Source organism: Mesocricetus auratus, unplaced genomic scaffold (genome assembly GCF_017639785.1).
Source record: "Mesocricetus auratus isolate SY011 unplaced genomic scaffold, BCM_Maur_2.0 Super-Scaffold_100676, whole genome shotgun sequence".
NCBI lineage: Eukaryota > Metazoa > Chordata > Mammalia > Rodentia > Cricetidae > Mesocricetus > Mesocricetus auratus.
This window is the reverse complement of record NW_024429266.1, coordinates 30,236,146-30,682,938: the sequence shown is the minus strand read 5'-3', so window position 1 is coordinate 30,682,938 and position 446,793 is coordinate 30,236,146. Positions and strand designations below refer to the sequence as shown.

At 40.8% G+C, this 446,793-nt stretch overlaps 9 protein-coding genes, 2 long non-coding RNA genes, 9 other non-coding genes and 2 pseudogenes across 25 annotated transcripts; 15 read left to right on the top strand and 7 right to left on the bottom strand.

Annotated features, from left to right (window-relative positions):
* Window positions 1–298: 298 nt before the first annotated feature.
* Window positions 299–20,334, bottom strand: Zbtb37 (zinc finger and BTB domain containing 37). 2 transcript variants are annotated; one of them, XM_040737973.1, is made up of 5 exons: window positions 20,230–20,334; window positions 19,559–19,740; window positions 17,285–18,241; window positions 14,997–15,096; window positions 299–4,662 (listed from the first exon to the last, which is right to left on the bottom strand). In XM_040737973.1, exons 3-5 carry the CDS (start codon window positions 18,211–18,213, stop codon window positions 4,174–4,176), a joined length of 1,518 nt encoding a protein of 505 aa, XP_040593907.1. In that variant the 5' UTR covers window positions 18,214–18,241; window positions 19,559–19,740; window positions 20,230–20,334; the 3' UTR covers window positions 299–4,173. The 2 variants fall into 2 exon arrangements, with proteins under 2 accessions (XP_040593907.1, XP_040593908.1); XM_040737974.1 differs by lacking the exon at window positions 20,230–20,334 and having other exon boundaries at window positions 17,285–18,244; window positions 19,559–20,012.
* Window positions 20,335–20,846: 512 nt separating this feature from the next.
* LOC121137343 lies at window positions 20,847–20,926 on the top strand. Its single transcript, XR_005874597.1, has one exon. It is a non-coding gene; the product is annotated as a small nucleolar RNA SNORD74 (small nucleolar RNA).
* Window positions 20,927–21,306: 380 nt separating this feature from the next.
* LOC121137364 lies at window positions 21,307–21,368 on the top strand. The gene has a single exon (XR_005874618.1). It is a non-coding gene; the product is annotated as a small nucleolar RNA SNORD75 (small nucleolar RNA).
* A 148-nt stretch (window positions 21,369–21,516) lies between these two features.
* On the top strand, window positions 21,517–21,598 carry LOC121137333. The gene has a single exon (XR_005874587.1). It is a non-coding gene; the product is annotated as a small nucleolar RNA SNORD24 (small nucleolar RNA).
* A 725-nt stretch (window positions 21,599–22,323) lies between these two features.
* On the top strand, window positions 22,324–22,384 carry LOC121137344. Its single transcript, XR_005874598.1, has one exon. It is a non-coding gene; the product is annotated as a small nucleolar RNA SNORD44 (small nucleolar RNA).
* A 212-nt stretch (window positions 22,385–22,596) lies between these two features.
* On the top strand, window positions 22,597–22,665 carry LOC121137360. The gene has a single exon (XR_005874613.1). It is a non-coding gene; the product is annotated as a small nucleolar RNA SNORD78 (small nucleolar RNA).
* A 394-nt stretch (window positions 22,666–23,059) lies between these two features.
* On the top strand, window positions 23,060–23,143 carry LOC121137335. Its single transcript, XR_005874589.1, has one exon. It is a non-coding gene; the product is annotated as a small nucleolar RNA SNORD79 (small nucleolar RNA).
* Window positions 23,144–23,314: 171 nt separating this feature from the next.
* On the top strand, window positions 23,315–23,397 carry LOC121137345. Its single transcript, XR_005874599.1, has one exon. It is a non-coding gene; the product is annotated as a small nucleolar RNA snR60/Z15/Z230/Z193/J17 (small nucleolar RNA).
* A 362-nt stretch (window positions 23,398–23,759) lies between these two features.
* Window positions 23,760–23,837, top strand: LOC121137342. The gene has a single exon (XR_005874596.1). It is a non-coding gene; the product is annotated as a small nucleolar RNA SNORD47 (small nucleolar RNA).
* A 190-nt stretch (window positions 23,838–24,027) lies between these two features.
* On the top strand, window positions 24,028–24,104 carry LOC121137334. The gene has a single exon (XR_005874588.1). It is a non-coding gene; the product is annotated as a small nucleolar RNA SNORD81 (small nucleolar RNA).
* Window positions 24,105–28,571: 4,467 nt separating this feature from the next.
* Dars2 (aspartyl-tRNA synthetase 2, mitochondrial) lies at window positions 28,572–54,499 on the bottom strand. The gene is made up of 17 exons (XM_040738244.1): window positions 53,830–54,499; window positions 52,927–53,026; window positions 51,535–51,601; window positions 50,165–50,266; window positions 49,683–49,778; window positions 49,256–49,379; window positions 47,903–47,949; window positions 45,204–45,310; window positions 43,365–43,434; window positions 41,805–41,984; window positions 38,651–38,758; window positions 36,861–36,923; window positions 35,978–36,130; window positions 33,850–34,068; window positions 33,542–33,652; window positions 32,064–32,139; window positions 28,572–29,001 (listed from the first exon to the last, which is right to left on the bottom strand). The coding sequence occupies exons 1-17, from the start codon at window positions 53,945–53,947 to the stop codon at window positions 28,787–28,789; spliced, it is 1,956 nt and encodes a 651-aa protein (XP_040594178.1). The 5' UTR covers window positions 53,948–54,499; the 3' UTR covers window positions 28,572–28,786.
* Window positions 54,500–54,617: 118 nt separating this feature from the next.
* On the top strand, window positions 54,618–67,913 carry Cenpl (centromere protein L). The gene is made up of 5 exons (XM_040738245.1): window positions 54,618–55,155; window positions 57,197–57,370; window positions 58,861–59,112; window positions 64,833–65,375; window positions 67,562–67,913. The coding sequence occupies exons 2-5, from the start codon at window positions 57,200–57,202 to the stop codon at window positions 67,631–67,633; spliced, it is 1,038 nt and encodes a 345-aa protein (XP_040594179.1). The 5' UTR covers window positions 54,618–55,155; window positions 57,197–57,199; the 3' UTR covers window positions 67,634–67,913.
* Window positions 58,024–58,391, bottom strand: LOC106021229 (annotated as a pseudogene).
* Window positions 67,914–75,404: 7,491 nt separating the features above from the next.
* Window positions 75,405–121,119, bottom strand: Klhl20 (kelch like family member 20). The gene is made up of 12 exons (XM_005071335.4): window positions 120,994–121,119; window positions 120,027–120,090; window positions 96,998–97,571; window positions 92,913–93,071; window positions 91,654–91,748; window positions 88,854–88,969; window positions 85,775–85,958; window positions 83,989–84,132; window positions 83,047–83,180; window positions 80,837–81,045; window positions 79,171–79,277; window positions 75,405–76,183 (listed from the first exon to the last, which is right to left on the bottom strand). The coding sequence occupies exons 2-12, from the start codon at window positions 120,047–120,049 to the stop codon at window positions 76,099–76,101; spliced, it is 1,830 nt and encodes a 609-aa protein (XP_005071392.1). The 5' UTR covers window positions 120,050–120,090; window positions 120,994–121,119; the 3' UTR covers window positions 75,405–76,098.
* Window positions 121,120–134,652: 13,533 nt separating this feature from the next.
* On the bottom strand, window positions 134,653–135,164 carry LOC101831931 (annotated as a pseudogene).
* Window positions 135,165–136,360: 1,196 nt separating this feature from the next.
* Window positions 136,361–166,496, top strand: Ankrd45 (ankyrin repeat domain 45). 4 transcript variants are annotated; one of them, XR_005874073.1, is made up of 7 exons: window positions 136,361–136,508; window positions 141,692–142,031; window positions 147,782–147,949; window positions 156,066–156,160; window positions 158,553–158,691; window positions 162,838–163,045; window positions 166,206–166,496. XR_005874073.1 is itself a non-coding variant. In XM_005071336.4 (6 exons), exons 2-6 carry the CDS (start codon window positions 141,707–141,709, stop codon window positions 162,867–162,869), a joined length of 759 nt encoding a protein of 252 aa, XP_005071393.1. In that variant the 5' UTR covers window positions 136,361–136,508; window positions 141,692–141,706; the 3' UTR covers window positions 162,870–166,496. The 4 variants fall into 4 exon arrangements, 3 of the variants coding, with proteins under 3 accessions (XP_005071393.1, XP_012969845.1, XP_040594334.1); XM_005071336.4 differs by having other exon boundaries at window positions 162,838–166,496; XM_013114391.3 differs by lacking the exon at window positions 162,838–163,045 and having other exon boundaries at window positions 136,362–136,508.
* Tex50 (testis expressed 50) lies at window positions 147,003–152,464 on the bottom strand. Its single transcript, XM_013114269.2, has 3 exons — window positions 152,009–152,464; window positions 149,763–149,888; window positions 147,003–147,281 (listed from the first exon to the last, which is right to left on the bottom strand). The coding sequence occupies exons 1-3, from the start codon at window positions 152,330–152,332 to the stop codon at window positions 147,180–147,182; spliced, it is 552 nt and encodes a 183-aa protein (XP_012969723.2). The 5' UTR covers window positions 152,333–152,464; the 3' UTR covers window positions 147,003–147,179.
* Window positions 166,497–169,593: 3,097 nt separating the features above from the next.
* On the top strand, window positions 169,594–235,580 carry Slc9c2 (solute carrier family 9 member C2 (putative)). Its single transcript, XM_040739383.1, has 27 exons — window positions 169,594–169,757; window positions 171,956–172,056; window positions 174,993–175,121; window positions 176,337–176,502; window positions 180,056–180,172; window positions 181,349–181,510; window positions 183,169–183,268; window positions 185,717–185,860; window positions 189,856–190,024; window positions 192,344–192,425; window positions 193,316–193,479; window positions 194,729–194,848; window positions 196,459–196,556; window positions 197,609–197,728; window positions 199,947–200,145; window positions 201,208–201,396; window positions 204,668–204,817; window positions 214,411–214,462; window positions 216,669–216,817; window positions 217,732–217,857; window positions 221,634–221,732; window positions 224,253–224,420; window positions 225,634–225,765; window positions 228,388–228,573; window positions 229,358–229,442; window positions 230,658–230,713; window positions 235,344–235,580. Exons 1-27 carry the CDS (start codon window positions 169,601–169,603, stop codon window positions 235,377–235,379), a joined length of 3,456 nt encoding a protein of 1,151 aa, XP_040595317.1. The 5' UTR covers window positions 169,594–169,600; the 3' UTR covers window positions 235,380–235,580.
* Window positions 235,581–237,957: 2,377 nt separating this feature from the next.
* On the bottom strand, window positions 237,958–249,278 carry Prdx6 (peroxiredoxin 6). The gene is made up of 5 exons (XM_005071337.4): window positions 249,079–249,278; window positions 245,146–245,302; window positions 242,303–242,449; window positions 240,495–240,641; window positions 237,958–238,840 (listed from the first exon to the last, which is right to left on the bottom strand). Exons 1-5 carry the CDS (start codon window positions 249,171–249,173, stop codon window positions 238,712–238,714), a joined length of 675 nt encoding a protein of 224 aa, XP_005071394.1. The 5' UTR covers window positions 249,174–249,278; the 3' UTR covers window positions 237,958–238,711.
* Window positions 246,274–260,049, top strand: LOC106021219. Of its 2 annotated transcripts, none has more exons than XR_002382999.2 (3): window positions 246,274–246,450; window positions 255,989–256,074; window positions 257,454–260,049. It is a non-coding gene; the product is annotated as an uncharacterized LOC106021219 (long non-coding RNA). The 2 variants fall into 2 exon arrangements; XR_001196550.3 differs by lacking the exon at window positions 246,274–246,450 and adding an exon at window positions 249,309–250,147 and having other exon boundaries at window positions 257,454–258,214.
* An 88,797-nt stretch (window positions 260,050–348,846) lies between these two features.
* LOC121137009 lies at window positions 348,847–352,927 on the top strand. Its single transcript, XR_005874223.1, has 2 exons — window positions 348,847–349,007; window positions 352,806–352,927. It is a non-coding gene; the product is annotated as an uncharacterized LOC121137009 (long non-coding RNA).
* A 22,003-nt stretch (window positions 352,928–374,930) lies between these two features.
* Tnfsf4 (TNF superfamily member 4) lies at window positions 374,931–396,666 on the top strand. Its single transcript, XM_005071338.4, is given in 4 exon segments — window positions 374,931–375,167; window positions 393,564–393,606; window positions 396,273–396,617; window positions 396,620–396,666. Coding segments are annotated over 4 exon segments (594 nt in total). The 5' UTR covers window positions 374,931–375,008.
* The last annotated feature ends 50,127 nt before the right edge of the window (window positions 396,667–446,793 follow it).

Genomic DNA, 446,793 nt, shown 5'->3' with positions numbered 1-446,793 from the left:
AAAGATTGCTCAATAAAGACTGCTCATTCAATATTGCTTGAATAAATAAGTGTGCAAATAAAAAAAAACGGCATATTTGGAAGAGAAAAACAAATTATGCCTGCTTACATATAGGAGTGCAGATCATTCTGATTAACTTTCCTTAGCCGGGCGTTGGTGGCACAAGCCTTTAATCCCAGCACTTGGGAGGCAGAAGCAGGCGGATCTCTGTGAGTTCGTGGTCAGCCTGGTCTACAAAGTGAGTTCCAGGACAGCCTCCAAAGCCACAGAGAAACCCTGTCTCGAAAAAAAAAAAAAAAAAAAAAAAAAAAAAAGAAGTCTTTCCTTGCCAGGCAGTGATCGCAAACACCTTTAGTCCCAGCAGAGGCAGGCAGATCTCTGAATTTGAGGCCAGTCTGGTTTACAGAGCCAGTTCCAAGGCAGCTAGGACTACACAGAGAAACCCTGTCTTGAAAAACCATAAAGAAAAGGAAAAGTCTTTCTTTCATTTTCCATTTTCCACTGCTTCTGTTTCTTTATATTAGACCTTCTTATCAAACAAAAAGTAATTACACCAGTTAAAAGAAAAACTAGTGTGAGCTAGTAGTGAGACTGTGTAAAAACTATTTCTTGGCAAAGGACTACTCAGCTATTAAAAATGAAGTTCCAAACATCACTCTTTCACCAGACAATTCCAAATGAAGCTGGATTTCCACAATGAAGAAGCAGGGACAATCTATGTTTACTTTCATACCATCTTTGTTTCACTGATGTCAAGGGAACTAGAAACAGAAAAATGCAAAAATACAAAAAAACTTTTAACTGCTTGCTTTCTTCTTTGTCTTTACAAACTAATTCAGTTTTATGTAGTCCAGATTAGATTTAGTTCCTTAGTAAAAAAAAGTGGAATGGGGGCCAGGTGTGGTGGTACATGCCTGTAATCTCAGTTCTTATGAGGTTGAGGCAGAAGGATTCCTATGAGTTCAAGGCCCTGCTGAGCTATATAGTGAGGACGAGGACAGCAAGGGGCTACATAGCAAAGACCTTGTCTCAAATATCAAAAACAAAACAAACCCTCTCAAACTATGGAGTTGTTTGGAATTTACATAAAATAAAACTTAGTTTAGAGGTAATTATGGTTCTGAGTAAAAAGAGAAGAATTCATTAGGAAGAGCCTTTCTGAGTAAATACAATGTTACTGCCATGTGAATGCCACAGTTTATATCAGTATCAGAATTCAGAGAGAGTAAAAAGTCTAGTTAGATTGAAAATAGATACTCATGTGGCCAACTCTCTGTTTTCAATGACAATATTGGATACTTCCTCTGCTAAGTGCCACTCAATGATAACAGTTTCTGATACTGCACTTTCATGGCATTAAGTTACCTACTGATTTAGCTCTTACTGCTAATGCAGTTCCCCTCACAAGGTGACGTGTGCAAGTAAAGATTTGGCAGTAAGTTTCAGTATCAGCTCAAGTTCATTTAGTACACTCTTAATGAGCATACTTCTTGTATACACCAATACTCATTAACATAGATAGTATACTACTAACCCTTATGACCCTACAGTGATGCTAGCAAAGAATAGGACAATGTCACAGTGAATCTGGATATGAATCCTGGATGTTTAGAATGGTATTACTTCTACTAAAACAGATGATTATCTTTGAAAACTTTAATTTGCTTCAAAGGTAGCCTGGCTAGAAGTCTCATGAATTTCATGGCTCTGGCTAGGCCAATTAGAGGAGAGACCAGCAAAGACATTGTGCTGATGTGGTCATAGGACCAGAAGCACTCTATTCACAGTATCAATTCAGTAAAAACCTGTTAGAAATGAGTGAAAACAGAAGAGAACCCGCCATGCCTATCATCTCCACATGACAACAGTCTCTACCCCATTCAAGATATTGGTGGCTGACCTTGGATGCAGTGCTGATAAGGGCTCCGAAGTTTCTCTTTACAGAAATTACTGCACTTGAACTTTATAATTTGGTAATAGTTAAAAGCTCTATTTTCTCACATTTGACCTAGAAAGCTAACAATGCAAAAAACAACTTTTCAGCATACAACTTAACTTTTCAAAAGAAGGGTAGACTTAAAATACTTTCGGTTGCATTAAAAAAAAAATCCATCTAAAGCAGCATCTTCTGTACTTGCCAGCTACCTGTCTGTTCAGTAAAGACAGAATCTGTCTACCGAAAGCCAGAATGTTTCCCAAGAATGTCACTTGTTTCTATGCCACAGAACATAGTAACCTCTACTATAGTTTTCACTCTATCATGCTGTTGCCCAACTAAGTTGCAAGAAGCCTGCCTGTGATTATCAAAGATAAGACACACTCTCCAGTGCTGCTTTTTAGGGCAGGCTCTTCCATTGGAGCACCATAAAACTCCTTTAAAAGATGAATTTCTATACTTTTTCAAAAGAGAAAAACTTTCTCTAGTGATACAATATATACAATTCTCAGATTGCTTAAAGCTACCCTTTGCATTCCAGTTTCTTATCATCAAAAGTGTATTTTTCCCCACCTTTCCATACCACAAGGTGCTCATAAGGAGCACAAACTTCACATTCTCATAAATGGCTCACTAGGGGCAGGCAGGACTAGCCCCTCTCCGAAATCTCTTAGAATCATCCACATTCCTGTACCAAAACAATTACTTAAACCATTACACATTTAAACATTCTTTAAAAAAAAATCACTCAAGAGAAGCTAGAGACATCTGTTTGCACTGTAGACTTCAGGCATCTTTTTGCCTGTATTGTTTAGCATTCCTACTCCTTTCTCTGCATGCAAGACAGGGCATGTAAAGCTCTATGTGTTTGGTAAATTCAGAGCTGGATTAACAATCTCGGAAAAACTCAAAATCACTAAAAAAGTCCCTTGAAGTTTCAAAAATCTTAGGAATGATTATATAACCATACCTGATAAAAATTGATCCCTTGATCATTTATTGCAACACGGTTGTGCAAGATAGTTTCTTGTAAGTGAAGTGCCCTGTAGTGTATTATTTAAAAAAAATTGGTTTATGAATTATATATAGATTTGAAAATCCAAGACATAGATTTAAGTGAGGTTCTTCATTGGACTGAAAATATAAAATACAAAACACGTAGAAGGAAATGAAATTGTGGTTGCAATAAGAACAACGGTGTTGAATCTTTCTTCAACTACAATATTGCAGGAAAAAAATTGTTTAAAAACTTCATATAAAAGTTATCAAATGTGGAGACTCATGGATTTAAAAATACAATCCAGGATCTTTTCACTGGAAGGTGACATTTTTGATGTACAATATTGCTGTTATATGAAACTAGGAGCTGTAAAGGATGACATTTTGGTAGTCAGCCTAACAGGATAACTCATGTAACTAGAAACATTTTTTTTAACACCCAAGAATGTACACAAGTGTTATGGTTTACAAATACCAATCAGAAGGCTGCAAAGCATAAACACTTCCTCCCCTCTTCTACCCCTTCTCAAGCTCCCACATGTAGAAGTGCTCACTGTAAATGCTCGGCTGCTCCCTTTACCTGTCTAACATGCTTCAGGTGATGCTGCTCACTAGACTACTGCTTCAAGGCAGCCAATCACATGAAACAACCAGACAAAGTAGTAGATGCCTCCCCAGGGCAATGACAGTCTAACCTTTTAGAATAGTAAGAACCACCAGTATTCATTTCTTTTTCTTAAAATATGGAAATGCATGCTCTGGCAGGGAACAGGAAGGAAAGATTCCCCTTTCTCACCATTGTGACTACATTTCCCACTTCTGATAGGCTGCTTCAGTTGGCCAAAGCTCCCGTTGCACTTTTTTTTTTAAAGATCTAGGATTTCATCCACCAAGATGATATGGACCTAAGTACAATGTTCAATCATGACTGGTAGATAAATGACCATTTACTGATCAGTTTTGTTAAAAACATTTTTTCTTATAAAGTTAACAAACCAAGGCTGTTGATCCCTGAATTAGAAGCTGATTTGCTTGATTATTTTCCAAAGTGTGAGGTGGGAAAGAGAAGAGCCTTTAGTGCTTGCTGCATGTTGACCCTCTAATTTGGCAACACCATGGGAACATCTTCTAGTTGAGTAATGTGGCATTTTGTGAATTGAAGTACCAGCCCATGGTCCTGATATGGGCTGGTTACAGCCCAAAAGGGGAAGAGGGTCTGCCCCCTCCCCCTCAATGTTTCAATCTGGCCCAGTAGTAGACACTGAGCCCTGGGCAGATTCCCCAGGAACAACTGTTTCTTCCTGCGTAGGTGACCCTTCTTCAGCTTGCCGAGATGTGACAGTTGTTTCAGGAGAAATGCTATGAGGCCCTTCTAGGGGTATAATACAGCCAGGGTGGTTTTTTCGAAAGTGCTGATTCAAGATGGCCTGGAAGGGGAAACTTTTGCCACAAACATGACAGTGAAAGGGCTTGTTGCCTGTGTGCTTGCGGATATGGTATTCCAGCTGATCTTTCCGGGTATACTTTTTCCCACACATTCGGCAGACAAATGGTGTGATTCCCATATGCAGGCGCATGTGTCGGTCCAGACTTCCTTTTTGGTTGAAAGATTTGGCACAGTAGATGCAAGTGAGACGGGGATTATACCGGAACCACCGCTCAGATACTTCTTGTTCTCGAAGATATTCCACATAGCCGCTTACTCCCATCATTGCTGACTCTTCTACCTATGTCAGAAGAAGAAAATAATGACTATTATTTAACACTAAGCATATGTGTTAAAAGCAACCCCATCTACCTACACCTGTTACTAAGATGTATATTTTTGGGTGTCTGTGTAGTGTAAGGAATAGAATGTAGGGCCTTGTGCAAGCTAGGCAAATGCTGTATCCCTTAGTTACAGTCCTACCCCAGATACACTTACTTGTAATGGAGAGCCACGAGGGAAATTCATTACTACTAAAAAGTAAATATATTAACATAATAATGTAAGAAGAATTCGGAGGTGGGTTGGAGAGATGGCTCAGTGGTTTAGAGCACTAGCTGCTCTTCCAGAGAACCTGGGTTCAATTCTCAGCACCTACATGGCAGCTAACAACTGTCTGTAACTCTAGTTCCAAGGAATATGACACCTTCATACCAATGCACATAAAATAAAATAAAAAAAAAGAAAACTTGGGCAACAAGGAACAGTTTCAAAACAGAAAGCAAAACAAAGAAATAGAATTTTGAGAGGAGGAGGAAGAAGAGAAGGAAGAGGAGGAGGAGGAGGAGGAGGAAGAAGAAGAAGAAGAAGAAGAAGAAAAATTATTATTATTATGAGATTATTTATTCCATTGCTGTAAAAAGAGCAACACAGAGCCGGGCATTGGTGGCACACGCCTTTAATCCCAGCACTCAGGAGGCAGAGGCAGTCAGGTCTCTGTGAATTTGAGACCAGCCTGGTCTACAGAGTGCATTCCAGGACAGCAGGACAGCCTCCAAAACAATACAGAGAAACCCTGTCTCAAAAAACCAAAGGGGGGAAAAAAAGAGCAACACAGAGGCTGGAGAGATGGTTCAGTGGTTGGAAGCACTGACTTTTCTTCCAAAGAACCCAGGTTCAATTCTCAGCACCCAAAAGGCAGCTAACAACTGTCTGTAACTCCAAGATCTGACACCTTCACACAAACATATATACAGGTAAAATACCAATGCAAATAAGGTGAAAATAAATTTTAAGGGAAAAAAAGAGCAACCCAAAGTTCTAATTGATGAACTAGATGCTTATTATGTCTCTGCTACACTTGAGAGGTAGAAACATCACAATTAGGAGTTTAAGATTATCACCGGGATGTTGGTAGCACACGCCTTTAATCCCAGCACTCGGGAGGCAGAGGCAGGCAGATCTCTGTGAGTTTGAGGCCAGCCTGGTCTACAGAGTTCTAGGACAGCCTCCAAAACAATACAGAGAAACCCTGTCTCGAAAAAACAAAACAAAAAAATTTCTTTTCATTTTTTATTATTTCATGTATGGGTATTTGCCTGCATGTATATCTATCTATGCATCATGTATGTCTGGTGCTCTTGGACACCAGAAGTGGGTGCCATGTCCCCTAGAACTGAAGTTAGAAACAGTTGTGAGTCCCTTGTAGATGCTAGGAATTGAACTGGGGTCCTTGGGAATAGCAGCCAATGTTCTTAACCATTGAGTTATCTCTCCAGCCCCGTAAAAATTAAAAAGCTTTAAGTGATTTCAGAGTAAATTGGCTGAAGACATGGTGGGGTTTTCCCATCTGAAAGCTGGAAGGATTCGACTATATTCTAAACGAGTAACTTACAATGTTTTAGACTGGGGTCTGGAAAAATGGCTGAGTTGTTAAGAATCATTGCTTACAATTACCTGTAGTTCCAGATCCAGGGGGATGTGATGCTTTTGGCTTCTGCAAGCATCTGCACATAGTCCCCCCCCACCACCACAGAAACACACATAATTTAAAGAAATAATAAAGCTGGACATGGTGGTGCATGTCTTTAATCCCAAAACTTGAGAGGCAGAGGCCAGTAGAGATCTTGAGTTCCAGGACAGCTTGGTCTACACAGTGAGTTTGAGGCCACCCAGGACTACACAAACTGTCTAATAAATAAAACAATAAAATAAATCTTAAAATATGTTTTAGTGTGATAAACACTTTAGCTCAAAATTCTATGTTAAATAGCACTATTCGGAAATTACTAGTTTTTCTGGGGGGAGGCTGTTAACTACAAAAGTCATTATAGTCAATTTTTTGAAAAACAAAATCATGTGGGAAATAAGTACAATTTTTAACAGAAGCCAATGTATTAATGCAAAAACTTAAATAAATATTGGATTAACTAGAAAAAGATCCACCTAAGTTAATAACTCCATATGTTTTAGTTTCTAAAAACAATCTTTTGTCTCTTTTTCACATGCTAGCCTAACAGGGCTTCTCAGCATTTCCAAAGGAGGCAGTTCCTCAGCAGATCTGGAAATCAGTATGTAAAGGGTGAAATGTATACCGAGGATTATGGGTTTTTAAAGACAGAATCTCACTATGTAGCCCAGGCTGATCATAAAACTTGGCAATCTTCCTGCCTCAACTTACCCAGCGAGGAGTACAGACTATGATTCATAGCATCTAGTTTTCCATTGTCTCACACAGAATTTTTGATCATTTCTCTAGCTAATCAAAACAGAACTCTCAGAAAGAATAAGGAAGTATCTTACTAATAAAACTTAAGTGATCAAGGACAAAACAGTAATTTCTCTGAGATTCAGTTTTTCCAGTCATAAAAAGGTCATCAACTTTGTAGGATCTCATGAGATTAAAAACTGCTAATAGTCGGGGTTGGAGAAATGGCTTAGAGGTTAAGAGCACTGGCTGCTCTTCCAGAGGTCCTGAGTTCAATTCCCAGCACCCACATGGTGGTTCACAACCATCTATAACAACATCTGCCCTCTTCTAGTGTGCAGACATACATGCAGGCTGAACACTGTATACAGGGTTTCTCTGTATTGCTTTGGAGGTTGTCCTGGAACTCACTCTGTAGACCAGGTTGGCCTCGAACTTACAGAGATTCGCCTGCCTCTGCTTCCCGAGTGCTAGAATTAAAGGCATGAGCCACCAACACCACATTTTGAGAGATATCTTAAGAATCTTAGGGCTGGAGAGATGGCTCAGAGGTTAAGAGTTCAATTCCCAGCACCTACATGGTGGCTCACAGCTCTCTATAATAGGATCTGATGCCCTCTTCTGGCATGTAGGTATACATGCAGAGCAACCACACATAAAATATAAAAAATAAAATTTAACAAACAGATATCTTCCTGCTTAGTCTCCTGTGTGGCTGGTATTATATCATCAAACTTAGGTACTTTGGAAAAATTTGAATGCATGACATCATATAACAGTTAAGAAGAGTCCTGGGTTCAAATTTGAGTTTCATTTATTTTTTTATTTTTTGGTTTTTTTTTCGAGACAGGGTTTCTCTGTGGCTTTGGAGGCTGTCCTGGAACTCCCTTGGTAGTCCAGGCTGGTCTCAAATTTACAGAGATCTGCCTGCCTCTGCCTCCCGAGTGCTGGGATTAAAGGCGTGTGCCACCAACGCCCGGCTTTGAGTTTCATTTATTATCCTTAGTTTTCTCCATCATTTCCTTCAGAGGCTGTTTGAGTACTGAATAAACTAATACACTTGAGCACTTTAGTTCAATAACTAACTGTTAGCAATAATTAAACATTACAAACTTATATATTTGGCCGGGCGTTGGTGGCGCACGCCTTTAATCCCAGCACTCGGGAGGCAGAGGCAGGCGGATCTCTGTGAGTTCGAGGCCAGCCTAGTCTACAAAGTGAGTTCCAGGACAGCCTCCAAAGCTACAGAGAAACCCTGTCTCGGAAAACCAAAACAAAAAAACAAAAAAACAAAAAAACAAAACAAACTTATATATTTGTGTGTATATATTAAGTATTATAAACTCATATGTATATACATATATTTTGTATCCAGTTCACTTCCTGTCCTCATGTGGCAAGTCAATTTCAAGTTTATTTTATTTATAATCATGAGGATATAATTTCCTAAAAAGAACTTCCTAACTCTGAGGAAAGTCATACCACACCAGTTCTGTGCACACACAGAAAATGATGTATTTTAATAGCCACTGAACTATGATTACAAAAACCATGCACTGTGACTAATCTCATTTAAAATGGTTGCAATGAAGTTGCAATTGAAGAACAACTAACAAAGGATGCACTATAACTTTGATAGTTTTTGCTTTGAACTTTGACAAAGGAGGAGGGATAGCAAGTTGGCTCAATGGTGAAAACACTTGATGAAAAGCCAGACAACGGGAGCCTTTAATCCCAGCACTCTACACAGTTGAGTTCCAGGACTGCCAGGTCTATGTATAGAGACTTTATCTCAAAACAACAGCACATCCCCCACCCCAAAGTCTGATAACCCGAGTTCAATCCTGGGGACCCACTTGGTGGATGGAGAGAGCCGATTCCTGCAAGTTATCCTCTGACCTCCAGCAGCTATGGCTGCTGCTGCTTCTGTACACACACACACACACACACACACACACACACACACACACACACACACACGTAATTGTAAAAAATAATAAAGAAATGAAGGCTATGAAAATGTGTGCCTCTCAGTCTTTTTCTGTCCCATTCAGCAATTTCCTATATATACATACAGGTATATTCTGCATTGCCAAATATCCATGAATTCAATCAGTACTTGCTTCAAAAACCCATTTTAAGAATTAATTATTCCAGCCGGGCGTTGGTGGCACACACCTTTAATCCCAGCACTCGGGAGGCAGAGGCAGGTGGATCTCTGTGAGTTCGAGACCAGCCTGGTCTACAGAGCCATTTCCAGGACAGCCTCCAAAACAATTCAGAGAAACCCTGTCTTGAAAAAACCAAAAAAATAGAACAATTGGGAGGCAGAGGCAGGTGACTCTCTTGAGTCCAAGGCCAGTCTGGTCTACAGAGTGAGTTCTGGGACAGCCAGAGCTACACAGAGAAACCCAATCTTGAAAAAACAAACAACAAATCCATATAAATGAACAATTTTTACTTTTGTCAATTTGATACATAGTATTACTCCATAGTCTAGGTTGATTTAGAACTTATATATAATCCAGACTGACTTCAAACTCAAAGTGATCCTCCTGACTCAGTTTCCCAAGTACTGGGGGGTGAACTACCATCTCTGAAAATTTCTGTATTTTTTTCAAGACAAGGTTTCTCTGCATAGACCATGCTGGCCTGGAACTCAAGAGTGTGCCACCATTGCCTAGCTAATTTCTACACTTTGTAAAACAAGTATCCCATGTACTTGACATGAACTTCAAAGTTTCCCATTTTAATCTTTAATTGCTGACAGATACTTGAAAAAACTGAAAAGGAACCAAAAATCACTAATGTTATTTAAAGCTCTTCAAAGCTAGGAGTTTTCACTTTCCCCTTTAACTGGAAATTTCACAAGCAACAAATAATCTTATTTAGTAGCTATAACTTTCATAGTTTGTGATATTTGCAATGACCATTACTACTGTTAGAAGTAAAACTGACAAGACAATGTCAAAGATATAAAGGAGACTTCAATTTGACAAGAGCCACAAAATCAAACAATCAGGAAAGGAACAATTTATATGAATTAGAGAATCAGGAAAAGGTAGGAGACTTAGCATTTTCTTCAGTGTAGAGTGCATGCCTTCCAAAAAATAAAAATAAAAAAGGAAAAATAATGTACAGTGTGTAGAATGCTATAATATAGTGATTTAAACCAATATAGTGGTTTAAGAATAAAAGGTCAAAGAACATTGGACTCATTAGGGTAAGGATAATTTGGGAAGGGGTTTTCAGTGGACTCAGACGAGGGAGGAATCTTAGGCTCAAGAGAAAGAATCTGAGGGGGTGATAGCATGCACTAAGAAGTCTACATGTCAAAACAGACAGTAAATGCTGATGAGAAGTGGGACAGCTGAGCTGGAAAGACTGTAACGGACATGAAAAATTAGGCCAAGTATTTTTAACTTTCCAGTGGTAGAAAAAAAAAAAAGAAAATTCTTTTAAGAGGTTAACTTTGGTAATCTGTCCCAGATTCACCCTTATAGAAAGAAAGTCTGGTCTATCTTTTATTGCACTGACTTATTTGTATGTCTGTTCATGAACTATGTACATAGAAGTCAGAAGACAACTTATGGGAGTCTGTTTTCTCTTTCTATCATGTGGGTGCTGAGGATAGAACTCAGGTCATCAGGATTGGCAGCAAGGGCTTGTACCAGCTAGCCCATCTTACTGGTCCCAATGTGTATGCCTGTGTGTTTTTTAAGGGTTGTGGATCAAATTCAGCAAGACTTCTGTCTTCCCTCCCTCTTTTTGAAGTACTGGGTATTGAGGCTTAAGTTTCATGTCTTCAAGGCAGGTACTCTACAGCTCCAGTATTTTTGTTTTCTTGCAACTCATTCTGTAGACCACGCTGGCCTCCAACTCACAGAGATCCACCTGCCCCTGCATACAGAGTTATGGGATCAAAGGTGTGCTACCGCTGCCTGGTTGCTCCAGCATTTTCTTGTTTTGATTAATTGATTTTGAGACAGGGTTTCTCTGTAGCTCTGTCTGCCTCTGCCTCTCAAGTGCTGAGATTAAAAGTGTGCACCACCCCTGGCCAGTTTCTCCAGGATTTTCAATGCATCAGTTTTCTTTTTGCTCATAGCAATGTAAGTTGGCCAGTGAGGTATCTCAGCAGGTAAAGGTACCTGCCTCCATGCCTGACAACCTAAGCTGATTCCCAGTGGTCCACATGATGGGAGAACCAACTCCTGCAAGTTATTACCCACATCTGCACACCCACCACACACACAAAAGCAAATACATGCATTAAAAATATAGATCTCGCCGGGCGTTGGTGGCACACGCCTTTAATCCCAGCACTCAGGAGGCAGAGGCAGGCGGATCTCTGTGAGTTCGAGGCCAGCCTGGTCTACAGAGCTAGTTCCAGGACAGCCTCCAAAGCTACACAGGGAAACCCTGTCTCGAAAAACCAAACCAAACCAAAACAAAACTGTTCTACACAGAGATGGCTTCTTGGTGGTTAACAGTATTTGCAGTTCTTTCAGGGGACCCAACCCTGATGTCAGACACACTCTCCTACCCCCATGGAAATAAAAGCTTTTTTTTTAATCTTAAAATTACATTATTTATAGTGTGTGTGTGGGGAGCGCAGAGATCAGAGGACAGCTTATAGCAATCAGTCTTGCCCTTTCACCAGGTAGTTCCAGGTTGTCAGGCTTGGTAGGTGTTCTTACCTAAGGACTGCACCAGCCTTAGATAGTATTATTTATATTTTATTTCCTTATAGATAATATCTTTTCCTTAAGCCAGATAAACTCCCTTAAATAATTCCAATATGGTATCTATCCTAATAACAATTAAAAACTACATTTAGGTCAGGTATAGTGTTGTATTACTGTAATTCCAGCATTTGGGAGGCTGAGGCAAAACAGAAAAACATTTAAATCCTGATAGAGTGGTGCATAACAGTAGCCCCAGTTTCTTGGAGAGACTAAGGGGCAGATTTTAACCCAAAGAGTTTAAGAACAGCCTGGGCAACACAGTCTTGTATTTCAAAATAGGAGAGGATGGAGTTAGAGAGCTCAGTAGTTAAATGCATTTGTTGCTCTTCTAAAGGACCTGAGTTCTGTTCCCAGCATCCACAACCTCTTGAACTCCTGGAGCTGTCTTGGGGTTACTATTGCTGTGATGAAACCCTATGGCCATGGCAATGTATACAATAAAGCATTTAATTGGAGGCTTGCTTACAATTTCGGAGGGGTAGTCAATGATCAGCATGGTTAGGATTGTAGCAGGCATGTACTGGAGTAGCAGCAGAGAGTTCACATCTGATCTAACCCCCAGGTAGGAAGCAGAGAGTCAGATGGCCTAGTGTGGGCTTTTGAAACCTCAAAGCCCACCTTCAGTAATATACCTCCTTCAACAAGGCCACGCCTCTTAATCCTTCCACAACTGGGAACCAATCATTCAATTATATGAGCCTATGGGGGCATTCCCATTCAAATCACTGCAGGCACCAAGGTCCTCTCCTGGCCTCCAAAGGCACTTGTACTCATGTATACAAAACAACGCATAGACACAGAAAATTAGAAATAATCTTTTTTTTTTTTTAAAGGAGAGGAAGAAAAGGAAAGGAAGATGGAAACTGCATTTAAATTCTGCTTAGTTACAAGAAAAAAAATCCACAGCTGAGGAAACGGCTCAGTCAGTAAAGTACTAACATGCCATGCAAACATTAGGACTGAGTTCAATCCTCAGAACCCATGTATAAAAGCTGGCTGTGACAGCACGAGTTTTTGTTTTGTTTTGTTTTGTTTTTGTTTTTACGAGACAGGGTTTCTCTATTGTTTTGGAGGCTGTCGGTCCAGACAGGTCTCGAACTCACAGAGATCTGCCTGCCTCCCGAGTGCTGGGATTAAAGGCGTGCGCCACCACTGCCTGGCGACAGCATGAGTTTTTAATTCCAGCTCTGGGAATGCAGAGACAAATAGACTGGTCGGCCAGCCTAGAAGTGCCTTTGAGTCTGAGGCCAGTTAGAGACCCTCTCTCAAGGAAAATCAGGGTAAAAGGTACAACATCTAAGGTCTACTTCTAACCTCCATGTATCTGTGTGTACCCCCTCTGCACAACAAGTACCTTCTTCACACACAGACACACAGACCTGTACTTGCGTTATGTTGACACTAAGTCTGGTAAATGCCTGCAAGCACTTGTATTTCTTTTTGTGTGTTTGTGTGGTTAGTCAAAAACCTGCTAAAATCTGCCCCAATCATTGCAGCTATTGCATTAACTAGTTACCATTATATGCTATTATACAAGATTCAAGAGAAAACACATTCTAATTACTTTTCCTCTTAGCTGTGAACATTTTCTCCACCACTCAATCAAAATTAAAAACCAGTGGGGTGTATTGGCACACATTCGTAATCACAACCCTAGTGAGGTAAAGTCAGGTGGATCATGTTTGAAGTCAGCCTGGGTTATGGAGACCTTGCCTCAAAACACCACAAAAAACAAACAAACAAAAAACCCAAAACTAAAAAATTTAGTGTGTAACAATATCTTACTGCTATTAGTATGCCAATATACACAACAAATGTCCAGTGGTTTAGATAACAAGAAATTATAATAGAGGTTAAAAAAAATGAGCTATTCAATTTTTTTTTTTTAAAGGCATGGTTTTACCGTGTAGCCAAAGCCCTGACTGGCCTACAATTTGCTTCTAAATGACAGAGATCCATTTACCTGCCTCTGCTCTACAGTGCTGTCATTAAAGTTTTGCATTACTATGCCAGGCAAGTTAGGCATTCTGAACCTACTTGCATTTCCTTTTTGCCAGCTAAAGTGTCTAATTTATTGTCTAATTTACAGTTTTGAAAATCAATTCTCAGTAATTAAGATCTGTAAAAGACAAACAAAAATGTCAACCAACCACTTCACCAGTTAAGGAGAGTTGGCAAGAATATAGAAGACATCATTTTCATGAGTCTTTGTGAGTTTTTTTTTTTCTTTTTAAGTTTCTTGACACAGGGTTTCTCTGTGTAATTTTTGTGGCTGTCCTGGAACTAGCACTGTAGAACAGGCTAGCCTCAAACTCATGGAGACCTACCTGCCTCTGCCTCCTGGGTGCTGGGATTAAAGGCGTGCACCACCAAGGCCTGGTGAGTTTTTACTCTACAGACTGGCCTGGAACTCATTAATTAGCTCAGGGTAGCCTCAAATTTGCAGCAATCCTGCCTTTATTTCCCAAGTGCTAGGATTAGAGATGTGCACCACCACATCAAGACTTTAGAATTTTGTAGTACAATGGAAAATTCAGGATGCAAATAAATACGAAGATACATTCATACAATAGAATAAATATACAGAAATGCACAAGCAATCAGCTTATATGTACATAAATATTATATAGACTAGCAACTATATACACACATATATTCTCTACCTATCTCAAATCAAATTTTTTTAATCCAAGTTCTAAATGACCCAAAAGTGTAATATTAAAGAGTTAATTTTACTCTCAGGTTTACAGGTATCTCTATAATCAGGAAAAAGTTCCACATTTAAAAAAAGAAAAGACTTTTTTTTAAATGTAGGAGTGCTTTGCCCCCCCCACACCCTGAACATGTGTATGTCTGGTGTCTGCAGTCACTGGATACTCTGGAACTGGAGTTACAGACAGTTGTGTGCTGGGAAGCAAACTAGGGTTTTCAGCAAGAACAGTAAGCACTTCTAACTGCTGAGCCATTATTCCACCTCCATAGTTATTTTTTCTTTCTACATCTCAAAATTCTAATTCTAGTATGCTCACAAGCAAGATTAAGAAAAAGAACTGATATATATCAAATCCAGTATTTAACAGGGCCACTGTTGTTTGTCCTACATCTTTCTTATTCATTATGTTCTATTTATTCAGTGACAAGTTCTTCAACCAACACAGCAACCCTAAGTCCGAAACTACATACCTGGGAGCTAAGTTGCTTAGGCTCATCCATTCTCCCAGGAGACTCACTTCTGGCTCTGTATCTTTCTGTCATGGAAACAACACTGCCGGAAGGACTAAATCTGTTGGAAAAGGAGCATAAAGGGGACTAATAGACAAGTAGTGCCAAAGAACTTGAATGCTGTTTCTCCTCTCTATCTTATAGCTCAGGAATAAGACTAAATCAAACAGAAATATTTTCAGACTGACAAAGGAAATAGACCATAAGAGAAGGTGAAGGCTACACATAAGCTTTCTACTCTACTGAAAAGGGAGTAAAAACAAACATGAAACCCAGTCTATAGTTTTGTGTTGCTTTTATGAGTTATGGTCTTGCTGTGAAGCCTTGGATGGCCTGGCACTCACTACACAGGCTAGGCTCCTTCTGGTTCAATCTCCCATGTGCTAGGATTCCAGACATGCTCCATGATGCCTGGTGATTTTGGTTCTTGTATGTTAACTATTGAGGTTTTGGCTGTTCTTTCTCTTATGGTAATCCACTCATAGTTCATATAGACTAAGGTTTTTGTTTTTTTCTCATTTAAGGAGGTACTACTTCTGATATAGTTCTAATGCAGGAGGACAACAGTTGCCAACACTGGGAATGAAAAATATATTCTGTGCTCCAGAATATTAAGACCATTAAGGTCACAAGATGGGAAATACTCAAATCAAAATGACCTATGTGGTTAAAATATCCTACTAAATGTCTACATGATCAGCTATACACAAAAGAAATGAGTTAGTTGGTTTTAATTGCTCCCAAGATCACCCAAGATCAATTTCACATTTGTTTATGAGAGGCATGTGTGTAGAGGTCAGACAACAACTTATTAGAGTCCATTCTTTCCTTCTGCCATGTGGGGCCCAGGGACTGAACTCAGATGGTCAGGCTTGGCTCTAAGTGCCTTTACCCATGTCAACCTATCTCAAGCAGGGAAAAGAACAAGCCAGCCTGTAATCTAGGGCCTGGGTGCCTATGGCAGGAAGAATGCATGAGTTTGCAGCCAACCTAGGCTATACAATAAGCCAGACTATCTTGAACTATGGGTTAAGACCCTGTCTCTAGCCATCCTTTAATCCCAGCACACGGGAGGCAGAGGCAGGCGGATCTCTGTGAGTTCCAGGCCAGCCTGGTCTACAGAGCCAGTTCCAGGACAGCCTCCAAAACAATACAGAGAAAACCCGCCCCCCCCCCCAAAAAAAGACCCTGTCTCTAAAAACAAAAAACAAAAACCAACCAAAAAATCCAAACATGATCTGGGCAGTAGTGGTATACTCCTTTAATTCCAGTATTTGGGAGGCATAGGCAGCCTGGTCTACAGGAATGAGTTCCAGGACAGCCAGAGATACATAGAAAAACCCTGTCTCAAAACCAAAACAAAAAAACAAACAACAACAATAACAAAATCCAAACATGGTGGCTCATGCTAGTAATCCCAGTACTCAGGAGGCTGAGGCAGAAGGATTGCCCTGGGTTCTAGAACAACCTTGGCTATAGAAACCTTTTCTCAATAAATAAATAGGTGAAGATAAAAATGAACATCCAATGTTACCAATCTAAACCAGTATCATTTTTCTTTGAATTGACTAAATGAAAGACATTGCTATTTCCATCAAAAGGAAATGTTCTAACAGATTTGGTATAGTAGGAAGAAAACAGTGAAGACCATAGGCCATGGCAGCACTGGTGAGGACACTCTCAGGCCTAAGGTAGTAGCAGCTTCAAGGGTATATATCATCACTAGGTGAGGGGACACTTGAAAAACATTGAAAAGGCTTTTCTCTACAATTATTGTACTATATTTACACTAATTTGAAAAAGAACAATAACTCATGGTACCAGGCTTTCTCTAACTTGGTGCTAAGGGCAAAGAGAAATAATATACAGTGCTATAAGGAAAGTAAAACTTCCCAAGTTTACCTACCTGTGTGATACTACAATTGAGAAAGGGCAATGTTACCAGACATCTTCTGACAATCAGCTCCTTGCCTAGAATCCAGAGAGAGCCCTGGCAATTACTGATTCTAGAGTGGCTGCAGATGCTACCTGATTCATAGAAAAGGCTGATTTTTACCATAGCTCTCATAACACTATGAATACTTCAGAACTTGGAGCTTCCTGTTTTGAAAAAATGCAAGTCTTTTGGCATGTTTCCAGTCTCTCAAAGTAAGTTGAATGAGAACATCAGGTAAGAAAAATGTTCTCTGTAACACAGAAGGCTCATTTAATGTTTACACAATAGGTTTAAATGGGAAAACAAAACTTACCTGTCAACTTCACTGCTGGTTGGCCGAGCTACCTTGGTGTCTAAAGACCCTAGAGTATAACTTTCCTGTCCTATAGAACCGTGGCCTGTGGTGTCAATCACCATGGCTGTGACTTCCTCTGCACTACTCCCATCTTCTCCCGAAGGCTGATTCTCTGGCCCAAGCCACTCTTCCAGGTTTTCAGTTTTGATGTGCACTGCTCCAAGGACCCTAACTTCATCTCCGCTCCGTGCCCCCTGGTCTGCTAGTCCTGTCTCCACGTACCACTGTCCTGCTCTGTTGATTCGAAGAATGGACTCCCGGCTCTCTACATCAGAACTCTGTTCAATTATCTGAGGACTGGTGGACTCCTCAGGGGGACTGAACTCTCTGATATCCAGCACAGCACTGACCTGTCCCCTCCAGTTTCCCTTTGCAGCATTATGTCGTGGGCTAAGGGAGCGGTTTAGAGTTGGTGTAACCCTGTGAGACTCTGGAGGTCTCTCTGGGTGCTTTGTCCTCGTTTGACTTAATTCTGCTTCAACTTCAGCCACATTAATTTTGAAATGAATGCCCTCTAGGATCTGTGTACATTTGTCGATAATATGCTGCATCTGCAAAAAACTAGCGGCTGTTAGATAGCTGATAATATCTGCTAGTTGCAGGCATATCCGCCCCGTGTAACAGAAAGAAAGGAGCTCTTCAAAAACAGTAGGGTTCTTGATGACAGAAATGGACACAGTACTCATTTCATTCAAGGACATGTGATCTCGGAAATAAGGAGAGCTGGCAGCCAGTACTACTTTGTGAGCCCGAAAAGCTTGTCCTTGCACATTGACCACAATATCACAGAGACGGCCTTGCATTCGTAGCTGGTTGAGGTGGCTCAGAACAGAGTTGCTGAAGTCAGGGATCTCCAATTGTATGTTCCCACTTTTCTCCATGGTCATGCCTGAAAGTACAGGCAGACATTCAACCCTGCTGAAAGAGCAAACCATATTCTTAGCACCAGTTTTACTCCTTTTGTGCTTTCTAGTTCAAACATCCCTAAAAATGTAAAATCTCATGGCCAGGAATGCCAGGCACACATAGGTAATTTTAACACGTGGTGCCAAGGCAGGAGAATCCGTCTACATAAGCGAAAATTTGTCCCAGAAAAAACTGAAATCTCTATATATGAAGAGGTACCTTCCTTATGATGCTTGGATGTAGAAATAGAATTGCCAGCAGGTATTTTGTTTTGTTAGCAACAAGGTTTCACTCTAAGGCAGCCCTCAAACTTATGGCATGCTCCTGCTCCAACCTCCCAAGTACTAGTATTAGTGTGAACAGCTAAGCCTGGCATCAGGTGTTTTAGATCTCACTGTAAAATGCAATCAAAACAACAAAAAAGTGATTGCTAGACTGCTAAAAATTCAAGCTACAATCACACTTATTAATAAGCTATATAACATCAAGATCGTTCATCAAGGAGGGGAATCGAACACAAAGATTTCAGACTGAATACAAAAATCCATCATCTTTTTCAAGAGAAAATACATTTCAGAATAAATGTAATTATACACAGCTTGATTATAATTTACATGTGGCACAGGCTGTTTATGACTATAAAGTGACATATTTCCTATGTGAATGGTCAGTATTACCACTTGTTTTCAAGACAGGGTTTCTCTGTGTAGCTAGTCCTCGCTATCCTGGAACCTGCTTTGTAGAGCAGGCTAGCCTGGAACTTAGAGATGTACTTGGGATTAAGCCACCACACCCAGCACTGTTTGTTTGAGACCTATGTAGCCCTGGCTATTCCTGGAAACTCACTATGTAGCTCAGGCTGGTCTCTAACTCAGAGATCTGACTGTCTCACCTGAGATTAAAGAATGCTGGTGTTAACAGGTGAACCATCACCACCATGCCAGGCTAGGCAAAAATTAAATCTTTCTCTACCCAACAAAACTACTAAGTAAGTCTTTCTCTACTCAAAAAACTCGAGGTTGGGAATTCCGAAGTGGCAATGATACTTTAATTCAAGGATGTTGGTTCCCACAGCTGACAAGAATAAAGCCTGAAATTTTACACTACAGTACTGCAACTGCATCAAACAGTCTCAGTTGAGAGTAGTTCGGGTGTATCACGACTGTGGCTCATTGTGCATCCAATTTGTCTCTAAATTTATGAGACTACACAACACATCAGGAAGGTCCTGACAAGCTCACATCATCACCCCGCATTTACAACACTTGTTGAGTAAATAGGGAAGTGCAAACACTGCTTTCAAGTAGCAACTTTAACCAATCTGACCTTTTTCCAAAGCGTTATTGTTTGTTTTGAAACTTTTAATCCATTAAGAGCCTCTGTCGATGCCATCACGAATTCAGATGTTTATTTTTGGAGCCTACACCAGCGCCTTTTTGTTTGCTCTTTTGAGGAGGAAGCCCCTGGAGTAAAGTCTTTCTCTAGCGTCGGCCCTGGAGGGGCGAGAGCTGTAAAAGGGAGAATCGGGAACGCTTGGGGTTGGCCAGTCAGGTACTGGAGCAGCTTCCGTGTATGTTAGGGAGCATGGGAAAAGGGGACCTGGCTAAGCGGGCAGGGAGATGGCACAGAACCCGGGAAGAAGAGAGCAGGATGCGCGGCCAAACAGGAGCAGGCGCACAGGTGAGGCGCCGGAGGGGGAAGGGGGCGGCGCCCCGGGACCCGGTGCAGGCGGCGGAGGCGGCCGCGGTGGGGGTGTGTCTGGGTGTGTCCCCGCCGCGGGGTCCTGAGGGAGGGGCTCGCAAGGGGGCGGGCCCGCAAGCTCTGCAGCCCCGAGCCAAAGAGGCGGGGAAGGTCGCCGAGTGCTTGGAGGGGAGGTGGAGCGGAGCCGCTGCACGCCCCAGGAGCTGGCTGCAGCCGAGACGCGGCCAAGGAGCGTCCGGTAGACGCTAACGGGGCGGGGGTGCGGGGCCCGAGCCCAGGCAAGGAACAGCACCTACCTCCGGGGGTGGAAATGGGCCGGAATGGGCCGGAACACCGTCCCGGAAGTGAAACCCCCCGCCCCCTCCTCCGGAACGGGCGACGTGCCGGAAGGAAATCAGTCACCCTCACACCGCCCCTCCCCCCAGCGCTTTCCTTACAGGAGCCCCCCTCCCCTCAGCTCTGTCTCCTCAGGGAGGCAGAGGCCGGGCTTGACGTGCTCGCGGCGACTCCGCCCTCCGGGCGCTGTAGGGCGGGGCCAGCGGGAGAACTTGAGGGCGGGTAAAGGGGTGGGGCTTGAGGAGGAGTCTGAGGGGACTGGGCGGGACTGGGACGCCGCGGAGGACCTTGCGTCGTGACGTCAAAGAGACCTTATATACCGGACTCACCCGCCATATCGGCCTTTCGGAGCTGCGAGACGACGCGGTGCAGGTAGGTGTCCCTTGTGTTCTGGCAGTTTTAGGCCTTGTCGGCGAGTGGTTTTCAGGCGAAGCCACGTCAAATGGCGCAGTCTCAGTTGTGAGCTTGTAAGGCCCATAGGCAGGAGATTCCGGGAGCTTGGCGCTGTGTGTGCATGCTTGACCTACGTGTTTTTTTTTTGTTAAATCGAAGAGTCTCCGTAGGAAACTCGGCACCCGTGTTCTCGCTATGATGAAGGCTATGTTGGTAGGGACAACTGACTATGTTGATGAATACCAACGGCTCTGATGGCGGAGCGTGCTGAGTCACCGCGAGAGGCCTTTTGTAGTGGTTGGCTTTTTTTTCGCGCGTGGGGATGAGGAACGCGCAGTCCTACGGGCTGATTTTTCGAGATCACGAGGTTGAAGGCGTTCGCCAACACTGCCTCAGTAGGCCTTTGAGTGTCCTCCAGCTGAGCCATGAAAAATGGCTATGGAAGGAATTTACTAAATTAATAAATTGCCTGCTTTAGTATATGGGGGCTTTTTTTGTGGGAGTAAAACTGGTAGTTGAAAGACAACTAAATTATCAAATTTCTTTTAGGCATGCTGCTGTGGACCGCTCTGGTGCTCTTGGTGGCATCCCACAGACAGGTAAGACCTGACGAGAGGCGGGAGGCTATCTTAAAACACTGCCAAAGCCCATGATGGTATGAGAGTAGTGGACAGAAGGGATTTCTGAAAAACACTGTTCTGAGGCTTTAGTTCTGGGAGACAGAAGGGAAAACCCTATGAAGAGGGGGGGTCTCATGGACATCTTTCTTTTTCTTCTAGTTGGGACACAAAGATGGATGAAGAGGGAGAGGTAAGAACAGAAATGTGCAGTGGCAGGAAAGTCCAAAAGACCAGTGCCACAATGATGACAGCTTATTTGCTACTCTTGACAGTGGGGTGACGAAAACCATAAACCACCATAATTGTAACTGAGGCATGCGGCATTGGTTAGACAGTCTCTTCTATGATAAACAGAGTTTACATTAAGCTTTTATTTTTCCAGGACCTATGGAAGAACTCGGATTAACAATGGGTAAGAAGCATTTTGGTAGTGATAACCCAAAGGAAAGGCTGGCAAATGAGCAAATTGGGGGTCCCCTGGCCAAAATGATCTAATGTAGACAGACACTTGAATGGAGCACTTTGAGAGGACAAACGGGTGGGAGGTCCAGGGCCAAGCAGGTCGTTGCTGGTCTGAAGAGGGTCTTTGCATTTGTGAGAACTAGTTATCTCCACATAGGTCTTACCCAGTGCCGTAATGGTGGGTGATGGGCCTGAGTTTTACTCTGGGCCTAGATCTGGCAAAGTGCTCAGTCAGCCCATGTAAGGTTGATAGAGGTTGTCATTAAAATAGTGCCCTTTCCTCATGTTGGCACACTAATCTTGGGAGACAGCACTACAAAGTGAGTTCCCGGATGGCCAGAGCTGTCTCTAAAAGGGTAGTAGCATGGCTAGACTTAATCATGTAGGGATTCACCATTTTGTGGCAGTTTTCTGGTGATTTAACTCCTACCTGTTTGGAATTGCAGGTGCTGTTACTGGCAACTTGAAGATACAATGTGAGTAGAGTTACAGGAATTGTAGATAGTGGGCAAACATGGCTTGGTATGGGTTTTGCGTAGTAAGAACTCTTGCTATGCTATGTGTTGTCTTTGAATTGGGCCTGCATGATGACAAGCAAATGCTGACTAACATGAAGGTCTTAATTAGCTCTATCTGATACGGGCTTGGTTAGGTTTTGGGGGGACAAAATTGTATCTTTAGACTGCTGAAATTCTGAATTTTTTTAGGTGTTCAAATTGTCTGGACAACTTGTCATTTAAGTAAGTATTGGAAACACTGGCCAATTTGTTTAAAGAGGCATGCCATGCATGTAGTTTTCATACCTGGTGTGTATTGTCTCATGTTTGCTTGGGACCATTCTAGTCAGGGTTTTTGTAATGATGCTGATCCAAATGTCTGACCTGAAAATAACTTGTAGACAGCAAATTGAACACTGAAGAACCCTGTGACAGGCAACTAAGAATAATTGAATGATGCTAGCATGTTTCTAAGAGGTGTTTTTTTTAATTCTAGTTACTGGTTGCATGTTTTCATTTGGATGGCTTGCTTTGGTAAGAAGCCAGTTACTGGGCGCTTAGTTTATGCTAATGGGTAGGGTCATTTGCAGTATTATGCAACAGCTAATTCTTAGTACAGCGTTAAATTTTAAAAAGCTACCCTTTTTTAGGTATGAATTCTGCTTCATACCAGAAGAGGGCATCAGATCCCATGATGGAGTTACCATGTGGTTACTGAGAACCCTGGACCACTGGAAGAGCAGCCAGTGCTCCAAATTGGCATTTTAAATGAAGGTAAGGAAGCACTTTTGTAGATATAACGGTTTAGGAATACATGCTACTGTTAGTGATGATGTATAAAGTTAAACAGATGGGAATCTCTCTGAATAAGATTGAAGATTAATTCTTAAGCTGAAACAGTAGTTAGCGAATTTGTATAAGTCTTTTACAAATGTCTGTGAAACTAAATAAAACTAAATTTCTGTAGGTATCAGCATGGCTCCAGTTAAATGAAGGCACATCTACCTTCCACAATGGTAAGTGTCTTGACTGCATGTATGAAAGTGTTTAATTTGACAATTCCCCAATAAATGCCGATACTGTGATGATAACATAGTTCAGCAGACTTAACCTGATGAACAATCCTAAAGTCTTTCGCTCCTATCTGATGTATCTGGCTGTAAAGATTTAAATGCTAGTTTTGCTAGTATAATGTGGAAGTTAGGTATTTGTGATTGGTAAGACAAGCACTTTTGAAGCCTTAGCTTTAGACGTGGCTTCATACTAGCTCGTTAAAGTCCTGGCTATTACTGAGTGTAGATTCCTACCTACATGGGGTTGTAACCATAAGATCTCAGGCCTCTTGGCAAAAGAATAGTTAGAAAGTTCATCTAGACTATTGTCCAAAGAATAGTGTAAAATGCACTGAGTGGTTAAGAAAATTCTGGGCTAATAATTTTTTCTTACCTTCAAACAGATCCCTCATTTTGAATCTCAAGGTAAGTTTGCTTTTTTTGTAAAAACTTAATTTTTGCCAGTAACCGGTGATGTGATGATTCTGCCAAATGATACATAGTGATATCACCTTTAAAACCGTTCCATTTTATTTCTGAGGTTACTATAGTAACATGTAACATGTAAACTACAATTTGTCTACGCAAGATAGACATTTGTTTTTTTTGTCTTTTAGAGCTCCTGTGGCAGAAATGGACAGGCAATCTACTGTCATTTTCATCTCATTGAAAAGGTGAGAATCGGAAATAGTAACCGTGAGGATAGCATGGGGACAAAGAATATATGAAACCTCCAGAATATGTGATGATCTCACCACAACTTGAACTCTCTCACTGATTACTTGATGACAGTAAAAGATCTGATATTCTGTGTAACTGGTTACAATTTACATTGGAATGTAGAAATGTGCCTAATCAGGTACCTCTGTTGCAGGTGACTGGATGGAGGCTCAGGGAGAAGATAACTTCAGGTGTAACCCCTTCATAAGAATGTTACCAAAATAAATATAATGGAATTGAATAAAGTGCATGTTGCTTTCTAATAGCAGAGGACTGAGTGTGGTATTTACAACAGACTGCTCAGGCATGGGTTTAAGTCCATAGAAGGTCATCATCCCCAGCTAGACCTTTGTAAGATGCTGTGTTCAGTCGTTGGTTAGCTCCCTAGAATTTCAAGGACATGTGTTACAGATGAACATTGGACTGGAGAATTCTCAATCTCGGGTGTTACCTTATGGTTCTCAATAGCTGTTACAGGCAATGAGAAATTGACCAGGACACAATGGCATTGTTAAGGGTTCTAAACACAAACTGGAAAACCACTGTATACAGTATCGCCACTGTCTTAGAATACATATTGAGTCACCAGGCTGCCAGAACTCTGCTTTACTCTGCCTCCTGAGTGGCAATATGCCACCATGGTACAGCTAGAAACAACTTAGTTCGTGGGGATGGTGGAAACAAATGGGTTGCTAAAGGGTCTAGTGTGCACAGGATCTACAGTGAAATGTTAACTGCAACACTTGAATGCTGGGGTGTGAGCATGAGAGCCCTTCCTGGTTTTCTTCACCACCTGGTATGGTTTCAAGCTTGTTCAGCTGAGGCTGCCTGAATACTTCATTCCTCAAATGTAAGGAGTTGGGCATGTCTGCAATCCAAACAAATTTTAGGAGGTATTCCATATATAGCAATGTCTAGTGTTTAGTCCCTGGAGCCGTTTAAAATTTGAGCATGCCAGAAGTGGAGGCAAGCAGGAGTAAGGCCAGTTGGGGTTCCTTGAGAAACCGGTAGTCTTCAGGCTGATTTTGGAGGTGAATTAAGGTCATGCTGCTTTATTAGGTGGCTGAGTGCATACCTTTAATCGCTGAGACAAGCAGGCTGCTCTACAGAGAATTCTAGAAAGCCAAAGCTACACACAGGGAAGGTCTCAAAAACCTAGGCTGGGTGGTGATGGTGCACGCCTTTAATCCCAGGACTGGGAGGCAGAGAGGCAGGAAGTAAATGGTCCACACATGTTCTGTGAGGGCTCCAAAAGTACACAGAGGAACCCTGTCTCCAAAACAAACCGAAACCAGGGTGTATATATATATATATATATATATATATATATGTAATGACTTTGGAGGATGGGGGTGGGATGGATAGGGTTATGGGACCTGGGTGCTCCACCGGGCTCTGCGTAGTCCCCTGGGAAGGGGACAGAAACTGGAGTAGGTAGTCTGACTTGGCTGGGACTGAAACTAGATTGATTTGAAGAGGTGAAGGATGCATGACGAGCATTCAAGTTCCAGCCTCAGCTCTGTCAGGGTCCAGGCTAGGGACTGGACAGGGTAGGCTTTTCTAAAGCGAGGGGGAGGGAAATAAACTGGCCCACACATGTTGCTCTCATGGCTCCAAAATGTTTTCCCTAAGTTCTCTCTCAAAAGCTCTCTAAAAATTCCTTATAAGTTCTCCTGAGGTCTCTCCTATTCCACATGGCTTCTAGTTTTTATACCCACAGGCAACATTTAAGAACACGCGGACAATAGGGCATGCATCTCTCAGCCAGGTAGGACTTGAGAAAAGCAGAAGACTCACATCTCTCCCCTGGATGTGACTAGCAACATGAAAGCTCTGTATCAGGGGCAAACTTTCCCCTGTAGTGTGAGATCCAGAGGCTGCAACTATTGATAACCCTGTGAGAAGGAATTCCTTTCTCTGGGGCCTATTTGAGAACACAAAGCACTCTATATATTTCACATACAGCCAAATTCGTAGGAACATATTCGTGAGTTGGTACCTAGAATATTAATTGCTACTAATGTAATAAGTGATAATGACTTCCAACACTTGCCCACCTGCTTCTCTGGCCTATGGGTTCTCAGTTGGAACAAAGCAATGAGTTGGCAAGTTTTGAGGGGTAAAAATCTCTGTGTGTAGGCTGCAGCAGATGGTCTGAGCTGGGGATAAGTTGGGGAATGATTTTGTTGAAGCTGAGAGATAAAGATCTACAGTTAGCTTCCCTGTCTGGAGTGGTCAGAGTTCCCACAGAGTGGGGGTGGGGGTTAGAAGGGGAAAATCTGTGTGATCCACAGGAGAGGGGGAGGGGAGGGAGAAGCTGAGCAGGAGGTCTGTTACAGAGCTAGAGGTGAGACTGGGAGGCTGGATTTGGAGGAATGGCCTGCAGGTTACCATGGAATGCCTACAGGTGTTTATTTTACTGTTTATATCAACAGAACTTGAAATCCCAGTAATCTTCAGAAGTTGTGTGTGTGTGTGTGTGTGTGTGTCACAGGTTGATTGATGTTGGGTGTGTTCCTTGATTTCTATCTTAATGATACAGGTCTAGTCACAGTGAACTAGGAACTTTTCAGTTACTCTGACTGGCTTGGAGCTTTGGGAATCTGCCTGTCTCTTCAGTGCTCGTATTGTTGATGTTTCTCATCACATCTGGGTCATGGAGATCTGAACTACATTTCCTATTCTTAAGCTCATCTTACTGATTAGCCATCTCCCCAGCCAGCCCATATTTTTAGATCCTTTTTCCATTTATTTGTGTGTTATGTATACATGTGAGTAGAGCTCAGAGAACAACTTAGAGGAGCCTGTTCTTTCACCATGTGGAGTCCACATATCAAATCCAGGTCTTCAGATCTGAAGGCAAATACCGTTACCCGGTGAGCCATCTTGCTTGCCTGTGGTCTTTTTGGAAACAGTTTCATTGTGTTGCCTTGGCTGGCTTGGGACTTACTGTGTAGACCAGGTCAGTCCCAAACTCACAGACATCTGCCTGCCTCTGCCTCCCTAGTGCTGGGATTAAAGGCATGCACCACCAACGCCCAGCTTGGCACATACTTTTTTTTTTTTCCCATTTTTTTCGAGACAAGGTTTCTCTGTGGCTTTGGAGGCTGTTCTGGAACTAGCTCTTGTAGACCAGGCTGGTCTCGAACTCACAGCGATCCGTCTGCCTCTGTCTCCCAAGTGCTGGGATTAAAGGTGTGTACCACCACTGCCCGGCAGCACAGACTTTTTTAAAAGACTTTTTTTCTGTAGTTCCTTAAATTTCTCACAGAACACAGATCTAACCTTTCTTATAGGGATGTGTTATATGCCAGTTGTTGGAGCCTATTATTTTTATAGAACCAAAAGAGATAATGGAAACTAGTTGCCAAATAGGTACTCACTTGAGCACTGCCACAGTGAGCCTTTAGTTTTGTTGTATTTGGGTGTGATGCTGGTTATTGAACTCGAGTTGTGTACATTCTATACAAGTGCTCCTACCACTCAGCGGCTATAGTTTGAATAAGAATGGCCTCATAAGCTCATATATTTGAGTGCTAAATCACCAGGGATTGGCACTTTTTGAATGGATTAGGAGGTGTGGCACTGTTGGAGGAAGTGTGTCACTGTCTTTGCGAGATCCAGTGTGTCTCTTGCTGCCTGCAGATCAAGATGTAGAACTCTTATTATGTATACAGTGATGTGTCTGAATGTATCCCTGCATGCCAAAAGAGGGCACCAGGTCTCATTACAGATGGTTGTGAGCCATCATGTGGTTGCTGGGAATTGAACTCAGGACCTTTGTTAAGTCCACCTAGTGTTCTTAGCCACTGAGCCATCTTCCAGCCCAGGTTGTAGAAGTCTTAACTACTTCTCTAGCACCATGTTTGTGGGTGTGCTTGCTCCACTGATTATGGGCTGACCTCTGTAAGAGAGCCCCAACTAAATTGTTTTTTTTTTTATAAGAGTTGCATTGGTCATGGAGTCTCCTCACTGCAATAGAACAATGACAAAGACAGCTTTGTTTCTAGCGCTGCTTTACCTCCTGATTCCGGCAACAAGGGCCCTGTAAGATAGCCAGGACAAATGTCAATCACATATAAGCAGCATGAAAGGCTAAGAAAAGCTTGTAACTTGCTGAAGGTGCAATTCTGAATAGAATTTTATGACTTTAAAAATTCTACCATGTAGCCGGGTGTTGGTGGTGCACGCCTTTAATCCCAGCACTAGGGAGGCAGAGGCAGGCGGATCTCTGTGAGTTTGAGGCCAGCCTGGTCTACAGAGTGAGTTCCAGAACAACCTCCAAAACAATACAGAGATACAGAGAAACCCTGTCTCAAAAAAATAAAAAATTCTACCATGTTAGTTCTTAGTATATTATATTGATAGCAAAAAGGTCACCATAGAGCTCAATTTATATGGTTTCCTGGTGAGACTAGATGAATTTAAACCCTCTCCCTGCATCAACTGGCTGGTCTACAGAGGCAAACATTCTCCTTTATGACTTGATATCCCCTGTCCTAAATAACCTATCTGGATTATGAAAACCGTGCTTGGAAAACACAAAGACTCTAAACGCTTCAATAAAGAGGTTTTATGTTTTGTTTTACAATGCTTCAATTAAACACTTGCACACAAGTCCCATCCACAGAAAGTCCTAGTGGTTCATGTTACCAAACCACAGTTGGGTGGCTTTTGTTTCTTAATGTGGTGATGAGTGTTTCTACATGGAGGCTTGACTCTAAAGTCTGGCAGCTCTGGATCTTAGGTTTGGCAGAGCAAAGCAGACAAAACTTAAGAGCTCAAGTTTTTGGAAGGTGTGGCTGATGCATCCTCCTCTTCAGAGTCTGTTGGCCATGAGACCTGGATGTGGTAGGGCTTCAGTTCTTCAAGAGGCACAGAATCTGGGGCATTGCTCATGAGGTCATGTCCTCGATAGGATTTAGGGAAGGCTATCACATCTCTGATGCTTGGGGCTCCAGTGATAAGACACAGCAGTCTGTCTAACCCTGTGATGTAAAATATAAAGTTAATAGATGACAAATGCATAGAACTTAACTTTGCGAATAACTTGTCCTTGTTTTTTCTACTATCTTTTGGAGATAGGGTTTTACTTTGTAGCCCTGGCTGTATTGGAACTTGAAAGAATATAAGATTTAGTGGTTATATAATTAAAACTTTTTTACTTTTCGAGACGTGGTTTCTCTGTATTGCTTTGGAGGCTGTCCTCCTGGAACTCACTCTGTAGACCAGGCTGGCGTCGAAATCACAGATATCTGCCTGCCTCTGACAACCTAGTGCTGGGATTAAAGGCTTGCGCCACCAAGGCCCAGCCTGGCGCTTTCTTTAAAAGATGTAGAGAACTTCTTTTTTTATTTTTGATCCGGGGCTTCATGCATTCTAGACAAGTATTCTACCACTGGGCTGTAGAAAACCTCAGACCTGTAGAGAACTGCATTTTTTTATTTTGTTTTTGAGACAAAATTTCATTCTTTGTTTTTGTGTCCATGGGGGAGTGAGAGACAGTTTGTCTAACTATCTTGGCTGTCCAGGAACTCACTTTATAGACTAGGCTGGCCTCAAATTCAGAGATCTGCCTGCCTCTGCTTCCTGAGTGCTGGGATTAAAGGCATGCACCACCAACACCCGGCTACATGGTAGAATTTTTAAAGTCACAAAATTCTATTCCTTGTTAGATGGGATTTCACATAATCTAGACTGGCCTAGAGCTCTCTTATTTTATTTTTATTGTGTTGTCTCTGCGCATGAATGCAGGTACCCACAGAAGCCAGAGGTGTCAGATCCCCCTGCTCCCCAGCACTGGAATTATAAGGAATTGTGAGCTGCCTGGTTGTGGCTGTTGGAATTCAAATTCAGGCCATATTTGATGCAAATAAGAAAGCAGACTGGCACACAGGCTCCCACCCTAACCAAGGGACTATTTCCAATCAACTTGCAAAGGAAAAATTACTCGTCTCCAACTGAATCCTATTTAACCACACTAGATGGCAGGCCGCATGGCCAGCAGTAGATGGCAAACTAAAGGAACCCAATGGCATTTTTGTAGACTTTTTGTCCTGTTGCTTTGTTCAGGCATTCTTTATCTTACTGGTCTTTTGTCTGTATATTATGATTTCTGACTTTATATTTTTATGTGCGCCTTTTTTTCTTTTTTTGTATATGTTTACCAATATTTCTTTTTTGTTTGCCTGCTCTTTCTAAAAAGAGAAAAAAAGGGAAGGAAGAGGCCGGGCTATGGTGGTGCAGTTGGGAGATAGAGGCAGGTGGATCTCTGAGTTCAAGGCTAGTCTGGTCTACATAGTGATTTTCAGGGCCACATAGGGAAACCATGTCTTGACAGACCAAAGTAAGAAAGAAAGGTGGGAAGGATCTTGGAGGAGTTGGGGGACAGAATGCTGTGATCAGAATATATTGTATGAATTCTTTTTCTTTTTTCAAAAAATATTTTTTTTTTTTTGGTTTTTTGAGACAGGGTTTCTCTGTATTGTTTTGGAGGCTTTCCTGGAACTCGCTCTGTAGGCCAGGCTAGCCTCAAACTCACAGAGATCCGCCTGCCTCTGTCTCCCAAGTGCTTGGATTAAAGGCATGTGCCACCAATGCACGGCTTAAAATTATTTCTTAAAAAATGATTTATTTGTATTTTATGTACATTGGTGTTTTACCTGCATGCATATCTGTGTGAGGGTATCAAATCCCCTGGAGTTGGAGTTATAGACAGTTATGAGCTGCCATGTGGGTACTGGGAATTGAACCCGGGTCATCACAGTCAAAAGAATAACACACAGTGAACAATTCTTGGGGAACCATGAAAGAGGCCTTAGGAAAAAAGGCAGAGGGCTTTTACCTTAGGTGTATTTTGTTCCTTGGATTGTCTAAGATGTGATTTTGTGCCTCCCATGACAAATATTTACATGCAATTTGTAAGACATGTCTATTGTTGTTGGATGCCAGACCATAGCTATAGAACCCAGTATGGTGGAAGGAGATGCTGAGTGCTATCCTCAGTATACCCTGAATCTGGATATGGCTTCTGCCTTGCTTTCTTGCTTTCCCAGATAAAATCTATAGCATGTGCCAGGCAATTGTGTTTAAATTGGTATGTCCTGAGAAAGTTCTGGGAAAGGGCTGCTCTGTCAATATTTAGTATGTGCTTACTGGCATCTATTTACAAGTTTTTCTGAACTCAACCTTCCTTGAATCATTGTTTTATTTGTTTCTTTCACATATAAAAGTACACTGAAACTGAAATAAAGTTGTCTACAGCATTAGACTGTTGTTTATTCTTTAAGATCCTCAAATCCCAGGTCTTACAGACAGATCTGGATGGTCAGTAAAATGCTGACATAAGCCCTAATGTTTTTTTTTTCCAACTGAAAAACAACCAAGCCGGGCATTGGTGGCGCATCCCTTTAATACCAACACTCGGCAGGCAAAGGCAGGTGTATCTCTGTGAATTCGAGGCCAGCCTGGTCTACAGAGTGAGTTCCAGGACAGCCTCCAAAACAATACAGAGAAACCCTGTCTTGAAAAACAAAAACAAAAACAAAAAAAAAAAAAAAGAAAGAAAGAAAAATAACCAAAATGAGGTCCTCTGCAAGAGTAGTAGGCACTTTTTTGTTGTAGTGTTGTTTTTAAGGGTATGTGTGTGGGTCACACTGTAGTCTTGGCTGACCTGGAACTTGCTATGTTGGCCAAGCTGACTTTGAATTCACAGAAATCTGCCTGCAAACTCTGCCTCCCAACTGTCCCAACTGTGTGCTTTTGTGAGCCTTTCCTCCCTCCCTCCCTCCCTCCCTCCCTCCCTCCCTCCCTCCCTCCCTCCCCCCCCTCGGTGTACACCACCAGACTTGACAGGAAAATAAAAATGTAGTGTGTTCATACATGCACAAGGTTCTGGACTCAATCTCACCTCTCATAAATAAATAAATAGATTTACATGGAACTCTTGGACTCAGCCACTCCCAATTCCTTCCCCTTAAACTGAGAGTCTAAGTTTGAGACAGTGCCATGGAATGGGATGGAATTTAGTGCACAAAGACAGATTATTTACCTAAGGCAATTCCTCCATGAGGCGGTGCCCCATAGTCTAAAGCCTGCAGCAGATGGGAAAGCAACTGCACATCTTCCTGAAATGCAAAACATATTTTAAATATAAACTGAACAAAAGTCTTCTGTTAGACTAAAATAAATAGTAAGGGGAATGAAATTCAGTTTAAAAATGACATGACTTAACTTGTGAGACTGCACTGGTAAAAAAATACAACAACAAAACCTTAAGAGGGTTAAAGTTCAATGGAGTGGGACAAGTCCCTCACCTGTACTCCAGCACTCTGGAGAAGGCAGGAAGATAATGAGTGCCAGCCTGGACGGAGCTGTAAGTCCTAACACAAAACACTAACACATCCACAGCAAGGCCCACCTGTCTCTCCCCCTTAATGTTGTCATTCACTGGAAATGACATTTTAGGAGCTTGGTCTCAAGAGCCACCCTTCAGTTCCTGTACTACCCAAGACAGGGTTTTAGTAGCCCAAGCCTGATTCATATTTGCAACTCTACCTCAGCCTCTTGAAAGCTGATTTCAGGCTGTGCCACCTCTGTGCTTGTGACTTGGGCTAGTACCTGCCTCAGGTTTTCATCTCTAAAATAAGCATAATGAGGATATCTGCTCACAGAAATTATTGTCACACTTAAATAATACACCAGTGTATAGTGGCACTTTTTTGTTTTTGAGTCATGGTCTATTTTTAAAGATTTATTTATTATATATACACTGTTCTGCCTGCATGCCAGAAGAGGGCGCCAGGTCTCGTTATAGATGGTTGTGAGCCATCATGTGGTTGCTGGGAATTGAACTCAGGACCCCTGGAAGAGCAGTTAGTGCTCTTAACCTCTGAGCCATCTCTCCAGCCCCTATATTTCAACCTTCTAAGGGTTGGAATTAGATGCATGAGCCACCACATTTGCCTGTATGTCTTATAGCCCCTAGAACATATTAAGTATGGTGGTTTGAACAAAAATGGCCCCATAGGCTCATAGGGACCAGCACTAATGGGAGTTGTAGACTTGTTGGAATAGGTAAGGCTTTGTGGAGGAAATGTGTCATAGGGGGTGGGCTTTGAGGTCTCAGATATTCAAGCCACACCCAGTGTGAGCAGTTTCTTCCAGCAGCCTGCTGACCCAGATGTAGAACTCTCAGCTCCTTCTCCAATACCATGTCTACCTGTACGCCATCAGGCTTCCTGCCACGATGACAATGGATTAAACCTCTGAAACTACAAGCCAGCCCTAATTAAATGTTTTCCTTTGTAAGAGTTGACATGGCTATGGTGCCTTTTTATAGCAATAGCAACCCTAACTAAAAGAGTAAGCATTAATAAGGAAAGATTATTATTTGCTCTTCCTAGTCCCTACATTAAACACAAAGGAAAGCTGACATTTTGTATCTAGTAAACTCTCCTTTTTAAACAAATGTTTCATAAAGCAAATATGTGGGCAAGAGTAAGTGAAGGTTAGAAGGCATTTTGTTACCTTTAGTAATGTTGCCAGGATGAACCTCTGTAGCTGTGCATCATGAATTCGGACAGAACCACCTCCTACCTCATTGCCATTTAAAACCAAGTCGTAGTGCTGGCCACGAACCTACAAGATTCACAGAATTTTCATGTTAGAGAAAATTCCTGGCTTTCAATTCTATAGGACTAAGACACTGTACTTAAACACAATTTATTAACGGTAGGCTCAGTCTTTTCCTTGGTTCTCCTGTGTGAATCTTGAAGTTCTTTGTTTCTATTTAGATATTTCCTTTTCATTTGGAAGAATAAAATAAAAGAGAGTACCTTTTCAGGTTCTGTATGGAGGAGGTGAATGTCACTGGGGTGAGGAGCCGTGAATGGGTGGTGGGCTGACTCCAGCTCTGTGGGACTCTCTTCCTTAGTAAGGAAGAGTGGAAAGTCCACCACCCAAAGGAAAGAGAACAGTGCTGGGTCACGGAGTACCACTCCTCTCATCTCCAAAAGGTCTGCACACTGCAATCGTAACTTTCCCAACAAAGAGCACTGTCAACAAAAGACACAACATTAAGTTAGTTAGGTTCTTGTTAGAGTGGGCATCAGATGACACAACCTCAATTTTGAAGGCCAGGTTCTGGCAAAAGACTGGCCAGTTATTACATGAGACACTCTCAGGACACAAAGATATGAGGATGATCTGAATGCCAGATAGATAAGCACACACGACTATTAGCCTGAGCCAAATGTGTGAGCATTTCACACCACAGTGACCCGGAACACATGCACCAGAGCCTCACAGACCAAGCTCTGAGTCTGTTTGTCTACTTACTAATTTCTCTACATCTCATTATAATTAAATGGGATAAAATACCCACTCCAGCACTGAAGTGATTCCATTATTTATTGAGGTGAGGTACTGCTTTGTTTCCCAGGTTGGTCCTGAACTACTGAACTCAATCCTGGTTCAACCCCCTAAGAAGCGACCACAGGTGCACAGAATAAGATTGGTAAAATTGAGTGAGACAAGATAAATAATAAGATACAGAACCCAACACAGTATGGGGACCAGTTTCATTCATTTTAAGTTTTTTGTTTTTTTGTTTTTTTCAGTTCCTGAAAGGCTATGGTAAGGATTTGATATTTGTCTGAAATGCACTTAATAGTCAGAAAATGTCGGCTATGATTAGAGGTGGCATGAGTTAGATGTTGATTTAAGACTGAATTCTGAGGGCTGGGAGGCAGCTTGGTAGAATCATAGCACCTGAGCTTGGATTCCCAGCACCCATGTAAAAGGGAACACTTGTGGGGCACAGACAAGGGGATCCGTGGAACTCACTAAGCAGCTAGTCTAGCTCTCAGAATGTAAGGTAGAGATTGAGGAAGACTACTCAATATTAACCTCTGGCCTTCACACAGATACTCACTGTGCACACACACATATAAACACATACCACACACTCATCACACACACACGAATGCGAATTTGGGAAATAGTTAATGGTTTAGATCTGATTTCTTCACTTTCTAGCTGTGTTACAATAAGAAAACTGTTAACCTCTACATGGGCTCAGATATGTGGCCTAGGTGGTTTTTCCTCCTGAATGATGGAATTACAGGTGTGAGCTAGCATGCCCACTTACATGTTTTAATATTCATGTTTCTCTTAATGTTTTGTAGATTTTACAAGGATCTTTCCAACTATACCCATTCGTCTATCGACTCCCTGACAAAAAGTGATTTGGTTAGTACATGGCTGCACTTTACCTGTGACTGGGAAACAGTCCTGCCTTGACTATAGCAGTTGAGGGGTATCAGTCCAGTAGCCCTCCCCCTCCAGTGGACTGAACTGTCCCTCCACAGTTTTAGGAATACATGTGTACAAGTTTGTAATTACTGATTTCTTTCTTTTGCAAACTTTCAAAGTATCTTTTCATAGTTGTATTTATTTCCTAATAAGACCCAGATCTGATATGTACAATGCCAATGAAGTTGATAACTAATGAAAAGACTCCAGTTTAAAATTTTTATTGTGTGTGTGTGAGACAGAATGGGAGAGTTGGGGAGAAAAATCAGAGACAGAGACAAAGACAGAGAGAGGAGATGACATTTGGAAGTGAGTTCTATCTTACCATGTGGGTTCCCAGTGACCAAACACAGGCCATTAGACTTGGCAGCAATGCCTTTTCCCATGCAACAACCTCACTGCACCAAGACTCCAGTTTTGGTTTGCTTTACTGAGACAGGGTCTCACTATGGAGTGTGTAGGCTGGTCTCAAACTTGAGGTCTGCTGCTCTCCATACCACCATGCACAGAATGGCTCTAGTTTTTATACAGTGTACTATACAGTACTAAAAGACATTTGCATATCTAGTTATGCAGAGCAGGCCTGCTTTATGAAACTAACAGTCCATTTTAAATATGTAAACAAACAAGTGCTGAGACACTTGTACTTACTGCTTTCTCATGCTCCCCAGCAGTCAGGATTACCATGTCTTCCTCTTGGATCTCCATCAACCTGGTTAATTCCAATCTTTCCTCCTCCATTATGAATTTAGCAAATGGTGAACTCCAGTTCCTCTTGGCATTCAGGAATATGGGTAGGACTTCCTTGATAAAGAAAAAGGCTTGATATTTTTTTCAAAAGTGAGATGATTTGTTTCCTCGAAGAACAGATTTTTTGTTCTAAGCAGAAGACAACCCTATTTACTTAATTTTTAAAACTGGATTAAGTACTTTTGTGTATGTTAAAAGAATATGGTTTAACTTTCAGTATGATAGTAAATTCAATTTTTGGCTAGAGAGATAGCTCAGCGGTTAAGAACACTGGCTGCTCTTCCAGAGGACCTGGGTTCAATTCCCAGCACCCATAATGGCAGTTCAGAATGGTCTGTAATTTCCATTCCTGACACCCTGACACAGACATATATGGAGGCAAAACACCAATGTACATAAAATACAAATAAAATAATTATAAAAAATTCAATTGTCTAAGTTGAAGTCTTTCAGTAAATATAGATGCACAGCAAAGATATAATCTGAAATAATGACTCTCAAACCTAAGAGTTCAGCAGTTAAGGGTAATAGCTGCTCTTGCAGAGGATCTGGGCTCAGTTCCCAGCACTCACAAAATGACTCACAATCATCTGTAACTCCAGTTCTAGAGAGTTTAGAGGCCTCTCTGGGTCCATGGGTAGCAGGCATGTACTTGGTGCACATACATACATGTAGGCAAAACACTCCCACACAATCAAAAGAAATCTAAAAAAACGAAGCCAAACCAAAACTAGAGCTCCACAGTTGTTAGTAGAAACAGATTCCCACAGACGCTGCTCCTTACCTGACTATAATGGTGAGCTGCAAACTCTCTAATGAACTCGACGTCTTGCCTTCTTAAGTACTTCTGATGAAAGAAATCAAAGTATACTCATCAACACCACACTAAGTTTTATGAACAGGTTCACAGTGTCAAATAAGATATAAACCTATTTGTGCCTTTCCATTTTATAAGAGTGGGATCTAATAAAACTCTCTTCTTAAAAATGACACAGGGTTTAAGGCTTGCTGTAAGTTTCGGAGGATCTCTGTTTTCCAATCGTACAGGTCTCACTAGAGACTGCTGTGTCTGTCACCAGTAGACTGTCATGCAATGTGTAGGTCAAGTACAAAGGTGAGTTCCACAACTTTCAAATCAAGAGGATCCAGAGTTTGATGATTTCTAGTTCCTTTAAATGTATCTATGGTAGCCTCGCATTCATAGAGAGCTGACTGCTTTTTAACTTCTGATTAAAGGCATATGCTACCATGTCCAGCAAGACTAAAAGTATTTATTTTTATGTGCATTGGTGTTTTGCCTGTGTAAGGTGTCAGGTCCCCTGGAACTGTAGTTACAGACAGTTACCCAGGTCCTCAGAAGAGCAGTCAATGTTCTTAACTGCTAAGCTATGTCTCCAGCCCCAAGATTGAGTTTTTAACTACCATTCAAATATATTCAGCTACTTATGTATCCAAATGGATATAGACCTCCTTTGCTATAATCTTTTTTTATTATAAACTTTAGGTTAACAAATATGTTTACGTAGCAAATAGATACATTTTTAGAATTATTACATAGTGGGGGGGGGAAAAGGCAAATTTCTCAGTATTTTCAAATTTGTGACATGTTGGACCTTTCCCCATATGGACTGCTGACTAGCTTGTGATTAGGAGCAAGCACATCCTGCTCCCCTCTTTCCAATTAGGCCCGTATTTAAGTTCCTGTTTTTTGCCCATCCTTATTGTCTGAATTCAAGTTCCTGTTATCTGCCCATCCCTATTGCAGGAGGGCCCTGGGAACGAGAGCTTCTGACCTTGGTAGTTTTGGACCGTGCCTGCTGACTGGTATTTATTGCTCCACTCTTGTTACAATATACTTCATTCTCCTTGCAAGAATGAGCCGCTGTCTTTTGTCTTCATTTCTGTCCTCAGGCCCTCGCCCAAATCCTTGAGAAGTATTGTAGCCCGTACCATCGCTACAGTGACATCTCTTTCAGAATAGTAATTTTAGGACTAAGTTGGTTTCACATATTTAAAATCTCAGCACTTGGGAAGTTAAGGTAGGAGGACTGTAAGATCAAGATCAGCATAGGCTACACAAGATCCTGTCTAATAAAAGTAAATATAAATAAATTAAAAACCCAAAGTATTTTATCATTATTTACATAACAATTTTAGTGACACTGATTAGACTTTCTATAAAAATATTTTTTTCTCCTTCCTTTCTTTCTTTGGTTTTTTGAGATACAGTTTCTCTACTTAGCTCTGGCTGTTCTGGAACTCATTATGTAGACCAGGCTGGCCTCAAACCTGGAGATCCACCTGCTTCTGCCTCCCAAGTGCTGGGAGTAAAGGTGTATACCACCACTTTTTCTTTTTTGAGACAAGGTCTCACTATATAGCCCAGGCTGGCCTCAAACTCACATAGATTCTCCAGCCTACAACTCCTAAGTGCTGGGAACAAAAGTGTGTACCAACATGCCTGACTGAAAACACATTGTTACATTATTCTTTCTTGAGTGTTTTTGTACCATTATTGAATATTTTCTTCCAAAATATACATTCTGAGAAAACATAGAACTGGGCTTCACTTACTGCTCCTTCGTGAACACATATAGCTTTGACAGTTCCGTGGGGCTTAGCCAGTGCATCCTGGAGAAATCTGATCTCTGTGTTTCTGAACACATCACTGATATCCACAATCTATAAAACGGATAACAAAAAGGAATGACCTCTAAAAAATATTTTACAAATAAGTTCTTTTTTGCTTTATACTTTTCTTGTGTATTTTGTGTGTGTATGTATATGTACAGTTGCATTAGTGCATATATGCGGGCAGAGGTAAGGGTGCACATGCACGTATGTGGGTATACACATGTACAGACTGGAGGAAGATGTCAAGAATCGTCCTCCATTGTTCTTCCATTGTATCTTTTGCGACAGGGTCTCTCAATCAAATCCAGAGCTCCTGATATGGCTAATCCTGCTATACTAATTGCTCTGTCTCCACTCTTAGGTGCTGGAATTACAGACAGGTCCCATGACTATCAGCATTTACATGGATTCTGTGATCCGAACTCAGGTCCTTACACATGTGTGGCAAGCACTTACCCACTAAGCCATGTCTCTATTCCACAGATAAGATTTTCATAATTTTAGCCGGGTGTTGCTGGCACACGCCTTTAATCCCAGCACTTTGGAGGCAGAGGCAGGCGGATCTCTGTGAGTTCGAGGCCATCCTGGTCTACAAAGCGAGTTCCAGGAAAGCCTCCAAAACAATACAGAGAAACCCTGTCTTGACAAAAGAAAAAAAAGATGTTTATAATTTTATAAGTTATTGCTGTGGGAGGGATCATGAAGTGTGTGTATACACATGCTGGTGAAACACTGCCTGTGTGACGGTCAAGGACAACTTTAGTTCTCTTCTTCATTTTTAGATGGGTTCCAGGGATTGAACTCAGGTCATCATAAAAGTGGCAGGGTGAGTGTGTGTGGGGAGGTGGCCAGAGGAAAACTTAAGGGAGTTAGTTTTTTCATTCTACCATGTGGAACCTTGGGATTGAAGTCAGGTCATCAGAAGGCCAGCAATCATCTTTTATCTCCTCAGCCATGTTGCCAGCCCAGAAATAGGGTTTTAAAGAAACGACTTGGGCTGGAGAGATGATTCAATGGATAAGTGCTTGTTATGTAAACATGACGACCTGAGCTCAAATCCCCAGCACCCATGTAAAAACTGGGCATGGTCATGTTGTGCTTGCAACCCAGCTTTGGGAGGCAGAGACAAAGGAATCCTGAGAACTTGATTTAATACTTGATTTAATAAGAAAAGAGAACTCCATCTTAGTAATTTAGCATTTCAAGAATGTATTCATAGAGGGTTAGTGCAGGTTTAGCATTTGCCTAAGAAGACAATACTATGTTAGATCAGATTGGCCCCAACAGTCTCAACCAGTATTCTGTATTACAGATAAACACAGAATAGTTGTATATGAGAATGTACTAGCTGGGCAGTGGTAGCACATGCCTTTAATACCAGAACTTGGGAGGCTAAGCTGGTCTACAGAGTCAGTTCCAGGACAGCCAAGGCTACATAGAGAAACCCTATCTCAAAAAAATCCAAAAAAGAATGTACTTACAATAATTATAATAATTGTGGTGCATGCATTTAATCCTAGAACTTGGGGGGCAGAGGCAGGTGGATTGCTGAGTTCAAGGCCAGCCTGGTCCACAGAGTGAGTTCCCTGACAGCCAGGGCTACCCGGAGAAACCCCATTTTGAAAACAAAAAACAAACCAAAGAATGTGCTTATGACTTTGTGTGGATATTTGTTCATTGTAGGAATTGAGTGGTGTGGTAGTTATGCCAGCATTCTCAGTACCTGGCAGGTGAACACAGGAGAATCATTGTGTGTTTGAGACCCACTTGGGCTATAGACGGGGACCCTGTTTTAAAACAAAAAACAGAGTACTGATAACTCATAGACTAGGCAGATATTTAAAACACCTACATAAACATTCCACTTTTACTGTTACAGATACTGATGATCTGAATGTATTCACATATTTAAGCTCTTTACAGACCAAGGAAAATTAGTAACTCAATTATTTCCTTTTTGAGAGCTATACTTAACATGGAAAAATTGAAAATGAAAATTATTTTTTCTTTCAAATAATTATTCATGTCTATATAATCAGTAACTGGCATGTACTGTAATAAAACTTTATAAAATAAAAACCTTGCTCTTAAAATTTTTTTTTTTGATTTTTCGAGACAGGGTTTCTCTGTGGCTTTGGAGGCTGCCCTGGAACTGGCTCTGTAGACCAGGCTGGCCTCGAACTCACAGAGATCCGCCTGCCTCTGCCTCCCGAGTGCTGGGATTAAAGGCGTGTGCCACCAACGCCCGGCGTGCTCTTAAAATTTTTTTACATTTATTTATATATGTATTTTGTGGTGTGTGTGTGTGTGTGTGTATGTGTGTGTGTGTGTGTGTTTATGGTCAGAGGGCATCTTGTGGGAATCAGTTCTTTCTCCACCATGTCAGTTTTGGGAAGCAAATTCAGGTTGTCAGGCTTGACATGAGCAAGTATTTTTTTTGGTTTTAGGAGACAGGGTTTCTTTGTGGCTTTGGAGGTTGTCCTGGAACTCGCTCTGTAGACCAGGCTGGCCTTGAACACACAGAGATCTGCCTGCCTCTGCCTCCTGAGTGCTGGGATTAAAGGTGTGTGCCACCAACACCCGGCTTATGAGCAAGTATCTTAATCTTACTCTTTTTTGTTGTTGTTTTTGGGTTTTCTTCCTTCACCCCCCTCTCCGCAACACAGGGTTTCTCTGTGTAGTCCTGGCTGTCCTGGAATTCAATCTGTGGACTAGGCTGGCCTTGAACTCAGAGATCTGCCTGTTTGTGCTGAGTGCTGGGACTAAAGGTATGTGCCACCACCACCTAATACCTTAATCTTGCTCTTACTGAGTATGATGGCACACACTTGTAACCACATCACTTGTGAGGCTGAGGTACAAGGATCTCAAGTTTGAACCTAGTGGCTTCAGCTACATAACAAGCTCAGGGACCTTATCTTAAGACAACCCTCCCACCCCCCACAGCCTTGCTTTTGGAAAGGGAACTTGAAAGAATGCTATTCTTTTTGCTGTAGTTTGGTAACAACATAAAGAAACATTAAAAATATTATCCAAAATTTCTTCAAAATGCCTGAACTACCTGGGAGTAGTCCTGGAAACATTAAGAAAGTACCTTCATTCCAAAGCGAATATCTGGCTTATCAGTTCCATAGGTGGCCAGTGCTTCAGCGAAAGTCATGGAAGGAAAAGGAATTGCCACAGGATCTTTATCATCAGGCCAGGAATACTGCAGCAAACCCTCAATTAAACGTTGTATGCCAGTCTGGTCTACAAAAGACATCTCTATGTCAATCTGAAACCAAAATAACATGGAAACTAACATGAATAGTCACAACATATATTTCTTGGTTTTAGGTTACCATATAAATAACAGCCCAGAAATAATACATGGTTAAGGGTACAAATATTATTATATATCACTTCTATGTCGATTGCCTAACATACATCAACTTGTTTACTTCCGCAGCTAGCTCATGGTTGAAGGTTCAGAGAAGCTAAGCAAATTGTTTGCATAATGTCATCAGTAAGTAGTCAGGCTACATCTGATACTGGTCATCATGATTCCAAACCTGTGATTTTTGCATTTAATTACATTAATTAATGCTATCTTAACAAAGCCAAAGGGTTTTGATAAATCTGTAGATTAGATAAATGAATATCAGCATATAAATTATCATAAATGTTAAAACACTAGGAATATATGCATGCCTTAGTTGATAACTGCACTCTTTAGGAAAAGGATGAATGGAATAGGTTAAAACTACTTTGAGATTCCATGTCTTGCCAGGCAGAATGCCAAGAAAATGAAGGGTGGTGATGGAGAGATGGTCCAGTGGTCAAGAGTACTTTCTGCTCTTGCAGAGGACTTGAGTCCAATTTGCAACTCCATGGCAAAAAGCCACCTGTAACTTGAGTTCTAGGGTTTCCCATAAGCACCAGCCATGCCATGCAGGCAAATAGTCACACAGGTAAAATGAAAACTTGCTGGGCATGGTGGGGCACCCTGTAATGTCAGTACTCAGGAGACAGAGGCAGACAGATCTCTATGAGGCCATCCTGGTCTACTCAGGGAGTTCAAGGTCAACCAAGGCTACATAGAGAGACCTAGACCTTGTCTCAACTGCCCCATGCCTGGAAAAAAAAAAGTCTTAAATCTACAAAAAAGAACACAAATGACATACACACATACTGAAATTTTATTGAGCCATAAAAAGAAGGAAAATCATGACATTTTCAGGAAAATGGAATTGGAAATTATGTTCAGTGAAGTATCCCAGGTGCAGAGACAAGTATCCCATGCTTTCTCTTATATGGTAGACTTAAATTTTTACAGTATGTGCATATATCTGTGCAGATATAGGTCATGGAACTATAAAAGGAACCATAAGAGGGGAAAGAAGAGCTCTTAAGGGAGAGGAATAAAAAGCAAGGTAGGATGCATGTATATAAACGGAGGAGGAGGACGGTGGGGAAAGCAGAGCAGTGGGAGGCAGGAGACTGGAGAGGAATCGGGGCAGAGGATCAACAAAATGAAGTGCGTATGAAAATGAAACACGAGACCCAGACCTTTTATGTTAACTTTTAAAAACTCATAAAATGACTGCCGTAGTATTGAAAATCCTTAGATGTAGCAAACATGAGTTTGTAATAGCAAGTATACATAACTGAGTACCTGAGTAAATTCCGGCTGTCTATCTGGTCTTGAACCTTCGTCTCGATAACACCGGGCAACCTGGAAATATCTGTAATTGAAAACTAGAGTTAAGGGCTGGAGAGATGGCTCAGAGGTTAAGAGCACTGGCTGCTCTTCCAGAGGTCCTGAGTTCAATTCCCAGCAACCACATGGTAGTTTACAGCCATCTATGATATTTGGCACCCTCTTCTGGTGTGCAGGCATACATGCAGGCAGAACGCTGTATACACAATAAATAAATAAATCTAAAAGAAAACTAGTCAACCTAGCCTTGATTTTTAAATGATCAAAATACTTTTTTCTAAAGTTTTGGCAGTACAGACTATGGATGAAAAGAAACTTTATTTGTGGTGCTAAAGTGCAGACTCAGGCCCTTGTGCATGCCAAGCAAGCACTCTACTATGAGGCTACATCCCGGCCTCAGAAACTTTATTATGCTCAAATCTAATTAGAGACTAGTATTTCATAGATGGATTTCAGAATATAACACCTTTGAATGCCCACATGTTAGGTATTTCATAGATGGATTTCAGAATATAACACCTTTGAATGCCCACATGTTAGGTATTTCATAGATGGATTTCAGAATATAACACCTTTGAATGCCCACATGTTAGGTGGGCATGCAAGCTGGCCCATCTTCCTTTACATATGTATCTTTACTTCCACAAGCTGAAATACTGCTTCATCAGTGTGCGGAGCCATCCTACGCCACGCCTTTCCAACTCTCCCTTCACCTTCAGAAGTGAAGCTCCCTCTGTCTCTGCAGGTCTAACATATAATGCTTCCTTCCTTTCTCTTTAGAATTAATTTTAAAAATTAAAAATTAAATGATATAAAAGTGTGCCTGTCCATGTGTGGGTAAATGCATGCCTGCAAAAGTCCACAGAGGCCATAGGTGTTGGATCACCCTGGGACTGGAGTTACAGACAGTTGTGAAGTGCCTGACCTGGGGTACTGAGAACTATACTCAAGTTCTCTGCAAGAGCAGCACATGCTCTTAAGCCCCAAGACATTTCTTCAGCCCGATTATAATGCTTATTGTATTTCCCCAAACAATAATTTCTTTCTTTTTTTTTTTTGTTTTAGTTCTGACTGTCCTGTTTCGCTCTGTAGATCAGGCTGGCCTCGAACTTACTGAGATCCACCTGCCTCTGCCACCCAAATGCTGGGATTAGAGGCGTATGCCACCCATTACTGGCCCAGCTCAGAACTTTATTTTTTATTTTTATTTTTTGGTTTTGGTTTTTCGAGACAGGGTTTCTCTGTATTGTTTTGGAGCCTGTCCTGGAACTCGCTCAGTAGACCGGGCTGGTCTCGAACTTACAGAGATTTGCCTGCCTCTGCCTCCTGAGTGCTGAAATTAAAGGCATGCGCCACCAACACCCGGCCAGAACTTTATTTTTAATCCCCTGCTAGAACTACCTAATGCCAGCTAATAAACTTTAAATAAATGGTGACTACTATACTTTTTAGGGAACAAGCAATCTCAAAATGCATATACAAATCTTAACTTCTTCAAATCAAACAACTTTAAGACTTTTGAGCTGTTACTGAGTGACGGGTGGGGTGTGCAAATGTGAGTGTACACATACATGTGTAGGTCAGAGGACAACTTCGCAGAGTTAGTTCTCTCCTTCCACTTGTGTATGGGCTCCAGGGACTGAACTCACATCACCAGCCTTATAGCAAAAGCTTTTGGCCACTGAGCCACCTCACCACTCCCAGAGTAGACAAGTTTTGTCCACCCCCGCCCTGGCCTTTCTTCCTCCCTTTTTGGATGAATAATAGCATTACCAAAAACAAAAGCCAGTTTACCTGTCTAAACCACCAACCATCAGAAGCTGCTTAAATTGCTGAGGACTTTGAGGGAGAGAATAAAACTTTCCAGGCTCCCTGGATGGCACTAAAAACTCTTTGGCACCCTTTTAAAGAGAGAGAGGTGGAAGAGGGAGAGAAGAGAGACATTACTGAAAAATACACAGACAAAACACCTAAGCCAGGTACGGCAAGTGCCTGCAATTTCAACACTCGGGAGGCTGAGGTAGAGGAATGGTAAGTTCAAGGGCACCCTGACCCACAAGAAGACTCTGTTTTCATAAAACAAAGCAAAAGAAAAACCCTGAAAAAAAGTTAAAAACAAACAAACTTAAAGTATAAGTGACTAATGCAAATAAATATTTAAACACACCAAGGAAGTTAAAGAGCAAAGTTCCCAAAGAGACGATTTCTTGTTTTGTTTTGTTTTTTTTTGTTTTGTTTTGTTTTGCTTTTTGAGACAGGGTTACTCTGTATTGTTTTGGAGGCTGTCCTGGAACTCACTCTGTAGACCAGGCTAGTCTCGAACTCATAGAGAGCTGCCTGCCTCTGCCTCCCAAATGCTGGGATTAAAGGCCTGCCCAGTAACAATAAACTTAAAAAAAAACTTTATTGTATTTTTTATATGTCTGTGTGTGTGTGTGTGTAATATGTGGTGTGTGTGTGTGTTGTGTGCAGACGTGCATGTGGGTACACACAAGCTAGAATTGGGCATCAGAACTTCTGAAGCTGGAGATACAGGCTGTTGAGAACCACTTGACTTGGGTGCTGGAAACAGAACAGGGTCCTTTGGAAGAGCATCAAGTGCTGCTGGGCCACCTCTCTAGCCCCTAAAATAAGCTTTAAATACTGCTTGCATATAGCAGTTATTAAGTATGTACGTATAAACAAATTCTCTATTTTATTATTAGCAGAACAAATTTTGTGCATCATTTCCTAAGCAAGTAGTTAATTTTTTTTTTTTTTTTTGGTTTTTACGAGACAGGGTTTCTCTGTATTGTTTTGGAGGCTGTCGGTCCAGCCCAGCCTCGAACTCACAGAGATCCTCCTGCCTCTGCCTCCCGAGTGCTGGGATTAAAGGCGTGTGCCACCACCGCCCGGCAAACTGTTTTTTTTTTTAAAGATTCATTTAGTTTATGTATTATGAGTATTCTATCTGCACGTACTCCTGCATGCCAGAGGGGGGCATCAGATCCCACTAGAGATGACTGTGAGCCACCATGTGGGTGCTGGGAATTGAACTCAGGACCTCAGGAAGAGCAGCTGGTGCTCTTAACTGCTGAGCCATATTTCCAGCCCCTAATTTTTTTTAAGTGTATAGATTGAATAAAGGGCTATTAACTATCAGTGTTTTTTTTTTTAAATCTCAGTTCTTTTTTTAACAGGATCTATATAGACATAGCTGCTAGTCTCAAGGTTGTGATCCTCCTGCCTTAGTTTCCCAAATGCTGATCTTACAGGCATGCATCACCTTGTCTGGTTGTTTTTTTTCTTATTAATATAGCATTTATTTTCCTTGCGTCAAATCCCAAGCCAGCCACTTTCTGCTCACTTCCTTAAAAAGTACAGGAAAAAGACTATATAGGGAAAGAGAGCTCCACGGGAAAGATGGAGACAGATCCTTCACTGATGGAGAGACCATCAAAACGTCCTACGGCTTCTAGGGGACCAAGCCAGACTGGCACAGCAGAAGAGTTGTTGTTCTAGAGTGGTTCCTGTCCTAAGCAGTGATGAGGCTTCCATAGTTCCAATCCCACCACCTGGGCCAGCCCCCAACCATGGCAGTCCTAGCCTCAGGGAACTTAGCGGCAGTGACAATATTCCTGGAACAAGTGCTGGCTTGAAAGCTGCGGCTAAGGACCACATCAGCTAAAGTGCTTCCTTGTCACCACTGTCCCTGGTCATTTTAGCACCTTTGCAGGCAGTGGGCAGCTGGCAGCTCAAAGATAAGGTAGAAGCAAACTTGGAGCAGGTACAGGTTTTTAGAATGGAAGGGATTATAGTGGACAGTTGCTCTTATAGACAGGGATACCTCCATCTCTTTAAATTTTTTTTAGTTGACACAGTTTTTTGTTTTTTTTTTTAAAGATTTAATTTTCAGCAGTGGTAGCCAAGCCTTTAATCCCAGTACTCAGGAGGCAGAGGCAGGTGGATCTCTGTGAGTTTGAGACCAGCCTGGGCAGCCTCCAAAGCCACAGAGAAACCCTGTCTCGAAAAACCAAAAAAAAAAAAAAAAGATTTTATTTTCGTGTTTTTTTGGGTTTTCTAGCCTTTAATGTCATCTCTTCAGCCAGGGTTTTTGTTTAATTATGTGTGTATGTGTCTGTCTGTATGTGGGCATGTGTGCAAGAATGTAGGGTTTACAAGTCAGAAAAGAGTTTCTAATCCCCTAGAGCTGGGGTTTTACTATGTTCTTTTAACCACCGAGTCATCTCTGCAGCCCAGCTCACACAGTTCTTAATCAACAAGGTTTTAATGAAACAGTCACTAATGATTTGCATCTATAAAATTCAAGGGATAGAAAACTCATACATAATAAAGGCATTCTGATCCAAAATTCTTAAAATAACCTAGTTACTGTGAAAATCCTGAGGTAACAATAAAAGTAAATAAAATAAGCCAAGTGATCATAAAAAGCAAAGCAATCATTTTTATAATGAAGAGAATATTGATAGTAAGATGTTAAGTAACAGACATACCCCTGGGGTCCTCTTAAACAATGTTGGGGTTTCTACATCCACAAACCCTAAGAACAGAGAAAAAGCAGTTAATATATAGCAATTTGCCAAGTGCAATGTCAATAGGGAAATACAAGTCAGACGCTCCCTTTAATTAGGAAGATATCTGAAGTAAGAAATACTCAGGTAAAAAAAAAAAAAAAAGAAATACTCAGGTTGGTTTCCACAAATCCAAGAAAGCTAAGACTTATAATTCTGCTCACAGAGCTGATGTTTATTATAGGGAATGATTCTAAACATCTGATGGATTTGTGTCTACCGAAATGCTCAGCTGGTACAGCAATGATAAAACAATAAAAGTACCCAGGAGTGCTCTAGTTTACTCATGGGAAACCTCAGACTTCCCAACAAATGGTGTATAAGCATGAGCATCATGGTCTACACCTGCAAACCCAGAACTCAAGAGACTGAGGTGCATGTGGGTTCATGATCAGACTGAATGAATCTCAAACAAACAAATAAATAAGCTGGGTGTGGTTGGTCATACTGTAATTCTAAAATCTGTGAGGCTGAAGTGGGCAGATTGTTTCAAGTTTTAGGCCAGCCTGGGTTACATAGTGAGGTCTTATCCTCTGGACTGCAATAGTGAGACCTTGTTTCAAACAGAAAGAAATTAGGAGAACTTAAACTGTTAGAAATAGGGGTGAAAAAAAGAAACTTGCTGGGCGGTGGTGGCGCACGCCTTTAATCCCAGCACTTGGGAGGCAGAGGCAGGTGGATCTCTGTGAGTTCGAGGCCAGGCTGGTCCAACAGCCTCCAAAGCAATACAGAGAAATCCTGTCTCATAAAACCAAAGAGTGAGAGAGAGAGAGAGAGAGAGAGAGAGAGAGAGAGAGAGAGAGAGAGAGAGAGAGAGAGAGAGAGAGAGAGAAACTTACTATGAGGAAACAACCAAAGATTGTCCTCAGTAGTGGCTGGAAATGCTAGTTACTATAATAGACATTATTACCTTTGTTTTTTGAGACAGGGTTACTCTATGTAGCTTTGAAGCCTGTCCTGGAACTCATTCTGTAGACCAGGCTGGCCTCAATTTGCCTGTCTCTGCCTCCTGAGTGCTGGGATTAAAGGCATGAGACACCACTGCCCGGCAACATTATTACCTTTAAAAGATATATTTGTGACCCAGTAAGCAACCAGTCTACACCCTGATCTAATTAGACCCAACAATGAAGAGCACAGACAATAAAACAGAACGGCCAGCCTGGACTACCAAGCGAGTTCCAGGACAACCTCCAAAGCCACAGAGAAACCCTGTCTCGAAAAACCAAAAAAAAATAAAAATAAAAAATAAAACAGAACGGACTTCAGGCTTACCGTGTAGATTACAAAGATATTCCCGCATTTTCATGACCATCTGGGACCTCAGCCGCAGGTTGTACTGCATTTGGAAGCTTCGAAGATCTAAGTACCGATACTGCAAACGAAGAGCCTCCGTTTTCTACACAAATGAAAGTTTTATTTTTTTTTACAGCTTTGTAGACTTTATTTTATATAGTGTTCTGTCTGCATATATGCCTACATGCCAGAAGAGGGCGCCAGATCTCATTACAGGTGTTTGTGAGCCACTGTGTGGTTGCTGGGAATTGAACTCAGGACCTCTGGAAGAGCAGTCAGTGTTCTTAACCTCCGAGCCACCTCTCCAGCCCAAGATACTCATCTTATAGAAGGTAAATTTCTTTAAAAATTCTGCTGCATTTGATCACTTTCTAGATACTTGATTTTGTTAATCAGAGGCCCTCACCTTCACAAAGTCTTTAATCTCAAAGGGTAGCTTCTTGCAGGCATTCAGGAGCTCAGCTGTCTTAACTTTAATTTCAATTTCACCTGTTGGCATTTTCTTAGAAAAAAAAAGATCTATTTTAGAAAATCATTTTTCAGAACATGTATGCAATATAAATTTGTAAAACACATATTTATATACATATATAAGATGTGTCAAGCTACAGTGTAGGTTACAAATAATAAACATCTATATGATTTTTATATTCTTATTTATATGTGTGGCTCCTAAGATCAGCAAATATCATTACATATTTGTCAAGGTCGACATGTCTCTTTGTGCACACTTATATGGGTGTTGACATCTGTAAGTTCACACGTGGAACATAGGAAACTTAGGAGCTTTAGTGCTAAGTGTCCACAAGGGACTCAATCTATGCTGTTAATGTATATGCAGACATTGTAAGTACACAAAGACAAACTTTCTATTTCCTAACTACTGACTGGATTCACTTGTCCTGGAGGCCGAGAGATAACCGTCCCAGATACTTTCACCACAGATTCCATGGGGGCTTCACATAATATCTTCTTCACAGATGCAGCTGACTGCAAAGTAAGGGTGAGGAGAGTCAGTTCTGAGAATAAATGAACTTCTAGAACTCTTCAGTGAGCCTACTTTAGAAAAATGATATTCACAGCTTACTTGCTGTAATATTAGAGCTGTCTCAATGTTATTACAAGGTTTCATCAATTCCATTGCCACTTTGGCTCCAATTAACACAGCCAGTAAGACCACAGAGAGCCCTCCCTCCCGCCTTTCCTTTGGCAGGGTCTCACTATATAGTCTACATTGGACTTGATTTCTTCCTGCCCAGCTTTCCAAGTGCTGAGATTGTGGGTATGCACTACCATGTCCACTGGCTACTCACTATGCAGATGAGTCAGCATGGCCTCAAACTCAGAGATTCACATGCTTCTGCCACCCAAGTCCTGGGATTAAAGGCGTGCATCACTATGCCCAGCTTGCCAGCCACCTTTTATGTTGAGACAGAGTCTAAGTTGCCCAGGCTGGCTTTATTTAGTGAGTGTGTGTTTGTATGTCTGCGTACACATGTGCCATGGCCTGTATGTATGTAGAGGTCAGAGGACAGCTTGTGGGAGTTGGTTCTCTCCTTCCACCAGGTGAGTCCCAGAGATCAACCTCAAGCTGTCAGCTGGTGGCAAGAATCTTTATCCACTGAGTCACCTCCACAGTCCTAAATCACATCTCCATCTTTGGTGTACTTTCATGTACACGTGTGTGTACACGTGTGCATACACACACACACATATCTATTTATTTATTGCAGATAGGGTCTCATGTAGACCAGGCTTGGCTGACTGCACTGCTGAAGCTGGCCTTGAATTCTTGACCTTTTACATCTGCCACCAATTATGAGATTTTAAGTGTATGCTATCATGTCTGACTTATATTTTCTTTGAAAATTATTTTTAGGTTACTTTTTTCTATAAATTTCATCTTCACATTCTGGGTCCTTTATTGATTTTTTGATAGCCAATCTATTTCTTTTTCTTTTTTTTGGTTTTACGAGACAGGGTTTCTCTGTATTGTTTTGGAGGCTGTCGGTCCAGCCCGGCCTTAAACTCACAGAGATCCGCCTGCCTCTCCCCCCCCCCCCCCCAGTGCTGGGATTAAAGGCATGCGCCACCACTGCCCGCTAATCTATTTCTTACATTTATTTTGTATGTGTGTGTATGCACAGACACTCACATGAGTATAGCATGACACTAATGGAAGTCAGAAGATAACTTGTGGGAGATGTTTTCTCCTTCTACCATGCAGGTTTAGATAACGGAAGGAAACCTTTTATTACCTCATCCTGGGGAATGATAATTTGAACAAGACCGTGGCAATCTCTTAGGACTAAGAAGGTGTTTTGCCTGAATAATGGAAAAAGAAAGAATATTTTAGGATAAAGTTTGTCAGCTCAAAATTCAAAGGTAAAAGCAGTGAAAAAGTTCCATGTAATTTCTCCATTTGTTTTTTTTTTTTTCTTTTTGGTTTTTTGAGACAGGGTTTCTCTGTGGCTATGGAGGCTGTCCTGGAACTTGCTCTGTAGACCAGGCTGGCCTCGAACTCACAGAGATCCGCCTGCCTCTGCCTCCCAAGTGCTGGGATTAAAGGCGTGTGCTACCACCACCCAGCCTATGAAAATGGAATAAATTCTAAGAGTAAGGTTTTATTATTCAAGAAAGTGAAACTTTTTATGTAGTTTACTAATAAAGAGAACTGGGCTGGAGAGATGGCACAGAGGTTAAGAGTACTTCTTGTTCTTCCAAAGGACCCAGGTTTGATTCTCAGCATCCAGATGGCAGCTCACAACTATAACTCTAGTTTCATGGAATTAAACACCCATTTCCAGCTTCTGTGGGCACCAGGCAGCACATGGTACCCAGACATATATGCATGCAAAATACCCATACACATTTTCCAGTAATTCATTAAAAAGCAAACACAGGGTAAAGAGACAGCCAATGTATGTTCTCTAGGCCTTTTGGAAAGCGCAGATGTATTCTTGTCTACATACATGTGACTCTACAAGGGTGACATTGCAGACATCCAGGGGACGAATACAGCAAAACTATAAAAGTCTGCACTGTCACTCAGCATAGTGTTGACACAGTTATAAATAAGCAAATTAAGGACAAGATTCTTGCCAAGACGATTAAAGTTTGTATTGAGCATGCCACCCACTCTAAGAGCCAGGGTAAATTTTTTTAAGTAACAAATGACTACTACATTTTGAACTTCTTCAATATGAACTAATGTGCTAATATGCGTTGGAACATAGAGATGAACACCAAAAACAGCAAATGGGTTTTGGACCTAAGGAATGTTCATGTTTTTAGGTCTTTTCTCTACTTAAAAGTTTTACTGAAGCAAGCTTTCTCCGACAACATTGCTGCTTCTCCACTGACTTACAGAATTCTAGTCCATTCCCAGTAGCTGGTTATAAGAACTTTCCAGCATTAGCTCAAGATTATTTCAGTCCACTGGTGGACCAGGTTTTGTCACTACACCCTTTAACAGATAAGAGTGACACTATTAGAATTTTCCAAATAAAACAGAATGGAAAATGTAGTGAATTCTGAGAGAACTACAAAAGTGGCAAAATATAATTCGCTGACAGGATAAGAATCAGTAAAGGTTGGAACTGCTTGGAATATAACCTTCATGTATTCCTAAGCCATTTGCCTTAGTTTACCTTCGATATTGAATCCATCCACACAGAGTGACTTCTTGGCCTAGGTGGGAAGAACGCAATTCTCCACATGTGTTGGTCCGAGCAACAAAGCTACTAAATTCTTTAAAAAAAGAAAACAAAACAAAACAAAAAAAACAATTTAAAAGGTTAACTGTAAAAATATTTGTAGTTTGTTTAAAATGTTCTCCATTCATGGTATAATAGCTGTTTCAGGTCAATGGGTGAAGTTAATAAAAATTTTAAATTACATTTGTGTGTGTGTGTGTATACCATACATGTGGGAGCCCACATGCCATGATGCACCTGTGGAGGTCAGAGGGCAAGTTGTTGGATTTTGTTCTCTTCCTTCATCCACACCATGGGTCCTGGAAACGAACTCTAGTTCCTCAGGCTTGGCAGTAACTGCCTCAACTCCCTGAACCATCTTGATAAACCAATGAGGTTTATAAATAGGCTAGATCAATTTCTCTATTTTGTTTACCTGCAAATGTGTCAAAGCCCAAATGAATTACTGCCCTTAAGTAAAATGCTGCATTCTGTTTAGAAATCTGAATTTTTACATGACCTGGCATTTTCATGTCCAATTTTAAATATTACATGTTTCTTTGCCAAGTGAAATATGACCTTAGAAATTATAAGTTTGACAGTGCAGTTACTTTTCAGCTTTAGTACAAATCTAGTGTATAACAATAATTTATTAAAAGTGTGAAAAATATTTAGTCTACTAGTAGTATCACCTAAACACAGAATGTCCTATGTGCGGTTATTATTGTTTTTTTTTTAATCAAGAAAAAAAGCCCTGACTATAAGTAGTGAAGAGAATGACCTGCTTGCTATAAAAACGCAGTTAAGACCGGGGAAACAAGCCCTCAAGAACAGCCGGAAGCCCGTCCCTGCGTTCACCTGGGATTCTCTGGGAACTCAGACTTCTGGAGAGGGAACCCCAGATTGGCTGGGTGGTCTTTCCGATGGGTCTGGATAAATCCCTGCATAGACGACTTAACCAAGAACCAAGATACATGTTGAAGCCCAGGGTCGCGAGAGACAATCACGAATCCCACGCTGCGGGTGTGGTGGTGCTCAAACTTCAGTTTCTGCAATACTAGGGAACCCTTAAAATTCTAGTTCGCACTCAAAAGCATGCAAACCCTCCTCCGCAGAACCTTCAAGTATTTACAAAGTACATTAGTCTGCAAGGTCTCTAGGGTCCCTGGGTGAGCGGACGGGGCAAAACCTTTGCTTCCTTCAGTGCATCAGTTCCCACTTATTTAAGCAAGGCTGCGGCCGGAGGACACCAAAAAGATGCCAAGCCGCAGAGCCAGCGCGACCCTAGCCCAGTCCAGACGCGGGGAGGCCGGTCATCAGGGGCGCCGAGTCCTTCCTTTATCTCCACGTTTTCCCGAAGGTGACCAGGGCATAAGCAGGTGTTTCAAATCTCCCGAACGTGGCGGCCCAGATTGAATTTTGGAAAGCAAACAGATGCAAAATGCTCGGAGGTTCGAACCCCGACACAAGACGCGTTCCGAAACCAGTCCCTCTAACGCCCTGCGAGCGCCAAACTCACGTAAGTTATTCGGCCAATCGGAGCGAGGGTGCCTCCGCCATGTTTATTGTGGGCGGAAATTTGAGAGAAAGCTTCGCACCGGTTGTAAACCGGAAGAGCCACGCGGCGCAATCGGGAATTTGACGGGACTGATTCAAGTCAGCAAGCACGGCCCTCAGTTAAAATGGCGACTTCAGTTGCTGAATTACGTGAAATCGGCGGGCCGCCGGAGAGGCTGTCTGCGTCGGCCGCAGAGCAAGTCGGGAGATGATTTTAAATAGGAGGGCGTGGAGTGCGCGGAGTTGCGCCTACGGCTAGGAGTTTCAGGTCTACTTTTGATCACCGGAGAGCTTCCGAAAGGGGGCTTTGGAGACGCCGTGTCTTTCGTGGGCAGATGCTAGCTTCCGAGGAGTGAGGGTCGCAGAGCCGGGCCACTAGGGAAGCGGAACTGTTTCTCCCAAGGTGAAGTCTCCGGTGTCGCCCGCGTTTGAGCGAGCCAAGGCTCCCTCACTGGTCTTGATGTCTCCTGAACTCACCAGGGATTGCTTCGCTTCTCTCTTAGCAGTCGTTTTGGCTGTTTTCTTATGAAAACAAAAAAATTTCCTCTGGACGTAGTCTTTGAGCCAGACTTGAAGAATGCTTCGTGAGTCCGGAATGGATGACAGCGTCATTACGACTTATTTTTGGTAAGATGTTTTGGGTGGATCCCCGACTGACTGTGTACTGCGTTGAGCTCTGTTGTGTGGCCACTGTCTTTGCGATGCTTTCGGGTGTTTCGATGGGTACACACTGGAGTTAGCGTTCAGGTGGGCGTTGGTATTGGAGCAGCCGGTTGACTGCAGCGATTAACTAGTCACAAGAGGAGTAACTGAGTTTTACTTGTGTGTTTTGAACTGAGTACAAGAGGATTTGGCGAGGGATGTGTTCTGTGGATACTAAAAAGCTGTTGAAAGGGTAAGACTTGGGAAATATTTCGGACCCTTCCAAGCTGTCAACTGGTAACATAGTAGCTTACATAATGGATCACTTGAGGAGTAAATGAAACCGTAGTACTAGATGTGTCCCAGTACAAGGGAGGATGAGGCGAGAGAATTGCTGTTGAGTTCTAGGCCAACCTGAGCTACACGGTCACTATAAGCAGAACACTTGATATTTGTTAAGCGATTGCAAACAAACTTGGAAAGTAATGAATGCTTAGCAATTATTGTACCCAATAACGTACTTCAAGGAAAAATTCTGTAATCTAAACCCACTGAAGTGCACACTGGAGGGCTCACCAGGAATGTGGTCAAGGCTCACATCATGGAAATACTTTATACCTATGGGAAAATGAAAATGCCTATCTAAATGTTGCATCTCTATCTATGGTGTTTCTTATTTTATTTTTTAAACGTAGTCCATGTGTGTCCACATGGACTATGATGTGGGTGTGGTGGTCAGAGGACAGCTTGCAGAAGTCACTTCTCTACTACTGTATGGGTTTCAGGAATTGAACTCAGACTAGCTTAGCTACAAGTCCCTTTACTTGGAGCCATCACAGCAGCCCTGGGGTTTTGAGAATCCAGATGAAGCTAAGGTGCCATGTCTGTAGGAGGAGGAATTGATGGCACAAGATTATGGTTCCCCTAATATAGACAACTGGCCTTTCCAGGTGATCTATCCTCCCTAGAGAATATTGCCACCCCCTTCCTCTGTGGTATACCACTCCTGTGGAGGAGGAAATGACCATGCCCCCTGAGGTACTGTGTGGGTCATTCTGCTTTCCAGATCATCATCGTCACGGGACATCACTCCAGTCCCTATTCGTTCATCAACAAATCCGTTGACAATTGTACTTTACTCTATGTCCTGTCTGGCTCAGTTTTGTCACTTTTCTGGCTGAAGGAGGATTGGTAGGAAAGGAAATCCCTTTCACAGGCAGGTTTGGAAGGCAACAGTTGAGGCATTTCCTCTGCAGGTCAAGTTTTGGCTACAGGGTGTTGCTGTTGTGGGTTGTGTCTGTAAAGATGTCCTCTGGTTTTCTTTTTTTTCTTTTTTCTTTTTTTTTTTTTTGTCCTCTGGTTTTCTGACTAGAAAGTTCACCTCTTCTGGCTGCTGAGGGTGATAAGTGACAAAGCCGGCAGCCTTGAACAGTGCTTCAGTTTGGGAGCACGGTTTTCACTTTCATTGGTGATCTGGGGCCGGTTTAGTGCCTGGGTATTGTGCTGATGTTGCTTTGTAGCCTCCTTCAGGAAGAGGGGGGCACACTGTGAGGTAGCTGCCTTTCTTCTTAAAAACAACCTTTGCTCCCTTGATAGAATGTTCCAGCCTCCAAGGATCCTGGAAGATAGCCATCACCCATGGTGCCCGTTGTCATAATCTGTCATTCCATGGGCTCACACAAACTCACCTCATGTCTTCCCTCACTTGGAAACTGGCAAGCCAGATTAGAGGCAGCTCTTTAGGGTCATCATGAAGCCCCCTTTGTGCCCATCATTCATGGTGGCCTTGCAGGTCTCCTTGACAACATGTGTATCACATTGTTTGACTTATTCTTGAGCTCATACTATCAAGTTCTTGTTTGGGCATTTCTCTTCACGGCAATAGAACAAGTGACCGAGACAGGAAATAGGAGGAAGCTGTGGAAAAGGTGGGAAGGAAAGAGAGTAGGAAGGAAATACTTGTAGAGCAATGTGCATGAGTTGACTTTAGTGCTTAGAATCCTAGTTACTTTTTTTCTTATTGCAGACCATGGATCCTTATGATTCACAAGTATCAACTTCTAGACGAAGGACTTCAAATCTTAAAGATTACTTCGTAGGTGCCACCCCTCTGCAGAAACGACTGGAATCCGTCAGGAGACAGAGTTCATTTTTTCCTAGTCCACCTCGAAGGAAAATTCCCCAATGTACACAGTTGCAGGTATGATTTGTTCACCTTTGGGATAGTCAGTGATTAAAAATATATGAATAAGAATACATAAATTTACATAATGATTTATAGTACTTTTAGTATCTTTTTAAAAAGATTTATTTATTATGTATACAGTGTTCTGGCATGTAGGCGCCAAATCTCATTATAGATGGTTGTGAGCCACTATGTGGTTGCTGGAAATTGAACTCAGGACCTCTGGAAGAGCAGCCAGTGTTCTTAACCTTTGAGCCATTTCTCCAGCCCTACTTTTAGTATCTTAACCTTTTAGCTAATAGGTAAATGAGGAGTAGTTAAGAAAACAATTTCAGCAGGGCCGTGGTGGCACATGCCTTCAAAATCCCAGCACTTGGGAGGCAGAGGAAGGTAGATCTCTATGAGTTCTAGGCCAGCCTGGTCTACAGAGCTAGTTCCAGGACAGCTAGGGCTATCTACACAGAGAAGCCCTGGCTCAAAACCCAAAAAAAGAAAAGAATTTCACATTTTAACCACAGTATCTTTTGTTTCTTCTGATCTCCAGTAATCCATTCATTCCTTCAGTATTTTTCTTCTGTGATGTTGGCATTTTTGAAGCATATAGACTCATACTTTCCCCTGTTTGACTGGAACATTCCTTTTTTTAATGAGCTAAACATTTTATTTATTCATTTCTTGCACTTGAAGTACTCTTTGATGACATCCTTTGCCTGAGATTCTTTGCCCTAGTCCTTAACTGCTAACTGCAGCCAACCACATTCGTGGCTTCCCCTCTTCATCAGTTTTACAGAGGCCTACCCATTCCCCTAGTTCCTTGTCCTCATCAACCTCAGTTAGCTTGATTTGGTGCTCAGTATGAAGTGCCTCAACCAGCCAGACATGCATAGGCTTCATCACAGTTGAATACAGGTGCGTAGAGGTTGGCTTGGTGCTTGTCTAAGGCTTAGGCAGCTTCGCCTGTGCCATGTGCTACCACCTCTTGAAGAGCAATGTTGACATCCATTACACGTCTAGCAGCAATGCCTTCCTTGGCCATAGCCGTGGATTACAGGTGAGGTCGAATCTTGAACACACTGAGCCTCTGCCTCTGTGCAACTTGGCGGCGGCTAGGGAAAAGCTCCTCATTTTTGAATTTGTATGTTTCCCAACTATTGAAATTAGTATTCTTGTCTAGCATTTTTCATTGGTTCTATTGTACCTTTGGTTTTTCGGTACCTTCAGTGTAGCCTTCTCTCTTGCCCACGGTGTGTATCTAGTACCTTTTGAGATAGGAGTCAAGTTTTGTTTCCTATGACGTTTCCTTTTTCTTTTCAAGACAGGGTTTCTTTGTATTGTCTTGGAGGCTGTCCTGGAACTCGCTCTGTAGATCAGGCTGGCCTCAAACTCACAGAGGTACATCTGCCTCTGCCTCTGAAGTGCTGGGATTAAAGGCGTGCGCCACCAATGCCCAGCTATGTTTTTACTTTTTAAAGTGTTTTTTTACATGATTTCCTTTTTTGTTTTAGGAAGAAATCGATCCTCGGAAGGTTGCATTTCTCCTCCACAAACAATGGACTGTATATAGTTTAACTCCCCTGTATAAATTCTCCTATTCTAATTTCAAAGAATATTCTAGACTTCTAAGTGCATTTATTGCTGCTGAAAGGCAAAAAGGACTTGCTGTGGAAGTGGGAGAAGACTTCAACATCAAAGTGATTTTCTCTACTCTAGTTGGAGTGAGAGGAACACAAAGGGACCCTGAAGCATTTCTTGTGCAGGTACAGTAGTATGTATGTAGCATTTGCTTCATAGAGGGGAAAAAATTGTGTTTTGTTGGTTTGGAATGGAAATTATAGTTTTTCTTACTGCTTGTCTGTCTTTGTTGTTGTTTTTTAACTCCTTAAGCTTGGAATTGTTATGACTAACTTAATCTGTTTCCTATATGTGTAGGTGGGTGGAATATGATGTTGATTAGAAAACATGCAGAGGTATAAAGGAAGTTTAAGAAACTTGTACTGACAAGATAGCTCAGCAAATTAAGGCTGGAGGTCAGAATTCCATACCTGGAACCACAGGTAGAAGGAGAGACTTGATCCCACAAAGGTATACTCTGACCTTTTACTCCACTCTGGCCCACTTGCCCTCGAATTATGCACTCACGTACACAGCATAATAATTTTATAAAAATCACAATTTAAAATTTTGGTATACATCTATTTATTTATCTGAATCAACATAGTCTTAAAATTGGTATCTCACTGTCCATAGTTTGTGTTTTGACTAATCAGTGTTATAGCTAATTATTCATTTTACATTTTTGTAGGTACAGATCTAGTCCCCCCCCCCCTTTTTTTCTTTTTGAGACAAGTTTCTCTGTGTAGTCCTGTCTATCCTGGAACTTTCTCTGTAGACCAGGCTGGCTTCAAATTTACAGAGATCCACCTGCCTCTGCCTCTGGAGTTCTGGGATTGAAGGCTTGCACCACCACTGCCCAGCATCTAGTTATTTTCTGCTGTGATAAAACAATGACCAAAAGCAACTTGGAGAGGAAAGAGTTTATAAATTGGCTTATACGTTCATGTCACACAGTTCATGAGGAAAGCCAAGGCAGGAACTCAAGCAGAGACCAGAAGGAGCGCTGCTTACTGGTTTTCTCTCCGTGGCCTTTTAATTTACTTTCTTATATAGTCAAGGCCCCCTGCCCAGGGTAGCACTGTCCACAGTGATCTGGGCCCTCCTATATCAATCATTAATTAAGTAAATGCCCCAGAGACTTGTCTACAAGGCCAGTCTGATGTAGAAATGTCTCAATTGATGTTCCCTCTTCCCAGATGACTATAGCTGGGTCAAGGTGACTAAAAACTAACCAGCACATTATAATTCATTGGATTTTTCTTTTTTTAGGTTTTAGCTCCTAGAAGCAAAATTTTAGTAAGTGGTATGCATTGTATCATTCCATATGGTATGTGATGCCATGTGACTCTCAGAAATGCAGTGCTTCATATCTCTGCCTGTAAGTTGTGCATAAAAGGAACAAGCCTGTCTTTCAATTAGTTAAGAGATTAGCTTTTGTTTTTTGAGGCAGGGTCTGTCTGTATAGCCCTGGATGACTGACCTGGAACTTATTATGTTGACCAGAAGGTTCTTGAACTCACAGAGATCTTCCAGCTTCTGCCTCTTGAGTTCATTCAGAATTAAGTGTCTTCCTTCCGCCCCCACCTTTTTTCCCTTCTGTTTCTTGGCACAGCGTCTTCCTGTGTAGCACTGCCTGGCCCGGAACCCACAGAGATCTGACTGCCTCTTTCTGGGATTAAAAGTCTGTGTGACTGTGCTCAGCTTTGATGAACTAATCCTAACCTTTGGAAAAGGGAATTAATTCTCAATCTGTAGAAAAAGACTAAATTCATTTGTATAAATTAGGTCAGCAAACTAATGTGTAGGCTGTTTCTCCCTCCCTCCCTCTCTCTCTCCCCCCTCTCCCCCTCTCCCCCTCTCTCTCCTTCTCCCGCCCCCCTCAAGACAGTCTTGCCTTATATCCCTGGCTGACCTGATACTCAGTCCTTCCTCAGCCTCCCAAATACTAAGATTAGAGTTGTATGCTACCATGCCCAACTTTTTTTTCTTGTTTCTGTTAGTTAATTTTTTTTCTTGGAACATAGCCCATTTCATTTGCTTCTGTATTGTCTATGGCCACCTTTGGGCTGTAACTAGAAACTTCAAGTAGTTAGCTGTGACAGAGACCATATGTCCTACAAAAGTAAAATATTTAATATCTGGCGTTCCTCACCTGTTCTTTGTTTTTTTCTTTTTCTTGAGCTAGGATCTCATGTGGCCTAGGGTGGCCATTGAACTCACAGTGGTTTTAAGTTATGCTGAGTTGGCCTTAGTCATTCTACCTTTACCTCTTAGATGCTGGGACTACAGTGTATACAATCATACCTGGTACTGTTTGGCTCTTTAAGAAAAAGTCCATTTCCTATAGGATAGGGTTGTCGAGGGATGACCAGTTTGATGGGCATGGCTGCTTTACTATTATCTCCAGTGATGGTAATGCCATATAGCACAAGGATTCTTCCAGTTATTAGGCAAATTTCAAATGATTCTGACCTCAGATACCGGAAAGACTGCCAAGAATTAAAAAAAAAAAGTGCAAGGAAGATGTTACAAACCATGCGTGATTACCCAAGGTGGTGTGCAGCTCAAGGAGTTAGAAGAAAAATGCAATTAAACACGAATTAAAAACAAAATTTTAAACATTATTCTAAGGATTTTCAAATCTCCTTTTGCTGAATTTAGCTTACAATAGGGATAGCACAAGGCCATCCTCACAAACTACCCATGAGTACATGAAAAGATCATCTTCACCATTAGTACAAACCAAAGCCTTTCATTAGTGTGGTCACTACTACAGACTGTAAATTAAAAACAAAATAATAAGTCAGGCATGGTGGCACATGCCTTTAGTCCCAGCATTTGAGAGGCAGTGACAAGCAGATAGGTCTCAGAGTATAAGGACAGCCTGGTCTACGTAGTGACTTCCTGGAGAGCCAATCCTCAAAAACAAAACAAAGCAAAACAGAGCACAATAATAATAATAAATGTGGTTGAAGGTGTGGAGAACTTGGAACCCTCATGCATTGCCAAAAAGTTTCATACCACTTTGGAAAGCAGTGGGCTTCAAAATCTCATTTCTTGATAAGCTGCCCAGATTCTTAGGTCATGAGAGTGTGATACGCATAGTCTATTTGGTCTTGGAGATGTTTAAATCCTTCATGATCTCTTGAATAAGGAGATATGATAAAAGAAACTAAAATGATCGTTTATTAAAAAATATGATGGGGTCAGGTGATGGTGGCATACGCCTTTAATCCCAGCACTCAGGAGACAGAGGCAGGCAAATCTATAAGTTTGAGGCAGCCTGGTCTACAGAGTGGGTTCCAGGACAGCCAGGGTTACATAGAGAAACTCTGTAGTAGGTTTTTTTTTGTTTTTGTTTTTGTTTTTTAATCTTGGGGGCCTGCTAAAGATTAAATAATACCCTAAATAAACACACGGAGACTTATTCTTACTTATGAATGCCTGGCCTTAGCTTGGCTTGTTCCTAGCTAGCTTTTTTTTTTTTAACTTAAATTAGCCCATCTACCTTTTGCCTGTGGGCTTTTACCTTTCCCTTTCTATATACCTCTATATATACCTGTATATACCTTTCTGTATACCTCTATATACCTCTCTATACCTTTCTATATACCTCTCTATAAACCTCTATATATACCTCTATATACCTTTCTGTATACTTCTATATATCTCTCTATACCTTTCTACATACCTCTATATACCTTTCTATATATCTCTTTCCTTCTTACTCCGTGGTTGTGGCTGGGTGCCTGGCCCCTAGCATCCTCCTCTCCTTTCCTCTCTCCTCCCTCTCCTCTTATTTATTCTTTCTGTCTGCCAGCCCTGCCTATTTCAATCTTACATAACTACTGGCTGTTCAGCTCTTTATTAGACCAATTATGTATTTTAGACAGGCAAAGTAACATAGCTTTTCAGAGTTAAACAATTGCAACATAAAAGAATGCAATATATCTTTGCATCACTAAACAAATATTCCACAACAAAACTGTCTTGAAAAACAAGAACTATGATGGGACAATGATTTAAATGTTGCCCTGGTCAGTATATTTTGAAGGTTTGTTTGCTATGTAATTCACACTGGGAAATTTGAGGGGTTAGTCATGTGAAAATAATTAAGTGGTTTTTTTTTGTTTTGTTTTGTTTTGTTTTTTTGTCTCAGACAGGATTTCTTTGTGTAACAACCCTAGCCATCCTGGAACTAGCGTTCTAAACCAGACTGGCTTCAAACTCACAGAGATCGGCCTGCCCCTGCCTCCCAAATGTTAGGATTAAATGCGGGTACCTTCACCACCTGGCAATTTTAAACTATCTTGAACAGACTGGCATAATGGATCAAATTGAAAGAACTTTAAATTTTGGGAGAAGTCATTGGCTGGAAAGAGTTGCTGTGGGAAATGTTCCTCTTCACTGGCAAAACATAAACTGCTGGACATGAAGATCTTCTGCAGTACCTTCTAAAGTTGAGATTTTCTTCCCCCCAAGATGTTGTACCTGAGTGTACCATATAAGGATTTCCTAATTTGGTTTTTGGCAAGATCTTGCCATATGCTCTATCTGTAGTATAGAAAAATATTGTCCAAAAGTCAACATTTTGATTAATGATTAGAGAAGCTCCTTTTTGTGGTTTTTTTATCAGCTATTTTTATTACTTTAATTTTATTTTTTTATGAAGCAAGGTTGGAGTTTATTAAAAATCACTTTTAATACATATTTAATTATAGATACTAGGGGAGAGACAGTATTTTCAAAAGAAGGAGCTGTATATGGTGGCTCACACATGTATCTAGCACTTTGTTTTGGGTTCTTTTTTTAAAGTGTTTTATTAGCATATGTAAATTACATATAATGATGGGTCTCACATGTATTTTGATCATTGTCCCCTGAGTTCCTCCTGCCGATCTCCCTCCTCTTCCCAACTGGTTCCCCTTCTACTTTCCTGTCTTGGTTTTTGGTGACCCAGTGGGAGTTTAATTAGGGCTGTTTCCAGGAACATGGATGAGGGGTTATTTACAGGTACATAGGCAACTTGCCAGTAGCTTTTCCACTAAAGAAAATCATTGTGGGACTTTGAGTTTCTCCCTCTTTCAAGTCAAAATGTTGATTAACCCAATCATCTGCAGGTAATCACAGCTGCTGAGAATCAAGAGAGCAATTGCCAGGTTATATTCAGAGGACAGCATTCCATGTCGCTTCCGTTCTTCCTCTGTCTCTGCTCTCCCATGCATGCTATTCCCTAAGTGTTAGGAGTGATATAGATCTGTTCAACCTCCACTTCTGTGGTTTACTGTGGCCCACAGCAAAAAGTGACTTCTGGCCAAAGATGACAGCAGTATTTATTCATCTATGATCACAACATAATTATTTTTAGAAGGCGATTTGATAGGGATTTGCCCACTAAGCAATAAAACAGCAGTACTTTGCCCACCAGATCCAATGTTTATAGTCCTAGACATGAATTCCTTCCTGTGGAACAAGCTTCAAATCTGATCAGAAAGTGGTTGGTTATTCCCACAACAGTTCTGTAACTACTGTACTGTTCTCTCTCTCTCTCTCTCTCTCTCTCTCTCTCTCTCTCTCTCTATATATATATATATATATATATATATATATATACACACACATATAAATATGTATGTATGTATGTATATTATTTGAGACAGTATTCCATAGACTAGGCTAACTTCAAACTTGTTTTATAGCCAAGGCTGGCCTTGAACTCCTTGTCTTCCTGATTCAGTCTTGAATTATGAGCATGTGCCACTATGCTTGTCCTTATTTTTAATATATTCATTAATTTTGAGAAAATAAAATTTAGGAGTAAATGGTCTTGAATTTAATGAGCTTGTTTTGGCTTTCTTTGTAGATTCTCTCAAAATCTCAGTCATCCCGTGAGCACGGAGAAGGTAGAGTGTTGTGGACTGGTTGGTTCTGCTGTGTCTTTGGAGAGAGTCTGCTGGAGACTGTTTCAGAAGATTTCACCTGTCTACCCCTATTCCTTGCAAATGGAGCAGAGTCCAATACATCTTTAATCGGAGGCTGGTTTCAGAAAACCTTTGACTGTTGCTTCAGTCCTTTAGCAATCAGTGCCTTTAATCTTTCCTGGATGGCTGCTATGTGGACTGCATGCAAAATGGACCATTACATGGCTACTACTGAATTTTTTTGGTCTGTGCCCTGCAGCCCTCAAAGCTTGGATATTTCTTATGCAATTCATCCAGAGGATGCAAAAGCTTTATGGGACAGTGTCCACAAAACACCTGGGGAGGTTACCCAGGAGGAAGTTGACTTATTTATGGACTGTCTTTATTCACATTTCCATAGGCATTTCAAAATTCACTTATCAGCCACAAGATTGGTTCGTGTCTCGACATCTGTAGCTTCAGCACATACTGATGGGAAAATAAAGGTTAGTTTGAACACAGCTAAACAAAATTCTTCTTGTCATGTTTTCCAAATATGTGGTGACTGTATTTTTACATGGAGAAACACACTTGAATGCGTAGCAGTTCAAGACAATAGAGAGATTTATTATATGCTTTGTAAATGACCCACCAATGTCTCCAGGTACCTCAAGCCAGCCTTAAAGTGGAAGGGCACTATGTATTGTGTACTGTAGAGCTGAGTAATATGAACTACCCTCAAGCAACTGAAATTGTCAAAATTGACATACTTTGAAATAATTGTTAAAATAACAGCTTTTTTTTTTTTGGTTTGGTTTGGTTTTTGGAGACAGGGTTTCTCTGTGTAGCTTTGGAGCCTGTCCTGAAACTCACTTTGTAGACCAGACTGGCCTTGAACTCACAGAGATCCGCCTGCCTCTGCCTCCCGAGTGCTGGGATTAAAGGCGTGTACCACCAACACCCGGCTAATAACAGCATTTGTATGTGTGGGATAAAATTATATCCAGTGGTAGGATGCCATCTTTGCCTTCTAGGCTTTCCTATTGCCTCCCCTCCAAAGAACTGGGATCATAGCTGTCTGTGCACCATTACTCATCAAGATCAATGTTTTTAACTTTTACTATGAATGCCATATTTGTCTTTCTGTGCCTAGTAGATATTAATTCTAATTTTTAAACAACACTGTATATTTAATCCATGTTTTATTTTAAAACAAGGAAATCAAGGCCATCATAAGTGTAGATGACACACATTCAAGGTAGACTAGGAAGAAAAGGGTGTACGGGACTGACATAGTGGGCATTGTGTGGCTAAGTGGGTAAGGGTGCTTACTGCCAAGCAGAATAATCTGAACCTGATCCCTGGATGCCACATATTGGTAGGAGAGAACTGACTTCTGAAAGCTAGCCTCTGACTTCCACACGTGCTATGGGATGCACATACATCCATATAGACACAAAAAATTTTTTTATAAAGACAAGGAAGCCTGGTGGTGGTGCCACACACCTTTAATCCCAGCACGTGGGAGGCAGAGGCAGGTGGATCTCTGTGAGTTCGAGGCCAGCTTGACCTACAGAATGAGTTCCAGGACAGATTCCAAAAGCTACATAGAGAAACCCTGTCTCAAAAAAAAACAAATAAATAAGTAAAAGAATACTAGTCACGAGCCTGGCGGTGGTGGCGCACGCCTTTAATCCCAGCACTCGGGAGGCAGAGGCAGGTGGATCTCTGTGAGTTCGAGGCCAGGCTGGACCGACAGCCTCCAAAACAATACAGAGAAACCCTGTCTCGTAAAACCAAAAAAAAAAAAAAAAAAAAAAAACAACTAGTCACTATTTGAACTAAATTTTATGTCTTATGTTCCATGAATACTATAAAACATTTTCAAACTGGAGGTCAAAATGAAATAGGCTGGAAAGTCTATTTGATGAGAAGAGCTAAGCATTAAAAAACAAAAGGAACTTAATATAGTGGCACTTGCTTCTAATTCTAGCACTTCGAAGGTAGAGGCAGGAGGATCAGTGTTTCAAGGTCATCCTTGGCAACATAGGGTTTCAAAGCCAGCTTGTGCTACTTCAGACCCTGTCTCAAAAAAGCTAAAACAAGGGCTGTAGAGATGGCTTAGTGATTAAGAGCTTGTACTGTTCTTGTAGAGGACAAGAGCCTAGTTCCTAGTGCTCATATTGGATAGGTCACAATCATCTGTGTCTTCAGTTCCAGAGACTCCAATACCTTCTTCTGGCTTTTAAATTTGGCTTTAGGGCTGGAGGGATAGCTCAGCCGTTAAAGGCTAGGCTCATAACTAAAAATATAAAATTTGGCTTTAACCAAGCTCAGCTGGTTGAGAACTGCATTGCACTTGCAGAGGATCTGAGTTGCATTCCCAGCACCAACACCAGGCAGTTCACAACTACCTGTAACCAGGTCCAAGCCTCTTCTGGCACTTGGATTCATGTGCATAAACCTACACACATAACTACATAATAAAAAATGAGGGGGGAAGGGAGGAAGGGGGAACTGTGGTTGATATGTAAAATGAATTAAAAAGTTAAATAAAAAATGAAGATAATATAAAGATAAATAAGTAGAGTCAACAAAAAACATGGCAAAACAAAAAAATCCTAGTATCAAATTGCTTTGTCATCATAATACTATCTTAATTTTAAAATCTTTTCTTCTTTTTCTTTTACAGATTCTGTGTCATAAATACCTTATTGGTGTGTTGGCATATATGACAGAACTGGCAATTTTTCAAATTGAGTGAATTCTAGTATGAACTACAAATGATGCATTATAAACCCTCTCAATTATTTCCTGAGTTGCTATTCCAAGTGGGACAGTGGAAGAAATGTAGCACCTAGTTTTTGATGGTGCCTTTGGAGTTGCCTTGGTGGATCTGGAACACAGCAGTGGTAGTGGGTGAGCCATGTTCATGTGCTTCTGTACTCATCACTGTGGGCATGTTACGTGTAATGCTATAGAAGATGCTGGGTTGCTAATATAAAAGTGCCCAACTTGATCAAATAAACATATCTAAAATCTGGTGTTTCTGTTTTAGGTCATTTATTCTCTTGGTGAGGCTTGCCTCTGAGGTTTCTGTTTCTGTTCCTCAATTTTTCATTTCCAAATTTCCTTTGGTTTTTACTATTATTATTGATTCTATTTCCACTTTTAAATCTTGAACTGTTTTTATTAATTTCTCTATATTTGTGTTTTCATAGATTTCTTTAAGGGACCTCTTTAAGGGACCTCTATCATATTTATAAAGGCTATTTTAAGATGCTTGTCTTGCAGTTCAGCTAGGTTGCAATTCTCAGGGCCTACTGTAGTAGAGTTGCTAGCTGTATTGGAGACATATTGTCCTGGCTGTTACTGATTATGTTTTTATGATGATATCTAGGCATCTGGGTTTGGGAAGATTATACTTTGAGACACTGATATCTTGTCTTGTCTTTGTTGGGTAAATATTTTCCCCTCAGTTTCTATTGCCCTCTAGTTCTTAGGAGAGAATGGTGTCTATGTATTGCATGGTAGGAAAATCTTCTGGGATTTTGATTGGTATGGTCACTGAAAGTTCCAGATAATGAATATACAACATATCTAAACTTACAGGACACAATGAAGGCGGTTTTAAGAGGTAAGTTCAAAGCACTAAGTGCCTACATAAGAAATTGGAGAGATGGTATACTAGCAACATAACAACATACCTGAAAGCTCTAGAACAAAAATAAGAAATCACACCCAAGAGTAGACAGGAAGAAGTAAACTCAGGGATAAAATCAACAAAATAATATACAGAATCAGTGAAACAAAAGAGTTGGTTCTTTGAGAAAATCAATAAGATTGGCAAACCCCTATTCAAATTAACTAAAAGGCAGAGAGAGAAAATCCAATTTAACAGTTAGAAATGAAAAGGGGGACATAGCAGCACCAAGGAAATCCAGAGTTATAAGAACATACTTTCAAAAACCTTTCCTCCACCAAATTGGAAAATCTAAAAAATAATTTTCTTGATATATATATACCACTTACCAAAGATCAGGCAAAGCAATTTAAACAGACCTATAACAATGAAATGAAAGCAGTCATTCTGGGAGGAAGGGGGGAGGTGTGGGGAGGGGACTGGGAAGAGTAGAGGGAGGGGAAGCTTCCATTGGGATGTATTGTATGAGAGGAAAAAAAAAAGTGTCCCAACCAAAAAAAGCTCAGGGCCAGATGGTTTTGGTATAGAATCCTACAGTTATTTACCCTGATACCCAAACCACATAAAGACCCAACAAAGAGAATTACACATTGTGATGCTTTGAATAGGAATGGCCACCATAGCTCATAGATTTGAACACTTGGTCACCAGGGAGTGGCACTATTAGGAGGTGTGGCCTTGTTGGAGTAGATATGGCCTTGTAGGGCTTTGAGGTTTCAGAAGCTCAAACCAGTTCCAGTGTCTCTCTTGCTATTGTCTGTGGATTTCCATGTACAACTCTTAGCTACTGCTCCAGCACTGTCTGCCTGCATGCTGCCATACTTTCTTCCATGATGATAATGAACTAAGCCTTTCAACTGTAAGTCACCCCTAATAAATGTTTTCCTTTATAAGAGGTGTCATGGTCATGATCTTTTCACAGCAATAGAACATCGACTAAGGGACCATTAAGGGATATTGAACATAAATATATAATTCTCAATAAAGTATTTGTAAAACCAAACCCAAGAACATATCAAAAAGAAAAGATCACCACCCACCATGATCAAGTAGGCTTCATCCCAGAGATGCAGGGATGGTTCAACACATGTAAATCAATAAATGTAATTCACCATATAAACAGATTGAAGACAAAACACACACACACACACATACACACACACACACACACACAATCATCTCATTAGATGCAGAAAAGGCCTTTGACAAGATCCAACACCCAACAATGATAAAAGTCCTCGAGAAGATGGGCAGTGGTGGTGTACGCCTTTAATCCCAGCACTCAGGAGACAGAGGCAGAGGCAGGCAGATGTCTGTGAGTTCCAGACCAGCCTGGTCTACACAGAGAGTTCCAGGACAGGCTCCAAAGCTATAGAGAAACCCTGTCTTGAAAAACAAAAAAAATCTTCTAAAATATAGACATATAATGGCTATCCAAATGAAATTGTGAAATAATGGGGGAGACAGATTCAATTGGCTATCCCTTGTCACCAGGTCAAGCTTCCAGTCTCAGGATTGGGTTACATCTAATTGAGTTGTTGAACAAAGGGGTCCCATGGGAATCCCCCCAAACAAATTGCCAAAATTGTAGAGTACTCTCCACAAAATGACAGCCAGGCACCATTGTTGAAGACAAAAACTATGCAATTCGTTGAACATGGGGAAATTGATCTAGTGCCTACATAGAACCTTCACCCCTACACCCTATTGTTTTTGGTTCAGGACAGTACTCTGCTGGCTTCCAAAAGAGGAACATAAACACCAACCCAGTCATAAACCCTTGGATCAACAATAGTGTCTTGCCTGCAAGATGTGCTAGTTGGATTGTGCCAGAAAGCATGTGGGTGGGTGTGACCAACAATATTTGATTTAACTTCAGGCTCCTTCTGTGGGATAGAACCCATATCCAACGCTACTTGGGTGACCAAGAACCTAAGACTAGGTAGCTCAGGTGTTGTAATTTTAAACAAGCAGCTAGAGAAAGACACCATGTAACAGAGTTCAAGCAGAGGTTTTTTTTTTTTTTTATTGAGGAAAAAGGAGGGGGGGAGATTGGCCTCTGGGGAAAGAAGAAAAGGGGGAGGAACAGACAGGGAGAGAAAGGGATGGGAAGGGGGCAGGAACCTTTTAAAAGAGAATACAGCAAATATGCACAGTTGATGCTCCTTAGTGACAGCAGCTGAGGGTGTATCCTATCAGAACTCCAAAGGCAGGACAGTACAAATCCCTAAATACTAACATCAGGAACCCAGGGTAAAACCAAATACTACTGTTCTAAAAAAAAAAAAAAAAAAAAAAGAAGGTAGCAATAAAATGACTCCTGGTGACATTCTGCTATACTCATACATCAGTGTCTAACTCAGCCATCACTAGAGAAACTTCCTCCTGCATTAAATGGGAACAAATAACAGAGAGCAGACATTACACAGAGAATGAGAGACCTTGGCACACTCAGCCCTAAACTGAATGTCTCCCTTAAGGTTCCCCCCAATCCCCATCCTTAGGGCTCAGGGAATCCCTTGGAAGAGGAGTCAGAGGGGTGGAGGACACCAAAATAAAACAAACAAAAAACCAACCCCCCAAAAAAAACCAAAAACAGGATTCTCTAAAATATATAGCCTAAATCAACATGATAAAAGTTCAGATGATCTCAAAGGGACTGCAACAGCATTCACAGGTCCTGTGTGGGTCTGCACCAGGTCCTTTGCGATTATGGCTTCTAGTTTAGTGTTTTATTTTGTTTTTGTTTTCTGAGACAGGGTTTTTCTGTAGCCCTAGGTGTCCTCGAACTCCCTCTGTAGATCAGGTTGGCCTCAAACTCAGAGATCCACCTGCCTGTGCCTCTGAAGTGCTGGGACTAAAGGATTGTGACACCACCACCCAGCCAGTTTAGTGTGTTTATGGGATTCCTGAGTATGTGAATGAGTGGTCTGTTTCTGTACCTCCTCTTGGCACTGTTCTCTCTCAGTTTGCTAGCTTTGTCCAATTCCAATGTGTTAGTTTTAGTTTTATCTTACTTTTATCCCTTAGAAACCTGTTTGCGCTCTCTCTCTCTCTCTCTCTCTCTCTCTCTCTCTCTCTCTCTCTCTCTCTCTCTCTCTGTCTCTCTGTCTCTCTGTCTCTTTCTGTCTGTCTCTGTCTCTCTGTCTCTGTCTCTGTCTCTGTCTCTCTCTGTGTGTGTGTGTGTGTTTCCCTGGAAGTGGAGTAATAGATGGTTGTGAGCCACCATGTGGTTGCTGGGAGGAACCTGGGTCTACAAAAGCCTTTAAACCACTGAGCTCTCTGGGGGCTGGAGAGATGGCTCAGAGGTTAAGAGGTCCTGAGTTCAATTCCCAGCAACCACATGCTGGCTTACAACCATCTACAATTCAATCTGGTGCCCTCTTCTGGAGTGTAGACAGAACACTGTATATGTAACAAATAAATCTTAAAAGTAAATAAATAAATAAAAAACAGAAGGGTTTTAACTTAAAAAAAAAAGAAAAAAAACCACTGAGCTCTCTCTACAGCTTCCATCTGTGTGTTTTCTAGTGAGAGAGGTAAAGAGAGTGGATTGGGATGGGTGGTGAGGTAGGGAGAAATTGGGAGTAGAGGGTGGAGAAACTGTAATCAGAATTTATTAAATGAAGGAAAAATCTTTTCTTAATAAAATATGTATACAGTATTCTGCCTGTATGTATGTATGCCTGTAAGCCAGAGGAGTAAACCAGATTTCATTATGGATGGTTGTAAGCCACCATGTGGTTGATGGGAATTGAGCTTAAGACCTTTGGAAGAGCAGCCAGTGTTCTTAACCACTGAGGTTTTAAAATTTTATCTGTCTGTCTATCTATCTATCTATCTATCTATCTATCTATCTATCTATCTATCTATCTATCTATCTATGGGGCCTCATGTGAATTTGAGATCCTGCCTTCACCTCCTAAGTGCTAGGGCTATAGGAATACATCACCCTGCCTGGTTTACGTGGTGCTGGGGCTTGAACCCAGAGTTTTGTGCATGCTGGGCAAGTACTCTACCAGCTGAGCTAATTCACAGTCCTAGAAGTAGTGTTTATTCGATATATATTTTGGGTTTTTTGAGATAAGAGCCTAACTGTAGAACCTAGGCTGGCCTTGATTGCTAGGCATTTCCTCCTGCTTCAGTCTTCTTAGTGCTGGGACTGCAGATGTATAGCTTGAGGGCCTAGGTTCAAATTTCTACTAACTTTATTCAAAGCTGAGTGTGGCCCACAAATTTTGAGCCTGGACTACGTAGCAAGACCAGTCTCAATAAATAATTACTCCCCCCCCAAACCCAAACAAACAAAACTCGTGTCTGCTGATGGTAAGGAATACTTGGTTATAGTTTGGTGCTGTCATCTTCATTAGTGCTAAGGTACCAGCAATTTTGCCTACCTTTGCGCTTTTGCATCATAGGGAAAAGCCAAAAATGTAGTCTTACTAAGAAAATTGCTTTGTCTCATGGACACTTTGAAAGAATCCTGGGGCCTGAAGCTGATACTTTGACAACCATTTACCTCGTTGCTTATTAAACTCATTTTGAAGGTGAGAGCTTTCTGAAGGTAGGGACCGTTCTTGCTTAGTGAACCCCAAACTTTCACTCATTTAAATCACTTCGGGCATGTGTCCTCTTTTCCTATGAATTCAGACTCACAGAAACATCCTTTTGTTTTAAAATTGGCTTTTGAGAGACATTTCTGATTCAGACTGTACGAGTCTTATAGTATTTATTGTAGGTTAGGTTTCAGATAACTCTAGTGGTAGTGTGGTATAAAAACAGAGGCAGGATGGGGCTTTGGGAAAATATGTAATACCAGTTCCATCATTGAATATACAGGCAGAGTTCCTTGGTATTCAGACTTAGGTGAGTGTATCAAATGGGTTTGGACTAGAGGATTAGTCCTTTCAGTCCAGAATGTATGACTCTTACACACCAGAAAATATGTTTACAGATTGGGTAATATAAAGTACATAAGGAGAAGTCTTCATTGTATCACTTTCAGGATGAAACACTTCTAACGTTATGTAAAAGTAATATAAGATACAAAAATTTAAAAATTCAAATAAACAGTAAAGTTAGGAGTAATTAGGCTTGGAGAGATGGCTCAGCAGGTGAAGACACTTGCTGCCGAGCCTGATGAGCTGAGTTTGACTCCTGGAACCCACATGAAGAAGACTGACTCCTGCAAACTGTCCTCTGGGGCTCGGGCATGCTCCACTCCACCCCTTACACACACACACACACACTCACACCCCCCCACTCACACACTCACACACACTCACACACACACACTCACACACACACACACTCACCCAACACTCACACACACACACTCACACACACACTCACACACTCACACACACACAGTCACACACACAATGTGAAAAGTTAAAAACAAAAGAAAACATTGTATGGTAAATACTACCTTTATTTTAAAAAGTTATACATGCTAGAAAAAAGCATAAATGATACATGTAAACAATTGTTTACCAAATACTTATTTTTTCCTTGAAAAAGGTGCAAATGATGTTTAAATGTAAACACAAAAACTGCCAAACATTTTGTTGTAGGGGAGAGGAAGAAGGTCAAGGTTACTCCTTTTGGTTGTGGCTAAAGTCTCATTCAAAGGTTTTTCTGCAAAATACACTGGAAGAAAAATCAGTCTATGACTATAATGGGAGGAAGACCTTAGGCACTACATTTTTTATTTATATCCTTAAAATTTTTAACCTTTCATCAGAAAGTGCAACTTTAGAGACATAGTAACAGTGGCCTTTTGGGATGAAAGCTAGTGAAATATAATTAGCATAAAGACCCAGCTCTGATTGGATGCTTTAGCTGGCTTGCCATTCCTTCACATGGACTGCTAACATGAACTGAGGACATCATTCCTTTGGAGCGTGCTACTGAAGGTCAGCTCAGATCACCAGGCTGGAACATCCAGTGTAAACTGAAAAACAGAATCCACTGCTGGAGAGAGGTCATTTCTCCTTGGTGGCCCCTGGTGGCAATGAAGGAGATAGGAAAGAAAGTTGCAAGTGGTACCATCTGTGAGCAGAAACTTACAAAGTTGTACTAGATTTTACTGGAGTTCTCAAGACAACGAATGAGACACACACTGTTTTTGTAAGAAACACTGAGCAGAGACCTAGGTACACATGGCAGAAACGCTATGAAAATATTACAGGAAAAAAAAGGGAAACAGAGCAGAAAGCACTTCAGTAGACAGATGTAAACGTCCACTGGTGAATGAAAACTGTAGCTTGTCCTGCTTTTATAGATCTAATATTCCTTCTCAATTGTCCTATTTAGTGAGATGCTTTCTTGATTTTTCTTTTACATTTGAAAGAAATTTTATTTTGAATTATTCATACTTGTGGTGTGTATGAATGCATAGGAGGGCAGGTACCCGCAGAGGCCAGAAGAGTCCTGGAGCCCTTACCTCAGAGGTTCTCAACCTATGGGTCATGACCCTGGCGGGGAGTGGGGGGGGGTGGGGCGGTAGGGGAGTGTTGAAGACCTTTTCACAGGGTTTGCATATCAGATATCCTGCATATAAGATATTTACATTATAATTCATAACAGTAGCAAAAATTAGTTATGACGTAGCAAATGAAAATAATTTTGTGGGTGTGGGGCCACCACAACATGAGGAACTGCATTAAAGGGTTGTAGTATTAGGGAGGCTGAGAACCACTGACCTAGCTGGAGTTGCACACAGTTGTAAGCTGCCAGATGTGGTGCTGGGAACTGAACTTGAGTCGTCTGCAAAAGCAGCATATGCTCTTTTTTTTTTTTTTTGTGGCTTTTCGAGACAGGGTTTGTCTGTATTGTTTTGGAGGCTGTCTTGGAACTCGCTCTGTAGACTAGGCTGGCCTCGAACTCACAGAGATCCACCTGCCTCTGCTCCCAAGTGCTGGGATTAAAAGCATGCACCACCAATGCCTGGCTGCAGCATATGCTCTTATTGGACCATTTCCTGTCCCCTTTACATTTTGAGTATTCTAATATTTAGTGCAAGAATGGTAACTAGCGAATATAGTTTGCATATCTATCATTATCACTTGCAATCTTTGTAGATGGATAGTGTCTAATAGGAGTAACAACCAGGTCATACATAGCCCTTCTGCCCTTATCAGTATTTTCAAAATCAAACCAAAACCTAGAAAGCAAAGTACATTTTGCAGCTTGGAATTTTTTTCTCCTTTTTTTTTCCAAGGTAGGATAAAAAAATAAAATAAACAAAAACCCCAAATGACCCAAGCCAACAAAACAAAAACAAGAATCGCCATCAAACTCCATGATAAATTAAAGCCAACAGTATGCACTCTTCTGCAGAGAGCGGGAAGGTACTGTGCAAAGGCGGCACCTGCAGGTGAGTTCTGTCGTTGGACTTGTAGTTCTGTAGGTTGAGGCACCGGCAAAGAATAAAATTTGTTCTAATGTTTTCTCAAGCTGTACAAAGATTCAAAGTCAAGGCTCTTCCAAATATAAAGGAGCATATGCAAGACTTTTTTCTGTGTTCACCATATATGTGATTCACAATGTGTCATTTTAATAACTCCGACACCACCTCCTAGCCGACGGTAATTCATGCCTCCATATAACCTGGGAAGATAAAAAAAAAAACATATTTCTGACTGGAAAAAGTACTGCTCACAGACTTTACTCACAACATTTGCAGCTTCATGTCAGCCTCTGAAGATTCGAAGCCGACTGAACACGGTCATTCAGGCCTTGGCCGGCGCGCTCTCCGGGGAATGCAGCTGTCTGTACCTTTTTGCACTAGAGCTCTACACACAGACTGGTTTCTCATACATACAACCTCAGGTTCTACATTTTTGTGTCTAACTTATGCCTGGCTGGTTATTTCCCCAGACACATTTTCTCTTTGCCTAAAATTTTCTCAATTATTAACTAAAGCTTTATTTTATGAGCTAGGTTCTTGCTAGGATCTTCCTAGGCCTATAGCTTTGGAGATGCTGGTAATACAGGTATGTATCACTGTGCTAGCCTCAATTATTTTAATTTTATTTTTTTAGTTTTGAGCTGTGCTTATTCTAGCCTAGTTGTTTGGAATCCATGGCAATCCTCCTGCCTCATCTTCTAAAGCATTGAGGTTATAGGTACACCAAGCCAAGCTGCTCCGTTTCTTCCTTCCCCCTCCCTTCCTCCTTGCATTTCATTTTGTATATCTGTATATACTGCATATAGGTGCACATGTGTTTGGAGACCAGAGGCCACCTTAGAAGTCATTCTTCACACATCCATCTTGCTTGTTTTTTGAGGCCGGGTCTCCTGGTGGCCTGGGATGATCAAGTAGGCTTGGCTGACTCGTCAGGGAGTCCAGGGTTCCACCTTGTCTCTGCTTCCCCAGCTCATGTGGCTTCTCATGAGGGATTGTGGTTTGATCAGGCCCTCATGCTTGCACAGGAAGCACTTCACCACTGTTCTTTCTTTCCAGGCCATCAGTTCTTTGTTTTTAATCCCTTGTCTATGTGGTATCATATCAACATTTAGTTTGTGATTTGTGAACAACATCATCTTCAAAGGTAAAGACTTTCAGGGTAAAAAGAAATAAACCTAGTTCTTCATTCAGCAATGAGATAAAATTGATTTAGGAAATGTACCAGGTATGGTAACACATACCTGTAATCACTGAACATGGAAGGATGAGGCAGGATGATTATCTGAGCTTAAGGCTAACCTTGGCCTACAAAGTTCTAGGCCAGCCTAGGCTACAGAAGGATGCTTTTTTTTAAAAAGCAAAACAACCAAGCATAATGACCCATGCCTATAATCCTTGCACTCAGGAGGCTGGGATAGGAGGATTGCTGTGAGTTCGAAGGCAGCCTGGGCTGCAGAGTAAGTTCCAGATTAGTTTGGGCTATATAGTGAAACTTTCCTTCAAAAAGTCCAAAAGAAAAACAAAATAAAAAAGTTTGGGCTGGGCATGGTAACACACACCTTTAAGCCCAGCACTCAGGAGGCAGAAGTGGGTGGATCTCTGAATTTGAGGCCAGCTTGGTCTCTATAGTAAGTTCTAGGACAGACAGGGCTATAGAGAGAGATACTGTCTCAAAAAACTAAGCAAAACAAACAATCAAAAAACCCAAACAAGCTGGGTGTTGGTGGCCCACGCCTTTAATCCCAGCACTCGGGAGGCAGAGGCAGGTGGATCTCTGTGAGTTTGAGGCCAGCCTGGTCTAAGAGCAAGTTCTAGGACAGCTTCCAAAGCTACAGAGAAACCCTGTCTCGAAAAACCTAACAAACAAAACAAAACAAAAAACCCAAACAAACAAACAAAAGTTTGAGATACTTTTTGAAACTACAGAGATTTAGGTACTGACTGCTCTGTAGATTATTTAAAAAAATTTCATGATTATTCAGCATACATTGCTAACTCTAGTGATAGTTACTGATAAAAGTCTATACATAATTTATAGCAACTATGAGACAGAAGTAAATGTAGCTATTTCTTAAATTATGCTTACTCTAAATTCCTATTTAAAAAACATTGCATAAAGAAGAAAACATTCCACAAGCGGCAGGCTTTTCTTTGTACAAACCATTTCAGTGAGGCTTCCCTGGCTGCCCTTTACAGACAGACATTCCTCCCTGTCATCTTAGTGCCCTACTTTGCTGGCTAATCATACAGCACTTCCACCTAGTATGACACTACAATGCCAGCACTGGGACTGCACGGACTCCTTCACTTTTGTTTCTTCAGGGGTCAGAATATTCAGTAAATCTAAAGAACATGGGCATGAAAAATGTAATGTTTGAGCACAAAGTCCTATTTTGTTATTAATCTGACCTTCGCATTGTGACTACTCAGCCATGGAGAATCCCAAGAAAGTTATTTCACTCTCTGTAAGAGGAACTGGAGGGAGAGCTTGCTTAGCATTCACTCTGGACTTTGAAATAGTGAGTGCTAGAGGCTGTGCCCAGACTCTCATCCAGCTAGGCATGTACTCTACCACTGCGCCCAACCCTGGCCCTGAGGATTTAGAAGAAACAAAATCTATAAAATGAAGTTTGACATAGTTAAACTCTCAGAAATAAGATGTAGTTTCCAATCTAAAAGTGGACATTAAAACAGGCTGGATTTTAAAACAGAAGACTATATCAATACACTTTTAAAAGCTAAATTTAAGGAATAGGTTTTAAAATATTTTTTGAAAGTAGCTACATTTTTATTCCCTAGAAATAAGGCTTCTAAGAACTGAAGGCCAGGCTCTGAGTCTAATAATGTCACTGGCTTATTTAAGCACACCTTTCATTTCCTTGACTCCTTTGGTTTCGACGGCAGCATGTGATGAGAATAGAAATGATATTTTTCATTGTTTTTCCCACCTCTACTTATGTAAAACAAGATGGTTATTAGAAGAATTTTGGAACTTTCTATCAGACTTTAGAGCAACATCATATCTGGGTTACCTCAGCCTCCTTCAGGAAACCACAGAAGGACCCCAATGAACTGGCTATCCCAGTTTTGGTGGGCATGATCTTTATTTTTGGGGGGGGGCATGATCTTTCTTAAGCTCATGATGTCAAGTCAGTAATGAAAAGACTTGCAACAGTCTAACGGTTACCTCCATGTATTGGCATCTGGGTCAAAAACTTCAATGGTCTTCAAGTATGTTGTGCCATCAAAGCCTCCTACTGCCATGAGTTGTCCATTGACCACCGCCAGACCAACCTATAACAAAGCACAGTGGCTGTTGAGACAACCACTGGAAATGTTAGTCTGTCTCTAGATAGACTAATACAATCTCTTACAGGTTCACTTTATAGTTTACATGAATTCAGAAAGAAAAAGTAGCAGTGATCTATGAAATTATGGGAACCATTAAATTATGGATCTAATTACTATATGTACATGAGAATCAGAACATGTATTTGTAAAATTTAGAAAACCATTCACTACATATGAACAAGAACCTTCAAACTGCTCCCACTTCTGGTTTGCTTACTCTAATCCACTTTCTAAATTACTACTAAGGTATTCTTAAAAATACAAACATGACACTTCTGTTCAGAAACTTCTTAACCTCCCTTTTGCCCAAAATGTTTAATGTCCATAATGTTACTTAGGCCTTTCAGAAATCTGTTATAGGCCACCATGTTTGGCCTCACCTCCTACATTTCCGTCTCTCCTAATGCACTCTACGCTCTAGTAATACTGGATTAAGTGTTAGTCTCTGAAAAGTATTCAGGATTTAACAACTCATGTGAAATAAGCCTAGTCTCCTGTCTCCTTCTAGCACAGACACCACTATCACAGCACATCTTTACTGTAGTTACTGTAGACATTTCAGTTTCCTTCACCAGACTGAGAGTTCCATAAGGAGAATTTTATAGACATTTCTGCCTTCTAAATGAATGAAAATACAATCAAGGTAGGGCAATGAGAGTAACAGGAACATAACTAAAAACCTATTAAGTGTCCAGTAATAAATAGCCACAGATATGTAAGTCTTTCACTTGCTGTTGCTTCTTAGCAAGGCCTCTTGACTTCTTCAAACCAGAATTTGCTCCTTTTTATCCTCAGATTATGGAGTCCTTAGGGACTATTCCCTTTCCTATTGAGTATGTGTCCTACATTGATGGACTCCTGCCATGATTAGTACTAATAGGTTAGGTTTCACTGAGACAAACATTCCCAGAAAGGATGGATTTTATGTTCCACTTTGGACATCTTTTAGAGACAGGTCACTCATTCATGATTGAAATCATGACAACACTCAGCCAGATCTGGCCTCCACTGTAGATGGGACTGACTCAAAGACATGTAGAAGGACAGAGATGTTTTACCTAAATATTTGTATTAGTATACAAAGTCTATTTGGAAAAAATAGCTAGAAATATTGCATAGGAATAGTTAGTGCTAATTAATATACAGAAGTTAAACAGGGGAGTAGATGATATAGGGAAGATACCTTCCAGAGAAGTAGCTGATAGAAGACAAATAATAAAAAACTACTACACAATTAAATATATAAATGAATAGAAGATATTTAGCTACTGGAGTTAGAAATAATCAAAAATAAATACGAGCTTTTTGATTTGTTTTTTTTTTCTTCTCTTTTTTTGTCTAAAAGCATCTTGATAGCTGAGACAATTGAAAACAAAGCACACGGAGATCAGCACTTCACCTCCTGTGTCCTAGTGTAGCTCACGGTTCAGAGCATTCCTTCTGCACACCCCCCTCCCAGTGCTTGTTTCCAAAGCTCAAAGCTCTCAGTAGCTGGCACTTACTCCACTCCTGCGGGATGTCATGGCCACCACGGGAGACCACTGGTTAGTTCTAGGGTTGTATCTCTCAGCACTGCTAAGCTCTGTGGTGTCATCTCTCCCTCCTACAGCATAGATCATGTCCTGGTACACTGCACAACCTAGGTGTTTCCTTCGGGTCCCCATAGGGGCTATGGTGTGCCATCTGTTTTCCTGAGGATTGTAGCGCTCCACTGCAGTGAACAGAAAAGACCAGTAAATGACCACTCATTCGATCTCTTCACAGCCACTAAAATTTCAATGATATTTATTTTTATTAAACAATCTGACTGGGAACCAGTTTCTTGCAATCGTCTTCTGAGGAAAGGATATGTGATGTGCTAAGTTCTAGTTTTCGCTACATAACTAATTAACATGTGATCTTTAACTTCCAGTGGGGTAGAACTAGATTATGATTTATAAGAACAGTTTAGTACTAAATTTTATTGTCATAATTGGACAGCTTCTGTACTCTTGAATTCCTTACATTATTTATTTAATTATTTATTCATGTTTTGTTTTTTGATGGGGTCTTACTCTGTGGTGCAGGCCTAGAACTCGCTGGGAGTGAAGGCATGCTCTCTCATGCTAGTTTATCTATCTATCTATCTATCTATCTATCTATCTATCTATCTATCTATCTATCTACCTACCTACCTACCTATCTATCTATCTATCTATCTATCTATCTATCTATCTATCTATCTATCTATCTATCTATCGAGCCATCTCTGCAGCTCTCATGCTTGTGTCTTTTAAGCCACTGAAGATATATAACAATGAATTTCATGGGTGTGCCATTGGCATATTCTTAGATGAAAACACTCATTATGGCTAGACAAAGAAGGCAAAGAAACTTATAGTTCTAAGGCTCTATCTATCTATCTATCTATCTATCTATCTATCTATCTATCTATTTTTTGAGATGGTCTCTTTGTATAGCTCTCGCTGTCCTGGAACTTGCTTTGCAGACCAGGCTGGCTTTGAACTCATGGAGATCTGCCTACCTCTGCCTCCTGAGTGTTGGGATTAAAGGTGTGTGCCACCACCACCCGGTGCTTTTTACTTGTTCTTATGTCAAAAGAATTATTTTTTATTGAAGGCAGGTTGTGATTATAGGAGGAAGGGAAGTCACTCTATTTAGAAAGATTTTTTTCTTTTGATTGTGTCCTACATCTTATTTATCCATTTATTTCTTTATTTAATGTGTGTTTTCCCTTCGTGTATGTAAGCATACCATGTGCCTTCCTGGTGTCCTCAATAGAACTGGTGTTACAGATGGTCGCTAAGCCACCATGTAGGTACCGGGAACTGAACCTGGGTCCACTGCAAGAGCAAGTGCTATTAACCCCTGAACTATCTCTGTAGCCCCAGACTTTTTAAAAAAAATTCATTATAAGTTTCTAGCTTATAAAGAGAAAGAAAACTTCAGGCAGCATACTAGAAGTTATGAGTTGCATTTTCCTACAGAGAAAAAGAAAATATTTTCTTAAAAAATACATAATACACTCATGAATATAACAAATTAGACTCAGTGGGTTATCAAAAAAGAAAAAGAAGATAAATGAAGTTGAGGGGGATGGGGAGGTAAGTGTGGATCTGGGAGGAGTAGGAAGTAGGAAGGTGAACATAATAAAAATATATTGCATGAAATTCTCAAAGAAATTAATAAAGATGTTATATTGAAAATTATAAAATAATCTGAGCCTTTTATATTTTGTATAGAGGGTATCTCAGTTAGGGTTTCTATCAAAGCAAAGAAACACTATGACCAAGGAACAAGTTGGGGAGGAAAGGGTTTATTTGGCTTACACTTCTAGATCATAGTTCATTATTAGAGGAAGTCAGAACAGGAACTCAAACAGGCAGGCAGGAGCTGATACAGGGGCTATGGAGAGGTACTGCTTACTGCCTTGCTTCCTCTATCTTGCTCAGCCTGCTTTCTTATAGAACCTAGGACCACAAGCTCAGAGATGGTCCTACACACAATAGGCTGTGCCCTCCCCCATTGATCACTAACTGAGAAAATGCCTTACAGCTGAATCTCATGGAAGCATTTCCTTATCTGAGGCTCCTTTCTCTCTAATGACTCTAGCTCCTGCCAAGTTGACACACAAAACCAGCCAGTATAGAGAGACTCTCCCCAGGGAAATATTCTGCTTTTGGGACTCAGACTGCCTTAGGAAGTGACTAACCTGTGTTGAGTGGAGACGTCCCATCAGAGCCACCTACAGCATACAAGAACCCTCCCAACACAGCCACAGCAACTCCTAGTCTTCTAGTGCTCATAGAAGCCACCCGAGTCCACTTGTTCTCCTTTGGATCATACCTGCAGGGAAGAAAAACATGTTCTTATTAGCCCAAGCAGTTTCCATAAGTCTGAAATCACAAGAGATATAATGGATACAGAGATTTACCATAGCTTAAAAAATCTATGTGTACTCAGGCACACACACACACACACACACACACACACACACACACACACACACACACACACACACACACACACACACACACACACCCCTCTACTATTCAGCTTTTTGAATAACCAATTTTTGTCTTTTGTGACAATGGGGGATATTTTGTTAAGTGAATAAATAAGACACATGAAGAAAAATGCAGTGTGATCCTGAAGACAGAATCTAAAAGTAGTATCTAAAAGTAGTCTAATATAGAAGTAAAGAGTAGAATGGATTACTCTCGAATTGAGGGGTAGGCAGGATCAGAGAGATGTTGGTCAAAGAATAAGTTCAAGACATCTAAAGTACAACATGATGAGTAGTTACTGTTGAAATTGCTGAGTGTAGATTTTAGCTGTTTTCACCAAAATGCCCAAAGTATGTAGGGTAATAATACAACAGTTAATTAGTTTGACTTAGCCATTCTACATAGTTTAAATATTTCATGTTTACCACAAATATATTTTTATCAATTAAAGAATACATGGTGTGTGTGTGGGGGACTATAAAATGGTAGAAGGAGAGAACTAATTCTACAAAGTCATCTTCTGATCCCCGCCCCCTCACACACGCATGCGTCCTCTCCCTCTAGGCCATTTACAGCCACATAAAAGTACAACAATAACTCTATGTCCATTAAAAAATTGAAAATTATTTTGATTAAAGATAAATCACCTCTCAACAATATTGAGGCAAGAGACACCATCCTGTCCACCCACGGCATAAAGAAAACCTCCAAGCACTGCCACACCAACGCTTGTCCTGCAGGTGCTTGTAGGGGCCACATCACTGCTCCATTGGTTAGTTTTGGGGTCATATCTGCAAGGAACACATTGAGAGTTTGTATTACATGCCAGAGCTTGGCTGTGTTTGTGGTATTTTGTTGTGAAATAATTCTTTTGTACACTGTGAAGATGTGTCTTTGCCAAAGCACCTTCTGATTGGTTTAATAAAGAGCTGCATGTCCAATAGCTGGGCAGGAAGAGGTTAGGTGTGACTTCTGGGTAGAGAGAGAAGATCATCAGAGGGCACAGAAAAGAAACAAGAGGTGCAAGATGGAAGAAAGGTAAAAAAAAAAAGCCACCAGGCAAAAAACAAATTAATAATTAATATAAATGGGTTAATTTTTTTGTTTGTTTTTTGAGACAGAATTTCTCTGTGTAGCTTTGGAGCCTATTCTAGAACTCACTCTACAGACCAGGCTGGCCTTGAACTCCAAGATCTGTCTGCCTCTGCCTCCCCAAGTACTGGGATTAAAGTTGTGTGTTATCACCCCCAGGCTTCTTTATAACTTCTTGACTTAAAAACACAATTTGCAGCCGGGCGTTGGTGGCGCAAGCCTTTAATCCCAGCACTCAGGAGGCAGAGGCCAGTTTGGTCTACAGAGTGAGTTCCAAGACAGCCTCCAAAGCAATACAGAGAAACCCTGCCTCAAAAAAACAAAAAAACAAAACAAAACAAAAAGAAAAAAAGAAAAAAAAAACAAAAAAGAGAAAAAAAGAGCACAATTTGATTTTTCTTTCTTTTTTCCCCTTTGACACAGAGTCTCACTATGTAGAGTGGCCTCAAATTTGTGATCCTCTTCTGTTTGCCTCCCAAGCGCTGGGATTACATATGCATGCCACCTGTTACTTTCACTTTTCTTACTTTCAAATGCATGTAACATATAGTTCATATGTCTGTCTCTGTTACACTTTATACATTTTACATATATTAATTGTTAATCTATACATTTTACTTTGATTTACTTAGCCCACTGATTCATGTCTAAGTGTCACTCTCCCAGTCATCTTGCCCCCACAATCTATACAGCCAACCCTTCTGTTTTTATTTGTTTTTGTTTTTTAGCTGTGCCGTATCTAGAACCAATATCCAGAACTGGATATACCAGTTTTTACAGGTATGCTATGGAACTATGACAAATCATTGTAGGTCAACACAATTTAATGAAAGAGAATGTGCGGCAATAAGAAACTTAAAGTAATATCACTCACGGTAGAGTTTCAATGTGCCAGATACCTCAACAATTGACTAGTACAATATGTATACGCATACTTAAAATACTTAAGAAAGAGCAGAGGAGTAACTCATCTGCAGTCAGAGGTTTTATGCAGGAAGTAACATTTCAAATCTTGTAAGCCTTAAAGGGTCAAAGATATTTCTGGGGAGAAGAACAGAATGCATACATGCAAGCACAGAAGACGGCAAGAAGACAGTATGTTCAAAGAGCTGTAGCAATTTGTTGTATCTGCAGTAGCATGCTTACAGAATGGTGTCCAATGGAGAAGAGACCAGAAAGATCGGTAGAGATCATAAAGGTCTTGTGTGTCTTTCTAAGGAGTCTAGACTGTTACCTGGTCTCACAGATGTAATACTAAAATAGTAAGTCACATCTGTTTCTTACTTAACATCTCAAACAAAATCATAGGCACAATAGGGACTTTTTTCAAATTAACCTTACCTTTCAACACTATTGAGATATGAGGATCCATCATGGCCACCTACTGCATATAATAGGTCATCAAGAACACTGACTCCAACTCCACATCGCCTTTTACTCATTGAAGCTACCATTCGCCACTCATTGGTCTGTGGATCATACCGTTCAACACTGGAAATGGCATCTCCACTACACCAACCACCAACTAGGAAGGGACAGAAATGGTTAAGAGAATACCTGTCCTAAGGAAGACTGCTAACCTCACTGTGACCCAATGCTCTGACTCACCAAGCACATGTAGAAGCTTGTCAAGAACAAGTATAGTCACCAAAAGTCACCAACAGTCACTGGGCTGTAACCTTGATCTTGGATTCTAGTCTCTAGAACTGTGAGACAATGCCTTTCTTTTGTCTGAACTACTGAGTCGATGATATTTTGTTATGGCATCCTGGGTAGACTAATATAGTGAGTAAGATTTGAAATAATTGCAAGCCAAGTTCCATTATCCTTTTCTAAAAGACCGTGGGGCAGGGAGGGGCTGTGGTAATGGCAGATATGCTAAGTTTGTTTTTCTTTCAAATCATCCCCATTTCAATATAATGTAAGAGTGATTTTGAAGCTTAAAATAATACCAGGTTATTTTATGCTCAAAACACTTTGAAACTACTAGTTTTTACCTGGTATCAAATAAACTTCCGAGCTACATTAAAAGCAGAATAATATTAACCACCTTCTAGATAGACCTAAAATTTCACTTTATTTCAAATGTCAATATGCTATAATTTTACTTTACTGTTGTTTCATTTAAATCAATCTAGTACTGAACCACAGCAAGTCTTGTATACAGTAATTTGCTTAAATGTGAATTGTGTAATTGGGCATAAACAAGGAATTTCACTATCAGAGAAAACATCTTAAATTCTAAAATGGCTCTAAGCTGGAAATGTGAGGGTTCATAATCTTTGAAGTCAATCAAATAGCCTAATCATTAAATTTCTGGCACAGCTACATGATGGATAGCTATTCAAACCAGCTTTATATTGGACTGTATGGCTTCACATCAAATAAATGCTACCTGATAAGTGGTATTATTTAATACCAAAAGGCCAAAAAAAAAAAAATGGACGCTTCAGGAACAAAATTTAAATTTCACCTGTTGACGTAGAGAAGTCTGAGACATAGTTTGTTAATTCCACTGGCTCATGGTGATTTTGTGCACTATGATTCCCATGTCAACCATGGATGACATAATTAGATATTAGAGACTTAACTGTGAATCCCCCAAAATCATATATTGAAGTCAAAGCCCCACTGTGACTGGAGACTGCCTTCAAGGAGGTAACTAGAGTGAAATGAAGCCATGAAAGTGAGCCATTATAGTAGGACCAATGAGAGGAAAAGACATTAGAGTTCTCTTATCTCTGCATAGAGAAAAGGCCATCTCAGGCCAAGGTCACAGAGAAAGGAACTCTGCATATGGAGGAGGAAGGTCTCAGTGGTAGCCAATGCTGCTGGCACTTTGGTTTTGGACTTCAGCCTACAGAACTATGAAAAGATAGATTGCTTTATCTTTTTCTTTTTTGTTTGTTTTTGAGACAGGGTTTCTCTATATAGCCCTGCTTGTCTTGGAACTCACTTTGTAGACCAGACTGGCCTAGAACTCACAGAGATCTACCTGCCTCTACCTCCTGAGTACTGGGATTAAGGGCATGTACCATCAAGCCCAGTTGAAAGGACAGATTTCTATTAATCCATTTGCTATGTACCAAGTTGTAATTATTAAAAAGAAATCCCAAACCTGGGAACTCTTAATTTCTATTAAATAGCATGCACCTAAAGAAATATATTCAGGGCCGGGCATTGGTGGCGCATGCCTTTAATCCCAGCACTCGGGAGGCAGAGACAGGTGGATCTCTGTGAGTTCGAGGCCAGCCTGGTCTACAGAGCTTGTTCCAGGACAATACAGAGAAACCCTGTCTCGAAAAATCAAAAAAAAAATATATATATTCAGAAAAGGGGCCATACACCTTTGTATATATCTATAGTGTCTACTTTACAACTACTTTAGATAGATTTGCCCAAAATGTATTACAATAAAGAAGCTTACACAAGCTTTGCAGGCACCATTAAACAAAATGAAAACTAAGAGTAAAATCAAGAAATGAATATAGTTTCAATGGTGGAGCAAACCTTTAATCCCAGCACCTAAGAGACTAAGGAAGGCAGATCTCTATGAGTTCAAAGCCAGCCTGGTCTACAAAGCAAGTTCCAGAACAGCCAAGGCTATTACGAAGAGAAACTCTGTCTTGAAAAAAAAAAAATCACTAAGAATAAACAGCGCTAATCTGGAAATCTGAAGTTTGAAATGTTCCAAATTGCAAAACTTTTGGAGTAGTGACATGATTTTGAAGTATTGATGACTTCAAACTTCTCAGATCAGAAACAGCCAATCACCTGGAAGACATAGGTTATACCCCTAAACTGTAAGCCCAAATCATCTTTTCTTCCCTTAAGTTTCTTCTCATCAGACACTTTGCTACAGCAACATGTACAGTGACTGGTTGCATGGATACAAAAGTGCCCTAAAAGGAAGGGTTCAAACATTTAGAGGCAACAGTAGCAGTAAAATATGTCAAATTGTCTTGAGCACAGCCAATTTCTAAGGAGTCAGTAAAGTCTTTAATGTAAAATAATGTTTTTGGAAACTACATGTAATTATGAAGTGATCTGAACTTAGATTAATGCATGTAGCAAACATACATTGTATAATACTTTTAGATGGATTTTTAAGAGTACTTGTTTGAAGACTAACACTGTTGACTTACTATGTGCATCTTATGATATCACAGCTATCTAAATGATTATTCAAACATATATGAAAATATTTGGTTTAATCATGGTATATTAAAATTTAAGTCTGTACTAGGCATGGTGGTATATAGATAGAAGCTACAATTCTAGCACTGGGAGGCTGAAGTGGGAGGACCATGGGTTTGAGGCTAGCCTGCTCTACATAGAAAGTTCCAGGACAGCTTGGGCTACACAGTGAGATTTTATCTTAAAGAAAACAAAAACCTAAACAAATAAAAAGGATTGACACCTGCAAAGAGCACTTCTCCACATCGAATAGGTTTTCGAGGTCTTGTCCTTGGTCCTTGCATTAGTGGTCGTTCTTGAGGCAATAGAAGGTAGTTTTTAGCCTCATCTACCAAGTCTCTGTAGAAAAGAAACTTTGCATTTATTCCAAATGGTTAAATAACATTGCAAGTTAAGTCCCTATATAGTGTAAGAAAACATGTTGACAAAAGAGAACAAGCACAAGTTAAACCAAATCCTTGTTGCCAGTCAATACAAAAATTGGCATAAACATGAAACCATGATGCAAGTCACACTAGGAACTCTAAGTTGATTGGCATTTCTACCATAACTTCATACTTGAAGCAAATTCCTACCTAAACTGCAGCAATCATAGAGCAAACAATATCTTACCTGCCTTACCCTCCATAAAAAATCTAACTTGATAGTATTTTCTAATTAGTTTTATTAGGTCCCACAAGCTATCGGGGAAGGACCACATCAATAAGAGCAGTAGGTATCTGCTGAATTAAAACAGCAATAAAGCTGGGACAAAAAGCACTTTAGGACACTAATACTAAGGTACTAGCTAGTTTCATATGAATGGTTTAATATGACTAGTCCAATAAATTTCCCAATGTTCCTTTAAGAGCATAGACTAGAGATTATACATAGTACAATATTCTGTATATGAAGTTTTTTAGGTGATTCAGTGCCTTATTTGTGAACTCTACTATACTGTTGTACTTAAACTCCAAATGTGCCTTTAACTACTCTGCGTTTTCATTTCTCACTATTTACACTACACTGAGTAATTCATAAATGATTGGTGCTATGTATAGGCCAAAAATGCATTTTCCTTTCTTTATTTATCCTAGTAACAAGATTAACATAACACAAAACAAAAATTAAAAGGAAGTCAAACCAAAGATTAAGAATTTTTTCTAGTTTCCCAAACTTGAAAGACTGATTCATTGAGTTTCTACTCTAGCCAAAGGTTCTAGACAGACTGCAGCAAGATAACACTGAGCATTCAACATAGAATTAATAGCAACAATATGGTGACCTTCTAGTTTCTGTTTTAAGCTCTTATTATATGCACTCATGTAATTAATAGCCTTATGGAAAGGGACTACAGCACAGAGTAAGTGCTGCCTAGTGCTGATGGTAGGGTACCAACAGCCAACTTTCAAAAGTGACTGCACAAGTACTTTACTTTCCATATCAGGATCAACATAATCTGATTTATGCTTTAATTGAAGGATAGCTTTGTATTGCTTCCTCATATTTCATCCTGTGTAATTTACGTAATTCCTTTCTGTTATTCCCATTAGGGGAACTGACTGCTAGTGAGCTATTCTGTTCTATTTTTACGAACTTGAAAGTTTTCGTTTTCTTTCTTTCTTTTTTTTTGGGGGGGGTGGTTGAGGCAGGGTCTCTCTGTGGCTTTGGAGGCTGTCCTGGAACTAGCTCTTGCAGACCAGGCTGGTCTCAAACTTACAGAGATCTGCCTGCCTCTGCCTCCCGAGTGCTGGAGAAGTTTTCTTTTCAACATTTATTTATATGTATGTGATGCGAGTGTCACAGCATGGGTGAGCAGGAGTCAGTTGTGTTCCTCTGCCATATGGGTTTTTGGATCGAACACAAGATGTCAGGCATGGTGGTAAGTACTTTACCCCTGAGCCATCTCAGGAGTACTCCCCATGCACACATGCCCTTTTTCAAATGTAAAAGACAAACACCTAATCTCAAATGTTGCATTTCTCAGTAATGGCAAGACTGAGGTCACAGAAGAAATGCAATGGATTATATGCCCTATCTATGGACTAGGATCTGGGATAGTTCCAAATTTCTTTATTGGAAAGAGAAGTCACAATAGACAGTGTAATCTGAGTAGTTCGAGTACTGACTGGTTCTCTTACTTATATTTGGAATATACTAGTAAGGGGGCATTGCGAAAATGCCAAAAGGTTTGGATGTGAAAATAAATCTTAAAATCTGCCAAACCGAAAGATCAATTTATTACATAAAGCATGTATCTATTACAGAGATAGCTCCGTAAATCAGTAAGGTCTTCATTCTTCTTCTTCTTCTTTTTAAAGATTTATTTATTTATTATAAATACAACATCCTACCTCCATTCATGTCTGCATGCCAGAACAGGGCACCAGATCTCATTATGGATGTTGTGAGTCACCATGTGGTTGCTGGGAATTGAACTCAGGATCGCTGGTAGAGCAGCTAGTGCTCTTAACCTCTGAGCCATCTCTCCAGCCCAGGTCTTTATTCTTAAGACTATTTGGAAATGACTTCATTGAGCTCTACTAATGACCTCCCAAAAGCTACCTTGGGAGGGGCAGGGCTTTCAACTCTGTCTACAATCTTCAAAGTAAGTCTATCTTGTTCCTCAGATATTATGCGATCAATGAGAAAGTACTCATGGATAGAGTCATGGCATTATTTAATTTATTTCACAGAAAAACAATAGTAGAGAATTGACTCTTCAAAGTCAAACTTGCATCGAAACTTAGAAATCTACTTCTTTATTGCCACTTCTACTCCAATAAACACCACACATTAAAAAGCCAGAACAACAGGGACTCAGTGTTTAAGAGCACTGGTTGCTCGTCTAGAGGATTCAGGTTCAATACCCAGCACCCGCATGGAAGCTCACAACCATCTGCAACTCCAGTTCCAGGGGCCCCAATACCCTCACACAGACTTACATGCAGACAAAACACCAAAGCACATAAAATAAAAATAAACATTTATTTAAAAAAACCAACAAAACTGAGCAGTTGTTGGAATTTCTCATCCGCTCATACCTGCATTCTTCATCACTTTTAATGAGGGGATCAGAGCCTACAGTGCCCACCAGGAACTTGGGACTAAGCAAAGGCAGGCGAACATGTTGCAGCACCTATGAAATAATAAACACAATTAAGGCAAGAGAGCCCATTACAATTTGTTAGGAGAGTAATCACTCATGCTTACTGATTGTGTAGCCAAGAGTTTTTGGATGTAATTGGACATAATAAGTATAAAAGAGTGGAAGGGATAAAAAGTAAATCTAAAATTTATTCTATTACCTCAATAATGTAGACTAGTTAAAAAACTAAAAACAGGTTAGTATCACTTTAAAATGCTGCTTTTAGCTTTCAACAGTAAGCTATAAACTTTTAGAATATACTTTCCAGGGATGGAGAGATGGCTCAGCAGTTAGAAAGTACTTGCTCTTACAGAGGACCTGGTCAGAATGCCCAACACCCACACAGCAGCTCACAACTGTCAGTAACTCCAACACCCAAGGGATCTAAAGCCCTATCCTGACCTTTCTGGGCACCAGGCACACACATGGAGTACATAAATACATGTAGGCAAAAAACGTATACATATAAAGTAATAAATAAATAAACCCTTAAAAATTGCACTTTCCCCTCATCTTCAATTTTGCTTTCTGCATTTTCAGTTATTGTTTGTCAACTCTAGTCAGATAATAATAAATGAAAAATTCTAAAAATAAAAATTTGTAAGTTACATTACTTTTATTACAGTATACTACTATGTTCTGTTTATAATTAGTTATTGTTAATCTTTATTGAACCTAATTTATAAGTAAAACTTTATCACAGACTATATGTGTGTGTGTGTGTGCGCGCACGTGTGTGTATGTTTTGAAGGTTTTAGGCATTCTTTAAATATCTTGGAATGTATCTCCTCTGGATAAGAAAAAAACTATTTATGGTCATGACAAGAATGAATCTTAAACATGTGACCACTCAGTTCCAATTCAATCACTTACTGTTCAAAGTATGGTAGGACTTCCAAGCTACAGAGCAGATACATTATTATGTTTTACACAATTTCTGAATTGTGTAACAGTTCAAACAGAATGAATCCCAAACAGACAGGAGTCAAAGAAGCAATAATTTCACAATAAGCAATCAAATGCTTCTAAAGGTTCACTACCTAGACTATTTGGAAATAAGGATTGTTTTGTTTTGACTGTTTTGTTTCTGCAAGGTAAGAGCATAGTTTTCATCTAGTACAAAGCAGTTTTTCAGAGAAGCATTTTGATTCTTACCTGGGATAACTGAGGACGTCTTTCCTGAATACTGTATTTGACCCAGGCCATCACTGCATTGAACACTTGTTCTTCACTCCGAACATTGAGCTCATCACTAGATATTATATCAATCAGTTGGTTGGCTGGAAGTAACATAAATTCTTCACTCTCCATTACCTGCTCAGATTTAGGTAGGAAAAAAGGAACCTATAAGCACAATTTTTGCCTTTATCTGTTTTTTTTTTTTTTGGTTAGAAGGCAAAATTATATTCCACAGTGGAGTTAGTGTTTAAAACAAGTTTCAAAGGAGAATAGTTACAAAAGCCAATTACTGTATAAAAGTTTTCCTTTTAAAAATTAATGAATAAAATAAAAATTCATATTCAAAATAAAATACATAGTCATACTAAATTAAAGCTTCATAAAGATAAGAGACGTATAAAACGCCAGTAAAGCTTGCAGAGGGAGATTAACTGCTAAAAAGGCAGGAACATCATGGCCTCAGTTTACAAAACCTAACGTATAAAGACACCATCAGTTCTGAAAGCATGAATATAATGAAGCAAGAATGAGACTGGAATTTGTATTTAACTGAAGCACTGTATTAAAATTACAGGCAACTCTAATTTGGGTGCTGTTGGTTCTTTAATGTCCAGAAGTAACATTTAGGCCTAGTTCTAATAAGAGTTCTGGCCTTTGTGTCCTGCAAAACTTCAGCTGTAGCTACCTTGAATGTCTATTTATGTATTTCCCAGTTTATCTATTAAGTACAAGTTTGGTATTGCCTATCTTTAAGAAGGCCTTAACATTCTTTTAAAATTTCATCAGAAGATAACTTTTTTCTGTTATATGGATTAAAAACCAAATGTTAGCAGGCTGGGGAATGTAGCCTAGTGGTAAAGGTCTTGCTTAGCATGTGTAAGGGCCTAGGTTCTATTCCCAGCACTACAAACCACCACAAGGTCTGCACTGAGATTTTTCTCTTGCCATAGTCAGAATGGCAAGAGAATGAAGAAAACAAGCAAAATTATATGCTGAAAAAAAAATGAGGGTAGGAAAGACCTCTTATGCATGGTTACTAAGAACAATACATTAATTTAGCTGCTATGGAAACTGGTATGCAAATTCTCAGAAACTAAAGGGAGAATGATTCTGTGGCACTACTTAGATACATTAATCAAAGGAGTCAAAGTTAGCATACAGTAGATACCTACATTCTCATCTTCACTGCAGCACTGCTCATAACAGCTAAGTTAGGGAGTCAGTCTAGAGGTTCATCAATGGACGAGTGAAGAAAATGTGACATACACAGTGGAAGATTTTTCCATTATAGAATACAAAATTAGCTGACCATAGTGGCTCTCACGCCAGTAACTCAGCACTTGGGAGGTTGAAGAGGAAGGATTTCTGTCAGTTCAAGGCCAACTTGGATTCCTAAACACTACTAATCTGATTGTTTTCTCATACCAAAATGCTTGTACCTACTTAAGGCCAATGACCTTAATACTAATTTTTAGAAAATTCCTGGTCATACAATATACATATAGGTAGGAAGTATATTCAATATATGTAAGAAAACATTATTCATTTTATTATTTTTATGTGTATGAGTGTTTTGCCTGCATGTATGTGTGTAACCCATGCATGCCTGGTGCCCATGGAGGTCAGAGGATGTCAGACACTTGGGACTGGAGTTATAGACAGCTGTGAGCTGCCATGTGGGTGCTTGGAATTGTTCCCAGGCCTTCTACTAGAGCAATCAGTGCTTTTAAGTGTTGAGGCAATGCTCCAAGTCTATGAAAGTCCTCTTAAGAGAAACTGCACTTTTGACCCTATGCTTCTGGTTTCCTTTTCTCCTTTTCTATTACCGTGTCCTTTGCTAATCGCTCCCTTGCTAACCATGCTTCAGTACCGGAAGGCTGCAAGGTGCTCCTTTATCTCCGTAGGGGCTCTCACTGGCATTATGTGACCACATTTATGGAGCTATTAAAAACAAAAAAGCCTCACATATTTAGGCATCTACCAGTTTCTTCCTTTATGGCTTTTAGGTTATATCTCACTTAAAGGGGACTTGAATCAAGACTTAGCCTCAGCCTAACCTCTCAAGGAATAGATTCAATATCAATCAGACCCTCAATCCACCTCTTCAAACTCTCTGTTCTCTAATGGCCAAGTTTCCTTTCAAGAGGGTTGTGTCAAAGCATATTCACACCAGCAATACACCTATATCCCCACAGCCTCACAAAGAAGGTATATTACACGTAAGGAAATTTGTAACCCAAAAGATGATGCTAGCATGTAAGAGGCTGAGGATGGATGATGTTTTGTTTTGTTTTGGTTTTGGTTTTATGAGACACTGTTTCTCTGTATTGTTTTGGAGGCTATCGTCCAGCCAGGCCTCGAACTCACAGAGATCTGCCTGCCTCTGCCTCCCGAGTGCTGGGATTAAAGGCGTGCGCCACCACCGCTCGACCAAGGATGGATGATGTTTAGCTCAAGGCCTGAGCTGAAAAGTACGACACTGTCTCAAAAAACAAAGCTGGAGAGAATAAGCACTTTGGTGAGTTTTAATTTGTCTTTTCATATTTCAGATATTTAAGGATAGTCTGAATTTCTCTCTTTGTATATACTGTTTTTCTGCTAGCTCACTGGTGCGAATTATTAGTGCTCTTGATGCACTAAGTAAAGTAGATTAGCCTTTTGATAGTGAATACAGATTACAAATATTTCCCTCAATTTGTATTTGGCTTTTGTTTTAGGATCACAAAAAAATTCTGTATGTGATAAAATTGATAGATTTTAACTTTTAACCATTCTAGTCTAGTACCTTAGAAATGCTTCTTCAAGGTCACAAAGGGATTGTTTCATATTATAGTCACATTGAACAAGTGGAAAATAGTGAGTTTAATGAAAATTCTTTTGGTACCATCTAAATTTGTCATTTAAAAAATTATTAATTTACCAAGTACGGTGTATAACTTATTATGTTGAATAAACCATCTAATTGGGAGGGAAATGCTATAGGAAATCACTTCTCTGATACACAGGTCCTCTCATGCATAAATAAACCATGTTTTGGCTTATTAATCAACCCCTTATTAAGATGATTAGGGAGAAACAACTTTTGCTGGCAGAATGTAAAATTGGCCTTTAAAAATCACTAACAGGCTGGGCAGCAGTAGTGCATGCCTTTAATCCCAGCACTTGGGAGACAGAGGCAGGTGGATCTCTGTGAGTTCGAGACCATTCTGGTCTACAAGAGCTAGTTCCAGGATGGCTTTAAAGCTATACAGGGAAACCCTGTCTTGGAAAAATAAAAAATCACTAACAGGCTTAGAATTTATAGCAACCTATTTGATATTGTAAGCTAGAGCCAGAATACAAGGCAGTTGTTAGTTCTCTTAAGTTAAAAAAGCATCTAATTATTATTATAATTGTGTATGTGTGTGTGTGCGTGCCGTGACGTGACACAAGTGTGGAGGTCAGAGGACAACAGTCTTTTCTTCCACATAGGTTCTGGGGACAGAACTCAGGTTTACCAACTGAACTATCTCATTGGCTCCCTGTGGTGGTTTGAAAGAAAATGGCCCTCAAAGAGAATGGCATTATTAGGAGGTGTAGCCTTGTTGGAAGTGTGTCATTGTGAGGGTAGGCTTTGAGTTGTCTTTTGCTCAAGCTTTCCTCAGTACGACTTTGACTAGATATTCTGTTGCCTGAAAGATGTATTGTTCTTTTAACAAACAGATTGTAAATACATTCAAATCACTTAGTACAACTTGTGTGTGTGTGTGTGTGTGTGTGTGTGTGTCCATGTAGAAGCCAAAGGTCAATGTTGGGTCTTTTCCTCTATCTTTCTTCACCTTATTTATTGATTTATTTTATTTTGAGACAGATGGGATTTGTCATTGAACCTGGAGCTGTTCAGGTAGATTGGCTGGTCAGCAGGCCCCAGGATCTTTCTGTTTTTGTGCCTCCAAAGGAGGTTACAGATGCCTACAAACAAGCCAGGCTCCTATATTGGTTGTCAGGAGCTCAACTCAGGTCTCTGTGTTTGCATGACAAGCACTTTACCCAGCGAGCTATCTCCCTTGCTCACAACTCACCTCTTGAAAGTTATGTTGAGTGAACTTGTCTGCAATCCTTAGTAATTCACGGCAAGAATGTGTGTCAGCAAAAGCCCGAATGCCCAGGCAGTTTGAAGGATCTAATTGTCTCTTTAAGAATTCACAGCAGGCTTCCTGTATTTCTGCCAGCTGGAGGAGGCAAGCAGCAGGCAAGAGAGTCTGAACATTGCCTTCTTCCACAGTTATCTGGGAGGTATATGCGAAGTCAATCAGTAGTTCCATCGCCCTCTCATCAATGTCTCGGATGACTACTTCTGTCTGGCGGCTTTCTGCCAATTCTCCTGTAAACATTGCTCGGAAGTAGGGACTGCAGGCTGACAAGATGACTCGATGGGCATATATCTTCTTAGCGCCCACAACTAGCACCACATCACATAGCTCTCGGTGCTTTCTCAGAAGGTTGATTACTTCCAAGGTCTGCCGAGGGTGCTTGTCTGAGATATAGGGCATGCGAGCAGGCTGGGGAACCCCTTCTGGCAGTTTGTTGGGGTCTCCAAGGGTGCAGCGGCTTGTGACATCCATTCCAGTCTCTCCTGGTCGAATGTTGGTACACCTACAGGAATGAGAGAATGGAGAGAGACGGAAATAGCATTAGTTCTCTTCTTGCTCTAAGGAGTTCGTAAGTAGTAAGAAAACTTGAAATTACCTAAAGAAAGAACTCTTTATAAAACCCTAGAACGCATACATTTCTTTACAAGTTATTAATATCATGTCAGACTATTCTTATTATATAATTTTATGAAAAAGATATTTTTTCCAGAAGAACCAGACTGTCTTTGGCCACATTTCTTACATTAATAAAGTTTATGAAAAACTGACAGGGGAGGGGGAGAATCAGCCAAAACTAAGTATGTATGAGAGTGCCCTAAGAAAATCTGTTATTTTGCATATTAATTAAGAACTAAAATTTTTGTAGGCTGTTTTCAGTTTCCTTCTACTTTGGGACCTGTGGACATGAAGGACTCTGTGCTGGAAGTCTACTGGTGTCTTGTAGGCTGATACATGGAGATGAAAATTTCCATTAAGAATGCTAGGAATTTTGGCTCTATGTCCAAGTTAGAGGAATACCTTATGTGGATGAGATGCTGCCCGAATTTCAAGTTGTGTCTAGTCAGCCATCTGTAAGCAGAGTTCTGCCTGACTTTGAGTTCACTGACCCTCTTTGCTCTTGCGTACTCATAAGAACCATGGTTTTAAATATCAGAACTTATTTCCCAATATCATGTTCTGCTTGAAGAAACTGTAGATTTAATTTTACAATGAATTATAGCAGTTCATATGGAGAAACAACACAAGGACCACTGGCAATGAAAAACTGAACATCATATCAAGTGCTAAATTTTGGGGCCCAACCAGGATGTTATCTGAGAACATTGTTCCTTTGTTGGATTATCTAAATTTTCTTCTTTGGTCCTAAGTGGAGAAATGCAGCTATAAAATTGGATGATTAAGGATGCTTTAACAACTTTGTACCAATGACATGAATGAAGATGGCACCTTGTCTTTTCTGGGTTTTTGTTGTTGCTTATAGTTTTTCAAGATAGGGTTTCTCTGTGTAACAGCTCTGGCTGTCCTGGAACTTGCTTTGTAGACCAAATTGGGCTCAAACTCACAGAGTGCTGGAATTAAAGGCCTGTGCCACCACTGCCTGGCATTCTTTTCAGTTTTTTAATGTGCCTTTTTGTTTTCAAGACAAGCTTTCTCTGTGTGGTCTTGGCTGTCCTGTAGACCAGGCTGGCTTCAAACTCAAAGATATCTGCCTGGCACTCCCTCCTAAGTGCTAGGATTAAACTCAAAGATATCTGCCTGGCACTCCCTCATAAGTGCTAGGGTTAAACTCAAAGATATCTGCCTGACACTCCCTCCTAAGTGCTAGGATTAAAGGTATGCACCATCACCAGCTTACTTCTCATGCTTTAAAATGCATTTGCTCTTCTGTGTTTGTTTACTAACTCTGTATGTTTAAAAAGGAGTTTTCTCAAACTTGTAAAATTGTAACAGGCAATATTAAAAAAATAAAAGTTTGAATATAAAAAATACAAATTTAAAAATTAATGAAAAGCATTTAAAATTAGTGTCTGGAAAAAAAACCCATCCCTCCCAACAAGACAAATCAGAACTATAAAACTTTTTAAAGACTTTAATTACATTTGTTTTCTTTAAAATTTTTACACTTATTTACTTGTTCAGTGTGTGTGTGTGCATGTGTGTATGTGTGTGTGTGCACGAGTGTGCGTGTGTGTGCATGCAATGGCACATGTGTGAAGGAAAGAGAACAACATGTGGGAGATGGTTCTCTCTTTTACCATGAGAGTTCTGGAAATCAAATGCAGATCATTAATCTTGGCAGCAAATGCCTTTATGCACTGAGCCATTTTGTGAACCCAAATTTTAATTCTTTTTAAAAAATATTAATTAAATACCTTTTTTTGAGAGACAGTCTCTATACATAGACCTTGTTGGCCTCTAACTCAGAGATCCGCCTGCCTCTACCTCTGAGTACTTCCTTTAAAGGAGTGTGTCACTTGCCTGGCCCTAAATTTTAATTGTTAAACTTGGTTTGAGTCAAATCTTGCTATTTGTTACTTTCCTAAAGTAGCTGGTATTTACTTCTCCTTTTCATTTGGGTGCTACTTTACTATTTCTAGTTACGGTTTAGCACTGAGTCTGTAACACAGAGTTTATGCTACATGAAAAGTCAGGAAGAAAACAGCCACACACACACCCCAATTAAACTTATATTTAATACTCTTATTTCTTTGATTCTAACTCTCAAGGGATGAGCGATTACTCCAAATGACAGGTAATTCATCTTAAGAAGTCTTATCAGTCAGGCATGACGATGCATGCCTGTAATCCTAGTACTTAAGAGGCTGAGTTAAGCCGATCAACACAGTCTTGGCTACATAGCAAATACTTGTCTCAAAAAAGTCTTATTTAATCTAATAAGGCATGTGTCCAAAATATACAGTCAATTATAATGGTTCTAAAGAACTTTTAAAAAGTCAGCACATAGCCACCCACATACACACCCAAAATCACAAAATCAAAAGCCCAGTTATATAAAGAATAGTATGCCACCCGATGCTGGGCAACTGCTGTGAGTCGAATACAGTCAGAGGATTCTGCAGTCTCTAATGAGAGGAGAGCTTAAAATCGAACTGTGACTAATAACGAAGAATTACTTAAGTGCTAGGTTTTCACCAGCAAGAAAAGCTCTGTGTAACTTTAGCAGATTATTTACATTTCCAAAGTTATTAAATCAACATGTATTATGAACAGGAAGTTGGTAAATAAACTATTGTAGATTGTTCATCAAAGGTAAAAGAATAAATGAAGTATTTGCTGACACATTTACAGGTAGAAATGAACAGTGTGAAGTAATAAAACTTTTCCTGCTGGGTATTTTCTTTCATCCTCAAATCTAATACTAGAATACTAATGCTATTTGATATAAAACTTTTTAGCTACAACTATTTTAATTATTTTGTTCTGTTCTGATTTACTGAAAATTGGTTTATGTATCCTAGACTGGTCTGAACTCACTCTATAGCTCAGGCTGGCCTAGAACTTGCAAGATGATCCAAGCTGGCCTTGAATTCATGGTTTTCCTCCTGTTCCAACCTCCCAAGTACAGGGATTACAGACCCGAGGCACTGTACCTGGCTTCTGGTTTCTTTAACCTTAAACTAGGTATCCCCTGCACAAAGATAGGTGAGATGATGCACAGAAAAGCTTTCCATCTAGTGTTTGTCACACAGTTGCAGTTTAAAGTCAGAAATATTATTGTAATAGAACCATCTACATTTCTCTTAAATAAGTTGCTTATTCTTATCCATATTAAAATTAAATTTCTCACTGAGTGTGGTGAAGCCTTTAATCCCAGCACCTACGAGGCAGAGACAGGCAGATCTCTCTGAGGTCTTGAGCAGTTGAGGCAGGATTGTTATGGGTAGATTACAGAGTGAAATCCTGTCTCAACAAAGAAACAAAGACTGGCAAGATGGCCCAGCAGGTTAATGAGTTTGCTGCCAAGTCTGATGACCTCAGTTCAATCCTGGGCATCTATATGGTGAAAGGAGAGAACCAACTCCTGCAAGTTGTCTTTCACTTGTGTTCTATAAGTACATTCATACATACACAGACAGAAAAATTAAAAGTAGTATGCTTAATATTTAAATTTATTCTGAATTAAGAATTCTGCAAGTCCTTGACTATTTTAACAGTGTAAGATATGGGTTCCATCTCATGGAGTGGGCCTGATATCCAATAAAAAGTAGTTGGTTACTCCCAGAACATTTGTGCTACTATTGTACTAGTATATCTTGAAGTCAGGTCATTGTAGGTCACAGGGCTTGTAACTGATAATAGTGATGATTACTTTTCTTCTCTGGTAGCATAAAAAGTACCTTCCAGCCAGGCGGTAGTGGTGCATACCTTTAATCCCAGCACTCGTGAGGCAGAGGCAGGCGGATCTCTGTGAGTTCGAGGCTGGGCTGGACCGACAGCCTCCAAAACAATACAGAGAAACCCTGTCTCGTAAAAACAAAACAAAACAAAAAAAAAGTACCTTCCAGCACCATGCACTCTAGTCAGTAGGGGTAAAGTTTCCAGTTAGGCATTTAGCTCAATTTCTCCATGTTGAATGACATAAGTAACCTATCTCCAGCAATAGGAGGGCTTGACCAGGTAACAGAGAGTAACTAATGGCCTTGACAATAACTTGCAATGTTTGAGCGATGATGGTGGAGTCTATGGGACCCAACAACTTAAGATGTAATCCATTCCTGGCACTAGAGGTTTTACTTGGTGGCATAAGATGTCTAGTTGGGGCATAGTCTCCTGCATTATACAATGATTCCATTTCAATTCCTTTCATATGTGTATATACTTTAGGAAGCTTCTACAGTAGTAGGCTTCCATATGGCTTTTCAAAAGGCCTTTAGTATTAGTTGTCCCTCCTCACATCCCTATCTTACCCTGCTCTCCCATCCTCCTCCCTATTTAATCTTCCTACTCTATTTTCCCTTTGGACTAAGCATATCACTGGATCTAGGGAAAAACCTACTATTATTATTCTGCTCAAGGAACAAAGCAATAAAATGATTCCTAATGACATACTGCTAAACCCATAGCTCAACCTTCATTAGAGAAGATGCTCTTTGCTGTAGATACAAAGACCCACAACTAGACAGAGAATGCAGAGAGTGGGAAACTTTGGAGCATTCGGCTTTAAATGGGAAGAGGAGGTGGAAAGATTCTAAGAGCCAGAGGTGGTAGATGATCAAGTAGTATCTCCAGATACAACTGCACTGATGCACATATGAAGTCACAGACTGTGACAGAACCCTGAGAAGGGGAAGTGGATAGAAAGGCCCACCTCTAATCAAGAAGCTATTAGAGGTTGATACCTGCTGGGGAAGGGAAAATCAGTTTTCTCCATTGATGAAGTTTCACTGGGGGAACCACAGTCCAGGGCAGGCCCCATACCCAGAAGTAGTTGGTCAACACAAACAGACTCCATGGGTTTGTGTGTGTGTGTGTGTGCTTTTTGTTTTGATTTTTTAATATTTATTTTTATTTTATGTGCATTGGTGTTTTGCCTGCATTCATGTCTGTGTGAGGCTGTTGGATTCCCTGCAACTGGAGTTACAGACAGTTGTGAGCTACCATGTGGGTGCTGGGAATTGAACACAGGTCATCTGGAAGAACAGCCAATGCTCTTAACTGCTGAGCCATCTCTCTCTAGCCTCCTTGTTTTGATTTTTATCATTTATTTTTTCAGAGACAGAGAAAATGAACATGAAGTTGGGTGAATAGGGAGGTGGGGAGGATATGGAAGGAATTGGGGGAGGAGAAAGAAAATGATTAAAATATGAAAATTTTTTTGAGACAGGGTTTCTGTGTAGCCCCAGCTGTCCTTGCTCTGTAGAGCAAGGCTGGCCATAAACTCAGAGATTTTCCTGCCTCTCCCTCCTGAGCTTTGGGATTAAAGGAGTGTGTCATCACTGCCTGGCAAAAGATGTCTTTAAATAAAAAAGATTCTGTTAACAGAAGCAAAGTAGAAAACTTGAGATCACAAAGATAAGGAGTCTAAACTGATTGCCGTAAAAAGAGTGTTTCTAGCTTCAATGAAGACATACACTGGACAGAATTTCAGGTGAAATATTTTTAGTTACCCATCCACTTATGGCAGGGGAAGCCAGGATTGAAGAACCAATGGTAACCTCCTCCCAACCTCAGCTAATTAAAAAAAAAAAAAAACAACGAAAAACCCTGACAAATGTCATTTATAATTAGGTGATAAGTTCTGATTTAATATTCAACTTTTATTTCAGCTTTTCAACCTTGCACTGTTTGAATTGCAGGAAGGTTGAGTCAGGGGAAGAATAGAGGAGAGCAAGACAAGAGATGCCATAATTACAGGGTCATTACAGGGTTAAAGAGAAATCTGGCACTAAGGAAATGTCCAGAGATCTACAAGGATGACACCAACTAACAATCTAAGCAATAGTGAAGAGCCTACCTTAAATGTCCTTCCCTGATAATGAGATTGGTGACTACCTCATATGCCATCCTAGAGCCTTCATCTAGTAGCTGATGGAAGCAGAAGCACACACCCATAGCTAAACACTGAGCTGAACTCTGGAATCCAGTTGCAGAGAGGGAGGAGTGATGAGCAAAGGGATCAAGACCAGACTGGTAAAGCCCACAGAAACAGCTGACCCCAGGCTGATAGTTGGGAAACCAGCACAGGACTGATCCAGACCCCCTGAACATGGATATCAGTTTGGAAGTCTGGGTAATCTATGGGGCCTCTGGTAGTAGATCAGTATTTATTACTAGCATACGAATGGACTTTGGAAGCCCATTCCACACAGAGGGATACTCTCTCAGCCTAGATACACGGGGGAGGGCCTAGGCCTTGCTCTAAATGATATGACAGACTTTGAAGATGCCCCATGGAAGGCCTCACCCTCCCTGGGGAGCAGAAAGGGGATGGGTTAAGAGGTTAGTGGGGAGCAGGGAAGGAGTGGAGGGAGAGGGAACTGGAATTGACGCGTAAAACAAAATTGTTTTTAATTTAAATAAAAAATAGAAAAAAAATCTAAAAAAAAATTCAACTTCTAATTTTCAAACCCACCTAACCATTCAGTCCTCCTACTTGAATCACTTTTTTGTATGCAAAGGTTTTGTTCACAAATGAATGGGGTGAGGGTTAGCCCTCCTTTTGATTAAAGTATCAAGCATTCTACCTTAGTGGCATTCATGTGGTGTGATGCATTTACTCAGTTGCACACAGTAACAGCTGGGAACAAAGAGCTGCACTGTTCTTTCTGATCAAAGCATGCTGGAAAAAACTTTATATTATGGTGATATTTGTGATGGATTACAAAAGTATAAAGTTAATCAGATCTCATTGAGTAAAATAAATTCTGCCACACTATTTTTCTCACTAACAGCAAAGAAAACCATACACATTTAATGACTAGAAGCTGGAATCACACTTCTCCCTGATTTTGGTTCATTATTCTCGCCTGTAAATGAGTAGTCATAAATATGGGGGAATTGTTTTTCACTCTGTAGAGAATATATAGACTGCTATGTCTGAAGTAACATTCTGCTTGTATTTACCTCTACTCAGTCACCATTACAGGTTTTGTCAAGTGAGTCCTCAAGGGGTGATATACTGAGGTGGTTCTGAGGCTCTGTATCTTTGAGATCTAAAGTTTTCTACTTTGCTTCTGTCAAGAGTCCTGTCTTTGGGAGTCATCATCAAAGAGACCGGAGAGACTACATCCAGCAACTGATGGGAGCAGACACAGAGTTCCACAGCCAAACATTAGGCAGAGCTCTGGGAGTACTGCAGAGGAAGGGGAAGAAGTATCAGAGGACCCAGGGGAATCAGGAACACCATGGGAACACAGTCCATAGAATCAATTGGCAGGGAATCACGGAGGCTTGCAGAGATTGGTAAGCCTGTATGGGTCTGACCTAGGTCCTCTGCATATGTGGCTGAATAGAATCATGCGGTATTCTTAACAGTGTGAGCAGAGGCTGTCACTGACTCTTTTGCCTACTTGTGTGAGCCATTTTCTCCTACTGGGTGGCCTTGATCAGTCTCGATGTGATGGTAGTGCCCGGTCTTATCATGACTTGTTATGCCATGTTTGGTTGATGTCCCTGGGAGGTTTACTCTTTTCTGAGGGAAGACTGGGATAGATCTGGAGGAAAGAGGACATGTGGAGAGATATGGGGGTGGGGGGGGGCAGCAGAGGAAGAAGAAACATAGTTGGGACAAATGTGTGAGAGAAGAATAAAAAAAATTCTGCTCATGCTACCCGGTCATTTGGGACCACGGTCATCAACACAGACCTTGGCTGCAGTAGAGCCACAGACTCAGATATCATCATGGTCCCAGGTGGCAGCACAGGACACAGATCAGTTTATCCCCAACCCCCATGTCAGAATGGCCCCTTAGATGTCTTCATGGCCTTAGGCAGCAGCCCAGGCCACAGACATCCGAGTGGCCCATGGTGGCAACACAGGCCATGGTTCTTGGCAGTAGCTGGGACTCTGATGTCATCATGGCCTCAGGTGGCAGCACAGGCCACTCAAATCAGTACGGCCCTCAGTAGCAACATGGCCCCAGGATATCAGCATTGCCTCAGGTGGCAACACAGGCTCCTTTATAGTCCTGTTCCTCCCCGCCATCTCATCTCCAGGTTCGCCCCCTCCACAGTACATGCTTCTCTCCCATCTTTCCACCATGGACTCTATCTTTCCCATGTCTCCATTATATATTTGTTCATCATAGTGACACCTGCTGCCCTGGCCCATGGGGGCCGGGACAGGTGCTTAGTGTCCCTGAACCACTCCTAAAAGTTTCTAGACCAACATTAGATTAGATTACTTTGGGCACAGGAATACTAAGTATAACAAACCTTATGCACCACATGTGTCAGATCAGTTTGAACCAGCCAGGCTTTACTATGATTATAGAAAAAACATGTAAGTCCACAGGCATTCTTTACTTTATACATAGTCTTCTGAAAGTTTAATGTTACACCAGCTGTTTGGAGGGCTGGATTTTTCTAAAATGAGAGCGTTATAAATAGGATTAGATTTAGTTGTAAAATGCAGAGTGCCTCACAAGCAGCTAAAAAATGAAACAACCGGCAAGAAAATAGTTATACACATTCGATTTGGTCAAGAATGTGGGTATAAAGAGAAGGGAAAGGACATCACTTTTAAAGCTATTCTAAAACTTGTTGCTATTGGTTTTGGTTTTCAAGTAAACATGTTAGGTGGGGTGACAGCTGGAGCTTGGGGACTGTATTTGTATATAAATAACTGCTGTTGAAGCCTGTAAGCTGGGTATTTCCTGTGTATTAAGTATGTGTGGTCCAAGCTGTAACTCTAGTTCCAGGGCATCTGACATGCTCACACACTGTTCTGCATGTGAGTTCCTATATGAGGACATTACACACACAGTGTATAGACATACATTCTAGGAAAATACCCACACATAAAATAAAATAAATCTTTAAAAAAGGACATGTTCTAGAGGCTACAAAAATTACTTTTCTTTAAGATCCGAAAAATGAACAACAACAGCAAAACCCAAAATCCCACAACCTAAGTGGAGCGAGAGAGCCTATAAATCACTTAAATCTGATGATCACTGCATTCTAAAACTGAGGTGTATTGTCTATGTATGTACCTACAGTCTTTGCATGTTGATAGTCTCCAAGTTTCCAAACATGAAAAACATTCTTCCTTGTTTAACATATCTGTTATCCAGCTCTAATCGGGTAAATGTAGATCTAAAATAAAGAAGCCACTGTGATTATCTGTGACTTTCTTAAAACCTTTTAGAGCAGGTCTCCTTCAGTTTTGGGATAAAGCACTGTTTCTCCTGGAGCCGATTCATGTGAGTACTACAAGGATTATTCTGCAAAAAAATAAAGGTTATTACTTTTATTACTATAATTAGTTATGCAGATTTCTGTACTAGTTTAATTATTTAAAAATCCAGGGACTGCACCAAATACTGATTCTTTTGATTCAGTCATCAAGAAGACCTTCACAAATAAAATATGGGAAGACTCAAGTAACTTGGAGAAAGAGGTCTACAAGATGAATTTCAGATTTAGCATAACAAAACTGAATTTAAGTCTCCCTTTTCCCAGCTAAAAGTAAGGAAAATGATGTAAGAAGATACTTATTATTAGTCTCTCTCTCTCTCTCTCTCTCTCTCTCTCTCTCTCTCTCTCTCTCTCTCTCTCTCTCTGTCTCTCTGTCTCTCTGTCTCTCTCTCTCTCTCTCTCTCTCTCTCTCTCTCTCTCTCTCTCTGTGCATATGTGTGTGTGAATGTATATTTGTGTTTGGAGATCAAGGGATACCTTTCCAAAGCTGGCTTTCTCCTTCCACTCTGGGTTCTGGGCAAAGAACCCAGATCATCAGGCTTGATGTCAAATGTGGACCCGCTAAGTCATCTTGCTAGCTCCCAAATTTCAATATTATCTCTTAGTTTCTAAAATATAGTTAAGGTTTTATTATCTTTAAAAAGATTATTTCAGTTAATATATGAGAAGCAATTTATAATTTATGAACCAAAAATGGAGGCACAAGCCTAATAGATAAACAATAGTTTAAATAACTGGCAAATAGTTAGAATTAAGAAATTTGGATTTTCATAATCATTATATTGTGAACACACAGAGAAAGACAACCTATGTCTATCAGTTACATAATATACAAAGCTGTTTACTCAGGACTGAAGAAAATTCAAATGTGTATCAAGAAGCAACTGGAGACCTTAATTATTTAGAGTGGAAATGCACAGATAACCAGAAGGAGGGCAAACAAGCTGGGGTTGGAAGATTCATGCTGTAATTCCAGTACTTAGAAGGCTGAGTTAGCAAACTGTGAGATAGAGGCCAACTCAGTGACACAACAGGCCTTATTTCAAAAACAAATAACCAAAACCAAGCAAACAAAAGACTCCAAACCAAAAACATTCAACAGTAATCAACAAAACAAATATAACCCCAAACAAAAAAGAAAGGGGGAAGGAAGGAATAGATCCAAATAAAAAATGTGGCCCAGACAAAAGCATTTTTGTTTAATAAACTATTATTTTATTTATTTATTTTTTTGGGGGGGATGATGGGGATAAGGCAAATGCTCTACCATGAGTTACACCCAAACCAGACAAAGTAATTTTGGAGGCGATGGGTATATGCAATGCTGTGGTCATGGTGACACAGATGTGATTGTTAAAATCTTCAATCACCTAGGAGGCACACCTTCAGGCCCATCTGTGAGGGACTGTCTAGAACAGGTTAACAGAGGTGGACATATGCCCTCAAATGCGGACAATGGTAGTCCATGGGCTGGGGTCCCAGACTGCATTAAAAGGAGAAAGTGAGCTGAGCAGCAGTGTTCTTGGCTCTATTCCTGACTGAATGCAGTGTCACCAGCTTTCTCAAGTTCCTTCCAGGACTTCTCTGCCAGGATAAGCTGCACCCTCAAATGTGAGCCAAATAAACTCCCTTAAATTGCTTTGGCAGGTATTTTGTCATGCCAACAAGGAAAGTAGACCCAAAGTCATAAAAATGTATACATTCAATGTGTGTAATATTTGTATATAATCTATCAAAAAGGCTAAAAATAGTTTGCAGCCAGGTGGTGGTGGTACACACCTTTAATCTCAGCACTTGGGAGGCAGAGGCAGGCAGATCTCTGTGAGTTTGTGGCCAACCTGGTTTACATAGTAAGTTCTAAGACAGCCAGGGCTGTTACACAGAGACACTGTCTCAGAACATGCATGCACACGCACGCACGCACACACACACACACACACACACACACACGCACGCACACACGCACCCATGCACCACAAAGGTAAAATATTGAAGTATTTGTTTCATATCATCCAGAGAGGTTTGGATGTGACAGACAGAAACTAATTAGTACAAATGATTTACTTTGTTGTATGACAGGGACATCACACTGGACTTTTCCAGTGCATTTCTTTTCTGATACTATAAGCACTAAACAGTTCTTTGGTATTCCAAAGGCACTGTGCTACTTACAAAGGGAACAGGGAACAGAGAGATGGCTCAGCAGTTAAGAGTATGGTTCCCAGTACCCACACTAGGCAGCTCACAACTGCCAGGAACTCTAGCTCCATGATGCCTCTGACGTCTCAAAACACCCTCCCCACAATAGATAATTCTAAAAGGTGGAGATAGGTAACTCAAGGATTCTGAACACTGGGTCAGCCCCATTTACGTCTCTTTCAGACATCAAATATCTAAAACTATACTGAGATAGTTTATTATCTGGCCCGAAAAAAGACAGTGCCTCTCTCATTTTGCTTCCCATAAAGCTGTAGTGCAGCTGCAACCATGGTTTAATAAAGCACAGGGGTGTTACAAGAGTCTCCTGGAAGGAGAGGAGACTTACAGGACATTCTAGGAAGAAACTGCATATACAAGACAAAGGCATGATATTGAAAGCATAGAACACAGTTATTTTTTCCCCAATAGCAACTTATTTTTCAAAATTATGTAACTTTGGTTGGCTTTCATCCACAGGTGATTTAATATTCTAGTACAAACTGTTCATAATTTCTAACAGCTGGTAGAAGCAACATTGCTTATGCTTGATAATTTAAAAGCTGATACTTAAAGCTGAGTGGTTAAAGGCTAATCTCAGAACCCACACAAACAATCAAGTAAGCCTTTAGAAATACATGCTTGTTTATTTTATGTACAAGGGTATTTGGCCTACATGTGTGTCTAGTACCTGCAGAGACAAGACAGTGAGTCAGATCCCCTGCAACTGGAGAAAAGGAAAGTTCTGAGCTGCCATGTGGTTACTGAGAATCAAACCCAGGAACCAAGGAAGAGCAGCCAGTGCTCTTAACCATTGAGATATCTCTAATATTGCCTAACTGCCTTGTATGTAGTAGATGATGGAAGAATAAATGACATGATTGATGTTGGTACAAGTCAAGCTTCTGAAAGAAAAAACAAAATCACCATTAAAGAGGGAAGACTAGTTAGAAAATTCCTTTAGCAATGATATTAAATACTGAAACCAAAGTGTTCTGATGTTAATTATTAAGTTAATTAAATAAGATAGTATTGTTGAACTCTTATCTAAATATATCTTCATTTCATTTCAGTATAATGTGGATGAGCTAATTTTTGTATAACTACTTTGTTCTTTTAAAAGTATAACATTAAGTGAGGTGTGGTGTAATGCCAACACTTGAGAGGCTAAGGGTGGAGCATGAGGTATATACCAAGGTCTTAGCAACAAAATACAACACTCCCCCAAGTCTATCTTAGCATTACACACACATATATCAACATATACACTTTGTGTTCTGATTATTGCATTAATATAGTCTGACTTTTTCCCTACAAACTTATCAACCATCTACTTTTCAAATTTAGAAAAGTAATTCTATTTCTGTCTTATTTTTTGAAACAGGGTTTTGCTACATAGCCCAGGCTGGCCTACATCTTATGATCCTCTTGCCTTAGCCTCCTACCACTGAGATGGAAGGCATGTACCTCCATACCCGAGTGAAAGTAATTCTTGAATGGAATCATTCTCTAAAGCACTGTCCCTTAATTCTCTATTCTGGATAAATATTTTGGAGGAATTAATCTACTCTAATAGCGCCCATCACCCATACACAAATGGCTAAAGGATTCCTATTTCCTACCTGAGTAATACTGATTTTGGATTCATGTTAATGTCCCACTATCATCAAAACTGATTTCTTGGTTCTCTCCCTTAAGCTTTCCCAGATTAACATAGAAAATTTTAATTTTTTCAGTTGCTCAATCCAAAACTCCCTCAAACCCAGCTAACCTGCCTTCAAATAGGATCCAGCTGATTCCCTGCATCCTTACTAGCCCAGCTTTCATGTTAATTTTTGGCTATCCACATCCTTTTCTGACCCAGACTATTACAACAAACTTATGAATTATAGTCTTAATTCTCTTTTTTGCCAGTTTATATTCTGTCACTAAACAACAACCAGAGTTCCTTTGGTAAAGTAAACCACATCTTTAGAGCAACTCCTGTGCTCAAAATCCTTTGGAAATGCTCACAGAAGGGGAAATAAAGCTTAGCTAAGGCTCACAAGCTCTTGGGAATCTCTCCCTGCTGAATCTTTGAACCCATCTCCTTGCTCTCTGCTCCCCAGCTACAGACTGTCTTGCTGGCTTGAGGACAAAGTCAAGGTTTCTTTTGCTTTAGTTCTTTATTCTTTCTTCCTGAAAGTTCTTCTCCCACATATTTGTAGAGTTCACTCCTTCATTCCTTTCATACATTTGTTAGATTACCAATTTATCAGACCATCCTCCATGAAATAATCCATACTTCTACTACTCAGAATAGTTCACCTTGTTTGATGTTTCTTTATAAATACATAATATATCGGCTCTCTCCTTCAATTAAAATAAAAGCTCTTTGAGAACAAATGCTTCTGTTGTTTTTTTTTTTTGCATACTGCTATACCCCACCACTTGGATCAAGAGCCCATAAGGAGCTGTTTATAAATTAACTTTTCTCCTTGTTAAAATAATGCACATCCTCCAAATGTTCTCTTCTAGCTTTCATGCAAGAACACCAAGTTCGTAACTAGGCAAACACTGGTCAAACCTAGGCTCCTCACTTACTAGGTTAGGAAGATTATCCAACCTGTCTTGTCTTAATAATGATTTCTACTGCTGTGATGAAACATCATGCCCAAAGAGCAAGGGCGGGGGGGAAGGAAAGGGTTTCTTTGGCTTCCACTTCCATACCATAGTCCATTAATAAAGGAAGCCAGCACAGAAAATCAAACAGGATAGGAACCTGAATGCATGAGCTGATGCAGAGGCCACGGAGGGATGCTGCTTACTGGTTTGCTCCCTGTGGCTTGCTCAGCCTGCTTTCTTACAGAAACCAGGACCACCAGCCCAGGGGTGGCCCCACCCTCAATGAACTGAACCCTTCCACATTGATCATTAATTTAGAAAATGCTCTATAGGTTTGCATAAAGCCTGATCTTATGGAGGCATTTCTCAATTGAGGCTCCCTTCTCTCAGATGACTGTAGCTTGTGGCAAGTTGACATAAAAGTAGCCAGTACATGTCTCATCTCTATGTCCATCATGTGTATGTGGGGATAACTACTTACTTCATAAAGACTTACAAAGTTAAACTTTCTCTAAATTAGGTTCTGACTCCATATGCAGATCACAGTCACAAACTGTCTTGGACAATTGGTTTAAGTATTTAAAACGGAAATGATTTTGGAAATCTGCTCTATGTACCTGCCTATTATTCTTAGGAGAAAAAACAAACATGCAGGCACATGACTGTATTACGCTGCTCTTCTAACAGGAGAAAAAGCAAACATGCAGGCACATGACTGTATTATGCTGTTCTTCTAATAGGAGAAAAAGCAAATATGCAGGCACATGGCTGTATTATGCCGCTCTTCAAAAATAAGGGGGCATAAGAACAGGGATACTGCTAGGCTGAGATATTAATTTTAAATATTCTGGGAAGCTGTATTTAACTCTAGAAGTGTTTAGGTCTAGAAATTGATTTAGTTCTATATAGTTCATTCTGTTCCTCCTTTTTCTTCTATTTATCTTTGTAAATGTGTTTAAGAATCCAATCTCCTTCCCTAGTCTCACCTTCTCCAAAGAGTTTTATGGAGGGAAGCATTTTTCTCTGTATATTGTTTTCTTAGGTACCAGTAATGAGAAATTATGTGATCTGGAAATAGGTCATGTTTATATCTTGCTCATTTATGCTCACCGCTTCTTTGCCTGGTGGGATAAATGCTCTGAAGAGGTAAGTGGCTCACTGGAGAGTAATAAGGTATAGAATTAAAATACAGAAGGAATGTGTCTTAAGCAGAAGGAAGCATTTCTCTTGGAGATTAATTTGCAGATCATTTGCTGGTAGTCAGGAGGAGAGGTAAGAGCTCATGGGAGGGATGGATAAGGAAGTGAGATGTTTGCTGTGTAGAACGAGGAAGCAATGGCTAAGGAACTATTGTTGGATGACACTGTCAGCTAAATGACATTATATACCATGAACCTGTAGCAGAGATCTCTGTGGCTGGTTTTATTTGACAACACTCACTACTGTGGATCAGAGAATATAAATTCCTGAATTAATCTAGATTTGGGAAAAACAACAGTCAAATATTTCCAAGACCCATTACTATACTATCAGCAGTCTCAATTAAGGAACCACCTTCTGCAAATGGCTAGTTTTAAAAACCACTATAATTTTAGAAAACAACTCTTTTCACTCTAAAGCATTTATAACCAAAGGTTTGTGGAGTAGAATGTTTTCTTAGATTTGTACATCTCTCCTTTTATACCCTTGCCTAGCAGTGTAAGTTCCTAGGTTTTTATCCCCAATACTTCATTTTTAAAATTTGGAAATTAACAGCTGGTACTATAAGATTTGTTTGAGCTGACTCTCATTTATAGTTATAAATACACTTGAAAACACATCTGAATAGAGATTTGAGCAAACAAATTCTCAGAGCATAAATATCTCATTGTGCTGGTTCTGCATACCAGAAAGACACCCACTAGACACTAGATTTCATTTCTAATTCCAGACAAAAAGCCTGGCTGCCTGTTTTAAAAAAGATTTGTTTTTATTATGCTTAACTATGCACACTTGTGTATGTGTGGGTGGGTGTGCAGGTGTCAGATTCCCTTGGAGCTGGAGTTATAGGTGGTTGTGAGCTGCCTGATATGGGTGCTGGGAACCAAGTCTGGGTCCTCTATAAGAACAGTGTGCACTTGTAACTGCTGAGCCATCTCTGCAGTCCCTGTCCATTTTTTAAAACTAGAAATAGGTTGTGGAAGTTTTAACTCTAAGACATCTCATCACTTATTTACTGGATAAAAGTATAAATTCCACCTCATCAATCAAAGGGGGGGGGAAGGAAGGACAAGTAGCCATGTAAGCAAACTGCCTTCCTTATAAGTCAGGAAGTAGAAGACAGCTCTAGAGTAGTTCTCAACACCTCGTCCCAACACTTTATTAGAAGAAAGCTGGGTAACAGAGCAATCTCCAAATGAAAATATGACTAAGAAATAAAGCACAGTATTCAATTTTCTTGTGTCCCAGAAGAGAAGAAGTGTTTGTGAGTAAGACAGCATACATAGTACATGCATGCCATACCAGAGAACAGTCAAATCAAGCAGATCTACCCGCTACTATTTTTATGCATGCATTTCAGAATAGCTAGAATAAATAGGAAATTGCAGCTAAAGCCATTACTTGTTTTAGAATGTTTACTTGTCTTCCATTTAAGTCTCATTTAAATACTCCTGGTACCCCTAGGATTCTGTCCTGGGTGTCATTTCTTTCTCTTCCCTCATTCATACCCATAGCTTGGAGAACCTTCTGCATATTGGTTGACTTATGATTTATTAAGCCCCAGCTTAAATCTCTTTTCTCTCCATTTATAAGCCAGGTAATGCTACTTGGTTCCTTAGACACAAAACTCCTAAAACATATGAGAGTCTGCTGGAGGCTTATGAAACCTGCTCATTTTTTTTTTATGAGACAGGGTTTCTCTGTATTGTTTTGGAGGCTGTTGGTCCAGCCTGGCCTCGAACTCATAGAGATCCGCCTGCCTCTGCCTCCCGAGTGCTGGGATTAAAGGCGTGCGCCACCACCGCCAGGCGAAACCTGCTCATTTTTAAAAATGTATTTTATCCCATCAAGGCAGCACTCAATTTTCCAAGCTGAAATCTATGGAGCATTAGATTCTCCTCAACATAGATCTACCCCATGTAATCATCTTTCAGTTAAACTACTAGAACTCTTTCATGTTCATTTTTAACTATTATTTTCTCCTTTTTCTTGCCGATCTACCATGTGGCTAAAATTCAGCCCAAACAAATCTGATCTGTATGTCAATGTACATTGGCTCCTAAAGGGATAAAATGATAAAATGGTGTTTCATGGTTACGGTCTTGATTTACACACTTTTTTGTTTGTCCTTCATTCATATACTATATACTTAAATTTAAGATATACTTATCATGCATATAACTCAGACACTTAAGTCTTACTGTCTTCCTCACCATAAACTTTTCCTTCTATATTTCTCCTTCATTACAGTGTCCTTAATTACTCCCTGCTTGCTTGCATGCCCACCCCTTGCATCCCTACCCAAACCAAGGGTCTCACACATGCAAGGCAAGTGCTGTGTCACTGAGCCGAGTTACATCTCTAGTTCTAAGACTCTTCTTTCTAAATTTTAAAAAGGTGTGTGTGTGTGTGTGTGTGTGTGTGTGGTACCATAGTGCATTTGTGGAGTCAGAGGACAACTTTTGAGAGTGGGTTTTCACCTTCCACCTTGAGGAAGGGTTTCTCATTTCTTCCTTCTAAGCTTTCAGAGGATTTCCTGTCTGCCTCCGATGTCACAGTAGGTGTGCTGGAATTACAGATGTGTGTCACAGCATCTATCTTTTTATGTGGATTCTGAGGACTAAACTCAAGTTGTCATGTTGTACAAGGTAAGCACTTTTATCCACTGACCCATTTTGCTTGTCCTTAATCCCTTCTTTAGAGTTCTTGGGGTGGCCAGATGGTTCAATGGATAAAAGTTCTTGCTACATAGGTCCAACAACTGAGTCTGGTCCTGGGAACCCATGTAAAAGTGGAAGGAACACATATTATGCTTATACATTTGATCAAGAATCACCTACAATGATGTTTACTATAGAACTTGTTTAAGTATGGTGTGTACAAATGTCAGAGTACTATGTAACTATAAAAAAGAATAAGAGAGGTTTGTGTGTATTGCTTACTTAAAAATAAAAACAGCATCTTGCTGTATAGCCCAGGTTAGCCTCAAATTCAGAATCTTCTTGCCTCAGTCCTGAGTGTAGGGACTACAGGAATGTGCCGTCAAACTGGCTCACAGTTAAGTTGTGAAGTGTGAATGATATGCTGGCATTAATGTTTTGCTTTTCTAAATCTCTCCTTTCAGAAGTATTCAGAATCCAACTTCAGCTCCAGTCAGTGCTGGACAGCAACCTCTTAGCGTCTGATCTTTACTGCAATGTACATTGGCTCCTACAGGGATAAAATAATAAAGGCCCAAACTACTTCATGGTTCCAGTCTTGATTTCCACAACTTTTGTTTTGCTTGTTTGTCCTTTTGCAGCTAAGGAGGAAAGAAAGTCAAAGGTCTTCTATTTTTTTTTGGTGGGGGGAGGGAGTTGTTTTGTTGTTGGATTTTTGGGGCAGCAGTTCATATAGCCCAGGTTGGCTCCAAATTTTCTATAGTTGAGTCACTTTACAATTATGTGTCACTCAACCTGGTTTATTTAGTGCTTGGGATCAAACAGGGCTTCAGGTATTATAGGCAAGAATTCTACCAATTGAGCCAATATCCCAGCCCTAATATTTTTTAAGAGAAGATATTTTACACATGCTTGTACATGAATTACAAGGCCTTAAGAATAATGCAGATGAAACTGTTTAAGCCTTTGGAGAAGACAGTGGGATCTGGGATCTGTCCTGGGAGACTTATTTTCACCATTTTTTTTTGTTTGTTTTAAGAAAAAATCTTGTACAGACTGTGCTGACCTGGAACTTGCTGAGAATGACTTAATTTCTGATCCTTCTGTCTCCACTTCCCACATGCTGAGATTACAGGCATGCACCACTACGCCCAATTTTGAATATGCTGTTGTATCTTTCAAATGTAATGCCAAATACACATAAATACACACCATTAAATAAGTGAAACTTTTGCTAATAAAATGCCAATTGATTTTATAAAACAATATAGCTATGAATTATAATACCTTATATATTTATACTCATCATTTCTTTGTGCTGGGTGCCTTTAAATTCTGACTTTTATAACGTATATGATAAATTGTTATAAACCTTAACCTATTTTGCTGTAAAACATTAGAACTTACCTTTCTTATTTGGGAGCCTATCATTCAGCCTCCTTACATCCCCATCCTCTTGGTTTTCCTAGCCAGTATTCTATTTTCTACTTACCTGAAATCACTTACTCTGGTGTCTACTTCTGAGAATATGCAGCTTTCTCTTTTTATATCTGGTTTATTTCATTTAACATAACAATAACAAACTTCTACCTAGGTAGGTGTCAATGATAGGATTTTTTTTAATGGCTAAATAACGGTGTGTGTGTATATGTTTTCTCTTCTACTTTCTCTACTTAGAGGGTACTCCAGGTGACTATACATCATGTTTGTGTGCTGCAATAAACATGGCAGGGCAGGACTCTTTCTGATACAGTGATGTCATTTCCTTTGGACACACACACACACAGTAATAGGATAGCTAGTCAAGTGATAGTTTTAGTGTTAGTTATGTATTGTTCTTTTTTTTTTTAAGGAATTTTCATAGCGTTTTCCATAATAGGTAGAAAAACATATTAGGAGATGAACAGACTAATTACTTTGATTTAATCATTACACATCATGTACATGTATTAAATTATCACACCTTACTGCATAAATACATACAGTTGAAAAGAATGTTAAAACTACCCCCACCCGGGGGAAAAGCTGAAGGAGCTGTTCATCCAGACAATGATTCCATAATCATTAGGTGCTATGGCTGTTATGGTGTTATGCATTAGGTGCTATTGGTGGACTTACAATCTGTGAAGGAGAATGAGTATGCATCCAAATAATCACAATAAAAAAAGTTACTTTATTCAAAGTTGCTTTAGAAGCAGCTGAGCAGAGACCCAGCAGCCCCTTACAGGCTTTGGTAGAAGGAAAGGAAGGGGAAATGTGACCATGGCTTAATGTTGGCAACATTAAGTGAAGGTAACACTAAAGAACAGTGGTGGGCTGGCTCCTGGCCAAGTGATGACAGTAAAGAGCTATAGTTCAATAACCGATGGCATTAGGATTATACAGCTTCATTTTCAATAACTGACAGTATTATGTAATACAAATAAAGCAAGAAAAAAGCTCCTCAGGCTGAGTGGTTAAGTGAATATCTTATACAGAAATTACTAATAAACTAGGAACGTTGCCACAATCTGACTTTCCTTTATAAAATCCCAGCACTAAGAAGGGGATTGGGCACAAAGCCTTACCCCTAACCAAGAAGCTACTTGTAACCGATAGTTGCCGAGAGGAAAAGTCAGTTTTCCCTGGGTATGTCAACCACACTCCAGGGCGGGCTTCATGCGCAGGAGTGGCTGACCAACACAAAACATACTCCGTGTTGTTGCTGCTATTGTTATTGTGTGTGTGTGTGTGTGTGTGTGTGTGTGTGTGTGTATTTTAAGACAGAGAAAGAACATGAAGTTGCATGGGTAGGGAGAGGGGAGGAGCTGGGGGAGGGGAAGAAATATGATCAAACTAAATTATATGACAAAAATTTTAAATACATTAATTTCTTATTTTAGCAATTACTTAAGACATGACACTTATAGCAACTGAGGATAAAACAAAATCTGTGGCTTTTGTAATCATGCTTGAAAATGAAGTGGTAAAGCACTTAATATTGTGCAGTGAGTTTCTTCTAGTACTTTACAATCTAGTAATATTCTTACTGTAGGGTAAGATATAATGTAGGGGGCCAGAGAAATAGCTCGGTGGTTAAGAAACACTAGCTGGTCTTCCAGAGGTCCTGAGTTCAATTCCCAGCAACCACATGATGGCTCACAACCATCTGAAATGAGATCTGCTTCCGGCCTGCAGGGACACATGTGGACAGAACACTGTATGCATAATAAATAAAAACTTTATATTAAAAAAGATATAATGTAGGTTCCATTGTCCTAATGGAACATGTCACCTCTATGATGTCTTTTCATTTGGACATCTTACTAGTTCTAAATATCACAGGGCAGATACACCAGCAAAGTTAATAGGGCAAGAAAAGGTAAAATGGTTCAAAGTTAATTGATTAATCAGTAACAAATCTGGAAAAGGACAGATAGTCTCTCTCGTTTTACTTGAACTTGATCCTGAGATCTTGCTACCTCTGCCTGCAAGGTGCTGGGCTTTACAGGCTTGCACAGTCATGTCCAGCCCTTTCCTGGTTCTAAGCCCTGTCCTTATGCTGTAATTTCCCTTTTCTTAAAGAATCTTTGTGTTGTTTATCTTTGATGTTAAGCAACATATGACAAAACAGTTTGACAATAATGAGTTTAAACAATGAATAAATAGAATTGACTCGTTTCAATAAAGTTTCTAGTATAATTGTTAGGACGGACTGAGAAACGGCTTTTATAAATTCTATAGGCAAGAGAGCCTGTAATTGTACACAGTTTCCTCACACTTCGATTTTTTCCACATCTATTTTAGTCCTTAATCTTCTTTTTCATGCAACTATTTAATAAACATAATATATTATTGAATACCAGTAAAACAACGAAACCATAACTAGGGATGCAGTACAGTGTGTTACAAATATTACTTTTATTTGGCAACAGAAATCTTCTATAGTATATAGGGAATTAAATTTCTAATAAGCACACAAAGCATCATATGGTTATGTGTAACAAAAATTATCATGCAAAAAGGAAGATTTAAGTAGTAAGAACCTAAAAATCCAAACTCTCCTTAGAAATCTAACACCTACATTTCATTAAAAAGCTGCAGAGTGTGGTGGCGCACACCTTTAATCCCAGGACTTTGGAGACAGAGGCACATGATCTCTGTGAGTTTGAGGCCAGCTTGGTCTACACAGCACATTCTAGGACAGCCAAGACTACATAATAAGTTCTTATTTAAAACAACAACAAAAATCAATCCAAAACAATAAAAAAGCTGCTAATTTCTGACATTGTTAGTTTAGATTTACTTGAAACAACAATGATCAATTCCAGCAGGATCTAGTAAGGTTTGTGAATAAAATAATTTTAAACGATGCACTGTTAATAGCCGTTAAACTTCAACCAGTGAAATCAATGTTTTATTTCTTCTTAAGTGGCTTACCTGCGCATTGGCTTTCCTTCCATGCACCATGAAAAGTATCTTTCACCGTATTCTAAAGCCGTACCTTAAGCAAGAGAAAAGCAGTAACTTACTAAAAACTATTTCTGATTTCTCCAGAAACTTTTGTAATCATTTCACTCATTTCGTCTGTAATCCAGAATCGCACATCCCGACATAATTCTTGTGCAGATGTACAATCATAAAAGAATGTAATGCCTTTAAGATGACTATAATTAACTAAGGAGGCTGAGTCAATTGATTACATGTGGAGGTGAGGGATAAGTGTGAAAGTAGTCATGATAGCTAGTCGGTCTTGTCTCTGTTCGAAATGCACTTGGAGGTTTTTGTTCTGTTTTGAACTTCGCCTTCAAGTATATTTGCAGAGCAAACACTTGATACCACAGCAGTACTAATTTAATGAGTCGGATAGGAAACACGTCTTAACACTGGATGAAGGCTGCTAACTCATTCCGAAGTGACAGAGAGCAGGCCGGGGCATTTGTTTTTTAAAAATAACTCGGCTTCCGAGCGGCCCGGACAGCTTGAACAAGGGCAGGGAAAGTATGGCTCCAGACTAACACTCTTCCAAGCCCTTGTGTTATTCCCTGAAATACTGTCCACCACCAGGATCTCACTGGCTTCCAAAGGTAAAATGGGAAGCATAGTGCTCACTCCCTCAGAATTCCAAGTAAGCTGTCCAGGATGCGGAGCCCTAGCGTCCCCAGAAAGCACAGCACAGGCTTCCCCTGGCTTCAAGACACCTTGGTCGGCCGGCAAGTAGCGCAGTCTGGCGCCCCGCAAGGCCCAACCCAGGCGCCCCAATAGTCTCTTTTCGGGGCTGACTGACAGGCGACCTACAAAGCACTGCCCTGACCGCACTGGGCAGTTCGGCAAGTTGAGATCACGGATCTGCACAGCGAGACTTGGAGCTCTGCTCTCCATCCCCTGCTCTAAGGCTCTGACTTACTGGCTTTGACACTTTTTTCTCTGCGGCACCCTTCTCTGCCTCCTCCGCCCTCTCTGCCTCCACCTCTGGCGCCGCTAGCGCAGGCAGGATGCGGTTCCCACAGCGATTTCCTTTCTCGGCACCCGCCCCTATCCAGAAGCAGGAAGTGGTCCTATCCCTAAATCCTCCCCGCAGAACTGCACATGTGCGGGCAAGTGGTTCCGGAAGGTGCTGCACCTCGCGCTGTGTGTTTCCCATTTAGTGTGTCCGGATAATTTATTGATGTATTTTAAAACGGAGGCTTCCTCCTCCCTCCTCCTTCTTCCCCTCCTCCTGCCATGTTTTACAGCAAAGTCACTAGGAAGATGGGAATTGTTACCGGAAGCTAGGAATTTTGATTTGCTTGTAGCTGCTGGGTCCCTTTTTAGGGGTTACAATGCGGTCCATGATTGTGGATTGACTTCTAACCTCATGCATACAAGGAGCTGACTGGTATCTATAAGGCTCCTACTATGTGCAAGTCTGAGGATACACAAACAAATCACAAACTTTTCCCTCTAATTTTTCCACAGCACAGTTTCAAGATACTGGAGTTTAATCCAAGATTCTGCTGGTGTTATTTTCCCTTAATATACTTTTGTGTGTGTGTGTGTGTGTGTGTGTGTGTGTGTGTGTGTGTGTGTGTGTGTGTGTGAGAGAGAGAGAGAGAGAGAGAGAACCCACTTTAGTACTAAGAGGAAAAAACCTTTTTTTGTATTTTGTTCCAAAAATTTCCTCAATAATTGGCCATTTTATTTTTACAATATATTTAAAAAACAACAGAAGCGAAATAGGCAAAAGGTGAGGGTTACAATTTTGAGTATATCAGTTGCTTATTTTTGAAAACTATACTAGACTTAACTAAATCTTCTCTACCTGATCTTTAGATGAAATCTACAGACTCTGTATAGTTGTTTCTGAGAGGAAATATACCTCTTATTAATCAGCTTGTAGTGTGTGTGTGGGTGATTGGTCCTCAGTATTGAAGGAGGACTTATGACCATCATTCATATTTTGCTGATGGTACCAAAGCATTACATAACTTTCAAAAGGGCAAGGGCACCTGTGAAGCACCTTTTGGGGATGCACAGCATACCAGGGTTAGAACTAGGACTTGATGCAGTATACAATGGTTCTAGAGTCTGACCACAGTTACATTGTCTCCCTTCAGAAAGGTTCAAGGGTTTTTGTTCATCTATACTATTGGTACTTCCAACTTTAATTTTACTTTGCCAATCTGATGGCTATAAAATGGTTTAGATGTACATTTCTCTGGTTTATTGAAATGTCATTTTATATGTGCAGCTGGCAGTTATGTTTCTTTTGTGTGAATTGCCTAAAAGACATCTTCAAAGTGTCCCTTAGATTCTTCCAAAATATGAATTATAATTTTGTGGGATAACTAAGCCTCAGTGGGCCTGACAGCTGGCCTAGAGCATGTGCAGTAGCTATCTCCTGCCAGCCTGCTTAGACAGATAGTAACAACATGCATGGTAGATATTTCCTAACAGCCAGCCTGGGTCTGCAAGAGGGCCTTGACATTAGCAGCTAAGTCTGGCGAGAGATGATGTGGACCTATAGACGGAGACCACATCACCTCAGCAGTTGTCAGCTCAGTGTGTCTCCTCCTCTGGGGTAGGGTTAGGGGTGTATATAAGGCTTACCCCTTCCTGGAATAAACTGAGCTTGTTGTTTCAACTTGTTCCCAATGCCTGTGTCGTTTCTATTGTGCCTATTTTCCCCCACTCCAAAGGACACCCATCAGGATCATGCAACATAATTTTAGTTATTTATTGTTATAAATTTCAATAACAAGGGATATATAAAAACCACTAAGCAATGCTAGTAACTAGAGATATAATTTAAGCCTATGGCCAGGGTAAAAGCAATACTTTCTGTTCTTGTCAATCTATGACTCATTCTTCAACCCAATGTAATCTGGCTTGTGCTTCTACTACTCTATTTCTTTTCAAAGGGGAGCAGTTCAATGTGAATTGGCTCTTCATATTTATGTCAAGATCTATCAAATGATGCATAGAAACAAGCATATGGAAAACCTGGCATTTCCAATTATTATACAACTCCTATAATCCCACTAAATCTTCGTCTTTGGGAATCCTGAATTTGTAGTTGAAAACATACTTAAAATTGGTTTTACACTATGTGGGACAATGACAATAAATATACTTTAGGGGCCAAGGAGATTAACTTCTAGACTTTCAATTAGAAATACTACCTTGCTTATCATGTATGTACTACATAGACCCCAAGGTTGTAAACAAGACCCATGAAACTCTTGTTTTGTTAAATCTTCATTCTTGAAGAAGTAGACATTATAAAATTACTATAACATAATATGAAACCACAAGTTAGGATGAGGTACATAATTTTAATTGGGCATGTTGGGTGAGACAAAGGGGGTTTTTGGTTTCTGGACTTCAATACTTTGATAACTGGACCTTGGTAATTAGTCTTAGGACAAGGAAGTGGCCAAATAAGGGGATAGACCTTGGTGGCTAGCTTTAGGAATGTAATCTAACAGTTTTTAGTAGGGCAAAGGGAAGTAGGGCAAAGGGCAAGGCCTTCCGGGACCATATTTGCCATGCTTGAGCTGGCTAGAGTCCCTTCAGTGTCTACAGCTGATGTTTTTAAAGGTTAGATAGTGGGGGTGGGGGTGGGGGTGAATCATGCTCATGATACAAGCATGAAGGTCTAAGTCACTGGAATGGATACTTATTCTGGGTATGACTTTACCTTTCCTGGATGCAATACTGCTGCCAAACCTACCATTCAATGTCACACAGAGTGCCTTACACACTACCACAGTATTCGACCTAGAATCACTTCTTATCAAGGAACTCATTTCACAATGAAGTGTAGCAGTGCACTCATATTGAATGCACTGTTCTTACCTCATACCCCACCACGCTGAAGCAACTGGCTTGATAGAGTTATGGAATGACCTTTAAAAATACAGTCACAGTGACAGCTAAATGGCAATAGCCTGGAGAGTGGGGCATGGGGAGTGGGGGCAGTATTCTCTACAAGGCTTTTGGATATATGCCTAAGAAAGAGTGGAATTGCTGGGTCTTGCGGTAGATTGATTCCCATTTTCCTGAGGAATCTCCATACTGATTTCCAAAGTGGCTTTACGAGTTGGCACTTCCACCAGCAGTGGAGGAGTGTTCCCCTCTCTCCACATCCTCTCCAGCATAAATTGTCTTCAGTGTTTTTGATTTTAGCCATTCTGACAGGAGTAAGATGGTATCTCAAAGTTGTTTTGATTTGCATTTCCCTGATGGCTAAGGATGTTGAGCACTTTCTTAAGTGTCTCTTGGCTATTTTAGCCTCCTCTATTGAGAATTCTCTGTTTAGTTCTGTACCCCACCTTTTAATTGGATCCTTTGGTGTTTTGGAGACTTGCTTCTTGAGTTCTTTGTAAATTTTGGAGATTAGCCCTCTGTCAGATGTGGGGTTAGTAAATATATTTTTCCATTCTGTGGACTGCCTTTTTGTCTTGTTGACTGTGTCCTTTGCCTTACAGAAGCTTTTTAGTTTCAGGAGCTCCCATTTGTTAATTGTCGATCTCAGTGTCTGTGCCACTGGTATTATGTTCAGGAAGTGGTCTCCTGTACCAACTCGTTGAAGAGTATCTCCCACTTTCTTTTCTAAGAGTTTCAGTGTGGCTGGATTTATGTTGAGATCTTTGATCCATTTGGGCTTAAGTTTTATACAAGGCGGTAAACATGGATCTATCTGCTGTCTTCTGCATACCAGTACCCAGTTATGCCAGCACCATTTGTTGAAGATGCTTTCTTTTTTCCATTGTATAGTTTTAGCTTCTTTGTCAAAAATCAAGTGTTCATAGGTGTGTGTGTGTTAAAATCAGGGTTTTCAATTCGGTTCCATTGGTCTACCTGCCTATTTTTGTGCCAATATCAAGCTGTTTTCAGGCCTATAGCTCTATAACAGAGCTTGAAGTCAGGTATGGTGATGCCTCCTGAAGTTCCTTTATTATATCGGGTTGTTTTGGCTATCCTGGGCCTTTTGTTTTTCCATATAAAGTTGAATAATGTTCTTTCCAGGTCTGTGAAGAACTGTGCCGGAATTTTGATAGGGATTGCATTGAATCTGTAGACTGCTTTTGGCAAGATTGCCATTTTTATTATATTGATCTTAGCAATCCAAGAGCATGGGAGATCTTTCCATTTTCTGGTATCCTTTTTGATTTCTTTCTTTAAAGACTCAAAGTTCTTGATATACAGGTCTTTTGCTTCCTTGGTTAACATTATTCCCAGATATTTGATGCTGTTTATGGCTATTGTAAAGGGTGAGGTTTCTCTGATTTCGTTCTCAGTCACTTCATCGTCTGTATATAATAGGGCCACTGATTTTCTTGAGTTTACCTTGTATCCTGCCACTTTGCTGAAGGTGTTTATCAGCTCTAGGAGTTCCCTTGCGGGGGTTTTTCGGGTCACTTATGTAAACTATCATGTCCTCTGCAAATAGTGAAAGCTTGACTTCTTCTTTTCCTATTTGTATCCCCTTGGTCTCCTTTTGTTGTCTTATTGCTGTAGCTAGAACTTCTAGTACAATATTGAAGAGATATGGAAAGAGTGGACAGCCTTGTCTTGTTCCTGATTTTAGAGAAATTGCTTTGAGTTTCTCTCCATTTAGTTTGATGTTAGCTGTTGGTTTACTGTATATTGCTTTTATTATATTCAGGTATGTTCCTGTTATCCCTGATCTCTCTAGGACCTTTATCATGAAGGGGTGCTGGATTTTGTCAAAGGCTTTTTCAGCATCTAGTGAGATGATCATGTGGTTTTTCTTTCACAGTTTGTTTATATGGTGGATTACATTGATAGATTTTCTAATGTTGAACCATCCCTGCATTCCTGGGATGAACCCTACTTGATCATGGTGGATGATTTTTTTGATGTGTTCTTGAATCTGATTTGCTAGTATTTTATTGAGTATTTTTGCATCGATGTTCATGAGGGAAACTGGTCTATAGTTCTCTTTCTTAGTTGTGTCTTTGTGTGGCTTGGGTACCAAGGTAATTGTAGCCTTGTAAAAAGAGTTTGGCAGTGAGCCTCCCGTTTCTATTGTGTGGAATACTTTGAGGAGTATTGGAATTAGGTCTTCTTTGAATTTCTGGTAGAATTCTGCACTGAAGCCATCTGGGCCTGGGTTTTTTTTGTTTGGAAGACTTTTGATGACTGCTTCTATTTCATTAAGGGTTATAGGTCTGTTTAGATTGTTTTTCTGCTCTTCATTTAGTTTTGGCAAGTGATATTTATCCAGGAAATTGTCCAGTTCCTTTAAATTTTCTAATTTTGTGGAGTACAGATTTTCAAAGTATGCCCTGATGATTCTCTGGATTTCCTCAGAGTCCGTTGTTATGTCCCCTTTTTCATTTCTGATTTTGTTAATTAGCATGCTCTCTCTCTGTCTTTTGGTTAGTTTGGACAGAGGTTTGTCTATTTTGTTGATTTTCTCAAAGAACCAACTCTTTGTTTCATTGATTCTTCTCAATGTTTTCCTGGTTTCTACTTGATTGATTTCAGCCCTCAATTTGATTATTTCCTGGCGTCTGCTCCTCCTGGGTGAGTTTGCTTCTTTTTGTTCTAGAACATTCAGCAGTGCTATTAATTGTCTAGTATGACTGTTCTCCAGTTTCTTCATGTGGGCACTTAGTGCTATGAACTTTCCTCTCAGCACTGTTTTCAAAGTGTCCCATAAGTTTGCGTGTGTTGTGTCTTCATTCCAATGAATTCCAGGAAGTCTTTAATTTGTTTTTTTATTTCTTCCTTTACCCAGGGATGGTGCAATTGTGCATTGTCCAATTTCCATGAGTTTGTAGGGTTTCTGCGATTTGTGTTATTTTTGAAGTCTGATGTTAATGCATGGTGGTCTGATAAGATACAGGGGGTTATTCCAATTTTTTTTGTATCTGTGGATATTTGCTATGTTTCCTATTATGTGGTCAATTTTAGAGAAGGTTCCATGTGGTGCCAAGAAGAAGGTATATCCCTTTGTGTTTGGGTGGAATGTTCTATAGATGTCTGTTAAACCCAGTTGGGTCATAACTTCTATTCGTTCTTTCGTTTGTTTGTTAAGTTTCTGTCTGGAGGTCCTGTCTAGCAGTGAGAGCGGAGTGTTGAAGTCTCCTACTATTAGTGTGTGAGGTTTTATGTGCAATTTGAGCTTTAGTAATGTATCTTTCACAAATGTAGGTGCCTTTGTATTTGGGGTGTAGATGTTTAAAATTGAGACTTCATCTTGATGGACTTTTCCTTTGATGAATATGAAATGTCCTTCTTCATCTCTTTTGATTGATTTTAATTTGAAGTCTAGTTTGTTAGATATTAGGATTGCTACACCCGCTTGTTTCTTGGGTCCATTTGATTGGAAAATCTTTTCCCAACCCTTTACTCTGAGATACCATCTGTCTTTGATGTTGAGATGTGTTTCTTGTATGCAGCAGAAGGATGGGTTCTGTCTTCGTATCCATTCTGCTAGTCTATGTCTTTTTATAGGCAAGTTGAGGCCGTTGACACTGAAGGATATCAATGACCATTGATTGATGATTCTTGATTGTGCTTGATTTATTGCTAGTGAAGTTATTTTGTGTAGTTTCTCCTCCCTTTTTCTTTTGGTGCTTTGTAAAGTGGAATTATATATTGCCTGTGTCTTTGTGAGTGTAGTTATCTTCCTTGGATCTAGGATTTCCTTTTAGCACTTTCTGTAGGGCTGCATTCATGGATACGCATTGTTTAAATCTGGCTTTGTCATGGAATATTTTGTTTTCTCCATCTATGGTAATTGAAAGTTTTGCTGGATATAGTAGTCTGGGCTGGCATCCTTGTTCCCTTAGCGTTTGTAGGACATCTGTCCAGGATCTTCTGGCTTTCATCGTTTCCATTGAGAAGTCAGGTGTAATTCGGATAGGTCTGCCTTTATATGTTACTTGGCCTTTTTCTTTAGCCGCTCTTAATATTTTCTCTTTATTCTGTAGGTTTGATGTTTTGATTATTATATGGCGAGGTGACTTCTTTTTCTGGTCCAGCCTACTTGGTGTTCTGTAAGATTCTTGTATTTTCATAGGCATATCCCTCTTTAGGTTAGGGAAGTTTTCTTCTATGATTTTGTTGAATATGTTTTCTGTACCTTTGAGCTGTATTTCTTCGCCTTATTCTATACCTATTATTCTCAGGTTTGGCTTCTTCACGGTGTCCCATAGTTCCTGGATATTTTGTGTTAAGGATTTGTTGGTTTTGAAATTTTCTTTGCTTGATGACTCTATATCCTCTAATGAGTCTTCAACACCTGAGATTCTCTCTTCTATGTCTTGTATTCTATTGGTGATACTTGCATCTGTAGTTCCTGATCGTTTACCCAGCTTTTCCATTTCCAGCATCCCCTCGTTCTGTGTTTTCTTTATTGTTTCTATTTCAGCTTTCAATCCTTCAACTGTTTGAGTTGTTTCCTTTATTTGTTTGGTTGTTTTTTCTTGGTACTCTTTAGATTCTTTGAGAGATTTGTTTATTTCTTGAATTTTTCCCCCATTTCATGGATTTTTTGTTTGTTTTTTCTTCTATTTCTTTAAGGGATTTCCTCATTTCTTCTTTGAGGGTCTCTATCATCTGCATAAAATGATTTTTAAGGTCTGTCTCCTCTACTTCATCTATGTAGTGCTTTTTAGGTCTTGTTGGCATTGGTTCCCTAGATTCTGGTGGGGTCATGTTGGTCTTTTGATTGCTGAGTGAGCTCTTATTCTGTCTTATTCCCATCTCTTCTTCCAGTGGATGCTGGTGGGGTCTTTCTGTCTCCACTGGTCTCCTTCCTTCCTCAAGCTGAAGCTGGGGATGCTCACACTGAAGCTTAAGCTGAAGCTTGGGTCGACGGAGGTTGGGGCTTGGAAGGGCTGACTGGGATCTCTGGAGTTTGGGGCCTGGAAGGGCTTATGTCTTTCCTGTGTGGGCGGGTCTTCTGGATGCCAGGAGTGGCCCTGGAAGATCGAGGGGATGGGTATCAGGTGGAGGATGGGGAATGTCCCCCTGGAGACCCAAGCTCACCTGACTGGGATCGCTGGAGTTTGGGGCCTGGAAGGCTAGTCAGGGTTCTTTAGAGGAGCAAGAGTAATAAAATGAAAGCAGATAGAGACTTGGTATAATGACAAAGTCAGACAATGGGCAATAACTGAAGAGTAAGCAAGAACTGTCTTACTAGCTTTATGTCTACAGTATAATTCATCCCAATATGAATCTTCCAGTTTGAGAAGATATATAGTTGCAGAGGCCCTTACTTCTTCCTCTTGCATCAAAACAGAATCTTCAGCCTGCCTGGACAACTAGGTTATCCTTTACGAATCCTCTGCCAACAGATGAGAGGGGGAAAAAAGAGGACCCTGTTCAAAAGCTAGGCCTTGTCCCCACAGCTGCTGAAAACACTGACAATGCAGGACCTTCAGAAAACAAGTGGTTTTGAACTCTTCTTGCAAACAATGCCACTGGACTTCCTACTGAGTTCAGATGGGAACTGATATTGTTAATCTCCACCTCTCATGTTTGATTTTCATTTCGGCACTGTTAGCCTCCAGCTCTCACATCTGATTTTCATTTGTATCAGAGAAGTCAGATCAAGGGTTAGCATACAGAGGAGCAGTCCACTGAAGCACATTGATTATGGCTTTACTATTGATCATGTCCAAACTTCACAGGAAGTCCTTGACATCAAGCACATGGAAAGTGTTGAGAACCAAAGAACCTTATGTGCTGTATACACAAGTGCTCACCTGTGCATGAGATCAGTCAGGGATGCTGTGCACTTGCAGGTGTGTTTAAAGTGACATATACGTTGTATGACCAGGCTGTTTATCTTCTTCAGAACTGGTCTCAGCTATACTTTCAAAAGATTCAGAATTCCTAAATTCTCCACTTAGGGTGTGTTTTTAAACGCTATGATTTTAAAGGAAAATTGGAGTTTTGTCTGATTTTTTAAAATTTAGATTAATCCCAAGCCATGGGACCAGTGTATATTATTGTCCTGGTCACTGTCAGCCTCTCTTATGCTGCCTATTAGAATTCTGGACATGAACAGAGAAGGCTCATTCCCAGGTTCTCCAGGAAGGCAGGAAGCCAAGGTAGAAGGTTCCTTTGTCTTTAATTGGCTGAACACCTAAATTCTTCATGACAGGGGTCTCTGATAACTCCAGATAGAAGGAGTCACTTGAATACCCAGTGATCTTCAAAGCAGGATCTCAAACATGATCAATCTCCTATGAGGTGTATGGTCTCTAGCTTTCTAGCATCAGATCGACCAACAAATCTCCTTTAGGAGAATTTGTGGATAGGATACTTATTTTACCACCACCACATCCAGACTCCATGCCTAAGCCTAGAGGACTCTCAGGTGCCTCCATTCTCCAATGGCCACAAAAGCCCAGTGGTGGTGAATGTGCAGTTTGTTTTAGTGACTCCCAGTTTGTTTCCAGGCTTTGAGTTGTGTGCTCCCAGGCTCCCGACTCACCTAGAAATGGTCTTAGTGCTTTATCCATCTGTCTGGCCTCCTCTGTTCACTGGTTGTCAGTCTTGTTTCTAATAAATTATACTGGGGCCACCTATCAAATAAACAAATATCTGGAATTGGGTAACTTGCTTTGCTGACATAACTGAGGGGAAGTGTTCATTTATGCTGGTGAGTGTGTGTGTGTGTGTGTGTGTGTGTGTATGTGTGTGTGTTTATGAAAAAATAGTAAAATTTCTATGGAGAGAGATTTGGCAACTTCTAGTAAAATTATGTTTGTGTTTCTTTTTTACCTCATAATTCTGCGATCTCAAGGAAATAGTTGCAGAAAGAAAAGGTAAATGTGAGGAGAAAGTGAGAATAAAAGGTTAGGCACAACGTTATCACTGCAGGACTCTTAGTGACAGAAAAATTGCAAACAAATGAGAAACCTCTCAAATGGGGAATAATTAAGCAAACTGGGGGATGTCCATAGAATGGGAACCGTGCACTATAAAATAAGGAAAGAGAAAGATCTATTAATACTCTTCAGGTATATTGTGAAAACAAATACCTCCATGCTCAGTTAACCTCTTTGTTTTGGAGCCTGGGGTAAGGGAGCCTACAGTGAGGTAACACACCATAGTGGGAGCATGTGGGAGGGTGACACTTTTTCACCTTATGGCTTGGAAGCAAACAGAAAGTCTGAGCAGACAGAAGACTCAAAATATTCCCTTCAGTAGTATGATTCCATGGCCTCATCATCTCCAGTATAATTAGTAAACTCAGCCCCATAACACCATCTCCAGCTACTAAGAAGAGCCACCATTGAGCTGATTCCAGTACTTCCAATATGGTCTTGTTATTTTGGTAAATGGATCATCTTCTAGAATGTGGCTGCCTAGTGAGTTTTCTGTTTGCATAGTACACCAGCTCTGGCATACTTAATTCTCTGAGCTTTTAAATGGCTTCTTCCACATCTATAGCAATCCTGGTATCTATCTCAACCCCATAAAGCATGGATCATCATTTTCTTGTGCTTACAGAAGCAATCCTAGTGGTCCATTTGCATAGCTGTTAAATCTCATATCCCAAGAGAATACTCCCAGAGTAATTAAACTCTCTTATTCTACTTTATAATCTATTGCTCTTGATCCAGCACCCCTATAATGTATAACCTTAGAGAATCTTGGCTTCTCTAGGAAACAATTTCTAGTATGGACTGAATTGTGTCCCTTCAACTCAAATCCCCATGTGTAGCTCACTGTACCTTAGGATGTGATTGTATTTGGAGACAGGCCTTGATGCAGTACAACTGATTTGCAGAGGGTATCTGAACAAAGACATAGACATAGAGAAGGTGATATGCAGACACAAGAAGATGATGGCCATCTAAGTACCTGGGACAGATCCTTCCCTCAGAGCCTTTAGATAAAACCAACCCTGCTAGCTCTTCTATCTGCTACTAGTTATTAGTTCTTTTACCTTGACTTGCTACATACTTAATAAACCCACTTATGGAAAACCCAAGGTTTTATTTATTTATTGAGGATTTTTTTCTACATGGAACATGGTGTCAATAAATAGAGTGTCACTGTGGTGGTTTGAAAGAAAATGGCCTTCAAAGGGAGTGGCACTATTAGGAGGTGTGGCCTTGTTGGAAGAAGTGTGTCACTGTGGGGGCAGGCTTTGAGGTCTGTCTTCTCAAGTTTCACTGAGTGTGGCAGTCAGTAAACTTCCTGTTACTCTGAGTTAAGATGTAGGACTCTCAGTTCCAGCACCACATCTGCCTGCATGCTGCCATGCTCCAATTCATGATCATAATGGACTGAACCTCTGAAATTGTAAGTGAACCATCCTCGATTACATGTTTTCTTTGTAAGAGTTGCTACGGTCAAGGCGTCTTTTTACAGCAATAAAAACCCTAACTAAGACAGTCACCCAAGATCTGGTTTGCAGAGGATCCATTAGATACATGAGAACTTCCAATAGTTATTCCCCCCATTCTCGACTGTATAATTAGAATAGATGTACTCAGCATTTGGTGTAATCCTCACATTGGTTCCTTGGACATTGGGGTAAGAATAATCATAGTTGGGAAGGCCAAATGGAACTCTATCCAATAGCATAGGAGCAAAACAAAAGTCCAGGGAGAGGAGAGAAATGGTAGAGACATGTGTCACTTAAAGACTCAATGGACACAAATGTCCTGTGGTCTCATCATATCCACTCTGGGTTTACCATCCAGACCTGCCTGACAGTAGGCAAATGGATCCTGGAAAATTTCCATGTACTGTGCAAGCTCATCTGTGTAGTAAACACTGCAGCTGTTATGGCAGAGTGGTATTTTGTTACAGGATATTAGCACAGTCTCAGGGACTCGGCCTATAGCTATCATCAGAGAGCTATTTCTTCAATGGAGAAAGATCAGAACAGCTCACATTCACTTGAAATGGATAAGCACAAACATTTACAATCTTATGACTCAAGACAGAACATAATTTGAATAGATCTGAACCCGCTAGAAATTCCATAAGGTATCACTTTGATCCATTCTATCAATGACATAGCACTATTAAAGCGATGCATGCTTCAGAGGGTAGGTTAAACCTGTGTATATTCAGAGGACCTCCCTATATCTATTTAATTTTAGGGGTTTGACTGTCAGGGGCGTGTTGAGATATCCCTTTTATGACAGGACAAATTATTGCATTTTGTACATTACACAATACCTGGTATGCTTTTTCATCTAAGAAGCTGCTTCTACTCATATAATGTAGGTTTAAATTTTTTTTAGTGCAACACAGAACAGAAAGAGAGCTTTGTTGAGGTAACACATGATCCAAGACATTCTTCAGTATTAGAAATGCCAATTGTGAGAACTGGGGAGATGGCCCATTGGGTAAAATTGTTCTGTGCATCAGAAGGACCTGTTTTCAGTTCCCTACTATCCACATAAGAAAGTCAGTTATGATGCATACCTATAGTCTCAGCACTTGGAAGTAGTGTGCAGGAGAATCCTTGCTGGCCAGATGCAGAGGAAGCAGGATGTGTCAAATATGAGGTAACAAGTCATGAACCACATGGCAGAACTTAGGTAAGAAATACGGGTTAATTTAAGTTATAAGAGCCTAAGCTATGGGTTGAGCATTTATAATTAATATTAAGTCTCCATGTAATTATTTGAGAGCAGTTAGTGTATGTGAAAGTGGCAGGGGCACTGGTAAGAGGGGAAGGAGGGGAAGCTTTGCTTAGGATGTAGAAACAAGAAGATAAAAGAGACGTGGTTAAGTTCATTAAGTATCATGCTATTATTTATTTATTTATTTATGTTTCTTTTCTTTTTAGAGTGAAAAGCATATTTACTCAAATCTATTTATTTTTGTCTTTTTTGTTTTTACATTTAAATTAGAAACAAGGTTGCTTCACATGTCAATCCCAGCTCCCTCTCCCTCCCCTCCTTCCACACCCTCCCACCAATCCCCCATTCCCCCCTCCCCCAGTCCCCACTCAGGAAGGGTGAGGCCCTCCATGGAGGGTGTCCATAGTCTGTCATTTCATCCAGGGCAGGGCATCACCATCCCTGACTTCAAGCTCTATTATAGAGCTATAGTCCTGAAAACAGCTTGGTATTGGCACAAAGACAGACAGGTAGACCAATATAATCGAATTGAACACCCCGATATTAACCCATACATGTATGAACATCTGATCTTCGACAAAGAAGCTAAAAGTATACAATGGAAAAAAGAAAGCATCTTCAACAAATGGTGCTGGCATAACTGGATGCTGGCATGTAGAAGACTGCAGATAGATCCATGTCTATCGCCATGCACAAAACTTAAGTCCAGATGGATCAGAGACCTCAACATAAATCCAGCCACACTGAACCTGTTAGAAGAGAAAGTGGGAGGTACCCTTGAACGAATTGGTACATGAGACTGTTTCCTGAACATAACACCATTAGTATAGACACTGAGGTCAACAATTAATACATGGACTTCCTAAAACTGAGAAGCTTCTGTAAGGCAAAGGACATAGTCAGCAAGACAAAAAGGCAGCCCACAGAATGGGAAAAAATATTCACCAACACCACATGTTTTTTATTGAAATATTTTCTCTTGTTGCTTCTTAACCAGCTGGGCATTCCACTACACTACTGTTGAGGTCATCAATGATGTCATGAGGGTGGCGGTCATCCACATTGCAGTCCACAGACTGTGCAGTACCCAGGATCTCTTTAATAGTTCCAGAAAGTTCTCTGGCTAAAGATCAGTGTCGCATCTGTCCGGCAATGCTGACAATCTCATCAAAAGTGATATTTCCACTGTGTTTAATGTTCTTCTGCTTCTTTCTGTCCCTTGGTGGCTCCTTGAGGGCTTTAATGATCAGGGCCAAGGCAGAGGGCACCACTTCATCTGGGTCTGTCTGTTCTGGATGGTCAGCTTCACTGTGATCCTCAGGCCTTTCCAGTCACCTTTCGCCTTGGCAATATTGTCACTAACTTTCTCTGGGGACAGACCCAGAGGACTGATCTTGGGGGCCAAGGCAGATGTGGTGCCCACCTCACCTCTGGTGTGCCTCAAGTACAGGACTTTGACCTTGTTGGGGTCGAACTTGGGTGACATGGTAGAGGCGACTGGAGTCAGATGAACCCAGATTTGGGAGGACCAAACAAAGTTGCACCGTAGTCTCCTCTGAGCTGAAAGCCGAAAAGGTACCTATTTTTCTTAAAGTCAGGGTTTCTCTGTGTAACAGCCCTGGCTATCCTGGAACTTGCTTTGTAGACCAGGTTGGCCTCGAACTCACAGAGATCTGCCTGCCTCTGCCTCCCGAGTGCTGGGACTGAAGGTGTGTATCACATTCTTTCTATCACCCATCATCTATCTATCTATCTATCTATCTATCTATCTATCTATCTATGTATCTATCTATCTATCTATCTATCTATCTATCTTCTATTAATCTATCTCTATCATCTATCTTCCTATCATCCACTTATCATCTGTCTGACTATCATATTTGTGTATATGTATTCGTGTGTGTGTGTGTGTGTGTGTGTGTGTGTGTGTGTGTATTTGGAGGTCAGAGGAGTGTCAGCTTCCTTGGGAGTTCCAGCACCGTGTAAGCCACTTGTTATGGATGCTGGAATCGACCTGTAAAAGTATGTACTCTTAACCACTAAGATATTTTTCCAACGTTGATTTTTAAACAGGTATTCATCTTCAGCTCAAATGCTGAGCCCTTCTGGAATATCACCTCCCTTTTAATGATTTGATTGTAGAAACAGAAATGATATTTCCCTTCACACTTGACTTCAGAACAAAGACTTCCTGGTTTTCTCTCTGCTAAAGAACGTAAACATGTGTATTGCTTAACAAGTAAAGTAGCAACCTCTCGCTGGTTTTTCTCCAGTTTCCCCCAGGCCGTCCCCACCCCCCAGAGATGTTCTGGATTTTAAATTTCTGGATAAAAAAGAATCTAACCCATCTAACTTCCAGGTTCCTTCTGCTCCTACCTAGTTGGCATTTGTGAGTTGTCAGGAGACAGACTAAGTGACGCGAACTTTAACGATGTAAATTCCCCAAATAACCAGGAAATTAAGCAAGGTGTTTAGCTGGATTTTAAATATAGGATTCATCCTCATATTTCCAGAAAGAAATTCATTTAAAGGCAAAAGAGGGAACCAAAACAAGATATCGGTGAACATGCACACACTTCATTTTTATTACAGTTTTAAAATTGTTAAATACAGACCTATTACGGAAAATTTTTTACAAAATAAAATGCTTGCATGCCACCATCGGAACACAGATTTTCGTCACTAAGGAGGATTCCTCTAAGCTTCTCCCCTCCAGCGTCCTGTGCCTTTGCATCCCTGACCTTCCAGCACAGCTAGAACCTAGGCGCTGGGTGAGGCGCGGCTGCGCGAAGTAGCGAAGTACGCCGTCGTCGTGGTAACCGCGGAAGCCTGGGCCTTAGGAGAGGTAAGGAGTCCAGGCGCAGAGGTCCTGGGGGCCATCCGGGGCGAAGGGGCAGGATAGATCCGCCTCATCCCTACTGGCTGCTGGGGAGGGACTGCCTGCTGGGGTAGGGACTGCCGGGGTGGGCGTCAACTACGGCGTCCTCAGCCTGTGTCTCCCATGGGCTTTGAGCATCTTGCCCGGCTTTGAGCATCCCGCCGCTGCCAAAGGATCAAGCCGAAGGGCGGAAGGGAGAACTCTTAAGCCCCTCAGGGAATCCCTGTGCTCTTTCCACGTGACCTGGTTATCGTAGCAAGGCTGCCATTCCGTGTGTGTTGTGTGGGATCCCCGGGCCTTCATACTTGATTGAATTTCTAGGTGCTTAGAGCTGATTTTGCGAGGTGAGGACCCGGCTCCTCTGTGAGCTGGAACTTTAAAAACCTTAAGAGACATTTATTGTCTTTTTTGAAGAAAAGCACCCTTTTTAAAGAAAGAATTCCGTTGGCTAAAAGAGCCTTCAGTGTCGACTCTACTACAACTTTGGGCAGCCTCGTCTGCCTCCCTGCCCTTTGTTTACAGGATTCCAGTCTCATCACCATTAAGCCTCTTTCCATGCTTCCATGCTATTACTGAAGTATCACCCCTCCTGGAAAGTCCTTCTGGAACCTTCTCCCAATCTGTTGTTGCTGCCTGTCCTCTTTACAGTTAGAATAAACTCAGCCTACAACCCGTACGTCCTTTATCTCTACTATTGCTCATTAGACTGTGGGTTGGCAACCAGACTTGTGCAATTTTCTATTTTTGGTACTTTGCAGCCTCTAAATGTTCCTGCTGTGTAGTCGATAAGTTTCTAGACCTGTCCTAGCCATTTAGTAAGTTAGAGCAGATTTATCCTCATTCTAGAAAATTCAATTAAATCAAGAGGATTAAATCAGTGGCGTTTTGCCTTCATAACCTCCTCTCCCCTCTCCATGCCAAGCTTGTGTTTTATGTTATTACATATGCGTGCATAGAAAACATCATTTGTTTTGTCTCCTTAAGAATGGGATCTGAAAGCTATGCCCTATGGGTCAATACCCATCTTGCAAATATTTTAGCCACAGCCATACCCATTTATGTGTGTGACACCTGTGATTACTCCCCTGCTACAAAGGGAGTGATCCTGTAGTACACAAACAGCATCACACACGCCTGAACAGGTGCCCCCTGGCCCTTGACCTCTGCTTTGGAATGCATCCTTTTCCCGAGACTGTCATTACTTGACCTCTGCTTTGGAATGCATCATTTTCCTGAGGCTGTCATTACTTGACCTCTGCTTTGGAATGCATCATTTTCCTGAGACTGTCATTACTTGACCTCTGCTTTGGAATGCATCGTTTTCCTGAGACTGTCATTACTTGTACCATCTGCAGTTCTGTGTTAGTCTCATCTTCTTATCCCTCCTATTTTAAGTTTTCTCCCTCCTCTTTCCTTCCTTGTTTCCTGTTTCTTCACCATGCTTATTTCCGTATCACAATCTAAAATGGTCTCATTTGTTTTTCTTGTTTCTTGCCCATATCCATAAGCACCATGATTGGAGGAAACCTTGTACGGGAAGAAATGCAGCAGGCACTGACTTAGATGAAGGATTAGTTAGAGCCCTTGCTCTCAATAGTTTGAACTTGGAGTAATGGTGTAATTGGCCATTCTTTTTTGGCAATCTCCTCTCTGATTTGTCAACTGCATACCTAGGTTTGTTGGATCAATTTTTAATGAAATATACTTAGTTACTAGCACTGATGCCTTCGGCAGCGACCTGACAGTTGCCTACAGAATCAAGTTCAGACTTCTTGCTGCAGTCTTCGCCTGCCTTATTTATATACCAAATGCTCATTTTCAATAAGTTGGTTAATTTGTTAGTTAATTAATTAATTGTTTAATTTATAGTTTTTTTTGAGACAGGGTTTCTTTGTGTAACGGCTCTGGGTGTCCTGGAACTTGCTTTGTAGACCAGAATGATGTCAAACTTACAGAGATCCACCTGCCTCTGCTTCCCAGCATGTGCCACGAAGCTCTGATCAATGTTTGTTTCTTTCTAAAAAAGTTTTGTGGTGTTTCTTTCTTTCTTTTTTCTTTTCTTTTCTTTTTTTTTTTTTTTTGGTTTTGGTTTTGGTTTTGCGAGACAGGGTTTCTCTGTATGACTTTGGAGCCTGTGTCCTGGAACTCACTTTATAGACCAGGCTGGTTTCGAGCTTACAGAGATCCGCCTGCCTCTGCCTCCGGAGTGCTGAGATTAAAGGCATGCGCCACTATTGCCTGGCAGCTTTGTGGGGTTTGCTCCGGTGCTTTTTCTTGGGTTCTTCTCAGTGCCATAGTCTTGCTCATTCTTTATTACCCAGTACTTTTTGGTAAACATCTCTAACTTTGTGATCATCTGGTTTTGCTTTTCTTTCCTTCCACTTCTCCTCTCCCTTCCCCTCTCCTCTGCCTCCACATCCTTTCCTTTTTGATACATATTAATAAAGAGGATAAAACAGTGACATTCTGCCTTCATAGGCCTGGTCTCCTCTCCTCTCTCTATGCCTGTATAGTCTATGAAATTTCTGTTTTATATTATTATACGTGTGAGTAAAGAAAATATGTTTGTTTTGTCTCAAGAATGGGATCTCAAAGCTATAGCCTATGTGTCTCATCTGTTTTGCAAATATTTTATTTGCAAAAATAAAGTCTTGTTGTCTAACCCAGATTAGCCTTGTATTTGCAATCCTCATACCCATCCTCTCAAGTCCTTGGGGGTGTAGACACTGTCCACCTTGCAGGCTTTCTCTTGTTTAAAAAAGTGTGTTTCTTATTTACTTTTCTATTGCTGTGATGACCAAGGCAATTTATAAAAGAAAGGTCTTATTTGGGGCTTACAGCTTTAGAGGGTCAGAGTCCACAACTATCATGGCAGGTAGCATCGCAGCAGGAGGGTAGGCATGACAATGGAGCAGTTTGAGAAACTAAGGTGAAGCCGAGAGAGCTAATTAGGGATGTCATGGGCTTTTGAAATCTCAAAGCCTCAGTGGCACCTCCTCCAATAAGGCAGCACTTCTTGGTCCTTTCCAAACAGCACTAAGTATTCAAATATATGAGCCTATGGGAAGAGGGGTTGACATTCTCTTTTAAATCACCACTGAGTGTAATTGCATCTACTTGCATGCTTCAAAAGTTACTTAACTTCAATTGCTTTTTAACTTAACTAAGATACTTCCTGATCTATACGTGTCATTTAATTTGTTTTCTCAACAAAATAGTGCTGAGTTATACACATTGCTGTAGTCTTAGTTATTTAGCACCAAGTAACAAATTAGCCAAGCTTGCTATGTTTAAAACAGCACACAGATTATCCCAGAGTTTCTGTGTGTCAGGAATCTGGGTACAGTTTAACTAGACCTCTACTTCAGTGTCTCTCAGGAGTCTGCAGGCCAGGCTAGGTTCACCTAAGACAGGGATGCTATCAAGCATATTAAATGATTTTGGTAGAATTAAACTCCTCATAGGATTCTTGGCTAAGGACCTCTTTTTTTGCCAGCTGTTGCCAGAGTTTGCCTTCTGTTTCTTGAAAGGTGGTTCTCTCTACTGTATGAGGAGAGCCAGGAAGAAAATATAAGCCACAGTATATTGGATTCTATCATACTGTGCTTGCTGCCTTATCTTTTCATTAGAAGCTATGTGCAGTCCATGCTGAAAGGTGATGGGATTTACAAAGGCATGGACATCTGGAGGCAGTGGTATACTGTGAACCCCAGCAGAAGCATCTTGTCACATTGTATATTGCTGTAATTCATTCTATTCAACTGTTATCTTTAATTTTTATTTAAAAAATAGTTATTTTATTTGTATGGGTGTATGTAAGTCTGCATAAGTTTATATACACCATGAATATGCAGGAGCCCAAAGCATCCAGAAGAATGTGTTGGATCCCCTGGAACTGGAGTTGTGGGTGGTTGTAAGTTGCCATGTGGGTGCTGAGGACCAAACCTGGGGCCTCTGCAATAGTAGTAAGCACTCCTGACTGCTGAGTCATCTCTCCTGATTTTGGGCATGGTTTTCCCCTTAAGGATTTTGCTGTTCTGAATACATAGTGGTGCCATAACGTTTGGTGTGATGTCATAACATTTGGCATGTATGGGGAACAATGGTTCTCTTCCCTAAGTCATTCCCAGATTGATATACATTCCATCAGAGTGAGCCCTGTTAAGATTTCCTTAATTGACTGTAATTAATTTTGTCCTTTCTGAAGTTCCATAGAATTTCAAATGTTATGGCACTTACCTACCACTTGTCACTTTTTATAACACATATTTTGTTCACATCATATTTTCTCCCATGTGTACAGTAGATTGTTGAGGGAAGAAGATAAACTTGTTCATTTTAAGATGGGTGTAGTAGCTCACACCTGTAATCCCTGCACCAGAGTGGAAAAGGGAGGATCACTGCAAATTTCAGGCCATTCTGGTCTACACAGCAAGTTTCAGGTCATCCAAGGCTACATAACAAGAATGGATCTCAAAATAAAACAAAACAAAATATGAGTTTTTAATTTATATAATATATATGAACATTTAAATAACATTGATAAATTTAAAATAAATAATAACAAGTGAATATATTCTGTTTGAATGGAATGGATTCTGTTTAAATGCTAATGCTTAATTTTTGAAGTTTTTATAATTTGGCTCTAATGATCTAATATTTGTTAATTCTCCCTAACAAGAATCATTTTTAGGCAGATAAATTTAACAATTCTCTTTTAATTCTTTCCTAATGAATTTAGTTGACTTTGATCTCTTGTCTGTTCCTATTTAATATACCTTTTATATTATATATTTAGTATTTTATTATATACCGAGGTCACATGTTTACTCATTGTAATTTTATTGATTGAATGGCTAAATTAGATTATTTTATGACCATAATTACTTTCAAGTACATATTTTTGTTTCATTGATATTGTCAGTGAACTGATTAAAGATAAATAAGTAGCCTGGTATGGTGCACATGTTGCCTTTAATCTCAGTACTTGGGAAGCAGAAGTAGGTGGATCTGGGCGAGTTCAAAGCCAGCTGGCTTACAAAGCAGGTTCAGGTCAATCAGAACTGCATAGGGAGACTTTGTCTCAAAAAACAAAAAAGTAAATAAATGCTGATATATTTGAATTACCTATTATTTTCCTTTGTTGCTAGATACTTTTGGAGTGAATGGAGCCAGAAGGAATTCTAGAATCAGAGGGTTCAGAAAAGTCAGTATTTTCTTCCCAGCAAGAATATGAAGAATCCCAAGAAGCAGAGGAAATAGGATCAGAGAACCCCCTCTTACAGCCGGCTCTCACAGGGGATGTAGAAGGTTTGCAGAAGATTTTTGAGGATCCCGAACATCCCCACCATGAGCATGCTATGCAGTTGCTTCTGGAAGAAGACATTGTTGGGAGAAACCTGTTGTATGCAGCTTGCATGGCTGGGAAAAGTGATGTAATTAGAGCCTTGGCAAAGTATGGGGTGAATCTGAACGAAAAAACCACCAGAGGTATTTCATCTTTCATCAGTTATCATTTGTGACCACCTAAGGATGCTTTTCACAGTCTCTGTGATCGGATAAGTGTGGTGTGCCTGCTTTATATGTTACATAACTATTTCAAAAATTTTAATTTTTTAATTAAAACAAACAATTATTTTGTTGTTGTGTGTTTTTGAGACAGGGTTTCTCTGAGTAACAGTCCTGGCTGTCCTAGAACTCACTCTAGAACAGGCTGTCTTTGAATTCGAGAGATCTGCCTGCCTCTGCCTCCCAAGTGCTGGGATTAAAGGTGTGCTCCATCACCACCCAGTTTAAACTCATTTTTCTTAAGCCCAAATTTATTGACCAGTTGTGTTTATGCCATGAATGAAAGATTGGTTATGCAGTTAAAAAAAAACTAGTGTAATGCCCCACCCTAAAAGATAAAACAGTCAGGGTTTTGGCAGTAGCTCAGTTGGTAGCATGTGCTTTCAGTATGTACAGTGTACCTATTGGAGTCAGCACAAAGCTGTGGAGTTGGTTCTCTCTTTTCACCTTTCTGTGGGTTCTGGGGATTGAACTCAGGTCATCAGGATTGTGTCGCAAGCACCTTTACCTGCTGACCCATCTTGCCAGCCCCCCATTGCAAACTAGAAGAACCTCCAAAATTGAGCTCAAATAAATCTTATTTTCTAAGTTGACTACTAAAATCCTGGGTTTTTATCTGATAAATATTGCTATTTTGCTTGGTATGGTTTTCTATTTGTAGGGATATCTCTTTTCTATCTTTTACTGTCTAGGCTCTATGTCTTATTATCAGTTAGGGTGAGTTTGTTATAGGCAGCATACAGATGGGTGTTGTTTTTTCTTTTTCCTGCCTTTTTATCTGTATTTTTAAATTAGGGACTATGAGCCATTTTCATTAAAGGTTATTATCAGTATGTAACTATCTACTCTTGTCATTTTGTTAGTTGTTTTCTGTTTGTTTTGCATATCCTTTGTTCTTTTCTGTTATAGTGTCTTTGAAGATTTGTATAGTACTGAGGTTCAATTTTTTTTCTGTGTGTCTATGTGTTGGATAGTTTTATGTCAACTTGCTACAAGCTAAAGTCATCCGAGAGGAGGGAGCCTCAGTTAAGAAAATGATTCCATAAGATTAGGTTATAGGCAAACCTGTAAGGCATTATCTTAATTAGTGATCAATGGGGCAGGGCACAGCCCATTGTGGTGTCATCCCTGGGCTGGTGGGCCTGAGTTCTATAAGACAGCAGGTTGAGCAAGCCATGAGGAACAAGCCAGTAAGAAGCACTCCATGGCCTCTGCATCAGTTCCTGCCTCTAGGATCCTGCCCTGTTTGAGTTCCTGTTCTGACTTCTTTCAGTGATGAACAATGATATGGAAATGTAAGTCAAATAAACCCTTTCCTCCTCAAGTTGCTTTGGTCAGGGTGTTTCATCACAGCAATAGTAGCCCTAAGATAGTCATCCTATTGCTAAGTTTTATATTTTCTCCTTTTAGAAAGGTTGTTTTTATTGTTTACTATGTGTGTGTGTCTGTTTGTGTGTGTCTTTGTGTGTGTGTGTCTGTGTGTATCATGTGCACATAAGTGTAGTTGCCTGTGCAGGTCAGAAGAGGGCACTAGATCCTCTGGAGTTGGAGTTACAAGCAGTTATGAGCTGCTTCCTGACCTGGACATTGGAAATGAAACTAAGGTCCTCTGCAAGAGCTGTACCAGCTCTTAGCCTGTGAACCATCTCTCCAGTCACCACTTCATTTTATTTTTCACATCAGTCATTGTCTTTTTAGTTGTAGAAATGATTTCTTTCTCCATTCTTGCCTTTCATCATTTCAGTTCTTAGAGTTGAACCTATCATTGGCACACTCTATAATTAGAAGCAGCCTTTTGTGTTTCTGTTTCCTTATACATAGTTGAGAGAAACGCCAGCCCCCAGTGCTAGGTCAGGATGAGGATGAGGTCTGAATGCACTGGTCCTTGTGAGGTTCACAGAACAAAGCCATTGTAGATGGGGAGCTTGCCTTCCTTCTTGTCTGACCTTTTGGCTCACTGTGAACTCCTGTGTTGGTTAGTTTTTCATGAACTTGACACAAACTGGGATCATCTGGGAAGGAGGAACTTCAATTGAGAAAGTGCCTCTACCAGACTGATCTGTCAGCAAGTCAGTGAGGTGTTTTTCTTGATAATTTTGGATGTTTTCTGGATTCTTAATTTTAAAAACTATTTTACATGTATGTGCAGGCATGTGCATGCATGTGTGTGTTTGTGCATGTATGTGTGCATGTGATTGTGTGGGTGTGCACACCCATGTGTGTGCTATGGTGGCATGTGTGGAGGTCCAGAGGACTACTTATAGGAATTTGTTCTACTATGTGAATTCTGTGGATCGAACTCAAGTTGTCAGTCTGAGTTAGGAAGCAAGCACTTTCATAAATGCCAGGCCTGAAATAATATTTAGAGGATTTTCTTCTTTTGGAATGGTGCTGGTGTTACAAAATAGACTATTCCTAGCAAAGAATTAAAAAACATGTTGAGGTTGAAAATTCTTTGGTAAAAGCTTGTTTAAAATAGGTTTATTTTAAACTGATTATATTAAAATACACATCCCCTTTCACCTCTAATTTTCAGTGTCACAGTGAATTTAATGAGTAGATGACACCTTGAATTAGTATTTCAGCTTTGTGAAAAGCAGTACATGATCCAGACTGTCTCCCATGTAGACTGGCTTCTTGGTCATACTAGCAGTGCCTTGTCTATAGAGAGTGTCTTTTCTCCGAGTGAATCAGGGACTCTGGACCATTCAGCTAATGGGAAGACTTCCATTTCAGGCTGAAGGCAGGAATAACAAGGGTGGTATCTGGATATACCTTGACTCTCACTTTGTAGTCTGTGGTCTGAGTGTGTCCCCTACAAAATTAGTGTGTTGGAAATGAAAACCGATGTGAGAATGTCGGGAAGTCAGTCCTTGTGAGAAGCGTTTAGGTCACGAGGATCTCTTACGGTGGACAGTGGACTAATGGCACTGTACCAAAGGGCTGGGAGAGCATCATTCTTCTTTCCACGGTGTGAGGACTCAGCAAGGTCCACACCAATGCTCTGCCCTGGGACTTCTCACACCTCCACACTGTGAGAGATAAATTCTGTTTTAATTTACCCAGACAGTGATATTTTGTAACAGATTAAGATTGTCAAGAATAAAGACAACACACAATATTCGAGCCAGGCTCTTGGCTCTTAGAGTTCTTAAATATTTTGCTTATTGTGATGTTAAAAATTGAGGGATGCCAAAGAGTTCCAATTTTGGGCAGAGCTGAAAGAAATTCACTTTGGATCTTTTTTTAAAGAGCTCACTATATAGCTCTGGTCGTCCTCACAGATATCTGTCTCTGTCTCCCAAGTGCTGGGACTAAAGGCATGTGCCACCACACAAAGTAGATTTTTCTTTTTCTTTTTTTTTGTTTGAGACAATGTCTCACCATGCAGTTTTGTCTATTTTGAAACTTACTGTATAGACAAGATTACTTTGGACTTGTTATTAACATTTTATTTTCCCTTCTGGTCATGGTGGTTTACAAGTTGGTCTCAGGTAAGCCTAGGTTTGTGACACTCTGGTGAATAGGGAACCAAGAGATTTTTGGAGGAAGTAGAGTCACTATTGTATCTTCTTTTTTCCCATCTCATCCAGAGGGTAGCACGTGGGTGTTTCTTTTCTTTATAAACTCAATATGAACACATACCGAGGTTTTAATCTTACTTTGGCTCTGTACTACAGTATGGTTTTGGGAAGTTTCCACTTGTCGACCTTTACTTCCCATTATATATTATGATGAGGCTAATACCTTCCCTCAGGGCTGTTGCAGTGATTAAATGAAGGACATACAGAGTCCTGGTGTATAATAGTTTCCACACATTAATTCTTGTTCAGATCTTTTTGCCTCTTTGGTTATTTAAGGGAGTCATTAAGTCTATTCTTAGGGATAAGTGTAGTGAATTGTTATAATTTTTGTCAACTTAGCTTCTCTTTTGAAATTTCTCATACCAGAAGCATGACTCAGTCACCCTGGGTACCAGGTATATACCACATCCAAATGACTCAGGCTTGTGGCCAGAGATAAGAGCTTAGCAACATCTCCTCTGCCAGCAGTGTGCATGCATGTGTGCATGTGTGTGTGTGTGTGTGTGTGTGTGTGTGTGTGTGTGTGTGTGTGTGTGTGTGCTTTAAATGAGACATTCTGGAATTTGTCACAAATTTAAAGTTACAGTTGATCCCCTTATATATGTCACCAGTTGCCACACTTTTTACATTGAGTGACCTGTGAATAAAGAACTGACTCACACTTTCCCTTAGCCAGGATCTGAAAGTGAAAGTGTTTTCCTTGCCTGATAATGTACTGGTTTTTTGAATCTGCAACTTCTGACAAACCAGAGGCTACCTAAAGCCAGAGGTTGGGCTCTTTTTTTCTTTTTTCTTTTTCCAAGACAGGGTTCTTTGTGTAACAGCTCTAGCTGGAAAGGTTGGGTTCTTAAGACAAGGGATGGCCAGGTAGTCACTGGATATGGGTCAAATGGAAGCCCAGGTCACCCACCGGTGTACATGTTCCCTGTGTGAGGGACTTTCTGGTTGTGCATAGTGTGGGACTTTCAAAGGGCACACCTTGAGCCCTCAACTCCTGAGGTCTTCTAGGGAAGCCTGATAATAAACTTTGGTGTTGGAACCCCAACTGAGATAATTTCTAATTGCTTTCTAGAACCTGGGACCTTGGGCATGTTAGACAAGAGCTATGTCACAAAGCTGTGTCCTTAACCCTGGCTCCCCGGCTTAACCGAGGCCTCTCAAAACAATAGAACAACGATCATGATCTTTGATTTTTATACAAATCAGTGGGGAAAACTCTTGAGGGTGCACCCGTGTTTCCATCTTCACTGCCGCACCTCAGCAAGCCCAAGAAACTGCTTTTTGTAATTTGGCAAGTCATACTTTCAGCTTTAATTCAATTTGTAATTTAATTTGTAAACGAAAGCATACACAGTGGTAGTGGTTTAGATTAACAGTAAAGCTAGGGTAGTCAGAGTACGACGAAACTTCCTTAAAGTCATATAGGCTGGTAGTTCCCAAATGGACGACTGCTAGAGAGGTTGCCGTCTTTCCGTTGCGGAGGAGCTCAGGAGTCAGGCTGCCAGCGTTGGTATCTTGCATCCATCATCTTACTGGTTGCGTTTCTTGAGCCAAGTTTCTGAGCATCTCTGACTTTTAGTTTCCTTGTCTGTAAGATGAGGATTATAATAATTCTGATGCTATAGGGTCTCTAAAATTCAATGAATTTACTATGCAGAACACTCAGTGCCTGGCTCGTAATAATTGGTACTTGATTATGTTTATGATCTGTTATATAAAATAGTCTGGAATAACATGAAGATGTACCTTGACTTGTGATGAAGTCATGCCTCCATAAACCCATTATAAAGTACAGTAAGCAGTAACATGCGTTTAACATAGCTAGCCTGATCATCATGCTATAGCAACATTGTAAAGCAGAGAACATGCCTGGAAGCTGTTTATCCTGTGATCACATGACTGCCCTGGAAGCTTGTAGTGTCAGTGTATCAGAGTATTGGAACACATATCACTAGCCTTGGAAAAGACTGAACATCGAAGTTTCAAGTGTGCTTTCTGCAGAATGTGCATGCCTTTTCTACCATCGTAAGTTAGACTCCTGTCAAGCCCTCCAAAGTCTGTTTGACCTGACCATCTTCACTCTAATAGGGTACACGCTCTTACACTGCGCTGCAGCTTGGGGCCGTCTGGAAACTTTGAAGGCCCTGGTGGAACTGGATGTTGATATAGAGGCTTTGAACTTCCGGGGAGAGAAAGCTCGAGATGTTGCTGCTCGCTATTCTCAGACTGAGTGTGTTCAGTTTCTGGACTGGGCAGGTAAGGAGCACAAGTGATGCTAAGATGATTGAGGCCATAGAATGAGATGATTGACATTTCTGCCTTCCAGCTAGATGCTGTATTTTCTGTTGTCAATCTATGAAGATTGCCTTCATTTTTTCTTTTCTCTTTCACTTTGCTATTGACCATAAAGCATTGCTCTTAATTATAACTCTCTCTCTCTCTCTCTCTCTCTCTCTCTCTCTCTCTCTCTCTCTCTCTCTCTCTCTCTTATTGGTTTACCAACTTCTAACAATTTAAGCAATACATTTCCATGAGATTATACATACAATATATGTTCAAGGTTGTTTCTGAGAGACTTTGTGTGTGTGTTGATTTACCAACTTCTAACAATTTAAGTAATAAATTTCCACGGGACGATATATGCAGTTATGTTCAAGGTTGTTTTCTGAAAGACCCAGGCAAAGCACACTATTACTTAAATGTTTCAAATATTAGCATATTTAAGTAATATATTTGACCCCAGAGAGAAAAATTATTATTGATAATTTAAAAAAATTCCTAGGAAAAGTTAACCTATGGTGTTAGTAACTCAAATCACAATTACCCTATTGCATGGAAGAACTTCTGAGACCAGTTATTCTAAGTTTGGCCTCTGGTTATATGAATATTTTATTTATGGAATTTCATTGAAATGTACACTTAAATTTTTTATGTCTTCTATGCATATTCTATTTCAACAGAGTCCAAAAATGTATGTGCTACCTTGAATTTTGCTCACATTTTCCTCTATAATTCTCAATATCTGTAAAATATAGCTTGAAAAAGATACATCTGTGTAACTTCCTGTGTGGGCTTACAAACTTCAAACAATTTTGTATGGTTATCTGTGCTGAGCAAACTTTTATGGAATTCCTACTACTGAATATTCTAATATTGTTGTAGGTATAGCTTGTTTCTGCCATCTGGACGTTTTGTTTTCAGAGGAACAATTATCTAGAAATCATTTGGCAATTATTTAACAGTATCAGAAAGATACAAATATAAAAAGAAAGGTTAAGGGTAAAAATTGACAGGAAAGGCAGTCCAGGCCCTGAGATAGAGGACAGGAAGTCAGCTTGTTGGGGTTCACCTGGGCCTTGCCAAATGAATGGGACTTGAAAACATAGTAGCACAACTAAGCACATAAATGGAATGTTAGATCTGGGGATGAAAGTGACAAGATTATCTTACTGGAGCCTATGTCATAGCTTCCATAGGCAATCAAGAGTGTATGTGGAAGGGGGGAGCACATGGTCCCTAGAGGATGCTTGGGTTTGAATCCTATGTGAGTGTGAGCAGAGTACTCCAGTTCTTTATATCCAAGTATCCTTTTCTGGAGAGAGGGGCCAATAATGGATCCTTCCTCTTGAGACTTGTGAAAGCTAAATGATACAGTGTAAAGCACATAGAAACTACCTGTCATGTTTAAAAAAATTGTCAGTCTGAAAAAAAAGTGCTGCTGCTATAATTACCACCAGATTGTACCCTTATGTGACAGGTTAAGGTGTTTTCTTTTTATTCTGGGAGCCACATTAGTAACTGTGGATTCCTTTTCATTCGAGTGGAAAGCCAGACTTGTCTGAAAAATTTCCACTATAGGTTGTGGAAAGAAAAAAAGGAACCCTACACCAGCTCCCAAAGAAATCTTTCCTCCTCAGACAGTTCTGGAAATCGATTTCTTCTGCACTTGACTGAACTACATTTGCATGTGCTTAGATTTTGTACCCTTTGGCTCCTCTCCTCTTTTAATCTTCCTCCTCTTTAGTTTACGTTGTTGCTTAAATTTCTTAAAGGAAGAATGTTGGGACACCTGCTTCAGGAACTTGGTCATCATGGATGTTGTGGCCAGTAGTCTGCAGAGTATTTGTTCAATGTCGTAGATGGATGGGCTCTCTAGGTCACTGCTGTGTTTCTCTAAAGAGGCTTGCTTTTTCAGCTGAAAGAGCAAAACAAATGATCTTTGTCTTATTTCAAAGTAAACTTATATTCTGGATAAACAAACTTAAACACTGCTAAGATGTTCATATAGAACATAGGTTACTGGCCGGGCCGTGGTGGTGCACGCCTTTAATCCCAGCACTGGGGAGGCAGAGGCAGGTGGATCTCTGTGAGTTCGAGGCTGGGCTGGACCGATAGCTCTGAAACAATACAGAGAAACGCTGTCTCGTAAAACCAAAAAAAAAAAAAAAAAAAGGTTACTATAGAAACGATGCTCTTCTTTAATGTGCAAAGCAAGACTAGATTGATCATTGTCACCTCCAGCAAACATTGGTTAGTGTTTTCTAGGGTGAGATCATTTTGCCAAGAGAAATTAGGATGTTTTCCTTCAGGACATGGAGCAATTGAGTCAGTTCTAACCTGATGGCTTCCTCCCGGCTGACTAATTCCCACAGTATTGGAAGGTGCTAGACATGGTGCCCGACTTACCCAGCTGTCAACCCTGTGAACTTCAGTAATGACTGGCATGGCAAGATGTGTTCATGGATGCAATAGTGGCACCCATATCATAGGGGTAACCAAGCTTTCTTTCTTTCTTTTTTTTTTAAGATTTATTTATTCATCACATGCAGTGTTCTGCCTGCAGGCCAGAAGAGGGCACCAGATTGAATTATAGATGGTTGTGAGCCACCATGTTGTTGCTGGGAATTGAACTCAGGACCTCTGGAAGAGCAGTCAGTGCTCTTAACCTCTGAGCCATCTCTCCAGCACCGTAACCAAGCTTTCTGATTGGATTTAACACCTGCTCCACAGGAGGAAACACTTGTCTGATACTGCATATCTGGCTAAGAACCCATGAGTGCAGAGCTCACAGGTCCCATTGGTAAACCTACAAATATTTTGCTAAATGGGCATAGTACCAAACTGCACTCTAAATTTGGGTCTCCTACATGTAGATTAGTGCAACTCTCTTTCTTTGTGCAGGGGATGATAGTTCATGCCGAAACTGATAACTGGTCTGAGTACAGAGAATAAATGACTGTGCCATGCCAATACATAAATGTGACATCTATATCAACATGCCCTTCCCTCAGGCATCATGGAAGAGAGGGGCAGAAAGTTTGAAGGAGCCAGAGGCCAGAGAGGACCAGAGCAAAATGTCTTCTGATCATGACAGGAATTCTGCATTGATGAACTTTACAGCACTTGTGATTGCCTGCATAAGACTTGCACAAGATCAAGTCAATTCACATTTTAGCAGTGGAGTGGGAAGGGGCTCATAATCCCTCACCCCTAAATGAGGAGCTATAGACAATTTACAATTTCGGGGGAAGGGGAGCTAGTTGTCTTTAAGTGCGTGGTTCCTGGCAGGTTGACTTGAATAAAAGCACTCACCAGTACCTGGGGCATCAAATGAGCCTTTAAGATTGTTGTTAGGGATTGGGGACACAGCTCAGTGAGCTGTATAGAGCTTGCCTAGGATGTAGGAGGCCCTAGGTTTAATTCCCAGAACCAAACAAACAAGAAAAATATTTCCCCTTACTAAGCAAGATCACTGTCTAATACAGTAATATTTGAAAAACAAGAAAACATGTATTTAGGTCACTTTGAAGGTCAAAGAGGCATGTGTGCACACATTTAGCAGCGTTCTTGTCTCGAATGATAGTGCCATCTATTGGCAAAATTGGGAACGGAGCACCATTTCCCACTAAGTTCTAACATTTAGAAATTAGTTAATTTACAGCCCCTTGGGAAGCTCATGCCAACTTTTGTAGTGAGCTTTCTTTGATAGACTCTCAGATTCTCCAAAAGACCCCCTTATTTCATATCATTTTATGAGGGGGCTGAGAAAGAGCACGACTTACCGAAGGACAGACAGGTGACCTCACTTCCTATAACCCCACCTACCACATCTCAACATTTTGGTGTGTTTTGCAACTTGAAAGTAGGAGTTGGAGGAGATGATTTAAGGACTTTCTGATTAAATATGCCTCTGTGGAACTCTTAAGAGTGGAAGTGGGGGGGGGAGCAGGGGAGGGGAACTCACAGAACTGGGCAACCTTGCTCTGTGCTCTCTCTGAGATCCTACCACTCCTCCTATTTGCATCACAAATTCACCTTTTTTTGGTGTCTGGTCCATTTCATCCATAGGTAATGCACAGATAAGACAAACAGGATTAAGAAGAGAGCTTGCACTAGGATGTACATGAGGCGTAGGGAACCCTGGATGAGGTCCAAGTTAGCAAAGTTGCAGCAGAATTTGTCCAGAGGGTAAGGTAGACAGTGGGATGGGGGAGCCTTAACTTTCAGGTAGTGCACTTCCTCTGGAAAGATCTCCCATCCGACCTTTGTCCAGGTTGTCCCATCACAAATGCAGGAGGTCTCCCTGAAGAAACAGAAGAACAGCAGGGGGGAAAGCACAGATAGTCTTGGGTTAGACATCTTTTAGTCTTAACTGAGAAGAAAATCTTAAGCTAAAAAAATTGGTCAGACAGGGCAGAAAATGCCCCAAGCACTAGTTAACGTGGTGCTTCTGTCAAGGCCTGTTAGATAATCCTGTTAGGCAGCCCAGCACACCTAGCAAAATGCACAGGGATGATCATTGTTACATCGTCAGTCATAGTGACTCAGGGTAGTAAGTTCAGTGACATCATTTAAAATGCACTGAGATGAAATACTGCACCCAGCGAATCACCCCAGGTTTCTTGAAAGTGAGCAATCAGCTAATATTTTTGGCCAGGGAATGTATTTAGCAATAGGCATGCAATCGTAATAATAAGGCCTCATGAAAACAGACAAACAGACAAAAAACCCCAAAGGTAGTGAAGTCTTGCTGTGGAGCAGCAGAAAGATTGCCTGCTTTGGATTCTGCTGTCCTATTGAGAAGCAGGCTGTGAGAGGGAGAGCTAGGATGTTTAGCTAAAGAGATTCCCACACAAAACATTGAAGGCATGGTTGGTCTCTTTCTTGCTGTCTGTCATAAAATGAGAAAGGAATGGGATGAAACTACTGGAAGAACTGTCAAGTAAAAGGGAGCAGAGCTTGGCAGTGTGGGAATGCAGCAATGCACATCACAGGACAAGCTGCTGTGGTTTGAAATGTGCTCCCCCAAAGCCCCGCGCCCACAGGTATTCTCCTCAGTTTGGTGCTATTGGGAGTCACTGGAAACTTTGAGAGGTGGGACCTAGTGGAAGGTCTGATGACTGGAGAGGGGCCCTTGAAGGGACTGGGGGGATCTCAGCCCCTTCCTGTCCTTTGCATTAGTTTTTGATCACCAGATCTTTGTTCTCATGCCCTCCCTGTTATAATGCTACCGTGCCATAGGCCCAAAGCAATAGGACTAACTACCCAGAGACTGAAACCTGACACTTGAGCCAAAGTAAACCTTATCTCTTTATAAGTTTCTTATTTCAGTCATTTTATTACAGTGACAGAAATTCTATTAATAGCATAGGTGCTAAGTATTAAGAGAGTCCCTGTCAAGAGAGTAGGCTCTGGAGGAAAATACATCAATATGGATGGCAGCTTTTTGCTGCTGAATTATTGGGGATTATGTATCATGCATTCTCTAGCCATCTCTGCAGAAGTCAGTATGGGCATTAAATTATCTACAAAAGATCAGGAGGAGTCTCTTTCTGACTAGATGAATCTCTGTGTTACGTAGGGAGTCTCACAAGGATTTTGAGAATGTTACGTTGATAGAAACACCATTTTTAAATAAAGGAATAGAGAGAAGACAAAAAACAAACCAAGTACTACGGGTCTACCAAAATTTTGTAGACCCGAACAGATTAATAAAGCTAGGACACATTTTTCATTCTGTCTCCTCCTGAGCCAGGGTCTCACTATGAAGTCCAGGCTGTCCTGGAACCCTATGTAACTCACAGATCTTCCAGTCTCTCTTCCTCCCTCTCCCTCCTTCCCTCCCTCCTCCCCCTCTGTCTCTCTGTGTAGTTTTGTACACCGGGTTGGTCTCGAACTCACAGAGATCCACCTGCCTCTGCCTCCTGAGTGCTGAGATTAAAAGCATGTGCCACCACTGCCCAACTCAGCCTCTTAAGTGTTGGAATTATATCTTTGAACTACCAGGTCAGGTTATATGATATAACTCATGAAAAGGAAAAGATGATTCAGTGAGTGAATCCTTGGGCCCAGGGGGTAAAGAAACAGGTCCACAGGGTAGAGAGATACCCTTAGGTCTGAAACCTAGTGGAATTTATATGCTGTAATTTGAATTATTTTGAATGGTAGTGTCTATGCCTATGTTCTGTGCTTGTGCCACCATTAGAATTTGGAAGAAGATAGTTTCTAGCTCATCAGGTCTACAGATAGAGAGGAATTTTGGCCTAGGACAGATCACATACAGTGTCACCTAGACCTTGTGCACATGTTTGAGAGTTTGAGGTTTGAGACTTCTGAGCAGTGATTATTTAGATGAGAATTTGGGTTTTAGCTAATTTGGTCATAGCTTTTGGGGATATTAGGATGGGGTAGATGTATTTTGCCTGAGATGCATGTGATTTGTGAGTGGATGAGAGAGAAGGCTGTTGTGGGCTGGATAATGGCTAACAAGCATTTAGATTCAGATCCCCGAAACATGTGACTGTTACATCATTTAGCAAAAGAGATGTTGCAGATCCTTGGAGTCCTTGAGTGGGAAGATTGCACAGTTTGAACCCACATGTAATCAGCATCTTTATAAACTAGGACAGAGGGAGATTTGACACAGAAGAGAAGGTAACTTGATGATTGAAGCAGGATGTATTTGAAGATGGACGAATGACCATAAGCCAAGAAATAAGGCAGCCAGTGGAAGTTGAAAAAAGGTGATGATTAGTGTCTGCTCAGAGCCTGCAGATCAGCATAACTAGCCTCAGCAATTCTGCCTCTGGAACTGAGAGAGGTTGAATTCCAGCAGTTTTTTTTGTCAGAAAATAGGTTTATTATCAATAGTGAGTGAAGTTGTCAGTATTCACTACAGAGGTTGCATAAGCCAAGGCTCACTTTATATAGATAAAAATGCCTTATTTAACTTGCAATCATAAACATTATTGCAGTAAAAGACGTACATTTTCTCTCCTTTCTGTCTTTCTTGCATGATCATAATAAGTCACAATGAAATAGCTCCTATATAATGAGAGAAGAGCACACCCAGGCCCCACAGCCCAAGCGACTATATACAGTTGCCCCACCCAGTGCTTTCTACCTGCCTCTCCACCAGAAATAGTTTATTGTCCCCAATCCCAGCTTTCTCAGAGTGAATTCTAGCTGTTTTAACCCACCCGATTTGTGGATAATTGATACAGCAGCAACAGGAAACAATTTTATCACATCTAACGTAATTTGGGACTAACCTACAATTTCTAGCATTCAGTATAAGGATATGGTAAGCTCTTCAATTTATTTAAGGCTTTCATTTCTCTCAGTATAGTATACTTTTAAACAGATCTTGTAGTGTGTGTGTGTGTGTGTGTGTGTGTGTGTGCGTGGGCGCGTGAGAGCAGAGAGAGAGAGAGAGAGAGAGAGAGAGAGAGAGAGAGAGAGAGAGAGAGAGAGAGAGAGAGAGAGAGAGAGAGAGAGATGACTATGGGTATTAAAGTAAATGAAAGTATTTTAAGCATTTTTTTTGTAAAGAGGAGATTTTTGAATGTGTGTGTGTGTGTGCGTGGGCGCGTGGGCAAGAGAGAGAGAGAGAGAGAGAGAGAGAGAGAGAAGAGAGAGAGGAGAGAGAGATGACTATGGGTATTAAAGTAAATGAAAGTATTTTAAGCATTTTTTTGTAAAGAGGAGATTTTTGAATGTGTGTGTGTGTGTGTGTGTGTGTGTGTAAGCTCAAGAAAAGAGAAGCAAATGACAATCTGCCTACTGGAAATATTTTTCTCTTGTTGCACTCTTCTCCAGGATGAACATTTGAAAGATATGGTCAATTTGAGACCCAGTGTCACGTTTTATATTTATTTGGGTCTTCAAAAATCCTATCATAATTTTAGGGACACACTGAGCATTCTGAAGTGATGAGTCCTTGAGTGCTGTTTTCTTGAATTCATCAAAGACAGCGATAGTGGACCCTCTACACAAACCTCACTGAGTTCTGGCTGCATGATGGACTGCACAAATAGAGCAACTTGCCCTTGTTTTTTGGTCTTATTTTATTTGTTTTGTTCCATTCTTTCAGATGCAAGGCTGGTTCTGAAAAAATTTATTACAAAATCCTCTCTCATCATTACTGACCCAGAAAAGGGCCCAGGGAAACTCCTCAAGGAAGACAAGGTACCATGTTGTGATTATTACCTGTCCTGATGTTCTAGAGGTAGACGGCTCTCCTTGTGCTCCCCTGCCCTCCTCCAGCTCCTTTCTTTCCCTCCCCCTCTCCCTTCTCTAGTAAACATCTGAAAAGAGATTAGATGATACAAAGTAAGTGAAATTGATGTACAAGACATTGCACCTGACCACATGGGTGAATATTAGAACGCTGTACTGAGTGAAAATTTGGGAAAAAAAAGCAAAACCACTAAAACTTGCAAAGGTTTTTAGAAAGCACCCCCAAAGTGATACCTATTTAAAGCATGTATCATGCTACTGTCTCTGGGGCAGGTAGTGAGAGGTGAGGAGGAACTGGGAGCTGTTAATTTTCTACTCTTCTGTTGAGATACTGTGCTCCTTTGATATTCAGTTCTATATAAAACATACATGGTACACTTTAGTACATATGAATATATATATATTACATGTATAAAATCTCTGATAATGGTCTACAGACCGAGTTCCAGGACAACCTCCAAAGCATTACAGAGAAATTCTGTCTAGGAAACCAAAAGAAAAAAAAAGTTGTACCCAATAAGCTGGGCATAGTGGTGGCCTGTGTTCCAACATTTGGGAAGCTGAGGCAGGATGATTACCTTGAGTTCTAGGCAAGACTGGCTGCACTCTGAGAACCAGGCCAGCCAGGGATACATAACAAGACCCTGTGCCAAAACACTAAATATGTTCCAAATATAAGACATATGTAATGAGTTTAAATTGCTCTCTGTGTTGCTGTGTAGGATCCATGAGAATTTATTTTGACATTATTTGATGAAAATCCCAGTTAGCCCTTGCTTAATGGGCATCAGCAAATCTCACTAAGGCACACATTGCCCTTGTATCTTCATAAACACCTTTACAGTATTTCTTGTGAAAGAAAATACAGAAAATGTTCGGTGAGAGCAGGTACTAGGGTTGTTGGACCTGCAGCTCCCATGGGTCTCACCATGAAGGAACAGTGCTTTGTCAGATGAGACTAGAAACGCCTTTACATTTCAGTGAAAATGTAATATGCACACCCCACTAATTAGAAAAAATTCCCTTCTCATTTCCAGTTTTATTACACTGGAGTTCTGATAGTGATTTTGTGTGATTTGCATCGTATCTTCCTCTTTATTTATATAAATACAGATAATAGAGGTTTGTAAAAATCCTATTGCTAAAAAAGTGGGATCTTACTATATAGATTACTCTTATTGTTAACTTGTTTTTTCTCTCTGGGTATCTTATGGACACTTCCTTGAATCTGTCTCTTTTGCAAGCTTCTGTATCTATGGCTTATTATTTAGTACTTTGGAAAGTACACATCAACAGGCTGTTAATTTGTATTCATTATTATAAATCTTACTGTAAGAAACACTTTCCTACTTTTAATTTTTCTGGCTGACACATTCTGTCTGTAGGTATGAGGCGTGCGTGAGAACTGTTTTTGAACAGACACCAGGAATGTGTGTGGGTGTGCAGTTTGACAGAACTTTTTTTGAACTTCCTCCTCCATTTTTACTGAGTTTCCTGTAGCTCATACCATCCACTATTTCCCCAAAGCTTTATTTGTTTTTATTTTATGTGCATGAGTGTTTATCAGCATGTACATATGTGCACTGTGTGTGCAGTACCTATAGAGGCCAGAAGAGGGTGTAGGATCCCCTGGAACTGAAGTTACAGATGGTTGTGAACTGCCATGTGAGTACTAGGAACTGAACTCAGGTTCCCCGCAAGAATTGCAAGTGCTCTTAACTGCTGAGCCATAGCTCCAGCCCTACTATCCACCTAATTTTCATCTTTTGCAAACACTTCTCTCATCCAGAGGGCTCAATAAAAACAGAGACTCAGGGAGAAAAGGTAGGCTGGTTTAAGGTTTCTCGATGCTCAATGATGAGTATAATGACTTCTCATTCTAATGGTTAGACAGCTCAGTAGTCAGAAGCCACATACTATTTCAGTTTTAATTATTTAAAATTAAATGTAACTTAAAATTTAGTTCTTCAGTCACACCAGCCAGCCTTCAAATACCCAAGAGCTAAGGGTTACAGTATTGGATGAGGTTCTGATAGCAAGCCTTAAGAGATACTTCAGTTTGCAAAGACAATATTACATTTATTTATTGTGTGTGTATGTGCCTGTGTGTGTGCTTGGGTGTGTGTGTGTGTGTGTGCACATGTGCATGCATGTGTTGAGGTCAGAGGACAGCTTAGGTGAATCTGTTCTCTCCTTCCACTGTGTGGGTTCCATGTGTCAAATTCAGGTCATCAGACTTGATAGAAGTGCCTTTAGCCACTAGCTATCCTACTGATCCCAGCGACACTGAAGTCTTACTTTTCAATAAATAAGTGGCAGTATTCACTGTCTCTGCTCCCAGAACACTATCCTCAATGCATGCCGTATGAAGAACGAGTGGTTGGAAACCCATCCAGAAGCTTCCATCAGTGAGCTTTTTGAGCAGAAACAACAACTAGAGGACATTGTGGCTCCCATCCTCACAAAAATGTCTACACCACGTAAGTTTTGGGCTTCAGTGTCAAGATATATATATATATATATATATATATATATATATATATATATAATCCAGTTCAGTGTTGTTCTTTCTGATACACTATTATTTTTAACTATCGTCATTCCACTAATAATAACTGAATTCTTTTTGTAAGATATGCCTGATTCTAATCTTGATATTACATTTATCAGTTGTTAAATTTAATATGATTGTATTGTTTTGTATGATTTATTTTATGAGCGTTTTTCCTGCATGCATGTATATGTATCCTTATGGATGCCTAGTGCCCTTGGAGGTCAGAGGGTGTCAGATCCCTCAGAAATGGAACTAAAGATGGTTGTGAACCACCATGTGGATGCTGGGGACTGAACCCAGGTCTCCTGCAAGAGCTTCCAGTCCTCTTAGCCACTGTATAATCTTCCCAGCCATTCCTTTCAGTCTTTTGAAATAGGGTCTTACTATGTGGCTCAGGTTGCCTGTGCCCACTGGATGCTGGGTTACAGGTGCCACCTTGCCCAGCTTATGCTACGGATTTTATTTAGCCTGAGATTCTCACCCAGGAGAGGATGCTCTTGTGGGAGACAGGGTATGAGAGTCTGGAAAAGATTTTCAGTATTATGATTCTGTTTTTGGTTGGGGGACACCACTGTGGAAAGGATATCCCAATACCAGAAGACACACACACATCAGAATCTCACTAGCAGGTATATCTAAGATTTAAAAAATGGTAGCATTATTGTCAGACAATTTTCATGAAATTCACCCCTTAAAGCTCCAATCAGTGCTTCTCAGTATATTCACAAAGTTGTATAATTATCACCATTTCTAGCTTTAGGCCTTTTGCTACCCCATAAAGAATCCCTACACTTACTAACAGGCACCTTCTATCCCTCCCTGCCAGGTTCTGGCAATCATTGCTTTCCTTTCTAACTTTATGGGTTTGTTTGACACAGAGTCTTGCTATGTAGCCCTGCCCGGATTGGAGCTTGTGATGTAGACCAGGCTGATGTGAAACTTGATATAATCCTCCTGCCTTATCCTGTCAAGTGCTGGGATTACAGATGTGAGACAGTGCCCAGCTTAGATCTGGTTACTCTGAACTCTTCATAAAAAGAGTCACAACATACATTTGCCCTTTGTGATTGGCTTCTGTTCCTTGGCATACTGCTTATATTGTTCATTTATTCTGTACTACGTATTACTATTTCATATTGGTAAATAAAATCCCATTGTATGAATACAAGTTTAATCCATTTACCAACCAGAGGACATTTTGGTTTTCACTCTTGGGCTAGTATACATAATGTTGATATGAGCTGTCTATTGCCATATGCTTTTATTTTTCTTTGGTATGTAAACAGGAGTGGCAATGCTGGGTTCCTTCTGAGGAACTGCTAAGCTGTTTTCCATTCTCATCACGGAAGAGCTATGTGGCACACCTTTGTTAGTGTTTATTACTGTCTTTAAAGTACCTTAGACGCACTAAGTGGGTGTGAAGTGACACCATACTCTGATTTGAATTTCCCTAATCACTAATAATTATAAGCATCTTCTCATGTGTTTATTGGTCATTTGTATAATTATGCTGGAGAACTATCCATTTTGATTATTTTAAAATTTAAAATTGAAGTACCTTGTCGTAACGGTTCTTTATATATTCTGGATACAAGTCTATTATCAGAAACAGGACTCTGAGCTGGACATGGTGACAAATGCCTGCAATCCCACACTGGGAAGGCTGAGGCAGGAGGCTCATGAATTTGAGGTTACCTTAGGCCATCACTACCCACTGCTGACAAATAGACTTCACTTCCGTGTTCCCTGGGAGCTGAAGGAAGGATGGATGCAAAGGAAGAGCTGCACAAGCAATGCAAAGAAGGGTTCATCTTCTTGGTCTTTCATCCAAGTCACTCGTGGGGCAGAAAATGTTTCAAATGCCAAAGGAGACTTCATGTAAGTTTCCAGAATGTCTCCAGAGACCCACTTGGACAGCCCAGAATAATCAGGGTGTTTCCTTTAGTTAGCAAAAGACTCTAACTTGAATTACTCCCACCCTATAAAAGAAGGAAGAAACTGGCCATCCAGGGAGGCACATCCTAATTGCAGCTAAAGATGAAAGAGTGACACTAAATCCCAATCTCCAGCCTCCACACTTGTCTGTGTTGTGGCTCAGTTAATGAATAGCTTCGCCACAGCACTGAGCCAGCAATGCCCTGTCTGCTCACTGTGGGGCTGTGAGGTAACAGGGCCCAGGATTTTGCCGCCAGCTTTCCATTACTCTTTTGGCTATTAACAGATGTGACTGAGACAGCGCTGCCTGAGTTTGTCTTCATTTTCTTGGTTATATCTTTTAAAGCACAAAAGCTCTGTCTTTCTTTTGATTGGCTGACACTGTCATTTCTGAGATACATTGCCTAATCCAAGGCTACCAAGATGTAAATTTATGGTTTTCAGTCAGAGTTTTATAGCTTTTGTATTTAATCCTGTGGTATATTTTGTTACTTTAAAAAAAAACATGGCATGGGATGGAGTTCAATTTCACTTTGTGTGTGTGGCATTCTTTACCTAAGCTTTTGATGTCTGTCAAGAGGGGTTGAGGGTTTTAAGAGGCTGAGACAATTAAGCGAGTGTAGGTGGTATGAGGGGCTTGCCCTTGCCATCTATGTAACTAATGTCTACTGAGCAGGTAGGTGGCACTTTCCTAGGTGCCTTGAAGGGAGACAGAGTCTTTAGAGTAACCCCCTCCCCAGAAGCAACTGCTTGTGTACATTGTGAGTAAACCATGTATACCCAGGAAGGTGAACTTCAGAGAGGCCCAGAGGAACAAAGAGAAAGCACCTGAGGCAGGAGGGATTGCTGCCACGAAGCCAGGGTAGAGTGACAATCTTAGAGTGAGAGCACAGGCTACTGACAAAAGGTTCAGATTAGGGACTAAGGAGGTGGAGAGGTCCCATCTGGCTGATCGTAGTCCTTGTGTCAAGGCAGGGCAGAAAACAGGGCCACAGATCGTTTTGTTAAAACTACCAAAAACCAATCTGACAGCCTTAAGCTTTAAGCTTTATTTGATGGGCAGTGGTGGGATGCCATTACAGAGCTTTTAGGTCTGGAGAGAGCTCAGTAATAAAATGCTTGCCTCACAAACATGAGGACCTGAGTTTGATCTCTAGAAGCTCACTGCAGTAGATGCCATGTGCTTGTTCCAGTGCTGGGGTAGTGGACATAGGCAGATGCCTGGGGCTCACTTGCAGGCTAGTCTTGCCAAATCTGCAAGCTTGGGCCAATGAGAGACTCTGTCTCAAAAAACAACGTGGGCATGTCCTGAAGTGGGACACTTGAAGTTGTCCTGTAACTTCCAAAGACCCATGGATCCACATGCACTACACACAAATGCATCTGTACAAGCTCCACTCCCCCCACACCCACATGCACATGCACACGAACATGTGTTTAGTGTTGTGTGACTAATCCCAGAGCCTCAGATGGCTGGAGCAGGAGGACCATGAGTGTGAGGCTCGCCTGAGCTACATAGCAAGGCCCTGTCTCAAACACCCAAAGAAACAGACCTTTAGGGTGGCAGAGAAGAGGGACTAAGTAAGGGGGGATAATCTGCCTTTCTTTATGAAGTGGTTTGGAGAGAGGAAATTCGAGGAGGTCAAGCCCTACAGTCCAGAAGTGAGGTGATTAGGACTTCAGTGACTGGTTAGACAGTCCATTTCCCACCTAGTCCATCGCCATTACTGAGTCCACCCAACAGTCCTCCTTTCCCCTCTCACCTCTGCAGAAGAATTGCCTCTCTCCTCAGGTCCCTGTGTTACAGGTGTCCCCTCTAGGCACCATAGCATAAGACGCCATGCTGGGTCGATGGAACCTCTGAAATGATCCTTCATTTTACAACAAAGAAATGAAGATGAAAGAGGTTCAGCATTTTAATCAGAGTTCCTCTAGGCAGTGGTCTAACAAACACCAGGCAAAGCGAGTGTGGGAAAAGTGTGTCCTTGTGGGTTTACCCAAGTGCCAGGGTTTAATTAATGGCTGATTCAGGCTAGGATACACTGAAGTATTCCATGCCCATTGTTTGAAAAACTGGCTTCTGCATGTTCCATATCTCAAGCTGATTAAATGTTATTTAAAAATGTGCTTCTTTCAGGTCAAGTGAAAAGTGCCAAATCGATGACCTAAGCCGTGGTCAGCAAAGCAATCAAGATTGTAACTTCTACAGGCCCCACTCGGTGTAGAAGGCTACATTATCTTCAAGTATTAGATAAGACAAACCCATTCCTGACAGCTGAACTCAAGAAATAGACCCAGGGTTTTGAGGAAATGTTTGGGTCCAAATTCAGTCACCCTGGCTTTGTGTAAGGCTATTCAGAATACTCCCACCTGGCTCAGGGGCTGGGCCTCTGCTCCCCTAGACACATCTCCTCAAGTGTCCTCCAAGCATGGCTCCTCATGAGTTCCTGCATCCCTTTGGAAGAGCTGAACAAGGATTTAAAAACCACACAGAGAAACTAATAATCTTCTGTGTAGCCGAGGCAAGAAATTTCCACTAGACTAGGGAAATCCCTTTTTAAAAAGATGCACTAGGCCACTTCTAAAGGAAAAGCATTTGTTCGTTCTCTCTCAAACAGCAAACACTAAGAACTGCTTGGGGCAGGCTCTTCTGATTTTAGCTGTAACTTTTTATTTCTGAATTAAAATTCACCTGGAAGGTGAGGGACAGTTTTTGAGAAAAGCCCACTGTTACCTTTAATATCTGTAATAAATACAAATCTGTCTAGCCTCTCCTCTCCAGGGGATTTGGTAATATTGTCCAGGTTTCAAAGGTCATGGTTACCCCCAAAGTTCTTTGGAAAGCCCTTTTTCTAGTCAAATTAAGCAGGACCCTGCACTTCCTATTCCTTTGTGACTTTCTGGGAAAGATTTTATAGAAAATAAAATGTAAAAAAAAGGAGAGAGAGAATATTCCTCATTCCTCCTCTTTGTCTTGCTATGCAAACTATTTTTCACTTTAGAGGAGAAAGAGAACAAGGAAGTCATTCATAGTTCTCTTAGACACAATATTGAGGAATGTTGGTTTGAATGTTTCCCTAAATCTCACTTTTGAGATCTTTTGGCTATATGAGCAATTTCCATTCATCTTCCTTCAGTGGAAGCATTAATGTGTGAGATACCCCGAGTATTTGCTGCTGGTGGTAGAAGGGGATCTGTGTTTGGCCCTTTTAATACACGTATTTCAGGATACTCTGTACATCAACAGTGTGATCACTGGGAAGAGGCTGGGTGCCCTTCTTTGTTGCTGTTATTTTCATTCTAAGCCACATTTCCTGAGCCTTGATCAGGAATGAATACAGCAGTGCTTTCCAGGTCTGTGCTCCTGGTAAGTAGGAAGCGAGAACTGTATTGGTGGCACACGCCTTTAATCCCACCACTCGGGAGGCAGGCGGATGTTTGTGAGTTTGAGGCCAGCCTGGTCTACAGCCTCCAAAACAATATAGAGAAACCCTGTCTCCAAAAACAAAACAAAACAAAACAAAACAAAACAAAAACAAAAAAAGAAAGTGAGAACTGAAACATGCTTCTATTCCTAGGTAAGACAGAAGCATTTTTAACCATCTACTAGAATAGCCTCTCTCTCCCTCTTTAGCCTTGCTATCTTTGTCTGCAGACATTTTATAGCCTTTGATACTCTTGATAACACTGTATTTGTACAATTCCTTGCACTGGCACCTTTATACCAGCACCCAGACTTTGTTACAACCTACTTTTCTAACTCCCCACTATCTTCTCTTCTTTGAGACCCTCGCCGTCAGAACCTCTCAGAATTCAATTCTGATTCTTGGTGGGGCAATTGTTTTTCTTCACCCCACGACAGTCCCTGTCTCCACATTACAGATATCTAACCCTTCCTTCCTTCTTTGGGGCACTTATGGTGCCAGAAACCTCATTCTGGGTTCAGTGTAATTAATTATGTTTAATCTCATCATGTGAATGAACAATGATATTTCTGAAAGAATGTTTTTTGCTTTTCATCATACCTAAAGAGTTTGTAAAATACTAAGTCAGTAAATAAAAGTTGAATTGACTCACTTAGCATACCTTCCTCCCAGTACTTAGCTCTGCCTAGTACTATCCAGAACTCATTCTGTCTCCATCCATTTATAGAGCTTGATTACATTATAGAAATGATATCAACCTTATGTCTTGCTTATGTCAGTGCACTATGGCAATACCTATTCCCTCAACAGACAAGCCATATCTACATCAGACATTGCAGCTCTATGTCTGCTTCAACTTTGTATTTCCTGAACTGTCATCTCAGATATCATGGACATGGTGATTTACAAGAGATTCTTGGATCTCATTTCAGAGATTCCTTTGATGTGGGGTTCTGAACACTTATTTATAATATCTGTTGATCTATACCTTCTGTTTTGCAAGAGATGATATCAATTATTACCTGCTGTTGCACTGACTTATAGATAGATTAATAGAAGATTTAAATGCTCTTATGTTGTGAGTTTGATGTTATTTCATTAGCTGAATGGTGTCTTCTGAACTTGCATAAGTAATTACTTTTTTAAAAGCACATGTTAACAATTCAGGAGTGCCTCCACACTGACTGAAAGGCAGTCAAAGGATAATCCAATGTTATAATCAGTTCTAGATGGTAGTTCTTTAGATTTTGTGCTTCACTAACCATAAAAAATGTAAAAATAAAGGTAGGATATTATTATAACATTATTAAAATAACAACTTCTGCCCTTTGCCACTGTTATGTAACAAAAGATGTTTCAACAGTAAAAAAAGTAGGATAAAGAAAACAAGGAAGTCATTCATACTAACACTTGCTAAGTAATGTTATCTTAGACACAGCATTGAGGTAATCTTGGTTTAAATGTTTCCCCAAATCTCACTTTTGAGATCTTTTGACTATATGAACAATTCCCATTTGGCTTCCTTCAGTAGCAACATTAATGTTGGTTCACCTGTGAGATACCCTGAGTATTCGCTGCTGACAGTCAAAGGGGATCTGTGTTTGGGCCTTTTAATACACGTATTTCAGGAGACTCTGCACATCAGCACTGGGATCACTGGGAAGAGGCCAGGTGCCCTTCTTCATTGCTGTTATTTTATTCTAAGCCACACTTAGGCTTCGATGATGGTTAGAACTTTGTTAGATTTACTTTTCTCATCTTGCCGTGTATGATAGAATTTCATCATACACCAGAACTGATGTGGCGTCTAACCTTTGACAACTACTGCTCTAGAACAATGGAGGTAGACTGATGTCTATTTTAATAACAACAAAACCCCCACATTGTAAAGTCTGACAGTTACTCCAGTGTTTGTCTAATATGCAGTGGATTATATTGTCCAGGATAGCCCATTTCACTCACTCCTCTTGCTATGTGGCCCTGACATTCCTAATGTAGAAATATGAGTATCTGAGCTCTCTTGAATCTGGAGAGCTCATGACTATAGTTGAAAGTGATTCTGTGTCATTTCCACGGCTAGGTTATAAGAGGTGATGTGCTTCTGCCTCAGTCTCCTAAGATACCACCTGAGAAACCAGCCTGTGAGGAGACCAACAAGGAAAGGAACTGTTGCTCAAGCCTGCAGCTCTGACTTCACTCCGTCCACCTAACCATTGCTGCCAACCTGCCTGACTATGAGTGAGTCATCTTGGAAATGGATTCTTCAGTCGAGCCACTAACTATTTGCTATATGGAGTGGAGGCAACTTTCTCTGCTGAATCCTACCAGGATCATGGACTTCTGAGATAAATAAATGTTTTGTTTTAAGCCACCTGGCTTTGTATTTATTGTTTCCACAGTAAAATATGTAACATGTAAACATAACACAGTAAAATATACACATGTTGGAACTCAGAAATGTCAGGTGACATAATGAAGGCCAGACTAGGTGACTTTGGTTCTGAAACTGAAAGGTGGGTTGCAGCTGCAGAGGTCTGGAGGGGAGCATGAGTGACAACCTCCAGGCCTGAAGTACAGCCTGACCAGAAGCCTTCAGATCCTCTATAAGGCTACTAGAGGGAGTCTAGAAGAAGGAGGGAAATGTTCCTGCAAGCTGGAGAAAAGGACTCTTGTTATGAGGCAACAGGAAGTTTTTTATGATGTTATGTGATGAATACAAAGATTCAGTGAATATGTCCCAATTTAGCCCCAGAGCTACCTCACCGTTTCCAATGTGGAAGGGTCTGAGCTGAAGAAAGGAACACACCAGCTTTCAAGTAAAATTAGAAAGAGCTGTACATGTGTGAGTAGCTACTGGGTTTGAAATTGAAGCTGCTCTTTACTTCCCAGCCTTTCTAGGTGACAAAAGTTATGAAACCAAGAAATAACTTACTGGTTTCCAGGGACTACAGGGACATCTGTCAAGAAATCAGAGATACTTAAGATGGCATCTCAGGGTTCTCAGACAATGGGGCTTTTTGTCATGTGGTTGGGAAGATGGTTTCCAGGTGTTCTAGGATAGCATCACAGCCACACCCAGATGGAAATGGAACTGCCACATCTATCTCCCTTTCTCAGCGGTGGCATATGTCAGTGTAAGGAACTGTCTGACCTACCTTTCTGTAGTTCCATGTCCACCCTTGACCAAATCAGCTTATTGGGAGATGGAAAATTATGACTGGCTCATCTGTATTGCTGGCCCATCCCAGTCACATAGCATTGTCTGTTGTCAGAAGATAGGATGGGGCAAAGCCCACTTTAGCCTCTGAGCTCCCCAAGGCTGTCAACACCTACTTCTGCTGGCCTTGCTCAAAACGGTGAAATATGAATTTTATTTATTTCTTATTTTGAGACAGGGTTTCTCTGTGTATCCCTGACTGTCCTAGAACTTGCTCTGTAGACCAGGCTGGCCTCAACTCAGAGATCTGCTTGTCCTCTGCTTCCTGAGTGCGAAATATAAATTTACTATGGCTTTCAAAAAGAATGTAATGAAGAATAGCTTGTTCATTCGTTTAGTTAGAAGCTGTCTCTGGCTTTCAGTACCATGGGTAAGCCAGAACTGAATATACATTTTGTCCATGTTTCCTGAGGTCTGTGGACTTGGAGAACCTGAATCTTGAAACTTAAAACTACAACAGTTACAGTCACAAGGGTTGGGGGAACCAAGAGAGCCTGAGGGGACACCAGTGAAACAGGAGCTAAACATAGCAGGGAAAGGCATTGTTTAGAGTGACCGGAGACAGTGAGACTGAGGGGCCAAGGTGACGTGAGTGCAATCGAGAGAGAGCATAGTGAGGGGGCACCAGGCGAGGGAAAGGAAGACAGCATAGGGATGGGGAAGGGTAGTACAAAGCATGAATGTGAGCAAAGTGTAACATACATGTATAAGATGCTACAATGAAAGCCATTATTTTGAATGCCAGCTTAAAGTTAATTTTAGAAATGAATAAGAGAGAAGACAGTGCAGTGTTGAAGGGGGTCAGGGCTGAACTAGAGAGAACTGGCATAAGAAAGACATCATGTATGCTTTTAAATCCCCAGAGGTTCTGTCTATGTGGCTATCTTTGACCCTTTCATCTGTTATGCCAGGCAAAGGAAATCAGTTAAAAACAGTTGTAGGTGTAGACTACAGTGTGGCCATTAAATGCATGCTCCTCTGCAACTCAATAACTCCCTTTGGATTGGAGGTGGGAATAATGGGTGCAGCCAATCAGAACAAAAGCAGGTTGGCAAGAAACCAATGGGGTGTCAGCATGGAAACAGCTTTGGTTTTGGTATCAGTTGGTGGGACTGGCCCTGGCAAACAGATACAGAGCTGAGCACAACGGAGCCCTTTCTTTGGGATTTTGAAAGGCTGCAGTTTGATGTCAACTCTGAGCCATCTTAGGCTTGGAAGGACACTTCTCTGGGGAGAGCTTGGTTTTAAGGTCATTAACATGGGGATGAGGGCTTGGAGATGAAGAACTGCTTGAGGGCTAGGGAGTAACTTGAAGATGTAGCGGCCACCTCTTTCTTTACATTAGAGTCCTTGTGACTGATAACAAATGAGTATAAAACGGGGCAAAAGATGAAGTCTATTCCTAAGGTGACTTCAGAAACTTCCAGGAGTTGTTAGGTTCAGGCTAGCTATAAGAATAAAACAGAAGAACCCAAGTCCTTTTCATGACCATCATGTACATTTATGCAGGCAATGCCTTACACAGGACACCAGTTTAGTGGGGGCATCAGGGATGGTATTCAGTCCGTTGATATGACAAGCCACCTGCCTGAGGTCAGGCTTCATGGTCCTGAGGAAGAGGTACTTTTTCTACTTCAGTCAAGGACTTCACACAATTAAACCTCAACCTCAATCTTTGCAGATTTTAAAAAAATATGTTTTACCCCCCTCCCACTCCCTACTTTAACTGATCTGATGCAACTTATTTTGCTTCTCGTTTGCTGAGAGAGGAACAGGAATGTTTGAAGTTGAAGCAGTCACGTGGAATTCCAGAGTGACCTTTACTCAAGGAGAACGAGGAGCATGGCGTTTGTCTTGGCTCCTTCCCTCTCAAAGCCTTCGCCCCATCAGGTGTTTATGATGAGCCTGTCTTGTGCTGTGAACCATGTTTACAGCCTTAATGAAAGTAAAAGCTCAGTCTTGGCCTTTGAGAGACTCAATGCTCCAAGCAGGCACATGGTCAGATCGCCACAAGGATAGTGCAGTCATGGTCCACTCCTTCTCACATGTAGGTAGTACTGGGATCATGAAACACAAACCCTGCTGCTACTTCCCTGAAGATATTCCTGGAGCATGAAGGAGAGTGAGTGGCATTAATGTGCTCAGATCTGAGTGTGCTACCACCTCAGCTAGGTGGAGTGTGGATGGATTGGATCCTGGTAGACCTCACTCCCAACACCTCTTCTTTTTTTCATTTTACAACAGGGTGGTCTACCATAATGCAAATGGCTCCTGAAAAAGCAATAGTAAACAATTTATCTTTCTGGGCATCAAGAGATGACAATAAGCCTGATTTACTCTGTGGGAGGCCAGCTGATTACTTTGTGGTCCAGAAGCATTTCACAATTATTATATGTGCCACTCTTGTTTTGGGAGGTAAGTAGTCATGTGTGACTCCTCTGTCCTTAGAAACTTTTCTCATTGTAGAAGGAGATCAGAGCTATGTTAAAAGAGCAGCCCATGAAACCTCAAGATGAGAGTGAAGACTGTCAGGCTAGCTTCATTCAATTTCTCAGGAGCATTTGTGTATATCCCTTTATTCAGTAACACTAGCTGGGCATGGTAGGGTGATAGGGCCTTAAAGAGAGTGAGACAGTCCTTGCTGTTATGGAACTTTCTCATGGGGGAGGTAGGCAAACAAATAATCACGAGGCAACATGCTAAGTGTTGACATGAAGGTTTTGCCAGGATTTTCTGAAAAGAAGGAAGGAGATTCTGATATTGCCTCGTTGACTAGGCCTACCCTCATCAAATATCCGAAATCAGGGGAGACCACTTGGCAAACAGACAAAGAGGACACAGACAAACAACTTGAAATTGGCATAGTTGATGTTATTAATTTTGCTGATTATGCCTTTAAAAAGAGATCGCATTTTATTGCATGTGTAGGAATGTTGTGCCTCCATACATGTCTACGCACCATGTGCATGCAGTGCTTGCAGAGGCCAGAAGAGAGCGTTACAATCCCTAAAACTGTGTAGTCCTAGCAGCCATGGATGCCAGTGCTGGGAACAGAACCTGGGTCCTCTGGAAGATCAGGAAAATGTTCTTAACCACTGAGCAATCCCTCCACCCCCTATTTTGGCCTTTGATGGGATTTTTCTCTACTCCACCCACTTTTCCTGCCTAGAAGAAGATTAGAGAGTGCTTTGTAAACAAAGGCCTCCTAAACATTGATTAAGAATTCAGCAGGTGTAGTGATAGTATTCATAGAGATGAAGTAACCTACTCAATAACGCAGGTGCCTTATTCTAAAGTTAACACCCGTGATGAAAGTTTCTAGGTCTCTGTAAAAGAATATTTTTTTCTTAGGAAAGATATCAGCTGCTCCAAATCCTTCTCTGGAGGCAGGAAGATCATCTAGGACCAATAATGAAACAAATAGGTGCAAAGAGAATCTTCATTTTGGCATTTATCAGGGAGTGAAATAGCTTTGTCTAGAGATTTTTAATATAGTCACTAAGAACTTTGATTCCTTTTGGTACCCACAATGATCTGATGACCCTGAGCTTTGCTGACTCTAGATACACAAGTGGCCAGCAGCAAAGGGCATTGCAGAAACAGCGAATACCATCTCTTTACCTGGATTTTAGCATAAAAGTACTCAACAATTATTTACTTCAAGCTGGGAGGCAGGATGCAAGAACCTGCGCTGCCAGTGGGGCTTGCTTTATGCACAAATGTGCAGGATTATGGTTTGTTTGTCTTGTGTCTCTAGGGGAAAGAGATGAATAGTCTTGGACAGAACAGACTTAAAGGCTGCCAGACAGTGACAAGCGCCTCTCATGGTTGTCCTGTGAAGGAGGCGTTCCTTATGACACAGTCAGTTTCGAGTACTTCTGTCTTCCAGGAAAATTATGGCATATACGTTATTTTAGCACAGAATGAATGGTTATTAGCATAAAATGACGTATATGGACATTATATTCGACCTTTTCATTCATTTTTTACCATCAAACCCATCGGTAAGATGTCTATGGAGAGGCCATAACATGTTCCTGGGTGAGCAAGTGTGATGCTAGTGAAACCTCAGTATTTTCCATATTACCCTGTGAAGGATGCCTAATTATAGGTATCTTATACTTAAAAAATTGTATTTGTGGGTCATCGAGATTGTTTCAGGAGGTAAAAGCACTTGCCACCAGCCTGTATACCTGAGTTCAATCCCCAGAACCCACATGAGGTAGAGGGAGAGAACACACACACACACACACACACACACACACACACACACACACACACGCACGCACATAGTGCAAACATGCTTACACATGTGCACACTCATAGATAGACAGAGAAGATAGATAGAATTTCCTAAACCCAAATAGCATTTGTAATAATTATTAACTATTCACACATACTATGACTCAGAAGTTGAAAATTAAACTGGGCTGACAATTACACTATTCTGAAAATATAAATAATCATTTGTCTCTTTCAATAGTGTTTATTTTTTAATTGACATGTAATATGCTTGTATATTTATGGGTTATAGTAAACTTGACACAGGCATACAATGCATCAAATAGGGTAATTATCATTTTGAAATTATAAGTTGTATTTTTATTTTTTAGGGTTTTCAAAGATGATTTTTAAAAATTCCGAGGTCTTTGTCTTGATGGTTCTATCTCTGTCAGGATTTGTGACAGGTCAACTGGCTTACCATTTTGTTGAGGTACTGTATACATAATAAGTTAGTGTAAATCAAAGGCCAAACACCTCATGAAGGCCCACTCCTAATGTGTAAGTGTTTCCTCTTCTGCAGTCCTGGGGCTCAAACCCTGAACCTCATGCATGCCAGACAGAAACATCCTATCAATGACCCACACTCCCAACCCTATGGAATTAAAAAATTGTAAACATGTATTCAAATAATTTCACATGACATCAAGCATTTTTGTGAAGAAAGACACATAAGAAATACAGCAAGATAATCATAAGTTCGGGAAGCTTCAAATGAAGCAGTAGTTTGGAAGTGAGGACAGTTCATCTCATTGGCAGGTTCCTTGCCATCCTTCTTCAATCCTTACCCTTTACCCCTTGTTACTCCTTCTGAGTTCTTGTTTCCTTCCATTGTGGGCACACTAGCTTATTCCATGATGCTTGCTTTAAACTTGACACAAAAGACAGCATCTCTTTTCTTTTTTAAGATTTATTAATTTATTTTTGTGTGGATGGGGTGTTTTGCATGCATGTATGTAAGTGTGTTGCATGCATGCCTAGAACCTGAAACCAGAACAGGGTTTCAGATCCCCTGAAACTGGAGTTACAGATAGTTGTATCCACTGTGTGGGTGTTGGGAACTTACCTGGTCCTCAGCAAGAGCAGCCAATGCTCTTAACTATTAAGCCACGTCTCCAGCTCCTGCACCAGTTATTTTCATGATAAAGCATGGCTGCTCTTTTCTCTCAGATTAGATATGAAACATGCATTAAATACAATATAGCCACAAGAAAATATTCCTTCATTTTTTCCAGCTTATTAATGCCTGGCCTTAACAGCAATGCAATGTGCATTAATAAGTTGTCTCCATTCAATGTTCTATTTTTTGAGATGGAAATAATACCTAGAGCACATTTATCTAGGACTGCAGAAGCCCATCAACCTCCTGAAGTTCCATCACTCCCATTAGCTAATGCCGTTTGAGAATCCATTATTGCCACACTCATTTTTAAGTGCTCTACACTCAACTCATTAGTCCTTGAGTTAGCTCGTTGATTCTTTTTTTTAAGCTTTTTTTATTACTTTAATTTTAAATAGCTTGCTTCACATGTCAATCCCAGTTCCCTCTCCCTCCCCTCCTCCTGCACCTCTCCACCATCCCCCCAGCCTCCTACCCTATCCCCACTTCCTTCCACATAGAGGATATTCAGAGTCTGTCATTCACTCAGGGTGGGATCCAGGCACTCCCCTAAGAGGCCAGGCTGAGAGAGCATCCCTCTTTGTGTTATGGATACACAAAGTCCTTTTGTTTGCCAGGGATAAACACTGATCTATTGCCCAGGGCCCCATAGGTTGCCCAGGCCTCCTCACTGACTCTCATACTCAGGGGGTCTGGATCAGTCCCATGCTGGCCTCCCAGCTGTCTGTCTGGGGTCCAAGAGCTCCCCCTTGTTCAGATAAGCTGTCTCTTGCTGGGTTTTGCCAGCCCATTCTTTGCCAATTTGCTCATCGCTCCTCTCTCTCTGTCACTGGGTTCCATGGGTTCAGTTCAGTGTTTAACTGTGAGTGTTTGCCTCTGCTTCCATCAGAGAGTAGGTCATGGGGGAACAGGAAAGTTGAGTGGGAGTAAAATAGGGGGAGAACAGGATGAGAAATACCATAAAAGAGGGAGTCATAGGTTAGAAGACAGATCTGGCACCAGTGAGACCTCTAGTGATCTAAAGGGATGACACTAACTGGCAAGCTAAGCAATAGTGGAGAGACCACCTTAAATGCCCATTCCTGATAATGAACATGACTTCTACACTATATGCCATCCTAGAACCTTCATCCAGTGACTGATGGAAGCAGAGGCAAACACTCACAGTTAGCTCGTTGATTCCTGCAGGAACTTAATGGCGGTAAACTCGCCAGCCACTCACAGAGAAATGAGATAAGGCAGTCATTAAATTGGAATTGTCTAGAATAAACGTTTTAGGAGGGAACATTACAGCACTTCAACGACTTCAACCATCCATGCCTTATATAACTGATTATACCATCATCTAAATATCCTATTTCTCTGCTGACTGTCTGGAATATTTGTTTCAATCCCAAGCAGATCCCCATGAAGCCACAAATATCTGTGTGAAAATATATAATAGATGCATTAAAATAATATCAAACAGCTTAATAAATACTTTTCTGTAAATTGGATAATATTGTCTCACGTAACACCATTGGTAAGCGATATATATCATTTTTGCAAGTACCAACCTTAGGTTCTAAGCAATTTTCGTATAAAACTACCTGAGAAGATCAGTTTAAAAGGAGGAAAGAGTGGAAAAGGAGGGGCTGGAGAGATGGCTCAGTGGTTAAGAACACTTGCTGCTCTTGTAGAGGATCTGGGTTCCGTTCCCAGCACACAGGCGGCAGTTTACAACCATCTATAATTCCGATTCTAGGGGATTTGACAACCTATCCCGGCCTCCTGGGCCACATACACATGCCGCATGTACACAAATGCAGCTGAAACATGCATACACATACACATAAAACTAAAAAACATAGTTCCATCAAAGGAGGAAAGATGTATTTTGACTTATAGTTTCATATTTTTCGGGCCTTGATCACTTCCATGGCTGTGGTTCGTGAAGCATCATCTTCATCATAACAGAGGATGGGGTAGAGAAGGGCTGTTCATCTCACGGCAGAAAGAGCTAGAAAGGCAGGGTTCCGGACAATATACGCCCTAGAACGCTACATCAGTGACCTTCTTCCATGAGGCATCTGTATCCTAAAAGCCCAAGGATGACTTTAGCATCCTCATGATCCAAGTATTCTCAATAGTGCCACCTGCTGGAGCCAAGCCCTCAAAACAGGAACAGGGGAGGGCGCGGGGTTGGGGCGGGGGCCCACTTCTAAACCACCACAAATAAGACTGATTTTTCCGTGCATTTGTTACTTTAGGTGCACCAAATTGTCTACCCTCTTCTAAAAACACCAAGTTTTTCACTTTATTGTTATTTTTTACCTCTAATTGTATTTGTGGCTTCTCTGGATGTGGACTTTTACATAGTCAAGAATGTGTTGTGGCAGGTAAGAAAACATTGTAACACGTTTTAAATTAGTGCTCTGTTCTCTGAGGGACTGCTCCATTTAGGAGCCGAGTAAAAAACATCTCAGTTTTGCTCATGGGCAAGCGGAGGTCACAGTTGGTCGGGAAATATTTGGGTCTGGGTTCTGGTTCTAATCTGGCTTCATCAAGACAGTGTCTTCTTTTATGTTTTTCGTTGTGAGCCTAGCCTTTAACGCCTGAGCTATCCCTCCAGCCCAGACAGTGTCTTTGAATGGCTGGGGTTGTCATTATCATTACTCGTTTTCCTTAATTACACTCGTTGCACTATTGTATTTGTGTTTTCAGAGAACGTTTCCCCCATTTTGGTTTAACGCTGTTCTTTCTAGCATTTTGAATTAAAATGAATTGAATTGTAGCATTTTAATGGTATTTTGCATATTCAATGCTTATATTTTCTCTTTTACGTGTTCTCTTGCTTTGGTGCTTAATGTTTTCATTATTATTCAGTTTTAATTTTTAAATGTTTTTCTTTTGGGGGGCAGCACATTCATGCTTCTTTTAGTTACATAGTCTTGGCTGGCCCAGAACTCACTATTGTAGACTAGGCCTTGAATTTACAAAGTTCTTTCTGTTAGGGTCAAAGGCATGCAAGCTTGCCTGTGGGGTTTGAGCAGTGTAGCAGTAAGAAGACATGTACAAGTAATCTGTGATGTGTTGATTTAGAGTCCTTTGGGTACATTGCATCCTCTAACTCTGATGCCAGTTAAAGATAATAAAGTAATGACTAGAGACATTGCTCATGAGTTAAGCCACTGGCTGATCTTCTAGAGGACCCCCCACCCCCGGGTTTGGTTCCCAGCACTCACGTGGCAGCTCACAACCATCTTTAACTTCAGTTCCAAGGCATCCGATGCCCTCTTTTGGCCTCCATGGGCACCAGCATGGTAGTACACATGTCACAGATATACAGACAGGTAGAGCACCCATACACATAACATTAAAAAGGAAAGAAAGAAAGAAAAAAGAACAAACTGAAAAAGAATAAAATGGAGACTATGACCAAAATAAATTGTATGGATGCATGAAATCATCAAAGAAAAAATAAAATATTACATTATTAAAAATAATGAAATAAAAAAATAATCTGTAACCCAGGATACGGTTCTTCAATGTGAGTAAATGCAGTCTTGTCATCTTTGGGTAGATGTGACACTGTGTGATGAATTGGTTCACAGGTCTTGCTAACGGGAGTGATTAGCTTTGGTACAACGTTTGTCATCATTGCATATGTGGTTCTGAAATTCAATGAAGATTCGTGGGATCTGCAGTGCTGTTTACTCTTCAGTATCACATTGTGCATAATAGACCCTCTCCATTCTGTCAAGTCGCTAAAAACGATTGGTATGTTGGTTCCTTTCTCTCATAGTTGGGTTCCTTTTTCTCACCTGGCAGATGTGAGGATACGTTGTTTCCTTTGGACTGTATTTTCCTTGCATGGATTGTGTATTCAGCAGAGTAGGGATTAGTGCTTTGTTTTCTCAAGGATAGATGACTGACTTGAAGGCAATGCAGGTAAAACAGTCCCTGGAGACAAACCTCAGTACCAATCCATAATCAGATTCTGAGTCATTCCAAGGTCACGTGGAAGCATTCCAGTACTTCACTTTCAGATTAAAGCTGGAAAACCAAGTTCCCTTAAAACACAAACTATAGATATGCCACCTAGGAATAACAACAATGGTGATGATGGTGATAGTACATCAACTATATATTTTCAGTTATTATTGTTTCAAAACCCAAGGCAAAAAAGAACATTAGACAGGTCCAGTTTTCTCTGTAATTAATGGTGATGATGATGATGGTGATGTCACTTAATGTGATCAGTTTGGGTTTTTATCCAGTGGTTTATATTAAGTGGCTTTTCTTTTTGAGGCAGGTTTTACTATGTAGCTTTGTCTTATCCAAAGCTCTCTATGTAAACCAGGCTGGCCCTGAACTCAGAGATCCACCTGCCTCTGTTTCCTGAGTGTGACCTAACAGTTGCTTTTTAAAATACATGGACGTATAGGAGGGTGTATGGGAAAGCAAACTAAAAATTAATATAAAATTTAAAAAATAAAGGAAGGAAACTGAGCAAGCCAGGGGGATCAAGTAGCAGGCAGTGCTCCTCCCTGCCTCTGTCTCAGTTCCTGCTTGAGTTCCTGCCCTGAACTCCTTCAGTGATGGACCCTGATATGGAAGTGGAAGCCAACTGAACCCCTCCTCCCCAAGTTGCTTGTGGCTGTGGTGTTTATTACATTAATATAGACCGGATCAGGGCAGAAGCTTTAAATCAGCGTGTGTTTACAGATGGCAAACCCTGCAAATCGGTATTTCTCTTTCTCTGTTTTTAAAAGAGGTTCTAGAAACCAAGTCCTGCATATGTCAGACAAGAACTCTACTCCTTAGCTATATCCCCAACCCAGTCCTTTTCAGTTCTGGAGAACTGGTTTATTGGTATACCACTGAACAGAGGAGATACAAGAGGCCTAAATCAAAACTTCTAGAGAGGCAAACCACAGGGTTAGTGGAGAAAAGAACGCTCTGCGAAGAAAGGGCCGATGAACTTGAAGACACAGCAATGGGAACTATTCAGAACCAATGAGAGAAACAGACTGGGAAAAACTGAGCTTTGATGAGCTGTGGGACAAACACAGGGGACTCAACATATGAATCCCCTAAGGTGGCAGATAGAAGGGATCTATGAATGAATAATGAATAAAAAGCTCTTAACTTGGTAAAAACTCAAAGTTTCAAATACTTCCAAAATTTTTCCCAAGTCTAAGAAAAACAAAACCATACCACAGTAAATTAAAATAAAATCCTTGAAAATCAATGATACAGAACAAAACCCTCAATAGCAGCCCCAGGAAATGGAAAAGATGCTTATTATATAATAACAATTATAGAAACATGAAGATGCAACCTAAAGACATCATGGCAACATTTTATTTTAGAGCATTAGAAGAAAAGGACTATCAGGTTAGACTTCTTCACTCAGTATCTTGAAGTGAAGGTGAAATAGAGGCGTTCTCAAATATGGATTTCTCATTTACTGACTTGTAACACAGCAAATGTTAAAAGGAACCTCCAGGCAAAAAGAGATTGTATCAGATGGAAGTTGAGATGTGGAATTTGATCTACCTAAGCCCCTGGCAACTACTAACCTGAGGGTTTGTCTACTCTGGACATAGCTTGAATCAAACCATACAATGTTCCAAGACTCTTGGCGCTTGTCTGAAACTACAGATAGTTTGCAGTCCTAGATATACTGCTTTGTCTTACAGATTCATCTATGAGAATACTTACTTTGTAAATTAGCCTCATTAAGAAGGTAACAACAATATCTAATAACCAACTAGAAAAATTAAAACAATATATTGTAATTAGCTATTTTAAAACCCATGAATTGTTTATTTCTGAAATTTTTCATTTTCTGTTTTGGGACCACAGTTGGCCTTAGAGAACTGAAATGATGGAGAGTAGTGTGACAGTCATGCCAGGTCAGTCTTTGTGTCTGGCGTCTTTCACTTACAAGGTTCTCAAGGTTCATTGTGCTGTAACTGGATCAGCATTCCTTTCTGTGGAGGGAAAATGTCCTGCTTGAGGGATGTACCTGCCTGCATTTACTTACTCATTATCTGACAAACACACCAAATTGTTGTGAATAATACTGAACATTCATATACAAACATCCATGTATGCAAAATTGCTCTATTATATTTTATACTCTTCCCTCCCTCCCTTCCTCCCTTCTTTCCTTTTTCCTTTTGAGACAGGGTTTCTGTTTGTAGTTCTGACTTTTCTGGAACTCACCCACTATGTAGACCAAGCTGGCCTAAAACTCAACAGAGACCTTCCTGCCTCTGTCTCCCCAGTTCTGGGATTAAAGGTATATGTCACAAACATCTGGCTATTTTGCACTTTCCTAAAACTAGCTTTTTCTGGGCTCTGATGTGGTATCCTAAGATCTGTCTCATCCAGAAGCTTAAAAATGTTTCAGGCAAGGAGGGTAGAAGGCTCAGCAGATAAAGCATTTGCCACACAAGCATGAGGACAGCAGTTGTGATCATTCAGCACCCACTTCAAAGCCAGGTAGATGCCGTGGTTGCCCTGTAATCCCAGTTTGGGGAGAGCAGAGACAAAGAACCCTGGAGCAAGCCGGCAAGCCAGACTAGCTGAAACAGAGCACACTGGGATCAATGAAAGACTTTGCCTCAATATGTGAGGGGACAGTGATTGAGGAAGATAGTTAATGTCAACCTCAGACCCTTCTTACATGTGTCCATGTGCACAGGTGTGAATACATATAGGTAACCGGATCCATATATATACAAACATAAAGGAAAAGGAACGGAACAAATATTTGAGGCAGTGGACATCTAAAGGTTGGCTTTAATTGCCAACTTGTCATAACCTAGAGACACCTGAGAAGAGAGTATCAATGTGGGATTGCCTAATAAAGTTGGCCTGTAGACATATGTGGGGGAGGGTTGCCTTGATTATGAATTAATTGTTATAGCAATCGAATGTGGGTGATACGATTCCCTAGGCAGGGGATCTGTCTCATAAACCCTTTGTCTTGTAAGTTGCTTTTTGTCAGGATATATATATATATATATATATATATATATGTGTGTGTGTATGTATATGTATATATATATGTATATATAAATCACAGCAACAGAAACGAAACTAGGACAGGGCAAAACAAGGGGTGCTCCTGTTATGTTCCTTTGCACCTGAAAATTCAGAAGGCTTAGTACAAAATCTAAAAAGTGTTTCTGTGATTGCTTCACAGATTCATGCCAGTCATGATCGCCTTCTGTCTTTTTTTTTTCTAGCATGTTTAGCTTTTCTCTCTTTTCTATGCAAGAGCACCACATTAAATTTTACTCTCTGTTTCCATTCCTAGGTGTTTCTAAGATGTACACTGATATCATCAGAGGGGAGTCACTGATCATTTGTAGTTTCACATGCATTTTCTTTGGAATATTTCGGGGCCATACAACTAACGTTTCCATGTTCAAGGGTAAGATCATTGCGTTTTGCCTGCATATTTTCTAAAATCATACTTATTGAAATGAAAGTGCATTCCTCTTTGTATCTTTCTCTGTACATTGATCTTGGACCAATTAAAATGATAAGTTAGATAACAAGAAAATACCTACCATCTTTGCATTTTTATCGATCACTAAAGGACAAAGTGTACATTTTATGATTAGCAAAATGCAGACAGGTGTATGTGGGAGACCTGGAGAGAGAAAAAGGAAGGGGGAAATGATATGATTTTGTACACTCAAAACAGAAAAGAAATAATTCAAATAATAATAATAATAAACTCTTTATTTCTCTCTCCTAGCATGCATGCACATATACACATTACGTCATCTGGCTTAGGTTATCTCTTGCATTAGGATCATTATGTTTTTCAGCCAGTGGATGTTAAGAGTTGACTTGTCATGGATTTGGTGATGAAAACAGACTATTCATCTAGTACTGATAGAACAACCCTAGAATGACAATAGCTGGATTTGTGTGGCTAATGATCACTGGGATGTGGAATATATTTCCTTGACAGGTTTCTAGATGTTGTACTAGTAGCTAGAGAAGAAAGAGGAAAATCAAATCATAGCCTGAAGGGAAAAGTGTCCTTCTGCAATGTATTTGTGATAGCTGTAAGAGGAGGGTGGGAAGGCCTAAGCAGAAAGACATGTTGGTGGAAAAGGAGACATTTGCAGTGCTTCTCAATGAAGGAGCGATGGTAATTTGGGTAGACAATTTAGAAATGATTTATTGGCAGATACTAATTATGTGTAAAATGAGTTTCACTATGACATTTGCATAATATATTTCACTTATATTCACCCTTATCAGTCTCTCTTGAATCTTTATCACTCCCATTACTCTTCTTTTCAACTAGCTCCTCTATTTAATGTCTTTTTGTGTGTGACCCAAGGTTCCAATGGGATTGACAAGAGTGTGGGTGGGAGTTTGTTTACATCCCTGGAGAAATCAAGGCTAAGTTGTAGACTGACCCAGAAGGATAGCCCCCTTTTCGGACTTCCGCCTGGCACTCTCTGCTGAAGAACAGGCACCCTGTTCACAAGCCTGAAGAACAAACCCAAGTGCTACCAGTGAAAAACAAACAAAACCCAAGACGTTAAACCCAAGTTTTTCTTTCTCTCCTTCTCTCGTTTATTTTTAGAGTTACATGTAATCATTGGGCTCAGCTTTGATATCTTTGGAAGCGCAATATGTGGATATTGGTGTACAAGAATCATTCAGATTATATTGACCGACCTTTTTAGCAACACGCTGACTAACGTTGTTCTCTGCTTTTCGCTGGTGTACATGACTTTCTACCTTGGTAAGGCAGACGAGTGCAAAACCTGCTGTCCTCCGGGAAAGCAGACGATGAATCTTGGGTTTGCCCTGTTCCTTACTCCACATGCTTTTCCACAACCACTTCCGCCTCTTTGTGGCCTCCCTTCTGTTTTGTCACATGACCTCTCAGTCATCTCCAGTTCTCTCCTGCCCTCTCTTAGTATCCGCTTTATCGTAAACTCCATGTCCCTTCCTCTTTGCACTCCCACCCCTTTGCGCTCTATTCTCTAACCCTATAGGCAGCCCCTAGCGGGCCCCTACGAGAACATGAGTTCGTTTCTGTTCTGATTCTTTGGCAGCTCACCTGTAAAATGGGAAAGCTGGCAGAGAAGTTCCTGACGTCTTTCCCAGCTCACTTAGTAAGCCGGGAAGACTGTTGAGATGCCAAGCTTTTCCTCAATCTAGAAGGCAGAAAAGGGAAGGGAGAGGTCGAGTGCTTCTGAACGAAGAGAAGCTGGGGCCAGACAACTGCAGGAGTGATAGTGTCCCGCCCGTGTGGGCCTTCAAGTTATCTCAGTTCTGTAAGATTGGGACTTGAAGTGTTACAGTTCCCACGAGCCAGAGTAACTAAGGCCACACTGCGTTTGCTCTCATCTCATTCAGTGGAGCAACTTCAGCCAACTAAGAACTCAGATCTCCACATGCCCAGTTATGGAAAAGCACTGTTTTCCCTATTGATATGTGGCCACCTAGTGATTGCTCACTGCCCTGAGCCAGTCAAACTGGAGAAAACATGGACAGAGGGCTCATTTCCTCTAATTTTCTTTTCTTCTCTGTCAAAGTTTTGTGGATGAATTCCTCATCTTCAAAGAAGATTCCGTTCCATCTTTCCCTCTCCCTACCAGATCCTGAGCCTCTGGAGCATGAGTGGGGCTCATAGTCAGCTCTTGCTCTCTGTTTTGCCTCTTTTCAGCCAAGCTTAGAGTTTGTCAACTGCCTGCCATGATGATTGAATAAGCCAATATTCCTTATCAAAGAGTTTTTGAGCAAGAAGACCCCAGATAGACTTCATCAATCAGTGACCTTGTAGACTAGGTTTCAATATTTAGAGTCCAGTGAATTACCCTTTAGTCGGGGATGGGGCAGAGTGGGGGCGGGAAGGCAAAAGCTCCAGGAAGCTGTGAGTTCCCTCAGCAATCTTGGCACACAATTCCTGTCCCTGAGGTGCTGAGCGGAGATTACCTAACTACTTTCCCTACCAACCCTATCCTCGATGATGATGTAGAGTTGGCAAACTGGGTCAAATCTGCTCTTAGCTAAAAACAGCTTTGTAAAAAGAGCAGAATAAAAGAAAAAAAATCTCGTGGAGAAGAAGATCATACGAAGTTGAGAGCCCACAGTGTTTGGTTGGTTAGTCATTTACTTGTTTGCATGCTATCTCTGGCTTCTTTTACAGAATAATAGCTAAGGTAAGCAGCAGTGACAGGTCCCCTCTGGCTCACAATGGCTAGTTATTTATTATATGGCCCATTACAGAAGATACCTTGCTGTTTCCTGATCCACAGCATTAGGCCAATCCCTTGAAGTGACATTCTAAACAAGAAACACTACTTTCAGCTTTCCCATGATTCTTTTCTCATCGCACACCAGTGTGCAGATTTAATTGTGTTTAATTTTTAACTCAGTTTTCTCTCTCCCCAGTGGAATATTTCGGAATGTCAGGCATTGTTGCTTTAATCACAGTGGGCCTGAATTTAGATTCGTTAAGCTTTAAACCGAGGATGGAATTCATAATTACTAAGTGAGTTCTCTGCTGTGTATTCAGTATAGATCTCATAGGATTTTGGTGCTTAAGCAGTTGTGTCTTCAAGAAGGCTAATGCAATTCCATTTATATACATTTTTCTATCTGTAAAGTCTTAATGTGCCAACAATGATCAACATTATTGATATTCTTATTCTGAGTAAAGAATCAGTGGTACAGGGACCACAGTGCCGCCTCTATGTCTCTGTGATAGAGTTATACTTTGAATTGTGGGATTTTTCCTTCACGTCATACTTGGGTGACACCATCCTGATGTGTGAAGAAAGTCAGATGTGAAGGAAGGAAAAAGGGAAGAAAGGAAGGGAAGGGAAGGAAGGAAGGAAGGAAGGAAGAAAAGAAGGAGTCACAGTGAGGTGCATTACCAGTAAAATTCTTTTCCAGTCTTTCCTCATGGATAGAGCATGGATCAGTGTCTTCTCAGGCCAAGAGATTAGCCCTTCTCTGAGAAACAATGCTAAATTGCATAATTGTTCAGAATTCAGACACCAAGTCTCAATCTACTAAAGAAATTCTCATCTCAAATGAAAGCAGACATGGACAATACATCCTAACCTTGATTTTTTCCTGTGAAAATTTGTTCAATGTAAAAGCTGTTTTGAAATAATGTCCTAAGCCAGGCAGTGGTGGTGCATGCCTTTAATCCCAGCACTTGGGAGGCAGAGGCAGGAGTTCGAGACCAAGCCTGGTCTACCGAGCGAGTTCCAGGACAGGCTCCAAAACAATACAGAGAAACCCTGTCTCGCAAAAAAAGAAAGAAGAAATAATGTCCTTCCTATTTTTTTGTTTAAATTATCCTAGAAAAATAAATACCACTGATAGAGGATGGTACAATATTTTTTTTCTTTTGGGAAAAAATGAAACAAAATTGGCACCTATAACTTTTGTTAATTTGATGTGTTTGTGAATAAAGCTTGGAACTAACTGGTTCATAATGCTTATTGCTTGATGCAGCCACTGAACTTGCATATGTGCTCCAATATTATTGCAATTACTCATTGTGTCCACTCAATTGTTTATTCTTTTTATAAAGATTTTATTTGTATTTTATGTATGAGTGCTCTGATGTATGCTTACACACCAGAATAGGGCACCATATGCTATTATAGATGGTTGTGAGCCACCACATGGCTGCTGGGAATTGAACTCAGGACCTCTGGAAGAGCAACCAGTGCTCTTAACCTTTGAGCCATCTCTCCAGCACATCAATTGTTCTTCATTCACTTAAGCCACCAATCTTTTCATGTCTGCTATGGCCTGGCTATTCAGTTTTAAGCCTGACACAATGAGAATAAGATATTTTTCCAAAAAAAAAAAAAACCAACAACAAGCAAACACCAACCAACAAAACAAACCCATGCTATTGTTTATTAAATTGCATACTTGTTTATATAAAAAAACTAATGACAAATGTTCTAAAATTATGTATTTTGGAGAGTCTTATTATATGCACAGGCATTTTCAGGCCCTATGGAGATATTTTAAAAAGCATTCTATGACAGCTGAGAACTGAGCATTGGGGTTTATGGTCCTCCATTCTACTTTTCTGCACAGCAGCTCTGAGTGCCTTGAATCAGGAGATCGGAATCACTTGGAGAGTCACACTGTGTCCTACTTATAGCAGACAACATGCTTTATCCACAGCTAAAATGGAGCTTCCTAAGGCTTCTTCCCTAGTGGAGATCTTGAGCGCCCTCATGAGGGGACTGGCTTTGGGGCAGAACAGCTGACAGTCCCTGGAAGGAGGCAGGGTTTGAGATCTGCCTGTAGAGGGCAGATCTGGTTCTCACTCAAGCAAGCCAGCACATAGGGCATCACAGGTTTTTCAGAAGCAATCTGAGAGTAACCCATCGCTCTTCCTTGTTCAACATATGGTGCAGGCAATCGGCACTGCAGAGACTCAGAAGAGGTCACAGCTAACCAGAGAGCACCAGATGGAGAATGCAGGGCAAGAAGCAGGTTTCCCAGACGTGTAGGCATTCAGCAGACTGGAAATCAGACAGAGAGGCTTTCCAAAGTAAGGGGGGCGGGCGGGATATGCAAGTCACTGCAGAAGTGGTGAAGAGCTGTCCTCTGGTGGTACCCAGGTGCCTCCTTGTAACCATTCTTGCAAGGGCAGCTCCAGTATCAGATAAACTGCTGGTTAACCCCAGAGAAATTGGCACATCACCAGCTTGGAGAGGGTTTTATTCCTCTGCTTTGTTCTTACTGTTGCGTTGTGAGAGGCACACCATGAGTTTGGTGTGATTCGATAATGACCTGAGTGTCTTTGAATTGCAAAATACTTTTTCATGTTGACTGTAACTAGCATGGAGGCCACAGGTTCCACTGAGACAACAGTGTAAGGCATAACATAGATACTTTAATGTGAAGAATATATTTTAAAAGTGCATTGGTTAAAATGTCATTTTCTTTTTATCCATCCTAGGTTCTTAATAATGTGCTCATCTGCATATGAACATTTAATATATGGTTTCTTTGGCATTGTTGTTGGCTGTGGCGAAATCAAGTATTTCAGATTTCACTCCTTAGTTTTCATTATCATCTTATTTGTAACAGTGAATTTTGCAAGGTAATGATTATGTTTTAAAGTTTCCTTTGCTGTGCTTAAAATATTTTTGTGTATATGTGCATTTATGTATTCAGGTGTGTATGCGTGTGCATGTGCATATGTGTATGTATATGTATGTGTGCATGTGTGTGCACACATACGGAGGCTTGAAGCTGATGCTGGATATCTTTTTTTTAAAATACTTTAACTTTTTAAAAATTTTATGTGCATTGGTGTAAGGGTGCCAGATTCTCTGGAACTGGAGTTACAGACAGTTGTGAGCTGCCATGTGGGTGCTGGGAACAGAACCCGGGTCCCCTGGAAAAGCAGTCAGGGCTCTAAACCACTGAGCCATCTCTCCAACCCCCGATGTTGGATATCTTACTTTACATCTTTCTCTATTTTATTTAAAGCCTTTAAAAACTACATGTTTGTTTATTTATATGTGCTTGCATGCACACATATGTATTTACATGTTTTGATGTCAGAGGACAAATTGCAGGAGTTTATTCCACCATGTAAGTCCTAGGGATTGAACTCAGGTTTTCACAGTTGGCACCAAGTGCCCTCACCTGCTGTGATACCTCCACTGCCCCTCTACTGATTTTTTGAGACAGAATCTTTCTTTACCTGAACCTGAAGCTCTCTGCTTCAGCTAGATGGACATACTGGCAGGTGCCAGGGATATTCCTGTCTCTGCCTCCTGAACACTGGGGATTGAACTCAACTCAAGTCCTCACTCTTGTCCCCCAGGTACTTTGCCAACTGAGCCATCCCTCCAGCCCCCAAGCTTAGAGTCTTAAGCCTGGAGTTAGAATTAGAAGCAGTGGAGTCTAGGGAAGAAAATATAATAGCACTTAGGAAACATGAACTGTTTTCTTGGCCTCGGCAATGGCATGCTGTACAACCCCAGGAGAGTGGACTTTTTCAGGTTTCTCCCAGAAAGGACTCTCATCACCCCTAAGTGATAGAAACACAAAGTCCCAGTCCTGTCTTGACTGATTCTACTGAGTGCAGGCGAGACACAGAAAACAGTTCTATGTATTGTTAGATCCTTCTAACTCAAGGTTAAGGTTAGAGCACACAGGACAAGATGAATAGCATGCTTCACTCTTGCTGAAGTTCTTCTCATCATGGGTGGTAATCCGTACCCATGGTAAAGTCATTGGTTAAGCACTTGCCCTGTGGACTGAGCCATTGATACTAACACAACTCGACAAGAGAGGTGCTGCTGCATCAGTTTACAGGGAAAGTATGCAGGGAGCTTGGAAGCTTGCCTAAGTGGGTCACTCAACTTGTAAAGACAGAGCTGGGATTAAATCCTGACTCTATGAGCTTTGAATGCTTGAATGCCATTGCCTGCCCCTGATAGCTGTCTCCTATGAAGACTCATGACAGTGTGACTTCTGGATAGGACAGCAGCCAAGGGGCCTTGCTTTATAAGATGCTATTTTGAATGCAGTCTTGTGACTTTAAAGACATGTCACACAGCTCAGAAATCATCATCATGCAATCTAACGCACCATTCCCACACTCTGCTCAGTTCGTGCCTCATCTAATGCACACTTACTGTACACACATGGCTGTTAAATCAGTAGCCCTCTTATCATCTTTTGTCTGTAAGGTTTTGCTTCCTACCTTAATTTGTAGGTGCAAGTTTATTTCTGGGCTCAAATCACTCTCCCACACTTGTCATTTTTGAGACCCTGGGAGCACTGTGAATGCTTTACAACAGCCACTGGGCACACAGGCCAGTTTCTGACTTGGACACTCACATGCATATTATGAAGCAGTTTTTCTCTATATGCCTGTAATAACTTAGGAATTACATAATAACCTCAAACATAAAACTTCATTTCTATAACTTTATGTTCTATATAATCATGTACGTGGGGGTCAGATCAGAATTATTAGGAGGTTACATACACACACAATAAACACATATAGACACACACAGACATACACAGACACACAAACATGCACAGAGACACACACAGAGACACATAACATAAACACACACACACACACACACACACACACACACAGAATCAGTCACTCTGATACTGTTCTTTTTAACCCGAAGGTTGGGGAGAGTATAGCTCCCTTATATAAATGTCTGGTCCTTGACAGAATGGATGGGAGTGATTGGCTAATCATAGTGATAATGGCAAGTGCAGTGACCTTCTCTAGTCGGTTCTGTTCTGATACCAGAAACTGATAGTGTCTCTGAAGGCTGTTTTCTAGACTATGGCTTTGGTCAGTACTCTGCTCTATCCAACTTCCTCAGGTTAGTGCTATGCCCTGAGAGACTGCCAGACTTTCCATCCATGTCTGGCCATCAGCAGGAGTTACATTTCATTAATCTCTGCCCTAATTGTTCTTATTTTTTTCTTACTGTCTACTGCTTCTAGGTTTGGCTTGTTTTTGTTCTTCTAAGACTTTGAGTTGCATCATTGTACTGAGTCACCTTGACACAAGCAATGTTGAAGTGAAAGCCAAATAAACCCTTTCTTCCCCAACTTGCTTTTTGGTCATGGTGTTTCACCACAGCAATAGTAACTCTAACTAAGACACAATAGTTTTTGGAAAGATTATGTAGTAAAGCCCAAAAGATTATGAATGGCTTTTCAGAAGCCCTAGATGTGAGGCAGAAGAGTTTTCCTGAGTTAAGTGCACAGTGTACAGGTAATTGTTGACTCTTTGCTAAGTGATGGAAATAATCTACGTTGGTTTGTGTTTTGGTTAGCAGGAAGGACATGTAACTAACTCATTTATTCAATCACAGCATTTTTGCTGAGGCTAAAGCATGTCTGATTTTACTTGTGCTGGGGACCCATCTGTTCCAAAGCACAGTATACATATTCTCTTGGTACAGATTCTCTAAAGGTAGATTCTGAGGGGCTGGAGAGATGACCCACAGGTAAAGAGCACTGGCTGCTCTTCCAGAGAACCTAGAGTATTTCCCAGAACTTACAAGGCAACTCACAACAGATTGTAACTCCAGTTCTAGAGGATCTAATGCCTTCTTCTGGCCTCTGTGGTTACTAGGAATGCAGGTGATACACAGACATATATGCAGGCAAAACGTCATACACATAGTAAAACAATGAAAAGAAAGTTAGGTTCTGAATTTTGTCACAGTTGAAAAGTAACTGTAACATAAGCAGAAACACATTGATTCTTTTCTGCCAATTTTCGTTTGTTCATGTGTGTGTGTGTGTATGTGTGTGTGTGTTGCATACATGTATGCATGTTTTATATGTATGTGTGGAGTGTGTATGCACAAGTGTGTGCCTGCATGCTTGTGGGGGGTCTGAGGTTGGTTTTGAGACTCCTCTTTGACTGCCTTTCCATCTCATTCACTGAGGTAGAGTTTCTCAGTCAAGCCCAGGGCTCATTGGTATAGCTATTCTCACACCTTACTCTGGGAATCTCCTGCCTCTGCCTCCTGAGCCTGGAATCCCAGGTGGGCCACCACTTCCACCAGGCATTCACTCGGGTTCTAGGGATCTGAACTCCAGTTCCCATACATTCGGCAAGTATTTTCACCACTGAGCCACCTCCACAGGCCTAGTGTATGACACTTGCAGAAGGTAAAGAAAAACTTGGTTTGGTTAAGTTTGTAAATATGTCTATAGTAATTTTGTTTTGGGGGGAATCTGATTAGCACTTCTTCCAATTCCAATTTCCCAGTCATTTTATGGTTTGTCACAGAATAGATGGACTTGTTAACACACTTTGGAGGACTGTCCATAAAAGAATTTACTACCTAACTGCAAACTATACACCAGTGTTAGTGATAAATCCTCATATTGTGTGGAATTTCTCCCACTATACACATACTATAGTGAGTGCAAACTTCAGATTAGCTCCAGTGACTTATTGATAACCTCTGCTGTTTTCTCATTCCTGGAAACTTTAAATTGAAGTTTACTGCTGAGTGCATGATTTTAACCATGAATAACATTACTGCATAATGTGCGTTTTATTTATCTGTGCTGTTTTCCTGCCCACAGGTTCATTACTGTTATTTTAGTGAGCCCTATTTTGATGCATTCAAGTTATGAGTATGATTGGCGATGGGGAATTGTCATTACATGGTCTGGAATTAGAGGCGTTTTTAGCTTGCTCTTGGCTCCTGATATTTATAATTTTTCTGAACGTAAATTAGACGCACCACATATGGTAGGGAAAATAACCATCTGCTGTAATTAATTTTATTCACTCATCATTACTTATTTTGTAGTATACTATACCTCATCTTAAAACTTTGAATTAGTTTTTATTTAAATGCATTCTTTTCCGTAGAAAAGGGCATTGTCAGAAAAATGTTTATGTTGATCATGTGAAAGGGGCCAGTGTTCACATAGTGATTATTAATAGGGTTGTTTGTAGGTCTGACTTCCAATCCTGACTCCACCATTCATGGGCTGGCCAACTTCAGGGGATATTCCTCAGCTTCACTGAGCCTCAGCTCCTAACTGAGGGTTGAAAGGATGCTTAATAAAATAGCTGACACCTTCCCAGCACTCGGGAGGCAGAGGCAGGCGGATCACTGTGAGTTAGAGGCCAGCCTGGTCTACAGAGAGAGTTCCAGGACAGCCTCCAAAACAATACAGAGAAACCCTGTCTCGAAAAACCAAACCAAAACAAAACAAAATAAAAAAACCCAAAAACCTGACACCTAATAAATGCTTAATAAGTTTTACCAAGCAAGCAAATGCTGTTTCCCCAAAGCTATCAGAAAGCGTGATAATAAAATACCCTCATCTAGGACACTCAAATCCACGTGGCTGCAGGACAAAATCTGAGATGCTAGTGATGTATATACCAAGGGGAGAAAGATTTTATAAACTGATTCACTAAGCATATTCTTTCATCTTCAGACTCATTTAAAAATGTTTGTCTGAAGCCAGGCATGATGGCACATGCTTTTAGTGCCAGCATTTGGGAGGCAGAAACTGGCAGATCTCTGTAAATTCAAAGCCAGCCTGGTTTACATAGAAAGTTCCAAGACATCCATAGCTTTGTAGAGAGACTGTCTCAAAACAACAAAACAAAATAAGTCTGGCTGAAGATTTTGTGACCTGTAGTGACAAAACTCGGTCTTTCTCAAAGTCTTGGACTAGCTGATGCATTCTAGCAGTCTGGAGGTGGAGTGCTGTAGCAGACAGCCCAAAACCATGTTGGCAGTGTGAGGGCACCTCATCATTTGTTCATTTGTTTCTGCAGTGCTGAGGAGCAAACCTTGGGCCTTGCACATGCTAAACAAATATGTTAACACAACCCTAGTTCTTGAACCTTAGTATACGTGGCAGTACTGAATGAAGTAGGAAAGTTTCTAGAAACCTCCAGGACCAATTTCCCACAACTTCCCCATGAAATACACTTCAAATCTTTTCCTGGGAAAAGAAAATGATGACAGTCAACTTCTCTTTTGCTAAGGAATCTGGAAGCGAATGTCTGGAGCTCCTGATAGCTGTTTGCTGGTCTGGGATTTTTCTCTTCGTTGCTCTCCTGTCCCAGAGGTCTATGAAGTACAAATACCCATTTTATTTTTTAGATTAACTATCAATCTTTTCATTTTGCATGCGGGGAAATCAAAGTAAAGAAGTTCAAGGGACCAAATTCCCAAAAGGGGAATCACTATTTTTGATAGAGAAATGTATTCCTTCCAGGTCTTTCCAGGGACTTAGATCTGTGTGTGGGCTTGGTCTGGGAATTAATCTGGAGTTGAAGAAAATCTGTGTTTTCACAAAGACATTAAAGGTCCTTGCATGTCCCAAAGGAAAAGTACAACAGCTTAGCCTCTCAGATTCTCTCTTATGCAATGAATTGGCCTAAACTCAAACCTAGGAACTGTTAACTAACATTTGAGTATGATTTTACAGTGTTTCCTAAGTCTGCATAATATTAAGAATCTCTTCGGTTGCAGCCGGGCAGTGGTGGTGCACGCCTTTAGTCCCAGCACTTGGGAGACAGAGGCAGGTGGATCTCTGTGAGTTCGAGGCCAGCCTGTTCTTCAAAAAATAAAGAAAAAAAATAAAAAATAATCTCCTGGGTTGCACTTCAAACCTATAGTCATCATCTCTGGGCAGGGGCCTGGGAGTCAGAATGTTTGACAAGTACCTCAGATGACTCTGATCAGTTTGGGGAAATGTTTTGGAGTAGATTTTGTTATTAACTTCATTTTTCAGTGAAGGTTACTGGGGCTTGTAGGGGTTAACTGGTCCAAAGCACTGAGAAGGTCACTCTTTCAGTGTCTTTATCCCAGAATATACATGATTAGCTATTTTTCTCAGTTAAATTGAAAGTTAATTTTTGCCTCAGTGTACTATGGCCAAACAATGTCCATAAAACAACTCTTTTGCTTTAACTTATTAGAGACATAATTTAAAAATATAGATTGAATTAGAAGTTCTGTAGGTGGTTAAATGAACATTGTTCACTACTGGGAAGAGTATTTGATATTTTGGTTCTAACATCTGTATGTTTTGTTTTTAGTTTATATTCTATATACAAATACTATCATTATTGACAACAGGAATAAATTCACATATGATGCTTCGATCAGCCAAGACATTAGGTAAAGGCTATGTATTACTGGGAGGCTTATTGGAGAGAAAAGGCAAACATAGTATTAATGAAAGGTTGTGTAGACATTTCTTATGGACTGCAGGAATTGGCTTAGAAATGACTTATTTTCATTAATGGATTATATATAGCTAATTCATTAATTGCATAGAAACCAAATGAATAGAATCTTGAAAGGGAAAGGTCTTTTCCCTTCTACCAGCACGTCTAGACTAATAGGATGATTCTGCTGTACCAGGTTTCCCAGAGACCCAAGTTCCCTTTCTCTTACTGCTTCTCTATTCCACAGGTTGTCTTTGTGCTTACAGGGTAGAAACCAATAGCTACCATGATCTAACTAACTCAAGAGACACTGTTGGTGTCCACAGTCTAACCAACCAGCAAGAATATATTGGGACGTGGGGACTGGAGGATAAGCTACTTTTCTTTAAGGATAAATGTATCATTTCCATGCACACTGCATAGGCTAGAGCTTAATTACATGAGACACATGGTTTATAGAACCTGGACATTTTTATTTTTTCTGGCTGGCCGTTTTCTTAGCCAAAAGTCAGGGATTCTATTGGCAAAAGCATGGAGGAGAGATGGACATTGGGAAATACTTCCCAAGTTCTGCTATAGCTGCCTATCTCTAAAAGGAATTTGAATTCAAAGACAAAAATATATGGAGATACAATAAAATCATAAATGGAAACATTTAATAACATCAAAGAGCAATTTGAAGCTATTCATAATACAATTACATGAGAACAGTGAAGTAACAAATAAGCAAATCTTGTAGAGAAATCTAAAGTAAGATCATTGATAGCATTGGGGCCCATGGGAAGGGGTAAAATCTGGGGTGGGTACTATGCTAATGCCTTCATTTTTTTTAAATCACAGGTTTGTGTGCTCTCTCCCTCCCAAGACAAATGGCCATTCGAAATGCCATTCAACACATACAGCATATTATGCAGAATTCAATAACTTTATTTAAGACAGAAAAAATTTTGACAAGTGTTAACTGGAATGTAGTAGAAGAAAAAGCAAATATTGAATACAATCCTGTGAGTTGATAGACACAATGATAGTATTATTTTCCCTCCCTGGGTCTTCTTATCTTTCTTGTTTCAATATTAAAAACACGATTCTGGGGCTGGAGAGACAGTTTACTGGGTAGAGCACTTGTCACGCAAGCATCAGGACCTGAGTTTGATTCCCAGCACATACACAGAAAAGCCTGGTGTGACGGTGCCTGCTGGGGAGCACTAGAGTTCACAGGTCAGCCATGCTAGCTTAATCTGTGAGCTGCTGCTTCCAGCGATAGACTCTGTATCAAAAGTTGAATGCCTAAAATTGTCGAAGAACACATTTAATTAGTGAAAATCCCTTTGAAAAGTAAGGCATAAACTAAAAACAAAAAGAAAGTGGCTATTCCTCCACACACATGTACACACATGTAGACACACATACACAAATCTACATCTGTGAACATGCCCATACACACAAACCCGATTTTACTAACCAAATACTGGTGTCCTGGTGAAACATCTTTGAATTCTGTCACCTAAAGAAAGTCTTTGTGACTGGCTTTTCTGTCAGATACAAGATGAATGGCTGGTTGAATTTCAAGCAATGATATCTGCCAAGATGATGTTTCCAACAGCTTGAGATCTTGAGAGATCTCTCCCTGTGCATTGTAAAAAGCAGAAAACACAGACTACTGTACAGAGTAATGAAGTATAGATAGGTTTGAAGGATAAATTGGCTTCTAAATCTCCCAAAGGAATATTTCCTTCATGTCAATAGGAAAAAGTGATCTCATACTGTGGTGCTTTGAAAGAAAATGGCCCCCCAAAGGAAATGGCACCATAGGAGTGTGGCTTTGTTGGAGTTGGTGTGGCCTTGTTGGAGGAAGTATGTCACTATGGAGGCAAGTTTTGAGGCTTCATATATGTTCAAGCCACACCCAGTGTCTCAGTTCACTTCCTGTTGCCTGCATGAGGTAGAACTCTCAGTTCCTCCAGCACCATGCCTGCCTGCATGCTGTCATGTCCTGCCTTGATGATAATGGACTAAACCTCTAAAACTGTGAGCCAGCCCCAACTAAGTGCTTTCCTTTATAAGAATTGCTGTGGTCATAGTGTCTCTTCATAGCAATAGAAAACCTAACTAAGACACATATGGCAAAACATTATCCAAGTTTCACATAGCTCATCAAAGCAGCAATTCAGAGTGAGTTACCGAAACCTTTGTTAAGTGCAGTGTTTACCCCCTCTTAACCAGTTTTACTTATTTTTAACTTTGTCTCTTTAGATTTTAAAACAGACTCACACTGTCAATGTTTCCCGTTTTCACCATGATCCAAAAGAAGAGTCCCCAACAGATGAAGTTTTAATAGAAGAGGCCAGATTGCATGTAGCTATAATACAAATGGTTGGTATTACTCAAATGATATTAATTTTTTTGTCTCACATGCCTTTAATCCTTATGGTTTAGGGATGATTAGAAAACATTTTTGTCTTCTAATATAGTCTATCAACTGTCAAAATTAGTGCTTGAGTTACAGAAATTTGTTTATTTGGTGTGTATGTGTGTGTGTACATGTGCATGTGTTGCAGAATAATTCTTCTGTCCACTGTAAATCTGTATTACTCTCATTGGTTAATAAAAAACTGATTGGCCAGTGGCCAGGCAGGAAGTATTGGTTGGGCAACCAAACTGAGAATGATGGGATGAAGAGGTGTGGAGTCAGACGAGTCACCAGCATATGCAGGGAGAAGTGAGTGAGCATGCCACACTGAGAAAAGACACCAAGCCTCATGGTAGAGCATAGATAAGATATATGGGTTAATTTAAGTGTAAGGGTTAGCTAGTAACAAGCCTGAGCTATCGTTTGAGCATTTGTAGCTAATATAAGCCCCAATGTGTTTATTTGGGAGCTGCTGGCTGATAGAAACTCCACTTACAAGTGTGAAGGCCAGAAGTCGATAAGTGTCTTTCTCAGTTGCTCTCCACCTTATCTTTGAAGACAGTGTATCTTACTGAATCTGAAGCTCACTGATTTGACTAGGCTGGCTGAGCAAGTCTGAGGCATCCTGCCTCCACCTCCTCATTGCTCGGAGTACAGGCTGAAGCTGAGCTGCAGCTGGAGTCATCAAAACTTAAACAAAACCAAATCTCCCTTCCTTGGGGCTTTGAATTCAAGTCACAAAACATTTTGTTTCTAAAACTAGTAAGTTTAAACAGTCATTTGAGGGCTCTTTAAATAGTTGAAAGAAAATGCCCCCCCAAAGGAAATGGCACCATAGGAGTGTGACTTTGTTGGAGTTGGTGTGGCCTTGTTGTTTTTGAGACAGGGTCTCAGTAGGTATCCCAAGCTGATATCAAGCTGGTGATTCTTCTGTTTCAGCCTTCCAGGTGCTTGGATTACAGGTTTGTGTCACTACACTCAACTGAAACTGCTTTTTGGAAATTGAATACACTGAGTTCCTCTTATATGAGATTCCCCTAGGTGCTTATTTAACTTCTAATAGTGTAGTAAGTTGATCTAATCCATGATGTACCAAGGCTGACTGCTGGGGTTAGTAATTACAGCGTGAGCTATGTAAGGATTAAGACGCATACAATGGGGCTGGTGAGCCAGCACTCAGTGGGTAAAGGCACTTGTCATCTTGTCTGAAGACATGAGTTCTATTCCCTGGACCCACTTAGTGGAGGAGAGAACTAATTCCCACAGATTGTCTTCTGACCTGCTTGAGCCCCCTCCCCCACAGTAAACAAATGTAAAAACAATGAAATAAAATTGTAAGAGTAGTGTAAGTTATTTGTATGCTTTTTTTCTTTCTTTTGAAGCAAGGTTTCACTGTAGCTCAGGCAGTCCTAGAACTCATCACAATCCTCCTGCCTCTCAAGTGCTGGGATTGCAGGTGTGAGCCACAGTTCTCAGCCATTCCACTTAGGTTTTCAACCTTTGTAAGTTTTGTTTAAATGTAAACATATAAATATTTATAAGTACAATTATTAAAATATAAAAACTGTTTTAGAGTAGCTTTGAAAAGCAATGTTATGATGGAATCCTTGGAGTAGAGGCAGCCCGAATATTAATTGGCGCAACCAAAAGCTACTGCCCCATCCATGGAAAGTAAGTGAGACACTTCTTTAATTGACTATGTGTGACTATGAACAAACTGACAATTAAACATCTGGATTAACCAGTCTATCGTCTCAGCCATCTGCATCCATCTGTTCACCTGTGCATTCATTCATCTATTCGATAACATTGTTTCTTCTCACTCCCTCTCCTTTTCCTTCCCTCCAGCTTTTCCCTTCCCTCCCTCCTTTTATTCCTCTATCACTCCTTTTCTTTTTTATGCTAGGCAAACTCTCCTCACTGTCTATGTCCCTACCCCCAATTTAATGACTTTGAATGCCCCCTTCAACCTGACTCCCACCCTCACGAATTCCATTAACTTTGGAGATGATTTGGCTAGATAAGAGACAAGGGAATCAATGAATGAGAATCTATACAGCTTTAATTGCTCTTATAATTATTTTGCTTTCATATCATATTTTCTAAGTCATTGGAAAAAGAGCAGCATCCTGGATCTTGTTCATATACTGCTCTGCGAGGATGGAGTGATCTCTGGAGTAACTGGCCTAAGTGATGGTATAGCTAGATGCAATGTAGTGTGGTGGGAAAAGCTCAGTGTCTTAGGGATGTGTCAATATCTGGTCACCGTCCTGGCAAGCATTAGTGAATGAATGATAGGAGGCAAAGCTGTGAGTCAGTGGTAGAGATACCAGCTGGGTGGCCATTAATATTTCAACACTCTGGTCATGTTGGTGGGTGACCTGTCATTGGCCTGGGGGATTACATTTGGGAAAACTGGGACATTCAGTTGCCTTTAGGGTCAGGTAAAAGGAGACGAAAGGAAGTTTAATTCCAGAACTCCTAAGGGGGATGATCTAGAGAATTCTGTCTCAGGTCAGAAAGGGTTCTAGGAACAGGGGCACAGGAGTCTCAGGCTAAAAATGTTACTAAGACTTGAAAGTGGTGGATAGATGAATAGGTGCAGGAGCTAAGGGCTGGGAAAGCATATTTAAAAAGCCCTCATTAAATTAATATTTAGGATATATTCCCTTTTATTGACCTGAGATGGTATTTTTTTAACAACACATGTGTGTTTTTCTTAGATTCATGAATATTTCTGATGTTTCAACTTATGTGAAAGCTAGAAGTTGGCTTATAAAGTTTAAGACCATGTTAACTTACTTGGACTATCACAGAGAAAGGATACTTTTCGCTGTACCTGGGTAAGTATTATGAACCTTTAAGAGTGTTATATTCACTGGGTGTTGGTGGTGCACGCCTTTAATCCCAGCACTCGGGAGGCAGAGGCAGGAGGATCTCTGCGAGTTCGAGGCCAGCCTGGTCTGCAGAGCAAGTTCCAGGACAGCCTCCAAAACAATACAGAGAAACCCTGTCTCGAAAAAACAAACAAAACAAAGCAAAGAGTGTCATACTCAGAATATCACCATTTCAACATTTTTAAGAGTAGAACCTCCCATTTAAACTAATTTTGCGGCAGATTTTTACAGGTCAAGTGGTGAATGAACAGTTTGCCTCTTCTATTCTGTTTTAGCAACTTCATTGACAGTTCACATACCATGTTTCTTGCACTATTCATCACAGTAGAGGACTGAACAAGGGTGATCCATAACTAGAGTGGGCTGAGTCTAGCTCATTGCAACTTTGTGGAATAAGATAGTTGTATCAATGTCTAAAATTAAGGAAAAATCAACACTACCTTAAGAATGCCTATCACTGATTTTTCAAAAATCCTATAAAATACATATTTTGCTTAACATGGATAGAGTTTTTCCTTTGCTATATAGACCGTGAAGTTATATTTTTAGATCAGAAACACAACTTTTTTTTTCAACAGAGGATGTCAAATCAGGAACATAGCAGGGATATTTTTTCTTTCTTCCACTGAATACATTTTAAGAGAACATTTTTAAAAAGTAAGCCCCTAGTGTCTTGTTGTATGTCCAGGAGCATTCATTTTGTTTCTCATTGCTGTGATGGGATACTGGACATGAAGCAACTCAAGGAAGAATAATTTTGGCTCACATAGGCCACCATGGCAGAGGAAGGATGACCCTGGAATGGTAACATTGTTTAGACCTGGGCATACCAGGAAGCACTGAGAGATGAGTGTCTGTCTGTCTCTCCCTCCTTCCCTCCCTCCTTCTCTCCCTCTGCATACTCCACCCCTACAGACACAGCTGCTGTGTGTTTATGATTCCAACAGTCAAGTCTTATCCAGAAGACAGCTCCCTATCATATTCTTCTCCATCCTTTGGTTTTCACAATCCTTGAACCTCTCTTCCAAGATGTCCCCTGAGCCTTAGAGGAGGCCGCACAAATGTCCCATTTGAGGTCAAGCTCTCAGAAGTGCCTTCTTCTCATTGTTTTGACCAGTCATGAGTCCCATTTGGACTGTGGCCCACTCCACTGTAAAAGATGCTTCTATGATGGAGGCTGAGAGCCGTGTGAGTCTGTGGGTACGTACACACACACACACACACACACACACACACACACACACAAGGCAGTTTAACTACCTGTCCATTTGACAAAGCATCAGTTGCAGGTCCACTGTAAGGACTGTGAGCTCTTTAGTCGTGGGCTTTTGGCCAGATCTATAGTGGCAGGCATATATTCCTTCCAGGGGAGTGGGCCTCAACTCTAATCAAGATGCGGTTGTTTCCTCTCAAAACATCCATGCCAATACTGAACCAGTGGGCATATCTTGCCAGGCAGTTCAACACGGAAAGCTTCAAGGTCTACAATGCATGCAACTGTTGATAACTTTCCTCTGTTGACAGCCTATATAGCACCTTCCATCCTATGAATGTGAGCCAGCTGGGAGGAAGCTTACAGCTCAGTCTCAACTTCATTTTCTGTGTTCTGTATCCAGAGTGTGTGTTGTCTTCAGCAATAAGGACTTAGAATTGTAGTTGTTGGTTTTTTATTCTTTACTCTGGTGATTGTTGAGTATTTTTCCTGTTTAAAAATTTTAAACAATGCTAATGAACAACACATTTTCCTGTTTACTGTTTCTTGCTTTTGATTTGTTATATACATTAAAAGAGTCATTCTTTTGCTTTCCTCTATTATAATCTATTATAATCTCTATGTAAAGTGTGCTTGTTATTATTATTATTAATAGTAGTAGTCGTAGAAGTAGCATTTTGTTTTTGTTTTTGAGACAGGGTTTCTTTGTGTAACCCTGGCTGTCCTGGAACTCACTTTGTAGACCAGGCTGGCCTCAAACACAGTGACTGGCCTGCTTCTGCCTCCTGGGACTAAGGGCTTGTGCCACCATGCCTGGTTGTATGCCTGTTACTTTTAACTATGTATTTCATATTATTTCTAGTTTGATTTGTTTAGACAGATGTTGGACTTCACTGCTTACTCATTATACTTTAAATCACCTTATATTTTATTTGCTCTTATTTTTTTCAGGAATAATAAATTTATGATTCTTGTCTATCGAATTATAATTTCAGAAGAATTTGAATATGTAACATATGTTGTAACAGTAATGTATATTTTCCCTATGATAATACATATATGGCCAACTGCAAGAGAGTTAAATATATCGGCACTGATATCCATAAACTACTATTTTATGTTTTTATATACATTAGAGTCAGCACTGAAGGTACTATGGAAAATAGAAATATGTTGTACAGAAAAGAATAATCCAGATATTTTGAATCCATTTTTTGCTACCTTATTATCAAAATAATTTGATACCAGAAACTATTTGTTATTGTGGTTGATGGGTCCTGGGATGTTCACTGTGGCTTGGTGACAGTTTTATAGTGCTTCATTATTAATAGCACTGCTACAAACTTGTCTGCTGCTTTTAAATTTATTATTTGGTATTGTAGCTCCATTATAGATTCTATATTTTGAGTCACGTTAAACATTTTGAAGTGGGAAATTAATAATTTAGGGAAATTTCAGGCAAGTAGCTTAAAATTCAGCTTTTAGAATATAAATCATAGGGCTGGAGAGATAATTTGGTGCTTAGGAATGGGCACTGCTCTTGCAGAGGGTCTGAGTTCAGTTCCCAGAAGCCACTCTGAGTGGCTCACATTTAACCACTGTAGGCAGAGGTTTTACTGTCAGTCAGCTCTGTCTCATAGGCTGGCTCCCAAATAACCACACAGAGACTTAATATTAATTATAAATGTTTGGCTGATAGCATATGCTTGTTTTTAGCTGGCTCTTATAACTCAAACTAACCAGTTTCTATTCATCTATGTGCTGGCCCGAGGCTTGTTTACCTCATGTATGTACTTCCCATCCTGCTCGCTCTGCATCTCATGGCATCTCCCCAGACTCTTCCCTTCCTCTCCCCCAGCATTCTCTCTGCCCCGAACATTCTGCCTTGCTATCAGTCAATCAGTTTTTTTTTATTAAAAATGAGAGCAACACAACTTCACAGTATACAGAAGGATTATTCTACAGCAACCCATAATAGTAACTCCAGATCCAGGGCATCAGATGCTCTTTTCTGGACTCCACGGGCTCCTGCACACAGGTGGTGTATATAAACATACACTCAGATGAATACGCACGTATACATACAATAAAGAAATAACATCTAGGATACAACTCATTTCTAGTTAACTCACAATTTTAAACATTTCCCTCTCCCCTATGTCAATATATGGTTATTATGGAGTAACATATATTCTATTTGTTTTTTAAACAGATACTAATTTTAAAAAAGAAGTATTTTCTTCAGACTTGGAATGTTTTGGAATTTTTCATCATAGTCATGGGAATTGTTGATATATTGTGCATGTACTTTGTCAAGCTGAGACCAGACAGCTTGATTCTAATTCAGTTTACAGTGGTAATAGGATATTTAAGAATAATTAGGTTTCTACCTATCTTTAAGGTAAGGCTTCCTGTGTTAAAAATACTGGTTTGCTGCATGGTTTACTAGGGGACTTAATAAGCTTTGCTCTTATGAGAGAAAGGAGAAAAGGAGCTGTCTCTTCCAGAATGTTCTTCAAATAGACACCTGCTTGGTTTGCTCTTTTAACTTCCTTCTGTCATTGCTTACACCCTGCCTTCACAGAGGCTTTTCCAGTCACACCAGACAAAAGCTGAGACCTGAGCTCTACACCCTCAGCTTTATACCCCGATCTTTTGGTCCTCCTCCATCTGCCTAGTTTTTATTCCCCATCCATTTATTAGTGCTACGAACTTAGCATTCATGAGAATTGTTATGCAGAGTTGTATATGTAAAACCCACTTAAAGGACTAATTTTGATTCTATGGCATTTGCTTTAGGGGTTGAGATGTGACCTAAGAATTCATGTAAGGTGTAACGACATAATACATACAACTGGAAATCAAGACCAGTAGTGAGGCTAAGACATAGCATGGAAGATTTCTCTAGACAATCAGTTTTTATGTAGATGTCTTGTGCACATAGATGCAAGACAGTTTTTTTAAGACAGGGTTTCTCTGTGTAGCCCTGGCTGTCCTGGAGTTCACTCTGTAGACCAGGCTGGCCTTGAACTCAGAAGTTCCCTCCCTATGCCTCCCAAATGCTGGGATTAAAGGCATGTGCCACCACCACCTAGGACAAGATAATTATTTTAGAAGTAATACTCTATGAAAAGTTTTAAAGGTAGAATAAAGTTTTTTTCCTTTTTTATTTTAATTTTAATTTTAAATAGCTTGTTTTACATGTCAATCCCAGTTCCCTCTCCCTCCCCTCCTCCCGCACCCCCCCCACCATCCTCCCCATCCTACCACCCTATTGCCAATTCCTTCTGTATAGGGGGTATATCTAGAGTCTATCATTTCACTCAGGGTAGGGTCCAGGCACTTCCCTAAGAGTCCAGGCAGAGAGAGCAACCCTCTTTGTGTTATGGACACACGATGTCTGTTAGTATTTGAGGGATAAACACTGATCCACTGCTCAGGACCCCATAGATAGCCCAGGCCTCCACATTGACTCTCACATTCAGGAGGTCTGGATCGGTCCCATGCTGGCCTCCCAGCTGTCGGTCTGGGGTCCAAGAGCTCTCCCCTGTTTGGATCAGCTGTCTCTGCTGGTTTTGCTAGCCTGTTCTTTGCCAATTTGGTCTTCGCAGGTGGAATAAAGTTTTAAAAACACATTTTTGTGTAAGCCAAGTTGTGACTTTTAGGGGATCAATGTGAAAAAACTGTCTGTATATTTCAAAGGGGGGAGTCAATGACAGGCCAAAGTAGAGATTTCAAGTACATCTTTGCAATTTTGTGAGTTTATTGGGTTTGCTTAACAGCAGTATGGGTGAGGGGTTATTTACAGAGGTGACTCAGAGTTGACAGGTCAGTTTCCTTTCCCCAGAAGTCCTTACCTTTATATAATTTTGGGAAGAGGCCTTGTGAGCCTTCTAAGTTCCAGGGACTTTCTGATACTTGTGAGTGGTTTACGTCCTGAGTTTTCCTCCAGAATAGAATGTTTCAATTTAGAGGAGATTGTTAAACAGACACAAATCTATTGAGAGTGTGCCCAGCAATTCTCAATTAGTTAGCCCTTCTGTCTTGTACTGCCTGAACAAAATCATAATATGATGGATTTAATATTATTATATAGTTGGGTTTTTAAATTAAGCACTTACTTTTTGCTAGGAACTGGGGAAAGTACTTTATATAACTTATCCAGTTTAACTCTTATAATAGCCTTCTGAGGTAGGTGTAATTTCTACATAAAGTTAGGTTCCCTAAAAATTAGACTCGCCAGGTGGTGGTGGCGCACGCCTTTAATCCCAGCACTTGGGAGGCAGAGGCAGGTGGATCTCTGTGAATTCCAGGCCGGGCTGGACCGACATCCTCCAAAACAATACAGAGAAATCCTGTCTCGTAAAAAAAAAAACAAAAAAAACCCCCAAAAAATTAGACTCAGTCCAATGTGACTTTGAAAGGAAACATATCTGTCTCGGTGAATGCTGGGAGAATATTGGAGATCTTTATTTTAGATGCCCAAGTAGTCAGCGGTCAGCTCAGGGGGTGTCAGTGTGTCACAGAGGAAGGCTCTGAAAACATTTTCTTTAAACAAGACCCCTCTACCCCCAAATTCATAATCAAAATGGCAGCTGATAAAATCTTACTCTCTTGTTTTAATTCCTGCACTATTTTCTGGTTACTTTCTCCTCTCTTGATATTGAGTCTCTTGCCAGATGCCCCTGTGCTCTGGCCCAGCATAGTCTCTGTGGGAAGCCCCTTGCTGTGTGATTGACAGTTGGCTTTGGAGCAGTGACTCCATTGAATTTCCAGGCCTTACATACTGCCTTCATTTTGTTCAGGAGGAAATGGAGTCCTCAGATTCACAGGGAGCTTGCTGAAGGTCGCAGAGGTGGGAACGGGAGAGATGGTATAAGAGATCTCAATCTCTAAGCCCCTCACTAGCATGCCTCAGCCTGAAAGTAGAGAAACGTACAACAAGGACAGAAGGTGGCCTGCATGGTGCAGAGAGAGTTTATTCTTCGAAGCTGTTACTCAGCTTCCTGGGCCACCACTTTTGTTTTCTAAAATTAAAGAGGAGAGACACAGAAGTACAGGGACAGGGACCCCACCTACAGCTACAGTCAATTATTCATAAAGCTTTGACTTTAGGGAGTGGTCACAAACCCAAGTGTGTGTGGGCGCAGGCAAAGGCCTTTTGGAAACAGGCCCCGCTGGACCACACAGCATAGTGTCTGACATTGTTCTTCTGGACAGGACCAAACTCTGTATTTCTAGAAAGTTCCTGGACATGTTTTTGCTGGCCTACAAATGACACTTTGGGAACCTCTGCTGGAGAGGGTGCTTTCCTCACGATTTTTCCTTTAGTTAAAAAAAAAACTATTAAATACAGTATTATCTTACCTCAGCATTAACATGAGGTTTTCAAATACAATTATATTTTTACTAATTCTCCTCCCTCCTCTCCCACCCCACTGCTCCTTCTTGTATGTCTCAGTCTCTTTACAACTTTCCTGTCCCGTGTGCTCCTGTCCCATGTCCCTGCCTTGTTCAAGCCTTTAATTCCCTCCTGTGGAATCCATCCTGGTTTTGTAGCCTGTACCCACACTCATCCCTGTTTACATGCATGCATTGGTAAACTAGATCCTCATGAAAGTGAAACTGCTTAACTAATTGTATGATTTTTCCCCTCCACCCCGTTGCTCCAGATTATAATACCAATACTAATAAAAATGGCAGATGTTCAGATAAAAAAGAGTCTCAGCTTGATGTACAGTATTACAAAGGGCTATGTCAAAAGTCAGGAAGATGCCAAACTTTTGGTAAGGCAAATTTCCAGTCGTGAATCAATCTATCAGGTAAGAAACAGGCAGCGGGGTGGTGGGGTGGATGGGGATTACCTTACTTAGATACATTCATGTCTTTAATATCAGTGTGTCACATGTGTGAGCAACAGATTTCAGTAGTCAAACAGGTTTAGATGATTGGTCTGAACTTTTTATTTGTGTGTGTGTATGTGTGTGCATGCACTTATGTGAGTGTGTACTTGTGTGTGTATCTCGAACAAAACAACACAACGAGCAAAAGCAATAATAATAACAATAATAACCCACAAAAAAGAGAATTGAAAATGCTTAAGGAAGCCGAATTTGAACTGAGCACTCACGAAGCCTCATGGTGAAGTTTGTAGTTGTGGAGTCACTACTGGCGATGAGACAGGTGTCAAAGATTGAATGAGTCAAAGATGAGTCTCTGGTCCAAGAAAAGTTGGCACGCAAAAGTCCATTGTATGACTCAGCTTGCCCCCCTTCCCCCGAGTCAGGGACAGCTCCTGTTAAACATAAGGTTTAACATGGTAATTTTAATCACATACATAGGGTTGATTCCTAGGTTCAGTCTTTGGTTCAGCTTTTCTCACAACTTTCAACTTTTTTCCCCCTTTGCCATGAGAACTACTTGGTATGATTTTCCAAGTTTCCAGTCCAGCCCTCTGCGGTGTCCCAGTGCTCTGCTGTGTTCCAGCCCTCTAGGTGTTCCTTCTGCTCATTTGCAGATCCATTAAACCATTGTGTTAAAAATTCTGACAAACCAGGCAGTGGTGGTATATGCCTTTAATCCCAGCACTTGGGAGGCGGGGGAAGGTGGATCCCAGCCTACCCTTTCTACTGACTCACTATTGGTCATTCAGCTCTTTATTAGACCAATCATGTTTTAGACAGGCAAAGTAACACAGCTTCACAGAGTTAAACAAATGCAACATAAAAGAATGCAGCACATTCTTGCATTTATATTTTATTATTTTTTTGGTGTCTTTTTTATTTTAATTTTAAATAGCTTGTTTTACATGTCAATCCCAGTTCCCTCTCCCTCCCCTCCTCCTGCACCCCCCACAATCCCCCCCATCCTCCCACCCTATTGCCAATTCCTTCCACATAGGGGATATCTAGAGTCTATCATTTCACTCAGGGTAGGGTCCAGGCACTTCCCTAAAAGTCCAGGCAGAGACAGCAACCCTCTTTGTGTTATGGACACACGATGTCTGTTAGTATTTGAGGGATAAACACTGATCCACTGCTCAGGACCCCATAGGTAGCCCAGGCTTCCTCATTGACTCTCACATTCAGGGGGGTCTGGATCGGTCCCATGCTGGCCTCCCAGCTGTCGGTCTGGGGTCCAAGAGCTCTTCCCTGTTTGGATCAGCTGTCTCTGCTGGTTTTGCCAGCCCATTCTTTGCCAATTTGCTCTTCACTCCTCTCTCTGTCGCTGGGTTCCTTGGGTTCTGTTCAGTATTTAACTGTGGGTGTTTGCCTCTGCTTCCATCAGTCACTGGATGAAGGCTCCAGGATGGTTATAGACATCAAGTTCACTATCAGCAATAGGCATTTGAGGTGGTCTTTCCACTATTGCTTAGCTTGCCAATTGGTGTCATCCATTTAGATCACTAGAGGTCACAATGGTGCCTGATCTGTCTTCTAACCTATGATTCCCTCTTCCCCCATCCTACCCCCCCAGTCGACCTTCCTGTTCCTCCACATCCTACTCTCTCTTCCACTTCTCCCTCTCTCTATTTCCCAGGTCCCCCTCTGCCCAACACCTCGCCGTGTTCTCCATCTGTTCAGAGGATCTTGCCTCATTTCTCTTCTCTTGGGTACCATGCATATCTTTTAGGTTCTTTCCTGTTTCCCAAACTCTCTGTCAGTGGAAGTGCAGACTGGCACTCTCCTGATCCATGTCTAAAATCCATATATGAGTGAGTACATACCATGTTTGTCTTTTTGTGACTGGGTTACCTCAATCAGGATGGTTTCTTCCAGTGCTTTCCATTTACCTGTGAATTTCAAGATTCCATTGTTTTCTTCTGCTGAGTAATACTCCATTGTGTAAATGCACCACATTTTCTCTATCCACTCTTCAGTTCAGGGGCATCTAGGTTGCTTCCAGGTTCTGGCTATTACAAATAATGCTGCTATGAACATAGTGGAGCAGATGCCCTTGTTGTATGAATTTGCCTCCTTTGGATATATGCCTAAGAGTGGAATTGCTGGAGATTCCTGAGGAATCTCCATACTGCTTTCCAAAGTGGAGGAGTGTTCCCCTTTCTCCACATCCTCTCCAGTATAAATTGTCTTCGGTGTTTTTGATTTTAGCAATTCTGACAGGAGTAAGATGGTATCCCAAAGTTGTTTTGATTTGCATTTCCCGGATGGCTAAGGATGTTGAGCACTTTCTTAAGTGTCTCTTGGCCATTTTAGCCTCCTCTATTGAGAATTCTCTGTTTAGTTCTGTACCCCACCTTTTAATTGGATCCTTTGGTGTTTTGGAGACTTGCTTCTTGAGTTCTTTGTAAATTTTGGAGATTAGCCCTCTGTCAGATGTAGGGTCAGTGAATATCTTTTCCCATTCTGTGGACTGCCTTTCTGTCTTGTTGACTGTGTCTTTGCCTTACAGAAGCTTTTTAGTTTCATGAGGTCCCATTTGTTGATTGTCGATCTCAGTGCCTGTGCCACTGGTGTTATGTTTAGGAAGTGGTCTCCTGTACCAACTCGTTGAAGAGTATCTCCCACTTTCTCTTCTAAAAGTTTCAGTGTGGCTGGATTTATGTTGAGATCTTTGATCCATTTGGAGTTAAGTTTTGTACAAGGCGATAAACATGGATCTATCTGCAGTCTTCTGCATACCAGTACCCAGTTATGCCAGCACCATTTGTTGAAGATGCTTTCTTTTTTCCATTGTATAGTTTTAGCTTCTTTGTCAAAAATCAAGTGTTCATAGGTGTGTGGGTTAAAATCAGGGTTTTCGATTCGGTTCCATTGGTCTACCTGCCTATTTTTGTGCCAATACCAAGCTGTTTTCAGGACTATAGCTCTATAATAGAGCTTGAAGTCAGGTATGGTGATGCCTCCTGAAGTTCCTTTATTGTATAGGGTTGTTTTGGCTATCCTGGGCCTTTTGTTTTTCCATATAAAGTTGAATAATGTTCTTTCCAGGTCTGTGAAGAATTGTGCCGGAATTTTGATAGGGATTGCATTGAATCTGTTGACCGCTTTTGGCAAGATTGCCATTTTTATTATGTTAATCCTACCAATCCAAGAGCATGGGAGATCTTTCCATTTTCTGGTATCCTCTTTGATTTTTTTCTTTAAAGACTCAAAGTTCTTGATATACAGGTCTTTCACTTCATTGGTTAACATTATCCCCAGATATTTGATGCTGTTTATGGCTATTGTAAAGGGTGAGGTTTCTCTGATTTCTTTCTCAGTCACTTCATCGCCTGTATATAGTAGGGCCACTGATTCTTTTGAGTTTACCTTGTATCCTGCCACTTTGCTGAAGGTGTTTATCAGCTCTAGGAGTTTCCTTGCAGAGTTTTTCGGGTCACTTATGTAAGCTATCATATCATCTGCAAATAGTGAAAGCTTGACTTCTTCTTTTCCTATTTGTATCCCCTTTTGTTGTCTTATTGCTGTACCTAGGACTTCAAGTACAATATTGAAGAGATATGGAGAGAGTGGACAGCCTTGTCTTGTTCCTGATTTTAGAGGAATTGCTTTGAGTTTCTCTCCATTTAGTTTGATGTTAGCTGTTTGTTTACTGTATATTGCTTTTATTATATTCAGGTATGTTCCTGTTATCCCTGATCTCTCTAGGACCTTTATCATGAAGGGGTGCTGGATTTTGTCAAAGGCTTTTTCAGCATTTAGTGAGATAATCATGTGGTTTTTCTTTCACAGTTTGTTTATATGGTGGATTACATTGATAGATTTTCTGATGTTGAATCATCCCTGCATTCCTGGGATGAAGCCTACTTGATCATGGTGGATGATTTTTCTGCTGTGTTCTTGAATCCGGTTTGCTAGTATTTTATTGAGTATTTTTGTATCGTTGTTCATGAGGGAAATTGGTCTATAGTTCTCTTTCCTAGTTGTATCTTTGTGTGGCTTGGGTATCAAAGTAATTGTAGCCTCGTAAAAAGAGTTTGGCAGTGAGCCTCCTGCTTCTATTGTGTGGAATACTTTGAGGAGTATTGGAGTTAACTCTTCTTTGAATTTCTGGTAGAATTCTGCACTGAAGCCATCTGGGCCTGGGTTTTTTTTTGTTTGGGAGACTTTTGATGACTGCTTTCTATTTCATTAAGGGTTATAGGTCTGTTTAGATTGTTTATCTGTTCTTGATTTAGTTTTGGCAAATGATATCTATCCAAGAAATTGTCCATTTCCTTTAAATTTTCAAATTTTGTGGAGTACAGATTTTCAAAGTATGCCCTGATGATTCTCTGGATTTCCTCAGAGTCCTTGTTATGTCCCCTTTTTCATTTCTGATTTTGTTAATTAGCATGCTCTCTCTCTGTCTTTTGGTTAGTTTGGACAGAGGTTTGTCTATTTTGTTGATTTTCTCAAAGAACCGACTCTTTGTTTCATTGATTCATCTCAATGTTCTCCTGGTTTCTACTTGATTGATTTCAGCCCTCAATTTGATTATTTCCTGGCATCTGCTCCTCCTGGGTATGTTTGCTTCTTTTTATTCTAGAACTTTCAGCTGTGCTTTTAACTCTGTAGTATGACTGTTCTCCATTTTCTTCATGTGGGCACTTAGTTCTATGAACTTTCCTCTTAGCACTGCTTTCAAAGTGTTTGTGTATGTTGTGTCTTCATTCTCATTGAATTCCAGGAAGTCTTTAATTTGTTTTTTTATTTCTTCCTTTACCCAGGGATGGTGCAATTGAGCATTGTTCAATTTCCGTGAGTTTGTAGGGTTTCTGCGAATTGTGTTATTGTTGAATTCTAATTTTACTGCATGGAGGTCTGAGAAGATGCAGGGGGTTATTCCAATTTTTTGTATCTGTGGAGATTTGCTATGTTTCCTATTATGTGGTCAATTTTAGAAAAGGTTCCATGTGGCACCGAGAAGAAGGTATATCCCTTTGTGTTTGGGTGGAATGTTCTATAGATATCTGTTAAACCCAGTTGGGTCATAACTTCTATTAGTTCTTTTGTTTCTTTGTTAAGTTTCTGTGTGCAGGTCCTGTCTAGCGATGAGAGTGGAGGGTTGAAGTCTCCTACTATTAGTGTGTGCGATTTTATGTGCAATTTGAGCTTTAGTAATGTTTCTTTCACAAATGTAGGTGCCTTTGTATTTGGGGCGTAGATGTTTAAAATTGAGACTTCATCTTGATGGACTTTTCCTTTGATGAATATGAAATGTCCTTCTTCATCTCTTTTGATTGATTTTAATTTGAAGTCTAGTTTGTTAGATATTAGGATTGCTATACCCGCTTGTTTCTTGGGTCCGTTTGATTGGAAAATCTTTTCCCAACTCTTTACCCTGAGATACCGTCTGTCTTTAGTGTTGAGATGTGTTTCTTGCATGCAGCAGAAGGATGGGTTCTGCCTTCGTATCCATTCTGCTACTCTGTGTCTTTTTATAGGCAAGTTGAGGCCGTTGACACTGAGGGATATCAATGACCATTGATTGATGATTCTTGTTTGTGCTTGATTTATTGGTAGTGAAGTTATTTTGTGTAGTTTCTCCTCGCTTTTTCTTTTGGTGTTATATAAAGTGGGATTATATATTGCCTGTGTCTTTGTGAGTGTAGTTATCTTCCTTGGATCTAAGTTTTCCTTCTAGCACTTTCTTTAGAGCTGGATTCATGGACACATATTGTTTAAATCTGGCTTTGTCATGGAATATTTTGTTTTCTCCATCTATGGTAATTGAAAGCTTTGCTGGATATAGTAGTCTAGGCTGGCATCCTTGTTCCCTTAGCATTTGTAGGACATCTGTCCAGGATCTTCTGGCTTTCATCGTTTCCATTGAGAAGTCAGGAGTAATTCAGATAGGTCTGCCTTTATATGTTACTTGGCCTTTTTCTTTAGCTGCTCTTAATATTTTCTCTTTATTCTGTAGGTTTGATGTTTTGATTATTATATGGCGAGGTGACTTCTTTTTCTGGTCCAGCCTATTTGGTGGTCTGTATGATTCTTGTATTTTCATAGGCATATTCCTCTTTAGGTTAGGGAAGTTTTCTTCTATGATTTTGTTGAATATGTTTTCTGTACCTTTGAGCTGTATTTCTTCGCCTTCTTCTATACCTATTATTCTCAGGTTTGGCTTCTTCACGGTGTCCCTGGATATTTTGTGTTAGGGATTTGTTGGTTTTGAGATTTTCTTTGGTTGACATGATCCTCTAATGAGTCTTCAACACCTGAGATTCTCTCTTCTATCTCTTGTATTCTGTTGGTGATACTTGCATCTGTAGTTCCTGATCGTTTACCCAGCTTTTCCATTTCCAGCATCCCCTCGTTCTGTGTTTTCTTTATTGTTTCTATTTTAGCTTTCTATCCTTCAGCTGTTTGAGTTGTTTCCTTCATTTGTTTGGTTGTTTTTTCTTGGTACTCTTTAAATTCTTTGAGAGATTTGTTTATTTCTTGAATTTTTCCCCCATTTCATGGATTTTTTATTTGTTTTTTCCTCTATTTCTTTAAGGGATTTCCTCGTTTCTTCTTTGAGGGTCTCTATCATCTGCATAAAATGATTTTTAAGGTCTGTCTCCTCTGCTTCATCTATGTAGTGCTTTTCAGGTCTTTCTGGCATTGGTTCCCTAGATTCTGGTGGAGTCATGTTGGTCTTTTGACTGCTGAGTGAGCTCTTATTCTGTCTTCTTCCTATTTCTTCTTCTAGTGGGTACTGGTGGGGTCTTTCTGTCTCCACTAGTCTCCTTCTTTCCTGAAGCTGACTGGGATCACCGGAGTTTGGAGCCAGGAAGGGCTGATGTCTTTCCTAGCTGGGATCGCTGGAGATTGGGGCCTGGAAGGGCTGATGTCTTTCCTGTGTGGGCAGGTCTTCTGGATGCCAGGAGTGCCCCGGAAGATCGAGGGGGTGGGGGTCGGGCAGAGGATGGGGAGTCCCCCCTCCGCCCCAGACCACGCTCACCTAGTTGGGATCGCCATTGTTTGGGGCCTCTATTCTTGCATTTTTAAACCAAATGTTCCACAGCATAAATGAATGTAACACATCTTAAAATAATATTCCACAACACTTGGTGATTCTGTAAACTAGCCTTTGGCAGTTTACCTGCAGAGAGGTGACAGACATTGCCTTTCTGGTAGTGGTGTCTTTGCAGGCAGGAGTTACTGTTGCCCGGAATCTCAGTGTAAATATAAATTCAGTTCTGCATGAAGGAGGCTTATCACAGTGCAAAAAGGGCTGGATGTGAGTATGTTGTTGCCATAAGGAGTCTAATAACTATTATTGATATCGAACTGTTTCTTAAAGGTTACACATCTCATTTGCATATTCAAAACAAGGGACTTACTAGTCTTAATTTTTAAAAACCCAAACAGAGAAAAACCAAAAATTTTGTTTTGCTTAAGCTTCAGAAAACAGACCCATTGTTCCATATAAGTATATGAGTGCATTGCAGGCAACTCTATGTGACAACCCAGGGGATTGTGCATTGTTGCCTCAGAGTTGTTAGTATGGTTAAGAATATGCTCCAGATAGATTGACAGTCAGAGTGAGTTTTATGAGGAGCAGTGCCTGGGACACAGTGATGTTATGAGCACTCTTCCCGCCAGCCTGGTCCCACAGCTGTGTCATCCTAAATGAATGCTCATAGACTTATATTAATTATAATTCTGTTGGCCAATGGCTTGGGCTTCTTATTGATTAGCTCCCTCTTAATTTTTAATCCATAACTACCAATCTATGTATTTCTACATGCTCTTATCTTACTGGAGAACGCCTGACTCATGCCCTCTCTTCTCAGCTCACATCGAGACTCTTCCCTGCCTACACCTCCTGGAATACTCTTCATCTGGTAGCCCCGCCTATCCTTCCTGCCTGACCACTAGCCACACATGCTTTATTCGTTAACTAATAAGAGAAACATATGTACAGAAGACATCCCCGTCATCTCCTCTTTTCTATTTTCTATCTAAATAAAAAGAAAGGTTTTAACTTTAACATATTCAAATTACATATAACAAAACAGTTACCAAGTAAGAACTATAGTTACAATGTTTAGTCCATTAACATTCAGCAAGATTTAAAGAAAATACTCTATCAACTATCCTATCTTTGTGTGTCTAAAGTCTTATATGTAACTTATATCATAACTAAGGAAAACCGATAAGTATAATGATCTGTCTTCAACTCCATCAAAGACCACAGAAGGATAAAATATAAACTCTAGAATTGACAGAGACATCTCACTGCCTGGTCAGTCACCCAAAGTTCCCCTGTTGGAGCATTCATCTTTGACTGATAGGCCATAGTGTGTCTGGCAGACTTCTCAGCAAAGCAGGACATTTCAAACTGTCCCACCTGTATTGACAGTTTGTCAGTCATTTTTCTCTGCGTCCTGCAGAATGTCTGGCAGACTCTTCCATGAAGCAGGAACCCTGCAGGACTGTTCCATCTTGTTTTGGCAAATTTAGCAGTTGCTTTCCTGTGGGTCATGCATGTCCACTTTATATAGCATACAGTCAAACAGTCAAGGCAAGAGCAGTTTCTTGCCCAAGTGGCTAGTCTCGCCATGTAGAAGGCAAACTCCACAATGAGTTTCTTTGATGCCCATCTTCCTCTCTGTAGTAATTGTCTTTACCAGGAGCAGTTGTGTCTCACTGTCAAGAAAAATCCTAAACCATTTTAATGCCATATTCTGTAGGTCTTTGAAAGGTTTGAAGAATGCATATCCATTTGAAATATATCTCTATATATCTAGAAAACCTAACTAACCTGACTATAAGTTTTGACTATTATAGGTAACTATAATCTGCAATTAATTACACATTACATTTCTGTATAGATACATTACCTAAACAAGAGGAGAAATATACATATAACAAAATTGACCTTAAATTTGTATCAGTAATTGAAAATCCATACCAATACAAATGTATTCATGTCTATATCACAGTGAGCACCCACAGTACCTTGTTGTGTGATTGCAAAACCAATCACACCACCCATTTGCCTCGGTGTGGAACTCCTTCTTCAACCATCTAAGGAGTGATCTTTAGGGAGCATGAACTCATTTATGCAGTGTGTTCATATCATCACACTTGTTCTTGTGCCCTTGGCAAAGTAGATCCCCAAATAACTGTTCCTTCAGCATCTCTTCAAATTGGTCTTTGCCAATGAGAATTTTTAGTGGTGCATAGTGGAGTGCAGAAATCCTTCCTTCCTTCCTTCCTTCTTTCCTTCCCTCCCTCCCAGTCCCCCTTCTTTTGAGCTAATAATAGTTATAGTTAAACCTGGTACTTATGCAGCCATGCAACATTCAGTTCAATTTGAGTCCTGTCCTGGGGGATGCAATGGAACTCTCCAGAAGACAAAAGTTCCCCTAAATCAAACTAAGTGGGAATTCCTCTGTGATGCTTCTTTAACTTTAACTCAGGTGATGAAGCCATGTTTGTACTTGGTATAATAACCATTTCTTAATTTCCTACAGAAACTATATGACATTTTAGAAAACAATAAACGAGAGGCCATTAAAGAACTAGGTGAGTGGTTGGAACATTTGGTTTTCTGTTTTTGTTTTTCATGTCATCTATAGATTTTATTTCTTTGTGGTTCTGAAGGCCAGAATCCCAGATGCTGCTGCTATCAATGCTGGTATCTGGTGAAGACTGGCTTCTTGGGGAGTAAACATGGCTTCCCTTAGGCTGTACCCCATTTGACCTTTTCTGCATGGGCAGAGGGACTCCAGTGCCCAATTTCTGTAGTGAGAGTACATCCTTACAAGGTGGGGGCTCCATCCTTATGGCATTATTTAAGCCATGTCACCCCTGTAGAGGGTCTTTCTCTAAATATGGTCACATGGATTAGAGCTTTAGCATGTGACATTGACAGGGTACAATCCCATTCATGACAAAGGAAAAAAGATCTGGGAAGAAAAAAGTTCCAAACATCCAGAGAAGTATCTGGATAATTCAACCACAGACAGGCATCTTCTTCCTATGTGGGAATATACTCTATTATTTAAGTTTTTCAACTTTCTGCAGTGAGCCTTGTTCCTTTTGTAATTGGGAAGGTTGCACTGAGCTGTTTCCCTGTTGGAGCCTTTTCCTGACAGATGCTCCTTAGGGCTCTCTTACTGTGTTCTGTGGATGCCTTATCCTCACCACAAGCTCCTCATTCCAGTTGGAGCAATGTAAGTACATGGACATCATAGAATAGCTTTGTTGTTTCAGTCAGGGTTGGTGCCTCACATAGGGCATTACTCTGCATGTTCTCATTCATTCATTTATCCAACAGGTATTTATTTACTGACCACATATAAGATCCAAAGATGGGAAAGAAATAGTGGGTAGATGCAGATTCTTAAAAAAAAGTACATTCTGGTGCAATGTCTGAGCATGCCAAAGGACACCACTGCAGAACATTTTTGCAGGATATTTAACTATGTATAGATGTGTTATATTTGTTTATGCTGTGAAATATTACTTTAACTGTGTAAAGGTGTGTTACATTTGCTTCTGCTGCATGTGTTTAATGGTGTAGGGATGTGTTACATTTATTTCTGCTGTATTTGTTTAATTATGAAAAGATACGTTGCTGTTTTACCTTGCCTGCCTAAGGGACCTGATTGGTCTAATAAAAAGTTGAATGGCCAATAGCTAAGCAGAAGAGGGATAGGTGGGGCTGGCAGGCAGAGAGAATAAGTAAGAGGAGAAATCTAAGACTGGAAAAGAAGAAGAGAACAAGGAGAAAGAGAGCCAGGCAGCCACCAGCTAGGCACACGTAGAGACAGTAGGAAAGTAAGACGGATGAAAAGAAAGAAAGGTAATAAGCCCTGAGGCAAAAAGTAGATGATTTAAGTTAAAAGAGCTAGCCAAAATGAGCCTAAGATAGGCTGAGCATTCATACCTTATAAGTCTTCATGTCATGATTTGGGAGTTGGGTGGTGGCCCACCAAAAAGAAAGCTAGGTATAGAACATCAGAGGGACCCTGTCAGCCCCTGTGTCAGTGCAGGGAAAGGGTGGAAGTGTCGGTGTCTGTTCAGATGGTAAGGTCAGAGTCCACAAGGATTTTAGGAAAAGCCACATGAAGGTTACCTTTGACAAGAAGTTGTTTTGCTTAGTATAGTTAGTTTGCCTAAGGTCACATGACTAATAAATGGCAGTCAGATCTCTAACTCTGGGGCTAAAACCTATGATCTACATCATACCCTTTATTTTACCAGTCAATTCATTTTAGTGAAAAAATGTGCAAGTGCCTTCCACACATACATCAGACATTGTGCTCATTGTAAAGATGACACATTAAACGTTTATTTTGGCCAAGAGTCTAGTCCCTGACTTCTTATGTTTATTAAAAGGCAATGAGTATTCCACTTGATCTCACAAGACCCATCTACCTAAGTCTAGATGCTTTCATGAATGAAAGTTTTTTAGTCATTCAACCAACAAAAAATATGTAGAGGATGAGGCAGAGACATCAAAACAGTACTCCAGTGAAAGAGTTTTGACATAGAAATAGGTAGGAGATGACACTGGAACGAGACAGAGGGTGGTTTAGTTGTAGGGGAAGCTAGTTTTCAATTTTCTCATCCATGTGATGGGGATGCAAATTCTCCCTATCACCTCAGGAGTTCTATGTGAAGTCAGAATGGAAGGCTATGTACAAATACTCGGAAGGTTCTAATACAATACTAGCTGTTATTGTGGTTATTGCATGGGCTGACTACTAAGTCTAATTTTTCTCAGGACTCATAGAGCACGAAGGCCGAGATGTTGTCATTGCTCTCAAGACAAAGCAGGCAATCCACAATGTGATTGCTAAAGCCCTGAAAAACCTCACCTTCCTCTGGTCAAGAGGCATCATTGATAAGCATGAAGGCATTGAGATGAATAAGGTAGTAACACAGTTCTCACCTTGTTTGGTTCCATAAGCTCAGGTGTAATGCGGAAATATTAAGCTACACAAAATAGGGATGTCCTATGATGTTTTATTGAGGGAGAAATCACTTATATGAAAAGCCAAGAAAGCTGAGAACCAAAGGTCTGCATGCTGCCCTCCAGGCAGAAACCGGAACCCAAAGAGAAAGAGTTTCCTCCCGCTAGCATTTTCCCCCCTTTGGTTTTTCCAGACAGGGTTTCTCTGTATTGTTTTGGAAGCTATCCTGGAACTTGCTCTGTAGACCAGGCTGGCCTAGAACTCACAGAGATCCGCCTGCCTCTGCTTCCCGAGTGCTGGGATTAAAGATATGTGCCACCAACGCCCAGCAGTCCCCCTAGCTTTTTTTTTAACCCCTCGTGTGTTCTACATACCTGTGAACACACTCAAATGGGTGTGGTCAGCGCTATGGGTACGTAGACCTCTCCTTACACAGGCATATCAGAATGTAATGAGAGAAGATGTTTGGGGATAAGTCCTGGCAGCATCTTTAATGCCTGTATCAATCAAAGGCAGTGCTGCCCGGCATGCAGTTGGAATGCCTTGGTTGCAAGTGACAGAAGCCAACTGACAGAAGCTTCTTCACAGAAGTCAGTGAAGAAGCAGGTATACAGATTAAATAAAAAGGACTCAGAGGACTTGCAGACTATGTGACCAGGCTTCAGGAAGGGACCAGAAGAAAGTCTTAGAAAAATTTCCATATGCCTTATTTCTATCAGGATTGTCTCTGAAATCTTTATCTGGCTTGTTCTCTAGACTCAGCAGATTTATTTACTTCTTTATTTCTGTTTTGTGTCAATTTTTTCTCTTTCTTTCTTTCTTTCTTTCTTTCTTTTTTTTTTGGTCACAGAAATTTCACTTGTTTGTTTTTAGGTACTTCTTGCAAAAGTTAAAGCCTTGAATAACTTTCCAATGGCAATCCCGCCTCCAACCCCAGACAAATACCTGCTCAACATTGTTTGGATGGAAAATAGAGATGTTCTTATTGAGTTTTTCAAGGTAATAATGCCTTCTGTTCTGGCTCAGGCTTGATGTAATCATTTTCCCTTACCCCAACCAATGACTAAAGAAAAGCATATCAAAAACACAACTTTAGTTAAATTTAAGCCCTGTCCCTCCTTTTTTTTGGTTGAAGACATCAGAAACCTAATGCAAGCAAGGAGAAAATGTTCTGAAAGATTGTGGTTGCTTTCACGAGTGAAGAGTCATTTGGATGTCTTAGCTTGATTTGCTATGGCAAAACATCACAGACCAAGTGACTTTCAGACAACAGAAACTTACTTCTCACAGCTGTGGAATCTGTGAAGCCAGGGCATGATCAGGTGTGGTGTCTGGTGAGAGTCTGCATTGGGTTCATAAAGGATGCCTTCTCGCTGTCTCCACCTGACAGAAGCAGAAGGGCTGGCTCCATGGTGCTTCTTTCCTAAGGGCACTGATCCCAAACACGTGGGGCTTTACCCTTATGACCTAAGCACTTCCCAAAGGCTCTACCTCCTGAAACCCTCATACTGGAACCTGGGATTTCAACACAGGAATTCTGGGGAGACATGAGCATTCAGTCTATAACATTAGCCAACCTTGGGCAGGGTGGAAGGGCCTAACAGGAATCTGTGGACCTTGTTTTTTCCAAGTGCTTAGTTGGAACACATAGGTTCTCGAATCCTAGGTTCAGTGCTTCAGTTCAGATTCTTGGGAAGTCCATTTGGTGCAACTTGCAGCAGCTGTACAGAGGGAACCCTTGTTGGGAGGATCCTCTGGGGGTGGTTTGGAAAAACAGATGGTGTCTAACAAATGGGAGAGGGGTAGCCTGGAACTGGCATGAAGGAATTGAAAGTTGCTTGTTAAAGGTCACATCCCATGCAGTTTTTTTTAAAGCAGAATTTTAGGATAAATTAGAATTTGGTTCCTTATAGGTAGTAATTTTCATAATGATTGGCTGACCCCCCCAGGAACGAACTGGGAGCCGTGGTAAAAAGCATGAGAAGATGACTCCACACACTGACTCCCAGCCATCTAATGTATAGCCCAGCACAGCCTTTCTCCCCTCCACTATTGCAGAGCTGGTGGATTTTCTCCCCCTGCCTGCAGATGCCATCCACCATTTAAGTGGCTCCTTGCTTTACTATTTTGCCATGTAAGTCAGATTTCACTGTAACACGAATGATAAAAACATAGAGATAGATATGGGGGTTCAAGCTGAAGATCAGTAAAGCAAAACAGTCGGCCACTAGCTCTTACCTCTATCTCAGACTGAAAGGGGTTTTCCTGTCTCCACGAATCCGAGTTCCTGTCTCCTCCCACCTTATATTCCTCTCCATCCAGTCATATCACTCCTGTCTCCACCTCCCTACTACTGGGATTAAAGGTGTGTGATCCCAAGTGTGTGCTGATTCTCTTTTAATTGGATCAATTTTGTGTAGCTCAGTGTGGCCTTGAACTAACAGAGAATCTGTCTGTCTCTGTCTCCTGAGTCCTGGGATTAAAGGTGTGTACCTGGCCTCTATGGCTAACTAGTATGGCTGCTGGAATTAAAGGTGTGTATCACCACTGCCTGGCTTTATGGTTGTGGTTAGCTTTGCATTTTGACCTCCATTTGCTTTATTGGATTATACACAATGTATCACCACATTTCACCAGGCTAAGAATCACACTTGTGGATGTCCTTTTAAGCAGGACTAGCCCAGCACTCTTGCCTGGGTTAACAAATCCACATAGCAAAATGGTAGAAGCATCTCTTATTGTAGACGAGTTCAGTCTTACTATCTGTCATAGCTACAAGGAGAAAAAATTATGAAGCTAATTTTCTCCACTGCTCCCTGCTTCCAACTCTCAACTGTTAGTTAATTAAAATGGCATTTGTTGGTCCGGGGAGATAGCTCCAAAGGTAAAGCATGTGCTGTGCCAGCATGGGGACCTGAGTTCAGATCCCTAGAACCCACGAGAAACTGGGTATATTAGCACACATCTACAATCCCAGTGTCCCTATGTGAGATAGAAAGCAGAGATAGGAGAATTCCTGCTAACTCTCAGATCAGCTATCTTTGAGTATGTAGCAGTGAACAACAGAAAAGAGACCTTGTCTCAAACTTAGTAGTAGGTGAGGACAATACCTGAGATTATCCTCTGCCCTCCACACATGTACTGTGGCATGTGCTCTCTCTCTCTCTCTCTCTCTCTCTCTCTCTCTCTCTCTCTCTCTCTCTCTCTCTCTCTCTCTCTCTCTCTCACACACACACACACACACACACACGAGAATAGTCTATAAAGATAAGTGCAAAGACAATGGTAGAGAATCAAGGCTGACATAATACATAAAGCAAGAAATTAAGCTTAGGTAAGCCCTTGGATTTTTAACTATGGAATTACCGATGCTTGTGTGCCATCACACAGTTCAGAAACATGTAAAGTGAGAGGTGAGAGCTGCTTTCTTGGATCTCAACTCCGTGCTCTGAGATGGCATGTATTTCTCAAATGCTAACTGCCACCACAATTTTCCTATTAAAATTCCTTAAGTGGATCACTTTGGTTAAAGCCCCAACTCTTCAATGCCCATGAGCCTCTTCAAGACCTGGCTCTAGACTTGTCTCCAATGGGGCTATGTTATGACTTTTGCTTTTGTAGGTCTGTTCCTCCACAAAATATATAGAAGACTCTACTTTATATCTGTTGGTGTTATTACAAAATTAAGTATATTAGCTTGGGGAGATGGTAAAGTGTTTGCCATGGCAAACATGTGAACCTGAGTTTGAGTCCCTAGAATGCATGTAAAACTGGACACAGTAGCATTCCTGTGCAATCCCAGTGCTTGTTGTGAGGCAGCAAAATTCCTGGAAGCTTGTGGCTAGATAGCCTAGTACACACTGTGTCTCAAGAGACCCTTTTTCAAACAAGGTGGAAGGCAAGGACAGACACCCATGACTGTCTTTTGACTTTACCCGAAACACACACACAAACACATACATGAACACATTATACATATCAAACCATGCATCACATATACCAAAAATGAATATATTAAACATTTTCTTTACAAAAAACATTACTATCATTATTGTTTTAAAATAATTTAAACATTTCTGTGAATCCATAAAGTATGTAGAGTCCCAGATACCTACAATGCTACCGATGCCTTGTGATAGCTAAAGCTGGTCTCTGGTCCTGCTTGAGATACACGGAATCTTTTACAGTTGTCCCAGAGGTATACACTGTGTTTGCCACTAGGTCTTTTCATATCGATCTACTCTCTGCTGCTCGTCTTTCAGACCCAACTCAGCTATCCCTGCCTTGCTAGTGAAGGTATCACGAACAACTGGGAGAAACCCTGTATCCTTTCTTCACTGTCCCCAAGTGCCCTTTCCTGTCTGCTTTACCACAGCCATCACACTGTATTGACAACACCTTCCCCAACCAACTAAAAGACCTTCTGTGGCCAACATGTTGATTGCCTGGATTGACATTCATAGTTCAAGCCCAAGTGAGGGCTAATCACTTCCTTATTTGTTCATTTGCTCAGTCATCCACTAAACATTTACTGAGTGCTAGCATTATTTGCTGTGTTAAGTGCTGATCACAAAGTCTTTGCTTGTTTGCTGTATTTTTATTTCTTAAAGTTGAAGTGATATGTGTATATACTACAACTAACAACCCCAGAATATGTTTTCCATTTTATGCTACTTGAAAACCATTTTTAATTTTAAAAAGTTATTTGTGTTTAGACAAATGGTTTATGAAATTTTAGGGTTGAATTCTCTCCCCTATTTTATTTTTTCATCCAGGAAAGAACTAGACTTACCTATTTTGACTATGGAGATATCATCTGTAGAGAAGGTGAAATGCCACAAGGAATCTTCTTAATTATTTCAGGAATGGCAAGTGTAAGAACAACTAATTTTCTTTATTTAAAATGCATTTTGAATATGCTGTTGTAACTTAGGGGTGAGTTCTGGAGCTGAAAAGTTTGAAATTGTGAGTCTCTTCCACACAAAACCATTTCCATGGTGAGGAAGTATGATGGTTGAGACAGCATCTTCACAATTAATTCTTCAATGTGCACTCAGCGTTGTCACTCACCACAACAAAGCTGGAGGAATTCGTGGCGTGAGGATGTTCAGAGGTAGGGACCAGTAAGTGCTTGGACTCATTTACCTAAATGAGAGTTCAGGCATAAGCCGTTGGCTGCAACTGAGACCTCACAGAGGTCAAGATGGGTGAAGATCAAAATGAAACTTCTTAGTCGACATGAGGAGACTTTTATTTGAGGAGAGAAAGAGAGAGACAGAGATAGAGGCACGGAGAGAGACAGAGATATACAGAGAGGCAGAGCTACACAGAGACAGAGAGATAGAGATATACAGACAGAGACAGACATAGAGTGGGGGGGAGGAATTCAGTAATGTGATGGGGGCAAGAATCCTGATTCTTCCTTCATACTGGTACCTCAGTAGCTGACTACAGTGGTCAGCATGACTTGTACACGGATCACTTCCTATTTTCCAGCTGATGACAAAACTTTACCTTAGGAAAAAGAATATATTTAGCTTCCAAACTTTAAAATGAGTGTTTTAGACCTTTCACACTGATGAAAATAAACTACTGTGATAAAATAATATGAAGAAAATGTAATGCCAAGAATCTGATTCTAGGCAGTTTTGTTTATTGATTAAAAGGTTATTTTTTTTACTCTCACAAGCAAGTACTGGTCATTCTAGGTGGAGGATTGAAAAACCTGACAAAAATCTCAGCTCATTTAGAATTTATTTTCCAGTGGAAGAATAAAAGGAGAGGACACAATGTGCAAAATAAACTAGATGTATAGACAGTAAGTATTGTAAAAGAGGTGTTCTAGGAATTAGGATTTCTCTAGGAAAAACTTCATGCTGGGAATGAAGATGTCCCACCTATGGGACCTCTGGTACAAAGAGTGAACAAACTCATCATTGCTTGCCTATGTTCAACCTCCTTTTTTCACTCTTGTAAAGTTCAGGGTTCTGTCTAGGGAATGGTGTTACCCACAGTGGCTGGGTCAATAACCAATCAAGATATCCCTCACAGACATATCCACGGATGAGCCTGGTTTAGATATTTCCTCAACTGAGACTCATCTCAGGTGATTCTAGGTTCTGTAAAGTTGGCAGGCTGTGTGTGTGTGTGTGTGTGTGTGTGTGTGTGTGTGTGTGTGTGTGTTTCTGGTAACAAAACTAGTGGCCATTAAGAGACAATATCTTGAATCTTTTGGATATGGCACTCCCAGAATCTCACACTGGCTATCTGGTCCTGAGAAATTTGTTTGTTTTGTTTTTTGAGACAGGGTTTCTATGGTTGTCCTGGAAGTCACTCTGTAGACCAGACTTAACTCAGACACAGAGATCCAACTGCCTCTGCCTCCTGAATGCTGGGATTATAGATGTGTGACACTATTCTCTCCCACATTGTTAGTGTCTCTCAGTGCCTATGAAGAAAACAACATAGCATGAAGAACAGGAAATTCAATTTATTTACAGCTTTGTCCATTACCATAATCTGTCAAAGCATTTCTCATAAAAATGAACAGAACATAAAAGCCAGGAAATATATACATGGTGGTAGTTTTTCTCCTGGGAAATGAGTCTTTCTTCTGACACCAGGGATTCTATGGGTGACTCATCCTTATTCTCAGCATGGGAATTCCAATTTCTAGCCTCTGTGTCCTCTGATGTTTGGAATCAGATTTTGGTATATTTATGAGATCTCTTTGGAGTAATGTTCAAGTTTAAACATGAAATTCATTTTTGTTTCTCGTATGCCTTCTACATATCTTATAGGTAATTTTATATAGTATTTTTATTGTGCCTACATTTTGACTGTGATTCATCACATAAGGTCAAGTGTAGACTTTCACATCAGTGGTGTTATTTCAGTCCACAGAAATTCTCAGATTTTGGAACATATTGGATTTCAGCTAACTTAGATTAGGGCTCCAACCAGTAATACATTAAAAGGATGCAGATAGGAAGAGGTTAGTTTTAATTTTTATAAAAGTAGTCAAGAAAGGCAACACGTTTTGTTATTAATCCTTATAAGAATCTTGGGCTTTTTTGTTTATTTATTTTGTATTTTTTTTAGTGCTAAAGATTGAACTTGAGGCCTCAAGCATGTTAGGCAAATGCTGTACCCCTGAACTACATCCCTAGCCCAACAACTTTACTTTTTATGTGGGGGAAATCTTGGTCTTGAGGTGTTAAATTATGAAATAAACCATGTCTTTTGTGGAAGTCAATTCTTTCCTTCATTCTTGACACATCTCATTAAAGAATCATTGAATTTCTTTAGGAGAATTGTAAGAAAGAGTAGAAGATATTGGTATACTCAAAGAACTGGTTGCTTTTATTTCCCTTCTCATAATCTCTCCCCTACAGTTGCATAGCTCATCTCCCACCTTTGGGATAGACGCAAGCCAGAGGACTGAAAGGCAGTTCAAGACTATGTATACAGAGTACTGCACCAGTGGGGATGTACTTGGTGAGCTGAGCTGTTTGCTTAAGCGTGAAATTGAATATACTGCCGTCTGTGAAACTACTTTGCAGGTACAAAATAGTTTGCTTGTAGGTTATTAGTTAATCCTTAACTAGAAATGCCAGTATCTTTTCTTTGTTTGGGGTCTGATATTTTATTTGACCACTTGATCAACTGATGCCAGCAGTATAGAAGAGCTCAGAGAAGAGAGACTTAATCTCTCACATTTGAGGCTCTTCTGAGCTCTGTCGCATCTGGCATGTGGATGAGTTGTTTAACCTCCTTGAGTCTTGATTTCCTTATTATTTAAGCAGAGAGGATGCCTGTCCTTTGATAGTATTGAGATTAGAAAATTGTCTGTAGTGTAATGCTGTGTTAATTGTCACCATTCTGAAAGCAGTGTTTAGAAAGAATACTCATTTGCTTTCAAACTCCCTTTTGTTTACACTTGACAAATAATACGCTATTTGTTCAACAAATAAGTGACCTGAATTCCCATTTGGGGTGGGAAATCCCAATCAAAGGGATCTAGAGGTTCCATTACAAACTGTTCTCAGTTTTAAGGCTGATAGGGAGGAACAGTGTCTTACGGGAAAGTGGAGCAGCAGAAAGGAATGAGGCATCATCAAATTATACCATGTTGTTTCTGGACAAGGAGAGTCATGGGCCTGAACGAACTCATGACAATTCATTTAGCTCAAATCCTGACAGAGTACAAGAAGTTTGCCTCTGAAAGGGGCACTGTGAGTAGGGAGCTCTATGGATTAGCTGCGGTGAGAGATCAGGTCCTGAATCTTAGGCTCATGAGTCAAAATTTCAACATAACTATTGAGTGATGAATATCTGGGCATATATTAAAAAAAGATTTGATTTTTATTTTAAAATATGTGTAGGTGTGACATGTGTGTATGAGAGTACAGGTGCCAGTAGAGACCAGAGGCATTGGATCCCTAAGAGTTGTGGTTACAGATAGTTGTGAGCCACTTAATGTGGGTGTGGGAACCAAACCTGGGTCCTCTGGAGAAAAGGCAGTACTCTTAACTGCTGAGCCATCTCTGCAGCCCCTCTGGGGGTTACTTTTTAAGTGTATACCATTCATTAGACCACAAATTTTATCATTTTATATAATCTTTCCACAGTCCTAATTATTTTAAATATTAGAGTATCCTATTGGTGCTAGAATATCATAGAGTCAGTAGTTGGTTGTTTGAGAAGATGGTGACCATTTTGTTTAATGACTGACTATAATTTAGCTGTCTGGGTCCTGGCACCTTGTTATTTCAGGCCTTCTTCATCAGCTTGGAAGATTTATATGAAGGTTTTGATGTCTTCTGGCCGTCTCTGGAATATAAAATATGGCTCAAGTTGGCTCTTAGTGTTGCAAATCAGTATTTTGAACATGATATTGCTGGTGAGGTAAGTTATAGGAAGAAAATGTGAATAAATTTGTAAGTACTAATTTTTTTACATAAAGTACATCCCATATTTTTAAGACAAAGATAGAAAGGAAGGTGGTGTCCGATTCTTTAAAATGAATTTTAACTACTGTCTCATCCTAAACCCCTGTGGGCCATTAATCCTCTTGTCAGGATTAATTTTTCCAGGCTACCTGAAATATCCTTTTAAAGAACAGAATTAGAAACTATTAAATGGGTAAATCATCCCAAAGCTGAGCATATCATTAATCAGAAGTTAATGAACAATCCTGGGCATACATCTCTTAGGTTTTCAGAACCTTTGGTGAGATGACTAAACCCTGTCTATGAGCTTTTCCTCTAAAGAGTAGTGGTTCAAGTCTGTCCTGGACCAGCGTCATCTGCAGTCTCGTATTTGTAAGTTAGTTGTGTTTATTCTCATTCTTACTGTGAGGCAGAAGCAGAGGAGGCAACAGATCCAAAGTTCAACAATTTTTGCTGATTAACTGTAAACCTTGGGTTAAAGTCAGTTCAGGTTTCATTTCCAATATGACAATAATGACTTTCAGGAAAATTTTGGTGGAGGCGTAAAGTGACTAAGATTAATTTCTTTTTATGTTGTCTCTCCACGAGGAGTAAGACAATTGCTTGTGTAGAGTGAGCCTCTCTGGAGAAGCAGTAAGACCAGGGTGTTGGACTTTCTCAATAGCAGGGCAATTGCCCTTTATAATTATATTTTGATTCACAAACCATACAAATTCATGATGTAAATAAGAATGTTCCAATATAAAGTGTCAAGGACAATAATGCTTACCCATAACCCACTTAATTATGCTATTGATTTGATGAAATACTCTGACAAAAGCATCCCAAGGGTTTATTTTAGGTCATAGTTCAAGGGCACTGTCCATCATGCAGTGAAGTCAAGGTCACAGGAGCTTGAAGCAGAGGTCACATCACACCTACAGTCAGGAAGTAGAGAGGGATGAATGCAAATTGGTGCTCAGCCTCCCTTCTCTACTCTGCACCAGTTCAGGAGAATGGTCCTGCCCACAGTGGAGGATCTCTCTACTAACAAATCGAGATAATCCCTCACAGACATCCCCAAGGACCACCTCTGCCTGGGTGAGTCTAGATTCTTTTAAGTTGACAATACTAACCATTACCTCTGCAGTCTTACTCCTTGGGGAATATCTGTTAGACCCACCCTCCCACCAGAGAAGTTCAGAATCTAATTTATTCTGCCTAGCAAAAACTCCTTTCGTTTTTTTTTTTTTGTTCAATAACCCAATGACTTGAAGAAGGGAGGGGAGACTGTTCCAAGTCAAATAATGTAAATACAGAAAAACGAATTTAGTACTTTGGGTATTAAATCATATTTTACAGAACTTGAGAAACTTGATTGCCTCCTGTTACATGATACTAAGTAATTCATAATTATTTATTATTTAATGACATCATGGTTAAATAAGCGATGCTTTAAAAACCACACTTTCAACTGAGGGTAGGGAGGTAGAGGCACATGGATCAAGGGCAGCAGGCCAACCTCCACTACAGACGGAGATGCTGCCCTAAAGCAAAACCAAAAACCAAAAGCAAAACAAATAAAAGCATTTTCAGGTGTGAAATCCTGAAATGAGAGGAAAGCTAGAGTTTGTCTTAAAGCACTAACAACAACAAAAATATAGAGCAACTGTGAGATTTTATGAATTATTTCCTTCTGATAATTCCATGAAAGAGTTAATCGGTTAAGACTTCTAACACCCTAGACATTCATTAGATAATGCTCTCTCTAGTTCTCCTCTATGTCAAAATATGCATGCATCTTCAATCTCCAATACCACACCTGTAGGTTTTTTCCCCCTTGTTGCAAAATTTTAGATAAAATGTTTGCAAATTTTCTTATGTCTTTGGTGCCCTGGCTGTGCTGATGCCCCCAGAAAATAAGCACTTCACTGTGACTGACAACCAAAGGCTGACCTGAAAGCGAGGCTAGCTTCTGCCAACAGGGAACATCTGGCTCAGGTTTCCCTCCTCGGGTTGTACTTGGGTGCCTTCACGTAGCACCCCCCCACCTCATATTCAAGTTTGCTTACAAATTCCCCTGACTCCTACATAACTTCATCTTACCTACCAGGGTAGGCCCTACTTCCAAATAAAGTCATATTCTGAGAAGCTAAGGGTTAGGACTTCAGCTAAAGCTTTTGGGGAGTGGACCCAATTCCACCCACAATAGCTTCTGTTCAGTTCTAACGTCTACAATTCTGAGCCTTTATGGATAGCCCAGATGGAGTGAGTGCCTTGCTTGCCTTGGGTTTTTGTTATTGCTGCGTATTCAGTTGTCAAGTGGACATTTGCTGACTACTAGAAGAAACCTGTGAGTCTTGAGCCTGGTTAAGCCTAGAAATCCAATAGCACATGGCTGGTCATATGGTGAAGCTGACGACTCATTCATCAGATAGGGTCACTTGCAGGAGCCATGCTAAACTCTAAATAAGTTCTGTGACTCCAGGTGCTATGTGCATCCTGACATCCTCAAGGAACTCAGACCAGTGCATCTGTTCCCTTCTTGCTAGCAAGTGTCCATTTCTTTGGTTTACAGAAAGATGTCATTTCCTTGTAGGATTTAAAGTTTCAGAAGTGTGTGACATCCAATCACGCATACGTGGAGACTCTGTCAAGCTATAATGAAATGACTCTTAATCATATGAGTATGAAATTCATTATTCTTGTGTATGGCAACGTAATTAACAGCAAGACGGAAGAGCCACATGTTGCACCCAGCATTATTCCTAAGTCCTGTGAGCAGGTAAGAAGCATAATTTCTAAGGAGCCATTTGCTTTGCATGGTGCTTCATAAGAAGCTTTAAAACTCAGATGACAACAGTTAATTTTGGAGTCAGGATTTAATAGTTGACTGGTGCTTACTGGATGGAGGAACCAAGCAAGCTGCTCAACTGTTTTGACCTTTGGTTTGCTGCTTAACATAATGAGGATGTTGGCGGCAGCCATTTTGCTAGGCTAGTGTGAGGACTAGTTGGGATAATTCAGAATTTAGCTTAGTTTCATTACTGTTCTTTTGTCCCTAGCATTCTTGGAAGCCAATGGGAAGGCTGGTCTTCAATCTCCAATATTCAGTGTAGGTGTAAAAGCAATCCATGGATTGTTGGCCATTCCCTTCTTTCTAAATGTGGTATTCTAGCCCAGTTGTAAGTAAAGAGTAGATATTTTTGTTCTGGCTTCCATAAATATGCAGAAGACAATTTTCTGGCCTAAGATTTCTTTGCAACAATATGAAAGGGGATTTCAAAGTAAACGGATAGGGCTTGCCTGGGTTTGTGTGTTGAGTGTTGTAGCCCCCACAGTTTGGCAGAAAGAGATGTTAGTGAGTTGGAGGCCAGCCTGGGCTACATAATAGCCCCTGTCTCAGAACACAAGGAAACAGACTGACGTATAGACAGACAGACAGACACACACACGGTTTAGGCTAGAGACTTTGCGCTAAGTTTCGACTTGTTTCTTGCATTCTCTACAAAGAAAATTGGGGATCAATGTGTGTTCTTTTGACTAACTTTTATTTCTTTTGCCTTTAGATCCAGGGAATTGCAGATGTCAGCAAGCTTCTGATAATTCTGGCATCTGACTCTGACAAAAAAGATGAAACGCCACATGACATTGGTAAGGGATGATAGCCTTCTGGCGGTGAGAAAACCACTGTGAAGCATGCCCACAAATGTAAAGTTCTTTTAACTCTGAAAAGTGATGGGAGGTGGTCCCCACTCTAGGGCCCACACTGGCTGCCACTTTGCTTTTGGGAGGTTACCTGTCAGAGACACTAAAACCCATGTGGCTCTTGCGTCTCCTCTGCCCCTCCCTCCACACCCCTTGATAATAAACATCAAGCCCTGGTAGGGCGGATCAACAAAGTGCTCTTGGGGCACTATTGAAATAGGGAGAGGAGAGACTCCAACAGCGGGGGCCAGGGATGGGGAACTGGTCTGTCCCCAGCAGCCGAAGGAATGTGAAACCTGGCCCACCTTCTCTGAGTATTGCAAACTGCAGTCACACGCACAAGTCCACCAGTTGCTCTAGTTACACTCTGAAGTAAGTCAGTAAGGAATTGAAGTCAATAGATGCAGTTCTCTATCATGTTGCTGAGCATTGATTATACAAAGAGCAGGCAGGAAGGCTTTGTTCTGGGGGAAATATACCCAAGGATTTCATTTTGTGCTCCTTGTCCTGGCTTTCCTGGGCTCTGTGCCAACACCATCCCACCTGTCCCAGCTTGAATCCAGAGTCAGCCTCGAAATGCAACTGTGGGTGTTACAGAGTGTGAGAGCATACAATTCTTAATGAACTGCTATTTCGAGAGGAGACCTTGCCTACCTCAGGCGCTCTGCAAAGGGGGGCATAGCCATTAGTATTCTCCAGTGGGCTTGAGGCACAACTCACAAGTTCCTTGAGTTTGGACCCTGACACATATTTTTCTTTGAAAAATTTCAATGAGTTGCCATAGAAAAACACATAGAAGTTTCATGGCTACAAATGTAGATTTTGAGGTTTTCATTAAAAAAAAATGAGTTCTACCGGTCTGCAGCTCTCATTCCCATATGTGGCAACAGTCAGTGAGATCTGGACTGATTTGTGTAGTGGGAGCAGGTGCCTTCCTATGCAGTCCACCCTGTACCCTCCTGTCTGTATACAGCCTGCTTTGTTTGTGGGATCTGCTTGCCAGCCTGTGTGTTAGACCTTTAGGAGCTTATTACAGAACTCCAAGGGAAGAAAGAAAGCAGCCTGTTTGGAATTGCAAGGGGGAAGGGAAGACTTATGTAGAGAGAGCTGACAGATACTCAAATACTCCTAATTCTTTTTGTTTTTTTCTGTTCACCTCAGTCAGCACTGGTCTTCGGACTACCAAGAAAGAGTATACCTGGAAGAGAAGAGATGAGGTAATAAACGGGGCACTTGGAATAGATTTTTCTTGTTGTGAATACTAATCTACGTAGCTAACACAAATCCCACAAGTCAGGTGTGGTGGTTGCGCACCACTGAAAGGACCCCTAAGACTGAGTTCTCACCGCAAGGGAGATTTATTTGTCCCAGAGGGACAGGGGGCAGGGATAAGGGACAAAGACAGGAGACAGAGGAAGAGGAAGAAGGGGAAGGGAACAAGGGGAGGGGGTGGGGTGTTTGTCCTGGAGGGACAAAGGACTGCCTCTGCATCAAGAGGAGCCAGACTTGGCCAGTAGGTTAATGCTCGTTTATAAAGGTACGAGGGGAATACCTGTGTTAGGATGAAGTGTTTAATTTTGGTTGGGCATGTTCATTAGGGTAGCCAAAGGAGCCTTTTGATTGCTGGACTTCAATACTTTGATTGTTGTAATTTAGCAGTTAGCCTCAGGAGGAGGAAGTGGCCAAATAAGGGAATAGACCTAACAGATTTTAGCAAGGGTAAGGCCTGCCAGAGCTGTGTCAGCCACGCTTCAGCTGACCAGAATCTCTTCACCTGTAATCCCAGCATTTGGGAGGCAGAAGTTGAAGGACCTTAGCTACCTAGCAAGATTGAGGGAAGCCCAAAATGCATGAGACCCTGTCTCTAAATAAATATATAAGTACATAATGAGATGAAGGAGCAAAATGTAGGCAGCGAGAAAAGATGCCTTGTTGAACTCACTAAGTTGGACTAATTGAGACAAAGCTAATCTGTATTACTTGAAAATTAAAATCAAGGAACATTGTTTTGAACTGGGTAACTTTGAAGGCTAGGAAAATGGCTCAGTGACTAGTGTGTTTTCTCTACAAGCCCCAGGACCAGTTTCACATAAAAGCTTGGTATGGCGGCACACCTGAGCTATGGCTTGTGGGTAGGGAGGGCAGGTGGATTGTTGGGTCCACTGGCCAGTCAGTCTAAAACTTGTCCCAGGCTCAGCAAAACACCATGTCTTACTGGTGGCAGTGATGGCTCATGCCTTTAACCCCAGCACTTGGGAGGCAGAGGCAGGTGGATCTCCGAGTTCAAATCCAGCCTGGTCTACAGAGTGAGTTCCATGACAAAACAAAAACAAAAAAATACCTTGTCAAAAAAAAAAAGGTAGAAAGTAAACAGTGGAGACATCAACGGGGGAGACGTCTGAGGACGTCACCTTCCCTTACCCCTCCAGGCACACGTGTGCATGTACAAGCACAGCAATGTGTGATGAACATGCCCGGGGTTTCCTCTCCTCTTCTCTTTCCTTGATATTAATTCAGAACACCAGGATCTGTGGTATGAGGAGGGACACCCATCAAGCTCAGATTTAGGTGTCGCTGTCTCAGTGTCCATGCTTCTCCTTTTTTGGATGTGCTATTTGGGTGGCCGTACAGCCAAGACATTAAGCTGGGGGTTGTGAAGCCAGGGACCAGTCACAGGTGGCATCTTAGAGTATCAACCAAATTAACTCGTAGTTTACTTGAACTAGCAGCTTTATATTAACCATCATTGAATAGGATGATGGGGAATTTACTTGGATTTTAAAAAGTAAAACAAGAAACTATGAAAAATATTATTTTATTTAATTAAAATATTATTATAGCATTTCTCCCTCCCTCTTTTCCTTCTAACTCCTCTCATGGTCCCCTTCCCTTTCAAATTCATGGCCACTTACATTTTAATTATTGTTGTTCACATATATGTGTGTGTAAATAAACACACATGCAAACTGCAGAGTCCATTAAGTGTTGCTTATATATGTATTTTTTGAGGGGGCTGACCATTTAGGGGAGGTTGATTCTCCCTCCCTCAGCAGTTTGTAATTGCCTCCAGTCCTTCACCTAGGGGTGTTTTTTTTTCTTCAGTCCACACTGGCAGGTCAACTGCCTGAGTCATTGTTAAGGTCTTGTTTAGACAGCCAGATTGTTGAGATTTCATGGATGTAGGAGACAATCTTGCAGCACACTTCCTGTTCTGGTTCAAACAGCCTTTGTACACCATCTTCTGTGATATGCCCTGAGCCTTGACTATAAGGATTGCATTGTAGATATATCCAATGGGGTTGGGAACCCCATGGTCCGCTGTTCTCCACAGTTTGACTAGTTGTGGCTTTCTGTAACAGTCTCAGCCTGCTGCAGAAGAAGCTTCATTGATGAAGGGAAGAGCTACACTTACCTGGGGGTGTAAGGATAAGTATTTAGAATGCAGTTAGCCATTAAACTGGTTTCGGAAACTGGCAGTAGTAGGCTCTCCTCTGAGATCTCTGACCTCACTAGCCACATGATGTTGACTAGATTTACACCATCAGGCATGAGTTCCTTCCTGTCAAGCGGGCTTTAAATACGATTAGATGCTAGTTGCAACCAATACATAAATGCCATCATTACACTTTCAGGGATACCATTCAGTGCTGATCACTGTTGTGGTTCACAGACATCACAGTAAAAACCAGAAAATTTGAAACATGATTTAAAAGCCATGTGTAGTTTTGCCTTCACTTTTGTTGATCTCTTCAGCTGCTAGAGCTGATGTGGAGAAATCTAAGCAATGCTAGAAGTCACGCCTAGATCTATGGAGGCAAGGGACTTGCTGCCCTGGGCAGAACAGAGTAGAGCCCAGATGGTGGAACTGTCTGCATGCTCAGGATGACAGGGCCTCTGGTCAGTCCTTCAATAGCTCTTTTGAGGCAATGCCTACCTCTGGGTGGGGTGCATGAACAGATAGGTCTCAGGGTGACTGGGTATAGGAGTGATAGGTGCTAAGGACAGGCCTCAGGGGCCTTTAGTAACCTCCCTCATTTTGATTTCTAATGGCTAGATCCCAAGTCACCTTAAAAAAGCCCATCCTCCAAACAAGTGATACAAACACACGTGATACACACGGTACACTCACACACATATTTGGTACATACATACATACATACACACACACACACTCCATCCTCAAGGAGATGTCCATGCAAGGCTCTTCTAGGAGAAAATGTAGTAATTTAGTCCTGTCACCTAAATTTACTATCAAGGTGATATGCAGTGTGCTAGTCAGAAGATGGCAGCTGCCCTGATCAGGGTGACAGACAACAGCTCCTTTAAAAAAGACCAACTCAGCTCTTTTTAGGTAGCTCTTCCAGGGTCTTCCTCTCCGTACTGTTAAAGGAACCTCATTTCATAGGTGGAGATCCCGAGAATCAAACAACTGGGTTCCTCACTACTGTTGTTTTCTAGACGTCATCACTATTACTATTGTTTGTAGGGCTGGGGAACTGAATGAACTGAGGGCCTCAAAGCATGCTAGTACCGGTGCATTAGCTAGGAGCAGAGTACCAGTGAGTCATATTCACAGTCCACAGGGCTGATTATTTTCTTAAAAAATTTCACTTCTACAATTTATGAAAAAAGTACCCAGTTACTCTGTAATCAGTCATGAAATTAACCAGAATTTAAATTTCAAGGCACTTTTTTCCTTAAGCGTACCTTTGACAGTTAATTGCTAATTAAATTAATTCATATAGAAATGTACACGTGGGGCTGGAGAGACGGCACAGTGGTTAAGGACCCAAGTTTGGGTCTCAGCACCTACACAGTGGCTCATAAGCATCTGTAACTCCAGTTCCAGGGGATCTAGGTTCTACAGGCAATAGGCACACACATGGTCCACATACATACATGTTGATCACACTGTGAACCCTGAGTTTACATTGGTGTTAATTAAAAAAAAAATCAACTTTGAGTGAGGAGATTGAGTTAGCAACTGGTTGACAGAAAGTAATCATATAGAAAGAGTAAAAGGGTGTCTGGAAGTTAAGAGAGACACACAGGGAGTAGTAGGGAGGAGCTTTGAGTGACTTTTTTTTTTTTTTTGGTTTGGCAAAGGGAAGGGCACTGTTTCAGAGACATGGGCAAAGACAGATGGTCAGTTAGTTGCTACTCAACCTCTCTGAGCTAGCAGGTTTTCACCCCAGCCTCTGACTCCCAAGTCTTATTGAAAACTAGAATGGTGGAGTAGTGATGATAGTCAATGCAACAGGGAATACAATATATTTATTTACCAGAGAGAGAGAATCACACAAGCTGGGAATCAGAAGCATGGCCGGCTTCCAAAAAAGAGGAGGTCCTTTTTCCTTTCGCTTCCTTTTATCTCTACCTGTGCTAATTTACTTGTCCCCGCCCTCATGGACGGATAACTTTGTGGGGTTCACTCCTACAGTGGAGAATTAAGTAAAAGCTGTATTTGGCAGTAATGACAGAGCTGGTACCTGTGGGAACAGAATTCCCACCAGGCTGAGGCCTAAGTGGCCGGCTTTTGCCAAAGAAGTGGGTCAGTAACTTCAGAGTCACAATTACTGACTAAACAGCAGTAGATTAAAGTTCAGGCTCTACCAAAGGAAAAATAACACATACATGCCGGCAAGGCACTCAGGGTAAATAAAATAAAAATTATAAACACGCATGTTAATTGTATCGTAACTCAAAGTCTTTAGTATATAAGTTCTTTTAAGGGAAAATACAGATAATAAGATAGAAACTAACTTTCCAGTAATTTTTGATTCCATTTAATTGGTAAGACACTTCCCGAAGTGCTCACAGTTTGATATTTTTGACTTTCTCTTGCAGCCTGAAGGTGGACATGTCTTTAGGAAGACTAATTAGTAAGACAGTGACGATGTGTCCAGTCATGTAACGGTGGAGCTGACACCTGGCACAAATGTTGACTCAGAAACCACTCAAAGAGCTTGCAGCTGCTGTTGTTTTAGAAGTGATCAATGGATTGCCACAACCACTTCAGATTTTTAGTAGTTGCATTATACTTGAGATACTTCTTCAGAATAACATAAAATTTTTTAAAACTGAGGGAAGGACCCTTCTCCTGGCTTACTTAGCACGAGCGGTAACAGAATAAGTTGGCAAATGAGACGTGCAATAACACGGTAGTCCGAAGCACAATACTTGTGAAACCGCATAAGTAACGCCTGACACTTTGTACCTTCCTTCTCCAAGTTAGTATGAGCCGGAAAGTGGGAAAATCCCAGTCTTGGTCACTGAAAGCAAAGTTTAGGAGAAATCAACACCCTTACATTTCATAATCCCATTTGGTGTAGCTTTACATTTTACTTTTTAAAATGGCCAATGAATAACTTTTTAGAATCCATTATTCCATCATTTCAACCAGACTGAGAATATATGATAGCTTTGGGAAAACCATAATAGAGGTAAGAATAGAAAAAAAGAAGTTTGGGAGAAAAAGTTGAGCTTTCAAACCTTCTCAGGGCAGGTCCTGAGTGGCCTTCACCATGTCAGGAAATGCCAGGTGTGACTGCACACTACAGAAAACTGACTGCACTTGACCACAGAGGGCCACAAGTCTGGAAATAGATGGAGCAGACTGGTGTTACCACTCAAGAGTGTCACAGGCGAAGTCTCTTCTAGTGTCCCACTCCCTCACCCTTGGCCTCTCATGTCAGTGAAACACCTGTGAAGAGCCTTCATTCTAGATGAAGGCTGCTTAGTTTTAATAGTTTGCCACAGGTAGAATTTCTGAGCAGTCTCAGTTAAGGAATTAGATCAGCAGGGCCTATGGGCATGTTTGTGGTGGGGTTTGTCTTGACTGAAGTAGGAAGATGACCAGCCTCCTGGGGGTGGTACCATTTCATGGGCTGGGCCCTGAATTGTGCTTATCATAGAAGGCTATCTGCTCTAACTAAAACATTTCTTAGTTCTGGAAGACCAATAGCAATTAGCTCATTCCTCATTTCTTGGGCTGGGGGCATTGGCACACACCTTTAATCTTGGCAATTGGGAGTCTGGACTACACAGTTCAAGTCACACAAACAAAAAAGGCAATTTCCTATAGCCATTAATCAGTTTCAAGAAAAAAAATCTTTACATGGATAATGAAATTCATTCTAAAAAAAAATTCATGTGAAAATGTACTCTCCTCACCCAACAATGTATTTAAGAATGTGTTCAGGATCACTCCTGCCTGGAAATACAACATTGAGTGTTTTGTATTTGGTAAAAGACACTTGTACCAAGCCTCTGACTCAGAACTGTTTGAAGGGTACCAGAATTCACTTTTTAAAAAGCATTTTTATACTGACAATGTTGGTATAACAGCCAAAACAGCAAGATTTAGAAGCCTGAGTGAGGAGAGGTAACACGCTTATGGGGACGAGGGAAACAGTAATGAATTTGGCTTTGAATTTGCTAATTCAGTGGTAAACATCCCATTGGTCAAGAAACACAAGACTCAAGTTTGAGTAATCAACAATGGTAATGTAGATTTCGAACATGTCATAAAAGTTGATACTAGGGTGTGGTGGTGTTCTCTTGCAAATCCTGGCATGTGGGAAGCTGGGACAGCAGGACTGATTTCAAGTCTAGCCTGGGCTACAAAGCAAGATAGTATGACAAACAAAAAGCAAAAACCTCAACAGGAAATTGAAGCCAGACATCCCATGGAAAGCAAGGACAAAAATAAACATGTTTAAGGGAGAAAAGTCAGCAGTGAGGTATCTGACAGGTAGGGAAATGACAGGAGACAGAGGCAAGTCAGTCAGGAGATGATCTCTGTCTTGGTCATGTCCACAACACAGGAAGTGGCCCCTCACCAGACCCACGATCCACCACCGCTCAAGCCATGGCATCTCTGTTACAACAACCCATACTAAGACCCACAAACACCTTTCTACCCTGATCTAGTAGCATTGTGTAACCCCAAAACCATTCAGTTTGGAGTAAAAAAAAATAGAATATATCACCATCACAAAGCTCTTTTAATTAAAAAATATTTTTAAAAGATTTATTTTATGTATGAATGCCCTATCTGCATGTATGCCTTTATGCCAGAAAAGGGCATCAGATCCCATAGAGATGGTTATGAGCTACCACACAGTTGCTGGGAATTGAACTCAGGTCCTCTGGAAGAACAGTCAGTGCTCTTAATTGAGCCATCTTTCCAGCCCCTCAAAACTCTTAAGTCTCTGTGTACTGCTAAGATAAGACATTAGGTTAAGGTTGTAATCACATACCTACCCACAAAGTTCTATGAAAACAGGAAGCAACAGTACATGAGTGGGAATCCTATCCTTCAGTGGCTCCTGTTTCCTGTGAAATTTTGTTTATCTGTCTTTGGAGAAAAATACCCATGCCAATGCTAGCAAGAAGGAAGCCTGCTTCTGCCCCTTAGGGTGAGTCGTCTAAGCTAGTACTTCAAAACACAATTTTCTGATCCAGTTTCAACAAAGGATTTTATTTGTTGAACCTCAAAAAGCAGAATTCAGAAAATGGCAACCTACCACTAGGACAAACGTTGTCACACCTGTCTTTACATGGTGTGCTCACATGCACGTATCATCAGAGCAGACTGACAGGAAACACCAGGAGGCACACGCACTGTCTTGCTCACACTCTTGGGTGCACCTCCCTCCTTGGCAGGGTAAAGGAAGCTTCTTCTGAGCCTCCATTTGATAGAAACTCACCACAGATTTCTTATAGCAAAATAGAACTTTCCCCGTGCTGTCCCCAAGTTTGTTACCTACTAAAAGTACAGACTTGAAAATTTCCCTCCACTTTAATATTCTCCAAAATGGGTAACAGAAAATCCAATTAGGGAAGCTACAGAATGTGAGAACCATTCTACCATGGGGCTAAGTGAGTTTCCTCTACCACCCCCAGACACCAGATCTAGCTTGCTGATCACAAACCCTGCAGGCACCTAACAAGATCTGAGTCTCCAACCCAGAGTTTATTTCAGAGAAAGCCTGTCAGCAGAGCCCTGAGAAGAAGGCACAGAGTAAAGAATCCCAAGAAAGTTTTGGTGCCATTTCCATTTAATGAGTCAGAGGTATAGTGAGTGACCTAACGACTTTGGCTGTGACCACGCTAGGATGTTTCTATGAAACTACATAAGGACACATGACTGTCAGCTGGTATCCTCAGGTCCACCATGCCAGAGCAGCTGCAGCCCCAACTTCTACAAAGACTTAAGGCTGTGGGGTATAACGGAGGTATTTCTTGCCAGATGGGAGATCTTTGGTGAAGACTCCTTTAGGGAAAAGTTTTTTGGCTTCCTCTTCAGGGATGGTGGGAAGGACCATGACACTATCCCCATCCTGTTGGGAGAAGGCATAATTCAATCTTATAGCAATGGTAAAGGTCTTTAAGAATTAACTACAGGAGACTGGTGAATGGAGGTAAGCTGGTATTCTTTAGTTTCTCCTCTTTGAGGAACTTACTTTGTTTTGCAAATTGACTTTTGATATTTGTTAGGAAAGTATGTCTCCATTTGAAGTAGAAACTGGTTAAATCCCATCATCACAGCTGGCCATTGAAGGGCTTCTAGGCAGTTGGAACATGGCAAACATGGTTCTGGCCAGGCCTTGCCTTTCTCCCTGCTTCCCTCTGCCTTGCGAAAAACCATTAGGCTACATTTCCAAAGCTAGCTACCAAGGCCTATTCCTTTATTTGGTCACTTCCTCCTCCTGAGAATGACCACCAAAGTCCATCCCCCTTTGGTTGCCTTAACATGCCCAATTAAAATTAAACTCCTCATCCTGACACGGGGTTTCCCCTTTTACATTTATAAACTATCATTCTCCCGTGGGCCATGTCTATCTCTTCTCTATCCAGAGGCAGTCCTCTGTCTCCACCCTTCCACAAATACCCCTTCCCCCTTCTGCTTCTCCCTCATCCTCTATCTCCTGTCTCTTATTCCCTGCCCTCGGTCCCTCTGGGGCAAATAAATCTCCTTTGTGCTGAGAATGTGGTTTTGGGGTTCTCAGCCGATACTTTCCCTTTCAGTCATCACTTAATTCTAAACTTACCCCTTGGTTTACAGGATTGTTTTGGGCTAAACTCATTCTCACCTCCCATCCCTCCACCCTACTCCCTGAAAATGCAGATGATTTTACCTGTCAGAAAAATCAAAGCCTGGTACCCAGGGTAGCACACAAATCATGAGTTGACACTAAGATTCTCGTGGTGTATTATCTTGTCCTATTTATTTGCAGGCATCTTTACTAGGTATTAAAGGTTTATGAACAATTTGGGTGTAGTGGTGCATGCCTGTAATCTCAGCACATGGAAACCTGCCCGAAGTAGGAGATTAAGAGTCCAAGGCCAACCTATGATAAACACCGAGATCCTATTTTAAAAGGGGAGGGGGCAGGGATCAATCCACCTAGCAGAGTGCTTGCCTGGCATGCATGAAGCCCTGGGTTCAGTCCTCAGGACCATGTAAGTCTGGGCATGGTGGCACAGGCTTGAAATCCTAGCACTTGAGAGGTAGAAGCAAGAGGATCAGAAACTCAAGGTCATTCTTGGCAACATGGTGAACTCTAAGGCCAGCTTGGGCTACAGAAGACCATGAGGCTTTATCTTAAATGCTCAAACACACACATACACACACACACACACACACACACACTTTCTGAGCACATGCTCTCTCTATATAATGTTTTAAAGACTATATATGTTTAAAAGGTTGGAGCTTAAGAGAAAATAAAAGCTATAACAACAGATATGCAGCCACCATGACAGATGACAATCAGAAAATTAAGCCTTTGCTTCTTCCTGACTTTTGAGACAGGACCTTGCTACTAGCCTAGGCTGAGCTTGAACTTGTGATTCTTCAGTCCCTGTTTCAGCAATGCAAGGTTCACTGGGACAACACCAACACCTAGAAACCCATATCCTGAAGCATGCCATTAGCAACTGTCCCTCCAACCTTTTGGGCAAGCCGGGCACCTGGTTCTTGAACAGCTTTACCTTCCAATCAACAGGAGTAGCAACCTGTTTTGTTGCTGTCAGCTGGAGAGACTTAACTACTCTGAGAATCTCATCAAAGTTCCTGCCAGTGGTGGCTGGGTAGAGGATAGATAGCTTCAGTTTCTTGTCAGGGCCGAAAATGAACACCTGCAAAACACAGACACACGGGGACCGCTTTCGTATCTGACAATAAAGCCATTATCGGGCTCCCAGGATTGTGAGCTTGCTGCCTCATTTCCCCCTATTCCAAAGTGTTAGACAACAGAATCGACAAAGGAAATGGAGTTTGCTACAGGGCAGTCAAACCAGGGAGTAAAAGACTCCTAGTCTACCCTTCCTCTGCTACTGCTACAGTGCTTCTCAACCTTCCCAAGGCTGTGACCCTTTCATACAGTTCCTCAAACATGCGACCCCTGTGAGGGTCGCTTGACTCCCCACTGGGGTCATGACCCACAGGTTGAGAACCACTGCTCTAACAGTTCTATAATTTAAAAAGAATTTCAGTTATTTTTGTGTGTATGAGGGTGTGGGTGTACACACATGATGGGGGATGGTCTTCTGTATATGTTTATCTTATTGGTCGAATAAAACACTGTTGGCCAATAGGGCAGCAAGATAGGTGGGAGTAGTAGATGAGGAGGATTCTGGGAAATGTAGGCAGAGTCAGCCACCATGTAGGATGAGAGGAGTAACAGGTCTGGACTCATCCTCCAGTAAGATAAGACCACATGGAAATACTTAGAGATGGCTTAATAATTAAGATAGAGCTAGCCAATAAGTAACCTCAGTCAACAGCCAACAGCTTTATAATTAATACAGTGTCTGTGTGCTTCTTTGGGATAGAGAAGGGCGGTGGGACCTGGCGGGCCAGAAAACTCATGTCACACTCACATGCCAATCTGATAGTAGAGGTCAGAGGTCAGCTTGCAGGAGTTGGTTTTCTCTGGCACCACATGGGTTCCAGGAATCCAATCAGATCCTCAGGTTTGGCACCCTTTCCCGCCTAAGCTACCTTGCTTGACCTAGTGTAACACTGTTATAGAAAAGATGACACAGAAGCCAGGAACATACATGTCCATTTACTCAGTTGTCAGAGCTGTGGGAATGTCTTCCTGTGAAGAAGAAAGTTCCTATTTTGGTCTGTATGCCTTGTCTTTCCCTTCCATCCTGGGATTCCTGGAGGAATTTTAATTCATTGGGGTTTCACTGTTTTAAGATCTCTGTTCCAAAGTACCCAGAAAGCTCTGTAGTCACTAAGTGTTCAAAGATGCAAAACCATAACTATAAACAGAAAAAAAGAGTGGGAAAGTAGACAAACCAATGTCCAGGACACAGGTCACTCTCTTTTCTCTTTTACTCTTCAAAGTTTGCTGTCCCAGAAAAAAAAACTTGTAATGAATTTTCAGAGAAGAGCTTTGGGTAGATGCACTAGGTCACCTAGGGATGGCTATCATGAACTTTTGCTAATGTACGAAGATACAGGCTTCAAACAGCTGTACATTAGGGGCGGTCAGGCTTGCTCCTCAGCAAGCAAATGACAAACAAGAAAGTTCAGGAATGTCCTGTCAAGAAGGCTGGCAGCAGGTAAACAGAGAGTTTTTTAACTCTAGAGAATAGTTTTGGATGAACTGCTTATTTATGTGTGGATATATCCGATGGCTACGAATTAAACAGAAATTTTAGCTGACTATTATCTGCCCCAGCATACAGATAACAGAGGACAGTCACTGGCACACAGATGTTTCATAATGGTAGATATTCCTGTCTATTTCCTTGGGTTGGCCCAACATGGGACTGCTAGGACTCACCACACGGGCTGTCACAGGCATGCCCTTTTCATCCTTCTCTGCTGGATCCAACATGCCCAGAAGGATGGCAAGGTCCCTGTTCTTGTCATCGATGATGGGAAACGGCAACTTTTCTGTGGGTTCATCACCATTGTAAGCATTGATGTCCTGGAATGGAGGAGAAAGGGGAAAGAGAATTTTAAACTCGACACAGTTCTCTGCATTTCATCAGCTAAGAATCATCACTTTGCAGGCTTGGGAACCAACATAATAATGCTATCTAAGGGAACTGTAGCAAGATGCATGAACAGACACTTCTCATTGCCGCTACTCACCAACAGGAATAGTAGCAGAGAACAGCACACACAGGCCAAAGCCCTTACCACACTGAACTCTTAAAATTCATAGAACACAGGGAGTGAGGGAGGCTCAAGGAAAGTGGTAGAACATTTAGCTGGGATTTGAAAGACAGGTAAGGCTTTTCACTGGGAAAAGCAAGGCATTTGGGGAAGAGCAATATTAAGGAAACATATAAATAAGTCTATGCATAAGCTATCATAGGAAAGTGAGGAAGTTAACTAGTAGATTTTAGGAAGTGATAGGAAAGTGGATTTAAAATTAGAAAAAGGTGTTTATTATTCATTCACATGAAGCCCTGGGGCAGATCGGAAACCTTTTTTGCATTTCTTCAGAGAAGTGATAAAAGTGACATTAAAACTCTGAAATGGATAGCAACAGATTTGAACATATTCACTAATTTTATAGCTAAAGTTGCCCGTGGCTGTTGGTCACTGGCTGCCTATTGTTTAGTCATTAGCTAAATAATAACAACTATTGTTTCCTGCCAGCACATCTAGAGTTTTCCTGTGGAATCTGTTACATGCCCAAGCTGGCTCTGCTTTTGGAAGTTTAGATTTATTTTCTATTCCAGACAATCACAATTCTAGAAACTTCTAAGGCAGACAAATGAATCCGGGTATGTTCCTGTACATTAGAGATGTGTGACGATGAACTCTGAACTCCTCTTTTGGCAGTCTGTGACTTCATATTCATTAATTCTTGACCTTGTCACTTGTTTAATTGACAGTACATTACACTCACAGACACCAAAAAACCACATTATTTGGTTTTTGTTTTATGCTAAATCAGGACAATTTCACTCCTTACCAGCCAGCACCAAGGGCATTAGTTGAGATTCAGATCACACTGGCACCTTCCTTTTCAACTGGGTGAGCTTGAGGAGGTCATTCTAATACTCACTCACAAAAAATGGCATATGGAAAAGGGCTTTGCTGTAGAAATGCCAGTTACCATTCACTGCCAAGGTGTGCTCTACCTAAGGGAAGATGGCGACCCTCCTTATTCTTTCTACCCATCACCCTTTTGATCCTACACAGTGGGGATTAGTTGGTGTGAAATGGCCATGGGATGTAACACATACCGAAATGCCATCTTTTATTCAGTTGCATGTGATCGGCAGTGCCCAGTACACATACATGTATACACACACACACACACACACACACACACACACACACACACACGTATTTCATAGTATACTATAACAAAGTCGATTGAAACATTCTGTCTGAATACGTGTAAATACTTCTGTCCAAAGCAGACAATTTCAGTCCTTCCATTCAATGAATCTGACTGTCCCCTATACCGAGTACTTTTATAGCAGTGAACTAGAGTCTACCCCAGTTGGGTCCCCTGCTCACAGTGGGAAAAACACAGTGACTAGATAAGCAATATGCAGACTTAGTGACAAGAGCTAAGGAGGTGACAGAGTGTCATCATGTTCATAATTTTAATGAGGTGCACTTGAGGTGAAACACCAAAGCAGTATAGGCAGTGCAGATGGATGTGTTTAGTACTGAGTGCCTATGAGTGTGTGGATAAACCAGACATGTGGTGTGAAAACATAAGGAGTTAAGAATGGCTCTGAAGTTTCAACTTAGCAACACCAAAAATGCAGCTGCTATTAGTGGAGATGAAAACAATCCTGGAACAAATAGTGGGGTCCAATTCTAGATATATATGCTAAGATAAGAGTGTCTAGACAGCCAAAGGAGATGCCGAAAGGCTGGTTTTACTGACGTGGAAGCCAGGAGATGGGACTCTAAGAAACAATTCATGAATGTTATCTGAAGATTGAGTATAAGAGCTCACCAAGTGAGAAAGGACAGACAGAAAAGAGAAGTGGTCCATGAAATAAATCTGGGTCAGCTTCAACACAAATTAGGAACTTGGAGACAATGAAGAATGATTCTAGGCACAGACAGTTGGAGGCAGCACCTTGAGTGCCAGGACAACCGAGGTAGGGCTTAGAGAGATTAGGTGAGCTGAATGCTACTGGTAAACCAGGGAGGATGGTGACTGAGAATCTGTCACTGGACACAGCAACACAGAGATCACTGCGAAGCTGAAATCCGACGTTCAGTTAAGCAGTGAACTCTGAGCCCCAGGTTTAAGTACACTTTAATCTCAGAAACCAGGTTACACTCTATGTAACTAAGATGTAATAACCTCAGAATCAAAGTGCACGCCAGTCGATACTTCTGACACAGAAGGGGAGAAAGCCAAGTGTCTGCTCTTTTACTAAGGAACACAAGGACTTCTGTGACATCGCTGGTCACCAAGAAGTGTACAGGTATTTCTCCCCAGAGACTGGGTGGGGATTTAAGTCTCAACCCCTAATCCTGCCTGGTTCTGTCAGACCTGTGGAGGGGGCTGTGGCCACCAGTCAACTCATTAGCACATAAAAAGACATTGCCTTTTGGAAAGTATTAGACTATTAGGAACTGTGTGGGAGGTTACAGGAAAGGAGGGCTATATACCTCAAATCACAGATAGAACTATACCTTGCTCCATGCAAGATGGTCCTCAACACTGTCTATGGAAAGAGCAATCAACTTAACATTCCTCTTGGCAAACTCTGGCGCCAGCTTTGCAGCTCTGCCAAGCTCTGTAGTGCACACTGGGGTAAAGTCCCGTGGGTGGGAAAAGAGAATGCCCCATCTGGAATGAAGAAGAAGGACACAACTGAATGGACAGTTACTATCATCATTCGGAATGAAAACACTCAGTATCTGCATTTAAAACAGGCTTTCTCTCTTCAAACATCTGCTTAACAAACACATTCAAACTTTTTAGATCTAACCTTGCCCCCACAGAAGCCCAAGTTGACAGTAAGTGTCCATAATATATACATTTTTACATATCAAATATATAAAAATCAAGATAAATGACTCAAAAGGACTCATTTTAAGGTGTTACTTCTTTATTTTTTTTTATTTTTTGAGACAGGGCTTCTGTGTCCTTGAACTTCCTCTGTAGGCCAGGCTGGCCTTGAACTCAGAGAGTGGGCCCAACTCTTGCTTCCCTAGTGCATGCACCACCACACCATACCCGGCCATCACTCCTTTCTTGACTATGGAGCTACCATGACTCCTTTTCAGTCAACAAAATGTGTGCTATTTAAGCCAAGTACCCCATTGAAATATTTCTTAGGCCCTTTGTTTGTTTTCTAGCACAAACTTTGATATTCAGTGCCTACTATGCCCCAAATCCAAACAGATGTCTGGGTACAATAATAAACAATTATGTAACTCAGAACAGACAGGGGCTCTGTCCTCCATTTGAAGGTAAAATTTAGGTTGACACTTGGCTTTCTGGAACCAGCTAGATATAAAATCTTTCATAAAGCCGCTTGACTGATCTAACCTGTTAAACGAGGTGTCCACACTTGTACCATCCAAGATAACACTTGAACAGTTGCAGTTCCTACTTTAGAGCAAGCAGGTAGAAAACACAGATACCCCACAATGCAGATTTCCACACCTACAATTCTTAGGTAAAGATTACAATCAAATCAATGTCTAAGGTTAAAGTTATACAGATTTTGAGGAAGCCTTAAGTGCCCAAGAAACTTGGGAGTACTATTTCCTTCTCCTTGGCAACCGAAAACATTCTTTCAAGTGACAAGGAAAACTCAGCGCTCCATTCTGTACACTCTCACTGCTTGAGCCATCTAGGGGCAAGGTCTCAAACCAGCAGATTACTCAATCTGGCCTAGATGCTGAGGGTTTGGCAACATTCCCTGAGCATGAAGAACAAGGCAGACAGAGCTACTGTGTTGCATGGACACCTACCACTCAGCTTCCAGGGTAAGGCAAGGCCTTCTTAAAAGGCTGGAAGGCCCTAAGAATGAGCTAGGTTATGCTTGAAGACTGTAGAGGTATGTGGTGTTTAGTTCTTAGTATGGGGAAGTAAGATTTCATGACTTAATCTAGCTGTGACATTTAGGTTTTAGATTCTATGGAAAAGAACCGATATAAGGTTCAGGTGTGACTTAGAGAAAGGAGCTTCAAGATGAAGAAAACAAAGGAACAGGGAATTTCTTTATGTATTGTTTAGGAGTGATGAATTAGAAGTTTGTTCCCTTTTTTTTAATTGTGAGGCAAATGTGTTTTGCTGAGTCATGCTAGGGTACTGGTTTTCTGCCACTTCACATACTCCAGTGTATTTTAGGGTATTCCAAGAATGTCTGCCCTGCTCTTTGAAGAAATTCAATTACATTATCCCATTTCATCCTCATTTTCAAAGGACTGAAGGTTTCCTCCTTCTAAGAGAATGGTCTCTACTTCTACCAGAAAACCTCTGATACAGGTATTTTCATTATCGAGGAACCCTGAGACACACTAGGGAGACACTCTTCCACATCCAGAGGCCATACAAAACTATGTAAACCCACACTGCACCCAAATCCTTGTTTCTAATTGCCTGAGGTAGAGCAGACACCTGTAATGTTTAAAGTTGCGCTTTTTTCTCCAAAGGAGATTATCTACAGAATGGAGTTTGGAAAAATAAGCACATTCCATGTGTTGTAATGATAGAGGGGGAAAAGTCTTTCTCAGGGATGACAGGAGTATCATGCTTCACTCTAAGCCCACTTTTAGGCTTGCTTATAAGCTTACCTCATCTTCTTAAGAAGACGGTGTTTCATTTACTTATTTCAGTGTTTTCTTGTTTCTTTGTTCGTTTGTTTGAAACTGGGTTTCTCTGTGTAATAGTCCTGCAACCCTCTTTGTAGATCAAGCTGGCTTAGAAACTCAAGAGAGTCACCTGCCAGTCTCCCCAGTGCTTCGATTAAAGGTGTGCATTTTATTTAGAGACAGAGCCTCATTGAGCTGCCCTGGTTGGTCTTGAATTTAGGATCTTCCAGCCTCTGTCTCTCAAGTAGCTGGAATAACAGGTCTACCCATCTGGGTACAGCTGGGAAACAATATTTTAAATCAAATCTAGATAGATCTAGATCAATAGACAATCACAAAGATCCCCCTCCCCCTCCCCGTGGTTATCTTCATAGTATTCGTGCTTTAGATTCATATTTATCTGTAACCCATAGAGATGAAGAGTTCCAGCGAGATCTCACATTTCATCGGGGTGTGGGGCTGCAGGCAGGAATGGGAAGGTACAGCCTGTAAATCCTCTGCAGTCTTGGATAGTATTAACACCTAGGTTCTGAGTATGACACGGGCAGTCATGCTTATCTCTAGTCCTCTCCTGGAGGGTCTTAGAGTTCCATTTGCTACTTTTTCTAGTCTGCCTTTCTCTTTGAAAAACTCTGCTTTCCCACAGTCGGCAGTTGAAAACGGACGCCAGGCAAGAACCCTCACCTAGTTCTCCAATGCTTCCCCGCCTGATCACAGAAGAGTTTCATCAACTGCTGTCTTCCCACTTACATACACCTGAGTACTGGCTAGAAAAAGGACACAAACCCGGGAGTTTCTTCATACAATGTAGTAGGGCACTGAAACTCCAGAACCACAAAGTAACCTGACACGTATACAAAATACGGACTGAAACTAAGCATCTTGCAATTTGTGCTTTCAGGAGCTGTAGGCAACACTGGTGTACTCCTCGCCATTCGTGGCCACACCACAGAGGCTATCAGCAGCAAGGCCGGGCGCTGGATGCAAGGCAGAGGGGGAGGGGACCACTAGCAAACAAAAGAGTCTAAAGTGGGGAGGTACACGTGTCCTAGCCTTGGAATGGCCCAGGGTGGCAAAATGGTCGCAGGCACTGAACAACCCCCTCCCTCAAACTGTTGCTTATTCTGGGACGACGGCCACACCCACACAAAGTGTTCCTGGTTCCTCCTAAACCTGTTAACACAAAATCTTATAGTGACCACAGACGTAGGCTCTGGACAAAAAGTCTTCTGGCTACTTACTTGGCACATGGTAGTTTTTAAAAATTTCAAAAGACCGAAAAAACCACTCCCTGAAGTCAAGAGGACTTCAGATAACGCCGAGCCATCTCTAATTTGTGGTTGTGTACTCTTGACTATGCCCTTCGGCACCCACCTTCCGCCGGGTGCAAATTCTAGAGCGGCGAAAGGGCGGGCACTGGGACCCGGAGCAAGCGTCCCGAGAAGTGACCTCCAACACCGCACACCCCTGCCCCACCTCCCCTGGGTTTTCTGTCCGACCGCGTTACAAGTGGACACTGTTTACAACTCCAGGTTAAATGGACAACAAACCCCTCCCCCATGCAGCCCAGCCACGTTGGGTCAGGGAAGGATCCCGTGATCAGCGCAGGACGCGCCAAAGGTCGTAGGTCCCCAGCAACGCCCGGTGATGCTCGGTGGGACTCCAGCGGCGGGCACGTGCGGGAACCGGTGAGGGGCTAAACTAGCGTTGCGCCGGGGCCGAGCGCAGCGCGGAAAACAGAAGCGGGGAAGGCAGTTCTGGGGACCCGCCATCTGGCAGGCCGACGCCGTGGCTACTTACGAGTCTCCCAGGAAATCGTGGAAGCGGATGGGGCCGACGGTGGTATTGGCCTCAAAGTTAGGGGCTTCGTCCCCGAGAAGCAGCCCTCCGGGCATGGCGGCAGCGGTGACGCGGGGAACCAGGAGGCGCAGCCGCAGCAGCAAGCAGCCGGCGGGCTCGGGTGAAGAAGCCTAGATCAGTGCTGGTCGAATGGGCGGGCCCGGGCGTGGGGCGGGGCGGGCGGGGAGGGGCGGGGCGATCGCGAGTCAAGCCGCTGCAGTTCTTCACGTGGAGGCCGCAGGGCAAGTAGGATTCAGGGGCGAAAGGAGGCCTCGTGCAATAGGAAGGTAGCTTATGGAGGACAGTTGCGGAGGCCTATAGGGTCTGGCGGTTCTGCAGAGATGCCCTAGGCGATCGGCGCAGGCCCCCCTGCACCCCACTCCTGTCAGACTTCCAACCAAGGGATCTGGTGGTATAACCCTTCTACTGTGAGCATCTAGTATTGACTACTCAGCCAACCTAGGCTTCAGAGATTTCTCAGCATGTGGAAAGACCTAGATGTGTGTGTGGATGAAAGTCAGAGGAAGTGGCTTTCTTATTGCAACAAAAATTCTGTACCAACGTCAGTAAGAGGGCAATGAAAACCACCTTTTATTTTGCCTCCCATCCCTGGAGTTCCTCAATGAAGTATAAAAATATTCAACACATTAACCTTAATGTTTAAATACAAGTTTCACATCTACTTCCTGAGACTGAATGTATGCAAGTAGTCAGTTTTCACCTGGGGAACTGGGAGGTTTTGGTTCACTTCCTGTTTCCCAAGCACAAAATGGAGAGGATGCCTGCGTTATTAGAGACAGATGGCAGACACTGCACAGAAACCAGAAGCTGTAAGAGGCTCCTCCTGGTTATTGTAAGCCTGAAACCCTAGCTACTCTAAACCCCATCTACTCTGGAGAAAGGCGGATCCTAAGCTCCAAGCTACAGAAGAAGTTCAAGGCCAACGTGGGAAACTTAGAGCGCCTCCAAATAAAAAGGTGCAGAAGAGGATGGAGAAAGAAGCTCTGTGGTAGAGTATAGGAGGCGCCAGGTCAGTGGTTCTCAAACTATGGGTCACGAAGCCCCTTGAATCACATATCATATGGTTTACATTAGGATTTCTAACAGTAGCAAAATTGCAGTTGTGAAGTAGCAATGGAATAGTTTTATGGTTGGGAGTCACCACAACGTGAACTGTGGTGAAGGGTCAAAGGAACCTAGGAAGATTGAGAACTTTGCCCTAGGTTCAGTCACCAGCACTAGGGTGAGTTGGGGAAGACTATATCAGAAAGCCCCAAGCTCTAGTTGGAGAAACAAAAGTAAGGTTGCAGAAGTTAAGTAAAGATAACTGCAGGCTGGCTTCAGATTGTGTGCTCCAGTCTGGGAAAGCCTACAGGATAATAGATAATAGGTTAACTGCTCAGAGCATGCCAAGTGCTCTGGAAGTGGTAGCTATTATTTAGATGATGATAATGATTCATGCAATAACTCTTTCCTTATTGCTGTCAAGATACTGTGCTAGGCCTGATGTGAGAGACTGTCCCAGCTCTTACAGGAAAAGTGAATTACGTGCAATTACGATATAATGCATGGCAATATTGCTAGAGAAACTGCAAATGGTTGGGATTCAGCCCGAGGAATCCTCCGGAACAGACTTAGCAGGGTCGAAGGAACTCTGTGGCAGTGCTGGGCATGATAACTCACTGTGATCTGTGTTTTCATCACAGTGATGTGCTCTGTCTTTGTGTCAACATACATACTGATTATACTTACCTACTTCATTGTATACAGCCATACAGAGACTTTAAAGCTAAGATAGTTTAATCTCTAGATTGATTCATCCTTCTGTTTTGAAAGCACATATCTTACCTTTTATTTTTGTAGTAGAGGAAGTGAAGCAGTTTGACTTCAGGGCATTATGAGCAGTGTGTGGCAAAGGTGGCCTGGGAACCAAATACACCATAATACAGAGAATGGATTCAGTTTAAGGCTCTATGAGCAACATGTTGCAAAGATGAGCTAAAAATCAGATTCACAACAATACAGTGAGTGGGTGCAAAAACAAATGATTGATGGCTATCAAAGGCATAGTTACATAGCCACTAGTTGTAAATTATGCAAATGCAATAAGATAAACACCGACTCCAATTTACAGTGCCACACGCAGCATACCAGTGATGACCCAGCAAACTGCTTTAGTCTTGGCAAAAGTTGAAATTGTTTTAAGGTAGAGATGAACATTTTTAACAACCACCAACCCCATAACGCTGGGATTTCTCTCTTCTGAAAAGTCAGACAATTTAGCAACAACAGGCCATGGCCCCCTGGGAAATTGGCTACAAAGTCGCTTTCTTTTCTTTTCATGCTCTGCTTTTTTTTTCTTGTTACTTTTTCTTCTGTCTGTCTGTCATATTGTGAACATGGAAGATGAAGGCTATTTTAGTCATGGCAAAAACCTGATATAGTATTTTTTTTTGTAAAAGCAATGAGTATTCCCATGTATTGTAGTATGTGAATAAAGCTGGAAGAACACCGTGCTGTCCCTTGTAGGTGAGTTTGACCTTGACTTACAGCTAAGGAACAAGGGAGTCCCAGAAGGAAATTGAAGACCATTTTTCTCAAGGGCTAGTGAGAAGAACAGTGGGAAAGGAGGAAAGGAAGTGCTGTGGGAAAGGCAATCTAGGGGGAGGCCAGACATGGGAAAGGAAGAACCAGGTTGGGGGAAGGAAGAAAGAACCCGACTGGGGGAAGGAAGCATTTACTATGAAGGTCTGGAGGTCCCAGGCATGGGGAAAATGCTTCCAAGGAACCCAATGGTTGGAGAGAGGACTCGGTCCTTAGAATTATCTCCGAGGGTTAAGAAGCAAGTGTAGGGACTTCCAGTGGGCTCTTTTTCTGACTCACATGGTCTATCCTATTCTCACTGCTCCTCTCTCTGAGTCTATGCATATGAAAGCAGAAGGGGCCTATTTGGAGGAGGAAAGGAGCCATCTGGATGGGGACAGGAGGATGGAAGACACAGGTATGGGAGAAGATCAACAAGAGCAAAGTATATAATGAAGCCCAGCACTTTGTTTTTGTTGTTGTTGGTTTTTGGGGGGGGGGTCGAGACAGGTTTTCTTTGTGTGTAGCCCTAGCTGCCCTGGAACTAGCTTTGGAGACCAGGCTGACCTCAAACTCACAGAGATCCACCTGCCTCTGCCTTCCGAGTTCTGGTGCGCCACCACTACTCGGCAAACCCAGCACCCTGCAAGCTAACGATTAAAAATACAACTCAAAAAATATTGGTTTAAAGTGCATGTATGTTTACCAAAATATTTTACTAGAATATTCCTAAGAGCAATGTCATAGGAACAAAAGAACTATTCACATCACCTATTCCCAGCCCTTTCTTACTGGTAGCTCTTTCTCTTTCCTCTTTCTTCTAATGTCGGCTCTTCTCAGAGCATAGTCTTAAAAGTATGTATAGTTTTTCTGTAGGTGTTATATCTAGTCCTGTGGCTTTAAAACATCTATGTGCTGAAAATGCCAATTTTGTCTTGAGAAAAGCTAAAAATTTATATACACATCTGCTCATTCGACATATGCCCAATATGTAATTATTAATCTCCACTGGCCCCTGCCACAAACTTATTTGACGTATTCTGTGTCAGCAGTGACTCCTTTTTACGAGTGACTCTGTTACAGAGCCTATCTCAGAACCCTTGACCTCTGTCTCGCCCTCGGCCTCCTTACTGAGGTGCACTCTTTAGTCATTCTGTCGTAGCTTGCCTTTTATTGTCCGAATTGTGGGATTAGGAATGTGCAAATCACATCCCCCCTCCAGTAGACGGCTGGCTGTTAGGGTCTGTCCACTGGAGCACAGGGTGTGCTGAAAGAGATTGTCAAGATTGGAGAAGGAAGGGCCTTGTCTTTTTCCTGTCTGTTTTCCACCTTCTCATGACAGATCAGCCCACAGTTGGCCTTGGTGAGACAGATTATGAAGACTCAGCTTTCCCCAAGGGCTATTTGACTGGGAGTTAAACACTGTTAAATACTTTTCAGAGTGTTAATGTCTCAGAAGGTCTTTATTTCTAGCAGTTTTTGAATATGCTGTCGGGAATGAGTCATTTGACTTTTTGCTAGTCAGTTGTCAAATCGTTTCCCTGTGCCCAGCCACCTTAAGGTGTAGCCTGTCAATCAAGAAGACCTTTTTATTTGATAACCATCCAGATGGTCATCATGGTTGCTTAGAAACCCTCATGGATGCCTTGAGAAAAATCCACAGCAGCCATGAAAACCAGTGCCACCAGAAGCCACCACTTCTGCTTGAGGGACTTGCTCCAGTCACAGCTGCTCTGACAACACCTGACAGTTTCTAGAGATTCTCTTTGACCATGGTCTTATTGCAGTTGTTTTGAATAACTCTGCCCATCTTTCCACTATTCTTATTCAGTCCGGTGAAAGAAAACTTTTGGGGACTCAGTAAAAAGGCTGCAATTGGCAGACCGGAAACTGCATATTAAAAGCTTGGAGTTGATTTTCTGGCCAATAAGCACCCCGCTTCTCTCCTCAGCTCAGTCTTGGATGCTTCCCTCCTGTACACTGTCTCTCATGTAACAGAAGGCCCCAACAAAAGCCTTCAGAATAGCTCTATATTGCTGGCTTGTCACCTTTATGACAGGTGGCTGTACTTAGAGCAGACAGAACCCTGGGGGCATTCAGACACTTAGCAGGCACTTGGTATTGTCACTTACAAGGTGGTTGGAGAGTGATGTCAGAGTCTATAACTCTGCTGTGTGTTCTTGGCTTCCTCAGCCGGCAGTTGGGAACTGAGACTATGGATAACTGTAGAAGTTCTGAAAGGGAAAATGTCTGAGAAGAGCTGAGAAAGCAGAGACGAAAGGCAGAGAGCCAAGTGAAGGGATAGCAGACCCCCCACCCTTCTCCCAGCTGCTGGGAAACTTCTAGAGAGCCACAGAAGATTAAGCACTGAGGGCCCCAATAGTGAAAGCTTCGAGTTAGAATACTAACTTTTGAGTATAAGGTCACTTGGAATTAAAGCCCAGAGAATTAAGCCTCTGACTCAAGTACAGAAGGCTGTAAGTCTCTGGGAAGTAAGCCTCTAGTCTAAACGCCTACTGCCAAAAGCCTCAGTCTTGGAAAGCTCAGAGCAATAAACCCCAGGCTTTCAAAGCCAAGAGCCACAAGTCTTACTCTCAAGGCCCAGAGCTACAAGCCTCTGAGCTGAAAAGGCCTTCGACATTGGACTCCCAACGTTAAAGGAGTTGTTCCTTGCTTATTTATAATTTCCACCAGAATGGAGAAAAAGAACACTCGAGGAGGGGGTGTGTGGCTCTGCTAGCTTACTCTAGGCAGTGTAGATTGCTCCCGTGGCTCCAGCAAGGGATACGGAGGTTATGGTGGGTGACATTTTAAAGCAATTGAACCACTCCCTAAGAGGCCTGAGTCTTGTTTGTTGTAGTCCTTTTCTACATTCCTAAGTACACCTGTGTTTACTTGTTCCTTAGTCTAAGAAGTGACACCTATAGTTTGTGAAGGCCACTACCTTTCTATCATACTTTAAAAATTCCTTTCTTAGCGGTGAACTACCATTTTACAAGGTTAACAATTCCTTATAGTTGCAATTCTGTTATTTCAATGATTTCTGTCTCTTGCCTGGATCCTGATTGACAAAATTCATATGGGAATAGTCTTATGAGAGACACGCTCTAATACGGACACTTTTCTTGGTTAGGCCTGAACCCATTGTTAATGGAAAACATAAGACTAGTAATCCATGGCATTCAATGGCATCAGAATCAAATGATCATAAATGGCTGATTGGGATGAAATGCCAACTGAGGCATGTGCTTAGGAGCCCAAACAGCTGCTGCACTTGGCCCGGAAGGCAGCAATGGTCATGATAAGTATTGTGGTGTGAGATGGACATTTCTGAGAAGAATGGAATGTTCCCAGACAAAATGAAAAGCTAAGGTCCTTAAATCCTTGACTCAGTTCTTGCCCTAGTCATGAGAGAGCTTCCAGGGTAGCCTTAATAGTCCTAACATGATTTTTTTCCCTCCCACAGATTTGATACTACTAAAAATCAAAGTTTAATTGTCTAATTGCCAGGTTACAACATCATTGGACATAGCAGCTTGGCCGGTTTTCTCATATGAAAGTTAAGCCTTTGAACCTGGAAAGAGGAACCTCAAACTTAAAATAGGGACACATAGTTGGACTGAAATGAACTGACAACCTCAAACCCCTGAATTTTCCCTTACAGTAGAGGGAGTTTGTCTTTCTCTGAGGAGCCTGGAGCAGGTCCCTCACAAAAAGATGAGGGTGCATACTTTCGTCCAAAGCAATCCCCAGCCTTCCTGTTTCCATGCTCCTCACCACGATGCTTAAGCTCCAAGTGTTGCTTTGATGCTGAGCTCAGATTTCCAGGTTTGTCTTCTTCAAGGAGTTAAGTTACTTACTTGCCCTGCAGTGGAGTTTGGGCCAAGACAACCTCACCCAACAGCAGGCTCCAGATTCTTAAACACAATGGTTTCTGTTTGAGAATGTACTTAAGTTTGTCCTGTACTTAATGTTGACAGGTAATGTTAAGACTCTTAAACAGAAAAATAGGACTTGTCAGCATTGTGTCCTTGCATTGCCAATAGGTTAAACACTTATAGCTTTCTGGCGGTATCACTGGTACTTCAGTGTCTTGAAAGTCTTGCGCAGAAGAAGCAGGGCATTATGCTCAGGCAGGCTCTTTATCTCTGAGATTTGCTCTCCATGTTCTGAGTGCTGAGTCATCTTTAGCAAATTACTGCTATTGCTCTGAGTGGGAGTGTGGGTTTGCCCTAGTTTTTGACTACTGAACTCAAGTACTGTGAACATAAATTTTCTTATTTTGCAGAGGGATGAACAATTAGAGTTGCGTGAGCAGAGTATTTACAGCTGTTATCTGTCAGCAGTACGCCATCCCAAGAGTCCCCTGGACAGGTAGAGTTATTTCACAATTAACAATTTTTTTGTAAACATTTAACTGGTGAATTGAAAGCTCACATTTCAATTTTTTTCTTGTTGGGTTCTACCTTTGTGTACCTGTCTAAGTGTGTAAACAGTTCTCATCAGTCTTCATTTGCATCTTATCTTAGTTGAGAGAAAAACCCTGAATTCTGAAAACCAAACCAAAGGTGCATGCCTCATTCACGCTTGTGGATTTTGCCCTGCTGTATGACAGGCCCATCTTTTTGATCAGTATCCTTGCAGAAAGGTAACTGCATAGAGTCGGGGTCTGGTTCACAGACAAACATTTTTAGTGGATGATAGACAATGGGAAATGTCTGCTTCTATTTAAAAGTCTAAGAGGTAATGTCAACGTTATTGACTTCTTCTGTACAGATAGATTTACTTAATATTTCAGCAGTTTCTGAATTATTTGGTATTAAAATTTTACAAAGCTAAATTATTCGTATACTTTATTTACAAATTCATCCATCTGTCCATCTGATAACCAGTTTGCTCAAGTATACAAAATACTGGTATGAGGTTTCACCAAACTTTAACTAAATGCTCTTTTCTTTTTCACACCTTTCTATCTTTCCATTCTTTTGCCTTTCTTCTCCATTTAAAGCTTGCCTTCCTCTCCCTCCCTCTCTCCCTCCCTCCTTCCCTCTATCCAGGTATTTGCCTATTAAGTTAGATGATCCAAATCAGGAAGGTGTTGAGTAGTCTTTGCGGCAGATGGGGTATGTGTCTGCACTTCACTTTTGCCACTAACAAAACCTACTGGACTGGGTATGTCAGTGGTAAGGTGGACATATTGCAGTCTGGGACAGTTGAAGGTATAGGGATAACAAACAATGCTAGGTTCTCTACTCAGATTAATTCCAGAGCATTGAGAGTTTTCACAATCTGTTCTTTCAAAGCCTGCTTTAATCCTCTTCCAGCATAAGTAAAAGCCCCACTTACCGCTGAAACAACCTTAATCTTAGGGATTGTCTCAGTCCAGTTACCATTCTCACACCGTGCCTCAGAAGTCTAGTTACATGGAGTCATGTCATCCAACAGAAAATAGCTTGGAATTTCCCTAGTAAGGCCAGTGTGTGAAAATGCAAAGCCCTGTGCTTATTGTTAAGCTAGAACAGACCCTTAAGCGCTGGAGGAGTCAGGCTTTGTAGTTCTCATAGCTGCCTATCACACGTTCTCTTTCATTTGTTCAGCACGATCTGTTGTGCTCTAATAATATTTGCTGATACTAATGAGAGAAACTTAAGAAACTAGGTTGGGCATTTAAGTGGTCAGGTGGGCATACTCTGCATCAACAAACAATATTGACTTTCTAGTTTTCTTTCTAAGCTAGAGTTTTTATATTTCAGCCTTTGGTGAGGAATGGGAGCCAGCAACTGTTGATCAAAGGAGGAAACAACCATGGAGGAGGATACAGATGAGACATTAAGTAAACCTCAGACTACTTCATAGGAGGAATTTTGGAAAGATAAAACCTTTGGCCTGTTTTGGATCACATTCCCTCTGTAGAACAAGTAGAGACAATTGCATTCTGTTTGAAGAATTTACTGTTGGACAGTGTTGTCTCATGCAGTCCTGAAGGACAGTATCATCTTCAAGCAAGATGGAGTCAAGAATGGACATACTGTGCCCCTTACCCAGGAGGAGGGCTATTCATGGTTTATAAGTTACACATTTGATGGTCTGGGGCAGGTTCAAATTGTTTTGGGGGTGAACTTGTCTGTGTTAGGCCAAGGATTTTATGTTTAATATTTCCCTTGAAACCCCTTTTCTTTTACACAAAACCACATGCTAAGTGGGTCACTTGTATTGGGCTTTATTTTTTCACAGCACTGAGAACAAAACCTGAGTCCTTGTCACGTTTGCATACTAAATGAACCACACAGTGCACAGAGCTGCAAACTTGGAGACAGGTGGCCTAGACTCTAATTCAGTTTTATTCCTGTTCACCTCATGAACTTCAACAAAACTCTTTCAGCTTCCTTATATCCACTCAAACAATAGTGAGTAACCTCTTCTGTTTATTGGGTCAATTTAAGGATTCTCAGAGAATGTAAACCATCTTTTGTGAGCTGTAACTGCTATAGAAATGAAATACATACAACTTCAAGGTGTTGACGCCCTTGTCACTTGTACAAAGAACTTCCCCATTCTTTATCTGGGTCAGACCTGGGGTCAGAAGGGATCCCAGTCAGTGTGACTAGAGACCAAGCCTGGACCTGGCTCTGCTGTGTCAACATCCTGTTCTGAAAAGGAACTACTTGTAGAGTCTTGCCTGTTTTCCTCAGATTTTTATGATTGGCCTTTAGAAATCTGTATTGCAGAGGCCATGGAGTATTGACCCGTGTTAGCTGTTTCTTTTGCATATTTATTTTTCCAGAGAATTATGTTAGATACTAGGGAATCAGAGATTATCGTTATTTTTTAAAAGCCTCAGTCTGGTGAAGGAGATAGACCACAAAGTAAGCAGAGCGATTTTAAGTTGTGATAAGTGCTAGCATGGATGAAGACGAGCTGTGGTGGAAGATAAAGTAGGTGGGAGACTTACTTTGGGCAGTTTGAGGCCTCCAATAGCGTGGGCCTGAGGGCGAAAAGCCAGCCATGCAGAGATCTGCAAGAAGAACTTTCTAGGCATAGAGAACTTTGTGTGGGAAGGCCCTGGGGCTCAAAGAGTCTTTTACTAGAGAACTGAAAGGTGACTAAGGTGGAGGGGACAGGTGAGCTGGGAGGAGTGGATTGAGCAAAACTGAAAGCTGTGGAGTGTGGAATTTCAAAATCATCTCACTGTCTCTGTCTCAAAGTCAAAAATACTACCTCAAAACATTTGACTTTTTCATCAAAACATGGGAGACCTCCTTATGTCTCCCATCTACTTAAATACTGGACTTCATATCCAGTCAACAGAACATACCAGCACCGTTTTAAAATATCTTTGTAAATCCATTCACTCATCTTAACCTTATAGTTGTCACCCGAGATCAAGCCATTGTCACCCTTGCTCCAGATACTGTAGAAATTGTCTATGTAGTAGTGCGCTGGCAAAAGCCTAATGGTCATGGTGATGGGGAAGGCCTAACTTGTAGCACTTGCAAGTTTCCTTGGTATCAGTATGCACACTGGACTATCTGTCTACCAACATGGTGCTCCTAAACATGGCATCAGGAAGATTTACAAGTTGACTGTCTGATCTCCTAATAAGCTGGTGAAAATATGCCACTGCCAGGTGTGTCTGCTTCCAGACCACACCCAGAGTGTATTCTAAGAGCTGTATTCTAATCATTCATTCTCAATGCCATCTGTACATTATGTTTTGACTTTTGACTTTGGTCTTAGGCACTTGTTGGGAATTTTGTACTAAAGCCTGAATCAACAGCCAAATTTTAGCTTCAAGTCTTTGAGCAACTACATTAGGAGGGGGAAATTAGCTCCTTTGCAACTCTGGGTGTGTGTACCAGCTTTCTATTACGGTATCAAATATAATATCCGACACCATAAGTGTGTAGAGAGGAAGGGCATATTTTGGCTCATAGTTTTGGAGGTTTGGCTCCATGATCAGGCAGGCCAGTAGTTTCAGGCCTCTTAGAAAGGACAGGTGGCAATGTCAAAAAGCTTCTGGCAGAACAAAACAACTCATTTCATGGTTGGGAAGCAAGACGCAAAGAGACAAGAGAAACAGGCTCCTGTAATTCTCTTTGGCAGCATGCTCCCAGTAACCCAAACAGCCCCAACTCAGCTCCACTCTGAAAGGTTCCATCACCTCCAGGGAGCACCAAAATGGGGCTCAAGCCTTTAACAAGTGAGCATTTGGAGAATACTTCAGATCCAAAATATAGCAACCAGTGTAGGGATGATGAAGCATCCTTAGCTTTTGCTATTGACATTTTGTACTAAATTAGGAAGAAGTGTGTTTTGTTAATTATTGAAATTTAAAAATTTTCATTTTAATCATGTTGCATTGTGATTTTTAATTTAAAATGCTTCCAAGTATTCTATTTTACACACAGTTTTAATCTGAAATATATACAAATGTTCATTTTATAGGTGATGATTAAGTTTAAGATAATCTGATGGGCATAATTTGTCTTCTACTTTTGTTTATTTCATTTTAAAAATTCTTTTTTAGGTTAGCACACACAGTCTTGGGTTTTTCCTGGGATCTTTATGCATGTGTCATTGATTTTGTTTTTCATCATTCCCCTCCCATAATCCACTGTTCTATTTCCTATCTTCCTTGAGACTTCTTTTTGCCTTCCCATGATATGTTCTATTTTTATGTATTTGTGTGTGTGTGTGTGTGTGTGTGTGTGAACAAAAGACCTTGGCCAGAGGCCCACTTCCCCATCAGCCTGGGAGCAGGCAGCTGTAAGATAATGTTTACTAAAAACATGTTTACTGAAAACAATCCGGTATCCATAAGAAATGTTTACTGGAGCAATAAGTTCCTGATAAGGGCTTGCCCACAGGAACGCCCTGACCTTGACCTTTTCCAAAGACTAACAGCCTCTTCCTGACCCACCCACCGTCACTGCCTCTGGTGTCATTTGGGAACCTTCTTGAGGAGCCTTCTGGAAGCCATGGACGGGTCTCTGTGTCGTCAATCCCGACACCCTCCACACATTCTCTGATACAGGCTGCGCAGCGGGCGCGGCATGTGTGTGTGAGTGCACATGCTTGCATGCCATAGTGTGCACATAGAGGTCAAAGAATAACTTGCAAGAGTCAGTAATCTTCTTCCACTATGTGGGTCCTGGGGGTTGAACTAAGGACATCAGTTTTGTCAGCAAGCATCTTTACCTGCTAAGCTATCTAGGTGACCCTAATTTCTAGGTTTTCAGTACTTGCTCAAGTGCATTGATAGTTTCCTGTTTCTTAGGGTGCCCTATCTGGAATTAGAAGAGGTTGAAAGTTCTCAACACAAATGCTAGATATTTAAAAATATTAAAATGCTAATAACCCCATTTGATCATTGCACAGTATACATGTCTATTGAGTTATCACACTGGAAACACCCTGGAAATGCATACAATTATTATGCATCAGGTTACAAAATGATCTGTGGAGATGTTTGGATTTAAAGGTTGGAAGGTTAAAGCCTGACAAAAATGAAGAGATGAAAAGGCATCCCAGGAGAACAAAAAGAGACTGAATGCATTTTTTTTTACCATCTAAAGAATGGGATCATCTGATAGATTGCACAAACAGATCTTTTAGTCAGTGAAACCTTTGAATCATTGTGCAAGGCTCCCATTGACTCCACTTAATTACATGCAATATCCTTCCCCACCCTCTTGGCTTAACTCTGCTCAAGGGTAGAAATGCAGTTAATACTTCCATACTCTGCTAGTCTCTGCTGAAGGCTGGTTTTTCACTGACTTCATGATTATAGTATAAGCAAAAGATTATGATAAAAAGTGACAAGGTCTGTCTTCATTCATCTCTATGAAGTGTTATAACCTTTAGCATATGACCTTTTTAATGGATTTGAGAGAGAGAGAGAGAGAGAGAGAGAGAGAGAGAGAGAGAGAGAGAGAGAGAGAGAATGTGTGTGTCCTGATAGTATCTCTCTAGGCAAGGACAGGGATACTAGTAAGGGAAGTAGAATCTCTCTCTCTCTCTCTCTCTCTCTCTCTCTCTCTCTCTCTCTCTCTCTCTCTCTCTCTCTCTCTCTGTGTGTGTGTGTGTCAGAGAGAGTAGAATATTATGTTACACACTCACAAAACACCAAATTAATTGCTACTAGTATTTGAACGGCACTTCATAGCTTCCATAGTGTTTTCACAACAGTTTCCTCTCTTACTTCTTATAACAGTCCTATAAAATTACCCACTGTGTAAGAAAGAGAATGAAAACTCATAAAATGATTTAGTTAAAATCAAACCATTGGTGATGGAGCAAGGACACCAGTGTGCTTTACACCTGAAGCAATCCTGGGAGCCATTTCTCCAGCTCCTTATATTTGCCGTATGGCTAGCATGGAGATAGAAATCTTGCATCAAATCCGGGCGTTGGTGGCGCACGCCTTTAATCCCAGCACTTGGGAGGCAGAGGCAGGCGGATCTCTGTGAGTTTGAGACCAGCCTGGACTACCAAGCGAGTTCCAGGACAGCCTCCAAAGCCACAGAGAAACCTTGTCTTGAAAATCCAAAAAAAAGAAGAAGAAAAAAAAAAAAAGAAATCTTGCATCAGGTCTACCAAACACATTGGAATCATCAGAGTTTCATATTTCTCTCAGCTTGAGCAACTTTCTGGTAAAAATGTGAAACCTGTGACTTTGTACTTTTGGGGAACTGATCCATCTATGTGGATTGTAACAACACACTTTTACAATGGTGCTGGGTAAAACAACATGCTTAATTCTCCTTAGACTTTTGCAGACTCACAAACAACATTAGCAGACTGAGGTATTTATCATCCTTTAGACTAAGATGCTTTTTGTCTGATGCTGATTTACAAAAATTTAGTCTTGGAGATTTCAGTCCATTACCATCCCCATGTAGCTTTGGGTGTGTGGTGAGGCAGCATATCATGGCAGATATGTGTGGAATAAGCAAATCATTAACATATATGGGTATGAAAGAGAGACAGGAAGAGGGCAGCATCCTTTGAGAGCATGTTTTCATGGACCAAAATTTCTCATTAGACCTTACCTCTTAAAGATGACACTTATCCCAATAGTGCCGAGCTGGTGAATAAATAAGCCTTATCACATGGGCCTTTAAAGGACATTCCAGATATGAACTATAGCAACTGGTAAGAGCTCTTCAGCTTTAATTACTTAGTTCTTTCAGAATGAGAACATTCTGCTACTCTACTGAACAGTATGTGCCAAGAAGTTGCTTAGCAAACCAAATGGTCTTGGCATAGAAACAACTTCAAATGTGCGGCCAGGGTTCAGCACAGAGACAGATGAGACAAACTTTAACATTTGAAAGAATCCCAACTTTTTAGACAATAAACCGATGTAAGCCCCACAGGTATTAGGACACTAAGGTTAAATCTGTGATATAAAGCAAAGAGAAGAGCACAAATCAAAAGGAAGGAAGCACATTAAAATATTGTAGGACTTTGAACTTGTAGCCTTCCTAAGAATAAGATCATTAAAGAAACCATAAGGAACAGATTTGAAAGTTTGGGAAAAGTTAAAAATCTGCATGTCAGAAAGCATAAATAAAATCAGGATACAAATAATATCTGAAGCAAAATATGCCTATAGTAAAATGCTACTCCTTTTGTTTTGAACAGGGTCTCACTCTGAAGCCCTAGGTGACATGGAACTTGCTATATACACCAGGCTGGCCTCAGACTCACAGAGATCCATCCACCTGTCTCTGTTCCCAAGTTCCAGGATTTAAAGTGTGTGCTACCATACCAAAACCATATGATTATTTTTTTCCAGTATTTGTTGTATTTGTGTGTGCAAGTCTATGTGAGGTTATGTGCACCCATGGGTATTGCATGCATGCACATATGTGAGTGTACAGACAGAAGCCAGAAAAGGGCATCTGATTCCTTGGAGCTGAAGTTATATGTGTTTGTGGAATAGCCTGCTTGCTATATGCATGCTGGAATCCAAACTCTGGCCCTTAACACTGAGCAACAAGCACTCTTAGTCGCTCATCTCCAGCTGTGATATGTTACTCTGAACACAGAAAATATGCAAAAGGCACATTCACAAATAAAGGAATATGTTGGGACCTGTATATGGAAGTCCATTCCATCTTGCCACAAGTTCAAAAAGCTCAAAATCATTCCTGTTGTCCAAGACATTAACAGCTGTAAGGATGTCCTGGCCTCAGTAGTAAATGGTTCCTATCTATGAAGCACCTGATGGCCAAGTAGTAAGTGCAGATACTACGGAGTGTTTTTAGGATTAAGGGAAGTAATTTCTTTCTTTCCTTCTTTCTTTCTTTCTTTCTTTCTTTCTTTTTTTTTTTTTTTTTGGTTTTTCGAGACAGGGTTTCTCTGTAGCTTTGGAGGCTGTCCTGGAACTCACTTTGTAGTCCAGGCTGGCCTCGAACTCACAGAGATCCGCCTGCCTCTGCCTCCCGAGTGCTGGGATTAAAGGCATGTGCCACCATCGCCCGGCCGGGAAGTAATTTCTATCTGCCCTTTATACATGATAATAGAAGTCTTCTGCCATTGCCCCCACCTTTGGTTGGTTACTTAAGATGATGTGTGAATAAACAGAGGTGCATTCAGTGTGGACTGAAACTGCCCTCCTGACACTATCCTATGTCTCCGTCTTTCCTTTAACATCTATAACTAGTCTTTCCCTCATCCACATCCCCCCACTCAGGAATGGACCTGGGATGCTCAGCTGGTCCTGACATCAGTCACGACAGGAATGCAAGTATCTGGCAAATACACTGGGAAGTGTTCATCACTCAAAGTCAAAGAAGTGCACCTAGTCAAAAAAGTCACAGAGACATTTTTTTGCCTGCTTAGGTTGGTTGGGGGCATACTCAATGGTAAATAATACTGGTAGAAGTGCAAGTTTTATGGAGATAAAAAATTATTTCCTTGAGTTTAGCTGGATCTATATTAGGACTATTAACTTTCAAAGCATTTGCTTTTCTTCTTGAGCTGGGGGATATACTATGCTTCTGCTTTGGAAAATTGGTTTTAAACAGATTTGTTTTCCCCGAATCAATTTTTGTTTAATGTAATCCCAAGTACACTGACAAAGTGATTTAAACTTTCCTTTTATATTCTGAGTTAGGTGTTTTCTTAGGTTGCATAAAATTTTATGATGGGAGAGATAGGAAATAAAGTCAAGAAGACTGAAAGAGAAGCAACAGGTAGGAAAAGCTGTATACGGTGTAATGTTAATTTGCATTATAAAACCACACACTCTAAGGATGATTCCAAATGGAGTACACAGATGGGACAGACAGATGAAACTTAGTATATGTGAGAATCTAGTGTGTGATTAAAATGGAGAAAAATTATTCAAAAGATGATATTGGATTGATTAACAACCTGGGAAAAAATAAGAAGAGATAAAAAACCTAAGGATATTTCTTCCTAATAGAAAAGCTAACATCCCTGGTACTGTAAGGAAGGAGTGATAGAAGAGATGGTCCTCCATGAGCACACAAGAGGTTCAGTGAAATGTCTCCTTAGTAGCTGGATTGCTAAGACCTTAAAGACAGCTGTGTGATTTGATCTAGGACATGGGAAGAAGGGCAGCATGGAGAATCAAGAATGCAAGGTACAGCCGGGCGGTGGTGGCACATGCCTTTAATCCCAGCACTTGGGAGGCAGAGGCAGGCGGATCTCTGTGAGTTCGAGGCCAGGCTGGACCGACAGCCTCCAAAACAATACAGAGAAACCCCGTCTCGAAAAACCAAAAAAAAAAAAAAAAAAAAGAATTCAAGGTACATTGTCACTGCTAGGTTATCTGGAGCTCTAAAGTTGGGCTGGTATCATGGGAGCCTTTAGGGATGGCCCAGGACCCATCAATATTATGTAGGAAGAGATATAATGGGACCTCTTGGACCTATGGGGCATCTTACCTTCCAATGGTTGCCTTTGTAGTTAGGATAGGGGCCAGCATGGCTTTCTCTAAGTTGGGGACTTTTCTTCATGAAATGACACTTGTTCACAGGGGAAGCATGCCCTGGAAGGACCGTTGGGATGTCTCCTCCCGAAATCACCTCCTTTAGAGCTAGGATTTCACGGTGTCTTAGTTTTTTCCTTTCCTTTTTCATGTCTTGATTGTAATAGACTGGCCAAGTGATCTAAATTCTTGCCTGGGTCATGAAGCAGCTTCTGTAATGTTCTACAGATGCCTGATGACAATTGGGTGATAAAACTGTCCTTTAGAAGTACTTTCTCCTCCATGTATTTTGGAGTTACTTAGTATATTTTCATATTGTCTGCCTCAGTCTCTAAGAAAAGTGATGGCAGGCTCATGGTCCCGCTGAATTACAATAGCTAGTTGAGCCTAATTGGGGGACTTCATTTTGGTTCTTTAAAATACAGCATGCGAAATGTTTGCATTCTCATGTCCTTCTCTATTCTCTATTGTCCCACCCAAATGAGTCCTCAATTTGAGAGGGACATGGCTTATTGTCACATAGGAGCAGAAAGAGTGAGGGACCTGTAAGTGTGTTATGGAATGATCGTAGCTAGTGTTTTGCTATGGAGGTCAAGGTTTGATCCAGAATAAGCACAATATTCTGGCAAGACCTATACTTATTGGTCAGGATTTTCAGTGGACTTCCTAGCTCCCTTTTAATATCTTTAAGTTCAGTAAAAGAAAAAGGCTGGTGAACATATATGGCCACAACTTCTCTGATCATTTCTTTGAGAAGTGACAGCCTAAAGGTGGAGGCGACGGGGTACCTTGGGAGCCTGGAGTGGGAGACAACCTAGTTCCCCAGTGTAAGGTTGGAGTACTGGACTTCAGCGACATTAAATTTGGAGGCTCAGAATTGAGTGCAGGTACTGAAGTGATGGGTTTAGGCATTGGATCCGTAGGTCCCTTTTGTGAGGGAACTAGCCCACAGACCATTGCTAGGATAGTGGGAACTGATTGACAGCTATCAACTAGTTCTTGGTGAACCTGAAGATAGAAGAAAAGCTGTATATGGGGAATTTCAGACCATCCTCTCTTTTTGCAAAATAGGACTGGTTGGAGGATGCGGTGCCCATGCTACAAGCAACTCCAAGGTATCATGAAAAGAAAGGCCAGAAGTCCAGATGTTTGTACTAAGAAAATGCATGTGTTGCCTTTATTGCCAGGAGAATGTGTGTGTGTCTTTATTGCAAGTGCTAAGAGGTCTCTCTCTTGTAGGAGGGAGCAGTCTCATATATAGTCTTACAACACAGTAGAAAAATTCCAGGTGGAAGAGAGCATGTTTTCCACCTGCTAGATGTTGATGTCAGTGGGGCAATGCGGGGGCAGTAAGCCAGGACTAGGAAACAGGATGCACCTGTGGCTATCAGCTGACAAACAACTCAGAGACCCTGTGGGCTAGGCCCCAACAGGAGGGATATACTCTAATCTAGGTTCCACTGGGATGGCCATTTTAGAGTCTTCAGAAGAGTATTGAAGTCAAGTCTCCTGGAGGAAAAAGACAAGGATTTTCTTAGGATTTCTAAGGTTCAATTCTGTCCAGTGTTTAAGTCAGCATCGGAGTGGCAGCTTTGGAGAGATCATGGATGGAGCTGTGTGGGGACAATACACCTTGGCCAGAGACCCACTTCCCCATCAGCCTGGGACCAGGCAGCTGTAGGACAATAAAACATAAAAACATGTTTACTAAAAACAATACAATGCCCGGGGCAATAAGTTCCTGAAAAGGGCTTGCCTATGGGAACACCCTGACCTCAACCTTTTCCAAAGACTAACCGCCTCTTCTGAGCCACCCAACACAGTCTCTGGTGTCAGGGCAGAACCAGCCAGGGGTAAGACAGGGAGCAGAAGCTTTTCTGGAGGGAAGCCTTTCTTGGGAAGTCTTATTGAGCCTTTTTGGGGCCTGCTTAACGTTTTCTTTACATCGTTGACTGGTCTCTGTGCCATCAATCCCGACACCCTCCGCACATTCTCAGATACAGGTTGAGCAGTGGGCGCGGCAGAGCTGGTTTGTCCCATCTGCACAGAAATGGAGGAGGAGAAACAGAGAAGTCTTGGGTCAGGTTTGCCCATTCTCACCCCTTGTTCTCTAGTAGACCCAGAGGGAAACTCCAGCCTGTCTGTTCAGAGGCAACCGGTGTGGTCTAGTTGGTCCATGTAGTGGAATTTATATACATTCATTCATAGCTTGGCAGTGGTTTCCCTTTCTTTCATTCTCTCCCCTTTCTAAACCAATTGAGAAGATTATGTTCCTCTTCCCTCAAGCCTGCAGGGGGTTGGGTGCTCTCTCATCTTCCCCTCCCACCCATGCCCCGAGACATCCTGTGTTTCTATGAAATTGTAATTCTTGTGTCACACACAAAAAAGTGTATTTGCTACTTGGTTTCTTGCATTCAGGGTTTGAGAAGGAGGCAAAAGATTGTGAAAGGAGAAGGGGAATCACAAGGAAGTGGGTAAACACTGAGTGTTGTGTGTTCATACAAGAAAAGAAATGGCCAAAGTCCCATGGTCCTTCTTGGGAGTCAAATGTGCTCAGATAAATTGATGGGTATCTCCCAGTACTTGGTCACCATGACATTTAAGTTCTCCCTAAGTCTTAGTTCCTATGGACACACTTGCTAAATATGGAGCAATGTCTGTGGGTAGTCTCCCAAGTGGTAGATACATGCCAGGAAAAGCAAGCAGGGACTGATAAAAAGAACTCGATGAGTCAAAAACACATCACAAAAGAGACTGAAATATTAGATTAGGGATGAGGTAACACATGAGTAGTTGGAAGATCTGACTCAGAGTTCCATCCCAGGCATGGGTGAAGATACGTTGTTCCCATTCTGTTCAGGGACATGAGAGAAGAGTTCTGTGCACTGACCTGTGGCCATTACTAGTCCTTGAAATTTGGCCACATCAAGTCCCCCTCAGAATCTCAGAGTCCCCATCTCTTGGCTTAGCAGTATAAACTCCTTCCCTGGTTCCCCATGTTATGGGGGTGGAAATCTCTCTGCTTACCTGTATGAGATTGGGTTGCCTTGTCTTTCAGGCCTCTTACCTATACTTTCTGACTCATAATATAGAAATAGCAATATAATTATTATAATTATCCATATAGAAAATAATATAGAAAAGAGGCCTCCTAGGGCTGGCAAGGAGTGTTTGAATATGGGAGAATATGGGTTGATCCTGTTCCTGACTCCTGATTCATAGTAAGTGAAAGCAGGCATTTATTGAAGCAATCAGAAAGCACCTCTCAGGATCAGTGGGGTCTTCAGATCAGGTTGACTGCTAAGTGGTCTCTTGGTTGGACATATGTTCTCCTCTCTTTTGATCTCCCTTTTTTCTATCTCAGTCCTCTCCTTCCCTCTCTCACTACTTTATCTTCTCTGCCCTGATGGTCCTTGGCTGAGATAACAAAGGTAGATGCCTGTGTTTGGCCACATTCTGTAGATGACTGCATTTCACTTGTGGGGACAGTCTCTATTTCCCTCCCACCTCTTGTCTAAGTGCCTATTCCTGGCAAACTCCTCACACTAACACAATTATGTGCACTGGAGAGTAGGACTGATTCCTGCAATGAACAGCTCCATAGTGTCTTCACTCTGGTGCATCCATTTAAATCGGATCTTACTTTCCATGTGCACTTGTTTTCAAAGGATATGTTGGGGAATGAAAACACCAAGGTAATTCTTCTAACAAACATCAGGAGGAGAGCAAAAGGCAAAAGGAAGAAATGAAGACAGTGTGAAACCCAAGGCTTTCTTCCCTGTAATGCTTTTTTCATTTTTGCTGTCATTTTCTGTCATGACCCCTCTTAACCTATAAGGCTATTAAACATTCCTCACAAGAGGTTGACAAGTTTAGAGTATCCACATTTTCTGCACAGAAAGTAGAAGACATTATAAAGTTATTTACACTAAACACCCAAATTTACGAACAATATTTGAGGCACCAGGATCAGCTAACAGAGCAGCTTTGAATTCTGCAACTCAACCTTGCAAAGATACACACACACACACACACACACACACAGCACATTAGTGCCTGTTAGGGTAAATACAGATCACTGTAACACTGCATGGCTGTTCTTTCTGCTGCAAGTCAGGTTCCCTGGCAACAACCTTCTTAAACGAGAAACTTTTCTTCTTCAAGAAAAATGTAAGGAGGATTAGAGGGTGTTAGAAAAATTCTATTTTTCATGTCCGGCAATAAAAATCCCCAGAGTCCACTCTGTTCTTCCATTCCCATATATTTGTGTTGTGCTAAGGTGCCGGGCATAGTGATATGCTAAGATTCCCAGGTGCAGGCATGGTTGATCGTTTTCGAAGCTGCTGGACGTGGTACCTGTGCTTGGTATTGGATGTGAATCTATTGAGGATGTTTCTCTTCCAGGTCTTGTTCCCAAGAGTCATGAGGATGGAGCAGAGCATTCATAATCTGCAGGGTTGGGTTGTGGGTGTCTTTTGCCGTTTTAATATTCTGCTTCCCATACTCAAGTAAGACAAAGTCAGAGAGTGTGGAAACTTGTGATTCATAGACTGATTTAACAGTGTGCAGTGTGGGACTAGCCTCCCCCCACCCCCACATCAGGGACAGATGCTGCAGCAATGAAGCTGGAGTCATTCCTTTCCTCTTCAGGCAAAAATCAGGGTTCTTGGTGTCACCATTTAAAAATGAATAAATAAAAGAATTTCAGGTTTGAGCCAGTGTGAAGCAGCATAGGGTTTTTTTTTTTTTTTTTTTTTTGGTTTTACGAGACAGGGTTTCTCTGTTTTGGAGGCTGTCGGTCCAGCCTGGCCTCGAACTCACAGAGATCCGCCTGCCTCTGCCTCCCGAGTGCTGGGATTAAAGGCGTGCACCACCACCGCCCGGCTTGCATAGGGGTTTGTTAAAGGACATATACCCAAGTGATGTGGATTCATAAGGGGTGTGTTTTAGGTGTAGGAGAGAGAGGTGCCAAATGCAGGGTTAGAAATCATTTATTTCCAGGTGTGCACAGCTTATTTATTGTCTTTAACATCTTTCCTTGAGGCGTCGTTAGAAACACACACACTGTTACTGTAGGCGTTTGACTTTATTGGTGATGTCTGAAGCTTCCTGATTGTCAGCCTGACAGGCCATTCTGAGCCAAGCTAAGATCCTTGGATAATCCCAGACGTCTTCTCCTTCGCAGTTCCCCCTACTTTTCCATCTTTCTAATGTACTTCAATTTGTTCACAGTGCCCAGACTTGGCCTACTGGAGACCAGTTCATAGAGTCACCCAGGACACCAAGACTGCATGAGCACTCCCTTCTCATTTCTCTCCTGACTAGACTGAAATTATAACCATATGGTGTCTTGTTCTGCCTACTGTTACAGGCTCTCCAAACCAAACGTGACCCAGATGAGCCACAGGCTTCCCTTTCTAACCTGTCCCTCTCCTCCTCACCAGTTAGCCCAGTAATCGCCTCATCGCCTTCCTGGAGGCAGAGTTCAGCCCCTCTTTTCCTTTCTACATGACAGTGAAATGCTGAGACCTGGGGATCCTATTTCCATAAACACTTTAAGAATCTATCCTTTCTTCCCTATTCCCAGAGCCATTCTTTTATCTTAGAACCTTAGACCCTTTGCTTGGATTATGAAATAGTCTTCCCAGATTACTTCTCCTCAGCCTCCATGGCTCTAGTGTCAAAGGTAATGTAGTAATTTTAACTGAACGGTCTCACATGTAATCCTTGCAGCCATTCTGAGCTAAGCTAATTGAAGGGGTGGGTCAGAAACCAGAAATTCAATGTCACAGCATATAGGTGAAACAAGACACGCTTAGTAATGAAATTTAACATAAATCCCCGTTGAAGGGTCTGTGCCAAGTACAAAGAAAGGGATGCACTCAGATTACTAGATTTACTACAGGTAATGTTCAGTTGGGTGGATACTGAACTTGCTTGAAGTGGTATAAGAAAGCCTGGGAATTGCTACCCGAGGGAGCGCTCATGTTTTCCTTCTTTCAAAACCATTGGATAAATACTTGGGCATCTGATTGAAGGGACACTACTTTATGTGTACTTGAAAACAGACTGTATGATCCTGTGTTTCAGCTAAGGCAACTGAGGCTCAGGGTTGAGTAAATTATCCAAAGTTCAGTAGGAAGTTTCTTATTCTTTCTTTCCACAGGCTAGTTTATCATCATCCATGTTAAAAAGTTGATTTTCAACCTTTTCTCTATATCTCAATGCCATAATAAAACCTGACTTCCCACACTTTGCTGGACCTTGTCTTTTTATCTATGGTTCTTACTGCCTGGAATAGCCTGGAATCCATTTTGATCCTTGAAAATCTCATCCTGGGAAGCCTGGAAGTAACACTATAGCTTCTAGAAAGCTGTCAAGGATTCCCACTATTTGCATTAGTCTAATAGCTGCCAGGAGCACTTTATCCATTGTTCAAGGTTGTTAAGACTTCATACCTTTTGTTCTTGACACTTGTCTTCCTCTCCTAGTGAGTATATGAACTTTATCCCATTCATTGTTGTGCCTCCCAAGTAGCCTTGTTAATAAGGAGACATTGAAAACATATGTGTAGCACAAAATATAAGTAAGCCATGGTCAGAATCTATTTCCCCAAATTTGTATGTCTAAATTTAGTCACAATGTAAATGTGTTAAGAAGTTCATTGCCATATCACCTTGAATGTGTCCATTCTCATTTTATTGTGTATTATTAGTACTGGGATGGGAGAGGTGATCATGCCATGAGTTTGGATTAGAGCTCTAACAGATTGTATTAGAGCTCCTACACAAGGACTTGGAGTGAATTTGTTCTTCTCTTCTTCCATGTGAAGACATAGCAGTCATCACATTTGCTAGTGTCTGGATCTTGGGTCTTCATCAGTCCCCCAAAATGTAAGAAAATCAATTTCTATTGGTTGCAAATTACCTAGTCTTAAATTTTTTGCAACAGTTGCACAACTAGACTAAACTCTGTATGATGTTTGCTATAGTGGTGTTGCCACACACCATGTATCAATGTTTTGGTCAATGATGGACCACACATACCACATTTGTCCCATAAGATTATAGTGGTGCTGAAAAGCCTCTATTCTTTAATAGTAATCATCATAATGTCTGAGCTGAAGTACACTGGTCATGTGTCTGTGTTAAATGTAGGTGAAATAACCCATTGTGCTGACAGGTAAAGGTTTTGCAATATACCTTTGTATAGTATATAGTGTTTGATAATGATAACAAATTTTGTTACTGGGTTATATATTTACTATGCTATTATAATTTTAGAGTGTACTCCTACCTATAAAGAAAAGTTTGTTATGAAACAATGTGCATATTACAATGGTAGCAGCCTTGTATATCCCATGTTTACCACTTCTCTAGACTGCTTCAAGAGGCAGGGTCAGTGAGTGATCATATCATTTGGGCTTAGGAAGGTGCAATGTGTGATGTTTGCACAAGAGACTTGCCCAATAGTAAAGTTCTCAGTGCATATCTTGTCATTCAGTGACACATGTCTGCTTTAAAGCTGAAGGCCTGGAAGGAAGGTGACTGCCTAGGCCTGTGTACAAATTGCTCCTTCTCCACCGTGCATGGAACAGCTTTCTTTCCTACTCCACGTTTCCATCAGTTAAGGGCTGCCGATTTCTTCAAGACTTGCATCAATGTCCAGCCTTTCCTAGATGGGTCTAGATGACTGTGACTCCCTTGTGCTGTGGACACAGGTGTCTACTCAGGTTGATAACCGATTGACAGTACCTAGTTGCCAAGGTGACACTGAGTGCCTGGTAGACTTCATACCAAGAAAGCTTGGCAGAAGTATGGAATCCAGGGTATTGACTTAATAAAAGATGAGACAAAAGGTTTGCTTTGATTAAAGAGACCGGAAAGAGGGAGGATAAAATAGCTTACTACAAAAATGTTGATTCTCAGATTTCTTGTTACTGGATATAGCATCTTGAGTAAAATCTTTGCTTTGCAATCAGTTTCCTCATACATAACACAGAAATAGTAAGACCTGTGTGATAGTGCGGTTATAAAGACCATGTGGAAGCCCACATATTGGCTATAACTTTTCATTGCAACAATGTAAGTTAATTGGAATGCAACATGAAACCGCATTTAGTGGTCAGCATACAGAGATCTCTATTCTCTGAGGTACCAAGTCTCTGAACTTGAGGTGCCACCTTCTTGTCTGCTGAAGATGGAAGAGCTTTTCCCTTTGGTCTTCCTTCTGCAAGGTGCCATAGATGATGTTCCACTATTACTGGAGCTGTAGCTGGCTCAGACCCGGCTTTCCAAGAGAGGGCTAATGAGTTGTTTGCATCTCCTCCACATGCTCTGTTGTGTTCTTATACCCAGTACTGTTCTTTTTAAGTGTCTCTTCTACCTGGGAGGTACCATCTTAGCCTGGCCAGCAATTACTAGCCCAGTGAGCATCAGTAGGAATATCACTCTAGAAGTTTCTCTGACTGGTTTAGAATTCCTAGACTGGCTTAGGTCCACTTTGTATTTCCATGATGCAGTAGGCATTGTCTCTCCATCATCGGGTTATCGCATTAGACTCCCCAGACCTTCAAAACTGGTGCATAGTACTAACTCATGGTGCGATTGCTGAATGGATGAGTAGACTTTCTCCATTGTCTCTCAGTCTTATCTTATTATCTCTGGGCCCCAACTCTCTATTCTGTCTGTTTACGTGTTGTCAGATATGAAGACCCTTCCTTCCATTTTTGACAACACATTCCCAGGTATTAGCAAAGTTGGTAACAACAACTCACATCTGCAGACACTGTTCTGGATGCTTCACTTGTATATAGTATTTTCAATGTTTCTTTATTGTCATTTATTCTTTCCTGCTAGGGCACTGGTTCTCAATCTTCCTAATTTTGCCACCCTTTAACACAGTTCCTCATGTTGTAGTGACCCTCAACCATAAAAGTATTTCATTGCTGCTTCATAACTGTGGTTTGTTAGTTATGAGTCATCATGTACATATCTGAGATGCTGGACATTTGATATGTGACTCCTGTAACTGTATTAATCCCCCCCCCAAAGAGGTTGTGACCCACAGGTTGAGAATCTGTACTGGGGACTAGCCTTAACCTAGGCTGAAGGGAAGACTACCTGCCTACAGTCCCTCCCACTCCACTAGATCCTTCAGCAAAATCCAAGTTGGCCAATATTACTGTAAGTCTATGAAGTATCTGATATCCTTATTGGAACATAGCAGTTTTTTTCTCTTTATGTTCTGTTTAAATTACTTTATTGAGTGTCAAGTAACTTAAGCCATAGGACCATGTCATGAAGGAGTGTTGTATTTGAATCTCAGTTTACTGGAGGCAGCCTGAAAAGGAGTTATAGAATATCAGCATAGAAAATACAAATGAAGGTCTAGGGAGGTTTTTCACTGTGTTTCTGAATAAACAGAAGCTAGCAAGGAGGGAAGCACCATGAGAATGTACCTCTTGGTTAATTCTAGGCCAGGAAGAATTGTTTTTCTAGTAACCTGGGAACCATGGCAAGGGTTATTTTACCCATGATGGGAGCAGCTGACTGATAGGAACGCCCAGTACAGCAAGCAGCCAGCAGCATGGTATGGAGAGACGGCGTTTCCAGGCATCTGGGGGTTGGGGTTGTGGCTCCTCAGCTGCTACTTAGGTCAAGTTACTTGTTCCGCACCCTCCCCTACCCCCAAGGACCAGTTTCCTTATACAGAAAATACCAGTCCACTTGTCCAATTTAGCCTAGTTAAACGTGAGTTTTGGCGAAACCATTTTTTTTAACTATAAATTCCTTTAAGCTCCATGTAGTGTATTCTGAATGTTACAAGAACTACACACCAAGCTAGTTGTTCTGTATTTGAAATTCAAATTTAACCAGCCACTCGATGCTTCCCCCAGAACTCCTAAGTGGGGTTTGTTGATGATGTGTTTGAATCATGGCATCTCTTTTTACACACTGACCAAGTAAGGCTGACACCAGGGAGGCAGAGGGCGAGGGATGTGGCTCATTAGGAGAGCATCTGTCTAGTCATGTAAGGCTCTGGGTTCTAAACTAGCACTGCAAAATCAGGGCAGGGTGAGTCCAGGCAAATCCATCAGCCGAGTCAGCTCCGGGGTTTATAGTAAATCTCCATTGACAAAAATAAATGTGCTACAAGCCTGGGTCTAGTGCACATAGACGTCAGTGGAGTCTGGTTCTGGCCTGGATGCCCAGACCCCAAGAGCCCTTTCTAAGTCTTCTGTCTTCTGGGTTTTTCTAAACCCCACAGGGATGGAGTGGGGACACTGGTTCTGTCAGTGCCCCTTCCCAAACTCCCCACTCTTCCGCTGTTTCCCTCTTCTGTAGCCCAGGCATGTCTAGCCCTTTAAAAAAAGATTTCCTTTCATTACCTTTAAATGTGTGTAGGTGTGAGGGTGTGTGCATTCGGCTCTGTAGACGTACCTGCAGGTGTCCTTAGAGGCCAGAGGAGCCAGAGCCCTTAGAACTGTGTTATAGGAACTCGTGAGCCACCTGATGTGGGTGCTGGGAACCCAACTCCAGTCCTTGGGAAGAGCTACATGTGCTCTTAACCACTGAGCCTTCCATACAGGTCTGTGACATACAGTCTGCCCAGGGTTCCCAGGATCGCTTTAAGAGGTGAGGGGCTGACAGGAAGGTAGACCTGCCCAAAATGCAAGTTGGGGAGGAAGGGTTTTTTTTTTACTTTAATTTCCATATCAGTGCTTATCACAGAAGGAAGTCAGGGCAGGAACTCAAATAGGGCAGGATCCTGGAGACAGGAGCTGATGCCGAGGACATGGAATGGGTGCTGCTTACCAGCTTGCTCCTCATGGCATGCCCAGCCTGTTTTCTTATAGAACCCATGATTACTAACCCAGGGATGGCCCCACCCATAATGTGCTGGGCCTCCCCCATTGATCACTGATTAAGAAAATGCCTTACAAGCTTGCCTACAGCCTGATCTTATGGAGGCATTTTCTTAATTGAGGTTCCCTCCTTTAGCTTGTGTCAAGTTGACATGAGAGTATCTGGCATATTAGCTTTCTGATAGTGTATCAAATACCCAAGATAATCAATGTAACAAAATGAAGAAGTTTATTTTTATTCACATTTGTGTAGGTTTCAGTCCTGGTTGGGCAGGCCCACTGCTTTTGGACCTGCATTAAGACAGCAAATCCCATGAGGAGCACATGGTACCGTAAGATGCCCATCTCATGGTGACCAGGAAGGAGAAACAGAAGGAAAAGGAAGGAGCTGTGTCAGATCACAACCCCAGTGGCCTAAGACCTCTCAGCAGACCTCACTTAGTGTTACCCCATCTCCAGAGCTTCAAGATGGTGAGCAAGACTTAGCATGTGGACTTTTGTCGGGACATTCAAGAGCTGAGCAGTTGTTACCTGCTAGAGTGCCTGCTTTAAGCACACAAATGAACTCTGGTTAATTTAGGCTCAAACCAAATGATTGAAAATATGTAGAATGAGGAACAGGATCATCAGGAAGTCCAAGATTCAGTCTGAGGACTTCATAGCTGCTCAAAAGGGTCAGCTGTCACAGAATGGTGCATGAGGGCTGAAGACCATACCGATGGTCACCTTTCTGTGTTTTTCTGCTCGGATACTGGGAGATGATGGGTATCAGCACTGATGAATGGGATTATCCCACACAGATGCTCCTGTGGTCCTCAAGACTCTGGAGCAATGCCAGTTCCTTGGCAGAGCCTGGGTGCCCATCTGTATCCTTGCTGCAGAGCAGGAAGGGAAGGGATGAGCAATCAGTATTTTCAGCACTGAGAGTGGGAACTGATTCTTCCTCCCACTAAGATTCATGAGATAGGGGACTTCCAACACAGCTGACAGTAAGCTCGATAGATTCAGGGGGATCTTTCAGAGTGTGCAAAAAGGAGGTGCAGTCTCAGCCATAGGTGAACCCGAAGTGAAAACCAGCAATGACCCACTACATCTTTCTGTCTCTGTCTATCTCTGTTTGCCTCCCCTCTGTTTCCCATCCTTCTCTGGTTTTCACTGTAGGAAATCAGCTGTTGACCATCTGTTTCCTCTTCTTTCAGAAACACCTCCTAATCCTCCCCGAGGCCTTCTCTTCGACTTGATGCATAGTCCTGTTGACCTAGAACTTGCTGTGTAGACCAGGCTGGCCTTGAACTCAGAGATCTGAGAGCCTCTTCTTCCGGAGTGCTGAGATGGAAGGTGTGTGCCATCCCACAAAGTCTTTCGTAATGTCTGTAAGTGATTCTATTTTCAAAATCTTTGGTCACTCAGATCATGAGCCAGTCATGACATCTCCGAGAGAGGAACAGATGGCTACTTCTTTCCAGTGCATTAGAGGTATTTTGAGGTGATGAGAGTGAGTCACAAATGGAGACAAAGGACCAGCAAGATGGATCAGAAGGTAAAGATGCATACTGCCAAGCCTGAGTACCTGAGTTAAGCCCTGGGTTCCATACGGTGGAAAGAGAGAACTGACTCCTGAAAGCTGTCCTGTGACCTCTTCTATACTTGCACTGTGGTTTGCACACCTGTGCATGCGTACACTGAAGAAATATTAACAACATAATAGAGAAGAGAAATGGAGTCATAAAGCAGAAAGATTTGCAGGTCTGGCTTTGAGGTGAGCCACTGCCATAACAAGGCAAGTGTGAGCTTTCTGGGTACTTGCCGATCAGAGATGGCCTAAGAGGATGTGTCGTTAGGCAGTTAACCTCACAGAAGATTCATTTGAGTATCCTTTGGTCAAGTATTTACTGGATACTCGTTCTGTTGACTCAGTTCTCATGGCACTTTGGAAATTATTTTAAAAGACCCTTTAGCAGCGCACATTAAGAAACCAAGGGGAGGCATTAGTGACAGTGCTCAGTGATTAGGAGCACTTGCTGCTCTTGGAGAGAACCCAACTTCGGTTCTCAGCACCTATGTCAGGCAGCTCACAACCACACTCTAGCTCATTCTCCAGCTCCAAGGGATCCAAACCCCCTTATGGCCTCTTTAGCCACCTGCACACATGTGGCATACACACAGATACACACACACACACACACACATAAATAAAAATTTTAAAAATCTTTAGAAAAAGAAACCAAAATGATCAATAATTTTCTCGTCAGCACATGGCTGCTATATATCACAGCTAAACCATTGGCACAACCCAGGTATCCTGGAGTGAACCCCACTCCTCTTGCTACCAGGGAAAGGGACAGAGAAGACAGAGGGGAAGTGGTGAGGGATGACACTTGTCTCTCTTCAGGTTGTAGGTAGACTATGCTTGCCTCAGATAGGTGGAGGTTTTTGTCTTTTCTTTTGACTCTGGGCAAAGTGAATTATCTTAGTCTATGGTAGCAGAAGGTTCAGGAAGCCCATATGGGCCAAGGGTCAAACCAGATCAATGTCAGTAGAGGGATTTCTCCAGTTCTTCCTGTTAAAGAAGAAGCATGAGAGGTCTTTGTGAAGGACAAACAAAAATCAAAGCAAAACAAATATCCCCCTCAAACAAAACATCACATCCAGAGCTATTCAGGTCTGGATACATATTCCCTAGTGGGCTGTTACTCCTAGGTTTTACACCAAAACTCCAAGTCTCTTCTGGAATGCATTTAAAACTGGATACATACTGCCAACTCCCAGACCAGGCTCAGATCAAGGAACATCTGGGTGTTCTCATTGGCAGCAGGTGGGAAGTGACAGACATTTGTGGGAGGGATTAGAGATCGGTGATGACATCGGGAGACTGGGAACCATCTCCATGTAGATGCCTGTTAATACATCCTCAGGTCTCCATAGTGACTAAGTCTTTATACACAGTCTGTATCTTCGAAAGTTCCCTCACATTGTAAGAGGGAGACAGCACATTTTGACAGTGGTTGCTAAATTCAGATGAATGGCGTGGTGCCAGGCTGTGTAAGAGTCTCTCTTGCAGCTTTTGACACAAGGTTGGGAACCTGTCATTCATCCAGCCTGAAAATGCTTGCAAGCACCAGTCTGAGAACCCATCTTGCCATTTAGAGCCTGCACTCTGGCAGAGATGGGTTTCACTTTGGCTCTGCTTGGCTACTTAACAATTCTATTTTCTTGCCATATAGTTTGCCTTTTGAGCCCTCAGTTTCCTTGCCTGTAAATGGGTTGGTAGCTAGTATGTCCTTCACAGTGTAGTATACAGAGTGAGCAAAACAGCACAGAACTGAGAGTGTAAGGCCAAAGCCATGGTTCACCCAGAGGATCATCACAACACTAACTGCTATCACCATCATCATATCTCTGTAACAGTGCTTTTCCATTGTTCTGGCTTCTTTTATGCCTCACCTATTATCACAGTACATGTAATGTTACATATTAAGAGTGCTCAGTTGTATAAAATCTCCTACTTAGACAATCAGAAAAAGGCACATTCTCTCCTTTCCCTCATCTTCCAAGTTTTGCTGCAAGTTTTTTCTTGTGAAATGTACGAGAGGCTATGATGGGGGAAATGCTCACTTTGTAAGAAAAGGATTTCTCCACCACCAAAGGAAGGTATGAGGTGGGAACCCTGGAGTTCACATCTGTTTTCCCACCTTCTGTCTTGCTCATATTTTGTTTTTCTCTCTGCCAAGTACCAGGAAACATGAATATAGAGACAAGGAATAACTGGGTGTAACTGGGATAACAGACCAGCTGTTTGCAGTAGGTCACCTCTTCCTTTATTTCATGCCCACCACATTGCCATTCTTCATGGTTATGCCATTCAGATGTTTGCTCAGGATGTACGTATGCCCATCTTATATATGGCACTCAATCCTATACATCTCTGGGGCAGCTCATTCAGATGATAGAACAGATATAAATGTGGGCTCTTGCCTCTACAAGACAAGACTTGGTATATAATTTGATGAAATTAATAGACAAGGCTGATCCAGGTAGTTATCAGTGCAGTATAGTGCCAGAGTGGGGTCAGTGAAGTCAGTGATATCCTGTGCCAGGTCAACTCTCTGATCACACATTCTGATTAGTAAGAGGGGCGGATGACTTTCATGAAGGTTTTGGAGTCATTCTCATCAAAGTTTGCCACAAATATTAGGGGCCGTTTTTATACATTCCCAATCAGGTTAGAAACCAAAGCTCTGTAAATCTTGTCCTCTTGTAGACAAAGTTACCATCTACCACTTTAAAGTAAAAATATTGATCACTTCTGTATTTGATAGCACCTTTGCCAGGTAACCTTTGGCCATGAGGAATTTGGGAGCCAGCTCTAGTCTCAGCTAGGTCTGTCCACTTGGGGGAGGGGGGCTCTGGCAAGAGAAAGCACTTAACTAGTTCTCCCAGGGATGTGATAGAGAAGCTGGCATCTGCACAGCAGGGGTTCCAGTGCACAGGTAGAACAAATCAGACCAGCTGAAATCCCAGCATGGATGTGGGAGGGGGCTCATGAAGTTCCATTATCTTAAGAGGTATTGGAAACTCATGGTTTTGGGGGAGGGAAAATCAGTTTTCTTCAGGGATGTTGGCCCTGAGAGACTACCCACACTTCAGAAGATGGTCCTGCACCCATGAATATATAGGCAGCACTAAATGGACTCAGTAGGTCTTGAAGGAGCGGGGGTGGAGGAGCACATAAAATTGGGAGAGAAAAAGCAGTGGGAAAGAAGATAAGAGAGGAGCTGGAGGGGAGAAAATGAGGGTGGATTTGATCCCAACCCTTCTCTACAGAGGGGAGGCAAATGGGTGGCCCAATGCTGAGGTTTACAAAGTGAAGCCCATTGTGAATAGCACTGACTCAGCTGGTAAGAAAGTTATAGTCTCCTTCCAAGTCCAAGTCAATTGAGCTCACTGAGAGGAGGTAGTCCCGCCAGAGGAGCAGGGGTCCACATGCTTGCAAATTAATTCAGTGTTTTCTTCTGACAGGGAAGGTTGGAATTTCTCAGTGAAGATTACTCTTGTGGAGGAGAAATGTGACTGACTACACTTAGACTAGAGCTATCATAGGTAGTACATTACTGCCACTTCATCAAGCAGAGTAGATGTGTTTTGTTTTCACCTACATCCTTTGAAGTACTGGCAACCAATATCACTTAGGTACCAGACTGTGGGAGTTCATATAGACATGGACATAACTATTAATGCATCATTGGAATTGTATAAAAACCAAACTTCCCACCACACGCATCTTTTGAATGTTTCCGCACATTTTTAAAGGAAGACCAAAAATGGGGTAGTAAACTTGCATCTTGGTAGTCACTTACCACTTTTGCATGAGAAGATTACACGGAGCACTGTTTTTTTTTTTTTTCCTATCTGGCCCTCTGTGAACTTCTCCTTTGAATTTCTGTTGAACCACAGTTTCTCTGCAGGTTAACTTGATGATTCACTGTTGACCTGTGGGTGTTAGAGATTAAGACATCAAAATACTTTCATCATCTTCTTGTGTTTACAGTGGATTTTAAGTCAAAATACTGCTTTTAAATTATTATTATTATTATTTACTGAAGCATAAGGTGCCCGCCAAAAAGAGCATAAATGTTAAACATCTAGTTTGAAGGAATACATGTATATAAAGAATATTTACCTGTTTACCTTGCCCTGAGATCAGAAAACAGATAAAGCCAAAACTATAGAAGCTCCTAGATCAATCTCTTGCTTACGGCTCCCCTCTCCCTCCCACCAGAATAACCAATGTCTTCATTTCTCATGCTGCTGATTAGGTCTGCATGGGGGAGTCATACTCTAATGCAAAAACAATCTTTAATTTACAAAAGAATTTTAAATCTCTAAAAGCAAGTGTCCTTCAGGGACTATTTAGTAAATAGCTCAATGCAAATTCTGTCACCTTTGGATACAGCTGAAAAGTTTGAGGTTGCAGTTGAATTTTGCCTTTATTTTTAAATACTTTCCAAAGCAAAGAAAACTTGAAAGGATGGTATAGCATTGTTTTTCTTTTTTTCCCCTGAGTCACTGGAGTGTCCAAATTTAAAGCTGACCATTGCTAATGCTATCCAAAAGAAAGAGGATTGCCTGGGGGAAGTCAGTATGGGGAGTCGGTGTTCTTAAGCACTTGTGCTGAAATCATTTCAACTTCCCAAATTCCACAAAAAACAAATCCTACATGCCCATTGGCAGGAGTCCTTTCAGGGCCTTAAGCGTAGACTGGATATAATAAGAGGCCCAGAGTACAGAAGTCCACAAAGCAGAGATTCTGTCTTGTTAAGTATATATTTTCAAGGCAGAATATACAAGCATATGATACCCATTGTTCTCAGAGGAAATGTGTGACACCAAATCTATCAGAACTTTAGTGTTTATAGGACATGTAAACAGCAAGGCAAGTCCGTATATTTATGTATGAAGCTTATGTTTTTTTTTTTATGAGACAGGGTTTCTCTGTATTGTTTTGGAGGCTTTCGGTCCAGCCCGGCCTCGAACTCACAGAGATCTGCCTGCCTCTGCCTCCTGAGTGCTGGGATTAAAGGCATGCGCCACCACCGCCTGGCTTGAAGCTTATGTTTTATGCACACCAGTGTATTACAATACATAGTGTATTTGATGAATCTCATCATGACAAAGCTTGGAGGTTTGCAGAAGTGATCATAGCACAAATGGACACTCCATCAGGAGGAAAATACACTTTTAAAGAGAGGAAGTAATCGTCTTTCAATTTGTTTAGTAATTAAATTAGTGAAGAGTAATTAAACCCCTGTCTTACTTTAAATAGCATAGAGTAGTCATGGCTACTGAGAATGCTTTTGGTAAGAAGAATCAGCCCATAGGGGCACTTTTGTGTTTATTTCTTTAAGCAAATATGTGTGTAAGTGTCACCAAATTGTTGGGTATAAAGTAAGAATCAGTCAGTCTTACTACTGTATGATATACCACTCTGAGCATTCGTTAACATCTCCATTAATTTGTGTTACTATTTGATGTTATTTCTAGTCTTTGCTTGTTAAAAATAGTGCTGCCATAAAATTCACTTTCTCTTTTTGTTTTTGTTTTGTGGTTTGGAATTGAACCCAATGCATTGTACAAGCTAGGTAAGCTGCTATACCCCTGAGCTACACCCATAGTCTTGTACATATGTTTAAAAAGGACACACACACTAACACATCTGTTTAATATATATATTAAACACACACTGAGGAATGAGATGTCTTATTTTTAAGCCACATTAAGATTTAGATAATCACAGTTTTTCCAAACTGGTAGTGTTAGTTACTTGTTTTCTTGTTTCTGTTACAAAATACTCAACAAAAGTGCCTGAAGCAGGAAAGCTTCATTTGGGTCCTGGTTTAAGGAGGGATGGAGTCCATCAGGGATGGGAGGTGTCGTGGTGGGAGCATGAGACAGTTGGCCACATTGTTTGTAGTCAGGAAGCAGAGACAGGTGAAAGTTGGTACTCAACTGATTCCTTACTGTTCCCACCCCCCTATTAAATCTGGGGTCCCATGGATGGTGTTGCTCACAATCAGGAGGTTCTTCCTTCCTCGCTAAACCTCCCTGGAGATATCCTCACAGACATGCTAAGAAGTGTGCCTCCTGGGTGATTCTAAACCCAGTCAAGTTAACAACGAAGTAACCACCATGTATGGTTGTCTGAACACTGGTGTGTGAGAGTTTAGGTTGTTACACTTCCTTGAGCACTTGATTTTTATCTTTGCATTCCAGATGTTCCTGTGGTACCACAAAGTAGTTTAGCAGACTTTCAGAAGATGGGTTATGTATTGCCTGATAAAAGATATGGGAGAACAAGTCCAAGAGAGGACCAGAAAATGTCCTCAGGAAAGGGGCTGGTAGGAGCATTTAATATAAAACTCGAGAAACTGCAGGTAAGGCAAAGTCACACATAATGCACCTCCAAAGTATTCTTTTTGTAGAAACTTAGAGTTTATAGCACAAATGAGCTTCATTTGCTCCTTTATTGCCTTGAGCTGATGAGTTAAGCACAGTTGTAGGCTTACAGCCCACAAAGGAATAAGCCAATAGCATCATAAATAAAAGATCTAGTAACTAGTAGGTTGTATAATATCATGAGTGAAAGAACTTGGTTCCAATGGCAAAACAGGCGATGCTCCAATAGGGACTCACTTGTAAGATGTCCTTGTCAGGTGAAACAAGGAGTACATGTGTTGCACAGTTCCTCAAGGAAAACTTCTAACATCTGCCCTACTACTCAGAAATATGGCTGTGTCTTCTAATTGCCTATAATGTGAGTAATTCTATTGTCCTAGTAGTAGAAACCCATGTGTATAAAGGAAAGGGTTATAATCAATATTCCCAGTTAAAGACTACATCTCCAAATATATTTTGTGGCCAAATTGGACAAATGGAATGTAATCACATGTGCCACTGCTGCAGACTGTGTTTACTAGGGAGAAGACATGGCCTTATATTCCTGTTTTTCTTCCTATTAGTTTCAGTGAGGATGTGGTGTCTGGAGACTGAGCAATCATCTTGAACTATTATATAGGAGAAACACACCAAGGACAACAAAATAAACTTATGCCTGACTTGATGGAGCTACCATACTAGTCATTGAGAAAACAACTCCTGTCTTGTAACACTGTCTTATTTCCCCCACTACATGTAGTCCTGTGTGATATTAAATAGTAAGTATATGTTACTTAGTGGATGCTGGTTCAAACTTCTAGAGTCTGATCCTGAGGAGTTTATTGTAAACATGTTAAAGCACAGTACAATCTGGAAAAACGTTTCCTGGTGTAATACTATCTCCTGTGCACAAGGAGGCATAATTACATCAAAACTCAACTCAAAGCACAAGTCAGTTCTTCCAAGAAGACGGGCTCTAGAAAAAGGTTCCATGTATTGTCTTAGGGGCCAGGGAAAGATCTCATGTGGTTTTAGTCATACAGATAGGTAATTTGGGCTGTTAGCAATTTTTGGTCCTGATTGTGGGAGCTTGGCGGAGCCCCTGGCTATACAAATAATGCAAAGGCCACCTAGAATATTGACCATGTCTGGTTCTGCTTTCTGGGGCTTGGTAAGGCCTGACCCTTTCCAGAAATTCAGATCACCAGTCTATTAGCCACCTCCATTCCAAGCATTCTGGGTAGAAAACAGGTTATATATATTTTTCCCTGAAAAGACAACCCTGTGTGCTTAACATTTTTGGTTTCTCTCAAACTACCTATGAACATGAGGACCTTTGTGCTCCCAACATTAGAAAGTTCATTTACCATGTAATACAACAGAATTATAGGTTCCAGGGGACAAATATCTTTTAGGAGCTCTTTTAAAGCCTACCACATACACGTTATAGCTTCACCTTCTGTCTAGGGTGAGTTTTTTTTTTTTTAATGTGGGTCAGGTGTGAGGCAGAGTGGCGTGAAGAATCCTGGCTGGAGTTGACACACCGGAGAGTCACAGGGACATTTCTAAGTAGCTGGGAGGGTTTTGGAATAAACATTTAAATTTTCCTTGGTCTGATGTTCCTTATATTTTATATAACCCTGAAAAATATGAAGAGAATGTTCTGCTTATGCAGCAGCCCTGCTCTGTCATTACAACCAGGACATCACGAGTTACATCACACAGCCCCTTTTAGATTTATAACTATTATTTTATTTAAAAGCTTATCCTCTTATCACCAAGTCCATGTTGATTTCTAGAGAGAGCTTGCCTCTTCTTATAAGCAGATAGCATAGCAGCCACACCTAATATTTACTCCTGGACCCATGCATTAGAAAACCGCCTCTTAAAAGTAAGTTTTAAACAGACATGACCAGAAATTTGAAACATATTGCTGAGGGTACTTGGAAAACACTAAATACATATAGCAGGGTCCATGGGAAAAAGTTGTGTGACAGGATGTGAACTTCCTTGTACTTGTAGAGTGTCAAATACACAGCACACAGCTGGACTTGAGTTCCTCACAAGGATCAAAGTTAGGTGCTTTGCAAAAAACCAAAACCAAAACCCTCAACTAGTCAAATAACCATACTGTTTATGACATGTGATTTCTGGAAGGTATTATGAGAAATTTTCTATTAAATCAGTTGCACCCAATCAACTTCTGCCTAGATGTGCTGAACATGACTCTTTTAACTCTATTTTTGGGTTGTAAGATTTTCCATAGAAGATTTAATCTTTTCTTTTCATTTTAATAGCTTTTCTTGTCAAGGTGGAACTTGGGTTGGCTTTACATAGTAACCACAGGCTAGAAAAGATGCTTTTTCCAAGACCTGAGCTTCTCACTGGAAGTTCTTGGCAGAGATACCAATAGTAGATCCCTGCCTGGGCTGCCTTGCTCTGAAAGGCATGGCATCTTCTCTTGCACTGAGTATGTGCCATCATGCAAGCCTGTCTTGTTTTCTGTAGAAAAATGCACAGAGAGCTAAAATTATTGCATTTACTTTAAACTTGGAGATAAAAGCCTAATGGTTGAAAAGTTAGGATGCCTGTTTTCTTTGACCAGTATAATAATAAATCTCAATTTTGAATGGAAATGTCTTCAGAGAAGCAGGCACCCATCCACTCATCTCAATAATCATCACCTGCTCTGGTCTCACCAGCAACATCATCACCACAGAGCTGAGTTCACTGCCAAGCCCATTGGGCATTTAAGCATGGGAACCATGACTGTGTAGCAGGTCTTACACAGATTCTAACTCTGAGACAGTGGAGTCTTATGGCTCACAGATATTTAGCAAACAAGTTCACTATGTTACAAAGGGAGGAAGGGGTTTTGCTTAAGGTTTCTTCTAGCTTATGGCAGGCCAAAGAAGGAACACTTCTGTCTTTCAAATCTTCACTTTGCCAACTGTAGGAAGTGTTTGGTGCAATGCACATGGAGTTGAGGGGGAAACGGGTTAGAGTAAGGCTCATTTGGGAGGGCCAGAGTGGTGACTCCCTGGTTGAGCACTAGCTACTCTTCCAGATAATCTGAAGTTGTTGGTTCCCAGAACCATGTTGGATAGATTGTAACCAGCTATAACTCTAGTTCCAAGGGATCTGACATCTTCTGACCTGTGTGGACACCTACACACACACACATACACACACACGCACACACACACACAGGTAACATGACAAATTATGATTTAAGAAGCTCTTCTGTTTATCTGTTCTACCTTTTCTCCATAGCAGATATTTATTATGCAAAATAAAGACGTTTTGTGGCAGTTTCACATATGCACACCATGTACCAGGATCATATTCACTTCCCCTCTTCCTTCCATGTTTCTTCCCTCCTCTGAGCCCCGTTCTCTACCCTGACAATCTCCTAGAACTTGATGGCTTTCACTAGACATTTTGATTGCAGTTCTTAATTTATTTAAAACATATTCCTTTAGTTCAGTAGCCTGGAAACTATGTTTCTGACAAAAATTCTAAAAGGTAGAAAAGAATGAAATGTTGGCTAGGCATACTATTTTTCAAAATATATTTAAAAATTTATTTGACAATTTCATACATGCATACCATGTATTTTGATCACACTTATTCCCCTTTGCCCTTTTTTTGTGACTCTCCCATTTCTATTGAATCAGTTCTTCCTAATAAGCCCTCATCCCATTTCATGCCTTTTTTTAAACATGTGTAAGAGAACCACTGAGTTTAATTAAAATTGTTTGAATGATATAAACATTAATGTTAGAAAGGGACAAAGGACAAATTAGGACAAGAGGATTAAAGGGTTGAGGGAATGGAGAGCATGGCATTGGAGTAAATGTAGGAAGGGATAATTAACACTAAAGGTCTTTTGAAAAGCCATTTGAAAAACCTACTACTGTAGAAGCTTCCTAAAATATATACACATATAAAAGGAATTTAAATGGAATTACCATATGATGGTGGATATAATACCCTAACTGGACATCATATGGTACCAAATAAAAGCCCTAGTATATATCAGGAATGGATTATATCTCTTTAAGTCATTGGAAAAAGGGGTCCCATAGACCCCCAAATATTATATGGTGCTGCCAGTGTTATTGATTATCCTCCACAACTTGATGGTAAGATCCCATTGCCGAAGACACTATGTGATTACAGCATAGAACATAGAGAAGTCTAGCAGGTACTCAGTTGGAAGCATCCCTTGTTCATAGTGCTAGAAGGTGCTATTCAAGCTCCTGGAGAGGAAGGCAATCATCAGTCTCAGCCAGTTACAAGCTCTGCAAGCAATAATAATGACCTGCCTGTAAGATATGCTAACTTACAGTGATGCAAATATTATGGGGGCAATCAAAACTACATTTTGATTGGATTTTTGCATGAGATGGAACACATACCTGATACTGTTATAACGAGGTCAAGAACCCAAGACAGGTTATGGGTCCTAAAGGAAAACCTAGTACTATTATACTGTATACTGCTAATGAACATAGCAACAAAACATCTCCTAATGACATATTGGTATATCCATAGATCAGTGAATTACTCAACTTTCCCAGAGAAGTTGCTTTTTGCAATATGTGGTAATTAACACAGGGACCAAAGGAACCACAACTGGACAACATGTAGAGAGTCAGACTTTGGTGTGGTCAGCTCTGAATGGGATGTCTTTATCACCCCCAGAGAACCACATGTAAGGTGGTGTGGGACAAATGTAAGAGGTGGTGAGTAGCTGTAAGGAAACAGTATTTCTCAGATCCAATAGAGAAGGGGCTCATATGAACTGACAGAGAGTGGAGTGGCAGCACACCCAAGACCTGCATAGGCTCACGCCAGACAACACCCTAGCATGGAGGAGGAGAAGTGGGCACAGAGTCAAAAAGATACTCACAAGTCATAGCTGCTAGGAGAGGGAAAATATGTTTTCTTCAACGGAGTGACATTGGGTTTACCAACTACACTCCAGGGCAAGTCCCATGCTCAAGAGAAGTTGGTTAACATAAATTTGATCCATGATTACAAGTATTTTTTTCCTTTCCATTCCTTTCCTTTTCTTTTTATGGGAGAGAAAGAACAAGGAGTTGGGTGAGTAGGGAGGTGGGAAGATCTGGGGAGAGGTGGGGGATGGGAAGGGATATGATAAAAATTTACTGTATGAAATTCTCAAAGAATAAACAAACAAATAAAAGATTATTTGCATGAGCATGGGTGAAAGATTTTTTACCAGAACGTGGACAACTTATCAAAGACTCCTTCTTCCCCCAACAACCATTAGCTGCCAATAGATTGTCAGGGAAGGGTAATGCCTTGTGAGTCCTTCCTCATCCATGATGGAGTGTTGATGGTCCCTTCTTGTGCAGCATGGACAGCTGCTATGAGCTCGAGTGAAGCAGCCATGCCATGTTCAGAAGTGTTTCACAGCAGCAACTCCTCCCTGTTCTCTAGATTTTACCTCCTTTCTGCCCTGTCTTCCTTGATATCCCTTGAGCCTTGGGGGGGGGTGAAATAGATATCTCATTGAGGATCCAGCCCTCAAAAGTCCTTTGTTCTCAGAACGTGGAACAGTCATGAGTATCTGTATTAACCACTTCCTACTGAAAAAGCCTTTCTAACCAGAGAGGAGAGAAGCACTAATCTATGAGTAGAAACATAAATATTTGGGAGGCAGATGGACTCCATATCCAAGATATTATAGCAAAAATCCCCTGAACTTAGAGAAAGAAATATCCAAACATAAAGGGCATTTGGAACCCCAATAGTCATGACCAGATAAGAACATATCTATGTTCTTATTATATATAACTATCTGTAGTCTATAACATATTATAGTCACGATGTCAAAAATACAAAGCAAAGAAGTAGTATGAAAATCTGCAGGGAAAAGCACTAAATCACCTACAGAATGGAACATGGAAGAACTCCGTATCTCTTACCACCAACTCTAAAAGGTAGGAAGAAATGAAACAATACATTTCAAGCTCGGAAGGTATGGAACTGCCAATCAAGATGGCAATATCCAGAAATCTATCTCTTAAAATTGAGGAGAAATAAGGAACTTTTTTTTTAATTTTTACGAGACAGGGTTTCTCTGTATTGTTTTGGAGGCTGTCGGTCCAGCCTGGCCTCGAACTCACAGAGATCCGCCTGCCTCTGCCTCCCTAGTGCTGGGATTAAAGGCGTGCGCCACCACCGCCCGGCAGGAACTTTCTTTTTTAACTTATAAAAAATAATATCTTATTTACTCTCTGAGAATTTCAAAAATATGTGCAAGATATTTGGTTATATCCACTCCTCCCCCATTTCTCCCCTACTATGCCCCAAATCCTTCCAAATACATCCTCCCAACTTCATTTTTCCTTTTCTTCTTCTTCCTTCTATTTTATATCTTAGTGAGTCCAATTAGTGCTGGCTCAATGCTCATGGTTTTGGGGGCATCCTTTGGAACGTTGGCAGCCTACATACAGTGGACATACCACCAGGAAAAATGACATTCTTTACTTTAGAAGTCATCACTAGCCAGTAACTTCTAAGGCTGAGATGGTGGGCTCATTATATCCTCTTCTATCGATGCTAGAATTTTGACTGGCTTGATCTTATTTAGGTCTTGTGCAGGTGATCACAGCTACTGTGCATTTAAGAGTGCAACAGCCGTGCCATGTCCAACAGAAAGCATTTCACAGCAACTCCCCATCCTACAGGTCTTACATTGTTTCTGCTTCTTTTTCTGTGATGTTCCCTGAGCCTTGGCAGGTGTGTGTGGGGTATTGATTTAAGTGTTCCACTTAGGGTCAAACACTCATTCAATTGTTCATAGCAGTTTTTACTAGTAGTGAGTCTCTAATTGACTGCTTCCTGCTACAAAAATGTTCCTCTGACAAGGGTAGAGAGTGACATAGATCTAGGGGTCATAAACATAAACATTTAGGTATCAGTTTAAGACAAACACAAACTAAGCCAGTTCATTCCAGCACTTCAAATTCTCAAAGGAATGGTGTTCTCAGAGAAGGAAGCAACACAGTTTTAACCAAAGAACATAGGAAGCAATGAAATTTGATGAGAAGAATAGACTAGCAAGCAAGAACTGGAAAAGAATCTATCGTGTCACACACTGTAAATGAGCAAAACACCAACACTGATATGGAGAGCAAAGAGCAAATACGATCTAAGTAACCATAAAACCCACCAACAATATGACAGAAATCAGTAAGCCTTTCTCAATAATAACCTCAGATATAAATGGCTTCAACTCATTTGTAATGACATACAGACTAGGTGACTAACTTCAAAAGCAAGATACAATTGTCTACTTCTAGAAAACTCACCTAACTTGAAAAGACACCTACAGAGTGTAAGTCAAAGGAGGGAAGTTAGCCTATCAAGAAAATAGAAGCCCAAACCATGATGGCGTAGTTGTCATTCTGACAAGTAGAATTAAAAAAAATAATCAGCAGAAGTAAAGAGGCACATTACATACCAATATAGAGCACGTTTATTAAGAAGATAGAACAACTGTAATTATATGTACACTGAATGTTAGAACTCCCACTCCCTTAACATAAAAGCAAATGGGCACAGCAGATTGCAGATTAGACAGGTTATGATACAACAGCAATGGGTGACTTCAATTCCCTGTTGTCATCTTCAGGTAGGTCAAGTAAATTGAGAAAAAAATCAACAAAAATCCTGTGAGCTGAACTACATTGTAGGCTAAAAGGACTTTATTACTGTTGCAGCTTACAGATACAGAATACATATTCTTATATTGTCTATGAAGCCATTTCTAAAGTAGAACACATTATAAGTGACAAAGAAATCTTAACAGATACAAAAGGATGAAAACAATTTATTTTGTTAGATCATGGTGGAAAGAAATTGGAAATCAACAGCAAAATAAACTATAGAAACTACACAAATGCTTGGAGGCTTAACTTCCTCTTTTGAATTATCAATCTGTCATTAAAGGTAATGGAGTAAATTTGAAAGTTGCTGGAACTGGTAAATGAAATACAGCTTACCAAGACCTTTAAGCCACAGATACAATTTTAAGAAGATAATTTGAGCTTTGATATTGAAAAAATAGAAGTCAAATAACTTAATGATTGCCTTAGTTAGTTAGGGTTTCTCTTGCTTTGATGAAACATTGTGACCAAAAAGTAAGTTGTGGAGGAAAAGGTTTATTCAGCTTACACTTCCACATTGCTGTTTATCACCAAGAGAAATCAGGACAGGAGCCCAAACAGGGCAGGATCCTGGAGGCAGGAGCTGATGCAGAGGTCATGGAGGTGCTGTTTACTGGCTTGCTTCCCCTGCCTTCCTCAGCTTGCTTTCTTATAGAACCCAGGACCATCAGCCCAGGGATGGAATCACCTACGATGGACTGGTCCCTCCCAGACTGATCATTAATTACAAAAATGCCTTGCAAGTGAATCTCAAGGAAGCATTTCCTCAACTGAGGCTCCTTCCTCTCTGATGGTTCTAGCTTGTGTCAAGTTGACACACAAAACCACTTAATACAATGATGCAACTCAAAGTGTTTAGAACAACAAAACCAAACAAACCTAGAAGCAGTAGACAGCAAGAAAAAATAAGAAAAATTAGGATGGAGATTAATGAAATGTAGACTAAGAGAACTATACATAAATTCAATCAAATAAAAAGTTGTGTTTTGAAAAAATAAACAAGAATAACAAACACGAATCTAAGCCAAAGAAAGGAGAAAGAAAAGTGTCAAATTAATAAAATTAGAGACAGAAAAGGGGTGTTTGAGTAAATTCCCATAACATTCAGGGGAGCATTGGGGGATACAGTAACTTGTGTTCTAAAATGCTGGAAAATGTAGAATAAATGGATAAATTCTTAGGTGCATATCTAAGAATTTATATCCAGAAGACATAAAAACTTAAGAAGACTCATAACAACTAACAAGTTTGAAGCAATAGCCAACATTTTCCCCATAAAGAGAAGCCCAGAGGTGGATGGATTTATTGCCAAATTCTACGATAACTTTAAGGAAGAACTAACAACAGTTTTCTTCAAACTAGCCCACAAAAATAACTGGAAACAACACTTATAACCCATTCTATGAATCCAGTACCATTCTAATACCAAATAAGGGCATAATTCCAGATAAAGACACACACAGTCAAAACTAAATGAGTTTCTCTGAGGATCATGGATAAAAATTTCTCAATAAAATACTTGCAAATCAAATTTAAGAACATATTAAGGTCACACACCATGACCCAGTTGAGTTCATTCCAGACATGCAAGATTTGGTCAGTAAATGTAGCAACATAAAGGCTTAAATGACAGAAATCATACAATCATCTCAGTAGATGAATAAAATCTTTACTAAAGCTTATTGTGTCTTCATTTTTCTCAATATATTTTTTTATTTAAGTTAGAAACAAGCTTGCTTCACATGTTGATCCCAGCTCCCTCTCCCATCCCTCTTCCCTTGCCCCTCTACTAGCGTCCCCAACCCCCACCCAATCCCCACACCATTCCCTAGGGAGGGTGAGTCCCTCCATGGAGGATCTCCAGAGTCTGTCATTTCATCTGGGGCAGAACCTAGGCCCTCACCTATGTGTCCAGGCTGAGAGAGGTTCCCTCCATATGGAATGGGCTCCCAAAGTTCATTCGTATGCCATGGTAAACACTGATCTACTACCCAAGACCCCAGAGATTGCCGAAGCTCCTCACTGACACCGCATTCAGGGGGGTCTAGGTCTGTCCCATGCTGGCCTTTCAGCCATCAGTCTGGGGTCCAAGAGCTGCCCCTTGTCAGGTCTGTTGTCTCTGTGGGTTTCACCAGTACTGTCTTTACTCTTGGCTCATCACTCCTCCCTCTCTGTCACTGGGTTCCAGGAGTTCAGTTCAGTGTTTAGCTGTGGGTATCTGCCTCTGCTTCCATCAGTTACTGGATGAAAGTTCTAGGATGGCATATAAGATAGTTGTCAATCTCAATATCAGGGAGGGCAACACAGTCACAAAAAAGACAAACATGATATGTACTCACATATGGATTATAGGAGTGCCACCCTATAATCCCATTGCCAGTGAGTCTGGGAAATAGGGAGGCTCCCAAGAGAGATATGCAAGATACCTCAGAGAAAGGGAATGAGCTAAGATATCATGAGCAGATTGGGAGCATGGAGGGAAGAGAGAGGGAACCGGGGGAAAAAGAGAAGGGGAGAAGAAGAGAGGAGAGGAAGATATGGGGAGCAGTAAGGTTGAGTCGGGGAAGAATGGAGGAGACCAGGATGAGAGATACTTTAATAGAGGGAGTCATTATAGGTTTGAGGAGAGAGGTAACACTAGTGGGATTTCCAGAGACCTACAAAGATGACACCAACTGGCAAACTTAGCAATAGTGGAGAGACTGCCTTATTATGTCTTCATTTTGTCTTATAATACTGATGTTATGTAAATCGTTCATTTATATGTGTACATGTTCTTGTGTGTAAGTGTGGGCACATGATTGCCATAGTACACGTGGAGGTCAGAGGACAACCTCAGGTATTGGTCCTTATCTTTCACCTGTTTGAGGCACAGTCTCTTGTTTTTCACCACTGTGACTGTCAAGCTAGCTGGCCCATTAGTTTCTGTGGGTTGATTACCCTTTGCCTCTAGTCCCATTGTAAGGGTGTTAGAATTGCTAATATGTACTACTGGGTCTGGTCTTTATGTGAGTTCTGGGGATTTGAACTCTCATCATTTGAATCTCAGTCTATGGATGTCTTTGTCAGTGAGTATTGTTTTTTGGAGACAACAAAATATTGAATCATGTTTTTAATTCACTCAGATAGCTTTCATATTTTTGTTGGTAAATTGAATTTATTTTTATTTAAGATAATCCTAAAATAGGCTTACACATTCCTGTAATTTTGATGGTTGTGTTTATGGTTGGTTATTGACTTTTTTAAGCTTTCTGTCTTATTAGTATCAAAGGCTTGCTGATTTCCTATGTTGGATATGGTAGATTATTTCTCAGCTCTTTTGTTGTTGTTGTCCATCTAGTCTTCTTGTGCTGTTAAGACTGGCTTTCTTCCCTCTTTGTGCATAGTGTTTCTTTAATTGTTTTCTACAGTTTGGAGATCATGAAACACCTTAGTTTGTGCTTGAAATGTCCTTATTTATCCACCAATTTTCAGCTTAACTCATGGAGTGACACTGGGCATATCAATCACTTTCTAGGGCAGGCCTCACATTCATTAGTGGCTGACCAAGACAAAATAGATTCTGTGCATGCTTTTTTCCAGAGAGAGAGAGAGAGAGAGAGAGAGAGAGAGAGAGAGAGAGAGAGAGAGAGAGAGAGAGAGAGAGAATATGAAGTAGGATGGGTAGGGAATGGGGGGTTGGGAGGAATTGTGAGAAAGAATATGATCAAAATACATTGTGTAAAAATTAAAAAAAGAAAATTAAAAGTTAAAAATTGCTGGATATAGTAATCTTGTTTGCAGTTATTTACTTTCTATGTTTGAAATACATCATTCCTTGCTTTTCTTGTCTTCTAAGTCTGATGATTTGCCTGCTTTTATAAGTGAATTGGTATTTTTTCCTTTACAGCTTTTAATGTTGCTTCTGTGTTTCTCATTTTGACATCTTAACTATAATATGTCATGGAGATGTTCTTCTCCAATGATTTGTAGTTCAGAGTTCTGAAGATCCCATGTGTTTTGATATCCATTTCTTCCTCTTAATTTGGAAGAATTCTGCTATTTTATTGAATATTTTTTATGCCTTTAGTTTTTATACATCTATTAGTACACCAAGAATTCTTATAGTTGATCTCTTGTTTGTATTACAGACATCTTAAACATTTTCATGATGTTTATATATGTGTCTATGTATGTAAAGGAAATACTACATTCAAACATCAATAAAGAAGTGTGTGTGTGTGTGTGTGTGTGTGTGTGTGTGTGTGTGTATGTGTGAGACCCCTTGAGACAGTGTCTTACTCGGTAGCCCAGGATGGTCTGGAACTCAAGCTTCTGGCCTTTGTCTCCAGTGTTCTGGAAATACTGTGTGGATTTATATCACACCTAGCTAGGAAAGTTGTTTTTTAAGGAAGTGAATATTTTTGACATTCAAAACTGCTTTTCGGGGTTTTGATGTGGTTCACAGTGGTACACTGATATGATTTGTTACATTACTCTTGTGGTATCTAGGATACAGAAAGTCAGAATCAGTAAATGAAACGAGTTTAAATCTTACTCACTCTCAAGACTGGAATAATCTCCTCTCTAAAATCTGTTTTATATAAGCTACTCACCCTTACACTTTACTCTCGATGCTATCTTATCCTGGCATTCAGTTTTGTTATTGATTGACCACAAAAACCCATTTCTTTCTTGTAATCATATTGAATCAGAAAGTCAAATACTGAAATGCTTCAAAAGGAAAACTAGGTTGGAGAGATAGTTTAGTGGTAAAGAACAAATAAACTGCTCTTACAGAAGACCCAAGTTTGGTTCTTAGTACCGTGTTCCATGGTTCACAACTGTCTATAGCTCTGGCTCCAGGGGATTCTATAACTGTGGATTCTCAGGGCACCTTAATTCATGTGCACATACTCACATGAACACATACACATAATTAAAAATGAAATGAATCTTTTAAAAAAGAAAGGAAAAATTAGAAATAAAAAACCTACTAATACATTAAAAACAATCATCAAACAATAGAGAATGCCAAAATTAATTCATAATATGTTTTGCACACTAATTATTCCAAATGTGAAAATAGTAAGCAAATGAGATGGGAAAGGCAAGGAAAGAGGAAAAATAGAAGAAAAACAGATTAAATTAATGAAAAGACCAAGAAGAGAAGAATATCATGGTGGGGAATAGAAAAGATCAAGAGGTCAGAATTTTTTTAAAAAAAGAAACATACAAAAGAAAACATTTTTTTATCCTTAATGCTGGGGAAAAATATTGAAACCAAAATTAGACAAATGTAAGATAAAGAATAAGAAGTGAATCATGAGTTACAAAATCAAGAAAAAAATTATAGTTATAGTAGAAAGTATAAAAAAGAGGGCAATCTGAAAGAAAAAGAAGAAAACAATACAAGGTTGCACAGTAATGAAGAAAAATGTGAAAATAAAATTAAGTAAATATTTGAATATGAAGGTGAATAAAGAAATAAAACATAAACATTAAAAATATGACAAAGTAAAAGTACTGTTAACATTATACTAAAGGTCGAAGAGATGCACAGGGTAGAAAAAAAACCCAAACACACAAGATGAAAGAAAGAAGAAAATGGGAAATAGAAAGATGGTGACCTCTTGTTTCAGCTTCCTCTTCCAGGTCTCTGAAATCTGTAGTTGGCCTGTTACAGTCTTAGGTGGGAATGCGATGGATTGGTTGAAATCAAATCATTGCCTTCTTCAGTAAGTATTCACAACAGCCTCCAGAGCTGTCTGTGTGTTAGTTTCTCTTATTTGTGTAAGAGGGTCCTCTAATGGCTACATTTAGTTCTTTAGTTTGTGGGATTGTCAGGCTCTCTTAGCCTTCTTAGCCTAGACTATGCTGGCTAGTGGTCTAGCCGATGGGTGTGAGACACAGTCATGAGACTGAGATCTATACAGAAAGAGGACTTGTCTTAATACTTCGAGCATCTCTTCAGTATCTGTTGAGAAAACGAGTTCTTCATCTATACAACACTGAATGCTGGGTCTAGAAGTTGATCCACCCATAGGCCTCTTATCAAACACCTGTTATTCCCAGTTGATGTGACCTACTCTTGGCCACTGAAAACTGGGTGATGTATTTAGCTTCTGGAGATGGGCTTCTTGGCCTTTCAGTATCCTACTCAGCACACTCCACAGCTCCCCCTCTAGTATAATCTATTGCTACTGGTTTGTGACATGCAAAGTTAGGCTCTTTGACTTGCAGTTGTTCTCTGTTCTCTGACCCCAGGGTAGCTTATCTTTAAGCCATAAGATCTCATTCAAGACGGCACCCAGCCCTGCCCTTCTGGTCACACAGAGTGACAAAAATGGGATTCCTCTCCATGGTTGACCCACTCACCTGAGAAATAACTTTCTCACTAAAGCCTACAACTGGCTTTGAGTCTTGTGAGTGTTCTAGAGTGTGTCGTGTCCTGTCCCCTGTCCCCTGTTCCCCTTTCCATAGAACTACCAATGTTTTTTTCATTGGGGCCTTCTGAAGGACATTTTGGATGTGGTTTCTGGAGCCCCTTCCCTCTCGCTACCACATGGTTAGAGCCGTGTTCATCTTGGCCTCTTTTCTGTGGTTACTTGTTTTTTTTTTTTTTCTTGTCACTTTTCAACTGTGCAGTCGCTGCCTTTGTGAGTTTCTAAAGCACTTCCTCTTTTCTCTTGGGAACAGAGTATTCTGCTATTTTTAAAAACAATATTTGAATTCTTGGAGAATTTGATATGATATGTTTTGATCACATTAAACTCCCAACATCCTACCTATCCAAATTCACGTCCTGTTCTCTCTCTTTCTGTCTGTCTCTTGTCTCTGTCTCTGTCTCTGTCTCTCTGTCTCTCTCTGTCTCTGTCTCTCTGTCTCTGTCTCTGTCTCTGTCTCTCTCTCTCTCTCTCTGTGTGTGTGTGTGTGTGTGTGTGTGTGTGTACTCACTGAGTTCAGTTTATGTTGCCCAAACACTCTTGTTTATATTTATGGGATCTGACCTAGAGTGTAGTTGACCTACCAGGGATCACAACCTTAAATGAAACACAATACCAGTAGCTATCAAATGCCAATAGCCCATTAGGTACAGGAGGGCCTTTGTGACCAATGCCCCCTCCATGCCGAGATTCTGTCAGGCTTGAGCTTGCTTAGATTCTTATGCATGTGGCCACAATTTCTGTAAGTTCACATGTGCAACTGCCTTGTTGTATTTGTATTTGGAAAACACTGTTTCCTTGTAATCATCCACAGCCTCTGGTTATTAAAATCTTTCTGCTTACTTCTCTGTGATGATCTCTGAGCCTTGAGAGGAGGGATAAAATACATATGTCCCTAAATTTAGGGCAGAACACTCCATGCCCTCTTCTCTGCATACCAACAGGTTGTGGGTCTCTGTGTTAATTGCCAGTTATTGGAGAAGAAACTTCTCTGATAAAGCTTGAGAGACATTTACTAGTCTATGGGTATAGCAGTTTGTCATTGAAAGTTAGTTTAAGAGTATGTCCACTTAGCTGAATAAGAGCAGTAGGTTTCCTCGGAATGACACGACCTATTTAGCCACAGGTTCTTGGCCCCAATAATGGTCCCAAGTGCAGGTCCCATCTCCTGATGTAGGCTTTGATTCAATCGGAAAGTGGTTGGTTACTCTCAGAACATTTGTGCCACAATTGCACCAGGACAGTCATTGTAGTTCATAGAGTTTGCAACTGCGCATCATCAATATTTACTTTTCTTACTTTCCCCTTACTGGCCTGCAGCAGAATGAAAGTTAGACAGTAGGAATGAAGCCTCTAGGTCAGTGACCATTTGATTTCTTCATGTTTTCCCCCTGGTTATACCGACTCTTGTCCTTCACTGATTCATGGAGGCAGCCTCTATTTCACCATTTTCCAGAAAGTCTATTTCCACACTACTATATGTGCTACTTCATGAGCATGGAGTCTTATCTTTTCTAGTATCTACTCCAATCTCTCTCTCTCTCTCTCTCTCTCTCTCTCTCTCTCTCTCTCTCTCTCTCTCTCTGTGTTTTGAAAGTTTTTATTATGTAGGGTTTTCACCTTGGTTAAGTTTCTTTTTAGGTAATTTTTAAAAGAGCAATTGTGAATGGGATTTTCTTTTTCTGATTTAATGCCTGAAAAGTTCCTTGTATTTAGGACAATGACCTTTTTGATTTTTTTAAATGCTCATTTTGTGTCCTACTACTTTCATGAACATTTCAGGATGGGGAATGTAGAGGGATGGGGGATTGGGAGAGGGTGTAGGAGGAGTGGGAAGTGGGGATTGGAGGGTTCTGGTGGTGACTTCAGTGAGTACAGTTGCCCATAATCCATCCAGTACTCTCTAAGTAACCCTTGTCTATGCCTATTTATTCGTCAAACTTGACTTGCTTGTGTGTCAGTCTTTGATTTGTTGGCACCATTCCATTTCTGAGGCAGACATTATTTATTTATTTATTTATTTATTTATTTATTTATTTATTTATTTATCATCTCTCTGGATAATTTTCATGAATGGGGCCCAGTGTAGGAAGTTAAAATTTCATTGATCATTTGACCTCCAAAAAGTCTTTTTATAACCAGTAGAAAAAAATGGTGCTTCTGCTAGTGTAAAGCTGGTGTCCAATAGTCCTGGAAACACCTTGTTATTTCTTGTCTCCTAGTGCATAGTTACTGTGAAAGAAGACAATAGATTATTTTAGAGAAGGCTGGTAGAGAGAACACTGTTGATATGCGTTTTAGGGCTTTACTAGGGTCCTTCACCAAAGAAATGTAGTTTCTTAGCCACTGAGTTATTTTTCTGGCCCCTTATATCCCATTTTATAATTTTTAACTAATTGAGATTTCTTAAAGCTCTTTTTTTAAGGGAAACATTTTTAGTTTTTTTTGAGGTGCTAATAAAACAAATTTTGTTCCTCTTAGAGATTTGTCATTGTGATAACCGTGTGTATGCAACCTTTCTGGTAGTTGTTTCCCAGGAAAACCAAAACACAATACCGCCTTCAAAAAGAGAAGTTTGCTGTAAGTGAAACCAGTTCAGGACACTAACTATTGACTTAAACCCAAAGGCATGGGACTTCTGGGACTAAAGATAATTCCTTTCCTTTCTATTATTGAAGAAGAAAGGAAAAACATTACCTTTAGTTGCCTCCAAAGGGAAAGAACTAAAGTGTGTTAAGAAGGGGCAAGAATGCTACTTAAACTGGAGACTTTAACTAAATTTAAAACACACCATTTCCTATCAAGATGCATTTCTTCTTTGAAATCCTGTTCAGCTATGATCATACCACAGATTTTAAATTCGGTTTTGGAACTGCTAAAGATATCTAATATTCAATGAAGGTCTCTTGGTGCCTTATTTGTGTGTCCCAGGAGCTGTGGTTTCCCAGGGAGGAAATGAGGGGAAGTATGGGGCATGACAAGAGTTGACAAGACCAATCCCTTCCGTATGTTCACAAATGGTCTTTTCCAGGTGAACTTTGTCAATTATGTAGTTTTTGGAGCTTCAGTCTTCACATTTGTAAACTTCAATAATAATATCAGCCTTATGTTTCAAAGAGTAAATGAAAAGTATGTGATGCTGCAGTTATATTATGTTAGCATTAATAAAATAACACAATTATATTATAGACCTTGTTATTAGTACCAATAATTGGAATTTAGTACTAACCTTTAGTGATATGAAATGAAAATTATTTTTATTTTTTATGTATATGAGGTTTTTTTTGGCCTTCGCATATGCTCACAGAGGTCAGCAGAGGGTGTTGGTTCCCTTGGATCTGGAGTTACAGACAGTTGCTAACTATTATGTGGGCATTGGGAACCAAACCCCAGTCTTTTGTGAGAGCAGCATGTGTTCTTAACCACTCAGCCAACTCTCTAGCCCTGTTTTATTTCATTTTAGCCAAGGCTGGTCTGAATTTCACTATGTAGCCTAGGCTAACTTGACCCTATAGTAAGCCTTCTTAGTCATTTTTCTGTTGCTGTGATAAAACATGATAGCCAGTTTACAGAGTAAAAGGGTTACGGTACTTTATGCTTTACAGTCAGTTTTGAAGGGAAGTCAGGGCAGGAGCTTGGGGCAGGAACCTAGAGGCAGGAACTGAAGCAGAGACCATGGAGGAACACTGCTTACTGGTTTGCTCTCAGAAGCACTCATAACTAAACACATTTGATTTATATAGAGATAATACAGAGCCCTTGGGGCAGCAGAGTTGTCTTTTCAAAAATTAGAGCTATGTGTCCATATGGAAAAGTGATAATTGATGACTCTCCCCCACCGTATACAGACATCAATCCCCAGGAGACTGGAGATAAATGTGAGAAACCTGGCAGTAAAGGCTCTAGATGATGACTTAGGAAACCATCTTCAGGATTTGATGTAGGGAAAAAATTCTTGAGAAGACATGCATGCATGCATACAGTAAGGGGTGGTGGTGAGGGAGGAAGATGTGGGATGGAGGGAGAGGAGAAGGGATGAATCATTTGATAATTTTGACTACACTCAAAGAACTTCTGCTTAATAAAAACATTCATTAAAAGGTTAAAAGGAAAAAAAGGTTAAAAGGTTGACAGAGTATCTGTAACATATATAACTGACAGAAGACTCATATCCAGAAAACAAAGAACTCATAATCTACAATAAAAAGGCAACATAATTCAAAATGCACAAGAAATCTGAACAACAGATTTAATTAAAGAACTCATAATCTACAATAAAAAGGCAACATAATTCAAAATGGACAAGAAATCTGAACAACAGATTTAATTAAAGAACTCATAATCTACAATAAAAAGGCAACACAATTCAAAATGCACAAGAAATCTGAACAGCAGATTTAATTAAAAATGGCTATCTGAAGTTCAGAAACATATAACTTGTGGTAAAACTTACTTGCTATCAAGTAAGTTCAAGTAAAAAATACAATTAGGTGATTTTTTATACTCTTTATAATGACTGAAGTTGAAGATACAGACAGTTCTAAGCTCTGAGAGGAATAGGGTACCATGAGCAATATTATACATAGTCCATCAGGTGCACAGCTAATAAAGAAACTAGTGTGTCCCTTCTAAAACAGATTATGTGGTACCTACGGCCTAGAATTTGTCATCTTGGGAGTCTATTTCATGTGAAACTGAGTTCTTAAGTTTCATAGAATATGAAAAAGACTGCTCATAACATGATAGTCCCAAAGAGCAGAAAACAATTCAAATAGTCATCATTGCTAGAATGAGTACACTTTGGTATACCTATAGAATAAACATTAAGCAACAATGAGTGTGAGTGAATAAATGCTATTTTTAACGTGGATGCATTTAATACAATGCTAGGAATACATCAGGAAGGGAAGGCTTCACGAAGACCAAACACAAGTATTTTGTCATTTGAAGTCTAGTAACAATTGGATTTTGGTGAAACACAGGAAAGTGCTGTTCTTACATTGTTCGATAACAGCAAGCTAATGTTCCTACCTCCTGGGTCCATGCACACACAACTTCCCTAAAACCTGTGGGCTCAGTTCACCCTCTGCGTACTTAGACTTAGTCTCCTTCACAAACACCATATAAGCAGTTGACTGTGGGATTTAATAGTGAAATAGAAGCAAGTCATTTCAAAGGGTCTTTTCTGGTCTGTTCTTTTGATACTGAGTTAATTACTCTGTTTGTCTTTGATTGTCATTCTAGCTTTCAGGGTTTACCTATCAAGGTCATTCATAACAATTTTTCTAACCCAGATAGCTTCTGGATCTGCTCTGACTTTTTCATGTCATGGAGAGACAATATAGTTTGATGAAAAGAGTAAGGACTGTGTTAATGAACAGTTGGGGGATAAATTTGCGTAGACACAATCTTACAGTTATCTCCAAGCCTCAGTTTCTTTTTTTATAAAAGGGCACTATCAGACATACTTTTAGGTTTGTAAAGAATATGAGAAATAACTTAATTTTTATTTTGAAGCAATGTCAACCTTACGGAAAAGTTTGTGTACCCTGCTCTGATTATCCTAGTGTTACCATTTAGTCATATTTCTTTCCCCCTCCCTCCCTCCCTCCCTCGCTCCCTCCCTCCCTCTCTCCCTCCCTTCCTCCCTCCCTCTTCTGCTTTTCTCTCTCATAGGATCCAGAACTACATCTGTGTATATCCATATATTTTCTGAACCATTTGAAAGTCTAGGAATAATATCCTTTTAGACTTAAATATTTTAATATTTCTTAAGAGCAAATCACAAACTGCTGTATGCTACCAAACTGAAAATTTTAACATGGATTTACTCATATTTTCAGTTGTCCTTAGCAGAATTTTTATCCCAATCCAAGATTCAGTACATGTTCATGCATTGTGGTTGTTTATATTTCTATCATCTCATCAATCTCAAAATAGTCCCTCAGCCTTTCATTACCTCCGACAGTCATTGGCATATTGGGAGAATATAAATCATCTATGACATTCCTGAATCTGGGAGTATCTGCCGTTGCCTCCTGATTAGATTTAGATTATGCCTTATTGGGTATTGTAAGTTACTTACCTGTATTGTGAGGCAAAGGTAAGGAATGAATTGACTTAACAAACAAAACGTAAAATCCTCACATTTCATTTATACATATATTTGTCTAAAGTAGATGATTAAAAAAAGAAACAGAAGTGAAATTGCTTAAGCCTGATCATTCCAAGAAGAAATTATTAAGTAGTGTTCTTAGATTCAAGGAAGATGTTTCTGAGCCATTCAGACAGTTTCTTTCTTTTTCTTTTTTCTTTTTTTTGTATTCTCTCTGGAGCTGGAGGGATGAATAGACTGGAATTTGCCTTATACCTTTAAAATCTAAGGATGAAGTGGACTTAAAATCCATGGGCTTTGTCCATCTTCTTCTGTGTTTTTAGACTTTGTCTCCTACACAAACACTATATAAGCAGTGGGCTGGCATTTGCTGGTAGAGAGAGGGAAGGTGGCTCTGGTGGAATCCATCACAACTTCTAGTATTTGGAATAATGGTTTCTTGGATTTAAATGAGCTCCTGAAGGTCCAATAAGAGGGAATTATATTTAATTTCTGTTGGGTCACAAGATAGAGGAAGTTGGAAGTGGTCATCTGGAAGAGGAACCCTTAGCAAGAAATACCCAGTGTTGGAAGTCATCTTTGAAAAAAACCACAAAACCACTCCAGGAAAAAAATTGACATTTAGTACATCTATTGCAGAGAAGAAACCCACAGCAGAGTGTAACTGCTGTGGAAGAATGACTGCACTTATTCATCTTTCTTTGCCTGCTTCAGACCTCGGAAGGCCCCAGGGCACCAGCCAGGGAGGGAAGGAAGAAGTGCAACAAGACCTAGCCATGGCAAGATCACTCTTGCCTTCTCGGGTTTTATGCCAATTTCAATCTACTGAGAATAATTTTAAACTGCACTGGACTATGATCTTTAATGCCCCCAGAAAGAGATGACCACATTTCATTTAGTATAGGTGCTATTTTATACAAAGTGTCATTATTTCCATGTGTCATAAAAATGAAAAAGAGTTTTCTACTCATGATTGTCCTCACACATATAGAATTTGTAGACTATTACAAGATAGAAAGAAGTGAATATTTTTTATACCAAGAGAGTTGGATTAATGGAACCCCTGAGGGCAGTTAAAACTGAACAAAAACATAGAAAGCTATTGATGGGGTGACAATGTGTTTATTTTTAAAATGTTACTGCTCTTTAAAGGTTGTTTGATGTATCTATCTATTCAGTCTATGGCTGTTGAAAAGAAAAAAAAACTGCAGCTGGGTGGTAGTGGTGCACACCTTTAATCCCAGCACTCAGGAGGCAGAGACAGGAGTATTTCTGTGAGTTCGAGACCAGCCTGGTCTCCAAGAGCTAGTTCCAGGACAGCCTCCAAAGCCACAGAGAAACGCTGTTTCAGAAAAACAAAACAAAACAAAAAAAAAGAAAAAGAAAAATTTGCTCTATGTCACTGACCTTGAATAGTTGAAGAAAAAAATGGCTAGAGAACACTGTGTAAGGGATGATCACATGCCTTTGAAGATTGTTTCAAGATGCGCCTAAACCCCAACATCGGGTCTCCCATCCTTCCAGGAGAATCTGAGAGTCTGTGTGAAGACAGAAGGCTATGTATTACTTTAAGGTTCTTAGTTTCTGTGATTCTTGATCCCTTTAAATGGTGTTAGAATTTTAAAAATGTAATGGATGTTTTATATTTGCATTGTATTTATTTTATATGTATGCATGTAAGTATGCATGTGTGAGTGAGTACAGATATGGGAATATTATGCTGTTCTCAGGAGTCAGCTCATGCCTTCCACTTGTTGAAGTATTTCTCTTGTCTCTGCTGCTTACTCCAGGATAGATGGTCTGAGAGAGTCTGGCTGATTCTCCTGTGTCTGCCTCCCTTCTAGGGATTACAGATGTATGCCACCACCCAGATTTTTACATGGGTTTCTGAGGCTCAAACTTGGGTGTCAGGCTTGTGGGTGTTTTTACACACTGAGACATCTCCCATCTTGGATTTTTTAAAAAATTCAGAAGTGAATAATACAGAAAGTATCCCACAATGTATCTCCTCTCACGAAACTGTTTTGTGGAGGCAATCATCAGTGTGATTGTCTTTGGCACGTCTGTATGTGTATGCAAACTATTGCCTAAATGAGTTCATTGGAGGGAACGTGTAGAAAATCCGTTTGTAATCGGCTTCTGTGAATGCCTACAGCATCAGATATTCAATGATCAATAAAGAGCAGTTCCAGTTGGATAGTGAGAGAGTTAGCTGGCTCCCAAGAGCTCAAAGATGAAACTGTTAACAGAGACTCTTGGGGGGAAATCCCTAAACTAAGAAACCTCTTTTAGGACAACAAAGTGCCCCAGGGACCTCCGAGATTCTATGAACCGATAAGGTGCAACCTCAGCATCCAAGGGAGACACCATCTTTCATGTTTTCTCGAAATGACTGAGGATTTCTGCCTCTGATATCCTCTCCACTTCCTCCCAGAACTTCCTGATTGGAGAAACCCCCAGCGTGGGGGGTGGGGCTGAAGATAAGGGCTTTGAGGTTTCTTGGCGTTCTCCAGGGAGTTTAAAGACCAACTTCAGTTTTATTTTCATCATTCTCCATCATTCTGTCCTTCTTTCCTTCCTTCCTTCCTTCCTTCCTTCCTTCCTTCCTTCCTTCCTTCCTTCCTTCCTTCCTTCCTTCCTTCCTTCCTTCCTTCCTCCCTCCCTCTCTCCCTCCCTCCCTTCCTCCCTCTCTTTCTTCTTCCCTTTCTTACTTCCCTCCCTCCCTTTTCCCATCTATCCATCTAGGAGGAGGTAAAGTTTAAAATGAATAGTTGCCAAACAATCATTATAACCCCGAAGATTATTAAGCTCTGAAAAGAATAGGGGCTGGAGAGATGGCTCAGCAGTTGAGAGTGTTGCACAATCATGAGGACCTGAGTTTGGATCCCAGTACCTGCATAATAAGCTGGGCATCACCCAAGTGCCTGTAACTTCACCTTAGAGGGAGCAGTGACGTTTTCTGGCCTTCATGTGCACATAGGCACACAGAAAACATCCCTCCCATAATTTTAAAAATTACTTAAAAAATCAGTAAAACATATCTTCCAGAGGTTGTGAGACTCAGGTCTAAAAACAATTACTTGATATGAGCCCTGTGGCTAAGGATCCCTCAGCCTGGCCCTGACAAGGCAATGTCCTCCCACATTTCCTCTTTCTGTATGTCACCTCCAAACCCTGCATTTCTGTCACATTGGAATACTAATTATCTAGTTATTATTACAGTGTGTGAAACAGATGGACTTTACACTTTTGAATATAAATTTCTATCATTTCTGGAAAAACTCCTTTTACGTATTATCTCAGGAAAAAAGGGTCTTAATCACTGGCTCCCAAATAAAATAGTCAACATGAGAGGCACATGTGGGTTACCTGATGCGGGCCTTTTGGTAAAGCACAGCACAAAATTGAACTTTACTATTCTAAAGACATATGTAGGAAGAAATCTTAGTTCTCCGAAATCATGGGAAATATTAAATTTTTCTTTAATTTGTTGATGCGTTCTTTTCTTGGCCACTGAGTTGGTGCTAAAAACAAACAAACAAACAAACAAGCAAACACAAAAGCCACCCATAGTTTACAACTAAAAATATTGGTAGTATGCTATCTTTTGTGACTTTAGCCTTCATCACGACTCTTTCTCAGTTTCCTTCCCTGCACTGTAGATCTCCTACTAGGTTCTACAATCACCCTTCACTTCTTTGCAGCTACCCACAAAGGCCAGTTTTAAAGGCAGCTCACGTACACTACCTAGATGGCCAGGAACAAGACATAAGGTAGACACAAACTCAACTCGCAAAACAAAACAAAACAAAACAAAAATCAATGAAATTTCTAATGATGTCTGATATACTCATAGATCAACTCCTTGTCCAATCATCATCAGAAAGGCTTCCTCCTCCGCAGGTGGAAGCAGGTGCCGAGACTCACAGCCAGACATTATGAGGAGAGAGTCTAAAATGGAGGTCTCCATTGGGTCCCTCTCCTTGGAGATTAGGGAACCCTGGGGAAAAAAGGAAAGAAAGCTTGTAGGAGTCAGAAGGGATGGAGGACATCAGGAGAACATGGTCCACAGAATGAACTAAGCAGGGCTCACATGGGCTCTCAGAGACTGAAGTCTCAAGCACAGGGTCTGCATGAAGCCCTCTGCACATACCTATGGTTGTTAGCTTGATGTTTTTATGGGACTCCTAACAGTGAGAGCAGGTGTACATCTGACTCTTTTCCTGCTCTTGAGACTCTTTTCCTCCTATTGGATTGGCTTTTCCAGTCTTAATACTAGGGCTTTCACCTTGTCTTATTGCATTTTGTTTTGTCCTGTTGCCTCTTGGAGACCTGCTCTTTTCTGAAGAGTAAATGGAGGGGGGGTGGGTCTGAGGGAGAGAGAAGGTAGAGGGAGAGCTGAGAGGAGTGGAGAGAAGGGAAACTGTGGTTGGGATATGTCATACGAAGGAAGAATAGATTTCCAATAATAAATAAGCATGTAAAGGCAGCTCATGGTGCCTGTCTCCCCATTTCTGCTTGACAGGGTACCACTGGAAAAAGCAGTGTAGAACCAAGGTTTGGGTTCAGGTGAGAACCACATCTATGGGAAAATGAAGGCAGTCGAGTTGACAGAAGGAATAATAGGGGAGGAAAACAGTAAGGGTAAAGGCATCATAAGATCTGATAGCCTCCCTTTCAGAATCTTCCTACCTCAGGAAAGGGAACCCTGCTTTCCTTCTTCATCTACTGGCCATAGGATCCAGGTTAATTCTGTGGGCAAGGCAGATTCCATAGGCTTCGGGAGGGAAGTTTTTAAACAATAGCTCAGCTCAAGAGTGCTAGCTTCTGCTAATTCTCCAAAAGTTCTGGGGGTGAGGTAATGAGTGCTTATCTTGAGTGCAGGGATCTGGGTGACATGCCACAGTATCCATGACAACACTCAAGTATTAAGTAAGAGACAACATAATCCAGTTACTTTTCTCAGATGTCTTTTAAAAAATGCTCATATATGAGTGGAATATTTTAACAAAGAAAGATATTGTCATGTACAGTTGCTAGTTTAGAAGCATATGTACCAATTGTGTAGCTACTACTTGCTAACATAGCTACTAGATTTCTACATGAATTGTGTTCTCCATAGCCTCTTGTGTTCAGCCATGTGATCTGCTTAAAAAACTCTGAGACTTGAGTTATAGACCTGCCTAGATCATTACCAGAGCACTGTCATCTCATTTTCTCATTGGTAAATTAGCTATGATGACATTTTAATTGGCTCTTTCCTGGGATTCAGTAACAAAAGATACAGGTCAAAACTTTTAGAAATGCCAGTCTGGAGACGGTCTCCCTGTGGTTAGCTAGCACCTAAGCATGAGGAAATTCCAGGACGTGAGGGTAGGGCAGAGTGAAGCATGGGTGGCACAAACTGAGGGGAATGGGCAGAGGATTGTCAAAGCAAGAGTTGGTGTGAAAGGTGGAATTTTCCCCCAGTGCCAAAGACTGTTTCTGCTTCACCATTGCTAGCAAGTCCCATTTGACTGAGGCAAATTCAAAATGAAACAGATAGAGCACAAAAGAGACAAAGACTATAATTATATATGTCAACTCCCCCCCCATTATTTACCACTGGTCCTTCCTCCAGGTAAAGAGAAGCCACACCATCTGGTGGAAAGGAAAACCAACTGTATTTGTCTCATCCTGGGGTCTTTGGCCCAAATCTTAGATTTATCACCTCCACGGTACCACTGTGACTCATTTGAAAGCGACTGGCATTATTTTTTAAGTGTCTCTCTGTTTGTGCTCTCTTTTTGTTGTGGTTGTGGTTGCTTCCGTCTCATTTTTAATCGTTGGCTGTGTCAGCCTCCTTAGTCCCTATCCTGAATAGAAGTTAGATTCTTTTAGGCCAAAGGAGATCTGGTGTGGCTTTCCCTAGACGCCTCTTGCAGCATCAGAAAGGTTGCTGTTCACTGTTCAGCCTCTTCAACTTTGATGCCATGATCTTGGTTTTGATTAGAAAACTGGAGAAAAATCCAACTGAGCAGCCAACTGAGACTAAATTTCTCCTATTCCAGTGGTTTCTGCTCTATGCTTTACCCATAGTCCTTTATTCTTCCATTTGAAACTCACTGTCATCCATCTATTCACCTATTTCCCTCTCTTCTGGAAAAGAAGTCCACTGGGCTATACTGTGCATTTCATGATTTTCCTTATAGTCTTCCTACATGAGACACACATCTAGACAGCTCTACTCTTAACCTTAATAGCTGCTCCTGGGAGCTAACTTTTTTCCCCCCATGCTTGACCTCCATCTCTGAGTGTTGGCGTTTGGCTGAGATAATTCCAATCAGGAGGATGGATGGAGCTCAAGTCTAATTCATGGTTTATTTTATTTCCAAAGATATGGGTTATATAATTCTAGCATGTGCATCCTTGCTAATAGCACATTAGTTTTATTAGAAGACATACAGTTGTTAAGAAATAAAACTCTGCTTGATTCCTGACAAATTTGGCCTCTGTACCAATGCTGTATTTTTTATATAGCCAAGTAGCTGTCTCCTTACTGCTCCTAAGATTTCTTAAAGGAAGTAAGATATTGCATGTCACTAGGTGACATAAGAATATAATGGAAGTATTTTACTTATGGATGTGTTCTGAGCATCCAGAAGCAGGCCAGGGAGCCCTCTCATGCTCTTCAGTGTCATATTAAGCCCTCTACCCTATATCTTCTGAGTAGTTCTCTCCTAACAGATGCCATAAGGACTAGACTGGTTTTTTTTGTTGTTGTTGTTTTTTTGCTCATTGTTGTATCTCAAGAGCCTGGATCTTAGAAATGTTAATGCATATTCATTATCTAACTAAGCTTCAGAAAGTGGGGCTTCCCCTCACCGATTTTCTAAGAAAGAGAAGTAGTAATACCTGCTTTGGGGTGCACCATTTATCCAGGGTTCTGTGCCTCATTGTGATGCAGTACTGAGGGTAAGTTGGCTGTTCAAGTTTTGACTCTCTCCTACTCTGGTTATTTCACACCATCCTCTTTGTTGTTCTGGAATCATGTTAGGCTAAGTTTTTTCCCCTAGGACAAGCATAGTTGCTGATAGTCAGAGACGATTCTTTCTTGTCCTGTCTCTAACAAGCTAACAAAGCCACCATATCTTATATAACTTACATGAAGATTTCTTCACTTATGTGTGGCTCAGGTGGCTTTTAAGGTTGATTTAGATTACTGTAAAAATGTGTGTGTGTGTGTGTGTGTGTGTGTGTGTGTGTGTTTACAGTCTATCTCTGTAACATAATGTGAACTCTTTGAAGTCATGGCTCATCTCAACTCTTTCTTTTATCCGTAGTCTTTACAACATAATGCTGTCTACACTAGGACTTCAATAAATATTTCTCTGGTAGATCAAAGGTCACATAGACAGACATTCAGGATAGGATAGTTGGAGGAGCTTGTCACTGTAGCCTTTTCTCTCCAAGAATGTTGGCTTCCCAGCTCTGTGTGGTTAGCTCACACTTCAAAATCCCTGTCTAAAGGGCTCCCCAGGGTTGTGCAAATGTGGGTTGATTGCCCACAGCAGCCTTTTACTTTCACTTATCACAGAAATATAACACAATGTTACCATATTCTGATTGCTTGTGCAAGATGTGGTATGTAACTTTTCTTTTGTGATTAGACTTACTGAACTGTGAGTGCCGTTGTTCTCTGATGGTTGAAATATGCTCTTCTGCTCTGTTCAGTGAGGTAACCTCAAGACAGATGTGGTTGCTGAACACTTGAAATGTAGTTACTGTGAAAGAGGAACCACATTAACTGCATTTGATTTTTAACTACCCTGTATTTAAATTTAAGGAGCCACACGTGACTAATGGCTACAATGTTGAATAATGGGTGAATTGTTAGAAGGCTGCTTCTATTATTCTTTCCATAAAACCAACTTGGCTTTGTTAATAATCTATTTTGTGTCTTTTTCATTTACATATGTTCTTCTCTTACTTTTATTATTTCTAATTCTTTTTTGTCTTATTCTTTTCCTACCTTAACTTGCTTGTTCTTTTAATTTTCAATATTTCTTCTAAGCTGAAGGTTTCAGTTGCTCCTCAATATCCTCTCTGTCAGTCTTTTTTAAATATAATTTTAGAATTAGCATAAGAGTTTACCAAACTGAACCAAACAAACCTCTGTTGAAAGTTTAAATTGCTACTTAACTGAACATATAGAATAATTTCAAGTGAAATGATACCTTCACAATATTGAGTTTTAAAATCTGTGAGTATACTCTTCTATTAAATCATGCCTTTAGTTTTTCTCTAAGCATGTTTATTGTTTTTGAAGCCTACTTGACTATGTGTATGAAAAATTTAAATTTGCTATGTCTTTTCATTTTAGATCAGGAGTCAGCAAGCTTATTCTAATAAAGTGACAGAGTGACTTTTGTCTCTGTTACAATTAGTTAATTTTGCATTGCAGAGTTAGTAGGCATTTCTTTGTTCTGATACTGTATATTTATAAAAACAGTGAAACTAGTTCAACCTCCAGGTTATAGTTTATTAGCAGTCATAAGTGATTCTCCTATAAATAGCACATATTTTATACTCCTGTGACACACAAAATTGTCAATGAAAACTCTAAATCTCTGAAGAAAGACTTGGGGAAATACTTGGAAGATGGAAGATTTCCCATAATCATGGATTGGTACAATCAGTGTGATCAAAGTGGCCACCCTACCAAAACCAATTTACAGATTCAATGCAATTTCAGTAAAAATCCCCATGACATTTATCATATAAATAGAAAAAAATTCCTAAAATTCATACGGAATTATGAAAAAAACCCAGTGAGTCAAAGCAATCCTGAATGAAAAGACAGTGCTGGAGGGATTACTATTTCAGATTTCAATCTATATTACAGAGGTATAGTTTCAAAAAAAGAAAATAAAAAGCATGGTAATGGACATGTAGATCAATGGCCAAAAATGAGTACATGTAATTACAGCCCTCTGATATTAATAAAGATGCCAAAAATGCACACCAGAGGACAGATAACATATTTAAATAGTATTAGGAAAGTGAGGTTTCCACATGTAGAAGAATATAATTAGATCTACATATACACTCCCATTACCCTCCTTCTCCCTCATATGTCCCTCCTCCAAAATCCGTGATCTCTTCTTTAATCATTACTGTTACATATATATATATATATGTTTTTATAGATGCACACATATAAATGTAACTTACTGAATCTAGTTAGTTGTTCATATGTACATGTATGTGTCCAGGGTTGACCACTTGGGACTGAACAACCTATGTGGGAGTTTGTCTCTAGAAGAGACTGATTCTCCCTCTCTCAGCAGGACTGACCCCTTGTAGCTCTTCATCTAGGGTGTTCTCCCTGCTTGAACATCAACTCCAGATTTCAGTATGAAAGTAGAAACATGGAAACTGCTAGAAGGAAACAGGGACAATGAATGCCCTGATACAGGTATATGCAAGGACTTAGTGAGAAGGGGTCCACTCACTCGGGAGTTAAGGTTAACAGTTGACAAATGGGACTTCATAAAACTAAACTTCTATATAGCAAACAACCAACCTAGTGAAAAGGACCCCACCCCCAATGAAAGAATCTTTATTAGCTACATGTCTGATGGAAGATTAATATTCAGAATATATAAAGAACTCAAACAAAACAAAACAAAAAACCAATAAGGACTTGAGGAAAAAAATGACCCAATTGGCTATGGAGCTGGAGAAATGGCTGAGCAGTTAAGAGCACTTCTGTTCTTCTAGAGGACCCAGGTTCAATCCCTAGCACCCACATTCACACAGCTAACACAATTCTAAATGGAGAGAAACATAAAACACCCTACAGACTCCATCGGGATACTTCTTCAGCTGGTAAACATGTTCATCAGAGTATCAGGATACAAAGTTAACACATAAAAATCAATGACCTTCCTGTAAATAAATGACAAACTCCTGAGAAAGAAACCAGAGAAACAATACATTTTACAACAGCCTCAACAACAATAACAGCAACAAATCTTGTCTTAACTCTAACCCAACAGTTAAAGACTTGTAAATTAAAAACATTAAGACACTGAAGAAATAAATTGAAGAAGATACCATAAGATGACAAGATCTCTCATGCTTATGGGTAGGATTAATATTGTGAAAATGGCCATCCTACAAAAAGCAACCAACACCTACATGGTGCCTCACAACCATCTTTAACTCTAGTTACAGGAGCTATGGCTCTACCATATGACCCTGATATACCATTCCTTGGCACATGCCCAAAGGACTGGACATACAGATATTTGCTCAGCCATGTTCACTATCACTCTATTTACAAGAGCTAGGAAATGGAAACAGAATGAATGTCCTCCGATTGATGAATGGCTAATGAAAATGTGGTACATATAAACAATGGGATTATATCCAGCTCTTAAAAAAATAAAATCACTATAGTTGCAGGTAAATGGATGGAACTAGAACCTATTATACCAAGTGAAGTGGCCCAGTTCTTGAAAAACAAAGGCTGCATGTTCCCTCCTATTTGCTGTCTCTCACTCTAAATCTTCAGATGGGAGGATGGAACCTGGAGTAAATACAGAAACCAGGAAAGTAAAGAAGGACCATGGCGTGTTGGGTGGTGGGAAGAAGGAGCTGTGGAGAAGCAGACAGTGGGGCAGGCAAATGCAGAAAATATGAGGGAGCTTTATCTGGGAAGGGAGTGGGAGACAGACACTGAGCGAGAGGGATGGAGGAGGAAAAATAGGAATGGGGGACTGAAAAGCAATAGGGAAACATTATTTTATATTTATTTAAAATACATATGAAAGTATGCATGTATACATATATAAATAATTTAAAGGAAGTGTTGCCATTTGGTGGGTGATAGCGCTTCCCCCAAGGTAAATCACAAAAAGGGGGACAAAAAATTGTGAGAGCTAGAAGACTAGGATCTTTGCTGTGAGATAGTGTCTTTTATCTATGACAGGAAAGCTGTACCCATGAACTCAGAACAATATTGTTACATGAACAAGAACAGTACAGTGACAGCGTCAGTTGACATGCCAGTGTGGGCAGGGGAAATTCCACATGGCTGCACCCCTAGATGAAGAGCTACAAGGGGTCAGTCCTTCTGAGAGAGGGAGAACCAGTCTCTTCTAGAGACAAACTCCCGCATAGATTGTTCAGTCCCAAGTGGTCAACCTGGACACATACTTGTACATGTGAACAAAGCTAACTGAATTCAGTAGGTTACATTTACATGTGTGCATCTATAAAAACATATATATGTAACAGTAATGATTAAAGAAGAGATCATGGATTTTGGAGGAGGGACATAGGAGGAGTTGGAGGAAGGAGAGGGAGGGTCATTGGGGATGTATCTGTGGTGTTCGTGTATGAAGTTCTAAAAAATCATTAAACAAAACTATTTAAACATTGTGATTCCTGAATTTGGTGCTTCATACATTAAAAAGTGTTACTCTGTGTACAGATATTTTCCCTCTTATTTTACCTTCTCCTTATATTTGTTCTACTCTTCATGTCATTATTTATCTTCTTATTGACATTTTCTGTTGTTTCATTGTACTGATCAAATTTCACATTTCCTGAACAGTAAAAGTATCTGGAATATTTTAATTATACATAGTTTCCTCTCTAAAACATACCTTTATTCTCACACCTTCACTGTGATCTTTATTTTTTATCATTAATTGCTTTTCTTAGAAATGAAATTTACATGCTTACTGTTGTCCTAGGCTTCTTTAAGGGATTATTTTTTTAACTGCCTAAAACAATATTTTACTTCACTGTAGTAATTTTTTTGTTGGTAGCAGCTGTTAGTTTTAAATGATCTACAACTGATCTTATTTTGCCTTTAGTTTTGAAAGGAACTTTTGATGTGTATAATTGCTGATTTGGCAATTAGTTCTTGTTTGAATTGTTGCTGTTGGGAAATGAGCTATCATTTTTAATCCAGTTGTTATTCTTTTACAGATTATCTGACTTTCCCCTCTATTTTTATAAACTCCACTTCAATGATTGCACCTTTTGCTTCTAAAGTCCTATTCTCTACATTTATCTGCATTTTGTTTGATTTATTGTTCATTCCACTGTTTTAAAAAGGGCATTTCATATATATTCTGTGTTATATAATCACCTATTTCCAGAATTTTAAGTAATTTTGTTCACTAAATTTGTGGGTTTTCCAATCAGTTGGGCTACTTTTTGGTATCTAGGAAGTGAGGCAGTTTCTTTGGGAGCTCCTAGTTGGTTGAGATTAGTTTGTGAGAATCTCAAAGCCAAAGATGGGAGCTTCTAGAGATGATTTCCAGTTTCTTCTTTCAGCAAACAGGCAATCCATACCAAACTCATGACATTTTCACATCCTTCTATGTCTCTGGCTTACTGCAGGAATCTCCAATTTAGATGAATCACCTTGATGTTTAGTATAGCATGAATAATAAAAACCCAGAGATAGATATTAGGGTTCAAGCTGAAGATCAGATAAGCAAAGCAGCCAGCCAGTAGCTCTTACCAAGGCTGAATTGGAGATCCTGTATTCCCAGCAACCAGAAACTGAATCTCTCAATACAGCCTGAGACACTTGACTCCTGTCTTTTATATACCTCTCCAGGGCTGGGATTAAAGGTGTGAGCTCTGTTTCTCTTTTAGACTGATTACTCTTGTGTAGCCCTCGGTAACCTTGAACTCAGTGAGATTCATCTGCCTCCTGAGTCCTGGGATTAAAGGTGTGTGCCAACACTGCCCAGCTTCTATGACTGTTACTAGCTTTGCATTCTGATCTTTCAAGCAGGCTTTATTAAGTCATAAATAATATATCCTCACAGTTTAGTTTCTCAAAGCTGACCTGAACCACTTGTAGATGATCTTGTCTTTTTCTTGTTATTTAATGGTTTCCATGATTTAATGATTTCAACTCATGCTTTCAGAGAGTGAGTATGAGTGGAGGCTATATTGATTGGAACCTTCAAAGATATACTAGAAATACATTCAAAAGTCTGGTTTGTTCAGGATCTGCTTAATGTATAGTAAAGGGTCCTTCAGAGAATAATTACCATGTAATCAAAAAGTTCTAGAACCCTTGTGTCATCCATTCACTCATCCATCCATCCATCCATCCCGACATATATTGGATACCTATTGTCTGACAAACACTAGTTAGAGATGAGATGGACACATGGAAACTCAGTACTCAGATGTCAAATATTGACTTATAATCTAAAGGAGGAGGAAGTCAACTCTGATAACTCTAAAGGAATGTGAACTATGCTTAAAGTAGTAGGTAAAGTGGTAGAAAGGAGAGTGGTATCTAGCCTCCCTTTAGGTGTCAAAGAGGTGTAGAAATAGGAGAGGGTGGTGCTTGGGCTATGGTGAGGGAAGTCATAGGAGGTTTATGTATGAGGGAAGATCTGGTGAGTTTAAATTTAGAGGAACAGGCAGAAGTTTAGTATGCAGAGAGGAGTCATGGTAGGGTTCCCTAGTTAAGATTTAAGAGTAAAAAGGGTTTCAGAATGAAGAAGCAAGGTATTTTCTGAGAAGTACAAGAAGGCTGATAAGAGTTAAGGCAAAAAAATTTACAGGAGGGCTTACATACACAGGAGAATGTTTTGTAACTAGTTCTAAATAATGAAAAATAAATAATTTTGAATGTGATTATCATGTATTTGTTTTATAAAAGATCCACTATTGGTATTGAACAGAATAGAATCAAGGGGGTGAAAAATAATAACCCTCAAAACATGTTAGTAGTGATGGAAAATGAGAAGGGCATAAGTTGAGAATGCCTAGAGTACAGAAGTTCTGTGCTTTATGGCTAATTTGTTGAAATGCAGTAGTTTAGGATGATTGACAGTTTCTGATCTGGATGATTGTGTGGCTGGTACTATCTTTATAATCACCGTGAGGGAACACATAGTAGGAAAAGAACAGAGCAAAGCTACTGTGCGTTCAGTTTTGGACCAATTGCATTTGAGTTGCCTGTTGATTCCTTTTTGGCAGCTTCCCAGAGGTACTGGATGTAAAGCTGGAGCTCATGGTATAGAAGAAGGCTACACATTTAAATTTGGGTTTGAACAAAAAAATGATAGAATTGAAGCCTTGGATGAGAAAGAGACCCCATGATAGAATTGTATCATGACATGAGAAAGAAAAAAGTGAAGGAAATTGAGTATCCAAAAGTCCAATGCTTGAGAAGTATAATCTCAAACCAAGAGAAGTGAACAATAGCATTAACTGCCTTAGAGATAGACATAGATATCCTGGATCCATGTGAATTTTAAAAGTGAGAGTGCTCTTGGTTACCATTATGTTACCACAACATTGGTTACAACAGTTTCCATGTCATGATTTGACCTACTGCTTACCGTGGGAACTACTTGATCAACATTCAAGTTGACAGTCAGGAGGAGGGATCTTCGGGCTGTAGTAATTTATGTTTGTTATACGAAGAAGACAGAAACTATTTACTGAGGACTATACTAATTTCTCAGAATTTTCTTTGGGATGTCTTGGCAGAAGGGCAACTTGATCCACCTTTATACAATCAGGGTGACTGGTCATGCACTCAAATGCAACTTATCAGTGCTTTTCTGTTTAGCTTTTGCCCTGTCATCTCCTTTAACACTTATCATGATATCAATTTATTTTAAACTAATTCTGGTAGCTGGAATATGTGCCCTGAGACTTTCTTCCTCCTGCTCTGTCTATCATGCCACCACCTTTCTGATTAGAATTGAAGTGCCTTTGTCTTGAAAAGATGGTTTCTCTGTTAATGGACTTCTTTATATGCTGACTGTGACTTGCCATTGTATTTGGTTTATTAAGATGTCTAGTGTGGGTTTTGGAAGACTTTGTCTTCCTGTGAAAGTTTCCCTGAAGTCTGCTTACAGTTGCAATGTTTTTTTCCCTGCTGCTTCTGGAAATGGTGCACATAAGTAATGGTGGTAAAGTCACTTAGTGGAGATAAACAGAACTGCTACTCAAGTAGTCAATGCCTGCTGGAAAGGAAACACGTGGACTTATGGGAAGGAAAACAAATATTTCTTGCTTCTTAGGGAGGTGAAAGATAAGCAGAATTGTATTATTTTAAAAGATCAGAGGGAAAAAAGTAAATAGGTAAACATTTTCATTGGAGAGTGAAAATGCCTATTTTGTGCCAAACATTGACCAGGTTGTGCCAATGTCACAGCTGATGAGACAGCCAAGATCTCTAGATGCGTTTAGCGGGAAAATATAGAGACATTTTCTTAATTTTAAAGTTGTCTGTGAAAGCTAGAGAAAATCAAAGTGGCTGCACGAGACATTGCAGGTCTCCAGGATTTCAGACACTTGGCTTTTAGGCTTTGCCCTCCCTTAGTGTTTTGGAGGAGACATCACTAGCTGACTGAATAGAACAGATGTTGTAGTGGTTACATTCATGAAAGATGTCAAATGCCTTAAATTTCCCCATGGTCTTCACCCCGGATAGGTTTCTGTCTCTCACCCATGGAAGGTGGCACAGTGAGTGCCACGAAACCATGCGTAGTTTTCTTTTTACCACAGGCAGAGTTTCACTCTGGTTAAACAAGTTCAAAGAAGGTTTCACTCTGCTGGCTTTACAGAAGTCTGGAACCTTTGAGGCACTATTTTAGCCACGTGTTCTGAAGAACTAGGGCTCTTCTTATTTTAGGAACTTTAATCATGTCTGTTGTTGTTCCATTTTAGAGTCAGGATTTCTCATTCAGTTGCTTTGTCTGGTATCAGACTCCTGGACTCAAATGCTCATCCTGCCTCCAGAATGAATAGCTAGGGTTATAAGTGTTTCATAAGTCAAGCAATAATCATGTATCCTTGTAAGAGTGATGTATGCTGCCATTGGATGTGAAGGTTCTAACATAGCATTACTCTCAGATGTCACAGTTAGCTACCAACTACAGGGAAAAAAAGCACCAGCAATGAATCCACTTTTGGGGTTGAAGGGCCTGATTCTTGGATTCAAAGGATCAGGGACATAAAGTTCTGACTTGGCTTCTAATTTTCCACTGGCCTAATTTAATCTTTCTCCAAAATTTGAATAAATGGTAATTTTCTCAACAATATTCAATTAGATTTGCAACTTTGAAGTGTAAAGCAGGAAATTGTCACTGAGCTTGAGTCCATAAATCAATAGTGGTCACAAGAGCCAGCCAAAGGTGCTGAATGGTGATAGATAGGTCCTTTCCTCTAGCCTTAGGCTTACAGATAACTGACTTTGCTTTTGACTCTGCCAGTCTTCTCTGCTGCTTCTGGGGAAGACTTGCCTGCTTCTACTTTGATGTGTTTTTCCTTTAGACAAGTTGATGAGTGATTGGACTGACACAGTGATCAGAAGTCATTCCCAGTCCTGGGAATTTGGAATTAACCATGGATGCTGGGAAGCTCCTCATGGTAGCCATGCAACTGTGAGGAAAAACAGATAGGTCTAGAGGGCTGGGGCCTGGAGCTTGGTTTGTGTCTTCCTATGGGCATACTCCCATAGGAAGTAGGTAGATTTGTATTAATCTTTCAAGAAACTTGTATTGAGAACTAAAAATATCCATTTCTATTTATTTATCTCTTTCTATATCATTAGTCAGTCCAAACTTGCTGGCCTGTAATCCCAATGCCCAGGAGACTGATGTAAGTGAGTTGAGGGCTCAAGGCTAGGCTGAGCTATGTGGTGAGAGACCTTGTCTCAAACAACAAAACAAAAGAAAAAGAAAGCACCAATAATGACAAAACTACTACCATTACCATAAATTAAAGCCCGCCACTGGCATTCCTTGCTACCTTTCCTTTGGTACAGTGTTCTGAAGCTGTTGACTCCGTAGCTGGGGAAGTCATAGACCCAGTGGGGAAGCCACTGACATTTTCATGTTAAACGGATGTGTATGCTTGTTGCCTTCTAAGCATTTATGTTTAAGACTATAGATTACACTGCTGTCTGCCTCAGAAGGAACCTCCTATCCTTCTTGGTACTTAGTAGCCATTGAATCATAACGATTGCTAGAAACAGTGACTTTTGCTGTGGCATATCAGCTCAACGTTCAGATTTGGGTGGGGAGTTCTGGAGACTCATATTTCAGAGTTGTCACCCATTCTTAGGTGGATTTTTTTGGTGATGCAGTCATCTTTGAGTCACCTTGTAAGTAACTCTCTATTTATACTTTGGTAAGTAACTGATAAACTCACTAAGGCAGACTTTGTGTGTGTGTGTGTGTGTGTGTGTGTGTGTGTGTGCGTGTGTGTGTGTGTGTGCGGGCACATGTATGTGCTTGTGCATGCACTTTGATATGTGGTGGTCAGAGGACAACTTGTAGGAGTCAGAGTTCATCTTCCATCATGTGGGTCTTGAGTTTAACTCAGGTTGCCAGGCTTGGTGGCAGGTGCCTTCATCTGCTAAGCTATTTACTTGCAGATGTAGATTTTCCTTCTTTTTCAACAATGATTTTGGAAATAATTTGTATTCTAGAAATTTAAAATATCAATTTATCCACCATTGTAAGCTATTCATATATATTTTAACTCATAAATTAAAATGCGTTTTATAAAGTGTAACACTTTTGAGTTTCTAAACTGAGGGCCATGTCATTCACAGCATGAAAAACAACTCAAAGTGTTCAGTTTACTTGTTCACAAGAACAATTACCATCACCAACTAAGATTTTAAGTAGAGGAAGTATAATTATATCAGGTTCCTCTTCACTCTACACTATCTCATTTTAACATGGCCATCCTTGTTCCATTTACATGATGCCTCTCTTCCCTTCTTTTTCTTTAGCATACTATAGCACTATGTTTGAAGTGAGTTTCTTGTAGACAGCCAGTTGTGGCTTTAAAATATTTTTTGCTAATATCTTTCTCTTATTGTAAGTTTATCTTTTTGTGAATTGTTCTTTGTCTATTTGTCTATGGATTGTTTCTTGTTACTTTTCATTTCTTGTTTTTCTATGGGTTACATATATATTATCTTAGAGTTTCATTTCAATTTATTTCTAATGTTTCTGATTACACCATTCTGTATAATTTTCTTAGTGGTTGTTCTAGGCATGTGTGTATGTGTGTGTGTGTGCACACGCATACACACATATATTCCTTGACAATTTTCTTCTTTTAGTGATAATCTAAGTATAGATTTTTTGTGTCCCATTTTGTCTTTTAAGGTTTTCCATCTTCTAAATGTAATTTTCCTAAGTATTTACTCTGGCTATACTGAGTACCACATCAGAAAAAAACTATAACTTTGTATCAATGTGTGATGTGATAACTGAAACATGGTCTATTGTGTTTCCTGGTGTATTTGCTCTTTGTTCCTGTCTGGGAGAGGCAGCCTTCTTCATCATTTATTTACTTACTTATTTTCATTTTGATTGTTTTCAAACCATTAGTTAGGGGAATGTTTGTTAGAAACAATTTCTCAGAATTTTCCTTAATCTGAAGATAGGTTTGTTTCTGCTTCATTCTTGCAGGACATCTTTGTTGGATGTGGGATTTGGGGTTGCTTTCCTCAAGGGTTTTGTTTGTTTGTTTGTTTTCTTTTTCTGATCTTCATGGCTTCATATGAAAAATCTGCCACTCAAATTGGTCTTCCCTTATAGGAATTCTTCCTTTCTCTTTCTACTGCTGTTTGCCTATTATTTTAAAATTAGACCCTATTGTTCTGACAGTGAGTGATCTTGGTGGCACATGATCCAGTCTCAGTCAAGCCTTCAGATGATGGTAGCATGGGGAAAAGAGTGACTAAAACTGCCTGAGAGTCCTTGAGCCCGCATCACCAAGACAATTACTGACTCACAGAAAAAGTTAGCTATCAAATTCATCTTCTTTGAAGTCACTAAGGTTGGATGTAATTTACTATGCAATGACAGATGATGAATACAAAATACCACTAAGCAGATTAGTGCCCCTGGATATGATCGCCTTTACAAACACACTATCTCTATAAAGCTGAGGATTAATTTCAGAACTTTACACAGGCCAGAAAAAGTTCTCTATCACTGATCTATATCTGCATCTCTAGTCTTTTACTGTCTCAGTCTTCTGAGTAGTTTGAATTACAGGTCCATATGTAGGCCTGGCTAGTTGCTTTGTTTTTACCATATTACTGTACATATTTGAGGGAAAGGGACATAAGCTTTTTCTTTTGTTCACTACCAAAATTCCATGTTCTAAGAAAATATATATTTTATTTGGTTACTAATGATTTCACAGACTTTAATGTAGCACGTATAATTTTGGTAACCCAATTCCATGTTTTATTTTGACTATAAATTTTCTTCTACACTTTAGTTTTTTCACAGAACATCTATTATTAGTAATACATATATATATATTTTGGTTTTATGAGACAGGGTTTCTCTGTATTATTTCGGCCCAGCCTAGCTTCGAACTCACAGAGATCCGCCTGCCTCTGCCTCCTGAGTGCTGGGATTAAAGGTGTGAGCCACCACTGCCCAGCTTAGTAGTATATCTTATGCTTTTAATTTATGGTTAAAAGTAGCTGGGTGGTGGTGACATACACCTTTAACCCCAGGACTTGGGAGGCAGTATCTCTGTGAGTTTGAGGCCAGCCTGGTATACAGAGTGAGTTCCAGGACAGACTCCAAAGCTACAGAAAAACCCTGCCTTGAAAAATAAAACAAAAACAAAAACAAAAGAATTTGGTTAAAGGTAATGGAACTCGTGGATCCCATCAGATGACAGTATTCACCTATGTAACAGTATCATGTACAGATAGCATGTGAGTACAGAGTAGCCTTGTGCGCGGTATGAATACTAAGCATTAAGGGGAAAGTTGCTTATGTGAGTTTTAGGTAAGAGTTATATTTATTTTCTTAATGACAGTGTGGAACTGAGAACTATAGTAATGCCCAATTCTTTGATTTCATAGAATTTGAACTTCCAAATAGTTCCTGGATAACATGAAAACATAGATGACAATAGATGGCAGTTATTATTTTATTTCTCACATTTTTTATTAGCTTGTGTACATGTGTGTGTGTTCACATGCACCAGGGTGCATGTATGGAGATCAGAGTAAGTCAGTTCTCTCATAACATGTGGGCTTTGGGGATCAAACTCAGATGTTTGGTGGCAAGTACCTCTGCCTGCTGATCCATCTTGCCAGTCTTTGTATTATTTTAAAATACATATTGTTTTTTCAATGTTCTCCAAATACACTGCTCTCCAAAAATACTGTTAAGGATTCTAGGAAAACATAAGCAAATGTGTCTTTGAAGGAGACTAAAGCCTAGAAAGGGAGATAGGCACGTAAATGAATCATATAGGTATTGCTATGCGTGGGTGGGGGGGTGAGGGGGTGAGAACATGAAGAAAGATACCTACTGCAGTTTGGTTTGGTGGAAGGAAGGCTTCCTGCAGAATATGACAGGTGTCAACCAAATCTGTTATCGATTGAGGGCTAACTTGTGTCCATACACTTCATAAATCAGAAAATTATGTATGCATTCCCCCTATTTTGAAAGGAACTCTTACTGTAAGGTTCAGGCATTATGCTGACCTTACCCCGTCACCTGGCAGAATGCAATGAGGTAGTACCATGACGAGCCCGGGGTCCTATGGCTGCTATGTCACTACAAAGTCTGCACACAGGTGCAAAGGTTCCTTTAAGAGGCAAACTCCACCCACCTCCCCTCTATCTCTTTCCACCATCTCTCTGAGGAGGCAGACAGATCTCTGTCTGTTATCTCTTTTCTCTCTCCTTCTTCTCTCTCTTTTCCCCCATTCCCTTTCCAATAAAACTTTCTTTCCATGTAAGTTCTACCTGATGGCATGCTTGTCCCCTGACACCATATTCTAAGACTTATAACACTTACTTTGTGGGAGGCTCTCCTGTTTTTCTACAAAATTGGGCTATGGTTTTTCTTGATATACACGTGCATGTGTATATTCTAATTGTGGCAATTTCTGGTTTTCTCAGTTTCCTTCAACTGTATTTTTTTCAAAAATTATTTATGCTATTATCAATACTCTTATTCATCAACTACTGAACTAATTCATGTCTGTTTTTCAAATGCTCACCCTATATCACCTTGTTCTGGAAGTATTGACCTTAATTGATTAATTATTGACTGTGTAGGTGCTTCAATATCGTTTTAGCTTATGTCTTACTAAGATTGTCTTATTTTATTAATTTAAAAGATAACCAAGAGTTTTGGTTCATGCCTATAATCCTGGTATTTGGAAGGCAGGTCAGAAAGATTGCCACAAGTTTGAGGCCAGCCTGGTTTGCACACTAAGTTCCAGGACAATTAGGACTACAAAGTGAGACCCTGTCTCAAAAAACAAAAAACAAAAACAGCAAAACAACAACAACACTCAAAAAGTTAAGCAACTCCCCCCAACTTGCAAACTAGCCAATAATCAAAATCATTAATACTGCTATTGTTTGGACTTTGAACATCTTTTTTCTACAACTTATATCTTGAAGGACTGGCACCCAGCCTTCAAGATATGCATTGTAGGGAAAAGTTGTTCAAAGGGACGTAGGACAGCCCTTAGGAGATGGGACTTTAAGGAAGATATTGGGACTTTAACACTTCTCTATTTTTTGTTTTCTGCCGCCACAAGGCTTGGCTTAATTTTCTCATCCCTAGACCCCACCATTATGTGGTACCTTGCTACAGGCACAGGAGCAATGGGGCCAAAGCCTGAAACAGTAGAAATAAACATATGTTTTGTCAACTGAAAGAGGTCAGTTTTGTGGTAGGATATATTGAGAAGGATTTAGGTAGAAAAATAACTTGAACTGGTTCTTAAAGTGGAATTAAAAATTTACCAGGAGGAATATGAGAAGTGTGCACGAAGGCCTGGAGACATGAATGATCACTGAGTCCTGGGAAAGCAGCATTAGTTCAGGATAGAAGCAGACAATGGCAGAGGAGAGGAAAATCCAGGAGAGATGAAGCCAGAATTGTTAGCAGAGAGGTGCCTTGAAGGCTAAGCCGCCTTTCTGTTATATCAAAGGCAGCGGATAGTTCAAGTTCAGAGAAAGGTTTGCCATCTAAAATGCAACATTTATGACAGGGAAAATGGAGTAGAGGAAGTGGTATACAGACAATAGAAGGAGTTAGCATGGACCAAACTAAAATTCTGAGTTGGTTCCATCAGTCACTGGATGAGGGTTCTAGGATGGTATAAAGGTAATCATCAATCTCATTGTAGGGGAGGGTATTTAAGGCAGCCTTGATGCCAGTTGGCGTCATCCTTGTAGATCTCTGGAAATCTCCCTAGTGCCAGATCTCTCCTCAAACCTATTATGTCTCCCTCTATTATGGTATCTCTCATCCTGGTCTCCTCTATTCTTACCCTGACTCAACCTTCCTGCTCCCCCATGTCCTTCTCTCCCTTCCTCTTCTCCCTCTCTCTTTCTCCCATCTCCCTCTCCCCTCACCTACAGCTAAACACTGAACTGAACTCCTGGAACCCAGTTGCAAAGAGGAATGACAAGTAACTGAATCAAGACCTGGCTGGTGAATCCCACAGAGGAAACTGACCTGAGCAAGCGGGAACTCATAGACCCCAGACTAGTGACTGAGAGGCCAGCATGGGACTGATCTAGACCCCCTGAACCTGGGTGTCAGTGAGGAGGCCTCAGCAATCTATGGGGCCTTGGGTAGTAGATCAGTTTTTATCCCTGGCCCACAAACGGACTTTGGGAGCCCATTCCACATGGAGGGATGCTCTCCCAGCCTGGACACATGGGGGAGAGTCTAGGTCCTGCCCTGGATGATATGACAGACTTTGAAAATCCCCCATGGAAGGCCTTACCCTCCCTGGGGTGGGGGGGTGGGGGGAGGGGAGGAGGGGAGAGAGAGGGAGCTGGGAGTAACATGTGTAAAAAGTTAAATAAAATTAAAAAAATTCTGAGTTGGAACAAAGTCAAGCCAGGCAGAAAATTTAGAGGAAAAGCATTTCATTCCCAGGTGACTGGAAGTGAATAGCCAGGGATAAGGAAGGAAGCTGCTTGATTGGATTTCAGCTTTTCCCGGGGAAATGAGAATATTTTCTTAGATAGTATGTATGGTCAGAGTAATTCAGATGGGAAGAAGAAAAGGGACCAAAGCATAATATTTATGCAAACACTCCTCACACTCATGAGGCCGCTGATCTGCAGTCTCAGCTGTGATCATAAAACACACAGCTTGTCAGGACTGCCATTATGCACCTAAAGTTTGTTGGTGCTGCAGATCACTACTTATTCTCCTTTCTGATCCGTGCAGTCTGAAGTCTAAGTGTCCTTCCTCAGAGTATGACCAAGGCCTTTTTTGGGGGTTGTCACAAGGACTTTCCCTGACAGACTTTTTTGAACCCTCAGTTTTAAATGATTTTTTTCCCTTAAAGTTAATCTGCAACATTTCATCATCTGGGTCTAGGAAAAGTCTGGGTTTCTCTTTAAGCCTCCTTTTTCTTTTCTTTTCTTTTTTCTTTTTAGAGTGAAGTCAAACCTCTCAGTCATTCCGAATGATAGAGTAATGCATTGCCTGAGAAGTAAAATTCCTGAGCTTTCAGAATGAAGGGATCATTCGAAATGTGGCTTTTAAGAAAGTCTCTGATGATCAGTAGACTCTGATTTCTTTTCAAATATAATTGCATTCCTTGTATTTCTATTAAAAGCAAAGTATGTTGCAGAAATGCTTTTTTTTAAATTCCTAGACTTTGTTACTTAGTATTTCTGCCCACAACTAACGCTGAGGCACACAGGAACTCCTGGAGAGGAGATTGTCACGTGAGGAAACACACACCTTGGAAGGAATCCAAGAGGCAGATTGATCTTGTGTGTTTAGCAATAAATTGGTGGCTGTGGTTTGAGTCCCGTTCTTACTCTTTCTGAGAAGAGTAACTCACAAGGGAGCTGGTTATTACAGGCATGAGTACTGACATGACTTTTTTGTTAAGTGGAAAAAAAGAATGTCAGAGACGTGCTTGATTTGACTGATGGGTTTAGCAATGACGGCTTGCTTTGTTCATTCAATTACATGGAAGACGTTTTCTATAAATAGCCCTGCTAATCTGAAACATCAACATTTGGAGGAAAGTATATGAAATTGTTATGAATAAATGACATTTATTATATGAATAAATGATTGCTTATTTGTATTTAATTTTAGGACTTCATTAGAATTCTTATTTAACTAATACATAAGAATTCTACATGGTTCTGGAGTGCTGTGTGAAGTTTTAATACTTGTATACATTGTGCCATTCTCAAAATCAAGCTGAGTCAAATATTCATGATTTCAAATATTTGGCATTTCTTAGTGGTACAAACATCCCAAATCCTCCTTCTGGCTCCTTTTTTGAAACACACAGTACATTATTTGTCATATTGTTCAATAGAATACTGAGATGAATGATCCTTTCTCCAAGTGGCACACTTCTTTTTTTATTATTTTATTAACAATATTCATAGTGTCTATGTACCACACTATCTTTATGTATTTATTGGTTGAACATTTATATTGTTTCCATTTATATTCAGTGATGTCCTATGTTGGAGTCTAAAGGCCCATTTGAAACATCTTGGTCTCACACTAAAGGAAGTTACTCTTCACAAAAGAGTAACAGCTACAAGTAAGGAACATTTGTTAAGCATCATTGAAAGCGTTTGGGGGATTATTTCCCAGAAATTAAAAAAATAAATAACTGTAATTTCTTGAACAGTTTAGGTAGTTGTCAAGCTTTTGCTTCCAACAGAATTTGGGAGTATCAAACTAAGTTTTCATGTGATAGATATTAAAAAGAATTTCTGATGATATTCAGCTTAACACATGAAATTTAAAATTGGAATAAAATTCATGTGGATGCTTTTCTCATTTTACCATAAAATAGTATTCATCAAAGAATAAATGAAGTACCTTTAAGATTTTTCTGTTTCCCATATTAGTTACCTTCCTCACTTCTGTTCCTTACAGAAGGTACTTAAGGGAGTGAGGATTTATTTGGCTCCCGATGTAAGGAGGTAGAGTCCATCCTGGCAAGACACTTGGCAGGAGTGTGAAGCAGGTGGCCATGTTGTATTCATAGTCAGAAATGAATGCTGGTGCCCATTGGGCTTTCTCCTTTTATTCAGTCTGGGACCCGAGGCCATGGGATTTTGCTTCTAACATGGGTCTTTCCTCCTTGGGTAATCTTCTCTGGAAATGCCCTCACAGATACACAAAAAAGTATGCATTATTAATGGCTTAGGGGTTTCTTAATTTAATCAAGTAGACAATCCAAATTAATCATCTCACTATCTGAGTCATACAATTACAATAAAATTATATTTTATGTACTCTTCAATGGGTTGCAGTCTAAACTAACCACCACACTCTCTGAGATGTACAATCCCAACAAAAAATTTATATATTATTCAGTGAATTGCATGCTATTAACAATTATAATTTAATTCAGAACAAATCTATTTCGAAAGATTTTTTTATTCTTATTTATGGCTATGGGCATGTGTCTCTGTGTGGGTATGTGTACATGAGTGTAGGAACCCATGGAGACTAGAAGAAGGTTCAGACTGCCTGGAGCTAGAGTTAGAGACAGCTGGGAATCAAGTTTGGGTCACCTGCAGGAACAGGAGTAAAGGCCCTTCTCTGCAATGCCGTTACTCCAGCCTTGAAATCCAGAACAAATTTAAGAAATAACTAGAGTCCTATAGTTACAGGAAATAAAATAGAAAAGATACTGTAGTCAACAGTGAAAGGAAATATGAGTGGGTAAGAACCAAAAGTGTTTTGGATATAAAAAGAATTAGAAAAAACTTTAGGGGAAATTGGAATGGAAATATGCTTTCAAGGAGAAAAAGAAATGATGTAAAATTTCCAATCACAAAGCAAATACTCGTGTATTTTATACAGTGGGTGACAGTAAAAGTAAACTTAGAGAGTTTCTGACCCAACTATCACACAAAAGCAACAGCTGCAGCTTTAGATTAGAATTCCAATACTTATAATGCTGTTGAATTTATATAATTTCCGATTGTCTTAGTTGACTATCAACTGGACAGAACCTACAGTCACCTGAGAAAGGAGTCTTAATTGAGTGATTGCCCACACAAGATTAGCCTACGAGCATGTTTATGGGGAGTTGTCTTAATTATTAAATGAAGCGGGAAGGCCTAGCCCACTATGGAGAACACAATCCCTGAGCAGGTGGTCCTGGTCTGTGTAAGAAAACTAGCTAAGCGTGGGTCAGTGAGCCTCAAACAGTATTCCTCCAGAGTTCCTAGGGGTAATGTGTACAATAACAAGTGGTCCTGCTTTCAATTTCCTGCCCTTACTGCTCTCAGCAGTTGACTGTGACCAGAGGGCAAGGCAAACAAGCTCCTTTTTTCTCCATGTTGCTTTTGGTTAGAATGTCTTATTACAGTAACAGAATGAAACCAGATCACCAATTATTTAATTCAGGAAAGCTTTGATTACATAGTTAGATTTTTTGATGAGAGATTATGTACTTTTTAGGGCCTTTAAATGGCTATACAGAGAGAGGTTGGTGACCACTGCCCCAGCTGTGGATGCTTGCCACATTCTATGGAAAACTTGTAATCACCTAAATTTCATTTTAGAGGGTGTAATTTGACATATTTGTTTAGCAAAACATAGTGTCTAAGGAAAGGAAAATGTTTCCTTTATAATTTTATCTCTAGAAAGGGTTAAATGTCGTGGGAAGACTAGGTAGAGAAAATAATCTAGGGAGGGATAAATAACACACAATTCCTTTCAAAAAAGTTACATTGGAACCTACTACTATAGAAGGAGGATATATATATCCTTTAGTTTGAAGACATATATGTATCTTTTTATATATATCCTTTAGTTTTAAAATTACACACACACACACACTCATGCTTTTGTGTGATGGTTGGATTAGAAACTCTCCAAGTTTACTTTTACTTTCACCCACTGTTTAAAATACATGAGTATTTGATTTGTGATTGGAAATTTTACATCATTTCTTTTTCTCCTTGAAAGCATATTTCCATTCCAATTTCCCCTAAAGTTTTTTTTTCTAATGCTCTTTATACCAAAAACACTTTGTTTTTTTACCAACTCATATTTCATTTCACAGTTGATACATATGGAATGAATTACTACTTTTGGAGTTATTGGCCAGTGGGGTCCTATAGACACTCAAACAGTACAGGCTCTTGCCAATAAATACTCTTGGTTACAGTCATCTAGAACTTTACAGTAAGGCCCTATTTCTGAAGGCATTGTACACTTGAGTCATAAAACATGGAAATATCAAGCTGATACTGACCTGGAAGCTTCAACCCTATTGGATAATTTTCGTAGTGCTGGAATGTGTTTGCATGGTGCTGGAAGAGAAAAGTGATGATTACCCCTATCCATTAGTGAATCCTGCAAGCTATAATAATGACTGGACTGCTAAGGCATTCCCACTGGGGCAATGTGTCATGAACATTAGTAACATGACGTTTTTGATTGGATTTAAATCCCACTAAACAAAATTAAACCCATACCAGAATCATTATCAGGCCAAGAGCTTCTTGATAGACAGATCATAGGCATTAGGGGAAAAACCTAGAATTTTGCTAAATGGACATGGTATTAAATTTATTCCTAATGATTTATCGTTGTACCCATAGATTACTGTGTCTACCAATCTTCATCAGAAAAGCTCTATTTGCGGCAGATGGTGGTTAACACAGAGGTCCACAACTGGCCAAGGTACAGAGAATAAGAAACTGATGAATACTTAGCCCCAAATGGGACACCTCTACTTCTAAGGCTTAGGGATCATTGCAAAAGAGGGGACAGAGAGCAAGCCAGAGGCAAAGGATGACTGCAAGGAGACAGTGTGTACTGGACACAGCAATGCAGCTATACATGTGAACTCATAGCAGTTATGACAGCATGTAGAAAGCCCAAGCCAGACCAAATACCAGCATGGAAAATAGGAGGTGGGCATGAAGTCTCATCCTCTAGTCAAGGAACTATTGGCAATTCATAGTTTCTAGGAGAAGAGTCCATTTTCTCAAGAGTGAAGGCCCTGGTAAGATAATCACACTCCAGTGGAAGGCCACACATTCAGGAATATATGGGAAGTTAAAATTGAATTTGATAGTTCTTTTTCTTTTTTAGGGAAACAATATTGGGTGGATTTGGGGGAGTTAGGGGAGAGGGGGTGAATATGATGCAAACACGTACGAAATTCTCCAAGGAGAGAATATTTTTCTTTTTATATGTAAATTAGAAACAAGCTTGTTTTACATGTCAATCCTAGTTCCCTCTCCCAACTCCTCCCCTGTTCCCCACTAGCCCCCTATCCTATCCCCTTTCTGCTCCCCAGGGAGGGTGAGGCCTTCCATGGGGGATCTTCAAAGTCATATAATTTGGAGCAGAGCCTAGGCTCTCCCCCATGTGTCTAGGCTGAGAGAATATCCCTCTATGTGGAGTGGGCTCCCAAAGTCCATTCATGTACTAGGGATGAATACTGATCAACCACCAGAGGGAGGCCTCATAGATTGCCCAGACTGCCAAACTGACATCCTCGTTCAGGGGGTCTGGAACAGTCCTATGCTGGTTTCCCAGCTATTAGTCTGGGGTCCATGAACTCCCCCTTGTTCAGGTCAGCTGTTTCCGTGGGTTGCTCCAGACTTGTCTTGACCCCTTTGCTCATCACTCCTCTCTCTCTGCAACTGTATTCCAGGAGTTCAGCTCAGTATTTAGCTGTGGGTGTTTGCTTCTGCTTCCATCAATTACTGGATGAAGGCTCTAGGATGGCATATGTGGTAGTTATCAATCTCATTATCGGAGAAGGGCATTTAAGGTAGTCTCTTCACTATTGCTTAGATTGTTAGTTGGGGTCATCTTTGTAGATCTCTGGACATTTTCCTGGTGCCAAATTTCTCTATAAACCTATAATGGCATCCCCCATCTTCAGGGGACCATGCATTCTTCTCTTAGTGTTCTCCTTATTTCCTAGCTCTTCTGGAGGTGAGGTGTGGATTGTAGGGCTGGTAATCCTTTGCTCTATGTCTAAAATTCATATATGAGTGAGTATATACCATGCTTGTCTTTTTGTGACTAGGTTACCTCACTCAGGACGATTTCTTCTAGTCCCATCCATTTGCCTGCAAATTTCAAAATTCCATTTTTTTCCGCTGAATAGTATTCCATTGTGTTAATGCACCACATTTTCTCTATCCATTCTTCAATTGAGGGGCATCTAGGCTGCTTCCAAGTTCTGGCTATTACAAATAATGCTGCTATGAACATAGTTGAGCAGATGTCCTTGTATGAATGTACATCTTTTGGGTATATGCCTAAGAGTGGAATTGCTTGATCTTGTGGTAAACTGATTCCCATTTTCCTGAGGAACCACCATACTGATTTCCAAAGTGGCTGTAAGAGTTTGCACTCCCACCAGCAGCCGGAGGAGTGTTCTCCTTTCAAGGAGAGAATATTTAAATGTTCAAATATTTTTAATATAAATAAATATCAACAAAATATTTTTACAAAGGAAAATAATCCTTAAGAGTAAATTAATAGTCTCTAAGGATAATGTCAAAATGTCACAATTCATTGAACTGGTATAATATCCCAGAGAATTGCACTTGATTTTATTTTCAATACTTTAGTTCTGTCCCTATGACATTGATTTCAGTGTAACTTTCATTTGGGCTCAGGTAGCAATATCTGCTCATCACTCACATGAGTACTAATGTAATAAAAACAATAAAGCAAGCTATGTACTCTAAAAATAGATATATCTTCCACAATGAATGAATCTTGTTACAAGTAGTATCTCCTACAGTCAATAAGTACATAGAGTATCTATTCATCTCATTTGGATTTTAGATGTGATACAATCCTTACTTGACTATATTACTCTTGTTTTCTTTCTTTTTTTTTTTTTTTGGTTTTTCGAGACAGGGTTTCTCTGTGGCTTTGGAGGCTGTCCTGGAACTAGCTCTGTAGACCAGGCTGGTCTCGAACTCACAGAGATCCGCCTGCCTCTGCCTCCCAAATGCTGGGATTAAAGGCGTGCGCCACCAACGCCCGGCTTCCTCTTGTTGTCTTAATTTTCCTTAGCCCTTAAAAACTGCTAGTTGTGAATGAAGCACAGAACAAAAATGAGTGCTGCAAAAATTTAGGCTGCTATGGATATTCTGTTATGTGGCCCATATCCAATGTTACTTGATGTACCACTGATAGGTTCAAATCCTGTCTGGCTCCTTGGACAAGTCCCTGTAGATAAATTACTTCCCAGATGCTGAGGATTTTGGAAGAAGACCATGGCATTCTCTTCCGACAATGGCCTCTAAGAAGTAGGTCTTGGACTTATATTGGGCCTCACAAGAGAATAGTGGTTAACTACAGGTCACAAAGCAGCCATGCAACCTGAGTGTCCCATCATGAGTTAGTGTTATTAGCCCTCCTACACCATGAAGTCAGCTACAAGGATTAAGCGACTCAAATGCCCATGGACTCTAGTGCTAAAATAGTTCTCTACCACCTTTATCATGGTCTCTTAAGGGAATTCCCTCTGATCAACTGACAGGGTAAGAAAGACTTGGCCTATTTAGAGATGCTGCCCGCAAGTGCATTGTGGTTGTGTCACAGTCCATTTGTAGGGGCATGTCTGAAAGACTGTGGTGAAAGGAAATCTCAGTAGTTAGAAGTTTGAGCAGTATAGCTCCTTGTTCTCTTTGCTTTGGAGAACTAGTGGCCAGACAAATGAATTCACACCAGTTTGTGGGCTGTAACTTATAGTGTCATTGGGAGGGCAGCAACTGGGATGAACAGGACTAGATGGTTGGAAATTTAGAGTGCGAGTAGGCTTTTATGAGTGGCAGAAACGTGAAATTATTTGTGGCTCATGAAAATGTTCACCAAAGGCTTACTTCAGTGGAAGAGAATTTAGCAATTAAGTATATAGAAGACTCAACCTTTGGGTACCAGTTAGTTTTTTTCCTTCAAGCACTCTTTGCTATCACCTAACGATTTCATGGGCAAAGTGGTCCTCATAGCATGACAGAGATTATTTATGAATTCAGCAACATGACTTCTCACTGAGGTTGACCTAGTCATAGTTATTGATGTACAGCCACTATTATCAGCAGCTGAGATCAATTTGCTACTCTAAGGTTTATTTTATTTGGCTTTTTCCATCATGAAAGGGGTAGTGTTTCCTCTTTGCTGGAATAGCCACTAAACAGACAGGATAAGAACTTGTCTTCTCTGTGTATAATTTCTGTCTTGGAATTTCCTGACTGATAAGTGCAGTCTCTTTGTGATTCATGATAGACCCCGAGAGTTTAGAAGAATGACTCATGGTGGGACATTTGATAGTTAACATTAGTGAAATGACTCAGGATATGGGTCTGGTCACCCAGAAGTCAACCACATTACTAGAGGGATTGGGGCTTTGAGCCACAGTGATATTGGTTTGGCCTCTGGAAAGCAATGGAGGGAATTTAATTCAAACACATGGACTGGGCAGTATTCTTATCAGTGCTGCCCATGTACTGAAATTACAATAAAACTCTGGAGCGTGGCACATGAATGGGCTTTACTAATTGGCTCTTCTGTACATGCTGTCACACATGAAATGGCAGGAGAATAAAGACAGGTATGTGTGGGAGAGAACAATAGAGGCTTCAAATCTGGAGCCTTCCTAGAATTTACCTGTGCATGTAATTGGTTGTTTTTACTCTGTGCTATTTGGGGGCCTAACACCTGGCTCCCAAATAAATACACAGAGACTTATTCTTACTTATGAATGCCCATCCCTAGTTTGGCTTGTTTCTAGCCAGCTTTTCTAACTTAACCTGTTTCTCCTTTTCTACATTTTGCCTCTGGGATTTTTTTTTTACCTTTCTTTATTCTATGTATCTGTCTTCCCTTCTTACTCCATTTCTGGTTGTGCCATTGGGTGGCTGGTCCCTGATGTCTTCATCTTCTTGATCCTCCCTTTTCTTCTTTCTTCTATTTATTCTCCCTGCCTGGCAGCCCATCTATCATTTCTCCTGCACAGCTAGTAACTGCTCAGCACTTTATTAGACCAACCAGGTATTTTAGGCAGGCAAAGTAACACAGCCTCACAGAGTTAAACACATGCAACAAAAAAGAATGTAGCACATCTTTGCATCATTAAACAAATGTTCCACAGCATAAAAGAATATAACAATCTTAAACTAGTGTTCTACAACATGTGCATTTCTCTCTTTAATTTGGTTGTAAAAAATGTAATGATTAATATATAGTGTTGTGAAGGATTCCAGTAAATTAGCCAACCTCTAGGGATGGTAAGAAATAGTCCTCCTGTGTTTTCTGTGGTTAGTAGGAGTAAGGATGGCATCCAAGGGTGGCCCCTGTACTTGTAGATGGTGCCTGGAGGGCTGTGTTTTAACTTGAGAAGTTTGGCTCAGCTCAGGGTATTTGATGTTCAACTGATTTCTTCAAGCATATTAATGGAGTGTCATCTAAATCCTTTTCCTTTCTGTTTATATGCTGTGTGTCTAAAGCCAATAGTGATGCTGAGATTGGGGCTGGTCAAGCAGTACTAGATTAGCATCAGAATTCCTATCATATTGAACATCTAACTTTGAGGACTACCTATGCCAAAGTACATGGGGATTCTTTGAAGCAACAGGGCTACATTAGCCTTTGAGCTACAGAATTTCTTTTTGAGGTCTTTGAAGTAGAGATGTTGGATGGTGTCTCCTTGAATGAGATTCGAGTTTACAAACTCACCCCATCCTTGTGGGCAGTAAGTTTAATCAACCACAGAGTGGTGGTGGACCTCTAAGAATATTCTGTTCCCTCTGATCAACTATCAAAAGTTTTAATGTGACTTAATTATATCATTGGAATCTGTTAATATATTTAAATCATACCAACACTCTTCTTTGGAAGGTTATGAACTCAAGACAAGGGATGTGTTCAAGTACTTGAGAGCTCTTTTGAGTTAAGTGTGTGTCTAAAAGATGGAGCAGGAGTGGCCTGGGGGCCTTGAAGATCTACAATAGGTTTTTTTTAGGTTGTTGTAAGGTATAGAAACAGGATAAGTGGAAGATAGGAAGTAAGAGATAAGTAGAAGATGTAAGACATAAGTGGAAGGTAACAGGTAAGAGATAAGGGGAGGTCTTACTCTAGTTTCTTTTTATCCAAGCTTACTCTTGTTCCCTTGAGTTATGAAGGCTTCTGATTTGACCCTCTCTTTTCTGGCTGGAATGGATTGAGTTGTATCTTTCTACTCCCACACAAGATTCATGCACTGAAGTCCTAACCCTCAATGTGATTGGAACTGTGAGTACTCTGACATGGGGCCTTTGGGAGATAATTGAATTTAGAAGAATAGGTGAAGGCGAAGGCCTCATAATGGGATTAGTTCCTTTATAATGGACAACAGAGCCTTCATTTGCAATGTCAGGACACAGAAAGAAAGCATCTGCAAGTCTGGAAGAGGCCCAGGATGGAAATTAGATAATTAGGTGGTTTGCCCTAGTATCTGGAACTGTGAAAATAAAATTCTATTCCCTTTTTGAAAATTTGAGACAAATTCTTATACTGTACCCTTGATTGCTCTGGAGTTATATATCATACACCAGCCTCAGACTGGAGTGATACTCACATCTGAGACTCTGCAGTGCTGGCATTACAGGTGTGATCCATTATACCCAGGTAATTCCTGTGCTTAAGCCACTGCTATTTCATTTCAGAATATCAGGCAGACTGAAGTCTGGCCAATGCTATTTTGTCCAGAATCTGGTAATCCATTACTAATAGTTTAGGTTGACATTAGTAATCGAAAGTGGGGATAGAAAGTGGCAACCCCAAGTGAAAGAGGACTCAGGAGCAAAGTTTCTCTCTGAGCTTTCCCTCTCTCTCTCTCTCTCTCTCTCTCTCTGCTTTAGGTTAGCACTTTTCAAATTTCTTGTATTTATGCTTGCTTTGAAGCACAGACTCTGAGATTCTGCATTTTCTCTCTCTGTAAAAAGACATAGTAGAAGAATTTTTTGTTCCTCAAAGCAGAACAGAGAAACCAGCAATCCTGTTCCCCTAAATTATGACACAGTTTTGTCTCTGCCTTCCTGTGGAAGGATTGGCAGTAAAGAAAATTTAAGAGCTGCCTTGTTCATATATCTGCCACATTCCCCAAAGGGCCCTGCATTATACACAGAAGAAAGAATGCTACAGAATTTCAGCAGAGAGGCCTTGCCTGCCATTTGTTACATCCCTCTTTGTCCAGGTATCTCATATGTCTACATATTTGTCCACATGTCATTAACCTATTCATAAAATAGGAAGATCATCTTGACTCTATAGGCTGTCAGCCTGGTTTCCTTTGTTAAGTCAAACTATTATTGAATAAATATGCTCTGTTTTTCTCTTGTTAATATGCCTTTTGTAACAGAAGTACCAGCCACACCACTCATCATGAAGGCAGAAAAGGGATATCCTTCTTTAAGTCGCTGTGGACATGGTGCTGGGTACTGTTATCATTCTGCTACTCAGACTAAAAGGTTCAGTGCTGGTGTTTGGAACTTCATTCATCTTTTCAAAGATGAGCTGTGAGAAGTAGCCTCTCTTTCCCATCTCCACCTTTCTCTTTTTCTTTGAATGAAACCAAAATAAAAATGGCAATGCCATTAGAACAGCATTTCATTAAATAGCTTCCTGATTTACATTCCCACAAATATGTGTTTGGTGGAGGCTTGAAGGTAGACACTGGGAAGGTGTGGTTTGAGGGGAAGGAGAAAAAATCTGACAGATGATGACGATGATGTAAGACAAAGTAAAACAAAGAAAACAACCTCCTTAGCTTTGAGGTTAGGGACTAAGCTAAAAAAAAAACTCCAAGAAGTCTCAGTGGGTTCTGGGAAGAGCTTTTTTGCTCCATCATAATGTCTCTAATTAGTTGATGGTATGGACTACTTGTCCCCAAACAAAAACTCACTTGCCATCTTACCCTCCTTTCCACTGAGCTTGTTAACTAAGAAAGAAGCCCACACCCTCATTATAACAACTGTAAACATGGTAATGTGGTGCTATGGGATAGGAACTAAGCAACAACATCAGAAAAGGAAGCAATGCTTCTCCACAGGGAATCCAAAGAAGAGAAGTGGGTAGAAGGAGGCTTGAGCACCTCCTAGAGGCTATCAGCAAGAACATTTCTATTCTTTTTTTTAAAGGTTATATTGAGAAGCAAAGTTTTATATTCAATGTCTGACTGAAAGACAGTTTTTGAAGTGCTTTTGGTAAATCGTGACCATAAATAGTTCCTATTTATCTGTTTGCCAATAAGAACTGGATTTCTATTTTTTCTTTTTTTGTTTAGAAACAATCATTTTACATATTAATTACTCCATTCACTGTCCCTCCTATCCTCCCATACCCCCTACCAATCCCCCAACCCACTCCCACCCTCCACCTGCTCCCCAAGGACAGTGAAGCCTTCCATCTGTGCACTAGGGATAAATACTAGTTTCACTATTAGAGGTCCCATAGACTGTTCAGGCCTCCTTACTGGCACCCACATTCAGAGGGTTTGATTCAGTCCAACGCTGGTTCCCCAGTCTTATGACTGGGGTCCCTGTGCTCTCACTAGGTCAGGTCAGCTGGTTCTGTAGGTTTCTCCAGCATGGTCTTGACTCTTTGCTTATCCTGCCTCCCTATCTACAACTGGATTCTAGGAGTATGGCTCAGGGCTTAGCTGTGGGTGCCTGCTTCTGCTTACTTCAGCTACTGGATGAAGGTTCTAGGATGGCAATTAAGTTAGTCATCAATCTCACAGGGGGAAGGGCATCAAAGGCAGCCTCTCCACTACTGCCTAGATTCTTAGTTGGGTTCATCTTTGTGGATCTCTGGACATTTCCCTAGTGTCAAATTTCTCTTTAAACTTTTACTGGCTCCCTCTAATAAGGTTCTTTTCTTGCTCTCCTCTATTTCTCCCCTGTCTGAGTCTTCCTGATCCCTCTTGTCCTCCTCCCCCTCCTCTTCTCCCCTTCTCTTTTTCCTACCTCCCCCCCCCCCCAGTGCTCCCAATTTGCTCGGGAGTTCTCATTCCTTTCCCCTTGTTTCCTAGTTTCTCTGGTGGTATGGATTGCAGGCTGGTAGTCCTTTGCTTTGTGTCTAATATCCATATATGAGTGAGTATATACCATGTTCTGTATATACATTTCTGTGACTGGGTTACTTCACTCAGGATGATTTCTTCCAGTTCCATTCATTTGCGTGTGATTTTCAAGATTTCATTTTTTTCTGCTGAGTAATACTCCATTGTGTAATTGTATCACATTTTCTCTATCCATTCTTCAGTTGAGGGGCATCTAGGTTGCTTCCAGGTTCTGGCTATTACAAACAATACTGCTATGAACATAGTTGAACAGATGTTCTTGTTGTATGAGTGTGCATCCTTTGGGTATATGCCCAAGAGTGGAATTGCTAGATCATGAGGTAGACTGATTCCCATTTTCCTGAGAAACTGCCATATTAATTTCCAAGGTGGCCACAAAAGTTTACACTCCCCCAGCAATGGAGGAGTGTTCCCCTTTCTCCACATTCTCTCCAGCACAGACTGTCATTGGTGTTTTTGATTTTAGCCATTCTGACTGGTATAAGATGGTATCTCAGAGTTGTTTTGATTTGCATTTCCCTGATGGCTAAGGATGTTGAGCACTTTCTTAAGTGTCTTTCAGCCATTTTAGATGCCTCTATTGAGAATACTCTATTTAGTTCTGAACCACACCTTTTAATTGAATTGTTTGGTGTTTTGGTGACTAGCTTCTTGAGTTCTTTGTATATTTTGGAAATCAACCCTCAGTCGGATATGGGGTTGGTGAATATCTTTTCCCATTCTATGGGCTGCTTTTGTCTTGCTGACTGTGTCCTTTGCCTTACAGAAGTTTCACAGTTTCAGGAGGTCCCATTTATTAGTTGTTGATCTCAGAGTCTGTGCTAGTGGAGTTATGTTCATGAAGTGATTTCCTGTATCCATTTGATCAATTTGTTCAAGGGTACTTCCCACTTTCTCTTCTAAGAGGTTCAGTGTGGCTGGATTTATGTTGAGGCCTTTTATCCATTTGGACTTAAGTTTTGTGCATGACAATAGATATGGATCTATCTGCAGTCTTCTCCATGTCTGCATCCAGTTATGCCAGCACCATTTGTTGAAGATGCTTTCTTTTTTCCATTGTAAAGTTTTAGCTTCTTTGTCAAAAATTGGGTGTTCATAGGTGTGTGGGTTAATATCAAGGTCTTCAATTCAATCCCCATTGGGCTACCTGTCTGTTTTTGTGCCCAAACCAAGCTGTTTTCAGGACTATAGCTCTATAATAGAGCTTGAGGAGTGACAATAACAAGACAGAACACATGGGTTTAAGAGAAAAAAAACTGGAAACATTCCCAAATGCAAGGAAGTAGAGGGAGGGACTCTTTCATCGTTGCCTGCAGCTGAGTCCATGGACAGAAGGAATACAAATGCTCAAGACTCTCCGGAAATGTATCCCTCTGAAAGCTAGTTGTCATTTCACTTGTGACTTCTCAGATACACCATAATTAGAACTTGTATCAGAAGTATCCATAGAGATTTGCTGACTCCATGGTATTATGTGAAATATCTTCTGCATTTTTTTCCCGTGAAGGAAAGGGGTTAAATCTAGGACCTAAGCATGTCAGGCAAGTGCTCTACCATTGAGCTCAGCCTGCTGCAGATCAGTCTAAGCTCAGGGGAATCTCTCTTGGTCTCACTGCTTCTCACTTCTCCTCCTTATGCCCAAGTGCTGTTTTCTACCAGGGTTTGGTGGGGACTGCTTACTGTGATCAAGCACATAGCCTGCTCTGTTTGGAAGAGTTGTTTTCTTAATCGGAGTCCATGCTATCCAGTAGTACATATAAGAGATGTGAGTGCCCTGTGCAAATCAAACAAGCATCCCTCCAACCTGGTCTCAGGACAAGGCAACAGCAAGCAGTCATTTCATATCTTATAAACAGGTATTCCAAAGGAGAGAGAAATCAGAAACTCAGTTATGGGAGGACTCTGTATCTACCCGTGTTTATTCAAAATCACAAATTTTGAATTCTGGGTGAGGTTTCACATAAATAACTAATGTATAAAGATGTTTAATTTTGAAATGAAGCTGTTAAGTGTTAATCCAGCTCTCCTTTAACATATGCACTTTAAACAGTTAAGAAAAAATAACTTCAGGAAGATTTGCCCTTCGCTTCCTTCCTGTCTTTCTATCACAAGAACTAAGAACTAGAATTATCACAGAGTGGAAGCTGGAAACATGGGTATTTTGAGAGTTTAACATGAGAAACTGGACCTTGTTATACAAGCAAGAACTCCAGTAGGTGTTGTGGGATATTATTTTATGATGTGTTACATTTGTGTATGCTGTGGAACATTTGTTTAATGGTGCAAGCATGTGTTGCATTCTTTTATGTTGTATTTATTTAAATCTGTGAAGCTGTTTTACGGTACCTGTCTAAAACACCTGATTGATCTCATAAAGAGATGAACAGCCAAATAGCAAGGCAGGAGAAATGATAGGCGGGGCTGGCAGGCAGAGAGCATAAATATGAGGAGAGATCTGGGAAGAAAGATCAAGAAGCAAGAGAACAAGCAGAGGAGGACAGTAGGGGCCAGGCACTCAGCCAGACATGGGGGTAAGAGTGAAAGAAAAGATATACAGAAATAGAGAAAGGCAAAAGCCCAGAGGCAAAATGTAGACAGGCTAATTTAAGGAAAGCTGGCTAGAAACAAACCAAGCTAAGGCTGGGCATTCATAAGTAAGAATAAGCCTCCATGTGTGACTTATTTGGGAGCTGGGTGGTTGGTCCCTCAAAAGAGTAAAGACCCAAAAGAGCCAAAATAGTAAAAACCAACCAACAGCAAGTAAGGACAGTTTTGGTCCTTCTCTCACAGCAGTAGGTTTTATAAGATGAACTGAATGACACCAAGGCCTCAAACACTGCATCCTCAAAAGTGCTCCTGCTATGATCATACATGGATGTCATGCTCCAGGTACTCCTCCATGTCTTTTCCATGCATTCCTCTTCTAATCTAGAATAGTTCTGTGGCATAGACATTGTGATCAAGGAAAATAAAGCTTAGGGGATGTTAGCTGGTTCAAGGTGTCCTGGCTGAAGCTGAAACTCAAATTGTATCTTTCCATCACTCTGGTCAGATTGCTCAAGAAACCACCTGTGCAAGCCCTTCTCACATGTTCCATTCACTCAATGAAAAAGCATTGAGTACTGTCAGGAAAGGGGAAAGGAGTTCAAGAAGAAATAGAGCACTCTCTGCTTTCAAGGACTTAAAGAAATCAATTCAAGTTCCCTTACTTTGTCTTGTAACAAAATTCCTCTCAGATCTTCTTAGGCAACCAGTAAGCAGAAACTGTGATGTGTCCAGGGAACCTGAGGTGAAATTGTGGGAACTGTCTCAGGTGAATGCACAATTCTGGGAGCAGAGTCGCTTGTGTCTTGACCAATTCTACCTGTGCTTGACTTTTGATGTTTTCAATACTTCAAGTTGCTATGAGTCTCTGGGCTCACTTTGTGCTTTCTTCCTCAAAGAATTTCAGAACATAGGTGTTTTCAGGACTAGCTGCACATCTACAATGCTTACCACCAGCTTCTGAAGAGATCTTGGGTGGAAGCTAAGAATTTGCACATCTAACATCTTCCCTAGTCATCTGGACAGTGCTGGTGTAGGGACTATCTGTCAAGAGCCCTTGCCAGATCATATGTGCATATTTTTAGCTGTCCTGGTTATGAAATGATTTTTTTTCTGGTGGGATCCATAGTAGGCTTAACCTGTCAACAGGTATTTTGTTCTTCAAGCCGAAGATTTCACCCTACTTTTACACTTTCTGTTCTTCCCAAAATATTTATTGAGATCTTTGTTAAGAAATTGTAGATACTAAAATAAACGACTTTATGCTTGGAGGTTTTGTGTATATATGACAAATTTCTGCTCTTCACCTCTGCTTCATATTATCAGTATTATCTAATAATAATAATACTCTATTATAAGATGATGAGCTAAATTATAAATCTAACTAAAATCATCTAAATTTTATTAATGTGGTATATGATAAAGCTGAAATAATTAAAAAAGTTTTTATAGAACAACTAAATAAAAGCTCTCAGTCAACAGACAGAAATGAAATATCTTAATTTACCTGCTTGATGCCATCCAGAGAGTAGTTATTGACTATCCAAATATGGTTGCATGGATACATTGTAGTAGCCATATATGGATGTATTGGTCAACTTTAATGTTTAGACTATGATGATATATACTCAGTATTCAACTTTTGGAAATAAATATGTGTATCTGATTACTTAAGAGTTTTGGTGTCATATTGTGGTTATGAGTTATCACTGTGACCTTTCTCCCAGCGCCATCACTAATATTTAATGTGCTTGCTAAACAGGAAGTGCTGTGGCTACTGTTAATCATGTATTAGTTTTTACTTCTCACAGAATCTGTTCAGCAGGTATTACTGTTATTTCCAATTTGCTAAAGTGTTGAAATGCCTGCATACTAAGGTGTTGGTGATGAGTTGTGATGTCATTGTGAAGGGCAGAAAGCTTTGGTATCCCAGTGTGCAGGCTTGTGCTTTGGGGGAGGGGCTGTACTTCCAAATGAGTGGGTGAATTCAGGTCACAGCCAAGCAGTCACATTTTCTCTGCTCAAGTTCTCCCACTGACTTTTGTGTCCTCCCACCCGCTGGTATGCGGGATGTGGCATACTACAACAATGACATCATTAAAAATAGGCCATGTAGTACTACTAAAGACACCAAGACCATAGTTCCCCCCAAACAAGGGGGGGTTTGTGGGAAGTTTTGGAGGGAGGAAAGAGAAGGGGGAAATGATATAATTGTGTTATAATCTCAAAAATTTTAAAGAAATAATTGAAAATATTTTGGTGAAATTGAATGGACATTTTATCTTTCAATATTTCCCTCAACCTCCCATTTTGATTACAGGAAAGAAATCAAAACTACTTTCTTGAAATCTAGATTAAATTATCACATTTACACATTTTCTTTCTTTCTTTTTTTTTTTTTTTTTTTTTTTTTGAGACAGGGTTTCTCTGTGGCTTAGGAGGCTGCCCTGGAACTAGCTCTTGTAGACCAGGCTGGTCTTGAACTCACAGAGATCCACCCACCTGCCTCTGCTTCCTGAGTGCTGGGATTAAAGGCGTGAACCACCACTGCCCAGCTCACACATTTTCTTATTGCCTCAAAATCTATCTGACCTTTAATATGTCCCAACCTGAACTTGCTGTGTGTTCCTACCCTGTAAGCATGCTCAATCCTTAGTCAAGAAGTGAGAGTAATGTGTTAGACTGACTACTCACTCATCCTCATGATGTAGCTCTAAAACCATCACAAATGATTCAAGGGAGCTAAGTTGAAGAAAGAAATCCAAAGGCTGCCCCCCTCCACGGTGTGGACTGTTATATTGTGCTAAAATGACAACAAAAGGGCCATGATTCATCTGTAACATAGTGCCAAATGCTCTTGTTTCGAGCAAGGTAAAATTCCAACTCCCTGTCCCCAAAAGGGAAGATTCAGCAACACTATGGGGTTAGTATTACTATGGGAAAACCTACAGGCACAGAAGAATCACATTTTAGAATTCATGGCTTAAGCACTAGACACGGGTCTGGGGCATTTCTGAGCTTTTCACTTTAGACTCCTAACATGTCAAAAGATACAAATTCCTAACTTTTTAAAGTTAAATTTGAAGCAGTTAATATCTGAAAAGACATAGGAACCATAAGTTTCTAGGGTGCTTTTTAAGGAGTCAGTTCTCTGACGTCTGGAAGCAAGGAGAAATGCTAGAGTCCTGATTCTACTGAGACACCTCCATCCACAGTTACAGTGGTCTCTCCTGTGATGCTTTTCTTTATAGAGAGATAATTCTTTCCCCTCTTATTACAGTTAAACTGATGTCAAAGAAGAGCCAGCCCTTCACACTTAGTATTTTAACCAGTCCCAGGTGTGTTCAGAATTTTTTATTTTTCATTTTCCTTCTTTTTTTTCAGAGATGGCAGTTGACTCCAGAAATATCATTGCAATTTCTCTTTCCAGGCCTCAACATTCAGAAAACAGATTGTCGACTAAAGAGGTGTGCTGGTTAGTTTGATGTCAACTTGACATGAGCTAGAGTCATTTGGGAAGAGGGAACCTCAACTGAGAAAACAATCCCATAAGATTGACCTGTGAGCAAGCCTGTGGTGAATTTTTTTGATTGATGATTGACATAGGAGAGCCCAACTCACTGGGTGGTATTCCTCCTGGGCTGGTGGTCCTGGGTACCATCAGAAAGCAGGCTGAGCAAGCCAGTGGGCAGCACTCCTTCATGGCTTCTGCTTCATTTCTGGCCTCCAGGTTTCTTCCCTGTTTGAGTTCCTGTCCTGACTTCCTTTGGTGATGGACTGTTACCTGGAAGCATAAGGTGAAATCAATACTTTCCTTTCCAAGTCACTATTGGTTGTGGTGATTTATCACAGGATATTAACCATAAGACAGGCTTTGTGGTAGAATGTTTGTCCAGAAAACAGATTTTTGAGGCCCAACTCATTCTGGAATTGTGGCCCAATTCCTCACCCTGTAAGGATTTCCACTTTCAGTCTGGAGTTTATTCCTACAGAATGGGTGCAGTATGAAAGCCTTGCTGTGTATGGAAGAAGGAGAAAAGAAAAGGTAAAACCTATACCAAAGAATCAGCTACCATGGAAAGAATGTGAAGGCTTGCTCTCTGGGGCCAGCACAAGGAGCTGCAAGAGGAAGACCATGGCGTCCATCATCACTCATTTTAAGCTCCACAGTATCCAGGTTTATGATGGCTATGATCACACAACTTGTCTGAAAAATGTCAAGGACCCAATCCCAGATGCCACTTTCAGTACTTGTTAAAAGCTCTTAGTGTTAAGTGTGAATTAGTCTCAGCTTAAGATCCTTCTGGGACAAACAAGATGACTCAGCAAGAAAAGATGCTTGCTGTGTGAGCCTGAGAGCCTGAGCTTGAGCACCCAACTCATATTAAGCATGGAAGGAACTTACAAGTGTTTACATAGTAATGAAGAACAAGGAAACATTTGATTCAGTCCAAGCATGATAACAATGCTTGTGTGATTTTAATATAATTAATGTAAAACAAGAAAAAGGTAGAAACCACTTTTAAACTACTGCAATAGGTGAACAATCACTGTTATTCTTAATAAAAATGATTTATATCTGTAAAGCCACAAGTGAGTGAGCAGTAATTGTTCACACAGGAAACAGTTTTAAAAAGCAGGTGTTTTGATTAAAGTTGGAATAGAAACTTCTATATCTGTTCATGTAATTCCTCTTATGTTTCCACCCAGGCAAAGAGTTCTTTCAAGTTTTTTTGAATACTATTAACACAGTACACCTCATGCCAGTCATAATATACATGGAGTTAAGATACCACTGGCTGTATCTTAACCTGTCACGGCTCTTTTAAAGTATAACAGTCCAGAAAAGACCCACAGGAACGGAAGAGAGAAGTACCACAGTCTATAAATATGTTACCTCTTTAGACAGGCACACGTGGAATTTATATATTCACAAAACTCTGTATTATAGTCTTTCTAAATATTCTATTGCATCTCGAAAGCATTCTGTATTATATAGTGTAAAGTAACTTAATATGTTTCCATATCCACATGCCACCTGGAAGGTGGAGTCATGTGGTTTCTTGTGAAAGTTCTAGGTGCTCCCTAGTAAATTTACTGAATCTAGAGCTTATGTTTGGCAGTCATCTCCTATTTCAGTATAATTAACCATGTTTATGAACTGCAGAATCATCTAGCCAACACTTCTGGCCATGTAATACCAAACACAAGACTCAATTTTAAGACATGATAAAGAATCCATTTCATTTAGAACGCTGTGTCTGAGTCTTGTATCACAGCTTCTGAAGGAACAGATGATTTTCTTCTGCAAATGCATTGCTTACATACTTGGACTGATTCAAATGTTTCCTCTTAATCCATTACTATGTAAACATTTATAAATTAAGAGGAAGAAGTGACTTTTGAAGGGCTTGGTAGAAACAAAATTTGTTATCTAGACCCAAACTTACGTTAGTGCACTGATGTAACTTGGAAGATGCAAGGGACCACATCCACTTCTGGAACACATTTCCCAGTATGTATGTGTCCAGACTGCTGAGATTACTCTCAGTGACACCATGAAAACTGTTGTGAGTAGAAGTAGAAGAGGACAAAATCAGAAGAGACGTGAAGGAGGGAGCCTCGCTAGAGGAAGGTGAAAACAGGGACAGGGGGAGGAGTGGGCAGGTCTGGATATGTCCTGGAATGCGGGGTCAAAGCAGATAGAAGCCACCACTGTAAGTTGGTGAGTGAGGTGTGAGAAGGTGGTAGGAGAGGGCAGTGATAAAGAGGGGAGTCCTAGTGACTTGGGAACTTTTTCGTCAGGAGGAAGTTGTGATTTGCTTTCCATGTTTTGATGGAGGGGGGGAGGTAAAACTGCCAAACCTGAGGATTGTGTCTCAGATTTTTTTGTGGTTGCTTCAATAATTTACCATAAAACCTAGTGTCTAAAAAGAACACAAAGTAGGAACTTTGCCTCTAGTCTCCCTGGGCTAAATCATCTTTCCAGTCACATCTTTCCTTTTGGACCCTCGAGACATAAACATTTGAACTGCTGGAGGCTGTTCATGTTTGTTGGTTTCTGCCCCTTCTTCCTTCTTCAAACCCAGAAATACCATCTTTTTTTTTTTATTCTGTAGTCTTGTCCCATATGGAGAGATTCTTTATCTTTGAAGACCCACATGATTACTTTCACTAAAAGAATTCTGCCCCCTATTTCCTTGTGAAGGAATTCATTGTCAAGCAATACTCTGCTATTATCTACATCTTGTCTGCCTTCTCTAAAGAGGGGAATCTCCAAGTAGCTGAATGGTTCTGGAAACCTTTCACCTGGGTAGAAGGCATAATTGAGAAAGACATGGAGACTCATAGTCAGGCCTTTGGAGTCCTATGAGGCTTCAGGATGTCAGCTCTTGGAGTTACAGTAAGCTGCCCAGCAGTGGTCCTGGGAAATAGATTTCATAGAGCAGCTGCAAGCCCTCTTAAAAACAGAGCCATCTTTCCAGCCTTCATGGAACACATTTTTTTTAATTATTTATTTTTCAGTTTAAATTTAGATTAGAAACAAGGTTGCTTCACAAGTCAGCTCCAGGTCTCTCTCCCTTTCCCTCCCCTCCTCCCGTGCCCTCCCCCAACCCCCATTATCCCCTCATTTCCCCAGGGAGGGTGAGGCCCTCCATGGGGGTGTCCATAGTCTGTCATGTCATCCAGGGCAGGGCCCAGACCCTCCCCCAAGAGTTCAGGGTGAGAGTGCATCTCACATTGTTGGATGGGAGTCCAAAGTCCATGTGTATACTCGGGATGAATACTGATCTACTGCCCAAGGCTCAATAGATTACCTAGGCCTCCTCACTGACACCCACATTCAGGGGGTCTTGATCAGTCCCATGCTGGATTTGCAGGCATCAGCATGGGATTCAAGAGTTAACCCTTGTCAGGTCAGCTGTTTCTGGGGTTAAGCCAGCCCAGTCTTAATCCCTTTGGTCATCAGTCCTCCCTCTCTGTTACTGGCTTTCTTGAGTTCAGCTCAGTGCTTAGCTGTGGGAGTCTGCCTCTTCTTCCATCAGCCACTGAATGAAGTTTCTGTTTCCCAGACTCTCTGGCCATGGGATTGTAGGCTGGCACTCCCCAGATCTATGTCTAAAATCCATATATGAGGGAGTACATGCCATGTTTCTCTTTTTGTGACTGGGTTACCTCACTCAGGATGGTTTCTTCTAGTGTCATCCATTTGCCTGCAAATCTCAGGATTCCATTGTTTTTTTCTGGGGAATAGTACTCCATTGTGTAGATGTACCACATTTTCTCTATCCACTCTTCGGGTGAGGGACATCTAGGTTGCTTCCAAGTTCTGGCTATTACAAATAAAGCTGCTATGAACATAGTGGAACAGACATCCTTGTTGTATGAATGGGCATCTTTTGGATATATGCCTAAGAGTGGAGTTGCTGGGTCTTGTGGTAGGTTTATTCCCATTTTTTCTGAGGAATCTCCATACTGATTTCCAAAGTAGCTGAACAAGTTGGCACTCCCACCAGCAATGGAGGAGTGTTCCCCTTTTACCACATCCTCTCCAGCATAAATTGTCGTTGGTGTTTTTGATTTTAGCCATTCTGACAGGAGTGAGATGGTATCTCAGAGTTGTTTTGATTTGCATTTCCCAGATGGATAAGGATGTTGAGCACTTTCTCAAGTGCCTCTCAGCCATTTTAGACTCCTCTATAGAAAATTCTCTATTTATTTCTGCAGCCCACTTTTTAATTGGATCCTTTGGTGTTTTGGAGACTTGCTTCTTGAGTTCTTTGTAAATTTTGGAGATCAACCCTATGTCAGATGTGGGGTTAGTGAATATTTTTTTCCCATTCTGTGGGCTGCCTTTTTGTGTTGCTGACTGTGTCCTTTGCCTTACAGAAGCTTCTCAGTTTCAGGAGGTCCCACTTATTAATTGTTGATCTCACTGTCTGAGCTACTAGTGTTATGTTCAGGAAGCTGTCTCCTGTACCAATTCGTTCAAGGGTACGACCCACTTTCTCTTCTAAGAGTGGAACACATTTTTTAACACATATAAAAGCTAAGTTTTGAAATTCCTTTCATTGAGGCACTTCTACATGTACTCTCTACATTCTACTCTGTGAAAGTTCCCTTCTCTTCAAGTCAGAAGCTGTTGAAGATTCATTTTCTAGACTACTGTCTTCAGTGATGAACACAAATTCAGTTGCACTGAAGATACTTTGAGTTTTTAAAAGATCTTTACAGTCTGTTATAGAAATGTATTGAATGTTATAGAAATTTTAGAGGCATGCCAGAAAGACACAAGCTTGCACACTACAGACCTGAGTATCCTTTCTAGGAATGCTGCTTACTAACAACTGTTTCTGCCTCAGAAATGTAATGCTTGATGCTCTCTATTTTTTCATATTACCTAGCTAGCCATTCACTCACTCCCTAGCTTCCTACTGTACTTGTTCAATAAAGAAGCTGACTGGCTAATAGCTGGACAGGATAAGGTTGGGTGGGAGAGCCAGACTAAGGACACTGGGAAGATGAAGGGCAGAGTCAGAGGAGTCATGAGGCAGATGAGGAAAAAGCAATGTGGAAAGTTCATAGATTAGGTAAATGAGTCTTGAGGCAGCACATAGATGAATAGAAATAGGTTAATTTAAGTTGTATGAGCTAGTCAGTAATATGCCTGAGCTATAGGCTGAGCATTTATAATTAATATTACGTCTCTTGTGGTTACTGGGGAGCTGGCTGATGGAACAGCAAATCTGCCTACATGTGGTGCCCAAATGTCTGGCACCTACATCCACATAAGACCTTTGAAAGCTTTAAAAAGTTTCTAGACACACAAAAATGGAGTCAAATGTGGCTTCCTAGTCTCATGTATTGTGCCAGGTGTAGTACAGAGATGTATCTCCCAACCAGTGCCTGCGATCTTGAGCTGCCAGTGTGAGCTCCACCGTGTGCTGTATGGCAGGTTTGGGGTTTTGCTCATGCAGACAGAGAAGGTTACAGATGCACAGTAAAGACAGATCCAGATGGAAAAAATTTCTGAATGGGTTCAGGGTGTTTAAAAATGTACAAAAGCTTGGGAAAGAAAATAAAAAGGGTATGGATAGTCATAATATATACATATGTATGTATATATGAATATACAGTTTTAAAATAATACATATAGTTTTAAAATAATAAAGTCTTTAAAAAGGGAGTAAAGTAATATAAAAGAAAAAGCCCCATAAAGATGGGAAATACACAGAAAATCTGGATCCTATATGTTATTGTGTTGCCTTTAGATTTTCTCGTTGCTAATGAAGGAACAACAGCTGCTAAGACACTCTGGATTATAGAAACTGTTGGATTAAACCAACCTATATATTTAAAAATATCTTGACTTAAAAATGGAAGTCAAAAGATGTATTGCTTTGGGAGTGAGGTTATGCTTTTATTTCCACAGGAAATGAGAGGCTGTGAGTTCATTCCAGCTTAAAGATGATAAAGTTTGATTGAGGAAGACCTCCTGAAAACCCTGACTACAGACAAAAAGAAATAAACCTTAAAACAACTACAAAAACATAACCTATATTTTGCCTGCTCAAACATAAAAAAAACAACACACAGTCTATACTTGTACTAATACAGATATGTATGTTACCTATAAAAGTTTATGTATTTTCAGAGCAAGAGGATCAGATACCAATGAAAACAAATGGCCTTGGTGATCCAGAATCTCAAAATGTCTCTCTTGCAGTTTCCTTGAAGTTCTGCATCTGGAACAGCTTCAAGGCTACCGGCTGAGATGGTTGAACCTCACAAACTACTCAAGTCAAGACCAAACAATTACCCTGATTTTCTGAAGGCTCTCCAAAGTTACCAGTGCCCACAAACAACAGGAAGTAGAATAGAAAATGATACCCACATTCCCAAGAAATGGGTAGAAGTGGATTTTGGTTGTTTAACAGATTTTGGGGGGTCGGTTACAAGTTGTTATTGGTCATAGTAAAAAACAAAGAAGTTAAATTCAAAGATCTCTAAGAAAATAGCCAGATATAAAAATGATAGGATAAAAAGGTAGATCATTGAATTTAATTTTAAACTAAACAACAACAACAAAACCAAAAAAAACTACTAGTCTCAAATATTTCACATTGGTATGGATTTTGCTTTATTGATACAAATTCAAGGTTATATTTGCTATACTATATGTGTGTTTCTACTCTTGTTTGTGGTATTGTATTTAGGCAGCTCATTTAAAAATGTAATGTATAATTGAGAACAGATTAATAGTTAGTCACCTATAATAGTCAAACATGTAGTTATGTTAGGTATGTTTTCAAGGTCATAAACAGATATATTTAGATAGACACTTCAAAGACCTACAGAATATGGCATTTGAATTCTTGGCTATTTTCTGAAGATTAAGTACCTTTCTAACTCTTCAGCCATGGCTATCTCTTAACTTTTGTCAGAATAGCACTTAAGTAGATGGACAATTAAATAAATTGCAATAGGGATTTCTTATTAAATTGCATGATCTTTTAAATTTTTTTTGCTTCTAAACACAAAATTATTTTGTAGAAAGTAATTAAAAGGAAGGCACATAAGTTAAGGGAAACATGAAAAATGAAAATAGCACATCAAAATGCTGGAGACACTTTTGAATCCTTGTCAGATTAGTGACTGAGTGTGGAGGTGCCAACACCCACAGGAAATGCAGTAAATGTGAAAAGACAAGTCAAAAAATGTGACTGGAAATTATAGTAGAAAATAATCTCAGCAGTGTTAAAAAGTGTGTTTTAGAGTCTCACTTTTAATTTTTAGAGATGGACAAAACTAAAATTTGATTTGTGATATAATAACATTTTATAATATTTAAAATAATTAGGCATATTTTATGTATCAGCCCTATAGAAAGTTTAAAATGGAGTATATATTACACTCTAGGTCCCAACTAGAGTATTTGAGATGAAATCATAATACATATCTTTTAAGGACCTACTCTATAGGGGCACAGAGGTCTTTGTGCTCACAGAGATAGTAGTGGAACCTGGAACGTTAAGCACATGGAGTGGTTCCTACAAGGAAGGAATGCAAACCTGTTTTCCACACAGAAGGTCCTTGCCTGGCGATCTTCATGCAATCTGTGTGGCCAGAGATCATTCCAGACTCTCCCCAAGACCCTTCTTCTAAACTTGCTTTTTTCAAGTTCTATCTATAAAGGTTGAACCTATCTTTATGGAAGGTGTCTCATGTACTTTACAAAGAGTTTCCACCCTATTAAGGTCACAGTTGAGGTCTGCTTATACATTACTTTAAAGGTTCTAGTTCTTTCCTTTAGCCACATTCTTTGCCATGTGACTGTGACGTTCGTGGTACCATCTTGCAAACAGCAGCTGGGCCTTTGTCAAATGTTGAACATGTCACTGCTTTGGTTTCGGACTTCCCATTCTTCAGAGTATGAAGAAGCAAATTCAGTGTTCACACGTAACTCAGTTGTCAAAGGCTTTTGGTGGCAGCAGCCTATCATGGAACCTTGACACTATTCTGCTTTGCTCTGTCATTGCCATGACAACAAAGTGCCCAGAATATCTCTCTATTCTCTGGAATAGGAGACATACTGAGCAGAGCCAAGTCAAGCCTCAGCTAGCTGGTCCCTAGCTGACATACAAATGCCAGAGTTAATCAACTGATATTTCTATTGTATGACTGAGATTTGGTTGTTTGCCACCTATTATTGTAGCAGTAGGACCTTGACATGTTGTCTAACCCTGTGTCTTCCATTCAGAACATGTGGAAACTGAGGCTAGGAAAAGACCAAGATACAAGTCGATTTATGTTAGGTCCGGAAGTAAGATTCAGAGCTTGAGATAGCCACATCGTAGATGTCTTTCTGAGAGGGTCTGAAACACAGTGATAGAATTATTTAAGACATACTATTTAAGAGGAACACTTACTTTGGGATCATAGTTTCTGAAGTCTAAGTCTGCCGTCATCTGGTCCAGATGCATTTAAGCCTGTGGCAAAGCAGAAACATCATGAGACAACATGTGACAGAGAAGATCTGGTCCCCTCTTGTAACCAAGGAACAAGAACAAAAGGGGTCCAGGGGCATAATATAACCCCATAGACACATCCTTGGTGGTCTGTTTCCTCCAGTCAAGCCTTATTAGCCAATGGCCCATCAGTATGACCTCTTCAGTGGGTTAACCCATTGTTGAAGGTAGCACCCTAAGATCCAATCAACCCATATACCACCAGCATCTGGGGACCAAGTGTTCAACACATGAATTTTGGTATGTCCAGTAAGTTCCTGAGCCTGGTTTTTCTGATATAGTTTTAATATTCCCAATGTGCCCATGCTTTTCCAGTCTACTTTGATTAAGTTTATAGGTGGTAACTTCTTTTAAGTGCCTCTTGGTTGGTGCTGGGAAGGTGGTGGTGGTGATGTGCACTGCATGACGTCAGATTCTGCTTTATAAAATGAAGTCACCCAGGGAAAGGCACAGCCTAAAGGCCAATTTCACACATTTACTTTTAAGCGCCTCTTGGTTGGTGATGGGCAGGTAGTGTGATTTATGAGCACTGCATGACGTCAGATTCTGCTTTATAAAATGAAGTCACCCAGGGAAAGGCACAGCCTAAAGGCCAGTTTCCTACAACATAGACTAACTTAGGGCAGTGAACAGCCTGACCACCACAACTGATCACCACTGCTTATTGCTTTCTTGCCATGTAAAAGCTATCTATAGAAAGTTATTGTTTTTCTATTTTCAATGGAGTTTTTATTCCACTATTAATGCAGGAAAATTGAGTGTTGGTATTTGGATGCCAGAAAAAGTAAGAAAAAGAGATGTCTATGCACCTGAAACAGCGACTTCTGTTTCTCATTGTGAATTCCTCTTTCACTCTGAGGGAGGAAGAAGACCTCTGTCACAACCGAACCAGTGGTATTTAGCTAACCTTTCACTGCAGGACCTTTCCTTCCCAGTTGCTATGGATGACAAGGACAGGAAAGAACATTGTTCAGAAACCTTCTTGGCATTTCTATGCAAAGAAATACTACAGTAAGGAGAGATAGAAAACAGAAGGGTACTATTAAAGCCCAATAATAGAAATGAAGGCTAGCATGCAGATAGGAAGAGAGAATCAGGAGATGATGGGAGGATGGATTATTTCATTGCAAAGGGAATGAAAGTACCTGGTGGATAGAAGGCTTAGGTGGCAGTGGGGACAGTCCTGGCTAGAGCTCCGGTTTGGGTGGGAAAGCTGTCTTCTGGTAAGGTTCTGTCTCCACCTACTGCTGCCCCATATAGTAAGCACACCTCTACATACTTAGTCTCATAAATCTCCACTACGACCTGTGTGTCGCAACACTAGAACTGTAGCTAGGGAGAACCAGTGTTTGAGTTTTGACCCCACTAATTAGCGTGCGACTCTGAAGATGACATCTAGCTTTCGTGAACCCCAGTTTCCTCATTGTTTTGATGTTTTTGATGACTCAAAAAGCTACTATATGCAAAGTATCCAGTGTGGTTTTCAAAGAACTCAATAAGAATAGCTCTCATCACTAAGATCTACCAGTGAGTGTTGGGACCAGTTTGGTAGCATGGGTTAAAATTGATGACATGTGGGCTTGGGGAGATGGTTCAGTAGCTAAGGACTCCTATTGTTCTCCCAGAACTGAGTTTGATTCCTAGTGCCCACAGCTGTCTGCAACTCCAGCCCTAGGTGACCAGACATCTCTGCTTTCATGGACCCCAGCACTCATAGACACATACCTTTCCCCTACACACACACACACACACACACACACACACACACACACACACACAGTAAAATAAAAATAGAATAAAATCTTTAAAAAAGATGGTGTGTTTTAGCTTTAAAGGCTTCTGAGTTTATATTCCATCTACATCATGTCCTGTCTGTTTGTTAGTTTAGAGGAAATCACCCTGGGGTTTAGGCTGGGTCATATCCTTGCAGTTTCTGCTAAGTTGATGGGCATCCCCCTCAGGCAGCCCTTCTTTCATGTCATCTTCCTCTGCTTAGGTGTTATGGGATCAACTGGTCCTCTGTACTGTTGGCTACCAGCTTTTCCTACTCCTGGGGCCCCCCCTTGCACCCTGAGACAAGATGCATACACAATAGAGTTCTTCCCTTCCTTCCTGCTTCTGTCAATACATGATTTTTTTATTTTATTTTCCAGTTTAAATTTAGATAAGGAATGAGGTTGCTTCACAAGTCAGTTCCAGGTCCCTCTCCTATTCCCTCTCCTCCTCCCGTGCCCTCCCCCCCCCCCCCGTTATCCCCTCATTCCCCCAGGGAGGGTGAGGCCCTCCATGGGGGTGTCCATAGTCTGTCATTTCATATAGGGCAGGGCCTAGACCCTTCCCCAAGAGTTCAGGGTGAGAGTGCATCTCACATTGTTCTATGGGAATCCAAAGTCCATGTGTATACTTGGGATGGGTACTGATCTGCTGCCCAAGGCTCAATAGATTCCCTAGGCCTCCTCTCTGACACCCAGATTCAGGGGGTCTTGATCAGTCCCATGCTGGATTCCCAGGCTGATGCCTGGGATTCAAGAGTTAACCCTTGTCTGGTCAGCTGTTTCTGGGGGTTAAACCAGCCCAGTCTTAATCCCTTTGATCATCAGTCCTCCCTCTCTGTTACTGGCTTTCTTGAGTTCAGCTCAGTACTTAACCAAGGGAGTCTGCCTCTTCTTCCATCAGCCACTAAATGAAGTTTCTGTTTCCCAGACTCTCTGGCCATAGGATTGTAGGCTGGCACTCCCCAGATCTATGTGTAAAACCCATATATGAGGGAGTACATGCCATGTTTCTCTTTTTGTGACTGGGTTACCTCACTCAGGATGGTTTCTTCTAGTGTCATCCATTTGCCTGCAAATCTCAGGATTCCATTGTTTTTTTCTGGGGAATAGTACTCCATTGTGTAGATGTACCACATTTTCTCTATCCACTCTTCGGGCGAGGGACATCTAGGTTGCTTCCAAGTTCTGGCTATTACAAATAAAGCTGCTATGAACATAGTGGAACAGACATCTTTGTTGTATGAATGGGCATCTTTTGGATATATGCCTAAGAGTGGAGTTGCTGGGTCTTGTGGTAGGTTTATTCCCATTTTTCTGAGGAATCTCCATACTGATTTCCAAAGTGGCTGAACAAGTTGGCACTCCCATCAGCAATGGAGGAGTGTCCCCCTTTCACCACATCCTCTCCAGCATAAATTGTCATTGGTGTTTTTGATTTTAGCCATTCTGACAGGAGTGAGATGGTATCTCAGAGTTGTTTTGATTTGCATTTCCCAGATGGCTAAGGATGTTGAGCACTTTCTCAAGTGCCTCTCAGCCATTTTAGACTCCTCTATTGAAAACTCTTGATTTTTATTGGGGGTCTGTTCTCAGATGTCTGCAGAAAGAAGAAAAAAACCCGTTTACACAAAAGGAAGCCACACTTTGACCAATTTGATGGGATCCCGAGCCTCACACTTGAAATTAAGTTAGGGTTGGTCATTCACAAAAGACAAACATGGTGTGTATTGACTCATACGTGAATTTTAGACATAGAGCAAAGGGTTACCAGCCTACAATCCAAACCTCCAGAGAAGTTAGGAAACAAGGAGGACCCTAAGAGAGACATACATCGTCCCCTAGAGAAGAGGAAAGGGACGAGATCTCCTTTAAGCAAATTGGGAGCATGGGGTGAGGGGAGAGGGAGTTAGGAGAAAGAAAAGGGGAGAAGAGGAGGGGAGAGGAGGACATGAGGGAGCAGGAAGATTAAGTCAGGAGAGCAAGACAAGAGGTACCATAATAGAGGGAGCAATAAAAGGTTTAAAGAGATATCTGGCACTAGGGAAATGTCCAGAGATCTACAAGGATGAACCTAACTAACAATCTAAGCAATAGTGGAGAGACTACCTTAAATACACTTCCCTGATAATGAGATTGATGACTACCTCATATGCTATCCTAGAGCCTTCCTCCGGTGGCTGATGGAAGCAGAAGCAGACACCAGCAACACTTGTGTGTATCACATGGATGCAGTGCCTGAGGAGGCCAGAAGAGGGTATTAAATCCCCTGAAGCTGTAGTTATGGACAGTTGTGAGCTGCCCTGTGGTTACTGGTGCTAGAACGAAGGTGCTCTGGAGGGGCATCGAGGGTTCTTAAATGCTGAGCCACCTTTCCAACTTTGCAAAGGTTCATTCCCACTTAAGACAAACAAACAAACAAACAAAAAACCTGTTTTGGTGAGATGGAAACTCCAGATTATCAGACAAGTGTAAGTGCTTATTTTTATTTTTTGGTTTTTCGAGACAGGGTTTCTCTGTGGCTTTGAAGGCTGTCCTGGAACTAGCTCTTGTAGACCAGGCTGGCCTTGAACTCACAGAGATCCTCTTGTCTCTGCTTCCCGAGTGCTGGGATTAAAGGCGTGTGCCACCAATGCTGGTAAGTGTTTATTAAAGGCGGCATGTCAGGCACTCATAGGCATCATCTTACTGTCACCTAGTAGCAGAAAGTGAAATCATTGTTCCCACCCTTCTCTCTGACAAAAATCAATTCTCTCCTAGTCTGGAGGACAGAACTGCAAGCCCAGGTAAGGCACAGTTTGCTCCCAGGAGGCGCTTTCTTGGTTTGCAGGTTTGAAAAAGTGAAGTATTTTACTAAGTTCCTCCCATGATCCTTCCATTATGGCTGAAAATCTACAGCAAGCCGTGATACTAAGGTCTTCCTGTTGTGCTAACGCCCCTCACGTAGTGAAGGAACCAGAGACTCCACCCAGAGACATCATCTGGATGGAACCAGGAGAAAGCTGGCTGAGACTGGCATACGACGGTTAGAAAAGGCCTTAGACTTCCAAAATGCAGCATGGCAACTCCTCATTTCTGTGTGTCTACATAGTTTTGCCTTTACCCTGCTTCTGATACTTTCCTCTGTCAGTTGTTTGTTCTTTCATTTTGACAGTAGAGTCTCATGCAGCCCAGGCTGGCCCTTAACTCACTATGTAGGTAGGGCTAGCCTTGAACTCTGGCTTTTGTCTTGCGTACCAAGTGCTGGGATTATAGGTGCATACCACTGCGCCTGGCTTTTGCTTTCTGTGCCCATTTTAATCATTACTTTCTTATTTGACCTTTAAAAGTCATTGGAAAGACGTCATTTTGGTGACTGACTGAACCCTCCACGGCTCCTACCAAAGAAAAGTACTAGGACAGAGAAGGAGAAATTACATGCAGCTTCCTTTTTGTTAGGGTGAGCTGTGGTAGTACAGAGGAGGCTGCTACACCTGTGGGAACTCAGGGAAAGGTTTCCTTTTTTCCTTCTGGATTTCCAGTTTCAAGATTCTTATGACATGACATGAGTGATGATTGTAGTGCTTGTGGCTTTTTTTTTTCTGATGCAACTAACTTTCCCTGGTTACAGTTGGGACTTTTCCCCTCTGCTCATCTCAGACCCGTGTGGTGGAGTTTTCCTATCTTGTCTTTGCTTTTTATGTTTCCTCTACTTAGTCAGATTTTATTTCATGTTTCAGTCAATACCTTCCCCATCCTTGAGGGACCACTCACCACAGGCAATCAGATTCTCATATTGATCTTCATTTATAACAACAAGAAATATGGCAAGGACCATAGGCTAAGTCTGACTATTAGGGATTTTTTTTCCTTTCCCTCCCTTCCTTCCTTCCTTCCTTCCTTCCTTCCTTCCTTCCTTCCTTCCTTCCTTCCTTTCTTTGTTTGTAAGAGTGATTCCAGGATGGTAATAGTTTTATATTCTTAACTTTGGAGATGAACTGCAATATTGCTAACACCTTTAAATTTTTGTCAGTTCATATATATGTATACGTGTGTGTGTGTGTGTGTGTGTGTGTGTGTGATTTTCACCCTCTCTCTATTCCCTTCTCTCATCATCTTCCTATTCCTGCCAAGCCCCTTCCCAGAGACCTGTTTTACTTTCCTGCCTTTTGCTTTGTTTTTCTTGTGACCATTGAGTTTAATTAGAATTGCTTGTATGAGCATGGTTGGGGCTTACTTAGAAGAATGTGGTGGCATGTGCCTTTTATCCTAGCACTCAGGAGGTAGAAGCAGGCAGATCTCTGTGAGTTCAAAACAATCCTGGTCTACAGAGTGAGTTCCAGGATATCCAGAGGTACACAGAGAAACTCTGTCTCAAAAAAACTAAAAAACAAAAACAAAAACCAAAACCAAAACCCAATGTGGGTCCCTTAACAGTCACTCCACAACTGAAGCAAATGTCTACACTTCCCAGCGATCTTAATTGCAGGCAGCACTTCAGGGAGTGAGAGGTGGCTCAGGAGCCCCTCCCCTATCCATGATGGAATGTTCACAAGCCCCATCTTGTGCAGCTCTTATGCAGGCAATCACCGCTGATGAATATTCATGAATTTCTCTTGAAAATTTATTTTGTACTTTGTTTTGCATACTGCCTACGTTGTTCCACTTAACTTTCGTGCAAACTGGGAACAAAAAAAGTTCATTTTCAAAAGGAGAGAAATTAGGACCTAGGAAATTGGGGGGGGGGAGTCGTAGCAACAGTAAACAGTGACTGGGATTACAATTCAGGGATACTAAGCTTATGATACTGTGCAAAGGGAAATGTCATGTAGGCCAGTAAATGTCATGTAGGCTAAATGTGCCAGTAACCCCAGTCAAGTTGCATAAATGCTTTGCTTTTGTTTCCTTGCCTTTGAAATGACAAAAAGAGAGTGATTCTTGGAAAGCATGGTGTGCTTGAATGGGGAGATGCACAGACCTGAGCTCTCAGTTTGCAAAGCACATCCCCTTGTCTGCCTCTTGGCAGTCTAATCCTGGCCTGTGGTACCAACTCACAGTTATGCAGGCCCAGCAAATTAGAAATGAGCTTGATTTCTTTGCTTTTCATGTCTAATCCAGTTGATCTTGTTGTTTAAGCCTGAGGGTCTATTGGATCTGATCATTAGTGTCCTCTATTGCCACACCCCAGAAGTCAAGGCATTTCACATCTCTTGCCAGAACAATGATAGACTCTTCACTCGGCTTCCTGTTTTAACCCCTGCCTCACTGTGATGGCCTGTTCCATACAAGCCAGATAATAACTTTACAAAGCTCAAATCTGATGCCAAATCTGTCTTGAAATCACTTCTTATTGAAGGCTTCTAGGAATTTTCCATTAACTATGTGAAAAACAGACTTCCCTCATCCTAGGTGCTGGCTTCACCTCCTCATGTCATGCTACCTTTTACCGTGTGTGGTCATTTTCTTTTCTTTAAGCATCCCTTCCCCCTTTTATTGAAAACTGATTATTTTTTCATACACTATATCCTGACTATGGTTTCGCCTCCCTCTACTCTTCCCAGTCCCTCCCCACCTCCTCTCTGAATTCACTCTTTTTATGTCTCTTATTAGAAAAGAACAGGCTTCTAAGAGATAACAACCAAACATAACAAACTAAAATACAATAAGATAAAACAAAAACCCTCCCATCACAGTTGGACAAGACAAATCCACAGAAGGAAAAGAGCCCTAAGAGAAGGCACAAAAATCAGAGACCCACTCCTTTGCAGACTCAGGAGTCCCATAAAAAACAGAAAACAGAAAGCTATAATGTCCACACAGAGGACCTGTGTAATATAGGCCCTGTGCTTGCTTCTTCAGTCTCTGGGAGTTCCTATGAGGTTTGCTCAGTTGACTTAGAGGTCCTTGTTCTCCTGATGTCCTCCATCCTCTCTGGATCTTATATTCTTTATATTTCATCTTCCTTGTGGTTCTCTGGGCTCTGAGGAGTGGGATTTGATGGAGATATCCCATTAGACCTGTGTGTTCCTCAGTCTCTTTCTCTGCATAATGTCTGGTTGTGTGTCTCGGTATTTGTTCCCATCTGCTACAAGGGGAAGCTTCTCTGATGATGGTTGAGTATGGCACTGATCTATGAGTATAGCAGAGAATTATCAGTAGTCATTGTATTGTTCCCTTTTCTCCCCTCCCCAGTAGTATTTAGTTTTTACCACAGGTCTCTGGGATATCTAGTTTCTGATTCGTGATAGCCCAAAAAATGTTAGGTCTGGGTTCCCTTTCATGGAGTGGATCTTAAGTCAAATCAGACATTGGTTGGTTATTCCCACAAGCTTTGTGCCACCATTGCCCTAGCAATGGGCAGGCCATATTGTAGATCAAAGGTTTTGTGGCTGAGTTAGTATTCAGGTTCCTTTTTTGGTAGCCACATGGTGGCTCACAACCATTGGGAACTCCAGGCTTAGTGCATCTGATGCCATTTTCTGACTTCCTTGGGCACCACACACATAGTATACATGGTGCACAAGAATACATACAGGTAAAACACCCATACATAGAAGTGTAAATAATAACCAAAAATCAAGTGTTTCTTACTGGACTCTACAGGCCACACCCGACAATCAGCCCCACTGCCTAGCTCTTCTTCCCAGCAGAGACGCTGCAGCTCAAATTTTTTTCTTTTTGTAGGAGGTGATTCTAGGTTAGACACAGTCTAGTTAATAATCTTGGGCATTCACTGATCTTAGATTGTGGCCTATTTTGGCCTGGTCAGTGCTTCTTACTGCTTATGTTGTAGCCTGAATCATTTTCCTTCATGTGTACTAAAACCAATCAATTAGCTTTCATCCCCTTTTCTTTTTCTCAGCAATAAGTAAAGGGCTACAATATTATTGGAAGATGACAAGAAATAATATTTTATGTGCTAACTTTATAAAATGGAAACCTCACAGTGTACTGTTATTGAGTAGTCATTTCCAGTAGCCATGGAAGGGACCTAATTCACAACAAATAGAAACAGAGAAATAGATCAGTATGGAATATCAAGGCAATTAGACCATACAAGGGCCTGAGGACCCACGAAGAACAGTGGTTCAGAGAGAGCTTGTGATGAAGGTGACCAACATTATCTCAGACTAATTTGTAGGGCCCACAAGCCCTCCCCATGATGCCAATAAATACCCAAGGACCACACTACCCTGGGTATGATGGGATCATCCTATTGTGTGGGTTAAAACAGAGTTATCCAATGCAAATATTACAATGTGATTTACGATTTTTAGCAGTCACATAAAATTTTAAAATGAAGAAAGTGAAATTAATTCAATAATGTTACATTTACCTTAATAGACCCCAAATCTTAACATTGTGATGTGTGGCACTGGTCATATGCTGATGGGACAGCTCTCTGGAAAAGAGCAATTTCTCTTGCTGAGTTCTATGTTATAAACATACTCACCAAAGTCGACTTCAAGCTAAGATAATGATATGTATGATGATAAATAACAATTATTGAATTCTAAGGAGTGGCAGACTCACATTTGTATTTATGTCTCTCCTCTTCTGTCCTTCCCTCCCTTTCTCCCTCCCTTCCTTTTTTAAAATTAATTTTTATTTAAATTAAAACAATATTATTTTACATACCAATCCCAGTTTCCTTTCCCTCCTGTCCTCCCATCTCCCCACCATCCCCCCATCCACTCCCCAGGGAGGGTGAGGCCTCTCATGGGGATCATCAATGTCTGTCACATCATTTGGGGCAGGACCTAGGCCCTCCCCCATGTATCTAGGCTGAGAGAGTATCCCTCCATAAGGAATGGTTTTCTAAAGCCCATTCGTGCACTAGGGATAAATATGGTTCCACTGCCTGAGGCCACATAGATGCCCAAGCTCCCCACTCCCCACTGACACCCATGTTCAGGGGGCCTGGTTTGGTGTTATGCTGGTTCCCCAGTTGTCTGATTGGAATCTGTGAGCTCCAACTTGTTCAGGTCAGCTGTTTCTGTGGGTTTCTCCAGCATGGTCTTGACCCCTTTAGGGCCACATGCTGAGTGCTCAGTGCTCCTCACCCCTGGCCCCTGGGAAGGTTTGAGACTGGGGCCTCCTGTGTCCCTAACTGGGTTCCCAGACTGGGCAGACTAGGCAGGAGATGCCTCCTTTGTGGAGCTTGGAACAGACTCTTTCCTTCCTTTTTAAAAAATAGTACACAATGAAAGCTAAGAGGCCAACTAATTTGTCCAATGAGAAGTAGTGAAGCTGATTTGCACACAGATCTTCTGACTTTTGCCAAGTGTCAAGCATAGCAAGGTAGGATAAAGGGCTGGTAGCCATGGTGATGGGAGAACACAGGCCAGAACACAGAAGCTCTGAGTAGAGAAGAATGAAAATATAGCCTGCGATATAATCTAATTGTGTTCAGATATTGAGCTTGACTGTAGATTGGTACTAGGGGTTCATAGGGTGTATGGAGATGGATGGGGCTTCACCGACCTAGAAGCCCTGAAGGATACCCTGCTAAAAAATGATCCGTGTTCCGGTTCTCAGCATCCCTTTGTCTGTGTTCCACCTTGGTTCCTACCATGTTACCTTTCCTCTGCTGTAGGCTCAGCCTGGGGTGGGGGGAAGGGGGGAGGGAGGTGATAGATGAAGCCTTTATTTTAGCACAGCTCACTCTGTTGTGTGTCAGAGCTCTGCCTGTCTGCCTGTCTGCCCTTGCTAGAGGAATTCTAAGTCCCATCCATCTCCACTTATCTGGTTTTAGGTGAAGGAAAGTTCAAGCAAAAAAGAGAGGGAAAGATTCAACCAACTTTTGAATTTAAAAGCTCAGGCCTTAGATGGGAGAAAGGTCAGGTGCAGAAAATGTTTGATGAGGGACTGAGAAGATAGTTCAGTGGGTAAAGCTTTTACTATATACATTTGAAGACCTGAGTTCAAATCCCCAGAATCAGCATAAAGGCAGCTGTGGCGGTGCAGGTGTCTGTAATATTAGCACTCTTATGGTGAGGTGCAGGGCAGAGACAGGGCAATCCCCAGGAGCTCATGGGCCAGCTAGCCTGGCAAACACTGCAGTAAATAGCAAGAATTGCGTCTCAAGCAAGTAGAAGGTGATGAGCAACACCCTATGATGTCCTCTGACCTTCTCATGTGCCATGGAACACATGCACCTGCAATCATATACATGAACACACACACACAAATGTACATGAACACACAGATGTACACACACACACACACACACACACACACACACACACACTGATTCAAAACTAAAGAAAAGTTGGATGAGTAAGTGGAAGGCTTTTCTGCCACTCAGATGAAGTTAGGATGCCTAGATAAAGGTGGATTCCTGAGGAAGTGGGGAGCCCTGTCCCTGACGATGGGGGTGGAGGTGGGGTTTTGCCAAACGCTAAGTGTGTTGTAAGATGTACGATTTTGTTCTGGGAGTTTCTAGCAACCTGTCAGGGATTTGCCTGAGCCTTCGCTCATTTCTCTGTCTCCCCCATCTCTCTCTCTCTCTCTCTCTCTCTCTCTCTCTCTCTCTCTCTCTCTCTCTCTCTCTCTCTCTCTCTCTCTCTCTCTCTTTCTCTCTCTTTCTCTCTCTCTCTGCTTTAGGTTAGCACTTTTCAAATTTCTTGTATTTATGCTTGCTTTGAAGCACAGACTGAGATTCTGCATTTTCCAACAAGTCCTGGGTGAGCAGACACTGAGGGTGGATGGACCACACTTGTTACACTCTTCTACATGCAAGGCACAGACACTTGCTCCTGTTAAACCTGCGGCGTCTCAGAAGAAAATCTACTCTCCATTTTGAGAGTGAGGGAACTAAAAGTGACCAAGGTTCATTGTCTGATTCAATGATTTGCATAAGGATAACAAAGAAAACTCCCTATAATAGTCAGTCAGGGAGTTAACATTGAAAAGGCATTCGAGATTAAAAACAAAAACAAAACAAACAAACAAAAAACCCAAACCCAAATAACACTGCTATAATTGCCCACGATTGATCTATTCAGACATGTTGGTTGCTTTATTACATCGGTGATTTCATTCTATTCTCAAAATAAGAACAACAATTAAGAACAGAGTTTTTGACAAAAAAATTGAGACTGACAACATAAAACTTTTCCTATCATAGAGTGGATGTATCAGAAGGTGTAGTCCAGAAATCATGTTATTCTGGCACAATTCTTTTTTTTCACTTTCATATTTTTTATTTTTAAAACAATCTTATTTTACATTCCAATCTCCCTCCCATCCTCCCATTCCCTCCACCATCTCCCCACTGCCCCCCCAACTACCCCTCAAAGTCTGTCACATCACTTGGGGTAGGACCAAGGCACCCTCCCCTCCCCCGTATCTAGGCTGAGCAAGGCATCCCTCCATAGAGCATGAACTCCAAAAAGGCAGTTCATGCACTAGGGAGTAATTACTACACAATTCTTATAATTTCCAGATGTCAGTCTATTTGTGACACTATATGGATAGCATAGAGTATATGCATAGTTGTCAAGCTGAGGGTGGCAGCCTGCTCACAGTGATCATGGTCATGGTGATCACAGAGACAAAGCAACAAACACACAGGAAGGCTCAGAGTGAATGATGCAATGCCTGATTCCTGGCCAGTTATGGACAAGGGTACATCTACACCATGGTTTCTCATCCTTAGCATTAGTCACATTTTATGCTGATAATTTTTCAGTGTGTGTGTGTGTGTGTGTGTGTGTGTGTGTGTGTGTGTGTGTGTCCCTTGTGGTATGTTTAATAGCATCCTTAGCTTCTATATCAGTAATGTTTTATGCTCAGTCTCAATGACCAAAAATTCCTTATATTGTCAAATTATCTCTTGGGGACATATCTGTCTTCTGGGTCTACCAGCTTCCTTACAAATTCAATGTACACTTGCTTTTGCAACTGTTTTTTTTTATCACTTTTTATTTTAATTTTAAATAGCTTGTTTTACATGTCAATCTCCCTCCCCTCCTCCCACACTCCCCATCCCCCCCCAGCCTCCCACCCTATTGCCAATTCCTTCCATGTAGGGGATATCTAGAGTCTGTCATTTCCCTCAGGGTAGGGTCCAGGCACTCCCCTAAGAGTCCAGGCTGAGAGAGCATCCCTCTTTGTGCTATGGGCATACGATGACTGTTTGTATTCCAGGGATAGACACTGATCCACTGCTCAGGGCCCCACAGGTTGCCCAGGCCTTCTCACTGACACTCACATTCGGGGGGGGGGGGGTCCAGATCAGTCCCATGCTGGCTTCCCCGCTGTCGGTCTGGGGTCCAAGAGCTCTCCCCTGTTCAGATCAGCTGTCTCTGCTGGTGTTTCCAGCCCATTCTTTGCCAATTTGCTCACCACTCCTCTCTCTCTGTCGCTGGGTTCCTTGGGTTCTGTTCAGTATTTAACTGTGGGTGCTTGCCTCTGCTTCCATCAGTCACTGGATGAAGGCTCCCGGATGGTTATAGACATCAAGTTCATTATCAGGAATGGGCATTCGAGGTGGTCTCTCCACTATTGCTTAGCTGTTAGATTTAAAGAAGGTTATGTTCTCTTATTCTCTTGGTATTGCATAAATATTTTGGATATACAGTTTAAAACATGATTTTGTGAGCACTAATCACTTTATCTAGCTAGCTGTTTTCCATAAGGGAAGGCTACACAATGGACTTAGTCCCATACACAGGGAAAAATTACTACTATTGTTTTGTATCACTGAATTCTATAGTGTATCATCATACCCTAAAATAGCTGCCAGTGGTCAATTCAAATTCTAAAGAGAAGCATCAACTAATGTGAAGAATGAAAAGGAAAATTAGCCCCTGAAGAAAAGGGACTAGTGGCTCTGAAACCCAAGTGGAACTTTGTTCTCTGGGTTCACATTTGCATTTGGACTGATGCTGTATGACTGGTTTCTATGAGTAGCATCCATCGCAGGTGCATTAACCTCAGATCTGAGATCACAGTCCCATAACCAGGAGCCTTCTGTAGTTAACAGTACCGTTTTCAATTCTGTTCTCTTCTGCTCCTGCAAGTACAGAACTACAAACAAGAAACTCAAATTAATTTGGCAAATCTTTATAGAAAGCTTATTCTGGCCTTGGAATTTAGTACAACCTCCCTGAGCTCAGGAATGTACATCATGGGAAAGACAATAGTTTTAGGAAGTTTTAAGAGAAACAACAGAGTGTAATCAAAGCTCCCTACATAGAGTGAAAACACTTCCATTTTCTTTGGGACACTGGGAAGAGTTCTTATCACAGAGACATATAGCTGGAACAGATCTTTTGCTTCTGGGGAGACTCACAGATTTGGCTCTAATGGGGTCTCTCAGAAATAAAGTTTATCACACCCTACTCAATGTGTGCTGAGTCAGAAGTTTTAGGAAGAAATGGGAGATTTGAGTCTTTCTCAAGCTCTTTTAATGACTCTGATGACCAATTAAGCTTTGGGAGCCATGAATGCCAGTAACCCTCTACTCAAACCTCGAGTTTCATCCATAGTGTTCTTCCAAAGTTTTTGTTTGCAAGATTTATTATATTTTTAGTTTTGTGTGTGCATGTATGTGTGTGTGTGTGTGTGTATTTGTGTGTGTGTGTGTGTGTGTGTGTGTGTGTGTGTGTGTGTGTGTGTGTGTGTGTGCCTTTGGAGGCCGGAAGAGAGTGTTGGATTTCCTGGAGCTGGAGTTACAAGCATTGTGAGTCATTGGGTGAGCTTGAGTCCTCTAGAAGAAGAGGAAGCACTCTTACTTGCTAAGCTATCTCACCAGCCACATCTTCTAAGGCTTTTGTTTAGCTCATTTTTCAAGGTCCTTCCTCACAAGGCATCCTTCTTGGGGAAGTGTGTAGGGTTTTGGTGGTAAGACATGAAACACAAATATATCTGAGGCAGACTGGATATCAGAAACAATCAGAAAAAGAGAGAGGTAAGTTTGGAGAGGAAACTTATAAAGATGAAATGTGGAAGTAGAGATTCAGCTCTTGTGTGTGTGTGTGTGTGTGTGTGTGTGTTTGTGTGTGTGTGTGTGTGCGTGTTCACAGGTATTTGAACTCAGGTCATCAGGATTGGCAGTTATCTGTTGAGTCATCTCCCAACCCAGAGAATCGAAACTCTTCATGTGATCTCACTGAGCCTAAGAAACAAATGGTTTGGGAGTCAATGAGAATGGAAGTAGAGAGAGGGATTGAAAGTTTAATTTAGGAGTCCATCTGAGAAGGAATACAGATTTGGGTCAAAAGCAGTGGGATGGAGAGAGTAAGACAACATGATCCTAGGAGACACATTCTGGGGACAGAGAGCTCTGCCAAGTTTGACTGATCAAGGGTAAAGAAAAACCAATGCTAATTCTAAGACTCGGAGCTTCCCAAGTAGTCAAACCAGGACATCAGGATCAACATCAGGTTGAAAACACTGAGGGCAAACCTAGTATTTGAAAATGAATGTGACTCCATTACTTCTCATGGATCTTAATCACTCAAGATGCTTTGTTATAACTCCTTGTGAATATGCCAAGTATTATTTTTATATGAAGAATGACTGTAATTATCTCTGCATCTACTAGTCTCTTTACTTTGGTTTATAATTATACTATTTCTCACTTAAAGAAATATGTGAATTGGAACAAGACACCCTTATGAATTAGAAAAAGAGCACTAATTTGCATGGGTGCAGCCCTTCAGTATTTGGGAAGTAAGACATACCATTGTAGGAAGATAAGACTTGGAGAGCTGAAACAGAGATGATAATATAGAACATGCTTACATTTTTGGTTGGCACAAAACACCCTAGAAAAATCTCCCAAGTGGGAGACATTTAATCCCACCCCACCATTTGCATTGGACTTATCCAGCGTCCTTATTAAAAATAGTCTAAAATATAATTCGCATCATCTTTTATTTAAGCCTGTAAGGGTTTCCTTAGCTTCTTCAAGGAACATTTGAAAGTCCTTGACTTGTAAAAAAATTCATTTCAGGAAAACATCCCAGGAACTCACCCGCCATCCACAGCTCCAGTTGTAGTTCCATGAACTTACAAGGCACAAGCAAGCTTTATCCACAGTGTACGGGCTGCTTCTGTCCCACCGTCTGATCCTACTTCCTTAGAAGACCAGACTTCTGGTTCCTCTAAGATTTACCCAACTCATCTTATGGAAGCTACCCCCTTTTAAATTTCAGGGTAGAATGGCACCCCCCTGCTGCACCCTTCCTGCTTTTGTTACTCGAGCTCCAGCATCTTCCAGGCTATGGCCATCCTACCTTCCTATCTATGACTGTTCATGAGAGTGTGTTGTAGTCACGTGTTTTCCCCAGCACCAGGATTAAGGCACCTGGCCCAGGCTTACTGAGTGGAAAATGATGACATACATAGATATTTCAAATGGACAAACAAACAAACAAAAAAAAGCCCCAAATACCAAAACCCCCAAAACAACAACAAAATCCCCAAACCAAAAAAAAAGCCCCCAAAAGTTTTGCTACTTTCTGAACATGAGATGTTCTGTTATCTTTTGAAGTATTTTTATTTTCCATACGTCTCTATAGCTTTGGTTCTTCCTATAGAAGGTTACTGCCTGTGAGAAGTAATCACTTTGGTTTATTTTACTTTCTAGGTTACCATTCAAAGCTAGTTTATTCTGGCAGACACATTTATTTGTGTAAGATGTTTTGAAACACACTGCCCACAGAGTTAGTAATTCACTCGAGTTCTTTACAAACAGTTTGACTTTTTTTTGGTGGGTTTTCAAGACAGGGTTTCTCTGTATTGTTTTGGAGGCTGTCCTGGAACTCATTTTGTAGACCAGGATGGCCTCGAATTCACAGAGATCCACCTGCCTCTGCCTCCAGAGTGCTGGGATTAAAGGTGCGTGCCACCAATGCCTGGCCAGTTCAATATGTTTTTATTAAAAAGCGTTTTCAAGATGGAAATCTCCACCCATCTGCCCAGGACTAAACTGCCACCAATGATGTAATTGGCAGTGCTTTTCAATCAGTGGTGTTCAGATGCTAGAGTAGCCCAATAGTGGCTTTGAGACACTCACACAGTCTATCAAAAAATCATCCAGTTTGTTTTCCAATTCTCTCTCTCTCTCTCTCTCTCTCTCTCTCTCTCTCTCTCTCTCTCTCTCTCTCTCTGTGTCTGCACGTTTTTGTGTGTTCTTCCTTTCACAAGGGTTGTGAAAAAGCCAAGAGAATATGGTCAAGAAAGAAGAAACACGTGTAAAAGATACCACTTAAACTTCAATAAAGATCACATGAGGCAAAGCAAAGCAGGAGGAAGTCAGAGTGAGACTTACAGCATGACTGTGCAGTCTCAGGGCCCCAGATACCAAACAGCTTTACAGTTCCCACTGTGTATAAGAAGAAAGGATTTGTTAGTTTTTCTTCAGAGGGGCATGATGCTAATGGTAAGGGAAGCTACATGCATGCCACACAGGTTTGTGTTCATAGATGTTATTTTTTGTTCGTTCTGCATTCATTTAAAATATTCCCAAGGCTTGGGAGAAATGGTTCTGTCAGTAACTTACTTGCCATGCAAACCTGGGGTTCCGAATTTGATCCCTAGCTTCCACGTCAAAGCTGGCTGCAGTAGAGCATGCCCAGAGTCCCAGAGCTATGGAAGTTGAAACAGGAGGCTACTTGCATGCTTGCAAATCTAGTCAAAATGCAAACTCCTGGCTCAGTCAGAGACCTTTCCCCAAAAGCTAAGTTGGAGAGCAGCTGAAGAAGATACCTGATGTCCATCGACCTCCAGTCACTACATGTACATACACATACACATGCCTCCCACATGTCCCCCTACACGTACATGCCCCCCACATGCATATGCCTCCGCACACATACACATGCTTCCACACACATGCACATGCCCCCACAATGCACATGTACCCCCCACATGCACATGGCCCCCACCTGCAAATACCTGCACAGACACATTCACACACACCTAGCCAGACTATCCCTTGTGATTTTCAACATGAATGCATTTTCTACAGCTTGTGTCTAGTTTCTATTAGAGTTCAGGGTTTTTTTCCCTATCATCTTTTCAGTCATTTTTGAAAACAGATGAGTAAAATGTTACTGGCTATAGCTACTGTGTATTATGCAAGGCAGGAGTTAAATACTGATTTTTCCTTCACCTTTTGTCTTTACACCCCGTGCCTTGCTCATACTTTGCTGAGATAATCTTTGCAGCAGAGTAGTTTATGTGGAACCTGAGTCCTACTTCTGATTTTAAAACCCTGATGCACGCCTTAGCTCCCAGTATGTTCTTCAAAGGCAAAGCTTCATTATTAAAATGAAGGCATCAACTTATTTAAATTGTTGAATATTGTGACAAACTACTTTCCATTTCCTGCAACTTGTTTTTCTCTCGACTATGCCTCATATCCATGACTTTTTTAATTGTGAAAAATTTGAAGCACCATGTACTTTCTTATATTTCTAGTATTCAGAATATTTTTCTCTTACTTCTTTCTTTAAATATCTGCTGAAGGCTCCATGAGAAACCATGAGACATACATTCTCATAAAAGAGAGAGAGGAGAGAGAGTTATGTTGAGTATCCCTATGCTATCTTATTGACTTCATATCACACACTCAATAAATAGTTTGCCATTTTGGACATGACATTATTATTTCACATTTATTTAATTTCATTGCTCACATCGCTGAGAAAGTGTAATCAATGTCTATTGGAAGGATACACTTGTGAAGCTTCTTGTTTTTGATTTTTTTAAATATATGGATGTTCTGCCTGCATGTATGTGTACCACTTGCATGGCTGGTGCCCACAAAGGTCAGAAGAGGGCATTAGACCCTTTAGAGGTAGAATTGGAGATGATGTGTGAGCCACCATGTTAGAGCAATTTGTTGAACCCCAGTCCTCAGGAAGAGCAGCCAGTGCTCTTAACCACTGGGTCATCTCTCCAGCCCTGGGAAGATATTTTTACTTAGCAGGGTCTGAGTCCAGTCAACACTTCAAAGAAAATAGCAATGTTCAAAGGTTACTTGAATTACTCATGCAGCAATTATGTGTGTGGGAAATATAAAAAGGAATGAAGGGGTGGGGGGGACAGGATTTTCTTCTGCTTTTTTTCTGACGTTAGGAAAATCAATTATGTGTTTACTGAGTTTTGCTGAAATGCATACATATGATAGTTGCAAGGTCATTTAACTCAGCATTTGACTCACAGCAGTTGCTCAATAAATACTAATTTATTTGGTTTAATGCAATGTGTTATGTAACTATAAGACCTCACCTTTATACCTATCTGCAGAATCCGTTGTCCTGTTTTTCTCTTTTTTCTTTTGCATGTCAAGAAGAAGCTGCATGCCTTTAATTTCTGAATCTGTAAAACGGGCCTTGAGATTAATTGCATAATAGAGACAAGGGTATCAGGGCAACATTTTCCTCAAATCTCTTCTGTGGTTTAAGACACCTTGAGGGATTGATAAGTGAGGTGCTAAAAAAAAAGAAGAAAAAAGAAAAAAGATGATCTTTATCTTTATGGGTGCAATAAGAACCTTAACAGCACATGTTTGTGACTTGTCATTTCGAAGTCACTCAATTCATAACTGGAATGCCACAAAAACAACTCCCTGTTAGCCCAGAGGGAAAAAAAAAGAAAGAAAGTAAAGGGGAAATTCAGATTAGTCACATAGAAGTTCCCCCGCCTGCAAAATCTGCAGTTAAAACTGAGAGAGTCTGCCCCACTCCTTCAATTGCCTGCTGTCTCAGGTTCTGGGACCTTTGTCTATCTTCTGACCCACAGGCTTGGCTTTGCCCTTGTCTTCTTTGTGGTGAGGACCAGCCTTCCCCGGGTTCCCCTTTGCCACATCTGCAACTTCTCTGCACCCAGGCTGTGAAGATGGAACGGGAAGGGGTTCAACCCCTGGAGGAGAACCTGGAAAATGGATCAAGGCCAAGGTTCAAGTGGAAGAAGCTGTCGATGGTGGTCTCTGGGATCCAGGGAGTGGGGCTGCTCCTGTGCCTGGTCTACATCTGCCTGCACCTCCATCCTGCTCAGGTAAGATGCACCAGCTCTTCCTCAAGCTCTTGCTGAATGGCAGTTACAGCAGCTGCAGTCACCTGGAAATAATTGAATGCTAAAACTGTTGAGGGCCCTGCCACCGCCACCAGGTGAATGTAACGTGTGGTCAGACACCCTTTGGTGCCCCTTCCTTCCTATTTCAGTAGTGGTAGGGCACACTGAAGGATAGAAACACCCTGCTTCCAGATTAATTTTATTTATCATTTTCTTTATAATACAAGAATCTCAATGTGTCTTGATGAGCTGTCACCCTGAAGCCTTGGGTCACTGATGTATCTAACCATCCTGGTAGCAACTGTCTAATCAAGAAATCCATATTTAAAAAAAAGAGATAAGTAACAGATTCTATCATATGTACCTGCAGATACTTATGAAATTGTTTTTTTCTTTTACTTTTTCTTTTTTTGTAATACTGAAGGTGTCAATATTAAGTCCTTTCCCCATTACTGGCCTTGTATCTGAAGGGCTGCAACATGTGTGTGTACATTTATTGGCAAGCAAGCTCACACATTTGCATCAATAACTTTATTTCATAGTCTTTTTTTGACAACCACTTTAAAACCCCAGTTTTTTTAAGTTCTTTATTGTAGAAGGTAATTCTGTGTAACTCCCCTGAATCCCCTGTTGGATCTGGCCTCTGATTTTCATTTCCTCAGTGGTTGCTTTATGTCAAGAAGTCTTTCCCTGGTGGATGACAGACTTATTTTTTTTAGTGGGTCTGTCAGAGACACAGCTACCTCAGAATAAACCAGGATATGATGAACTGTCCAGGCAAATGCCTGGGCTTGTCTCTGTTTACAGGAAGTGGGGTTTTCGGTATATAGAAGCTAGTTGGAGTGTATGTGTTCATGACTACTGAACCATGTAGGGTGCTTGTCGCTTGTGTCTACAAACTCCAGTAATGTAGCTGGTGAGGTGCTCAAGCCTGCTTGGCCAAATAGAACACCACCATACTGGTCCTCTTCCCTCCACTCCACGTGCGAGTCTGTGCAGCACTCTGGATGACAAGGAGGCACTAGGGGAGAAGGTGCCAGGGTAGAGTATGGTGTCAGTGGTAGGATGCAGACCGGAATTAGGTTCTTCTGAGAAGAAAGCAGAGTAACCAAAAATAGACTAGCTGAGTACATTGAATAGGTCAGGGAGTCTTGAGCCTTTTCAAACCACAGGGCTGTGTGTTTCCTTACTCTGTGGGATGATGAAGACAGGATACACGACCCCAGTCAAGGGTAACTAGGCACACAAAAGCACCGTGCAAGGGCAGGAGAGAGCAAAAAGTGAAACACAGGCAAAAGCTGCTGGTGTCTGGGGCCTCTGTGGACAGTCTCACCCACGTCACAGTAAGAATAGAAGTCCTGTCTTCAAGTACTCAGCAACTCTGTCATAAAGGTTGGGGGGAATCCAGCCAAAGCTGCATCTCCAGGTCCTTGGGGTGAGCTGCAACCTAGGAGGGAATTTGTTTCCTGTGGTTTTGGCTCAGAAATGGAGTAAAAAGTAGGAGAGGTACACTGGATATTGAAGCTGTTTACTCATGAAATAAGCAACCTGATTGCTCTTGATAGGTTCTGGGGCTTAGCTATCTAGAATTTTTTTACACTGTTCTAGAACCTGGGCAATGCTATGGATCATTCTATTTAGCCTCACTTATTAAGGAGAGGAAAGCATAGATAGGTGGAATAAATTTTTCCCTGGAACTTGGTTGAATTGTGTTGACAGAGGAGAGATGAGAGGGGGGAAGATAATGTCTTTGACAAAGGGGCTGGTGACACGTTAAAGCACTCATGTTTGGTGCGGTGTCGGGTGGACCAGGTGGTGAGGGATGATGAAATTAAACCTCTCCTGGGACACATATGCTTTAGTGATGTGTCAGGGGAAACTGAATGGCAAAGCTTATTCTGTGCCCAGGAAAACTGGGGTTTTCTGTTCTGTATTTTGAAACATAAAAACTTCTGTTTTTCCCCTCCCTCTCCTCCATTTCTTTGCTTTACTTTTTATCCCTAATTTCCTACCTTCAAGACTCTTCAAGTTACAGCTCCTAAACTTTCCTTTGAAGTTTATTTGGTAATAATAACTACTGGGTCAAATTTCATTCACATATTTGAAAAGCAGTTTTTGTCTTTGGAATGCACCCCCCCCCAATAAAAAGGCAGCTCTCACTCATATACAGTTCACGTTCTCCTTTGGGTCTTGGTTTTCTTGTTGGTAATGGGAGATGGGTGTATGAGATGGACACTGAAGTCCCTTTCAGCTCAGCAGCTAATGAGCACATCATCTCAAAGAACTGGCCGGAGGGTTGCAGGAGCAGAAAAGCTGTGTTTTCAGACTTTTGTGCCTAAATGTAGAGTGTTTGGCTCTTCAGACTAGCCTGGAAGGAATCCTATTTTCCTGCATATACTTTCTATACTTAATCTATGCTCTCTGTAGTTATTTTAACAAGCTATTCTGAGTTCATAAAATACCTCCTTTAGAACGAGGAAAGACACGAAGACTCCGGAATATCAGTGACTTGAGTTATAGAGCCGAGTGCTATGGTTGCTTACTCTGCACACTGGGCTTACCTTGGGAAGCCATTTAATGTGCTGGGCTTCAGTCTTACCTGGAAACTGTAGCTAGGAAGCAATGGTAGAAAAAGAGCTGGTCTAATAGGCGAGAAGCCTTTTATTTTTATTATTTTTAATGTGGTGTTTGTGGGTGTGTATGTGTATATGTATGTATTCATGTTTATGTGTGGATGTATGCTTTTGTGTACATGGCTGTGTGTGTATGGGCAATTACATGTGGAGGACAGGGAATGAACCCAAACGTCATACTCTGAAATGCCTCCCACTTTCTAACAACATTTCTCATAGGTCTGGAGTGCACCAATTAGGCCAGACTATCTGGTGACCCAGAGATCCTCCTGTCTCTGCCTTCCCTGCACTGGGATTACAAGCACACACTATTATGCTTGGCATTTTTATGTGAGTTCTGGGGATTAAATTTAGGTTCTCATATTTCCTAGGCAAATACTTCATCAAAATCTGTGAGAAGCGTTGTGAATTATATTTGTGTGTTCCAGGGCTGTTGAAGTCTTCCAAGTTCTGTGTCACCTTTATCATGACCTTTTTTAGAGCTGAGGACTTTTTCCTTAGCAAATCCCACCTTCTTGTTGCTTATTTCTTCTGGGAAAAGCAGAAGTGGTTTGTGTCAAGGAGAGCCAGAATTAGAACTCAGTTTCTTGGTGATGTCTCATATCCTAACTTCAACAATTTAATTTTGTATTTTTAAGTACCGGAAAGAGGAATTTGCCTTAACATTTTGTCTAGAATTAGCTTAATTTAAATGTCTACATGTATCTTTTTCTTAGAAATTATTCAACCATATGCATAAAATAACTTAAAATTCAAGTAGAATTTGCTTTTTCTGAGCAACTCCTTGAGAATTAAGAAAAGAACAGCTGGAGTGTTGAACTAATTCATCATAAAACATTTTGAGGCTCTGATGGTGGGTATTAATGAAATGTTCCAAAGACCCTGGGTTTTGGCATAGATATTAGCCACAGTCTTTTATTAAAAAATAAAAATCTAAAGAAGGCAGGTAAATTGCTCATCACCTATATACTTAATTAACTAGACAATTTTGACTCCTGTATTAGAATTCTTTTTATCCTTACATTCCTTTTGAGTGATTTTTTTTGTATAGGGTGATGTTTGAAGTTTTATAATAATAATAAAAAATTGCACTGGATATGGTTACTTGTTTTTAATCTTAAAATCTTTGGATTAATGGTCAAGATTTGAAGTGAGGCAAAAAGGTGACAGACACATGGAGACTTGCTCAAGGGACAACAGGAAGAGGGGTGGAGGGAGAAGAGGTTGCCTAAGACGTCTGGGTATGTGTGTGGGAAGTCAGGAGAACTGAGGGAAGAGATAACATAATTCAACTGATGTTAGAGGAAAGCGTGGGATTTCCTACACAGATAGGAGGGATGGGGGAGGGCGGGCACAACAATAAGTCATTCAACATGGCTGACATTGAATATTCATAGAGAATGGAGGTAGGAGATGAAGCTGAAGATTTAGGCAGGCCTGGATGGCAAAGGAGCTTGCAAATCATTCTGGGAAACTTGATTTATTCTATTTTATGCCAAATGGGGCAGTTATGACCCTGATGATTCTCCACATTTTCATTCTTGCATGGGATCTCAAGACTGGCAATACAGAAACTAACCTACTCTCACCTGGCACTAGGGGGCACCCCAGTAAAACTAACCATTCCCTTATGTTTTAAAGGCAGCCTGCCCTCCTTTTTAACCAAATTCATTTAAGACGAAACCATCTTCTTGGGAATCAAATACTTGTTCATATAGATGCAGAGGAACATTACCGGACATTATTATTCTTGCTCATACAGTGATGGTATTCTCTAATTGAGCAATTCAGGTGGAAGTATATTCTGACCCAAGTCTTGAAAATAGGATAGAATGGTGTGAATGGGAATTATGCTGAAAAATGTTACACATAAATGCACATATTGACACAAACACACACTGGATCTATGGAATTGATCTTTGTTGCTCATTGTCTGCAGTTACTAGCATTGAGCAGACCCAACTTTACCAAGGGGTTAGCAACCCTGCCTTGCTTATTCTTCTCCATTTGGTAACAATTACCTTTGTGCCCTACACTCTCAAAGAACATGCTACCTTCTTCCCTTTTCAGGGGTTTTGTGTTCATGGAAAATGAGCACTAATCCTTTGTGATTGTGTGAGTCGGAGGAGCTGCAGCAGTGCCATTATGATTTGACACATAAAAAGAAAATGATGAGAACAAAATCTCTGAGCTGTGAAACAGCATGCTTTTCTCTCTATAGTCATTGGTGAAATTAACAGAAGAGTTAGTTTGAAACTGGACTCGCTAACATCCTGTGCTTTGCTAGTTTTGATACTTTTCAAATGAAAGAGCCAAAATACTTCCTTATGCAGAAACACAGAAGATCATCTTAGACTTTGGGGGGAGGTGTTGAAATATAACGGAGAACGCAGTGAACCAGGAACCAGAAATCTGGCTTGTCCCAGGCCTTCAGTTTCTTTATCCTGAGTCAGTTCCCTGCATGTGAGTTTAATACTTTTAAAATTGGAACTTGGCTAGGACGATCACTCATTTGAGTACCGAGCTTCTCAAATGCCAAGATTATTATTGCTATTCATGGACATATTTACATAAGCACACTGCCGTATAATCGTTTACTTTGTAGTGGGTGTGTGTGGATAAATGCAGACACCTCATAACTCAGCAAGCATGCCATATTAAGATTAATCATAGCTCCATAAACGTGATTTCTGTATTGAAAATCTGGGAATTAAGTAATCCACCTTGGAAAGAGTTTTGTTTCCTTTCTTTCTCTCTCTCTTTCTTTTTAAACATAGCTTTCTAATTAAGAGCTGTTTATAGCTGTAGTAGAGAATAAAAGCAGATAGAAGGGAAAATTTATGAAGCTGTGAAGTGTTAGTAGGTTCAGTGTCTGGTTAAATGTGGTTCAAAAGAATCTAGAATTCAGGGTTGGAGAGATGGCTTAGCCTGCTTACTGCTATTCTGAGTTTCTTTGGTTCATTTTGACTACTTATATCTGTAAAAACTCTACATCTATTTCCAAATAAGGACACAGTCTGAGTTTTAGGCAGACATGCATTTGAAGGGCACGCTGTCCAACCCACTGTAACCATTTATTCATTTTCTAAAATTAATGTTCGTGGAGCATCGGTTTCCTACCAGGCACTGACACAATGGTGAACAAGAAAGACGTGGTCCTCCTTGTTCTAATAGAGTTTATAGCCCAGTGATGAAAGAAGGCAGTTAAATGAGAACAGTGGGGCATGTGACAAGTACCTGTTAGCCAAGCCTGGCAGAGATACTTAGTAAGGGTTTTTGAAGGAGGCTACAACTGTTTTGCTTTTCAGTTGAGATTTAAAAAGTGAGGATTCTTGCCTCTTGCACTAGGCAGTTGGTTTCTCTTCTGTTCATTAGCTGAAAATCTTTAGTTCACAATGGCATTATTATCACTGTCACCATCATCATTCTCCCACTGCTGTAATATGATGATTTTACCCTTCACCATCCTCATTTTCCTTCAGAGCACATGCTGACAGCTCTGAAGTCCTGTTATTTGCCTGTGCATTTGTCAATAAAGTACTGTCTGGCCAATAGAAAACCTAGATAGGAGGGACTAGGAGTCGAGGAGGATTCTGGGAAGGGGAAACACAAGAGAGTCGACATGTAACCGCATGGGGTAGGAAGCCCGGGACTATTCTCCGGTAAGAAACATACTTAGATTAACAATTATGGGGTAATTACTTAAGGCAGAGCTAGCCAGTAAGAGACAAACAAGGCCAACAGCTTCATAATTAATATAGCCTCCTGTGTGTTTATTTGGGACTAATGCGGCTCTAGAACCAGGCTGGCGCGGCAGAGCCCAGGCGACTGGCGGGGGATAAACCAAAGCGGCTAGCAAGGAAAAAGCTTCTCTTAACAAAATGGTGATCAGGAGTGGGATGATGAATTTCCACGCAGAATGACAAAAGCTTTAAAGGAATTTTAGAAACAGAAGAACGGAGAGAAGCACAGATTTTGGTAGCAGCATTTTTCTCAGGTGTGCTCTGTTTTGCTATCGATAAGCCGAGATTCACGTGGCTCGCCAGAGTCTTCCTGACTCGGCATAAAAAAAAAAAAAAAGAAAAAAAAAAACAGCAAGGTTGTTTTAAGAGACTCTACTAACGATTGAAAGGTGTGTACGTACAGCTGGAAGTGGCAGCTTTTGCTGGATGTCAGCATGGACTGAGGCGGTAAGCTGGAGTCACGCTTACGCCCACCATCTTGAAACGGCAGTTTAAAACAGCCGCGGTTTTACAGATAAGACACGTGGCCAGAAAAACATAAAGATTTACAGTAAAGTCAGACTTGGATAAAGAAAAACTTCTAAAGGTTTACAGTGTGTTTAAAAATATACATGAGATTGAGAGAGAAAATGAAACGGCAAAGTGGTATATAAATACAAAAGCCGGCGTTGTGGTGGCGCACGCCGGTAGGATTGCTCCAGAGGCAGAGGCAGGCAGGTTTCCAAAGAGAAACCCTGTCTCAGAGAAAAATAAATAAAAGTGAAAGAAATAAAGTAATCATAGATAAATAAATAAGCCACGTAAAGATGGAAAATACACAGACAGTCTGGATACTGTACGCTATTATGTTTTTCAGTTTTTTCATTGCTAAGGAAGGAACAGCTACTGAAGTACACGTGATTATAAATGCTGCTAAATTAATTCAACTTATATCTTCTGAAAATGCCTTGACCTCAAAATTTAAGTATAAGGATATGTTACTCGGAAAAGGAGTTTTAATTTATGTTTCCACAGAACATAAAAATCTGAGGATTTCTTCCAGACTTCTGTGGTTTGACAAACCAAGACCCCCGGAAGCAGTGGACCAGGTGTTCCAACTATTGAGACAGCTAAGATGATGCAGCTTTACAGACCCCGAAAATACGGACTTATACAGGTTTCTGAGTTTTGTCATGATCCCCATGGTATGAACAGCGCCCCCTTCCAGCAGGAAGCAGTTTGGAATGAGCGACGTCCCAATTCCCATCTTGTTTTTAAATCTTTGTTTTCATTTAAATGGGATTGTTTATAATTGGTTAATGATCACAACCAATCTCCTTTTAATGGTAAAAAGGGGAATTATGGTATGGGTATTGTTTTTCATTTATTGATACAAATTCAAGGTCAATTTTGTGATGCTTATATTTCTCCTCTTGATTAAGTATTGTGCTTATACTGATCTTTTAAAACATAATGCATAATTGAATACAGACTATAGATAGTTACTTTTAATAGTCAGAATTTATAGTTAGGTAAGTTAGGTTTTCTAGATATATAGAGATGTATTTGAGACAGATAGATAGTCTTCAAACCTTTCAAAGACCTTCAGAAAATGGCATTTAAAATGGTTTAGGGTTTTTCTTGACAATGAGAAATGTCTGCTCCTGGCAGCACCAATTATGAGAGGAAAATGGGCATCGAAGAAACTCGTTATGGAGTTTGCTTTCAACATGGCAAGATTAGCCATTTGGGCAAGAAACTGCTCTTGCCTAGACTGACTGTTGCTGTATAAACTGGACATGCAGGACCCACAGGAAAGTGAATGCTGAACTCAGTCTTACAGGGTTCCTGCTTCATGGAAGAGTCCTCGAGACTTTCTGCAGGACAAAGAAACATGAATGATAGACTGCCAATGCAGATGGACAGTTTGAAATTTCCTGCTTTGCTGAGAAGTGTTCCAGACACATTGTGGCATATGGGCTGAAGATGGATGCCCCAACGTTACAGAGGAACTTCAGGTGACTGTCCAGGCAGTAAGATACCTCTGTCAATCCTAGTGTTTATATATTATCCTTCTGTGGTCTTTGATGGAGTTGAAGACAGATAGTTATAATTATAGTTTTCCTTAGTTATGATAAAAGATAAGCTACATATAGGACTTTGGACTCACAAGGATGGGATGGATGATATTTTCTTTAGATCTTGCTAAATGTTAATAGACAAAATGTTGTAACTGTGTTCTTACTTGATAACTGTTCTGTCATATACAATTTGACTATGTTAAAATTAAGACCTTTCTTTTGTTTAAACAGAAAAGAGGAGATGTTGGGGAAGTCCTGTTATTTGCCTGTGCATTTGTCAATAAAGTACTGTCTGGCCAATAGAAAACCTAGATAGGAGGGACTAGGAGTCGAGGAGGATTCTGGGAAGGGGAAACACAAGAGAGTCGACATGTAACCGCATGGGGTAGGAAGCCCGGGACTATTCTCCGGTAAGAAACATACTTAGATTAACAATTATGGGGTAATTACTTAAGGCAGAGCTAGCCAGTAAGAGACAAACAAGGCCAACAGCTTCATAATTAATATAGCCTCCTGTGTGTTTATTTGGGACTAATGCGGCTCTAGAACCAGGCTGGCGCGGCAGAGCCCAGGCGACTGGCGGGGGATAAACCAAAGCGGCTAGCAAGGAAAAAGCTTCTCTTAACAAGTCTCATACAAATGAATCTAGGCACCTCACTGCTCTAGGTACAACCATCAGCGTTCATTACTTACCAGAGGGAGCTCTCCTCGAGAGGAAGAGGCGATCTGTGTGGTACAGGAGGTTTTCTTGTCACATAATGTTTGGAGATTACTCTTTGGATTCTGTGACATGAGTTAATGAATTTCTGCAATGGCACTGTCATTAGGCACTGCAGTCTGGTCAGTTTGATTGGGGTTGGACAAAGAGATGAGGATATTAGAAGGGCAGAGAGGGAAAGGACTTATTCTAGACTCAGCACAGAAACCAGGAAATCCCTACTGCTAGTCCAATGCCCAATTTGCTTTACTAGGTTGCCATCTTAAGGCTGCTGTCCCTTCTAATATACTATGTGAGATTAGAAATAGGTGATTGACTCCCAGTAGAAGACACTAGTGGTAGTACTTCTGCTGCTTTCCTTATAGTAAAAGATGTCCAGGACAATTTCAACAATGTACAGTGTTGGGCAATGTACAGTGTTACAAGAGATATTGTCACCTTTTATGTGACTACATAGTTGCTGGCCTAGCTCCAGCCTGGTCTGAAAGATGAAGCGCTATCTCAGGTCAGCAAATGTAATGACTGAATGCTGTTATGCTTAAGACCTGGCAGGAAATGTGCTGATACAGTGGGTAAATTGTAACCATGCTCTTCTAGTTGCTTAGATACTAACCTAGTGCAAGAATATTTTAGTGGAGACTTTCTCAATCACTAAGGGGAGGAAGAGAATAGTGTTTTGGTAGATTCCTCTGTCAGTGTTACGTGAGGAATCCCTCAGTTAATTTGGTGCGGGAAATCCTAGTACAATAATATCTTCCCTTTGTAAATACAAAGAATTAGTGTGTTAGTTCAGTTACACATTTCTTCATGTATTTTAGTGTTCAGGCTCCATGGATACTTTTGGCTGTTTTTGTTGTTTGGTTGAATATCTGAGATTACTGTTGCGAACCAGAGACGATGAAACCACAGTACATGTTCTCTGGGACAGGACATGGGAGTTCTAGGGAGCCACATACAGCCAGCACTAAGTGGTTTGACAAGAGTGGGAATGATGAAGAGGAGGCCACTAGGTTATCAGCAGGTTGTGTAGAGGGAAGAAGGCAAAGCTGAGTTAAGGAGAGGTTGGTTGCATGGAAAAGGCTCTGGTAGAGGTGTTCAGGGTGAATGTAAAGAAGTTTTGGGTGGGGGAGAGAATTAATGTTCACAGAAAGCGCTATAAACTTTTTAAAGCAAGGTTTACAAAGCCACTGCCTTTGTCTCTAAGAGAATGTAACTTTAGGGATAAGTTCTTATGAATATTAAAGATTTCTTGGCCAAGATTTTGCCTGTTTCTATTCCCAATCCCTTCCTTATGAAGTTCTGGGTCGTTTTGATCAGAAGCAGAGTCTATTCTTTGCAACAGGCTGCTTCCATGAAGTACTCAGCAAATCCTGAAGCAGAGAGTTCTACCCTCCCGGTCCACTGTAGTGTAGATGTGTGAGAAACCCCACTTTTCTGTTTTGAGACACAGCCTAAGAACTGACTAGGCTGTGCTGTCACGATCTCTCAGCTCTCCTCCGATGGTAGAAGTTCAAGGTGGAAACAGCAACTCTGTCACTGTGGAGGTGGCATGGTGCATTAAGGGAACAGTCTCAGATTTCTCAGTTGCCTCAAGTGACTCACAGCTAATTCATGTGCCCCCTCGAGATCTTCACATTGTACCCTGATATTCAGTGAGGAATAGCAAGCTCCACATATGACTGCAGAGCTTACTTCCTGGTTTCATATTTGATGAGTAACATTTGCTCCTGGCACAGTTACCCCTCTTCCAGACAAATGCCAGATGACTGTAAGGTCAACAGTATTATGTCACATCCCATTGAGTCAGAATCAGAAGCTCACGCTCTCCAAAGATAATCTCTTGAAACGCTATCACCTTCCTGTGGACATGGTATGAGCAGCTGGAGAAGGACCATACATTGGATTCTCCCATATATGTTATTGAACATGTCAAGAAATGCTCTATTTCCAAGTCTTCCATTCACCCACTTTGAGCTTGTCTGTGGGCTTGTTATCACCTTCTCAGATAGGTACACTCAGTCAGAGCCTACTTGCTGCTGCTGTTGATGGAATCTACATTGAGAGCCCACAGGGGCGTCTGTCTGAGGAGTTACTTTTGGAGAATTTTTGGTTGTTTTATATCTGAGTATTTTGACAGTTATCCCCAAATTAAAATTTTTGATCTCATTTAATAATGATTAAAACAGTTTCAAATCAATCTTGTACTCCAGATAAATGCTTTTTATGAGCCATTTATTTTTAAGGAATCCTGGAGTAAAGAGAAGAGTAACTACTGTATCTCTGAACTCAGTACCTTTTACTTCTTAACAAGTTCTAAACAGCATTGAGTCTCAGTTTCCGATTTCTAACTACAAGTAGTTGTTATGTGTCATGGGGCGATTTTAAAAAGGCACTGTTGCTTTCCCTTTTCTTAACTACAAACAGGATGGCCTTGTGTGTAGGTGTTTCCTTCAGCTCATAGTAGAATGTCTTTTGCTGATCTGAGTCTTCATTTTTTCAAACCTAGATCCTCATGGTACCAAACCAGGTGATAATCTTGTTCTCATTTTCTGGAACTCCATGAAATACATTGCTTGTTGATAGTTTCATAGAGAGAGACTACTATTATGAATGGCATATAAATTTGCCCAAGCCAAATTTGAGTATAATGACTGTCATATAATAATATTTATTTTTAGTTTTAAATTATTTTCATTTTTATCAGTTTCTTTTAGTTGACATACAAAACAAAATGTTTCACCGAGGCGTTTTTATATATTTTATAATTTTATGTATTTATATCATTATACTTTGTTGTTATTTGCCTTATTCACTGACTTTTACCATCACTCCCTTCTCCTGGCCCTTGCTGGTCCTTTTCCTATTATCAAATGGTTCCGACTTCTGTTCTCATGTCACATATATATTTCTTTACTCCCTCTTTTATACTCTCCTTCCCCTCTCAAGGTCCTCTCTCTCTCTCTCTCTCTCTCTCTCTCTCTCTCTCTCTCTCTCTCTCTCTCTCTCTCTCTCTCTCTCTCTCTCTCTCTCACTGAGTAGCCCTGGCTGTCCTGGAATTCATCATGTAGACCAGACTGACTTCAAACTCACAGAGACCTGCCTGCCTATGCCTCCCAGGTACTGTGATTAATTTCCTGGCTCTTTTTTAAAACTTTAATTTATGTGTGCTACACATAAATATAGACCCCACATTACTAGAGAAAACTTTGGATCTGACTTATTTCATTTAACATAATGACAGATGAGTGGTTAAAGACAAAATAGTTTATCTATATAATGGAATTTTATTCAGGGATAAAGAAAAACAAAATTGTGCTATTTTCAAAATGGCTATAACCTGATATCATTATGTCGAGCAATTCTTAATAACCTGCCTTTGCTTTTAGCCAAACTACCAACTAATATGATAATCATATCATTCTTCAACTATTGAGTAACTTTCTGGGAACAGCAAACATTTCCTGAGTAACAGTTTTCCCCCCCCCCACAGGTCGTATTTAAAAATCTTCGCTCTGGATTTTGGCCTTCAGAAGCTGACAATTTAGTGATTTTCAAACTGTGAACCTTGGATTGTAGAATGCATACCCCTGGCTTATCCAGATTTTTTTTCTTTCTTTGAGACAGGGTCTCACTATGTAGCCTTTACTTGCCTGGAACTTGCCATAAAGACCAGGGTGACCTTGAACTCACAGAGATCCACCTAAGTCTGCTTCTCTGCTGGTATTAAAGGCATGTGCCACCATGCCTGGCAATCCAGACCTTTTGAGTTGGGCTTTGAGAATAAGTTGAATATCTCTACTTTTTTCCCACAAATTTCCCCAGAAATTCAAAGTTTTTCCTTCCTTCCTTCCTTCCTTCCATCCTTCCTTCCTTCCTTCCTTCCTTCCTCCCTCCCTCCCTCCCTCCCTCCCTCCCTCCTTCCCTTCTTACCTCCTTCCCTCCCTTCCTTTCTTCCTCCTCCCTCCTTCCCCCTTCTTGTCTTTTGTCCTTATTTTCTTCATCTATAACAGATATGATACCCAAGGAGAAAGCATGAATGCTAGGATTTCCCTGGGTGCCATCACAATGAGGTCATTGACAATGTGCTGTGTGGCAACTTTGCTTCTTCAGCATTGGGGCTGAAGTGGATACAAGAGCATGGCCTGGAATATTAATATAATCTTTAAGGCAGTACCTCTTCACTTCACATTTGTATGTGCAGGAAAATTGATGTCAAGTCTGGTGCTATAAAGCTACAGTCTCCAATTAGGAGGCTGAGGTGGGAGGATCTAAATTTAAAGGCATCCTGGGATAGAAAGTAAGTTCTAGGCCAGCCTGGGTGATTTAGTGAAATTGTCTCGATAAGAGAGACACACAGACACACACACACACACACACACACACACACACACACACACACACACACACACGAGAGAGAGAGAGAGACAGACAGACAGACAGACAGCAGGGGTTATGGCTCAGTGGTAGAGTACTTGTCTTACATGTGCAAGACCTTGGATTCAGTCCCAATCCCTAGCAACCCAAACAAGGGAAGATGAAAAATTATTGGACAATATAATAAAAAATTGTAGTGGATTTTGGGGCAGAAGTCAAGTCCCTTCACTTCCATGGGCTCTAATTTCTTTCTCTGAGATATTATCTTGAACAAAAGATGGCTTCTTCTGTACCTTTTTTTTTTTTTTTACTTCTGAGACAATCCTATTTAAAACCCAGGCTGTGTTCACTGCTGGTTGATTCTGGAGTTTGATTGTCAACTGTGAGGATAATGAGAGACCTTCACACTTTGAAGAGTAAGGAAAATCTGATTTGTAAGCTGTGATTATGTGGAAATCCTCTGGCTCTAGGCTCTAGCATATCTCCCAGTTTTCTTGGTGTCTGGAAATGTTCTTTCTTGGTATTCAGATATGGTGTTCATTATGTGGGGTAGACCAGATGTCTTTGGATGCTTCTGGAACACTTTCTCATGAAGCCTAGGTCCTCTCTGGGTTGCAGATAGTCAGAGAGCTTGATTCAAGGACTGTGGCAGTTTTATTTTATTCTTTAAGTTTTTACATATCCAACAATATATGGAGAATAAACCATAAAATTACATTGACCTTGTTTTCTGTGTATCAAAGAACAATAGCTGATATTTGTTGACCCCTTAAATATTTCATGTCAAGTCATGACCAGTCACACATATTATCTCATTCAACCTAACACTAGCCCTCTGAGACAATAAACTTTTTCTATTCCCACTTCACAATAAGAAACTGAAAATCAGCAAGATAAAAGCAATTTTCTAAAGGTAACATCAAAATATTCTAAGTAGGGGGAAATGAAACGTATAGCCATTGATGATATTATCATTCAAGATTGATTTTAGGGTTCACTTTTGATATTGTACTTTCTATATTCTACGGTTTGACTAATGTGTAATGGCATATATCTCCCCATTATGGCTTCACCATCCTCAAACATCTTCTGTGTTGCCCCTACTCAGTGCTCCCTAGGCCCCTAGTTCCTAACTGCAGGCATCCCCAGATCTTTTAGTCTTCATAGATTTGTTTCAACCAGAATGTTTTACAACTGGAACCACACAAAGTGTAGTCATCTTTGATGGTTCTTTTACACAAATTACAAAGTGTAGTTTTCTTCACAGCTTTTCACTTCCTGTTAGCGCTGAAAATAATGGTCACCTTGTGGCTGCTTCATAGTTTTATCTTCTCCAGAACTTTTGATTGCTTTCAAGTATTGGTGGTTATAACTGCAGTTTAGGCAATTGTTTGAGAAGAATAATGTTGGCAATTCAGGGAACAGAAGGGATGAAAGTGTTTACAGCGATTTGGAGTTTGGTGCTTTGAATAGTGAAAACAAAAGAGATCAAGTTGACAAGGATTTTCTATTTTAAACCACAAGCAAGTAGAAAAAAATGTAGTCAGTAAGATAGTGTGCCCAGTCATGCCTCAAAGTATGAATAAGGTGTCTTAAGATAGCTGGAATGGGGATACAGCTGTCAAGCATCAAGGGTTTGATTTGGGCTTGGGTTGTGATTCCGATGGGCAGAAGCAGATAGGTAGACAATCTGGAAATACAGAAGCCTTTGTGTCAGGCAAACTGCTGGGTAGTTAATGTTGTTTTTTTCCTTAAACTACATTGTTAGCTCTTGGGGCATTCCAGTTGCAGTGTGAAACCTTATAGTCATCTGTATGAAAGCTGAGAAATAGTTTATGTCTTTTCCAAATTCATGAAGCTGGAAAAGTCACAATTTGAACCAAATTTGAAGCCAATCAATCTGTAGTTTGTCTTGTCCTATCTGGTTCTTCATCTAAGGGAAAGAGGACCAAAGAAAAGATTGATTAATCATAAGATGCCCAAAGGTATGTGTGAAACTTGAGAGTGAGGTTGTAGTCAGGCCAAGCATGACATTGACTTTGGGACTGTGGAGATATCTCTGAATTGTGTAGGATGTCTCTGGGCAGTGTGGGAGTGTCTTTGAGAAATGTGGGGATGTCTCTGGGCAGAGTAGGGGTGACTGTCCCTGGGCAGTGTGGGGCTGTCTCTGGGCAATTGGGCAGGTGTGAAGAATTAGAGCAGAAAGCTCTGGGAGCAGGAAGGATCACCTTTTTCCACTCCATAAAATTAACTGAACTCGCTAAATTGTTGTTTCTAAGGGACCTCTGAGAATATGCAAATTTCCACTCTAGGTGACCTTTGGGAGAAGGAACAGGATGTTAGGGGTTGCAGTAGATGAAATCAGTAGAGGAAGTCACGTATGGCTTTCCTGGCTGCCTCTTAATATCTCAGTCTCAGAAGATGCCCCCTTTGGTCATTGCTACCCCTACAACATCAAGGCAACAAAAAGAAATCTATGCTAGCTCGTGCGCGTGCGTGCGCGCGCGCGCGCGCACACACACACACACACACACACACACAGAGGAACCCTTTAGAGTCTTTTGCAAAGTCAGACAAAATAATTAAACTATGCACCTAGCGAGTTCAAAGTTGACAAGATAATGTCTCAAACCAAAAAGCTTTTAGAAGGGTTAGAAGGGCTGGTGAAGCACTTTCCTAGAATGTGAAAGGCTCTGGGTTCAATCCCTGGCACCATACAAAATAAAAGAAAGAAAAAGAAAAGGAAGAAATAAACTCATAAGGGCCTTGAGTTCTGAGAGCTTGAAGTCAATTTGTGAACTGGGAAACTTCCTGTTCTTTTCATTTGCAGGTAGCTCATTAACTTGTAGCTGCCTGCTTTTGTGTTTTGCTTTTGTGTTTTGAGAACCATCTTAACAGGTAGTTCTGGATGACCTGGAGCTTGATATTTAGATCAAGATAAGCTCCATCTACCTTCTGTGCTGGCATTAAAAGTGTGTGCCATCACACTGGACTAGTTTTGTTTGCTTGTTTACCTGTTGTTATTGTTGTTTGGGGGGAATGTGTGTGTGTGTGTGTGTGTGTGTGTGTGTGTGCTGAAATTGATGTCCATTATGTTGTAGTGATTTTTAAACATGACAATCTGATTCCTAGGGAGCTTGTGATACTTAATCTCAGACCACCCAGTACTTGCTTGTCTGGTATCAAAACCCAGGAGATACATGTTGTGTTAAGCCTTGTGCCCCTATATAGACCACTTCTGACAATGGGAACTGGTACCAACCAGCCCCAGAGCACATTCTTTGTCTAGGGAATTGTAGTGGTGAGGGTAATGGGTCTTTTGGAGGTCTTCTTCTAGAACACTTCCTAAAGCACACAGAAGCAGCAGGCAAGGGGTCCGAGGCAAGACTCACATTGCTATCCAAGTCAACACTCTCTCCACAAGCTCACCATATTGCATCACTGCTGTTCTTTAGCCCAGGGACTGGCAGGGCTTGGGAAAGCCCTCCCTCCTCCCTATGCAGCCCATTGATCTTAGCTCACGGAGGCCCATGATCATATTTAAAAGGGAAGTAGGGGATTCCTCATCTGTGTGAGGGAGTCCCCAGTGAAATCCTCTTGACTGAGGCTACTAGTCTGCCAGGAGAGTGGGAAGTAGGGATTCCACTGCTCAGGGCACGAAAACAAATTTCTCCCATGCCTCTGATAGGGCGTTCTGCCAAAAATAACCTTGTGGCTGTTGTTCTTGGCAGGAGCCATGGGCATTTTTTCTCTCTATTTTCTTTGTTAGTAGGGAGTACACCATGTAGTATAAAGGGTCCCTACTATTCCTAACCTCAGACTTCTAATCATTTTTCCCAGAGACAACCTTTGTACCTGGCTTCTTGGTGCATTCTTTTTGGTTTACTCAGCACGTACAGGAATGTTTCTGGTTTTTTAGGGACATGAATATTCTTTACATATGGTTCTGCCCTTGTTATTTTCACTTCATAGATCTTTGACTTTGCTCCATTTTGAGTTTCTTTGTCTTTTTGGCTACCAAGTCATGTGTGTTTTTATCACCAAGCTTCTCCTTACTGTTTTACTTCTTGTTCTCATGTGCTGACTTGGTTTGTGTTAGGTTTTTCAAGTTGTTGAAGTGAAAGGAAAGATCCAAGGCCACACACACACACACACACACACACACAAACACACACACACAATCACAGATAATACATAGGGATAATTAATGAGAAACTACTTCTTTTTTAAAAGGTCCAGCAAAGTGACTCAGTGGGTTCTTGGTGTTTGCTACTGAGCCTAAGGGCTTGAAATTGATATGCCGAATTCACATGATGGAATGAGAGACTGACTCCTGAAGTTGTCTTCTGACTTCTACACACACACACACACACACACAAAATATGAACACACACACACAATAACTAACTAAAATAAAATAAACCAGATGTATGCAAACATATTGTGTTTTGAAGGGCTAGAGCAGGTTGTTTAGCCTATTGAAAACAGGATGTGTTTGCTCCTGTGGAAGAGAGCACATACAAGAAGCTTCTGGAACTTTCTGCTAGAGTGTTCTGGGAGTCTGTGCCCATGAGGGACTTTCTAATGAGTGCTACAATTTAAATGGGAGAATTGTTTGGCACCAAAGAAGAGTTTGGCAGAATGAAGCCAGATTTCAGATGCTTGCATGATAGAGCAGAAATACCTACCAGAGGAGATATTGTAGTAGTAGCAAACAAAGGTGTATAGTAAGTCTGGGTCAAATTCTCAAAGAAAATGCAGCTGTGTTTTGTCAAGGGTTTTTTTCCTGTGAGCTGCTGTACCAATTTCACCTTTCTTTTTGTAAATATCCATCTTTTCCTCTTTTTTAGGTGAAGCATCCTCCAATCCAAAGTCTCCGAGCACAAGTTACCAGTAAGTATTCCAAAAATTATCTTTATGTAGTTCTTTTGTGTATTGGTATGGCACATGTGTGTCTGTGTTTATGAGTGCATGTGTGTGTGGATATGTACGTATCAGTGTGGCACATGTATGTCTGTGTTTATGAGTGCACATGTGTGTATATGTTCATGTATCGGTGTGGCACATGTGTGTCTGTGTTTATGAGTGCATGTGTGTGTGTATGTGCATATATCGGTGTGGCACATGTGTGTCTGTGCTTATGAGTGCATGTGTGTGTGTGTGCATATATCGGTGTGGCACATGTGTGTCTGTGTTTATGAGTGCATGTGTGTGTGTGCATATATCAGTGTGGCACATGTGTGTCTATGTTTATGAGTACATGTGTGTGTATGTGCATGTATCAGTGTGGCACATGTGTGTCTGTGTTTATGAGTGCATGTGTGTGTATGTGATGTGCATGTATCGGTGTGGCACATGTGAGTCTGTGTTTATGAGTACACATGTGTGTGTGTATGTGCATGTATTGGTGTGGCAAATGTGTGTCTGTGTTTATGAGTACACGTGTGTGTGTATGTGCATGTATCGGTGTGGCACATGTGTGTCTGTGTTTATGAGTGCACGTGTGTGTATGTGTGTGTATGTGCATGTATCGGTGTGGCACATGTGAGTCTGTGTTTATGAGTGCACATGTGTGTATGTGCATGTATCGGTGTGGCACATGTGTGTCTGTGTTTATGAGTGCATGTGTGTATATGTGATGTGCATGTATCGGTGTGGCACATGTGTGTCTGTGTTTATGAGTGCATGTATGTGTATGTGATGTGCATGTATTGGTGTGACACATGTGAGTCTGTGTTTACGAGTACACATGTGTGTGTGTGTATGTATCGGTGTGGCACATGTGTGTCTGTGTTTATGAGTGCACGTGTGTATGTGATGTGCATGTGGAGGTTGGCACTGGGCATCCTCCTTGTTTGCTCTTTGGCTTCTATTTTGAGACAAGGTCTCTCACTGAATCTGGAACTTACAGATTCAGCCAAACAGCAGGCTGGCCAACAAGCTTCAGGGATCTACCTGCTTCTGCTTCCTCAGAGCTGTGATTGTAGTCGTCACTGTGCCTTTTCCCGTGTGTGTGTGTGTGTGTGTGTGTGTGTGTGTGTGTGTGTGCATGTGTGCGTGCATGGGAGATAGGGAGGGAGAGAGGGAGAGAGAGCGAGAGCGAGAGCGAGAGCAGAGAGAGAGAGAGAGAGAGAGAGAGAGAGAGAGAGAGAGAGAGAGAGAGAGAACACGATGAACTGAACTCAGGTTTTCATCTTACTGACTGAATTGTCTGCAAAGCCTTGTACTCATGCTTTAAATAGGATCTTTTCTGTGGTATCTTAATTTTCCTAGAACACAGGCTTTGCCATTTCCCTTAGGCAAGTGTTTCATTCCCAAATTGTTGGGGTCTGAATATTATTTTTTTTTCAGGAAAAAAGGGATTGATAATCAAAGCAGTTCCTGCCTCTGTACTTAACATGCCTTTCTTAATCCTCCCAGAAATGATTTAGGGTAGGGATTTCATTTTGTCTTCATCTAAGGATTCTAAGGCTGGAAGACACCTGCCAGTTCTACTCTGAAACATGATAATACCTGGGGAGGCCCTGCATGAAGAAAAACTGATGCTTTGATCAAGAGAGTATCACTTGGGTCCTTGATCACTGCCAACCACTGGAAGTTTCTATATGAGTCTTCGAGTATTTATTAAGTTAGCTGAGCTGAACGGGAAGTACGTTTCGCTTTAATAAGTCATTCTTATTTTCGATTCAAAGTTCAGCTCCTGAATTGGGGGCAGCACTGGGGACCTGTTATTTACCATCACCAAGGAGCATGGGCAGAGTAGGTGTTGCTCAGCCCTTCAAGATGATATTCAGGCTGGTGCAGAATGCAAGACGCTTAGGCTTTGGGTCTTGCTTCTGGAAAGGCCCAGCACAGAGCTACCAAAGCTGTCCTGTTCTCCCTCTTCCTCCTTCTCCTCCTCCTCCTCCTCCTCCTCTTCCTCCTCCTCCTCCTTCCCTCCCCCTTTTCTTTGTCTGTGGCAGTGACTCTTCCCAAGCTACCTTCCAGGAAATGCTAGTTATAGGAGATAGAAGGAAGATGAAGAAGAAACAAAGCTGTGTCCCTGGGTTCTTTCTTCCTGTTTCATGGGACTGAGCCCATTTTTACCCCATCTGCACCCTGGGCTTGGCTGCATCACTAAGCTGACTTGACGGCTGGCAAAGACCACCAATATTGCTGTCAGTGAATCTGATTCCCGGGGGCCATGTGAGAAATTTTTATTTCATGGTCCAGTCTTGCGGGAAGGTGCAGGAAATGGTTAAGTGCAGTTGCTTTGAGTCAAACTAATAAGGGCTGGCAGGACCAAGGCAATGAAGGCCCTGTTGCCTCACCACTTCTAACCTTTGCTGCACTCTGTTTACTGGGATGGAGAGTAAAGGAACCTGTCTTTCATGCCACATGTCTGAGGTAACAATGGCTGTAACCTCTCCGTTCTGTTCATGGAAATAGCAGGTTCCAGACATTGGTACATTACAGTGCTCCCTTGCTTTCTTTCCAAAATCTCCTTCACTATTAGTTTTTCTGGAAGATTCTTTCCTCATATTTTGCTTAGGAATAATCTTGTTTTCAATTCCTTTTAGGATGTGAGAATGGGAGACTGTTCTTCAGCCTACCCAGGAATGAGTATCAAACCATGGAGATGAAGAACAGCTCAATTACCATCACTTGTGATGGGCTTTATCTCATCCACATGAAGGGCTCCTTTTTCCAGGAGGTCAAGATCAACCTTCACTTCCGAAAGAGTCGAAGTCCCATCTCTATGCCCATGCTGAACAATGGTCAAAGGGTCGACTTCACTATGGTAGCCTCTTTGGCCTACAAAGATATAGTTTACTTGACTGTAAATACTCCTGATGCTTCCTGTGAACACCTGCAGATAAATGATGGGGAATTGATTGTTGTCCATCTAACTCCTGGTGGATTCTGTGCCCACTGAAGATTTATGGCAGCACTGTGAATCAGGTGCCACTGTGAATTCCACTCCAGGGTGAACAGAACACAGATTCTTTCTTGGGAGAGATGAGTCTGTCCAGATCAGCTCTAGGAGATGTGACCAAATGCAGATCCTACCCCACTTCTCACTTAGGAATATTTAAAACCTGTTTAAAACCTGCCAGTTGACCTCTCAATCCCATTATTGCCTTGAGCCTACTAAGAGACCTTCTGGGAATGAGAAAAGAAATGTCTCTTCAAGACACATTGTTTCTGTTGATCAGAAGATTATTGTAATAAACTTCTGTCACTGAAAAGAGCACTTGGTTACTACTTTCTAGACTTTCAGCATTGTCCAAAGAAAGAGCAAGGAATGGGGCTATGACTCTGGAAAGGGTGGTGTCCTTCAACCAGCAGGAGCTGATATGCCCTCTCCAAGGTTAAAGTGATCAGTGTTTACATGTTGCCCTCCCTCATTTCATGGGAGATCAGAAGAAAGATTGCCCTATGGAAACCATGACTTGAAGTACACTCTGCATTTACTTCTGTTATTGCTCTTCTTTCCTGGCTTCCAAACACACACAATAGAAAACTCCCTTCAAAGACTTATCCTGGGGATGTGATACCACCTCAAAAACCACATCAGTGATGTAAAGAAAACCAATAGAGCTTTGTTTCTTATACAGGGTGTGAGAGATAGTTTACCCTGAAGGTTATTTTTACTATATGGGAGAAGAGTGAACTGCATGTCTCAGGACAAGGATTTCCACAATCTGAGGACTGGTGTGTATGTTCTCTCTTCCCGAACTTTTACGTAAATTTTTTGATAATTTTTTACATTGCAGTATATTCTGGTCATTTTCAATAGAAGATATAATACACTGCAAAATGCTTCTAGATGATTCTGTTTCCTCATAAGGGTTACATTGTGCTACAATACAGTAGTTATCTCTTGAACCTCCAGGAAGTTTGAAGTCTATTAATCCTTGTACTAAGTGAGCTCAATTATATTTGGATTTTTTGTGTGATAATTTTGTATTTTTCTTAAGCATCTATCTATAACTATATTCTCAGACTGTTTTGAAAAGAAGCTGAATAAAAATGCTACCTAAAAGAATTTGAGCATGAGATAACCACAGGGGTTACTGCTGGAAGGCCTACTGTGGTCCTCACATTGGGCTGAATGTGTTACATGAATTACTCAGGGTCAAATATTCTGTGATCTTTGTCTTGGTGACTCAGGGGATTTGTGTGTGTGTGTGTGTATTCAGTTTTGGTTACTGACTATGTTTTGTAAACTTGCTGTTACCTAATAAGTGACTGCTGAGACAGCAATTGTTTATAACTACAAGTTATTATTTAAGAAAATGCATATTTTGTTTTTTTATGTTTGTGATTTAAAAAGTCTATATTTTATTTTTGTGGATGAGTAACAAACAGGCCTTGCCTAAGCATCACTGTTCTATTGGCTGTTGTCTTGAGTGCCATGGTCTCTGCTCTGGACCCTCACTCCCCTGTAGCACACCTGACCCGCTCTATTTGTGCTGGCCTCTGTTAGCCACTCTGGGATACTGCTGCCCTGTGCCAACCTTAACCCCCTACCTGCCTCTATCTGTGGTCTGGGTCTCAGTTCCCTTATTAATTCCTTCAAAGGAATAATTAACCCTGTACTCTATACAAAGAAGATATTCATGAGATGAGAACTGGGTGAGAAATTAGGAGTTAGGAAATCTAAATTTGACTCAGTCACTAAGCAAGTGACCTTGGACAAGTGGTATTCTATTTCTGCATTCCCCAGTAACATGACAAAAACATGGAATGCCTAACAGTTTAGATGGTTAAGTTTGTACCATTAGCTGAAGATCCCACATGTTAAATGTCTCTGTGCTGAGTAGCTTTTTAAAAAAAAATTTCCTTTATTTTTTGTTCTTTTGTCTACCCTTTACAAACTACATATCCCCTCTTAAGCTTCCTGGTAACTCCTTCCAGACTTTCAGTTTACAGGGCGATATTAGGGAGTAAAGGTTTTTTGTTTTGTTTTGTTTTTACAAAGGTAAAAATATTCCTTTATTTTAAAGATATAGTTTACACATTATATTAAGTAAGTTTTGGAATGTCAATCATAATATGTTCTTAAGTTTATCAGGTGGTTTCCTGGTTTAAGCCATAATTTTGTATTCGGTGCATTCCTGGCTCTCAGAGAGTATAAATATTAATGTTAACAATATGTAAAATAATACTGTTAGTATTTACATGAATAGAATAAAAGACCTTAGAATCCACTGGTGGTTGGAGTGTTTTTTTTTTTCTTTGTGTTTCTTTTCAACGTGTCCTGGTTAGCTAATTCCTCATAAGCATGGGGGATGGGAAAAACTTTCTGGCTCCCTCCCTGGCTCTATCCAGGGGATGGTGGAGCTGGAAGTCAGTGCCCTTGCTCACAGCTCAAGGGATCTGCCCATGCAGAGTCCTTTCAAGGACATATGGACCTTCTTTCCCATGGGCTTTTCATCTTGTATCTAATCTTGGTGATCTGAGAATTAGGTTCCCTCTGCCTGCTAGTAATTACTTCCTGTCTCAAAAGGAAGTCACAAGCATAAGTGACTTTTGTGACATAGTATCGCCACAGGGGTCTTGGTGCCACCTTGATGATATTTATGACTCTCTATTTCCTAAGTGCTCTTTAGTATCAGCTTTTTGGTCTCCCCTCCCCTCCCCTCCCCTCTTCTCTTCCCTTTTTCTCTCCCCTATTTTCATTTTCTTTTCCTCCCTTCCCCTCCTTCCCCCTTTCTTACTCTCTCCTTCCTTTCTCTTTATTTCCCCTCCCCTTTCCTTCTCTCTCCCCCCTTCCCTCTTCTCCCCTTCTCTCTCCACCCTCTCTTCCCTCAACCTGCCTTTTCTGTCTTCCTCTTTTCTTGATGGTTACACTCTTTCTCTGTCCACTGCTCTGGCACCTGTATTGTACAGGGCTGTACAGCCTCCTTCTTCCTTTGTGACAAAGGTCACTATTAAGAACTTAACAGCTGGACATTGGTGGCACCACCTTTAATCCCTGCACTTGGGAGGCAGAGGCAGGAGGATCTCTATGAGTTCAAGGACAGCCTGGTCTACAGAGCAAGTTCCAGGACAGGCTCCAAAACAATACAGAGAAACCCTGTCTCAAAAAACAAACAAACAAACAAACAAATAAATAAATAAAAAATAGAAAGAAAAGAAAACAAATTAACAAGTCATGATTTGGCCTATGTATGTGATATATTTCTTTGTTAGGCTGAATTTAGCTTCCAATATTTAAACACTGAGAAATTTCTCAATGCTTTGAGCAATAAAGCAACAGAACAGTCTTGATTTTTGGCATGCTAGTAACCATCTCCAGCAAGGGAACAGTTTCTCCAACATCTACTTTATACCCTTTCTTCAAAATGCTCACACCAACTCACTAGCTACCTAGCTTTGAAGCATTTGCATGACTATAACTGCTCTGTGTCCTTGCCAGTACCACTGCTTATATACTAAGTTAAAGCCATTTTTTAAAAACCAAGATACCTTCCATTCTAAAGTCACATACATTGTTATTATTTGCATTATTAGTAAAACAAAAACAAACAAACCATCACATATTGAGTGCTCAACTTATTCTAGGTTTTGTATTAGTCATCTTCGTAAATGTGTTTACTTCTGTCCCCCTAATAACTCAGGTGGACCTTACTGTGATTCCTGTTTTAAATACAAGCACTTGAGACCCTCAGGTAAACTTGCCCAAAGTCCCATAAATTCAAGAGCAAAGACTGCTGACACCAAAGAGCATGCTCTTAACCACTGTAACTCTGGCCTTCATGAGCATCTCTTTGTGTATGTAGTGGGCACATCTACACAGTCCATCCTTCTCATCCATGGTGTTGACTGAAGGCATCTGAATCATTCCTGACTCGACCATCTTCCCTCCTTCACACTGTCAAAAAATTATACAGTTAATGATAAGTCATCTTCCCAACTATCCACAGATATATGAGCCCATAAGATTGAGATATAATCATGAGATTACATGAGATTATGCATTATATTGTAAGCATTGGGGAGATACCATAGCTATCTTTGCACATGTGAATTTATAGGCAGAAGCAGTCAGTTTCCAGAGTCTGTGGTCCCATAAGCCTTGCCTGAATGGGGTTCTTCTTCATCAGAGAATTATTTATCTGGTGGGTTGACATCTGAATTATCAACTGCCATCTACTGTATTTCCATTATGATCCACAATAGCTCGTGACAGCCATACCCACTCCAACAAAGCCACACCTCCCTAATATTTCCATGCCCTATGAGATTATGGGAGCCAATTACATTCAAATTACAACTGAAAAAAATGTTGACCAAACCCTATACTGTGATGCTGAAAGATTTCCAGTAAAGAGAATTACCTCAACTGGGGGAAAATTTAAGTTCTTGTCATACTGTGTTTTTAATTTTGTTTTAAAATTTATATGAGTATTTTATTTTCGGCCAGTTGAAAAGCACTGAGCTATTTTTATTACATGAGAAAAAGAAAGAAATGGCATAATAGCCAAGTTCATAATATTTGGCAAAAGCTCTTATTAAATTCAGTCTTTATGTTTAATACAGACTAGACTGTGTAGTTTTCAGTAGATGATATTGTGAATGCTACATAATCCCATGGGATTTCAAACACTCCCAAATTACTTAATTCAATATATCCTGTTTAAAAAAACTTAGAAGAAACGCTTTGAAAATTTTTATTTCCATAGTGTCTCTATTAAATACTAAGTATGTAGTTGGAGTCTCAACAAAATTCCTAATAACCCAACATGACTGACTTTTATTAAAGTCAGTCATTTGCTCTATGGTGGAAAAGCATGGAAGGGTGCCATGAAATGCAAATACAACCTAGGACAAAGATACATGGAGGTTTACTAATGCTTAATCTCCTACAAGACTCCAAGATGCTGGTCTGATGGTTCACCCAGACTTTAGGAGATGGGATGTGGGGTCTTTTAGTTTTGACTGATGAGTCATGGTGGTAATTGGACACAGTAGGTGCAGCACATGAAACAGAGACAAAGAGTTGCCCGAGGAAGAATAATCTGAAAGTACAGAATCATGAGCTATTATTCTGAGGCAACAAACAAAAACCACACACACGCACACACACACAACATCTTCAAAGAATAGCATCATAATGTTAAGAGAAAAATGAAGTTATTTACTTTAGATTAGGAAGGAAAAAGAAGATGATATTTAAGTTAGGACTTCAGGATGAAAAGTTACCAGATCTGTGAAACACTGCCAGTGAGGTGGAGTAGAAGGAAGGGAAGAGAAGTTCGGAATACCATCTAATACACTATAATGAATTTTGGAAGTGAAGATTTGTCATTATTAGTATTTCTTCATTATTTAAATATAACTATGATTATGTACGATTGTTAACTGCTGCTTTCCTTCAACTCAATAAATTCTCTTCCATCTAATATAACACTCAGTGATTGGAGTTAACTTTATAAGTTACAGTATATCGAAGTATGGTTTTAATTCAACTACAAGGGACAACCCCCATCTGAAGATAGGTAAGATTTGTGTTTCTTATCTGGAAGGAGAACTAACATGGTTTTTCTCACTTAGGAGACACCTCTAAATTCTCTTCCATCTAATATAACACTCAATGATTGGAGTTAACAGTATAAATTACAGTATATCGAAGTATGGTTGTAATTCAACTACAAGGGACAATGACCATCTGAAGATGGGTAAGATTTGTGTTTCTTATCTGGGGAGAACTAACATGGTTTTGCTCACGTAGGAGACACCTGCATCATTGAGTAGAACATTAGTTTACTATTGTGGTGAGTTGAAAGTTAAATATAATTAAAGATCTGTGTATTGATGCAGAGGTTACAAATGCAGAAATATGCTGGTTTTGTACTTGTACAAGTTAGCTGAAATGGAAATACTATTCCTAGGATTATTTCTCTCTGATAGTTATAGGGATAACTCTGTAGGCTAAGTTTTTTGTCGGGACCACCAGCTCCCCAAATAGCCACACAGAGACTTAATAGTAATTATAAATGCTCAGCTGGTAGCTTAAGCTTGTTACTAACTAGCTTTAAAATCTTAAACTAACCCATATTTTATCTATGTTCTACTCTCTGCCATGTTCTCAGTATGGAATGTTCATCTCCTGCTTTTTCTGTATCTGGCTGGCAACCTCTGCAACTCCACCCTTCTTCCCAGCTTCCTCCTAGTCTGTTTCTACTGTCTAATCTCTTCCTGCCTAGCTATTGACCAGTCAGTTCTTTTATTAAACCAATCAGGAGTCCCTTTGGCAAAGACACATCTTCACAGTGTACTCGGCAAAACTCTGTGTGAGATTGGATGTATAAAGTAAAGGGCAGCCATGTTGTCAGTGTAAAGGTCAATGCCAAGTAATCCTGTTGCTGCTGACTCACCCTGTGGTAGAGGGACATCTGAACCCAACTGGCTCATATGAACTCATGTAGCTCACCTGAACCCATCCAGCTTACACAGCTTCTTTATTTTAATTCTTAGTTTCTCCAAGTCCAGGTGTGTGTATCTTTCCAGTAAAGGGATCTAATTCCTTCTGAAAGTCTGAAGTATCTTTAAAGCTGGAAGTTCAATATGTGTTCTGGCTTGTATGTATGGGAGCCAGAGTTCAAGAAAAAGTGAGAGCGCTGAAACTAAACAGAGAAGATTTGATATATATGAGGATGTGAACCTTCACAGACTGAAACCGGTATTATAAATGATTCTAGAAAGTATAATAAAAATTTGAAACCACACATTGAACAGATATACTGCATACTGATCCCAAATGGCCAATAGGAAGACATGCTAATACAATTCTCAGACAGGGCCTTCATTTCTTCTTTCCCAAAGTAATGAAATATCTGGAGGGCCAGTGTTCTCATTAATAACAGATCATCATTAAATAGTAAAAATCCTTTGTAGAAACCCAGATCCTGCCCTGGGGATTATTTTGTTCTTATTGGTAGCATGGAATAGCTCCATGAGTGCCCATAATTTTGCCATTTTCCAAAGCTGGTTAATTCTTAAGCATATATTTATAAGATAAGCTTCATAAACCACAATTATATGCCCACGAGGAGAGCAGTTACATCAATACTAATTACCTGCTACAGCCTCTTTATACATAGGGTACAGTATCTTATGTAAGATATCAGAAAGCTGTAGCATGCATTCTGATTTGCACAGAAGCCATAAACTTGCAACTGGAAGACATATGTGAGAGGAGACTTAAGCCAGCAGGTCTTAAGACTAGACTAAAAGCATAATTTCCTAGTACTTTGGCAGCCTTTCACACTAGTCTAGTGTCAATTGAAAACATAACTCATGTAACATTCAACAGGAATTTTTCTGGAAGAGAAATGAAATCTCCAGGAGCCTGGGGAAAAAGGAATACTATTCCAAGCTAAGCTAAGTCTAGACATGCAGACAATTGTGTCTAGATGCACATTTTGCAAGAAGTTCTGATTTGAACGGATTGTTGTCACCATAGACTTAAGTCAGGAACCTCTCCCAAGTTACAATAAGTCATGCTCTTCAGGAGAGTACTGCCAGGGATTCTCGAGTGAGGAAGTACAGTGTGTGTCATAACTACCTCCATTACATCCTATCTTCTCAGCAGCCTGTGTGAGCATGGGACAAGGAACAAGGGACCATGACGGAGGGAAAATAAAGAATAAAGCAGTATAAAAGAAAAGAAATGAACAAAAAGTTGATGCAAGTGTCTTTAATGAATACAAATTCACATGTGAACTTTTTAAAATTTAAGGTGTGGATTGTGAAGGGCTCCCAAAAAACCCATGGGTTAAATACTGATTCTCCATAGTGGTGTTATTGGTGAACTTTTAGGAGATAATGGGGCCTAATGGGAGAGTTTGAAGTCATGACGGTGTGTTAAATTGAAGAGTGTCTTACAGTTTCTATTGCTGTGATGAAATACCATGCAAAAAATCAAGTTGAGGAGGAAAGGATTTATTTGTCTTACACTTCTGTATTGTCATCTAAGGAAGTCAGGACAGGAGCTCAAATACAGCTGGAACCTGGAGACAGGTGCTGATGCAGAGGTCACTGAGGGCGCTGCTTACTGGCTTGCTCCTTATTACTTGCTAATCCTGCTTTCTGTAGAATCCAGGAATGGCCCCATGCACAAAGGGCTGGGCTTTCCCCATCAATCACTAATTAAGAAAACACCCTGTAGACTAAGCTGCAAACTGATCTTATGGAGGCATCTTAATTGTGTTTCCTTTGTGGCAAATGACTCTAGCCTGTGTCAAGTTGACATAAAACGCTCCAATACAGGGGGATGATTGGATCTTAGCCCTCATTTTTTTCACTTTTCTGCCATAAAGTGAATGTTTTTGCTCTGTTATGAATTCTTGCTGTGATATACTGCCTTGCCACCAGCTCCAAAGCAATGTGACTTTGCTAAACTAGACAAGGGCTGAAACCTCTGAAACAGTGAACCAAAGCAACCTTTCCTTTTAAATTGATTTGAATTGGCCATTTGTTATAATGACAGAAAGATGACTAGCCCAAAAGTTCAAGTTAACTTATTCAAGCAGACATTTAATTTCTTTTAAGATGTACCTATTCCTTCATGCTGATCTGGAGTATCTGAGAGACGAGGAAGGTGGCAGAGGGCCAGATGTAGCAGCATGTGTTTACAATCCCAATGCCCTGGAAGCAGAGGCAGGACGATGGAATGTCCAGTCTGGAAATGACAGCAATATTATTTTTTCAGGTATCACAACATAGTTGATAGAAAGGTCCCATGATTTGGTGTGTGTTCAAATTCGGATTTACTTTACTTCCACTTATCAACTGATTCCTTGCTTAATTACTTAATTATGGGTTTCTTACTGCCAGTCTGTGACAGTGCAAATAAGAAGAGAGAAGCTTCTCACAGGGTCACTGTGTGGACTCAATGAAACTTTGAGAACAAGTCATGGTTTGTGACATTTTCAGCATTTAGTATTTGTATTCACTGCTGGTAGAAACCACAGTCTCTGACCTGGAAGAGTTTATTTCATACACAACAAAGACATAGGTACCTCTAAAAGATGTATAGAAAGTTAAAATAAATGCATCCCCCCAAATGAGTTTGAAAATTACACTGTTACTAAATGACTTCTGTTTTCTTATTTAAAATTCCAGGGAAGTAACACTAATTAGGTAACAGGATAGGAGTTATTGTTTCTATTTCCTTAGGAAAAAAATAGGTCATCAACATTGGTAATTAGAGGACTGAAGGATCTAGTTAAGAATCTCCAGGAAGACAGCAGAGAACTAGAGAATAAGGGAGAGAAGTGTTGGAGAAAAACACACTCATGAAACTTGGAAGTAGTGAGGAACCATGAAAAATGGAGAATATCAGTGTGACCCAAAAGACAGTGCCACTATTATTCCTTGGTGTGTGTTGGACAGAGGACACTGATGGATTTTGTCTCTGGGGTAAGCAATAACTCTCACCAACATGGACCTGTGGAGAAGGAGATGGTGCTGCACTGTCTGTAATAGAAGAGGCCTCTGTTGTGCTGCTTTAACACTGGGTATTGCAACTACTCCCCTTTGCATAACTGGTCATGAACCATTCCACATGTCATCCTGGACACTTGGGGGGTCTAGGCTCTGCCCCGGATGAAATGACAGATTCTGGTGATTCCCCCATGGTGAGTCTCACCCTCCCTGGGGAGCGAAATGGGCATTGGGTGGGGAGTTGGCAGGTTGGAGGAGGTGGGAGTGGAGGGGAGGGAGAGGGAGCTGGGATTGACAAGTGAAACAAGCTTGTTTCTAATTTAAATAAAAAATAAGGAAAAAAGTAAATAAAACACTATTACAAAAAAACTATGGGAAATAAAATGACAGGGATCAAAATGCATACCAGTGTAAAGAAATCCCCTCACCATAAGGGAAGGCATCAAGTAAAGATAAGAGAAATAAAAAGTCTGCTATATCCAAAATGTGATTAATCAAATGGGAATAGTCTATCTTTGAGTGACATTAGCAATATAGGAAGTGTATGGATTCCATTCTCAAACCAACAGAGAAGGGCTGAGTGGATAATAAACTATGCCAAACCAATTCACCATAACAAAGCCTTGTGTAAGAGATTGGTGTTTGCTTTTAGGACACACATATGCTATAAAGGTATGTAAAATACATGCTGGGCATTGTGGCTCATGATTTTTTTAATCCCAGGATTCACTTGGGAGGCAGAGGTAGGTAGATATCTGTGAGGTCAAGGCCAGCCTGTTCTGGTTAGTGAGTTCCAGGCCAGCCAGAGCTATGTAGTGAGACCCTGTCTCAATATACACACATGGACACACACACACACACACACACACACACACACACACACACACACACACACACACACCACATCACATTGACATAGAGGACCAAAAAATACACAAACACCTCAACAGACACAAAATAAAATAACATAATGTTAAACATCTATTTATGTTTATAAAAGAAATGAAGAAAGGAAGGGAAGAAAGAATGAAGGAAGGAAGAACTTACAGCTAGGAACTGGAGAGACATCTCAGCAGTTAAGAGCACTGACTGGATTCAATTCCCAGCACCTATTTGGTGGCTTGCAATTGTCTGTAGCTCCACTTCCAGGGGGTCTGATGCCATTTTCTGTCCTCTGAGGGCACCAGGCTCAGACATGGTATACATATACATAAGCAAAATACTCATACACATAAAGTTATAATGTTTTCAAACTCCTACAGCTAAAGAGTATGCAAGGAATACATGTGCCTCAACACACGATACATGTATTACAAGCCTGCAGCTTCTTACCTTGGTGCACATGAATGATTGGCCATTGATTTTCAAACAGTGCTAACTGGATGTGGCACGAGAAGGACTAGCAGGCGCTCTAAAAGAATCCCTTTCTCCTTCTTTATGATTTTGTTATGGAAAGCAACCTTGTACAGATAAGAATGTACATTTCCTGGCATTCCTTGCAGAAGTTAGGGTCATATGGCCAAGTTAAATTCACGGAGATAGGAGCCAAAATTTAGGGTGTGGCACCTAGAAAAGATCTGTAAAGTGGGGCTAACTTTCAAGAGTGTGTTCTGCTGCTCATTTTTTCATGTCTTCTTTTGCCTCACTGACTAGCAAAGTACTAGAGAGAGTTAACACAGACAACTTGAGACCTTGAAATGACCTTAGGAGAGAAGAGTTAGAAAAGAACACTGTAGTAACAGCAGCAGAAACAAGGCAGGATGTGTGGGAATGCTGGCTGCTGTCCATCATGCAGGAAGCTTGGACAATGCTTTATCTCAGGGGAAGGCCAGTATTATTTAAATGATTGCTTTGGTGATTTCCATTTCCACATCATACACAATTGTGACACACAAAATAAATGACCCAGAGACAGATACTGGGGCTCAAGCTTCAAGATGAAGATCAGAAAAGCAAAGCAGCTGGCCACTAGCTCTCACTCTGCCTCAGACTGAAAGGCGATCCTGGTTCCACCAAACCTCAGACTGCTGCTGCTTCTCAGCATGGCTGGAGAATCCTGAGACTTCAATGTCTTCCTATCCTCAGTGTGGTTGGAGAATGAATGCCCCCCCCCATCCTTAAGGTGGTTGGAGAGTAAATGCCTGATACTGAATGCTGGGATTAAAGGCATGTGATCCCAGGTGCTGAGATCATCTTTGTGTGAGCTGTTTCTCTTAAGGACTGGATCATTCTTGTGTAGATCTGGGTGGCCTTGGACTCATGGAGATCTGTCTATCTCTTAATCCTGAGTCCTAAGATTAAAGGTGTGTACCACCACCTCCTAGCTTCTGGCTGCTGGAATTAAAGGTGTATATCTCCACTGACTGATCTCTATAGCTTGAGGCTGACTTTGCTTTCTGTATCCTCAGGCAAGCTTTAATAAATCATAAACAATAAATCATCACACACAATCTCTAAGTTATACTTGTGGCTTTCTGGTCTGGCTGTGGTCTGGCTAGACCCATCTCCCAGTATGTCTGCCCACCTTTTGCCCTTGACTGGTAAAGACCTACATCCCAAGCAGAATGAATGACTTTCAGTTCCCCAATCCTGTTGCTATGATCATTCTGTCTGAAATACTTTATTCTCTGTAAGAGTCCACTTTTCTTTACAGTTTTTGTGCTTATTCCAGCAAGACTATCTTTTTTATCTCAAGTCTAAATAATACCCATAACCCATGTCTGATATTGATTGTAATTGCTAAATCATCTCTCTGGTTCTGCCCCCTAGATCTTAGATATCATGTCTATAGTTTTAACACTAATGTTTATTGTAAGTTCTGGCAGCATAGAGCATTAGGGCATGTGTAATGACCAGAAAATGAATGAATACATGAATAGGCAAAAAAAATCCACATCAAAGTGAAAATAGTGGCCTTGTCATTATGACTCCTCTCTAACTGGGTTAACTGACCTATACAAAGAGGTCAGAACATGGCTCCAAGCACCAAGTGTTGGCCATCTGAGCTCTCCTGTTCCATAGAAGCCGGTGATGATGGCACCTTTTCCATTTTTGTCTCTGATTTACCTTTGCCAATATGCACCGCTCACCTTGCCTCCTCATGCTCTCATGAAATCCATACACTGTGGCTTAGAGGCAAAGCTAATTATAGATGGCTGTTTCTTCAGAGGAGACACTGATCTTAAATCAAATTCTGAGACATTAGTCTAGCCTGCTTGAGGTTGAGCAATGGTTTGGAGGAGTGTGTTGTCAGCCAGAACTGCACGAGTAACCAATTCTAAACACATTTGACTCTCTTCTTCCCTTTCTTGTTGTTACTCACACTTCTATGTCCCCCTTTAACCTTTTCTAAAGAAATAGTCATTTGCATAAAGTTGTCTTATTGGGGGGTCTGTATTGAGAAATGTTGAAACCTGCTTGGAAATAATGTTGAATCATGCCTTATCTAGCTCCATGTCTAGCACCATGCCTTGTCCCACCATGTACACTACTCACCCATCATTCATTTAGCAGCTGTCTAGATTGTCAAATCAACTGTGGCAGTATTACAGGCTATGTTCAAGTAACCTTTACATTGTAGCATCACATGACACCATAAAGGCTACTCTTTCATCTCATTACGTGGGCGTTGCATGGTACTCCACAATCACAAGATAGATACGTGCTGGACACTCTGGAGGCAGAGGCAGGCAGATCTCTGAGTTTGAGGGACAGCTTTGTCTACAAAGTGAGTTCCAGGACATCCAGGATTACACAGAGAAATCCTGTCTCTCAAAAAACAAAACAGAGAGAGAGAGAGAGAGAGAGAGAGAGAGAGAGAGAGAGAGAGAGAGAGAGAGCCAGTCAGAGCACTACAATAGGACATTTAAAGAGGGAGAGTCCATATATTTATATTTTTCTAGAATACTGCTATAATTATTCATTACTATTATTTGTTCCTGGTTGTTCACTGTGCTTTAATTTTAAAATTAAGCTTTACTGGACTTGCCACATAACAAAATGCCCACCTTCATAGATGACCAACAAAGCTGTCAACTTTCAAGTGTGTAAAGTTAGTTCTTCATTTCTATGACTTTATATTCTATCACTGAATAAACAAAATTCCCTTCATTTTGTTTTTAAATGGTATTCCAATAGAGTTCTGAACCTCTAAATAGGAATTTTGAAACTGTGGACTAGAAAAGCTACATTTTTGAGATCTATATATCATTTTTGTGGGGCTCTTAGAAAAAACTTTCCCCAACAGTTATGTGCTTTTATCTTGATGGCTAATGCCCCAACGCAATAGAATACAGCTAAAATTCATGGTGTATTTTAATAATTCTTTTAGGCACTCTAACAAAGGTTGTCAGAACCACTCAAAAATTTTGAAACTTTTTGTAGACACACTTGATGTGGTATGTTGAAAACAAGGTATTCCTTTTAAAAACAAACAAACAAACAAACTTTTTACTGGTTCTTTGTGGATTTCACATCATGCATACTGATCCAACTCATCCCCCTGTCTCCTCACTTCCACTCTCTGCACTTGCAACACCCCCCCACGAAACAAAACGTAAAAGTAAGTCCAAAAACCAAAAACCAAACAAACAAGACAACAATATCAAAAATCTCTGTGTGGAGACTGTACTGTAGCCCAGTGAGTCATACAGTATGTCTTTTAGTCCATACACCTTTACTTATAAGTGCTCATTTTGATGAGTCATTGGTCTAGTTTGAGGCCTCCAGATTCTGCAACACTATCAATACTGGGCCCTCATTGGGATTTTTCTTAGATAGCTTACTGTTGCTCTGCACTGTGGAGATCCTGTAGCTTTGGATCTGCAGTTCTGGCCCTTTCATATGCTCCAGAAGTTCACTGATGAGGTGGATGATGGGGTGGGTTACTTTGTAGTTCTGGTTTTGGGCCTGGGTGTTAGCTGGGTTGGTCAGACCGCTAGCTTTCCCTCATCATCACAACCCTGGTGAGCTCTCCAGCACTGCCCCAGCTAGCTCAGCCAATGCAGCAGACAGCAAGGGGCGGGGCTGGCTCTCCTGCTCTCACACGCTTGGGTCCAACTTATCCACACTTATACCACCAGGGCCAGCTCTACTCTTTTGCTCAGTCAAGGTATATGATCTGCTCTATGGTTTGCTGCACTTGGTAAGGGGCAAGGACAGCTCTTCTGTTCTCATGGCCCTCATTTACCATATGGTGAGTGGGAGAGGGAGAGATGAACTCCCCCCTTTCCTGTTCCTTGCTGCCTGCGGTGGGTGGGAGAACTAGCCCTGAGGTCATGCTGCCTGTGGTGGTTGGGAAAGCGAGTTCTGAGGTCACGAGAGTGGGACAACTGGCATTGTCCTCCACTGGCAGCAGACCCTGCACCTCAGCCAGGCAACATAGCAGAGCTGACCCTGCTAGTAGGGCCAGGTGAGCTGGCAGGGGGATGGGGGTATGTGAGCAGGAGGACTGATATGGTAGCATGGGCCCTCCCTCCCTTCATCCCATGCCAGGTGAGAGAGCTGGCTCCAGGGTCATCAGAGTAGGAGAGCTGGTCCTGGCCCTCACCAGCTGGAGCACATGGGAGAACAGACATGGCACTTCACCCGGGCAGCATATTAGAGCTGACCCTGTTGGTGAGGGCCTGTGGGAGTGAGAGCAGGAGAGCTGCTCCCCCCCTCACTCATATGCCATGGGGTGACAAGAGTAAGGGGAATTTGCCCCTTGCCACCACAGGCAGGAGAGCCAGGCTTAGGGGCATGAGAATGGTTTTCTTTTTTAAAATATCAGAAATAAGCAATGAGTCATACACCCACTGATAGAAATGTAGGAAAGCAGAGAAGAGGGTGAGGAGATACAGAGGCAGGTGGAGTTGGGAAAGAACAGGTTTAAGTGTCCCACAATGTCCCTATCTCTTTATTGCATGGCGAGCAGCACTAACTGACTTAGACTTTCTCTTCTAGTTTTGCTGTTGTAGCTTCAGAAATCTTATGAACCTAATAGACATCCACACTGGTCGGCATTAACAGGACAATGGTCTGTCACTAAAGTATAAAGGTGGAGGTATTGAAAACATGAAACTTAATCATGGAGATGGGTTTTGTCAGATCTCCAGACAACATACCCGTGTGCCTCTGAGTAGCAATGTGAATCCTGAGGTGGGATGCTTGTTTCAAAGGGTTGAAGGAATGTAGAAGGAGATGCTGTCTGTGTCCTGCTAGCCAGTATGACATAAGTAGCATCATCTTCATTTTTGGCTCCATGACTTTGCACAGGTCAGCACAGTTCTCTGAGCTGTTGTAATGCCACATGTAAAATTCCATGACAGAATTGTAATAATTAAATGATCTTACCCAAAGAGTATTTTCTTTTTGTAAATTATGAAGTGTTATAGAAATTTAAGTCGAAGAGACTACTGATTTGTAGCAAATGCTAAGATGTCATTACACTGGTATATGTGAGATGTTGAGAACTATTTTAAAGGCTAGAAAGCCCTTGTAACCAGTCCACCAAAAATAAATGCCTAATCACAAATAGGAGAAAACAACTGTGAACTCAGAGGCTGTTGGGACTTCTAAGCCTAAAGTTCTCCAAGACAAAAGTTCTAAGGAGAGCTTAGAGCAGTGGTTCTCAACCTTCCTAATGCTGCAACCTTTCAAGACAGTTCCTCATGCTGTGGTGACCCCAACCATTAAATTATTTTCATTACTACTTCATAACTGTAATTTTGCTACTCTTATGAATTGTAATTAAATATCTGTGTTTTCCAATAGTCTTGGGAGACCCCCGTGAAAGTGTTGTTTGATCCAAAGAGGTTGTGACCCACACGTTGAGAGTCACTGTCTTACAGGCCTCATCAGGTTGATGAATTTGTACCTGTGTTTAAGGTAACTGGGGTATTGCACCAAATAGGAAGGTATCACTGTATCATGTGTGGGTGTAGACACAAAAGTCTAAGGTTCAAGTGCACATCTCGCTCTTTCCTCACAGAAGGTGCATTTGTATCTTCACAGAAATCTGAGGCAAGTGAGGTTATCCAGAAGACAAGCCCAAGTCAGGTTCCTTAAGGTGGAAAAACACTATGAAAAACCTACACCATGGCAAAGAGGTGCCAAAGTCAAGAAACCTGTGTATGAAAGAAAAAAATGAATTTCAGAGGAAAGGGGCAATTTATAGTAACCCAGATCTAGGTAAGGATTTAGGTCCCAAAGTCAATGAGCTATGAACTACATCACATCTGGATGATGATGAAGACCATTGCTCATGCATTATGGAGTTGTTATCAGAGAGCTATGGGAAGGTTTGGCAGCTGGTAATAATTCTGGAATAGATTCTGGAGTGGGCCAAGACTCTGAGACAAGGAGGTTGTGGATAAACACTGATTGTCTATGGTAGGGGTGGATGCATGCTGAGAAAGTGACAAACCTTTATCATATGACTTTGGAGCATCTCCTGGAAGTTTTCTATCCAGTGACTGTCCATAACTACTATATGATGTGATACTCACAGAAGACAATGACAGGTATTTTTTTCCTGATGATTTATTGTATTTATTATGATGTTAAACATGGGAAGTAGACATGAAAGTATGAGAAATACTCATGGGTAAATTTCTCTTCATTTTATTTCAGCTGCTTCTTATAGAAAGGATGAATGGCAAGTAAGTAATGGGGCTGGTAAACTGCACAGACATGAGCGGTGGCAGTGGTAGAAAAAGGAGAGGCTGTTGGAATTTTTGAGAAAATTTCACGCATGTGGTGAGCCACTATTAACCTTTAGGACTTCCAAGTGATAGAAAAGGTGAAAACATTGTGGCCAGACCTATAGCTTGCAGAATGTGTGGATTGTGGTCAGGGACACAGCTCCTCCTGTGAAGGAGTTGCTAAACCCAGTTCTTTCTTATTAGAGTTCAGGGGACAAAAGGCAAGAAGGCATTTCATTCTTTGGCAACAGACTGGAAGAGAAATCAGTGTGGGAATTAGACTTCTTATCTCTCCACCTTTAGTCAAAGGCATCTGTTATCGAGGCTATCTAACAACTTCCAAATAGATGTCTTGATGTCTCTCTATTACTATTTTTGCCTGCTATGTTTTGGATCTGGAATGCCCTTCAAATGTCTACATGTTAAAAGTTTAGTTCACAGCTTGGTGCTGTTGGGAAGTGGTGGAACCTTACAATGTGGAATCTGATGGGAGACCCTATGTCACTGGGGGTGTGTGTTTAAAATGTGGAATCTGGTGGACACCTTATGTCACTGGCAGTGTGTGTTTTAAGAGGCTCTTTCCTCTTCTCTCTTTGATGGATGGCTGTGAAGTGAGTTGCTTTAATTCCCAGACTTTCTCCATACTGTGTTGCCACAGGTCCATAACCAACCAAAGACCCCTAAACTGAGTACAAAATAAACTTTTCTCTGTATAGTTGATGACATCATAGATTTGTTCCATTAATAGAATGCTGACTAAATCAATACCTTTGGGAGGTAAGAAATTGCCGATGTATGGTCTGGAGTTTGCCAACCATACTCATATATACAATTTTGAGATGAGTTATATGGGGAAAGGTTGAGAACAGGTGGTGGTAATGGCTTTGCTCAAGGGGCAATAGAGGAATCATGTAATGTGTGAGCTTCAAGAAGCAGGTTTGGGAAACTCAGACATAAGCTTGTTTCTCTGGCCTTCCAGAATAGCTAAAGTTAAATGATCAAAACTCCTTGTCTCTTTCAACTCACGAGAATGGCTCTCTTTTGCAACTGAGAGGCTTAATTGACATTCTCCAGGCTGTAGATAACCTTTGCAGATGATGGTTTTACACCTTCATCCCACACGAGTACTGGGAGGATCGCATGATGTCAATGATCACATGATACCATGCAATAGAGGGATCATATACAACTCATCACAAACACAAAGCATGAGTTTATGGTCTCCTTCCATCCCATCATTATTTATTCAGAAAAGACAGTCCCAGATTAAAATTATGGAGGAGTTAAAGACTGTGTTATTCAGGACACTTACCCATTTTGAGTTAATGAACATATTTAATAAGTGTGGGAACATCAGACTTTGAGCAGAGACCCACTTCCCCTTCTGCCTGGGAGTAGGCAGCTGTAAGACAATGTTTACTAAAAACAATACAATGCCCGGGGGCAATAAGTTCCTGGAAAAGGCCTGCCCACAGAAACCGCCCTGACCTCGACCTTGTCCAAAGACTAACTGCCTCTTCTGACACGCCCAGAGCAGTTTTTGGTGTCAGAGCAGAACCAGCCAGGGGAGAGGAGAGAGCAGAAGCTTCTCTGGTGGGAGCCTTTCTTAGGAAGTTTTCTTGAACCTTTTTGGGGCCTGCTTAAAGTTTTCTTTATATCGTTGAACGAGTCTCTGTGTTGTCAATCCCCGACACCCTCCGCACGTTCTCAGACACAGGCCGTGCAGCAGACGCGACAAATAAGAATACTTACTAACAGATTTTATAACACAGCAGTAGCGTATCTCCTCCCGCAAAGCCTAGATCAGCCTGCTTCTTCTGGAAGCCTTCTGGGAGAAAAGGGGGAAGTCTCCCTAACTTTTCACATTCTTTCCAAATCTTGATGGACAGAGAGTGTAAAATGGAAATGTAGGAAAATGTTTCATGAATGAACCAGATAAGAACTGCTTGAGTACTGCAAATTTTTAAAGCAGAAGTGGTCAGGAAGTTCGGTGGCCCTTCAGAAACCTGGATTCCTTGGTCTCTTGGGTGTTCATCTCCTTGTCCTTCTCTAATCTGGATGACCTGGATGTCCTTCTCTATTCTGATGCTCTTTCCTGGCTATCCAACAGTCATTTCTACTTTTTTTTTTCTGTTTAGATGGGCTTAAATAGGATGGTTACCTAAAATGACTTTACTTTGATTTTTCCCACATAGGATTTCCCTCTTTATTCTTTGCCATGACAAACTCAATCAATAATGTCTGACTTTGACATAATGGTATCTTTCCTGACCCTGCTCCCTGAGCAGTTATGCCATATTTTGTATCAAAATTTTCCCTGAACTTAAAAATCATATGTCTTACAAACTATAGTAGTCATATATCAGTATTTTCCTTGGAAATCAACCCCTCTCCTTTGTGTGAGATAAGGGGACAGACATTCCTTTTGCAAACCTCAAAGGAAAGGGCAAGTGTGTGTCTTGCCCTCAAACAAACAAACAAACAAAACCCAAGTGCTTTGAAATAGCATGAACAGAACTCACCCTATATGTAACAGGATGTGAGTGAGCCAATAAGGAATCACAAGGGAATACAACTTGTCACTTTCTTTCTTCCTGCATAATAGGAAAAATGACACAGATCACTCTATTGGAATGATGTTGTTGGAAGAAGAGATTTTCAAAGAATGTGTGATGACATGACCAAGGGAAAGTAACCCATAATAGTTCCATGGAAAATGCTTGGGTGTATGATTGACCAGAAAATATGGGAAAATTTGAGACAGAGAGATGATACTATGCTAGGAATTCAGTCTGTTGAGGAGGTAGTTTCCCTTCTACAGCGGCTCTAGTTTGTGATTTGTTATCTTGAGGAAACAGCCCAGGTGATATCTGGAAGTCTCATGGCATCAAATATTTGCATATTTTGTTGGCTTCCTGTGTCTGTGTAAGTTGTTTGATTGTGAACAGCAGTGAACACTGACAAGACTTTCGTTTCTTTAAAGAGTTCTTTCAGGGAAAGCAAAAGCCAAGCAGCAGAAATTCTTAATGGGCAGAGTTATTTTCTCAATCAGAAAGCAGGGGCTTCCAAAGTTGGGTAAACCTTCATAGCGAGTCTGAAATGATACAGAGGAGAGAGGCCAGAAGTGAGGTAGTAAATGCTGTGGAGAGATCATGGCAGGTGGGACCAAGACAGTGCCAGTGTCTGACAGAGGCCGGAGCAGCAAAAGAGACTTTGTATCTGGAGGGGAAGAAGTGAGGGGAAGAAAAATCTGGGAGTTAATAAAGAAGTGTCTGGAAAACTCAAAACTGCTTGAAAAGTCAGAACAGTAATACATACAGACAGGGCCGCACAACAATTTACTGCTTCTATCCTGGCTCCTGTACTGGGGCAGGGACAGGAAGAACAGTTACAAGCATAGGATAAAATGAGAACAAAATCACTACCATTACTCCCCATGGCAGCTGCCCTTGGTTGGTCTTTTCAAGTTTGGGACTTCGGTCTGAAAGTTATGTGACCTGCACAGCAAGACAGCACTGGAGCCAAAATCCATCTCCTGGCTCAGTAAACTCTCAAAGGACTTTTCCAGAAGCCGCCTTGAGAAGGGTCCCTTTGTTGAAGACTAACCTCTCTGTAAACCAGAAGACACACAGAAACCACATTTTGTGTTCCAGTAGGCTGCCTGTGTGAGAAAAGTCATCCTATGGGATAGTTTCGGCTGAGCGTGTCTTCCAAGAGATTGGAGTGACAGGGGGAATGCCTGTTGGGGCAATGCCTGTTAGGGGCGAGGAGTGGAAAGTGCAGGTTGGTCGTGTTACTGTCACAGATTGAGAATGAGACCCCTTGGTATTGAATAACCAATCGGGGATGTGGATATAAATGTAAGAACGATTAAAGAGACAATGGATTTGAGAAAGAGCAAGGGAGGAGTTGAAGGGAAGAAAGGAGGGGATGGTGTACTTATATTGTAATTTCAAAAATGAAAAACAGTATTATTATTATTTTTAAGGGGGAAGTAAAACTTGGAGTGAGTTCCTGACCCTCCTCCTTGGCAGCACCCTCTGGTTTCTGGGGTTTTCGTGTTAGCCAGGACCCCAGGTGCTCAGTTTAGATTCATCTGCTGAAGCCATGTCCAGCTTATAAAACATGCCGAATTAATTTAGAAGTGGTCAATTTAATAGAAAAAAGTCTCTGCAGTCTGCAACACAGAAGGCATGGATAAAATAGGAGCCTTGGTTTTCTTATGTGTAAAAGAAGTTGTGTGTGTTGCTATTGATTAGGTTTGATTAAAATATGGAATGGTAGCAGTTGGTAGAATTGTGTACCTTAAAAAAACACTCTTTCAGTTATAAAGCATATACAAAAACTTGCTTCTACAATTATCCATTTACCCCTGGTCTAATTCTATGTTGCAATATAAGAAGCTGTAAATCTCAGCAGGCTGTCTCCGGACTTGGATTCATGCCTAAACAATAGGATGGCCTTTTTGGAGGAGCACAACCTTCAGAGACTCTCGATTTTATGGGCTAACGATGTATAGAATAGGGGATTCTGTGTCACATTTCATGGAATTTGGAGGTAATTTTTACAAGAAGGGTATCTGGATCACCTAGATAGTGCAGGCCTTGTCAGGCACCCACTGTTTCATGTAGTTTCCTATGTCTGTCTCATTCACATCTTAAATTGCTGCAAGTATGTGCCTTTGCCTTTTAGGATTATAATGAGTCAGAGAGTCACCTTTAGACACTGGGGTGCCTCTGCTCCTGCAAGCGCTGAGCAGCTTCAGTTGGATGTCATCAACTCGTGGGCATAGATTTCCCCAGCCCTTTTCTTTGCCAAAAGGCTTTCATCAAATGCTAATTCCCTTAGACCTTCTGGACTTTATGGAGATTACTTGAATTTTAAAATTTGAAAAATCCATTTGAGACATTTGGTGGGAAAAGAAAATCAGGTTGTCACATAGTTTTATTTCTGCAAACTGTCCCCTAAGGTGCAAGTGCAGGCTAACTACGTTTGGAATGCAAGAAAGAATCTCAGGAATCAAGTGAGAACACATTGATTATCAGCAAATCATCCCTTTTAGGCTTCGAGATTGAGCAAACTTGTGGTGTTTAATGTTGGGGTGTGGAAAGTTCTACTTGAGAAATTTCCCATTCATTGTTAGCACAGGCCAATGCCTGGGAAACCACTTGAGGAAAAAAATGCACTGGGGTGTGTTCTATGATGATGACTCCTTCGTTTTCATTCACAAGAACTTGGCTCAGCTCTCGCCACATCTAGGCAGTGGTTAAAGAGTCTGTATAAAATATGTAAACAGAACCAGGAAGCACCGCAGACTGAAGCAGAGAAAGAAACAAATATCAGAATGAAATGGATGCCAATAAGAAAGGGGGTGACAGAGAAGACAGCTGGGCCTCTCGGTGTCATAGGATGTTAATAGCAAAAGTCCTCAAACTGGGCACATCTTAACATGCAGGTTTACCAAGGATCAAGGGCAAGCTAGTTTTGGGGAAGTCAGGATCCAGATTCAAATTTCCATAGAATGCCTTTTGAATATGTTGGGTTGTTCTTTCCCAAAGTCTGCTTCCTTTTTTCTCAATGAACTCCTCCTCTCACTTACACAGGAAGAAACTTAACCATCCCTGCAGCAGTGAAGATATTCTAAAAAGAGACATTCTTGCTTTTCCCTTTGGCTATCAGATTATTGAAATAATAGTTCCCAATGAATGGGAATTTCCCTAGGAATCTTATGCTGGGAGAAGGGACAGGATGGAGCATGGTGTTAGCCAGAGGAGGAACTTGTCTCCCAGGAAGAGAGTTCACACAGTGCTGACATCTTGCCAAACCACCTCCAGGAGAGACAGGAACACAGAGAAATGATGGCTTGGCTCTAACCTTGAGCAAGACTGTTTAGTTTTGTATGACTTCATCTTGCCTTCTATTTATACCTAAACCTCTTGTCAAGACCCCAAAGGTAGACTGTGGTCACCTATAGCAGAGGAGGACAGAGGGTGAGGAGATGAGGCATGGAGGTTAACATATGAATGAAGATAGTTTGCAGAAAGACCAGAAACTCTCCCCACCAGGGAAAAGCCCACAGTCTCCAAAATTCAGGAGGATGACACCATGACCAATAATGGGTCATGACTTCTGGATCCATGAGCCCTGCCCCCACCTTACCCCTGTCTTGCTGGTTTATTACCACCGTCGGAAGTGCTAGCTTAACTGTCTTTATTTCTGCCACTATTCATTTGTCCCAGCAAAGGAGAGAAGCTTGAAACCACAGCAGGTGCCCTCCTGACTTTGAGCCACACCTGTGAAAACTGAACCTTTTCATTTGTTCCACTTGCAAACGTAACAACACTGAGTATGTCTCCGTTCTCTGGTTTTCACAATTATTTCTCTAATTCGTCTGCCAGGGTCCAGGCTCTGACCCAGGTCCAATAGCAGAATCTCCCCAGAGGAGCAGAGTCAGTGAGGGATGGTGGGGAAGATTTGAAACACTACGACTGATAAATGCTCATTTCTTTAGGTACCTTTGGGGCTCAGAAAAACACATGGTATTTTGGACTTTGTCATTGAACTCTGAGGTCTCTCGAATCCCCTTCTCTTCTACTTCATGGTTTTCTTTGTTCCTCAAAGCACAGGGAGGCATTTTCTCTTCAATTCCTCTGTTTGCTTAAAGAGAAAGCCTCTAAGACAGAATCCAGTTATCATGTATCCCTTCCTTAGACTCTTAACCAACTAGAGCGACTGGCTCCCAGGGTAGACAACATCATCACCAGACTATTTGTCTCCTATTTTCCTGATAGGCTGTCGGAGACAGCTCTTGCTATGTAAGAGACCCTTTATCTTTTTTTTCCTTTTTATATATTTTAAACTCATTTTACATACCAACCAGTCTCCCCCAACCACACACACCTTCTCCCAACCCACCCCCATCTACTCCTCAGAAAGTGTAAGGCCTCCCGTGGGGAGCCAACAAAGTCTGGCACATTCTGTTGAGGTATCAGACTGAATGCATTTTTCATTATGATATGACTACAAGTCTAGAAGGTCAGGGAGTGGAATGCAGTGAATCGAATGTTTGTAATTTAAATAAGAACATTATGAAAAAGAAATAGTGTTTGCTTTAAACTTTAAAAATTAAAGCGAGAGCCAGAGCAAGAGCAAGCGAGAGAGAGAGAGAGAGAGAGAGAGAGAGAGAGAGAGAGAGAGAGAGAGAGAGAGAGAGAGAGAGAGAAGGAATGTCAAGAAAACACACAACACATGGCCTTCTTGAAAAAGAGATTGCACCTAAGTATCCTTGAATAGCTTTGTGTTGGCTTTTAAAATTATATTGCCCAATGGATCTACTTTACAACCAGGCTCAAAAACTAAGCAAAGTTTAAAGATTAAGAAAAGAACACATGAAATGGTTTATTTATTTCTTTTATCTTAAATATCTTTTTTGAAAACAAACTTGTAAGGGGCTTGCATGTTGCTGTTCAGGCACAGGGATGAGAGGAATGTTGATGTAGCGGAACTCAAAGGTTACAGGCATTCTTGTCACAAGTAGAATAGTCCATTTGTGCTGTTTAATGCCTGTGTTTGAGCTATAAGACCACTACCACAACTTTTTTAGCCAACTTTTAAGCAAGCTTTATTAAATACTCGACGGGATGACAGAAACTGGCTAGGTCCTTACTGGGAATCCCAGAGAATGGTGTCAAATTACATTAGTCAGGTGCTTATAAAGGCAAGCCCCACAAGGTTATATACTCCCTCTTTCATCCAACTGGGGGCAAGCATACATCCTGATGTACTTCCTGCCTACGTACCATCTACGTGCACCAAGTACATCCTGGACAGCTGGGACAACCAACTTGGTTTACTGAAGTGAAAACATGTGGCTTCTTATCTTACAAGAGCAACCCCCAGCATTCCAAATAGCTATCTGACCTAGAGGAAGTGGGCCTTACAGGTTAGAGGCGTTTTTGTTTTATAAATCTCTTAAACATAGCAATTAAAGCTTAAAACACAGCTTTAGCCCTAATACTACCTCTTGGGAAAGGAATGCTGTAACTGTGGTTAATCTTGGTTTGTGATAGTTGGGTGAAAGCTTCTGATTCTCTGTCAGAAAACACATGAGCACACACACACACACACACACACACACACACACATAGAGGCGGTGTGTGTGTGTGTGTGTGTGTGTGTGTGTGTGTGTCCTGGGTTGAGAAGCTTTCCCTTCCCAAGTCCTCTTCTCTCCTCTATTTTTCTTTCTTACCTCATATTCTGGGCGCACACTGAAGGGAGAAGTCAGACTTATCATATAGTATAAAATAAAAGATAGTTGTTCATTTGCTTCATCATATAGAAGAGCTACAAAGAACATCAAAAAGGGACAAGGTAGGGTACAGTCACAGAAGAAGTCAGGCTTACTTTATAGGAATGTCCATCAGGGGAGGCAAGGAAAGGGGGGATGCCTTGGTATTGAGGGGCAGCAAAAATCTGAGTTCTTGGAAGGAACAGATGAAGGACGGCCCAGCATTAGCTCAGCGCTCATGGTTGCTCACAGCAGCTTGCTTTCTATGCTCAGATGACTACAAACTTGCAGCATGTTTTGGCTATTGTTTCCCAGCAGGGCCAAGTCAGGTGCAAAGTCTGCTGGTGGTAGAGTCATCTAGACCCTTAATTCCAGGTTTAGGAACCAGACCACATGTGCTCACTTGAGTAATAGGAAGGTGGAGCCTCGCCTGGCTACTAAAGGCTTAGGAAGTTGAGAGAGCTTAGGACCTGTCAGCAAGTTTGAGGGGGCATCTGGAGTTCCTCAATCCCCAAAGGACGTACTAGTCTATCACTGTTTAGACCATAGCTCCCTTCTTTGCTTGGCTGATGGAGCAAGCAGCTGTGTCTCATCGCAATGCAGCAAGCCAAGGAAGCAGATGGTTGGTTTCGCTTTTGAAAGCCCTAACTATTAGTATTGGCAGAGAAACTGTCTGAGATAAAATTCCTCTGGGGCTTCCGCTTCTCAGTGACGCAACCAGGGCCCGGAGAAATGGTGATGCAAACAACTTGGGCCAGGACAGGAGGAATCTCTCTGGTGGGGAAGAACAGTCAGAGGGGATTTTCTGTCAGTTGGAGCAACTGGCATGAGTGCTGAGCAGTAGGGACTGTGGATGTTTGCATTTTTGAATCCATATTGAAATGGAGACAACCCCAGGGAGGAAATCTATGTTTACATTCACTTGGATTAATTGATTTTTAAGGAGTAAAGTGATTTTTCTTTTCCCTCTCTGTGGAAGGGACTTTGTCTTGGTCACCTTAAAGAATGAACTGACTCATTTTTGAGCAAGGGAATGAATCCACTAGATCTTGACGTCTCACTGTGTATTTTGGACCCATCTAGAAAATCAGGGAAGTTTGCAGTGGCAGCACACAGAAATCAATCCAGAATAACCAAGTGACAGCCTGGCCAGGAACCGAACCACTAATGTCCTCGGGAAGACCCTCCCTCTTTGTCAGTCCAGAACTGCTGACTTCAGCTAAAAGGACATTTCCAGGAGTGATGACAGAGTTGTGATGTCCCGGAGAGCCTCATGCTTTCATTTACATAAATCGAAAGTTACACCCTGTTCACAAAGGAAGACGTGGTGTTAGACAAAAACAAAGTGAGCAGCCTGGTGATCAGAGTAGTGGGAGCTCTTTGAACAGGAGAGGGAGGCATTCGTTTGGACGCATGCCAAAAGGAGAAGTGATATTATCCTGTGCTTTGCATGAGCAAGTTGGAGGGAGAAGGTGTCAAAGTAGCCAAGCAGAGAGAGAAAGAGGACACAGGGAAGGAAGGAATTCACACCTATTAAATTCTGGGTTATACTGCCATTAATCTGGGCACTTTCTATAACTTATTTCCTCTGGTTGGTTGAAGAGTCCCAAGAAGGAGGTATTATTGTCCATAGTTTAGAAATGATAGAGAAAGATTAAGTGTAATCATCCAAGGTCATAGGACTTGCAACCTTTTCTTTCTGTGCACAGTGTGGATTCAGAGGGTCAAAGGGCTGGGTAGCTGGTGTGTGAGTTCTAGAGAAACAGTGTCTGGCTTCAAGTTACTGCAGTCATAAAGGCCCATTAAGGGAAGACTATTTCCTCTGCCAAGAGGGTGAAATCTCTAGCCTGAGTGGAGACCTCACATTTCAGATGGGCAGGGCCAATAGCCTGACTAAAGACTACCTTATTCAGGAAGTCACCTTATAAGATAGGTTCGCCTTAAGTCATGCCATCGAGGTAGGAGGTCATCCTTTAGTGAGGTAATAAGCTTTTCCTTCCCAGAATTCCTGCCCCTGAGGCTGGTCCCTATAAGCTGCCATGAGGTTTGTTGTGTCTGTCTACTTTTTTGAAAGTCAGAAAGATCTAATTTTTCTTTGTTCTGTCTCTTTCAGACACTAACAAGAACTCAAGTAACTTATTCTGGTACTTTGGGCTCCCTCATTCCACCTCTAAAGTCCCTCTTTCCCCCATGTGACCTCTGGTTCCAAATGGCATGGCTTTCCCCCTTTTCTCCTCCTTTTTACTCCCCTGGGCAACTGCTACAGCATACAGTTTGCCTGCCCTAGGGCGTTTTTCTCTTAAACGCTAATAAAATTATTTCATGCTCTTTGAGACCATTTCTTAAATTTTTTTATTAATGAGACTAAAGGCCAAAAGAGAGAATCTGTGTTCCCCTGGTATCACTGGCTCCACCAAGAACTACATGAAGAACATTGCTTGGATAATCTACATAGAGCAAGCAGAGTAGAATCTGGAATACTGGATTGCTCCAACACAGCTAATGATTTTTCTACAGAAACTGGTGGTGATGGGTATTTTTGTGCTCTTTCTTCTATTTCCAGGTGTCTCTTGTGGTTTGAATGTAAGATGCCACCCACAGGTTTGAACACTTGGTCACTGGCTGGTAACACTGCTTTGAAAGACTGTTGAAACCTTAGGAGATAGAGGAAGTGGGCCGCTGAGACCCACCTTGAGGTTTTATAGACTGATCCCATTTTATGGCCATGCTATGCTTGATGGTGGACTCAGTGTGGCCAGTTACTGCATACCCCTGCTGCCATACCTTCTCCATCATGATGGACTGTGTCTCTTTAAACTCCGAGTCAAAATGACCTCCTTCTTTCCCCATTTTATTAAAATCAGGGATTGGTCACAGCCACATAACAAAGAACTAATACATCTCTTACAACTGAAACACTGTCCTGCACTTTTAAAAACACAATTATCTATACATCCATGGTTGCATACTCTGATCATTTTACTATGACAATGTATTGTAGTACTCTTTCTCAAGAGAATGCAACTTTTTCTCTAGCATGCTTGATTAAAATGGATTCCATCTTTTTAACCTTTAGCATTTATAAAAAAATCATAGTTGTAATTTTCCTGTCCAAAGTTAAAACTCTAGAAGATTTCAACCCTGAGATGGAGGTGTGTCCTTTCCTTCTATCTGTCCCCCATACCCCAGTGGCTCATAGTTGTTGCCTAGGCAGCTGATCTAGATTGGCCAAGATCTTTAGCTTCCAGTATCCTGTTTTCACCGAGTTAGTCTCCAGAATGTGAAAAGGTCATATAGGCTGAGCCCCAGATGTCCCCAAAGCAGTATATCATTAGTGGCTTCTTGTGGTGAGGGGAGGAGAAGAAGAACAACCACAAACATGTCCAGAAGTCTCATGAGGTTCACCATGAAGAGCTTTTGCTTGCCTGTGAGGAACATGTGCACCTACCAAGAGCCCCAGGGTTAGTGTGGCCAGCTGGAGCTCCATGCCAACCTTCCCTTGGCTGGATCCTTTCCTGATGAAGAGTCAGCAGGACCACAGGTTACAAATTGGCTAAAATTTTATAGACTTCTGGGATTATGTGTTTTCAGGGTTTGTGAGGCCTCTTCCTTGTATTTATCCTTCAAAGATAAAGAATAGCTGTGGCATGTACATTCCTAGAACTCCAAGTATCCATGTAGTAGCAGTTTATAGCAGAGATGGGATGAATTTGGGGCAGGAGGCCTGTGGACAGAGCTGAATGTGTAAGTTAGGGTAATGTATACACATTGACACTGACATTCCTCAGTAGATGAGAAGAAGCTAATGACAGAAAAAGAAAAGGTAGGAAAAATGACAGATACAAGCTCTTGCAATGTCATTTTTTTTGTGTCAGTCGTGAGGAAGTTAAGAATTATAAATTTATCCTGATCTTCCAGATCATTTGGATGGTTCTTTGTCAAATCAATATGATACTTCAGTTTAACTCATACCCTTCTAGATTTGTGGTATGACAGATCTTTTAGAATTCAGAATGCATCTTCAGCTTTTGTGACAAAGTTAATCCAATTCTTTTAATGCTCCTATTTGTCTTTATATTGGGAGGTAGAACTTCATTGTATATATTTTAGAAGGACACATTTATATATGTGGTTCTCTTTTTTTTATCATTTTTTTAAATTTTAAATAGCCTGTTTTACATGTCAATCCCAGTTCCCTCTCCCTCCCCTCCTCCCACACTCCCCTTCCCCCCCACCCTCCAACCCTATTGCCAAATCCTTCCACATAGGGGATATCAGAGTCTATCATTTTACTCTGGGTAGGGCCCAGGCACTCCCCTAAGAGTCCAGGCTGAGAGAGCATCCCTCTTTGTGCTATAGGCACACTAAGACTGTTTGTATATCAGGGATAGACACTGATCCACAGCTCAGGGCCCCATAGGTTGCCCAGGCCTTCTTGCTGACACTCACATTTGGGGGGGGTCCAGATCAGTTCCATGCTGGCCTCCCCACTGTCAGTCTGGGGTCCAAGAGCTCTCCCCTGTTCAGATCAGCTGTCTCTGCTGGTTTGGCCAGCCCATTCTTTGCCAATTTGCTCATCACTCCTCTCTCTCTGTCACTGGGTTTCTTGGGTTCAGTTCAGTGATTAATTGTGTGGTTCTCTTTATTCCCAGTTGTTTTGTGCTAGGCAGGGTCATATAAGTTTTGACCACTGATGTGTTTAATGGAGTTGAATAGTATCAGTTTAAAATTCATTTATTCATCACATTCTTGAACACAGCCAAAGGCAGAGATGAGTACCAGCTGGACCTTCCATGTTTTCTTAGGTCCTTCCTGATATTTGCCTCCCTCCTAGTCATGCTAAAAATCGGCAGAGAAAATAATGTTCTTCGTGTATTTCCTCATCTTTATTTTCTATGCTCTATCCTCAAAAATACACACCCACATTGTCTTAGGGTTTTTATTTCTGTGATGAAACACCATGACAAAAAAGCAAATTGGGTGAGGAAAGGGTTTTTTTGGCTTATATTTCTAGGCCATAGTCCATCACTGAAGGAAGTCAGAACAGGAACTCAAACAGGGCAGGGTCCTGGAGGCAGGAGCTGATGCAGAGGCCATGGAGGGGTGCTGCTTACTGGCTGGCTTCCCCTGGTTTGCTCAGCCTGATTTCTTATAGAAACCAGGACCACTAGCCTAGGGATGGCACTATGTACTATGGGCTGGACCCTTCCCCATTGATCATTAATTGAGAAAATGCCTTATAGCTGGATCTCATCTAGGTATTTCCTCAACAGAGGCTCTTTCCTCTCTGATGACTCTAGCGTGTGTCAAGTTGACACATAAAACCAGCCAGTATACCCACATAGAAAGATTTTACAGGATTCTTGTAAAAACTGGTTGTCAGAGATTTCCTGGAGCTTCTCTCATGTTTTACTGCTGTAGAACATTTTCCATTAAAAAGACATAACTTAGGGAAAAAAAGGCTTAGGAAAAGGGAAGAGATCTTCTCAGAACAAGGAAAACAAATTCTAAAAATAACAACTCGTAGTTTCATTTTATCTTTCAGACATGATGTAAGCACTATGAAATTTAGGAACTACTGATGCCCATCATATTATTTCTGGATCTTTGCTATTCTTCTTTCCCATCAATGATTTTTCAAATCCAGGTTCTATGATTCTTGAATGCATCTCTGTGAAGAATTAAACATAGATGTTTCAAAAAAAATCCTAGAGCCACAAGCTCTTCTGAACCTGAAGTGTTCTGAGTGAAGAGTAGAGACTATGGAAGAGGAGATAAGTGTTTAGACTGCTTCCTCAAGGACAGGGGAAGTCAGCTGGACAGAAAGAGAGAGAGAGAGAGAAACTGGGGGCTTCAAGGCAGAGCAAATGGATGCACTGAGGTCTTCATGGAGGGCCTAAATTAATGAAACTTGGTCATAGGTTCTTGTACAGAGATTCCTCATGCTAAGAGCCTACTTAGAAATTTACTTCTGCAAGACAGTTGTGGCACTTACAAAATGTATCAAAAGGAATATGGGGAGGGAGAGGACACAAGAGATTGTGAACAGAACACAGGTTTGTGTTTAGCTGGGAGGGTGAGTAGCACATTTCCATCTAATTAGGAGAAAATGAGAGAACATAATTGGGTCACTAGTTCATCCTCTAAAAAAGTGGCAAGTTTTCTTCTAATACAGATTCCAAAAATGTCTTTAAAAATCCAGCTCTTTATATTCCTAAACATTATTTATAAATTATTAAGCTAATATGAGTTTGTGATGATGTTTCACATATATCAAAGAATTTTAACACAGGCCATTTTATTGTTCAGAAAAAGAAATACTAGTGGCTCAACACATTTTCAATTTCTTTCTCACTCACAGTGTTTTATAATAAGTATAACAGAAGACTCAAATGATTAGTTCAAAAGAGGTTTCAACATTAATTTAATGTGTGTCAACAAACATCAATTTTGCCATCTGTTTTGGGAGGGAAAAAAGTAAAATTATGTGTCTTTAGTTAGAGTTTCTATTGTTGTGATGACCAAAAGCAACTTGGGAGGAAAGAGTTTATTTCATTCATATTTCCACATCACAGTGCATCAATGAAGCAAGTCAGGGCAGGAACTCAAACAGGGCAGGAAGCTGGAGGCAGGAACTGACATAGAGACGACAAAGGAGTGCGGCTTACTGGATTGCTCAGCTGCTTTTTAAAAAAAATAGCACCCATGATCACCATTCCAGGGTTGGTCCCACCCACAATGGGCTGAGCCCTCCACAGTCAATTACTGATTAAGGAAATGCCGTATAGACTTGCAAAAACAGCTTGATATTTTGGAGGCATTTTCTCAATTGGAGTTTCCTCCTCTCAGATGACTTCAGCTTTTGTCAAGTTGATATAAATGTAGCCATCACATTATATATAACATTCCTTTCTTGGATAATTATAATAGGTTCAATGCTGATAAAGTCTCTAAAAATTATTTTCTTAAGAAATAATCAGTACATCCCAAGTGTCAGGCACTCTCCTTGGCATGGGGGACACAGCAGACAATTTTGGCTTAATGGAACTTTCTGTTCCAATGTTGCACAGAAAAAATGATTTAATTAAATACTTTCCAACTTACCTAATAACAGAATAACTTTTTCAAGGGATTCCATCAATATTCTGCAGAATATACTTTCTGAAATATGAATCTATATTTATCCATACAAGCTTACTAATGGAAAGGCTAAAGGTGAAGAATAGCACTATGACAAATGTCCTGAATCATATAGACTGTATTTTTAATGATAGGTGGTGGTAAAAAGGCAAAGGAAATTGGGAATGATACTAGCATGTGGTTATGGGAGACTATGAAGCACAGGACACAGGTAGTACAGGACCCATAGATAACTATGAGATGAGTCAGTTTTCTAGGTCTTGGCAGTTATAAACTGGTTGACAAATGCTGCACAATGGCAGACCAGTGTGCCATAAAGTAAGATACTTCCTGAGAAATCTAGGTGCCAAGAATTGTGACTTTTCTCTTAACCGTTAGAAAATGATATAGGATTATACCTATTCTCTATAGAATGTTGCAAGTGATGGCAACTTTGTGGGGATTCTGTCATAAGCCTGCATAGATCTTGATAAAACCATGACCAGGGAAAATTTAGAAATAAACAATTCTCAGAAACAATATCAAAACCAAAAGTCAAGACTTTTTCATGAAGCCCAAACCAATTCCAGTCAACTGGAGCATAGCTCTGTTCTCCATACCCTTAACCCTCTGCCATGGTTGGAGAACAGTCTCTTGTTTGATCAGTCTCCTCTCAGTCAGCATCATGTCTCCATGACAGCTTTTCTGTGGTGTTTCTCTTCCCTCCTCACTTCTGATCAGCCTACCATATCCCTGTTCCTTAAAGATAAAACTAAGTCCTCTTTGTCCATCTTTTCTCTTTCTGGTGGAATATATAACACACACTGACCATTTTATCTCATCTCAAGTGTCAGTGGCATTAATAATGTTCTCAGTAAATGTAACAGCTTCATTACTAGTCCCCATGTCCGTCCAGAACTTTTTCATTTGAATGCTAAAATAATATAAACAAGTGTTGATAACACCCACATGTCCCCCTTCCCCCCGTCACCATGTGGAGTATGTTGAGAACCAAGTGAGGGAATGTATCTGAATATTCTCCAGAAGCCTTTACAACAAATACCACTCAAATATTTATCTGAAATGGGATAAAAATGCACTGACTCTAAATAAAATACTACTGTTTATTTCTTCAACACATAGATAAAGCTCTTGTTATATCTGATTAGGCAGAAGATATAAAATAAGACAGTCCTTGAGTTGTTCCCTCCCCCCAGCCATGGCAACTCCCTTGTACCTTTGGAAGCACTCACTATTCAGACAGAGAGCTCAGTGCATAAACTCTGGGTGAGATTGGCAAGTGACATCATCTTGGGATGTCACAGCAATAAAGGGAAGGCTTCCTAGATTTTATATATATTCTATGGTGTGGTAGAAAACAATAGTTGTGCCTGGAGAGTTGGCTCAGCAGTTAAGAGCATCTGATGCTCTTTGGAAGGACTCACATTTGGTTCCCAGCACCAACATGACTGCTCACCTTTGTCTCTAACTCCAATTTGGGGGGAACAGCACTTGTAGTTATGACATATGAATAAATAGATCTTTAAAAGCAGAAAACAGCAATCTTTAATGTGAAGAGGTAGTTTCTCTTTCTCAGAGTTTGGAGCTTTGGGGATTCTTTGGGAAGAAAAATAGACAGTGACAGGGAATGCAGACTCAACTTTGCCTGTTTGCTAATGCTTCATTTCCCCTCTTATAGCTTCTGTGTGAATTGACATTTCTATCTGTGGTTGGTCATTTGCTAAATCCACACACACTGAGTAAGGTGGCTCTGGATCCTCTCTCTTTTAAGAAAGAAAAGGTAATAATAACAACTAGGCCAATAACAATTAAACCAGAAGAACATGGGCCCACCATTTTTACATAGTCAGGCCACAGTACCACTTGAGTTAATTTAGAAATTGATTCTTGGGCTGCAGGCCTTGAGACAACTCATAGCATGATAAAGGTCTTGGAGAGATCTGAGATAACAGGGACATACTTAAACATAATAAAAGCTATATACAGTAAACCAACAGCCAACATCAAACTAAATGGACAGAAACTCAACACAATTCCTCTAAAATCAGGAACAAAACAAGGCTGTCCACTCTCTCCATACCTTTTCAACATGGTACTTGAAGTTCTAGCTATTGCCATATGACAACAAAGGGGGATCAAGGGGATACAAATTGGGAAGGAAGAGGTCAAACTTTCACTGTTTGCAGATGACCCAAAGAACTCTACCAGGGAACTCTTACAGCTGAATAACACCTTCAGCAAAGTGGCAGGCTACAAGATCAACTCAAGAAAATCAGTAGCCCTACTATATACAGATGATAAAAAGGGCTGAAAAAGAAATCAGAGAAACATCACCCTTTACAATTGCCACAAACAACATAAAATACCTTGGGGTAATGCTAACCAAACAAGTGAAAGACCTGTATCACAAGAACTTTGAATCTTTAAAGAAAAATTAAAGAAGCCCTCAGAAACTGGAAAGGTCTCCCATACTCTTGGATAGGTAGGATCAATGTAGTAAAAATGGCAATCCTGCAAAAAGCAATCTACAGATTCAATGCAATCCCCATTAAAATCCCAGCACAATTCTTCACAGACCTTGAAAGAACAATAATCAATTTTGTATGGAAAAACAAAAGACCCAGGATAGCCAAAACAACCCTGTTCAACAAGGCAACGTCTGGAGGCATCACCATCCCTGACCTCAAGCTCTATTATAGAGCTATAGTCCTGAAAACAGCTTGGTATTGGCACAAAAATAGACAGGTAGACCAATGGAATCGAATTGAAAACCCTGATATTAACCCACACATGTATGAACATCTGATCTTTGACAAAGAAGCTAAAAATATACAATGGAATAAAGAAAGCATCTTCAACAAATGGTGCTGGCATAACTGGAGGCTGGCATGTAGAAGAATGAGGATCAATCCATGTTTATCGTCATGCACAAAACTTAAGTCCAAATGGATCAAAGACCTCAACATAAATCCAGCCACACTGAACCTCTTAGAAGAGAAAGTGGGTGGTACCCTTGAACGAATTGGTACAGGAGACAGCTTCCTGAACATAACACCAGTAGCACAGACAGTGCGATCAACAATTAATAAATGGGACCTACTGAAACTGAGAAGCTTCTGTAAGGCAAAGGAGACAGTCAGCAAGACAAAAAGGCAGACCACAGAATGGGAAAAAATATTCACTAATCCCACATCTGACAGAGGGTTGATCTCCAAAATTTACAAAGAACTCAAGAAGCAAGTCTCCAAAACATCAAAGGACCCAATTAAAAAGTGGGCTGCAGAACTAAATAGAGAATTTTCAATAGAGGAGTCTAAAATGGCTGAGAGGCACTTGAGAAAGTGCTCAACATCCTTAGCCATCTGGGAAATGCAAATCAAAACAACTCTGAGATACCATCTCACTCCTGTCAGAATGGCTAAAATAAAAAAAAAACTTGTGCTACAAAATCTTCTTTTTATTTATAGGGAGATTCATTCTATAAGTTTTATTACTCTAGAGAATCCAGACTAATACACCTGCATTCAAAAGTGATATTTTAAAATGCCAAAATGGTGTCTAACACTTCTCTAAGGAGGAACTTGGAGAATTTGTAGAGCCATATTGGAGGTGATGACAATCCAGTCTGAGCTATTGGAGCTTCCAAATTGGCCATCTTGTTTTAGAGTTTGCCATCATTTACTTGAACTGAAGCTAAGCCAGTGACTTAGACCTCAGAACCATTTGGATGGAACTCTTTGGCAGAATATGTAATATTCTGGAAGGAAAAGAAATGACAAAAGATGTGCTAGTACATGGCATCTCTCTCTCTCTCTCTCTCTCTCTCTCTCTCTCTCTCTTTCTCTCTCTCTCTCTCTCTCTCTCTCTCTCTGTGTGTGTGTGTGTGTGTGTGTGTTTGTGTGTGTGGGCGGGCAAGGATCACTCTTGGGTGCTAATGCCTACCAGACTATGATGAAACACTTTTAGTAGCATCATTATAAGTAAAAGTTGACATTCTGAAAACACAAGTTCAACTTCAAGAATGAATGGGCCTATCAACTTTAGAGCCCCTCTTGAGAAACAAAGCCTAAAAGCTGGGCTTGAAAGGTTTTATTTCTTTAGATTAGGAAAGCAAAGAAGTAATTTTCTGAGCTGTCTCTCCTACAAAGTCGATTTTAACAGGCCTTGGTTTGAAGTTCCTTGAATCTCAATGCAATGTCCAAGGGGAATGGTAATTTGTTTCCTTAGCCATCCTTGCTCCTTGTATGCAATGAGAGAGAACAACATTTGATAGTTTTCCTTTAATATGCTATATCTAAGTATAAAGCTCTACATTATTTAATAACTTCAGGTTCATTGATTAAGTATTGTTCCATACTTTATTAGATTCCACTTGGACAGATGACCATATCATTCTGCCCTCTGTATGGCTCTGTAGAACACCCACCTACCCCCTCTTGCCTTCCCAACTGGCTATTTGACTTTTGTCATAGTTTTATAAATGTGTCCATATGAAGAAGTATCCTGTGCTCTTAGTTTGGTACTGACAAGAGATTGATTCAGATGGAGGTTGATCTGAGTAAATTTAAAACACATAAATACCTAAAGAAATACTATATTTAAATATATTTATACTTCTATATATTTCTAAATTATGTAATTAAATTATAATTACATCTCTGTCTTCATCTCTCTTTCAGAAGATCATGATGGCTAAAGTCTATGGAGAATGAATCAGAAGGAAGTCCTTGCTGTAGTCATTTAGGCAATGCCATTAAAACCAGAAAACAATGTGACCACAAGATTTATTCAAGACTGTGATGGAGAGAGGGAGGGTGTGTAAGAAAGAATAATAAAGAATGGACTGTTGGATGGGTGGTAGGTTGAGCATAGGATTTTCTTCCATCAAAACTACAAGGAGGAATTATTTTAATGGGCATTGAATGAATTCAGTTTTGGACACGATGAGTCACAGGATTTCCAAATGGGGATGATAAGTGGGAAGCTGATATATACATCTGTTATTTACACAATTTTCATCTTGAGGTATAGTTCTGATTTGTCATCTGTGCTTCATAAATACTACTTCTCTGGCATCAAAGTCCCCTCTGACTCTCAAATACTCCAAGTTCAGATTCTTCTAGTAGCACAGGACATTTCTTTTCCTCTATGAAGAAGACCTGGTCCTTCTCTTGAAGAAAGCTTTTAGAAAGCATGAGGCTTAGTCCACACAACCCAATATGGTAGCAATTAATTTATTGGCATGCTGTCTAACATGTGCTTTGGAGAACCCAACTTTCTCCCTCAACCTATATTCTGTAGCTCTCCTGAGTAAAACTATCAGTCTCCATGGCAACTAGAACTGATTTCATTGTTTTGTTAATAAATAAAGGAAATGGGGTTGTGGCATGTATGGTAGTGTGATACCACAAAGGGTGGTTGGTGTCACAGAATTTGCTATAGTCGATCCTAAGGACTCATAATGGTTTGATTTTGTGGTTCTTTGAGGAGTCTTCATGAGGTCTCAGAAGCATGCAGAATCAACTCACTGTACAAGACTGGTCACGTGATCACAATTCTAGAATATGGATGGCCCATTCAGAGAAAAGAAAAACATGTTTGCAAAAACTATTTCTTGTAGTTAAAAACAGGGATAAAAAGGCTTTAATTTCCTTTGAACAGTGTGAAATTTATCTCCATGAGCTTTGGGGTTACTTGAAAATTCCCTCTGCTTTTCTTCTTTTTTTCCTCCAGTTGCTTTTGATCTTGGCAGTCATAAATAGATTTCTTCTAAGATGGTTGGGGTATGCAAAGGCAATAATTGTTACATAATATATAATCTAGCTTGCCTTCAAAATTTGCTCAGAGGTACAGTCTAGGAAAAATAGAAGTTATTGCTGAATTATATTAACAATTCTATTCTTTTACTCAACAGAGTCTTTTACATATCAAAAAGATGAAGATCGCCCAATTCCTCTACATTACTCACTCACCAACAAGTAATGTATGATGTGAGCTTTCAGTTACTATGACAAAATGCTGGAGATGATGAGTTTCAAAACCAAGGTTGATTTTGGCTCAAAGTTTTAGAGTTTTCAATTTATGGCTAAATGGCCCTGTTGGTTTTGAGCTTGTAGCAATGAACACATTATGATGGGACCATGTGACAAAACAATTCATCTCATGGCCATGGAACAAGGTGGGGCAGGGCCCAATATCCCTTGTAAGGTCCATTGCTATTGTCAGAAGATCTCTCAGTAAGCTATGCCTCTCAAAAATTTTGTTATAATTTGACATTTTAGGCATTATTCATCTGCCTCAACACAGGGCCATTTGATACATATGGACAGCATCTTAAATTCTTATGTAAAAGATGTAACGGATGGGATGATCAGATGTCATCTATATGTTAGTCACAGAGGGTCACAGTTCCAAAAACTGCTTTTCTTTTTGTGTAGAAAAATGAATACTCCCTTTTAAATTAGAAACAAACACTTCAGTATTATTACCATATTTGTTTTGCACAGCTGCCAGATAATTCACAGGCAGACATAGTGCACAAGGACTATAGCTCTCATCTTCTACATGACAATGCCCACTCCATTGCTGCATGGTATTGTAGAGACTCTCACAGTAGAAGCAGCATGGGCGTCAGACTGTGTATGTTACGTGTTAGCTACTTTTCTTATTACTGAGGAGTACTGAATGGTTGTATGTTGTATGTCAACTTGACACAGGCGAAAGTCATCTGAGAGGAGGGAACTTCAATTAAGAAAATGTCTCCAGCCAAGCAGTGGTGGCCCATGCCTTTAATTCCAGTGCTTGTGAGAAGGAGGCAGGCTGATCTCTGAGTTTGAGGCCAATAAGCAGCACCCACCATGGCCTCTGCATGGGCTCCTGCCTCCACGTTCCTGCCCTGTTTGAGTTCCTGTGCTGGCTTCCCTGGATGATGAACAGTGATATGGAAGTGTAAGCAGAGTAAACCCTTTCCTCCCCGACCTGCACTTTGGTCTTGGTGTCTCATCACAGCAACAGTGACCCTAACCTAACACATGAGGCAAAATCCCCGACAAAGGTAGTTTAGGAAAGGAGGGGTCTACTGCGGCTCACAGTTCCAGGGGATAAAATTCATCACGGAGGGCAAATAAATCACAGTGGCAGGAATGTGAGGCAGTTGGCCACATTGTCAGGAAGCAGAGATGAATGTTGGTATTCCAACTCATAGGATGCTACCTATACTTAGGATAGGCCTTAACCCAAACTAGAAGCTTCATCACAGCCATTACCAGGAATTTGTCTCCTAGGTGACCCTAGATCCTGATGGGTTGATAATCAGTATTAAGTGTCACACCTAATCTCAGCTCTGACTCTTGGCACCTATAAACTTAGCAAGCCCTTTTACCTTTGTGTGTCTTACATTTCCTTAAATATAAAATGGGTATATTTAGCCTTATTTCCTCAAGGTTCTTGTGAATATTAAATTAAAACTAACTTCATGGGCACAGATATGAACTCCAGTTTACTTTTTAAAAACAATTATTCGTGTATGTGTGTGTGTGTGTGTGTGTGTAGTATATTTGCAGGAGATGAATGTGGGTCCCAGGTTTTGGATCTGATTACAGTAGGAGTCATTATTATGTAAAAATGTTTGTGGCAGAAGGAAAGCCCTACTAAAAGTGACTCCTCAGTCTTGGACTTCCTAGCTTTTAGGACCATAATCTAAATAAGCTTCCACTGTTTGTAAATTATCCAGTCTGTGGTGTTCTGTTCTAATATTGGAACATGGAATAAGGCAATCAACATAGTCTTTAACTTATTCCTCTTGTATGCATTTAAGAGCAGACATAGTGCAGTTGGAGATAAAGTTCAGTTCTGGTCTCTGAGGGGCTTTCAGCTTAATCCAAAGGCATTGTTGAAAGATAAGTACAGTACACCACCGAAGGTGAAAGGGACGAATGAGGAATACTACAGTTACTATAATTACAAGCTGACAATAAACCCAAGAGTTGCTTGGGAGGCATGTTAACTGTTCAGTCCATCTTGGATGAGTGGATTATTGTCATCCCTCTTGGGAAGCATGCACTTCCCGTACTTACTCTTTTGATAGGGTTGTGGTTTTGTAGCAAAGCTTATGTTATTGCATAGCTCAATATATATTAGGAAACAGACACACAGTAATCACTCAAGGCCTACTGTAGTAAGTTCCTGGTACCTATGAACCACGGGCAGGGTGCTTCTGGGATTCTAGTATGGACACGACTAATATGAATCATGCTGTTTACGTGGCAGGATTAGGCAACATGGTGAGTGCACACACTGCTTGCTTCCTTTGCTCAGCCACATCTCAGTACATGTAGAATAGGCACCATCTTTGTACCTATAGACTCAATCCATGGACACTAAATCTGGTCTGGTTACTGCTCTATGATGACCTGGTATGAGTAAAACTGTCTATCCATTCATCCACTCTTTATTAGCTACTCTCTATGAGACAAACTTGGGTTGACTTTGAGTGTTCAGTGATTTTCAAAAAATACTTGCCTCTGGAATACATGTAAATAAGTGGATGATTTTAGTGTGCTAAGTACTACAACATGGATAAACACAATGGGATCTTTGAAAACACAGAAGGTGGACTGAATTAAGATGACAAGATCAAATTAGTGAGATGTATCAGCCAATAAATTGCTCCTCACCAAGTCTGGGTGATGTGAGTTTGATCTCTTGGGCCCACACAGCAGAGGAAGAGAACCCACCCTCTGCAAGTTGTCCTCTGACTTCCATGTGTGTGCCATGTCAGCTCCTTGCTTCCCACTACATGTAATCTAATTTTTAAAAATATGGAAAGAGTAGAAGGTGCTCAAAGGATTGAATTTCGGGGTGTGACAGTAGCTGGTCAGCCAAGGTTAAGAAACAGAGACACTAAAAGGCAGCTTTTTTCCTTTAACACTGGCCTCTGCCATGGGCATCCCAGGAGGTAGATTCAGAAGGCAGGTTTGATAGCTATATGCATCCACAAATTATTTGCATACTATTTAGCGGGCCCAATAAACTGCTGCCTTAAATATTGAAGCTGTTGTATGACTGGTGTCAGAGAGACTCAGAGCATGGCTCTCTACTGATGGCCTGAAGGTGGAGGAGAACAGAATCCTGGCAGCTGCCTGGAGGAGCCTAGAAGTCGATTCTTCTCAGCAGCCTCAGGTAACTGGCCATGATAGCTGATGAGTTGATGACAGTTTTGTGGGTCTACTAGATGTCTGGCCTATAGAATTATAAGATGGAAACTGTTTCAAGTTACTGAGTTTGTGGCAATTTGTTATGATAGCAATAGATAGTATACACATGCCTTTACCCACTAGGTACAAGATCTGACTGCTTATAGGACAGGGCAAAGGAGTTACAGCTCTGTAAACAAACTGCAGACCTCCACTGAGTGCCTGCACTGGTCTGAGCAGTTTCTCCTTTCCAACTCTAATTCTTTACCCGCCCTTCCTGTAGCTGGTGTTGAACAGGTTGCCCCAAGCATAGTTAATATGAGAAAACAAGAAAGTGGGTCATGTCCATACTCCCTGTTTCAGTCTCAACTGTTACAGTCTTACAAGTAGAGGGTGGAATGTGTGTGAATCAGGAAGGGAAAACTTTGGCAACAGTTGGTGGAAAGTAAAGTCTCTTCATACATATTGTTGATTGCATTGCTGAGTTTGAGACTTTAAGTTATAGCTAGTATAATTATGAAAAAAGTAAAATTAATAAAACTTGTATGCTTAGAGTGCTTACATAAAGGTTATATAATTACATATAATCTCAATTATCCACTTTGCTTTTATATACCCTTAAAATATTTTAAGGAAAGAATATGTATTGAGAGAACTCATTTTGTTTCCATGAATGGCTTGTACCTGTTTGAGGGTATGGTCTAAGACAACATTTTCACCATAATTTTCTGGAGTATTTAGAACAACATCTTGGTCCTTGACAATCTGAGGAGAAGAAACGCTTAACTATATTTTCATTAAACCTTGAATATATTCATACTTATTAATTAGAGTGGGTGTTACTGTAATGCTTTCCAATGAAATACTTATTTAACAGAATAGTAGCAGAATTTTAGGAATCCTAAATAAATAATCCCTGTACCTATAATCCCATTATTGGGAACATGCGGAAGTTAAACTAATCCTTTTCAGCCTTTACATTTCATGGTGAGAAGACCTGGAAAGAGCATTGGAAAAATCTCAGATCCTACCCTGTACACCCACACTGTAGACTCAACAACTCTCCAGGGTACACTCCATTTGGCCAGTTTCTTCAGACAAGTGAACACAGACAATAAATAAACACGTAGGAAAGCCAGCTACTTTATTGTCTACATTAAGAAATACCCTTTATAAGGACTATTTCTCATTTAAAAGCCATTCTCCAAGTCCATATATTCATTTACATATCAAGTCACAGAGGAAAGAATAGCTTTTAGACTTAAATTTATTTATATTTGTTTTTTAACAGTTGTGTGACTTTGGGTAAGTTATTACATATCTTAACCTTCGGTTTTCATGAGTTTTAATAAGACCTTCTTTGTAATAATGTTAAAGATGTCAGGAAATCCAAATAATCCACGAGTTTAAACTTTAAATAGGGTGATTGTAAGAGGACATGTCTTTATACAAAATTCATTTCCTGTTACAAATTTATCATTTTCAGTCTTCCTTGCATTTTTTTTTCTTGATTGACACTGGAAATTTCTACTCAGTGACATTGCCACCTGAGATGCTGGATCCTGACATGGTTCAGGAATTCACAGGAGGAAGAACTGAATAAGATTTCATGTGATGAGGGACCAGGGCTTCTGGGGATGTAGGAGGCAATGTACGTGTGGGGAGGGGCAATAACTTTACTATAGCCAAAGAGATTTCCCTTAGGCTGGCTTGGCAAAGAAAACTTGAAATAATTTGGATCTTATCATTGCATAACTTTAACATGTAACTCTTCGGGGTGTTTGCTTTTTACTCAGTGAATGGAAACTGTCTGTTGCCTTCAGCTGGCTTCATTTCAAAGCAAAGCTGCATTCCACAACCGTGCCTGTGATTCAGTGCTTTTTCCACTGCATACAGGCCTGAAGTTCCCTCTTTAGAGAGGAACATTCTACTGTATGCAACCAAACTGGATAGGCAGATAGTTTGGCTTGCACTCTGGATGCCTGGCCAATTATTATCTGAAATTGAATTACTTAGTAACTCTGAGGAAGTTACATAAGAAAGAAATTTATCAGTATAGACTTACATTTTTAATACAAATTTGGAAAGCTTGAATACAGAAGACTCAGTGATGACTAAGAAATGATTCCTTAAATTTAGAGAATTTAAACTGATTCCTCTATTTTCAAGTAAAATGCTTAAAATCATTGTAGTGTTTTCCATGGATACACATATGCATATATTAAATACATTTATGAATTATACTCTACATGGTAAGTATGGTGTGGTACTCAACAAATTCATTTTTATAAACAGTGGCTGATTGGCTAACCTTTGTGACTTTGTCTCAGCCCAGAAATTCCCTCTTTTATAAAGGTCTCATTAGACATTGAGTGCTCAGTTCAGCTGTACGGTGCTCCCTGTATTGATTTCATATATGTGTTTCTTTCCCCAGTTGCTAAAAAGAAGAAAACAAGAAATTTGTAGAGGTTGACCTTTGTCTATTAGCACTAAAGCCTCTAACATTGTATTAGTACAGAGAAGGTGCTGGGGAATATTACTTTAACTATATAAAAGTATATAATATTTGGTTATGCTGCATTTGCTTAATGACATAAAGGTGAATTGTTGTTTCAGTTTGCCTGCCTAAGGCACCTGATTGGTCTAATAAAAAACTGAATGGCCAATAGCTATGTAGTAGAGGGATAGGCAGGACTGTCAGGCAGAAAGAATAAGCAGGAGAAGGAATCTAGACTTGAGAGAATGAGTTAGAAACCAATGGCTTTCTTATTGGATTTGAGGCAGCAACTCATGCCTTAGTTCTGTTAATCTGGTCAAGAGTCCATGGTGGAGGAAGTCTTAGGTCCAGCTAAATACCTGATACTATAGTTTTGCTAAAGGATCACGTTGTCTAACTACCTTGTAAATGCTCATGTTAATACTTACAGATTAATACAACCTCCATCAGAAAAGCTTCTTACTGTTGCAGACAGCAATTAATGTATAAAAGCCAGAACTGTCCAAATGCCAACAGTTAAGTGATGGCAGAGCCCTAAACAGGGCAGCTACATTACTTTCCTCAAGACAGAGGGAACAGCATGGACGAGGGGGTAGAAAGAAAGGAAGATCCAGAAGATGGAGAAATGTGCAGCAAAAGTTGTCCTCTGGACATGTCATAGCTATTGCACTCAGAAATTCACTACAGATTCACAAGATTGCATCTGGAGGGGCCCTAAGAGATTCTACCCCCTCCCTGGGACTGTCAGGAATTAAAAGTTTGGGGGATATATGTGTCATATTTTTCATTGGTGTAGTCATGATACATTTGTGACTGTAGTCTTTGTTTCAGTAAAATAAACTTTCCACCCACACTCAGGCATGAAACACTCATTAGCTCTGTGGACCACACACAACAAAAAGAAGTTGCAAAGACAAGAGGGGACTTATTGAGAATTATTCCAGTGAGAAAGGAATTGGGTAAGAAAAGGTAATGGGGAAATGAAAATGACCAAAGTTCATTATATAAATGTATCTACCTGTCAAACAATTAAAAATAAAAATATAGTTTGAATAAAAATAATCTTTAAACCACCTTGGCTTGGGCTATAGCTAATTCTTAAAAATAATCTTTAAACCACCTTGGCTTGGGCTATAGCTCATTCTTTAGAAAATGTGAATTGAGGGTTATTATAAGAAACTTCTGTTTAATTTGGAATTATTGTAGATATAATATACACATGTATGTATGTGTCTGCACATATAGACATAGCATATATATATATATATATATAGTGAGAGAGAGCGAGAGCGAGAGAGATGAGCACGTGTATTTACTTATGAATAGTAAGTTATACATTATCCTCTTTGTTCTGGTGCTAAGTGATCAAACTCAGGGCCTTGTGTGTAAGCACTCTACCACTGACTGGGCTACATACTCTGTCCCACAATTATTTTTATAGAGTATGCATTTATCAATCTTAATAGTTCTAGCCTTCAAATTCCAAGATTGAAATCCTAATTATATAATTGTGCCCCTCCCCCTTTCTCCCCTCCCTTCCCTTTCTTTTTCTCCTCCCCTTCTTTCTTCCCTACGACTTATTTATCTCAAGTGTGCCATATTGGAGAAAATAAGATAAGAAAGACTCTACTATCTAGAGCATCTTAGATCGTGTGCATATCATTTCTCACTAAATTCTGGCATGGTAGATGCTTCTGACTGAATGTGGGACACCATGCACTATCACTGAGAATGAAGTCATAATAAACAGTTGTAAAAGGAGATTGGGCCAAGGACTGTAGACTGTAGTAACACAGGACTGGCGAAGAAGCTGATCATGTATAAATGTTCTGTCATAGATATTATACATTTCACAACTTATTTATCTAGTATAGAAAGATACACACAATATAAATGTTCTGGTTCAACAGATGACAATTCAACCCTTCTTCTACTTGTATGAGCTAATGAATCATCTTTCCAAGTATCAGTTTTATTATTTTCATAGAGTGAACATTCAACAAAGGGATACTTGATGTTCATATGTAATGATTATTACATTTGGGTGCCTAATTATTACAGAGTGGATGCCTGATACATTTTACTGTTTCTTAGTTCATAGCTGAACTATGTGGATTGAAGTTTCTGTCCCACCCAGTCCTGCAACTGTTTAGTCCCAAATAAACAAACTGAGGCTTATATTAATTATAAACTGTTTGGCCAATGGCTTAGGCTTCTTACTGGCTCACTCTCTCCTAATTATTAACCCGTAACTATTAACCTATATATTTCTACATGCCCAGGCATCCTATCTTCCCAGTAGCTACATAGCATCTCTCTTGTGGCTCTTCTCTCTGCCTTTCCTCTTCCCAGAAATCTCCTTGTCTGGTAGTCCTTCCTATGCTTCCTGCCTGGCTACTGGCCAGTCAACATTTATTCATCAAGCAATAAGAGAAACATATATTCACAGCATACAGAAGGACATTGCCCATCAGAATTACAAATATATATATACATATTTCTCAATTTAAGACAGTAATGAATACAGTTAAATTACTAGAGTATAGCTCAGAGTCAGTTCTTTTAACCTGAAGGAACATGGAAGGAATTTATTTTATTTTTTTCTGAACATTTTTATCTAATGTCTAGTACTTGCAGGTATCCATGCCTCTTAACATATTCCTTAATTTTTATTATTCCTACAGAAAAAGGTGTTTTTCTTCTGCCAAGAGAATCATTTTTAATTTGCCTTTTCAATGATTTCAACTTACCTAGATGTTTCTATTTTCTGAGCTACTGTCTTAAATGCAGAATTCATTTGGGTACAGATTTCCCTGTGTGTATAATTTTAATGGTGTTTGCTGGTAAATTATTTGGTGACAGTGATTTAAATATTCTCCCATATCTTCTTACAAGAAGGGATATATGAGAGGGGTTGAATGGATGAGAGGGAAGGGAAAATTATATAATTATAGTATCATTTCAAAACAAAGGAAAAATAGATTTGCTAGTTGGATTTAATTTTGTTTTTAATTTCCTTTCCAACTGGCTAAGCCTAAGGAGACCCTAAGTTAAGGCAAATATTGAGTTAGGTATTCATTTGCCATTGGTGAATCCTGAAATGTCACAAAATATTCTTTCTGGCTTATGCTAACAAGGTACCAGTTATGACTCAAAACTGGAGAATGCCAAAATCCTTCCCTACTGTCTCCTGTGCTGACTTGAAATTTCATTATTTCTGACTCCTGTTTAATGGAAAGATGCCCTGGAATGTACATTCTTCTCATGTTAACTGTGTCAATTTTCTTCAGATACTGTCACAAAGCTAAAATAAGAATACACCGAAGCCCAACCTTATCTGAAGGTGGACAAGGATTTTACTTGGACTAGTTTCTCATGCCAGCATATCTCTACTGAAGTGAGTAAGCAGAAGTTCATGTAATATTTGGACAGGAGACAAGAAAGGTGCAGATGGATGAGCAAGAAGGAAAGAGCTCTGCTTCTCAGTGGTGGATTTCAAGGACTCCTCATTTGTGACACAAGGACAAGGGGTAGAGGATCAAAGTGTTCTTCCTCAAGAGTCAACTTCTCATTCACTCCTGGATGGTATTATCAGAGCACAATCACAAAAATGTCTGTTGTGTTGAATTATTATTCTGGTGTAACCATCTTCCTCAAGATTGGTTAAGATATAATAAGGTCAAGTTGAAATTGACAACTCAGCAGGAAAGATCGCCCAAAATAGTGTGACACTAAGACAGATCTGGTTTTGTCACAAAATTCTATTGTTTCTGGGCTAGGATTTCCACTTCATCAGCCAGTAGTGGTTTGAGGAACCCCCAAACTCCAATAGTTTTAGCTTCCTTTTTCATAAATGAGGATATTAAATATGTTTCTTTCTGCTTTAAAAAGATTTTGGCCTTTCTCTTGGATTAAAAAGATACTGTCTCCAAAATACTTCCATTTAGATTAATTAGTTGGATTATTTCCTCTGAAAAATAATAAGAAATATTCACTCTTTCCTGGGATTTTATAATTGAGCTTATCTTCACACTTCTAAAGTGGGCAGAGACAAGCTATACTAATCCTTATGGGATATCTTTTGTAAGCTAAACTAAGTACATTTATTTTACTCTTGCAAAACTGTTATGAGGTACAAATCTAGACTCAGAAATTCACTAACGTGCTATACAGCAAGTTAAGGTTGAGCTGTACTGGGCAGTATTCTCAGGTGTGTCTAGATTAAAAGCTCATGAGGTTTCTAGCAAATGATACTAGCATTCTGTAAGACAAGCAATAATTTTGTTCTAACAGATGAGGAGGGTAAGATACAGAGAACAAGGGACTTCTTCATTTTTGTGCTAAATTGTCATAAACTTAGAATAAAAAAATCTATATTTGTGAGTGAAGGACAGAGTACAAACTGAGGAAATAACCCTTTTGTTTGTTTGCTTGTTTTCTCTAGACAGGGTTTCTTTGTGCAACAGTCCTGGTTGTCCTGGAACTCGCTTTGTAGACCAGACTGGCCTGGAACTCAGAGATCCACCTGCCTCTGCCTCCCAAGTGCTGGGATTCTTTTAAAGGATAACTTGATTTCTATTTGATGCCATCATTGGAATTTAGTTTCAACATTATCAAGGTCTGAGAAATTTGACCATTGTTTAATTTTCCAGTATTTACTAGGTGTACTTGCAAGTTACTTTTTTAACTTTTAGATTTTTTTAAATATTTGTCTTTTGTTTATTCTGTTTTTATTCTTTTAATTTTAAATAGCTTGTTTCACATGTCAATCCCAGTTCCCTCTCCCTTACCTCCTCCTGGACCTCCCCACCATCCCCCTCCCCAGCCTCCCACCCTATTGCCACTTCCACATAGGGGATATCTAGAGTCTGTCATTTTGCTCAGGGTAGGGTCCAGGCACTCCCCTAAGAGTCCAGGTTGAGAGAGCATCCCTTTTTGTGCTATGGACACACGAAGTCCATTTGTATGCCAGGGATAAACACTGATCCACTGCTCAGGGCCCCATAGGTTGCCCAGGCCTCCTCACTGACTCTCACATTCAGGGGTTCTGGATCAGTCCAATGCTGGCCTCCCAGCTGACAGTCTGGGGTCCAAGAGCTCTCCCCTGTTCAGATCAGCTGTCTCTGCTGGTTTTGCCAGCCCATTCTTTGCCAATTTGCTCATTGCTCCTCTCTCTCTGTCACTGGGTTCCTTGGATTCAGTTCAGCGTTTAACTGTGGGTGTTTGCCTCTGCTTCCATCAGTCACCAGATGAAGGCTCCAGGATGGTTATAGACATAAAGTTCATTATCAGGAATGGGCATTCGAGGTGGTTTCTCCACTATTGCTTAGCTTGCCAGTTGGTGTCATTTTATGTGTATGAATGTTTTGCCCACATATATAAGTATGTGCATTATGTGTGTCTGGTACCCTCAGAGGTCAGAGAGGGGGTTGGATCCCTTAGAACTGGAGTGATGAATGGTTGTGAGCTGTCATATTGCTTCTGGGAACTGAACTCAGATCCTTTGCAACAGTAGCAAGTACTCATGATGGCTGAGTCATTTCTCCAGCTCCCAGTTGCAGTTTTTTCAAGACTATTTCAGAATAAACACCTTTTGTAACTTAGAAAATTATTTTTTTGTGATTCTAGCTTTGATTTGATATTTTTAAACTGCTACCAAGGTACAATTGATAAATAAAAATGGTGTATACATAAAATGGTACATATGTAAAGTGTGCAATGTGATAACTTCATGAGATCTATACAGTTCAAACCATGCGTCCTTGCTTCTTTTGGTCCCTAACTGTCTTACCCAGTCATTACAGCTGCAGAATGATAAAACTTAGTTTTAAGCTTTATTTATTC

Coding starts and splice junctions, on each gene's coding strand:
- Zbtb37 (XM_040737973.1), bottom strand. CDS start 18,213: ATGACCATGGAGAAAAGTGGGAACATACAATTGGAGATCCCTGACTTC. Junction 15,097..17,284: donor ACCAGCAGTGAAGTTGACAG/GTAAGTTTTGTT, acceptor CTTTTCCAACAG/ATTTAGTCCTTCCGGCAGTG. Junction 4,663..14,996: donor CTAAGCAACTTAGCTCCCAG/GTATGTAGTTTC, acceptor CTTCTGACATAG/GTAGAAGAGTCAGCAATGAT.
- Dars2 (XM_040738244.1), bottom strand. CDS start 53,947: ATGTATCTTGGTTCTTGGTTAAGTCGTCTATGCAGGGATTTATCCAGA. Junction 45,311..47,902: donor TGTTTAAGAGGACCCCAGGG/GTATGTCTGTTA, acceptor TCTCTTTAAAAG/GGTGCCAAAGAGTTTTTAGT. Junction 43,435..45,203: donor ATGGTTGGTGGTTTAGACAG/GTAAACTGGCTT, acceptor TTTCAATTACAG/ATATTTCCAGGTTGCCCGGT.
- Cenpl (XM_040738245.1), top strand. CDS start 57,200: ATGGATCCTTATGATTCACAAGTATCAACTTCTAGACGAAGGACTTCA. Junction 59,113..64,832: donor CTGAAGCATTTCTTGTGCAG/GTACAGTAGTAT, acceptor CTTTCTTTGTAG/ATTCTCTCAAAATCTCAGTC. Junction 65,376..67,561: donor ATACTGATGGGAAAATAAAG/GTTAGTTTGAAC, acceptor TTTCTTTTACAG/ATTCTGTGTCATAAATACCT.
- Klhl20 (XM_005071335.4), bottom strand. CDS start 120,049: ATGGAAGGAAAGCCAATGCGCAG. Junction 84,133..85,774: donor TATCTCAATAGTGTTGAAAG/GTAAGGTTAATT, acceptor TGTTCCTTGCAG/ATATGACCCCAAAACTAACC. Junction 79,278..80,836: donor TGACATCCCGCAGGAGTGGA/GTAAGTGCCAGC, acceptor GCTTTGTTATAG/GTTGGTCTGGCGGTGGTCAA.
- Ankrd45 (XM_005071336.4), top strand. CDS start 141,707: ATGGAGCCAGAAGGAATTCTAGAATCAGAGGGTTCAGAAAAGTCAGTA. Junction 142,032..147,781: donor GAACGAAAAAACCACCAGAG/GTATTTCATCTT, acceptor TCACTCTAATAG/GGTACACGCTCTTACACTGC. Junction 158,692..162,837: donor CACAAAAATGTCTACACCAC/GTAAGTTTTGGG, acceptor TGCTTCTTTCAG/GTCAAGTGAAAAGTGCCAAA.
- Tex50 (XM_013114269.2), bottom strand. CDS start 152,332: ATGTCTAACCCAAGACTATCTGTGCTTTCCCCCCTGCTGTTCTTCTGT. Junction 149,889..152,008: donor GGACCAGACACCAAAAAAAG/GTGAATTTGTGA, acceptor TTGCTCTTTCAG/CTGAAAAAGCAAGCCTCTTT. Junction 147,282..149,762: donor TGACCAAGTTCCTGAAGCAG/GTGTCCCAACAT, acceptor CTCATCTTACAG/ACAAGGAAACTAAAAGTCAG.
- Slc9c2 (XM_040739383.1), top strand. CDS start 169,601: ATGCAAATGGCTCCTGAAAAAGCAATAGTAAACAATTTATCTTTCTGG. Junction 192,426..193,315: donor TCGATCAGCCAAGACATTAG/GTAAAGGCTATG, acceptor TTTAAATCACAG/GTTTGTGTGCTCTCTCCCTC. Junction 229,443..230,657: donor TGAAACGCCACATGACATTG/GTAAGGGATGAT, acceptor TGTTCACCTCAG/TCAGCACTGGTCTTCGGACT.
- Prdx6 (XM_005071337.4), bottom strand. CDS start 249,173: ATGCCCGGAGGGCTGCTTCTCGGGGACGAAGCCCCTAACTTTGAGGCC. Junction 240,642..242,302: donor TGCCTGTGACAGCCCGTGTG/GTGAGTCCTAGC, acceptor TGTGTTTTGCAG/GTGTTCATTTTCGGCCCTGA. Junction 238,841..240,494: donor CTACTCCTGTTGATTGGAAG/GTAAAGCTGTTC, acceptor TTCTCCCAACAG/GATGGGGATAGTGTCATGGT.